Source organism: Canis lupus, chromosome 12 (assembly GCF_048164855.1).
Source record: "Canis lupus baileyi chromosome 12, mCanLup2.hap1, whole genome shotgun sequence".
Lineage (NCBI taxonomy): Eukaryota > Metazoa > Chordata > Mammalia > Carnivora > Canidae > Canis > Canis lupus.
Window position 1 is genome coordinate 26,984,651 of NC_132849.1, and position 576,716 is coordinate 27,561,366.

Consider the following 576,716-nt stretch of genomic DNA (forward strand, 5'->3'; position numbering starts at 1 on the left):
TTACCTAACAGCACAAAAGTGGGCCAATAACAGAAAATCTTGGACTTAATTATCCATTTTGGAATGATTGAACTAATGACTCATTTTGTAACCAACATAATATCTTTTAAGCATACGAAATGTAGGCATTACACTCAATTTAGAATTTCATGCTAGAGAACCTGAATAGACATTTTTCTAAAGACAGGCAGATAGATGGCCAACAGACACATGAAAAAAATGTTCAACATTTCATCGTCAAGGAAAAGCACATTAAAAACACGATGAGGGGTGCCTGGGTGGCTCAGGAGGCTAAGCACCTGCCTTCGGCTCAGGTCATGATCCTGGGGTCCCAGTATCAAGCTCCAAGCAGGGCTCTCTGCTCGGCAGGGAACCTGCTTCTCCCTCTCCGCTGCCTATTGCTCCCTCTGCTTGTGTTCTCTTGTTCGCTTGCTCTTTCTCAAATAAATAAATAAATGAAATCTTTAAAAATAAAATAATAAAATCACAATGAGATATCAGAATGGCTAAAATAAAAAACACAATAAATAACAAGTGTTGGCAAGAAAGTGGAGAAAAAGGAACTCTTGTGTACTGTTGTTAAGAATGCAAATTGGTGCAGCTACTGTGGAAAATAGTGTGGACGTCCCTCAAAAAATTAAAAATAAAATTATCATATGATCCAGTAATTCCACTACCAGGTATTTACCCAAAGAAAATGAAAACAGTAATTTGGAAAGGTATATGCTCTCCAAGATTTATTATAGCATTATTTACAATAGCCAGGATAGTCAAGATAGGACCAAGTGTCCATCCATAGATAAGTGGATAAAGAAGATATGGTACAATGGAATATTATGCAGTCATAAAAAGAATGAAATCTTGCCCTTTGCAACAACAGGGGTATAATGCTAAGTGAAAGAAGTCAGAGAAAAACAAATACCATATGATATCACTCATATGTGGAATTTAAAAAACAAATGAGGCAGCCTGGGTGGCTCAGCAGTTTAAGCGCCTACCTTTGGCCCAGGGTGTGATCCAGGGGTCGGAGGATCAAGTCCCATGTCGGGCTCTCTGCATGGAGCCTGCTTCTTCCTCTGCCTGTGTCTCTGTCTCTCTCTATCATGAGTAAATAAAAAACAAATGAACAGCAAAGAAAAAAAAAAAGAGACAAACAAAAAACCAGACTCAAATACAGAGAACAAACTGATGTTTGCCAGAGGGGAGGGTGGGCTGAAATAGATAAAAGGGATTAAGAGTACACTTATAGTGATGAGCACTGAGAAATGTATAGAATTGTTGAATCCTTCTATTGTGCACCTGAAACTAATATTACACTATGTTAATTATACTTGAATTTTAAAAATTTACTGAGACACACCAAAAAAATAGAATTTGATGCTAACTGTATGCTTAGGCTTAAAAAAAGGTCTATAATTAAATTGTCAAATTCCTTACTTACTCTGACATCAAACTAAAATATTCTCTGCTAGTTCTGCTTGAGCATCAATCTGCTTTCTCTGTCTCAGCTTCGAGTTTTAGGAACATGAGTTTCAGTAACGGCAGCTCTGTTTAAGGATAAAGTCACAACATTTCTGCTTGTAAGGGCAGGAGGATACTTTATAAATAGCAGTCCAAGTCCAAACTGAGGCCGAAGAGGCAATGTAATAGCCGAAAAAGAGTGGACTTTTAAGCCAACAAATGGGTTACTTTCCAGCTTTGTGATCTTGGGTTTCAGTTTCCTTATCTGTAAAACTGGTGTTCTGATAGATTACAGGATTGTTATGAGGATTAGTGATAATATTCATGGGGTAGGAAGTACACGATCACTTTCTAAATGACCTTGGGTAAAGATTATAACAATGGCATATTAAAGTTGTATCATATTATACCATATTATGGTTTACCCATTAGTACGCTAATTATAAAATGCAACTCCAGTAAATTTAGGAATTATAAGAGTTGTGCTTTCAAGTCAAATTTTGACCTACCGATTAGATATTTTGTTGGAAGTGACGCGTGTATGAAGCACTTTTAAATTCAAAGTCCCCTGCAAACAGTAACCAGAAGAAATGACTATATTGTTAACCATTTGTATTTCTCTTGGAAAAACAGGTGGACAGCTTTTGTAATAAAAGTATAACCTATCCCAACTGCCCCCTCCAATGGACCTGGTTTTTAGACTCTGGAACTGTAGCAATACTGAAGGAGCACTGCAGGACATCTACAAACCAGTTCAAAGGCAGGTTCAGATTGAAAATTAAAGGTCTTCACATTAGCGGCAGCATCAGTTCAGGCCAAAAGACATTGCTAAAATTTTATGTTTTGTGAGATTGAAGGGTTGGTTATAGTAACATTTTTTTTTTTTTTTGAAACGCAGAATGTAAAAAAGGAAAAACTGCTCTGTGATTCAAAAAAAAAAAAAAGGTAATGGTGCAAACTCTTGAGACAATATATCATAATATGTGTGTGTGTAGGAAGGGAGAGACAGAGAGCAGAGAGCACAGCAGTTATAAAATGCATGTCAGAGGAAGAATATTTGCTTCATAAAAGATTCTCTGTTTAAATCCAAAAAAAACAGCTTATCACTGGAGTCTGTGGATTGCCCCCCAAGGCTCTGGGAATTCCTCAAAGGTGTAGGTATGATTTTTTTGCATGTGAATAAATTTCCACGTTTCTGGAGAAAACGTCCATGGCTTTCATCTGATTATTTTAATAGTAATAATAATAATAATAATAATAATAAAGAAATGTGGAGGGTGGCAGTACAGTTGCTTTAAATATTGAAATTTAAAAAATAAAATAATAATAAAAAATATTGAAATTTTATTTTTTATGTCTTTAAAGATAAAAAAAAATTTTTTTAAAGTAATCTCTACACCCAACATCGGGCTCAAACTCACAGCCCTGAGATCAAGAGTTACATGCTCTACCGACTGAGCCAGCCAGGTGCACCTAAATATTGAAATTTTAGAAACATTTCAAGTGAGTTTCATTACCTATTTATGGGAAATGTTAAAACTGACTATAAATAGCCCTTATGGCTCACCAATGAACACCTTAATTTTAAATGCAAGTCAAGGGAACTTGGGGACCATAAGAGTTGTGATTTCTTTCTTTCTCTCTTTTCTTTCTTTCTTTCTTTCTTTCTTTCTTTCTTTCTTTCTTTCTTTTCTTTCTTCTTTCTTTCTTTCTTTCTTTTCTAAGATTTTATTTATTTATTCATGAGAGACACAGAGAGGCAGAGACATAGGCAGAGGGAGAAGCAGGCTCCCTGTGGGAAGCCCAATATGGGACTCGATCCCAGGACCCCAGGATCATGACCTGAGCCAAAGGCAGACACTCAACCACAAGCCACCCAGGTACCCCAGGCATTTTCCTATTAATATCTCCTATCAACATCAGGATCTGTTAAGCTGGACACTATTGGTTGTTTTAGGTTGAACAAATAAAATTCACTAAGTTGTGTGTAAAATATAAATGCCCCTGTTGGAATGGGTACAGCCATCGGTGGATTTGGAAATGTGCCTCATGGCTGGGTTACAGGGGCTCCTGACTAACCAGCGGGGAGCAGTGCCCGGAACCAGCACAGAGCGGATTATCTATACCAGCTAGCAGGACCCTGTAACTGAACTGAATTCCGTAGTGGTGGTGGAAGCCCCAAAGCAGAGGGAAGTCAACTGAGTTTGACACTCAGTGTGGCATTTCATTACCTTTGTAACTTAGGGCAAGTTTCTTAACCCTCTGGGGCTCAATGTCCTTATCTATAGGATGGGCTTGATAATGGGAGCTCCCCCTTAGTGCTATCACAAGGATAAAAAGGAGGTAAGCCTTATTAGGGTATTTTGCATAATACCTAATACTACATAGTAGATACTAAGTTGTGTGAGTTAAGAAGTACTTACTGCAAAAAAAAAAAAAAAAAAGTACTTACTGCATGTCTGACTTGATGCTGAATTTTAAAATCTGAATTAGCTCTTGTAAAAGTATCTCTGAGGTAGGTGCTAGTAATATCCCTGTTTTATACAGAAGGAATCTGGGCATAAAGCATTTGAGAAAGTTGCCCAGAGTCAAGCAGCTAGAGAAGGAGGAAGGCATATTCGTCAGGATCTGCTGGATCCCTGCCATGGTCACCGCACTGTCAGCCAGGTCCTTGTTAGATCAGGATTCCTTTGTGCCTGGCACTGGCCTTGAGCTTCCAAATCCCTCCACACCCAAAGTGGTGGCAAAGGAAGGCAGAGAGTAAATCCCTTAGCCCAGAAAACTGTCCCTACATCACTCAGATCCCACAAAATGTACCAAATGGACACACAAACAATGATGCATTAGGTTTGTCTAGCATCTTCTCTATGTGGGGACAAAAAATCTGTGCCTAAGGAGTTTATGTGTTGGAGGAATCTGGAGGAAAGCTAAGCTTTAAGTAGTAGTGGGGGCTCTGGTGAGAGGGTCAGAGCACTCAGAGAAAAAGGATCATCAGCAGCAGTTAGGGGTTTGCCTCCTTCAATGTATGATTTGCCTAAGGCGAGGTCTGAAGGAAGTTTTCAAGAAGTGCCTCCTAATTGCAGGATGACTCCCCACCCTCTTCTGCAGCCACACAGGCTCTACTTTGCCTTTTTGGCCCAATCAGTATCCTCGGAGTTAACAGTAGGGAGCCTGGCCTTTGTGACTACCCAGCCCCCAGCCCAACAATCCTATCTTTCTGGCTATTAGTGACAATACCAGTGTGAAGGCCTTCCCTAGATGGAGCCCTTCATTTGGCCACATGGGTGGGCCTTGTCATTTTAATGAGATCGAGTCACTCAGAAGGGGAGACAGGCTGTCTCAGGGCAGCCCAGGTTGAAACAGCATTCCTTTTAGCCGATCACGTCTCCTGGTTTTAAGAAGCAGAACTTTTACTTCTGCAGAAATAGATGTTCTGCACACCCACTGATGGATTGAATCATGTTCAAGTTATTTTTCTGGAAATATGTATGGAAATACACTTGATATTTCAGATTTCATAAGTGGTCAAATGAAGCAAAACAGAAAGGACATCTGTGCAGCAAGAAGATGGTAAAATCGTCTTCAAATATTTATAATATTGAAGTGTACATAATGGTGTTATGGATGTCCCTCCTTCCAGCCTCAAGAAGGGATTGGGTTTAAAGGATGTGAAGAACTGGCTGTATTCAAAAGCTGAAATCTTTGAATTCAACAGTTCACTTGGATGTGTTATACCTCATCAGACTGACCATGTTCAATGCATACTTGGGGGATAAACTAGAAAGAAAATCAAGGAGGGAATATGCTGTAATCAGGGTATCAAAAATAATAAAATAAAATAAATAAAATCAGGGTATCAATTACCTTGGTGGGAGGGATGTTTGGGATCAAGAAGAACCTTGGAAGATCTGGTGATTTGCAGGGTTCTATTTCTTGACTTGGGTAGAGGTTATATACATACAATGTGTTAGAATAATTCATTAAATGGTACATGTATATCTTAAGCATTTTTCTTTACGTGGACTTTTTTACAATGACCAAAAAAGAAAGATGTTACCCATATAAGCCTAGGCCTCCCTCCATTCTCTACCATTTCAGTCATCGGTGGCACCACCATTAAGGATCTAAGACCTGAGCATTATTCTTGACTCTTTCCTTCCATGCCTCCATCCATTCCATCAACAGCCCAGAAAGTTCTCTCCTCGCTTCAGGCCTCAGCATCTCCAACTGCTCCCACACTGTTCAACCTCAGCCATGTCTTGCCTGGATAGCTGGTCTCCTCTTATCCACCTGTTCTCCCCACACAAATCATGAACTTATAAAAATACTGTCTATTTGAAATGATTATAGATTCACAGGAAGTTGTAAACATAGTAGAGAGAGGTCTCATGTGCCTCCAGTTGTTCCGAGTGTTAAGGTCTTCTGTAACTACACTGTACCATCAACACAGGAAGGTGATATAGGTATAATCCCTGGAGCTTGTTTGGATTTTATCAGTCTTACTTGCTCTTGTGTGTGTGGAGTATGTGTGAGTGGGCAGGTGGGTCTCAGTCTATGTAATTTTATCACAAGTGTGGTTTCCTGTAAGTACACCACAATCAAGACATAGCCTAATGCCCTGGAGATCCGTTCATGCTGCTGTATTGTAGTTGGTTCCTTTTCTTTTCTTTTTTTTTTTAATTTAAAAAAATTTTTTTTAAATTTATTTATGATAGTCACACACAGAGAGAGAGAGAGAGAGAGGCAGAGACACAGGGAGAGGGAGAAGCAGGCTCCATGCACTGGAAGCCCAACATGGGATTCGATTCCGGGTCTCCAGGATCGTGCCCTGGGCCAAAGGCAGGCGCTAAACCGCTGCGCCACCCAGGGATCCCCAGTTGGTTCCTTTTCAACGCTGAGTAGTATTCCATGATACGGATGTGGAGTAATTTTTTTTTAAAAGATCTTATATATTTATTTGAGAGAGAAAGAAAGAGAGAGACAGCACAGAGAATGAGTGAGAGAGACAGACTGCTCGCTGAGCAGGGAACCCGATATGTGACTTGATCCCAGGACCCTGGAATCATGACCCGAGCTGAAGGCAGACACTAACCGGACTGAGTCACCCAGGTGCCCCTAGAGTAATTTTTTTAAAAAAGGATTTCGGCTCAGGTCATGATCTTGGAGTTGTGAGATCGAGCCCCATGTTGGGCTCTGCACTGGGCATGGAGCCTGCTAGGGATTCTCTCTCCTTCTCCTCCTGCCCCTCCTTTGCCTCTAAAAAAAAAAAAAAAAAAGAGCACAGTCTTGCATCATTGCAAGATGCCTACCAGTAGATCTGCAGCCACTTGCTTTATATTCAGGGAGGGGCCACCATAAATCTGTGTGCCCATCCCTGACTCAGTTGTAAGGCAAAGGAAATAATATACCCTGACTAGTATAGACCTGTGCTTCTCTATGTCTGGTCTTTGGGCCAGCAACATAAGGATTTGCCAAAAATACAAATCCTTGGGATCAGAATCTGAATGAAGGACTCAGGGGTATGGTCCAGCAATCTGCATTTAACAAGCCCTCTAGATAATCCTGATGCACAGTCAAGTTCGAGAACTGTGCTTGGAAGTATCAGATCCCATCTGTGGAGCTGGTGGTGGAGTTTTTCTACCCAAACTACATAACCATTACACAGTGGCAGAAGGACAGAATGGATAATGGGGAGGCAACCCTAGTGGCCACTACCTTTAGTGGTTATGACAACTATCATGATAGCCAGCTTTTACTGAATATTTATCATATGCCAGGTCACTCTGATGAACACTTCATGTGCAGGATCTCATTTGATCCTCACCACAACCCTGTGAGTTAGGTACTATTATTATCTGTGACCATTGAAGAAACTGAGGCCCAGTGCAATTAAGTTATTTAGGGTTGCACAGCTAAGTATCAGGGCTGTAGTTTGAGGCTATATGCTAATAAAGAGCCAGCTGCCACGATGTGAAGTGAACAAAACAATAGAGGAAGTTCCGGGTGTGTTAGGAGCACTATGGAGGCACCTAACATGCTCTAGTGGGGGTCACAGAGGACTTCCTGAAGGAAGTGACAAGCTGAAGAGGAGTTTGCTGGCTGGGTAAAGAGGAGGAGGAGGAAGAGTGTGCAGGGATGTGGAGTCCAGAGACGGCTTGCCATGCTTGAGGGACTGGCTGGCTTCAGTGTGATGTTGGAGGTGGGAGGCAGGGAAGGGGGAGAGAGGCGGGCAGAGGCTACACCTAGAAGGGCCCTGTGGACCAAGTGAAGAGGTTCAGTTTTGTCCTAAGTAGGAATAGTAGGGAACACAGGGAGTTCTAACCCTGGGGGGATGAATACTTAGGACAAGACCTCTAAAAAGATAATCCTGTCTGCAGGGTAGAGAATTGAGCAAAGACAGAAAAGCTGCCCCTTTGCAGGCAGGGGTCCATCTCCATAAAAATGATGGTGGCTGGAAGAAGGGTATGGAGAAAAACTGACACATTGAGGACTTGGTGATTAACTGGGTAGCTCTTGATTGTCTGGCTTGGGCTGATGGGTGACCTTCTTCACAAAGACCTCATCACAAAGATGAGAAAGAGATTTGGGAGAGTGAAGCTCAGTTTTTGACCTGATAGATTTAACAAAAATTGCAATGAATTATATATGTAGGATTTTTATTAGTAGTATTCAGTATAATTGACATACAGTGTTGTATTAGTTTCAAGTGCACAATAGAACGATTCAATAATTCTGTATATTTCTCAGTACTTAAGATAAGTGTATCCCTTTTATCTATTTCACCCTCTCTGGCAACCCCCAGTTGTTCTCTGTATTTAAGAGTCTGGTTTTTTGTTTGTATCTTTTTCTTTGTTCATTTGTTTTGTTTCTTAAATTCCACACATGAGTTAAATCATATGGTATTTGTCTTTCTCTGACTGATTGCTTTCACTTAGCATTATACCCTCTAGGTCTGTCCGGGTTGTTGGAAATGGCAAGATCTCATTCTTTTTATGACTGCATAATATTCCATTATACCATATATTCCATTATGCCATATTTTATCTGCTCACCTATAGATGGACACTTGGTCCTACCTTGGCTATCTTGGCTATTGTAGATAATGTTGCAATAAGTATAGGTGTGCACATAACTTTTCCAATTAGTGTTTTTATTTTCTTTGGGTAGATACCCAGTAGTGGAATTACTGGATCATATGGTAATTTTATGTTTAATTTTTTGAGAGACATCCACACTGTGTTCCAGTGGCTGCATCAATTTGCATTCCTACCAACATTGCATGAGGATTCCTTTTTTCTCCACATCCCTGTCAACATTTGTTATTTGTCATGTTTTTTATTTTAGCCATTCTGATAGGTATAAAGTGATATCTCATTGTGCTTTTAATTTGCATCTCTCTAATGATTAGTAATGCTGAGCATTTTTCATGTGCCTTTGGTCATCTGCATGGCTTCTTCGGGAAAATGTCTATTGAGGCCCTCTGTCCATTTTTAATTAGATTATTTATCTTTATATATTTTAGATATTAATCCTGTTTCAGATATATCATTTGCAAATATCCTTGGAGAAAAAAATTTGAAGATTACACAAACAAATGGAAAGACATTCTATGCTCATGGATTGGAAAAACCAATATTGTTAAAATGTCCATACTACCCAAAGCAATCTACAGATTTAATGCATTCTCTATCAAAATATCAATAGCATTTTTCACAGAACCAGAACAAATAATCTTAACATTGCATGGAACCACAGAAGCCCTGAATAGCCAAAGCTATCTTAAAAAAGAAGAACAAAGCTGGAGGTATCACAATCCCAGATTTCTAGGTATACTACAAAGCTGTCATAATAATCAGAATAGTATGGTACTGGCACTAAAATAGACACATAGATCAATGGAACAGAGTAAATAACCCAGAAATAAACCCAGATTATATGGTCAATCGATCTTCTATAAAGGAGGCAAGAATATGCAATGGGAGAAAATCTCTTCAACAAATGGCAAAACTGGGAAGCTACATGCAAAAGAATGAAACTAGACCACTTTATTACACCATACACAAAAAACAAATTCAAAATGGATTAAAGACCCAAAAGTGAGGCATGAAACCATAGAATTTCTAGAAGAAAACATAGGCAGAAATTTTTCTGATACTACTATAGAAAAATTTTTCTAGATATGTCTCCTCTGGCAAGGGAAATGAAAGTAATAAAAATGCATATTTTTAAAAATATATATTTTTTTAAAAAATACATATTTAAAAAAATATATATAGAGGGACACCTGGGTGGCTCAGCGGTTGAGCATTCTCAGGGCATGATCACAGAATTCCAGGATCGAGTCCCCCAGGATCTTAAAAAATAATAATAATAAAAAATAATAAAAATAATTTAAAAAATAATAATAAATACATAGAGTTGAGGATTTTTTGGGGGTATAACTATCAGTTGGTGAGCTTTTACTGTTTAGCAGATGCTTTACATATATATATATATGTATGTATATATATAATTTTGAATGCATTCAACTACTCTACAAGGCAGATATTCTTTTTAAAAAATGTTTATTTAAATTCATTTAACACATAGCGTATTATTAGTTTCAGAGGCAAAATTTAGTGATTCATCAATTGCATATAACACCCAGTGCTCTTTACATCAGGTGCCCTCCTTAATGTCCATCCCCCGCCCTCCTCTTGCAACCTTCAGTTTGTTTTCTTTTTTTTTTTTTTAAGATTTTATTTATTTATTCATGAGTGATACAGAGAAAGAGGCAGACACATAGGCAGAGGGAGGAGAAACAGGCTCCACGCAGGGAGCCAGAAGTGGAACTCAATCCCGGGACTCCAAGATCACGCCTCAGGCCAAAGGCAGGCGCCAAACCGCTGAGCCACCCAGGGATCCCCTATATCCACATTTTCTTTATCCATTTATCTGTCTTTGGACTTCTGGGCTCTTTCCATATTTTGGCAGTTGTGGACATTGCTGCTACAAACATTGGGGTACACGTGTCACTTCCTATCACTATGTATCCTTTGGATAAACACTGAGTAGAACAATTGCTGAGTCGTAGGGTAGCTCTTTTTTTTTTTTTTTTTTTTTAAGATTTTATTTATTTATTCATGAGAGATACAGAGAGAGAGGCAGAGACACAGGCAGAGAGAGAGGCAGAGAGAGAGAAGCAGGCTCCATGCAGGGAGCCCGACATGGGACTTGATCCTGGGTCTCTAGGATCACGCCCTGGGCCGAAGGCAGGCGCCAAACCACTGAGCCACTATCCACTAGCTAGTAGCTAGATAACCACTAGCTATCCCCATGGGTAGCTCTATTTTTAACTTTTTGAGGAAACTTCATTCTGTTTTCCAGAGTGGCTGCACCAGTTGATGTAGGCATTCTTATCTGCATTTTCTGTAAGAGGAAGCAGAGATAAATTATCTTCCCTGGGAATCACACTCAAGTGGTGGGACAGCTGAGTTGAACCTAAGTCTTCGTCCCATGAAAGGAATCATGCTTCCTCCCCAAACCACAACCATCAATAAAGCCTTCTATGGATCAGGTATATTCATGAGTTATTTCTAATCATTTCTATAGTTATACTTACATGATTAGTTATGTCTATAAAACCCACTCCAGAAAGTGAAAGGGTGGGACATGTCCCGTGTTCACTAATACATGTCCAATGCCAGGCATATATTGGGTGCTCAATAAATGTTTGTGAAAAAAAAAAAAGAATAAAGGTAGGAAGGAGAGAGGGAGGAAATGGTGAAGGTTCCGGGCATGTTACACATAGGTGGTTAATCAGTTTTAACCAGTGAAAAGGTTACATTCAAGGTTTTGATTGAAAGAGTAGGGAAAAACAAAATTCTTACCTGTGTATACTACATGTTACAAATGAATACAAATAGAAACTCTCTGGGAACTGAAGATAGTTTTTTTTTTTTTCCCACCAAGCTTTAAAACTTTTGTTTTATTTTATTTTATAAACAAATTCTTGTTTACAGCTCTGACCTGTTTAATGTTTACTAATTGAGTCAATAAATGGCATGTATCTACACAATATGACTTGATGTCTTCTTATTTTTTGTTCTAAATTTTTTTTTGTTATGTCTGATATTGCTGGACTATAACAGAGGTGCCCACTTAAATCAGGGTTCATTTATTTTTAAATGTTCTCTACACCAGGGGAATGGAGTACTTGACTAGGGTCACTTGACTACTTGCAAAAATGCTTCACACCAAGATATGATCGGTCATAATGGGATTTTGAAATACTTACCTATGGACAAAATATCACTAAGGCCTTCCTCGGTTGTCCCCAAACTTCAGGGCACAAAGGAATTCCCTGAGAGCAAGTTTGACATGTTGATTCCCATACCTGACCCCAGTCCCCCATCAGATTCTGATTTGGAAGATACGTAGTAAAGTCTTGAAACTGTTCCTAGCAGTCACTTCGGGAGGTCCGAGGACCACACTTTAAGATAGACCAGATCTTAAATACTAGAAAGTATTTGTAACCGGAAGAGTTACAAAAAGTATTTGTAGCCCACTGCCAGGTTGCGTTATGAGGTGCGAAGGGGCTGACCTCAAATTGACTGGCCGATCTGTCAGCGCAATTCCTAGGAGAGATGCTCCTCTCGGCACTTCATTCCAATGTGATGGCATGAAGGGAGATCCCCTCACAGATTACACCACTGGTGCCAGGTCAAGCAGGGAGGGACAGAGGTGTGACTTACTGGTCACCTTGCCCTTTCAACATCTAAATGGCCCGACCCACCACTGACCCCAGATTCATGGCCCAAAAGGCATTTGGAAGAACTTAGGAAAGTTGACAGAGGCACAAGGAGAAAAATTACACGCGCTAATATGTTGCTGTAACTGCTAGGCAGAGTAAGATCTCTAAGGGATAATATTCTTCTAATTCTTTTGGGCATTGAATCTTCACCATTACCATCTTCATCATCATCATCATCATCATCATCATCATCATCATCATAAAAAACAATTACAATAATCGTTACTGAATACCCATAGAATGCATCTTAGATTTATTATGGGCAAGAGACCCTGAGGGTTATGAATTTCCATTCCATTTCCAGACCTTTGAGCCAAAGCATCTTATCCAGCCATCTCCAGGGACAATGAATCATTCTTTAGTATCTTCACAGAAATGGTTTTCTTCTTCTCAAGAACATGGACATCCTTCCATTTCAGTTCACCTGAAGATCTATCTTTTTTTTTTTAAATTTATTCATGAGAGAGAGAGAAAGAGAGAGAGAGAGAGAGGCAGAGACACAGGCATAGGGAGGAGCAGGCTCCATGCGGGGATCCTGATGTGGGACTCGATCCCAGGTCTCCAGGATCACGCCCTGGGCTGAAGGCGGCGCTAAACCGCTGAGCCACCGGGGCTGCCCAAGATCTATCTTATTTTCTTCAAAGAACACTAGTATTTCATAGTGTGGGTGGACCCATATCTATTTAATCAGTTCCTGCTGATATAGATTTAGCTTGTTGCAGGTATTTGTTATTTCAAGCAATGCCATAATGAACATGTCATGCCTATCTTTGTACATGTCAGTGAGTGATCGTTGATGTAAGAGCAACATCTAGAAGCATAATTGCCAAAGGTCAAAAGGTACAGCCATTTCAATTTTTGGCAGGTACCTCCTGTTGCCTTCAAAAAGATTATGGCAGCCTATATTCATAACAATAGTGTGTGAGACAGGGCAGCCTGGGTGGCTCAGTGGTTTAGCGCTCCCTTTGGCCCAGGGCGTGATCCTGGAGACCTGGGATCAAGTCCCATGTCGGGCTCCCAGCATGGAGCCTGCTTCTCCCTCTGCCTGTGTCTCTGTCTGCCTCTCTCTGTGTCTCTCATAAATAAATAAATAAATAAAATCTTAAAAAAAAAATAGTGTGTGAGGCAGTGCCTGTTTTCTTCACACCAGGACTGGATATTATATTTAAAACGTTTTTGGCGCTCTGATAGATGGGAAATTGCCTGTTTGTTTGCATTCCTTTTGATTTGTGATGATGTGGTTATCAGTCATTTGAGTATTTTAATTCTGAGAAATGCCTGATCTTCTACTAAACATTTGAAAAATTATTAAACAAGTTAATTTTTTGGAAATATGTCATTTTAAAAATCATAAGCTTCACTTAATGAGAAAATGTATGCTATAAGGCCACTGAACACCTCACCCCTCACTTACAGCACATATTTTGAGCTTTATTGTAATAGAAGAGAGAAGCTGATCATCTGGATGGATTTTTTCTTAATTTTATTTATTTATTCATGAGAGACAGAGAGAGACAGAGAGAGAGAGAGAGAGAGAGGCACAGACACAGGCAGAGGGAGAAGCAGGCTCCATTCCATGCAGGCAGCCTGACGTGGGACTCGATCCCGAGTCTCCAGGACCATACCCAGGACTGAAGGTGACGCTAAGCCACTGAACCTCCCGGGCTGCCCTGGATGGATTTTTTAAAAAGGTTTTTGGTTTTTATTTTTTTAAAGATTTTATTTATTTATTCATGAGAGACACAGAGAGAGAAAGAGAGGCAGAAACACCAGGGCTGCCCTAAAGTGTTTTTGAACATTACTGAAACAACAGTAAAATAAAACAAATTATGGGCAGCCCGGGTGGCTCAGCGGTTTAGCACCACCTTCAGCCCAGGACGTGATCCTGGAGACCAGGGATGGAGTCCAATGTCGGGCTCCCTGCATGGAGCCTGCTTCTCCTTCTGCCTCTCTCTCTCTCTCTTTCTCTCTCTCATGAATACATAAATAAAAATCTTTAAAAATTAAAAAAAAAAACAAATTAAGAATTGTAAGGGTGCCTGGGTGGCTCAGTCGATTAAGTACCTGACTCCACTCAGATCCTGATCCTGGGGTCCTAGGATAGAGCCCCTCATTGGGCTCACTGCTCACTGGCGAGTCTGCTTCTCCCTCTCCCTCTGGCCCTCCCCACTGCTAGTGTTCTTTCTCTCAAATGAGTAAATAAAAATCTTCAAAAAAAAAAAAAAAAAGAATTGTAGTCTGAGTTCTCTCTGCCAGTCACCAGGGTATACATGGCCTCATGTCCTAGTACTAAATCTTCTTAACAATTCTTTGATGTTGGTAGGATTCTCATCCTCACTTCAATAGAAAATTCGTCCCCCCTTTCTACAGGAGAGATTAGAGAAACACAAAAATGAAGCAACCAAAGATGAGGACAGTGAGGCTTTCCAAGGCCCTAGCCATGGATAGGACAGTGTTTGGTCATTTTTTGTGTCTAGGACAATGTTCCTGGCTTATGTGTGTTCAAACATAATTATCCAGTTGTCTTGTTTTTGTCATGATCCATCATGATCACAGTGGTTTTGTCCGACATGGGTATTGTGGGAAATTGTTTGTGTTCAACTGGAGAACACCACATCCTCAGTATGGGTGCCAGCCTCCAGGATCAGGGGCTGCTTTTCACTTTGTGAGGGAATTCAGGACATTGTTTGAAATGAAGACTATCCCCCAAATTCCAGCATATAACTTGTCCTCTTTAGAACCCCATCCTGGGACGCCTGGGTGGTTCAGTGGTTTAGCGCCTGCCTTCGGTCCAGGGCGTGATCCTGGAGTCCCGGGATCAAGTCCTGCTTCAGGCTCCCTACATGGAGCCTGCTTCTCCCTCTGCCTGAGTTTCTGCCTCTCTCTGTGTGTATCTCTCATGAATAAATAAAATCTTTAAAAAAAAAAAAAAAGGAAAGAAAAGAAAAGATAGAACCCCATCCTATTTCTGTCCAGGGCTACAAAGGCCATAGGGCCCAGTGATTGAAGACATGAACTCTGGCTGCAGACAGTAGGGGCTGAAATCCTGCCTCTGTCACTTACTAAATGTGGGGGACCCTAAGCAAGTCATCTATCCTTTCTGTGCTTCATTTTCCTCATTTACAAAATGGGGAGAGTAAGGAGAATCTACATTGTAGGGTTATGGTCAAGCTGTTGGGACAGAACCCAGCACAGAGATGTGCTCTGTTGTTACCACTATCACCAAATGTCCATTCAACTCTCAAGTGCCTGGCCGAGTGTAGGAGCCTCTGGCTGCTATCATTTCTTCTGTTGCCTTCCCCCTTCCCTGTCTGTGTTGTGCACCTCCCCCACACTGATCTTCTTTAAAAAGTCCCTTTCGTCATGTTCTTTTCTTTCTTTCTTTTTTTTTTTTTTGTAAAGATTTTATTGATATGAGGGAAAGAGAGTGAGCAAGGGAAAGAGAGCAAGTGGCACCAGCAGGGGAAGGGCCAGAGAGAGAGAGGGAGAAGCAGACTCCCCACTGAGCAGGGAGCCTGATGCAGGGCTTGATCCCAGGACCCCGGGATCAGGACCTAAGCTACAGACAGACATTTAACCAACTGAGCCACCCAGATGTCCCCTTTTTCATTATGTTCTGTTGAGTCATATGTTCCATACTCTTGTTTATTGAGCATGTGCTAGGTAGGGGCCAGATGTGGGGCTTGTGCAGGGCATTTACAGCATTCTCATCCATTCCCCTAAAAGGTAGGGGCTTTTAATCCCTTTTACCCCTGGAGAAGGAAACTGAGAAGATACTATAAGGAACTTACCCAGGGACACCTGGTTTGTAAGCGGCAGAGCTGGGTTAAAATGCAAAATCATCTGACTCTCAAAACTCTTTGCTATCTATACTAGGCCTCCCCTCTGAAAGTCCCCACCTCTTCGCCCTGCATGGAAGGTGTTTGGTGTGCAGTCCCAGCCTGACTGTTAAAAAGCCCCCAAACAACCAAAGAACACTCTTGGAGGGTCTAGCATTTATGAGTCTAATCTGGCATGCTCAAGAGAGGCAAAAGGCAGTTAAATCTTTTGGGGCAGTAAGAAATGCATACCTAAATAAAGACATGGAAATGGCATCAATTAAATGAGAGATATCTCCCGGAGTATTATGTTTAGAGACAGGGGATGTGGATGAGCATGAGCAGGCAGTAAGGGATTCTCTCCAGAGAGAGGGGGTTGCCTGAACCTTCAGGGATGAGCCAGATTTGGACAAAAGGAGGCTTTTTATTTAACACTTGATTTCATCCCATTGTTTCTGCCACGTGTCTAGTTCCCTCTTATACCAGATGGCCCTCACTCACTTCTGGCCCCCCTCCCTGGGCCTACTCACTCTCACTTTGGGCACTTCCTCCCCCTCCCCATCACCAGTTTGTAAAGTTCTTGATGGCAGGAACCTTATCTTTTCCATCTTTCTTTATCACTGTGCCCCTTCCTACTTCTACCCATCCATCCTCCAGGGACACACATAGCATCTGACATCATGCCTTGCTCACCTAAGGGAGACAACAGTTGCATTTGTTGTTGTTGTTTTTTAAAGATTTTATTTATTTATTCACGAGAGACACACAGAAGAAGAGACATAGGCAGAGGGAGAAGTAGGCTTCCCCCGGGGAACCCACTGGGGGACTTGATCACAAGACTCTGGGATCACGACCTGAGCCCAAGGCAGATGCTCAACCACTGAGCTGCTCAGGCGTCCCCAATAGTTGTATTTTGAACAAACGAAGCAGAAGACCCTAAGTTCTTAGCCCAGTGTAACAATTTTCCAGGCTTTTTCTGTATCAGTTCTGGCTTCCTGTGTGCATCTACCACCCTGCATGCCCCCCAGGCTGGGCCCTGATTGGCTCTCTGCACTGGTACAAGACCTTGGAAGACTGGGGTCCTCACCCCCATCCTCTATAAAGAGCTAGGATGGCCCGGCCATAGTTTCCTTGTAGGTGAGTATAAGAATCAGAAGAATCTCCCGTGAAGCTCCTTAAAAGGTAGACTCTGGGGGACACCTGGGTGGCTCAGTAGTTGAGCGTCTGCCTTCCCCTCAGGTCCTGATTCCGGGGGTCCTGGGATCAAGTCCTGTATCAGGCTCCCTGAGGGAGCCTGCTTCCCCCTCTGCCTATGTCTCTGCCTCTCTCTGTGTCTCTCATAAATAAATAAATAAATAAATAAATAAATAATCCGAGAGCCAAGACTCTGGGCTTGGCTCCTTCTCCCAGAGTTTCTGACATGGAAGGTAGCGGCAGAAATCTAGGTTTTAATGCGTATCCAAGGGACTCTGAAGCAGGTGGCCACTGGGGGGCCTTTGGAGAGACCTACACTAGGTGACTCAGCTAGGGCCTATGAATCCAGAATGAAAAAAGTTGGCAGACCCTGTGTTTGGGGGCGATGAAGGCATCTGTGGGAGGACAGACCTCTCCGAAGCACAAACGGGTCTTAATTTTCAGAGCTGTCCACTTGAAAGCTAATGAGCTGGTTGTGTGAGTCCCCAGGGGAAATCTAGAAGAGCTGAACTGTGGGCCCATCTAGCGTCCGGCCCCCTCTGGAAGCCGCGGTCCTTCCGCTTGGCCTCTTGCCGCCTGAGCTGCGTGGCTGGGGCTGATCTAAGACCACGGATCTGTTTTTGTTTGTTTGTTTGTTCTCCACGGGAAGAGGTGTCCGTTTCTGCGGAGGGCCCTCCCGGCTAAGGCACCCTGTTTGGGAAAGGCGACGTTGGCTAAGCCCTTTGGAGGCTCCTGGCTCCCGGAGAGGGATCAGTATCCCCATCCCTCTGGGAGGAGGCCTTTGTAGTGTCGACTTGCTGTTTGTGTTTCAGGCTCTAAGGGAAGGTTTGCTCCTAATTAAAGGCGTAAATGCTTTAATCCCTGGCCTGAGGGCTTCCCATAGCGCATTAGCCGTATTAGGAAGGAAATGGATTGTAATCCCTTTAATATAAGCCTGGAGGAACTCGAAGGCTTCTGGTTTGGGAAAAGAATTTCCTCCTGTGATTTAACAATATTAACATGCTGAATTTGCATAGACAGAAACCTGAGGCCCAGCTTTCCCTCCAGAAAGAGCCAAGCTGATTCTCTCGCAGATGAATGAATGCTACAGTAATTAAGCTCCTACAGCATACCAGACCCGATGCCAAGGCACATATTTTTCTCCTTTAGTTTTGTCATCCAACCCTGTACATATGTATTTTGTCAATAAGGAAATGAATGAAGATAGAGAAGTGAATATTCTCACAGGAGGAAGGGGAGGAGGATCTCCGTGAGAGCCTTTGGTGTGCCCTGTGCTTTTTGTATATACTGCTTATGGATTGCTGTCCACATGATGTTTATTTATTCATGAAAGACAGACAGAGAGAGAGAGAGAGAGAGAGAGGCAGAGACACAGGCAGAGGGAGAAGTAGGCTCCATGCAGGGAGCCTGACGTGGGACTCCATCCTGGGTCTCCAGGATCCCGCTGGATGGAAGACGGCGCTAAACCGCTGGGCCACCCAGGCTGCCCTGTGTGTGCTTTTAAACAATGTTTACTTCACCCTGACCATGCAAATACATTCATGTCGGGATCCCTGGGTGGCTCAGCGGTTGAGCATCTGCCTTTGGCCCAGGGCATGATCCTGGAGTTCCGGAATCGAGTCCTGCACTGAGCTCCCTGCATGGAGCCTGCTTCTCCTTCTGCCTCTCTCTCTCTCTCTCTGTGTCTCTCATGAATAAATAAATAAAATCTTAAAAAAAAAAAAAACTCATGTCAGTTTCATTTGTGCAATTTAATTTGTCTTACCCTACACGGTTTGAACCCAACACTTGTATTTAGGTTTAAAAAAACAACAACAGGATTTGCTTTCTGGCTTATTTTTCAGCCCTGACAAATGTTGAAAAGATCCCTTTTGCGTGCTGCTAAAGGAGACAGCAAGGACCATGAGAAACTTACCTGTGTTATTTCAGAGAAAGAACACGGGTCATACCACGAAAACTTAAACGTTGGTACATGGCGATTTTGCCAGGCTTCAGGGTGAGCTTACAAAAGTCCCTAACTCTGTCGTAGCGTGGATGGAGGAAGTCTCGGTGCTTCAGTTCTCAGTGAAGAAACGAGGATACAGGCTCTCCGAGGGGACCTGCCCACCGTTACAGGATTTGTGATGCCTTAGCACCCCTGGTTCTTGGTCACACCGCTTCAAAGAATGAAGACCAGACAAGGAGTGATGGGCAGCAAAGCAAAGTTTATCGAGCAAGGTTATAAAGCTCGAGGAGAGGGAAGGGGATCCGAGTAGGTTGCCCTCGGAGTTTCTAAGTTTGGGGGTTTTTATGGGGTCTTTTGAGGAACTCTTTTAAGCAATCAGGGTGTGATGAGTCGTGCCAATCAGGGCTTTGGTCACATATCTGCCTAACTGTCAGGTTAACGTCCGTGTGCTGATGGTCCTTTTTTTGCTGATGTCTGGGGGCTTACGTCTTAATTGCCCCTTGCCCGTAATATTGACAAAAGGTTTGGTGGTTAATTGTCTTATTTTAGGACAGTTTGCAGAAGTCATTTCTGCAAAGGCTGCAAAGCAGGATGCCAGTGTGGTCCTGTCTAAGCTGCAGAGCAGGATGTCAGTGCAGTTTTCTTTTAGCTGTCCTGACTCCATATTTCCTTGTAGGGGACCCCAGCCCCGACTACCTCACAGTCCAACTAACCCCTATCACCATGGACCGGTGGCCTCAAGTGGCCCAACTGAGGCCCCGCCCAGCTCCTGCAGGTTGTCACATTGATGCTGCTGCATTAACTCTGAAGCCCAGAGATTCTGCAGAAACCCTGACCACAGTGAAATCGGCAAACACGGGAAACCAGAGAGAAGACGGAGTACTGGACCCCTCTCCATCTCTTCACTCCCGTGGCCTGATTTCCCGTCCTGCTGCCCTAAAGGAGGGCAGCAGAGAGTTCTTCAGGGCAGCCTCGCACTGCGGGGCCACGTGGGAGGGAGGCTATGCGCCCCAAAATGCGGCAGACCCTCTCTGTTCACTTCAAATGCCGCCTATATCACCAGCAGTTCCAGAATGTCTGGAGCTTTCTTCCCAGGGCTATAGATTCTCTTACCCAAGTGTTCACCCCGCTTCCCCACTCGGAAGCCACGCAGGCTGCACAAATGCAGTCAGTGGTCTTACCCCCAGGCTGGCTCCTCTGCCGGCATTTCCTACCTTACCAAAGGGCGATCAACCCCTAACAGCTCATTTCAGAAATCTGAGAATCATCTCTAATACCTCTCTCTGTCTTGCCCTTGCCAATTCCTGATAAAGATGAAATTCTATAGAGTTTACTTCCAAAATTCCTCTCCAATCTACCCCCTGTTCTCCATATCACTGCATCTCCTCCAACCTGTCCCAGCCACCATTGTCATCAGCCAGTGGCCTAATCACCAGGATCCTGTCTTATCCTCCTCCCAGCCCATTGTTCACCAGTGATGTTTTTGATAAGTTGCTTCATCCTTCTGCTTAAACTCCCCAGTACTTCCCACTATTTTCAGGATAAAACCCACTGATCCTCCTGTACCCCACTGGAGGAACCACCCCCACCCCTAGCCTCATCTAGAGCCACACATGGCCTAGCAGAGCAGCCTCCATCTTCCACATAGAACCAGGCTCCCCTTAGCTCTAGAGTGGTCACGCAGGCTAGAGCATCCCTCTTCCTCCCTAGGACTAAGTTATAAAGTCACTACTTGACGCGAGTCTTCCCTCCAAGACTGGGTCAGGTCCCCTCACCCCACTTCTCTTCCATGGCATTGTCACAGTTATAATTAAAGACTCACTTGCATAAGATCTATCATCACACTGTAACTTCATGAAGGCAGAGGCCTCTTCTGGCTTACTTCACTCCTCTGATTATAGGCCCTATACAATGCCTGGCAGAGAGCAGAAACTCAGACAATGTGGGTGAACCCTAACATGAAGAATACCAAGGACCACCAAGGACCATCACAGACACATCCATTTGACTTTCTACATTCATTTCCGGTGGAGATTACACCCCTGTTTCACAGATGATCACACTGACTTCTATTGAACTTACATGATTTGCCCAAGGGTGTGAAGATAGCAAGTATCAGGGTTTATTATTTTTTTTAAGATTTTGTTTATTTATTCATGAGAGACACACAGAGAGAGGCAGAGACATAGGCAGAGGGAGAAGCAGGCTCCCCACTTGGAGCCCCATGTGAGACCTGATCCCAGACCCCCGAGATCACGCCCTGAGCCGAAGGCAGCAGACACTTAACCTCTGAGCCACCCAGGCGTCCCCCAAGTATCAGGATTAAACGCAGAACTCCAAAATCAACTTGGTAATATTTTTCTGAAAATGTCTTTGCACAAAAATCCCTTGCTGTGGCCCAGCTGTCCCCTCCACTTTCACCTCTGCAGCCTTTCTGTTCTTCACTCTGTTCTTTATTATTTTCTTCAGTATTCTGTTCACACAAGCACTTTGTAAATCCCTACATGTCAGTAGCAGTGCACCATGGGATGAAAAGGTGACTAAGACCAAGTTCCTTACCTGAAGGGTACTACAGTTTGTTAGGGGGATTAACTACTTCAGCTCTCCAACCTTGAATTTGTTGGAACTGCTTCAGTTGTTAGCTACGTAAACTCAACTAAAATGGGCCTCAGCAGGAAAAGGAACCCAATGGCTCACGTAAACTGCAAAGTCCAAATGTAGTTAGGCTTCAGGCATGTTGTATCCAGGGACTTAGTGTCCTCATGATGCAGTCACTCTCTGCCTTCATCCCTTGGGTCTTCTTTTCTGTGCTGATTTTATTCTTGACCAGGCTCTCTCCACTTGGTGGCAAAGATGGCCCCAGACAGCTCCCGGGTTCCCACAGTTCTTAGTACCCACTGTCTCAGAAAGAGACAGACTCTGCCAGGAGCTGGGGGTGATGCTTCTCAGCCCACCTTGGGTCATGAGCCTCTCCTTGAACCAATCACGGTGGCCTAGGAAATGGAATATTCTAGGGACAGCACACCCATTTAGAGCTGGAGAAGAATCAGTATCACACAAACCACATGATCCTGATAGGGAAGAAAAATAGTTCTCCAAAAGGAAACCGGCATGCCATTACAGAAAGCGGAAAATCAGAGATTCACAACACCCTTGCTCTTGGCCTCTTGCCCTCACCCACTCCTCTCCTGGGCCCTTCTCATTCCACTTTGTTCCTGTCACTCGCTGACCTGTGCTGAGAAGCCCTATCCTCCAGATCTTTCCATGACTGGTTCTTAAGCTTCCGATCTCTTCTCTAATGCCACTGTCTCCGAGAGGCCTTCTCAGATCCCCCTGAAGTGCCACTCATTAATTCTCTCACACTTCATTTTTTTTAATTTGCTGGATCTAAAGGAGCAGTTAAGCAATTATTATTTTGTTTACTCTGTGTTTTGCTCTCATCAGAATGTAAACTCTGTGCAATCGAGGGGGTTCCCATCTATTTTGTTCACTTGTTGCATCTGCACAGTTCAGAACAGTGCCTGACACCAAACAGTGCTCAGTAAATATTGGTTGGATAAACGAAAAGAATCTAGTGGCATCTAGTGAGAGACAAGGAGAGCTTCCTGGAAGAGGTGACCCTTAAAGAGAATGAATAATTTTTATTGTCTTAAATACATAAAACAGGGCAGCCCGGGTGGCTCAGTGGTTTAGTGCCACCTTCAGCCCAGGGCCTGATTCTGGAAACCCAGAATCGAGTCCCACGTTGGGCTCCCTGCATGGAGCCTGCTTTGCCCTCTGCCTGTGTCTCTGCCTCTGTGTGTGTGTGTGTGTGTGTGTGTGTGTGTGTGTGTGATGAATAAATAAATAAAATCTTTTTTTTAAAGAGAGAGACACAGAGACACAGAGACAAAAAGAGGCAGAGGGAGAAGCAGGCTCCATGCAGGGATGTGGGACTTGATCCCAGGTCTCCAGGATCAGGCCCTGGGCTGAAGGCGGCGCTAAATCGCTGAGCCACCCAGGCTGCCCGAGACCCTTCTTTCAATTCTTTGGGTCACACACTCAAAGGAGGAATTGCAAGATCGTACGGTAATTCTATGTTAATATGTAAGTTTTTGAGGAACCACCATACTGTCTACCATAGTGCTGCACTAATTTCCATTCCCACCAGCAACACACGAAGGATCCAACTTCTCCATATTCTCAACAATGCTTATTTTTTCTTTTTTGGATCACAGCCAGCCTAAAGGTGTGAAAGAGGGTGAAATTTTGACGGAGGAGGGACAAGCCAGCTTTTCAGGCAACAGCACCCTGGAGGGGCCATGGTATGCAGTGGATGGATTCGCACACGATCTGATGTCAAAAGCCATGTGGGGTTCTGTTTACCTCCCTCTCCTGGAAAAGACTGATTCTGTAGAGTATTGGGTAGCCGGGGTCTCCCCGGTACCTTCTAATGCTGCTGTCAGAGTTCACATGGGATCAGGCCTTCTGGAACACCAGCGGCTTGCCGTGGGAGGGTGAGCCAGGAACAGAGGAATTGACACCCAAGAGGTTAGCCAATCACCCATCACAATGACCAGGGACTATGACCAAAGCAACCTGCATTACATAGGTGGGGGTTCATCTCAAAGACAGGTGTGGCAGTGGGACACAGTGGCAGCGCTCTTCATGCAGCAGGGGCACCTGGAGTTGCAGGGGCAGGAGCATCGTCGTCCCCCCGAGAGAAGGAGTGGTAGGTGCTGTTTGCACTGAAGCTGGCCCCCAGCCCCAGGAAAGGAGATGTTTGTGCACAAAAATGATGGGACACGGGGACTATTTGAGGTCTGGCAAAACCACCGTGCTGAGCCATAGCCCACTGAATGGAGTGAGGCTCAGGGACCTGTTCCGCGGGACAGAAGCAGAGTACCCATCAAGAACCTAGGGGTCTGTGCACACTGGATAGGATGAGCTCAGATTGCTCCCCTGTGCCCAGCTATAAGGCTCCCCACTAGGACTTCAGGGCTGGGGGCAGCGAGGGGCAGGATTGGACCTATCTGCTGCTATTGCTCAACTGGGAATGCAGAGCCCTGCAACTTTCTTCAACCTGGTTATCCCCAATCCCTGCTAGAAAACATGATTTGTGTTTCTGAATCAGGCAGGGTGCCTCTAAGTCCTGGGTCTGCAGCCTGCTTCCTCAGGCCAGACCAGAGCCCTGATTTGGTGGGACCATCCTGGCTCTGGGAGCCCGTTCTGTGTTTATCTTTGTGACTGGGCATTAGTGACATTATGCTGATGGCTTGAAATGGGCCATGGTCAGAGCATTTACACCTCAGGAACTGGTAAATGCTATCAACCAGTGTTTATTCATTTTCCTAAAAAAAAAAAAAAAAAAAAAAAAAAAAAAGTGGTTGTGAAAGATTTTACCAGCACACTAACTGCCCTGCTTGAGAGGTGAATCTGATGCTCTGATTCCTGCTGGGCCTTCTGCCCCTTTGTCCCAGGACCCCTGTCCACCTGCCCATTTATCCTTGCTGCTGCCATTAACCCTTGGATGACTGTGTAATGTGCAGGGTGGCGCTAGGAGGATTGGGGTGGTTGTGCTTGGTGGCACAGCTTTGGGGATGATGGCAGTTTTCCATCTCTTTCCTGATAAGAGACCTGTGGCAGAAGCAGGGCTAACCAACTTGTCTGTGTCTAGGTTATCTGCTATGGCAGGTGTGGTGTACCCCAGACAGGTGAGTATTGTGGATTTCTGTCCCCTGTGACCACCTCAACATTGAGCATCTTTAGCAAACAGGCCCTGGCATCTTGGGGCTCCTTCTGGTCGTCATTCTGGAATGGTGTGTATGTGTGTGAGGAGGGATGCCGGGGTGGCTCAGCCGTTAAGCATCTGCCTTTGGCTCAGGGCATGATCCTGGAGGCCCCTGGATCGAGTCCCACATTGGGCTCCCTGCATGGAGCTTGCTTCTGCCTCTGCTTATGTTTCTGCCTCTCTCTGTGTGTGTTTCTCATGAATAAATAAATAAAATATTTTTTAAAAAATAGGCAGAGGAAAGTAAGGATTTACAACTTTCTGGGAGTTTATTTATGTATTCAGCATGCATTTATTAGCACCCTCAGTGTGTCAGGCTCCATGCTAGGCTTTGAGGCTGCAGAGATGAAAAAGATTAGGTCCTAATCTAGTATACTTCATTTAATCAATTACAATTACCATAGTAAGTGCTGTAATGAGAGATGCTAAATGTACTACAAAAGCAGAGGAGAAAGAGTTCAATTTGGGCGGTGGTAAGGAATAAAAGTGTGGGATAGCTGTTTTGGGGGAGAAATTCCATCCGGGTTTTGGAGGTTATGTAGGAGTTTGCCAGGCCTTGAGGAATACAACTAGCATTTCCAGCAGGAGATAAGAACATGTGCACCTGTGAAAAGTGGAAAGTAGTGAGGTTGGAGAACAGAAGGCATGGAGGGGAGCCAAGCAGGGCAAGATGGTAAAGGTCAGTAGAAGCCAGATGATAAAGGCTCCGAATGCCAGTCCCAAAACTCGGTCTTGGTCCTATAGACAATGAGAAGCCGTTGAATGCCTTTGAGTGGAAGAATAGCAGGATGGGATCTCCTATCTTATACTCTCCCTTGTCCTGCAGGCCCCTGTGGATTTAGACATATACCAAAGCTCCTACATGGTTGACTATCAACCCTACGGGAAGGACAAATACTCCAGGGTCACACCACAAGAGGTAAGAAGTCACCCAATCTTATCTTCTGTTCAGTGGCCCACTGAAATTATCTTTACTTCATTTTTATTATGTGTGGATATTGGGGGCACTGATTTAGAACAATATCTGTTGCCAGGAGATCTAAAGAAGTCTTTTATGGGTATGCTTTGGGTATAGGTTTTAAAATGTACATCAACGCTAAGTCATGCACATGAGAGGTAAATAATATACATTCACAGTTTAAATAACGTTGACAAAACAAACACTAGTATACCCATTATCAGCCAGCTGAAAACAGCACATTAGAAGTCCCCTAGAGGGCACCCCTGGGTGGCTCAGCAGTTGGGTGTCTGCCTTTGGCTCAGGGCATGATCCAGGAATCCCAGGATCGAGTCCTACGTTGGGCTCCTGCATGGAGCCTGCTTCTCCCTCCGCCTGTGTCTCTGCCCCGCTCTCTCTCTGTGTCTCTCATGAATAAATAAATAAAATCTTAAAAAAAAAAAAAGAAGTCCTCTAGAGCTGCTGTGGCCCCTCCCTTTTCCCACCTCCAGAGGTAGCCACTATACTGACTTTTGCATTAATCATTCCCTTGTGTGTCTTTTAAAAAAATCACTTAAATCTGTAAGTATGTATCTCTTTAAACAAATATTGAAGTTTGCCTTTGAGCTCTATTATATACTGGATCATACTATTTGTACTTTTCTGTGACTTTTTAATTTTTGCTGAACATTATATTACACATAATACATTATTCATTTTCTGCTGTGTAGTATCACATTGCATGAATGTGCCACCATACATTTGTCCCCTCTCCTGTTGGACATCAGAGTTTTTACTTTCCTGCTGCTGCTCCCACTGCCCCATGCCACAGGCAGGTTGCACAGCCCAAGGCTCAGGAGTCCACCGCCCCAGGAAGGGCAATTGTCTGTCACAGGGAACATCCCTATTTGTCAGAGTGGCTGTGTCGATGCAGTAGAGGCAGCCTGTTCTGTAGTTCTCCAACCTTGCTGCCAACTCGGTATTAAAAGCCTTTCCAATTTTGACTCATTTGGTGGGTTTGAAATAATATTTTTCTTGTGCTCATAATTCTCATTTCACTGCTTATTAATGAGGTTCAGCATCTTTTTGTATGCTTACGGATATTTATTGTTCTGTGAGATATCATGTCTTTTGCACATTTTTTTTTTAATTGGGATGCTTGTCTTTTTCTTCTTAATTTGTAGGAGTTCTTTAAATATTCTGGACATGTTCCATTTGTCAGTTATACATGTGGCAACACTCTTTCCGTGAATGGAAATTTTCACTTTAACATAGTCAGCTGTTGCCATCTTTCCCTTTATCAGGTGTTCTTCTTAAGCCTCGTTCAAAAAATCCTTTTCTATCTCCAGATAACTCCATTGAAAATAAGAAGAAAATCTCTACAAACATGGAACAATTTCTGGAATATATTATTTAGTGGAAACAAAATGCAGAGCGAGATTATAACACGCATCATTTGTGTACAAACTGGGGAGTGTGGAGGAGGGTTGAGAAAGAGACTTCTTTTTCACTAGAAACCCTTTTCTATTATTTCAGTATTTCCCTGGGTCATAGTATATATATCACCATTCGAAAACCAATTAAATTTTTTTTATTTATTTATTTAAAGACTTTATTTATTTATTTATTTATTCATGAAAGACACAGAGAGAGAGAGGCAGAGACACAGGCAGAGGGAGAAGCGGGCTCCATGCCAGGAGCCAGACGTGGGTCTCGATCCCGGGACTCCAGGATCACGCTCTGGGCCAAAGGCAGGTGCTAAAACCGCTGAGCCACCCAGGGATCCCCTAATTTTTTTTTTTAAATAAAGAGAAGTGTGCTCTGTCTCGGATGAGGCCAAGGAAGCTTCACCTCTCACCTCTCTCAGCCCTCCATGCATGTGATTTATTTCACAGCAGGTGAAGCTGGATGCCCAACTCCGGGACAAAGAATTGTATAGGCCCATCCCCAGCTCCAAGCCCAAGCTAGAGGATGGGTACCCCGCCTTCAGAACACTCCACATGACCGCCAGAAACCTGGGGCAGCCCGGCTTCTTCCCCCCGCAGGACCATGGGACCGCAGCAGAGGACGAATGCAGGTTCACCAGTATCTGCCGTTCCGTGTACCCCGCTTGCCACCCCCTGTACCTGGCCCAAGGTGATCCCAACCGGGGCCGCCAGAGCACCGGCTTTCCATGCCTCCTGGAGCCTGAGCGCCAGCCTGCGGCGGACGTGGGCAAAGGCTACTTTCTACTGCCTGGCTGTCTCTGTCCTTATCACCACAAAGTCAAGTTCCCCATCTTGAACCGATGGGGCCCCTTGATGCCATTTTACCAGTAGGATGGGCAGGAGCCCCTTCGGGGGTGCCGTGGCAATCCTCCCTCTCCCAAGGAAGCCCCCTACCCCCCCCCCACCCCGTGGCCCTGGGAGAACTGAAAATAAAACCCTGCAAAGGTGTCACCTTGTTCGCTGGCCAGCCCTGGGATGGCATCCCCGCCGTGGCACCACTTGCAGAAGGAGGGGGAAGGGAAAGCTGGTGCATGGAGCCTGGAATTTGGGTAACATCTCATTACAACGAAGAGCCGTGCTGAAAAGGTTCTTGCTGTTTTAGACATTTTCTTACAAAGTGGGAAAAATCATGCTTCCCGTAGTTGTCTACACGTTGAGTGTGATTGTAAAATGCTGCTGGGTCACTTTCCCTCATGCTTAGTTTGCTCACGGCCCCCACCCCTTAATGATCAGTGCAACCATTTCCAGGGCATCATTTTATACTTTCCTTCTTGGTCAGTGGAGCTTTTGTAAACATATCCCTGTGTGAGCGGTGAGGAAGCCAGGGAAGCCACCGAACAAAGAGCTGAAGAGCCGTGGCTTGAACAACATACTAGCTTCTCCCCGGTCTAAGAGTTCAAAGGGAGGCCAATGAGCAGGGCGGCGCATCACTGCTGTGGCCCCCATCTCTGGGTCGAAGGTGGCTGCTGTAGACTAAATTGTGTCCCTCTCCAAATTCATAGGTAGAAGCCCTAACCTCTCATGTAACTGTATTTGGAGATAGGGCCTTTAGGAAGTAATTAAGGTCAAATGAAGTCATAAGAGTGTGACCCTGAGATTGGCAGCCTTCGGAAAAGAGGAAGAGGAAGAGAGCTCTCTCTCTCTCTCTCTCTCTCTCTCTCAGCATACACGCACACACACAGACACACACACACTCTAAGGAAAAGCCATGAGAGGACAGACATAGCAGGGAAGGCAGGCATCTGCAAACCAGGAAGAGAAGCTGCTCTAGAGACCACCTCTGTCAGACTTGGATCTCAGACTTCCAGCCTCCAGAAGTATGGGAAAATAAATTTCTGTTGCTGAAGCCCCCTGGCCCGTGATATTTTGTAATGGTAGCCCCCAAGCTAAGACAGTGACTCATTCAGGTATTGACATTTTCCTGTTAGCAGAAAGTGAGAAATACCCAGAGAAATACAGGTGTATTCCCTTTTAGGGCCACAAGGCAGAAATGATATTCTTCACTTCCAATCCTGTCCTCTTGGCCAGAGTTCAGCTCATGGTCCCATCAAACTGCAAGGCAGGCTGGGAGATCTACCTATATCCTGGGTGGCCATATGTCCAGCAAAAAATGAGAAGTTAGAATAGAAGGAGAGGATTATTTGGATGGATGACTATCCATTTTTGCCACAACACATGAGAAGGCTTTCCCATTGGAATCACCTTATACATCAGTGCTTCCCTAGGGGATCTTGTTAAAATGGAAATTGGGAGTTGGTTGGCCTTGGGTGAGGGCAAGATTCTGCATTTGCAACAAGCTCTCAGGTGTGCGGTGCTGGACAGGAGACCATACCTGAGTAATGAGGGTCTACACAATACTCTGCGTCTTCCTTTTCTCTCAAGTCATTATTTATGGGTCTAGTTATTTTTAATGGCTGCCCGATATTCTATTGAATTGATGGATCTTGATTTATTAAACTGCTTCCTTATTGGGGGGCAGTCATGCTTTTCCAATTCGCTTCCTACAAATTATGCAGCAATAACAATTCCTGAACATATATCCTTACAAATGATGCTTTTATTTTTCCTGTAAGACAGAGTCTCACAAGTGCTGGGTTTGTGCTGGGGGGGTGGGGTGTATGGTGTTAACAGATATCACCAGAACGGTCCCCTTCCTCCCAGCCCCTTATTCCCATCTCCTCACCAGCGTATGGATATTAGCAATCTTTTTTATTTTTGCCAATCTAATGAATAGTAAATGGTATCTCATCATGCCTTTAATTTGCAATTACTTGGCCACTAGTGAGATACAGGATCTGTTTTATATCATTAGCCATTGGGCTTCCGAGTCACATCTTTTGTCCTGAATTATCTTTTTCCTTATCAACTTATAGGAGTTTTTATGCACATTGCCCAAGTTAGCCCATTATCTAGCACATGTTCCAAACATGTTCGGTCTTAACTTTTAAATATACAATTTTAAATATGTAATCTGAACATATTTTTTTCTAACATAAAATTAATACCTTTAGTAGAAAATGTTGCAAAGTGAAGAAAGGTGTGAAGGAGAAAAAGAAATCACCTCTAATCCCACTGCTCAGTCAGTGACAACTACTGTTAACATTTTGATGCCCAGGGCGGCGGATAATGGTTAGATCCTTGGGCTGTTGAGCCAGACAAATCTCAATTCACCTCTGAGTTTACTCTGTGCAGCTGAAGGGTATTCTGGAAAGTTATTTCATGTCTCTGAACAGCAATGTGCTCACCTGTAAGAGGCATTAATTAATTAATTAACTCCTACCTTCTGAGTAAATTTGCACAGCATCTGAGATAAAGTCAGTGTTCAGAGAGACCTTTTATAGACATTTTTACAAATCTCATTACTGAATACATAATTTTAAATCCTGCTTGGTCTTCATTGTACTAACTATAAGCATTGCTTCTCAACCTTAAAACTTTATAAATATCCTTGCACGAACATACCATAATTACTAATGTTAGACATTCAAGTTGTTTCCAGTTATGTATTTTTCTCTACAAAATAATCTTTTTTTCTGGAATTAGGTAGAAAAAGAAACGATATTACTGTGTCAAAGTGTATGGATATATTCTCAGTGTGTATTACCAAGCTGCTTTCTAAACAGGTGTATCTTTAATATTAAGGAATCATGTGTTAGGTGCCATGGTCGCATTGTGGTCATGTTAGAGAGATTTCATTTTGAAATATTTACAGAAGAGTTTATTTATTTATTTATTTATTTGAAGTTTACTTTAAAATGCTATAACGAGGGCACCTGGGTAGCTCAGTCCGTTGAGCGGTTGAGCATATGCCTTGGGCTCAGATCATGATCCCAGAGACCTGGGATCAAACCCTGAAAGGTGGGAGGGGGCTCCTTGATCAGCAGGGAGTCTCCTTCTCCCTTGCCTTCTGCCCCTCCTCCCTGGTTGTGTGTTCTCTCTCTCAATTAAATAAATAAAATCTTTTTAAAAAAATGCTGTAACAAAGCAGTTTTATAAGAACAAGGGAATAAGTAAAACAAGATCAGTGACAAAATAAAAGCTGTAGCTGATGATGGATGCTCAGAAGTCCATTGTCCTATTCTCTCCACTTTTGTGTGCATTTGAAATTTCCCATCACAGACATTAAAAACAGGAGGAAATGAGGAAGGGAGGGAAGGGAAGGAAGGGAGAAAAAAAAGAAAGATGCACCCCTTTAGACTACTGCTAGCCATTTGTAAGCATATCTAATTCATAATATCCTTGTTATCATTGCATCTTTCAGCAAGAAAGAAAAACACGAAGGAAGGTAGGAAAGGAGGGAAAGGAAGGGAGGGAAGGGGAAAGGAAGGAGGGAGGGAAGGGAGAAGGGGAGGGAAGGGAGACGGAGACTCCCTGCTGATCAAGGAGCCCCTAGACAGTTTTAACACATGTTATTTCCACAAAATGATTTAGGTTAGGTGAAAACATTCCTAACAATAGCCACCCTTTAGGGAGCAGGCTCTGTGCTGCACACATCACACACATTATTTTGTCCTCACATAACGGTGAAGAAACAGAGGTTCAGGGAAGTTAAGTGACACTCGGGAGGCACACATGGTAAAGCCAGAATTTGAATCCTAGATTTATCTGATTCTAGCCCCAATGGCCCAGTCATTTTTAGAATGTTGCATGCCATTTTTATTCTAAACAAATGATGGAAAGCCCTTCAGTATGATAGCTGTCTTGCTCCCTAATGTCCAAGTTTCCTGGATTGACCAGCCATTGGGGGAACAATCACTCAACCAAGATGGACAGATGCAGAGCTCCCTCTGGATTCTAAGTCTGAGGTGTTCAGGAGGTCATAACCCCCATCAGACTCATGAGGGCTGTGACTCCCTGTGCTTAAGATCTGAAATGGACCACAGAGACATGCCAGAGGGCTTCCTGGGAGGGGACATGCCCTAGGGCTCCCTGGGAGGGGTCATGGGCAGACCGGGGTTCTGGGCCGCTGGGTGAGGGCAGGAGAGCATAGGGAGGGACTGGCTCCAGTGACCAGGATGACTGAAGACCCCAACACGCCACACTTGAGACGCTGGCCACACAGTCCCACGGGGAGGCTTCATGGTGACCCTGAGCTGTGTCTGGGCAAGACCGCTGAAGTCCAGAGAGCCCCCTTCAGCAATCTCTTTCCGACTGGGCTGTTGCTGTCCCCACCGCAGGCACTCAGGAGCACCTCCTGCAGGTCCTCCCCATATCCCACCCCCCACCCCCCCCACCCCCCCAGCGATCTGAAGGCACAGGTCATTATTCCTCATCTCCTGCCTAACCTGGCTCCGTGGCCCTCCACCTGCACACGACCCTTCCCACCCCGGGTCCCCGCCTTCCCCAGGCGCACACTGCCCACCTCTGTGCCTGTGCACTTGCTGTTTCTTTCTGTCTGCTAGAAACACCCCCTCCACCCCCATGCTGAGTTATTGTCTCCTTGGAAAAGCCTGTCTTGACAATCCCCTGTCCCTAACAGTTTGCCTTTCCTGCGAGAGTTCCCAAGTCCTGTGAGTTCCCACGTCTCTCAGAGGGGTGCTGTAAGGCCAAACACCTAGGGCCCAGCAGAGAAGCTCAATCATTGCTAGAACTTTTTAATTTGTATTTTTATTGGTCTTTAGAATTATTACGGTTTTATTTATCTCCGAGAGTGTTTTATTTATTTTTGTTGCTCCTGGAACCTGGCATACAGTAGAGGCTCAATAAATATTGAAGGAATGTAGGGGGTAGGAAGGAGGAAGGGCTTTCCAATGGGAAGCCCAGCAATGAAGTGGCCCCAGGCCTGACCTCCGGGCACTTTCTGCAGCAGCTCTCCTGGCTCTTGCCTCTAGAAGCTTCAGGCTCCCTGCAGGGTTGTGAATCCACCTTCAGCCAAGGAAGCTCTCAGTACCTGGTGATGTCAGGTGAAGTTGCCTGATTGACATTCCTCAGGATGGCTTTGCCCACTGAATTCTACTCTTTACCAGATGGAGTTGTCTTTGGGAAGACAGCAGGACTGTGGGAACTCCACACTGGCTTTGGGCCACCCTCATACATTTCCCAGTCCCTACTTTGGCCCCAGTGCAATAGCTGTGTTTAATTAATAGATTCAGGAGAAACCTGCTTTGCTCAGCAACATTCTAATATTCGCAGAAGAAGATTCCCAGGTCCTGGTTCAGTTTACTCCTGGGGCAGAACACGGCTGCACACCAGCAGCCATCCCGGCCGTCTTTATTCCTCTTGCATTTTTTAGAGCCCCCTGAAGTACCTCAACATAAGCGAGAAAGCACATAGTGCCACTGGGTGTGCCAGCCCATGTCAGGCACAGCACAGATCTTACCCTATTACAAACCTACTATAAGCATCACTTAATACAGCTGTCAACCCTATTTGATAGCTGCGGAAACCAAGGGCTCAGGCAATTTGGTCAAAGGTAACAGGATTTGGAGTTAGGCTTCTTTCTTCCATGAAATCTCACTTCCATAAAAGCCTTCACTTTTGGGGGTACCTTGGCTCAGGGCGTGACCCTGGGGTCCTGGGATCGAGTCCCACATTGGGCTTCCTGCATGGAGCCTGCTTCTCCCTCTGCCTGTGTCTCTGCCTCTCTCTCTGTGTCTCTCATGAATAAATAAACAAATCTTTAAAAACCAAACCAAACCAAACCAAACCAAACCAAAAAACCCCTTCAGTTTTATCATCTATAAAAAGAGAGTAATTACGTTCCTTTCACAAGGTACAAACATGAGTGAACTAAAAAAAATTTTTTTTCAGGTTAATAAAGTGCCCCTTTCAACTATTAACATAAAAGACAAGGAGCTGACACCTGTTTTGCTGCCCTTGCTTGGAGATTTGCCTGGCCCAGCACCGTGCCCCACCCCCAGCATGAAGTCAACCTGAAGGGATGTTTTTGTCATTCCTTGGCCTGGGGAGGAGCCCTGATTCTGATGCTGCAGAAACAGGATTGGGAGGCTCCAAGATAATGCTAACAGCCCTTACATGTGTATATTCTTCTGAGTTTACAAAACACAGCCACAGATGGTATCTCCCTTCAATCTCATTTCATCTCAGTGACATAGGAAATCTTACTCCCATTTCACAGAGGGGACCAGTAGCTAAAGGCTGAGTGGGGATGCAGACCCCCACTTGTTTTCAGGGGGTGCCTTTTCTAGATCAAGCAGCCATTCACCACTGATCCTTAGCTCTGAAAGAGTGCCTTGTATTTGAGCACTTCGGTAAAATGCTGATTCCTCAGTTCCACCAGGTCTGGATGGAGGGTCACCAGGTCTGAAGCAAACTCCAAAAATCTGTATTTTTATCCAGGTCATGTGAAGGTTGGGTCGCTGGTGCTATGTGGGTCACACTTTGAGAAGCAGCAGAGGAGGATGCGGAATTCTTGGAAGTCTCTGGGCAGACTAGTAAATCTCTGCTGGTGATAAACATAACTGGAGTGGGTGTGGGAGTGGTGGGCGTGAGGGCTGGAGGAAGATCAGAGCAGGTGTGCATATTGAAATATCTCAAGAATGTTTGGACCAAGCACCATGCCGGAATGTGTTCATTTATTTCCAAACATTAAATATATATTTTGCTTCTATGAGGTACCTAGAGTAGCCAAACCTGCAGAGACAGAGGGTAGAATGTTGGCTGCCCACGGCTAGGAGGAGAGGGGATGGGAGGCACAACAGTGTGATTGTACTTACTGCCACTGAACTATACACTTAAAAATGGGTGAAATTGGGTACCTGGGTGGCTCTGTGGTTGAGCGTCTGCCTTCAGCTCAGGTTGTGATCCTGGGGTCCTGAGATTGAGTCCCACATCAGGCTCCCGTGAGGTACCTGCTTCTCCCTCTGCCTCTTTCTCTGTGTCTCTCATGAATAAATAAATAAAATCTTTTTAAAAAAATGGGTGAAATGTACCTTTTATGTTAGGTGTATATTTTATCACCATATATATATGTGCGTGTGTGTGTGTGTATATGTATGTGTATATATGTGTGTATGTATATGTGTGTGTATCTATCTATCTATCTATCATCTATCTATCTATATATTCCCCATAGGAAAGGGAGCTTCTCTAAGTATGACCTAATATCTGGAAACTATAAATTAAAAAAAAAAATAATACATTGCCTACATAATAATAAAAATTTCTGCATGGAAAAAATTACACAAAATCAAAATACTCAAAATCAAAAGGCAAAGAACAAACTGAGAAAATATTTGCAATACAAATGACAAAAGCATCTGAGTCCCTTGTATACCAAGAAGAAAAAGACCAACAATGCAAGGAAAAAAATTCCTTTTTAAATTCAATTATTTGTGCTTTTAGCAAATATTTGTTTAACACATGTGTGCCTGACAGAGTTCTAAGTGCTGGGAACCTAGCAAGAAATAAATAAACAAATAAAAATAATATTCAGATGTGGAGATTCCATACCAGTTGGGGAAAATGACAATAAACTAAATCAGGAAAGTATATAATGGGTTGGAAAGTAATGAATGATAGGGAGGAAAGGAGAGCAGGCGTGGAGGACAAGACAGCTGGGCTGAGGGGCATAGGTTAAGTGGTTCATCAGAGCAGGTCTCACTGTGAAGGTGATATTTGAGCAAAGCCCCGAGGGGGAGAGAGATATTCTCACGGTGATGAGTGGGGCCAAATGACCAGGAAAGACCCTGAAGGGTCAGGCCTGGGAGGCTGTCAGGGCAGCACAGTGAGGTCAGGGAAGTCACAGGGTCCAGCACAATTGTCTACAGATGGGTGAGCGGGTGCAAAGGCTCTTAGTGTTCTTTCACATGAGATGGGAGCCACTGGCAGGTAATGAGCAAAGAGATGACATAACCCAATTTTTGTTTTTGTTTTTGTTTTAAAGATTTTACTTACTTATTTCAGAGAGTGACAGAAAGAGAGCACACATGGGGGGAGGAGGAAGGACAGAAGGAGAGGGAGAGGCAGACTCCCTGCTGAGGGACTCTATCCCAGGACCCTGGGATCATGACCTGAGCCAAAGTCAGATGCTTAACCAACTGAGCCACCCAGGTGCCCCCCTAAATTTTTCCCAATTTTTAAAGAAAGATCTTGGCCACTGGATTACAAAAAGTCTCAGAGGGACAAAGGCAGAGGCAGAGAAATGGATTAGGAGAATCCAGGCAGGAGATGCTGGTGACCGGGACCAAAGCATCAGCCATGGAAAGAGTAAGTGACTGGCTTTGGGATGTCTTTGAAGGGACAGCCAGTGGAATTTATTAAGAGATTGGCTGGGGGGCACGGGAGAGAAAGAAAGGAGTCAAGATGACTCCATGTTTTGGGCTTGTGCAAAGGGGAAAGGTGAGCTGCTTTTCTTTGAATTGGAGACTGATGACAATTGAAATGGGTTTTGGAGGGGATCAGTTTGAATCAGGCAATATAAAATCCAAAATGCCTCTAGAACATCCAAGTGCAGATTTGAAGAGGCAGTTGGCTACACAGGAGAGGTCAAGACCAGCTGGAGATCAGAACTTGGCAGTCAACAGCTTATGGGTGGTATCGAAAACCAGGAGACCTGACGCCATTGCCAAGGTGAGGAAGTGGTCCAAGGCCTGACGTCTGGGGCAGGTCAAAGTTGAGAAGTCAGGGAGATGGGGAGGAGCTGTTAGGTGGGAAGATAACCAGGGGAATGTGATGTTCTGGAAACCAGGTGAAGAGAGGTGTCAGGGAGGAAGGAGTCATCGTAGGATCGGTGGGGTCAGTTGCTGCTTCAGGGCCAGCAGGTGAGAGCACTGAGGATTCCTGCCGGATGCAGAAAGGTTGTTGACACCCTGGCAAGGAGCCTGGGGTGGGGCTGGGGGAAGAAGCCTGGCAGGAGAGATTGAGACAGAAGAAATGGGAGCACTGAGAACAGAGAACAGTTGAGAAGCTTTGAAGTAAAGGGTGGTGGGGGAGGGGAACAGAAAAATGGGCAAGGATGTGCAAAGGTCACAAAAAAGGAAATACATATGGCTTTTAAACACATGAAAAGATGCTGGACTTCATAATCAAATAAACCACTGAGATGTCATTTTACACCTAGTATTAAGAGAAGTTAATACTATATCGTTGGGAGGGCAGAGAATCCAACCATCATTCCTTGTTTTAGGACTTTTAAATTAGTACAGCCTTTCTGCTAGGTAAAAATGCACTTACTCTTTAACTGGGTAATTCTACTCCTTGGAATGTCCCAGTGCATAAAGTCACACAGATATTCAATGACTATGTACAGGTATATTCACAGCATCATTATTTATAATATTTATAATAAAACCCTGGAAGAACTCCAGATGTCCATCAACTAGCCTCACAGCGCAGCCATACATGGAACACAAGCAACTATACATAGATGTGACAGGATCGTTCTGGACCAGTAAACAAGGAAAGCAAGTGTGTATCATCTCTCATTTGTGACGAAAGGCGACACCTGCATACATGCCTGTGCAAGTCTGGGAGGCTTCTAGGAACACACGCAAGAAACTGAAGACAGGGGTGACCCTGACCCTGGAAAGGTAGACTGGGGTTCAAAGGTGGAGACATATTTTCCTTTTGCACTGTTGGAAATTTTACCCACAAACATGTACTGTGTTAAGAGTTCATTTTAAAATAAAAACTTCCGGGGCACCTGGGTGGCTCAGTGTTGAGCGTCTGCCTTTGGCTCAGGGCATGATCCAGGGTCCTGGGATTGAGTCCTGCACTGAGTTCCCTGTGGGGGGCCCTCTGCCTATGTCTCTGCTTCTCTCTCTGGGTCTCTCATGAATAAATAAATTACAAAATAAAATAAAAAAACTTCTATAGTGAGGTCATACCATGCAGAGTTGGAGAAGACTTTCGGGTGATCTAACCCAATGGCTCCCACACCCCAGTCCATGGTCGGGGCTGCATCAGAATCACCGGGGGGCTGTGAGGACACCGAGCTGATGTGCAGAGTCGCATCTTGAGGCCCTAATTGTGTGGGTAACCGCTCCTCAGGTCATTCTGCAACAAGGCAGAAGAATTCGGTGGGCACTGTGCTCACCACAGCATGTCAAGCATGTCAAGTGTCAAACACTGCTCTGGGGGCTGTCCTCCACCCCCAACCCCAGGAACAGTCAGGTAAGAAGACCCCAGAGAGCATCCCTATCAATAAGAAGAGACCGTTGATAAAGCAATATAATAGCTTGCATGAACTATTTTACAGAAGATAACTCATGCCTTTAGCAACCCTATGAGGGCAGGCACTCTTACTATCCCTGTTTTATAGATGAGGAAACAGAGGCATAGAAAAGTCACAAGCTAGCGGCAAGCAGTTGAGCTAGGATTTGAATCTCAGCAGTCTCGCTCTTAAGATTATAAATATGATGAGGGGCGCCTGGGTGGTTCCAGTCAGTTAAGCATCTGCCTTCAGCTCCGGTCATGATCCCAGGGTCCTGGGATTGAGCCCTGATGGGGCTCCCTGCTCAGCGGGAGTCTGCTTCTCTCTCTCCTCCCAGCTTGTGTGCTCTCTTTCACATAAACAAGTAAAATCTTAGGAAAAAAAGATTATAAACATGATGAAAAGAAAAAAGAAAAGGATTTGGCCTGACAGAGTGGAAGAGCCCCTCCGGTAGGTGGTGAGAGCAGATCTCCTTGCTAACCCGAGAGACAAAGACTGCAGGGGGACAGACTCGTGGCAAACACTGGGCCCTCTGATGGAGCCCATGGCTGGCTGCACTCATGGGACAGGAAGAAGGCCAGCATGACTGGCTGTGCCAATTGAGAAGGACAGACTGAGTGAATATCTGATCACTTTAAAGCAGCATTTCTCTCTGGTGTGAACTTCCTTAGGTGGCGGGGAATACCTGCATTGCCTATTCCATTACATGCCAGTCCTGTTCTTTAGGAAAGTCTTCCTTGGCTTGAGTTTTGCTGACTTCCCCCAACAGCCACTCTCTCTTCTGGATTAAGAGAACCTCTAAGTTCTTTAGGGGGCCATGGCCACCTGGACTAAAAGCCTACATTTCCCAGTTCCCCTTGCATAAAATGTGGCCATCTAAGTTTCAGCCGAGGGGCCGTAAGTAGAAGTGACGTGTGCGTCTTCCCCTCCTCCATCTAGTAGCTTAGACAAATTGTGAGCCAGATGAACCTTGTGGATGGCAAGACAAGAGAGAAGGAGGCTGGATGTCTGAGTGGTACCCAGCAGTCATATCAGCTCTGGAATGTCCCATGGGAGAGGAACAAACTACCAAAGGTTCTCAACCTTGACCAAACATTAGACTCACCTGAAGGAGCTTTAAAAAAAAAAGTTTATTACTTGTCCCCTCCTCCTCAATTTCTGATTTAATCAGTCTGGGGTACAGCTTGAGCATTAGATATTTTAAAAGTTTCCAGCCACGGTTGAGAATCGATGGTTTGGGCGCCTGGGTGGCTCTATCGTTAAGCATCTGCATTCGGGTGAGGTCATGATCCTGGGGTCCTGGGATGGAGCCCTGTATCGGGCTCCCTGCTCATTGGGGAATCTGCTTTTCCCTCTTCCCTTCACCCCACTTGTGCTCACTCTCGCTCATTCTGTCTCTCAAATAAATACATAAAACCTAAAAAAAAAAAAAAGAACCTGGGATGCCTGGGTGGCTCAGTGGTTGAGCATCTGCCTTTGGCTCAGGGTGTGATCCTGGGGTCCCGGAATTGAGTCCCACATCGGGTCCCCAGGATCACATCCTGGGCCGAAGGCAGCGCTCAACCACTGAGCCACCCAGGCTGCCCTCTCCTTAGTTTAAAAGTCAAATTCGGGATCCCTGGGTGGCACAGCGGTTTGGCGCCTGCCTTTGGCCCAGGGCGTGATCCTGGAGACCCGGGATCGAATCCCACGTCGGGCTCCCGGTGCATGGAGCCTGCTTCTCCCTCTGCCTGTGTCTCTGCCTCTCTCTCTCTCTCTCTCTCTCTCTGTGTGTGACTATCATAAATAAATAAAAATTAAAAAAAAAATAAATAAAAGTCAAATTCATGGGACACCTGGGTGGCTCAGTGGTTGAGCATCTGCCTTCGGCTCAGGGCATGATCCCAGGATCCAGGATCAAGTCCCACATCGAGCTCCTTGCAGGGAGCCTGCTTCTCCCTCTGCCTATGTCTCTGCTGCTCTCTGTGTGTGTCTCTCGGGAATGAATAAATAAAATTGAAAGTAAATAAAAATTTGAAAGAAGGTTGAATTCATGAGCTTGGCATTGGAGGCCCTGCACCAGGTGACCAGCTAAGCCTCAATTCTGAATAATCACCCTGTGCTTGCTCAGCTCAGGAATAATGACTGAACCTCAGTCTTCCCTCAAGCTGCCTAGCTCCTCAGCTTCTCTGTTTGTCACCTCTTTTCTCCTCCCTCTATCCACATGAACCCTCCCCTCCTCCAAAATCCCTGCTTCCTAGATTAGATCTCAAGATTACAATCTCTGACTCTCCTCCTGATCAGCCTTCATCCCAATGATGGCAGAAGAAGGAGGAGGCATGTCACCTGACGTCAGATTTGAAGAATCTTCCAGCAAGAGCAATGGGACTATTTGCTGGGCACAGCTTTTTAAAAGCCAAAACTCATCAGAGCCAGGACTAGTTAGGATACAGGTTTAGGTGTGTATAACACAAACCCAAATCAACAGTGCCATAAACCATAGGTTCTTTTTTTAAAAAAAAGATTTTATTTATTTATTTATGAGAGACACACAGAGAGAGAGAGACAGAGACACAGGCAGAGGGAGAAGCAGGCTTCCTGCAAGGAGCTTGATGTGGGACTTGATCTTGGATCCCGGGATCATGCCCTGAGCTGAAGGCAGATGCTCAACCACTGAGCCATCCAGGTGTCCCATGAATTTGACTTTTAAACTAAGGAGAGGGCAGCCTGGGTGGCTCAGCAGTTTAGCGCTGCCTTCCTTAGGCCCAGGGTGTGATCCTGGGGACCTGGGGTCAAGTCCTACATCTGGCTCCCTGCATGGAATGAAGCCTCTGCCTGTGTCTGTGTCTCTCATGAATAAGTAAAATCTTAAAAAAAAACAAAAAAAAATTAAGAAGACCAGGAGCTTTCAGAGGATAGTAAGTAGGGAATAAATCACATGGCCAGATTTGTGCTGTCATATCAGTATGAAAATTGGGGGGGGAGGGCAGTTTTGAGGTCCAGTGAAAGGTAATATATAGACACAACTTACTTGAGTCTTAAGTTTTACTAGATGCCTCACGTTGATTTACTTGAAGCTTTAATCACCCTAGAGTTCTGGCTGAATGCACTTGTATTGCTTCCAGGCTGCTTTTTCCCCAACCTGCATTGGTCCAGATTTTAGCGATCTGGAGGAAGGTTATAGCTCCGTTCCCCACAGGGGTTGCTTGGGAGATACTAGCAGAATTACTTGTGGCCCTACTGCTTTTTATTGATGCAGCCCAGAGTTCCAGCCCGCTCTCTCAGCAGCTGAGGCTACAGGAGGAAGATTGAAATATAGCTAAAGCCTCACACACAATCTATTGCAAATATTAATGTGCATATGGATCACTCGGGGCTCCTCTTGAAATGTGGATTCTGACCCAGCAGGTCTGGAATTGAACCTGATTCTGCATTTCTGCCATTGTTCCCAGTCCAGCAGCCACACTGCAAGTGGCAAGGCCTATGCTTCTCAGCCTTGACTGCACCTGGGAATCACCTGGGAGCTTTAAAAACTCCCAATACCTGGGCCGGACACCCAGTGCTTATGTTAGAGGGCTGGAGCGTAGCCTGACTGTCAGCATTATTTTTAGAGGACCCAGCTTTTTAAACTGCCTTCAAGATCAAGAAGAGTGCTTTAGAATTATCTAGGAGCTTTTTTTTTTTTTTCTTTAATGTAGGTTCTAGGGCAACCATTTTATTTTAGTAAGTGCCCCCAGAGATGCTGCTGCAGGTGAATGATACTTAGACTTGGAAGCTTTCCCCTCTGAAGATGCCTGAGGGCAGTAATTCCCGAGAAAAAGGCTGGCAGGGGGTTGGGGTGGGTGGTAGTGGGGGGCGCTGATTCTCAGAATTAGCAAGTGCCCATTAGACTCCGCGCCTCTACAGCAGCAAGGCAACAAGGAGGAAATCACGTTTAAAGAGACGATCCCTTTACTTGCCTTTCCCACTAAGGTTAATCCATCTGTGTGACTGTTTCTGTAGAACAGATCCCAGAAGTAAAATCGCTGCATGATGAAGAAGCAGCTTTCAGATTACGACAGATACCTCCCCAAAAAATTCATTGACACGCACCCCAGGTAAATCTTTCTGCCCTGCAGGGAGGACGTGGCTTTCACTTGCAGCTCCCTGGGGAGTAGCGAGGTCGAGCTCTTGTCATTCGCTGACTTACTTACGACTCGCCTGGTTTGCGGGACTATACTCGTGGGGGGGGAAGTCCCTGGACTTAAACCCCCGGTGCCCCTCCGGGGGGGCAGGTGAGCATCCCCCGCCCGCCGAGGGCCCGCGGCTCCCGCCACCTCCTGCGGCCCCGCGCAGCCCGTGCCCCGCCGCGGCTCCGGGAACCGGCCCCAAACCCGAGCCTTCCCTCGGTGTCTTGTCGCCCCCTGGTGGCCAGTGTGAGCTCCGCTTCCCTCCCGGGGCCGGTTCCTCGCGAACCTTTCCTGGCGCCGCTCCCGGCTGCGCGGGCGCTCGGGCCCGACCCGGGGAATCCGGGGCCGCATCCACACGCATCTCTGATCTCCAAACCCTCTGGCCACACTGCGCCCCGGCTCCCCGCGGGGACCATCGAGGGTAGAGTCCCAGGCTGCCCTGTTGACCGGCAGCTTGGGGTCACAGTCCTGGAAGAAAGCAGGAATTAGCAAACTGGAACCCCTCGCCCTGCCCCGCAGGCAGCCCTAGAGCCCTCCGGATAACCACGGACGCTCCTTGGTTGCTCTAATCACAACCGTGTTTTCACAGCAGCATCACACGGTATCCTCACGCGATCAAACGCCAGCCTCTCTAGAGCTTTGTCACAGGCATATCCAGTTTCTACATGTTTGCAGAATCATTTTAATGCTGCATATTTTACTGTGCGATGGTTTTTCTTCCCTTCTTCACCTCCCGGTTTCCTTCCTTTCTGCTCCTTGAGTGCCCAACAGTAACAGCCAGCGCTTCTCTCTGTATCTTTCCCTCTGGTCTTATAATCCTAGAATTGCACATAGGCACCTATTCGTGTCCCTCTAACCCCTACTGCTGTCATCTGGTCCTCGCAATAAGTCTTGCCCAAATATGGCCATTTTGGAGTTCAGGAACCTGACGTTATGACTTCATTGACCTATTTGCTGAGTGCTTACTACTTATCAGGTTCTGTGCTAACTATCACTCTTAGCTGAATCTTCACAGCGTGTTATTTGCAGTTGAGGGAATAGCACAAAGAAAACTGTAAAGCAGTAAATAGTAACCTGGCCAACAGTGATGCCAAAGCCTGGTGAGGTCTTGTCACCTGTCACTCCTCTAAATGCCCTCTGGATTGAAGGGAACTCAGTGAAGTGGAATTGTTATGCTAAGAGGGTGGTGGGATGATGAGGGCATTATTACCAGTTTCCTGCTGTGTTTCTCCGGTTATTTTAATAATTGCGTTCCTTCCTCACACGCAAAACAGCAATCAAAAGGTCTGGGTTGCAGAGGTCCTAGTAGAATTAAATGAGATCCTCTTAAATCTTTCTAAAGACAGAGCAGGATACACAGATGAGATCAATGGACATATCGCAAATACGGCTTATTGGTTTCCTTTTTTCTCGTCTTGTTAATGTTATCAATCCTGAAAGTAGTGTATTCATTGGGAGAAGTCAGACAATACTGAAATTAAGTTAAGTGAAGTTAATACTCTCCTCCTCATTCCCCTCCCCCAACTCTAAGTCTCCTGAGGTAACCAGCGTGGCATCGTGTAGGGTGTAGATACTTCTAAACTCTATGCCTGCGGAAATGTTTCATTTAAACAGATGCAGAAGCTGTTGCATCTGGACTATTCACACTCCTCTGCTACTTGCAGATTTGTCATTTATCTGCTTAACAGACAGTTGATAATCCCACTCATGCTGCTGACTCTTGCATGATATCCATAGTATGAATGCATCCTTACTAGCCATTACCCCGAGTATTTCTTCAAATTTTAAAAAATATTTTATTTATTGATGATAGACATAGAGAGAGAGGCAGAGACAGGCAGAGGGAGAGACAGGCTCCATGCCGGGAGCCCAACGTGGGACCCGATCCCAGGGCCCCAGGATCACACCCTGGGCCAAAGACAGGCACTAAACCGCTGAGCCACCCAGGGATCCCCCGAGTATTTCTTCAAATGGAGACAGAACATCCTTTCCCCTTCATTACTTCCCAGCATCAGACCCTCTCCCTGCCTCTGGGCAGGCTTGTGACCTTTCTGCATAGTGAATATTGTCCCAGGCTGTTTCTGGAGGCACCCAAGCTCTGTGCCGGCAAACCACATTATTCTTTCTCCTCTTCCCACCCACATTCTTGCTGCTGGCAATATAGGAACTGATCCCAAAAATGCTGTCATCCCAACAATGTTCTCTGAGTGCTCTTTACAAGCCCATGTCATTTCAGCCCGAGGCAGCTAGGGAGCCACACACTGATGCCCGCCTTTGGAGAAATCCTTCAGAACGCAGCATCACAGAGCAGTGGAGGAGGATCCTCTGGCAGGTTGGGGACCAGCGTCTGTAAGGCTTGCCAAGGGAGCTCTCTGGGCTGCTACTGCCCTGGCTTGGGCGGGGCCTCTTACTCCTTCTCCCTAAAGGCCTCCTGCCTGGTTCTCCAGCTCCAGCTCCTTCTCCCTCCAGCCAACCCTCCTCCTCACTTATCCTAGTGATCTTGGCGATCTTCAAATATTGTTACATCATTTTATAGCTCAGCCACTTTCAATGGCTTCCCATTTTCTCCAGAATAAAGCCCTAACTTTTTACCACAGAGTCCTAGGACTCTGGGAAACTCCTCATTTTTCAAAGGGCACTTCTGTCCCCAAACCACATCCTTGTTCTTCTGGATTCCATCCAAGTTCCTGCACCTGAAATTGGGGAGCCAGCTTCTCCTTCACCTATGGTCAGTTCATTCCAGGGTCCTGGCCTTTCTGCCTCAAAAATCATCCTCAAATTCACCTATTCTTTCCACTCCCACTACTGAAGGCTGTCTTCCTCATTCCTCCTCTTCCCCACAAGCCTTCCCCTGGGCTGTCCCTGCTACCTTCCCCAGTCTTGTCTTCTTTTTTCTTTTGTTTGTTCCCTTCCCTTCCCTTTTAAAAAAGTATTTATTGGGATCCCTGGGTGGCTCAGCGGTTTAGTGCCTGCCTTTGGCCTGGGGTGTGACCCTGGAGACCCGAGATCGAGTCCCACATCAGGCTCCCTGCATAGAGCCTGCTTCTCCCTCTGCCTGTGTCTCTGCCTCTCTCTCTCTCTCTGTGTATCTCATGAATAAATAAAATTTAAAAATAAAAATAAAAAAGTATTTATTTGCGAGAGAGAAAGATAGCAAGAGCAAGCATAAGAGGGGGTAGGAAAAACCAGACTTCTTACAGAGCAGGGAGCCCAATGCAGGGATCCCAGGACCCTGGAAACATGACCTGAGTTGAAGGCAGATGCTTAACTGACTGAGTCACCCAGGCACCCCGTCCACTTGAATTTAAGAGCAGCTTATGGCAAAAGCATTCTGAGACATCCTGTGGTCGAATTTTATCATATCTGATATGTTTATGTCAGTCATGTGTGGATACACATGTCTCATAATGTGTTGTTTGGAGGAGGGAAAAGAGCTCTACCTCAACCATTTCCTTCTTGGTGGGGAAAGAGCTGAAAACGAGCCCCCTGGTGGCAGCTACTGTAGTTGCATGGGTAGAATCTGGAGGGGGATGTCTCCTTAAGCAGTGCCCTGTAAATCTAGTTATGGAAAGATGGAATGTCCCCAGAAGTGGACCAGAAAGCATTCAGAGTTTTTGCTTAGCCTTTGACTTATGCAGGAGTAGGGCCGAGTCACTCTATGGCCCGTGGTTAGGTTGGAAACTTGTTCTGTCTCCACTTTCTCATAGAAATGTAATTGCTTTTAGTGTAAATGCATCTAGAGAAAAGTTATCTGTGAGAAACCATATGGACAAGAAGACCACCCCCTCAAAATCACAGATGTCTGTTTCTCAGTCTGCTACTGGAAGGCAGAGGGCAGGGTAGGTAGCTCGTTTGTGAAGTTCTCACAATCCTCCTGACCTCCAGACCAGCACTCACTTCAAGACTGTGGCCTCCCAGGAAGGTGGAACCTGAAACCTGGAAGATGTGCCTGTGCTTTCTTTCCCCTGGCACCGTGTCAGGAGGCATGCGTAGGAAGCTGAGGAAAGAGCTACAGGGGGCCTGCACTGGGCAGAGCCACATGGTGCCAAGTGTCCCAGCCATTTCTTTTTGTTTAAATGAAAGCAGAAAGCCCCCATCCTTTAGGACACTTCCAGGGTTTGAGACTTCTGTTTTTAGCATTAGGATTGTTCAACCATCTTTTCTCCATTTTTGCCAAATATTTATTGCAGTGATGGGTACGTGTCTTTCCCTCCTCATCTAGCCACTTCCGGAGGGCTGCAGCTGTGCCAGACATACCGGACGTTCTCCCAATCCAACCGCACAGCTGTCATCAGGCACCAAGCTTTATGCTTGATTTGTTGGGATGATGAGAAGGTGTACACCTGCTCCCCGGGCCTTGGCTATTAAGAAGGCTGATCTGCAGCAGAGGACTGGCTCATGTGCGGCTTGACAATGATGAGTGATATTAAGTACAAAGTGCTAGAGGGAGAGGCAAAGTGTGGAGGCAGGGAGCTCAGAAGAGTGCTAGAAAAGCAACAATTGGAAGGGAGGGGTAGGGTGTGGAGTCAGGAAAAAGGGTTTTTGTGTGTTTTTTAAAAAGGTTTTATTTATTTAATTCATGAGAGACACACAGAGAGAGAGGCAGAGAGACCTACGTAGAGGGAGAAGCAGACTCCTTAAGGGGAGCCCAATGTGGGACTTGGTCCCAGGACTCTGAGATCACACCCTGAGCCGAAGGCAGATACTCAACTGCTGAGCCACCCAGGCGTCCCTGGAAAAAGGGTTCTGAGTGAGAATGCAGGAGACTTTGTCCTGGCTACACTGAGGACTTACTAGGTCCTGCTGGCCCAGCCCCTGAACTCCCCATGCCTGCTTTCCCACACAGAATTAAAATGAGGGCAGCCAGGGTGGCTCAGCAGTTTAGCGCTGCCTTCCGCCCAGGGGGTGATCCCGGGTCCCACGTCAGGCTTCCTCCATGGGGCCTGCTTCTCCCTCTGCCTATGTCTCTGCCTCTCTCTCTGTGTCTCTCATGAATAAATAAATAATATCTTTAAAAAAAATTAAAATGAAAGTAGGCCTGGAGTGCCTGAATCGCTCGGTTGGCTAAGCAGCTGATTCTTGGTTTCGGCTCAGGTCATGATCTCAGGGTCCGGCATCAAGTCCTGGATTAGGCTCCAGGCTCAGTGGGGAGTCTGCTTGAGATTCTCTCTCCCCCTCTCCCTCTGCCCCTCCCCCTGCTCATATTCTCACTCTCTAAAATCAATCTTTTTAAAAAAGGCTTGGTTTTGTCATAAATGAAAGGAGTCCAGTGACTTTTGAAACAGACTTTGGGAAAGAGCAGAGAAGACCTGCTTGGAATAGATTAGGTAAACTTTTCTTGAAAGTAGGGTTATGGGGCACCTGCCTGGCTCAGTCTGTTAAGTGTCTGCCTTCAGATCAGCTCATGATCCCGGGGTCCTGGGACTGAGTCCTGAATCATGCTCCCTGCTCAGTGGGAGCCTGCTTCTTCCTCTCCCTCTGCTGTTCCCTCTCTCAAATAAATAATAAAATCTTAGGGAAAAAAAAAAAAGAAAATAGGGTTATGACCCTCCTAGACCTATGATTCCATTTTATAAATTTGAAAAGCAACCACTTGGGGCTAATTCCCCAAAATAAGAGTCAACTATAAATAATTTTTTAAAGTTTTATTAAATCATTTAGACTTGAAAGAAGTCACAATACTTAACACACTTAAGTGCGTCTGTACACCACCAACCCAAATGGATTGAGTTCAGAATTTTTATAAATAAAAAATAAACATATTTACAGTGAAAAATAAAAGCATGTTAGCAAGTTAGATGATGAAACTGTTACCTATAATCAGTTTTGGGAAAGTATCAACCTACAGGATTACACATAAAACATTTAAGATTTCAGTAGGTTTTTAAAAGTCCATAATTGAAGAAGTTAGTTGTAATATATGATTCATATCTTACTACAGCTTTTTACTTCCCCAAACCAGAACTTTTGGCCAATTTACACAAAAAGCTTCATTTTCCCTTTATTGGAGGTAAAAGTACAAAAAGCTCTTAAACTCTCCCTAGAACCATCTAAGGAATAAAGCTATGTAATGCTACAAATATCACTATAAAACTAGCTATGGACATAAACCATTATACAATTTGTGCTACTTGTCCTCCAAAATAGTGCAGGTTCCTCATTTACACACCAGGACAAAAATGGAGTCAGCTTTTTTGGAAATTAGTTTCAAAATCATCATCTTATCTCTAGAAAGCATATTTCTAGAACAATATAGTTACCACATGTAGAACTCTCTTCTGTACTATAAAAATATTTCCCTTTTAATTCTCTCTCTGTATTTTAGGGATTGTTTCTACCTTCCCAGGCAAAGGTGAGGGCTATAAAGCTTGGCAGCCACTTTCAAGAGACCAACGAAGAAGAAGGACCACACGTGATTTACTGATAGCCCTCTCCTGGAGTTTAGCAGTATAGAGTTGGCTCAAATTAGGTTATGCCCCCAAATCCAGTTTAAATATGACTTAGAAAAAGCAGTCCAAAGTAAAATTGAGCAAAGAACAGAATTTTCAAGTTCATAATTTTGGAAAGCCACATTCCTAAGAGGCTATTCTATGCCACCTGATAGGGGTGCGAGCATACATTAAGGCTAGTTGCTTGGCAAAGGGCTCCGGGAGTTGCTGGACTGTCTTGAATGCTTTGTTCCTGATGAGCTCATGGAGCGAGACCTCTGTCTGAGAACTGTTTTTCCCGGAAGCTCCAAGTCTTCAAATACAGCATTTTCAATGATGTTGGTGGCTTCAGGCCGTTCCATGGGGGATGGAGAAAGCATGTCTTGAACCATCACATGCTGAAATATAAAAATCATTTTATAACAAAGGGCCAGGTTTAGACCTTGAAACAGTCTATGAAATCACGAGTCAGAGAACTTTTTCTGTAAATATATTAAGTTTGCAGGCTAGTTTCTGATGCAAGTTCTCAACTTTGCAGTTAAAATACAAAAGCAGCCACAGATAATAAGTAAACAAATGGGTACGGGTGTGTCCCAATAAAACTTTATTACAAAATTAGACAGCAGACTGCATTTGGCCTGTGGGACATAGTTTGCTCACCCCTGCTCCAAATAGACACAGCCCATTTTGTGGTAATTGTCTGTTTTCTAACATATAATAAAGGGTCTTAAATCATATCCTTGAAATACAGACATAATATGACTTTAAAAATAATTCCATCTTATAACGGCATGTGAATGTACAATTGTCTTAATAAAAATTTCAATTAAAAATAACCATGCCAGAGATCAGTACTTAATCCCTTTCCTCAATTTTTTTTGAGTCCTTCTTAATGTAATCTTATTCTTATAAGCCACCTTGGAGGGATGGTGGCTCAGTGGTTTAGCGCCTGCCTTCAGCCCAGGGCGTGATCTTAGGGTCCCAGAATCAAGTTCCACATCGGGCTCCCTGCATGGAGCCTGCTTCTCCCTCTGCCTGTGCCTCTGCCTCTCTCTCTATGTCTCTCATGAATAAATGAATAAAATCTTTTTTTTTTTTTAAAGATTTTTATTTGTTTATATGAGAGACACACAGGGAGAGAGAGGCAGAGACACAGGCAGACGGAGAAGCAGGCTCCATGCAGGGAGCCCCATGTGGGACTCCATCCTGGTATCCAGGATCATGCCCTGGGCTGAAGGCAGGCGCTAAACTGCTGAGCCACCCAGGCTGCCCTAAATGAATAAAATCTTAAAAAAAAAAAAAAAAAAGCCACCTTGGAAATTGATTCTTTGACTTTGAAAATATTTAACAAAATAAATTTTAGTAAAACATATTTCATCTTAGCTTAGTGTATCTTTATAAAGTCTCTTTTTAAAATATTTTATTTTATTTTATCTTTCAATGCAATCCTTCATTATGCTTACAATACTGACAGGTAAATTTAGATTTTTCCTAATTTGATAATTAACAGATAGTTTAATTTACTTCAATTTAATTATTTAAGAAAATTCAAGATATATCAATGTGTAAATTTTTAAATGATGTGTTTGTGGACCAAACATAGTACGGGATGAAAATAACAAAGGCAGCACAAAACAAACTTCAAAGATTCATTACACACAATTTTCACCATTAGGACCAGTTTAATTTCTACTTCCTATTCTTCTGAACCATTTTACTGTGTCACTCTGAGTGCTTGAACTCCAACACACATAATCAATGTGCCCCCCCCCTTTAAAGAAAGAAGCCAGTTTTTAAGTTCCCTCCCAAATTCACTAAAATAAATTAATGGCACAGTCACAGCAGCAGCTCTATTCCCTAGAGTGTGCTAGGAGTTCAGCCTTACTGAAGCGAGAGGATGCTACAGTGCACACACAGGAAATCACCCAGTGGGGAAAACAGAACACCCAGTGGGGAAAACAAAATCACCCAGTGGGGAAAACAGAACACCCAGCTCAAGTTCCTGTCTGTGATTTTTAATAAGTTGTATGCTCTTTGGGATCAGGTCCTTTTTCTCTCTACACCTTGGCTTCCTTGTCTGTAAAATGGAAAACTGATGAATTAATTGCTAAGAACCCTTTAGGTTCTAAATTTGATTCTCAAGAAAAGAAAAGATTATAATTATACAAACCTCACGAGGATATTTCTGAGTAAATAGTGGCGGAAATTTGAGATTTCTTACATCAGTTAAGACCTAAAAAGAGAAAAGTGTTACTTGTTTTTAAATGTTTCAATACATGTTATTTATTTAAACATATTTTTTGATGCTCTACTGGAGTGACAAAGGGGAAAGGCTGAATATTAAACAGATAGAAAACTTATCAACAGCTTTTCTTGACCTGATGATAATCTACACATTAATGCTTCCTGACCACAGATGTACATGCCATCAAATTACTGAAATCTAGGAAACAATTCAGATATAATTATGTTTGAATTGTACATATCATACTGATACCTGAATTTAATGGAGAATGGACTGATTTGTGTAAAAAATAATTCATTTATGAGTACACATTTGTGACTTAAGTGGGTAACCTTTTCTATTAGTATCTAGCCTCTTTGTATATGATATGAAAGAATACATTCTTTCTTCCTCTTCTTTCTTTTTTTTTTTAGTAATCTCTACGCCCAACATGGGGCTTGAACTCATGATCCCGAGATCAAGAGTCACCAGCCAGGTACCCCCTTCTTTTTTTTTTTTTGAGTGAAAGAAACCCACCAAACCCAAGTCGATTGTGTTAAATTCTGAGTATAAAACTAAGCTTTTGAAATCTTACTGGAAAGTTTTCATATATATTATCACTCTCTTTATGTTCCAGAAGAGACAATATTTAAAGCATATAAATATACATAATTGAGATTCTCAAAGAGAAGATACTGAGTCCATGTAGAAAGAATGAAATGTCATAAAAAGGAACAATCTTGGACATTTAAAAACTGGATTGTCAAAATACAAAATTAGGAAATTAGAATAACAAATTAAGGAACTCTTGCAAAGAACAGTATATGAAGAGACAAACAGATGGGAGGTAGGAGAAAAAATTAGGCATTTATAGGAGTAAGTCAGGAGTTCCAGAAAAAAGAAAACAGAAAAAGTGGAGAAGAACTTATCAAAAATACAAGAAATTTACTAGAACTGAAGGAGTCCCATCTTGTAACTGAAGAAACCTACCAGTTTAAAAACATTCAATAGGGCAGCCCGGGTGGCTCAGCGGTATAGCGTCGCCTTCAACCCAGGGCATGATCCTGGAGACCCGGCATCAATTCCCACGTCAGGCTCCCTGCATGGAGCCTGCTTCTCCCTCTGCCTGTGTCTCTGCCTCTCTCTCTCTCTCTCTCTCTCTCTCTGTGTGTGTGTGTGTGTCTCATGAATAAATAAATAAAATCTTAAAAAAAAAACATAATAAATGAGAGGGAAAAAAGGATCAGTGAAAGGGCTAAATGTCATAACAGCACTGATAAAGGAAGAGCCCTAAGAGTTTCCAGAAAGGAAAATAAAACAGTTCCAAAGATCTCACGTCCAAGTGGCACCAGCTCTTCAGCAGCAGTGCTGGGACTATAAGGCAGTACCTTTAAGGTTCTGAGGGATATTATTTCCAATCTAGGATTAGAACCTGGCCAATTTATCAACAGGTTGAAGAATATAAAATATATTTTAGAAACCTGCAGATGCTAAAAATTTCTCTCTCATATGTTCTTTCTGAGGAATTTACTGCAGAATGTGCTCTAGCAAGGGGCAACATGAACTCTAGGAAACAAGGGATCCATGCCGGGAGCAGGAAGTATGTCCTGGGAAGACAACTTATAGAAGGTCTAGAAAGTAATCACTTCACACTGGAGGACAAAAGCTTTGGCAAGAAAAGACTCCAGGAAAGGAAAAAAACAAAACAAAAAAACCCCAGATATACAAGCTATACTGAAGTATGGGGGAAAACATTTTGGACATGTGACAGAACATGCTAAAAATTACAACAAAGGTTCATAGAAAACTCAGCAATTGAGAAAAGGAGATTCTGGAAAAAAAAAAAAAAAAAGTTGTATCAGAAAGAAAAGCAAGCCAGAGTACATTTGCTTTAGCACAGAATCATTTTCATGGTCAAGATAAATACTGACTTCATTTAACCAAATTTTTTTTACACAACTACACTTTTTAGTCATTTTTTATTGAAAAGAAAATTCACTGTTTCAGTCATTTCAAAGTGCCCTATTCAGTGATTCTTATTCTATCCACAATGTTGTATAACCACCACCACTATCTCATTACAGAACATTTTCATCACCCTGAAGAGCAGCTTATTAAGCAGCCACTCTTCATCCCCTGGCAACCACTGATATACTTTGCCTCTGTAGATTTGTATATTCTAGATATTTCATATAAATGGAATCATACAATATGTGGCCTTTTGTGAGTGGCTTCTTTCACTTAGTGTAACATTTTCAAGGTTCATCTGTGTCGTAGCGTGTGCCAGTATTTCATTTCTTTTCATGGCTGAGTAATATTCCATGGCACAGGCATACCACCTTTTGTTTTTCCTTTCATCAGCTGATTGACATTTGGGTTGTTTCTACTTGCTGGTTATTATGAAGATGCTACTATGAACACTTGTTTGTATATGGACCTATGTTTTCATTACTGTTGGGGAAATCCTAGGAGTAGGACTACTGAATCATGTGTGACTATGTTTGATTTTCTGAGTAACGGTTGAGTTGTTTTCCATACCAGCTGCACCATTTTACATTCCTGCTGGCAAAATATGGGACTTCCAGTTCTCTACATCCTTGCCAACACTTATTTTCTGTTTTGTTTTGTTTATTACAGCTGTCCTAAATTCTGTAAAGTGTATCTCATTGTGGTTTTGATTTGGATTTCCCTAATGAATAATAATGTTGTATTATTACATTTGTGTATCTTCTTTGGAGAAACGTCTACTCAAAGCCTTTGCTCATTTTTTAATTGGGTTCTTTGTCTTTTTGTTGAGTCATAATAGTTCTTTGTATGCTCTGGTTTACTAGAGTTTTACCAACTATATGGCTTACAAATATTTTCTCCAATTCTGTAGGTTGTATTTTTACTTACTTTTTTTTTTTTTTAAAGGTTTTATTTATTTATTTATTCATGAGACACACACACACACACAGAGGCAGAGACACAGGCAAAGGGAGAAGCAGGTTAGTTACCCTGCAGGGAGCCCAATGCGGGACTCGATCCCAGGATCACGACCTAAGCCAAAGGCAGATGGCTCAGCCACTGAGCCACCCAGATGCCCCTATTTTTCCACTTTTTTTGAGCAGAGGGGGAACTTACCCTGACTCTCTCCATCTGAGTGCCGAATGGGTACAGCAATTCAAACAGAATGAGGCCTAAAGAAAAGATGTCCACTTTATGAGAGTAGTTGTTCCCATGAATCTGAAATACCATATAAGGAAGAAATATTAGAAAAAAATTAACAGAGATCATACAACTGATACTTTGGCATTTGTGAATCCCAAAGCTGACCTAGTCACTCCTTGGTTTACATATAAATGTATGGGTAAAAACGTGAGAAAAAAAAACAAAAAACAAAAAACAAAAACGTGAGCAAAGAGTTAATAATCTCCGCAGCCTCTTTTCTTTAACTCACTACAGCAAGAGTAATTAAACTACTCAGCATTACAGAAGGAAAGCCCAGGTACTGCTCTGAGATATGCATCAGTAAAATAGGCCCCAAGAAACCTGGAGCCTTGCAATGCTAAAAAAGTTTGTGGGAGCCAGTAAAAGCTACTCAACTACCCCCGAGGTGAAGATTTTCAAAGCCAACACTATCTAAAGCAGATCTCTCATTTCTAATCATCTTAGACCTCACCCATTTTTATGAGAAAATCTTCATTACTCCAAACCACTAATCAACTGCGGTTAGCCCTCATTACGGCACTTAATTATGGACTACTTTGCATTCTTAGTTGTATTTTACGTGTGCATATTTCTTATTGTTCACAACTAGATTATAAAGTCCTGGAGGGAAGGAACTGCCTCTTTTTTGTTCCATCATCCGGCACTGGGCTAAGTATAGAGAAGGCCCTCAATAAAAACTTATTTGTTAAAATGAACAGACGAATTACAGCCCAACTACTCTATTAAACAAAGCCTCATTCAAATTAAAAGTGACCTCCTGGGACTTAGAAGAACGCTTTTATTTGTGAAAATTACCCTAGGCACAGAACTTCATATTTGGCAAACCTTAGAAGAAGGGCTTCACTTTGAAACTGCTCCATAGAGGCATTTCTTTCTTTTCTTTTTAAGGATTTTATTTACTTATTCATGACAGACCCAGAGAGAGAGAGAAAGAAACTTAGGCAGAGGGAGAAGCAGGCTCCATGCAGGGAGCCTGATGTGGGACTAGGTCCCTGGACTCTAGGATCATGCCCTGAGCGAAGGCAGACACTCAACCACTGAGCCACCTAGGCGTCCCCATAGAAGCATTTCTTAATGAGGGGACTCCAAGCCCTCCACCACCTCCTGTCTACACTGCAGTTGACATTCATCAACCTGGTTCCTTCCACCAGCCAGCCCACCTCTGCGTGCAGGGCGTATTAGATGGAAAGTTTCAATGACTCCATCAGTGGCATAACCTTCCCCGTTTCCCCTTACCTTTATCTTATCCTTGGGGTTTGGGAAGTGTTCAAAGACAGTATGTTCAAAAAGAGAGCTTACAGAGGTGCTGTGATAAGAACACACCTTCTACACTATTTGGAAAATATAAACTAACACACTTTCACGAAAAGCAACTCAGAAATAAACGATGACTTCCGTTTAATAGCCCTCTTTAATCTTGTTGCCCAAAGACAGTGGAAAAGTGGACAGAGATTTGTACACTGGGATAGTTACACGGCAAAATCTTTAAGTAACTAAAATGTCCAAAATGTTGAATGAATTGTTTACCAGAATACTATAAACTATTCTCTAAAAACATTTAATAATGTAGGAAATGCTTGATTTTAATATTTTATCCAAAATTTTATGGATGAGAATTCCAATTTTGTTTTCCAAAATAAGATATGTATAAATACATGTTGTAAGGCGTGTGTGTGTGTGTGCACACACACATATATGGAAATATAACCACTGTTAATGTTTTAGAGATTTTTTTTAGTAAGTGATTTTTATTTTTTCCTTACACATTCCTGTATTCCCTCTATAGAGAATAGATTCATATACAATGAAGGGGGGAAAAGTATTATTAAATAAACTTAGAAAAAAAATGTAGTTTCATGAATACAAAGTGGTCTTTACAAAATATCTAAAAAATAAGGAATTAAGTTGAAAAACACAGGGGGGTAGGATATAACATACCCTCTGGAGGTTTAAATTGATTGCTTTATCACTGTGCAATACTAGAATGAACTATATTTCTTGGTAATTTCAACCAAGTAAAAATTAGCTGCTCTGTGCTCATTTTCTCCTAGTAGGATAAGAAAATTAAGAGCTTTGATAAAAATATATTTTAAAACAATGTTTTACTACAGCTTCTGAAGTTTGAGTAAGACAATTCTTAACCAACTGAGCCAACCAGGCACCCTCTTGAGAGACTTTTAAAGGGATATTTTTATAAAGTGACAATTTCTATATTTAAGAATGTAAAGTTTAAGAATAGAGAAGAATAAGGAAATTATTAAGAGAATTATGGCTGTCCATTTTTAACTACCATATTTTTACTATTGTGTATTGTCTATGGCAACATTTCCCTAGCTATCCTTGTTTTTTAGTATCATCAACAACAACATAGTATCACTTATCAACATAGTACCACTTATCATGAATCTCTTCCTTTCTCAGAAATGGCAACCCTTTCCTCCAACAAACACATACCCACATGTGTGCACATGCACACATGTCAGCCGCAAGCCATGATCCAGTCAAGACAGCAGTGTGTGGGGTGGCCAAGACCACCTAGTGTTTATGTTCTTACTGACATTCACATTCATTCATCCACCAAACATTTCTGCACACCTGCTGAATTCTAGTACCACTGTAGGTGTTGGGAATAAAGTAAAACAAGAGAAAAAGCAAGGTCTCCCTTCTTCCAGAGTGTTAAAAATGCTTACTGAGTTTTGATGTACCATCATAGACAAATACCCACAATTACCTGAAAATGTTATTAAATATTCCTCTCTTTCCAACCAACTATCTGTGTGAGGTCAGATTGTCTTCATTTATTTTAGCCAAAATAACAGAGCAACAGATTAAAAACAAAAGCAGATATGAGACTCCAGCTCATTTTGTTGTTGTTTTAAGTAGACTTATACACAGTGTGGACCCCAACATAGGGCTTGTACTCATGGCCTGAGATCAAGAACTGAGCTGATAATCAGAGTCGGATGCTTAACCAACTGAGACACCCAGGCCTCCAGAGAATCTAGCTTTTTTTTTTTTTTTTTATAAATTTATTTTTTATTGGAGTTCAATTTGCCAACATATAGAATAACACCCAGTGCTCATCCCCTCAAGTGCCCCCCTCAGTGCCCGTCACCCAGTCACCCCCACCCCCTGCCCACCTCCCCTTCCGCCACCCCTAGTTCATTTCCCAGAGTTAGGAGTCTCTCATGTTCTGTCTCCCCCTCTGATATTTGCCACACATTTTTTCTCCTTTCCCCTTTATTCCCTTTCACTATTTTCTATATTCCCCAAATAAATGAGACCATATAATGTTTGTCTTTCTCCAATTGACTTATTTCACTCAGCATAATTCCCTCCAGTTCCATCCATGTAGAAGCAAATGGTGGGTATTTGTCGTTTCTAATGGCTGAGTAATATTCCATTGTATACATAGACCACATCTTCTTTATCCATTCATCTTTCGATGGACACTGAGGCTCCTTCCACAGTTTGGCTATTGTGGACATTGGAATCTAGCTTTTTTTAAGTCAGATATTAAAGAGATTTGCCAAAATATTTTTTTTTAAAGATTAGAGAGGCAGAGACACAGGCAGAGAGAAGCAGGCTCCATGCAGGGAGCCCAATGTGGGACTCCATCCAGGGTCTCCAGGATCATGCCCTGGGCTGGAGGCGGCGCTAAACCGCTGAGCCACCCGGGCTGCCCAGATCTGCAAAAATCTAAATAAATGTCACTCTTCTTGCTAATTTGTTTTTGTTTTACAGAATATTTATTTTTATTTTTCATAAAAATACTTTTAAGATGTGATAGGTTTAATATTGCTAGTTTTAATAAATAACATTTTTATAAATTTCTCAATTTTATCCTCTAATATAGAAAATATCGATAGATAAAATCCAATAAGAAAAACTCTTAAAGGACGACTGGGTGGCTCAGCAATTGAGCTTCTGCCTTCAGCTCAGTACATAATTCTGGAGTTATGAGGATTGAGGATTGAGTCCTGCATCGGGCTCCTGCATTGAGCCTGCTTCTCCTCCTTCTGCCTATGTCTCTGCCTCTCTCTCTGTGTGTCTTTCATGAATAAATAAATAAAATCTTTTTAAAAATTAAATTAAATTAAAGAAAAAATAAAAACTCTTGGGGTTTTAATCATGTTTACAAGTATAAACAGGTACTGAGACCAAAAAGTTTGAGAACCACTGATGCAGAAACATATATAAGCTTGTGAGTATCATTAGCTGGACTGGGCATGCTTCTCTGATGATCCCAGAATGCCCTGTTCCCACCACTCTTCCAGGCTGTGTCCTGTTCACAGTGCTTTTCCTTTGGTGACTAAGGATTCCACAAGGCAATAAATCCCAGCCCATCTATCTCTATTTTCTGCCATGGTACATTCTAGAAGTTGCTTGTGAATTACCAGAATGAGCAGTTCAGGACAGTACCTCTGGCTCTAGCTGGTTCTGAAACAAGTTTCTACACAGCTTACACAAGAAGAACTGGAGTGACATTTGGGAGAGAGGCATTCAAAGTCTTTTTCTAAATTTCTGGTTACTATCAGGTTCTTTTTTTTTTTTTAAGATTTTATTTATTTATTCATTAGAGACAGAGACAGAGAAAGAGAGAGAGAGAGAGAGAGAGAGAGAGGGGCAGAGACATAGGCAGAGGGAGAGGGAGAGGCAGGCTCCCCTCTGGGAGCCTGATATGGGACTTGATCCCTGAATTCCAGGATCACTCCAAGATGAAAGCAGAGCTTAACTGCTGAGCCATCCAGGTATCCCATATCAGGTTCTGATTCAGGGGTGAGCACATGTTTTATGCCTAGTGTTTTTCTTAAGCCAGCCCCAACTCAGGTTGTAGAAATTGAACCTTACCTCTGCTGCCTGTGAACACTACTACCAGTTTTCATAATTTTCAGATTTTATTTTATTGGGTATTTTAAAAAGAATGTGGATAGAGATTCATGGGGCACAACTAGCTTGCAGCCATGCTAACTAAAAATCCATTTTTAATTCTTTTTTTTTTTCCCATTTTTAATTCAGAAGGAAAAGGAAAAACTTGCCTGTTCTGGGCTCATATACAGTTTGGTCCCCACTTGTCCTGTATGTCTGGCATACGCTGGCATTGGGGTCAGAACCGTCTGCTCTTCTTCATCCTGGTCCATTGCAGTCACTAATCCAAAGTCTCCAACCTTGACCACATCATCCACTGTAAAGAATATATTGGAAGGCTGGAAAAAAGCAGACAAAAAGTATGATTAAGTGTGTATGGAGAAGTAGAGAAAGTGAAGAGAGATTTATTTATTTATCTATTTATTTATGACTTTATTTATTTGAGAGAGAGACAGAGCATGAGCATGAGCAGAGGGGAGGAGGCAGAGGGAGAGAGAAGCGGACTCCCTGTGGAGCAGGGAGCCCAACATAGGACTTGATCCCAGGACCCTGGAATCATGACCTGAGCCTAACACAGACCAGACACTTAACTGACTGAACTACCCAGGTGCCTGTGAAGAGAGTAATTTAAATGACTATAGAAGATAAATACAAGAAACTAGGTACTCTCAAGCATTAAACAGAGTAATATGAAAATAAAAGCAATCCTTTCGATGCTAAGCAAGCACCTCTGAGTAAGGAAAAGGGAAGGGTAGCAAAAGTAGTGAGTATTTATTGAACATCTATTTAAATTCTTAGAGGTTCACATTCTCTAGGGCCCAGTCCTCAATCTCAGTATTCTATATAATCTCCTTTGGCTAGCTTTTTATGTTTATGACTTAAGCCATGATAATAATAGTAGTAATACCAGCAAATGCATATATAGCACGGTAATGTACCGGGAGCTGTTCTAAGCAGTTTACTACTATTAATTCATGTAATACTTTAACAACCCTATTAGTCCTCTTAGACCCTCATTTTAGGATATGAAAACTCATGCTGAGAAGTTAAGTGCCCAAGGTTTTCCTCCTAGCAAGTGGTGGAGCAGAGATTCAAATCCAAGCAGTATGGCTCCATAAGAAAAAGACTTCTGGTTTACTGCCACATGACCAGCATTCGGTACAGTCCTTACCCTATGGTAGCTAATCACTTCTATTTGATGAATGAATGAAACAGACTGACCTTTCATTTGTGTCTGAGTGGGGGAAGTAGGCTACAGAGGAGAATAAGAGCTCTTCACTAGCACCCTCTTCTAATAGGTGCTACCTCTTCTAATACCCATATGCTCCCATTTACTCCCAGACCGGTCTTGAGTTCTAAACTCTGATATGTAACTGTTTATAGGACATATCCAACCAGATGTCTCATAGGCTCCTCAAACTTCCTTCAGCACCTTCTCTAATTCCGGCTAACATAATCAAAATTCAGAGCCCTGAAAACAAGGAAAAAGGAAGCCATTTAGTTCATGAAACTGAATTGCACTGGGCTTCAAATACTGCAGGACAATTAACATTTTATTCCTGAACTTCAAAATATGATTCTACAGTGTTGACTTTGAAACAATTAAATTATTGCATATAACCAAAGTCTATAGTAATAACCTCCTGCTCTCCCACAAATGACCTTATGTGAGAGACAATGCAGACTGTGATGCCTTACATATCATGTTTCCTCCTCCTCTCTCCTACCTTCTAGTGTCAGTTGTTATTTACTAAACACTATAATAGACTTTTTTGGGGAAGAGGGGTTTCCCAGTATCTATCCCCCTATGCTTCCACCAGAAATACCATGACTTGATTTTGGGAACTCCCTTTTTCCCAAATGTGCAGCAACCCCATGGTTCAGGTGGAAGCTATTCTGAGGTTACACCCAGGGGTTATATAAATCAATCAGCAGGATTCCATCTCCTGGCCAGAAAACTGACTTAGGGATGGATATGTGTCTTGGGCTTATCAATTAGAAGGAAACTAAGGACTTCTGATCAATACTGGGGAAAAGAGATACTTTTCTCTCACGCCCTATCCAACCACCTCTAAAGATTTATATAACATGTAGTCCTGAGAATTGTTGGCTGCTATCCTGGGACAGTGAAGGGAGAGCATGCCTGAAAATGGAAAAAGAAATGGCGATGGGACAGGGGCAGGTTCTGGCTGCATCACTTGATCCTAGATAAAGCTTTACCTGAATCTTGGACAGTTCAACTACATGGGCCAATAAACTTCCTTTTGGCTGCAGACAAAAAGACTATTCAGAATAAAATGATAAGAGAATATAGAATGTGTCAGGCACTGTGCTAAGGATGTAACAGCTGAACAAAACAGGAAACCAAAGGATAAATGATAAAGTTGTGATGAGAATTTAAATGAGAAATACCAGGCTCTATGAGGCCAAGATGTATTTACGGAGCTGGGAAAAGCCCAGCATGAAGCCTAGCTAGAGTGAAGAGAAGAGACTGGAAATAAGTCTGGAGAATCAGGGTGCTGGAGAGTGCCAATGACAAAAACAAAAGTGGGGATGGTCCGAAGGTTAAACATGGAACTCAAAGACATGGGTCAGAATGAACAGAATGTAGAGCTATTTAAACTGGGAATAGAGGGATCCCTGGGTGGCTCAGCAGTTTAGAGCCTGCCTTCGGCCCCGGGGGGTGATCCTGGAGTCCCGGGATCGAGTCCCACGTCGGGTTCCCTGCGTGGAGCCTGCTTCTCCCTCTGCCTATGTCTTTGCGTATCTCTCTCTCTCTCTGTGTCTCTCATGAATAAAAAAGTAAAATCCTTAAAAATAAATAAATAAACTGGGAATAGAAATTCTGGAGGTAATTTTTTTGGCACCCTAGAATTCCTTAAAAACAATGTACCTTTACAAAGGAATAAACTTTTTGATTTCTAGAAAAACTAAGGGGAAATGAATTTTCTTCCTGGAATTTTTTGGTGCACAGACAAGCATGGAAAGAAATCTTTAGACAACACTGTAGCATTTAACAAATCTTCACTAATATCTCATTAACATTATAAAATCAGCAGAAGAGTACTCATTATTAGTGACAATATAATTACATTGCCTTTCTTTTTTTTTATACATTGCTCTTCAACATAGCATCTTGTGTGTATAGTAAGTAGTAAGTACAAAAGGAATGTGTATACCACTTAATTGTTTCTCACCAAATGATAAATGTTTACTATATTCAAATAGCCAACACTCTCTCTAGTTAGGGGTATCTGGCTTCCTGGAAGTTGGTTGTCTTCTCCTTTCCAACCAAAAGAAATAATCTCTGAACTATTCATTCAGTGCAGAATAATTCCTGTCAGTCTGTTTCGAAATCACTGAAGCACAGTGATAATATATAATTCAATAACAATTACTTGGGAAAATAGGAACTAATTCTAATTCTTGTCTCCCTTTATTCTAAACTCTTAAGATATATTCAAGGATTAAAACACATACTGCCAATAGGAGTAGAAAATAACTTGTCCAAGTAGCTACTTTGGTGCCTGAAACAAAAGTTTATGGTTACATGACACAAAACTGAAAATACTTCAATAATTGAAGCTACTTCCATCAGAAAAGTACTTATATATTCACGACACATTTACTGATGATCACTCTGAGCATATGAAATACAGCAGAAATTAGCCAAGTAAGAGTTTCATATAGTTATTTCAGAAACACATATCTAGGAAATATTGAGTATTTCATGTAAGAATCTTATATAATTTAGCATATCACATCGGTACAATATTTAATATCATACTTAATGAAAACAGAATCAAAGGCTTTAGAACTGCAAACAATAACCTGGCTATTTGCTTTCTTTCTCCATCTGGTTTCTCTCTGTCCTTCCCCAAAGCCTAAATGGTTTAGGAATAGGGGCAAAAAACCCGGAGACGTGCCCCAACTCGGAGCTGGCTAATGAAGGAAACTATGTCTCTCTTTCCACTTGGGTCCCTTTTCACCATGCTACCTTGGGGGTTTCAGGAACTTACATCAGAGTTACCCAAAGCCATAGGAAAAACAGGATAGATCTGTTCATGGTAGATTTGTCTTTCTCAGTAGGAGGACTGAGAATTCTCTTTATAGTAAAACGAACCTAAACACATAGTGGAAAAGAAAAAGAACACATGCTCTCCCTGAAATTTTTTCTTTCTTTTTCTTTTAAAAAAAAAAAAAGATTTTATTTATTTATTCATGAGAGACACAGAGAGAGTGAGGCAGAGACACAGGCAGAGGGAGAAGCTCCCTACAGGGAGCCCAATGCGGGACTCAATCCTGGGACCCCCGGATCACGCCCTGAGCCAAAGGCAGACACTCAACCATGAAGCCACCCAGGCGACCTTCCCTGAAGTTTTCAAAATACAAGACTTCTTTCTCCGGCAGGTTCCTCAGGCTACTTCCCCGGGCCTCTCCTCCCCTATCTGATACCTTTCATGTCCTTTGCTCTTAAGGGCATTTCAGTTAAAAACTGACAAATCCTGAAAGTACTGTTCTCAATCACACAAAATCAGACTGAAACCCAGGGCTGATGTTCCATGAATACAGACCTTGAGATCCCTGTGCATGAGCCCTTTACTGTGCAAAAACTCTACTGCCTCTGCGATCTGTAGGAAGATGTGCAGACACACGCTCCTCTCTCGCTCCTCTATGGTACACCGGCTGTTCATCCAGTCTTTGAGGTTTTCCTTTCTGCAGAGCTGCATCTGGATGTAAAGATATACCTTCGGGGAACTGGGCTGGAGTTTTTCTGCAGTGTTTTTGCTGAGATCTAAACTTAAAGTGGTCGGTCTTGGAGGAGAAACAGAGAAAGTAGGTTCAGAAGAAGATTTGCTACTGGAATGCTTGAAAGCAGTTTGTTTATTAGCACAATGGTTGCCAATATTCAGTCGCTTAGTTTTGAGCTCTTCTTTGCTGGATGCGTTATCACAGCCGGAATCTTCAAACACTATGGAAGAGGATGTTCTCTCCCTTGATCTTTCATAAGGAGAAGCTCCAGCAGGACAAAGTTCAGAGGAGTGCCCTTCGACATTGCCGTCCAGAGTACCATCTTCTATATCACAGTCCGTGACACAGCTGTCCTGGAGGTTGCATGCTGCATCCACTGACTCACTGGTATCTCCATGGTCTGTTCCAGAAAATTCCAGTGGAGAGAACTGGCTTTCAGAGGAACTTGTCTGGCCACAGGAAATCCCTACTGAAAAAGACCTCCTTTGTGAAGAAGGAGCTATGATTTCAATATGTTCCTTTGTAGAGAAAGGATCCATTCTGCGTATTTTAACTGATGGTGCGTCCATTGGACTAGGAGAGCTGAGTGGCCAGTCTGTGCTACAAGTGCGACAGATACAAAGGCAAGAGAGGGAATTTGTGATTAACTGATCTGAACTACAATCTTTATTCTAAAAGCTTTATCTATAAGAAAGCCAGTTATCAAATGACAAACACACAGATTAAATAAAAACTTGCTATATGAGACAAAGAACATCATGTCCCATTCATTTCTTTCAAAAAATTTAAATTGGAAAGCTTAATTTTATAGCTGAAACAGTTACCTGGGATTGTCATGCCAGAGCAGCCAGGGCCTTTGTGCAAAACACAAAGCACTGAGGGACCACCAAGGTCAGGATTCTTCAGTGGCCACAATTCTGAAGCCCTAGTCTGAATTAGGGCAGCAGCTCACAGTGCCTTGACCATGGGGCCACCTCACTTGGTCCTTCCGTGGTTTGGCTACTGACTGCATCTATAAATGTTGCCTTAACAAGTTACTTCATGTGGATGTAGGGCTATATTTGGTACTTTTAGGCAGGAATTTTACTGCCAACTATTTGGTAAACAGTCTATACACAGCTTGCTTTCTCTTTGTTTTCATTTAGTCATTTTTAAAAGAGCCTTCCTTCCTATTGCAGAGCATATGTAACATGGGAATTATCTTCATGTTGCCTAAGTTTAAGTATTTTTAACTGCCAATAGCTTTAAACTAGTTTAATAGTTTCAAAGGAGTTGTAAATTTTTAACTACTGAGAAACTAAAAATCTAAAATAAAAATGGTGACAAAAGTAGACAATATCTCTTAATGAGAAAAGCCACTGTACTGTAAATCCCTTAGTGACTTATATAATTCATAGAGCCCTATCTAAAAATTATTTTTAAAATTCATGTTCTTAAAAAATAAACTTTTCAATATTTAATTAGTGACTAGAGAACATTTTAAAAGATGATGACAGAGAATAGCATTTTTTCCTAAAACAAACAAAACTCCTCTCTAGCTACGGAAATGTATTTTATTAACAGAAGCAAAAAAACTAGCCTAAGAGAAAGTACTAGTTTTTAAGTCTATGACTAGCCAAGTTACCTTTCATCTTTTAACCAAATTTCATCCATTTTTTCTTGCCACTTCTCTGGTGGTGCTTCCAACCAAGCATTGAAATATCTAACAATCCCTGGATGGTCAAGCTTGGCTAAGGCTTTAACTTCTCGCATTACCTTTTCCCGAGCCAACTCTCTGAAAGAAAGAAGACAACACTGAAGGTTGCTCTTACCTGAAAAAAGTCATCATATCTAACAGTGAGAAGTAAGAAAATAAAACTCTCTCTTGAATCTAAAAGCCACATAGTAGGTTTTGTAGTTTAAAAGATACACATGTATTTTAGGATTTTCTTTTCCTTCTAGAAAGAAGTGCTATGAACACATTGCCTCATTCAAATAAAGCTTTCTTGGGTGACTAAAAATGAATGACTATAGACCATTAAAGATTATTGCTTAATGTCTGTTAAATCTATAGGACAATGAATAGGTATAAATGAAGTATTCAGAAAAGAGCTCAGGATGGCAGCTTAGGAGGACGGGGAATGACCATACTGGTATAAACATAATTGGCACATATTGCAATCCAAAAAACCTATATTAGAATGTTTGTTTTTTTAAAACAAGTCTCAAATACCGAATATCACAGGCAATGCAGTTTAATTAGAAAAGCATTTGGGTTTGATTTTCTGCTTTGATAGCTTTTCTGGTAGAACTAATCTTACATTTCTAGGCCTCCCACTATCACTGAAGCAACATCATAAATACAAGTTACATCCTCCTCCCTCTCCAGGAGATGGTCAGCTACTTCCACTTTGCCCTCAGCGCTTGGCTGTTGGTCAATGCCCCCACTCTCTCAATCTAAGAATTCTTGGATTTTTGAATTCTTTAACTTCTGGGTGCCCACATTCAGTATCCAAGTCCTATCAGCTGCTCCTTTTCAATTCATTATACTCATTCCTTTCTCACCCATCCCCACTTCTCCTCACAAATGTTCTGTATCTTGGGACTAAACTTCTGGAAAAAAAAAAATCTAACATTCTTGTCTCTGACCCTTTGCTCATGTCAGCCATCCATACACACCACCTCCAGAGCTACCCTCATTTTGATCACATCATTGCTCTTCTCAAAGACCTGTCTACAAAATAAAATCTGAACTCCCTTGCTTGGCATTTAAGGCTCTGCAACTCTTCTCCTCCATTACTCCCCCATCCCTATCCTTTATTTCACCCATGTCAGAACACATATAGTGCTCTACACCACCTCCAAGTGTTTTGCCTAGAGCCTTTCTTAGGCCATTTCACATAGTCAGCCATCCCTTCCTTACACATCTGTCTACTAAGCAACAGGCTACTTTTGAATACCCAGAACAAATGTCACCACCTCCATAAAGTTTGTCTTCCTTGATTTCAGTTACATCTGTACTTTTTTCATGAGAAGCTATTTACTAATCTGTCACCAGGTCACAACCTTCCTCGCATTGTAGTTATTTGAGTATATATGCAAAAGCCTCAGAGTTTTTGGTTCTTGGGGGTAGAAGCTTTGCTTAATTTCATATCCTATGTGGTGCTTGCACATATGAATATTTAAACTACTCAAAAATTATATACCAAGGAAAATAATTAGTTCCATAGTACACAAATCCCTCCTAGTCCTGTGTCCCTAACTGTTGGACAAAATGTTTAACTACTAATTACAAGGACAATACAGCAATTAGTGCACATTTAATCAAGAATCAACAGGAGCTTCCCAAAATAGATGGAAAAGAAGGCATTATTCAAAGCCCACCATCTTAAGCATAACACTGTTCTGAGTCAGAAATGCTACTTCTAGCTCTATCCTATGGAAACAGATGTGGTCAAAAATTTATATAAAAGATGGACATGGGACTTCTGAGTGGCTCAGTGGGTTAAGCATCTGCCTTTGTCTCAGGTCATGATCCCAGGATCCTGGGATTGAGTCCCATATCAGGCTGCCTGCTCGAGGGGAACCTGCTTTTGCTTCTCCCTTGCCCTCTCCTCCTCCTTCCCCTGATTGTGCTCTCTCTCTCTGTCAAGTGAATAAACAAAACCTTTTTTTTTTTTTTAATTTGGACACTGCAAAGTTGTTTTTAACTGCAACAAATTTGAAACCCAAATGTTTAACAATAAGAAATAGTTAAAATATTTCACATGTATCAATTGGAGTGTTATCCAGCCATAAAATATTTTAAGTTTATTTTAGCATTTTAATAAAATATTCTTAAAAACATGGAAAATGCCAAGGATACAATAAAGGAAGCAACAGATACAACTGTACTGTAATGGTAAGTATGCTACTAACTAGATGAATTTATGATCAGATAAAAAATTATCAAGGGGAAAACCCTAACATGGTAACAGTGAGGATTATCGGGAAGAGAAGACACAGATAATTTTTGTTTTAATACTTTTCCCTTTTCCACAATAAACAGATTATTTTTAAATGGTGCTATGTAGTAAATATGATAGTCATCATAATTCACTGTGGAAAAGTCCTGATTAAGAATCAAAAACAAGGGCAGATTTTTTTTAAGTTGAGGCAAAGCAATCTAAAGAGATCACCCCTTTTAGGACAGCTGGTTACCTGGTGGCACTTAGAGGCTAAGATTCAGGAGGTCAGAAACTGTTTTTGGAGTATAGCAAGAAGGACATACTGCCTATGGGATGAGCAAGATGGTGCTAGGTCCAAGCCCACTAACAATGCCTTCCCTTACCTGTTGGGGAGGCGGATTCTCTTGATAGCATAATTGCAGTCATCTACTTTGTTTTTGGCTTCGAAGACTACTCCAAACCCGCCACGACCCATACACTGAACTGGTTCAAAATCTGTCAGATAGCTTAAAAAAAAAAGGGAAAATTTAATAATTTATGATTTGCACACTCATATTAATTTAGTAGTTGGCTCAGCTGATTAAAGGATGGAGTTAGGAGGAGAGGCAATTGATCCCAATCTTCCATGGGCCAATTACCTTCACAGAGAATGAAGAACAATAATCTATACCCCTAAAAATAGCTAGTCAAGGCACTTTGGTACAAATTCACATCTCCCCAACTATAAAGCTCATGAAACTCACATCCTATTCCTACAGGGGCAACTGAATTACTGTCCTAAAGAAAACAAATGTATCTTCTGAAAAAAGAGATATCTTATGTATGATTATAGATTCTATAAAATATAAGTATCATCTTGCCTAAGATCCTAAGTGACAAATGATGAAGTTGGGACTTGAACCCAGAGCGCAGGTTCTTCATAATGCCTACAATATAGCAGGCCTTCAGTAAACATTAGCTATTATTATTATAGAGCTTCCTGTCTTTGAAAAACAATCAGTTGTACTCTTCATATTGAATAAAATTAAATCTAATTCAATTTCAGAGTACACAACACATATTCTGGTTCTCTTCTCAACGGCCTTATAGATGTATGTTTACTCACTCTACCCTACTCCTCTTGTCTTTACCTAACTCTTCCTTATTCATAATTTACAGTTCAATGAAAATGCAACCTCATTTATAATGCCTTCTGGAATCATCGCAACCAGACTGAGTCACTTAGAGTTCATGGCTTTTTTTCTTAGATGTTTGTTTTGCCCAGTATTGTCTTCTCTCAGCCCCTCCAGGATAGGCCCAGTCATTTTATTTGTCACAAAGCTGAAAATACCGCCCTGCACTCAGTTTTTCAGAGTAAATGTTGAGTGAACAATGAATGGCTTCAGTAGTGGATTACCTCGTGAGAGCTGTCACATCCCTAGTTCTCTTCCCTCTCTGCCTGCTGGTGTTGCCGGCCACTGACATATTAGTCAGCATCCTTATCAGAAGGGTATTAAAACTTCTGCCATTTCTAGTCACCTAGGTAAATTCTGCTTTGGAAAACTTGTAGCTAAAACAAACTGATTACAGTCAATTTTCAACTTGTGATAATACAGTATGAAGGCAGCTTAGATAAATTAGGTCCACACATAATCCAAGTGTCACACATTTTAGCTGTAATTTTCATTTGGTTCTATCATACCCTAGATGTTATGCAGTAAGGTTATGTATAAGAGTTCCTTGTCCCTATATCACCAAGTGCTAAGTATGATATCAAAACAAAGGGGAAATGTAGGAATAAACCATGTAATATGAAAAATGAACCACAGCACCATCCTATATCAAAAAGCATAAAAACCCCTATACTTGATAGCTGCTGATTCCCTACTTTTACGTTACCTTCAAATTATCTGAATTGCCTACTTTTTAGGTGACTCACCTCCCTCTTCTAGTTTTAAAATGACCTATTGGTGTATTTCCCTCCATTTTTCTACTTCTCATTCTAGATATAGACGAAATAAATAATGAAGTCATCTCAATATGAACTTAATTCTGAACTTCTATAACACTCTATTTTTATCCTTCTTGGGGTACATATCATTTTGAATAAATTCAAGTCACTTGAGGGTTAAGTTTATGTCATATTTACCTGGATATTCACACATTAAAAAAAAAGTTAAACAAGACCTTAGTTTAGAGGTCATTTCTTCCTTGATTCAAACAGTTGCCACCAGAAGCTGCAGCACAAATGTACTTTATGTATGACAAAACTCTTACCGTGATACATATCCAGAATTTTTTATGTCATTCCAGCTGCTGTCCTTAGCTTCTCCACTTACAGAATCATATTTACTTTCAGTTTGACACTGAGTTTCAGATTCCTTCCTTTGCTGATAAGGTGGGGGGAAAAAAAATCAGTTTCAAAGCTGACTTGAAATTAGCTAACAATCTTAAGCTATAAAATAACATTTAAAAAAATAAATAATATGGACAAAAATAAAAGTATTATAAGAACACAGAAGACAGCATTTCCCTTGATAATGCGAAGTGAAATGGGAGGGGTGAAAGCCAGATTGTAGCAGGCTGAGGAGTGAAGGAATATTAAGTTAGGAGAAATGAAAGGATGGGCAACAACGATTTCATGGTGAAACTTAAGTAAATGGCTTCTTGCCCCTCTATTCCCTGCACCCCGCACACACACTATTCTCCCGACACTCTGAAATATATTAGATTCTAAAAAATGTCTTACTCTGTGAGGATGAGGATGGAAAAGTCTACGGACAATAAAAGTTGTTGCTATGATACAAAACAGAATAGTTCCAACTATTTCTTTCCACCAGTGTAAGAGGAGAACAGGATCCTTTTTGCGAATGTTCTTGTTGTAATTTGGGTTATCAAGAAATCGGACTGTGATATGTGTGCTCCGTTTGCTTCTCTCCCTCTTGTAGTATGGTAGATAATAACCATTATCTTCAAAAACAAACATTAAAAGTCTTTTAAAAAAAAGATAAAGCAATACAGATCCACCTTTGTTAAAAATTATTTTCCTATCACTTCTATTACTAATTCATTTTATTAAAATTTCATCTCGTCTTTAACACTTTTCGGTAGACTCATTACCCTTTTTTCTTTTTTTCTACACTAACATATTTTCCTTTGTTCCATAAGCATCACAGATTTTCTTTGTACAAATAATAAAACTAGAAAAAAACCCCGTAAGGGCCATCCTATTCATTACCTTCTTGATAATCCAATTATTTAAATATAAGGAAGAATCAGCAGTATTCTATCTTCCTGCAAAGACTTTAAACTTTAGTCTCATTTGGCATCAATTAAATACACATTTTATTGTAAATCATTCTTTGTAAACTCAGAAGAAAACATCTCTAACGGTCTCCTTGGTTCATTTCAAGCTGTCAAAATGAGGCTATCCTAGAAAGCATACTGCCTGTTTGTCTTCTATTTTGTACCACGTGGACAGATAATTCTCTCTTAACCTGTATTTTAATTGGCATCAGATAAAGACTGCTACCTCTAGGTTAGAACCTTCTGTGTTTGTCAGTTTAAATTTTACAATAACTTCCCAGTTCTAGCATCTAGGTGATTGATGAGGCGTTTGTTTTGTCTAATGCAGATTTGACAATTTTGTTTAATATCTAACTGTTGAAAATATTTTCATATCCGAATACACCCTAACTTCAAATACCCAGGAATGTATTTTATGTCAAATTTTACCTACTCTTGACTTTTGCACTAATTTCCCTTATCAGAGGACAAAGTTAAAATCCCCTCATTTTATAGCATTTTCATATAGCAGTATGGGAAACACATATTTTCTTCATTATACATGCTGATATTATATAGATTATATTAAATAGGTTAATAACCTACATGAAAGCTAATCATAAGAATTAATGCTTACTGAACACTTAGAATTTGTGAGACACAGTGTTAGTTAAGACTATATGTGCATTATCTCATTTAGACCTCATAACAACCCAATAAATAAATATTATAATTACTATCCTTGCTTTACAGATGAAGGAACCAAGATGCAGGTAACTTAGGTGTGCCTAACCTAGTATGTGGCAAAACTGGGTTTTGAACACTGGCAATCTAACTCTGGAACCTGCACCCTTGGCCACCATTCCTACTATTCCTCTGAAGGTATTTTATATTTTCTACCTTCCAATTAACTACCTTTCATTTGAATCCTACTAATTAATTTCAAACTAATAAATAAACTAAAACAAAAAATAAAACTTGATATTTTCAACACAAGCTTCATCACACTTACCATATGGGTATTGCAAGATTGAAAGTGCACCATTACTGTACTCTTCGTGAGAGAACTTATCATTACTAAGACATTTGTCAAATTCGTCAGACCCTACCAAGACAGGAGTTCTGGAAGGAGAATCTAAAAGAAAATGGTAAAATCTTAATTGTTAAGACGTCAGTGAAAATGCACGTATCACATTCATTCAAAAAACAGATATTTAACTACAGTTCTGCTCAAATATGTTGTCAAACAAATGGCTCACGGTTCTTTAACAAGCATAGTCTTGTAGAGAAGATAAGTCACTTAAAACAAGTAACTAAAATAGGATGTGATATATGCAATATAAAACATACAAGCTATGGAAAGATAACTGAAGGAATTAGATGGCCTAGTATTTGGATTCAATTCATTTAAGTGTTCAAAGAACATGACATGACCAGATAATGTTTCACAAAAAGTCTTTCTTTTTACATTTTTTATTAGAGACTGAGAGAGAAAAAGCATGAGTGAGGGGTGTGTGTGTGGGGGGGGGAGAGAGAGAGAGAGAGAATATCAAGCAGGCTCCACCGTCAGTGCAGAGCCGGATGGGGGGGCTTGATCCCACAACCCTGAGATCATGACCCGAGCTGAAATCAAAAGTCAGATGCTTAACTGATTGAACCATCCAGGTGCCTATTTCATAAATATTCTTAATATGTTAAGACCTAAATGATACTTAGTCATGGTCAGTGAATGGTTTAGGAAGTTTCTATGTTGTCTAGAAATATTTTTTAAGACTGATTTCTTTAGAAGCAGCTTCTGTTTCAATGAAATCATGTTGTAAAGGATAATTAAAATTCACTGACTTCTGAAATACCAGTTTGTCAGAAAATAAAGAGGACATAACAGTTGTAATCTCTGTTCTATCTATACTAGGACAAAGAAGATGATAAGGCCTCTGAACACTTCAATAATATTACAAAAGTTCATAATTCACTTACGAATTAAGGGTTTCCACTTGATGGTTGGCAAAGGCATAATTGCATATTCATTATTGACAGATTCCAAAGCCTTGGGACTTGTAGGAAACTTTTCTGAAATTCTGACTGATGACTGGAGATACAGCTGACCTCTGTACATTCCTGAATCAACGAGAACACTGTCAATTATATTTGGAATCAAGCACCAATGATTTTTTTCAAAATTATTCATTTTGATTTAGTAAAATTAGATTAATCTGTTATTTCTTCCTGTGGTACATAACTCTTTTCAAAGAAGAATCAAGCCTGAAGTACTCCAATGTGACCCAAAGGTTATTTAATAAAAACAGAAGAGGAAAGTTACACACAAATTACAATGTTTCTCACTGAATAATAATTTCCAGCAATTACCGAAACATTTCCAGTAGGAAAGTTCAAAGAAAAGAAATCACTATATACTTATAATAAAACTCATAGCTCAGATGAAGTAACTTTCTTTTTAAGGAAACCAAAACATCTGTAATTTCAGACACTGCTAACATACCAGTTAAATACTATCATGGTACATATGTAACATGTTATTCTTTCAAAGTCTTGCCTTCCATTGAGTTTGAGGAGCAGACAGCACATTCATTGAGCTTAAAAAATTTTATAAGTACTTGACCACCAACACTAGTACAAATAGTCAGACTCAAAGATTTGCAAATTTTATTTTGCAGAGGCCTTCAACCACCCAGAAGCACATCAGAATTCTGTTATTATTTCTCAGATAAGTTTTAAAGACAAATAGAAATAAACCTAATCTTTGGGAGAGGGGGCCAAATTGACATAGATGCAGATATAAATGTAGAAAATTTCAGCCTCTGAGGATATAGGAGTAACAGGATACAGCATGCTGTATGTTGCCATATTCCTAACCTTTCTAATATAGGTCTCAGAAGAAAAGAATATGCCACAGTATTTGGAAGTTTCAGAATTGGATAAATGGAAAAAAAAAGGCAGGGATGGAAACCAAACTATAAATCTTAAGGGCAACCTAAGCCAGAGAATGTATTTAGGAATTAAAACTACTACAGGCACATGTGAAGTAGGCAGGAACAACGTGGGAATAAACCTTAAATATTAATATGTCTTATCACTAGATGAGACACATCTACTCACCCAGGTAAACACTGCTTTCTGTGGCTCCTCGAGCAGCTTCTACAATGTCTTCTTCATCTTCTAAAACTTCATCGTTAGATGCGTAACTTGTATCATCAAAAAGACTGATGGGAATGACTTTTCCATCTTTAACCAACCAAGCAGATGCAATGGGAGTACAAAACTAAACAAAAATGTAAAAGAAATTTCACATTATTTCAAGCAGTATTTATGTAATTCAACTCCTAACATGACATTTAAAAATTACATTTTACAATTTCTCCAGCTTTAAGAGGTATGATTGACAAATAAAAATGAATATGTTTACAAAATGCCATGTTTTGACATATGTACACATTATGAAATGATTAGCACAATCAAGCTAATTAACATATCCATCACCTCGCAGTTATTTTTTGTGTGTGGCAAGAACATTCAAGATCTACCTCTCTCATATCACAATGTATATGCATATTAAATCATCATGCTGTACACTTCACATGTATATAGTTTTTATTCATCAATTGTGCCCCAACAGACAAAAAAAAAATTTTTTTTAAAGATTTACCCTTGGGGTGCCTGGGTAGCTCAATCAGTTAAGCATTCGACTTTTGATCTCAGTTCAGGTCTTGATCTCACAGGGGTCATGAGTTCAAGCCCTGCATTGAGATCTACTCCCAACAAATATTAAGTACACAATATAGTATTATTAACCTTAGTCACCGCATTGTACATCTCCAGAACTTATTCATCCTGCGTTACTGAAATCTTGTACCCTTTGACCAACATGTCTCCTATCCCCCCGCCCCCGGCAATTACCATTCCCCTCTGTTCTAGGATTCCAACTTTTTAATATTCCACACGTACGTAAGATCATGCACTATTTCTCTCTCTGTGCCTGGTTTATTTCACTTAGATGTCCTCCAGTTTCATACACGTTTTTGCAAGTGACAGCATTTCCCTCTTTAAGGCTAGATAATATTCCACCATGTACATATACACATTCCATTTTCTTTAACCATTCACTTACTGAAGGACACTTAGATTCCTCCTACATCCTGGCTACTGTGAATAATGATGCACCGAACACAGCAGTGTAGATATCTCTTCGAGATACTGAGTTCACTTCCTATGACTATCTTCCCAGAAGTGGGACTGCTGGATCATATGGTAGTTCTATTATTAATTTTTTGAAGCACCTCCATACTGTTTTCCATAGTGGCTGCACCAATTTGCAACCCCACCAGCAGGGCACAAAGATAGAAAACAATCTCACCAGCACTTGTTTTCTGTCGTCTTTTTCAGAAGAGCCACTCTAACAAGATGTGGAACTACAAATTTCTTAAAGCATATAGAACAGGCTGAGGATCCCAAGTGACAGTTATTTCCCTCTACTTGATACGTTTGGTCAAACAGAGAAAGGAAAAGATGTTTTCAGGTACCTGGTATTCCCATTCCAGCTGTCCTCCTTTCTTACTGAACGCCATAACCTTCCAGTCAGCAACTGAGACCTTTATCACTGTGTCCAACATGGCAGCTTCCTGTTCTTCCACATCTGAAATAATTTTAGACCCTTCTTTGTTCCCACTGGGCTTTAAGGTGCTTTCAATAAATCCAGCTCTAGTTTCCATGTCTGGAATATACCGAAGTTCAAAGTGGCCAACACTGAAATTCCACCTTAAATTTACAAAGGTTTGTTTTAGAAATATACACTTAAGTAAAGGGACCAAATAATAAAGAATCATCCTAGATTCGAGAAGCAAACACTAAAATTTTGTCAGGAGAAAAAACAACAGAATTTTCTGGGAGTGCTCTGCTGACTTATGCCACAAGAGGGCATCACTTTGTCCTGATCCTTTAGAAACCATGGTTCTGCGTTGTAAACGGACAATGGCTATGGGACAGATTTTCTCTCAAAAATTAACAAATGTTCCTATGTCCAAATCAGAGCAATTTTCTCTAGACACATCAAAATTACCTTAAAATGAGGGTAGCAGCAGTCTGCTTTCTTTATTACAGTCTGGGCACATTTCATTCAAGTGCAGAAAAATTAATTTAAAAAAATAGTGCAGAAAAATTAATATATCCTGATAAACCAATGTACACAGTAAGATGAATGCATTAATTTTATATTTATATGAAAACATAGCCCCAAAAGGCAATGAGACCCAGTGTACCAAGCCTGAAGGTCATACCACCTCAGCTCCAATCTGAGATCTCCTGAGATCTGGCAAGTCATTGAACCTTTCCTGAGTTTCACTGTCTTCATCCGTAGAGTGACAGTAATAATGTTTCCCTTATAATTAATATACAGAAAAATCACTTAACTATTAATAATATAACGACCTGTCACTTAGATATAAAATGGCTTGATAAGTCTGAAATCTATTGCAAAATATACTTAAGGAACATGACTCTTCTTATTCTGGTAACTCTTAGATCCGAGACTCTTCCTATTTTGGGAACTTAAGTTGGTAAATTAAGATGGTTATCTGTTCCTATTGGTGGCTGGACACCCAGCAAGCACTCAAATACTTAAGGAAATAAAATCCCATCAGGATAAGAAGGTCAGGTTGCCAGCAGATGCAAAGCCCTATTCACAGTCCAGTGAACATAGAAATACTTTCTTAACTGAGTTTGAGAAAACAGGAAAGGAAACTGAATTATATTGCATCAGATTAGACAAAATCGGAAAGTCTGGTTCACTTTCAAAAGATAAAGATGAGATCTCAAATGATTTTTACTACAGAGACAAGTTAAAATTTAAAAAAGCTTTAAAAAAAATCAAGCATGTCATTTAGGACCAGCCATTATCTTACTTGTTAACCACATATTTAAATGTAGAAATTACATAAAGAATTCATTATTTGAAAAGGGAAACAAACAGATGTTTGACCAAATAAATTACACTTTAACACTTTAAGAAAATAAACTAAAATGTATTTTTAAATTGGGGTTGTCAAAGATACTAAGAAACTACTTACTGGAGAGAACCAGAGTCAGAGGCCCTAGCTGAAATAAAGCACATTAACTTTGTCCTAAATGTGTTCTGAATTCCAAGAACTGTGATCAGTGAGGTTCATTGTATGGACCTCCTCCTGCTAATCACCTCCAGAGCACATGGTGGGAGTTTCAACCCAGAATATGTTAATAATCAGGAGACTATTTTTATTTTGGGGCCTACATTTCTCTTCAAAGAGTTGTATGATTTTAGGACAAGAAAATAGTTCAGGAAATCTCCATAAAGAAAAATCTGAAAAATCTGGGTTTTGCTGAACTTGTCTTTTCAACAGCAACATTTCTCTGAATACATACTTCTCATTGCCACTGCGAGGTCCTACAGCTCTAACGGTTTTCTGGGAGCGTTGCAGAAGCAGGATGTCTTCTTGTTCTATGTCATCGTTATCCCACTGGCGACAACCCAAAGCTGAACAGATGTACCTCACCTGAAAAGAGATACAAGTTTTGCAAAGAATACAAGTTACAGGAGATCAGAGACATTAAAAGAATCTATGTGATTTATTAAAAAATGAGGAGATCTGTAAGAAATACCCAAGTATTAAGAAGTATCAGTTAGACTACCAAATCCTAAAATAAGTTACTTAGAACCATAAAAGAAACGATACATATTTATTTCAGGGAATGGTTTTTAAGGATTTAGATAATTTTATTTGGAGGGTTTCCATGGAATTTACAAAAAGAAACAGATAACTAGTTGTGATCTCCTAGCAATAATATCATTAATAAAATTCCAGGTGAATTTTTAAAAATTAGCCTCAGAGTTCCTATTTGAATGGAGTATTAAGTTTTTAGACTTAAACCTTTACTAATAGCTATAATATGTAAAAGTGCCTCCGTCAAATTTTCATTAGAAAGAAAAAGGACTCTTAGCATGATTGAACTAAAATCCTCACAGAAAGAAACATACCTGCTAGAATATCAGAATTTTGTAGCAGCACAACAAATCACAGAACCAGATGATTGGGTTCAATCCCACTGTTTTACAGACGAGAATACTGAAGGCAACTGAGGATCACAAGGCCTCCCCAGTACAGTGCAGATGCAGGGAGTGGGGAAGGCAGAAACATATCAGCAAGAATGAGACGGGGCTATGAGCCTAATACTTAGATAAGGAATCGTTAGTGTTTGAAAAATTCAAAGGTCTAAAGGTCATTTTTCTATTCTTCCTCATTTTAGTCTTACGTCTATATATAAAATATTCACATATCAAGCTTAAGGGATTAAAAAAAGATAAAGTCTAGTGTGTATCAGTTGCATTTTACATATGTTATTTTGAAATCTTCACAATATTCCTAAAGGTCATACATTTTTGTTGCCATTTGGACAGATGAGGACTCCTCCAAATATTAGTAAATTATTAATAAATTAATTCTTCTATCCCTATTTACTCTGATTTCTCCTCCAGACAATTCAACATTTTCACTCACCTTGCCACTATATGCACTGAGTCCATATGTAGTGAGAGACTTTCCGCCAACCAAAACAACATCATCTCCAAATTTATAAGAAGATTCAAGAAGTGATTCAACTGTAAAAGGAACTGTTTCCATGCTCTCACGGTCCCGGTCCCACTGGAAGAGGTCTCCATCCAGGGAAGGAATGATCATTTTATTCCCAAATACCTAAAACAAAAGCTAACTTTTAAAGGGATAATAACTTTAGTAACTAAGAGCTGGAGTCCTGAGCCTGATGTTTTCTAGCCTCCTTCTGAGCAGCATGTGAAGTGGTACAGTTCATTAACCAAAAAGCAATTTGAAAGAACTGCCAGTCTCTCCTGGGGCCGACGCATAATATTCTAGTATGGCTTTTCTCAAACTCTGTTATGGATGTGCCATAATGATAAGTGAGCTACCAAAAGAAAGTTTTGTGATCAAGTGAGTTCAAGAAGAGGTTACAGGAGTTCTTATAGCAATTAATATGCTAATGTACAGGGGCACCTGAGTGGTTCAGTTGGTTAAGCATCTTATTGATGATTTCAGCTCAGATCATGATCTCAGGGTCTTGAGATCCAGACTCTGCTCTGGGTGTGGATTCTGCTTAAGATTCTCTCTCTCTCTTTCTCTCTGCTCTTCCCCTCCCCATCTCCCCGTGTTCTATTAAAAAAAATGATAATGTACAATATGACTTTCTAGTAAAGGTCTAGTAAAGGGATAGTATATGCAGTATCTTCCAGACTTATTTTATCCAGGGCAATTACTGTCACAGGCTCAGATCCATGGAATACAGGTTGATTAAAGCAATGTCCCAACCTTTATTTACTTTCTCAAATCTGCTATAAGCTGCAAGCCTGATAACAAAGCTCCCTGATTTTAGGCTCTTAGTTGTCCTTCCTTCTTTTACCAATGTGTATTGAGGGCCTACTATGTGCCAGGCATAAGTATACTGCTTGGGAGAGACCACTCAGCAAAAACAAAACAAAATAAAACCAACCAAACAAAAATCCAAAACAAACCAAACCAAAATAACTGCCCTGTGGAGTTCAAACTCTGGTGTTGAGACACAAACATAATGAATAATCACAGAGTATGTGAGGTTATACATATCACAGGAAAAAACAGAACAAGATAAAGTAGGACAAGAAAACGTACATATGGAGGGGGAGTATCAATAGGGAGGCTCAGGGTAGGCCCCACTGAGAAAGTAACATTTGCGCAAAACTTGAATCTGGGGGAGTTAACCATGCTTATATCTGGGGGAGTTAACCAAGAGCCTTGGCAAAGGCCATAAGATGCAGGAGTGAAATGTTGGAGGAAGCACAAAAAACACAATCAGGCTATAGAGGCAAGAGTGGAGGCATGGAGAGCAAAAGGCGATGATGGATTCGATTAGGTTGACAGCACTGGAAGTGTTGTAGGTGGTCAGATTTGGGATATAATTGGAAGGCAAAGCCAACATGATATCATGGTGGATTCTATATAGTATAAGCAAAAGAAAAGAGTTCAGGGGTTTTTGGCCATGAACATCTTGTTTCTTGAGAAAGGGTTTTATAGTACATGACTGTGATATTGGCCTTTTGGCATTTAAAAATATATACAACTAAAAAAAAATAAAAAAATATATATATACAACTTGACTCAGGTGCCTGGGTAGCTCAGGTGTTAAGTATCTGCCTTTGGGTAAGGTCATGATCTCAGGGCCCTGGGATCGAGCCCCCCATCGGGCTCCCTACCCAGCATAGAACCTGCTTCTTCCTCTCCTCTCTGCTTGTGCTCTCTCTCTCAAATAAATAGATAAAATCTTAAAAACAACAACAAACTTCAGTATCATTTAAAAAAAAAATAAAAATCTATACAACTTGAGTTACTTCAGCTAAGGCACAAATACTTTCCTGACCAGGCTCAAAACTTTAGAAAAAGGGAATATAAAAGGGAATATAAATAATATATTTATTACGAGTTTAATAAACAAAAACAAAGGGCACCTGGGTGGCTCAGTCATTTAAATGTCTGATTCTTGATTTCAGCTCAGGTCGTGATCTCAGGTTTGTGAGATTGAGTCCCACATTACGCTCTGGGTGCAGCAGGGAATCTACTTGAGATTCTCTCTCTCTCTCCTTCTGCCCCTCTCCCCACCAGCTCGCTCTCTCTAAATAAATAAATAAACAAATAAATAAATAAATCTTTGAAAAATAAGCAAAAAACAAAACTCCAAACAAATGTTGATCTTAACTTTTTTTTTTTTTTTAAAAGATTTTATTTATTTACTCATGAGAGACACAGAGAGAGAGAGGCAGCACAGGCAGAGGGAGAAGCAGGCTCCATGCAGGGAGCCCGATGTGGGACTCGATCCCGGGTCTCCAGGATCAAGCCCTGGGCTGAAGGCGGCGCTAAATCATTGAGCCACCAGGGCTGCCTGATCTTAACTTTTTTTTTTTTTTTTTTATGATAGTTACAGAGAGAGACACAGGCAGAGACACAGGCAGAGAGAGGGAGAAGCAGGCTCCATGCACCGGGAGCCCGATGTGGGATTTGATCCCGGGTCTCCGGGATCACGCCCTGGGCCAAAGGCAGGCGCCAAACCGCTGCGCCACCCAGGGATCCTGATCTTAACTTTTTTATAGCAATATTTCTCTATGTACTTCTCTGTTCCTCAAGTAGACTCTTATCTTTAAAGGGATATTTACCTGAAACCGTCCTTACAGTCACTGAAAGTGCTTACACAGCCTCCCTCCCTCTAGCTGGCCCCCACACTTTGGGATTCTCTTCTCATCCACTTTTTTCGTTTTCTAGTTCAAATCCTTATATCTCCTGCCTAAACTATTATAATAGCCTCTTTACAATTCTTACCTGGCAATTTCCTCAAACTAAACTCTACATATCTTCTAGATTAATCTCTGAGTAAGAGTTAAGCTTGTTATGACATACTTCAAAAATTTTCAACAGTTCTCTATTATCTTCTTATTAAAGACCCCAAATCCTAAATCTGATGTTCAAAGTCCTCTACACATGACCTCAAACAACATTTTCTTCCTTGTCTTCCACTTTTCCCCACATGGGCAGAAATTGGGCATCACCACTTACATATATGTAATGTTACTGTTATTGTCCTGTTATGTCATTGTCAATGTCACTTCTCCCTGGAACACCCTCCCATACCAACACTGCCTACAGACACCTCATCTGGCCTCCAAGTTAGCAGCACTTATGCTTTTGCTTTGAAATCCAATAAAATGATAGCAATGTAAGATTACTAAGATCTTCCCATTCCTTAACACTATACTTTACCTTTTGCTGTAACTATAAACTGAGATAGCATTATATTCTCAAAACTTGTTTGTACCTCTAAGAAATACTTATCACATACACTAATGTTTCTATATTTCTGCCTATACAACGTTTATACAGTGGTTGTAAAAGTAATGCACCTAAACCTGGTGCCAAGGTTTTGTTATCCAACTCCACCGCCTACCAAAGGACCAAGGCTCCTCAGAGAAATGTCTGATTCTAGGGCTGGGGCAGGGAAGGGACAAGATGAGATTTGAACATTTTATTATTTTAAAGAGTAAGGATGTGCACAAAAAAGAAGTACACCACTGACCACATCTGGGACAACTTAAGTACCAAAATAATTAAGTACTGAGTTATAAAGTACTGAAGAAAAAAAAAGAATTCATGAGTTCAAATAGATAAATAATACATGGGGGAGAGGTGAGGGCTCTTCCTGAAATGAAATGCCAAATGTCTACTGGTAAATATGAAGGGAGGGGTGAAGTTGGAAAAATAAAAATTTTGCTACCATCATAGTAAAGACTGCATTAAGAAAAAATCAGAAATAGTGTTAAAACTAGGGATGGAGGGATCCCTGGGTGGCGCAGCGGTTTGGCGCTTGCCTTTGGCCCGGGGCACGATCCTGGAGACCCGGGATCGAATCCCACGTCGGGCTCCCGGTGCATGGAGCCTGCTTCTCCCTCTGCCTGTGTCTCTGCCTCTCTCTCTCTCTCTGATGACTATCATAAATAAATAAAAATTTAAAAAAAAATTTAAAAAAAAAATAAAATAAAAAAATAAAACTAGGGATGGAAATTTTGATGAGGAGTAGGATATTTGCCCAATCTTAAAGTGTCTCCCTGTGGGCTGCTTATTAGTTAAAGAAACTAAAAACAGAAACAAAACCAAAAAAACCCAGTAATTATATAGTGGACAATTCAGATAAGACCTTGACCAGATGATCAAAATTAACATCATCGATGAGTGACAGATGTGACACCATGAGAGACGGCACTTCCCCCATGCAGGATTCTAAGCCAAGAATGCACAACCTAGATCTAATCACCAGGAAACACTAGACAAGCATATAATGAAATTTCTTTTTTCCTTTTGAGAGAGAGAGAGAGCAAGACACAAGCGGGCAAAGGGGGGGTGGTAAGGGAGGGGAGGAAGGAGGGGCAGAGGGAGAAGGAGAGAGAGAATCTTAAGCAGGCTCCATGCTCAGCACTGAGCCTGTTGCTGGGCTTGATCTAAGGACTCTGAGATCATGACGCAAGCTGAAATCAAGAGTTGGACTGAGTTACCCAGGGGCTTCAAAATGAAGAAATTTCTATACTTTTTAAATAAAACGGCAGAGAGACTGTATTCTTCAAAATGTCAATATCATAAAAGACAAAGTCTGTGGAAAATCTAGATAGGGCAGCCCAGATGGCTCAGCGGTTTAGCGCCACCTTCAGCCTGGGGCGTGATCCTGGAGACCCGGGATCAAGTCCCGCGTCGGGCTCCTTGCATGGAGCCTGCTTCTCCCTCTGCCTGTGTCTCTGCCTCTCTCTGTGTGTCTCTGATGAATAAATAAATAAAATCTTAAAAAAAATCTAGATAAAAGAATCTAACGAGAAAAATAAATGTACTACCTGTCCCTAGACCACAGGGTATACTGGAGGTAAAGGACACTATAAGAGATATCATGGCACCCTTTGTGGATATTGTGGGTTTGGTTCCAGACCACCTCAATAAAATGAGTCAAACAAATTTTTGGTTTCTCTGTGCCTATAAAAGTTATATTTATGCTATATTGTAGTCTATTAAGTGTGCACTAGCATTCTGTTTACAAAATAATGTACATATCCGAATTTAAAAAATACATATTGAAGTATTTAGGAGTAAAGGGCCATGATGGATGGATAGCTGATTCATCTCCAATTGTTTTAAAGATAAGGAAATGGGGATCCCTGGGTGGCGCAGCGGTTTGGCGCCTGCCTTTGGCCCAGGGCGCGATCCTGGAGACCCGGGATCGAATCCCACGTCGGGCTCCCGGTGCATGGAGCCTGCTTCTCCCTCTGCCTGTGTCTCTGCCTCTCTCTCTCTCTGTGACTATCATAAATAAATAAAAATTTAAAAAACATTAAAAAAAATAAAGATAAGGAAATGTGTAGGAGGGGTAGGGGGAGATAAAAGGTAAGAAAGACAACTCAAATGATAAAGCAAACAAGGCTTGGGGTAGGTAAATCTGGGTGCATAAAGATTGGTCCTTTTGGGGTTTTTTGGTATAATTTTAAGGATTCTATTTATTTATTCATGAGAGACAGAGAGAGAGGCAGAGATATAAGCAGAGGTAGAAGCAGGCTCCCTCACTGCAGGGAGCCCGATGTGAGACCGGATTCCAGAACTCCAGATCACACCCTGAACCAAAGGCAGGTGCTGAACCGCTGAGCCATCCAGGTGACCCAGTAACATTTTTATTTGTGCAACTTTCCGTAGTTTGAAATTATTTCCAAAGAAGAGGTTGAAAAGAAAAGAATGGTACTCAAGAGCCTTGTAGAAGCTTGGCCATTAAACTCAGAAGGCCATACCATTAAAACAAAGGTTCATCATAATCCCGGGTATTTCAAGATCACTATCACTCTTTATTGAAAAAACATTTGATTTTTAATAAACTCTCAAATGGCATCAGCATGTATACCACCTCATATTACCTTAGAGTTTCCCATTATCATTTTACTCTTTGCTTTCTTATTTTTTGAAAATTAAATCTTTTTATCTTTCATTAAAGATACATTAGTCATTAGTATACATACCCTATGTAAACAATGTGTAGCCAACAGGACATCCCATTTTGAGTTATAGATCAGTTAGAAACTCAAGTATTTACTATTCTCTACCTCTGATATTATGTTAGGTATTCTTTCTTCTATTCACTAGAATAATAAATTCCAATGACAAGGGACGCCTGGATGGCTCAGCAGTTGAGCATCTGCCTTCAGCTCAGGGCGTGATCCTGAAATTCCAGGATCAGGATCAGGTCCCACATCAGGCTCCCTGCAGGGAGCCTGCTTCTCCCTCTGCCTATGTCTCTGCCTCTCTCTGTGTCTCTCCTGAATAAATAAATAAAACCTAAAAAAAAAATTCCAATGATGCTAAAGTGAAAAAATAGGTATTTCAGTCATTGACTCATATCAACAGTACTAGTAGTTAATTAAGTACAAACAAGGAAACCAGGTATGCATCACTGAAAAACAGAGGAAGAGGGGTTAAGGAGTCTATAGAGTAAATATGTATTTTGACTTTCCTTTTCCACTAACCATGTCTTTTCTCCTAAAGCAATAACAGATCCTTAAGAAACACAGTGACTCCTAAGTGCTGCACAAAAACCCCCAAAACTAAAAAACAAACAAAAAACTGTCACACTAAATATGGACTAAAATTAAACTCTGCTCTAAGATTGATCTATATGCCTTCAAATACACACACACGTGGTTTAAACAACCAAGAAGATTTGAGATGATGGACCATATTGAGAATAACTGACTTATTTTACAAGTGAAATCTTCAACAGCATCAACTCAGTGAGAAAAGTGCAAACTCCAAAACAACAAAAAAGCATTATGATTCAATACTTAATCATCATGTCGTATTTTTGGATTATGATTTTAACAGCTCACTTTGAAATAGCTGCTCTTCGCTAATTGGCTGCTTATGAGTCATCCACACGGCTGCTAACCTTTGCACCAATCTTTGTGAAGTCTTTCAGGCTGCATATGTGAAAGCAGATGGTGCTTTTCCTTGAGAGCCACAAGAAATGCTATATGCATGCAGTTCAGGTAGTATATGAGATGACATCAGCCCTCACCAGAGCATTACCTCACCCTCCCAGCACAGGAATGAGTCACTCAGAGAGTCAGCTGCAAATCTCTTGGTAGAAAAAAATGTAGGTTACGGTGATGTGATGCATTTTCACATTCCACTGATTCGTCTCTGCAAGCAGCTGTTTGTTCTGATTCGCTGCTCTGCCTCTCAGACTAATTGCATGACTCGCTTCCTCTCTCATTTTTTAAAAATATAAATTCTTGTTATTTTACATTTTTTTCCTTCTCTATTTGTTTTTTCCTGTTCATAATTTAAAAATAAAAGGTTGTCACATTGGTCGGCAAACTCAGTACCAAGAGCCAATCAAGATCTTTATCCATGCAATCACAAAGCAGTATGGTAAAATAATTCAATTTCTATTTCTAAACCAAACTTAAATGGTATAATGAATACCAGTGGCACATGTAATCAGGGGGTGCTATTTGAAATTAGAATGTGAAAATGAGAATTCTATTTCTAAGTGACAGAAAGAACTTCAACTGAGAAAATGTAGAATGTGCTACTATTACTAAAATGAATATAAGAAGCAGCAAAAACGAAATTTTTCTAACTACACAAAATAAATTTTTTTAAAAAAAATTTATTTATTTAGAAAGTCACACGGAGAGAGAGAGAGAGAGAGGCAGAGACACAGGCAGAGGGAGAAGCAGGCTCCATGCACTGGGAGCCCGACGTGGGATTTGATCCCAGGTCTCCAGGATCGCGCCCTGGGCCAAAGACAGGCGCCAAACCACTGCGCCACCCAGGGATCCCCTAAAATAAATTTTTTAAATGTATTTTTTTTTCTATGTGCCTCTACCCTACCATTGACAGGTATATTTTTTGGGGGGTAGATTCAACTTTAACTTATTCTGAACATTTTGAAACACATAAAGTATAAAGAGACTAATGAACCCCCATGTATCTACCACTCACTTTCAACAATAATCAGGTTTTGCTAATTCTTTCATCTGTTCTGCATCCACCCACTACATATATTTGTTTACTAGAACGTTTTAAAGTAAATCCCAGCCATCATGTCATCTCACCTATAAATACTTCAGTATTCATCATTGAGAAGTAACTACCATGCCAATATCACATCTAACAGAATTGAGAGTAATTCCTTAACATCATCTAATATTTAAACTTCCCTGATTGTCTCAAAGACTTACAACTGGTTTGCTCCAACAAGGAATTCCAGCTCCATTTTTTACATTGGATTCTTTTGCCCCTCATAGGAGCCCCTTTAATTCCTCTTCTTATGCACTGATTTGCTTGAGAAACCAGATTATTATTTATCCTATAGAATGTCCTGCAGTCTGGATTTTGCATGTCATTTAAATTGTTCTTTTGTCCCCTGTATTTTCTGAAAAGTGTGTAATTAAACCTGGAGCTTTGATATGATGCAGGTTTGGACTTCATAGGTGGCGCTACACACTTCCTTTGACATTGAAGGTCAGAAGCTACAGCTTATAAACCAAACGTGACCCACTGCCTGTTTTTGTAAGAAAAGCTTTATAAGGCCATAGTCACACCCATTATGGTATTATCTGTGATGGCTTTCCCACTACAACTACATAGACCATCTGGCCCTCAAAGCCCAAGATATTTACTGTGTAGCCCTTTATAGAAAAAGTTCGCCAACCCCTGTGTTTATGTTGTATTTGTTACTAGTAATCAGTAGATTTGGGGGGGGGGGTCAGTCCCCATTTTAAAGTGTTCCATCAACTTTTCACCATCTCTGTATCAATTCATTACCTACTATTTTAATAAAGGGAATAAAACAATGACTTCTAATTCTATATTCTTTCTGCATTTATTGGTGAGAGTTTTTCTATAAACAAGAACTTTCCCTTCTGTAGCTGTGGAAGCTAGATTTACATACTCTATTATTTTCTCAAGTAGTGACTTAGGCATTAAACACTTTCAAATCCAAAAAGTTGGACCCAATGTGTTCCCTAAACAAGAAGGAGGGGAAAAGAATACACTGGCCCTGAGAGCTATAAAAGCCAAGTCCCAAGTATAGGTTAAGAAGCAATAAAGTTAAAAAGGAGGAGAGGGTGAACAAAAAGGGTTATAAAAAGTGTGTGGTAAGACTCAGACTTGTCAAGAGTACAGATAAGGAAGAATGAACACAGACTATAAGGGGAAAAGGCAGAAAAGAATTATTCTAGAATATTCACTGAAGGGGCACACATCTCTGTCTCACCTCAAGAACTCCAAGCATCTTTATCATAATACAATAGCTGATGCTTCCAATTGTGATCTCAAGGAATAAAAAGATAAAATTCACAAAGTCTGGGAAGATGTAAAATGCATGAAAAACACTCCATTGGAAGTGTTAAATTACTGACTTTTTTATTATATGGAAATCCCCTTTTCCCTGAACAATTATTTTCTGTCCCTGCTAGCTGTTTTGCTAACATGGGGCAATAGCAGGCATTCAACATATGTAATGGAGCCAGGTGTACAAGGTGATGAGTATACCTCACCAGCCTCATTCCTGGGTCCCTGACTCTGCATGTCACTTGCTACATGACCTTGGATGAAAACTAACATTCCTGTTTTACAAAACTCCTCATATTAGCATACTGTACTTTTCCCTCAAATTCAGTCTCCACGGCTATTTTTTTTTAAAGACTTTATTTACTTATTTATGAGAGACACAGAGAGAGGCAGAGACATAGGCAGAGGGAGATGCGGGATTTGATCGCGACCTGAGCCAAAGGCAGACACTCAATCACTGAGCCACGCAGGCATCCACTGGCTATATATATATATATATATATATATATATATATATATATATAATTTTATTTTTTAAAGATTTTATTTATCTGAAAGAGAGAGAGAGCATGAATAGAGAGAAAGGGAAGAAGGAGAGGGAGGAGCTTAGTGCAGAGCCTAAAACAGGGCCCAATCCCAGGACCCTGAGATCAGGACCTGAGCCAAAGTCAGACACTTAACTGACTGACCCACCCAGATACCCCTCTGTGGCTATTTTAAAAGATGCATCTTTGGTCCCTAGGCTACTGAAGTTTCTACCAGGCTGAGGGTTGTTAGGCCTCCTACTTTTCTCCACTCCTATCCCTGTTCCCCAAAATTACTCCATAGTCAAAACAGAAAGGGATTTAATTCTCTGGAATTAAATTAAGACCAAAGGAAGATTTGGGAGTGAATGAGGAACAGGTACAGAGAAGGAATAGAAGTAAGTTTACCTATTGTGGGTTCTGAGTGACTGAGAGAGCTCTCCAGGCAGAGATGGTGAGGAGGCATTTGCCTGTACAGGTCTGTTGCTCAGAGGGGAGGTCTGGGCTGAAGAGAAAATTAGAACTGCTGGTGTCATAGGAACAGAGACACACAACCCCCTTGAAAAAGAATAGGGTGAGAAGGTGACCTATACTTAAACTTCTAGAATTCTAACATTTAAAAATTCTGGCAGAGTGATGAGTCAAAGGAAACCAAGAGAAAAAAGTGCTTCAAGAGATTGGCTTTAGTAAAATTCTAGGAATTTTCTTGTTTTTTTCCAGGTTTCTCCAACTGCTAGTTGGTGTGAATACTTTATGAATGTTTATAAATACTTCCACAATTAGAGATAACTGGCTTGTAATACAAAGGACTCACTGAGACAACCCTTTGATTCATCAGAGGTTCAGTGAAAGTTGCAGAGCAAAAAAAGAATGTCAAGGAACCCTTTCCATTTTGATTGTGGAAGAATCTCTTCCACTTCAAATCCCTCATTGGTTTCAGATGGCTCAGGAGAAAATCCAAAATGCTCAACACAGCTGACTAGACCCTGTATAACCTGGCTCTGGTCTCCCTTAATAGGCTCATCTCTATTACTCTCTCCTAGGCTCACCTTTGTTGCCATCCTCCCCTTCCACCAGCATCTTGAGCACACCATGGTGGTTCCCATTGCAAGGCTTCCACACAGGCCATTTCCTACCCCCCCCCCCCCCCCCAGCAGTCTTTCCCCACTGCTCCCTGGGCAGCTCCTTCCCAGGGCAGCTCCTTCGCCTCATGAGACCTCAGTCATAAACATCCTCTCTTCTGAGAAAGCTTCTCTGGCTTCCTTATCTAGGTAGGTCAGGCATCCTTGCTAAGTCTTAGTTTCACCATCCCATGTGGCTGTTACCACCACTCAATTCCATGATTTATGCTATAATTACTCTGTATCTGTCTTCTCAGCTGGCTCCACAGAGTGCCACATGAGTTCCACAGGGTAAGGATCTCATGTGTCCTGCTGTACCCCAGTGCACAGTCCTGCCAGACTCCTATCCCACTAAAGAGGAGTTCTGGTTGGGATATGGTAAGGTCACATACCCCCAACTCTCCCAGTAAGGATGTTTAATAGGCATAAAGTACTTAAAATAGGCTAAGCAGCATGCTAAGTCTGCTATATAAATGATATCTTTCAGCAATTATTCTGGATGAAACACATTAAGAATTATAATTATTAGGGCAGCCCCGGTGGCGCAGCGGTTTAGCGCCGCCTGCATCCCGGGGTGTGATCCTGGAGACCCGGGATCAAGTCCCACATCGGGCTTGTTGCGTGGGGCCTGCTTCTCCCTCTGCCTGTGTCTCTGCCTCTCTCTCTCTCTGTGTGTGTCTCTATGAATAAAAAAAAAAAAAAAAGAATTATAATTATTAGTACAGAATGCAGATACGTTGCTAAGTACTGAAGTATTTCAAAAAGTAGGAAGTGGGACACCTGGGTAGCTCAGTGGCTGGGCATCCGCTTTCAGCTTAGGGCATGGTCTCGGGGTCCTGGCATCGAGTCCTGCATCGGGCTTCCCGCAGGGAGCCTATGTCTCCGCCTTTCTCTCTCTCTGTGTCTCTCATGAATAAATAGATAAAATATTAAAAAAAAAAAAAAGGCATGAAGCATTGCTGTTTAAGACACTGAATGAGGCTGCTCTGGCCAGCTCCTGTAGGACCCAGCAGAGAATGGTAAGGAAGTTGAACCTTACTTTATGTGTAACGCGGAACCATTGGAGGGCTTTAGGCAGAGGAGGAACAGGTAGATGTGTTAACATCATTCAGATGGCAGCATGAAGAGTGACGACAACAGGTAACAGAGGAAACAGGTGAGCATTGGGAGGCCTGGGCAGTTCATATCATAGAGATATGATGCCAGCCATCAGCTCTATCAGCAGAGACTTGTATTTTGGGATGTCAACAGCACACAAGTTCTGTTTAAATCCAAGAGCCCAGAGATCATAACTTATTAACCAGCATCCTTTTTAGGACCATACAGCTTGTTTCTAATTTTTAAAATTATGAAAAATGTTATGATGAACATCTTTTGTATTTCAGATTCTTTCTTTAGGAAAGACTGCCAGAAAAGGAACTCTTAGAAGTTTTCCCCCAATGCACAGATTTCTTAAAAGTATAATTTGAAATAATTTGATTGACAGAAATGTTGCAAAAATAGTATGAAGAATTTCTATAAACCATTATTTTTTTTAAATTATTTTATTTATTTATTCAGGAGAGAGAGAGGCAGAGACACAGGCAGAGGGTGAAGCAGGCTCCATGCAGGGAACCCAACGCAGGACTTGATCCCAGTATCCAGGATCACATCCTGGGCTAAAGGCGGCACAAACTGCTGAGCCACCCGGGCTGCCCTCTATAAATCTTTCATTTAGCTTCACTTAATGTTATCATCTTGAAGTTTAGAAATTGGAGGAATGCTATTGACTAAATTATAGACTTTATTCAAATTTCCTGAATATTTTCACTAATGTCCTTTTTCTGGTCCATGATCAAGTCTAAGGTGACATACTGTATTCATTTATCATATTTTTCTGTTTCCTTCAATTTGTGACTGTGCCTTAGTTTTGCTTTGTTGTTCAAAGCCTCAGACCTTATTAGGGCTATTGAAGAAAACTAATCAGGTATTTTATAGAATGCTCTAAATGTGAGTTTGCCTGATGGTTTCTTGTGATTGGATTGAGATTATGTATTTTTGGCAAGAAAACCAGAGAAGTGATGTTGTGCTCTTCTCAGTGCATTATAGCAGGCAGCTCTTAAGGCTGATAAGTCTTATTTTTGTTAACCTTGATCACTTCATTAAGGTGATGTCTGGTGTCTGTCAGGTTTCCCCACTGTACAGTTATACTATTTTTCCTTTTGTAATGAATAAATATTTGGATGATAGGAGATTTTTTAAGACTATGTAAAAAAAAAAAAAAAAAAAAGCATGAAACACTGGAAAGAGGGCACAGGCTAGGTCCAAAAAACTAGGGTTGAGTCTCAACTCTCCTACACCAGACAGAACTCTGACCCATTTTGAGCCCCAATTTTGTCACATGAAGAACATAGTATTTATTTTACAAGGCACCTGTGTGGCTCAGTCGGTTAAGCATTTGACTCTTGATTTTGGCTCAGGTCATGATCTCAGAGTTGTGAGATCAAGCCTTGAATTGGGCTCCAGGCTGGGCTGGAGCCTGCTTAGGATTACCATCCTCCACCTCACATGCAGTCTCTCTCTCGAAAAAAAATTTTAAAAGAATATTTATTTTACAAGGTTATGCAAGGATTAAATAAGAATAGGTTTGGTACCACTTTGCACACTGTATGTTACTAATCAAACAAGAGTTGTTAGGTATATGTAGTGCTACTTTGAACCTCTCATATAATTCATGTGTATATACATATATATGTATATTTATTAAAGAAAAATGTTTAAAACAAAAACATAAACTCTTCATCTTGGTATCTGTAAATTCATTATGAACCTTCCTTTATTCTCTGTAAGATAACTTCAGAAAGTAACTACAGTTCATGAACACCAAACTTCAAAAATTGCAAAAAACCTTTTAGAATTTATTTATTTATTTATTTATTTATTTATTTATTTATTTATTTATTTATTTAAAGATTTTATTTGTTTATTCATGAGAGAAAGAGAGAGAGAGAGGCAGAGACATAGGCAGAGAGAGAAGCAGGCTCCATGCAGGAGCCCAATGTGGGACTCAATCCCAGCACTCGATCCCGGGACTCCAGGACCATGCCCTGGGCCGAAGACAGGCACTAAACCGCTGAGCCATCTAGGGGTCCCCAGCTTTTAGAATTTAAATAGCTGCTCCAAAAGTAAAGTCAAAGAGAAAGTAGAAAGCTTAATTATGTCATGTCAATGATTTCTTCCCCAACTGTGGATTCATAACACCCATTTAAAAACAAAGCCTCGGGATCCCTGGGTGGCGCAGCGGTTTGGCGCCTGCCTTTGGCCCAGGGCGCGATCCTGGAGACCGGGATCGAGTCCCACATCGGGCTCCCGGTGCATGGAGCCTGGTTCTCCCTCTGCCTATGTCTCTGCCTCTCTCTCTCTCTCTCTCTCTCTCTCTCTCTGTGACTATCATAAATAAATAAAAATAAAAATTAAAAAATAAAAAAAATAAAAACAAAGCCTCAAAGCTAAATAAAGATGAATTCAATGTAAGAATTTAAAATATCAAACTGTTATCAGTTTTGATTTACCAGAAATCTCTATCAACCCTAAAATTCTCCTTTATTATATGGAAATTCTGAAGGATTATAAACTATTGATTACAAAGATGAACAATATTAAAGAAAAGTTAACAGGTGTATTTTTGTATATTTTAGTTCTTCAAAAATGATACACTGTGTATGGAACATAAAATGGCAACTTTTAATAAGCTAAAATAAGCAAGTGACTAGATGACTAGATGCTAGAATTGACTATTGGTGATGTTAAGAGAAAAAAATGTCCCAGGCCTGTGTGAAGCAGACTTTTTTTATTTCCCTGAAAACATTGAAATTACCATGATGCGGAGAATAAAGAAAGCCTTTTTGCTGAAAGTAAAGTGTTCCTGGGAATCATACCTCACAGACTAAGGAAGGAGGCAAGGTTAACAACTAGTTAGATGATCTAACATAAGGGGTTATGAAATCTTACAGTATAGAAAAGGGATCACACGTGACATGCTTAGGAGGAAATGTAGGTTTTCTTTTTTTTAAAGGAAATGCTGAAGAAAAAACAAATTTTAAAGCAATTTTGTTACTTATTATCATTAAAGATTGTGAATTAACACCCAAGAGCAGTGAGATGCCAAGGAGATACTATTCCATTCTTTCTTTTTTCAACCTATACTCACCTTATAGAACAAAATAAGGAAAACTATTAGACTAACTTTTAAGCATACTTTTTAAAAAATATTTTATTTATTTGAGAGAGAGAGAAAGCACAAGCAGGGGGATCAGCAAAAGGAGAGGGAGAAGTAGGCTCCCTGCTGAGGCAGGGAACCCGAACTCCATGGGGCTGGATCCCAGGACCCCAAGGTCATGACCTGAGCTGAAGGCAGATGCTCAACCGACTGAGCCACCCAGGCATCCCCTAAGCATACTTTTCATATTCATGGTGGAAAACACAGATTTTAGTAACTATTTCTCCCTTCAGTTAGGTCATTATACATTCATGAAGTAGATAATGTGCATGTGAAGTCAATTTCCTAAAAAATAAGGTCAAATCAATTTCTCACTTGGCAACATGCATGCTGGAGTAAACTGGTTTAGGTCACAGCAACGCTTTCAGCCATGCTAAGAGATTAATAAAACAAAATTAAATCAAAGCACTCTTTCATTTCTATAATTAAAAGAAAAGCAATTAACCTAAGCAATTATTTACACATTGGCTTGCTACATGACTGAATTGACAGTGACTTTTCCAACAAACTGCGATCTTCAATGACGGATCAGGCTCAAAACGTGCTAGTTTATGGACAAATGAAAAAATGCAAAACGACCAGACATATTTCAGTGCAAATTAGAGAATCTTTAAAAGAGATTACAGATCCTCTGTTAATAAAGCACTACTCAAAGGCTCTACTGTGGGCTCTTTGTGAATAAATCAAGTTAACTATTAAGAATCTCCCCCACCTATAAAGACCCTTCTCAATGAATGCAGTCTGATGAGGGGTGAGGAGAAGGCTGGAAAGCTCTAGCATCATAGTTGCCTGTTTCTGCACCTGTCTGAAACAGAAAGGCGGTGTCCCATGGGGAGAAACATGCCGAAAATAAAACAAAACCCCAAACTCTAGCTATAGACTTATAATAGAGTTGTTTGTTCTTTTTAAAGGCGGAAGAAAAAGGCATTTTAACAGAAAACTGAAACAAAAAACAAATATGGTATCTCTAAGTAAAGAAAAGCCAAAGGTATTATCTAAGGACAAATTAGTATGTTTACAATTATAACATGCATTCTAAATAAAGATTAGGAGGGCCTCTATGTGTTTATGAATGTGTTCCAAGACACAGAAAAGTAGACAGTTCAAGGATATTATATCTACTTAGATTTGGTGAAATGTGATCCAAATGTCACCCAGAGACTTCAGAGAAAACTCATGCTAACATACAAAACAAAATCTTAAGACAACCAATGAGGAACCACAGCAAAATCTCCTCAGTGTTTTTTCAAGGTTTAATGTGCATATAAATTACCAGAGGAAAGCAAATCAGATTTTACCTCAGGTAGTCTTTTGGAAAATTAAAAACATAATTCTTAGCTACTATTAAGTAAGTATTAGGCTTAGACCCTAGGGCACATCTGTTACAGCTAATGGAGTGAACTTAGGTTTATCATTTATTATCTCTCTCTCTCTCTCTCTCTTTCTCTCTCTCTCTCTCTCACACACACCTATACACAACAGTTTTAGCTTGGTTTATTATCAGTATTCTTTTGAGGAAGTTTGTAAATACCTAGTCAAGAGTAGAGTGGCAAATCAGATCTATGCCTCAAGATGCCTCAACCTTACTGCAGCACACCATTCTAAATGTAATGTAAAATCCTTGTTTAATGGAACTGTCAATCTCTCTTATCCTCTAGGAACTTATTTTTCATTGACATAATCAAAACACCAATAAAATGACATAATATACTATTTTATATGCCTTTTGGAACAGAGAAGGTTAAGGACAATTTTAGAGTAGGCCCAGAGGCAATGACATACACACCTAATGGTAATTTCTAATGAATTTGTGCTTTATTTTTTAAAGAATCCTTAAATGTAGTTTTTAAAAAAGGGGGAAGTTGAAAACTCCCTCTAGATCATTTATTTGGGTGTTTCATGTATCCGATGGTACCTGATTCCTGAAGTTACAAAGATCTTTAGGATTTAGTGCAATCTCATAATTTTACAGAGGAGGAGATTAAAGCTCTACTGAACTAAAGAATCTAGCCAGGCCATCTAGTCAGTTAATGGGACAATCCTGACTAGTACTCAAGTCTCTGAATCCCAGCTTCTCCTCCACAATCCCACACAGTGCAATCAGTTCCTGCATGGCTTTACGTTATTATTGCAGCAGAAGTACATGTGATTCATCACCAACTGCTCTATCATTAATAATTTAAAAATGTTTATATAGTGGATCAGTCAGTACACCACCCAACTCTTGATCTTGGGGTTGTGAGTTCGAGACCCATATGCGGGGGTAGAGATTAATAAAAGTTTAAAAAAATTATTACATACTCTATCAAATCTTCTTCATTAGATTAATGAGTTGCTTTACCAATTGCTTCACAGGGAATACATCTTCCCTGGCATTATAGGTTTTATCTGTCTCATCTTCATACCACTCTCAATGAAAGCGTGGAGAAACTGACATTTTAATACAGGAGTGCCTGCAAGGAGCCATGGATCTTCCCACCATCATCTGGGTGGCTTCAGCTTTATCTCCATGCCAGTTCCTTCTGCCTGCTGCACTTGCCCCTACTCCCTGCACTACTCTTTTCTACCAAATGCTGGGCTTCAGACAGAGCAAATTAACTATTTCTCACAAAAAGTTAGAGACTTTCATTCAAATAGCAGTTTTAAATCCTCTTTCTGTGGTATTTTGTCCAACTTCTGAACACAACTTGCAGATGCAATGCACACCTTGCCAAGGAATAGATGACTCAAGCTCACAATACATCCCTGTTTCTCTTACAAATATTCTTATAATATTTCTATCATATACTAGATCAGCAATTCTCAAACTGTCTGTGGATGCTTTTAGAGGTGCAGAGTCAAAAGGCTTTGCTACTAAGGTGTTATCTGCTTTCTTACTGTGGTGATATTTGCACTGATGGCATATAAGCAATGGTGACTAGGGGCATCTGGGTGGCTCAGTCCCTTAAGTGTTTGACTTGTGATCTCAGTTCAGGTCTTAACCACAGAGTCATGAGTTTGAGCCCTGTACTGGGTTTCATGCCCTACTTAAAAAAAAAAAAAAAAAAAAAAGCAATGGTGACTAAAACTGCTAGTGCCTTAGACGAGAATCAAGAGAATCAAACACCAAAATAGCAGTCATTGTATTCTTCGCTGGTACACACTCATAGTAAAATGAAAAAAAAGAAAAAGAAAAAAAGAAAAGAACAAAAGGAAAAGAAAAGTTTCACTCAAGAATATTCTGATGAAGCAATAAAAAGCATTCATTTCATTCATTTAGGACCTAAGTACACATCTTTTTACTCTTTTTGCATGACTACCAAGGAAGTATGCACCAGCACTTCTGCCAAATACCCAATGAAACACGTCTTGAGGAAAAGCACTTGTGTGATTGAGCTGTGAACTGTCTGTTCACAGAGTTCCATTTCTACCTAAAAAACTGAGGGGAAAATGAAGCTTCTAAGGCTTGGGTATCTGTCAGACATTTTCTCAAAAATACATACACAAAGTGAACCTCTTACTTCAAAGAAAACAACTGACCATAACTGTGATAAAATTTCAAGTGAAGATTAGAATTTTGGAGAACCTGTCTCTACCAATGTGAGCTCAACAGTTTCCCAGGACTAAAAGACTTTTCTGATGAGATCAGTGGTGATAATAGCAAATCTGATCTTTAAAATAATTCTGTTAGGAAATATGTCAACAGCTGGAGGATCGGTATAACTCACTGAATTTGTCAAATGATGTTAGAACATCATGCATGAGTAAAGGGCAAGACAGACAGATGGATGTTAATATAACAGAGTACAAAATGTTCACTGATACGGTTTCAGATTCTACAGTGCAACTAACCTTTAAGAAACTTCCACTTGTTTTGGTATAGTATCAAAAAAGAATGACCCAACCATCTGAAAAGGCTTCAAAAACACATCTCCCTTTTCTAACTACATATATGTATGTGCCCAGATTTTCTTTTTCATATAGTTCAACCAAAACAACAATGCAATGCATTAAACGCAGAAGGAGATGCGAAAATCCAGTTATCTATTAGACCAGAACTTAGAGATTTATAAAAATATAAAACAATGCCACCACTCCTCTCACTGAAATATTTTTAAACTAGAAAATATTCTTCATAACAACATGTTTTTATGCTATCAATGGGTTCATTTTTAAAATTATTTAATAACAAGTCTTTAAAGTTTCTTTTTAAATTTCTAACATAGTTTAAGTCTAGGTAGACATAACCCATGAAGAAAGTTCTTTGGAGCCCTCCTCAATTTTTAAGAATATAAAGGGTCCTGGGACAATACAGTCTGAGACCTGCTATACTAGAGGAGCAACCTGAGTTTGTAATGGGGAGGTGCACCCACATGGGGAAATGGCTCCAGAGCAAGCAGAATGGGGTATGGTTAGGCCAGCCTGGGTTCAGTCCCAGCTTTATCATCTAGATGGTCTGCAATTTCAAGCAGGTAACTTCTCTGAGCTTCAGTTTCCTCTTCTACAAAATGACATCAACCTCAGAAGGATCTGTGTGAAGATTACATCATGTGTAGAGTACGTAACATGTATACTACAACCCTGGAAACATGTTGTTTCAAGAAATGGTCTCAAGAACTTGTGGGGGCAGTAAAGTCTAGTAAACCTATTGTGTTATCCCAGATGGTCAGTACTTTAGATTTTCTTTTTTCTTTTCTTTCCATAAAATAGAAAATGAAAATCTAGTTAATGCAAAGAGGTCTCCTGCAAGCTTGGTAGCCAATGAGCTTTTCATTTATTGTAAGGGTGACACGGAGAAACTTTGCAATATACTTGAGATTTAACATTTCAAGAGCATGCTATCCAAAGGATCTAGGGTTTGCAGTGGGTAGGAAGGAGGGCACTTAAAACAAGAAAGCCCTAATAAACCACAGAAAATGGTGAGGACTGGGGACGAGAAAGTTGAACTGTACTTAAAATGGCTAACATAATTTAAACACACTCAATAGCACTCAGGGTATTACAACTATTTGCATTCTACTTTGTCATTCCATGCAACATATCTTTTGTTCATGTGTAACACACACATGCTTTGTACCACTATGACATGCCATAATATTACCTCAGATGTAAACAGCTCAGTCTTCTGATTTTGCTGATCATCTTTTTATATCTAGTTTAAAAATAAAGCAAAACATGCATACCCAAGCATAATCCCAGCAGAACACAAATCAATGAATGTTTAGACTGAATAATAATTCATTTCAATATTACACCTGATTCAAATTTATTAGTGTAATTTATAAGAGAATTGCTATTTATATCAATAATTCACAATATAACAGAAGTTCAGTATTCTGGACAGATATTTTTTAGCAAACTGTACTATTTGATAAATAATAAGCACTAGGAAAGCCTAGTCAGGGCTTAGCACACACAAATGTGGAGACTGAGCACTGCCATTTCCCTTAGCACCTGCCTGGGTGCTCCAGGAAAGCATCCCGGCTGGGTTTATAGAAGACCAGATGGGGCACTGGCAGCAGTATTCCCATCAGAAAATCTCGTCACCACTAATTACGTCATCCTTAAGCCTCTCATGTTAGGTTTTTCAAATCTGATACCAGCTGGAAAGCTTTTGGTCTGGTTTGATTTTTAAGTAGGCTCTACACATAGTGTAGAGCCCAATGCACGGCTTGAACTGGCAATCCTGAGATCAAGACCTGAGCTGAGATCAAGAGTTGGCTGCTTAGGGCAGCCCCGGTAGATCAAGAGTCGGCTGCTTAGGGCAGCTCCGGTGGCGCAGCGGTTTAGCACCGCCTGCAGCCCAGGGCGTGATCCTGGAGACCTGGGATCAAGTCCCACGTCAGGCTCCTGCATGGAGCCTGCTTCTCCCTCCTCCTGTGTCTCTGCCTCTCTCTCTCTCTCTCTCTGTCTATCATAAATAAATAAATAAATCTTAAAAAAAAAATCTTAAAGAAAAAAAAAAAGAGTTGGCTGCTTAACTGAGCCACTTAGGTGCTCCTAGCTTTCTAAAAGGGATGAAATTAAAAAAGAGCATTCAGAAAGAGTGTCCCAGAGGAACACAGCTTGGTTAGATATATCGGAGACTGAAGGTATTCAGGAAAAGAGATGACAGCTTCCATGTCAGCAGTCTCAATTCAAATGAGGGACTGACTTTAAATGATTTAAACAAAAGAATAAAGCTCTAGAATTGGACAGAGATTTAATCTATCAGAGTCAAGACAAAAGCTGAGAAAAATAAACTTCCCTCATTTAACCCGCCCCCTGCCTCAAGTAAGTAGGTAGTGTGCTTACTTATTGCTGAGACTACTACAGCTCTGAGGAGCTAAGTCACTAATTAAGTCTTGGAGTCATGTGTCTTAGGAGTTTTAGAAGCACCATCTCTCTTTTTGTTTTTGCAAATAATCAAATTTGTCTAAAATTACATTCTAAAAAAATTCCATGCTTATTTTTAGGATGTAAGCTTTAGGTAAGATGTAGGGAATAATTCATGGGATTTTGCAGCATGTGTTTCTAACTATTAGGATACAGTTATTTTTATTTGTTTTATTATTCTTAGGCACCTTGTGGTAATAATAAGGGGGAAGAAATGATGATCATTTTATAGCTCAGGTAATGAGCTATGCTGATGGATACAGCACATAGTATTCACAGTTACTCATGTATATGATTAACTCATTTAACGTTCAAAACAATTCTAAGAAGTAGGTGACACTAGCCACTTGTTTTAAAGGAGGAGAACTGAGAACAGAAAAGTTAAATAGTTGCCAGAAGGAGACACAGCTTGTAAGAGGCAGACAGGTCTCACACCTAGGCCATCGGGCGCTGGGCAAATACATACTACTGGTATCAGTAATTGCTCATTATAGCTATTTCCAATCAACATTTAATAGAAAATTCTTACCTCTGGTTTGCTGAGGCTGGATGAAACCAAGGAACCGGATCCCACGTCCAAATCCCACTGTTTTTTACCATGATTCTCAGGATCCAAGGCAGCAATTCGCCCATCTAAAGTGCTGATAATCACTAACGATCTATAAATTTAAAAATTAATAAGACAAAGTTTAAAAGGTATTTACGATATCGGGCACCTCACTGCATACACTGGAAAGAAAACCAGACCATCCCCAAGGACATTGTCTATTGCAAGAGGGAGGGCTCACCTCCTCACAACACTTACAGTCTTGCTATCGCTATTTCTCTAAGGCCTACCAAGACCACTGCAATATACTCTTCAGGTCACTTATGAAAAGCCCCAGACTCCTCCGTCATTCCTCATTCCCACACTGTAATCCCTCAACATTCTCAGTGCTGTCCTCTTCTTCCTTCCCTAATCCCTGAAAGCCTTGACCCTGAAACACACTTTTTCCTGAATGTCCACTTGCCTTCTTGCTTGAGTAGAAACCTGGCTCTTCCTGAGAACATCACTTTTGAAGCAAAGAGGATTCTTTGCTCTAAAACCCTTGACTACTCGGTCCCATGACAGGGTGGGAGTACTTCTTGCACCTCATTGCTGTTTCTAGATTACTTTCTCTCCTGTCTAAAAATCCTCAGGATCAGATTGCTCCGTCCACTATCCCCCCTAGTTACTGTCTTCTGATGCTTGGGTTACTAGTCTCACTCCTTGAGGATTTTAGCTCTTGGTTTAACAGTCACTATTAACACATTCTTTGGGTTTTTATGACCTGTTTACTTTGCCTCAACCACTGCCCCATATGGTGAGACCCTAGCCCTTGGCAATCACCACAACTCCCCGGCCTCACTGAAATTTCAAGCATTCCAGCCCCCACCACCAAGCCCCTTCTGGCTCATTTCCTCTGCTTCCCTCACTCCCACTAATCTCTGACCCCACTAGAGCCTACATGTCATTGATTCTGTCACTTTTACCCTGAGCTTCAATACTATTAGGCCCTCATTTCTTTCATACCCAGTTTAAATCCCATAGTCCTTCATTTGGAGCACTTCCTGGCCCCTGACATGTCACACTTGACTAGCACAACTCAAACCCTAGCTAAATCCAATGCTCTGCTTTTTCTCACTCTCACTTCTGTGCTGTTGAATGTGGCCAAAGAAAAACATAATCATGCTGACTGGACTCACTTTAATCATGACCACCAACATGAAAAGGGCTATTAATGCTGCTCCACCATCACAGCATACTACCGTGGTCTATCTACTCACCTGCTGTCCGAGGTTAAACTATATTATTTCTCTTTTCTCAACTTCCAACACTAGCTTTTCCAAGCTCATGTATCTCAGGGATAGATATAATCAAAAGGAATCCCACCATCACATCTCTCTCTTTATCACCACCTGGGCCCATGATTCTATCTTCCCTCCTGTTACTGCAGGTGAATTGTTCGTGGTCCCATCCACTACCAACACTTCTGCTTAGACGACAGATCTCTATTTGCCAGTCCTCACATCTCTCTTCTTGCTCTTACATCAATTATTTCTCCTCTACCAGAGCATTCCTCTCAGCTTTCAAACCTATTATTCCCCCAATTAAAAACCAAACCAGTTAAACAAAATGAACTCTAAGCTACTACTCCCTCTAAGCTTTCAATCCACTCCTTGTCTGCCTCTGGAACAAAACTCCTTGAAAGAATTCTTATACATTGTCTCCAGATCTTCTCCCCTTCTTCCATCTTGAACTATTCCTAATCAAGATTTTGCTCCTGTCACTCCACTTGAAAGGTTCTTACTGGGGTCCTCAATGACCTTCATACTGAAAAATCCCATGGTCAGGTGTCAGTTCACGTGACCTTCTCGCAGCACCTGACCAAAGATTTCTCCTGCCCTTCATGAGACACACTCTTCATGTGGCTTCCAGGATACTGTACTCTCCAGATTTTTTTTCTTACTTGCAGGTTACTCTTTCTCAGCCTCATTTTCTGATTCCTCCTCATCTCTTCTTTCAAAGTGCTCTTTACCTACACGTACTTTTTTTGATGGTCTCATCCATCCAGTCTCATAGCTTAAAATACCATCTATATGCCGGTAACTCTCAAATTTTTCCCTCTCCCTGAACTCTGGACTTATATATACTTAACTGCCTACCAGATTTATATGGTAGAATGACTTCTCCAAAATGACTTCTCCAATTCCCTCAGGTCCTTTGCAGCTACTGTTCCGTCTGCCTGGAACATATACTCTTAAATATATAAAAGGTCCTCAATAAATATTTGTTGAATGAAAGAATATGTTATATAGTTGTTCTACAAATTTGTTACGTATATTTGTCTGCTTTAAAGACCATGCAAATTCCAAGAACACATGATGTTCCACTTTAGGATTATAAAATACAACTTTTATCTGTTCTAATCCACCTGAAGTACATTGTATACAAATTCAAAGTGAAGCTATAAGTTGATCAAGACAAACAGTTCAATAAACTCAGTTGAAACCTTTCAAAGAACTTAATGTTTCTCAAATGAATAAATTTATCAAGGGGATAAATAAAATTGTCAATCTAGTTTCCAAATTATACACTAATTCTCATTTTGAATTTTTCAAATGGCAACTCTTAGTCTAATTTGTGAAAATAAAGATTTGCCACTTACAAACTCTAGTAATTTTATTTTATTTTTTTATGATAGTCACACAGAGAGAGAGAGAGGCAGAGACATAGGCAGAGGGAGAAGCAGGCTCCATGCACCGGGAGCCCGACGTGGGATTCGATCCCGGGTCTCCAGGATCGCGCCCTGGGCCAAAGGCAGGTGCCAAACCGCTGCGCCACCCAGGGATCTCAGTAATTTTAGATAACCAAAAGAAAGGAAACAACTCAATTCCCCTCCCTACACATTAACCTGCTTTCTAAAGAGATCTACCAGGAATTAGGGGAACAGACAGATACTCTGAGAAAGAAAATTATTTTATAATGAAGGGTATAAAAAATTCATACCTTATATGTGTCAATTTACAAATAAAAGAACAGAATCTAATAGTGATCCAGGGTTCAGAACCAAGTTAACTCTTCCCTAGTACCATTGTAGAAATGTCTAATTATTCTGGAAGCATTAACCACAAATAGATGGTTGAATGAAAACCACTCTAATTGAAACAAAATTTAGTATAAACAAACAGTGATAATCATGAGAAATTAAGGAGATCACTGCAACATTTCAGATACTATTTTTTGTTTTTAATTAAGAACGAACATTGTTTATCACCCTAGACATTCTACTTATAACAAAAACAACAACAACAAACCCTGTAATTTTTCTGAGTATGTAGGTATTTGCGCTAGAGGTATGCAGAGAAGAATGGTAAAATTCTAGGTCTCATTTTCAAAACAAGGAAAAAATCCAACAATAAAATATGCATGTGTATCTTATGTGTACACAAAAATATTTTAATAAGTCACTTGGAGTTTAATACCTAACTATTCTTTCACTGACAACTTATCATATAGGGTGCATTTAACTGAGTCAAAGATTTTGTTTTTTTTAATCAAGATAGTTTCAGATTTTGTACTATATCTAGGAAATAAGTGTAAATTTGGGTAATAATTAAAAGAAATACAAACGTGGGCAGGAACAATTAAGTATATCATTCTCTTAACTGCTTTTTTTTTTTTAAGATTTATTTATTCATGAGACACACACAGAAAGAGGCAGAGACATAGGCAGAGGGAGAAGCAGGCTCCCTACAGGGAGTCCGATGTGGGACTCAATCCCAGGACTCTGGTGATGAAGGCACTCAACCACTGAGCCACCCAGACGTCCCTTAACTGCTTTTGATATTTAATGTAATCTGGTTCTTAGGTTTGAATGGGGTACCTTAATTATTTTTACCCTCTTAATGGGAATAACAGTAAATCCCCTACAACTCTGTAAGATGTTAAAAACAAACAAACAAAACCATTCACATTCTTATCTGCTACAAACTAACCATAATATTCAGTGTGGGCTCCTTCCCAAATATGTCTCTGGAAGGAAGTACCCCTTCTGCTGTGGCTGAAATGAGCAGCACTACAGTGCAAAAAAGAGATGCTACAATTTACACTATTGTGTTTAATCACATTCTAAGAGAGAGATGCTCATGGACATACTATGGATTGAGAAAAGCATCAAGTAGATAGATAATGCTGAATGCAGGGATAAACAGAGGACAGCCATAGGCGTTTAGAATAAACATCAGAGATAAAAAATGAACATCTCTCCCCAAATAGGGAGACTATAATGCCATTTCTACCCACAATCCATTCACTCTATTTTCAGGTTTCTATGAACAAGATGAAAAGCCCTTAACTTATTTAAAAATTGAAGGGACCACAGAGGCAGCATTTCCAGTGGAAAGAACTGGAGCATTTTCTTTCTCTTTTTAAGAACTGGAGCTTTGAAGTCAGACCTGTATACACATCCCTATGGCTCTTCTCCTCTTCAGCATAACTCAAACTTGCCTGATCATAAAAATAATCTGGAGTGCTTGTTAAAAGCCAGTAAACATTCATGGGTCCCATCCCACCAGAGGGGGCTTGGGAGCTAGCCCCTGACAAGTAACCCCAGTGAGCCTTGCAATAAGACCAGCTTGGCAAATATTGACTTACCTCAAAGGGCTGTTTCTTTGGAGTAAAGAAATAATCTATTACCCTGATTGAAGAAGGCCTATTGGTCAACTCTGTCAATAAACTCTTCAGAAATTTCTATCTCTCACACCTTGCTTTAGTTTACAAAGGCATTTGTTTGGATTACTCAACAGCAAGCGCTGTTCTCTTACGCATGATCCAATGCTTCAAAGCTATTCTCAAGGTTTTCCACAATCTCCTCCTGCCAGATCCATTCTCATCAAGTCTGTCCCGCAGCAGCAGCTGAAAGAGTGGCTGGCTCCTCATTCTGGACCTTCTCCTTTCCCCGACTTCTACAAGGACACTTCTCTTCACCCCATTATTCCTAGTGCTCTCAAAATCCAGCAAACAGGTCATGGAGTTCTAGCTTTAGCCAATGGCCACGGCTTTGCCTTTACCTGTAAAGTAAGAGCTCCCAAACCTATGTTTACTGTTCACTGTCTCTCTCCCTGCTCTACTTCTGCATTTTCATCAGGACATGCTTCTTACCCCCACAGTGTGTTCAGGTAAATCTTCTCTCCCACATCCTTCTCCATCTACCTTGTCACTTAACATTTGCATCAGACATCGAAGTCTACCTTCTCCCTCATGCTCTACATTTAGACAATAGTCATGTACTACTGATTCTATTTCTGAAGCTTTTGAATCTTTTCCTTCCTTTGTTACCACTGCCCTTGTCCTAGAGCCAATTCTCACTTCTCATCAGAACATTTTCAAAAGCCTTTCTGACATATTTTCCTGCCTCACATCTCTGTCCCTTCTGCAGTTCCAACAGTTTTGTTTCTATAATAGAGATCTGATAAACTTCTGAAGCTTCCCATGCTCACGGAATAAAGGCCATACTGCTTGCTATAGCACATTGAGCCTTTCGTAATCAGCGTAATCCCCTACTCCACTGCAGCATGTGCACGCGCGCACGTGTGCGCGCACACGTTTCTTAACTTTTCAACAAAGTTCCCTTTTAATTTATTCTTTATTTCACATCTTAAATGATTTCATTTAAGCAACAAACATTTCTTTCTAATGAACTCCCCCATTTTTAGAGGGAATATTTAATACTAATCAAAATACTGAAGATTTCTGAAAAGACATAGCTAAGAATACTACATTGTTTGATACAATTCTAGTTCAAAACCAAAAAACTTGACTGTTTAATTAGCCTTCTCCACTGGATATCTAATTCCACTTGGTTATTTAAAAATACTGACAATCTCATGGATCCCCATTCTTACCTTTGCAGATCTATAGATGTCCAGGAGCCCTGGCTTGGGAATCACTGCTCTGGACTCTGCAGCCTAGACTAGCCCTGACACTTCACATTCAAAGACTCACTCACTTGATACTTCCATTGTCTTTACTCTCAAACTCCTCTTATGTCACTCACTATCCATTCTAGTATAGTTAATTCTTTAACACAATGATCTCCCTGTCAAGACTTAGGGCTCAAGGGCTAGCTCAGCTGCCCATCTATCTACCCGTGGCATGTAACAGTTAAATGCAGTAAATGTTTGCGAAACGAACATAATGAACTAAATAAAACATCTTAGTTGGGCAGATACTATTATACATATAAAACAAAACAGAAACCGAGAAAGATGTGACTTGCCTCAGGTCACATACCAAATAACAGGTTTTGAACAGACAGAAGAATGAATTTAGGTTTTTAAACTCTATCATTCTGTTAACAATAAGTTTTCATTACATAGCCACTACTGTATTACTACAATGTGCAGCTTTTATTCATCCCAGAAATCTCATCAAGATACCATTTATCCTGTTACTGCTCTGATTTGCCCTTCTATTGAGCAGAAATGACCTTATGACACAGTGAAGATCCTATTTTTTAAAAACTATTTGCTCTGACTTAAGTCATCCAGAATACCTGCTTACTTACAATTAAGTTTATCAGAGTCTGAGAGTAGATCCTGAATTCTTTCATATAATAATTCTAAAGCAGGCTTACTACCTGTAGAAATTTCCTATGTGGGAAAAAGAAGCTGGTGACAAGAGAACATTATATGAAGTGAATAGTTTCTACATTAACAAGTGCTTATTTTTTAATTGCACATTTTCTTTCTTTGAGAGGAGGGGAAAAGAGAAAACAAAACTCTACAAAATTAAAAATGTGATTTGGTTCAATCTGTTTTTTGATGTAGCCAAGAATCCTCCACCTAAACACATGCTCTCATTCAAGAAAGCATATGTTCTTGTTCAAAAACAAACCAGTATTAATTGGACTATACTTCTTAGTCCTCACCTACTAAGTAAATCTTCAAATCAAACTTCCTTTATTTAAACATATCACAAGACTAGCCCTGCACCCAATCAAAACAAACATGTCAAAAATTACCAACTGTACTTTATAGCTGACATAAGCTACACCTTAAAGAAATACCATTTGAGTTTTCAATATTATAGACAACATGAATGACAGATATCCTTTCTCTATTAGGTTAAAGCATTTTTGGACACACTTTCTACTTTGTTCTAGGAAACATTTTTAATCAAAATATTTTAATCAAATTTCCCCCTTCACATTTAGTTCTGCAACCTACCAATTCTCCTCTTTGTATTTCAAAATATTTTGCAGTAAAAATGTTCAACAGCTTCATTCTTACAAAAAGAGGAAAAAACCAGATAGGAGTTCCCAGGCGGTATTTAGGAAGTGAAGAGGCATGCTGGAGCTACAACTCACAGAAGCTGATAAAGACCCAGTCCCTTTCTGCAAAATGCCTCAGTGTGTAAAGGCTTCATACTTTAAATAAAGAACAGAGTATCCTCAATCCTCTCACATATCATATCTAGAGCCCAGGTGTCAATAAGCTAAAAAGACAACTGTGACAGGAAGGATAATTCATTACTTGTCTAAAGTATGTTTATTTTGGCTTACAACTTGCCATGAAAGTTATGCATAAATTCTTCTTTAAATAGGATTTCTAGTTAACTTAAAAAGTCTGGGGTCAGAAAAGTGAGCAGTATTGGGACCAGATGACTGAGTTCCCTTTTAACACTGTATTCTGAGATTCTATTATTCATTGGTTATATTAGCTTAAAAAAAAAAAAAAAACCAACAAACTTAATTATGAGTCTGAAAATCTGAGGAACACCAGATTCTGTACCATGATTCACATCAGATCAGTTTGTGAAAGGACAGACAAGAGAGAAAGAAAAAATGAAATCATCTTAAATTTGCAAAATATTTTCATGTTATCTCATTAAATACAAAGAACTCAGTTTACAGATGACAAAGAAGCATCACAGATTAACATCAAATTTAGTATACTGTTGTTAGAGGAGAATTAGAGGTGGGGGGGGAGGCAGAAATATGTTACAAATTAGTGTGATAGTTAAGATAAAATTAGTTCTTAACAGCTCTTGAGGTCCTCAGAGGCCCTCACTATGAGGATGCCTATTCCATCCCCCAAACCCCAAGTAACACTTAGCAATTTGCCATTTGTGTTGGAGTCAGGAAACTGATAACTCCTAACTATGCCAATGTGCACAAAAACTAGCAGTGAGGCGGGATTGCAACCTTCTTCCCAGCTTTCCTTAGTGAGCATCCCATTTAAATTTCAACTAAATGTAATGTTTAACAGAAGCACTGACAAGGCTGCTGTCAGACAAGTTATTTTAGCTACTTTTTAAAGAAAAGAAAGTTTATTCCCTAATTCACATGCTCTTGAGATGTAAAGTAAGCAGTTAAGATAAAACCAATGAGAACTCCACTGAGGAAAGAAAAACGAACCAGAGCGTCTCCTATTGCTTCCTGGGCATCGAAAGACAGCATGCAAAAATAGCGACCTCAATTCCCCACCTCCCTCTTTTTAAAACAGTTTTGCAAGTACCATAGCTCTTCACAGTCGTTTGTAATAAACATTTAGTTAATTCAAATCTGTTCCCCTAACCTTCCTCCTTTAAACAAACAGGATATTGGTCTATTATTATGGAACACTGACTGGTATTCTCCGGTTTTTCACTTTTTTAAGGACACTTAGGAAGAAGTTTTATAAACCCTGCATACATATCTTTTGTTGGCACTATCAATTTACTTATCCAAGGCTTCTCAAACTTTCTACACTACCTCAAGCTACCTGGCAGGCCCTTAAACACAGGTCTATCTCTTCCTAGACAATTCTGTTAGCCGAAGATCACCTACTCTCCGCCAGGCACAGTCTACTTGTTTCCACTCTCCTTGTTTCTGAGAAGGAAGTAGTCCTCCTGTTTGCCAAGTAGATCCTTTCCAACTACCTCCACCTCTATTCCTTTCTTTTTCAACCTGTTTACACAGGCTCCTTCCTCTGAATGTATAAATGTTTCTAGAACTTGCCTGCTGTCAGGCTGAACAATGCCATAAAGAGGTGTGGGGCTTTAAAAGGATGAATCCTTACCATCTAGTAATCTGAGCACCCCATCTCAATCTGTGGACAGGAGCTTCATGGGAGGAGAAATCAATTCTTATTCGCCAGGAACCAAGATCCTGTCTCAAATCTATCCCTTCTGTTCTAGGGATATAGAACAATATACATATAAAGTTTATTGTTAAAAACAATAAACTTTAATCAAACCTGACATTCAAGTTACCCTACACAACACTTCTCAAATGGTAAGTCTCAAAGTATCATGTGCATGGGAATCATCTGGTGATCTTGTCAAAAATGCATATACTCCTTCAGTGGATGTTGCCTGATTCTGATTTCTAACACGCCCCTGGGTTGATGACGATGCCACTCATGTTAGACTCTACATATAGAATCTGGTCCCAACATATTTTCTAGCCTCATCTTCCACAACTCCCTGCACACACGTGTGCATGTCTGTATCTCCCTCATACACAGAGCACGCATGCACACACACAGGTATACAGACGCAGAGCATGCCCAGACATGTACGTGCACACACACACACACAGGTATACAGACAAAAATGTTCCCCAAACATACTTTCCAGCTTTTGTGCCTCTTGCTATTTCCTCAAGTCCAGTATCTGCTCATCATGATCCTACTCATATTTCATAAACCAACTCATTCTGCCACAGCCTTCTCTTTTTACCTACTTCATCCCCATACCCCACCCACTGAACACCACAGAAACCTTGGGACAGTCAAGGAATTTCATTTGCACTGATTCTGCTCTATAATGTCATCATGGGTCTCTTCATTCAATCCTCACTGCGAGGCAACACTCACCTCCTGGAAGACAGACTATCTGCATAACCCTTAACCCTAGGGCATCTTGTGGGTTGTAAGTGCTAATAAGTACCTGCTGCGGAACATCTGTACTCTAAGAAAAATGAAACATCTCACTTTACTTCACATAACTTACTTTGGGCAGGTGCTTCAGAAGTTTAAGATAAACAAAAAGACTCTTCCAGGAAAGTTAATCCATTAGCAAAATCTATGAAAATATTGTCAAATATGTGCTACTTAAAAGGAAAAAATCTACATACAAACATTTAAATAGTGCCTAGAAAATTTTAGTACTTATTCCATTTTAGTAGTTTCCAGATATACAGATCAAGGTTCTGATATTTAACTGAAAATTAAATCTAACTTGTTAGGATCTAGCAATTGCTACATTCAAAGCTTACAATACTTTCTAATCCAGATTCCAGCCTTCTCTGGTTTAATTTACCTAATGCTCTTTCTATCACTCCATTTGTTAGATGGGACTTCACTTTCTCCCCAGTCGTGCTGAGATTGGCTGCCCGCAAAATGTTTTACCATTAAAACACTGACTTTTGTGTTCAGATTTCGAAGTGCTTAAAAACATGTACCTTGCAGTAACATTTTTAAGGAAGTTAACCAATCAACCAAGACAATCCGATTTCAAATGTTTACGTATCTCAAAACCCTCTAAATATCAAAGAACTGCCAAAATTCAAGACCTACCCGCAGCTCTTAAACTTCAGTGTGTTCAAGAATTAACCTGGAGTGCTGGTTAAACTTGCGCAGATTCCAGGTTCTTGCCCCAAGACAGTCTAATTCAGTGCAACTGGGATGGGGCCTAAAAAAAACTGTACAGTTAACCAGCATCCCCAGGTGATTCTGATGCAGATGTTCTGTAGATCTCAGTTCACGAAATACTGACCTCACCCCTGGCCCAGGGGCCACTACAGGGTTGTGTTTAAAGGGAAAGGTAGAAAGGTCTTTGTGAAATCCTTTTCCCCCAACAGTTGTCAACCCAGCAGAGATACGGAGTGACTCATCAAAGAAGTAAAAGGGGAGGGAGTCCTTGCAACACGAATAAAGTTCGAAAACAAGAACAGAGGGAAAGTGATGTTTCTTCCCCACCTTTGCGCTCTATTCTCTCAGCATCCCCCAGACACCTTCAAGGATGCTGCTTTGGCCTGCGAGCAGGGATAAAGGCCTGTCGCTGGCCCGGGGGATGGGAACGCGGCCCCGCGCTCGCTCCCGGGTCACCGGTGGTCCTTCCTCCGAGAGAGGCCACCGCCTACAGGGGACCCGGACCCCGGATCCTCCGCGGCACACGTGCCCTAAACAAGTGGCGGCGCCGGCGCCGGCGCTCAGCCTGAGCCGCTCACCTGCCGCGCGGCCGTAGCTCGGCCTCGTCGTCGGGTTCCGGGTCCCGGGGCTCCTGCTCGACCGCGGCCGCCGGCACTGCCTCGGCGTCCTCCACCGTCACTTCGGCCGTGGCCACGGCCCCCGCCGCCGGCACCCGCGCTGCAGAAGTGGGGGCGGCCGCCGCGCCTAGGCCGAACGCCGCCTCCGCCTTGGGCGCGGGGAGGTCGGGGGCGCGCCCTGCGGCCACCTTGCTCGCCGCCAGCCCCAGCAACAGCGGCAGCAGCAGCGTCCGCGCGAGCCGCCCCGGGAGGGTGGCGCGCTCCATCAGCGGCCCGCCCCGCTTACGGGCATGGAGGTGCAGCCGCCGGCGCCTGCCTCTCCCGCCACTGGAAGCGCCCGACCGGGACCACAACGCGCCAGGCACCCCGCCGCCGCCCCGACGGCCCGGACAGCCGAGCGGAGATCCACCGGCCACGTCTTAGCCCGGCCTCCGCCACCGCCACCTGAGTGACAGCCTGCCTCAGTCATCGCCCATTGAACAAACTTTCCGCGCGTCTCCCCGCTGATTGGCCGCAGCCACCGCCACTCTGGAGCTGCAGGCTGGTCCTCTTGGAGAAGGTGGACTTTCCCCGGATGTCAACATCAAGCCGGCCAATCAAATCGTAGTGCTCTCTCCCGAGGCCCGGCCCCCTTCCGGACGCGGTTACCAATGAGAAACGCCCCTCCCCGCCGTCTTCTCACCTGATTGGTAGGCCCCGCAGCACCCGGAATACATTTCCCCGGAGCAGATTGGCCAGCGCTGAGTTGGCCTCGCCCCCTCGAGATGAGGCGCTAGAGAAGACGGGCAGGTCATTGGTAGAAGTCGATGCTCCTCCAGAGGTCTGAGGTAACTTCTTCCTGATTGGTTGGAAGCGGCACTTAATACGTGGCCGATTCTGACTGTGGAGCGGATGGTCCCAAGCGAAATCTATCTAGAGTGCGAGGCGAGTCCCCGGTGGCGGGGAGGCGGCCGACCTTAAAGGAGCTGCCGCTGTGGTTCTTCCAGAGCCTGGCCTGTTTGGAAAGGCAAAAGCGAAGCAGGGAAAATAAGTGACTGTACGGGACGTGTTGGTCCCCAGAAGTGGAAGGGACAGGGCAGGCTCCTCCGGAGGGTATCCTGCCTGTGGCCACGATGATGCTCATAATTGCAGCCTGCTAGAGATGCTGGTGACCCACAGAGGAGCCAGTCTACCTACCTGACACGCCCCCTTCCTGGTTCTAAAGGGGAAGGAGCCCAGGCCCAGTGCACTGCCCCCTAATTTGTCTAAAGTCACGTACCTAGTATTTACAGAACTGTGACTTCATCCGAGCTTTCGGACCCTGGCCTGACATGCTTTGTGCCTCACTCCAGGGCTCTGACGAAGAAAGATCAAACCGCAGAAGGCCAAACTGCAGAAAATTTGAACGTCCAACTAAGGCATTGGAACTTTTCCTACAGCAGCCAAAGAGACCCTGAACATTTTTTTGAGCAGATGGATGAGACGGTAAAATGTGTCCATCTGCAGTGTATCCAAAAGAATACCGTCAAAGATGAGGAAACTAGCTGGGAGGCTCCTGCCTCCTCGAAAATGAAAATGTTTTTTTAAAGACATTGGCATACGAACATGCTCTAATTTCCTCCCTTCAAAAGCAAAACAAACAGCCCCACTTCCTCCTCCACCTCCTGCCACATTTTCCTGCTCTTCAGTACAGCAAAGCTCTCCAGTGTTCTATCTCCTTGTCTTCAATTTCTCTTCCCTCCCTCTCAAACACACTACAGTCAGGCTTTCAAGCTCACAATTCTACCAAGACTGCTCTCACTTTAGCCAAAAAGTCGCTAAAAAGACAATTCTGTCTTCACCTTATCAGCTATATTTAACCCAGTCATTCAGTCTTTCTTGTATAAAACGCTTTTCACTGGTTTCCCAGCCCCACAGGCCAGCCAGGTCATAACGCTCATTAGGTGTCATTTTACTTGAATCACCTTAAGGGCCTTATCTCCAAATACAGTTAGGTTCAGAGGTACTGGAGGCAAGGACTTTATAGGAATTTGGAAATGGGGGGGAGGGGAGTGGATACACAGTTCAGCACCTAACACCCAGATACTTTCACTTCTTTCAAGGCTTTGTTACCTTCTCAGTGCAGCCTCTCCTGCTCACCCTTTTTAAAATTGAAACCTTCCCACAGATCACTTCCTAAACTGCCCCCCTGCCCCGCCCTGCTTTATTTCTTTCCTTAGACCTTAAATACTGTAATAAATGTATTTGTTTTGTTTATTGTCTGTCTCCTTCCACTCCTATATAAGTTCTCTCTTTTTTTTTTTTGAAGATTTTATTTATTTATTCATGAGAGTGAGAGAGATATAGGCAGAGGGAGAAGCAGGGTCCATGCAGGGAACCCAATGTGGGACTCGATCCCAGGTCTCCAAGATCAGGTCCTGGGTGGAAGGCAGCACTAAACCGCTGAGCCACCCAGGCTGCTCCCCTATGTAAGTTCTAATGAGGATTTGCTCATTGATATCTTCCCAAATAGAGCCTAAAACAATGCAAGGTATTTAGTGTTTGATAAATATTTGTTGAATGAATGAACAAATTCGTCCAACAGGAGAGAAGAGAAAGAGACAAATATAAGGGGAGATTGTCGTTGCTGTAGAGAGAAGAGGGTGATTAAGGAAGCAAGATCCCAGAGTATCAGGGGAAGCAGAGGCAGGCATGCCTTTCATGTTGAAAGTTGAGGAAGTACCCCTAAAAAATAACCTACTTTGAAGGAAAAAATAGTTCAAACTAGCTGATCATGATTTATAAGATGGGAAATAAGATTTCCTGCCAAAGTGATATTTAATAGATAATATAAGAAAAGTGTCAAAAACTTAACATGAGCTAAAAATGATTGTTGACTATTTGTAATGGCCCACTTGAAATTAGGTAGTGTGTATATTTTAGTGAACCTAGTCTTCATGGTTTTTTAACTTTTTCAAAAAATGATCATGGCATGAACAGTAATCTGAGCTAATGAATTAGAAATCTGCTTGCTACCTGCAATTGATGTGGAGGTTTGGTTCATTTATTCTTCATTACCATTTAGGGAGTACCATGGGAATAAGGATGTGAATAAAAGAGGCATGGTCTCTGCCCTTCTGAAGCTTAACATTTCTTTAGTTAAAGAGACTGACACTACTTTAATAATCACACATATATTTATATTATGAAAACAAAGATAAGTGCCATGAGGAAAAGTCACAGACAGAAGAGCACAGTGGCAGAAAATGCCAGTAAGGACAGTCAAGGTTTACACTCAGAAAAAAACATGTGAATATTTCCATTTATGAAAAAGAAGAGTCATAGTCATGAATCATGGTCAGCTGACTGGCAAAATAACTTGGAGAAGACAGAACCTGTCAGTTTGGGGACAGCATGGAGAGTCATGGTGGCTGCATGGGACCCCTAGACTATGAATGTGAGTTCCATAGGGAAGTGTAAAAGTAGTTGAGACCAGGCAGGATAGCTGATCAATGACCCTGAGCCAGGAAAAGAAACTACTAAAAAAAAAAAAAAAAAGAAAGAAACTACTGCTTAGGTATCTGAGCCAGGGTTGCTCAGTTTAGAATTGAGATTATAAAACTGAGCATGGTCTGGAAGGTGAGCAAAAGAGGTCAGCGATTTAGGATCATGGGCTCAGTCTATTAGCAAAGAAAGTCTGTACCTGGTGCTGCCTGAATTTGCCCTCTGCCAAGAGCTTTCCTAAAATCCCCATGAAGGGGCCTCTGCTTACCTTTCACAGGCCAAGACCATGTCAAATAATCATCCAGAACTAAAAAGGAAGCATACTGCTATTGTGAACAAAACTAGGGTTCTGCTGGTGAGGATGAAGGAGAGAATTTGTAATCTACACTATTGCAATTTAATATGTGTACCTATAGAAAATGCCTGCTTGGATAAGTTTCAACAAATGTATATACCAGCCAAGATCTCTTGGCTGATCGTATATACCAGCCTTGAATCTCCTTACAGGTCCTTCTTCCACCCCAGGCTCTGGGTAATCATCGATTTGTCATCTGCCACAACAGATTTTCTAGAATTTTTTAAAAAGATTTTATTTATTTATTCATGAGAGACAGAGAGAGAGAGGCAGAGACACAGGCAGAGGGAGAAGCAGGCTCCGTGCAGGGAGCCTGACGCAGGACTCCATCCCAGGTCTCCAGGACCACACCCTGGGCCAAAGGCAGCGCCAAACCGCTGAGCCACCCGGGCTGCCCAGATTTTCTAGAATTTTTAATGTAATTATATGGTATATACTCTCTTTTTGTCTGGTTTCTTTTGCTCAATATAAGTTTTAAAATTATATTTTATGTTCTTGTATGTAGCAATACTTTCTTCATTTTTATTGCTGCATTGTATTCCATTGCAAATCAGTGTACATTGAGATATTTCCAATTTGGGGCTATTCAAGATAAAGCTGCTATGAACCTACATGTACAAGTCTCTGTGTAGATGTGGGCTTTTATTTCTCTTGAGTAAATCCCCAGAAATGAAATTATTGGCTCATGTAGTTGATATATTTTAACTTTATATGAATTTGCCAAAAAGTATTTGTGCTCTGGCTAGGTCAGTTAATCCCCAGGTGAAGGGTGTGAGAGTATAAATTTCTGTTGTTTTAAGCCATTGCATTTGGGGATGGTTTTTTACACAGCATTATTATGGCAATAGTCAACAGATACAGCACTGTATATTTCACTGTGTGGCAAACTCTGTTGGGTGCCTACCCATATAAATTCTTCCCTTTGTAGATGTTTTAGATAGCAATCTCACTAAAGAAAATATATAAATGTCCAATAAGCCAAACCGTGTTCCAAGGTGGTTTCATTTTACACTGGTACCAGTGGCATATGAGAGTTCCAGTTGTTCCACATCCTCAACAACCTTTGTATTGTTAGTCTTTTAATTTTTGCTTTTCTAGTGAGTGTGCAGTGGTATTTCACTGTGGTTTTGGTTTGCATTTACCTGATGACTAATGATTTTGAGATTCTTTTGATGTGTTTGTGTAACATTTATACTATATGGAACTCATACCCTTCATCTTGGCAGGGGTGGGGGAGGGGGTTGATCTAGCCAGAACAAGTCTTTTTTTTTTTTTTTTTTTTTCAGAGACAGAGAAAAGAGAATGTGAGAAAGCAAGAGCATGAGGTGGTGGGGGGAGGGGCAGAGAGAGAGAGAAAAAGAAAATCTTTTTTAAAAGATTATTTATTTATTTATTTATTTATTTATTTATTTATTTATAGAGCAAGCAGGAGGAGGTTGCAGAGAAAGAGGGAGAAAGTCTCAAGCAGACTCCACATTCAGTGCAGAGCCTGACCTGGGACTTGATCCCATGATCTTTAGATCATGACCTGAGCCAAAAGCAAGAATGGGACACTTAGCTCTCTGTGCCACCTGCAGAGCACATCTTTCTTATGGCAATGGCAGAAACACAAGAGAAATGAGTGGAAATTCACAGGGCCTCTTAAAACTGGATCCAGAAGTGCTGTACTGTCACCTTCACTCACATGCCATTGGCCAAGGCGAGCATATGACCAGGCCCAACATCAATGAAGCTGGAAAATATGCCTTGCCTCTAGTGAAACCGCAAAGCCACATGACAAAGGACATAGGTCTAGGATTTCAGAGAGAAAAAACTCCAGTCTAACACAAGTGCTATGAGAATAATCAATTATATCTGTGCCTGAGTCTAGCATAAACAATTGCTTCAAAGTTGTATACACAATGAGATCATTCCATGTCTACTAGAACAGCTCTTTGAGCAAAAAGTAGCAAGTGCTGGCAAGAATGTGGAACAGTTAGAACTCTCATATATCGTTGGTCTGAAGGCAAAATGGTAAAACTCTTTTGGAAACACTTTGGCTGCTTTTTATACAATTAGACATATACCTATCATATGACCTTACAATCCCATTCCTAGTTTTTTACCCAAGAGAAATCAAAACATATCTTCATACAAAGATCTATATGTTTATAGCAGCTTTCCTAATAATTGCCCAAACTGAAAACACTGATATCTATCAACTAGTGAATGGATAAACAAATTGCAGTATAGCCATGTGATGGAATATTACTTAGCAATAAAGAAGAACACCACACATGCATATTTTCAAACCTCTGCTTTTTTTTTATGGTGAAAAAAATTAGATTTATAGCCAGCTGGAATCAGTTTTTTTTTTTTTTTAAGATTTTATTTATTTATTCATGAGAGACACAGAGAGAGAGAGAGGCAGAGAAACAGACAGAGGGAGAAGCAGGTTCCATGCAGGGAGCCCGACGCGGGACCCGATCCCGGGAGGCCAGGATTACGCCCCGGGCCAAAGGCAGGCACTAAACTGCCAAGCCACCCAGGGATCCCCTGGAATCAGTTTAGATGATCCCAATTTTGTTGGCAACATCCAAAGCATCATAGTCAGGAGCCAGTCGAACGTATGCTTTCTTCTCTCCATCAGGCCTCATCAAGGTGTGACCTTGGCCACATCAATGTCATAGAGCTTCTTCACAGCCTGTTTGATCTGGTGCTTATTGGCCTTGACATCCACAATGAACACAAGTGTGTTGTCTTCTATTTTCTTCATGGCTGACTCAGTAGTCAGGGGGAACTTGATGACGGCATAGTGATCAAGCTTGTTTCTCCTGAGGGCGCTCTTTCAAGGATATTTGGGCTGCCTTCAGACACGCAGGGACTTGCTTGGGTCGCCGGAATATACATGACATACATTATCTTCTTATTTTTCTGACTGTGCACACCTTTCAACACCGCTTTCTTAGCTTTCAAAGCCTTTGCTTTGACTGGGAGGGGCAGGGGCTTCCTTCTTTGCCTTCGCGCCATCTTCGTGAAAGGGCCAAATCTCTGCTTTTATATTTCTGCTAACATCTCTGTAGCCCAAGTATGCCACACAACCAAGTCCAAAGTGAAAGGGCAGGAAAACAGCCATTACACCAAGAGGCCATAGTTACAGTGGGATGTGAGTGTTTTATTATTTTTTAAAATTTATTTGAGAGTGAGAGAGTATGAGCGGGCGGGGGTGAGGGGTTGGGGGGATAGGAGCAGACTCCCTGCTGAGTGGGAACTGATGTGGGGCTCTATCCCAGGACCCTGGGATCATGACTTGAGCCAAAGGCAGCCCCTTAACTGACTGAGCCACTTAGGCACCCCTACAGTGGTGACGTGTGTTATTATCACAAGGGAGAGAGATTTGTGACCATACTTTATTCCACCACACCCATTATGAGTATTTATTCCCTTATCTGAGTGAGTTAGTCTAAAGAAATGCCTTGAGGCTTCACCAGGATAGTAACTGATAATTATCAACTTCTGAATTTACATAGTTTGGTCTTGTCCTGGACAGGTATAGATGATTCTTTCTGGTCCTGGTGGAGATCTCTCTAAAAGTCGGATCTTTGGCATGTATGCATAAGTGCAGAAACGAATCCCTATATATATACCCACACATGCAAATATACATGGACTGACTGTGTGCATATGTTCTGGTCCAGTTATACGTGGCCTTCCTCCAAAAGAAGTTGAGTCTGAAGAGATTTTCAGAGGCAGAACTTTTGAGTAGAAAAGGATTTTTCCTAACTGCTTTATAAATTGCAAAGAATTCTATTTCATAATTGTATCAAGATTTTACATTATGCTGAGAAATATCAGTGCCTTTTCTTCAGTCTTACCTTTTCAAGATCAAACTCATGTGAGCCTGCCAGGAATAGGAAAGCAGCCAACATTCCCTTAAATGCACGAAGACCCTTGCATTGGAAAATTCTTACTCAAGGGCTACATTGCTTTTATTTTCTATCTGAAGGAAAAGGAGGGAGTAGTTTTGTTCTTCCAGTTGTATGTAATTCTTGCAATTCAGGGCAAAATATAAACATTAATCAGCACTAATTTTGGAATGCCAAGTAACTTGCTGTGTGCTCTGGGACAATCTGCTTCTTCCTGAATCTCATAGTGTCTTCTGTGATAATTTGCACCAGGCACTCCTTGGTCACTTGTATCAGGGGCTCTCTTTGGTTACTTAGTTCCATTTTTCTTTCTTTCTTTTTTATTTTTTTATTTTTTTTTTTTTCTTTCTTTCTTTTTTAAATATTTTATTTATTTATTTGAGACAAACAGAAAAAGAGAGCATGAACAGAGGGGAGGGACAAAGGGAGAGGGAGAAGCAGACTCCCCACTGAGCAGGGAGCCAGCACAGGGCTTGATCCCAGGACCCTGAAATCAGGACCTGAACAGAAGGCAGACGCCTAACAGACTGAGCCACTCAGGCATCCAAGTTCCATTTTTCTTTTTTTTCTTTTTAAAGATTTTATGTATTTATTCATGAGAGATACAGAGAGAGAGGCAGAGACATAGGCAGAGGGAGAGCCAGGCTCTCCCCATGAGGGAGCCTCATGTGGGACTCGATCCCAGGACCCCAGGATTACTACCTGAGCAGAAGGCAGAGGCTCAACCACTGAGCTACCCAGTCATGCCTCCAGTTCCATTTTTCATATAAAAAATCTAAACAACCAGGTAGCAATAAGTAAACATAAATGCAAAGTATCACTTTATATCACTAATCATAGATAAAATTATTTCTCTCATGGGATCACCAATATATTCTTAAAATGGTCAACATGTACAGAATAAAATATTTTAAATTTGTGTTTTTATTTAGGCGATAATTTTTTTAAAAGATGTATTTTATTTATTTTAGAGGGGAGGGGAGCGGAGGGACACAGGCACTCTTATGACCCTGAGGTCACAACCTGAGCAGAACCAAGAGTTGGATGCTGAACTGACCACGCCACCCAGGCGCCCTGATAATTTAAAAAAAAAAAATTAAATATAATTATTGGCTCATCTGGCTAAACCTCTTCAACATTTTGGGCCTAAGCTTGCATTTGTGTTTATTGAATTAGCACCAAGTAATACTATTTTAATTCTCATAAGCAACAGAGAAAAAATAAGCTACATATTTATGTATGAAAGATTCATTCCTGTCAAATAAAAAACAAAAGACACAGTGTCTCTGAGAGCAAGGGTTCTACATAGTTCAAATAAAGAAAAGGGTTGGAAGAATCAAATCCTTACACCACACATAATTTTATAAGGGATCCAGACTGAAAACTGTATCTTAGCTGTCAATATTTGAGAAACTACTTCTAGCTCTGATGTAAGAGCTGGTTTTAGACCAAATATCTCACCAAAAATGATGGTAAATTAGATTTTTTTAAAAAACAAAACTTTAAACGTATCAGAAAGCAACCACGACATCTAGGACACAATGGGCTACGAATAGGAAAGAAAGAATATAAAAGGAGATCAGGGTAACATTCTCCATCATTTCCCACCTAAGATATTTGCTGAATTATAAGCAAAAAAGTACAGGGCCTTTAAAAAAAAAAATGCAGGTCCTAGAGCCCAAGCAAAGAGGTGCCTCCTAAGGGAGATTTTAGGAGTCTCAGGGCTACCAGAACAATATATGGAGTTCAGGGCTAGCAAGACAGCCAGGATTGGAAGGGCTCCAATCCCAGAGAAAAGAGAATTGTTGAAAAGTGAACTGATATTCCAGCTCCTTTTCCCACCAAGATATTTGCTGATTCCTTAGCCATGCACCAAGTGTATAAGAGATTAGAAGCCTAAGCAGAAAGAACAGAAAGAAGCAGATAACAGGTTGACAAGTGAAACAGTTTCATTGGGCTGGAGACTCAAAAAGTGGAAATCAAGTCCCAGCAAGGAGTTGGAGCTCTGAAAAACACCTCCAGTTGAGACTCAGGACACACTATGAATGGAAATAAGGACAAAGTGGAAATAAATTTACCTTAAATAGCCTCAAAATACCATATTCCTTAATTGGGTTAGGGTGACCTGCCCCTACTCTTTCTGCTAGAAGAAAGTTAAATTATCTCTGGAGAAGGAAAGCATTATTTAGAGCCTCCATAATTATTTATATACAGTGCTTAGCATTTGAACAAAAATCTACAAGTTATATCAATAAATAGAACCAAGTGACAGAAAATCAGAAGAAAAACACAGAAATAGTGTCAGAAAGGGAGACAGAACGTAAAGACTGCTAACTCTGGGAAATGAACTAGGGGTGGTGGAAGGGGAGGAGGGCGGGGGGTGGGAGTGAATGGGTGACGGGCACTGGGTGTTATTCTGTATGTTAGTAAATTGAACACCAATAAAAAATAAATTGAAAAAAATAAAAAAATAAAAAATAAAAAAAATAAAATAAAATAAAATAAAAAAAAAAAAAGAAAAACACAGAAATAGATCAGATCCACAGGAAATTGAGATATTGATGATGTCAGATACAGGCTATAAAATAATTATGATTAATATCCTAAGTGCATTTGCTTCCTCTATGTCATTTCATGGTTTGATAAATAGTTTATTTCTTTTTTAGCACTGAGTAATACTCCTTGTCTGGATGGACCTCAGTTTATTTATCCATTCACCTATTAAAAAACATCTTGGTTGCACCCAGGTTTTGGCAATCATGAATAAAGCTGCTATTAACATGCATGTGCAAGTTTTTGTGTGGACATAAGTTTTGAAGTTCATTGGGTAAAAGGTAAGAGTTTATTTAGTTTTGTAAGAAGTCAACTGTCTTCCAAAGTGGCTATACTGTTTTGCATTCTCACCAGCAATGATTTACAGTTTCTGTTGTTCCATATTCTTGCCAGAATTTGGTATTGTCAGTGATTTGGATGTTAGCTGTTGTAATAGATGTGTAGTGTATCTTTGTTTAATTTGCATTTCCTTAATGACACATAGTTTGAGCATGTTTTTCTATGCTTACATGCTATCTATATATCTTCTTTAGTGAAGTATTTGTTCAGGTCTTTTGTGGGTTTTTGTTTTATTTTTACTGAGTTGTTCTTTTTCTCATTTTTGAGGCTTAAGAGTTCATTGTATATTTTGGATAACAGTCCTTTATCAGATATGTCTTTCACAAATATTTTCTCCCAGTCTGTGAAGAAGTCAACTTTAAGGTAAGAAAGATTACTGGAAATATAGGGGGACATTTCCTAATCATAAATGGGTTAATCATTCTCCTTCTCCCAACATGGTAGCTCCAGCCAAAAAAAAAAAAAAGAATATGAAGGGGAAGACTATCTCCCTAACATACTTTCTGGCTGAGGATGGGGGAATTGATAGAGGAAGCATCTGTGTCCCTAAACCAGTCAGCTGGGCTGATGAAACAGATAACCTGGAAGATGTTTCAGCCACTTGGCACAGTACTGATGATTATTTGTATAGGACTCCTCCAATTGACCATTCTATCCTGCCTACTGCTCTGTGGGCTGCTCAGAAACCCAATATCAAGCAGACCCATCTTCCCAAATTGCCACCCACACTGCTTTTCTAGGGAATGTGCCCTGTGCTGTGACAGAAGACTCTGTGAGGAATTCTTTGAAGGATTAAATATCAGTGCAGTGCATTTACCATGTGAACCCAGCAACCCAGAAAGGTTGAAAGATTTGGTTTATGCTAAGTTTGCAGACCTGAGTTTGAAGTCCTTTGCTTAGTGCCCTGAGCCTCAAATGAAGAGTCTCTAGGCAACAGGAGAATCTGAGTGGATCTTGCTTCTCAAACACAGAACAAAAGCAGGAATGATCATTCTTCTGGTGGAGATAGAAATCAGAATTCTGACAAAACAGATACACACTGGAGGGCCCATCTTGCGACAGATAGCTTTGATGACTATCTGCCTAGAAGAGGCAATGATAGCTTTGGAGACAAAGGCAAGATTGTTATGATTCCAGCCAATATCATAATGGGCATTAGGATGTGGTACCATGATGGCCCACACCAGGATATGGATTGATATGGGGGCTCTGATCACTATGATGACTGAAGCAGCAGAGACTATGACAGAGGCTATGATTCCAGGATAGGCAGTGGCATTTGGTAGTGGGTACCATAGGGATGACGTCTATAGAGGAGGGAAGGGACTGCTATGAAGACAGATATGACAGAAGAGATGATTGGTCATGGAACTCCAGAGATGATTACGCTCAGGATGATTATAGGCATGATGATAGAGATGCCCCCAACCAACCAAGTCTGAAGCCTTGGAGTACTTACAAGAAGAATGATTCCTCTGCTAGCACCTCACAGCCCATTCGAACTGCCTGTCTGTGGAGGAACAAAGCTTGTTGACCCAGGTGCTAGAGAAGAAGTAGGGGAGCAGCTACAGAAGGGGCAGAAGAAAGAAGGAACAGAGAAGTGTCAGCTGGATGCGCAAAACTATAATGTCAGCCTCAGGAGACAAGCCGGCAAAGTGAAGAAACTCAAGAAAGGGAATGGTTAAAGACAGGAAGTGAGTCATCACAGACTGAGACCTCAGCCCTATCTGGCAGAAGTGCACCAAGGAGAGAGCATGAGAAGTCTCTAGAAAATGAAACACTCCATTAAGAGGAAGATTATCACTCTCCAACTTCTAAACTTCCCAAACCTGAACAGCCTCTAAAGGTAATACCAGCCCCTCCACCAAAGCCAAATGTTTGAGTGCACTGAAGTTCTAGCCCTCCTGTTGGATCTCAGAGCTCAGACACAGAGCAGCAACTCCACTCTACAAGTCTGGGGTAGTTCCTGTTCAACCGTCTGAGAAAGGACCATCATAGAAAGATGAAAATAAAGTATGTGGGATGAATGTCCCCAAAAGTCAAAGTGGGAACTCTAGCTGGGGTTCAGGAGATGAGGGAAAAAGACTACTGAAAGGAGTCACATAGGAAAGATGGCAAAAAAGTTCAAGTCCTCCAATCGGTACCTGAGCTAAAGAAACTTTAAGAAAATCTGGCCTACAAGTTCCATTCTGCAAGCAAGTATGCTGCTTTCTCTGTTGATGGTGGAGATGAGAATGAGGGAGAAGATTACATGGAATAGATCTCTACATCCTGTGCTTTCTCCTAGTCTCTCACAACCCTGGAACATTCGAGAGCAAAGCAAGCCTCTATACAGAAAAGATAAAATAAAACTCACCGTCTCCTAGGGAGAAAAAAAGAAAGGGGATCAATCTACTAGGATGATTTAATAGTTCTGGAAATGGGGGATTTTCTGGAACTTGTTTTAAAGCAGAAAGTCCTGTGCACACTGGGATATGTTTGTCACCATTTAATTAATTAGCAATATAGTGGCAAAAGGCCAGGGATTCTGGGTGTCAAGCTAGGTGAAGTCTTCCTTGCAGTCTCTGGTTTGCTGCGTCTCCCACCCTTCCACCAACACACCTGCAACTCCTCTCACCCTGCCTAGTAACCCAGTTACAGCTCTGGTGTGCCTGCCTGTGCCTTCCTTCTGTGGCCACATGGCCAGTACATCTACCATCCTGGCAGTCAGACTCTATCTTTCTCAATGATTTTGTATTTAAAAGAGGGAGAAAATACAGCCTTTTCCTGCTTTTTTTTTTTTTTTTTTTTTGCCTTTTCCTGCTTAAAAGGGGGGATGTGAAAGAAAGAAATAAATATACATATTTCTATATCTTTGCCTCTATCTCTGGAAGAGGAAAATAGAGTTGCTCTGGTAAAACAAACAGGGTGGCCAAGGCACAAGGGTGAGAGGATAGGAGGGAGACCTTTCCCTTTTTTATCAGCTTTATTAAGATACAATTCATATACCATTCACCTGTTTAAAGTGTACAATTCAATAGTTTCTAATATATTGACAGATATGTGCCACCAGGAAGCTTTTAAATATTAAGAAATCTTTTGTTTGTGTCTTTGGATCAGGAACCATAATAGTATATCAATAACTACCACTGAAATTAATTATTAGTTATTATTAGTAAGCAGTTATTACTAATTATTAATTAGTTATTATTAGTTATTAATTAATAAAAAAGGTTTATATTACCCTTGGGTTCTGTGCCAAGCATGGATCCTGCTTGAGATTCTCTGGGGTAGCTCATAAACTGACTTCAGTGTTTTCTCTTTGTTTCATACATTCATTCAATTTTCAACACATATTTTAAATTTCTAGGCTGTGGCTAATCCCTAGGCACTGAGATTTCATACTAAAACAGAAAGTAATCTTGTTCTCAGGAACATGCAGTGTTCATTTAATATGTTCCTAGCAAAATTGGTATCCCTATGGAGGAACAGCTGATTAATATCCCCTTTTGCATTCTGAGCCTCTCAATAGTTGGGGACACACGTTTGGTGCTTATGGGATACATGCAATAAAAAATGAAATAGAGTGCAAGGCATAACCCAAACAGAAGGATCTCTCAATATTTTAATGAAAACATTAGACGGGTAACTTTTGTTGCCAGCAATTAGAGAATGGAGGGAAGCTTCTCTAAAGACTAAGATCCAGGTCTTCCCACCCCTTGCCTCTCCAGGGACTTACCTCTTGCTGAGCATTGATTTCAGAAAAGCACTTGGTACTGTTTCAGGTACATTTTCAGGTCCTTGTCACCAGGCATGGATAGCACCATGTACAATGGGTGATCATACATTTGGTCTCATAAGTCCCCCCAACTTGACACAGTTAGAACATTTTCAAAAAGGTGTTTATGGGCAGCCTGGGTGGCTCAGTGGTTTAGCACCGCCTTCAGCCCAGAGCGTGATCCTAGAGACCCGGGATCAAGTCCCATGTTGGGCTCCCTGAATGGAGCCTGCTTCTCCCTCTGCCTGTGTCTCTGCCTCTGTGTGTGTGTGTGTGTGGTTTCTCATGAATAAATAAACAAAATCTATCTATCTATCTATCTATCATCTATCTATCTATCTATCTATCTATCTATCTATCTATCTATAAAAGGTGTTTATGTTCATCTTTAGTGTTCTTTCTTAATTCACTCTGATTTACTACAATGAATCTATATTACATGGGTGGTTTTGTTTTTGTTTTTTTGTTTTTGTTTTTTATTTGTTTTGTTTTGTTTTTAGAGAGAGAGAAGCTGGGCAGTGAGCAGAGGGAAAGGGAAAGAGAATCTCAAGCAGGATCCATGCTTGGCACAGAACCCAACATGGAGCTTGATCTCACAACCCTGAGATTATGACCTGAGCCAAAATCAAGAGTCAGACACTTAGCCAACTGAGCCACCCAGGCACCCCTACCTGTGTATTTTTTTAAGTTAAAAATAAGTTAAAACTTAAGACCTCCTACAAGAAGCCTTCCCTGACTCCTCCCTCACCTCCCCATGATAGGTTTTGTTCCCTTAGTGTCCATAAAACTGATACTCACCTCTAGCACAGAACTTACTATAAGTACTGTATAAATATTAAAAGGTATTTTTAATCACCTGGTTAATTACCTAGGTCCCCTTTAGACTGTGATTTCCTAAGGGTAAGTGCTGTGCCTTTCATAACTGAGTCTCTAGGGTCTTGCATGGAGACTGGTGCACAGAAGCTTTCATATTTCTACCTTCCCTAAGTATCCTGCTTTTCACACCCTACTCAGTCAACAACTAACTCCACACTTACTCTCAAACAGCCCAAAAAAGACTTCTTCTCTTCAATAGGCTGACGTGTCTTACTAAGCCCTGAGTACCCAACCATGAGTGATGAATATGAGAAAATAAGGATTCCAGATGGACTTGATGGGCACACCTATCTCAGGAATGCTAGAAGTTAAGGCAGCTCCCCAGACATGTGATTTAGGTGAGAATTATATTCATTCATATATTCATACTTATGGAATGAAAGGTAAAGAAAGGGAAGGGGATGGTGAGTAAGGGACTGGAACTAGATCTTGAGACAAGATATAAATTGGGGGCTGGAAAGGCAAGGAAGGCATGAATTTCTGCTTTGGAAGATAACTTGATGGAGGACAGATAGCATCATACAAACATTGAACTTACACAAATTCAATTAGGTATACTTGGCAGAAAGGGAGGCGGGAAGAGGGAAAGTACAAAAGGGGGAGGGGTAGAAAAAAGATACAAGAGAAATAATTAATTAAATAATACAGGTTTTTATTTTTTAAAAAGATTTATTTATTTATTTGAGAGAGAAAAAGAGAGAGCTGAGGGGGGGTGAGGCACAGAGGGAGAGGGAAAGAAATCCTGAAGCCGACTCCCCCTGAGCGCAGAGCACAATTGTAGGGCTCCATCCCAGAACCCTGATATCAGATAACCTGAGCTAATGAAGACCCATACACTTATGAGCTACCCACATGCCTCAATAATAAGGATTTTTATGTTTGTTGTTTTTTTTTTTAATGTACAGGTGATTTTACACATTTCACACAGTGTTGTTCCTAAAGAACTTGAGAAGGGAGAAGTGACATCGACTACCTTTAGTGTGCAGGGATTCAACTTTAACCACTTGAATTATTAGAGGAGCTTAGAAAAAATACAGATGCCTGGATCCTACCCTCAGAAAATCTGGTATAATTAATTGGTCAGAGGTGCAGCCTGGGCTTCAGGTTAAGAGCTCCCAAGTGATTTTTTTTCCAATTAAAAAAATTGAGGTAAAATACACATAACATAAAATTTACGATCTTAACCACTTTTAAGGCTATAGTTCAGTGGCATTCAATATATTCATAATGTTGTGCAATCATCACCACCATCCATCTCTAAAATTCTTTTCATCTGTAAAACTAAAAATCTATACCCGTGTAACGACAACTCTCACCCTTTACCCCAGCCCCAGGAAACCATCATTCTATTTCCTGTCTCTACGATTTTGAATCTTCTAAGTACCTCATATAAGTAGAATAACTTGTCTTTTATTACTGGCTTTTTTTTTTAAGATTTTGTTTATTTATTCATGAGAGACCCAGAGAGAGAGGCAGAGACATAGGCAGAGGGAGAAGCGGGCTCCATGCAGGAAGCCTAATGCGGGACTCGATCCCAGGACTCCAGGATCATGCCCTGAGCCAAAGGCAGACTCTCAACCGCTAAGCCAAGCAGGAAATCCCTGGCTTATTTCAACTAGCATAATATCCTCAAGGTTCATCCATGTGGTTAGCATGTGCCAGAATCCTTTTCCTTCTTAAGGCTGAATAATGCTCCATTATATGTATATAACATATTTTGCTTATCCAGTCATCTGTCATTGGACACTTGGGTTGCTTTCAATTTTAGCTATAGTGAATAATGCTTCTATGAACCTGGGTGTACTAAAATCTCTTTGAGACCCTGCTTCCAGTTCTTTTGCATATGTAGCCAGAAGTGGAATTGCTGGATCATATGGTAATTCTATTTTAATTTCTGGAGGAAAGTCCATACTGTTTTCCTTATGGCTACACCAATTTACATTTTCATTGATAGTACATAAGGGTTCTAATTTCTCCTCATCCTTGTCAACACTCATTATTTTCTGGGTTTTTGGTAGTAGCTATATTAATGGGTATGAAGTGATATCCTATTGTAGTTTTGGTTTGCATTTCTCTAATGATAGTGATGTCAACCATATTTTGATGTGCTTACTGGGCATTTGTCTATCGTTTTAGGAAAAATATCTATTCAAATCCTTTGCTTATTTTTTAGTCAGGTTGTTTGGTTTTGGCTGTTGAATTTTTTTTTAATTTTTTTTATTTATTTATGATAGTCACAGAGAGAGAGAGAGAGAGGCAGAGACACAGGCAGAGGGAGAAGCAGGCTCCATGCACCAGGAGCCCAACGTGGGATTCGATCCCGGATCTCCAGGATCGCACCCTGGGCCAAAGGCAGGCGCTAAACTGCTGCGCCACCCAGGGTTCCCTTGGCTGTTGAATTTTAAAGGTCTCTATATACTCTGGATAATAACTCTTTGTCAGTTATGGGATTTGCACATATTTTCTCCCATTCTGTGTGGTGTCTTTTTATTCTCTTGATGGTATTTTTTGATGCATCAGAAACCATTTAACAACATATGAAAGAGTTTATTTCTTGTCTGCCTATTCTATTCTGTTGGTCTATATGTCTATCATTATTTGAGTACCATATTGTTTTTGATTACTGTAGCTTTGTAGTAAGTTTTGAAATCAAGAAGTGTGAGTAATCCAGCTTTGTACTTCTTTTTCAAGATTGTTTTGACTTTTCATGGTTGCTTGAGATTCCATATGAATTTTAGGATGTGTTTTTCTATTTTTGCACAAACTGTCACTGGAATTTTTTTAAAGATTTTATTCACTTATTCATGAGAGAGAGGGAGAGAGAGAGAGAGAGAGAGAATGGCAGAGACATAGGCAAAGGGAGAAGCAGGTTCCATGCAGGGAGCCCGATGCGGGACTCGATCCTGGGTCTCCAGGATCACACCTTGGGTGGAAGGCAGATGCCAAACTGCCGAGCCACCCAGGGATCCCCCATGTCACTGGAATTTTGATAGAGATTACATTGAATATGTGGATCACTTTGGGTAGTATTGACATTTTAATATTTTAAGTCTTCCAATCCATGAATATGGATGTGTTTCTATCTGTGTCTTCTTTACTTTCTTTCAATAATGTTTTGTAGCTTTTAAAAAGATTTAATTAATTAATTTATTTGAGAGAGAGAGAGAGAATGAGTAGTGGGGAGGGGCAGAAGGAGAGAGAGAAAGAGATAGAGGGAGAAGCAGACTCCCTGCTGGGCAGGAAGCCAGATGTGGGGCTGGATCCCAGGACCCAGAGATCATAACCTGAGCCAAAGGCAGACACTTAACCAACTGAACCACCGAGGTGCCTCTATAGTTTTTACCACACAAGTATTTAACTTTCTTAATTAACTCCTAACTATTGTATTCTTTTCATGCTATTTAAGTAGAATTTTTAAATAATTTTCTTTTCGGATTATTTACTGTGTGTATAGAAATGCAACTGTGTTGACTTCATATCTTGCTACTTTGATTCATTTAGGTCTAACAGGTGTGTGTGTGTGTGCACGCGAGTGTGCACTAATCTTAAGGCTTTGCTACCTATAAGATCATATCATCTGCAAACCGAGATTGTTTTACTTCTTACTCAAGTGATTTCACTGTGTAGCGGGGGTTGAGAATCTTTGCAGTCGGTCTTGATCCCTGATCACTATTCTTAGTTGAGACTTCCTGCTGTGTTGAGTGTGATGTTAGTATTTAAAGACATGTATTTGTCACTCAAAATGATCCCCCCAACTCAGGCCTATAATTTCATCTGATGTTTGTCAGAGGAGAAAGTAACCTGTTTCAGTGTTGACTGTGTCTGACTTATGAACAGTGTATACATCTGTATTCTCTTTGTGGTATTTAAAAGTTTCAAATGGGATTTTAAAAAAAATCTTCCCATCACCCCCTCCTTCAACCCCTCAAAGATACCACTTTTATTAGTTCCTTATAAATTATTCCAGAGCTTCGTTATGCAAATTCAGCTAATAAAAATAGTTATTATTTTCCCACTTTTAAAACATACCATGCTCTCTCTATTTTGCATCTTTTTAAAAAAGATGTATTTATTCATTTTTGAGAGAGAGAGAGAAAGTGCACACATGCACAAGTCAGGGGAGGGGCAGAGGGACAAAGAGAAAGAGAATCCTCAAGCAGACTCCCCACCAAGCATGGAGCTGGGATGTACAGCTTGATCCCAGCACCCTGAGGTCATGGCCTGAGAAGAAACCAAGAGTCAGATGCTTAACAGACTGAATTCCCAGCCACCCTTACATCTTTATTTTAAATTTAAGAATATTTTGGTACCCTAGCACCCACATCTTTAAATATCAATTTTCACTTAAAGGAACTAGGCATTCTTGGAAAAACAACTCATTCCAGATTTGGGCAAGATATGTGCAAGATGATCTTAGAATAACTTGTTCTATAAGAAAATAAGATAGCTCTCAAAGACTAGTAGAGGCTGCAGAGGCTACCACCTCTGGGAAAACTTGGGACAGTAAGAGCATTAACAGGATTGAAAATCATCAAATGTATTTAAATCCATAATTGCAAAAGATATCTCAAAAATATGTTCGTTGGAGGATTTTAGAGAACCTTAGTTTAAAACTGCAAAAAGCAAAAAAATAAAAATAAAAATAAAAATAAAATAAAATAAAACTGCAAAAAGTGAGAGAACAAATCAAGCATTTCATTACAAACTATGCCATTTCAGTACAAACATGATGAGAGAGGCTTCTCTTTATAGAAGTATTCTACTAATGAAGAAGTAATGATAGAATTCAAATTCTGCCATTTTGTACCTGTGATAAATTAATGGACATAAAGCCTTGAGCCAAGGCAGTGGCATGACAATAGACAGCCAGCCAGATGTAATATACCACCTCATAGAAGTACACACTACTACTTATTGAGTCACCCAGCTACCAAAGAAATGTTAAAAATCAAACTAAGTGGGATCAAATCTACAGATAACTACAAGTTCATGGGAAAGGCAAAGGGCAGAGGAATATTTCAATAACTCCACAAGGATGCAATAAGCATAATCTGAACTATGAGAAACAACAAATAAATTACAAGAGGTAAAAAGAGATGGAGGGAATCCTGTAGATTGAAAGAGATTTAAGAGATATTGACCAGTTGCAATGTATGTAACTGTGGAGACAGAAGTGAACTTAGCAGGCCTAAGACTGCTACCCTTACAAAGGCCTACTTACAAGGATGGCCCTTGACTGGCATCTGGGAACTTGCTAGGGAGGGTTCGCACCATTCCCTAATTAATAAGAATGGCTCACTGTGTGTAAACTGTAAAAACAATGTAATTTGTGCTAAATACCTGCTTTCCTATTGGGAGTCCAAAATTTTGGTATATGCTAGGCACTGGGTTCCTATATGATTAGCCCTGAGTAAAAACCATGGACACAGAGTCTCTAATGAGTTTCCCTGGCAGACAACACTTCACATGTGTTGTTATAATTTGATGTTAGAGGAATGAAGTGCATTGTGGGTGACTCCTTGGAGAAAGGACTTTTGAAAGCTTCCTTCTGATTTCCTCTGGACTTCATATGCCTTTTCCCTTTGTTGATTTTGCTTTGTGTCTTTTCTTTGTAATAAATCATAGCTATGAGTATGACCATATGCTGAGTCCTGTGAGTCCTCCTAATGAATCACTGAACCCAAGAGTGGTCTTGGGGACCCTAGACATCATACCTTATTTGGATATTGTTAAAACATACAAACAAAAAAAATGGGAAGGGGTTGAGAAATCAGGGAAATCTGAATTCAATGTAATGATACTGAGGAATTAGTTTTTAGATGCAATAATAATAGTATTATAGTTCTGTTTAAGAGATACGCACATACATTGAAATATTTGTGGGTGGAATACTATAAAGTCTGAAATTTGCTTCAAAGTAATCTGGCAGGAAAGGCTGGAATTGAGTAAAGGTATAGTTGGAAAAAGATTGACCATGAGTTAAAGGCTGTTGAAGCTGGAGCATGTGAGTCTGGGGCTTCATTGTGCTATTTTGTCTACCTTTGTATATGTTTGAAATTTTATGTAATAAAAAGCAAAAAAAAACCACCCCATATATTGGGGTTTTTAAAATTTCAGCTCAAAGACAGCTTCCTTGGTTTCATTTGTTTTTGTTTTTGTTTTTCTACTGATGCAGAATATCCTACTATATAGGGTGATTTGCCTTGCCACTCTCTTTAGGACCTGACCCTCATATCACATGCAAGCACTCTTAGAATTGCTTCTCATGTGAGCTCTTAGAGGCTTGTCCCAAATTCCCCAAAGACATAACCATTAACCTGAAAGAGCTGTAGGGTCGGTCATTCTAGAGGTGAAAAATACAGTGATTCTTAGAGTACATCCTACTTGAGGCAATGTGAACAAGGACAATCAGTGCAGTAGACAGTGATTGTTCCCACAGGAGACCCAGGGGTTAGAAGTGTCCAGAAGTATCAGAGTCTGGAGTGGAGCAAATGTGAGTCTGCAGCATTACCCTGGTAGGGTCTCCAGGTCTTTGAGAAACTAGAGGAGGTGTAATGTATGGCCAGAGAATGATAGATCTGTCTTTCCAGGGTCTCTAGATTTCATGGCTTGTGCTATCTTAGGGTCACTGATCCCAAGGTGTTGGGAGAATATATCAGTCAGGATTCTTCTGTGGTAAGCTGCGGGAACCACTCTAATCATTTTAGGAGAAATTCTTAAAAGCTGTACTGTTGTTGGAAGGTTCACAGAATTAAAGGAAAAGTTGAGCAATTAAGTCTCTGAAAGTACAGGAGCTACCAGCAGCTTTGGGGAAATCTAGAAAGCAGGCCCCTGTGGATAGTCTTTTAGAGATAAGTCATCAGGACAGAACCACCTCTATCATTGATTTTCCTGGAGTTACACTGTCAAAGTTGAGAAAGGGATCTTTGACCTAGCTTGGATTATGAGTCCATTCTCAGCTAGAGAAGGGCAGGGCCTCCCTGGTCAACAGGCCTCCAAGACAGCTTCAGTGGATGGGAGAGGGGTGAGATCATAGGGGAAATTAGAATTTTCTATCAGCTGATGAGAGGATGGATCCTTGGCAAACAAAACAACAAATTTGTAATACAGAAGAGAGGAAGAACTCTGGGCCTTAGCATGGCCAACAGTGGAGCTGGAGTTCCAGGAAGACTGGGTGGGCTTTAGCAGGTCAATTTCTTGGGCTATATGTAACCAGGGCCATTAATTTTCTCTTTATTGGTGTAGCCTGAGAAGCAAAGGCTGCACTAAAGAAAAAGATGGCCTGTGACTGTCTTGCCCTTTCCTGTTCAACAGAGATTTTAAAACACTCTGGACATTAAAAATATAGTGCAGCAGCACCTGAGTGGCTCAGTAGGTTAAGTGTCTGCCTTCAGATCAGGTCATGATCTCAGGGTCCTGGGATTGAGCCCCACATTGGGCTCCCTGCTCAGGGGGAGTCTGCTTCTCTGTCTCACTCTGCCCCTGCCCCAGCTCATACACACACACACTCTCTCTCTCTGTCTCTCTCTCTCAAATAATAAATAGAATATTTTTAAAAATACAGTGGAAACTAATAAAAGAGAAGAAACAACATGAAAGATTCCTGAACAGGAGGACTCACTACAGCTCAAGGCAAGAGTTCTGCTATGTGCTGTTGACAAAGACAGTTCCATCCACTGGCTCAGTTAGCCAGGATTGTGTCAAGTCCCTTCCCAGATTCACCTGTACCACCAAATCCTGCAAATTCCACTGCTTGAGAGGCTTGTGTTGCCAATTGAGGGCTGTTACACCTTGATGCTGAATTGTGAAAATAATGTAGCACTCCTGATCACAAAATCAGAGCATATAAATAAACTCAGGAGAGCAGATTTAGGGAAAGTTAAGGAGGTGATTGAACAATGAGGTGATTGATCCAGGAAGCTGTGAAATTTCCTTCCTAGGATATCTTTAAATATACAATAAAAGAAATTTCTAGCTAAATGCCAATTTTAAGATGGCTGTTTTGGGAGCCTCCAGTTCTAAGGCTTTTTATTCTCTCAAGGGCCAAAGTGTAAAAATAGAAAATATAATGTCTTTCGGTTATAATTTTGATAACCTCTTCGGGCATGTTGCATAATTCCTGGCTTCCACATTCTGACGCTTGGTTGCTTAGATTTGGGAAACAAGTGGCTATTATCTTTACTCAGCTGTTTTCAGAAAGATTTATAACCTTTGGCACAGTGATTATGAGAGGCCCAGGAGACAGCATTAGTAAATTCTAATCTTGCTTAAACCACAATCACACTGAATCACTCTGGCAATCTCCTGACTTCTCTCTTCATAAGCTCTATTTCTTTCTCCTCTTCCTCCCTACCCCTTCTCTTTCTATCACTTGTACATTTCTTTTGATCCAGCCAAGGCACTAATGGTATCAGGGACATTATTAAATTCTTGCTTATCTTTGCATGTGCACAGCAGGAAAAATAAACACCCTCTCTGCCTCCATTTTATGATTATAGGCTAATTCTCATTAATTTTCTTTAAAATTAATGCAGTCGGCCATAGATAGGGCTGGTAAAAAGGAGTTGAGTCAGTGCTGATCCAGAACTAGAAAAATAATTCAGTGTTCACACTTTCCATCATGAGTCAGTCAGTGCATTTTCCTGGGTATGATAGAAACAGCATTGGTACTTAGAATATGAAGAAGTCAAGGGATAATCTTGACAGTCCCTTCCAACCCCAAGGTCACTTGGCTCTCCATCTTCACCTCTTTGCGTGGCTAACCCTAGCGTGTTGACTCTTCCTTGGCAACGTCCTGTCTGGTCTCCTGTATCTCCATGGATGATGCTGTCCCCAACCCTGGGTGCAGGCCCTCTGGCTAGTGGCCATCCTCAGCACCTGTGCCCAGTCAGGTGCCCAGTCAAGGCTCTGGGTAAATATTGGTTAAGTGACAAGAAGTGAATAATTGAATGACTTGAGGGAGCAGTGTTCACTTGGACTTGTTCTCTAGCTGAGACCATAGGGACTTCTGCCCTCTGAGTGCTGAGTTTGGAGAACCTCAAGGGAAGGAGTTGCTGAGGGAAGGGCCAGTGCCATCCCACCTTTCTCTAACCCTTCCTCTAACAACTGCATGCATTCTGATGTGGATGGCCAGAGGTCATAGGAACACTGGCTCCCACTCCTGCGGCCACACTTGAAGGTAAAAAGGTGTTTCCTTACTTGCCCTTTGCCAATGCTCTGCAGCTTCCTCCTTTTGCTTTGAAAGTAGCTTCCTTGCAGGGCCTGAATTCCAGAAGCAGGTAGTGTGTGCTTACAATAAACTTCCTGTTGGCTTGGTGATTGTGTTTTCAAGAGAGTGGCAGTCACCTGACCATCCCCAGCTTCACTCAGAGAGGCCAATAGTTATTCTGATCTGTATCTGCTTTCCTGAAGGTAGATGTGGTTGTCACTTGGCTACAAGTGTGGGGGGTGGGGGCACGTGGAGGAACCATGCCTTTATTTACCAGTCTATTCTGGGAGAACTGGCAGGACTTGGAAAAGCCAGACTGCGAGATGGAGAAGTGTGGCTTTGGCCACCTCCTTGATGACCATCTCATTCTTTGTTAAATTAGGGCAGAAAAATGTTGGTTGTATTTTTTAAAAGGTTTTATTTATTTATTTGAGGGGTGGGGGTGGGGCGGGTAGAGCACAGAGAGTAAGAGGGAGAAGAAGACTCCCTGCTAAGCAGAGAGCCTGATGTAGGACTTGATCCTAGGACCTGAGATCATGATCTGAGCGGATGGCAGACACTCAACTGCTTAACCAACTGAACCACTCCAGGTGTCCCAAGGAAAAGTGATGGTTAATAGCAAAACTTCGACTTTAGTTCTGAAAAATAAGGAAGGAAAAAGGGCATTTTTTATACATAGCTCTGGCCTCCTATAAGCCTCAGAATTTTGTTTTGTTTTGTTTTTTTAGTTTAAAGGCCAAACATACCAGGAACTTGAATGTGTAACAGCAGCTCAGCTCAGCTCAGCAGGGAGGAGCAGCTCAGCTCAGCAGGGAGGAGCAGAAACTACTCCCAACTAAGGGTTCTTAGAGGATGGCAGAGAGTGTTCTCTCCAGCAGGAGACTTTTGAACTGTAGAACCGTAGTAACACATGGTACCATTCTGGACAGGCATTTGGATGTATTTCTCAGCTTATGGAGAGACCAGAGACTCTTTTTTTGTTGTTGTTGTTTTATTTTGCTTTGCTTTGCTGTGTGGTTAAATGAGGAAACTATAATTGGTCCTCTGCATAACCAAAGCATATAAATAACCTAAACCATAAAGAGGGAAACTTTCAGAAAAATCCTTTCAATATAAACCCCAGCTCTTACAACTAGTTCTTAGTTCAGATTACATTTCTCGGGGGTGTAAGGGCCTCAAAGAACCTAGTGGTTCTCTGTATTTCTTATTTAAATCCAGAATGCTCTTTGTGCACACACACTAGGACAGGACCTGTGGACATAGGTCTTTATTGTCACAGCAACCCAACAAAGCCTTCTTTAGTGAATGAAAGATGGGCTGGGTCTTGATGGGTTCCAGAAATGGGGAGTTTGGCTACAGAAGGCCATCGCCACACAGAAAGTGTGGGAAACATGGAGGGTACTAGATCGCAAAGAGCCTTTCACATCAGAATAAGGGATTTGTTCTGTTAAGCAAAAGTGCAGAAAGCTGTGGGGTAATAGGAAAAGCATCTTTAAAAGGTGCTTTTAGCACAGCAGGGAGCCTGTTTCTCCCTCTGTCTATGTCTCTGCCTCTCTCATGAATAAATAAATAAAATATTTTTAAAAATAAAAGGAGATCACTTTACAATTATCTCATGTGTTCTATGAAACACTATTTGCAAATGATTCCCCTTGAAGCTGAGAACAAGTAAATTTAGAAACCCAGCTCGCTCTAGGCCTGGAATCTCCTAGAGGCTCATAAAGCACATTTGTTTTAAAGTCTCTGAGAAGTCACAAGAAACTGACGCAACTCTGCTTAACCCAGAGGGAGAGTGTATTGCTGAGAACCTGGGTCCATTTTTCTAGCCAATCTCACAACAATGAATTTGTAAGTAGCTCCTTTGTAGCAGAGTATTGTCAATCAATATGGTACCAGACAGATATAATTCGCACATACAAACTCTCCTAGCAAGTGATCTCAGAGTAAAGTTCCATTGATGGTAGTGTTACAAGACTCAAGGCTCAATGCTGCTAACAAGAAGTTTTGGGCAAATACTCCTGGGATGCTCACTGGTATAGTCCCAACGCCCCCTAGGCGTGGCCAGTTTGTAGTTCTAGTTTTTTCTTTCCTGTCTAGCTTGAAGAATGAAAGGGCTAGAGGGACACTGGGCCCTGCTCAGACCTGCACCTGCTCACGCGGTCCTGCTCCATAGGCTGCTGCTGCTGCTGCCCACTGCCCACTCACTGCCTGCCCACGTTCATGGAGACCTTCTAAATGACTCTTCATCATGTTTGTCTCCCTTCTAGACAGCAGGGAAACTCATTTCAGCGGGGTTGCTCCTAAGAGAGCTGCAGGGCCTCTGTGTCATGCTTTTCCCCTTAATGATCCATTTCTCCTTTTTTTAAAAGCATAAAGCCCACTAGCATGCCAGATGTGTGTAATGCGGAAAACTTCATCTGGTGGGGGAGTCACCTCCTGTATCACCCAGAGTTCTCCAGAGAAACTGAACCAATAGGATGTGAGTGTGTATGTGTATGTAGAGATGGGGAGAGTGAGAGAGAGAGAGACTCAGATTTTAAGAACTGACTCATGTGATGGTAGAGGCTGGCCAGTCTGAAATTTTTAGGGCAGGCTGGCAGGCTGGAGACTCAGGGAAGAATTGATGTTGCAGTCACAAGACAGTTTAGAGGTAGAATTCCTTCTTCCTTGGGAGACCTTGCTCTCAGTCTTTTCTCTTATGGCCTTTAATTGATTGGATGAGGACCATCCACATTATGAAGAATAATTTACTTTACTGAAAGTCTATTGCTTCAAATATTAATCTCATCTAAAATATATCTCACCATGACATCTAGGCTGGTGTTTGACAAAAAACTGGGTGCAATGGTGTAGTCATATTGACACATGAAATTAACCATGACACCCAGGTGTGCTGTGGAGCTGGGTCCACTCTGGCAGACTCCTGGGTCACTTGCAGTGGCTTTTCTCTCAGGCTGCTTGTCCCTCTGCAATCTGGGTCCCTGGGGCCAGACCCTAACTAAACACTTATCTCAGATAAAGCCATGGTAGTATGTCAAGTGGACAGAGCCCTTCTCTTAAATGCATACAGTAAACCAGCTTTAGTTAGCATGGCATTTTGTAGTTTTGTCTTTAAAGTCCCTTTTTCTAAAGAGTTTCTTCATTCTTCAAGCACTGAAAGCTTTAAGTTCAGTTATCTAAACACCAAATAGAATGACAATGGGGAACTGGAAAGTGAGTTGCTAGTTACCAGACCACAGCAGGAAGGCAACCACACCATCCAATACCTTGATGATCAAAAGACTGAACTCAGAGCACAGGAGATTTGCAGATGTCAGTGTGTAATGGGGAAGGATGGGTTATACACAGTCAGGGAACCTGTGTGTGTCATGCTCTGTGGGTCCAGATGAGGGCAGAGAATATTTGCAGCCATAGTGATTTGGTTAGGTATGCCTAACCTAGATTCCCAGCCTCAGATTCATTAAGACTATTTTTTTCTTTTTACAATTTTATGGTTTCATCTACTAACTATTCTCTAAGTTTCACTTTTCTCCCCTCTTCCCATTCTGAAATCTTACCCTTGCCTTTTTTATTTCTTTCCTCTTTAGAGATGCCAATGGTAGAACTTTTTGGAAACCAGGCTTCTGTCACTAAATAGTACCTGGTAACTAGTCATCCAGAAGGATTTTGATACTATTTGTTCATTTTACCCAATAAACTAGCTTAGGTATCATAGTCCATTGTGAAATATTAACACTTTTCCAATTCTTGCTAATAACAATGTATAAGAGCAGCTGGAGGGTGGTGGGGACACTCAAGTTTTGTCAAAAATAAAAAAATTTTATCTAATAAAAAGTGGTCTCATTTTGGACTATAGAGGACATGGCAATGTGAATGCCAGAAAGGTGGAGGAAGAATGCATATACGCTTTGGGAAATGAACAACACTGTTCACTTCTGTAGCTCTACTTCTAGTCTTTGTAGGAGGGATCTATCCAGCTTTGAATGAAAAAGCAAATGTACCCAAAGCTGGAAAATATTTTTGAGCAAATAGCCTAGATAAGATCCTATGTCCATATACATATCCTGTAACACATAATATTCTTGAATGCCATTATGTTTAAAATTTTTTGTTACAGTGTGGGTCTATCTTGAAGCTACGTCAAGGGATTAACTGCTGTAGAATACAGTGGACCACACTAGGCCCCAAGACATGGAGCCCAAGAGTGTCAACATAACAGAAATTGTTCTAATCCAATATGCATGCATATACACAATACATATTCTTTTTTGTTTTGTTTTGTTTTTGTTTTTTTTTTTTTGCACAATACATATTCTTAGGAATATGACCAATCTGAAAGGCTTTGTATGCATGATGAAACAGTATGTCATAAATATCCAATTCATTACAGAGGCCACTTCAGGGACATATGTAATGTTGGTGGGTATTGGGTTAAGTATCTAAGCAGGAGACTTTTAAAAAAAGGGTGTAATCCAATTTGCAACTCCCTTGCCTTGGACTGTACTTCTCATGGCTATGTGGAAACTTTAGTATTTAGTACCATTCTCGTATTCATGCTCTAACTGAATAGCGAGTCTTTGGAAAGTAATATAGCTCTATAGATTGCTTGAGACCTTTAGCAGGCTAAGAGAAGGGGTATTAGCATCCAGTCTCTGTGAGACCAGTGCTCAGTACTGTGGCCAAAGCACAAAGTGTTTCTCTTTTCCTAGGTTAGTAGTTTTCTGGATTTTTTTTTTTTTTACTGCATATTAGATTTTTAAAATCCTGGTGCTCTGACTGTACCCCAGACCAACAAAATCAGAATCACTAGGAGTGGGAAGCAGGGATCAGTGATTTTTAAATCTCCACCAATGATTCCAATGTAGAGCCAAGTTAGAGAACCAGTGTCTGGCCAGTACTTCTCAAGCTTTAATACTCATGCAAATTACCTGGGGATTCTCATTAAATAGGAATAAGGTGTAAGATTTCTAAAAGCATTTCTAAAAGGTCTCAGGTGGTACTGATGAATCCACAGTTCACTGGATTAACAAGGTACCAGAAAATCTGGGTAGGATACTAAGATTTCCAATGGAGGTAGAGTCAAGGTGAAGTGTGACCAGGTGCAATGGATGCTGTGCATTGTGTCCCTGTGTATCTGTTTCAGCCTCTTCTAGGGTGCCTCCTCGCACTGTAGAAGCAAGAAACCTAAAAACTCCTTTCCCATGGCATCTAGGGCTCTGACTCTGATTCCCATCTGACCAATCGTAAATGCGCAAGTGATATCTGAATTCAAAACTCAGTGGGGAAGGTGGCAGATTAAGAGGTCCCATCTTGCTCTGTTGGTCTTAGCAAAAGTTCTAGAGCTGGGATGGGCTGGCAGCCTCCCAATGCAGCAGAGCCCCTGGTGGCCCATTTCCTCAATGTGGATCTGGGAATTGTTCCTGAATGCTGAGTCTTCTAGATTCTGTCTCTTCAAGCCTTCCCACAGTGCTGGAAATTTTTAAATATTCTAAATTAGGTACTTTCTGCATAAGCTAGCTAGAACGCATTCTACTCTTTGAAACTAAACCTTGGCCAAGACACCAAGTGTTTATTTTTTATTTTTTATTTATTTTTTATTTTTTTTTAAGATTTTATTCATTTATTCACGAGAGACGCAGAGAGAGAGAGAGGCAGAGACACAGGCAGAAGGAGAAACAGGCTCCACACAGGGAGCCCGATGTGGGACTCGATCCCAGGTCTCCAGGATCAGGCTCTGGACCGAAGGTGGCGCCAAACCGCTGAGCCACCCGGGCTGCCCGACACCAAGTGTTTAGATTAAGAGATAGCAAGCCAGTAACATTGAATGGGCCAAGGGTAACATCTGGAATTTAAAATATATCAAAAAAGCTGGGTCAAAACAGATGCAGCTTCTAAGGAGACAAATGGTAGGTAGAGCCAAAAAGTTCTCATGGACATGCTTGATGACATCCAGGATTCTTTTAAGGACATGGAACTTTCCTATATTTGAAAGTTCTCCATGTTTTGTTTTGTTTTCTAGTAGTCAAAGCCAAAGATCTTTGAACTCTGAGAACTACTAGAATTACTAAATGTTTATTTGGAGATTTTGAGAGAATGTCTTCCTAGGTTTGAGAGACTCAGAGCTGACACTGAAAGAAAAATTGAGAGGTTAAGAAAGGGAATCTCCCTTGTTTTCTTAGGATTCTATATAAATGGGGATCTCCTGAGCTGGGGGTCAAGCTGTACCTGGTGATCAAGCTATCTTCTCTTTTGTAGCATGTTGTATCCTAACCTTAGGGCAAGGAATCATTGCAAGGCTTCTGAAAACCCACATAATCACTAAGCCTTTGGCTGTAGGCTGAATAAACAATGTCACACACAGATATGTGACAATCTAATAAATATAGAAATGACATGATTAATAAAATACAAATGTATTTAAAAATCGTTGGAGAAGGAACACCTGGATGGCTCAGTCAGTTAAGCCCTGCATCGGGCTCCTCACTCAGTGGGGAGTCTGCTACTCCCTCTGGCCCTCCCCCCTCTTGTGCGCGCACGCTCTCTCTCAACCTCTCTCTCTCTCACACACACACACACACTCTCTCTCTCAAATAAATAAATCTTTTAAAAAATCACTGGAGAATTTATAGTAGATTTTTATTTTTTTATTTTTTAAAGATTTTATTTATTTATCCATGAGAGACACAGAGAGAGAGAGAGAGGCAGAGACACAGGCAGAGGGAGAAGCAGGCTCCATGCAGGGAGCCCGATGTGGGACTCAATCTCAGAACTCCAGGATCACGCCCTGAGCCAAAGGCAGGCACTAAACCACTGAGCCATCTAGGGATCCCTACAGCAGATTTTTAATTATGAGTTTTGTTAGGTCAACAATACTAGAAAAACAACTACTAACTAGTAGAAATCTACAAGATTTTTTTTTTTTTCTATAAGTGAAGAAGAGAGCACTCATACTCAAAGATTAGATATCCTTGCCCAGAATTTCATGAAGTAGAGATTGGATGTTCCAGCTGTGATACAGGTATAATAGGAAGAGTTTGTTCACAGCTGGGCAAGCAGAAGAAAAAGACCAAAAGGTCTGTACAAGGTACAAGGTCGTAGCCTGGCTGCCCAACTCTCACATAGAGATTCTTGGTCTGCTGTTCAGTTTGGAGGCTCTGGGTTTTGTTTTTCTTAAGAATACTCTATTCTGGGCAGCCCTGGTGGTGCAGCGGTTTAGCGTCACCTGCAGCCCAGGGCATGATCCTGGAGACCCGGGATCGAGTCCCACATCGGGCTCCCTGCACGGATCCTGCTTCTCCCTCTGCCTGTGTCTCTGCCTCTCTCTCTCTCTCTCGCTCTGTGTCTCTCATGAATAAATAAAATAAAATCTTTAAAAAAAAAAAAGAACACTCTATTCTGTCTTTGATTCAGGCTCAAGTTGGGAGAGAAATTCTGCTTGGAAGCAGTCTGTAGTAGCAGCATAAAGGTGAAAAACCTGAGAAAATTCTGGACCAGAATACAGTTCATTCTGTATTCATTCAATAACTTTGATTATCAACTATATGCCAGGTAAAGTACTAGGCTCAGCCTACCCTCAGGAAGCTCACAGTTGAGTGAGAGAGAGACATACAAACATTTGAGCAACGAAATACAATGATAAAAAGAGCAGGAAGGGGTGTTTTCACTTGGGACCATGCTGAAAGTGAGAGTGGCCTATAAACACAGAGAAGGATTCAGTCATTTATCTTTCATTTCACAGAAACTTCACCTCAGACTAACCCAAAAGTAAACAAGGGAAAGCTTATCTTTACAGACATCTACTCGTTACCTTAGGCCTCCAGTGTAGCCCACCTAGATTGGAGGAGAGAAAAACGCTGGCCGGCAATGCCTTGTGATTAGCCCAGACTAGGTTGAGGTACCCTCCAAGCTCACCTGCCCTCCCCCACTGCTGCCATTCTCAGGTGGCTCCATTCTCAGGCATGTCACTAGCGTAGCTATGAGTCATTATCACAGGGTGTCTGTCTCTGCTCCCACCCTGATCCTGCCAGATGAAACATACTGGCCACAGAGGCAATTAGCCATGGAGCCCTGAGCCTTGTTTACCTTGAAAACTTGGCACAGTCAATGCAGCATATCCATTATTGATTTACAGATTGTGTACCATGCAACTCGCTGGGCTGCATCCCAGATCCCTACTCCTCTGCCCCACTATCCCTCATTGTTCCCCAGTGCTCACCCAGGTGACAGCTTTCTCAGCCCAGGTGATCTACCTCCACACAATCCTCCTAGCTTATTTTAAACATTTATTTGATGGCTGCTCTTAGCCATACTTCACCAAATGCTCTTCATAGCAGAATGCAGAGCTGGGGGTGCCTGTGTAGCTTAGTCAATTAAGCATCTGGCAGGGTCATGGTCTCCAGGTGATGGGATGGAGTGTGGCCTCAGGCTCTGGGCTGGGTGTGGAGCCTCCTTGGGGTTTTCTCTCTCTCCTCTCCCTCTGCCCCTCCTACCTTCTCTCTCTCATAAATAAATAAATGAATGAATGAATAAATAAATAGGCATATTCAATTTAATACAATAAACATTAAAAAGAAAAGAATGCAGAGCTATGTGATTCACATGTTCCTTGGCTTCAGCGGGATGGGGGCTGGGGTATTGCTGAAAACCCATGACGTGTAGTTGAGTGTTTTCATTAGCACCGGTTGATCAGTTCATCGCCTCTATTTCATTTTGGAATCACTGCCCATATGCCTATGCCTAGTCCAAAGGTGAAATGGGATTCCCAGAAAAGCAAGCAGCATGACCATTTGGGGGACCAGCCGAAATTCACTCTCTCTCTTAGAGCTTTTGCTTTTGCCACCAAAATTCTCACCACCCCTGCAGCTGGGATGCATGATAGGCTCCAACCCCTCTCTAGAACCTGACCACCCCCACTGACTTGGCACTCCCACAATGTGCATCTGCCATGCTGGGGCAGGCTGTTAGGGCTGTCGGTCCTGCTACTCCCCTCACCCCCGCCCGGCATTCGTTTCAAGGACTATAGCAGTTGCACCCATGATTCTCCAAGAAACTTCCAATAGTTTTCTACTCAGCTACTGAATCAGACTGGGATGGGAGGGGACAAGCTGGTGGCACTGGGCAGCAAGTATTCATTTCAGGATTAAGAACACTAAAAGTGTTCATAGCTTTCCTGTTTCTCTCATGTTTCTACCACATCCCCTCACTTCTTCATCTCTACTCTGTCTCCTTTTGGGTGAAGTAGTATGGATAGTTGTGTTCTATGAGCTAGGCACCTATCTCTGGGGGAGTCATCCCAGGGCCACATCAGACTCTTTGTGAGGTCTCAGGCTGGGTAACATTTGCTTCTTAGCTACAAAATGGGGTGTGGGAAGCCAGGGTGAGATTCTTGTTCAGGAGCTGCTCTTGCTGGTGGCCCTCTCTCCTTGTACCATGCCCTGTGCCTCAGATGGTGGCATGGGGGTTCTTCCCAGTCTGATATTGTAAGTTTGATTCAAACAGTGGATGCCTCCTGAAAGGTCTCTCCATTTCTATTCCAGCTCCCCTCACCTTCTGGTCTTCCCACAGTAGCCACAATGGTCTTTTTACAGCACAAATTGGGTCATGTTCTTCTTCCAGTTAAGCCTCTCCCATAGTTTCACTTTACCAAGAACAAAATCCAAACTCCTTCCCAAGGCCCACAAGACCATACCTGCACTGGCCCCTGCCTACCCTGACAAACTCACCTCTCACTTTACTTTTCATTCTGCTCCAGTCACGCTGAGAGGGTTTGGGCTGCAACAAAACTTTACATTTCTCCCTGTCTCAGGGCCTGGGCATTCAGGGCCTTGGCCCAGTGTCTATAATGCTTTGTTCCTCTTCATTCAGGACTTAACTCAAATGCTGCTTCCTCAGAGTGGGATTCTTCTGATCTGACTCCATTTTCCTAGGTTTTGCTGTCTTAGATTTGCTTGTGGACACTGTCCCAAGGATTCAAAGTATAGCTTTAGGTCTATCAAACAGCTAGACATGTTGCCCTGGTTGGCAGGCCACCTCATATGGCTTTATAAAGGAGGATTTAATAGGAAAACATCATGCAGTAAGCATACACAGACAACCTAGAAGCAAATGTGCCATATAGCCTGAACTCCTAATATGGCTCTGGTCCCCACCCCTTTGCTCATATCTGTCATATGAGCCTGGATAAATATTTGATATACTGTTGGACCAAGTTTAACTGAGTACATTACTGGATTACATTCCCCCAGGGCCAGATAATCTGGGGGAAATTGGGCTGTTCCAGAAATTCTTCACAGCAGGAAACGGAGGAAAACTTCATAATCTAAATATAGCAGGTTACCATTGCCTCTAGTGACCAAATTGACCCTTCATTAGGGAGGATGGTCTGCCACCTGGTGGTAACTCTTAGCATTGCTCCCTGATAAACCACAATGAATTCCTGTGTTGGCTCAATGTATTGGGCATAGAATCTTAGAAGGTTAAGAACTGGGAGAGTCCCATGTTATAGCTATATTTCTAACCTCTAAAATACAGAAACCTGACAAAGAATTAAAATTTTTTCTTGCTTCAGTATACTTGACATACAATGTTACATTAGTTTCAGGTGTATAGCATACTGATTCAACTTCTTTTTGTTATACTATGCTTACCATAAATGTAGCTACCATATAATACTATTAGAATATCACTGACTTTATTCCCTATGCCGCACCTTTTATTCTTGTGATTTATTCATTCCATAATCTGTGGTGACTGTGTCACCTACTCTCCTTCACCCATTTTGTCCATTCCCTTATCCCTCCCCAAATATTTTTAAATGATTTGTGAATTCTTCTATCTATATGAGGCATCTCATAACAGGGTAAGGAAAAAGAAAAACAAAAATCTATGGAATACTTATATGAACTAGACATTCTACATAGATTACTTTTCACAACCTGGTAATATGGATAATCATATATTTTACAGATCATGAAATGGATACTCAGAGACTTTAGGACATTTCTCTGAGATTAAATAAGAAAATAAAAGGTACAGCAAAAATCTTTCTGGCTCCAGGGCATAAATTCAGGCTGTTACGCTACATTTTGCCAAACATTTAACAGACCACCTTTGAAAAAATTAATGTCATTTCAGTATAGTTTACATGCAACATAATTGTATGTTTTTTAACATTTTATGTTGAAATATATATATTTACAGGCAGTTGCAAACATTTTACATCTTCTATAACTATGGTAAAACATGTATAAATTCATGTAACCACTAGTGCACCCAAAAGACTGTTTCAGCACCACAAAGACCCCCTTTATAGTCACACTGTTTGGTGCTGGTCTCAAACTATCGATGGTGATGCTATGAGCTAGGGGTGCCCATACTGCCTGTACTGTGAGCCCCCATAGACATTTCACCTTCTGGAGCCAATGGTGTGGCTGAACTGGCCCTTGTGGTCCTTATTATGGTAGCAAGACACACCCCATCAACAGCCATCAGGGAACTTTGAAAAAACAAGGTTTATTACTCACAAGTCTTGGAGAGTATCCTGCTTGTCCCTACTTGTCCCAGGCCACACAGTGAGATTGTGGGTAGAGAGAAACAAAGAGAGTGAGGACCTGCAGCTCTGCCTTTATTGGGGTCACGAGTGGGGGGCCTGGGGTTTCTCAGGTTCACTCTTTGGGGAGTGAAAACATGGGAGGGGAAGGCAGGGTTACTCAGATGGTCAGTTATCTAAGTCACCCAGGGCTTTCTAAAAGCGGAACTTCACAGGTGGGGCGGTTTGGCTCTTTATCTAGTTGTGTAGTTGGCAACGTGTGCATTCGAGATGGATGTCTTTGAAGCAAAAAAGCTTAAAGGTGGGCACTTACTTTACAACCAAATAAAGCTGATTGTCAGACATTGACGCTACACACACCCACACCTCTCCCCTCCGCCATTTCTAAACCCTGGCCTCCGTTAATCTGTTCTCCAGGTCTATAATGTCATTTGACAATGTTATTTAATTGAAATTGGGCAGTATGTGACTTTTTGAAGCTGGCTTTTCTTCCCTCAGCATAAAGCTCTGAGGCCCATCCATGTTGCTGTGTGTATCAATAGATTATTCTTTTATATTGATAAAATATAAAAGTTCCACGGAATGGCTGTACAATTTGTTTTGCCACTCACTCACTGAAGAGCATTTTAGTTGCTTCCAGTTTTTATTAGAAAGAAAGCAAAAAATAAAATGTTTTGTGAACAGTTACATACCAGTTTTTGTGTGGATATAAGTTTCCATTTTTCTGCCCTAATATCTGGAAGTGCAATTACAGAGTCATAATTATAGTTGCATGTTTAGTTTATTTAACTAAAGTAGTTTGCTAAACTACTTTTTGGAGTGGTGTATTATTTTATATCCTCACCAGCAGCGTAACAGAGATCCGCTTTCTTCACATCCTTGCCAGCATTTGGTATTGCCACCCATTTTTATTTTAGCTGTTTTAATAGGTGTAAAGTGATATCTCAATGTGGTCTTAATTTGCATTTCCTAATGGCTAGTGAGGTTGAAAATCCTTTTGTGTGCTTGTTTGCCTTTAGTATATCCTCTTCAGTTAAATGACTTCATGTCTTTTACCTGTTTTTTTTTTAAGATTTTTTTTTTTTTTTAGATTTTATTTATTTATTCATGAGAGACAGAGAGAGAGAAAGAGGTAGAGACACAGAAAGAGGCAGAAGCAGGCTCCATGCAGGCAGCCCGACATGGGACTCGATCCCAGGTCTCCAGGATCAGGCCCTGGGCTGAAGGCAGCGCTAAACCGCTGAGCCACCAGGGCTGCCCAAGATTTTATTTATTCATTCATGAGAGGCACAGAGAAGCAGAGACACAGGCAGAGGGAGAAGCAGGCCCCCTGCAGGGATCCCAATGCAGCATTCGATCCCAGGACCCCAGGATCATGACCTGAACCCAAGGCAGATGCTCAACCACCCAGTCACCCCTACCCATTTTCTAATTGGATTGTTTGGTGTTCATTTTTTCTTTTTCTTTTTTACTGATAAGTTTTGGGCATTCTTTATATATCCTAGATATGTGTCCTTTTTCAGATTGGTAGTTTGCAAATATTCTCTTCTAGTCTGTAGCTTGTCTTTTCATCCTTTTCATATTAACAGCGTCCTTCACAGAGCAAAAGTTATTAATTTTGATGGAGATCAATTTATCGATTTTTCTTTTGTGGATCATATTTTAGGTGCCACGTGTAAGAATTCTTCACCAAGTCCTGGGTTCTGAAAATGTTCTCCTCTGTAATTGTGGTATTGTGATATAATAGGAAATAAACTTTGGCCTTTATCCATTGGCACACAACTCCTAAAACCCTTGTAATTTCCTAAGTGATAAAGAGCAATCAGAGAATCTTTTGTTATAGTATTTAGTTTTTGTTCCCAGCTCCTGAAATAGCTGGAGAATATAAAGGTGAAAGAAGTATCTTGTGTTATTCATTTACAATCCCTTTTCATTCACACCGGAGGTCAGGTTAATGAAGTGACTTTTAGAAAGCCCCTAAAAATAGTGGGGGTGGGGAGGAAGAGGGAGGCTGAGGTGGGGGGCTGAGGTGGGGATTGAAGCTGGTTGTCAGGGAACCAAGCATGTGATTAGAGGGTTGGAACTTTCAGCCCCACTCTCACCCCAGGGAGGGGAGAGGGGCTGGAGATTGAGTTTAATTATTATTATTTTTTAATTTATTTAATTCAATTAATTAACATATAATGCATTATTGGTTTCAGAGGTAGAGGTCAGTGATTCATCAGTCTTCACCAGTGCCTATTACATTACGTGCCCTCCTTCATGTCCATCACACAGTTACCCCCTTCATGTCCATCACACAGTTACCCCCTCCCCCAACCTCTCTCTCCTCCAGCAACCCTCAGTTTGTTTCTTATGATTAAGAGTCTCTTATGGTTTGTCTCCCTCTCTGATTTCATCTTGTTTTATTTTTCCTCTCTTCCCCTATGATCCTCTGTTTTGTTTCTTAAATTCCACATATGAGTGAGATCATATGATAATTGTCTTTCTCTGACTGACTTATTTCATTTAGCATAATATCCTCTAGCTCCATTCACATCATTGCAAATGGCAAGATTTCATTCTTTTTTTCTTTTTAAAGGTTTATTTATTTATTCATGAGAGGCACACACACACAGAGAGAGAGAGAGAGAGAGAGAGAGGCAGAGACACAGGCAGAGGGAGAAGCAGGCTCCCCCAGGAAACCCGATGTGGGACTCTATCCCGGATCCCAGGATCACCCCCTGAGCTGAATGAAGGCAGATGCTCAACGCTGAGCCACCCAGGCGTCCCAGATTTCATTCTTTTGTTGGGAGTAGTATTCCATATATATATATATATATGCACATATACGTATATATACCACATCTTTATCCGTTCATCTGTCAATGGACATCTGGGCTCTTTCCATAGCTTGGCTGTTGTGGACATTGATGCTATGCACATTGGGATTCTGAAGGTGCCCCTTTGGGTCACTACATTTGTATCTTTGGGGTAAATACCCAGTAGTGCAATTGCTGTGTGATAGGGTAGCTCTATTTTCAACTTTTTTGAGGAACCTCTATACTGTTTTTCAGAGTGGCCATACCAGCTTGCATTCCCACCAATAGTGTGCGAGGGTTTCCCTTTTGGAGACTGAGTTTAAACACTAATGGCCAGTGATTTAATTAATCATGCCTGTGTAATGAAGACTTCATAAAAGTCCCTAAAATAAGGGGTTTGGAGAGCTTCTAGGTTGGTGCAAGTGCTGAGAGAGTGGTGCCCCTCGAGAGGACATGGAAGCTCCAAGCCCTTTCCCACATACCTTACCCTATGTATCTCTTCCATCTGGCTGTTCCTAAATTGTATTGTACTGAAAAAAATTGTACTAAAATTGTACTGAAATTTTAACGTGCTGATTTTGTCCTTTATAATAAACTGATTTCATGAGTTCTGTGAGCTGTTCTAGCATATTATTGGACCCAAAGAGGGGATTGTGGGAACCTCCGACTGATAGCCAGTTAGTAAGAAGCCCAGGTGATAGTCAGGGACTTGTGATTGGCACTGAAGTGAGGGCTGTTTTGTGAGACTGTGCCTTTCACTTTCTACTGTGCTTACGCCAAGTAGATCAGGTCAGAACTGAGTTATATTATAGGACACCCCGTTGGTGTCTGCATATAATCAGAGAACTGGTCGGGGTGGGGAACACATCTGTTGTCATAAATAAGGTATGGAGAGTAGTTGTGGATCAGAGAGGAGAAAGGGATTTTCCTTTTAGTGATCTTCTGAAAAATTTTACTTGTATATTTTACATTTAAATCTATGAGCCATTGTGAATTAATTTTTTTGTACAAAGTGTGAGGGTTAGATTGAGGGTTTTGTTTTTGTATTTTTGTTGTTGTTGTTGTTTTGCTTAGGGTTATTTGTGGTAGGCTGACTAGTGGCCCCTCAAGGAGATCCAAATCCTAATAACTGGAACCTGTGATGTTACCTTATATGGCAAGAGGAATTTTTGTAGATGTGATTAAGTTAAGGTTCTTGAGAGGGGTGATTATCCTGGATTATCCATGTGGGCCAGGTATATCCACAAGGCTTCTAACAAAAGAGAAGCAGCAGATCAGAGTGAGCAGTAGGAGATGTGACCACGGACCAGGATGTTGGAGTGTGTAGAAAGGAGTCATGAGTCAAGATATGCAGGCAGTCTTTACCGGTGAGTACAAAGACAGGATGAAGTATTAGTTCTTTTAACTCAATTCTTTTTTTCTTTCCATTACATCATATATTTGTGTATGATGCTATATGTTAGTCATATACCTTATATATGTTAAATCACATTTTGGTAAGCTATAAGCAATTTCTGGGCTGTACTGAAATTTTAACGTGTTTAATTTTGTCCATTTGTCATCCATCCATCCATCCATTCACCCATCCAATAACTACCTCCTGAGTGTCTAACTGGTGCCAGTGTAAAGCCCTAAGGATACTGGCGTAAGAAAGGTAAGCTCCACGGAGGCCTGGGTGGCTCAGCAGTTGAGCATCTGCCTTCCACTCAGGGTGTGATCTAGTGGGATCAGTCTAGTTTGAACTGCAAATACAGTAAGGGGATCCGGATGGAGTCCCTCATTGGGTTCCCTGCAAGGAGCCTGCTTCTCCCGCTGCCTATGTCTCTGCCTTCTGCCCCATCTCTCATGAATAAATAAATCTTAAAAAAAAAAAGAAAGAAAGGTAGGCTCCAGTCTCTGAATCAAGGAGCTTGCCCTCTAGTGGGCAAAAGTAGGCATAGGCATATACTGTGTACCAGTGTGAAAAGGAGAGATGGGGTAAGTTTGTTCAGTAAGTGAGGCCTGAGCTGGATCTTAGAGGATGAGGCAGGAGTTAGTCAGATGACAGTGAAGGCTGGGGGGATAGCAGGGTTGTGGAGAGGACACCGTAGGCAGAAGCACCAGGTCTTGCAGAGGCATGAAGCCATGACAGAACATGGCGCACTGGGGAAACCTTGCTGGCTGGCTCTGATTGGTGCTTGGTCACTGAGGGTGCTAGTGAGGGAGGAGAATGCTTAAGGAAAAGGTAAGGGTCCACTCACGGAAAGCCCCTGCATATCTTGTTAGGAAGTTTGGCTTATCCTGAACACAATGAGGGGCCACTGTAAGATTTAGGCAGGGATAACGTGATCAGATTTGGTTTTTAAAAAATTGTTCTGATGGTTATGGAAGGGAGTTGAAACTGGGGAAAGGGAGAGAAATTATGAAGTTGCTGTGGTAATGTAGAATTGACAAGTGCCTGGACCGGGGCAGGACTATTGGACATAAAGACAGGGTCTTGGTCTTGGTCTGACAGTTACAAGAGAGGTAGGACATGTGGGTAGAAAGTGATGAGTTGGATACGGTGAAAGAAGAGACTGTTCCTAAAACCCTGTCTTGGAATTTGTTTATTCATTCATTACAATGGTTCTGTTTGTTGGTTGCCTGAATATATCATCTGCAGGGAAATAGAGACGTGTCCAATGATCTGGTGTTGGTTATGATAATATTTCAGTAAGATAGCATTGTGGATCAACTTTCCCTTGTTTTGTGTAAAATATCTAGAATGGAAGTTGCCTACAAAAAAAATATTTTAATTTCAGCTATTTTTTCCTTTACCATATTGCTCATTCACGGACTGTGTCCTGACATTAGCAGAGGGTGGTTGTGTAAAGAGTAGATGACAACCCATTTTAATATTGTATTGATTGTTTACTGTATTTATAACTCTACCTGTTTCAAGAAGGAATTTGGAACAGTCTAGTTTGAACCACAAATACAATATGGATGAACATAGTAGATACAAAGCAAAAGATTGATAGTCCTGGTTCTCCCATTCACAAGTGGCCATTTCCCTTTTCAACTTCCCAGTGTCCATTTCTTTTTCCTACCCAGTAACAGTACCCTAATTTTTATTACACCTTTCCTTCCCACAGGCCTTGGGCCAAGGTGACTGTAGCTTCTAAAGAATTTGAAACTGAAACTAAACAAAACCCTCCCCACCTCTCACATCTGCCCCCTATTGGTTCTGAATGAGTATATTCTCTAAATTGGTCTAACCACAGTAAAGCTGAGGGCTTTTGCTTAGAGGGTAGGAATGTCTGGAGACACTGTTGGTCACAACTGTGGGGTGTGGGAGTGCTACTGGCATCTAGTGAACAAAGGCCAGGGTTGCTGCTGTTCTTTACAACAAAGAATTGTGTGGTTCAAAATGTCCATAGTGCCGAGTCTGAGAAATCCTGTGCCAATTCCCTGTAGTTTTAGACAGATAGCATCCATGGGAGCCTTGACATTGGCATTGTAGGGAAAATTTTGTGTGTATATCTGTGAGAAACTCTGCATTGTCTAGACTGTAGAGGACACTCCTCCAGGTTATCTGATTCTAAGAAAGCTATTTTGCAATAGCAAACTGCAGGCTATAATAACTAACAATAATTCAAAGTCATTCTTGTCAACCATCTGCTTGTCTATAGTCCTCTATAGTCATGCAAAGTCTATTCTGTCTAGCAGGAATTCAATTGATGTCCCTGTCCCATTGTGGAGTATATTTGCTTTGCCCCCACTGGCATGTTCAGTTAAATATCCCAACTCCATATAAGTTTGTGATTTTTTTTTTTTTACTTTTCCTTTAAACTGGTTGTAATACCTCACCAATTTTTTCCTTCCTGACAACAAACAATGCATTCGTTTTTAACCCATTTTAAGCTACTTTACCTTTTAAAATTATTTTATTTTATTATTTTAAAGAATTCTCTGTTAATAGCATCACCTGTCTTTGAGGAGCTAAGGGAATGAGAGCACTTCAATTGGAAGACGCTCTGGTTTCAGTAATGGAGGCAGGACCCTGGACTTCCATGAAGCTTCAGAACAATAGGTATTTGTCTGTGTAGCCCATTGCTATATTCCTGGTGTCTAAGCAGCACCCAGTAGTAGTAAATGCTCCATAAATATTTGTTGAATGAATATATGAAACAACCGAATTGACACTTTCCGTTTAGGCTGAATAGATTGAGAAGAAAAAGGGAGAGAAAAGGTATGTTCTCTGTGGGAACAAAGGAGGGGAGATTTCTTTAAGGAGAGGGGAACATTGATAATGGGAAAACATTTGTGTTAAATTTTGTAGGGTCCTAGCGAATTTGGGCCACCTTACATTGCTGGTAGCTGTTTTATTTGGTGCATATTGCATGATCCAGTCTAGGCAGTTGAGCATAATTTCAAAGAACAGGTGGTGACTTCTCTCCTTTCTGGATAGTGTGACTTTGGGATAAGTGTATTTATTTCAAAGGCTTTTGGGATAAAAATAAAAGGCATTAATAAACTATGTAAGGTGCAGCACTACTTATATTTTTGGTCCAAGGTGAATATATAAGAGGACAACTTCAACATACTAGCAATAATAGGAAATGCACAAAAATAGGAAATGCTTGTTTAAATCTACCAGCTATGTTCCATTACTGAAGAGTGAAAGGTTTGAGCTTTTGAGAAGACTGATCATAGCTTTTGTTGTCCAATAGCTGAAAGTTCTCCTGTTAACCAGGAGAGTACACAGAGATTTCTTGGGACCTGAGCTATAAGGGAAGTTGTTACAGATGGTTCTGGAAAATGCAAAAATTAATCTAGACACAGAACTTATACCCTTCACAAAATTTAACTCAAAATGGGCCATATACTTAAATGTAAAATGCAAAAGTATAAAACTAGGAGATAACAAAAGAAAATTTAGAGGCCTGTGGCTTTGGCAATGATTCTTTAAATGCAGCATCAAGAGCATGATCCATGAAAGAAAAAATTGATAAGCTGGATTTCATTAAAATTAAAATGTTCTGCTCTGTGAAAGACATTGTCAAGAGAAATAGGAGACAAGCCACAGACTGCAAAAACATATATGCAAAAGACATATCAGATAAAAAACTGTTGTATAAAAATATAAAGAACTCATAAAATTCAACAATAAGAACATAAGCAATCTGATTTAGAAATTGGCCAAGTACCTTAACAGATACCTCACTAAAGATCTGCAGATGGCAAATAAGCATATGAAAAGATATTGCTATAAAAGACATGTCGTCATATGTCAATAGGGAAATGCAAATTAAAACAACCATGAGATACCATTTATTTTTTATGTTTTTATTATTTTATTTTTTTTAAAGATTTTATTTGTTTATTCATAGACACAGAGAGAGAGAGAGGCAGAGACACAGACAGAGGGAGAAGCAGGCTCCATGCAGGGAGCCCAATGTGGGACTCAATCCCCCCGGGTCTCCAGGATCACACCCCAGGCTGCAGGCGGGGCCAAACCGCTGCGCCACCGGGGCTGCCCCCATTTTTTTATTTTTATTTTTATTTTTAAAGACTTTATTTATTTATTCAGGAGAGAGAGAGAGAGAGAGAGGCAGAGACACAGGCAGAGGGAGAAGCAGGTTCCATGCAGGGAGCCCGACATGGGACTTGATCCTGGGTCTCCAGGATCAGGCCCTGGGCTGAAGGCTGCGCTGAACCGCTGAGCCACCCAGGCTGCCCATGAGATACCATTATACACCAATTAGAAGGGTCTAAATCCAGAACACTGACAATACCAAATACAGGCAAGGATATGGAGTAACAAGAAATTATCTTTCAATGTTGATGGGAATGCAAAATGGTACAGCCACTTTGGAAGACAGTTTGGCAGTTTCTTACAAAACGAAATCTCCTCTTACCATATGATCCAGTAATTATACTCATTGGTGTACCCAAAGGAGCTGAAAATATATCCACACAAAAACCCGCACACTGTTTATGGCAGCTTTATTCATAATTGTCAAAAACTGGAAGCAAATAAGATGTCCTGGGAGCAAATGGATAAATAAACTGGGGTACATCCAGACAATGGAATATTATTCACTGTTAAAAAGTAGTGACCTATCAAATCATGGAAAGACATGGAGGAAACTTAAATGCATACTATTAAGTGAAAGAAGCCAATCTGAAAAGGCTACATAGTGTATGATTCCAACTATCTGATATTCTGAAAAAGGCACAACTATAGAGACAGTAAAAAGATCAGTGGTTTCCAGGGATTAAGGGGGAGGAAAGGATGAACAGGCAGAGCAGAGAGGATTTTTAGGGCAGTGAAACTACTCTGTATGATACTTCAGTGGTGGATACATGTTATTATACATTTGTTGAAATCCATAGAATGTCCAACACCAAGGGCGATGTATAATACAAACTGTGGACTCTGGGTGATAAGTAAATGTTAGGTTCATCGACTGTAATAAATGTATCACTCTGGTGGGGGATGTTTGATAATGGGGGAAGCTATGCATGTGTGGGAGTAGGGAGTATACATGAAATCTCTGTACCTTCTGCTCAATTTTGCTATGAATGTAAAACTGCTTTAAAAAATAAAGTGTATTATAATATTATAATCAAAATGTCTGAGTCACAAACCCAATAAATATTTAGATTATAATTTAGAAAGAAAATTGAACCCTGGGAGAGCCTGGACTTAACCAACCTAAGAAAAACATGCTGAGAAAGTTAGCAACTTTTGTTTTTATCCTCCCTGTGATAATGAAAACAATGCTTGTTTCCTGCACCTTCTTTTCTCATTAGTAGAACTTTATGTCAGGCCACTTAAATGGTGTTCAAAATGTATCCTGCTTTTCTAGTTTGGGGGGAGAGGTGGCAAATGTAGTTGACCTCATGTTTGTTCCTCTCCTCCTTGCACTCTGCCCATGCATGGCGACACCAGGCCCAGCAGCCTCTACCAGAAGTCCATCCCCTCTAAGCTCTGGCTGCCTTGAGCCAGGGATCTCAGCAAGGAAACAGTTAGTGTAAAAAACATCAGGAATGCTTTGTAGAGTGTCCAATGTCTGTGGTGTGCTTCATACTTGCCAACAGCCCCAGAGTTACAGGAAAAACACGTGAGATGGAATTATGTTGGTCTATTGTTTTATCATTGATCTTAGTAAAACTATTTCTTAAACTCCTAAACTGCTTGTAAGCTAATAAAGAGGGAAATTATTCTGTACCATGCCTGAGGTGGAGTGGAGATGAGGGTGGGGAGTTGGAGAATGAGGAGAAGGAGGAGCCAAACCGGGCTGGTACCCGTATTCATTCATTCTGTGAATTCAGGCACACATTAGTGAACAAGAGAGGCAAGTTTTGTTTCTATTCTAGAACGGGGAAATACAGGCAATAAATAAGCAGATTACTTAACATGATGATGTTCAAGCAGAATGGGACGATATGATGGGCATGAGGTGGGGACTTGGCGGCTGAGAATTGGGGCAGGGGTACTTTATTAAGCATAAAGGGAAGAGCACAGAGCAGAGACCTGAATGAGGTGAGGAAGCCAGCTGTGATGGTCTCTGGCTAAAAGGTACAGTCCATTTTAGAAAGGGGCCCTCTGTTTTTTCTGGAGAACTCATTTATATACTGAGGTAGCAGAACAGGTTATTTTCTTCATTTCTTGCCTCCTTCTTGAAGTGAGATACAAACCTATCCCTTCTTTGGGGGCTAGGTACCTGGTAAATCAGACTGATGTTGCTCAAGGTTTCACAGAGACAAATTCTTGGTGTACACTGAGACTATATATAGTGTCTCTCTCTCTCTCTCTCTCTATATATATATATAAATATATATATATATATATATAAATATATATATATATATATATATATTTATCTCCATCCTGAGCTAAGGAATAGGATAAGTGCTTTGGGCTTCAAAGGGGAGAAGGGCAATGCACAGGCAATAAGGGGGCAGAGAGCAGATGTTGGGTAATTAGATGTTCCCTCTGCTATACAGATGTCAGATAAAATTTTTCATTGGTAATGAGTCTCAATCTAAGAAAGACACTCAATTTAGATACCTCTAGGCAGTCGAAGGAGGAACAAAAGTTTCTCTTGAGTCCTCAGGGTCTGGATTGCTTTCAGCTTATCATAGGCCACATGACAAATTGGCACATTTTGGGGACGCCTGTTCTGAAACCGTTCATTAGTCAGCAAGGATTGCCAGGGCTCTGCAGGCATACTTGTATGTATGTATGGGTCCAGACTCCATCGTGGGATAGTAAGCCATCCCAAACTGTCTGATGTAGAACCACCTCTAAGGCTCGCAGTTCTAAACTTGTAGTCCTGGGGCTTCAGTTCTGATGATAAGATTTCAGCATGTAACAGCACTCCCATCATCTAGGGTTAACTTGTTTCATGCTTATGCGCTCCTTGCTTGCTGACCAAAGTCCCTTGATCTATAGCAAAACCACCTTCTTTTCCTTGAGATTTGCAGACCACTGGCCTTGAGGAATGAAGGCCCAGAAGATAAGGCCTGTCTACATTCGAAAACACTACCACTGACGCCAGCAAGTCCTTCTAGGGTTATGTCCACATATGACTAGCTTCCGGGGCACCCGCTTCTCTGCACATAGCCCCCCTCCCTCTTTTAATGTCTTCCACTTTAAAACACTCCGGCTTCGCCTGATCGGGGAGGACCATCTTTGAGACCGTAGTCTATCACCCTCCCAGGTTGCTGGCTTTCTGAGTAAAGCAACCTTTCTCGCCCCCCCCCCCCGCCCCCCCCCGTCCCCATCACTTGTCTCTCGAATGTTGATTTTCCAGCAGGGGGCAGCTGAACCTGAGTTGTTCCCTGTCCAATAACAAGCCTGCCAAACCGCATGTGCGTTTCGCTGGGGAGTGTCTAGAAAAGTCACTCTCAAAAGGGGGCGACGTCTACCAGAACAGCGACTGGCCTCAGGACTTGTCCACGGCCACTTTCTTACTGGTAAGAAAAACGACAAGATCAGCTCCCATTCCCTTCTCGGTTGCGAGGGCGGACGAATATCCCCGGGACCCACGCAAGGGCAGCGTAAACACAGCTCTGCTAAGGGTCACAACTAGATTCCGATCTCGGCCCCAGCGCGCCCAGGCCCGTCGGGGGCTATTTGCGTCCCGGTCGCTCAGCATTGTGGGACTGGTAGTCCAGGCTGGTGCGTGGGTCTGGACTGCCGAAGCCATAGAACTACACTTCCCAGCAAGGACCCCAGCAGTAGCTGGCGCGGGCCGTGTGCGTCAGTCACCCGACTTCCGGACGAGCCGGGGGCGGGACCGCGGCGGAGGCTGGAGCTAGGCGTCGGGATGCAGCGCCCCGGGCCCTTCAGCACCCTCTACGGGCGGGTCCTGGCCCCGCTGCCCGGGCGGGCCGGGGGTGCGGCCTCTGGCGGAGGCGGGAACAGCTGGGCCGTCCTGGGTTCGCACGTGCAGCCTCCTGGGCGCGCGCAGTCCGGGACCCGTGCGGGCATCGTCAACACAGGAACCTACGGCGGAGACGCCAGCAGCGCCTGCCCGGCCCCCTCTACGATGTCCAAGGCCGAGGAGGCCAAGAAGCTGGCGGGGCGCGCGGCGGTGGAGAACCACGTGAGGGTGAGCGGCTCCCGGCGTGGGGCTTCCGCGCTCGGCGCGATGGGCTCGTGTTGCGCGCTCCGGCTGCTGCTGGAGCCAGGGCGAGGGCTGCGTGAGAGGGGAGAGGGTGTTCCCTGCACCCGGGTTTAGGGCTCCCCTTCTCCTTGCTTCTTAAAAGTCTTTTAGATGTGAGATCGATGGGGGGCGGGCGAGTCTCCCCAAAAGTTGAGCTTTCTAAAGGACTCCTTATCCGGCCGGGTAACACTTTGCAAAGTGGCGTCTGGTGGTGCCTGATGTGCTTGGAGTGGCGCTGGAGGGGATTTGCCGTGGGGCTTCTTTACTAACAAATGGAAAATGGTGAGTTCTGGGGCTGCCAAGAGAGCCTCACTTCTCTTTACTACGCAGGGAAGCCGGTGGAGAGCTGGTTTGAAAATCGCTTTGAAATTTCACAACAAGGAGGTTTATCTTGAGCTTGTCGCCCGCCCGGTCCTGAGTGTGCTCGCCAGTGAAGGAGACAGCCAAAGAGGGGAGACCTGGGCTTTAAACCTCCTGCCTTTGACAGGCTGGGTGGACCCATGAATTCTGGAGAAAAAAAAAAAAAAAACTATTCTTTAAGGTTAGGGCACAAAGTTTAGCTGTTACCCGCGAGGTCGTGTTGGGTGTGGTGCTATTCAGTGGAGTCTCTTAACCTGAGTGGATTTATTGTCATCTGTCAAGTTAATTGTCTTAATTATGGTACTTCCGTGGAGCCAAGTGGAGTATCTCTGCCCTTTGGTGGAGTTTCCTTGGCTTTGCTGGCCTTTTGTCTCTTCTGTTTCTTAGAAAGTGGTTTCAGATTCCCTTTCTCCTCTCATGATAGTTCTTTACATTTGTTAATGCTTCGGTGTACAGAGTTACTTCGCATAGATGATGTTTGATCTTCCGTAGCATGACCAAGTGGGAGGGACCCAGTGTGACAACCTGTGGGTCAGCATGTGCTGTAGAAGGAATGGCAGAGGATCCTCCGGAACCCAAACGGAGTGACTGCTGTTCCAGTACCCTTCCACCAGTTCCCTAGCTGCTCTGTTTTTGGTGTAGTTTGTTCCAAGTCTGGTTAGTAGTGGAGTTTTCTATGGGAATTCGCAGAGACAATGCAGAATGTGTAGTCTGGCTCTACTATTAGGATTCAGTGTCTCTGCTATAAAATTGGGACAGTAACCTGAAATTTTTAAAATGTCTGTATAAAGGGAATGATTAATAGATGGGTGAATGAAATCTGTACAGCTAGAGAAGTCTCATATCTTAGTATCCCTATTAACCTGGTTACATTAATATTTGGTGTTGAAAGTCTTGGTGACTTTCTCTTTATAATGTATTTTGCTTACATAAAAATCTGCAAACCCCCACCTCAGGCTAGAGCTACAAAACACTGGATTCCAGCCACATTATTCTGTGAAATTACCAGGCGATCACGGAGAGATCTTCTTTAGCCTTTTGGAGGCACCTCACTCCAATCTCAGTTGCACCTACTTTCCCTACCAAACTTCTTCCTGAGATGCTAACATTACCTGAATTTTCTATTTTCTGCTCTTAAATGTTGATGTATTCATTTCATCCATTTATCAGGTATTTGAGGGCCTAATGTCAGGGCCTATCAGGTATTTGAGGGCCTAATGTCAGGAAATTGGTGTGGTGGCCAGAAATGTGGCTGCAGAGAGAAAGAAAATCAGGGCCTGGATACTTTGTAAACAGAATAATTAATTCAGATCTATATATGAATTAAACGTAGTCATGTACCTAATTATCATAGTCATGTGCCTTAGCTGGATGCCCTTTTTTTGGGGGGGGAGGGGGCGTGTCTTTTGCTCCATCTAAGCCATGTTTTCCTCTAGTACTTTGTGTCTTGAAATTGTTTACTCTCTTGTATAAGTTTATTGAGATGGTCAAGTGTGGAGTCCCATTGGTTCTACTTTTGGCATGTTGTTAGAGCTGACCCTTCCCTTTGACCTATCACCTTTCCTAGTTGAGACTCTCCCTTGGCCAGAAGATTACAGTTGCCTTTATCCTGTCGCCTCTGCCAACCTCCCACATGATGCACTGTTATCTTCTGAAGCGCTCATCTGCTCTTGTCATAGTGGCCCTCAGGTGGTCTCATCCTAATATTGGCATAGCATAACTAAAGTATCTGTTATGAGCCAGGTACTGAATCAGATAGAGAGGACACACAGATGACAGACTGTGATTTTTCTCTTGAAGCCCAGTCTTGTTTCTTTCTATAATCCTTTTTCCTCCATGCACCAGAACATTGGAAAATATATACTGGCATATAGCGTGCGTTTTAATATCACTAAACTCTACTTAGAATGCTCTTTCTTGTCCTCTGACCCTGCTGGTTAAAATCATATGTGTCCTTTAGGATTTGATTCAAAGACTCTTTCCTCCTTTTAGTTTTTCCTTAGCTTCCTAAGTTGGGGAAGATGTCTTTGATTTTGTAGCCCTTTATACCTCTTAGAAGTTTAATGGTTTCTTAGGTACTAGTCATCTGTATGTTTATCTCTCCTGTTCCCCTAAACAGTAAGCTCTTAGTGGATGGTTAACCTTATCCTCACCCAGTGTTGGTCACAAGGGGGCCGCCTGGTAAATGTTTGTTGAGTTGTGTGGAATGTGGACACAAATATGGGGTTATTGGTGGCCCTTTGCTTAGACTCTCTGGACTGTAGGGTTTCCAGTTCCCTCGCCCATTGGTGTTCCATTGTGGTGACCACTTCTACATCTGGACGGATGGAAAATTTGGTGATTTACAAAAGCTAAATCCTTTGGGTAGCCGCTCTGAACTCAGATCTGCCTATCTCTGGGAGTATAGCCACCCAGGATGGGTTACCAGGCAGGGCCATGTTCTCCTGAAGGTCTGTAGCTCCCTTTGTTCTCTTTGGAGCCTGGCTTTGTTTTTTTCTTTTTTAAAAGATTTATTTATTTATTACTGAGAGACACAGACAGAGAGAGGCAGAGACTCAGGCAGAGGGAGAAGCAGGCTCCCTGCAGGGAGCCTGATGAGGGAGGGACTCAATCCCTGATCCTGGGATCGTGACCTGTGCGGAAGGCAGGCGCCCAACCACTGAGCCACCCAGGCGTCCCTGGCTTTGTTTTTTGACTGGCTTAGCTTGAAGAGGTTGGTGACTAGTGACTCCAGTTGATCAGCAGAAGTAGTATTTCCAAGTGAACCTCAACACAGTGAGTGAAGTTCCAGTGTTGCATGTATGACATGTGATTTAGTATTACCCATCAGAAGGGGCCTGCTTCTCCAGCAGAGCTTGTTTGGCAGCTGTCTACTATTGGGCCACCTCACAGGCAGCCTTTGGCTGTCTCTGTTTTGTTTTGGCGAGGACACTGATTCCTGGGCCAGTCATTTGACTCCAAGGTAGGAGGCCCTTATGGGTGAAGAGCTTTGGGCCTGGCAGGTCCCTGCAATTTCCTGGCCTCCTCCAGAAGCCAAGGAAAGAGCCTCACATTGAGCCTGTCTGACTCACCAAAGTTCATCTGTGTGCTTCCTGCCTGCTGGGAGTTTGTGAGTGACATGAGTGTTGATAAAGAGGATTCTGGCAGTTGGATTACTATAGAGCTAGAGCTATGGGCTTCAGGTCAGGTGTGAGAGTCAGGTCGAGCCTACGTAGGCAATGGTAAATTAAGTAATTTTCTCATTACTTGAAGATGTTTACATATTCAGATATTCAGCTGTTTTGAACATTTTGACATATCATTCACTTGTCTGGAAGGCCTTGCTGTGGAGGTCTGCCCAGGTAGCTAAATGATGACTAGATGCATTCATTGCCTTCTTGAGAGCATCACTGAAGATGGAATTCTGACCTAGAACAAGTTCTGCTCTGAGGCTCCTTGGTATTTTTGTTGACTAGGGAACTATGAGCTAGTCAAAGTGATTTCCATCAGCTTTCAAACAGAGGCTGATGGGTGAAGACCCCTGTAGGTAGGGGAGGCCCAGTTAGAAGTGCTTCAGTTGCTGGAATATTAGCATTTGATTTATTTTTTGTAGCTCCCTCCACATTTGGTCGTTTTTTCTAATCTTTCATAGTTTGAGATGTAGTCTTTGAGAAGGACCATAGAAGGTATGGGCCCAGGGGCTGGCATTGGATACCCTGTGGCCTTTGTCCTCTGGGAAGTGAGGGGTGTTGGCTGTAGCTCTGGGTTTGGCCCGAGTTGCCTCCAGGACTTTTCTTCCTCCTACAAAATATTAAAAAACAAAATTCCACTGAGTAAATTTTAAAGATCTATTGGTTTTATTCAGTGATTCATGAATCAGGCAGCATCCAACCTAGCCCAGAGTGGAGTGCCAAGGAGCTGTACAAAATGAAAGACTTATAGCCAGAAGGGGCAGGCACTAAGAAGTTGTACTAGGCATGAAAGCAGGTTGGTTATTACAAGGTCACTTTCTTTATAGGGGACGGCAGGGGTCTCTCAGGCAGATAACCTAGCTAGTGCTGATTGGACAAGTCTTAATGGCTTAAGATTTCATTTTGTGAGCAGCCAAAAATCTAATTAAGTCATGTCTTGGTTTGGTGACCTGGGGCTTAGCCTAAGTGACTCCATGTTGGGACTTTTTGTTTTGTTTTTTTTTAACACTTCCTGTTTTGTATCAGGCAAAAGATTTGCCTTACTTACAGTGTGCAGTTTAAGCTGGCTTTACAAAAATGGTCTGTAGGTGAGTACTGGCCAACCCCAGGGGCAGTCAGAAAGGAAGAGCCCCACAAAAAACACAGAGCCTAGGTACACCTTAAGAGTGAAAAGCAGAGTTTTCTAGCTTCAATGACTTTTCACATAAGTTTAATATCTAGAAGACAAGGGACTGACCACAGGCACTGTCAGGCTGGTGGTATCACAGGGAAGCCTCGGGGACATCAAGCCCACCATCTAGAGCCTCCCTGAAATCAGCAGAAGGTGGAGAGCCTGAAGTAACATTTAAAGTTACCTTTTCAATTAGAAGACAAACCATGAGAAACCCAAAACTCTGGGAAACAAAGGGGGAGGGGAGTGATGGGCATTTGATGGCAAATCAAATATGTTGGCAAATTGAATTTAAATTAAAAAATTTTTTTTAAGTTACCTTTTCTTTAGGGCGGTGCAGTCTGGCCAGCTCCAGGGAACCAGAGGGGGTACCATAGGACCAGCCAAGAGGGTCCTTGGCTTCACACAGGATCAAAGCCAAATTTGAGCTGGTAGGAAGTAAAAGCAGAGTTTGAATACCATGAGTGATAGAGTATGGCAGACGAGTGTCTGGAGATTCAGTAAGGAAAGGAGAAAGTCTTGTCTTTTCTTGGAGGCTGGGGTTTTTAATTGAGGGCAGTGGCCTCAGTGTATGTGCCTCTCAGGCGTCCAGGAACTGGTCAAAACAAGGTTGAGTGCTCAGGTGTCCTTTATAAGTCACTTATGCCCTGGAGCCAGGGCCTTGTCTGGAGTCTGTGGTCTTGGAAAACCCTTTGTGATGACCCCGCCCAGTCACTCCTTAGATGTTATCTGTTGTTCTGGAAGACTCTAAAGATATCATTAACTCCTTGACTTTACGAGATATGTTATCTGTACCATAAGGTATGTTTAGGGTGGTGGTGCAGGTCCTAGCAAGAATAGAATCATGAAAAAAAGCAGTTTTTTTTTTTTCGTGGAGTCTCTTCACTTTCCCTGTCTCAGGGGAATGGCAGAGGGTTTGAAATACCAGACCACATTAGCATCTGACCAGTTGATGTCAGAAGGTCCCCATTTTGCAAAAGCCTGCCTCAGAATATGGGAAGAGGGTGAGGCTTAGTTAGGATTATGAGAAATAGTCTTTATCTGCAGTAGGGAAATGTGTAAGGGAGTATTTATGAGTACAAAGGTCAAGAAGCAGGCATCACACTACTGAGCCTGCCATTTTAAGAAAGGGGGAAAGTCCCTAAGAACAGACTAGGAACCGCCAAAGTCAGACCACAAACAGCAAAAGTGTCAGGGTAGTACAATTAGGAACTAATGTGGAGCTCACTCAGTTCCTAAGCAACTTCCTGCCTGCCAGTCTAAGGCAAAAGAGCTAAAAACCAAAGCAGCAGCTACTATTTAATTCAGCACCTACCAAGAAGATTTATAAATGTTAATATGAGTTAATATGAGTCAGATCTTACCACAACCCCTTGTGACCTCAGGACCAGTTATCCCCACTTTAAAGATTATTTATTTATTTATTATCTATGTATCGATCTATCTATTTATTTATTTTAAAGATTTATTTCTTTATTCATGAGAGACACACAGAGAGAGTCAGACATAGGCAGAGGGAGAAGCAGGCTCATCTCAGGGAGCCCAATGTGGACTCGATCCCAGACTCCAGGATCATGCCCTGAGCCAAAGGCAGACACTCAAGTGCCGAGGCACCGCACCCAGGTGTCCCAAGATTTACTTATTTATTTATTTATTTATTTATTTATTTATTTATTTATTTGAGAGAGAGTGTGCATCTGCATGATGGGGATGGGTGGGGGAGAAGCAGACTCCCGTTGAGCAGGACCCTGAGATCATGACCTGAGCTGAGTCTGATGCTTAACCCACTGAGCCACTCAGGTGTGCCTCCCCACTTTAAAGAAGTATTCGGCCCTAGAAGGAAACATTTAAGACTTGGAAATGAAGAAAAGAGATTCTTGGATATCCTTTCATTGGAGTGCTGCTTCCTGAAGGTGTTTTGTGTACCTTAGCCTCCAGTAGTCTATTTACAATCCTAGAGAGAGACTTGAATTTGTAGAACACTCTTAATGCAAATAGTTTCTGTCAATTGAAATGCAAATTAATTGTTTTATGAGATTCAACAGATTACTCCAAAGATCTTGTAAATTCATTTGAACATTTCCTCACTGCATATGAATTTATGGTTCTTGGGTTTTCCCTGTGAACAGATTGTAACAGTTTCATGATTTTTTTTTTTTTTTTTTAATAATTTAGCAATATCAGTTACCCGCCTACACAACCTCACTTTGAATAAGCAACTTCGGGAAGTTCAGCATGCTGAAATATTTCATGTCAAATTTCTTAGAGTTCCAGCAGCTGATTAAACACTCATTTGGCAAGGGGAAACCTATCATAGTGAGATTTTCTTTTGTTATAAACAGGACAGCAGGCTCCAAATTGAGTCACTTGTGCTAAGCTCATGTCACTAAAGAGGAGACTTAATTACTGTTTCAACTCTCCCAGAAATGGAATGTTAAATTAGTCAGAAATTGTCTGATCAGCATTAGTTAGGTAATCTGCCTGAGAGGCCCCTGCCATCCCCTGAAGAAAAGTAACATGGCAATAACCAGTCTGCTTTTCTGCCTGCTATGACTTCCTTGTTCATACTTCCTCTGGCTATAAAAGTTTTTTCATTTTGTATAGTTCCTTAGAGCTCCTTTCTGTCTGCTAGATTGGATACTGCCCAATTTGCTCAAATAAACTTAAAATTTTTAATGTGCTTCAGTTTATCTTTTTAACAGGAGGAAATGGTGATACTAGGGTCAGACATAAAGGGAGGAGTGTGCTGCTGATAAATCACCTTGGGCACTAGGATAAAGGACAGCTCTGAAGTGGTCTGTTCAGTGCTTATGTTTCTGTAAAACGGGCATAGTACCTACTTTGTACTGATGTTGGTGAATTGATCCAGAAAGGGGGCTAAAGAGGGAGTAAAATACAGTATTAATGAGTTTTGGGTTTCTCTCTCTCTCTCTTTTTTTTGGCAGAATAACCAAGTACTAGGAATTGGAAGTGGCTCTACAATTGTTCATGCTGTGCAGCGAATAGGTATGCCCTTGGTCAGTCCACTGGATGTTTTGTGTGGGGTGGTGGGAGTGGGGATGGAGAGGAGGGGGAGGAGATGGGGCACAGATTTGGCACCTGCCCAACTCTGCTCATCTCTGAGGGGTATTTTTGGCTTCTTCAACCAACATTAGGGGATGCCTGACTTTTTGTACTCTGCTCATTTGGAGGGTGGGAGCTGATTTAAGATGAGGTCTCAACAGTATTTTAATTCTCATCAGTGGTCCTATGTGGGACCCTGGGGTCCCTGAGGCAAGCTTTCTAAAGCCTTTGGGTTCCTCAGGTCATCTCAGATAGACAGATTGAGCTCAGAGCAGGCTTGCCCTGTCCGTGACCCTGGTGTGGATTTGAGGCATCTGAAGTTGGTGGCTGGTTCTTGCAGGTGCTGACTTCCGTTCTGATTAGGGTGTCTCTGAGCTTAGGAAAGGTTCAGGAATTATCAGTCCCTATGGCTGCTCAACAGGTTTTACTACCCTGCTTTGTTTGTTAAAACAGAGCTCAGAGGAGAGGCTTGCCTGACTGCTGATTGCTTCTAGGTGCCAAGGGGCAGTGCTCAGGAGACAAAGTCCAGGAACACTGTGTCTTTAAAAGAGTGTTTATGGTGCTGGCGTGAGGGCTTCTGGAATTCTTCTCACTGGCTTAACCTGGGCTTTAGTGTTGCATACCCTTCTCCCTTAGCAGTGAGGGTGTGGAGGATTTTAGGGCACAGGGATTACTGTGGGTCTCATAGTAGTGCCTTCTGAACCTCCCATGATGCAGACCTAATGATTAAAAAGACTTAACATTTTAATAAGATAGTTATTTCCTTAAGACAACCCCCCCCCCCCCCCAGCAAAGTACAAACCCAAAATGAATAAGTAAACCTTGTTTAACCACCCTTTGGGGCCTACACATGATTATATTTTTTACTAAATGTAAAAGTAAAGTACTCTTTTTCTGTGAAAGGCATTATAAGGAAATAGTTAAGACTGGAGCTAGACTGGGGGATCATAGCTCAGCTCTGCCACCTATTAGCCATGTAACTACCTGGTGACTGGAATTTGTGTCTCAGTTTCCTCATCTGTAAAATGGGTATAATAATAGCAACTTACCTTTGGGTTGTTAAGATTAAGAGTTTACATGTACAAAGGTCTTTGAACATTGCCAGGCATGTTATAGTAGCAAACATGACACTGCTCTTGTTGCAGTTAGTATTTATGCCTGAGCTATCTAGTGTCCCTGTCCTGTGTACTCCATGTTTGTTTGCCAGCATTTTCACCAAGGCTGGGGACCCAGAATAAAAGGCAGCTGTCAAAAAAAAAAAAAAAAAAAGCAGCTGTCAGTGGGGGATAAACCTTTCCTTTTCTCTTGGATTGAGCAAATGTGCATGTGACAAGAAACGTAAAGTGAGGAGAGTGAAAAGCCACCAACAAGTCTTTTGTCTCTACAGCTGAAAGAGTGAAACAAGAGAATCTGAACCTTGTCTGCATTCCCACCTCCTTCCAGGTAGGTCTTGCTTTCCATTCTGCATCTTGGCACTTGCTGCTGAATCTCCTGGGTCCCTGAGGACATGGAGGTGTGGCTTTGGGTTGTGCACCAGAGTTGTTTTAGGTGAGAGCCAGGAGCAGGAAAGCAGCTGATTTACTGAGGATTGCTCTTCAGAAGTGTGGCTTTGGATGCAATATTTCAGTGTATTCTGTGTGTTAGACACAGTATAGTGTATGGAGAGTTTTAAAACTCTTTGCTGGTTGGACATTTGCTCCAATATCTGGAAACTGCATGCTTTTCTTGCTACTTAAAAAATTCTTTTTCAACTTGGTGGGATAATTCTCTACTGAATGGATGAATGAATGGAAGATGGGTGTTTGCTTAATTTTTACATCCTTGCTTTCCCAGTTCACACACGGCCCTCTCTCCCAACATTCCAGTATAGTCACCTTTTGTTGAGGCGTTACTCAGTGTGTGCAGAATTGTGATCAGCAGACTATGGCCGAGCCATGTAGTATACTGTGATTACTCCTTCTTACCTGCCCATTAATTTCGTTTTCCTGAAAGTAAGTGTTGCCTTTGTTTTTGTGTTTTTTTTGTTTTTTTTTTTTTGTTTTTTTTTACTTGCTTGGTTGTCTATACACTCCTTACTAATTCCACCCCAGACTCTCTTACCCAGATGGGAAACTCTCACTTCTTTCAGATACTTCTTTCTGGGTATTCCACTGCACCCATTTCATTTTGGCCAAGCCTCTGGGTCATTGGGATTGGGAATGCTGTGGCAGTTGCACTTGGCTGTTGTCTTGGAGTCCCCCTTTGCAATCAGGAACTGTCTTTCTCTTCTTTTTTGGATTGTCCTGTCTCTTGGTCCTGTTTTTCCTCACTCACCCCTCCCTAACCTTTTGCTTTGTTTCCTTCAGTTTTGTTGAAGCACATCCTTCAGGTAGCTATCCAGGTGTGTGGTATGCAAATTGTGGGCATTTGGAAGTCTGAAAATGTCTTTATTCTACTCTTTCTTGAAGTTGGTTTTATGACTTAGAGAATTACATGTAAAGTCATTTCTGAGGAATTTTAAAGGCATATCTTTATTGTTTCTGTTATCTTCTGATTTTCACTTTGCTGTTGAGGAGCTTGATGACATTCTATTCTTGGTTCTTTGTGTGAAACCATTTTTTAAAATTTTATTTATTTGTTTTTAAAGCCCCAGTGTGGGGATTGAACTCAATGCTGAGGTCAAGACCTGAGATCAAGTGCACTACTTAACCCACTGTGCTACCCATGTGCCCCTGAAACCTATTTTTTTTTCCTCTCTCTGCACCTGTATACTCTTATATTATCTTTTCTTCATGTCCAGTATTCTGAAATTTCACCATACTGTGTCTTACTGTGGGTTTGTTTTTTATCCACTCTGCTAAGCACTTGCTGGGACATTTCATTCTGCAGATTCACACTCTTTGATTTGGGTGAGTTTTTTTCCATTATTGCTTTAATTTTCTTGCTTCTGTTTTTTTCTGGTCTTTCTAGGATGCTTGTTGTGTATCCTTGGTGCTTGTGGCCTATTACGTCCTATTATCTTTTAGCTTTGTCTTTTCTAAGCCTTCTATGGAGCTTATTTTACTCTTACGTTTAATTTCAAATAAAATCTACTTTTATTGTCTGAGGTTTTTTTAAAAAAATTGTTTAATGAGTTCAGCTTTCCCTTATCTCCATGAAGTTATTAATGGTGATTTTGTTTTTGTTGTAAGATTTTCTTCTTAAATATCTGTTTTCTCAAAGGTTTTTTTTTTAAGTTTGTTGGAATTATAATTTATATACTCTTTTTTGCATATAATTCATAATTTACTCTTTTTTGCATATAATTCAGAGCTTTGACAAACCAACGAAACACAGTCAAAATGTTGTTCGGTTGCCTTGGTCATTTCTTATTCTGGCCTTCTTTAGCTATTTGCTCATTTTGAAGACTGGTAGACTAAGAAGCTGATTAGAAATTAGCTCATAGGATGAAAGTGGTCTTTGTTTCAGACTCATCTGCTAGGCCCTCATGTTGGGGAACTCCTGATGTCAGATTATTTGTCTTCTGGCTGCTCAGTTTCTGAGAGAAGTCTGGTCAGCACCCCTTTGGAGGAGTATGCCTGGCTGCCTGTGTTCTGGGATCCAAGTAGGTGAAAAGGGCTAGAAGACATCTGCCATTTTTCTGGATATAATCTTGCTTTGAGTTTTTAGTGAAGTACCTGTGATAGTTGGGAAAGAAGAATCTACAATATTTTGCAATATCTTTGATGATGAGTGATGTTAAACATCTTTTCTTGTGTCTCTTAGCTGTCTGGATATCTTTGGGGAAATGCCTGTTCAATATTCACTCTTTTAAGCCTCTGAGTTTTGGGGTAGCTGCTGTGCAGTAAGAGCTTGCTGATAGAGTAATCTTGTCTTCAGCTATGCCTGTAGCCAGTCTTGAGTCCTGCTCTTTGACCTTCTCCAGAGAATAAACATACTGCTTTGGGAGTAGTGGAGAGAGATACAGCAGGTTCTTCATACTCTTTGAGCCAGTATTCCCTCTTTTACTCCCACTGTCTGCTTCCTGAAGGTTGCAGTACCATGCAGCCCTGAACCTTTTGGGAGTTTCTGTGATATTTGTTTGGTTGTTTCTTAGCTTCTTGCAGTACTGCCTTAGGATTTGTCTTTTTCATTTTTGCTAGTTACCATTGTTTACAAGTGGTCCTGCTTTTAAAAGTTTGGTATGGTTTTCTCCTCTTTTTGTTTGTGTTTTAGAAAATTTCCTTTATTACAGTTTTAGAGAGGTTTTTGGGAAAAAGCTGAGCCAAAGAGAGGTTTTCAAATTGCTATCTTTAATTGGAGGTTTAATTCTGTGTTTTAAAAATAACATCCACCTTACCCACCTATATTTTATGGTGGTAAGTGATGACAATGTACTTAGACTGGAAAATGCTGGCCAGTTTCAGTAGATTCAGTGGAATCATTCACAATTCACAGGGCTTTTAAAAATTCACTTGTTCAGAGTTACTGTTTTGTTTTTTTCCCCCTCATACCCAAACTTATTTTGCATTAAGTTCAGCCAGATGGGGATCCCGGGGTGGCGCAGCGGTTTGGCGCCTGCCTTTGGCCCAGGGCGCGATCCTGGAGACCCGGGATCGAATCCCATGTCAGGCTCCCGGTGCATGGAGCCTGCTTCTCCCTCTGCCTGTGTTTCTGCCTCTCTCTCTCTCTCTGTGTGACTATCATAAATAAATAAAAAATTAAAAAAAAAAAAAGTTGAAGACTTTCAGGATTGCCAGATGCAATCTCCTGAAATGATTGAAAAAGTTAAATTTTTTTATGTTCTACTTTCTAAACAAATAAACCTATAGGGATTTAAAGGATTTTTTGGTAGATTTTTCCTTTAAAGTTAAAAGTTTTTGAAAGAGGACAATAGAAAAACGTATTTAAAAGCCAGATCTGGTCTGAGCCAAAAACAGTGTTTATTTTTTGCATCAGCCTTCAGTGCACCTCAATTAGATGATAGAAGGGAAAATACAGACTCTCAGATTTTATTGTGAAATTTATGAATAACAGAACTGCTGGTCTCTGCCACATGCCACTGTCCGTAGTCACTAGAGGCTTCTGGGGGCCCATTTGTGGGATTGCAGTGACAAGGCACTGGTTCCTGTCTTTTTTCTAAAAGCACAAGCTAGTCATTAGCTTTATTGCTCCCTGAACTTTTCTAGAGCTAGAAGAGGCAGACAGGGGTGTCTGCTCTATGCCCCCTAAGGAGATCCGTAACTTGTGAGCTCAGAGTATCTGGTACCCAGCAGATGCTAATCTTAGTTGAGCACCTGTGACTGCATTTGTGCTGACTGAGCCAGTGTTGGGTCAGTACCCCCACAATTGGGCTGTTGTGTTGAAGTTAGCATATTGGTTTCTTAGGACTGCCATAACAAGGTACCACAAACTGGGTGTGACCTAAAAAACAGAAATGTATTGTCTGTTGATTCTGAAGGCTAGCAGTCCAAAATCAAGGAGTCTGAGATCAAGAGGGACAACCTATGGGGTGCCTTTCTTCTATTTCCTGATGGTTTCCTGTCTGTTTTTGGCATTACTTGGCTTGTAGGTGCTTCATCCTGATCTTTGTTTTCATGTTTGCATGGTGTTCTCCCTGTGTTCACCTGTCTGTATCCAGATTTCCCCTTATAGGGACACCAGTGATATTGGATTAGGGCTCAGCCTAATGACTTTGTTTTACCTTGATTACATCTGTGAAGCCTTATCTCCAAATAAGCTCACATTCTGAAGTTCCTGGGGGTGATTAGGACTCCAACCTGTGTTTTGTTTTGTTTTTTCCCTCCAGGGGAATAGGTCAGCCCATAACAGGAGGGATAATGCTCATGCCACTTGTGACTTGGACTTCTCTGTGTGTGCAGGACCACTCACAGGGGTCCTGTGCAAATTAAGGAGTCTAGTCAAAGCTGAGGAAAAGGGAAAGTTGTAGGACACAGATGGGAGCAGGTTAAAGGGTCCTACCCTGATGGGTCTTGAGGTCAATGTACAGGGTTCTCCATGTTGTAGATGGAGATGCAGCCTGTTTAGAGCAAGGGCAGATGCTGTCCTTGTGTTATTGCTTATTATCTGGGAAGTTGAGAATCCCAGGGCTTGCAGAAGTTGGGGCAGGGCCTCCCAGCCATACAAAATAGACAGCGCTTATCTACTGAGCTCTTCATGTGCCAGACTCTGGACAGGAACTGCAATGGGTAGCTGCTGGTCTGGTGAGGAGGCAGAGTACAGTTGGGCATAGTGATCGTTGAGGCTGTACTTACTGTTATAGGGCTATGAGGCTCCTCTACATGGGAGGTGTTAGTCACCACCTCTAGCATCCAGTGTGTGTCTGGCTCTTAGGCGTTCTGTATGTGTGTGTTGGATGAATTAATGCTCCATTTCTGTGTGTCATTATTGACAAATATATGGTAGGAAAGTGGAGTTAGTGTGCTTTTTAGAGGAAGGAGAGCCTGTGCGTTGCCCAGGGAATTGGGGAGGGCTTCCTGGAGAGGATGACATTTGAGTTGGACATGCAGGGCTGGGGAATGGGAGAAGGCAGTCCATTTCAGGTACTGGAGGAATGCCAAGATGTCAAAGAACTCCTTTTAAAATTGTCATCGTTAATAACATGTTATTGTATAAGATGACTTCAGTTCTGTTTACAAATGGGCCTGTCTTCACTGCTTCCTGCTGTTTCACTATTCCCTCTGTTTTTCTTCTCTTCTAATTCCCTTTTTAGTCCCTAGACAGGACAAGAAGGCAAGAGACTATTTCTGGTCTTCACCCTGTCCCTAACTTACCACTGTGACTTCTTTGGGCATCCATTTCTTCCTTAAAACAGGATTTGTACTAGGTGACTCCTAGAATGAACTCAGAACAATTGGTTATTTACCCAACTGCTGGCTCAAATGACACTAACTGCTGTATGGTAACAAGAGTATGTAAAATGTGCTCTCTCATACTCTGATTACAGGCTAGTTGGACAAATAAGACATCCTCATGAAACAGTAACATTGTCCATAATGCAGGCAGTCTTTGAACTTAGGAAATTTTTTTTTTAAAGATTTACTTATTTATTTATTCATGAGAGACACACAGAGAGAGGCAGAGACACAGGCAGAGGGAGAAGCAGGCTGCCTGCAAGGAGCCCGATGTGGGACTCCCATCCTGGATGCCAGGATCATGCCCTGAGCCGAAGGCAGATGCTCAGCCGCTGAGCCAGCCAGGCAACCCTGAACTTAGGAAATGTTAAATGAAAACGATCTATTTACACAGGATTTTTTCTTCAAATCCTGACATCCAGTTTTTATGTAATAAATCCAAGTGCAGTTTTAGTATTGTTTTTAAAGAACATAAAATAGGAAATCATAGTAAACATCAATCACATAGTTTTATTTGTGTGATAGATTATCACATTAAGTTATGTACAATTTGTATCATTTTTCTTTTTTAAAAAAATATTTATTTGAGAGAGCACACAGGCGAGTTGGGGAAGGGGCAGAAAGAGAGAGAGGGGGAGAAGCAGATGCCCTGCTGAGTGGGAAGCCCCACTGGGGGCTCAGTCCCAGATCATGACCTGAGCTGAAACTAAGAGCTGGATGCCCAACTGACTGAGCCACCCAGGTACCCTGTATCAGTTTTCTAATACCATCTGTATTCAATATCTGTTGCTATGGAACAAATTGGCCCAAATTTAGCAGCTTAAAACAACAAACATTTATTATCTCATAGTTTCCAAGGGTCAGGAATCTGGAGTGTTTTAGCTGGGTGGTTCTGGCTTCCAGTCTCTCCTGAGATCATAGTGAAGCTGTTGGCCATGGCTGTGGTCATCTCAAGACTCAACTGTGGTTCAAGGATTCATTCCAAGCTCAGTCACATTAGTGTTGCAGGCCTTAGTTCTTCACAGGCTGTTTGGTAGAGGGCTCTGTCGGTGTCTCTAGGATGTGACAGCTGGTTTCCTCTAGTATGTGTTAGATAAGAGAGGGGTCAGAGGGAAGAGGGAGGGTAGGATGGAAGGATCTTGCTACAGTATGCCACCCTTACATATGCCATGGCTTTCTTTATAAATTAATCTCAGAAGTATCTTGTATCACCTCTTCTGTGTACCATTGGTCACACAGACCAATCCTGGGACTTTGTGGATGTGGATTATCTAAAGGCATGAATAACAAGCAGTGGGGATGATCATCTTGGAGGTGCCTTCTAGACATTCCCATTGTTTTTATAGCTTCAGGGTCTGGAATTAGGATGATTTCTCCAGTACTACTTTTAGAGAAATCTAGGAACTGAGAAGTAATTCTGCAATACCATTTTTATTTTCTCTTTTCATTATATATTTCTCTTTAATAAGAACAAAATTGTGGTTTAAAAAACATTTGCTATTTTCAGTCAACATTTTATTTTAGCTTTTTATATGGAAAATTTCACATTTCGGAAAGGATAAAGAACAACATAATGAACTTTTATGTACTTATTGCCCAGTTTCAAAAATCACCAATTCATGGCCAGTTTTGTTTTCATCTATACACTATTCTCCACTACTGTGGTTATTTTGAAGCAAATCCCAGTCATAATTTCGTTATATGTATTTCATTATGTCTCTTTGAAAATTAGGGAGGCTTTTAAACATCTCAGTAATACCAAAAAATTTAACAATAATCTTTGGTAACATAAACACATAGTTTAAATTTCTCCTATTATCTAATCCTTTAAAAGTACTTTTTTTGGGTAGTATTTATTTATTCATGAGAGACACAGAGAAGGAGGCAGAGTCACTGGCAGAGGGACAAGCAGGCTCCCTGTGGGGAGCCTGATGCGGGACTTGATCTCAGGACCCTGGGACCATGACCTAAGCCTAAGGTAGACACTCAACCACTGAGCCACCCAGACGTCCCTAAAAGTATTTTTTATAGTTTGTTCAAATTAGGATCCTAGGAAGGCCTATATATTGCAAATTCCAGGCTCTATGTAGTTTTTTCTTAGAATCTTACAGTTTTGGATTTGAATATTGGCATTGTTCATTTCATCCATCCCCATCTTTTTATAGACAAGAAAAGTTGCCAAGGGTCATGTGGCTGGTTTGTTGAGATTAGAGCTGAGATTTTCTGATTTTTAATCTTGGGTGCTTTTCATTTTAAGCAGAAAATATTTTTAAGACATGCCTTTGAAAGAAAGTTTTCCACCCTTTGATACCTCTGCATATTATAGACTATGACATGGATACAGATCCTTATCACTTGGCTTTGGGTTGTCAACCTCCAAGGTTCAAGGTATATTTATTTCAGCTGTCAGTCCCACTCAGGGCCACATGGTGGTGGTAACCACTGCTCTCGCCTTTTGTCAGACCCTTTGAACTGTTAATATGAGGCATGTCTATAAAGTGAATCCTAGGACTGTCCCAGTGTGGTGTTCTCAATTTGCTGAGCTCATTTAGCCATTCTGGACATCCTGCCTTTGATACAGTCTGCTGAGTGTATATATTCTTTTGCTTATTTTCATTCAACATGGTAGCCTGGAAATCACTCTGTATCAATTCAGTTCTTATTTTAGGAAGATTTTTTGTTTTGTTTTGTTTTTTTGTTTTTGTTTTGTTTTTAAATACTCTATTACCATAAGCTTTAGGAGTCCATGACATTGTCTTAAATAACAGGTCACAGAGAAGGAACTCTTAGCCTGGCATTGGGAGCCTTCACTGTGTGCTGTTTGCCTTCTTCTGGCTCCCAGGATGAATTAACTTAGTTTTGCCATTTATAGAGCTATATCTCCTACCTCTTAGTGGACCCAGTTGGATTTAGGAGGGAGCCTTGTTCAGGACTGTGTGTCAGACACTGAAATCCAAAAGAATGCTGAGAATCTTTGCCACGTGCTCAGAGTAAATGATTATGGTGCTTTTTCTTGTCTTCCACAGGCCCGTCAGCTCATCTTGCAATATGGCTTGACTCTCAGTGACCTGGACCGACACCCAGAGGTAAGAGAGGGTTGGGCTGCTGTGTCTTCATCCTTTCTTATGGCTGTCACTTGCTCATGGGCTCTGGATATCTTGTTGAGTCTAGGAGAAAGGTCAGTGAGTCATACTAGATTTTCTCCTGGGATTTTGAGTATTAAATTTGGCTAAGGTCACAAGAGGAGAGGTTGTTAGTTTCCAGTACATTCCCCGTGGTTTAACCCTGAGGGCTCAGTATGAGTGTAGTGAAGGGGGATTGGACAAACCCAGGGCTGGACCCAGAGCTTCCGGGGATCCTTATACAGAGGTATGAGTGAGCCAGCCCACGGAGTTTACCACTAGGTGGAGATAAGAAGTAATCATCTGAGGCAGCCATGGAATTTGCAAACAGATTATAATTAAGTGTTGTGGCAAAGATGGTTATTAAACACATGGGCAATTCAGAGGAAACTGAACTTGATGAGAGTGAGCAGCATATTAACAACTAGCTTTTACTGAGCCCTTCCTGTATACTAGCTAAGTACTATGTTTGTATTCAACTACTTAATATCTCCAGTAGTCTTGAGGGTGCATACCATCATTACCCCATTTTACAGGTGTGAAAAAGACAGAGAGGGCAAGTCATTTGTCAAAGCCACGCTTTCTGTAATTGGTAGAGCCTGAATATGAATTCAGATGCTTTTGGCTCTAGAGCAGTGCTACTAGGTTTTGTGGGGAGAGGTGAAGTTTGAGCAGAACTGTGAAGGCAGGGTGGCCATGGCAGGAGAGAGCATTCCAGAGAGGAGTAGATGAGAACCAGGGGCATTGGGCATATGTGGATAACCCCCAGGCTGGCTGGAGTGGTAAGGACCGAGTGAGTGGTATGCATTGGTGCATGGTGGGAGAGGAGAGGCTGGACTGGAAGAGTGGAAAGGGGTTATGGCAGCTTGAGAACCAGACTGCAGATGGGGACCCGATGGTCTACTAGTCTGTGTTGTCCTGGTACACGTGGGCCTTAGAGAGTTTAGTAAGAACCATGGGAAGGGCTCACTGGGGGATTTCTGTGGGCAGAGCCAGGGCAGAGTGTGAGTCAGTGTTCAGCACTGTGAGAAGAGTGGTTTGGGCTGAAGGTAGGCCTGGAACTCACACAAAGAAGGTTGTAGCCTTCCAGGCCCCAAGAGTTGCCATGATGTAGCCTGGCCCTGGGGTTAGCGCAGGGTGTGGAGAAGCAGTATAGCCTCTCTTTTCAGACAAAGAGCAGAATCTGAAAGCATGGAAACGAGGTGAAGCTGAAGCTTTGTGCACTTTATACTTGTGCCATGCCAGGCAGCTTAAACTGACTTGTACCCTGAGGTTTCTTCATACAGCTGCTTTAAATAACCATACTTAAGACTCCCACACTGTCTACTTGGAGTCCAGGAGTGTCACGAAATACTTAGCTTCCTTGATTTCAGATCTTGAAAGATGAATGAACCCACCTGCCCCTGACTGCTCCTGGGGTTGGTGGTAGAATTTCCTAATAGTGGGAGTGGGCATGCCCGGACAGGTGCTTTGGCGGGGTCATAGTCAGGGTGCCTCAGATAATTTCCAATTGCAGATCAAATGTGTGTCAGCTTTATAACTCTTCATTGGGTTTTCTCTCTGTGCTGGAAACTGCCTTTCTTTTTGCCACTTTAGCATGGAGACTTCTGAATCAGTGTTTCTCGGCCTTTTTTCTGTTGCCCCCCTCCAGTGAAATTTTAATACCACAGGTATACTGTGTATCTTTTCTGTACTTGGGGGTGATGTCACCCACATTGGGATTGTGTACTCTTAATTCTAGCTCATCCACAGAGATGCCTATCAATGAGAAAAGGGAGTGTAATGTGGGTAAGAACTAGACCCATGTGTGGCTTCCAGGCTCCATATTTAGTGGACCTTAGTGGAATAGCTTAACCTCTCAGAGCCTGTTTTTTGACTGATTAAATGGGAATAACTCTACCTAACTAATAGGGCTGCTGAGGATCTGATGAGTTATTACATGTTCAAGCTTTGCACAGAGCCTCCCCTCTAATGGCTCTCAGTAGTTTCTGTATCTTTCTTCTCTCCTCCCACAGATTGACCTCGCAATTGATGGTGCTGATGAAGTAGATGCTGATCTCAATCTCATCAAGGGTGGTGGGTGAGTGTTGTGGGGACTTTCTTGCTGAGGAGTATCTGCCAGTTAATCCTTAGCAAAGCAAGGTGGAAGACAGAATAAACAAATGGCCACTGTGATGTATGTGAGCTTGTCTTTTTTCTAGGAAGTTGATGGTTGTTAGAGCCAGTTTGGCATTTCTAGTTATGAGTAGCAGTCTGCTGACCAGGAACCTGGGTCTCTTCAGTGAGATTATTCATCTTACTGAGTTCTCTGTATCTGCATTCTTCTGCTGAATCAAATTTTAATAACTGTATGAATTAAACCAGATATATTGTTGGGGTAGATTATTAGGTCTGTGGGAATTAGTGTGTGATCTTTGCTTAAAGCTGCTCTTAACCTCTGTGAGCAGTTAGTTGTACATGTATTTATTCACTTGGAAAACATTTATTGAGTATTTCTTAAATGTTGATTTGGGGGTAGGGAATGGTGGATTGAAGAAGGCCAAGTCCTGCTCCGCTATTGTAATTAAGCAGACTGCAATGACACAACATGTTTAGAATCATACCGTACACTCTGCTTCATCACCCCAACTGTCAAATAGTAGATAGGAAAGGTTGTTCAAAGCTTGTCCTTCTTAAGTTATAGACCCTTCCATTCATGCCATGCTCAGATGACTTTTCCTTGAGCACAGATATATTTTAGATAGGAGTATGCCTGGCCTGACTGGGATCCATTTCTCCCAGACATAGGCTCATTTACCAGAAGCAACATGTCTTAGCTCAGGCTGCCTTAACAAAATGCTGTAGTCTGGGTGGCTTCAGCAACAAGTAATTTTTAAGAATTCTGGAGACTTCTGGCTTGAGTTGGCTGCCTTATTATCATTGTGCCCTCAGGGTGGAGAGAGAGCAAGTGAGCTCTCTGGTGTCTGTTCTGTTAAGGACATTAATCCTATCAGACCAGACTCCTCCACCCCTCCAAACACTTTTAACCATAATTACTTCTTAAAGTAATGTGCACTTGGGAGTTATGGCTTCAATATATGGAATTGGGAAGGACACAGTTTAGTCCATTGCCCAGCATGATGGAGTTGAGGATCTTTAAAAATTATAAATTCAATTTATCATTAAGTAGATTTGGGTTTCCTGTATCTGACCTTAGTTTTCAAATTGAGTTTGTGTCCGACCCTGTATTCACTTGCCTCTTCCCATCCCCAGAGGCTGTCTGACCCAAGAGAAAATTGTGGCCGGCTATGCCAGTCGCTTCATCGTGATCGCCGACTTCAGGTACAATGTTGAGTGTTCTGAGCTGTCCACTGGGGGCGGAGGTAGATCACACCCCAACCTCATCCCCATTTTATAGAGGAGGATAGAGAAATGGAGGGGCTGTCTGGCTTTCTGAGACTGATGGCTAAGACTGAGGGAGTGTCTTGAAGGATTTTGTTCCATTTTCATACTGAAGGTACATATTGCTATGTTTTGTGTCCATTGGAAGGAGGAGGAAATAGCTTGTCACTCTTGTGACAAGAGCATGTCCTCATATATCACTCATTTGATCCTTGTAGGAAGGACAGGCCCTGCCCACGGGCAGTGACTCAGCATGTTCTGCTTCCTCTGGACACATAAATGTGTTGTGCAGAGTCTCTGACCAGGCTCTCAGATTCTCCTTCAAGGAGTCTGGTAGATGGTGCTTATGCTGAGCATGTTAATTTAAAAAAAAATTGTATTGACTTACAAGATATTATTACTGTAGAAAGAACATAAATAATAAACACCTGGATAGCCACAAGCTAGTCATAACCAGTTTTAACATTTTTAAAAGTCATACTTATTTGAAATACCTAATTTCTTAACTAGTAAAACAGCTCAAACATTAGCAGCCCGGTGTGTTTCCCTGCTCTCTGCCCACTTACTACGTCTGAATTTGGTGTTTGTCTATACCATTGAGCTTATTTATATTTATTGTACTTTCTGACTTTCTTTCCAGGAAAGATTCAAAGAATCTCGGGGATCAGTGGCACAAGGGAATCCCCATTGAGGTCATCCCAATGGCCTATGTTCCTGTGAGCCGAGCTGTGACCCAGAAGTTTGGGGGCGTGATTGAACTTCGGATGGCTATCAACAAGGCAGTAAGTGGTCAGGGAGGTTTCTCAAGGGCATTCTAGCTTCTTGATGTGGTGTCCTCCTTTTTGTTTCAGTTAGGTCCCTCTGAGTATAGCCTGGGTAGTCAGCTTTTATTTATTTTTATTCAGATTATTGGTTTATTTTTAGAGTACTAGCTTTATTAGTTCCTATATTCAAACTCGTGTAGATGATATGACACTTAATGCAGTGCATATTCTCTGTACAAGTGAGGAATTGATTCTTTTTCTTGGTCCCTTGGGGTCTTATGGTCCTCAGGTGATTGGATCTTTGTACCTTGTGGTCTGGACCACCGTGCTTCCCAGTGGCTAAAAATGGCTTTGGGAGGCACCCCAGGGCAGGAAGTTTTCCAGGTTCCATGGTATAATTTTCCTTTTCTCCTCTTACTTCATTCTGTGACAAGAAGTAGAATTTCCTGGGGGATATGAACTCTTCCTTAGGAATACGCTTTGGAAACTTAGTGCAAATGTTTCTCTTCTACTTCTAAAGTGGGCTGCACAGAACTTTTTTTTCCTCTTACACTTAAATAAACAAGCAAAAGTAATAACCCAAAAGCTAACTGTATTTATAGACATGACTTTATAACAGGTTTAGAAGATACAGAAGAGAAAACAGATTATCTGTGACTTTACCCTGATGCATTTTTATGTTGATTTTTTTTTCCTAGCGTTTTTCTGATGTTTTAAAAATCAGTCCTAATTCTAGTGGTTATGCAGAGCTCTGGGTCTAGTTCCCTCTGTAGCTGAGAGGTTCGGAGGAGACTGTTGGAGAAGGGGGTTCTCTCTCATGGCTGGGGTGACTCCAGACAGGAACCCAGCATCCTGCCTTCTTGGGGCTCTTCACTGATCTCCCATCCCCTCACCTCCAACCTGCAGGAGCAGCCTAGTTTCCTTGCCTGTGACTGTAGTGCTCTGTCCACATTTGTGGTCCCAAATGCCTACTAGTGCCCAAAGCTGTGGAGGAATTTTGGGTTAATTATCTAAAACTACCCTCTGCTCTTTTTTGGAGCCCAGAACACGTCTCTGCTTCCTGTTTTGGTGGGACTGCCTGCGAGGTGAAGTGATGGGTGCAATAGCACTGCCTTATTTTTTACTGGGCACCTAATGTGAAGCAGTGAGAATGTCCATGTGGATAGTCTGCTTCTGTTGTTCTAGTTTTTCATTCTAGTAATAGCCAATTGGCTATTATTAGCCAATTAGTGAACCCGTCCTATGAGCCCTCACTGTGGTAAGTGCTTACCCCTATGGTTTATACATAAACTGCTTTCTCAAGTATGTATCATTATCCTCTTTTTGTAGTTGAGGAATCTGAGGCTCACAGAAGTTAATAGCTTCTCTGAGCCTCCTCTATACTTATGTGGCTTCAAGACTCAAATTTTGATGCCAGAGTTCCTGCTCATTACTTCTTCATAGCACTGCCTTCTAGAAAGCAGGAGGTGGGGTACTGGCTGGAGCAGGTTAATTAAGATACTTGTCTGTGGGCATCCCCTTCACTTTCTTGCCCCTCTCTCTGCCTACCTGTATTTATAACTTCTGTAAATGTGGAAAATCATACCTTCTAGGGTCCCGTGGTGACAGATAATGGGAATTTTATCCTGGACTGGAAGTTCGATCGGGTGCACAAGTGGAGTGAAGTAAACACAGCTATCAAAATGATCCCAGGTAAATGTGATCCCAGTAGTGTTCATTGAGAATAGACACCCAAGCACTTTGTAACTGTCCCCTGCCTCTGGCCATAGGAGGCACAGTGGGTGTGGGTTTTGTAAGACTTGGTTAGAAAGAAGAATTTCCTTTGTGCTATGCTTGGAGTTTCTGACTTCATGCCTTTGATTCCTCCCCAGCCCCCAATAGTTATTGCTTACCTAGCAGCTTTTGGTTGTGCATTTACAACCCATTTTAGTTGGGAGAGGCCTAGAGCTGATGGAGTATCAGAGGGGATTTGCCTTAAAATAAGCTCACCCTCTCTGCATAGAGCTTTCCCTTACAGAAGCTTAACTATAGCCTCTTTCATTTCAAGAAGTAGGCTGTCTTCTTGAGCAGTGGGGAATAATGACTGTTCACCCACACTCATTAGATATGTACCACAGGCCAGTGCCTGTGCCACATGTTACAGGAAATGCTCCATCTATAGAACTTGGAATCTGACTCGAGGAGAGTTCACATATACCTAGGGAGAGTGTGCATGGCTATGTAGAAGCCATACCTACAAATAAGATGGAATGCTAAATTTGCTAGAGAAATACCAAGAGTCTAGAGTGCATATAGGTTGCTTCCTTTGGAGAGTGTGTGAGAAAGTTAAGGAAGAGAGGTGGCTTTTGATCTATGCTTTGGCATAGTGTAATCTAGACATTGCATTAAGTGTTTAAAAATGTCTTATTTGATTGTCCAGTTGGATGAGATAGTTATAAAGGAGAACATGGATCATGGAAGATTACATGACTTGCCCAAGGGCTACAGTGCCAAGAGGGAGTCCTTATTTCCTTGAGTTGAGGAGGGGTGGTATGGCATGAACATTTGGGGTGGGAGAGCCTCTAATGCTAATAGTAGGGGTCTGGGGCCGTGGGTGAGGCTGGGTGGGCAGTGTAGAGGTGAGTCAGGCATCCAGGCCAGAGGAGGTATCAAAGGTCCATGCAAGGAGATTGGATGGAGGGAGCAGATGTGAGAGACATTAGTCTTACGATTTTGAGAGACAAAGACTGACTGGGAATAGTCCATGGCATAGAATATTCTTGGGCCAGAACAAGCTAATGGGGCAGGTAAGATCAGTTTAGCAGATTGTAGTGGCTAATAGTAAAAGAGCAGACTGCCTGATGGGGTTCCTAACCCAGCCTCACTCTGCCAGTGTGAATTTTGTGCAGTTATGTCTTTGTGACTCAGTTTCTTCCTCTGTGAAAGAAGCTAACACAAGTGCCTACTTCATAGGATTTTTGGATTAAATGAGTTAAAATGATGCCTAGCACATAAAGGAGTGTTTGTTGAATGAACACATCCCTAGGAAGAAAGGATAGTATTGTTAAATATGCTAGATTCTAAGTAATCCATGCTATTTAGGAATGAAAATGATGTGACTATATGCCATGTAATAAGCTAATTCTTCCAACCTTACTGTAAATTTAGTCTGCTCTTTTCCTTTGACTGACAGTCTTGGAGCAGATTTATTAAGCAAAAAAGAAGAGTTGTATTAGGCTTTTTCTCTCAGTACTCTCATTTAGTAGAAGTAATGAGCCAAGAGGGCAAGAGGAAGAGAAGATGTAGAGGTCACCATAAGCAGATGGAAACATTTGCCCCTAACGATAATGCAGATAGACCAGGGGATTGCATAGGAGCAGCTCACCAGTGGGGGCTTGATTTCTCTGGAGGTGGATTTCTTGCAATGCCCACTAGGTAGCTCTGTTGCTTCTGCTCAGATCAGAACCTTTCTTGGCTTATTGAGACATTGAGCTGTCCTTCATGAGGAAGTTTCTCCCGTATTTGCCCTCTGCCTCAGTAAGTAGAAGTAACCTACTTACTGAGAAGTTACTTATTTTTACTCAATTAAGTACAAGCCTAGAGAAGTTCAGAATCTTAGTAGGAACTTCAACTGAAGAAAATGAAAAAGAGAGGCTAGAAGTTAAATCCTGCCACCAGAAGCATTGGTGTGATTTGTTGTTTCTCCTGTTCTCTCTCTTCTTTCCCTGTTCTGTCTGTTTTGATACTGCTGGACCAAAATCCAGGGAAGGGGAGCAGGGCAAGTTTCCCTGTCTGTCCCTGTCACCCTGCCCTTGCCCTGTGTACATTTGTGTGTCTGAAGACACTTACAGGACAGCTGTACTGGTGCCTGCCTAGTCACTTCCTCCCTTGGATATGCCCCTGGGTTCCACCCAGAGCACAGAGGCTCTGTAGAAGGGCCAAAGCTCATGGGTTCTTGGCCCCTTGCTCACAGTAAGCCACCTCTGTCTGCCCTTTCCACTACTGGGTGGGTCAGTAACCTGAAGATGGCGTGCCCTAAGATCAGACTTGGCTCCTGCCATTCATCTCTGCTCTTTCTCTGAAGCCTTTTCTGAATCTGGTTTGACTTTCTTTTGGATTGGGGGAAGCTGTCACCTTGCATTAACAGAATTTTTGAAAATGATGGGTCTTGTGTGTCCCCTGTGCTTCCTTTGGGAGACTTCAGTTGGTGCAGTGGTGTGCCAGAGCCCTATGTTTCTCAGCAGCTCCTTTCTCTGCTTCATGACTCTTTCTCAGTGATAGGTATTTTTTTTATGTATTGGGAACCTTGCTAAGTTTCAGTTTTAAAATCTTTTTTAGTTGATGTTCTTTAAGATTACAAGAGTAAATGGTGAAAAGTCTCTTCCTTCTTTCCTTCCATTTTTTCCCCGTTAGATGGTGCTAAACTTGCCCTGCATGGATTGCACCAATTTACCCCTTTACTAGCAATTTTTCCTATACACTTGTCCATCAAACTTGTTTTCCTGATAGTTCGAACACCATTTTATTGGACATTTTACATGGCCTCTTTTGTAAAGTACCTCTTTAAGTCTTTGGCCCATTTTTCTATGAGGTGGTCTGTCTTATTGATTTGGAGAATTATTTATATATTTTGATGCGAGTCCTTCGTTGGATATATGCATTGCAAATATCTTCTAGCACTTTGTGGGAAAACCTCTAAGGCTGATAGTGTGATTGAAGATAACTGGGTGTGCAAATAGCCAAAGCAATCTTGAGAAAGAAGAGCAAGGCTGGAGGTATCACAATCCCAGATTTCAAAATATACAACAAAGCTGTAGTAATTGAAACAGGATAGTACTGCCACAAAAATAGACACATTAATTAATGGAACAGAATAGAAAGTCTAGAAATAAGCCCATGCATCTATGGTCGATTAACCTATGACAAATAAAGCAAGAATATACAGTGGGGAAAAGACAGTCGTCAACAAATGACATTGGAACAACTGGACAGCTACATGCAAAAGAATGAAACTGGACCACTTTCTTACAGCTCTCAAAAATAAACTCAACGTGGGTTAAATATGACACTAAAGCCATGAAACTCCTAAAAACATAGGCAGTAATCTCTTGGACATTGGCTTTAGCAACATTTTTTTCTGGATCTTTCTCTCCAGGCAAGGAAAAGAAAAGCAAGAATAAACTACTGGGACTACATCAAACTGAAAAGCTTTTTGCACAGCAAAGGAAGCCATCAACAAAATGAGAAGGGAGCCTACTAAATGGGAGAACATATTTGCAACTGATATATTCAATAAGGAGTTAAAATCCAAAATATATAAAGAACTCTTACAACTCAATACAAAAAACTAATAATCCAAATAAAACTGGGCAGAGGACTTCAATAGACATTTTTCCAGAGAAGACATACAGATGGCTAACAATCACATCAAGAGATGTTCAGCATTGCTAATCACCAGGGAAATCCAAATTAAAACCACAGAGAGATATCACCTTACAACTGTCAGAATGGCTAGAATCAAAACTAAGAAATAACAAATGTTTAAAAAAACAAAACTAACAACCCAAAAATCAAATGTTGGTGAGGATGTGGAGAAAAGGGAACCCTCATTCTCTGTTGATGGGAATGTAGGTTGGTGTAACTACTATGGAAAACCATATGGAGGTTCCTCAAAAGATTAAAAATATAAGTATTAGATGGTCTAACAGTTCTGCTGGATATTTACCCAAAGGAAATGAAAACAATAATTTGGAAAGATACATGCATCTGTGTTTGTTGCAGCATTATTTACAATAGCTAAGATAGGGGAGCAACAGAAGTGTCTGTTGACAGATGAATGGATAAAAATTTGGTATGTATGTGCAATGGAATATTATTCAGCCATAAAAAAGAATGAGATCACACCATTTCCAACAATGTGGATGGACCTAGAGGGTGTTATACTAAGTGAAGTAAGTCATAGAAAAATACCATATAATTTCAGTTACATGTGGGATCTATAAAATAAGACAAGTTTGAAAAAAACAACAAAAAAAGCAGAAACAAACCGGTTTTCATAGAGGAAGAGCAGAGGGATAGACAAAATAGGTAGAGGGGATTAAGAAGTCTAAACTTAGAGTTATAAAATAAATAAGTCCCAGAGATATAAAGCACAGTATGGGAAATAGAGTCAATAATATTGTAATAATTTTATATGGTGACAGCTGGAAACTACATTTACCACTGTGAACAATATGGCTACATTTACCATATGACATATATGGCTACATTTATGTCAATAATGTCAATAAAATAATGACAATAAAATAATGTCAATAAAACAATATGGCTACATTTACCATATGACATATATGGCTAGAGTATGTTTCAGAACTGAAACATACTCTAGCCATATATGTCAACTTCAATTTAAAGAAAAAAGGAAAATAAATGGGAGCAGGGGTTACTTAGAGTAGTCATAGAGGACCTCTCTGAAGAGAGGACTTATCATCTGATAGCCGAAGGACCGAGAAGAACCATCCCCTTGAAGTGCTCAAAGATGAATAGTCCAGCAAACAGAATAGCATGAGCAAAGGCTCTGAGGCAGGAAAAAAGTTGGCATGTTTGGATAGCATAGAAAGCCAAGATGGCAGGGGAGAAAGGGATTGTAAGAAGAATTAAAAATAATCAGAATCCTTTTCATTGTTCCGAGAGAGGAAAGACTTCAGAGCTGTCAGAGTATTGCTCTTACTGACTGTATGGTCCTTGACTCTCTTCTTGCCTTGAGAAACTGAAACCTAATGCTTTTTTTCATCTTTCATCCTGCAGGCGTGGTGGACACAGGCCTTTTCATTAACATGGCTGAGAGAGTCTACTTCGGGATGCAGGATGGCTCTGTGAACATGAGGGAGAAGCCTTTCTACTGACCCTGCAAGAGTGGAGCGTGTTCACCTTGAACCCCCAGCGTGCAGCTGAGGTAGACATGCCTCTCCAGGAGCCTTTGCCTTAATGCATCTGTGCCAGACAGACGGCTGGCGGGGCGGGGTGGGGGGGTTAACTCCAGTCTTCTGAAGTATTGTTATTTAATGTCTTTTTAAAAAGAGAAATATAAACATATATATTTTTACTATTAAAAATACTCAGTTTTTTTAATTAAAGTAGAACTTGATTTCATGTTTTATATATGAAACATTTACCAAAAAAAAAAAAAAAAACAAACCACAAACAGGAAGAGGACTGTCTTTTAAACTTTTAACTTGAGTCTGCTGGTTAAGCTTCTGAATATTGGGTGTGCTGAGAAATGTAAATCAAAACTTTTCTTTAAGAAAACTGGTAAAATGAAGGGCCCAGCCAGCAGTGATTCCCTGATGCCTTACTGGAAACATTAGAGTTTACTTTTCTACCACATTGTTTTGTCCTTAGTTTTTGTTGTGATCACGCACAATCCTTGGGTCCCTGTTTTAAGATGAGGTTTACAAGAGTCTGGCAAGTGGAGCAGTGTGGTGTATAGTGAGTGACTCAGAGTGTAAACTGTCAGGGAGAAACTGTGGTTCTTTTGCTAAGATTCGGGGGTTCTTTCAGACCCCTATCGTGGTAAGCAATTGGCCAGAAATACTTGCCAGTACTGCCAAAGCACTGCTGTGAAATGTGAAATACTTTTAAATCATTGTCTTTTTGTTGTTAATATTTTTTCTGTTCCTTTATTGTTACTTGCATGGTTCACCATCAGAAGTCATCTCCATACATTGTTTGAAAGTTGAAATAAAACAGTATGGTGCCGTTTTGACTCTTTGTCTTTACTGTTTGCAGAAGTTTTGCAGTAAAATAGGGATCAACTTTTCACCAGTTTACATTGGATCTTTGAGAAGAGGCAGAGTTTACTTGAGAAATCTTGAACCAAAGACTAAGTAAATATTTCCTTTATTTCTGAGCGAGCTTGACATCAGTTTTATTCCATAGGCCTTTGTCAAACAAGACATTATTTTCTTTGTTAATGGAAGATAACTCAGCTGAACAGAAGTCACCAATTATTCCCAAGTGTCATATTAGTCAGACCCTCAGTCCCAGAAGCTGGCGAGCATGAAACAGGTTCCTTTTATTCCCTCCTTAATCTCTCACTGATCTTCAGATCGTGTGCCCTAGTGGGCAGTGCACTGTCCAGAAAGCCTCAGAGATGGGGAGAGGGAAGGCCGCCATCAGTTGGGTGGTAATTCTGGATGGGACTGAGGAGCCCAGCCTGGTAGGTGTTTGTGCTGAGGGCCGTCATTGCCCCTGTGCCGGCCTGCACTATACTCAGGACAGTCCTTTCCCTCGGGGTGCCCTCCATTGGGAGCCTTGGATTGTAACTACCCAGCGTGCTGGCGTCTCAGTCCCTACTAATCCAGGTGGCTGAATGAAAGTTAACAGAATTGGGTTTAGAGGCTCTCTTTTTCTTACCAAGTTCTTTGTCTTTGTCTTCACTCTCAAGTGCTTTTTAAAAATGATTGCCTCATACTTTGTTAGGAAGCCTATTGTTAGGAGAGCTCTAGTTTTCAAGCCTCTTCTAGTCTAGATAAGTTTTGCACAAAATGGGCACAAGATCTTAGCCAAGAAAACTTGATAGAACTAATGTTTGAAATCCTTTAAAGCTCTTGTAGCATGGGTTAAGTTCAGGGATAAAGAACAAAGTTAAACTGGGTTTCTGAAAAACACCTGCATGCTCCACATCACATGGGCATTTTCAGTGGGTTTCAGGGGTGTTTGCACCTGTGACCAAAATGCAGTCCCTGTGAGCATTGGTGTGAGGTTTTCCTTCTCTTGAAAAAAACAAAAAACCCCAGCTATGCTTGAAGCACACATATAGAAGTATGTTCTAGATGTGTATTTTGATCGAAGATTCTTCAATAAAATGGTTGTTAAATGCCATCTTGCAGTGATAAACTGGATGGAAAAAATTTGCAGGCACATGATGAATCAGAGGGGCATAGGGCAGGCTGCAGGTCTGGCTTTTGGGAAAGGTTATAACCCAGTTAAACAGCCACGCTTCTGGGAGGGATCAAAGGGGAAAATCACTTGCATTTGAGTAAGATCTGTTCCATTTTGGTTTCTGCTAGAGCTCAAAAAATTTTGATTCATTTATCAATCTTTTCCTCAGTTGCCATCACATGCTAATTTCTAGTGGGCACTAGTGGGAGAGAGAGGACAGAGACCAGAACACCCCTTTTATGCTCTGGATGGTGGATGAGACAGGAAGGCAGAGGAATGCTGTGATGGAGCAGTGATGTGAAGGAATCGTCAGCATAGTCAGAAAGAGGTGGGAAAGGGGTTCTCAGGTGACTGGCACTGGCAACAGTTCCATACCTGCCATCATTCTGGGCCTTTGCCCTTAGGTCTTACAGCAACTTCCTGGTGGTGGTTCTCTTCAGTTGCAGAGTAAGAAACCGGAGTTCAGTTTAAGTAACTTGTTCAGGTTGTGCTGAACCTGTACTTGGAAGCAGGCCAGACTTAACTGGCTGCAGGCCTTACTCCAAATTGAAGAGGGTTGTAGGACTCCGGTTGTTTGCACTCCTTAATTCTTATGTCCATTATTTGCAACTTGAGCCATGAGTAACTTGTTAAACAGTTACTGAAGTTAATGAAATGGTCTCTGTGTGTGTGCACACATGTCTGTAGGCTGATAGGTAATCCTATAAGATTAATTTCTAGTTTTGAATGAGCTTTAATGGCAGAACAGAGTAGAGCATTGTACCAGCCTAGGGTGAGCCATGGGAAAGTGCACTTTGGAGAAGTCATCCTTCTCAGCCACCACTGATGGCTTCTCCCCTATGCTTGTTTCCTTTTCTCCCTGAGGCATGGCTCTCTTGGGAAAGGATGTTGATGGTTAAGGACTGAGTTCCCTTTAGCTAAGATTCTTCAGGAATGTGTAGTTGAACAGAGTTGATTTTATTGACTCATTGAAGGAGAGAAGTCACATGCCATGTGGAGCTGTGGGGTGTCTCAATCAGAGCATGTTAGGGCTTAGAGGATTTGGGCTTGTGTCTGGTGCTTTGGAGGAGGGCTCAGGGAAGCAGGGCTCTGCTCTGGATTGGATTGGATTGGAAGCAGGAGAATTCTGTGATCAGGTGTTTTAAATTTTTACCAAGAAGGCAAGAAGAATGGAGTGAAGCTAAATCTGGGATTGAAAAAGAAGCAGCAGTCACTCAGCCAGAATATGGTGATGTCCTTTTTATGATTTGGACACTTAAGATTTTGTCTATGTTGAGATGTAATTATGGAGTCCTCTAGTTTTTGTCTTCACCCACCACATCACAGAGTGGCCATGTCTGATGGAATTGTGTGAAATTGTTAGTGTTCCACAGGAGAACACCTCAGCCTGGCTGTGGGTGCCAGGCCAGCTCATAGCAACACCAAGACCTGACTGTAGCTAGTACAGGGCTGCGTTTCTCTTTCTCAGGATCTGCTCACCCCAGACCCAGGAGGCCCACATGTTCTTTTTTTTTTTTCTTTAAAGATTTTATTTGTTTATTAGAGAGAGAGCACGGTGAAGAGGAGTAGAGGGAGAGGGAAAAGCAGGCTCCCCACTGAGCAAGAAGCCCAACAAGGGCTCAATTCCAGGGCCCCAGGATCATGACCTGAGCCGAAGGCAGACACTTAGCCGACAGCCACCCAGGCGCCCCAGGCCTGCACATTCTATATAATCAACTCTTCTCTTTTTTGATCAATATTGAGCACTTGCTGGGCATTGGACACTGGGACAGAGGAGTCAGGCCACAGATATCCATCACGCAGCTCCAGCCTTCAAAGACTTCATTGATGCCATGACAACCACTTCTCATAACTCTTTTAGCGAGCCTGTGTTTGCTCGCTTCCTGTCACACCTACTTAGCCGCTGAGACAGCCCGATTTAGGATGGTGTCAGCCTTCACTCTCCACTAACCCGCTAATCAGATGATGTTTTTGAATAGGTTCAGTGCCTTTGCTTTTTTAGTAACCAGTTTGTATCGCAGGACAGCAAAACACTCCAATATAGCCTAGCATTCAAATGTGCCCAGGTTGACTCTGCAAGTAAACATCTGTAATGGTGCTTTGAGAAGGTGGAAGTGTGTGTTAACATGGGTAGTGGATGGGGGTGCAATCCAGAGAGGGAGGGAAGGGTCTTCCCTGGAAGGGCGACTCTCATGTTCTGTGGACAACACCTAATGCAGACTGACAAATGAAATAAAGTCAGCTTTGAAACCCATTCCTGTGTCGGATCACTGAGGAGCATCTCAGCAGCAAGGTGGGAGAGGATGCAGCTCCATGTCTGGGAACTAGAGCCCTGGCTGCATGTCCGTCGGCTTTGGCCCAGTGGCAGGGAGACCCGTGAATGTCTCCCTGGGTGACAAAACCACATTTGAGGGAGATCCAAGGTTCAGGTGTGTCCCAGTCTGAGTTTCAAATAGGAGAGTTGTGCTCATCCTCATTTTATGTCAGAAGCTGTTCTTAGTGCCGGCTGGACCAGTCTCCAGTCACGGATGACTTCTGAAGGTTCTAGAGCTCTGATCTGATTTTCACTGCCCTTGGCCCATGTTCCTCTGTGCTTGTGGTGCTGCTCCCTGTTTTTTTGTGACTCTGTGGCAGGTGTTCACAAGGTGAGAGCCTGCAGGGCACTGGCATCCAGTGCAGCATAGGTATGATCAGAACAGCACTGCCCACAGAAATGTGAGCCACACATGGAATTTTAAGTGTTCACGTAGCCACATTAAAAAGGTACAAAGACACAGGTGAGATTAATTCCAGTAAAATCTTTTATTTAATCCAACATATCTAAAATATTACTATTTTAACATGTAATCAATGTTGACATTTTGTACTAAATCTTCAAAATATAGTATGTGTTTTACTTGAGCACATGTCGTCTTGGACTCGTCACTTTTCATGTGTTCAGTAGCCACACTAGTGAATGACTTGACTATTGGTGAACTATTGAGTTCTGCTTCTAGAACTCAAGGCAACTCTGGTGGTGTCCTTGTTCTGGAATTTTGAAGGATCCTTTGATTTCTTGGAGCAAGCCTGAGCATCTCCAGTGGCCTTGGATGTTCCTTAGGGCCCACAGCATTGAGTCAAAGGGAGGGCTCCCCAGGAGGTCCACTCAATAGCCCCAGTTTGAACTCAGACCATCTATACTTCATCTATGCTTCTTGACCTTGTAAGTGAACTTAACTCCAGGAAAGAGAACACCATTCTTTCCGCTTCTAAGTTAAATGATTATTTTAGTTGTGCTATACTACTTTTTCTGAGAGGTAGGTGTGGTTAAGATACTAACCAACCTTGGTTGAGAATTCCAATCTTCCACTGACTAGCTTTTGGAGAAGTTATTTTATCTCTCAGTCTTGGTTTCCTCAGAGTCAAATGGGTATAATAATATTACCTCTTAGGGTTGTTTCAAGAGTTAAAAGAGGTAATTCATGCTTCGAACAGGTGGAGACCTGTAAAAACACTTAGTAGATGCCAAATTGCTGTTAAACTGCTATGGACTTATATTTGCTAGGTTCCTTCCTTCCTTTTTTTTTTTTTTTTTTGTATATTTTTTATTGGAGTTCAATTTACTAACATGTAGCATAACACCCAGTGCTCATCCTGTCAAGTGCCCCCCTCAGTGCCTGTCACCCAGTCACCCAACCCCCCGCCCCCAGCTCCCTTTCCACCACCCCTTGTTCATTTCCCAGTTAGGAGTCTCTCATGTCCTGTCATCCTCACTGATATTTCCCACTCATTTTCTCTCCTTTCCCCTTTATTCCCTTTCACTATTTTTTATATTCCCCAAATGCATGAGACCATATAATGTTTGTCCTTCTCCGATTGACTTACTTCACTCAGCATCATACCCTCCAGTTCCATCCACGTCGAAGTAAATGGTGGGTATTTGTCGTTTCTAATGGCTGAGTAATATTCCATTGTATACATAGATCACAGCTTCTTTTATCCATTCATCTTTCGATGGACACCGAGGCTCCTTACACAGTTTGGCTATTGTGGACATTGCTGCTGTGAACATTGGGGTGCAGGGGTCCTGGCGTTTCACTGCATCTGTATCTTTGGGGTAAATCCCCAGCAGTGCAATTGCTGGGTCCTAGGCAGCTCTATTTTTAACTCTTTGAGGAACCTCCACACAGTTTTCCAGAGTGGCTGCACCAGTTCACATTCCCACCAACAGTGCAAGAGGGTTCCCCCTTCTCCGCATCCTCTTCAACATTTGTTGTTTCCTGTCTTGTTAATTTTCTCCATTCTCACTGGTGTGAGGTGGGATCTCATTGGGGTTTTGATTTGTATTTCCCTGGTGGCAAGTGATGCGGGCATTTTCTCATGTGCGTGTTGGCCATGTCTATGTCTTCTTTGGTGAAATTTCTGTTCATGTCTTTTGCCCATTTCATGACTGGATTGTTTGTTTCTTTGCTGTTGAGTTTAATAAGTTCTTTATAGATCTTGGATACTAGCCCTTTGTCTGATATGTCATTTGTGCTAGGTTCCTTCCTTGATGAACATGATTTGGTGGGGGCACAGTAGATGGGGAAAACCATGAGCTAAGTCATAGGTACATGGAGGTTCACTGCTTTCTATTTTTATCTGGATGCTGTATTCCATAACATTTTTCTTAAGATGGTTCACTAACTCTTGTCCTGGAATTCACTGAAAGAAAAAATTGTTGCAATAATTTTATATGCCTCAATGAAATGCCATATAAGTTTACTTAAGATATGTGTGTGTGTGTGTGTGTGTGTGTGTGTGTGTGTGCTCTATCTGGGGAAGACTGGTACAGTAGGTGGTCATTTACCTGAATCTTGAAACAGAGTTTTTCAAGTTAAAAATTTTTTTAGCCTTAGTGAGTTAGAAGTCCAATTTATAAGTACCCATTTAAAGTGTGCAAGTCAGTGGTTTTTAGTATATTCACAGAGTTGTGTAACCATCACCACAATCAATTCTACAACATTTTCACCAACCCAAAGAGAAACCCTGTGTTCATGAGCAGGCACTCCCTATTTCCCCTCAATACCTCCTGCTCCCACCCCTCAACCCTAGGCAACTATGAATTCACTTCTGTCTCTATTGATTCCCACTCTTCTGGATATTTCATATAAAATGGAATCTTATACAATCTTGTATCTTGCTGCTTTTATTTAGCATAATGTTTTCAAGGTTTGTTCATGTTGTATCATGGATCAATATTTCATTCTTTTTTTTTATTGCTGAATATTCCACTGTAGCTAGACCACATTTTATTTATCCATTCTCTAATTGATGGACATTTGGGTTATTTCTACTTTTTAGGGTGAATGTCGCTGGGAAGAATCATGTACAACTCTCTGAACGGATATATGTTTTCATTGTCTTCTGTCTTTTTGTTGTTGTTTTGATCCTCCTTTACTATCTTCTTTTGATCTAAGTAGGTATTTTTTTTAGCATACCTTTTGAATTCCTCTGGTTTTTGTTTGTTTGTTTTACTGTATATATTTTAGTGACTTTCTCAGTAGCTGTTCTAGTTGCAGAGTTTTGAAGGAAGAGTGAAAGCCCAGCAGGCCAGGAGCAGTGGTGGGGAGAAGAGTGAGATGGAAGGAAGCATTCTATGAAGTGGAAACAGAATGTGTGCAGACAAGGGTTAGTGAGGACCTGGTGGATCCAGATAACTTGGGGGAGCTGTGTATGGCTCGCCAATAATGCTGCCTCAAGGGAAGTGTTGAGAAATGGAAGGCAGTAGACATATACTGAAGGGCCATGTTCACCGTAGCTAAGGATGTGGGCCTTAATCCTACAGTGGGCGTTTTAGGCAGTGGAGTGGCCTGATCAGAGGACTTGCTGGCTTCAGGGAGATAGGTGGGATGGATGAGGAAGAGTCCAGGCCAGGGATAACAGTTATGAGTCTATGGAAGTGGTCTGAAGGGCTTTTCAGAGTACTGGAAGACTTTTTTAAAGGCTGATGGAATGTTTTCTTTCCGCTGTTTAGGGCACAGCAAGTCTGGGTTAGGAGAGATGCTTCTAGTGCCAGGAAATATTCTCTCCTGTGGCTATTTTGTCTCAGGCATTGGGCAGTATCACTACTTACCCTTAGGGCAGGAGCTTTGAAACTTCCTAAACCCAGTTGACTAGAAAGTGTTTCCATTAAAGTGATCAATTGTTTAATAATCCTACATATACAATAAGATTTAAAATGGAAGTAAGGGATGTAGTTCTTGGGAAGGAGACATGATTATCAGCATCTGTAGAGAAAAATCAGTATATAAAAAGCAGATACAAAAAGATATTAAGTTTAACAGATTTTTAAAAAATTTCCCTATCATTTGAATCTCCTATTTCTTTTTTTAAATAAAGATTTTATTTATTTATTCATGAGAGACACAGACAGAGGCAGAGACATAGGCAGAGGGAGAAGCAGGCTCCCTGCAGGGAGCCTGATGTGGGATTTGATCCCAGGACCCTGGGATCACAACCTGAGCCAGCCAAAGGCAGATGCTCAACCACTGAGCCACTCAGGTGTCTCTGAACCCCCTATTTCTATTTGGTGTTATTCTTCCTGTGTGAGCTTGCTGTGGGCATATCTTCCCTGCCCTTCCACTGAAGTGGAAAGGTCCATTCTCCCTACTCTCTGGCAGCCAGGGTATGGACCTAGGCTTTGCCAATTGGCTGTTCCTGCCCAGGGTTTGCCTGTAAAGACAGTATTTCAGTTACTATAGCTGCATAACAAACCACCATCATTCATTTGCACACAGTCCTGCAAGTTGAGTAGAGCTTGGTGGGGATGACCCATCTCTGTTGCATGTGGCTTCAGCCAGGGCAGTTCAGTGGAGGCTGAAATGTCTGGGGAATGCCCAGGTCTTTCACTGTCCATGGGCCTCTTGGGCTTCCTCGCAGCGTGGTGACTGGATTCTTGGAAGGGGCATTCTTATGGAAACTGCAAGGCTTCCTCAGAAATTGTACCATATCAGTCTCACGTTTGTTGCCTAAAGCAGGTCAAAATGCCAGCCTGGATTCAAAGAGGTAGAGAGATAGATTCCACTTCTTGAAGAGGGAAAGAATTGATGCAGAGTTTGCAGGTTGTCACAGGGATTGACAAAGATATGAGAACTGTTTAATGTTCGTTCTGCTGGTGGCATCTAGAATTTGGTGCTGCATGGCAGCAGTGCCAAGAAAACCCTCAGGATAGCAGCATCAACACTGGTATTTATTAAGACCATTTTAGTCTCCTAAAATGGTTCTTGGTCATATTTCCAGCTTATCAGGTTCCCTTGGTTCTATTTCAACCTAATTTTCCAATCTTCCCATCCATTTTGGAACTTTATGGCATGTTTTCAATAAAACTCATTTCTGCTTCATTTGTCAGAGCCAACTCCTATTGCTTGCATCTCAGAACACAGACTGATGCCCCAGTCAATAAGAGAGTCACTAAGAACTATGTAGAAAAATAGATAATTTACAAAAGAAGAAATGCCCACTACTTATAAACACCTGAAAAAATGTTCTACCTCATTAACAATAAAAACAAAACACATCTAAGTTAAACAGTAACAAGATGCCTTTTTGTTTTTTTGTTTTTTTGTTTTTTTTGCCCAGCAAAGTAACAAGATGCCTTTTTTTTTTTTTATTTTTTTTGCCCAGCAAATTATCAAATAAATTAATGTCATTAGGGTTGTGGAGGGCAGAGTGAGATAAACTCTTAGACTGCTGGCTAGGTTTGTAAACTCTGGTCTAACTTTTCTTCCTGGGAATTTTTTGGGCAATATTTATCAAGAATCTTTATTTATTTATTTATTTAAAAAATATTTTATTTATTTATTCATGAGGCACACACACACACACACAGAGAGAGAGAGAGAGAGAGAGGCAGAGACACAGAGGGAGAAGCAGGCTCCATGAAGGGAGCCCAACGTGGGACTCGATCCCGGGTCTCCAGGATTATGCCCTGGGCTGAAGGCCTCGCCAAACTGCTGAGCCACCCGGGCTGCCCTATCAAGAATCTTTAAATGAATCATTCCTTTTAAATCCTTTCTAAGAATCTAGTCGAAGTAAACACTTAAAAATGTGGATATAAATGTATGCCTAAAGATTTTCATGCCAGTCTTATATTTTAGCAGACATTGGAAATTCAAATGATGCAAGTCCATTGCGGTGCAATGTAATAAGATATTATGTAGCCATTAAAAAAATTGTAAAGAACTAAAGATACAGGAGAACTTAATAGAATGATACCAAGTGACAAGTTAACACAAAATTATTGATGTGGCATATAATAGGATCTAATTGAGAAAGTAAACCACTCTAGGTGTTTCGAACAAAGGGAATTTATTATAGGAAATGCTTCACAAGTGATGGAAAGGCAGAGAAGCCAACCATTATGTTGAAACAACCCAGAACTGAGCAACAGCAGGAAGCCACTTCACTCCCAGGGCTGGAGAAGGTGGTGTTGCCAGAAGTCGGGCAGTTGGTAGAATCTAGAACCATAGAGGAGATGCAACCACTGGTGGAAAACTCCTCAAAGCAGAGAGAGGGACAAATATCTTGGCTTATCCTTTCTTCTCACTTTTCGGTCTTTTACCAGAACCTCCCATTAGCCCAATCTAGCCAGAAGCCAGTTGGCAATGGAGCCAAGGGCAGGAAATGGATCAGAGGGTAGATGGGCAATGACTCTACCACAGAGCGTGATATCAACTAGGTATGATTTGTGTATATTAAATGTTGTTAAAAGTAGTTATTTTTTGCTGATGGGATTATATAAGATTTATTTTCATATGTTTTTCTGTATATTCTAAGAAACCCAAACAATATCATATTATTAAAATAGAAAAATGGCAAGTGTGTGCTGGGGAGATACCAAATAACATTTTTATGATGATAATAAGTTTGTAAGTTTGAATGTGATGCAAAAAGAATTGTAGACACTGGGTCTCTTTCATTAAGCTCTGGACTCGTGTCAGGGGCCTTCCAAGGGCTGCGTGTTCTCCTTTGGCAGGGGCCAGCAGGGGGCGCTCCAACCCAGCACACCAAGGCCTCCCTGGCTGAGACTGACACTGGGATTTCCATAGCCATTGTAGAGCAGAACCCTAGGGGGGCATTGCCCTGTTGGCCAGCCAGGGCCCCCAGAGGTTTGCCTCTGCCAGTTTATTTCAGAGCTACCCCTTTTTCCCATTATAGGATTTTGGGAGGGCTCGCAAGAAAGCCAACCACCATCAGAACTCGTGGGTCCTTCCTCGTCCCTTTGGAATGTTTGGCATGTGTGTCCATTGAACCTTGAGCCTTACTGTGCTGATTATGCTTGCACAGAGGAACCAGTTGTCACTGGGTAGGGCTCTCGGCCCTAAGTGTCATATAAAAATAAATGCTCTGTGGAACCATCTGGGCTTTTTCCTAAACAAGTAACTCAAATTGATGAGTGCAGGACTCCACATTTACAGTTTTGCTGTTTCTGTAAGCCATTTTATCCAAAGTGGCTGACTCTGAGAGATCAGTTTGAGCCACTTAACCAGCAAAGTGCCAGGAGTCATGAGGTCCCTTATTCAGGGTATTTCTTTATAGATAAGATGTATATCATCACTGTTTGCTACTTCTGCTCTCTAATCTTTCTCTGCTCTCCTGGGTACACAAAGCTTTCCCACTGCTGAAGATGCAGGCTGGGCTGGGCTGGGACTCCTCCCTGCCTCAACTTCTTCCAGGATTTGTTCAGGCTGATAGTTTTTGCTGGAATCTACATACGCACCCTCATTAGTCACAGGACATAATTCGAGGGAATGGGGAAGCTTTCCCAGGGAAGAATGAATCAGACTTTGAGTAGTAGACATTGCAAAAATGTCATGGGGCTCTGATATTGAAGGCACCTGGTAGCCCCATGAGGAGCCGCCCTGCTCTGCCACTAGGGCACCCACAGTGAGTGCTTTCAATCTGAGGCTCTTACAGAAACTCTAGGGTAAGAGCTGGGTCGTGGAGTCCCCCCCCCCCCCCCCCACATTGTGACCCATCACAGTTTGCTGTGTGTGTGTGTGGTGTATTGTTGGAAAATCCCAGAGAGGTCTGGGGAGGTGAATAATTTCATGTGCTTCTAGATAGTTTGTCCTTTCCCTCCCTCCCTTCCTCTCTGAGAGTATATGCTTTTATTTATGTGACACCCCCCACCCCCCATCAGATAAATACAGAATGCTTTACACTTTTCTGCTTTGGGAAATGAGATAAAACCTCTTAAAGGAAAAGATTGCTTTGGTGAAATGTAAATAAAGGGAGTGAGTAAGAAAAATACAGATACCAAGGAGAGAGAGGGTAATGGATGCCATTTCAGTTGTGAAAAATGAGTATGTTTTCATCATAGTAAGTTGCTTCAGGCAGAGTCTCTGAATGAGCATCAACCCAGGTCGATAATGTTTCTAAGTGTTGATCTTAGAAATTCTCAAAGTACTTTGCAAAGATGGCAGTTTTATTCTCTGGGCTAATGCCTCAGATCAGCTCCTTTCTATGAAGTACAGTTTTCTTGGGTTTTATTTAATGCATTCTTATTTTTTATTGATATAAAATTCACATACAATAAAAGTCATTATAGTTCCTTCTTGTTTGTAACGTAGATCACTATTTTATAAGATGTGAGCATAGAGAGTTTTATATTTATGTTTAAAAGTTTTGGGGAGAAAAGAGGAATCCTTTCTCTAAGTAACCTTATAGATTTTGTGTTTCATTGTACCCATGTGGCAAATACTAATTATAAATCCATTTCATGGGGCAAAATATATTTTTTGTGTTTTCTGTAGGAACCTCACTGAATCATGTTTAATTCTGAGTGTATATCAGTATAAATAATGGCAGAGAGTAAATGACCCAAAATATTCATCCAAATAAAAGACTGAATTCTAGAACTTATTTTTCTGTATATTTTTTCTATAATTATAATGAACACCTTTACAGTCTGAATTGTATATAAAGATTTTACTTATTTGTTTAATTAATTAATTAATTTTTATAGTAAGGATAATTTTAAATGAATTCCCCAAATTTTGGTTTTAGAAATAGCTCAAAAATTCTTTTTCTCTACCAGGAGAGTTTATACAATGAGTACCTCCACATCTAGCTTACTTTATCTTTTCTAACATACTAGCACTGGGTTTCAGTTTACTTTTATTAAAAAACCTGCTTTAGAACTAAACTACTTCATTGAGAATTTCTTAATCTAGGAGATATGGAGTGGTAGAGAGAGAATTACTTCCCATGATTATTCCTTGTATTATGTGAAGATTTTTACCAAGTACATGTATTACTGTTGCAAAAATAAAATGGAAAAACTTTCAGTGATCAAATCAGTAAAGTATTTTGATCCACTTTAGTGTTTTCAAAGTCTTGCCCTTTTAAATACTTTCAAGAATCAACTGCAGACAAATGGATGTGAGCAATTGGAAAGAAGTGACTTGATTAACTAAAAAGCATGTCTCTGTCCCCAAACATGCCCTTGTAAATTTATTTTAGACAGCCGATCCTCAGTCCAGAACAGCACAACAAATTGTTTTGATGGTTAATGTCACTTGGCAAAAAAAAGACAATTTAAGATTCCAAGAAATATTTGCTATAACTGGTAAAATTTTACCTTTGAGATCAGTTCACACTGTTGGGAGGCAGTTAGTTTTTGTGTTCGCCTGGTTAAATGACAGTGCTTTGCTTGGAATGCTGAGGAAGGGGTTCCAGGGCTGTGGAGTGATCTGATCAGGGCTGGGCATGGAGCAGGTACTTGGAAGGGTTGGACTGAATCTGAATCTGAAAATAAGACAGTGGTTTAATTCTGACTTCAACCATGCAGCAAACTGTTGGCAAGTTGTTCCATGCCTTTTCCTCTTCCTGAATATTACTGATTGGAAGAATGATATTCTAACAAAAATTTCAAAGTTAGAGGCAGCTGGGTGGCTCAGTCGGTAAAGCATCTACCTTCAGCTCAGGTCATGATCTCAGGGTCCTCAGGAACATTGGGTTCCCTGCTCAATGGGAATCTGCTTCTCCCTCTCCTCTGTTGTTTTCCCCAGCTCATGCTCTCTCTCTCTCTCTCAAACAAATAAATCATAAACAATTTTTCAAAGGAAGAAAATTCAAATCTTGCACTTTAATACAGTAGTCTTAGCATTTTTGTCAGTGTTTCCCCCCAATCTTTGTTCATAAGCACATATTGTTTTACATAGAGCTAATTGTAAGGTGTGTGGAGTTCCACACCTCATCTGACAAATGCCTCCTTGAGTTTTCCATGTTGCCACACAGACTTCAGGAGCCTCCTCTCAAATGAGTATAAGTTAGTCCATTGAGTGGGCCTTCCATTATTTCCTTGACCGTTTCTCCTATTGTTGGACATGTAGGATTTTTCTAATGTTTGATTTTTAGACTTAAAATTATTGAGTTAAAGGGAGTGGAATTCTATGGCTTTTGATATATGTTGCTAAATTCCTTTTTAAAAGGTTATACCTATTTACCATGTTAATTGCGGGTTTCCCAACTTGTTATGTTTCAACCATGGGAGGATTGTTTTATAGTCTATTTCCACACCTCTGCATCCCTCCCCTCCAGGCAGCAAAAATGAGTGTTTCAAGGTGAGGTAGGACATACATGCATGCATACATACATACATGGATGTTTACTGGGAATGACTAAGCTTCACATACTAAATTGTACAGTATTATCTCACTGAGATTACAGAAACAACCCACAATGCCTCACGTCTGGCATTAGTTCCTCTTTGATGCCCCGATTCTGTTTAGTTTTTGTCACAAACCCTGCATAGTAAGAGTGGAAACTTTGACTTTCTGTTTCTGATTGTGATTGCAGGTGCTGTCTAGAATGAGAGTTGAGGGAAATTGTTGGCACCAGTTTAATTTTTCAACATGGAGTCAGTAAGGAGAGCAGGCCTGTGAACCCATCACATGTAGAAAAACCAGTTTCATTCCAGATTGCTGATGAGGGCAAAAAGGCACACCATGTGCTTTTCATGAAATGGAATTCTGCTTGTAGCCATGGGAGCTGTGGTTCAGAAGGTTGCTGCAATAAGCTTCTCAAGAGTTTCCTTGAACGTTGTTTGTGTGACCACTACTCAACACGATGTAGAGCATAAGCAGCTGTTTTTAATCCTCCATTTCATTTTAGATGGCAGAGACTTATTTTAAATGGGAGAAATGACTCAGTCAGCATCACATAGGAGCAGAACCAGAACCAAGTATAAGTCTGCTTTCAAATCCAGTGTCATTTTACTAGGTTTTATTTTCATTTTAGGTCACTTGACTGTTTTTACTTTGTTTATATTATTTATTTATTTTAGAGAAAGAGAAGCAGCACATGAGGAGGGGGAGGGGTAAAGGGAGAAAGAGAGAGACAAGCAGACTCCCTGCTGAACAGGAAGCCCAACCAGGGCTTGATCCCAGGACCCGGCAGTCATAACCTGAGCTCAAGGCAGAGGACCAACCAACTGAGCCACTCAGGTGCCCCAAGCCACTTGACTATTTTAAAACATGATATTTGAGGTTAGAAATTTCTCAATTAGCATCCACAGCACTGATGAAGGGGAGACTAGAACAGTTGCCTTGGCAATTTTGTCCAGTGTTGATACTCCAACCAGGATACTTAGGGATTTCTAGATTTAATTTATGCTTTCTTCTGCTTAATGTGTTTATATAATCTGGATAATATTCTAATCTTGCTCTTGGATTCTGTTGGTGTATTCTTAACATCCATGTGGGTGAGCATATGTTTTAGGTGGTAAACTCCTAAAAGGTCTGTGGAGGCGTGACACATGGTGCACACGTCAGGGGAGTCATAGGTTAATCTGCACTATGGGCCCAGCCTCTGGCAGAGCATTCTCTTAATTTCTCTTGGGCCACTCATCTTCCTTAGGGTGGTACCTCTTCATATGCCTTTTCACTTAGTAAAACTTTAGCAGTGTTCTCAAATGAATTTTGCCAGACCTTTTTTCATTTTAAAGTGGCTATTTCCAAATTATGGATAGCAAACCAGATTCAAAGAAAGGACCTTAAAAATTCTTCATATTGCCATGTGGAAATCATGGCTTGTTAGATCTGGAAGGGACCTTCTCAGTCACTCAGTGCAATCCCCTCATCTTACAGACTGGGAAATGGAGGCCTGGTGACACGTTCAAGATTATTAGCAAGGTGATGGTCTAGGAGTGACTACAGTCCACTGCTTTTATTTTTATTTTTTAAATTTTTATTCCTTTTTGAAGATTTTATTTATTTATTTGAGATAGAGACAGAGTGAGAGAGAGAGAATGAGCAGGGGGAAGGGCAGAGGGAGAGGGAGAAGCAGGGTCTTCACTGAACAGGAAGCCCAGGATGGCGCTTGATCCCAGGACCCTGGGATTATGACTTGAGCTGAAGGCAGACACTTAACTGCCTGAGCAACCCAGATACCACCCTACCCCACCACCCTCCATCCACTGCATTTAAAGACTATTTAGCAAGCATCAGATGCTTACTCTTCTCCAAAAGGGGAGTAGACAAAAGGAAAAATACCCTAGGTCAGAAATCAGAGGCAAATAATAACTACAGAGCCCCCTACAATTGTAAAGTCCTTTGCAGTTTATAAGGCTCTTGCAGTTGCAGAAGTATGAATACATAAAATGAAGTTTAGTTGATATTTTATGAAATGGATTCTTAATTTGCAAACATTTTGCCTTTTTATTGTACTATAGTAATTAAAAAAAAAGACTTTATTTATTTATTCATGAGAGACACACACAGCGAGAGGCAGAGACAAAGGCAGAAGGAGAGGCAGGCTCCTTGCAGGGAGCCTGATGTGGGACTCAATCCCTGCACCTGTGATTACACCCTGAGCCAAAGGTAGACGCTCAACCACTGAGCCATCCAGGTGTCCTGATCATACTATAGTAACTTGTTGTAAGGTTCTGAAGTGACTTCTGAATTATTAAAGAAAGAAAATTGCTAAAGAAAGGAAACCAGTCTACTGGTTTTATTCTACTCTATCCATAATCTTTTAAAATCTCATCCATTTATTTTAATTAGAATCATCCATTCCTTAAGTGGGGGCAATTAATAGGGAATTTTCTGAGGTTATTTAACAAATTTTGTGAATTTCCTTAGCCTTGCAGTAGGTATTTTAATTTTACCTTTTGCTAAAAAAAAAGGGGGGGGTGGCTTGTGGATTTTGATAACTGCACACAACAGATTTTAAATCATCAGGTAGTCATAGAGCAAGGAGGTCTGATGACATGATTTAACCTAAAATTCAGGATCCTTTGCACTTGAGTGGCAGGTTCTTGGGAGGAGGAGAATAGTAGAGAGTGGGCTTTGTATCATCAATGGTCCCCCAAGGACAGGATTGATTTGCTCATGTCCCAAAACGAAGAACTGGCAGTGAAGGGTTTCAAAAGGTTAAAGCAATACTTGCATAAGTTGATAAAAATAACAAGAGTAGCTACCTTTACTTAGGCCCTTACTGGTGCTTTCATATTGTCATGTTCCTTACAATAGTCTCCAAAGAGGTGCTGTTATCTGAAAATTACAGATGAAGACACTGAAATTTTGATAGTGTGAATTTCAAGGCTAGTCAACCAAGTTAGTGGCAGAGCTGGAATCAAAGTCATGTCTCCCTAGTTCTGAAGTCCATAATCTTCCTTTGTAGTTTTATTTTTTAAAAGATTATTTATTTATTTATTCATGAGAGACACACAGAGAGAGGCAGAGACATAGGCAGAGGGAGAGGCAGGATCCCTGTAGGGAACCTGATGCGAGACTCCATCTCAGGGACCCCAGGATCACAACCTGAGCCAAAGGCAGACACTTAACCACTGAGCCACCCAGGTGTCTCTGTAATTTTATTGTTTTTATTATTATCAAGAAACTATGATTAATATTTTTCTGCTTTTCTTGTCAGTTGATTCCAAATTGAATTATTTTCCTTTTTGGACATGCTGAGTAGGAAGTGTGGGTTTTTAACTCTTCTGTCTCTAACCTATGGCTAGACTGGGCCTTCTCTTCCTTCCCATTCCTCTGGCTTAATCAGCACACAGAGGGGAGGGGAGGGGAGGAGAGGGGAGGTACTTCATGTGAGCCAGAGTATTAAATATTCCCTATCACTGACTTTGCCTTATTTTTCTCCTTGATGGAGTAGGAGAGCTCTGTAGTAATTGACCTGGGAATTTTAGAGGAGAGGCCTCCACGTCTATGGGGTACACATCAGCAAAATTTGGTTCCTCTGCTGTGGCTGAAGCAGCCAGTGACGTGGACCCTCATCCCAGCCCCGTAGTGAGAAAACCCTGTTTTCATTTCTTCTTTTACCAAGCCCATCTGGATGCAGCAGGTGCAGGGGTGGGTTCTTAAAATAGTAGGCTTTGTTCCATGTGACGTGGCACTATGGAAGCCCCCTTGCTTCTTCACCTATTGTTCAGATTAATGACATGATGAGGATCTGTCCCCTCATCATGGCATCTTCCTGACTTCTGTGGGGCCTTTCATTTGTCAATTGACCTCTTTAGTTTCTTCACTTGTAAAATACAGGACTTGTTCTTGGTAACCTCAACTGGTGTCCTTCCAAGCTTTGATATTCTGTGTCCATGTTTCTGATTAGGGCTCAGGTCTTTGAATTCATGATCTCTGTCTTGTTCCATTCTCCCAACAGTATTATTCTAGCAGAAGTAACTGGACCTAAAAATGATTCTTGATGGTTAAAGTATGTCATCTCACCACATTGACAATCCCCATTTGCTCTCTATCAGCAACTCTCTCTAAGGCAGGTGTCACATACCACTTAAAAGCTTGAATAAGTTTCCATATATGTGTTTGGGATCACAGAAAACAGCAGGTGATTTAATTTAACATCAGGGAAGGTTATTTCCATGGTAACTGTTCTTCCTTTCTGGCTTAAGAATTAAAGGTTCCTCCCAAAGTTCTAAATCTTAAAAGACTAGATTTTTTTTTAAAGATTTTGTTTATTTATTCATAGAGACACACACACACAGAGAGAGGCAGAGACACAGGCAGAGGGAGAAGCAGGCTCCATGCAGGAAGCCTGACGTGGGACTCAATCCTGGGTCTCCAGGATCACACCCCAGGCTGCAGGCGGTGCTAAACCGCTGCGCCACTGGGGCTGCCCAAAAGACTAGATTTTAAGAAATTGATATTTATAAAATTCCTCTTTTTTTTTCTTCTGAAAGTCAAACCAATCTTTGAGTCTCAGTCTTTTTTTTTTTTTTTAAAGTAGGAATATCTCCTTCATAGGGTTGTTGTGAAAATTAGCTGAGCAAAGGGATGGGGCACTACTTGGCAAGCATCCCACACATGCTAGGCACTCAGAAAATGTTTATTCACCCAGGATCATATAAGTTTATTTTTTTCTGTTCATGAGTGCTAGTTATTGGTTAGCCTTGAGGCTAGAAAATCGGTCCTCTGATCCCAAGGAGCTAGCGGTGTTGTAATGAGACAAAACCAATATGTATGAAACAATTAGAGAACAGTTCGAGTCAGGACATGACCAGTTGCTGCCTTGGGGACAAAGTATCTAGGGGTTAAGCGTCCTTAGCAGCACAGGCACATGCTCACTATGATGGTCTGTGAATTCAGTTTTCAAGGGAGAGTGGTATGCCGGCATATCTGACCATCCTAAGAGTCAAGACTAAAGGTTATGGGGTCCAACAATAGGGAAAAGACTAAGTAAAATTATGCATTATCAAGAGAAAATGATGTATATCATTCAAATGATCATTATGACCAATATTATACTGTATGTTAACTAAAATTTGAATAAAAAAGAAAGTCATAAGGAAGAAAAAATAAATTTGCAGTACCATACTGTATTTATTTTAAAAAATTGAAAAAAATTGCATATATGTGGATCTGCAAAGCTCAAATTTGTGCAGATCAAGGATCAGCTATACTTCCGGTGATAATGTAAATCAGAACAACAATGTTGGAGGAGAATTTGTTAGTATCTAGAGAATAATACACATACTTTATAAGTAGCAACCCCACTCAGTCATATTCCATAAGAAACTCACTGCCAAAATTATGGAATAATAGAAATATTATTCCGGAAGGGGTGCCTGGCTGGCTCAGTTGGTAGAGTATGTGACTCTTGATCTTAGGATTGTGATCTCAAGCTCCACATTTGGGCATAGAACCTACTTTTAAAAAATATGGAAATAACCCAAATGCCTATTGAAGGAGAATGGTGTGGCAGAGATTGCAAGTTGCCTCTCACCCCCAGAATCCACTTCCCATCCTTTTAAGACCTCTGATTTTTAATTAGATGCATAATCACTCTGAATAAAGGCTATTTCCTAGCCTCCTTTTCAGCTAGATGTGGCAATGTAATAAGTTTTGTCCAGTTAATTATAAGCAGAAGTCATGTGTATAATGCCTCCTTCCCCCTCATTTCTTCTCTGTGGCTGGAAAATGGAGTTGATAGCTGGAGCTCGAGCAGCTATCTTGGCCTGTGAGATGACCTGAGGAAAGAAAATCACTCATAGCAGAACAATAAGATAGAAAAAGTCTAGATTCTTGTCACTGGGGAGTGCCATCCCAGCTCTGGACCACTCATCTCTGGCCCTTTACATGAGAGAGAAATAAACTATCTCATTAAAAACATTTAAAAAACCCCAAATGATCAATATGACATCTAAGTAGAAAAGAGAAGTGGGGTGAAATAGCGAGGGGGAGAAATTGAACACAAAATTGTTAAAAGGATGTGGATTATCCTGGAGCCTTGTATAAAGATACATAGATAAATATTAGACAAGAATATAATGTGAGGAATCAAAATAATGGATGTGTTAGGATTATGGATTTATGGATGAATTTCAAAAACATTCTTTTTAGTAGGCTTTCCCTTTTAACAGTTGACACAGACCAACCATTTTGAATAATTTCATTCTGAATAATGACTTGGATTGAATATTGTTCCAGCCCTTGGGTGAAGTTTCCATCCTTCTCTGGGGCAGAAGTTCCTCTGTGATAGTCATTGTGATCTCTGTCTTGAATGGCTTGATTTTTTTTAAAGAGGAAAAAAAGAACAACAAATCCAGTAGATTATGGAGTCCTCTTTCATTTACATTTCTGTAGATCTTCCTTCTCAAATTCCCTACAACCAGATATTGAATCCAAAGCGAGGGAGAGGCCCTGGGAGCTCTGATTTTGAGCTTCAGGGATTTGGCCTGCTACTTCTCTATAAAATGCCTGGTTTTCCCAAGCATCAGTCAGCCTTACTAGAGGCACATACCCCTTCAAGAACAGCCGATATACCAACAGTCAAGTTGGCAAATGGAGAATTCAGGTGTGATTTACATTTTATTTTGGCAGACCAGCTTTTTTTTTCAAAAGAATTCTCCCTGAATGGCCCCCCAAAATTTATTGATTTTTCAGGAACACATTGATTTTATGTGGTGACTTACCCTGTAGGTAGTATGTAAACTTAGATTGGCTCTTCCAAGGCATGAGTTAGTGGGTTCTTCTTGTTTAGGGGAAGAGTCTGAGGAGATAGAACACAGCTCTCACTCTCAGTGGTCTTCCAGCTTTCAATTCGATTTAGGTCAGATCAGTTCAACCCTGTGCCAGCCAATCCAGTGCAAACTAGTCCAATCTAACCAGTTCAGAAAGCATGTTGATGTTTGTGTCAGTGAATCTAAGGATCATTATCTCCCTACCCCTCCATAATAGAAATTAACAAAGTAGCATGGCTTGGGTTGTCCTTCTCATCTGGGGCCCCTTTTCAGTCATTTTATGTGCCAACTTCTCAAGGCCCTCTTGCTTATGTTTGCTTTAGACTGTAGACCAGAGGAAAGGGAACTGGACAGAGAGCCTCAACACCTGGCTTCTAATCTTGTCTCAATTTCAACTACTAACAGCGTTGAGTAAGTTAGTCAACTCTCGAAGCCTTAATATCCTAATTTATTAAAATAAAGAGGGTAGTCTGACTTTTCTGGGCACTTCTCTCTAGTCCTGATAGTTTATGAACTCACCTTCAGCTCTTTTATCCAAAATTCTTGATTAATTCAACCCAAATTCCATCCACTCTGATACTTTTAGTTGGCTCTTCTTAGAACATCAGTGTCCAATTTGGTGTCATTCTTTATTTGTAGCCATTTTTGGGGGGAAGCAAGGATTATTTTTTCTACAGATTTCTTGAAGACAAGATGTATGACATTCATCCTAATATCTTCTCATGGTGACTCAAACTCTTGGAATTATTGTCAAAACAACATCTTCTTGGTGATTATATCCTTTCTTTTAGGGTCTTTCTCTTGTCTATAACACATTCTTAACTCAGGAGTAAGAAGTTATCAAAATTTTAAATATATTCTGGAAGTTTTATAGATCCAGTATTTCTTTTTAGAGTTAATGTTGGAAATAATTTCACACACATTTCTTTAAAAGATTTATTCTTTTAACTAAATAAGGTTGTTTGATAAATGTGTCTGGACAGAAAACAGAATAATCCTTTACTGTTATGAAAGAGCAATAATTCTGAGTTATTCAGTCCAAATGAACAGTTTTTTTCTGTCAGCTCAATGGCTTTCTGCCTCTGGTCAAAGCACTGTACCAAAAAGTGGGCTTATCCTTTCCACTCCGAGTAGAAGTGCCTATCGTGAGCAGACATTACAGAAGTGGTGAGAATGACCATGGTGCTGAGTAGAGAGTGGTGTTGGTGGAATTGGGTCAGATTATCTTGGGTCCTAAGAAATGAAATTTCATTTGTAGCAGTCTGGCTCCAGAAGGTGAAGTCTCTTATACTTACATGCAACATTCTCTGGGACTAAAGGCAGCCTAGAGCAGGCATGCTGTACAAGGATAGCAAAGGAATAAGAAGACTACCCTTGAAAACCACAGTTGGAAAGTGGCTTACAAGTACAACAGGAAGACCTGGGTCATCAGATCTAGTCGTGTAGTTCCAGGCAGATGGTTGTGTGGAACAAAAAGGGCAATGGGTTTGAAATCAGAGGGCAGATTTATCTAAAAGTTGGCTTTTTCACTTGGGCAAGTCTCTCTGTCTTTTTGGTCCTATTTCTTCATCTGTAAATTGGGGTAGTAATGTCACACTCTGTGAGTTGGTGTATCCAAATAACAAATAAAAACAACCAGACACACAGAAAAACAACCCCAATAATAGTTCTATAAACATATATCAACCATCAACAAGTCATCATTCATTCGCTCACTTAATTTTTTTCAAGAAATGCTTGAATAACCATGGCACGGTGCTTTGTGCTTAAACACTGTAACAAGTAAAAAATTGTATAAATATCCAGGTGTAAAAATTCTAGTTCCGGTCCTTAATAAATAGTAGATGAATCATAAACTGAAGTATAGAAATAAAGAATGACTTTCCATAGGTCCTCCAGCTACTATTATGATTCTCAAGTGTTCTTTTGGTGCACAGTGTCCAGGTAAAACATTGTTGGTTTCTTTATGATGGACAAAGGCCCTGCCTTTTAGGAGCTTAACTTCTGATGGGAAATAAAGACAGAGATACTCGAGCCTTACGCAGATCAAACACATAAGTGATAGGTGGTACACAGTGAATTCAGTAACATGGGATATCAAGAGAGAGTGGACTCTGGGTGAAATCATCAGATTATCTCATTATTTACAGCTGATCTTTTGGAGAAGGTGGAATTTCCTTAGGTCAGCTGGAAATAGAAATAATTTGTTAATTTTCAGACATACCTGCAGATAAATAGCTAACAAGAATTATGAGGTTAATAAATTCGATAGTCTTACATTTGACATGTGACTCATTATCTTGGAGTATGTCATGAATCTGGTGACATGGGTGAAAAGGTTATTTGCAGCTGTCTCATCAGGTAGGTCTGGTGAAAACATAAGCTTTAGGAACCTGTTAAATTTAACTTATAAAATATTACTGCAGAATACAGTAATTGAGAAAAGTATATTTCTCTTTCTTACATAATAATTAGGGGTTACTATATTTCTGGGCAACGATGCTTATTAAAAACCAAATTGAGGTTGAGGGTGGAGGGAGCCTAGTGGCCGGGGTGGGGAATGCTGTAGATGGGAATACGTATCTGGGGGCAGGGTCTGTCGAGGTGAGGGCAATGAAGGTTGGATTGTGTCATTTTCCATAAATGTCTATTAGCTTCTCCTGTTCCAAGAACTTTGTCTTTTTTTATAGTCAGTTTAGGAGACACTGTATTTTCAAGCATTTACAGTCTTAACGGAGCAGGGAGGGTGTAGAAAGGAGAAAACAAGCTAACATAAGGGCAGGAAGCCTTAGACCCATTCCAACCTTGTGGTTGATGTGGCTCTCTTCACTAGTGTTGCCATCTGAGGAGAGCATTCCATCTCTAGGTGGCTCCTCTGATTGGTATAGTCAGTGGAGACTCATTGGAATGATTTAATCTAGCAATGGGAGCTTGTGTAGTGAGTGCACACCAGCTGATCAATCTTTCAAAACACAGCAGTTCTCAGGAGCCCATGAGAACTCCCATCCCTCAGGAGCAAGACCTCTGATTAGATTTCTACAGAGCTGACCATGTTTGTCTATTTCTGTCTTTTCTCTCTTCCTTTTAATTCCATCCCTATTATCTTTTGTCTTTCTCTCAGCTCTCTTTATTATCCTTTTTCCTCTAATCCTCTTGTAAATGCACTTTAATTAAACACACCATGGAATTAAATTATAAACATTGGTTTGCTAAATAAAATGTTGCACACACACATGCATACAATATTTTCTATTTTTTGAAAAAAGAGAAGAGAGAAAAATTTAAAAATCTCTCCAAAATGTAGAAGTCCAGAGCAGATTACAGTTGACCTTGAACAACATGGGTTCCAACTGTGTGGGTCCACTTACATGCAGATTTTTTGGGATGAATACAGTACAGTACTATAAATGTATTTTCTCTAATGCTTTTTAAAAATAACAGTTTCTTTTCATTAGCTTTATTATGAGAACATGGTATATAATACATATGACATACAAAATATGTGTTAATAAACTATTTTGTTCTTAGTGAGTCTTCTGGTCAACAATAGTCTATTAATAGTCAAGTTTTCCAGAAAGTAAATGTTAGACCTTTTTGAGTAGATTTTTGACTGTGTGGGGGTTTGGTAACCCTAACCCCCATGTTGTTCAAGGGTCATCTGTATTTGTTTGGATCAGTGATCCTCAATCCAGAATTTTCTCATGTCTAGATTATTGTCTTTGGTGGACAATGAAGGAAAATATATATTGGAAATATATTTGTGGGGTTTTGAGTCTGTGGAGAGTACAGTGAAAATTGAATGGGAATAGGTAGGAGGTTCTTCTCATATTATCCAGGCCCAGGCAACAGGCCTGAGCATCTGTTTGGTGACTGAAGATCTTGAAGGTCTCAAGGTGAGAGTTTGTAGGTCAAGCTGTTGCCCCAGAAGGGCTTCTGTGTCCTTCTCTTTCCCGTGTACCTCCCACTATCCACCTCCAGTTCCTAGCACACAGACCAGGTACTCATAAATGTCTATAGAATGGAGGAATCCAGAAATGCCTGTGGGATCAGAAGTTGTAGGAGACTGGATTGAATATATCCTGATTCCCAGGTTATTTATCTATGTATTTTCTTTTATTTTTAAAATATTTTATTTATTTATTTATGAGACACACACAGAGAGAGAGAGAGAGAGAGAGAGAGAGACAGGCAGAGACACAGGCAGAGGGAGAAGCAGGTTCCATGCAGGGAGCCCAATGTGGGACTCGATCCTGGGACTTCAGGATCATGCCCTGAGCCAAAGGCAGGTGCTAAACCATGGAGCTATCCAGGGATCCCTATCTATTTTCTTATTCTCCTCTATCTTTAGTTTTTTCTTTGATGTTTGTATTTTTGCACAGTGAAGGGCAACAAATAATTCAGTAAATGAGGCTTCACCTGCTTGCTCTTAAACCAAGTGGGTAGGAAGGCAGAAGAGGTCAGGGGAATCTGGGTGGCTCAGTTGGTTAAGCATCTGCCCTCAGCTCAGGTCATGATCCTAGGGTCCTGGGATAGAGCCCCACGTGGGGTTCCCTGCTTGGTGGGGAGTCTGCTTCTCCCTCTGCTTCCTTCTCCCTGCTCATTCTCTCTGTCTTTCTCAAATGAATAAACACAATCTTTTAAAAAAGGAGAATTAGAAGAGGTCAGATTGAGCACAGACTCTGTGGCATACTTTGTACTAAGTAGATTATGGACAGTGTTTTATTTTATGTTCATAGTGATGCAAAGACAGAAGTTTTGTTACTGTTACTTTATTATAGACAAAGAACCAGAGACCAAAAGGATCCTACTTCCAACATAAATTGCAAGTGATGAGAACCCATGTCAGAGCTCATTAATGCAACCTATGGCTTCCCAGTCAGAGGGCTGGAACACTAGAGTGATTTATGAGGACACCCTTGGTGTCAGCAAGTTCTAGGTTGGTTAATGTTTGGGCAGGGGGTGAAGGCATGTACCTTCTCCAATCTTCAGCACATGTTATGTGCATGTCCTGTGTGGTTCCATAGAGTTCTGAGATACCCCACAGTCTATCCCATTGCTCTGTGTTGCAATTTCTGCTAACTTGTTTCCACATTAGGCTGGGAGCTCCTTGAGACTGAGGGCTCTCTCTTGTTCACTGTGTTATCTGCAGAACATAGTACAGAGCCATGTACATAAAGATGCTAATCAATGTCTATGGAATGAATGAGGGTGGGCTTCCAAACATCCAATCATATAAACAAGTTTTGCTGTAGTTGTTAGGATTGCATGGTGTAGGAAGGCAAGCTGCTAACACTGTCACTTGGGAACAACTGGCTTGCTTACAATGTCTTTCTTACATGTAGCCTGTGTAGGTCCTATCACCATATCAGACCTCTGAGATGGTGCTGCCTATTCCGGGCTGAGGTTTTCCAGGGGGAGATGGGCCCTAGGATTGGCAATGGGGCAGTGGGTTTAGGTGGAAAGGTATCAAGCAAAGTTAAAGTCAGTGTTACTTCTAGCCCAGTGCTGGACACAGACATCGCCAGGCACTGTGAGGACCCAGGTGCAGGGGTCCATAGAAACTGCTGGAAGGGTGTGGAGGGTACCACCCAGCCTGTTGGAGGAGGATGGGAGTGAAACCAACAGATGTGCTCAAGGTTCGATTTTCAGTTCCCCAAAAGGTCTTCTCCTTGACCATAGCAGTGTGACCGTTGCCATGACAGTTGCTATCTTGGTCCCTGGGACTCTCCCTCAAAAGGTGGCATTACTTTTTTAATCTTCTTAGGCCAGTCACCATGAAACTCGATACTAACCCACCTGGGGTGGGGATGGGTGGAAGGCATGGCTGGGGCCTGAGCACTGGGATGGTGGAAGATGTTGGGGCACTAAGGGGGACCTTTGGTTCAGGAGTTATTTTTCCAAACTAGACCAATACTCCTAGTTGTTTTAGGCTTGGCTGACTCTCCATTTTTGCAGACCACCATGGATTTCTCTCCTGAGATGTCTGTAATAAGCTTGTTGTTCCATCTGCTAACAGATGGGAAGAACTCTGGCCTTAAATCTCAGTCTATTTCCAGGTGACCGGGCCATGCCATCCAGCCTCTGCTCTTCAATCTCCTGACCTGACTTCCAAGTTCTTTCCAGAAGACTCAGTGATTCTTGCACTTGATCTTAGCCAAAAGGCCGAGAAGCGATAGACTCAGTGATGCTTGGTCCCTGAGAATGGCAGCTATGAATAGCAGTTAAGAAGGGACCACACTGTGTTTTACAATTTGGGCTCTTAATCAGGCTGCCTGAATTTGAGGCCTGAATTTTGGTATTTCCTGATTGTGTGGCCTTGGGCACAGTATTTACACTAAGTCTTAGTTTTCTTATCACACAGACTGCCCGTGGAGTTGTTGGAAGATTCAGTGACACAATCTCTGTCAGTGTAGAGACATTATAGGCATTGCATTATTATAAAGTGAAAACCTGGTACAAGCTGGCATTTGTTGAGCCAACAGGAGTATAGTAAAGGTCTTCTCTTTGTACTTTTTGTTTCCTACCTTGACCATCCATGTTTTATTATGGTGTCATAGTTTGGAGGTTGTTCCTTATTTGTTCTTCGAGCTTGTGGTGAAATTAAAGCTTGTATATTTTCCTGAGAAAGACTCACAGAGAGGGAAGACCTTCATTCACCATCCAGTCCAATCTTTTTGTTAGTTTTAGAGTTGATTGAGGCCTAACTGTTACTATGACAATTATTGAAAACCTGCACAGAATCTGCCATGTGTAAACTATGAGAAAGACATGGTGGTTTGGGCTTGATAACCCTGGTTTAAGTTAAAGTCCTACATCTTATGAGCTCTGTAATTCTAAGCACACTACATAACCTTTCTTAGCCTGTTTCCTCATCCATGAGGCAAGGGTAATACATACCTCAGTATGTTGGGTAAGAATCAAGGTAGTTATACAGGTGATGGGTACTACGGCAGTACCCTCCTCTCTGCCTCCTCTGCTCCATGTGCCTGTCATTACCGTCATCCCTTTCTTCCTCTATGCAGAGAATCTTGCTGCATTCTGGGATACAGAATGTTCTAGAGTTAGAAGGTAGAACCTTCTCTTAAGAGACAAGTAACCATACCTTAGGGGTAGTAAGAGCTATTCAAATCCTGAGAAGATATTGATAGGTAAATGGAGGGGTAGAAAGGCTAAGAGGAGCTAAGAGGAGGGACATCCATGGGGGTCTTTCCCATGCCAGCAGTCTCTAAGAATTCAGGGAAGGAGTTGCCACATGGAGCCTGGGGAGAGGAAGAGGCAGATAGTAAGGGGATTGACTCCCTTGTGAATTTCACTTTTTCTCCATCTTCTTTTAGCTTCTCCCTGCCCAGAGCTTTTACTTATGTACTTCAGTCCACAAAGTCTTCCTGAATTGCTAAAGCTGCACAATCTAAATTCTACGCATTTATTGGAGAAGTCATTCCCGGCCTGTCTGAGGACCTCTCTGCATTAGTCCACATGGACACTGTCTTCTCTTCTGTCCCTAGGCGAACCACCCATGTTCCTAGTGAGAGGCAGCACCTCCACCTGTGCTCTACCCCATCTCACCTACTCAAGGACATCACTCTAGAATTTTTCTCTTGTCTCTTCTGCAGCATCAGATTTTCCACTGTACTGGATTATTTTCATTAGCATTCAAAAAGGTTGTCATTTCTCTTCTTCCAGATACTGCCTTTTTCTAACTATTTCCTCCAAAGAATTTGCTATGCACACAGTTTCCAATTTCCTTACTCCCATTTTCTTTTGAACCATTCTGATCAGACTTTTGCCTCTCCCATTCCATAGACACTGGTTTATTGAGTTCACTAATGACCCCCACATCTCTAAATCCAAAGGTTCATATTCATTCCAGTTGACACAGTTGATAACTGATCAGTTTCTCCTCCTTGTAACATTTCCTCTCTTGGATTCTAGGACAACACCACTTTCTTGATCTTCCTCCTTCCCTAGCCAATCCTTTTCAGTTTTCTTTTCTGATTCTTCCTCATCTCACTAATTTCTTAATGTTGGAGGGCCTCCCAGATCAGTGCCTGGATTTCTCTATCCCCACTTGCTTGCCAGGTACTGTCTCACGTCTGATAGCTTTTAACACCATCTGTATGATGATGACACTACATTTATGCCTCTAGTGCTGACCTCTCTCTTCTACATTACAGGATCTTATATCCAGTTGTCCACCTATCATCTCTGCTTTTGTCTTCTATGCATCTCAGACTTAGCACACCAAAATGGAGCTTCTAAGGCTTCTGTAAGCAAGGCAGTGTCTATTGGTATAAGGATGGATGAATAATAGATCATGGAATGGAATAGAGATCTTAGAAATAGACGCAACTTTGTGGTCAGTTGTTTTTCAACAAAGGTACCAAAGCACTCCAACTGGAGAAAGGGGCTAAAAGAATTATGACTGGAGAATAAGTTGAAGGGACTCCTTGAAGGAAATCAAATAGTAGCCAAATGCAGCTACTTTTATGATGGTGACTAATGCTTACACCTCCCTTGATATACACTATGATGGCTGTTTAGCACTTCACATGAATTATTTCATTTAATTTTTTATAGCAGTCTTACAACTAAGACTTTCAGATAAGAAAACCGAGGCCCAAAAGTCAAATAACTTTCTGTTATAACTTGTGAGCATATTTTCCCAGGCAATTATAGACAAACAATGCTGTGGGAAAATAGCATAATAGTTTGTTCACTGCATCTGGCCAGGCTCATGGTAACAGCTGACTTGATCCTTAGTGCTAACTCACCTGTGCTCACCCAGTGGGGAGAGAGCACAGAGTCCCTGGCTTCTGTCTCTGAGATTCAGCTTCAGGTCCAGAGTGGCCACTGATTTAGTTTGGTAAAACATTAGGTCGCACCTTGTTCACTTTTATTTTTATTTATTTATTTATTTACTTATTTATTTATTTATTTAAATATTTATTTATTCAGAGAGAGAGGGGCAGAGACACAGGCAGAGGAAGAAGCAGGCTCCATGCAGGAAGCCCGACGTGGGACTTGATCCCGGGACTCCAGGATCACACCCCGGGCTGCAGGCGGGTGCTAAACCGCTGTGCCGCTGGGGCTGCCCCTTGTTCACTTTTATAACAACCCCCCCCTTCCTTCCTCAGTACAGTTTCCTAGGCTGAATGGCACCTTCCGGGCAGAGCACATGAAAAGAAGAGAGGCCTCAGGAAGATGGCATGTTTGACCCTTTGTTCTGTGCAGCACCATGATCACTGGAAGCCAGAATTATATAGGTTTCTGGAGAGCAGAGCTAGGCAGGTGGGAATTTGAACCTGGGCCCACTATTGACCAGCAGTGGAGCCCTGCTTTTAGCCTCTCTTATCTGTAAACTGAGTATAATATATTTCTTGATGTGAACTTATTTTTAAGGGTTATATATATATCCTGAACAGTGTGCAGATTATAATATAATTGTACAGCTTGACAATTTTTTTAAAAAAAGATTTTATTCATTTGTTCATGAGAGATGCAGGGAGGCAGTCAGAGACACAGGCAGAGGGAGAAGCAGGCTCCTTGAGGGGAGTCCGATGTGGGACTCCATCCCGGTACTCAGAGACCATGCCCCGAACCAAAAGCAGACGCCCAACCACTGAGCCACCCAGGTGCCCCAACAGATTTTCACAACGTGGCACACGTTTCTTAACAAAACTCCAGAAGCCCCTTCCAGGCTCCTGCTAGGCATTACCTCACCCCATGCTCAGAAGTAATCCCCATCTCATTTTCTAATTGTATTTTTAACTGGTTTTGAACTTTATATAAATGAAAATACAAAGAATATATCTTTTTGTGTTTTTCGTTTTTTGCTTATTTTCATGTTTATAAGATTCATCTATGCCACTGGGTATAGTTATAATTTTAAAATTCTCCTTCTGTAATAGTATTTCAGCGTGTAAACATACTACAGCTTAGTGACCCATTCTTATTATTGGTGGGCATGTGGATTATTTTTTGTATTTGGTTTTTCTAAATGAAGGAGCTTTGAAAATTTTTGTATAGGTTTTTTTGGACAGAAACGCAGTTATCTAAGAGTGGGATTGCTAGGTTATACTGTATGAATCTCTCTCAGCTTTCTAGAACTTGCCCAACATTTTAATGAACATTTTTAACTTTGTAGTGTAATAAGATTTAAATTAGGTTGTGGAAAGCGTTCACTGTGGTCTTTGGGAGACAGATCATGTTCCATTAAGTTGAAGGGCCATAATGGACTTTAACATTTCCTTATTGCTTGTTCATTTAGATCATTTCCATTGTCTTGCTATTTTATATAATATTAGAGTGAATGACTCTTGAGAGATGTTTCTGTCTTTCTTTCTTTCTTTTTTTTTTTTTTTCTTTTCTGTTTTTTTTTAGAGATGTTTCTTTTGGAAAAGTTTGCTTTTGGTAAATTCTCCTGGTAAGTTCAACTGGATAAACTGGATAAATTCAACATTTAGTTCTGTAGAAGATAAATTGAGTAATTGGAAAAAAAAAACCCCAATGTATAACAATCATTAAATCAGGAAGAAGAGGGATAGCACAGGTGCAACAATTCACTTTATTTATTCCTTTTCCCCCAGATACCATTAGCATTGTTAAAGCCCAAGAGGGGGAGGTGGGGAGAAGGGTGGTGCCTGCAACAGAGGTGGGTCTCTGATGGGGAAAGGGCCCAAGGCCTGAGCTAGGAGACAGGAAGGCTAGGCCTGAGGGGCAGGTGGTGGGGCCTGTTAGTCCACTCTCTGACACTCGCTCCTTTGGAAGCTCTTGATGAGGGTGGAGGGCAGGCTCTTGTGAGTGATCTCACAGGAGTACAACTCATGACTTAGGTACTCAGTACTGGACATCGTCAGGGTGCTGCTGAGGCTGTAGGTACTGTCCTTGTCCTGCTCTGTGACACTTTCCTGGATGCCTGTGTCTTGGATGACACCATCCACTTTCCACTTGACATTGATGTCTTTGGGGTAGAAGCTATTCAGCAAGCACACAACAGAGGCACTTCCTGTGTGTAACTGGTCTGGAGATGGTTGGAACAAATAGACGGCTGGCTGGGCATCATTCCCTGCAGAAGGAAGCACACAGAATGGTCGTTAAGTAACAGGGAAGTTCTCCACTTGGGTGTACTGTTTGTGGGCAACCCCAGGGCCCGGAAAGGACAGATAGAGCAGCTTATTCTGTGTGGCAATGAGGGAGGCCAAGAAACAGATTTATAATCTCCACAATCTTGAGTTTCTCTTGAGTTCCCACGTCTTAACAAAGTTTTTGTTTCAATCTTTGCAGCCATTTAAAGGACTTTTTGCTCTTCTGACCTCACCTTACTGCCTCCTGCAGTAAACACAAGTGTTTCAGGCAAAGAAACAAAGGCCATTTCATCTGACCGCCCTCAGGATTTAGAATTAAGACTAGGTCTTGGACCCCTTTACACAGATCATTTCCCCCATGCCTCTCCCAGAACTGTGCAGTGGTGGCAGGCCGCCTCTTCTTTCCTGGGTTTTCTTTGAATGTATCAGGGCCAGCCCCACCCGATAGTGTGATTCTAAGCCCTGAGTCTGTGCTTGGGTTGGGGTGCAGCCCTGTCACCCTCTGTGATCAGGCCGGCACCTCTCCCACCTCTCACAAAGGCCTGGAAGAAAGACAGAGCCCTGGCCTGATGGCTGACATCATATGGGACTATAGTAGACCAGACCAAGGGGGTCAACTGTAATTTTGGCCACCTGCCTATGGAGGAACTGCCTAGCTTCAGTTCTGACCATGAACAGCTGTCAGATGGCCTCCTGGAAATCCCCACCGTGGGCAGTCAGGCTCTCTGGTGGGAGAGCAAGAGCTACAATAACAAATCAAGAATCCTTTGCTGGAAGAATATAGCACATAAGTGAACAGTTTTTTATAAAGCTAACCTCCATTAACTGAGCAGTTCAACCTAAGATACTGAACTTTTTATGTTTTTATAGGTTTTTCTCTTTTAACCTTCATCACTAATTTTTTCAGAGAATTTTATAGAATAGCTTTGGCAGCAAGCTTATGTGAATTCTATGAAAAAAGGAGGGAGCATACTCTATGAAGATACTCCTATCTGGGCAAATCCTTGACACCTTTAAAATATCCAGCCTGCCTTAAAACATTAAACAATTAGCACATTTGATATCAAAATTCTTACAAGACACTTTATTCGCTTTTAAAATTTGTAAGAATTTTTAAAAGTCTCTAAGATAGTTTTAAAATAGTTTAAGATCCTTACATAGTTTAAATAGCTCTAAGAGAGTTTTCAGAGTTTTAAAACAGCCCTAAAAAATCCTATTTAATTGTTGCAGACCAAAAATAATCTTTCTTAAGCATCACTTTTGAAATCAGCTGAAGTAAACAACAAAAACATTACTAACCTATTTTAGAGAGTATGGGATTAGAATAACCAGATTAAAATTTTTCTATCACAGAAGGAAGGTATTGGAAAATCCATTTATATTAAGTTTTTATTAATGGTATTAGTCTATGATTAGATATTTTGTACAACTTAAATATAATCCTTCCCAAGCCATTACATTTTTGAAAATTAAAAAAGAATTATCTTTTCGCTAATGGCGTTTAATGTGAACTCAGTAAAAAGTTGATCAAAACTGCTGTGGACAGATGGCCTTAAATCAGATTTTTGCTGGAAAGGATTTTACCCTGCAGGAGTTACATATCCTTCTTTCTTTTGGATTGAGCTTTTGTTATTTAAATACATATGAGGAGAGGATTTTGAAATAGTTACACGTCATTAAAAAAAGTAGCTTTAAGTTTTTTATAAAAAATTTTCATTAAGAGGCTATAATAATGAATGTGAATTTTATTTCTGAAATCTCTAATACATCAGACTTCTTTCCCCCTTTCTTTCCATGTTAGCTCAGTGGCCACCACATTTCTATTCTTTTCTGTTAGTGCCATTATTTGTATCACTGTGTCGAGAAAACCGCCACAGCAGAGTGGAACAGGCTAACGTGGCATGGCCGTGGCCTTTAGTCGTTAGGCACACCGCCACATGGGCGCTATGGCCAAGGTCACGAAAGTCATTCAGTCCTGACAAAAGATCGCCATGAGGTCTACAGGTCACATAGCCATGCCGTGGCCTCTTTGGCGGTATGAAAAAATGGCCAAGTAATAACGAGGGAAATAAAAGAACACATTCAACTATTTAGTATTTTTCTATAAGTCACTGGGCATTTAAAACATGCAATTATTATATTTTCTTTCATTTAAACAAATTTCTTAACAACTGAGATTTTGGCAACAACTGTCTTTTTCACCATTATGATAAGAAATCATTTCATGTTTGGTCTAATGTAGAAACTGGATTTTTTAAAAGGCGGCATCTATAGAATTCTACAGAAATTCTCTGTAGAATTTCTGAATATTGACAGTTTATCACTCATTTTAGACATTAAAGATTACATTGCTGATGGTTCTCAAGCTGTATCTTTTTCATGGCAAACAGTATACTTTTCTAACTTCTTACTGGCTTTTCATGCATGCATTCTGTTGACTTTGTTATCTTATAATTTATCAGAGGAGAGAAAATAGACTAAGAAATAAATTTCTCTCCTGTGTCATATGCAATGGGCAGAAATCAATATAACATTTGGCAAAACTCAATGAAAATTAAATTGCTTTTTCTCTTTAGCTCCAAAGATTCTTTTTCATCTAAACTAAGTTTCCCCCCCTTGAATCATGCAATTTAGATTAAATTAATTAAATTAACTAGTCTACAAATCCATTTTTGCAACTGAGTTTAACGATAAAAAATTGACGATAAATCTGAAATTGAGTCTCATGTATCCAGCTGCACAAAATTCATACCTAAGGCCCTAAAAATCAGTTGGCATTTAGACCCAACTCTCAACAAGCAACAGAGAAAAAATTACTTACGTTTAATCTCCAGATGTGTCCCTTTGCCAAAGGTGATCCACTGTATTAGCTTAACTAATTTCCCATCAGCAAAAACCTCTATTTGCTGCTAAGCTCATTAGATTGATGGATAGAGAGAAAATCTGGCCATTTAGATGCCACGTCAACCAACTAGCTCTTTGCTCTTCCTTGAGACAAACTGATTTTCAGTACCTTACTCATCTGATTTTCGGAAGGATCCCATTCTCTTCGGAATTGATCTCATCTCACATCCCACACATGAAAACCCCCAAATTTCACAACTCTACAAGAAAAAAGACTCGAAAAGTGTACTTACGTTTGATCTCCACCTTGGTCCCTTGGCCGAACGTAAGCCACAGTGATGGCTCTGACACTTAACCTTAACAAAAATACTCCTTCTGACTCCAATCGTAGAAGAAAGGCCAATTCAGAGAAAAATCCAGCTATTTCCCATTCTCTAACACAAAGCCTATTCTCATCACAAACTCAACAGTTTGTGTCTTTGCTTAGCTGAAAAGTTGGCTATTTTCTGATTTTCTACTATTTTGGGTCACCAAGAATGGCTCATTTTACCAAAATGTCACAAACTTGAACAAGTGATACAACAGGACAGAAACCTCACAAATAAATGAGCAAATGTGTACTTACGTTTGATCTCCAGTTTGGTCCCTTGGCCAAAAGTGAACCACAGTGATTTACCTTAACCTCTATCTCTACAAAAACCTGCCTTGAAAAGGTAGCAAACTTCTCTCCCCATTTACCCTAAATTTTGATTTGGAAATCTTAACAATTAGTTCTCAGCTAGTCTCCAGTGGAATAATTTCCCTCCTCTGTACTTAATCTGGAAATGAAATTTGTTTTATCCCTAACATGTAACTAATTAGAACACATGAAAGGGGGGGGTAAGCAAACCCATTAGACAGAAACAGTGAAGAATTGGCAAAAAAAATACTTACGTTTTATCTCCAGCTTGGTTCCCTGGCTGAAAGTATAAACACAATAGTTCCTCCTAACTTCCCTCCTGTACAAAAACGGAGTTTCCTTTTCTGACAATTGAGCAAGGCTCTCTTTCGAACATATACTTATGCTTGCCAGTACAATTCTGAAACTATCGCTTAGACAAGTTATTCTCACTCATCGACTGAGTCTTGTTCTTCACAGAAAATGGGAGACCAATTTTCACGTTTGTTTACATCCACTGTTCTGGAAGATGTCGGAGCCTGGCTCAAAGCGCCCACTTATATAGATCACAGGTACGGGGATGGAAAGACACAGACAAGTGAGGAGGGAAGGTTTGGATTTTACTCACGTTTGAGCTCCACCTTGGTTCCTGCTCCGAACGTCCACCACAGTGATAGCTCCTCATTGTGTCACTGGGCAAAAACCCTCCTCACTGAAGGGGAACCGAGCTCTGGGTCAGCTGCTGAAGCTTCACTCTGTTTCCCAGCAGGTGTGGAAAGCCCAGGACTTCCCTGACAGAGATTATTTCCTTAAATGAGATCTAAAATCCTGAAGAGGATGTACTTCTTGTGTCTGTGGCCCGATGGTCCCCTTCTTTAGCAATCTACCATATTATATGGATGGGTATTTATTTATTCACTCATTTACTCATTGGAAAGTAGGCTGAACGTGAATTACAAAGAAAACTAACAAGTTTTAAAACCTGCACTCTTTTATGCCTTCTCTTGGCATGGGGGGTTGTTGCAAATGATGAACTTCATTCAAGTGTAATTATGGGATTCTAGTTTCTCTCAGTTAAGAATAATTAAAGAATGTCTTCCTATTTGAACCTCTCCTTTGCCATGATGTTGTTTCAAAAAACATCTGATATACATTATATATCATATCAAGGCCCATGTTTCACTTTTTGAAATGTATTTTGACATTAAGCTATAGATGACATGTGCAAAGATCAATAGAGATTTTCTTTCTTTCTTTCTTTCTTTCTTTCTTTCTTTCTTTCTTTCTCTCTTCTTTCTTTCTTTTTCTTCTTCTTTCTTTTCTTTCTTTCTTTCTTTCTTTCTTTCTTTCTTTCTTTCTTTCTTTCTTTCTTTCTTTCTTTCTTCTTTCTTTCTTTCGAGAGTGCTAGCAGAGGGAGGGGCAGAGGGAGGACTCTGTGCTGAGCACTGAGTATGGAGCCTGAAGCAGGGCTCAATCCCATGACCCTGAGACACCGAGACCAGGACCCCAGATGAAACTAAGAGCTGGACGTTCAACAGATTGAGCCACCTGGACACCCCTAAAACAAAGATCAATAGAGTAAAAAGTACACCTTATAGTCAATTGTCTGTTGTCAGACGGGTATGCACCATGTTCAATGAGTTGAACCAAGTGCACACTGTTTTTGGAGCTGCCGGGGAATCATGGCGTGCCATGGTGTTTCCACAATAACCCCATCAAGGATACTGAAGATCTCATTTTAAGTGCAGCTTCATTAAATGCAGTCTTGTTTCCCTCTTAACCTTGCATCTCCACCAGAGCATACATTCCTCCCACCATCCTCAATTCCTTACAGTTCTTCTATGGCTTCCAGCTCTTATAAAGCTCTCTCTCTGCTTGGAAACACCTTTGCTCACCTGCATTAGCTTGTGAACAATGAGTTCTTTCAAAATTCAAATCAAGAGACTTTCTCTGAGATTATCCCCCAGCGAGTGACTCCACTTTGCAGAGCATAGAGGCAGATCTTGAACCAACCCCTAATTTTTCTTATCTGCTGTCAGATTCTTTCCACCCTACTGGATTGTTAATTGTTTGATGTTTCATTGTCTTGTATTTGGAAAGTCCAGTCTGCATCTTTACTTGGCAAATGTTCAACAAACACTTGCAGAATGAATTAAAAAAAAAAACCCTAACAATGAATAGTTGAAAAACAATAATGGATCAGAGCTAATAAACTACGATAGACCAAGGACTAATACTGACCGCTACAAATAGTAAGTTTAACAAGAGAAATTGTAACTGTAATTCTGAAGGGTAGGGGTAAATTTCCTTGATTCTGTCACTAAGAGTTGTGCTATTGTCTTTAATAGCAAAATCAACAACGAATCTTACCAGACGATGAGGAAAGGCAGGAATCTTGGAGGTAGAGAGAAGAGAGGAATTGGCAAGTGGACAGTTAGTGTGCAAAATAGTTGACTGAGGACATAGTCAACATAGATCCTAAAGAGGATAGAGTGATTTTCTTTGCAGAGATATAAGCAATACAAATCATTGTACTTGACATTTATTGAGCACTTACAAAGTGTCAGACATTGTACATGCATAATACTAATTTTACTGAGGAAAGGCAAAGTGTCAATAAACTAGTCAGAGGTTCTTTGTACATAAGAGTGTTGGAAATAGAAATTTGGGGGGAGCATTCCAACAAACTCATCATTGAAGCTATTTCCCATTTGGCCCCCAGCAAAGTTAGATTCTAAGAATAAATTCTAAACTGCTTGTGGAGAAGAGAGAGAGAGAGAGAGAGAGAGAGAGAGAGAAAGGGAGAGTGAAAATGAGAGAGACACTGAAGGCCCACCTGTAAGTCATTCTGAAAACTATTGGTAAACTGTCTTACTTCTTTCTTCACATCAAACTTTTCAAGAAACACCACTTTTACTTTTTATTTGGCATAATTAACCAGCGTATTTGGAGAGGTCCACCTCACTTACACCTAGCTTATCAGGGACACGTGGCATAATTTTGCTCTTTCCAAGGTTTAAGAGATGGCAGCTTCCTTACCTGGCTCTGGAATATTTGTGTCTGATAATCCATCTTGAAGTCCGTGGTTCAATATTTTTTCTAGCTCATCAATCACAGTAGAGTCCAAGGTAGGTGATTGTTTTTATTTATTTCAGCTTGTCTCCTCCGTAGGATTGTGATGGCTGTCATTTGTACTTGCTTTAAGCTGATATCCCACAGGTGAAGACAAAATTCTGGAGTCCACATTCAGTGGTGCCTAGAACCTGATCAATTGCCGGTCTTCCAGCTAGAGTGCCACAAACTGACATCTATCCTGAATTCCTAAGGGGTAAGGATGGCCCCATAGCTGAGCGGAAAGGAGACAGAGGAGGTTACTTGAGAAATTCCTGCTTCCTTGCTGTTTTGGAGCTGAGTATGTTTCCACTCATCTCTGAAGAAAGAGGTGCTGAGAGAAGCAAAGTCCTTTGCCCAAACACGTGCATATGTTTGTGCCATAAACATGACCCAAGATTTTGGACCTGCTTGGGAAAATATAGATGCTTGTCATGTTTCCAAGAAGACATTCAGGCTGCAGATACTCTCTGACTTGAAAGAGTGAAAGAGAAAATAGCAGTGCCAGTGCCAGGTTTTATTGTCCTGTAGAGGCTCAGCCACCCAGATTTACATATCAAGTGTTGTGATTTCTGGTTAGTTATACACAGGTGATGAGTCCCTTGAACTCTGCCCTGGAGTTTCCTGTCCGCCTTCGTTTGTCCCCTTGGCATCTAACCCTAGCCCTATGTCCTCTCTCATCCTACCACTGAGAAACCAATCCTGGACAACTAATGGGAATGGGCTAGCTCTGGATGCATTTGTGAAATTGATGAATTCAGGCTTGGTTCTTCCTACGTTTTTTCTTCTTTGTTGTCAAACCTTCAAGTCTCTCATGGGCCCTCTTCTACTCTTCTCCCTGCTGGCTCAGGACCCCGCCCTGACTGGGACCCATCCCCCATCTACCACCCAGTCTTGCTCATAATGGGTATGAGCTTTGGATCTTTCCTGCCCACTGTCTGACATTGCCTCATACCTTCAACATGTACAGTTCTGATCCCATACAGTAAGATTCCAATCCCTCTCTGCTTTCTGTTCCCATTAGCTCTTTGGTCCAGTTCCTATGGGTCACTTGGTTACCACTTGACCTAATACTGTGCTGCTCTGCTTCCTGCCCTGTTATTTCTGTCCTTGTGTGTAAAATAATATTCTAAAAAATCTTTTTTTGTCTTTTAGGTTTTTCTTTTTTTTTCTTTTTTCTTTTTTTTTTAACAACCAGCATTGTTATAGAATGTATGTGTTTGATCCATCATCTTAATTTGGGTCCTCCTTTAATTGGCTCCTTTGAATTCTAAATAGGGTTAAACTAGGCTGGCTTTTATCTCTCCCTCCCATCCTAACCAGCATATACATTTAAGGGCTATTTGTCTTGTACTGGTGAAAGAGAAAGCACAGATCATTCCCTTCTCCATCCTCCTCCCTCCCACCCCCCAAGGTCCTAATTATCTTGGCTGATACCCAGAGTTCTGAACAAGACAGAGGATGGGAAGAGGGTAGGCTTACAGAAAAACAAACACACAAAAATAGCAAAATGGAAACCCAGCTGATTGAAACAAAGAATAATTGGACTTTTAAGTTGAATATAATAGATCTGTCTACCACTTGCTCAAAATCTCCCTTGCAGTTACAGAATATAAAAATGAGAAAAAATTTATTTTGTGGTTGGAGAATCATGAAGGGTCCGATCAGCAGAAAAAAAAACATTTGTGGAAAATCACAAAGATTTAATTTTTTTTTAAAGATTTAAATTCTGTGATTGAATTGGAGAAACTGAGATCTAGAACCATCCATTCAATTACAAAAATAGGAGGGGTGCTTGGAGTAGCCAATACTAGTTTTCCCCACAAAGCCCTGGAAAACACACATCTCAGACTTATTAGGGACCAGGCTTGGTGATGGGATAAGGGTGGGATTACCCATCCTGGGTAATACAATAACCAAAGTGGGGTAACACCTAGGCTGCCTCCACTGAGCTTGCACTGACCCTTCAGGCCATGGGGATAGTGATGGATATAAAAAGGAATAAAGTTACAGGCATTCAAAAGCAATAGGATAAAAAATTTTCTGGCAACTAGGACAAAAAAATGGACAAAGGAAATTAAACCAATCTAGCAAAATTCAGGAAAAGGAAATAAAAAATAAAGAGGAAAGTATTAGGTAAATAGAAATATAAAATAAGGTGGAAAGACTAAGTCCTAATAAAACAATCACAAACTATAATAAATGCTGTTAAGTTATTCAAACTTGAAAATGAGGCAAAAAGATGACTATCAACAAATAATCTCTCCTTGACTGAACTCTACTCAGGGTCCTCTGAGCTCTTTTCTTAAGTGGGCACTAAATTTTGGGCTTCTGGGTTCATCTTTGCATTGTCCAATTTTAGCAAGAATCCTGCTAAGTTAGTATAACTGGAATCCCCCTCCTTGATACCTGATTGTGGTCAACATCTGATGGGCTTCTTCAGCCTTCACCATCCCCAAGCAATGTCTTATCACCCTGGCTTACCTTCAGCAAGAATCCTGTTAGGTCAATTTAATCAGATCCTTCCTTAAACTGAGTGTTTTCTCTTAGCCATTTTCCAGCTATTGGCTACAAATTCCCACTTCTCCTTGAATTGGAATGGGGTCCAATCTCTCCCTCCCACTGCAGAACCTCATTGCAGTGGTCCCCCCACATTATCTTGATTATCCTAAGTTTGCCTTACTTATTTTCAGCCAATGTCTTGAGTAATTGTTTTTTTAACACTATGTGTCTTTTCGGGGTTATTTGACTTGCTGGAGAAATAAAATTTCTTACATTTTTAAAAAAAGATTTTATTTATTTATTTGACAGAGAGAGGGAGAGAGGGAGAGCACAAGCAGGAGGGGAGAGGTGGGCAGATGGAGAGGAAGAAGCAGGCTCCCAGCTGAGCAAGGAGCCCGATACAGGGTTCCATCTCAGAACCCTGGGATCATGACCTGAGCCAAAGGCAGATGCTTAACTGACTGAGCCACCCAGGCGCCCCTTACATTTCTAATTACAACTGATTAAAAACTGGATTTCAAGAGGTTGGATATTAACCTAGAGAAAACCGATGTCATGAAAATAAATTAATTTTGTCTGAAGAGACAGCTCTAATGCTTATAGTCTTATTGCTGTGTAGGACATTAACCAGTTTTGCATCTTACTTAGTGATCTGATTCTGGCATTGAAAGGTGTGTATGTATGTGTGTGTGTGTGTGTGTAGACATATGTCTTCCTTTGAACCAGCTTTATAATCTGGTCTTTTTTTTAATCATCTGGTCTTATCATTAATAAGTTAAGTGAATCTTTGACACATGTTCATAATATATATGCATGACAACTTTATCTTAATTTTTTAAAAACTTGTGCCTTAAAGATATAAACGGGAAAATTTTCACAATGGAAAGACAAAAAAGAGTGAACACTACACACAAACCCAGCCATACGCTACTTACATGAGATGGGTCTCAAACAAATACATAAAATGATCAGAGCAACAAATGTAAAGGAGGAAGATGTGTCCAACAACTGCTGACAGTTGGGGCAACAATATATAATATTAGCAACGGGGCAACAATATATAATGTTAGCAACATCGAATTAGAAGAAAGAGCACTTTTGGGGATGAAATCTAACATGGTAAGTGACACATGACAACAATCAGTTGTAAGACTGAAGATCCTAGACTGTGGAAATACATTTGTATCAGATTGAGTTTTTTTTTTTTTTGTAGTATCTTCTGGGAGTCATGGCATCAAGGCAGTGGGTTTTGTGACTGCCAGTTTTCCTAAGGACAGGAGATGGGTGGGTCTTGGGACTCAAGGAGGGACCATGTCCCTTGGGACCCAGGGATCAGTAGGGGATGACAGAGGGGCTCTGGTGGTGGTAGCTGGAAAGGTGGGGAGGGTCAAACTGTAGCTGATATCGTGGATGTTACTGGAAGGGCAGTGCCTCCAAGCCTCTAATCTCTTTTCATGCTCACAAGTGTTCTTGTAGCAGAAACAGTCTGGCCAGGTTGCAGTTATTACATGGAATGAAATGATTTCAATCTATTGTGTCCTTTTCCTCAAAACTCAGTGGGCTGGGAATTGTTTAGCCTAGCTTGAGTCAGATGCTCACCCCCGAGCTAGGAGACAGTGGGGACTCATGACATTCTCCTCTGTCAGTCAGAAAGGAGAAATTCCTCAAGAGGTCATATCAGGGAGTGCCTGGGTGGCTCAGTGGTTGAGCGTCTGCCTTTGGCTTGGCCTTTGGCTCAGGTCATGATCCCATTGTAGGATCTGTCCTACATCAGGATCCCTGCAGGGAGCCTGCTTCTCTTCTCCCTCTGCCTGTGTCTCTGCCTCTCTCTCTGTGTCTCTCATGAATAAATAAGTAAAATCTTAAAAAAAAAAAAAAGTGAGGTCAGTGTGCTCTTAGAAAAGGCAGGATGCAGTTAGGAAATGGAACGTCCTTTGTTGTCTGTTCCTTCTTTGTATTGTGAACCCAAAGCTGGTGAATTACAATATTTTGATTATAGATGAGTTCTTACCATTGTCCTTTCAAAAGGCAGGATGCAGTTAGGAAATGGAACGTCCTTTGTTGGTTCCTTCTTTGTATTGTGAACCCAAAGCTGGTGAATTACAATATTTTGACTATAGATGAGTTCTTACCATTGTGCTTTCAGTGGCAAACAAATGTCTGGCATCCAGACACATATACATATTTATTGAATAAATGAATGCAATGGATAGGATTGTTTGGGAGTCAGGGCAACTTGGTTTTCTCTTTGCTCTGGTGCTCTCTGGACTTGGGTATTTTCTGAAATCCTGGAAACTGACTGTAGTGCTTAAACTGGGATTGTCTTCATGACAACTGACACTGAAGCCCTGTTAGAATGAATAGAAAATAGACTTGGTGCTTCCTTGGAGGGGTTTTGTAGGTCGTGGACTGTTTGAACTGGAAGAAGCAAACTGTCTAGCTTCATTCATAACAAATAGGAGAAAACTGAGTCTTTAAGGGAGGAAGTGATTCACTCAAGGCTACATAGGTAGAGAAGGACTGGAGTGGGGGGAAGAACCAGATGTCTTGCCTCCCAATTAAAGCACCTCCATTACATTTCTTGAGGCACTTGGCAAAATATTTGCAGACCAGGAAAATTCTTTGCACAGTTGCCATCTGGTCCAAGTTGGAGGGGACTTTTTAATACATTTTCTGAAATCTAGTGAAAGAGTGAAAAAAATGACCCCATGCAGCAAGGGCATACATTTCTTTCTTCAGCATGACAGCTGCTCTAGGACTCAGTCAGAATACCAAACATAATTTTTAAAGCTGGAAAGAGCTCTAAAACTATTTGAGTTTTATGATTGAGGAAACCAAGGCGCCCTTAATGATACTGAGGTTGCAGGCACACAGTCAGGGTCTAAACCTTTGCTTTTTGAGAACCAGTTCAGGTATTTTCACTAAATGGGGCTGACTGAGCCAATCTGCAGAATGCTTCCGATTGGTACAAGAATAATCATTAGGAAAAAAAAAGAATAATCATTAGGCTGATGAGTGCATTAATTAAGGGCAATAATAGATATGATCCCAAGCTTGAGCAATTTAATGTACTAGAAATATATTTTTCATGTATAAAGTTCTGACAGCAGATGGTAAAGTTCTCTTTCACGCTGTCCCTTAGAGACATAGGCTGACAAAGACTGTCTTCAGCATAAGGCTCCCAGCATGAATTGCAAGACTACTGATTATGAAAGAAAAATCAACCTCAGAATCACTGCCACTGAATTGGGCTGGAACCAGATTAAAATGGAAGCTTTGGGGATGAGGAGCTTTATATACATAATAAAGTGCTCCATTTCTGCCAATTAATTGATGGTCACTGGAGAAGCTGAAAATGGGGTGAACACAAACTCTAAGTAGGTTGTGTAATCACTTTGGTGATGTGGTATTTCCCATACTTCCCACATCCTGCTTTCCTTAATGGGATTTTGTAATCATATTCTAATCTTTCTGCTAGCGACCCAACAACTTCAGGCAAGTGACCTCATCCCGGTAGTTCTGTATTCTCCACTGTGCCTTGATACTGAGTATTCAATGATTGCTCTTTGAGTTGAATTCTACCAAACAATCAAAGAAGAATTGGTACTCAGTCTTTCCAAACTCTTTCAAAGAAATAAAAGAGGAGGGAATGTTTTCAAACTCATTTTATGAGGCCAGTATTATCCTAACATCAAAACCAGACAAGGACGTTGCAAGAGAAGAAAATTACAGGCCAATATCCCTGATGAGCACAGGTAGAAAAATCCTCAACAACATCTTAGTAAATTGAATTCAACAGTACATTAAAATCATCAGGCACCATGGGATTTCTTTATGAATGAGATTTCTTTATAAATGGGATTTATTCCAATTTCCTAATTGGAAAGGAAAAAAGTAAAATTATCTCTTTATTTGCAGATGACATAGTCCTATACATTGAAAACCCTAAAAATTCTACCAATTTTTAGAGCTGTTAGAACCAATAAACAAATTCATTAAATTTTCAGGAAACAAAATCAATATACAAAAATCAGTTGTGTTTCCACACACTCATAATGATCTATCAGATAGAGAAATTAAGAAAACAATCTCATTTATAGTAGCATTAAAAAGAACAAATATAATCCAGCACCATGAGAGGACACATTTCTGTTGTTTAAGCCACGCAGTTTGTGGTGCTTATTATGTCAGCCCTGGGACACCCATGCAGGTGCAGAGACCATGAAGAGGATCTTGGGGTCTGAAGAATGGCAGAAAACTGATTGAGTTTTCTTTTTGTGTGTAAATCACAGACCAGGCACTGGAGAAGTTTGTAGCCCAGAAACACAAATAGACATAGATGGATGCCAGCTCTCTCTACAGAAAGACTAGGAAAGGGGCAGCCTGGAAGAGCAAGACATTTAGACAATGTCCACAGAGACAGCCAAATGTCACAGAAAAGATTGTGTCCCACCTTCACTTATGCCAGTAAAGATCAACTGGGGAGCCTAGCTGGCTACCCTGACCAGGCTGTAAGGAGGTGCCTGACCACCTGCAGGGATGGTGTCTGAGAGGTCTTAGCAGGGAATCAGGACTTTCATCTCTCCTGGGTAGTGAGGTGGTGAGGATGTCCATCCCCCAGTGCCAGCAGAGAGCACACGGGGAGCCTGGCACACAAGGAACTCCTCTCCTGTGTCTTAGTCTGTTGGTTGGGTTGCTATAGCACAAAACTATAGATGGGGAGGGAAGCTTATAAACAACAGAAATATAGCCCTCACAGTTCTGGAGGCTGGGAAGTCTAAGGTCAAGGTCTGGTAGATTTGGTGCCTGATGAGGGCCTACTTCCATGGCTGTCGTTCCGCTGTGTCCTCACAGTGTTAAAAGGGATGGGAGCTCCTTGATTCTTCTCTTATAAGGGCACTAATCCCATTCTTGAGGGCTCTGCCCTTTTGACCTAATCACACTCAAAGGCCTCACCTCCAAATATGGTCACCTTGAGCATTAGGTTTTCAACTTAAGAATTTGGGGGGGAGGTGCGGGGTGCGGGGCGGGGGCGGGGGGGAGAGATGGAGAGGAGCCTGAGTTCTGGGGCAGCAGTTCTATCCCTGAACCCCTCCCCCAGGTCCTGTGTGGGAAAATACACTCCCTCAAGTCATCAGGCTTCTCTGGTTAGATTCCAACCATGGGTGGTCACATGAAATTTCAACTATACAACTTTCTAATATTTTTCTTGCATTGAGGATTGTGAGTTTGGTCTCTACCTTTTTTTATGTTGAGTCTTTGATTTTGGTTTCAAGATTATCCTCCTCCGATAACATGATTTATATTTCTAAATGATGGTGACTTGCCCTCTTTTACTATCTCCTGTATAAGTTTCTTAAAATACAGAGATTTTTTTGAGGTTTTGGTGAAACTATTTTTAAAAAAATTATTTATTTATTTATTCATGAGAGACACACATAGAGAAAGGCAGAGACACAGGCAGAGGGAGAAGCAGGTTCCATGCAGGGAGCCTGATGTGGGACTCGATCCCAGAACTCCAGGATCACGCCCTGGGCTGAAGGTGGATGCTCAACCGGGCGTCCCAAGTTTTGGTAAAACTTAATTAACCATACTTTTATCTGGATTTGGACCTTGATTTAAGCAAAGTTATTGTAATGCCAGTGTTTAGAGACAAAGAAGTTTGAATAAAAACTGGGAATTAGATAATATTAGAGACTTCCTTTTAATTCTGTACCATAGTAGCATAGTAGTTATTTTAAAAAGCCTTCAGTTAGGGTAGCCCTGGTGGCCCAGCAGTTTAGTGCTGCCTTCAGCCCAGGTCATGATCCTGGAGACCCGGGATCGAGTCCCAGGTCAGGCTCCCCACTGGGAGCCTGCTTCTCCCTTGGCCTGTGTCTCTGCCTCTCTCTCTGTGTCTCTCAGAATAAATAAAATCTTTAAAAAAAAAAATTCCTCAGTTAGCAGTGTACTAAAATTCTTGATGGGGCACCTGGGTGGCTCAGTGGTGGCTTGAGGGATTGGCTTCGAAATACTCCAGTGTGTGCGTGTGCGTGTGTGTGTGTGTGTGTTGTATGTGATCTATCTTTGTGGTTGGCCATTTCTATAAACATTAAAAATGAAAATAATTAGAAAGGAACAGTGTCACATTGCTGACCGACTCACCACAGTAAAGTCGGGGTGCAGTTGTGAAGTTCTGCCAGTAGACAGCAGTGTTATAAACCCAACAAGCCTATATTCTTTGAATTAATGGGTCTTTCAGGGATCCTTGAGGTTTCTAAGTAACAGGTGTTTTTAGTATTACAAACCAGGTCAGATTTCATTTCATTGTTTTTAAACAAAAAGTCATGGTAATATTAGATGAGAAAAAAAATCAGACACAGAGCAATCATAAGTTATTTTTTAAATAAGTGATTTATAAATCTTATAGAGAATTTAGGTAGAATAGTAAAATAAAACCCCCGTAAAGTTATTACCCCTGTATAAACATTTGGTCTTTCTCTCTCTTTCCTTCTGTCTACTTCCATCTTTATTTCTCCATCTCATCTGCTTATCTGTATTTTTAATATTCATATTTTTTTAAAGATTTTTTATTTATTCACTCATTAGAGACAGAGAGAGAGAGAGAGCAGCAGAGACACAGGCAGAGGGAGAAGCAGGCTCCATGCAGGGACCCCGATGTGGGACTCGATCCCAGGTCTCCAGGATCACGCCCTGAGCCAAAGGCAGATGCTCAACTGCTGAGCCACCCAGGCGTCCCAAACATACATATTTTTTACTTAGTATAAAAGTATTACATGTATTTTGTACATAACATATGTAAACGTTTTATATATGCACTTTTACCAGTGATTTTGGACTTTGTTTTCTTTTGAAGATTTATTGATTTATTTTAGAGAGAGAGAGAGGGAGAGAGAGAGCACGAGCAGTGGGAGGGGCAAAGGGAGAGGGAAAGAGAAGCTGAAGCTAGGCCGACTTGGGGCTTGATGCCACGACCCTGAAATCACAGCCTGAGTCAAAACCAAGAGTCAGATGCTTAACTGACTGTGCCACCCAGGTGCCCCTTTTGGACTTTGATTTTAAAAAATTATATCATAAAGACCATCATTATAGTTAGTGTAGTTCTAGCTATAGAAAGATTAAGAGAGTTTCTGACTATAACAATAAGCAACATTCTTCAACTGATTATCACTGTATTTTAACTTCTATATGTAGGCAAATTGGACTCCAATAAAAAATATACAAAAAATAAACTGATGTAGGTTATTTAAAATTATTTTAAGGAAAGACGGGCACTGGGTATGATTCTGTATGTTAGTAAATTGAACACCAATAAAAAAAAAAAAAAAAAAAAAAAGACTGTGGAATATGATGTATAGAAATAATACAGACCCTGTCACTGGGCCAACTTGGGTTAAAATCCTTTCTTGTGGTGATTGCGGACAAATTATTTTTTTTGAGCTCCAATTTTGTTATTTGAAAAAGGCCTGTAATATGAACATTTTTATGAAGTAATGACATCTAGAATTAGATGGTTAATGTAAAAGAGCTAGTTTCGTTTCTCAGCAGGTCAAGTTGACTCCAGAATTTGTGCACAAATTAGTCTATTTATAACTTGCTCCTTCCCCCAAATGATTTAATGATCTAAAAAGAAAAGAAAAAAAAAAGACAGATTGGACCACATTAAAATGAAACTTTTGCTCTTCCAATGACACAGGTATGAAAATGAAAAGATGCACACTGAAAAAATAGTCATAAATGATGAATGTGAGAAATTGTATACAGAATGTACAAAGAACTCTCAAAGTCAGCAGTAAGAAAACACCCCAATAAAAACTTGGCCAAAAATTTGAACGGATTCCTCACCAAGGAAAATAGACAGTAAAGCAACAATACCAGGCTTGAGTAATGGGAAAGCCCGTACAATGCTGGTGGGGATGCATTTTGGGAAACTGTTGGGCAGTTTCTTATACGATTAAGTATACACTTACCTTATGACTCTGCAGTCCATGACTATCTATCTAATCATGCAAAATCAATCCTTCTGTTCACACAGAAGCCTGTACCCCAAAATTTACAGCAAATTCATAATAGTAAAAAATTTGAAACAGCTAAATGTCTTTCAATTGGTCACTAGATAAGCAAATTGTGGTACAGCCATACTGGAGTCTTACTCAGCAATAAAAAGAATATATTACTGATGACACACAATAAGCTGGATGAATCTTAATGTTTTCTACTAAGTGAAAGAAGCCAGACTCAAGGCCTGCACACTGTATAGTTCTGCTTATATGATGTTTTCTGGAAGAGGTGAACTAGAGGATCAGAAAACAGATCAGTGGTTGACCGACGCTGGGGAGAGGGGAAATTGACTACAGAGGGATCCAAAGGAGCTTTTACGGGCAATGGGTCTGTTTTCTGCCTTGGATATGGTTGTAGTTACAGAGCTATGTGCTTGCCAAAATTCACAGAACTGTACACTAAAAAAGGTGGATTTTACTGTATATAAGCTATATCTCAGTAAACGTCATTAAAAAAATGCTGTGATTGAGCATAAAAGCTGGCCTTGAGCTTCTCGGAAGCCAATAAAAAAGAAGTAAATGTGCTAACTTACATACTTCTATCTGAAAGAAAAAGTTCCAGTTCTCTGTGTGACTAAATGTTTTCCTAGTATCAAAATGGAAGACAATTTCTATCTTAGAGAGACTGCATAGGAGTTGTGCCTGCGGTATTATCCTAAATATCAATTTCATGGCAAATACAAAAGTGGAATTCATATGACTATTGCCTGTACAAATGTTGACTGTGGATAGAAGACATCATGTGGTAAGGTTGGTGTGTGGCCTGAGAATTGCGTGGAGTTTCCATCCAATGACATTAGAGGGATTTCTCCTGAATGCACCAGAGTTGAGGGGTCACCTCTTAGACTTGCGTGCTCATAAATTCCTGCTGCTGTTTCAGAGCTGGATGCATTCAGCCTAAGGTCAACCCAAAGGCCAATTATTCATTTGCAGCCAAAAGCCTAACCATTTAGTGAACTGGATGGTGGTATCCACTGGCCAACACACTTGTTCCCAGCTTGAGGAGGCAATGGTGGAGTAGTTGTTGGAATATCAACTCAGAGATTCGATTAGAGCACTGACTTTGTATTTTATGAACTGAGTGTGACACTGGGTAAATTGCCTAACTTTCCCTAAGCCTCAAATTTCTGAAATGTGGGAATAATAATACCTCTCTTGTAAGGGTGCTGTGAAGAGTACATAAAATAGTATATATTTTACTATTATATGTACTCTTCAGTGCCAAGGCATGTAATAAGTTCTTATATGTATTGATTTTCACTGGTTAGCCCCACTTACAAGGGAAGCAAATTTACAGATAGGTGGTTGATGAGCAATAGGTCTTTTGGGTTATACTCCTTTGTAATCAGAGTGATCTTAAAAAAAAAAAAAAGGAAACTAGATGTAATTATTCCCCTGTTTAAGACTCTTCAAAGATTTCACATTGCAGTTAGAAACTCCTCGTCATGTTCTTATAGGCGTATACCAGTTGTTCTCATTTTTGGCCATCATGGTTGGAATCTCCTGGGGGAAATTTAACTACTGATGTCTGTTTTTCACCCCTAGGGATTCTTATAGAATTAATCTGGATGGTTACTGGGCATTGAGATGTTCATGAACTCTCCAGGTGTTTCCAGTGTGATCAATCTGATCCCACCCTACTGTCTAACTGCCTATCTTACCACATCTCCTCTCCCTCTGCTCCAGCCACCAAGCCTCCTTTCCGATCTTTGGGTTGAGTCTTTTTTCCCCTCAGGAAGACCTAGAGCTTCTTCACTACTGAGCCAGATGCTACCAACCTTTCCACACCAACCCCAGATTCTATCTTTTATGACGCTGGCCCCTGGTCAGAACATGGTGTCCTCTTTCAAATCAGAAATCTGGAATTTTGGAAGGATGGTAGTTTAACAATTAGAATCTTGCATCTTTATATATCAATTACAACATTCACAAAGCTAATTGGGTCTTCGTAGTGAAGATGTATAAGTGTGAGGTATTCAAAAATCATCCAGACTCTTTAGAATCCTTTATGCAGGGTCAGGACCAGAGTGAGGCAGGTGAGGCATTGGCTTCAGGCACAAAATTTAAGGGGGTACAAAAAAAAATCTCTTTAGTAATTCAGATAAATAATATTTTAATGCAATTTTTAAACATCAAAATTTCTGCAAAAAATCCATGATGAAAAAGATGTCAGAATTGGAAGGAAAGACTGGCTCTGTCTTGTGAATAAAGAAATATCAGTGGGGTCTGTTTTATTTAGTTGCTGTAGTGTACTTGAGAGAAGTTGATTCTGTGTGCTTTCTTGGGGTGTGTTTCTCAAGTTAGGGTGATAGGGATTTCCAGAAGCATAAACTTTGTGACAAAAATATTTTACAGTAAAACAAATGGACCAGTTGTGGGAAAGAATGCATAATTTCTATGAAAGATTAAAAGAAATCAAACAGAAAGCTGAGGAAATATTTCCTCAGAAAGCTTTAGGGTTAAGTCCTCAGAATCCTGGAAGATCCGGATTTTGTTTATTTTGGCAGTAGGTATGGTCATGAGTGTGAGAGGCTTGGTCATAAAGCTTGTAATGAAAGAATGTCAGAGTACAAGACAGTAGAGTTGGAATAATGTGCAGATTAGCTTGTGGCTATACTTGGCTGCAAATGGGAAGGGGGCTTGGAACATGGGATGAGCCTCAAGTCTGATGATCTTCATAAATGACCTTACACAAAGTTTCCTGGCTGAGTACCTGCTTACCTAGTGTAAAATGAAAATGTTGGGACAGATGAGGTGTAAAATTCTTTTTAGTTTTAATATTCTGAGATATTTTAGGGGCAGTTGGGTGGCTCAGTCGGTTAAGCACCTGACTTGATTTCTGCTCAGGTCAGGATCTCAGGGTCCTGGGATGAAGTCCCACGTGTTGGGCTCCCTGCTCAGGGCGGAGTTGGCTTAAGATAAAGAAGATGTGGTCTGGGATCCCTGGGTGGCGCAGCGGTTTAGCGCCTGCCTTTGGCCCAGGGCGCGATCCTGGAGACCCGGGATCGAATCCCACATCGGGCTCCCGGTGCATGGAGCCTGCTTCTCCCTCTGCCTATGTCTCTGCCCCCCCCCCCTCTCTCTCTCTCTCTGTGACTACCATAAAAAAAAAAAAATTAAAAAAAAAAAAAGATGTGGTCTATGTATACAATGGAATATTACACAGCCATTAGAAACGACAAATACCCACCATTTGCTCAACGTGGAACTGGAGGGGATTATGCTGAGTAAAGAGAAGGACAAACAGTGTATGTTCTCATTCATTTGGGGAATATAAATAACAGTGAAAGGGAATATAAGGGAAGGGAGAAGAAAAAGACTCCTAACTCGGGGAAACGAACTAGGGGTGGTGGGAGGGGAGGAGGGCGGGGGGTGGGGGTGAATGGGTGACGGGCACTGAGGGGGGCACTTGACGGGATGAGCACTGGGTGTTATTCTGTATGTTGGTAAATTGAACACCAATAAAACATTAATTTATTTAAAAAAAAAAAAAAGATTCTTTCTTCCTCTCCCTCTCTCTGCCCCTCCCCTGCCGCTCACCCGCACTTTCTCTCTCTCAAAAAAAAAAAAAAAAAAAAAAAAAATCAAAAAAAAAATCAAAAAAAATTCTGAGCTATTTTGAAAGACAAAGGCTCCTGAGCCATTCCTTGTAACTTGTAATGCATGAATGTGACCAGCAGAGGGAAGCAAGTTCTCCCTTCCCCCCTCCGCCAGCTGGCCTGCCTTTTTGTTTTGTTTTGCCACCCAGGGATCCCTGTTTTGTATATTTTTTATTGGAGTTTGATTTGCCAACATATAGCATAACACCCAGTGCTCATCCCGTCAAGGGGCCCCCCTCAGTGCCCATCACCGAGTCACCCCATCCCCCAGCCCACCTCCCCTTTCTCTATCCCTTCTTCGTTTCCCAGACTTAGGAGTCTCTCATGTTGTCACCCTCTCTGATATTGGCCTGCCTTTTTGAAAATGTAATCTTCCAAACTTCCCCCTCATCACTCAGAGAGGATTTGTGGTCCTAGAAAGGAAACTGAACCATTTGATAATAACCAGCCCTAAAAGAGATTTTCCTTTTCTTTTAAAATTTTGTTTTACTTTTACATCTGCAAACTAAAAAGACATTCTTAAAATATCTTCTTGGCTCTGGGACTCCACTCTCTCTTGGTTCAGCCCCTGCCTCACTGAACACTCCTCTCTGTCTCTTGCTGGTCCCTGCTCAGCTCTCTGACCCCTACATAGTACCTGGCAGGGCCTGGTCTGTGTTCATCTATTTACACTCATGGCCCAGTGACCTCACTCTGTATCCAAATTCCCATCCGTATTTTAGACTGCTTCACTGAGCTCCAGACTCACATATCCATCTGCCCAAGGGACATTGCCAATTGGGGTTCTAGCAGAACAAAATCCAATATGTCTAAGTCAAAGTCCTGATTTCTGTCTCCTCCCCCAAAGTTGTTTCCCTTACCTTTTCCCATCTCAGTAAATGACATTTCAAATTTTCTAGTTGTCTAGGTCTTTCATTTTGCTGTCATGCCTCTCATCCAATATGTCATCAGAATGTATTTGTTCTACAATTAAAATATGAGCTGAATCTAACCACTTTTCACTACAGCCACTCCAGGGTCTCTTGACTAGATTACCAAGAAGGTAGATGTGTTCTGGACTGGATATAAGTATAAAAGGATGTTAAAATGGGACTTTTTTGGTGTTTGTTTTGTAAGATGTCCCAGAGGTCTATAATAATATAGTAAGTATCAAATGGACAAGCTTCTTATATTACCTGACTCTAAGTTACTTCATATATCTGTGGGATCTTTATATATCTGCAGGATCAAATTGCCATTGCTGTTCTCAGCTAATTTCCCTGACTGTGCTAGGTACACAGGTAGCAGCTACAAGGTACAATTTATCTGGATGGAATCTCATGCTTCTCCTCTTGGCAAGCTTGGTCACTTTGCTCATATGTCCTGGATGTGACTATGGAATTTGGTGGACTGATGGTACAATTTTGACACATTTTGTTTTTACCAGATCCATAAAGGAAATCATGAGTTTCCCAGACTTTAAGGTATATCTTCAGTGTAGAACATTTATATTAAATGTATGGAAATTTCTATTTAAAATTTGTACTAAAATAGGGATCTCTGGGTGGCACAGCAGTTTGGCGCCTGCCTTTGGCCCGGGGCACGATCCTGGAGACCTGGGATCGAATCCCACGTCGGGCTCCCGGTGCATGGAGCCTGCTTCTCCCTCTGCCTGTGTCTCTGCCTCTCTCTCTCTCTCTCTGTGACTATCATAAATAAATAAAAAAAAAATTAAAAAAAAATTTGTACTAAAATACATTTATTCATCCTAAAAAAGCCACTTTGCTAGTCCCAGTCATAGTTTGAGTTTATGCCTTTTTTTACAATACATACCAGACTCATTATTTCTGAAGATTAATAAATTATTTGGAAGATTATCGAAGTACACACTTAGCTTAGTGTATGAAATTGACTGGTGACCCATTAATATGCTGAGACATCGTATAGTATGTAAGCTTCTTCTACAACCACCCCACCCGCAATTCAGAAGGGAGACACGAAGTCTCCATTGGGTGGGAGAGCCATCAGGGACCCAAATCTGCCAGATTATTGGCTTTAGAGATTAAAAGGCTAGTGAATAGGTGATAGGTGGAGAGGATTTCAAGTAATGTTAAAAAGTGACAATTCAATGGGTTGGCCTGATTCCTGTCCACTAGGGTTAACTATTCCATAACAACAACAATTCCTTTTCCTAGGAATGAGGGTTTCTCAGGGGCTGGGATTTCAGTGCTAAAATTGAAAAAGTCTTGTGATGGTTGGTCATCCTATCTATCTGTGCACTAGTCTCTGCCCTTGAGAGGAGGCTGAGTTCAGGGAAGGGGAAAGAGATAGAAATGAAGACAATCTGTATTTCTGTGACCCATAGTAACTCAGGGACAGTGTGGAACATTTAAAAACACAGTTGGATTTTCTTTTAAATTTTTTTTTGGTGGAGAAGGGAGAGAATTGGAGAGTACAGACATACACCATATTGTTTTGACTAGATTTCTGATATATGCAACCAGCAGTTGAGTCTTACCCAAGAGAACTTTGAGAAAATAAGAGAAGTAATGAGAATGGTCCATTGAGAGGACAGTGGGGAGACGGAAACAAGTGTTATGCCTGGAATTCTTACAGGCTTAAGTGATAGAACATGAGGCATGTGGAGAGTGTTCTCCACCTCAGTCAAGGTTCTCCAGGGAAACAGAATCAGTAAAATATACAGAGAGAGGAATATTCTGAGAATTGGGAGTGTGGGGGTTGGCAAGTCCAAAATTCGTAAAGCAGGCTGGTAGGCTGGAAATTCAGGTTGATACTAATATTGCAGCCCCAAGTTCAAAATCTGTGGGCTGGAAAGTCAGGCCCAGTTTCTCTGTTGCCTTTTAAGGAACAATTGCTTCTCCTTTGGGAAACCTCAGTCTTGGTTCTTAAAGGCTTCAACTAATTGGATAAGCCTCCCCTCCCCCCCCCACCATTATGGAGATGTTCTGTATAGATAAATGTTTTTGTGACTTGTCTGGTGTAACCAGCCACCTGGGCCTGCATCTACTTTTGTGAGACTCTTTCTATGTGAATAACCTTGGGAGCCTAATTGTTTAAAATATATTATCTGGCCTCCAGGTCTGGCCCTTCTGTTCTGGATGCCAAGAGCTACACATCTTGTCTCACATACCCTCCTGCTCCAGGCTGGCCTGGCCTCGGGAATGGAATCCAGGAAAGGAGGCAGACAAACAGAGCCCAGGCTCCTTAAAAATATATAAACATGATAACATGGAAATGCGGCTCGCTCCAAACTGCACGTAGGTGAACAAATGTTTAATTTCAAACTCTGTTATTTGCCCTGTAAATATGGACCTTAAAGGCCAGTCAGTTGGAAGTCTCACCTGAGGGGAGGACGCTTCACCTGGTCCTCAATGCTGGCTGCTTCCACTGGGCTCCCCCAGCTAATGAGGTTGGACATTATAAATACCCAATTTGCTGTAACTTCCCTTTATTCTCATTTATTGCCTAGTATTACCTTTATCTATGTTGAGATTTCTTTCCTCTTCTGTTTCTATTAGGTTTCTATAATAATAATAAAGTTTTTTTTTTTCTTTTTGGAAACCAAAACACTGCTATTGTGAATCTTTTGTGCAGAACAGGAGGGTAACTGTGTCATGCAAGGTCTACTAATTTAGATGTTAATCACACTAAAAGATACCTTCACAGCAACATCTAAACTGGCATTTGATCACACAACTGGACTCCTGAGCCTAGTTAAGTTGATGCATAAAACTAGCCATCACAAGGGCCGAATTGAGGGCCTGAATGATGGGGGAATTGACCCTATGTGAGGTTGAGGTATGGATCCCCAGGTAGGGTTTACTTGATACAGGTTATAGCTGGGTCTTAGGAAATTGCTCATGCCAAGAAGCAGTGCAGAAGGCACATGGACACCCATAGAACACCCAGTGTGCCACCTCATAGAGTAAGCATCAGATATCTGCCCCACTCAGAGAAAAGATTGCAAAAGTATCAGTAGCTGGACTTGTAGTATGTCTGAAGCCACAGTAACCTATGCCCTCCTTACCATGACTACGTGTTTGGGTTATTAAGGAAATTCCATGCCTGCCCCTCCCTCTGCTCAAGAATGGACAGCAGGACTAGGGAACTGGATAAGAAAAGTTTTCTGGTACCCAAGCAACCCTGACCTAACTTCTCAAACCACTGGATGGAACTAAGTTTTCTTGAAGGCACCTACATATCATTAATTGGTTAATTTCACACAAAATAGAAATATTGAATTGAAAAAAAAATAGAATAACTAAAATTGGGGATTCAGATTTCTCCTTGCTCAAATTAGGGTCCTGCATGTCTCCCCGAGAGAGTAAATTCTGGGCATGTCTTCCAGCTCTCTGGTCCTTGCACAGCCCTGGAAACCAAGTTAAAGTATTTGCAGCATCTCAGACATTTGCAGGATAAAAATGGCTTTAGAGCTTGACTTTTCTGGTCAGAGATTTTATAAAAAGTTGGGCCCAAAGTTCTCCACTTTCTTTCTGTGCCTTCTCATTCTTTCCCCCATCCCTTGCTTCCTCCCATTGTTTGTTTGTGTCTCAGCATATTTTATTGTTTCCAGGGTTATTGATATGAAGAACCAAACTCATCATTTCTGGGAACTGAACCCACTTAAAAACACTTTTGAATTTAAAATAGAAGCTCTTCATTAGCTCTTGTAGCACTTTGTCATTGTAGAACTTCTAAATTTTTCTAAGAGCTCCTAAGTTGATTTTTGTTTTCTATTTTGGTGATATTTTTGGTTCTTTAGATTTACATTGGATACTTTCACAACCCACTGCTCATAGGATTTGCTCCTTTACTCACAGATGGCTTTGCATAGGCCCCTCCAGGTCCTGACCAGCTGCTTGGGTTTTATTAAAGGGTCCTTTGCTAGGTGAGCTGAGCTACATCGGGCAGGCAGGCAGGGACAGGAAGATGGTGTCTCAGAGGCAGGTCATCATATTTCTGTTGCTGTGGGTCTCAGGTGAGAAATTTAAAAGTGCCACAATCCTTTTGGAGTAGTGTCATTTTGGAGTTAAATTTTTTTTTTTTTAAAAGATACATTGAGAAATACTGGCTATTTCCAAAATAGACCCAATTAGGTGCTGACATGTAGGACCATTAGAAAGCATGTTAACAATGACATATTTCAGAGTGTCTGTGATAAAGTGTGTATGTATCATCATTATCTATTTGTGCTTGCAGGTGTCTGTGGGGACATCACGATGACTCAGTGTCCAGGCTCCCTGGCTGTGTCTCCAGGTCAGCAGGTCACCACGAACTGCAGGGCCAGTCAAAGCGTTAGTGGCTACTTAGCCTGGTACCTGCAGAAACCAGGAGAGCGTCCTAAGCTGCTCATCTACTTAGCCTCCAGCTGGGCATCTGGGGTCCCTGCCCGATTCAGCAGCAGTGGATCTGGGACAGATTTCACCCTCACCGTCAACAACCTCGAGGCTGAAGATGTGAGGGATTATTACTGTCAGCAGCATTATAGTTCTCCTCTTGCAGTGTTTCAGTCTCGCACACAAACCTCCTCCCCAGGGCTGCAGGTCAGGGAGGCTTTGCTGCACCAGCTGCTTCCTCCTGGCCAGCCCTGAGCATGTGCTTCCCTAGCTGCCTGAGAAAAGTCATCTCTCCTGACTTACTCCTTGGAGGCTTTGTAAGGCCCAGCAGAAAATGAAGGGAGTTGGGTTTTGCTGCATCCCTTTTTGTGGGAGATAAGTGAAGACGAGTGCTTGAAGCTGTCTTGGGGGTGTTGTCAGGAGTTTTTGTGCCCTGGGAACCTGCACATTTCCCACTGCTGGCTGGCATGACTGAGTCAGTATGGTCTGTGTCTAGCCTCTGGTGAAGGGGCTCGTGAACTTTACACCCTGAAGGATCTGTTCTCCCTTCCTGCGCCTCTTTGACTCTGGGACATTTCTCTTTTTATTTCCTTTATCTCCTTTCTTCACTCCTATCACTGTCCACTTCTGGGCCTTCCCAGTATGAAACCTTTGAGCTTTCCTATCAGAATCCCCACATGGAAGGTAGTACTCGTCTCGTTTTTTCCTTCCATGGGCCCTGTTCTCCACCTTTCTGGGCGGTGTCTCTGACATTCGTTTCTGCTCTATCTCCTTTCATACCTCCCTTCTTTCTCCTCTTCATTTCTCCAAGGCATATTCATTCTTGCAAAGGCAATTCTCTCATTCTTTTTTCTTTTAGATTTATTTATTTATATATTTGAGAGAGAGAGAGTAGAGGTGGGGACAGAGGGAGAGGGAGAGAATTTCAAGCAGACTAACTGTTGAGTGCCAAACTTGACCTAGGGCTCGATCCCACATGCCTGAGATCGTGACCTGAGCCAAAACCAAGAGTGGGACACTCAACCGACTGAGCCCCCTAAGTGCCCCAAATCTCTCATTCTTTAACCCTGTCTCTTGAGGAACACGGGGTACTGTTCCTCAGCACCTTTTCTCACCATTTGTCACCTTTTTTCTTTAAAGTCATCCCTTGGGCATTCAGTTCTAATCTTGTGACTGAAGGAAATAACAGCTCTAAGTGTGTAACTTGAGTTCCTTGGAAAACATTTTATTAACATGTCCATTTCCATGTGAAAACAGAAAAATTCCAAGCATCTTAGTATTATTTCTTCGCCTCTTTCTGAAATACATGGGTTGATAATGAACTTTAGCTTTGGGCAATACCCCAGCAAACCTGGTCAGTGCGCTCCAAATACTCTTATTTACAAAACAGCTGCTCATAATAATTAGAAATAGATTTCAAGGATTGATATTAAGAGACCCATATCATTCATTATTCAAGATATGTTTTCTGAGTGCTTCCTGTGTGTCAAGAACAAAGACATCTGCTTTTGTCCCAGCTAGGAGAGCCAGACAAGAAACAACAGCATCAGTAAATATTTACTATGTTTTATTGGGCGTGTTATAAAGAAAAGTAAAGAGAGGAAGAGAATAAAAGCTGGCTGGGGTAAAAGTGAGTAGAAATTTAAAATCAGATGATGTATTAGTTAACTACTGTCATGTAATAAATCAGCCACAAAATGCAGTGGCTTAAAATGTTAGCATTTTTATTGCTGTCATGTTTATTGGTTGGCTGAGTAGCTCTGTTAATATGCCCCAGGCCTGATTGATTGTGGCTGGCTTGCTCCTATGTTTAAAGTTAGCTGACAGCTCAATTGGGTGCTCCTGATATAGAAAGGCTCACATGTCTTTCATCTCTTTCACATTTTTGTGTTCGGCTGACCATTAGCCAGGGTTGTCTGGGTGACTGGGCCTCCTGTCTTTCATCATCTGACAGGCTAATCCCAACCTTCCATGACAGTTAGCAAGGTCCTGAATGAGAAAGTAAAAGCACATAAGACATCTTGAAGCCTAACCTTATTATTGACACAATGTCCCATTTGGTGTGTTCTAATGATTGATGCAGTTGATCCCATTGAAGGAGAGGGCAAATAGGCCCTAGCTCTTGATTCAGAGGAACTGCAAAATTACATTGCAAAAAGTATGGGTAAAGGGAGGGATAAAGAATGGGGAGTCATTTTTATAATCAATCTACTACAGATAGCCATGGAAGGCTGCACTGAGAAGGCATAACTTAATATTTTAATGTGAGAAGGAAATGAGCCATAGAAACATTTCCAGGCAATAGAGTTGTAATGGTTCTAGTTAGAGGAAACAGCACATTTCTTTCTTCTTTCTTTCTTCTTTCTTTCATCTTTCTTTCTTTTCTTTTTCTTAAGATTTTACTTATTTACTCATGAGAGACACAGAGAGACAGGCAGAGACATAGGCAAAGGGAGAAGCAGGCTTCTCACAAGGAGCCTGACATGGGACTCGATCCCCAGACTGGGATCATGCCCTGAGCCAAAGGCAGGTGCTCAACCACTGGGCTACCCAGGCTTCCCAAAACAGCACATTTCTGAGGCAGGACTATGATCAGCATGTTGGGGAAATAGAAGGAAACTAATATTGCTAACATGAAATGTACAAGGGGGAGAGTGGTGCAAATGAGATCAAAGAAATAAAGAGGAAGCTACCTTATATAGGACTTTGTAGGCTTCTCTAAGAATTTGGCTTTTATTTTGAAAGATGTGGTAAGTGGAAGAGTTTTGAATAGATCAGGACATAATTTGATACATAGTTTAACAGGATCCCTTTAGGAGGCAAGACTGGAAAGATGGCAATTGGGAGGCCATTGTTGTCATCCAGGCTAGAGAGGATGACAGCGTGGGTCTGTGGAGGCAAGGAGTGGTATATTTTGAAGATAGAGATAGCAATATGCTGATCATTTTGAGAAGGAGTGTGAGAGAAAGAGAGGTCTCAAAGTGACCCCAGAGTTTTTCTCTGAGTACTAGAAGGGTGGGGTTGCCATCTGTTTGTATAGAGAAGACTGGGAAGAGTGGATTTGGGGAGGAAGATCAGGAATTTGGTTTTAGACATTTTAAGTTTGAGATGCATATTAGACCTCTAAGTGCAGCTGTCAAGTACGCCCCTGGATATAAGAATCTAGAGTTCAGGGAGATAATTGCACTGGGGCTTGGAATATGATAAATGATAGAATGAGCATTGACTAGATCAGAGGCTTAGGGGCTGAGCTCTGAGGCAGGGGAGATGAACAGGAACCAGCAAAGGAGTCTGTGTAGGAGGAGCAGCATGGAAGGCCAGTAAGATAGTGTGATTCCCTGTAGCTCAGAGCCAAAGATATATGAAGGAGGAGGGTGTTATCAACGTGTTAAGTGCTGCTGCTGGGTCTAGTGAGATGGGGACCAGCATGTGGCCATTGGACTTGGCAATGCAGATATCGCTAATGACCTTGAGAAGGGCAATTTCAATGAGATGGTGGAGGTAAAAGCTTGAATGTAGAAAGTTCAAGAAAGAATATAAGATCTGGGAATGATGACTCTAGACAGCTGTTTCAGTGAGCTTTATGGTAAAGGAGAAAAGTGAAACAGACTATAACTGGAAGGAGATGCGATGACTTTAAAAGGATGCTTGCGTACTGATGGAAATGATGCTAAGGAGAGAGCACTGGTAATTCAGGAAAGAGTGAGAAGTGCCAAGCAATGCTATTGAGGAGGTAAGAAGTATGAGAGAGTAGCCTCAGATGGGAGGGCTGGCTGCTTCTCTACAGTGCTGGGAAGGAAGGCAGAGTGTGGCAATACCCATATCAGCAGGTCAGAAGATGAATGGGCAGCCCAGGGATGTTCTCCTCTGAGCCTCTCTCTTATAGGAAATAGGAAGTAGGGTATTTGGCTTTCAGTCAGGATGAGGAGGAGCAGTTAGAACTTGAAGAAAGAAGGAAGGAGAAAGACTGAAGACTGACTAGACCAGGGAAATGAAGTATGACTGTGGGGCAGGATGAAGGGTCCTCAAGAGATTCATGACCATGAATCAAAGTTGGAGAAGTCAGAATTGCTGTGTGGTTTTCTTCAGCAGGCATGGGGAGGTTTGGGATTTTGCTACATGAAATGAAATAATGGAAGGCCAAGGAAGTTCTTGTGTATAAGGGAGCCATTATAATGAAGGATCATAGAAATTGAACTGTAGAAGGGGGGAAATGAGATTATGAGGGGCTTAGGGACAGAGAAAATGTGGAAAGGTCAATAGATTTATTAAAAGCTAATTTTCATACAACAGTGAACTTATGACTCTCGTGGAGATATAATAATGATGAACACATGTTATTTGACTCACCTGATGTGAAGGAACTAGGATGATGTAACTGGTTCAAAGAAAAAGTCAAAACACACAGATATATATGAAGTAAAGGGATGAACTGCAGATAGAGGCAAAGTGATTTTCCAAGGTGAGATAAGAAGTCAATCAAATCATTACTAGACAGGACAGAATCATGGATCTATCAGTTACCAACAATTTATAATGGCTTGGAAGATAGCTCAAAGACAATGACCACAGGTAGACTCTGATAACCTGGAGAGGTACGCTACAGACGTGCTGGATTTTCCATGGAAACACGACATATATTTTTCCTATAGATTTCAGGTCTTATCTAATGAAAGCTAGAAATTACTGGCTGTGGCATATCCAGTGGAATGAGCTTCAGAGCTCTTAGAAGTGGCCAAGGCTGAGATGCTCAACATCTTTTTTTTTAAAGGTTATTTATTTATGTATTTGAGAGAAAGAGAGAGAGCACGCAAGAGAGAGCAAGCATGAACAAGGGGAGCGGCAGAGAGAGAAGTAAGAAATAGACTCCTGCTGAGGAGGAAGCCTGAGATGGGGCTCAATCCCATGGCCCCTGGATCATCATCTCAGTTGAAGGCAGATGCTCAACTGAATGAGCCACTCAAGCACCCCTGAGATCCTCAACATTTTAATGATGGAGAACTTGTCATTATTTTCCAATGATGTGTCAAGGATGGCCATGAGAGTGAGAGTAAGTGATCAAGACTGTGGGGAAGAGACAATTGGAGGAGGATCAGCCAAACAACTGAGAGAACAGGATAATGAAAGGATTCTATATGAATATATTGAAACCACCAGGAATTGCCACAGGCATGTGAGAGGCTCTAGAAGGTGGGAACTAAAATATTCCAGAAATGAGGAGAGATTTTGGGGCTGGTGTATGTCTGCAATTAAGAGTGACACTGATGACATAGCCTACCTATATTGATTTCAAAGATTGTTCTTCCACTTTCTAGCTCAATCTAGAGGTGTAGAAGTGGCTGAAGAGGGCAACAGGAGCTCCCCAAGAAGGCTGCAGAAGAAGCACAAAAGCCCAGGGAGCTTTTAGAAGAGACACAGGCTACCATGCAGGTCAGTGGTTCAGGAGGTGTAAATTGGGGAGAAGATTTTCAAGCGCTGAGTCTTTTATCTTTCACATCTTTCATAAATTTGTTTGCCACTCTCTTATAATCTACTTTGCTGTTCTTTTTAAACTTAAAACATTTTTTAATGATAAAAGGAACCTGTTCTTTGCTCCTGGTTTTGTACTGGAAGACTTTTTTTTTTAATGTTAAAAATGTGTTGGGAAAAAAATAATGTGCATTGGTACTAGCACAAGGATAGACTGAGATCTAGTGTTTTCTCCTTCATGAGATGTTTTCTCTGGGATATAATTTGAATGGCAAAGTAGGGAAATAGGGATGCTCAGCAGATGGTGACTATAAACTCTCACCTAGATAGGAGGTTCTGCTTGGGGAAAGCAGTTGGACATAATAGGAAGGGTGGTCGGAACCTGAGCTGGAGTTCCAACTGGAGAGGAACTCCTCTGGAGAGGCCCAGATCGGTGCTGACATGACTAGCCCAAGGCCCAGAGAGAGGTCTGAAGTCAGATTTAAAGGAAGTGAATGGAAAGATAAAGATAACACTTTCAAAGTGGAATCCTAGCTGCAGATTTTAAAATGATACCAGGTCAACCTTTCCCACCCAAACCACCCCCTCAACAAAATCAAACAAACAAATGAACTGCATCCATAATAGTGGCTAGTAAGTGAGAAGCAGCTGGGACCCCTACCCCTTGTCCAGTGTGATGGTTTATATTTGGGGTCCTGTCATTATGACAGTACATCCTGATGTTGGAAGACTATAGTTAGTCGTATTGTCTTTAGTTTGCAGGCTGCTGATGATGGTAAGAGTGAAGTTTGTCCCAGACCTGCTGTTACTGAACCAGGCAGGCACCCCATTAACTGAGGTGGAAGGGAGGTAAATGAGGACTTTGGCCTGTCCAGGTCTGTGCAGGTACAGGCTAAGCAGTGCTTCCTGGCCATGTGAGGAGGCTTTCACTGGGCCTGCAGCTGATGGAGACTCCCTCCTGGGCAACGGATAGGGACCCAGCAGCTTGGGGGAATGTGATGTACCTACTGGAGCCGGCAATCAGAGATGCACTGGGCTGATGCAGAGATGCTATGATTCTATAAGAGCCAGAGTGAGCCTCCCAAGGTGAGGCCAGAGGCCTGTGTTGTTAGTGGCATTCATTTCCTGTCCCTTCCCATTATCACTCTTCTCAGGGAGCACAGGATTGCTTTTGAGGGAACTCTCAACTTGGGGACATTCTCTCACCTGGAACACAGAGCAGGAGCCTGAGGATCTGGGATGGTGGCATCATCTTGCTGCCTCTCACCCTCCCTAGGCTGCTCGACCCTGTCCCTAGAAAAGACCCGGTTATCAGCATCTGGCTATAGGGCTGGGCCTGTGATGGAGGCAGTAGGGGTGGGGGTTTGATGCAAATCCCCATGAAGAATGAAGGCAGAGATGGCAGAGTCAAAGGTTGTGGTGGCACCTGCTGATGCCACTTGTCAGCCATTCCCCTGGGCCACCTGACCTTGCCTGGTCCTACCCCTGACAAATGACAAACAACCAGAATTATTGGTTAGGAGATCATAAATCACATGTGGTTTTAGTCTGTTCCTATTTGGGGAATGCTGCTGGGAGCCACTTGAGAGGGCATTTTGCAGAAGACAAAGAATTAGCTAATGAGAGAGAAAGTGCTGAGGTGATAGGTAAAGGGTGGACTGTTGACCTGTGAGCTTGGATTCACACAGGTTTGTCTTCTGTGTTTTGTCATAGTGCCTGTATATGACACATTAATGATAGATGCAGAGTGAATGGAAGTGGAGCCCTGGTTGTGCTCCACGCTGAGTAAGAGTGACTCCTCCACCTGGGAGGACTTTGGGGGGTCACAACAGTGGTTTTCAGGACTGAGCAGATGGAGAGTCTGGTCTGATCCACACCAAGGCAAGTTCACTGATTAGTGTCAGTTTCCAGGCTTCACCAAAGTTCTGTGCTCACCCCTCTTACCCCCTCTAGGTCCTGAGGACATTTAAGGACTTGGTTTAAAGGCCATCTACTCAGTGGGGTCGACTTACCCTCCCCATCTGAACCAGGCCAGCCTGTTTCACTCTTTTCTCATCCCACGGCTTTCTCTTCCTGACAATAATCACAACTTGAAATACATTATTGTGGTAATGTATGAAATTTTAATTCTAGGGACTAAGAATGTTCCTGAAATAACTTATGTCCTAACAGTAGGATGGCCCCAGGGCACTCCCTCACATAGCGTCTCAGATAGACTAGAAGGCAGATTCAAGAAACTGGTCCCCACATCCCTTGGGACATGCTTGAGCTACACTTAGAAATATCTGGTGACCCCAAGTCCCACAGGGTGTTCTGAGAGCAAGTGTCTCCTGTGAGCATAATCTTAAGCTCTTCTGAGCTGATTTGCATGTTGTCATTAGACAAAGCTCCAGGGTGCTCTCAGCATCCTTAAAGGCAGCTGGTCAGGGCCTCTGAGGAGCAGCCTCTAGTCCAGCTCTCCAAGATGGGGTCCGGAGCTCCTCTGCTGTGGCTTCTGCTGCTCTGGGCTCCAGGTGAGAGAGGGAGGCACAGGGAGAAACGTTGGGCAAACTCACTGTGGCCACGATGTTTTAGGTGTCTCTAGGTCTTGGTGGCTGGAAGCATTTGGTATAGTTTTCCAGTTGCCTAGTTAGCTTTTGTTTTCTGATTGTTCAGAGTGATGTCTGTGACTTTGACTCCAAGGGTCATCAGTGCTGTGGGTCTACGCTAGGATGCTCTCAGTACATTGTGTTTATCATTCCAGGCTCCACTGGGGACATTATGCTGACCCAGTCTCCAGCCTCCTTGACCATGTGTCTCCAGGAGAGAGGGCCACCATCTCTTGCAGGGCCAGTCAGAAAGCCAGTGATATTTGGGGCATTACCCACCATATTACCTTGTACCAACAGAAATCAGAACAGCATCCTAAAGTCCTGATTAATGAAGCCTCCAGTTGGGTCTGGGGTCCTAGGCAGGTTCAGTGGCTGTGGGTCTGGGACTGATTTCAGCCTCACAATTGATCCTGTGGAGGCTGGCGATGCTGTCAACTATTACTGCCAGCAGAGTAAGGAGTCTCCTCCCACAGTGCTCTCGGCCTAAACAAAAACCTCCCCTGGAGGCTGCTTACTGAGGCTCAACTCCCACAGATGTTCCTCCTCATGACCCAGGGTCTCTGGATAATTTGGATAAAAGGGTCAGACTATGAAAGAGGAAGATCTCAAACTGACACGTGGCTGTGTATGTGTTTTTCACATACCCTGTTTTCTAATTTAACTATCATATGTCTACAGCATTACTCTGTTTACACATAAAAATTCTTCCCTGGTTGTTTAGAAACCTATGAATTGTGATGTAGTTATCTGTGCTGTTTTGGTTCAGATTTCTCCATCTCTGGGTCTTTCTCAAAAAATAGTTCTCCTGTCCTAGGACTTGTATATTGACTTATACCTGTCCATTTTTCATGTCTTTTTTCTATGATACTCACCAGGTACCTGGCTAAGGTCTTCTCTTGTTTTTTCTCTTTTTCTATTTTCTGGAACATTACAGGTTGAGTGGACTCCAGAGGCCTGAGTGTGCACAGTGACAAGGATGGAAGTGTGAGTTTTCACTTCCCCCTCCACCCCTCCCTGGCTTCCTTTGGGCTTCTATATCCTCCCCTAGGCGAGCAGGGGAAACAGTGCTCTGTAAAATTTCTGTCTGTTCAGATTCCTCTTAGTTTCTAAGTTTGTAACACTATTTCACAGCATGGAAAATTTTAGTGTTGTATTAATTTTTTAATTTCCACAACAAATTAGCACAAACTTAGTGCCTGAAGCAACACACATTTATCATTGCACAGTTTCTAGGAGTCAGGTGTCTGGGCAGGGGTTTGGGTGGGTCCTCTTGTCAGGGTCTCCCAGGATGAAACCAAGACTCCATTCTCATCTGGATGCATGAAGAATCTGTTTCCAAGGTCATTCATGTTGTGGGAAGAATTCTTTTCTTTGTGACTATCTGACTAAGGGTCCTGGCCTTTGGTGGCTATAGGCTGGAGGTCACATTAATGTCACAAAGGTCACTCAAAGTTCCTGCTATGTGAGATCTTTACTAATAAAACCAGCAAAGGGAAATCCATCAATAGGGAGGGCTTAGTTCCTCCCTTAAGGGTTTTGTCCTGATTCAAGTGAGGTCCACCCAGCATAATCTCCATTTTAATTAACTCAGAATCAAGTGATTTGGGATGGTAATTACATCTGTAAAATCTTTTCACCTCTGCAAGACGGTATGGGCTAGAAGTAAGTCAGGATCTGCTCACACTGAATGGAAGGACACAAACCCTGGGGTATAGGCATAAGGGGTCACCCTAAGGTCTCTTTGCTACAACTGTCATACTACATGGGGTTTTTTGCTTATTTCCATTCTCTTTGTCCCAAATGGCTCCTGTGCCAAGGACATCAAATATGAAAGCTTCCCAGGTAAAGGATCATGAACAGCATCAGACCAACCCCTCAAAGCCATGTTTCTATTCTAGCTTCTCTTGTTTCTTCTATTACTTCTCAAATAAGGAAATAGTCAATGTTTCCCTCAGTCTATGGTAACTTTGTAATAAATTGATAGACAAATAATATTAGAAATGTAATTTGAAAAAAATGTCTGAATTAGAAAAGAAAGAAGAATCATCTCAAATCAGTGACCTAAGCTTCTATCCTAAGAACTTAGAAAATAAAAAGCAAACAGAATCAAAGCAGTTAGAATGAGGGAAATATAAAAATTAGAGTGGAATATATATTCTAGTTCCTCAAAACTTAGGATCCTTTTAATACCATCATGGGGTGGAGAGCTGAATGTATTGTCAGACTAATGAGCCAATAGCTGCGTGTCCTTCAAAGAAAGGTGGTTTGGCCCAACGTTATAGGCGGATTTTCTTCTCTAGATGGAACCAGTGCCTATCATTCATGGAATATCCTTAAGTATATTTGGGTTCTAGATTACACACTCGGGTGCTAGGTTCCCCATGCTTTGGGAGTTCAGAGGTATTTGCAGAGACCTTAATGAATTGACAAGGTCTCCATTGAGCACCTGCCAAAGAAAGAAGAGGCAGACCTGTGGGGGTTGGGGTTTTCTGATGGAAATTAGGTACAGTAGATTCTAATCACAGAAGAAATTCACCCCCCACACTGCCCCCATAGAGCTTTCTTTGCTAATGTGATTGAATGAAGCTTGTCTGGACAGGAACCCCTAAGTGATGCCCTGGACCAGATGTACACACACCTTGCAAAAGCACTAAGAACCTTCCCTCTTGGATGCTCACCTAACTTTTACAAGTGGAAGGATCACATGGACTTAAAAGCCAGGAACTCCTCACCCACACCGCATCAATTTGCATTTTCCTCTGAAAACACAAAACTCTCAGAATTGTTTTTAAGGGGCATTCTTATAAGAACAGCTATTTAGCCTGTGACAGGGCTCAGCCAACATAGTGGGCTTTATGGCTCAAATTCCCAGTGTCTTGCTGCTCAGTGTCACAGGTAAGAAAGGAGGGAAGCTCAAAACTCAGAACCTCTTTGCCATTGCAGTTGGAGAGTCTAAGACAAGCTTTTTCTTTTCTTTCTTTTCTTTTCTTTTCTTTTCTTTTCTTTTCTTTTCTTTTCTTTTCTTTCTTTTCTTTTCTTTCTTTCTTTCTTTCTTTCTTTCTTTCTTTCTTCTTTCTTTTCTTTCTTTCTTTTTGTTGAGTCTTATGGTAAATTTGCATGTTACATGGTAGGAAGACATTCTCTACTTTTGTTTCTGCTCACTTCTATCTCTTTCATCTCTCTTATGTGAACTTAGTTTCCAGTGGGGAAATAGTCTTGACCTAGTCTCCAGCCTCCCTGGCTATTTCCCAAGGGGACAGAGTCAACCATCACCTATGGGACCAGCACCAGTAAAAGCTCCAGCAACTTAACCTGGTACCAACAGAACTCTGGAGCTTCTTCTAAGCTCCTTGTTTACAGCACAGCAAGCCTGGCTTCTGGGATCCCAGCTGGCTTCATTGGCAGTGGATGTGGGAACTCTTCCTCTCTCACAATCAATGGCATGGAGGCTGAAGGTGCTGCCTACTATTACTACCAGCAGTAGGGTAGCTATCTGCTCACAGTGCTGCAGATAGCAACAAAAACTCCTCCAGCACCTGAAGGCCTGATTTCCCTCAGATACCGTGAGGGTCATGGACTCTGCCTCTGGGTCTGGGAGACTTTACTGTGGTTCCTCTATAAGGCTGAGGCTTAGCTGACTATAGGAGACACTTGGCTTTCAGAGGAAAAGAGAGGAACAAGGTCTGGGGATGAGTCAGTTCTCAATGGGTTCCAGTGTGGTGGCATCATGGGTCATGAAGGGAAAAGTGCAGGTGTGATACCTTTCCTCCAAACAGAGCATTAATATTTAGGTAGGTTGTTTCTTCAGATTTTGCTTCTTACACAGAATCAGAAAGTTCTGGGCTAGCAGAACTTTCCTCCTATTAAAGAAATTTGATAAGAAGCACAATCACACATCCCTGGATTATTATTGAAATGTCATGTTAAAAGGAAACAAGGGCTTTGAATGACACACTGGACCAGATGGACTTCACAGATACATCCTAAAGCAACAGAGTGCACTTTCTTTTCAAGTGCACATGGAGCATTCTCCATAATAGATCATATACTGGGTCACAAATCAGGTCTCAACTGGTACCAAAAGATTGGGATCATTCTTAGCATAATTTCAGATCATATGTTTTGAAACTGGAACTCAATCACAAGAGGAAATTTAGAAAGAACTCAAATACATGGAGATTAAAGAGCATCCTACTAAAGAATGAATGAGTGAACCAGGAAATTCATGAAGAATTTAAAAATTCATGCAAACAAGTAAAAATGAAAACACAACTCTTCAAAACCTTTGGGATGCAGCAAAGTTGGTCTTAAGAGGGAAGTATATAGCAATACAAGCCTTTCTCAAGAAACAAGAAGGTCTCAAATACTCAGCCTAACCCTATACCTAAAGGAGCTGGAGAAAGTACACCAAATAAAGCCAAAACTCCAGCAGAAGAGAATTAATAAAGATTAGAGCAGAAATCAATGAAAGAGAAATCAAAAGAACAGAATAGATCAATGAAACTAGGAGCTGGTTCTTTGAAAGAATTAATAAGATCAATAAACCCCTGGCCAGACTTATCAAAAAGAAAAGAGAAAGGACATAAATAAATAAAATCATGAATGAAAGAGGAGTGATCATAACCAACACTGAAGAAATACAATTAGAAGAACATATGAGCAACTGTATGCCAACAAACTAGATAAGCTGGAAGAAGCAGATGCACTCCTAGAGATGTATAAACTAACAAAACTGAAACAGGAAGAAATAGAAAAACTTGAATAGGCCCATAACCAGCAAATAAATTGAAGCAGTCATCAAAAATCTCCCAACATATGAGAGTCCAAGATCAAATGGCATCCCAAGGGAAGTCTACCAAACATTTAAAGAATAATTAATATCTATTCCAAAGTTTTTTCAAAAAATAGAAATGGAAAGAAAACTTCCAAACTCTTTCTATAAGGCCAGCATACCTTTGATCCTCAAACCAGACAAAGACCCCACAAAAAAGGAGACTTACAAACCAATATCCCTGATGAACATGGATGCAAAAATTCTGGGCAAGATATTAGCCTATAGGCTCCAACAGTACATTGTACATCCACAATCCATTGTGGATTATTCACCACGACCAAGTGGGATTTATTCCTAGGATGCACGAGTGGTTCAATATCTGCAAGTCAATCACTGTGATACACTACATTGATAAAAGAAAGGATAAGAACCATATGATCCTCTCGATAAATGCAGAAAAAGAATTTGACAAAATACAGCATCCTTTCTTGATTAAAACTCTTCACAGTGTAGGGATAAAGGGAACATACCTCAATATCATAAAAGCCCTATACAAAAAGTCCACAGCAAATATCATTCTCAATGGGGAAAAACGGAGAGCTTTGCCCTTAAGATCAGGAACACGACAGGGATGTCCACTCTCACCACTGTTATTCAACGTAGTATTAGAAGTTCTAGACTCACCAATCATACAACAAAAGAAATAAAAGGCATTCAAATTGGCAAAGAAGAAGTCAAACTTTTACTCTTCACAGATCACATGATACTACCCCAAAATTGCTAGAACTCATACAGGAATCCAGCAAAATGGGGGGGGGGGGAAGGCGGATATAAAATCAATGCATAGAAATCAGTTGCATTTCTATACACTAAAAATGAGACAGAAGAAAGAGAAATTAAGGAGTCGATCCCATTTACAATTGCACAAAAAACCATAAGATACCTAGGAATAAATCTAACCAAAGATCCAGAAGGATCTGTTCTCAGAAAACTATAGAACACCCATGAAAGAAATTGAGGAAGACACAAAGAAATGGAAAAAAAGTTCCATGTTCATGGATTGGAAGAACAAATATAGTTAAAATGTCTATGCTACCTAGAGCAATCTATACATTCAATGCAATCCCTATCCAAATACCATCAATTTTTCTCACAGTGCTAGAACAAATAATCCCAAAATTTGTATGGAACCAGAAAAGACTGCAAATAGCCAAAGGAATGTTGAAAAAGAAAACCAAAGCTGGGGCATCATAATGCTGGACTTCAAGCTCTATTACAAAGCTGTAATCATCAAGACAGTATGGTACCGGCACAAAAAGAGACACACAACATAGATCAATGGAACAGAATAAAGAACCCAGAAATGGACCCTCAACTCTGGTCAGCTAGTCTTCAACAAAGCAAGAAAGAATGTCCAATGGAAAAGACAGTATCTTCAACAAATGGTGTTGGGAAAATTGGACAGCCACATGTAGACGAATGAAACTGGACCATTTTCTTAGACCACACACAAAAATAGATTCAAAATGGATGAAAGTCCTAAATGTGAGACAAGAATCCACCAAAATCCTAGAAGAGAACACAGCTTCTTGCTAGATACGTCTCCAAAGGCAAGGGAAACCAGGCAAAATGAACTATTGGGACTTCATCAAGATAAAAGGTTTTTGCATATCAAAGGAAACAGTCTTACAAAATCAAAAGGCAACCTACAGATTGGGGAAGACAGGTAAAGGGCTAGTATCCAAAATTTATAAATAACTTATCAAACTCAATACCCAAAAAACAAATAATCCAGTTAAGAAATGGGAAGAAGACATGAACAGACATTTCTCCAAAGAAGACATACAAATGGCCAACAGACACATGAAAAAATGCTCGACGTCGTTCAGCATCCAGGAAATACAAATCAAAAGTACAATGTGATACCACCTTACACCGTTCAGAATGAACCAGTCAGGAAATTATAGATATTAGTGAGAAAGGGAAACCCTCTTATGCTCTTGGTGGGAATGCAAGCTGGTGCATTCACTCTGGGATACAGTATGGATCTTCCTCAAAAATAGATCTACCCCCATGACCTAGCAATTTCACTACTAGGAATTTATCCCAAAGATACCAATGTGGTGATCCGAAGGGGCACCTGCACCACATTTATAGCAGCAATGCCCACAATAGCCAAACTATGGAAAGACCCCAAATATCCATTGATAGATGAATGGATAAAGAAGATGTGGTATATACACAATGGAATACTACTCAGCCATCAAAAAATGAAATCTTGCCATTTGCAATGACATGGATAGAACTAGAGGACATCATGCTAAGCAATATAAGTCAATCAGAGGAAGACAATTATTTTATGCTCTCACTCATATGTGGAATTTAAGAAATGAACCTGATGATCATAGAGGAAGGGAAGGAAAAATAAATCAAGATGAAATCAGAGAGGAAGATAAACCATAAGAGACGCTTAATCTTAGGAAACAAACTGGGGGTGGGGTGGGGGAATGAGGTAACTGGGTGATAGACATTAAGAAGGACATGTAATGTAATGAACACTAAGTATTATGTAAGACTGATGAATCACTGACCTCTACCATTGAAACCAATAATATACTATATGTTAATTAGTTGAATTTAAATTTAATTTTTTTTAAATTTAATTTTTAAAAAAATGTTAATTTATATTAAAAATTAATGAATGAAAACCCCCTCCTCTTTTTCCATTATGAATTATAATGTTGACATTATTTTTAGAATACTTGATTAAACCCTAAGTCCTATAGCAGCTGGCAGAATTAATCAAAAGAAAATTATGTTATAAAATGTCCAGGCTGGCAGATTTCTTACAATACTGTGCCTGGTGTGCGTTTCCTACTTACCTTTCCTGAGATGATAAAACCCACCAATAGCAGGTGGGGTAGCATCCTTTGACAATGGACCCTTTAGTTTGGTCTAATTAAGACCTGACTGTCCCCAGAGTCTTTTCTAGGCACAAGGCCAGGACACAAGGTCCCCTCTGAGCAATTTTCACTTTTCTTTGCATGAGATGCCTGAGTCTAAGTGAAGGCTCCTAGAAAGTGTGTGATTTAGATGACCCTATGCCCCATTTTGGGTCACTGTGTGTGGTAGTCAGAGGACCTACGACCACAAACAATAAGAAAGTGGTAGAAAGAGAAAAGAAGGGAACTCTGGCAAAGCATTTATATCCTATATTGCACTATTACTGTGCCAGTCAATGTCTGACAACCAGCTCTCCAGAAAAATAAGTTCTGGTTTGTAGTATTTGCCAGTTTCCATAAATGTAGTTAAATACCTAACACACTTGATAGAACAGCTCTATCAACTCTTGATAGAACAAGAGGAAAACGATTAAGGATTAGAAGACATAATACCAACCAACTTGAATTAATTGCTAAAGAACAGTAAAGCACGAATGGAAAATGTGTATTTTTGTGGAGAGGACATAAAACATTCATGAGATGAACCATTCCCTGTGGCATAAAACAAGTAAGTAAACATAAAAGTATGGAAATTTTACAGAAAATGTTCTTTGACAACAAAATAATTAAGTTAGAAACAGTAACAATAAATTATTCAAAAACATCCTCAAATATGAAGTAATACCTTTCTTTATAGCTTATGGATAAAATAATAAATTGTAGTAATTATAAGTGAATATTAGATAATCAGATAATACCAAATATAACTAAATGATAAGGAAAGCACAGTGTGACAAAATTTGTGGGATGTTAAACAATACTTAGAAGGAAATTAATAGCATTAAATGTCTATATTTAGAAAGAAAAGACATTTATTTCTTTATTTAATATATATATATATGTTTAAATATTTTATTTATTTATTCATGAGAGACACACACACACACAGAGGCAGAGACATAGGCAGAGGGAGAAGCAGGCTCCATGCCGGGAGCCCAATGTGGGACTGGATCCTGGAACTCTGGGATCATGCCCTGAGCCAAAGGCAGATACTCAACCACTGAGCCACCCAGGCATCCCTAATACATATATTTTTGATTAAACTCAAGTAGCCAACATAAAGTACATGGTTTCAAATGTAGTGTTCAATGATTAATCAGTTGTGTATTTATTTATTTATTTAATATTTTTTACCGGATAAGGAATATAGTCAGTGATATTGTAATATTGTATGGTGACAGACTTGACCATAGCATCATGTATAAACTTGTTGAATAACTATGTCATACACCTGAAATAGTATAGCATTGTGTGTCAACTATGCACAAACAAAATAAAAGGGGAAACATTTAAAATTGATGATCCAAACTTCTACTGTAAGAATCCAAAGGAAAAAAAGTTCTGGTCCCAGATGGTGGTATAGGAGGCTCCTGAATTCATCTCCTGCCGTGGACACACGGAATCTACACTACACATGGGACAGCTCTCACTGCAAGAAATCCAGAAACTAGCTGAGGACTCCTACACATTGGATTAAAGAGGAAATACCCAAACTGAAATGGATGCACAAACCTGGGGCACATTCTTGCCATAAACTCTACCCCTAACACGACAATATACCATTGGAAGGGAACTTGTAACTCCCTGCTTCTCTCTGAAGAGTGAAGAGTTTGGACCCAACTTCTAGCCCCAACTTATAAGACTTCCACCTGAGGAACCACCCCCAAAACACCTGGACCTGGAAGCCAGGAGGGCTTGGAGACCCACAAGATAATAGTAAACAAAGGAATAGATCTTAATGAGCTATCTGCTCAGGGCTCAGCATTGAGGGAGCAGACGGAACCACCCACCTCCCAGTCCTACCCTCCAAGAGGCCTGCTTTCTTATCTTAAAATTTAGCTGCTGCCTGAGGCTTAGGCTTCTAATTTAGAACACATCTAGGGGCTGACTGCATTCCTCCCCGGAAATAAGGGAAGCCTGTGTTTGAGCTCTTTGCATTTTCTCTCTGTCCAGTCCCAGGACCCTGGTGCCTCCCTGGAAAGAGCTTGTGTACTTGTCTGACACCATGGTTTTTATGGCTGCCATCCAGACCAGTACTCCTTGATCACCTGGCTCTGGTGGCCAGCAGGACTTGAGTTCTAGGACCGACAGAGCTATAGCAAAGAGACAAATAATTTTTTTGTATTATATATATATATAATATATATATTATATTTTTTATAGGAGTTTGATGCCAACATGTAGCATAACACTCAGTGCTCATCCTGTCAAGTGCCCCTCTCAGTGCCCGTCACCCAATCACCCCATCCCCCTGCCCACCTCCCCTTCCATTACCCCTTGTTTGTTTCCCAGAGTTAGGAGTCTCTCATGTTCTGTCACCTTCTCTGATATTTCCCACTCATTTTCTCTCCTTTCCCCTTTATTCCCTTTCACTATTTTTTATATTTCCCAAATACATGAGACCATATAATGTTTGTCCTTCTCCAATTGACTTACTTCACTCAGCATAATACCCTCCAGTTCCATCCACGTTGAAGCAAATGATGGGTATTCGTCGTTTCTGATGGCTGAGTAATATTCCATTGTACACATAGACCACAGCTTCTTATCCATTCATCTTTCGATGGACACTGAGGCTCCTTCCACAGTTTGGCTATTGTGAACATTGCTGCCATAAACATTGGGGTGCAGCTGTCTCAGTTTTTCACTGCATCTGCATCTTTGGGGTAAATCTCCAGCAGTGCAATTGCTGGGTCATAGGGTAGCTTTATTTTTAACTCTTTGAGGAACCTCCACACAGTTTTCCAGAGTGGCTGCACCAGTTCACATTCCCACCAACAGTGCAAGAGGGCTCCCCTTTCTCTATATCCTCTCCAACATTTGTTGTTTCCTGTCTTGTTAATTTTCCCCATTCTCACTGGTGTGAGGTGGTATCTCATTGGGGTTTTTATTTGTATTTCCCTGATGGCCAGTGATGCGGAGCATTTTCTCTTGTGCTTGTTGGCCATGTCTATGTCTTCCTCTGTGAAATTTCTATTCATGTCTTTTGCCCATTTCTTGATTGGATTGTTTGTTTCTTTGCTGTTGAGTTTAATAAGTTCTTTATAGATCTTGGATACTAGCCCTTTATCTGATATGTCATTTGCAAATATCTTCTCTCATTCTGTAGGTTGTCTTTTAGTTTTGTTGACAGTTTCTTTTGCTGGGCAGAAGCTTTTTAACTTGATTAAGTCCCAATAGTTCATTTTTGCTTTTGTTTCCCTTGCCTATCTTGCAAGAAGTTGCTGTGGCCAAGTTCAAAAAGGGTGTTGCCTGTGTTCTCCTCTAGGATTTTGATGGAATCTTGTCTCCCATTTAGGTCTTTCATCCATTTTGAGTTTATCTTTGTGTATGGTGTAAGAGAATGGTCTAGTTTCATTCTTCGGATGCAGTGATATTTAAATGTTTCCTCTGACATTTGTTGCAATGTGTGGGTATAATACATGAAACTGAAAGTAGCTCCATAATTTGCATATAATTCAAATCACCTGTTTAATGCATTCTATCACTGTCTCTTCAATTACAAAGAAAATAATTTAAAAATTGTCTTACTAAAGACAAAGATGACCTACTATCTTCTTCATATCATGTCTCTGAAAGAGTTAAAAAATTGCCATTTGAAGATCTGTGGATTGTTTATGTCAAGTCATACTTTGCCCATGGTGAGACATCCAGCTAAGAGAAGAGTTAGAATTTGGAGGTCATTCTGTCTGACTTCAAAGTGCTTGGCATGAACTACTATAATACAGTGTGTTTACAGTAAGTCACAACTTTCCTTATTTTCTTATTTTATCTTCTCTTTGTGTTATTATTTTCTGTGTGATCAGTACTTATTTATGACATTGTGATGACCCAATCTCCAGTGTCCTTCAACACAAAGTTCTAGTGTTTGTAAAAGAGAGATGAATCATAAGCAACTATAAACTGGTTATCTGGCTACCTTAAGCATTCAAACAGGCTCTAAAGCCTTTCTTTCATCCTAACTACCACTCTGACCTCTGGGGTCTGGTGTGGATTCAGGGACAGTGACACGGTGCAGATTTCTTCCCAGCCTGGATGTCAGTGTCAAGTGTTCCTGTCTGTAGGACTGACCTTTCTCCCACGGAGCTGCAACCTCACACATGCCTCCTCTGAGGGTGATTAGCTGCCCTAGGCTGACTCCCCAGATTTTGGAGGCAATGCTCTGATTTTGTGAAGTTGGGGGTTTTTATTAGAATTACATGTTCAAGCACTTTTCTATGTTTTCCTTGAAGATTAGAGCCAATATACTTGGTTTCCACCCTTTATATTTCTCTCCAAAGCAAGGTTCCAGGCCATTTGCCAGACTGCTGTTTCCTTATTTCCCCGTGGCTACTCCCTGATGATTCTCATAAAGTACTGGTGTGGAAGGTCCCAAGATTGTGGCTTTTAAATTTTCTTTTTTTCTGTTTTACAGTTACCTAATCATTTTATAATGGAAGGGTTTGGAAATTACTGCTCTTAGGACCATTTCCTGATCAGAAGAAAAGAGAGTGAGAGGGAGATATGCTTTCCTGCATCTGATCTTCCTGCCCTGTCCTCATATCTAAATATATTCTGGGATATTTCCTTCTATAAGTTTAAAGTGTTTTGAGAAGTGATTTTCATGTATGATGTAAGACAATTGAACTCATTTTTCCCCATATGGGTGTGACACATTGTCCCCAAATTATTTATTTATTTATTTATTTATTTTAATTTTTATTTATTTATGATAGTCACACAGAGAGAAAGAGAGAGAGGCAGAGACACAGGCAGAGGGAGAAGCAGGCTCCACGCACTAGGAGCCCGATGTGGGATTCGATCCCGGGTCTCCAGAATCGCGCCCTGGGCCAAAGGCAGGCGCCAAACCGCTGCGCCACCCAGGGATCCCTCAAATTATTTATTAAATAGTTAATTCTTTCTCCAGAACACACACACACACACACACACATCTGAACTGAAATGACTCCTAAAATATATCCAAGTGGTAACACCACAGTTTGACTCAACAGAATGACACAACAAAGGTTCTACTCATTTCCATGACACTTAGGAAGGAGGCAAAATGTTCCTCTCCACATCAAGATAAATGGTCAGTTGTCAGGAGCCTGAAGAACAACTCAGATGTATCTGTAGTTTCCTCAGAGTGATGAAAAAGAACAGTACCAGTGAACATCATCTGGGCAGAAGGAAGGCAGGATACGAATGAAATGGAGAGGAAAATAAAATATTTTGGAGGAGCAGACAGGCCAAGAAAAAAGTACATTTCTACCTGAAACTCTAGTATTTTGCTGTCAAGACCAGTCTGGAACAATGCCTGAAGCTGCAAAAATACCTGAGCTTTGCTCTCTCTTTCAATGCTGGATGGAGGAGAAAACAAGCAGAGATGGAAGGGAGAGAGCAAGTGGTTGAGGGAAAGAGTATACTCTCTATTAAGCAATCTAGCTGATTGATCATTAAGAGGATTCCAGAAAAGAATGTGGAGAAAAACTTGAATACCCGAAATTGTCCACACTCCCTGCTCTCTTCTACTCTTATCCCAGCAACTAAATTCTCAAGGATTCATTAATCACAACCTATGAGCACACTCAGGCTCAATTCTTGGTGGTGCTGGGGGAAGGTAATGATGCAATGTACCCGGATAGTTGGGGGGAAATGAAGAGGACTGCAACTCTACAATATTTTGATAAATAAAAAATTTGGTTGATCAAACACATAAAAATAAATAATGTCCAAGGAAATGACATTTCAGTGAAGGGCTATGTTTACTGAGAATAGCCAACGAGAAGGGGCAGCAATCCACAATGCTACAAGGTTTTACAGAAGTCGCTTCTACTGTAAGGTGGTCCAGCCACCAGTCCTTGATTTTCCATATCTCTCAATGATTTTTGCAGTGTTTAATCTGCAGCCTCTAGAGTTATGTATGTGTCAAGATCTCAGTGTGTAAAGTAGCAGCAGAACCCTTCAAGTCCTCCCGCCCTCCGGGCCCGAAAGAAAGGGACTAGCAGGATCTCCTTGTGTCAGAAAAGCAGGAAGAATTTTTATTGCAAAGAACAAAATTTCAGTAGCGGTAGAGTTGGGGGATGAACAGTAGAGGTGTAGTGGGGAAGTCTTCCAGGTCCTTATTCTAAGCAAGTGTTTCTAATCTCTTTGTGCTTGGACCTCTGTGAGGTCAAATATAATCTATCATGCCTTCTTTAAGAATGTTTTTAAAAACAAAAGTAAAAGGAAATCATGGGAATAGTTAAGGAAACCACTTTAATTCAAATACAAATATCAAAACATTAAAAAACTGTGACATAGTAATGTATTCTTTATTAATGCATGAAATAAAAGGTCCAGCTGCAAAAATAAAATTACTGTGTGTACAGACATTATCCAGTGTATAAGGAGACAAATCACAGACTGGTAGAAAATATTTGCAAAAACACCTATGACAAGGGCTGTTACCTTAAATTTACAAAGAACACTTAAAACTCAACAATAAGAAATAATCCAATTAAAAATGGGCAAAGAAATGAACAGACACTCATCATGAAAGGAGAAGACAGATATGAAACAAGGCACAGAAAAGATGTTCCAACATTATGTGTTGTAATGGAAATGCAAATCAGAGATGCTATTCCACACTTATTGTTGTGGCCAAAATCTAGAACACAGCTCCAAATGCAGGTGAGAATGTTGAGGGACTCGAACAGGCATTCCCTGCTGCTGGAAATGCAAAAAGGGAGTAGCCATTTGGTAAAACAGTTTGGCATTTTCTTCCAGAACTAAACATACTCTTATCACACAATTCAGCAATCAGACTTTTAGGTATTTACTCTAAGGAGTTGAAAACTGATGTCCACAAAAAAACCTGCACACCAACATATATACAGATTTCTTCATAGGTGTAATCCTTGTTGTAACTCAGATATTCTTCCCAAGGAGAATGGATAAATAAACTATGATGCATCCAGACAATGAAATACTATTCAGCTCAAAAAGGCATAATCTATTTATTGTCCATAGAAACAGCAAAAAGTTGAGTGGTTGCCAGAGGCTAGAAGGGAAGAGGGATGAATAGGTGAAATGGACAGGTAATGGATACGATTTAGATGAGAACAGATACAATTTTTGAGCATTGTTTTAATTGAAATCTACTTAAAGCACACATTTGAACAGAATACAAATCCAGATTCCTTTTCAGGTAAGACCACGTTCTGTAAAAATAATGTTTTGAAATCCATTTCCAAAATAGTAATTTGTCATTTCCAAAAGAGTATTAAGGCTAAATGGTCTTAAAATGTTACCTTTGAGAAAAATATTTCACACCACTCTCTACCCTAGCTGTAGTATATGAAGTACATTCTATGTTCTACATCTTTCAGGTTGTGTTGTATTCTCAGAACCCACTGTGAAATTCCAAGAACTGCTTTTATTTTGTCTCAGAAAAAGGTAATTGAGGCAAGTATAAAACTTCTAGATTTAAGTTCTTCTGTGTGTGTCTGTGTGTACCTGTGTGTGTTTGTTGTTTTATTGAAGTATAGTTGGAATGCTGGGCTACGTTGGTTTCAGGTGTACAGCATAGTGATTTGACATGTCTATGTGCTCTGTTACATAACTGCAAGTGTAATTACCATCTGTACCCACACAACACCATTATGAAATCCTTGATTATATTCCCTGCGCTGTACCCTTCATCCCTGTGCCTTGTTTTTGTTCATTTTATCTACCTCCCACTCTCCTTCATGAATTATTCCCATCCTCCCATCCTCTTTCTGTCTGGCCACCACCAGTGTGTTCTCTGTATTCTTGGGTCTTTTTCCATTTCTGCTCTTGGGTTCTTGTTTGTTTGATTGGTTTGTAGATTTCATATATAAATGAAATCATATGGTATCTCCTTTCTTTGTCTTATTTCTTTCACTTAATATTATACTCTCTAGGACCATTTACGTTGTTGCAAATAACAAGATGTCATTTTTTTTGGCTGAGTAATATCCAATATATATAATAAATATAGATGTGTGTGTATCACTACTTTTTAACAGAAGTAGGACCTTATATCTGCTATGAATTTACAAAGTTAATTTGGGTGCTTGAACAAGCAATTTTACTAATTGTTCTCAGCCATATTTCCTGTGGGGAGGCAGGTATAGAATGCTATCCAGAGAACACAGTGACAGAGCAATTAGTGTAATGAGAAAGAAGATATTCAGAGTAGGAAAATAAAAAATAATAAATACTGAATGGTACCCAATATTCTCTATGAAAAATATAGCAAAATTTATTTGCTTTAAAATGTATTAGATTCGATTGTCACAAATATGCCTCAAGTTTCTGACTCTCAGGCTGACTAAATGTAATAGACCATACACAAAGAGAGAGGGGTTGGGATGAGATACAAGTCAGCTCTCCCTCCCTCAGAGACACTTGCATCACCTCCGTTTTTGAGCTGCTTCTGCCCCGCGAAGGCTGCTGCAGCTGATGGGGCTGTAACATGGGCCAGAGCACTCAGCTGCACATTACTGCCCTGGGTCCTCCAACATCTGCCACTGACACCAACTCAGACACTCTGCGGCGCCTGCTCCCCACTCAAGGAACACATTGGGCAGTGGTGACAGGACAAACAGAGAGGTTTGTGTTCAGGGCTGCACCACTGTGGGAGGAAGCTGTGTACCTTGCCCGCAGTAATAAACTCCAGTATCGTTAGCCTCCACTCTGCTGATTCTCAGGGTGAAATCTGTCCCTGACCCGCTGCCACTGAACCTGTCTGACACGCCAGTGAAGCGGTTGGAAACCAAGTAGATCAGAAGCTGTGGAGACTGGCCTGGCTTTTGCAGGTACCAATCCAAATAGGTGTTTCCATCACTGTGCAGGAGGCTCTGACTGGCCTTGCAGGAGATGGAGGCAGTCTCTCCAGGGCTGACAGACAGGGACGGTGGCGTCTGTGTCATGACAATATCCCCACCGGATCCTAAAATAACGAGAGATAAGTACAAGTTGTGTTAGAAACAGTATAAAACATTTCTATTACTTTGAGTTTTTTATATTTTAGGCTAAATCATATTTTGTGTTTTGTTTTATATTTTAAATGTATTCAATTATCATGGAAAACCCAAGAGAGCAAGACAGAGTGGCTTCTTTCTTCTTTAGTATCTCACTAAAGTACCGTTCTTCGTATCTTTTACTTTCTTCTTAATTTTCACAAGTCTAAAAATTAAATTCTCCTCGTTGGAGGGCAATCTGTCCCATGCACAGAATACACAGGGAGAAAAACAGCACCAGGGGAGCTCACCATCCGCACCCCCATGTCTTTCCTCATCCCCGCCCTGTCCTTACCTGGGATCCAGAGCATCAGCAGCCCCAGGAGCTGAGAAGGGAACCTCATCTTGAGAAGCTGAGCTGAGGAGCCCTAGTAAGTAAAGACAAGCCTAGAGCTGACCTTTATCTCAGACTTTCAAGGGAAGGTCCTCCCCAGGGGACAATATGCAAATCCCCTGGTGGGTGTGGCAGAGTGGAAAGAGGCACAGGTAGGTGCAGGTCCCTCTCCTGCCAGTGTAGTAGCTTAAAAGGTCTTCTGTGCTGGGAGGAAAGCTAACAGAGACAAATTCTTTACTGCCTGAGTAGGAAGAAGGATCGAACTGAGAAAGTCAGGATCTGTGGGAAGACAGTGCTCAGAGTCCTGCCCTTCTGTGAAACCAGCAGAGACGTGAAGGTGTAGTGGCCAGTGTCCATTTCTGGCAGGTGAAAGGCCCTCCTGCTTGGATTCCTGTCTGCTAAGGTCCCGGGGGAAACAGCTGACACTCCCAACTGCAGCTGAGTGGCGGAGGATCTCCAAATCATGGGAAGAACTGGAGATAGTTCTAGGGTCTATGGGGTCTCCTGTTTCCAGGCTGATGGTTTAAGACTGTCTAACAATGATTTAAAATAAACTCACCCTGGGACCCTGTGAATTATGCTCTATGAGAAGATGAAAGTAAAAACACCTTGTCAAGGAGGAAGATTCTCTCACTTACAGGAAGAGAACTAATAATCACATGGAAGAGAATAGGGAAGACGACCGTATTTTATGCTTCATGTAATGAGTATGATTTGTGGTAACCCTTTTTTACTGTCTGGAGTGTATCTTGTCACACTTCTCTCTCCTTCCCCAGATAAAGATAGATCGATTGATTGATCGATCAATAGACACACACACATGCCGTGTGGTATATATGAGACCCTTCATTACAACAGTGACAGAACCTGATGATTCTTCATGTGTCTGCTTGACGTTATCATATTGAGATATTTGTGAGAATTGTGTCAACCTCAAGTTACCTCCCAATTAAAGTCACTGTCCTCAAACAAAATCCTGGAGAAACTGAAAGCATAGAGTTTGTAGTTCTACTGAGTCTCAGGTAATTAAAAGCCAAAGTCATACTGAATTGAAAAATAACTGATAAATACAATTCCAGGTGTGATTACACAGAAAAGCTCAGGCTCTGTATCTCCTAGGATATCTTCCAAGAGTAAGATTTTGTACTGAGAGTGGAATAGCTATTGTGTAAAAATGCTGTGGAGAGCAAATCCTGAACTCTGTGGAGAGTCCCAGGTGCTCACGACAAATTGAGATAGGAGTATAATAGCCCAAGTCCCATAATTTCTTAGGTGTCACTCTATTTACTTTTTCTTATGTTTTCTTCCTTGATCCATGTTATAAGCTAGCCAATGCAATCCTGAATCGTCCTCTTTAAATTTTCAGCCTCAATGTCCACAATAGCCAGACTGTGGAAGGAGCCTAGGTGTCCATCGAATTGAATGAATAAAGAAGCTGTGGTCTGTGTATACAATGGAATATTACTCGGCCATTAGAAATGAGAAATACCCACCATTTGCTTCGAGTTGGATGGAACTGGAGGGTATTATGCTGAGTGAAATAAGTCAAACAGAGAAGGACAAACATTATATGGTCTCATTTTTTTGGGGAATATAAAAAATAGTGAAAGGGAATAAAGGGGAAAGGAGAGAAAATGAGAGAAAATATCAGTGAGGGTAACAGAACATGAGAGACTCCTAATTCTGGGAATAGAACAAGGGGTGGTGGAAAGGGAGGTGGGCAGGCGGTGGGGGTGACTGGGTGACGGGCACTGAGAGGGGCACTTGATGGGATGAGCATTGGATGTTATGCTATATGTTGGCAAATTGAACTCCAATTTAAAAAAAATTTCAGTCTTCCTAATGAATCCTATTAGTGAATGAATTCAGAAAGATAAGCCACAATAATGAAAAATATCAGGACAAAGACAAAAAGGATAATACAAGACAATATTATAAATGTTAAGGTGAGTGTCATAATATTCATAACCCATGTTAAGTGAAGAATCACATTGTGTAACACTATTTCTCAACTGTACTTCAAAAATGAATCACATTACACATTTTTATGTGAAAGCTCAGCGTGTGGAAATATGGCTGCAAATTATTCATCTGTCATGGTTTTTTTTTTACTTACTGTATATCAGTTTTGAAAATGTTTTTCCAAATTATTTTTAGAATGTTTGAATTTGGAATATTACTATTTGCTACAGAAATTAACATGAAAACTTAAAAAGTCTTTTCTGCTTGGTTGCCTGTCTCATAATTTTTAAAAATTATCTAAAATATCTCGAAAATGCAAAATCTTAGAAAGATTATTTCTTGACAGTAAAGGCTTTGAAATTTTCCAGTATGACCTGTACACTGAACAAGGAGTATTCTTAGTTCCAAACAGGAATCCGCGTCTCTACATGTTTACACTCTATTTTGTACCCTGGACAATAAAACTGACCCCAGCAAAGCTGGACGCTACAACTTCACAGAAAGAATAACATTTGTAAGGGATGTAAGCAGAAACTCTGTGAGGTCCAGGTGGGGAACAGGGCTCTAGAGGTCTCTAATCTAAGCACCATCAACTGAATTAGCAAGGAGTTTTGCAGGTGGATTTTATGGCACTGTTGTCTCTGTGCGATAGGCTGTTCATCTGGGTCCAAAAAAGTGGAAGTCAGTGTGTGATTTGTGTACCTTGAGAAGATTCTCTTTTTGGTGCAACTGTGAACCCATTATCCTGGGATCAGAGTGTGTGGGATAGGAAGTGTGATGCTGTTATATATTCTGTAGACTTTGACCTATAAATTTTATCAAGCCAGATGCTCAAACTATGGTGCTTTGGTGAAGATGAGACAAACACAGAAGCTTGTTTCCTGACTAACCTAAATGGAAGTTCTTTCTGATAAAAGGCGAGCTTTTTTTTTTTTTTAATTTTTTTTATTGGGACTCAATTTGCCGGCAGATAGCATATCACCCAGTTCTCATCCCATCAAGTCCCCCCTCAGTGCCCGTCACCCAGTCACCCCATCCCCCTGCCCAGATCCCCTCCCACTACCCCTTGTTCGTTTCCCAGAGTTAAAGTCTCTTGTGTTCTGTCACCATCACTGATATTTCCCACTCATTTTCTCTCTCTTCCCCTCCATCCCTTTCCCTATTTTTTATATTCCCCAAATGAATGAGACCATATAATGTTTGTCCTCTGAATGACTTATTTCACTCAGCATAACACCCTCCAGTTCCATCCCTGTTGAAACAAATGGTGGGTATTTGTCGTTTTTTTTTTTAATTTTTATTTATTTATTTATTTATGATAGTCACAGAGAGAGAGAGAGAGAGAGAGAGAGAGAGAGACAGAGACACAGGCAGAGGGAGAAGCAGGCTCCATGCACCGGGAGCCCGACGTGGGATTCGATCCCGGGTCTCCAGGATCGCACCCTGGGCCAAAGGCAGGCGCCAAACCGCTGCGCCACCCAGGGATCCCTATTTGTCCTTTCTAATGGCTGAGTAATATTCCATTGTATACATAGACCACAGCTTCTTTATCCATTCTTCTTTCAATGGACACCCAGGGGCGAGCTTTTTTTTTGTAGGAGAACTGAGATCAAGACATCCAGCAGAGGGAGCATCCCCAGCTTCAGTTCTGTTGAGTAGATTCTTGGGACTTGTGATTGAAATGGGTCACCTTTTCTAAATATTTGTAAATGGTCACCACTGGGGGATAATCTGTACAGATAAATAACCTGATTCATACACCTGTGAATGTGTTGATCTTCTGACTTTACAAGTTACTTCTCAACCATTGGGCTTCAACGATCTAGATATTCCAAAGCCCTGTTCTCTATTTATGAGTGTTCTCATCAGGGAGGAGAGGAAGCATTTTTAGCTCAGGCCCCAATCCTTGAGTTCCTTAGGGAAAAAAAGGAGGCAAAATTTTCTTGATGAATCTGTGACAAAACATCAGTGTCCTTCATGTGAGACCTGGCCTTCCCTTCAATCAATGAGCTTGAGACTTTAACTGGCTTAGGTCTAGGACCTGAATCAGAAGCAGTGACTTTAGGCTTCAGCTCCCCTGACCTAGAGTTTTGCAGTTACAGAGACAAAATATACACTAAGAGTCTGCACATTGACTTAATTTCTACTAATATGTGCTTAAGCATCTACTGCCACAGATGCCTCTTTCTGACAACATTCTGTCCTTGTATATTGTGGAAATTGTACACCTTCTGCCTATGAAAGTTAGTATGACAAGTTGGTCTGTGCTACTCACTGACATCCCTGGTTCCAGGCATCATTCCCTGGAAAGCAGATTCATGTGTAAGGTAGCATGGGGACAGTGGTTGAGGAATGTTCTTGAGATCAGCGTCTCTAAAGCAAGATTGGGCACATGAGGGAGTTGAGCAGGGATGCAGGACAACCAAAGCCTAAGCCGATCCCCCAGAGGGACCCACAACTGGTAGGTCTCCAGAGAGGATACAAATTGGGGCACGTGGGCAAGGCCCTTATGCAGGATTTTATCTTTTACCCCCTGCTGTACCTTTATTCATTCTTGATCCACCTTCAGAGAAGCTGACTTTTCATAATTGTTCCTAATTTCTCCACAGATATCCCCAGTTTGTTTTATTTTTGCTCTTTCTTGAAAGTATGAAGAGTCTATAACTTTATTTTTGCCATTACTCTAGAAATGTGTTTTATATTAGAGAAAGTTTTTACCTTTGTTACAGGAGAGAAAGAGATGTTTCTCTTGTTTCAGGGAAGATTTCAACCTTGGGGCTATATCCATCCCATGTGGGTATTTAAGGAGAATGCCAAAACGCCTGTAGACTGTGGAGGTGTCACCACTCTTGCAGAGACTGGGTACAAAGAACCACCCGGTAGAGGAGAAGCTCCGGTCCATATAAGCCAGGTGGCTGTCCCTGACCAGATGTGTTGACGACCCCATATGCAATTTCATGATGGAGTTTCCCAAGGACCACAGCCTCTTGGGTGTGGGTCTGTTCCCAGTTGGCTTTCATGTCCATACTTCATCCTCCACAGCATACTGCCTGCAGCTCTTCAAGGTGGCCTGGAGGCCCGAGGTTGAGAAGGACTAGCCCATCAGGGTCTCCTTGTCTGATGGGAGAGATGAAGGGACCGCTCCCAATACCATTTTTAGGAGGGGGTTCCCAGGCTTCCCTCCACATGTGTGATGCTTTGCTAGAGGAGCTCACAGAACTGAGAGAAACACCTATTTATGTTTACCAGTTTATTCAAGGATATGATCAAGATACAGATGAAGAGCTAGATGGAGATACATAGGGTGAGGTCTGGGAGGGTCCTGTGTACAGCAGCTTCTGTCCTTGTGGAGATGGAGTGCATCTCTTTCTCTCTGTGGATTGTTCATCTGTGTGGAAGCTCTCTAAACCTTGCACTCTTGAGACTCGTGGAGGCTTGCTTACCTAGACATGATCGATTATTATCTATGTGTCAAGCTCCTCTCCCCTTACTGGATGGGAAATGGGGCAGCAAATTCCATGGTTCTAATCATGGCTTGGTCTTTCTGGTGACCAGTGCCCATCCTGGAGCCCATTCAGGGGCAATCTCACAGAATGAAAGATTCTCTAGAGCTTTTATCTCCTAGGAAATTATAAGCGTTTTAGGAGCTCTGTCAGGGGCTGGGAGCAGAGACCAATCTCTATATTTTCTCGTATGTCACAGACATAAATCAGAAATTCTGGAGGACCACCATTGTTTCAGAGGCTGGGGAATTCAAGCAGGTTCTAAAGCCTTGCATCCTATCTAACTCCCACTCTGACCTCTAGGGTCTCCTGTGGGTCAAGGACAGTGGACACGATGTGGATTTCTTCCCAGCCTGGACGTTAGCCTGATATGGCTGCAAGTGTTCCTATCTGCAGCACTGACCCTTGTCCCACAGAGCTGCAGTTCTCATACAAACCTCCTCTGAGGGTGATTAGCTGCCGTAGGCTGCCTCCCCAGATTTTGGAGGCAATGCTCTGATTTTATGAAGATGGGGGTTTTTATTAGAATTACATGTTCAAGCACTTTTCTATGTTTTCCTTGAAGATTAGAGCCAATATACTTGGTTTCCTCCCTTTATATTTCTCTCCAAAGCAAGGTTCCAGGTCATTTTCCAGACTGCTGTTTCCTTATTTCCCAGTGGATACTCCCTGATGATTCTCATAAAGTACTGATGTGGAAGGCTCCTAGATTGTGGCTTTTAAATTTTCTTTTGTTTCATTTTACAGTGACCTAATCATTGTATAATGGAGGGGTTTGGAAATTAATGCTCTTAGGATTGTTTCCATGATCAGAAGAAAAGAGAATGAGAGCGAGATATGCTTTCCTGGATCTGATCTTCCTACCCTGTACTCATATCTCAATATTTTCTTCTGTAAGTTTAAAGTCGTGTTTTGAAAAGTTAGTTTCATGTATGAAGTAAGACAATTAAACTCATTTTTCCCCATACGGGGGTGACACATTGTCCCCAAATTATTTAAGTAGTTAATTCTTTCTCCAGAACACACACACACACACACACACACACACACACACACACTCACACACACACACACACACAGACAGAAACATCTGAACTGAAATGACCACTAAAATCTATCCAAATGGTACACCACAGTTTGACTCAACAGAATGACACAACAAATGTTCTCCTCTGAGCAGTTCCATGACACTTAGGAAGGAGGCAAAATGTTCCTCTCCACATCAAGATAAATGGTCAGTTGTCAGGAGCCTGAAGAACAACTCAGATGTATCTGTAATTTCCTCAGAGTGATGAAAAAGAACAGTACCAGTGAACATCATCTGAGCAGAAGGAGAGCAGGATGCGTATGTGGAATGAAGAGGTAAAGAAAAGATTTTGGAGGAGCAGACAGGCCAAGAGAAAAGTACATTTCTACCTGAAACTCTAGTATTTTGCTGTCAAGACCAGACTGGAACAATGCCTGAAGCTGCAAAATACCTGAGCTTTGCTCTCTCTTTCAATGCTGGATGGAGGAGAAAACAAGCAGAGATGGAAGGGAGAGAGCAAGTGGTTGAGGGAAAGACTATACTCTGTGTTAAGCAATCTAGCTGATTGATCATTAGGAGGATTCCAGAAAAGAATGTGGAGAAAACCTTGAACACCTGAAATTGTCCACAGTCTTTACTTTCTCTTCCACTCTTATCCCAGCAACTAAGTTCTCAAGGATTCATTAATCACAACCTATGAGCACACTCAGGCTCAATTCTTGGTGGTGCTGGGGGAAGGTAATGATGCAATGTACGCGGATAGTTGGGGAGAAATGAAGACGAACTCAAGTCTATAACATTTTGATAAATAAAAAATTTGGTTGATCAAACACATAAAAATAAATAATGTCCAAGGAAATGACATTTCAGTGAAGGGCTATGTTTACTGAGAATAGCCAACGAGAAGGGGCAGCAATCCACAATGCTACAAGGTTTTACAGAAGTCGCTTCTACTGTAAGGTGGTCCAGCCACCAGTCCTTGATTTTCCATATCTCTCAATGATTTTTGCAGTGTTTAATCTGCAGCCTCTAGAGTTATGTATGTGTCAAGATCTCAGTGTGTAAAGTGGCAGCAGAACCCTTCAAGTCCTCCCGCCCTCCGGGCCTGAAAGAAAGGGACTAGCAGGATCTCCTTGTGTCAGAAAAGCAGGAAGAATTTTTATTGCAAAGAACAAAATTTCAGTAGCAGTAGAGTTGGAGGATAAGCAGTAGGGGTGTAGTGGGGAAGTCTTCCAGGTCCTAATTCTAAGCAAGTGTTTGTAATGCCTTTGTCCTTGGACCTCTGTGAGGTCAAATATAATCTGTCATACCTTCTTTAAGAATGTTTTTAAAAACAAAAAATAATAGAAAACCATAGGAATAGTAAGGAGACTAATTATATTCAAATATGAATATCAAAACACTTAAAAACTGTGACATAGTAATGTATTCTTTATTAATGCATGAAATAAAAGGTCCAGTTGCAAAAATAAAATTACTGTGTGTACAGACATTATCCAGTGTATAAGGAGACAAGTCACAGACTGGTAGAAAATATTTGCAAAAACACCTATGACAAAGGCTGTTACCTAAAATTTACAAAGAACACTTAAAACTCAACAATAAGAAATAATCCAGGGATCCCTGGGTGGCGCAGCGGTTTGGCGCCTGCCTTTGGCCCAGGGCGCGATCCTGGAGACCCGCGATCGAATCCCACGTCGGGCTCCCGGTGCATGGAGCCTGCTTCTCCCTCTGCCTGTGTCTCTGCTTCTCTCTCTCTCTCTGTGACTATCATGAATAAATAAAAAAATTTAAAAAAAAAAGAAATAATCCAATAAAAATGAGCAAAGATCTGAACAGACACCTCATCAGAAAGGAGAAGACAGATATGAAACAAGACACAGAAAAGATGTTCCAACATTGTGTGTTGTTAAGGAAATACAAATCAGAGATGCTATTCCACACTTATTGTTGTGGCCAAAATCTAGAACACAGCTCCAGATGCAGGTGAGCATGTTGAGGGACTCGAACAGGCATTCCCTGCTGCTGGAAATGCAAAAAGGGAGCAGCCATTTGGTCAAACAGTTTGGCATTTTCTTACAGAACTAAACATACTCTTATCACACAATTCAGCAATCAGACTTTTCGATTTATCCTATGGAGTTGAAAACTGATGTCTACAGAAAAACCTGCACACCAACATATATACAGATTTCTTCATAAGTATAATCCTTGTTGTAACTCAGATATTCTTCCGAAGGAGAATGGATAAATAAACTATGATGCATCCAGACAATGAAAACTATTCAGCTCAAAAAGGCATAATCTACTGTCCATGGAAACAGCAAAATGTTGAGCGGTTGCCAGAGGCTAGAGGGGAAGAGGGATGAATAGGTGAAATGGACAGGTAATGGACATGACTTTAGATGAGGACAGATATATTTGATCATTGTTTTAATTGAGATCTACTCAAAGCACACATTTGAACAGAATATAAATTCAGATTCCTTTACAGGTATGACCATATTCGGTAAAAAATAATGTATTTGGTTAGTACTTTAACACTTTTTGCAAAATAGTACCAAATTTATCATTTCCAAAATAGTATTTAGGCGAAATGGCTTTAAAATGTTACTTTTGGGAAAAAATCTCACACCACTCTCTACCCAACATGTGGTATATGAACTACATTGTATGCTCTACATCTTTTTTTTTAATTTTTATTTATGATAGTCAGAGAGAGAGAGAGAGAGAGAGAGAGAGAGAGAGAGGGGCAGAGACAGAAGCAGGCTCCATGCACCCAGAGCCTGATGTGGGATACGATCCCAGGTCTTCAGGATCACGCCCTGGGCCAAAGGCAGGCTCCAAACCGTTGCGCCACCCAGGGATCCCTGTATGCTCTACATCTTAAGGTGTGTTGTATTTCAGAATCCTCTGTGAAATTCCAATAACTGCTTTTATTTTGTCTCAGAAAAAGATAATTGAGAGAAGTATAAAATTTCTAGATTTAAGTTCTTTTGTGTGTTTGTGCACACAAAAGACACACCTCTGTGTGTGTGTGTGTGTGTGTGTGTGTGTGTATGTCGTTGTTTTATTGAAGTATAGTTGGAACACTGGGCTACGTTGGTTTCAGGTGTACAGCATAGCGATTTGACATGTCTATGCGCTATGTTATGTCACTGCAACTGTAATTACCATCTGTCCCCATACAACGCTATTATGAAATCCTTGATTATATTCCCTGCGCTGTACCCTTCATCCCTGTGCCTTGTTTTTGTTCATTCCATATACCTCCCACTCTCCTTCGTGAATTATTCCCATCCTCCCATCCTCTTTCTGTCTGGCCACCACCAGTGTGTTCTCTGTATTCATGGGTCTTTTTCCATTTCTGTTCTGGGTTTCTTGTTTGTTTGATTGGTTTGTAGATTCCACATATAAATGAAATCATATGGTATCTGTCTTTCTTGTCTGACTGTTTTCACTTAACATTAGACTCTCTAGGACCATTTACGTTGTTGCAAAAACAAGTTAATTTGGGTGCTTGAACAAAAAAATTTACTAATTGTTCTTAGTCATATTTTCTGTGGGGAGGCAGGTAGAGAATGCTATCCAGAGAACACAGTAACAGAGCAATTAGTTAACTGAGAAAGAAGAAATTCAGAGAGTGGGAAAATAAAAAATAATAAATTCTGAAATATACCCAATATTCTCCTATAAAAATATAGCAAAATTTATTTGCTTTAAAATGTATTCGACTTGGATTGTCACAAATATGCCTCAATTTACTGACTCTCAGGCTGACTAAATGTAATAACCAAACACAAGGAGAGAGGGGTGGGATGAGATACAAGTGAGCTCTCCCTCCAGCCTGTTGCTCAGAGAGCACTTGCATCACCTCCGTTCTTGAGCTGCTTCTGCCCCGCAAAGGCTGCTGCAGCTGATGGGGCTGTAACATGGGCCAGAGCACTCAGCTGCACATTACTGCCCTGAGTTCTCCAACATCTGCCACTGACGCCAACTCAGACACTCTGCGGCGCCTGCTCCCCACTCAAGGAACACATTGGGCAGTGATGACAGGCCAAACAGAGAGGTTTGTGTTCAGGGCTGAACCACTGTGGGAGGATCTTGTATACCTTGCCCGCAGTAATAAACTCCAGCATCATCAGCCTCCACTCTGCTGATTCTCAGGGTGAAATCTGTCCCTGACCCGCTGCCACTGAACCTGTCTGGGACCCCAGGGTCTCTGTTGGAGACCTTATAGATCAAACGCTGTGGAGACTGGCCTGGCTTCTGTCGGAACCAATACAAATAGGTGTTCCCATTACTGTGCAGGAGGCTCTGACTGGCCTTGCAGGAGATGGAGGCCGGCTCTCCAGGGCTGACGGACAGGGACAGTGGGGTCTGTGTCATGACAATATCCCCAGTGGATCCTAAAATTATGAGAGATAAGTACAAGTTGTGTTAGAAACAGTTTAAGACATTTCAATCATTTTGGGTTTTGTATATTTTAGGCTAAATCATATTTTGATTTTGATTTATATTTTAAATCTATTCAATTATCATGGAAAACCCAAGATAGCAAGACAGAGTGACTTCTTTCTTCCTTAGCATCTCACTAAAGTACTGTTCATCAAATATTTTATATTCTTCTTAATTCTCACAGTCTAAAAATTAAATTCCCCCTGTTGGAGGGCAATCTCTCCCATGCACAGAATACACAGGGAGAGAAACAGCACCAGGGGAGCTGACCATCCACGCCCCCATGTCTTTCCTCATCCCCCCGCTGTCCTTACCTGGGATCCAGAGCATCAGCAGCCCCAGGAGCTGAGAAGGGAACCTCATCTTGAGAAGCTGAGCTGAGGAGCCCTAGTAAGTAAAGACAAGCCTAGAGCTGACCTTTATCTCAGACTTTCAAGGGAAGGTCCTCCCCAGGGGACAATATGCAAATCCCCTGGTGGGTGTGGTAGAGTGGAAAGAGGCACAGGCAGGTGCAGGTCCCTCTCCTGCCAGTGTAGTAGCTTAAAAGGTCTTCTGTGCTGGGAGGAAAGCTAACAGAGACAAATTCTTTACTGCCTGAGTAGGAAGAAGGATCTAATTGAGAAAGTCAAGATCTGTGGGAAGACAGTGCTCAGAGTCCTGCCCTTCTGTGAAACCAGCAGAGATGTGAAGGTGTAGTGGCCAGTGTCCATTTCTGGCAGGTGAATGGCCCTCCTGGTGGATTCCTGTCTGCAGGAAGGTCCCGGGGGAAACAGCTGACACTCCCAATTGCAGCTGAGTGGCGGAGGATCTCCAAATCACGGGAAGAACTGGAGATGTTCTAGAGTCTATGGGGTCTCCTGTTTCCAGGCTGATGGTTTAAGACTGTTTAATAATGATTTAAAATAAAATCACCCTGGGACCTTCTGAATTATGCTCTATGAGAAGTTGAAAGCAAAAAACCTGCCAAGTAGGAAGATTCTCTCACTTACAGGAAGAGAACTAAGAGTCACATGGTAGAGAATATGAAAGAAGAAAGACAGAATTTTAGGCTTCAGGTAATGAGTATGATTTGTGGTAACCCCTTTTTTACAGTTTGGAGTGTATCCTGTCATATTTCTCTCCATTCCTCAGATAAAGATAGATAGATCTATTGATTGATTGACAGACACACACATGTCATGTGTTATATATGAGACCCTTCAGTACAATAGAGACATACTGATGATTCTTCATGTGTCTGCTTGAGGTTATGTCATATTGAGTCATTCATGAAAATTGTGTCAACTTCAAATTACCTCCCAACTAAAGTCACTGTCCTCAAACAAAATCCTGGAGAAACTGAGGCATAGAGTTTATAGTTCTTTGAATCTCAGGTAATTAAAAGCCAAAGTCATACTGAATTGAAAAATAACTGATAAATACAATTCCAGGTGTGATTACGCAGAAAAGCTCAGGCTCTGTATCTCCTAGGAAATCTTCCAAGAGTAAGATTTTGTACTGAGAGTGGAATAGCTATTGTGTAAAAATGCTATGGAGAGCAAATCCTGAACTCTGCAGAGAGTCAGTTGCTCAGTTGCTCATGACAAATTGAGATAATAGTAATACTCTTGAGTAAGAGTATAATAGCCCAAATACCATAATTTCTTACTTGTCACTTTATTTTCTTTTTCTTATGTTTTCTTTCCTTGATGTTATAAGTTAGCCAAAGCAATCCTCATTCTTCCTCTTGAAAATTCCAGCCTCCCTAATGAACGCTGCTAGTGAATGAATTCAGAAAGACAAGCCACAATAATGAAAAATGTCAGTATGAAGACAAAAAGGAAAATATAAGACAATATTATAAATGTTAAGGTGAGTGTCAAAATATTCATAACCCATGTTAAATAAAGAAACACATTATTTAACACTATTTGTCAACTAACTGTACTACAAAAAAAATCAAATACACATTTTTTATGTGAAAGCTCAGTGTGTAGTAATATGGTGCAAATTATTCATCTGTCATGGTTTTTATTTTATTGGATATCAGTTTTGAAATGTTTTTTTTTTCAAAATTATTCTTTAGAATGTTTGAATTTGGAATATTACTATCTGCTGCAAAACTTAACATGAAAACTTAAAAGGTTTTTTTCTGCTTGGTTGCTTGCCTCATAATTTCTTAAAATTATCTAAAATATCTCGAAAATGCAAAATCTTAGAAAGATTATTTCTTGACAGTAAAGGCTTTGAAATTTTCCAGTATGACCTGTACACTGAACAAGGAGTATTCTTAGTTCCAAACAGGAATCCGCGTCTCTACATGTTTATACTCTATTTTGTACTCTGGACAATAAAATTGACCCCACCAAAGCTGGACGCTACAACTTCACAGAAAGAATAACATTTGTAAGGGATGTAAGCAGAAACTCTGTGAGGTCCAGGTGGGGAACAGGGCTCTAGAGGTCTCTAATCTAAGCACCATCAACTGAATTAGCAAGGAGTTTTGCAGGTGGATTTTATGGCACTGTTGTCTCTGTGCGAGAGGCTATTCATCTGGGTCCATAAAAGTGGAAGTCAGTGTGTGATTTGTGTACCTTGAGAAGATTCTCTTTTTGGTGCAACTGTGAGCCCATTATTCTGGGGTCAGAGTGTGTGGGGTGGGAAGTGTGATGCTGTTATACATTCTGTAGACTTTGACCTATAATTTTTATCAAGCCAGACAGGTCAAACTACAGAGCTTTGGTGAAGATGAGACAAACACAGAAGCCTGTGTCCTGACTATTGCAGATGGGAGTTCTTTCTGATAAAAGGCGAGCTTGTTTTTTTTTTTCTTTCAGTTTTTAAATTGGAATTCAATATTCCAACATAGAGCCTATCACCTAGTTTTCGTCCTGTCAAGTGCCCCCCTCAGTGCCCATCACCCAGTCACCCCATCCCCCCGCCCACCTCCCCTCCCACTACCCCTTGTTCATTTCCCAGAGTTAGGAATCTCTCATGTTGTGTCATCTTCACTGATATTTCCCACTCATTTTCTCTCTTTTCCCCTCCATCCCTTTCACTATTTTTTATTTTCCCCCAAAGAATGAGACCATATAATGTTTGTCCTTCTCGGATTGATTTATTTCACTCAGTATAACACCCTCCAGTTCCATCCATGTTGAAGCAAATGGTAGGTATTTGTTCTTTCTAATGGCTGAGTAATATTCCATTGTATACATAGACCACATCTTCTTTATCCATTCATCTTTTGATGGACACCGAGGCTCCTTCCACAGTTTGGCTATTGTGGACATTGCTGCTAGAAACAATGGGGGGCAGGTGTCCCGGTGTTTCACTGCACCTGTATCTTTGGGGTAAATCCCCAGGAGTGCAATTGCTGGGTCGTAGGGCAAATCTGTTTTTAACTCTTTGAGGAACCTCCACACAGTTTTCCAGAGTGGCTGCACCCGTTCACATTCCCACCAACAGTACTGGAGGGTGCCCCTTTCTCCACATCCTCTCCAACATTTGTTGTTTCCTGTCTTGTTAATTTTCCCCATTCTCACTGGTGTAAGGTGGTATCTCATTGTGGTTGTGATTTGTATTTCCCTTATGGCTGGTGATGTGGAGCATTTTCTCATGTGCTTGTTGGCCATGTCTATGTCTTCCTCTGTGAGATTTCTGTTCATGTCTTTTGCCCATTTCATGATTGGATTGTTTGTTTCTTTGCTGTTGAGTTTAATAAGTCTTTTATAGATCTTGGATACTAGCCCTTAATCTGATATATCATTTGCAAATATCTTCTCCAATTCTGTAGGTTGTCTTGTAGTTTTTTTAAAAAGATTTATTTATTCATGAGAGACCCACAGAGAGACAGAGGCAGAGACACAGGCAGAGGGAGAAGCAGGCTATCTGCGGGAAGCCCGATGTGGGACTTTCCGGGTCTCTAGGATCACACCCCGGGTGATGGCGTTGCTAAACCGCTAAGCCACCAGGGCTGCCCTGTCTTGTAGTTTTGTTGACAGTTTCTTTTACTGTACAGAAGCTTTTTATCTTGATGAAGTCCCAATAATTCATTTTTTGTTTTTGTTTCCTTTGCCTTCGTGGATGTATCTTGCAAGAAGTTGCTGTGGCCAAGTTCAAAAAGGGTGTTGCCTGTGTTCTCCTCTAGGATTTTGATGGAATCTTGTCTCCCATTTAGATCTTTCATCCATTTTGAGTTTATCTTTGTGTATCGTGTAAGTGAATGGTCTAGTTTCATTCTTCTATGTGTGGCTTTCCAATTTTCCCAGCACCATTTCTTGAAGAGACTGTCCTTTTTCCAGTGGATAGTCTTTCCTGCTTTGTCAAATATTAGTTGACCATAGAGTTGAGAGTCCACTTCTGGATTCTCTATTCTGTTCCATTGATCTATGTGTCTGTTTTTGTGCCAGTACCACACTGTCTTGATGACCACAGCTTTGTAGTACAACTTGAAATCCGGCATCGTGATACCCCCAGCTATTGTTTTCTTTTTTAATATTCCCCTATTTGGGCTCTTTTCTGATTCCATACAAATCTTACAATAAATTGTTCCAACTCTCTTAAGAAAGTCCATGGGATTTTGATAGGGATTGCACTAAATGTGTAAATTTCCCTGGGTAACATTGACATTTTCACAATATTAATTCTTCCAATCCATGAGCATGGAATATTTTTCCATCTCTTTGTGTCTTCCTCAATTTCTTTCAGAAGTGTTCTGCAGTTTTTAGGGTATAGATCCTTTACCTCTTTGGTTAGGTTTATTCCTAGGTATCTTAATGCTTTTGGGTGCAATTGTAAATGAGATTGACTCCTTAATTTATCTTTCTTCAGTTTCATTGTTAGTGTATAGAAATGCCACTGATTTCTGGGCATTGGTTTTGTATCCTGCCGCACTGCCGAATTGCTGTATGAGTTCCAGCAATCTTGGGGTGGAATGTTTTGGGTTTTCTATGTAGAGTATCATGTCATCTGTGAAGAGGGAGAGTTTGACTCCTTTGCCAGTTTGAATGCCTTTTATTTCTTTTTGTTCTCTGATTGCTGAGGCTAGGACTTCCAGTACTATGTTGAATAGCAGTAGTGAGAGTGGACATCCCTGTTCTCAGGGGAAGATCCCCTGATCTTAGGGGAAAGGCTCTCAGTGTTTCCCCACTGAGAATGATATTTGCTGTGGGCTTTCCATAGATGGCTTTTAAGATGTTGAGGAATGTTCCCTCTATCCCTACACTCTGAAGGTTTTGATGAGGAATCGATGCTGTATATTGTCAAATGCTTTCTCTGCATCTATTGAGAGGATCATATTTTTTTCTCTTGTTAATATGATCTATCACATTGATTGCTTTAAGAGTGTTGAACCAGCCTTACATTCCGGGAATGAACCCCACTTGGTCATGGTGAATAATCTTCTTAATGTACCGTTGGATCCTATTGGCTAGTATCTCATTGAGAATTTTTGCTTGTGTTCATCAGGGATATTGGTCTATAATCCTCCTTTTTGGTGGGGTCTTTGGTTTTGGAATCATGGTGATACTGGCCTCATAGAATGACTTTGGAAATACTGCATCTCTTTCTATCTTCCCGAACAGCTTTAGTAGAATAGGTATGGTTTCTTCTTTAAAAATTTGTTAGAATTGCCCTGGGAAGCCATCTGGCCCTGGACTTTTGTGTTTTGAGACGTTTTTGATGACTGCTTTAATTTCCTCCCTGGTTATTGGCCTGTTCAGGTTTTCTATTTCTTCTTGTTCCAGTTTGGTAGTTTTCAGTTTTCCAGAAATGCATCCATTTCTTCTTGATTGCTTAATTTCTTGGTGTCTAGCTGCTCACAATACATTTTTAAAATCGTTTGTATTTCCTTGGTATTGGTGGTGATCTCCCCTTTCTCATTCAAGATTTTATTAATTTGAATCTTTTTTCTCTTCTTTCTAATAAGGCTGGCTAATGGTTTATCTATCTTATTAATTCTTTTTTTTTTTATCTTATTCTTTCAAGGAACCAACTCCTGGGATCCCTGGGTGGCGCAGTGGTTTGGCGCCTGCCTTTGGCCCAGGGCGTGATCCTGGAGACCAGGGATCGAATCCCACGTCGGGCTCCCGGTGCATGGAGCCTGCTTCTCCCTCTGCCTGTGTCTCTGCCTCTCTCTCTCTCTCTGTGTGACTATCATAAATAAAAAGAAAAAGAAATAAAAAAAGAACCAACTCCTGGTTATGTTAATCTGTTCCACAGTTCTTCTGGTCTCTATTTCATTGAGTTCTGCTCGAATCTTTATTAACTTCTTCTGCTGGGTGAAGGTTTTATTTGCTCTTCCTTCTCCAGCTCCTTTAGGTGCAAGGTTAGATTTTGCATTTGAGTTCTTTCCAGTTTTTGGATGGATGCTTGTATTGCGATGTATTTCCCCCTCAGGACTACTTTTGCTGTATCCCAAAGATTTTGAATGGTTGTATCTTCATTCTCATTAGTAATTGAGGCAAGTATAAAACTTCTAGATTTAAGTTCTTCTGTGTGTGTCTGTGTGTGTGCACATCTCTGTGTGTGTATGTTGTAGTTTTATTGAAGTATACTTGGCGCGCAGTGCTTACGATGGTTTCAGGTGTACAACATAGCGATTTGACATGTCTATGTGCTATGTTATGTCACCGCAAGTGTAGTTACCATCTGTCCCCATACAACGCTATTACGAAATATTTGAATATATTCCTTGTGCTGTACCCTTCATCCAGGTTACTTGTTTTTGTTCATTCCATATATCTCCCACTCTCCTTCGTGAATTTTTCCCATCCTCCGATGATCCTCTTTCTGTCTGGCCACCAACAGTGTGTTCTCTGTATTCATGGTCTTTGCCCTTTCTGTTCTGGGTTTATTGTTTGTTTGTTTGGTTTCTAGACTCCACATATAAATGAAATCATATGGTATCTGTCTTTCTTTGACTTATTTCACTTAACATTAGATTTTATAGGACCATTCATGTTGTTGCAAATAACAAGATGTCTTTCTTTGACAGACTAATATTCCAGTGTATATAAATAAGTAAGTGTGTGTGTGTATGTATCTAGTATTACTTTTTAACAAAATTAGGACCTCATATCTGCTATGAATTTACAAAATTTATTTGGGTGCTTGAACAAACAAATTTACTAATTGTTTACAGCCATATTTCCTAGCAGGTATAGAATGCTCTCCAGATAACACAGCAATAGAACAATTAGTGTAATTGAGAAAGAAGAAATTCAGAGAGAAGGAAAATAAAAAATAATAAATTCAGAATAGCACCATCAGGTACCACTTCTCCTATCAAAAATATAGCAAAAGTTGTTTGCTTCGAAATGTATTCGGCTTGGATTGTCACAAATATGCCTCAATTTTCTGACTCTGAAGAGGGGTGGGGATGAGATACAAGGGAGCTCTCCCTCCAGCCTGTTGCTCAGAGAGCACTTGCATCACCTCCGTTCTTGAGCTGCTTCTGCCCCGCGAAGGCTGCTGCAGCTGATGGGGCTGTAACATGGGCCAGAGCACTCAGCTGCACATTACTGCCCTGGGTTCTCCAACATCTGCCACTGACGCCAACTCAGACACTCTGCGGCGCCTGCTCCCCACTCAAGGAACACATTGGGCAGTGGTGACAGGCCAAATAGAGAGGTTTGTGTTCAGGGCTGAACCACTGTGGGAGGATCTTGTATAACTTGCCCGCAGTAATAAACTCCAGTATCGTCAGCCTCCACTCTGCTGATTCTCAGGGTGAAATCTGTCCCTGACCCGCTGCCACTGAACCTGTCTGGGACCCCAGGGTCTCTGTTGGAGACCTTATAGATCAAACGCTGTGGAGACTGGCCTGGCTTCTGTCGGAACCAATTCAAATACGTGTTTCCATCACTGTGCAGGAGGCTCTGACTGGCCTTGCAGGAGATGGAGGCAGTCTCTCCAGGGCTGACAGACAGGGACAGTGGGGTCTGTGTCATGACAATATCCCCACTGGATCCTAAAATTATGAGAGATAAGTACAAGTTGTGTTAGAAACAGTTTAAGACATTTCAATCATTTTGGGTTTTGTATATTTTAGGCTAAATCATATTTTGATTTTGATTTATATTTTAAATCTATTCAATTATCATGGAAAACCCAAGATAGCAAGACAGAGTGACTTCTTTCTTCTTTAGCATCTCACTAAAGTACTGTTCATCAAATATTTTATATTCTTCTTAATTCTCACAGTCTAAAAATTAAATTCCCCCTGTTGGAGGGCAATCTGTCCCATGCACAGAATACACAGGGAGAGAAACAGCACCAGGGGAGCTCACCATCCACGCCCCCATGTCTTTCCTCATCTCCGCACTGTCCTTACCTGGGATCCAGAGCATCAGCAGCCCCAGGAGCTGAGAAGGGAACCTCATGTTGAGAAGCTGAGCTGAGGAGCCCTAGTAAGTAAAGACAAGCCTAGAGCTGACCTTTATCTCAGACTTTCAAGGGAAGGTCCTCCCCAGGGGACAATATGCAAATCCCCTGGTGGGTGTGGCAGAGTGGAAAGAGGCACAGGCAGGTGCAGGTCCCTCTCCTGCCAGTGTAGTAGCTTAAAAGGTCTTCTGTGCTGGGAGGAAAGCTAACAGAGACAAATTCTTTACTGCCTGAGTAGGAAGAAGGATCGAACGGAGGAAGTCAAGATCTGTGGGAAGACAGTGCTCAGAGTCCTGCCCTTCTGTGAAACCAGCAGAGACGTGAAGGTGTAGTGGCCAGTGTCCATTTCTGGCAGGTGAATGGCCCTCCTGGTGGATTCCTGTCTGCTAAGGTCCCAGGGGAAACAGCTGACACTCCCAACTACAGCTGAGTGGCGGAGGATCTCCAAATCACGGGAAGAACCGGGGTTAGTTCTAGGGTCTCTGCGGTCTCCTGTTTCCAGACTGATGGTTTAAGACTGTCTAATAATGATTTAAAATAAACTCACCTTGGGACCTTGTGAATTATGCTCTATGAGAAAATGAAAGTAAAAACATCCTGTCAAGGAGGAAGAGTCATACTTACAGGAAGAGAACTAATAGTCACATGGAAGAGAATAGGAAAGAAGACAGAATTTTATGCCTCAGGCAATGAGTATGATTTGTGGTAACTCTTCTTACTGTCTGGAGTGTATCCTGTCATACTTCTCTCTCCTTCCCCAGATAAAGATAGATCGATTGATCGATCGATAGACACACACATGTCATGTGGTATATATGAGACCCTTCATTACAACAGGGACATAACCTGATGATTCTTCATGTGTCCGCTTGACGTTATGTCATATTGAGTCATTTGTGAGAATTGTGTCAACTTCAAATTACCTCCCAACTAAAGTCACTGTCCTCAAACAAAATCCTGGAGAAACTGAAAGCATAGAGATCGTAGTTCTATCGAATCTCAGGTAAGTAAAAGCCAAAGTCATACTGAATTGAAAAATAACTGATTATGTACAATTCCAGGCATAATTATGCAAAAAAGCTCAGTGGCTGTATCTTCGGAGAAATCTTCCAAGAGTTAGATTTTGTACTGAGAGTGAAATAGCTATTGTGTAAAAATGGTATGGAGAGCAAATTGTGAACTCTGTGGAGAGTCTCAGGTGCTCATGACAAAATGAGATAGAAGTAAGAGTAGAATAGCCCAAATTCCATAATATCTTAGTTTTAATTTTATTACTTTTTCTTATGTTTTCTTCCTTGATCCATCTTTAAGCTAACCAATGCAATCCTGAATCTTCTTGAAAATTCCAGCCTGTATAATGAACGTTGCTAGTGAATGAAGTCCGAAAGATAATCCACAATAATGAAAAATATCAGGACAAAGACAAAAAGGAAAATGCAAGACAGTATTATAAATCTTAAAGTGAGCATCAAAACTATTCATAACTCATGTTAAATGAAGAAATACATTAGGTAACACTATTTGTCAACTGTACTACAAAATGGAATCACATTACACATTTTTTAATGTGAAAGCTCAGTGTGTGGAAATATGGCTGCAAATTATTAATCTGTCATTTTTTTTTACTGTGTATCAGTGTTGAAATGTTTTTTTCCAAATTATTCCTTAGAATGTTTGAATTTGGAATATTACTATTTGCTACAGAACTTAACATGAAAACTTAAAAAGTCTTCTCTGCTTGGTTGCTTGTCTCATACTTTTTTGCCCTAAAATATCTCGAAAATGCAAAATCTTAGAAAAATTCTTTCTTGACAATAAAGGCTTTGAAATTTTCCTATATGACCTGTAGACTGAATGAAGAGTATTCCTAGTTCCAAACAGGAATCCACGTCTCTACATGTTTACACTCTATTTTGTACCCTGGACAAAAAAACTGACCCCAGCAAAGCTGGACGCTACAACTTCACAGAAAGAATAGCATTTGTAAGGGGTGGAAGCAGAAACTCTGTGAGGTCCAGGTGGGGAACAGGACCCTAGCGGTCTCTAATCTAAGCACCATCAACTGAATTAGCAAGGAGTTTTGCAGGTGGATTTTATGGCACTGTTGTCTCTGTGCAAGAGGCTGTTCATCTGGGTCCAAAAAAGTGGAAGCCAGTGTGTGATTTGTGTACCTTGAGAAGATTCTCTTGTTGGTGCAACTGTGAGCCCATTAACCTGGGGTCAGAGTGTGTGGGGCGGGAAGTGTGATGCTGTTATACATTCTGTAGACTTTGACCTATAAATTTTATCAAGCCAGACATGTCAAACTACAGTGCTTTAGTTAAGATGAGACAAACACAGAGGCCTGTGTCCTGACTAGCCCAAATGGAAGTTCTTTCTGTTAAAATGAGCTTGTGCTTTGTCTGAAAAATGAGATCAAGACATCCAGCAGAGGGAGCATCCCCAACTTCAGTTCTGTTGAGTAGATTCTTGGGACTTGTAATTGAAATGGGTCACCTTTTCTAAAGAATTGTAAGTGGTCACCACTGGGGAGATAATCTAGAAGATAAATAATCTGATTCATAGGTAGTTCATATACATCTTGAATATATTGATCTTCTGACTTTGTAAGTTCCTTCTGAACCCTGTGAAGAAGGTTATATGTAAGTTTCAATAATCTAGATGCTCCAAAGCCCTGATTGCTATTTACAAGCTCTAAATTTCTTCCCAATATTCTAATTTCTTTTCTCTCTTCTTCCTTCAAATGAATAAATGAATACATTTTGTAAAGGTTTTGGATTTCATCTGAGTCTTGTGGAGAAATGGAAGGAATGTCTTCTGTTGACTGAGGAGGTTATTCTTATATCGAGGTTAATCCTTTGGCAAGGCCCCCAGTCACCGCTGTCTATTTCAGAAATTGAGACAGAGATTCCCCTTGAGCATAATCCACCTCCTATTCTATTTTTATAAATTCTTGACTTTTTGTAGTAATTTGCATCTCCAAACCCAAGGTCTCTCCTGTGAGTGATGGAACTTCTGTCCTGAGGAGTTCTAATGAAATCCTACAGCCTTCTTGTCAGGGAAAAATTATTCTTCTGCTGCTTGAATGTGAGACAGATTTTTTATTTGTTTGTTTACTTTTCCTCTATGAAAATATGATTCACTTGAGAGATGGAAAGGAAAGAAAACATGAGGACACTACTCATTTCGATCTTTAAGTGATATCCTTATAGAACTGCCTGTTCTATATATATAAGAGAGGTATGAATTGAATGCATATTTGCATAGCGTTAACATATCGTTCAGTGCAACAACAAAAGGTGATTTGGGTACCGTCCTAGCCACCTAAATATTTACATATGAACAATTAATTTTGCCCTATTTAATTTCTCAAACAGTAAACACTAAGTCCAGATAAATATTCACATCTCTTTTCTACCAGATAAATATTCTACATCTCTTTTACTGCATTCCCCCTGGTGTACTTCTAGCAGAGAGTATTCTCCTCAGGGAGGGGAGGGAACATTCTGACCTCAGGCCCTGATCCCTGAGTTCCTTAGGGAAAAAAGGAGACAAGATTTTGTCTATATTACCTATGACAGAACTTTAGTGTCATTTGTTTGCGATCTGGCCTTCCCTTCAATCACTGAGCTTGAGACTTTGAACTGGCTTAGGTCTAGGACCTGAGTCAGAAGCAGTGACTTTAGGCTTCAGCTCCCCTGACCTAGAGTTTTGCAGTTACAGAGACAAAAAACACTAAGAGTCTGCACATTGATTTAATTTCTACTAATATGTGCTTAAGCATCTACTGCCACAGATGCCTCTTTCTGACGACATTCTGTCCTTGTACATTTTGGAAATTGTACACCTTCTGCCTATGAAGGTTAATATGACAAGCTGGCTTGTGCTACTCGCTGACATGCCTGGTCCCAGGCATCGTTCCCTGGAAAGCAGGCTCATGTGGAAGGTAGCATGGGGACACTGGTTGGGGAATGTTCTTGAGATCAGCGTCTCTGGAAAAGAAAGCAGTATTGGGCACATGAGGGAGTTGAGCTGGGATGCAGGAGAAGGAAGCCTAAGTCGATCCCCCAGAGGGACCCAGAGCTGGTAGGTCTCCAGAGAGGAGCCAAATTGGGGCACACGGGCCAGACACTTATCCAGGATTTCTTCTCTTACTCTCCTGCTGAACCTTTAATCAGGCTTGATCCACCTTCAGAGAAGATGATCTTTTTATATTTCTCCCCAGATTTCCTGATTTTCAGTTTTATTTTTCTCTTTCTTGAAAGTATGAAGAGTGTATAACATAATTTTTGCCATTGCCCTAGAAATTTGTTTTATATTAGAGAAAGTTTTTAACTTTGTTACTGGAAAGAAAGAGATTTTTAGCTTGTTTTGGGGAAGATTTCTTTTTTTTAAATTCTTTTTTAATTTTTTATTTATTAGAGACCCACAGAGAGAGAGAGTGAAAGAGAGGCAGAGACACGGGCAGAAGGAGAAGCAGGCCCCATGCAGGGAGCCCGACGGGGAACTTGATTCTGGGTCTCCAGGATCACGCCATGGGCCGAAGGTGGCGCTAAACCACTGAGCCTCCGGGGTTGCCCTCGGGGAAGATTTCAACCGTGGGGCTATATCCATCCCATGTGGGTATTTAAAGAGAATGTCAATACCCCTGCAGACTGTGGAGGTGTCACCACTCTTGAAGATACTGGGCACAAAAACCACCTGGAGGAGGAGAAGAAGCTCCAGTCCATATAGACCAGGTGGCTGTCTCTAAGCAGATGTGTTCCCAAGGCCAAGTAGTTTCATGATGGAGTTTCCCAAGGACCATTGCCTCTTGGGTGTGGGTCTGCTCCCGTTTGGCTTCCATGTCCATACTACATCCTCCACAGCAGCTGCCTGTAGCTCTCCAAAGTTGCCTGGAGCCCGGGCTTGAGAAGGACTAGCCCTTCAGGAGTCTCCTTGTCTAATGAGAGAGATGAAGGGACTGCTCTCATGACCATTTTTAGGAGGGAGTTCCCTTGCTTCCCTCCACAGGTGTGATTCTTTATTAGAGAAGCTCCCAGAACTGAAATACCTATTTAAGTTTACCAGTTTCTTAAAGGATATGATAAAGATACAGATGAAGAGCGAGATGGAGACACATAGGTTGAGGTCTGGAAGGGTCCTGTGTACAGCAGCTTCTGCCCCTGTGGAGATGGGTGCATCTCCTTCTCAGTGTGGATTGTTCATCAATATGGACGCTTTCTAAACCTTGCAGTCTTGAGACTCGTGGAGACTTGCTTACCTAGACATGATCGATTATTATCTATGTGTCAAGCCCCTCTCCCCTCACTAGATGGGGGAATGGGGCAGCAAATTCCATGTTTCTAATCCTGGCTTGGTCTTTCTGGTGACCAATGCCCATCCTGGAGCCCATTCAGGGGCATCTTCACAGAATAAAAGATGATCCTAGAGCTTTTATCTCCTAGGAAACTGTAAGGGTTTTAGGAGCTCTGTCAGGGGCTGGGAGCAGAGACCAATCTCTACATTTTCTAGTATGTCACAGACATAAGTCACAAATTCTGGAGGAACACCACTCTTTCAGAGATTGTGAGGCCTGCGGTGTCCTCATAGGTAGCCAATCCCCTATCACATACTCCAGTGCATTGAGCAGTGGGTGTTGTAAAGGACACTCATTCAAGGGCAAGAGAGAGCCATTGGGCAATTCTTATAGCAGAGACCTGGACTTTAACTCTTAACCCTCCTTCCCTTTGGAGAGCCCAGGAGGGAATGGCTGCCCCAGGCCCCTTGCTCACTTTGAGGTCTTTTTGGTAACAAATGCACTTGCCTCTTTTAGAAAAATCAAATAGGGAAAAAGAGTGTAATATCTAAATTGAAGAATATTAATTGAACTATATAGGTTCTTGTTAGGAAATGAGTGAGTTCTGCTTCGGAGGGAACTCTGACCTTCCTCCCTTTTCCCTTGAAATAAACTTCTGCTTCTAAGTCCATTTAAGAGAAGAAAAACGTTGTTCAAAAGTCATGTGAATGTCATCTTCTGTGAGTAAACAGGGAAATTTTACATGGATTCCTCATTATATAGGAATATAACATCTTTTAAAAGATTCTGTCTCCTGAAAATAAATAACGTCCAAGGAAATGACATTTCAGTGAAGGGCTATGTTTACTGAGAATAGCCAACGAGAAGAGACAGCAATCCACAATGCTATAGGGTTTTACACACACTGATAATTGTGTGTAACTTTTACACACAAGTGACTTGCCTTGTAAGGTGGTCCAGCCACCAGTCCTTGATTTTCCAATCTCTCCATGATTTTCGCAGTGTTTTCTCTCCAGCCTTTAGAGTTACATATGGTGTCAAGATCTCAGTGTGTAAAGTGGCAGCAGAACCCCCAAGTCCTCCCACCCTCCGGCCCCCAAAGAAAGCGACTGGCAAGATCTCCTTGTGTCAGAAAAGCAGGAATAGTTTTATTGTAAAAAACAAAATTTCAGTAGCAGTAGAGTTAGGGGTTGAGAAGTAGGAATGTGGAGGGGAAGTCTTCCAGGTGTTTCTAATGTCTTTGTGCTTGGACCTCTGTGAGGTCAAATATGATCTATCATACCCTCTTTAAAAATGTTTTTAAAAATAAAAGAATACCATAGGAATACTAAGGAAACTAATTAAATTCAAATACGAATAATCAAAATTTGAAAATTGTGACATGGTAATACATTATTTATTAATGCATGTAATGTAAGATCCGGTTGCACAAATAAAATTACTGTGGGCCCAGACATTATCCAGTGTGTAAGGAGACAAGTCACACACTGGGAGAACATATTTGCAAAAACACCTGTGACAAAGGCTGTTACCTAAAATTTACAAAGAACACTTAAAACTCAACAATAAGAAATAATCCAATTAAAAATGGGAAAAGATCTGAACAGACACCGCATCAGAAAGGAGAAGACAGATATGAAACAAGGCACAGAAAAAATGTTCCAAATTTATGCGTTGTTAAGGAAATGCAAACCGGAGATGCTACTCCACACTTACTGTTGTGGCCACAATCTAGATCACAGCTCCAAATGCAAGTGAGCATTTTGAGGGACACAGATTAGCATTCCCTGCTGCTGGAAATGCAAAAAGGAGCAGCCATTTTGGAAAACAGTTTGGCATTTTCTTCCAGAACTAAACATACTCTTATCACACAATTCAGCAATCAGACTTTTAGGTATTTACCCTAAGGAGTTGAAAACTTATGTCTACGGAAAAACCTGTACACCAACATATATACAGATTTCTTCATAAGTTTAATACTTGTTGTAACTCACATTTCTTCCCAAGATGAATGGATAAATAAACTATGATGCATCTGGACAATGAAATACTATTCAGCTCAAAAAGGCATAGTCTACGGTCCATAGAAACAGCAAAGTGTTGAGCGGTTGCCAGGGGCTAGAGGGGAAGAGGGATGAATAGGTGAAATGGACAGGTAATGGATATGCTTTTAGATAAGGACAGATAAAATTTTTGAGGATTGTTTTAATTGAGATCTACTCAAAGCATACATTTGAGCAGAATATAAATTCAGATTCCTTTTCAGGTAAGACCACATCTGTAAAAAATAATGTATCTGTCTAGTGCTTGAAACCATTTTCAAAATAGTACCAAATTTGTCATTTCCAAAAGAGTATTTAGGCTATCTGGTGTTAAAATGTTACTTTTGGGGAAAAACTTTCACACCACTCTCTACCCTAGCTGTGGTATATGAATTACATTCTATGGTCTACACCTTTCAGGTTGTGTTGTATTCTCAGGACCCACTGTGAGATTCCTTTATTTTGTCTCAGATAAAGGTAATTGAGGCAAATATAAAACTTCTCGATTTAAGTTCTTTGTGTGTGTATGTTGTTTTGTTACTGAAGTATATTTGGAACACAGTGCTATGTTGGTTTAGGTGTGATTTGACATGTCTATGTCATGTTATGTCACCACAAGTGTAATTACCATCTATCCCTACACAACGCTATTACGAAATCCTTGATTATATTCCCTGTGCTGTACCTTTCATCCGTGTGACTAGTTTTTGTTCATTCCATATACCTCCCACTCTCCTTCATGAATTTTTTCCATCCTCTGATCCTCTTTCCGTCTTGCCACCACCAGTGTGTTCTCTGTATTCATGGGTCTTTTTGCCTTTCTGTTCTGGGGTTCTTGTTTGTTTGTTTGGTTTCCAGATTCTACATATAAATGAAATCGTATGGTATCTGTCTTTCTTTGTCTGACTTATTCCACTTAACATTAGACTCTCTGTGACTTTTCATGTTGTTGCAAATAACAAGATGTCTTTTTTATGGCAGAGTAATATTCCAGTGTATATAAATAAGTATGTGGGGGGTGTGTGAGTGTGTGTGTGTATCACTACTTTTTAACAAAATTAGGACCTCATATCTGCTTGAATTTACAAAGTTTATTTGTATAATAAATAAAGTGCTTAAACAAACAATTGTACTAATTGTTCTCAGCCATATTTCCTGTGGGGATAGCACATATAATGCTATCCAGAGAACACAGTAATAGAGCAATTAGTGTAATGAGAAAGAAGAAATTCAGAGATTGGGGAAAAAATGAATACTGAACGGTACTGAATATCTCCTGTCAAAAAACTATAACAAACTTTGCATCAAAATGTATTTGACTTGGATTGTCACAAATATGCCTCAATTTTCTGACTCTCAGGCTCTCTAAATGTAATAACCAAACACAAGGAGAGAGGGGTGGGGATGAGATACAAGTGAGCTCTCCCTCCAGCCTGTTGCTCAGAGAGCACTTGCATCACCTCCGTTCTTGAGCTGCTTCTGCCCCGCGAAGGCTGCTGCAGCTGATGGGGCTGTAACATGGGCCAGAGCACTCAGCTGCACATTACTGCCCTGGGTTCTCCAACATCTGCCACTGACGCCAACTCAGACACTCTGCGGCGCCTGCTCCCCACTCAAGGAACACATTGGGCAGTGGTGACAGGCCAAACAGAGAGGTTTGTGTTCAGGGCTGAACCACTGTGCGAGGAAACTGTATACCTTGCCCGCAGTAATAAACTCCAGTATCGTTAGCCTCCACTCTGCTAATTCTCAGGGTGAAATCTGTCCCTGACCCGCTGCCACTGAACCTGTCTGGGACCCCAGGGTCTCTGTTGGAGACCTTATAGATCAAACGCTGTGGAGACTGGCCTGGCTTCTGTCGAAACCAAAACAAATAGGTGTTCCCGTTACTGTGCAGGAGGCTCTGACTGGCCTTGCAGGAGATGGAGGCCGGCTCTCCAGGACTGACGGACAGGGACAGTGGGGTCTGTGTCATGACAATATCCCCACTGGATCCTAAAATAATGAGAGATAAGTACAAGTTGTGTTAGAAACAGTATAAGACATTTCAATCATTTTGGGTTTTGTATATTTTAGGCTAAATCATATTTTGATTTTGATTTATATTTTAAATCTATTCAATTATCATGGAAAACCCAAGATAGCAAGACACAGAGAGGCTTCTTTCTGTTTTAGCATCTCACTAAAATACTGTTCATCAAATATTTTATATTCTTCTTAATTCTCACAGTCTAAAAATTAAATTCCCCCTGTTGGAGGGCAATCTGTCCCATGCACAGAATACACAGGGAGAGAAACAGCACCAGGGGAGCTGACCATCCACGCCCCCGTCTTTCCTCATCCCCGCCCTGTCCTTACCTGGGATCCAGAGCATCAGCAGCCCCAGGAGCTGAGATGGGAACCTCATGTTGAGAAGCTGAGCTGAGGAGCCCTAGTAAGTAAAGACAAGCCTAGAGCTGACCTTTATTTCAGACTTTCAAGGGAAGGTCCTCCCCAGGGGACAATATGCAAATCTCCTGGTGGGTGTGGCAGAGTGGAAAGAGGCACAGGCAGGTGCAGGTCCCTCTCCTGCCAGTGTAGTAGCTTAAAAGGTCTTCTGTGCTGGGAGGAAAGCTAACAGAGACAAATTCTTTACTGCCTGAGTAGGAAGAAGGATCGAACTGTGAAAGTCAGGATCTGTGGGAAGACAGTGCTCAGAGTCCTGCCCTTCTGTGAAACCAGCAGAGACATGAAGGTGTAGTGGCCAGTGACAATTTCTGGCAGGTGAATGGCCCTCCTGGTGGATTCCTGTCTGCTGAGGTCCCAGGGGAAACAGCTGACACTCCCAACTGCAGCTGAGTGGCGGAGGATCTCCAAATCACGGGAAGAACTGGAGATAGTTCTAGGGTCTATGGGGTCTCCTGTTTCCAGGCTGATGGTTTAAGACTGTCTAATAATGATTTAAAATAAAGTCACCTTGGGACCCTATGAATTATGCTCTGTGAGAAAAGGAAAGCAAAAATCTCGGAGAAGTAGGAACATTCTCTCACAGGAATAGAACTAAGAGAATAGGAAAGAAGACTGACAGAATTTTATGCTTCAGGCAATGAGTAAGAGTATGGTCACCCTTTTTTACAGCTTGGAGTGTATCCTGTCATACTTCTCTCTCCTTCCCCAGATAAAGATCGATCGATTGATTGATCGATAGACACACACATACCATGTGGTATATATGAGACCCTTCATTACAACAGGGACATAACCTGATGATTCTTCATGTGTCTGCTTGATGTTATGTCATATTGAGTCATTTGTGAGAATTGTGTCAACTTCAAATTACCTCCCAACTAAAGTCACTGTCCTCAAACAAAATCCTGGAGAAACCGAAAGTATAGAGTTTATAGTTCTATCAAACCTCAGGTAATTAAAAGCCAAAGTCATACTGAATTGAAAAATAACTGAATATATACAATTCCAGGCATGATTATGCAGAAAAGCTCAGTCTCTATATCTTCTAGGAAATCTTCCAAGAGTAAGATTTTGTACTGAGAGCTAAGTAGCTCTTGTGTAACGGTGGTATGGAGAAAAAATTCTGAACTCTGTGGAGAGTCTCAGGTGCTCATGGCAAATTGAGATAGAAGTAAGAGTATAATAGTCCAAATACCATAGTTTCTTAGTTGCCACTAAGAAATTAGAATATTTACTTTTCTTATGTTTTCTTCCATGATCCATCTTTTAAGCCAGCCAATGCATCCTGAATCTTCCTCTTGAAAATTCCTGCCTTCCTAATGAATGATGCTAGTGAATGAATTCAGATAGATAAACCACAATAGTGAAGAATATCAGGACAAAGACAAAAAGGAAAATACCAGACAATATTATAAATGTTAAGGTAGTGTCAAAATATTCATAGCCCATGTTAAATGCAGAAACACATTATTTAACACTATTTGTCAACTCTAGTACAAAAAGGAATCACATTACACATTTTTTAATGTGAAAGTTCAGTGTGTGGATATATGTCTGCAAATTATTAATCTGTCATTTTTTTAAGTGTATATCTGTTTTGAAAACTTTTTCCAAATTATTCTTTATAATGTTTGAATTTGGAATATTACTATTTACTACAAACCTTAACATGAAAACTTAAGAAGTCTTTTCTGCTTGGTTGCTTGTCTCATAATTTCTTAAAATTATCTAAAATAACTCAAAAATGCAAAATCTTAGAAACATTATTTCTTGACAGTAAAGGCTTTGAAATTTTCCAGTATGACCTGTACACTGAACAAGTATTCTTAGTTCCAAACAGCAATCTGCGTCTCTACATGTTTACACTCTATTTTGTACCCTGGGCAATAAAACTGACCCCAGCAAAGCTGGACGCTACAACTTCACAGAAAGAATAGCATTTGTAAGGGGTGGAAGCAGAAACTCTGTGAGGTCCAGGTGGGGAACAGGGCTCTAGAGGTCTCTAACCACCATCAACTGAATTAGCAAGAGTTTTGCAGGTGGATTTTATGGCACTGTTGTCTCTTGCGATAGGCTGTTCATCTGGGTCCAAAAAAATGGAAGTCAGTGTGTGATTTGTGTACCTTGAGAAGATTCTCTTTTTGGTGCAACTATGAGCCCATTATCCTGGGGTCAGAGTGTGTGGGGCGGGAAGTGTGATGCTGTTATACATTCTGTAGATGTTGACCTACAAAGTTTATCAAGCCAGACGCTCAAAGCACAGTGATTTGGTGAAGATGAGACAACCACAGAAGCCTGTGTCCTGGCCAGCCCAAGTGGAAGTTCTTTCTGATAAAAGGCGAGCTTGTTTTTTTTTTTTTAATTTTTTTTTATTGGAGTTCAATTTTCCAACATATAGCATATAACCCAGTTCTCATCCCATCAAGTGCCCCCCTCGGTGCCCATCACCCAGTCACTCCATCCCCCTGCCCACGTCCCCTTCCACTACCCCTTGTTCGTTTCCCAGAGTTAAGAGTTTCTCATGTTCTGTTACCCTCTCTGCTATTTCCCACTCATTTTCTCTCCCTTCCCCTCCATCCCTTTCACTATTTTTTATTTTCCCCAAATGAATGAGACCATATATGTTTGTCCTTCTCCGAATGACTCATTTCAGTCAGCATAATACCCTCCAGTTCCATCCCTGTTGAAGCAAATAGTGGGTATTTGTGGTTTCTAATGGCTGAGTAATATTCCATTGTATACATAGACCACAGTTTCTTTATCCATTCATCTTTCGATGGACACCTAGGGGTGAGCTTGTTTTTTGCATGAGAATTGAGATGAAGACATCCAACATAGGGAGCATCCCCAACTTCAGTTCTGTTGAGTAGATAGATTCTTGGGACTTGTGATTGAAATGGGTCACCTTTTCTAAATATTTGTAAATGGTCACCAGTGGGGGATACTCTTACAAATAATAATCTAGTTTATAGGTAGCTCGCATACACCTGTGAATATACTGAATTTCTGACTTTATAAGTTACTAGTCAATCATATGAGCTTCAGGATCTAGATAATCCAAAGCCCTGATCCCTATTTATGAGTGTTCTCATCAGGAAGGAGAGGGAGCATTCTGAGCTCAGGCCCCAATCCCTGAGTTCCTTAGGGAATACAAGGAGGCAAGAGTTTCCCTATATTACCTATGACAGAACTTTAGTGTCGTTCGTTTGAGACCTGGCCTTCCCTTCAATCAATGAGCTTGAGACTTTGAACTGGCTTAGGTCTAGGACCTGAATCAGAAGCAGTGACTTTAGGCTTCAGCTCCCATGACCTAGTGTTTTGCAGTTACAGAAAATGCACTGGAGTCTGCACATTGACTTAATTTCTACGAATATGTGCTTAAGCATCTACTGCCACAGATGCCTCTTTCCGACAACATTCTGTCCTTGTACATTGTGGAAATTGTACACCTTCTGCCTATGAAGGTCTGTATGACAAGCTGGCCTGTGCTACTCGCTGACATCCCTGGTCCCAGGCATCGTTCCCTGGAAAGCAGGCTCACGTGGAAGGTAGCATGGGGCACTGGTTGGGGAATGTTCTTGAGATCAGCATCTCTGGAAAGAGAAAGTCTGACTGGGCACAGAGGGAGTTGAGCTGTGATGCAGTAGAATTAAAGCCTAAGTCAACCCCCCCGAAGGATTTGGAGGTGGTAGGTCTCCAGAGAGGAGCCAAAATGGGGCACCTGGGCCAGACCCTTATCCAGGATTTCATCTCTTACCCCCTGCTGTAGCTTTATTCATGCTTGATCCACCTTCAGAGCAGCTGACCTTTTCATAGTGGATCCTAATTTCTCCCCAGATTTCCTGATTTTCAGTTTTATTTTTGCTCTTTATTGAAAATATGAAGAGTCTATAACTTTATTTTTCCAATTACTCTAGAAATGTGTTTTATATTAGAGAAAGTTTTTAACTTTGTTATGGGAAATAAAGTGATGTTTCTCTTGTTTCAGGGAAGATTTCAATCTTGGGGCTATATCTATGCCATGTATGTATTAAAGGAGAATGCCAATACCCCTGCAGACCGTGGAGGTGTCAGTACTCTTGAAGAGACTGGGCACAAAGAACCACGCGGTGGAGGATAAGGAACTCCAGTCCATATAAGCCAGGTGGCTGTCCCTGACCAGCTGTGTCGACGATCCAATGCAATTTCATGATGGAGTTTTCCAAGGACCCAACTCTTGGGTGTGGGTGTGCTCCCAGTTGGCTTCCATGTCCATACTTCATCCTCCACAGCAGGTGCCTGTGGCTCTAGAGGGTGGCTTGGAGGCCCCAGCATTAGAAGGACTAGACCATCAGGAGTATCCTTGTCTAATGGGAGAGATGAAGGGACCGCTCCCCTGACCGTTTTTAAGAAGGGGTTCCCTTGCCTCCCTCCACAGGTGTGATTACTTTACTAGAGAAGCTCACAGAACTGAGAGAAACACCTATTTATGTTTACCAGTTTATTCAAGGATATGATAAAGATAGAGATGAAGAGCTAGATGGCGATACATAGGGTGAGGTCTGGGAGGGTCCTGTGTACAGCAGCTTCTGTCCTTGTGGAGTTGGAGTGCATCTCTTTCTCTCTGTGGATTGTTCATCTGTGTGGAAGCTCTCTAAACCTTGCACTCTTGAGACTCGTGGAGGCTTGCTTACCTAGACATGATCGATTATTATCTATGTGTCAAGCCCCTCTCCCCTCACTAGATGGGGGAATGGGGCAGCAAATTCCATGTTTCTAATCCTGGCTTGGTCTTTCTGGTGAGAATAAAAGATGCTCCTAGAGCTTTTATCTCCTAGGATATTATAAGAGTTTTCGGAGCTCTGTCAGGGGCTGGGAGCAGAGACCAATCTCTATATTTTCTAGTATGTCACAGACATAAATCAGGAATTCTGGAGGACCAGCATCCTTTCAGAGACTGGGTGGCCTGGGGTTCCTACTCAAAGGTAGCCAATCCACTATCACATACTCCAGCACACCTAGCAGTGGGTGTTGTAAGGGACACTCAGCCCAGGGCAAGAGGAGCTGTTGGGGAAGTTCTTATAGCAGAGACCTGGACTTTAACTCTTAGCTCTCCTTCCCATTGGACTGCCCGGGAGGAAGGTCTCTTTGGTAACAAATGTATTTGCGTATTTTAGAAAAATCAGGTATGGAATATGAGTGTTATATCTAAAATGAAGAATATTATTTGAACTATATAGGTTCTTGTTAGGAAATGAATGAGTTCTGCTTCAATGGGAACTCTGAACCTCCTCCCTTTTTCCTTGAAATAAACTTCTGCTTCTAAGTCCATTTAAGAGAAAGAAAACATTGTTCAAAAGTCATGTGAATGTAATCTTTTGTGAGTAAACAGGGAAATTTTACATGGACTCCTCATTTTATAGGAATATAACATCTTTTAAAAGATTCTGTCTACTGTAGTCCAAATTCTGTTGCTTTACCAAGTGACCTACGGTAAGCCATTCTGTGAATCTTAGAGATTTCTTTTCCTTGTGAAATGAGGACAGAGAATTCAGTAGTTTCTTGGATCCTTTCCTGCCCCCCCCCCCCGAAAAATGTGACTTTTAATGCCCAGCAAATATAAGACCTTAAGTACTGTTATCAGAGCCCACTGGTTCTCCATTTTCTATGGTGGAGCTTTATATCCTTCTTCTTACCCACTGCCACCCAAGGAGCACATAAACGGCTTTTCACCTTGCTTTGATAAGTACGCTGGGTCTACCATTGACCTGCCTTTAAGTACAAGGGGAGATTATTATGAGCTTCAAACCCCTCCTTGTGTTGAGACAAGAATACTAGGCATCAGCCTCGGGAGGCAGATGTGCTGCGTGTGGTACAGATATGTGCTCAGCCTAACTGACCCAAAAGACAGGTGAGACTGATATATTCATGCCTGGAGCTCAAGAAACTCTCTGAGGCCAGGTTGTAGAATCACAATACTGGCAGCTAAATTTGGAAAATTGATAGCCAGTTCACTTTTTTCTTTTTCTTTTATTTTTTTCCATCCTCATGAGAAAATCCAGCTACTCTTATAGTGACTGAAGATACGTTAGGATATTAACTCAACCCAGATTTTTCTGATGTTCCAGAAATTCGAGCAGTGGTTTCTAACTGAAGCACAGATTGCAAGATTCTCTAAACAACTAACAGTGCTTAGCATGTCCACCGTTTCAAAATGCCACCTGAATTTTTTTTTTTTTTTTTTTTTTTATTTTTTTTTTATTGGTGTTCAATTTACTAACATACAGAATAACACCCAGTGCCCGTCACCCATTCACTCCCACCCCCCGCCCTCCTCCCCTTCTACCACCCCTAGTTCGTTTCCCAGAGTTAGCAGTCTTTATGTTCTGTCTCCCTTTCTGATATTTCCCACACATTTCTTCTCCCTTCCCTTATTTTCCCTTTCACTATTATTTATATTCCCCAAATGAATGAGAACATATAATGTTTGTCCTTCTCCGACTGACTTACTTCACTCAGCATAATACCCTCCAGTTCCATCCACGTTGAAGCAAATGGTGGGTATTTGTCATTTCTAATAGCTGAGTAATATTCCATTGTATACATAAACCACATCTTCTTTATCCATTCATCTTTCGTTGGACACCGAGGCTCCTTCCACAGTTTGGCTATCGTGGCCATTGCTGCTAGAAACATCGGGGTGCAGCCACCTGAATTTTGTTTTATTAAGAGAAAGCTGCAAACCAGCACAGTTGAAAAATATCCCAACTTCCTTTTTTAATTTGGAATTGTATTTACATAGTGTCATAGTTCACATTTCCAGTCTAGGAATGTTGTTTTCTTTGTTGTTGAAATAGTGAATGAGGGAATGAGAGACAATTTTGAAAACAAAATCATTAGAATATATAGTTCAACAGGAAAATCATACGTGAGGTAACCTTCACTGGAGAACGTATTCGGGAGCACGGACTGGCCTCTATGAGTGGAAGCTTAGTGTGCCTGGGGAAATACAGCCTCTTCCACATACTCCCCATGATAGGAGCTAACGAAAGCAGTGGGCTGTTTCTATGCAAATAATGGGACTCACACTCCTTTACTCATGCTTGACACTCTTACTTCTTTACCATAAGGAACAAGGCACTAGACTGTTGCTTGAATTTTCTATTATGGCACCTCTGGATACATTTCTTGTCAATTGTATTCTCTTGTCTCTAGGATCTTCCCAGCCTCCCAGTATAATGGCCCTGAGTTCATTTGTAGCAGCTAGGATAGGGCAGGGAGGGACCATTGTGTCTGTGTCCAGGTCATGTTGCCTAGGTTGTACCCGTGGAGGAATAACTACAAGTGTCTTCAACCGTATGCAATACTGTGGCTGAGGTGAAAGAAGGAAAAAGAACATGTCTGGGTACTGACTGCACAGTTTCTGCTCCCAGTGCATCTGCTTTGCCCAGGCATCCTTCAGAGTCCTCATCTTGCTGATCTGCTTTTAAGGAATGCTGAGAGAGGAGACAGCTCTAAGAATTCAAGCATGTTCTAAAGCCTTGCATCCTATCTAACTCCCACTCTGACTCTGGGGTCCCCTGTGGGTTCAGAGACAGTGGACACAGTGCAAATTTCTTCCCAGCCTGGACGTCAGCCTCATATGGCTGCAAATGTTCCAATCTGCAGGACTGACCTTTGTCCCACAGAGCTGCAGTTCTCACACAAACCTCCTCTGAGGGTGATTAGCTCCCCTCGGCTGCCTCCACAGGTTTTGGAGGCAATGCTCTGATTTTGTGAAGACGGGGGTTTTTATTAGAATTACTTGTTCCAGCTTTTTCTAGGTTTTCCTTAAAGATTACAGCCAATATACTTGGTTTTCTCCCTTTATATTTCTCTCCAAAACAAGGTACCAGGTCATCGCAGACTGCTGTTGCCTTATTTCCCAGTGGCTACTCCCAGATTATTCCCATAAACTACTAGTGTGGAAGTTCTCCAGATTGTGGTTCAAATTCTTTTGTAATGTTTTACAGTGACGTAATCATTGTATAGTAGAGGGGTTTGGAAATTATTGCTCTTAGGACCGTTTCCATGATGAGAAGAAAAGGGAATGAGAGTGAGATATGCTTTCTTGGATCTGATCTTCCTACCCTGTCCTCATATCTAAATATATTCTGCAATATTTTCTTTTATCAGTTTAAAGTCGTGTTTTGAAAATTAGTTTCATGTATGATGTAAGACAATTGAACTTATTTTTCCCCATATGGGTGTGACACACTGTCCCAAATTATTTATTAGGTAGGTAATTCTTTCTCCAGAACACACATACACACACACACACACACACGTCTGAACTGAAATGACTACTAAAATCTATCCAAGTCGTGGCACCTCAGTTTGACCAACAGAATGATGCAACAAAGCTTCTACTCTGAGCATTTCCATGACACTTAGAAAAGAGGCAAAACCTTCCTCTTCTCATATAGTTAAGTGGTAAGCTGTAGGAGCCTGAAGAACAGTTCAGATGTATCTGTAGTTTTCTCAGACTAATCAAAAAGAACAGTGCCAGTGAACCTCATCTGGGCAGAAGGAGAGCAGGATGTGTATGTGGAATGAAGAGGAAAATAAAAGATTCGGGAGGAGCAGACAGGCTAAGAGAAAAGTACATTTCTACCTGAAGCTCCAGTATTTTGCTGTCAAGATGAGGCTGGAACAATGCCTGAAGCTGCAAAATACCTGAGCTTTGCTCTCTCTTTCAATGCTGGATGGAGGAGAAAACAAGCAGAGATGGAAGGGAGAGAGCAAGTGGTTGAGGTAAAGACTATACTCTGTGTTAAGCAATCTAGCTGATTGATCACTAGGAAATTCCAGAAAAGAATGTGGAGAAAAACTTGAACACCTGAAATTGTCCACAGTCTTTACTCTCTCTTCCACTCTTATCCCAGCAACTAAGTTCTCAAGGATTCATTAATCACAACCTATGAGCACACTCAGGCTCAATTCTTGGTGGTGCTGGGGGAAGGTAATGATGCAATGTACCCGGATAGTTGGGGAGAAATGAAGAAGAACTCAACTCTACAATATTTTCATAAATAAAAAATTTGGTTGATCAAACACATAAAAATAAATAATGTCCAAGGAAATGACATTTCAGTGAAGAGCTATGTTTACTGAGAATAGCCAACGAGAAGAGACAGCAATCCACAATGCTATAGGGTTTTACACACACTGATAATTGTATGTAACTTTTACACACAAGTGACTTGTCTTGTAAGGTGGTCCAGCCACCAGTCCTTGATTTTCCAATCTCTCCATGATTTTCGCAGTGTTTTCTCTCAGGCCTTTAGAGTTACACCGGTGTTAAGATCTCAGTGTGTAAAGTGGCAGCAGTACCCTTTAAGTCCTCTCGCCCTCCGGCCCCCAAAGAAAGGGACTAGCAGGATCTCCTTGTGTCAGAAAAGCAGGAAGAATTTTTATTGCAAAGAACAAAATTTCAGTAGCAGTAGAGTTGGGGGATGAGAAGTAGGGATGTGGAGGGGAAGTCTTCCAGGTCCTTATTCTAAGCGAATGTTTCTAATATCTTTGTGCTTGGTCCTCTGTGAGGTCAAATATAATCTATCATGCCTTCTTTAAAATATTTTTAGAAACCAAAAATAAAACAAAACCATAGGAATAGTAAGGAGATGAATTATATTCAAACATGAATATCTAAACATTAAAAATTGTAACATGGGCAGCCCGGGTGACTCAGTGGTTTAGCGCCTCCTTCGGCTCCTGGCGTGTTCCTGAGGATTTGGGATCGAGTCTGGAGTCAGGCTTCCTGCATGGAGCTTCTTTCTCCCTCTGACTGGGTCTCTGCCTCTCTCCCTCTCTGTGTCTCTCATGAATAAATAAATAAAATCCGTAGAAAAAAATTTGTGATATAGTAATATATTCTTTATTAATGTATGAAATAGGAGACCAGGTGCAAAAGTATAATTACTTTGTGAGAGTGATTATCTAGTGTATAAGGACACAAATCACAGACTGGGAGATAATATTTGCAAAAACACCTATGACATGGGGCGCCTGGGTAGCTCAGTGGTTGAGCACCTGCCCCTGGGTCAGGGCCTGATCCGTGGTCTCAGGATCGAGTCCCACATCAGGCTCCCTGCCTGGAGCCTGCTTCCTCCTCTGCCTACGTCTCTGCCTTTGTCTCTGTGTGTCTTTCAGGAAAAAATAAATAAAATCTTTTAAAAAAACACCAATGACAAAAGCTGTTACCTAAAATTTAAAAAGAATACTTAAAACTCAACAATAAGAAATAATCCAATTAAAAATGGGAAAAGATCTGAACAGACATCAGAAAGGAGAAGACAGATATGAAACAAGGCACAGAAAAGATGTTCCAACATTGTGTGTTGTTAAGAAAATGCAAATCGAAGATGCTATCCACACTTATTGTTGTGGCCAAAATCTAGAACAGAGCTCCAAATGCAGGTGTGCATGTTGAGGGACTCGAACAGGCATTCCCTGCTGCTGGAAATGCAAAAAGGAGCAGCCATTTTGGAAAACAGTTTGGCATTTTCTTCCAGAACTAAACATACTCTTATCACACAATTCAGCGATCAGACTTTTTGGTTTTACCCTATGGAGTTGAAAACTGATGTCTACAGAAAAACCTGCACACCATCATATATACAGATTTCTTCATAAGTGTGATCCTTGTTGTAACTCAGATATTCTTCCCAAGGAGAATGGATAAATAGACTATGATGCATCCAGACAATGAAAAACTATTCAGCTCAAAAAGGCATAGTCTACCGTCCATGGAAACAGCAAAATGTTGAGCGGTTGCCAGGGGCTAGAGGGGAAGAGGGATGAATAGGTGAAATGGACAGGTAATGGATATGCTTTTAGATAAGGACAGATAACATTTTTGAGGATTGTTTTAATTGAGATCTACTCAAAGCATACATTTCTACAGAATAGAAATTCAGATTTTTTTCAGATAAGACCACATTCTGCAAAAATAATGTATTTGTCTAGTGCTTGAAACCCTTTTTTTGCAATATAGTACCAAATTTGTCATTTCCAAAATAGTATTTAGGCTAACTGGGCTTAAAATGTTAGTTTTGGGGAAAAAAATTTCACACGACTCTCTACTCAAGCTGTGGTATATGAAGTACATTCTATGCTCCACATCTTCCAGGTTGTGTTGTATTCTCAGAACCCACTGTGAAATTCCTTTGTTTTGTCTCAGGAAAAGGTAATTGAGGCAAATATAAAACTTCTAGATTTAAGTTCTTTTGTGTGTCTGTGTGTGCACGTGTGTGTGTGTGTATGTTGTTTTTTTAAAGTATACTTGGCACGCAGTGCTACATTGGTTTAGGTGTACAACACAGCGATTTGACATGTCTATGTGCTATGTTATGTCACTGCAACTGTAATTACAATCTGTCCCCATACAACGCTCTTACGAAATCCTTGATAACTTTCCCTGTGCTGTAACTTTCATCTCTGTGACTTATTTTTATTCATTCCATATACCTCCCACTGTCTTTCGTGAATTTTTCCCATCCTCCCATCCTCTTCCTGTGCGGCCGCCACCAGTGTGTTCTCTGTATTCATGGGTCTTTTTCCATTTCTGTTCTGGGTTTCTTGTTTGTTTGATTGGTTTGTAGATTCCACATATAAATGAAATCATATGGTATCTGTCTTTCTTTGTCTGACTTATGTCACTTAACATTAGACTCTCTAGGACTATTACATTATTGCAAATAACAAGATGTCATATTTTTGGCTGAGTAATATTCCAGGGTGTATAAATAAATACAGGTGTGTGTGTGTGTGTGTGTGTGTGTGTGTATCACTACTTTTTGACAGAAGTAGGATCTTGTATCTGCTATGAATTTACAAAGTTAATTTGGGTGCTTGAACAAGCAATTTTAGTAATTGTTCTCAGCCATATTTCCTGTGGGGATAGCACGTATAGAATGCTATCCAGAGAACACAGGAATAGAGCAATTAGTGTAATGAGAAAGAAGAAATTCAGAGAGTGGGAAAATAAAAAATAATAAATACTGAATGGTACGGAATATTCTTCTATCAAAAATATAGCAAACTTTGTTTGCTTCAAAATGTATTCGGCTTGGATTGTCACAAATATGCCTCAATTATCTGACTCTGAAGAGGGGTGGGGATGAGATACAACTGAGCTCTCCCTCCAGCCTGTTGCTCAGAGAGCACTTGCATCACCTCCGTTCTTGAGCTGCTTCTGCCCCGCGAAGGCTGCTGCAGCTGATGGGGCTGTAACATGGGCCAGAGCACTCAGCTGCACATTACTGCCCTGGGTTCTCCAACATCTGCCACTGACGCCAACTCAGACACTCTGCGGCGCCTGCTCCCCACTCAAGGAACACATTGGGCAGTGGTGACAGGCCAAACAGAGAGGTTTGTGTTCAGGGCTGATCCACTGTGGGAGGATCTTGTATACCTTGCCCGCAGTAATAAACTCCAGCATCATCAGCCTCCACTCTGCTGATTCTCAGGGTGAAATCTGTCCCTGACCCGCTGCCACTGAACCTGTCTGGGACCCCAGCGTCTCTGTTGGAAACCAAGTAGATCAGGCGCTGTGGAGACTGGCCTGGCTTCTGTCGGAACCAATACAAATAGGTGTTCCCGTTACTGTGCAGGAGGCTCTGACTGGCCCTGCAGGAGATGGAGGCCGTCTCTCCAGGGCTGACGGACAGGGACAGTGGGGTCTGTGTCATGACGATATCCCCACTGGATCCTAAAATAATGAGAGATAAGTACAAGTGTGTTAGAAACAGTATAAGACATTTCTATCATTTTGAGTTTTGTATATTTTAGGCTAAATCATATTTTGTGCTTTGATTTATATTTTAAATCTATTCAATTATCATGGAAAACCTAAGATAGCAAGACACAGGGTGGCTTCTTTCTTCTTTAGCATCTCACTAAAGTATTGTTTAAAAGGTACGAATACCTTTTAGTTTCTTCTTAATTCTCACAGTCTAAAAATTAAATTCCCCTCATTGGAGGGCAATCTCCCGCATGCACAGAATACACAGGGAAAGAAACAACACCAGGGGAGCTCACCATCCATGCCCCCATGTCTTTCCTCATCCCCCCCCTGTCCTTACCTGGGATCCAGAGCATCAGCAGCCCCAGGAGCTGAGAAGGGAACCTCATCTTGAGAAGCTGAGCTGAGGAGCCCTAGTAAGTAAAGACAAGCCTAGAGCTGACCTTTATCTCAGACTTTCAAGGGAAGGTCCTCCCCAGGGGACAATATGCAAATCTCCTGGTGGGTGTGGCAGAGTGGAAAGAGGCACAGGCAGGTGCAGGTCCCTCTCCTGCCAGTGTAGTAGCTTAAAAGGTCTTCTGTGCTGGGAGGAAAGCTAACAGAGACAAATTCTTTACTGCCTGAGTAGGAAGAAGGATCGAACTGAGAAAGTCAGGATCTGTGGGAAGACAGTGCTCAGAGTCCTGCCCTTCTGTGAAACCAGCAGAGACATGAAGGTGTAGTGGCCAGTGACAATTTCTGGCAGGTGAATGGCCCTCCTGGTGGATTCCTGTCTGCTGAGGTCCCAGGGGAAACAGCTGACACTCCCAACTACAGCTGAGTGGCGGAGGATCTCCAAATCACGGGAAGAACTGGAGATAGTTTTAGGGTCTATGGGGTCTCCTGTTTCCAGGCTGATGGTTTAAGACTGTCTAATAATGATTTAAAATAAACTCACCTTGGGACCCTGTGAATTACACTCTATGAGAAAATGAAAGCAAAAAACTCGAAGAAGTAGGAACATTCTCTCACAGGAATAGAACTAAGAGAATAGGAAAGAAGACTGACAGAATTTTATGCTTCAGGCAATGAGTATGATTTGTGGTAACCCTTTTTTACAGCTTGGAGTGTATTCTGTCATACTTGTCTCTCCCTCCCCAGATAAAGATAGTTAGATTGATCCTTCGATCAATAGACACACACATGCCATGTGGTATATATGAGACCCTTCATTACAACAGGGACATAACCTGATGATTCTTCATGTGTCCGCTTGACGTTATGTCGTTATGTCATATTGAGTCATTTGTGAGAATTGTGTTAACTTCAAATTACCTCCCAACTAAAGTCACTGTCCTCAAACAAAATCCTGGAGAAACTGAAGCATAGAGTTTATAGTTCTTTGAATCGCAGGTAATTTAAAGCCAAATCATACTGAATTGAAAAATAACTGAATATATACAATTCCAGGCATGATTATGGACAAAAACTCAGGCTCTGTATCTCCTAGGAAATCTTTCAAGAGTAAGATTTTGTAAAGTGAGTGGAATAGCTATTGTGTAAAAATGCTATGGAGAGCAAATCCTGAACTCTGGAGAATCTCAGGTGCTCATGGCAAATTGAGGTAGAAGTAAGAGTATAATAGCCCAAATCCCATAATTTCTTAGTTGTCACTTTATTTAGTTTTTCTTGTTTTCTTCCTTGATCCATCTTATAAGCTAGCCAATGCAATCCTGAATCTTCCTCTTGATATTTCCAACCTTCTTAATGAAAGCTGCTAGTGAATGAATTCAGAAAGATAAGCCACAATAATGAAAAATTACAGGACAAATCAAAAGGAAAATACAAGACAATATTATAAATCTTAAGGTGAGTGTCAAAACTATTCATTACCCATGTTAAATGAAGAAATACATTAAGTATCACTTTTTTGTCAACTGTACTACAAAAGGAATCAGATTATACATTTTTTAATGTGAAAGCTCAGTGTGTGGATATATGGCTGCAAATTATTCATCTGTCATTTTTTTTACTGTGTATCAGTGTTGAAGTGTTTTTTTTCCAAATTAATTTTTAGAATGTTTGAATTTGGAATATACTATTTGCTATAAAACTTAACATGAAAACTTAAATCTTTTCTGCTTGGTTGCTTGTCTCATACTTTCTTGCCCTAATATATCTCAAAAATGCAAGATCTTAGAAAAATTCTTTCTTAATAGTAAAGGCTTTGAAATTTTCCTATATGACCTGTAGACTGAATGAAGAGTATTCCTAGTTCCAAACAGGAATCCACGATCTGCATGTTTACACTCTATTTTGTACCCTGGATAATAAAACTGACCCCAGCAAAGCTGGATGCTACAACCTCACAGAAAGAATAGCATTTGTAAGGGGTGTAAGAAGAAACTCTGTGAGGTCCAGGTGGGAAACAGGGCCCTAGAAGTCTCTAAGATAACCACCATCAACTGAATTAGGAAGGAGTTTTGCAGGTGGACTTTATTGCACTTTTGTCTCTGTGTGTGAGGCTGTTCTTCTGGGTCCAAAAAAGTGGAAGCCAGTGTGTGATTTGTGTACCTAGAGAAGTTTTTCTTGTTGGTGCAACCATGAGCCCACTATCCTGGGGTCAGAGTGTGTGGGGTGGGAAGTGTGATGGTGTTATACATTCTGTAATCTATAAATTTGATCTATAAATTTGATCTATAAATTTTATCAAGCCAGACGACTCAAACTATGGTGCTTTGGTGAAGATGAGACAAACACAGAGGACTGTGTCCCTACTAGCCCAAATGGAAGTTCTTTCTGATAAAAGGTGAGCTTGTGTTTTTCATGAGAACTGAGATCAAGACATCCAGCAGAGGGAGCATCACCAACTTCAGTTCTGTTGAGTAGATTCTTGGGACTTGTGATTGAAATGGGTCACCTTTTCTAAATATTTGTGAATGGTTACTACTGAGTGATAAATGTACAGATAAATAAGTAGTTCATAGGTAGCTCACATATACCTGTGAATATATTGATCTTCTGGCTTTATAAGGCAATTCTCAACCATGTAAGCTTAAAATGACCTGGATAATCCAAAGCCCTGATCTCTATTTATGAGTATTCTCATCACGGAGGAGAGGGAGCATTCTGAACTCAGGCCCTGATCCCTGATACCCTAGGGAAAACAAGGAGGCAAAAATTTCTCTATATATCTATGACAAAACTTCAGTTTCCTTCATTTGAGACTTAGCCTTCCCTTCAATCAACGAGCTTGAGACTTTGAACTGGCTTAGGTTTAGGTCCTGCGTCAGAAGCAGTGACTTTAGACTTCGGCTCCCCCAACCTAGAGTTTGCAGTTACAGAGGCAAAATACACTAAGTGTCTGCACGTTGAATAATTTCTACTAATACGTGCTTAAGCATCTAGTGCCACAGATGCCTCTTTCGGACCACATGCTGTCCTTGTACATTTTGGAAATTGTACACCTTCTGCCTATGAAGATTCATATGACAAGCTGGCCTGTGCTACTTGCTGACATCCTTGGTCCCAGGCATCGTTCCCTGGAAAGCAGGCTCACGAGTGAGGCAGCATGGGGACACTGGTTGGGGAATGTTCTTGAGGTCAGTGTCTCTGGAAAGAGAAAGCAGGATTGGGCACATGAGGGAGTTGAGCAGAATGCAGTAGAATTAAAGCCAAAGCCGATAGCCCAGGGGGACCCAGAGCTGGTAGGTCTCCAGAGAGAAGCCAAATTGGGGCACCTGGGCCAGACCCTTATCCAGGATTTCATCTCTTACATACCTGCTGTACCTTTATTCATGCTTGATTTACTTTCAGAGAAGCTGATCTTTTCATATTTCTCCCCAGATTTCCTCAATTACAGTTTTATTTTTGCTCTTTCTTGAACATATGAAGAGTCTATAACATTATTTTTGTCAATACCCTAGAAATGTGTTTTATATTAGACAATTTTTTAACCTTGTTACGGAAAAGAAAGAAATTTTTAGCCTGTTTTCAGGGAAGATTTCAACCTTGGGGCTATCTCCATCCCATGTGTGTACTTAAGAAGAATGCTAACACCCCTGCAGACTGTGGAGGTGTCACCGCTCTTGCAGAGACTGGGCACAAAGAACCACCTGGTGGAGGAGAAGGAACTCCAGTCCATATAAGCCAGGTGGCTGTCCCTGACCAGCTATGTAGCCAACCCCAGGCAATTTAATGATGGGGTTTCCCAAGACCCAGTCTCTTGGGTATGGGTCTGCTCCCAGTTGGCTTCCATGTCCATACTTCATCCTCCACAGCAGCTGCCTGTGGCCCTAGAATGTGGCCTGGAGGCCTCAGCTTGACAGGACTAGCCCATCAGGAGTCTCCTTCAAAATGGGAGAGATGAAGGGATGGCTCCCCTGACCATTTGTAGGAGCGGGTTCCCTTACCTCCCTCCAAGAGGTGTGATTGCTTTGCTAGAGAAGCTCACAGAACTGAGAGAAACACCTATTTATGTTTATCAGTTTCTTAAAGGATATGATAAAGATACAGATGAAGAGCTAGATGGAGATACATAGGATGAGGTCTGGGAGGGTCCTGGGTACAGCAGCTTCTGTCCTCGTGGAGATGGAGTGCATCTCTTTCTCTCTGTGGATTGTTCATCTGTGTGGAAGCTCTCTAAACCTTGCACTCTTGAGACTCGTGAAGGCTTGCTTACCTAGACATGATCGATTATTATCTATGTGTCAAGCCCCTCTCCCCTCACTAGATGGGGGAATGGGGCAGCAAATTCCATGTTTCTAATCCTGGCTTGGTCTTTCTGGTGACCAGTGCCCATCCTGGAGCCCATTTGGGGGCATCTTCACAGAATAAAAGATGCTCCTAGAGCTTTTATCTCCTAGGAAATTATAAGGGTTTTCAGAGCTCTGTCAGGGGCTGGGAGCAGAGACCAATCTCTATATTTTCTAGTATCTCACAGACATAAATCAAGATTTCTGGAGGACCACCATCCTTTCAGAGGCTGTGGGGACTGCGGTTCCCACTCAAAGGTAGCCAATCCCCTATCACATACTCCAGCACACCAAGCAGTGGGTGTTGTAAAGGACACTCAGCCCAGGGCAAGAAAGAGCTGTTGGGGAAGTTCTTATAGCAGAGACCTGGACTTTAACTCTTAGCCCTCCTTCCCTTTGGACTGCTCAGGAGGAAATGGCTTCCCCAGGCCCGTTGCTCACCTTGAGGTCCTTTTGGTAACAAATGTATTTGCCTATTTTAGAAAAATCAAATAGAGAATATGAGTGTTATATCTAAAATGAAGAATATTAATTGAACTATATAGGTTCTTATTAGGAAATGAGTGAGTTCTTCTTCGAAGGGAACTCTGAGCCTCCTCCCTTTTTTCTTGAAATAAACTTCTGCTTCTAAAGTCCAGTTAAGAGAAAGAAAAAGGTTGTTCAAAAGTCACGTGAATGTCATCTTCTGTGAGTAAACAGGGAAACTTTACATGGACTCCTCATTTTTAGGAATATAACATCTTTTAAAAGATTCTGTCTCCTGTAAGCCAAATTCTGTTGCTTTACCAAATGACCTATGGTACGCAATTCTGAACCTAAGAGATTCCTTTTTCCCTTGTGGAATGAGGACAGAGAATTCAGTAGTTTCTAGGATCCTTTTCTGCCCCCCCCCCCACGCCTGCCAGGGAACATGTGACTTTGAATGTCCAACAAATGTAAGTTCCTTAAGTACTGTCATCAGAGCCCACAAGTTCTCCATTTTCTATGGTGGAGCTTTATATCCTTCTTCTTACCCACTGCCACCCAAGGAGCACATAAATGGCTTTTCAACTTGCTTTGATATCTATGATTTGTCTGACATTTGACCTACCTTTAAGGACAAGGGGAGGCTATTCTGATCGTCAAGCACCTCCTTGTGTTGAGTCAAGAATACTAGGTATCAGCCTCAGGAGGTTTTGTGTGTAGTGCAGGAATATGCTCAGCATAACTGACCCAAAAGACAGGTGAAACACATATTCATGCCTGGAGCTCAAGAAACTCTCTGAGGCCAGGTTGTAGCATCACAATACTGGCAGTTAAATTTGGAAAATTGATAGCCAGCGGTTCTTTTCTTTTTCTTTCTTTTTTCCACCCTCATGAGATACATCCGCTAGTGAAGATACTTAGAGTGATTGAAGATACTTTATGACAATTCCCTAAATCCAGATTTTTCTGATGTTCCAGAAATTCGAGCAGTGGTTTCTTTTTTTTTTCTTTTTTACTAAACCAAAGGTTTATTTTTTTTATTTTTTATTTATTTTTCATTGGTGTTCAATTTGCTAATATACAGAATAACCCCCAGTGCCAGTCACCCATTCACTCCCACCCCCGCCCTTCTCCCCTTCTACCACCCCTAGTTCGTTTCCCAGAGTTAGCAGTCTTTACGTTCTGTCTCCCTTTCTGATATTTCCCACACATTTCTTCTCCCTTCCCTTATATTCCCTTTCACTATTATTTATATTCCCCAAATGAATGAGAACATATAATGTTTGTCCTTCTCCGACTGACTTACTTCACTCAGCAAGCAGTGGTTTCTAACTGAAGCACAGATTGCAAGATTCTCTAAACAACTAACAGTGTTTAGCAGGTCCACTGTTTCAAAAAGGCTATTTGAATTTTGTTTTATTAAGAGAAAGCTGCAAACCAACACAGTTGAAAAATATCCCAACTTCCTTTTTTAATTTGGAATTGTATTTACATAGTGTCATAGTTCACATTTCCAGTCTAGGAATGTTGTTTTCTTTGTTGTTGAAATAGTGAATGAGGGAATGAGAGACAATTTTGAAAACAAAATCATTAGAATATATAGTTCAACAGGAAAATCATACGTGAGGTACCTTCACTGGAGAACGTATTCGGGAGCACGGACTGGCCTCTATGAGTGGAAGCTTAGTGTGCCTGGGGAAATACAGCCTCTTCCACATACTCCCCATGATAGGAGCCAACGAAAGCAGTGGGCTGTGTTTCTATGCAAATGAGACTCACACTCCTTACTCATGCTTGACACTCTTATTTCTTTACCATAAGGACCAAGGCACTAGACTGTTGCTTGAATTTTCTATTATGACACCTCTGGATACATTTCTTGTTCATTGTATTCTCTTGTCTCTAGGATCCTCCCAGCCTCCCAGTAGGATGGCCCTGAGTTCATTTGTAGCAGCTAGAATGGGGCAGGGAGGGGCCATTGTGTCTGTGTCCAGGTCATGTTGGCCTAGGTTGTCCCTGTGGAGGAAATGACTACAATTGTTTTCAACCATATGCAATACTGTGGCTGAGGTGAAAGAAGGAAAAAGAACATGTCTGGGTACTGACCACACAGTTTCTGCTCCCAGTGCATCTGCTTTGCCCAGGCATCCTTCAGAGTCCTTACCTTGCTGAGGTGCTATTAATGAATTTTTGGGAGAGGAGACAGCTTTAAGAATTCAAGCAGGTTTTAAAGCCTTGCATCTTATCTAACCTCCCACTCTGACCTCTGGAGTCCCCTGTGGATTCAGGGACAGCGGACATGCTGCAGATACCTCACCCAGCCCAGATGTCAGGCTGATATGGCTGCAAGTCTTCCTGTCTGTAGGACTGATGTTTCTCCCACTGTGCTGCAGTCCTCACACACTCCCTCTCTGAGGGCCACTAGCTGCCCTAGGTTGCTTCCCCAGGTTTTGGAGGCAATGCTCTGATTTTCTTAAGATGGTGATTTTTATTACAAATGCTGTTTTCTATGTTTTATTTGAAGATTAGAGTCAACATGCTTGATGTTTTCCTATTATATTTCTCTTTCCAAAAGGAACGTCCAAGTTATTCATTGCAACTTCCTTATTCCCCAGTGGTTATCCCATGGTGATTCTTATTAAATATGTGTGTTGGTCTCAAGATTGTTTTTTCATTTTGCAGTGCCCTAATAATTGTAATTTGGGAGGGTTGATTTGACATAACTGCTCTTAGGACCCTTTCCATGCCAGAAGAAAAGAGAATGAGCACAAGACATGCTTTCCTGGGTACGATGTTCCTACCTTGTACTCCTATCTCAATATATTCTACTACATACTTTGTAAGTTTATAGTTTTTGTAGAGGAGTGCCTGAGTGATACATTTGTTTAATTTCTAACTGGTTTTGGCTTGGGTGGTGATCTCAGGGTTTTGAGATGAAGCCCTGCATGGGGTCCTACCCAGAGAATGGGGTCTACATGTTACTCTCTCTTCCTTTCCCTCTGCCTCTTCCTCCCCCACTCTCCAAAATAAATATGTCTTTAAAAAAAGTGTTACTTATTTGATAAATGACTTTTGTGGGCATTGTAGAAAGTTGATTTCATTTTTCCTATATAGGAATGACACAGTTCCTTACAATTATTTATGAAGTAGTTAATCTTTATCTAGTGTGTGCACACCCATGTACACATACACACCTGCAGTGAAATGACTACAACAATTCATCCAAGTTTGACTGTTTGACTCAATAGAATTAAGCAACAAAAGTTTTTACTTTCAGCGTTTCCTTGAAACTTAGGAATGAGACAAAATTTTCTTCCCATCAAGATAAATGATAACTTATCAGAAGCCTGAAGAGCAACTCAGATGTACCCATAGATTTTTCTGGCTGATGAAAATATAACAGTACCAGTGGAACATCATCTGGGCAGAGGAGAGCAGGATGGGTCTTCAGAGAGAAGAGAAAATAAAAGATTCAAAGAAGCAGACAGGCCAGGACAAAAGTGCTGGTACACTGCCACCAGAAGCTCTAGTACTTTTCTGTCAGGACCAGGCTGCAACAATGCCTGAGCTTTGCTCTCTCCTCCAACACTAGATGGAGAGGAAACAAGCAGAAGTGGAAGGGAGAGAGCAGGCGATTGGGGGAAAGAGTTTGCTCTTTATTAGGCAGTCTAGTTGATTGATCATTAAGAGGATTCCAGAAAAGAACGTGGAGACAAACTTGAACATCTTAGATTGTCCACAGCCCACACTGTCTCTTCCACTCTTATCCCAATAATAAGTTCTCAAGGATTCATAAATCACAACCTATGAGCATAATCAGGTTCAATTCTGGGGTGATTCTGGGGGAAGGTAATGATACAATGTACCCAGATAGGTTGGAAGGAATGAAAAGGAACTCTACAATACTTTGACAAATAAAAGACTTAGTTGATCAAACACATACAAAATAAATAATCAAAAAGGAAATGACATTTCAATGAAGTGATATATTTACTAAGAAGAGCCAAGGAGAAGAGGCAGCAATTCATGACACAATAGGGTTTACAGAAGTCACTTCTCCTGTAAGGTGGTCCAGCCACCAGCCCTAAATTTTCCATGTATCCCAACCATTTTGGAAGTGCCTTCTCTCTAGAACTTAGTGTTATGTATGGAGTAAGATCTCACCATGTAAACTGACAGCAGAACTCCTCCATGACTCCAGCTCTGCTCCATAGAAAGGTACAGGTGGGATCTCCCTGTGTCAGACAAGCAGAAAAAATTTGTATTGCAGATCGTAAATTTCAGTGGGGCAAGGGACAGGTCTCCCAGGTCCTGTTTCTATTAAAGGTTCTTAAATCTCTGTGCATGGAATCTCTGTGGAGTCAGATAAAATCTTTGATGTTTTCTCACGAAAATGTTTTTAAAAGCAAAAAATAAAAAAAGGAATAGGTGGAAGCTATAAATACAAACATAAAATTTTTTAATTAGTGATTTAATAATATATCCTATATTAATGTATGAAATAAGAAAATCTGGTTGCAAAAAAACAAATTATTCTGTGACAGATATTCTCCAGGGTATAAGGAGATTAGTCTCAGACTGAGAGAAAATATTTGCAAAAACACATCTGAGAAGGGGAGGTGGGTGCAGGGAGGGGGTAACTGGGTGACAGGCATTAAGGGGGGCACATGAGCACTGGGTGTTATACTATATGTTGGCAAATTGAATTTAAATAAAACAAAAAAAATGTTCTATGAAAAAAGCCACATCTGACCAAGGACTATTATTTAACGTTTACAAAGAACACTTAAAACTCAACAATAAGAAACAATCCAATTAAAAAATGGGCAAAGAGCTGAACAGATACCTCATCAGAAAATAGAAGATGGATATCAAACAGGCATATGAAAGATGTTCAACATTATGTGTCATTAAAGAAATTTTAATCAGAGATGCTACTACACACCTATTGTAGTGGCCAAAATCCAGAACACAGACAGCTCCAAATGCTGATGAGGATGTTGAGGAACACAAAGTAGTATTCCCTGCTGGTGGAAATGCAAAAAAGGAGCAGCCATTTTGAAAAAACAATTTGGCATTTTCTTACAGAACTAAATGTACTCTTATCACACAATTCAGCGATCAGACTTTTTGGTATTTACCCAAGGAAGTTATGTCCATAGAAAAAACTTGCACACCAATGTACATAGTAGATTTACTCATAATTTGTAAAACTTGTATGTAACCAAGATGTCGGTCCCAAGGCAAATGGATAAATAAACCATGATGCGTCCAGACAATGAGATATTATTCGGCTCAAAAAGGCATAATCTACCTTCCATGGAGACAGCAAAAAGTTCAGTGGTTGTCAGGGGTTAGAGGGGAATAGGCAAAACACAGAAGAGTTTTTGGACATTGTACATTTGTCCAAACCCATAGAATTATCAACACCTAGAGTGAACTATACTGTAAACTGGACATTTGGGATGATAATGATGCATCAGTGTAGGTTTATTGGTTGTAACAAAAATATTACTCAGGAAAGGATGTTGATGATGATGGGGGGCTGTGCATATGTGGATGAAGGTAGTATATGGAATTATCTGAATTCTGATTACATATACCATGGTTCTAATATTTTGGGATAAGCAATTTTAGGAAATAAATGAACTTTATTACTCAACCTGGAACAGGATCATGTTGTTCTGTAGACTGAATCATTCTTTTATTTCTATCACACCATGTAATTGACATGACCCTAAATTGGGTCAGAGATAATTTTTGAGCACTATTTTATTTTATTTTATTTCTTTCGAAATACAGAATTTTATTTAGAAACTGTGTCAAGTAAGGAAAAAAAAAAACCAAACCCTCTCAAGAAAGACCATGTGGAAAATGGGTTCCCAATAAAATGGAATTTTAGGGCAACAAAAGTCTAAAAGGCCACAAGAGACAAATAGCACCACTGTTACTTGAACAATGGCTAGTTACCTGCATTTTTTGGCATTGTTAATCACTGAAGCTGAGTTCTCCTCTGAATTCCACACAGAGCACACCCAACACAACAATATTATCATAAAATATCTGCTTTCTACACACATTTTAGGACAAGCTACCACCAGGAACAAATCAGTACAAATATATCAGGGGTTGAACAATCTCAGTAGTGGGTGACACACATTTTGCAGAATTCTGCTAAACAAAGGAACTGAATAGTCTAGGGCAAAGCAATTGAGGAAGAGTAAAGGAATGAACTATTTTAAAAATTAATAATTCAGACACAGTACTGTATGTACCTTCTGGAAAAGAAAATTAACATTTAGTAACACGCTAACAAATTTTATCTCCAAAGAGATTAGTGCACTGGCAAAGTATTCAGATAAAGGTGGAGGGTGATGGGACAGCAGTACCAACAACACCCAATCTTGCAGATTCCATGGTAGCGATGGCCTTCACTGGTCACTCTGTTTGCCAGAGGTTCAGAAAGAACTTGCAGCATGAGCACCTGCCTGCTGAACTTACACTCTAGGCAGCAAACTTTAAGGAGCCAAAGAGGAGTCCTCAGTGGACAAGAGGAGCAGAGAAGAAAAACATGTTCAGTGTAAACTTAAAAGACAGTAAAATGGGACATGACCCCCACTCAAATCCCAGAGATGTCAGCAAGTTCCCCAAAGTAGCTGTTAAAAACTGGACCCACCTCATTTCTCAAAAAGCACAATACATAGAAATTTCAGGGATAATTGGAAAAATCATCAGAGAATTGTTCAATGAAATTCAAGCACTTCAACTCAAACATCTCTGGGCTGAAACATGCCCTCTATTCATCCAGACAACAACCCCTCTTGCTTCTTAAAGCAGGGATATGATTGGTCAAGGACACTAAATGGCTTTTCGGAGCTACTTTTTAAACTTCCCTTTTGGGTCAAGGTCTAGGGCTCTGAGGATTCAAGCAGCCCTGCAGGCCAGTGCACAGCAGATTCCAAAGCTCCAGAGGCCTAGCCCTTCCTTCCCAGACACCATGTCAAACACCTAAAATCTCTGGTCATGTTTCAGTTTATATTTTGAGATATGGAAGAGATATTTTAAATTCTCTTAAGGCACTTATTTATTTAAACGTTCTCTGCTGAGATTTCATACCAGCTTAACATTCAGTCTTCACATTTCTCTACTGGGGACTCCACCTCAGTGTGTGACATATAAGCACCTTCTCCAGCAGTGTTACCAGCGTCCACATAGTGAGTCCCATGGTCAGTCTCTCTGTTCCCCAGGTGACCCAACTAGATGATAATACTGCTCTGCTACAGGGTAAAAGCTCCTAACTCAAACTCATGGGGAAAGGGGTGACACTTCTGTAAAGCGCCCTTTAAGAAGAGGTACTATTTGCTGAGGAAAAGAAACCAGTGAGTATTCTAAGGATAATAAAAGAGGGTATTTTACAGTTAAGAACATGATTTGGAGAGAAGCATTCAGATGTTGCTCTGCTGGTCCAGGCTGTTAATACTCCTCCTGTTCCTCCTGCGGACCCCCTTCAGCAGGTATCACAAAGCCTTGGTGTGTGGCATAGAGAATATCCACGATCCTCTGCAGTACAAGATTGTTTTCTCCCTCATTCTCCTGGCAGATCAAGTCAATGTTCCTTAGCTTTCCAAAGTAGAAATCTCTTTCTTTTTCCAAGTCTTTGATGGTGAGTTTCAAAACGTTGACCTGCTGAATCAACACAGCCGCTTGGCCATCCCCCTTGCCCATGCCCACAACAGGATTCTTTTGCACCCCACACTGGCCAGCCTTAAGGGTTGTGGTAGTTCTGTGTGTCGCAGTGGGCCTCTGGGGAGCCGACCGGCTAGGGCTGAGGGGTTTCTTCAGTTTGTTCAGAGCTGGAGTAACGAGGGAGGGAGCCACTGCAGTTTCTTGGCCTTGTCTGGCAGCTACTGGGTCATAGTCTGTCCCATCATAGTTGGCATCAAAAAACTTCCTGAACCACTGAACAAATTCAAAATTGTCTTGAAACTTCCCTTTTACTAATTTGTCCACAGGAATGATTTTGTCAACACCCATTCTCTTAAAGCCTGCTTGTAGTATTTTGAAGTTCTGGATGTATTCATGCTCTAGCTTAGCCCGAAATTTCACTTTCTTCAAGGCAATGCAGCCAGGGAACAGGATGTCCATAAACTGACAGTAGGCCGCACCTGAGCACAGCTGTTCGAGCTTTGTCAGATTCAGCCGCAGGGACTCATTGATCCAGGCCAGCATGTCATGTCGACTTCTGTTTTCACTGGTGACTGACGTTGAGTAGACATTCACTGCCATCTTCCAGTCTTGGCAGGCCGGCGTCCACTGCCTGCGTTGGGGACTTCGGTTCCATCTTCATCCTAGTCAAACCGCCCGCCCACGCGATGACCTCACACGCACCCCACCCCCACCTCCACCCCACGTTATGCAGCGACGGACCATTAAGCACTCTTTTAATTGAGATCTACTCAAAGCATATCATTTCTATCCATTTTCAAGAAAGCATGCAATTCTGATTCCTTTTCAGGTAACACCATGTTCTATAAAAATAATGTATTTTATTCATCATTCTCAGTCATTTTTCCTGAGGGAATAGCAAGTGTGGAATGCTATCCAGAGAACATGATAATGGAGTAATTATTGTAACTGGAAAAGGAGAAGTTAAGAGAGTGTGAAAATAAGCACTAATAAATTCTGAATGATACCCAAGTATTATCCTTTTGGAAATATAGCCACATTTCTTTGCTCCAAAATGTATTCAACTTCCAATGTTACAAATATGCCTCAATATTCTGATTCTCGGGCTGACTAAATGTAGTTGACCGAAGCACACAAGGCAGGGAGGGTCGGGATGAGATACAAGTGAGCTCTCCCTCCAGCCTGTTGCTCAGAGAGCACTTGCATCACCTCCGTTCTTGAGCTGCTTCTGCCCCACGAAGGCTGCTGCAGCTCATGGGGCTGTAACATGGTCCAGAGCTCTCAGCTGCACATTACTGCCCTGGGTTCTCCAGCATCTGCCACTGACGCCAACTCAGACACTCTGCGGCACCTGCTCCCCACTCAAGGAACACATTTACAGACTGGTGACGGGCCAGAGAGGTTTGTGTTCAGGGCTGAACCACTGTGGGAGGAGAGTGTGTACCTTGCCCGCAGTAATAAACTCCAGCATCGTCAGCCTCCACTCTGCTGATCTTCAGGGTGAAATCTGTCCCTGACCCGCTGCCACTGAACCTGTCTGACACGCCAGTGAAGTGGTTGGACACCCTATAGATCAGGCCCTGTGGAGACTGGCCTGGCTTCTGCATGTACCAATCCAAATAGGTGTTCCCATTACTGTGCAGGAGGCTCTGATTGGCCCTGCAGGAGATGGAGGCCGTCTCTCCAGGGCTGACAGACAGGGACAGTGGAGTCTGTGTCATGACGATATCTCCGCTGGATCCTAGGTAAGGAGAGACAAGGACAAAGGTCAAACATTATGAGCTATTTTATGATTTTGTGTTTTATATATTTTAGGCTAAATCATTTTGATTTATGATTCATACTCCAAATATATCTAGTTTCTATGGATAACTCCAAAATTGCAAAGGGCTAAATAGACTCTTTCTTTTTCAAAATCTCAAAAAGCACAGTTTATTATTCTTTTCAGTTTCTTCTTAATTTTCATAGGTCTAAAAATTAAATTCCCCTCATTGGAGGGCAATCTCCCCCATGCACAGAATACACAGGGAGAGAAACAGCACCAGGGGAGCTGACCATCCACGCCCCCATGTCTTTCCCCATCCCCGCCCTGTCCTTACCTGGGATCCAGAGCATCAGCAGCCCCAGGAGCTGAGAAGGGAACCTCATCTTGAGAAGCTGAGCTGAGGAGCCCTAGTAAGTAAAGACAAGCCTAGAGCTGACCTTTATCTCAGACTTTCAAGGGAAGGTCCTCCCCAGGGAACAATATGCAAATCCCCTGGTGGGTGTGGCAGAGTGGAAAGAGGCACAGGCAGGTGCAGGTCCCTCTCCTGCCAGTGTAGTAGCTTAAAAGGTCTTCTGTGCTGGGAGGAAAGCTAACAGAGACAAATTCTTTACTGCCTGAGTAGGAAGGAGGATCGAAGGGTAAAGTCAGGATCTGTGGGAAGACAGTGCTCAGAGTCCTGCCCTTCTGTGAAACCAGCAGAGACGTGAAGGTGTAGTGGCCAGTGTCAATTTCTGGCAGGTGAATGGCCCTCCTGGTGGATTCCTGTCTGCTAAGGTCCCGGGGGAAATAGCTCCCACTTCCACTCCAGCTGAGTGGCACAGGATCCCCAAATCACAGGATGAAATAGAAATAGTTTTAGGGTCGATGGGATCTGCTGTTTCCAAGTTATTAGTTTTAGACAACTGAATAATAATTTAATAATGAATTAAACTCACCCTGGGATGTTGTTAATTTTACTCTATGAGAAGATGAAAATAAAAAGTCCTTTTCAAGTAGAAAAGAATCTCTCTCTTATAGGTAGAGAACTAATAGTCCTGTTGAAGAGAATAGGACAAAGACAAAATTTTATGCTTCTTGCAGTGAGTATATTTGTGGTAACCATTTTTTACAGTCTGGTGTGTATCCTGTCATACTTCTCTCTCCTTCTCCCCAAGTATAGATAGAAAGATAGATAGAAACACACACTCCCCCATGTGGTGTATAGGTGATTTGTCTACACGCACACACATACACAGACACACACTCACTCATCCCATAGCATCAAAAAGATTTCTTAATGGAAGCACTGCTTAAGAGGATGGGACAGAATGAACAATGTTTCATTTTATAGCATTTTATTTTACATTATCTTTTTCGTCTTCATGCTCAGGAAACCCTTTTCCATACAGAGGCTTCCTCATCATGTATAACCAGTTTCTGTCTGGGGTTCTGGTTTCTTCTTAGCTCTGTGTGAGAAGCTATGTTTCTCCCTTGGCTTTTATGTTTGGCATCAACAGCCATGAGCCTGCATTTAGAAGAGATTTTGTATGTAAGAATGGCAAAAACTGGGGTAACTGTTTTAATGTCTAGGCATCACCTGTACCTATGGCTGACATTTTCTTGGGTCTTCAGTGGAAGTCAGTCACTATGGAACGGGGTGCAGGGTCAGAGCTGCTAGGGGCATCCGTTTACCAATCATCTTTCATTAAAATAGGGACATAAAATAGGAACATATGATTGTTCACGTGTCTTCCCGTAATATGTCATATTGATCCTTTGTGAGAATTGTGTCAACTTCAAATAACTTCACAACAAATTGTCACTGCCCTGCAAACAAAATCCTAGAAAACCTGAGAATAGAGTCTGTAGTTCTGTTAGATCTCAAGTAAATTAAAGCCAAAGTCATACTGAATTGAAAAATAACTGAATACTTACAATTCCAGGTATGATTATGCAGAAAAGCTCAGTCTCTGTATCTTCTAGGAAATCTTCCAAGAGTAAGATCTTGTAGTAAGAATGGAAGAGCTTTTGTGTAAAAATGGAACTGAAAGTGAATCTGGAACTCTGTGGAGGGACTTGGTTAGTGATGAAAAATTGTGATAGAAGCATGTGTACAATAGCCCATGTCCCATGTTTTAATAGTTGTCATTTTATTTACTTTTTTTCATGTATTTTCTTCATTGATGCATCTTATAAGCTAGCCAATGCAGTTGTGAATCTTCCTCTTGAAAGTGCCAGCCCTTCTAATGAATCATGCTAGTGAATGATTCAGAAAGATAAGTCCCTTAAAATGAAAAAAATTAGGACAAAAACAAAAAGGAGAATACAAGATAATATAAATCTTAAGATGAGCGTCAAAACTAATCATTACAGATGTTAAATTAAGAATCACATTATGCAACACAGTTTAAAGTATACTAAAATAAAAGGAATCACATTACATGTTATTGCATGTGAATTTCTCAGCCATATTCCACACAAAATGTGGAATTCCACAAAATTTGTAGAATATGGCTGAGAAATTCTTCTTCTGTCATGTTTCTTTTACTCTGTACCAGTTTTAAAAATGTTTTTTACAAAGTGTTCTTCATAGGGGTGGTGGAAGGGGAGGAGGGCGGGGGGTGGGGGTGAATGGGTGACGGGCACTGAGGGGGGCACTTGACAGGATGAGCACTGGGTGTTATTCTGTATGTTGGTAAATTGAACACCAATAAAAAATTAATTTATTATTTAAAAAAACCAAAGTGTTCTTCAGAATGCTTGAATTTGTAACAAGATTACTCTTTGCTATGAAAAATCACATGAAGACTTTGTAAGTCCCCTCTTCATTTGGGTTGCTTAAATCCTAATTTCTTGCCCTAAAATATCTAGAAAAAGCAAAATATTTAAAATTCTTCTTAACAGAAAATGCTTTGAAATTTTCCTATACTACCTGCACACTGAAGAAGAGTATTCCTAATTCTTAACAAGAATCTTTATTTCCTACTTGTTTCCAAACTGTTGTTCCCTGGACAATAAAACTGACCCCATCAAAGCTTGTCACTCCACACTACACAGAAATAAGAAGCATTTGTAAGGGGTATAGGAAGAACCTCTCTGAGGTCCAGGTAGGGAACAGGACTCTAGGAGTCTCTAATCCTGACCTCCATCACCTGAAGAAGCCAGGACTTAAAGCAGGTAGGTCTTATTGCAATTTTGTCTCTGTGCCAGAAGCTGTTCATTCCGATCCATAAAACTGGAAACCAGTGTGTGATTTGTGTGCCTTGGTAACATCTTGGTGGCACAACTATGTGAGCCCCTTACTGTAAGGTCACAGTTTGTAGGTTGTGGAGCGTGTTGCTGTTACACCTTAGGTAGACTTTGATCTACAGATTTTATCAAGCCAGACAGCTCAAACTCACAGTTCTTTGGCCAACATGAAAGACACACAGAAGCCTGTGTCCTGACTAGTCCAAATGGAAGTTCTTTCTGATAAAAGATGAGCTTGTTTTTGGTGAGAACTGAGATCAAGACATCCAGCTAAGGGGAAGAGAGAATTGTTGGGGAATTTTTTATAGCAGAAACCTGGCCTTGGCATCTTTAGCCTTCTTTCCTTTCGGACTGCCCGGGAGGAAGAAGGCTGTCTCATGCCACTTGTTCACTGTGAGGGCTTTTTGGTATAAATGTATTTGCCTATTTAAGAAAAATCAACTAGGGAATATGAGTGTTATATCTAAAATGAAGAATATTAATTGAGCTACATAGGTCTTGGGAGAAAATGAGTGAGTTCTGTTTCAAAGGGAACTCTCTGAGCCTCTTCCCTTTTTCCTTGAAATAAACTTCTGATTCTAAAGTCCAGTTAAGAGAAAGAAAAGGAATGATCAAAAGTGGATGTAGGTCATCTTCGGTGAGAAAACAGGGAAACTACATGGACTCTCTTTAATTTTATGGGAAAACAACATCATTTAGAAGAATCTGTCTCTTGCAGTCCAAATTCTGTTGCTTTACCAAATGACCCATGGTAAGCCACTCTGTGAACCTTAGAGATTTCTTTTTCCCTTGTGAAATGAGGAGAGTGAATTCAGTACTTTCTAGGATCCTTTTCTGCCCCCATTGGGAAAACATGACTTTCAATGGACAGCAACTATAAGTCCCTTAAGTACTGTATCAGAGCCCCCAATTCTCCATTTTCTATGGTGGGGCTTTATATCCTCCTTCCTACCCACTGCCACTCCAGTAGTACAGAAAAGGGTACTCGTATTGCTTTGATATATACACTTTGTCTACAACTGACCCAACTTTAAGGATAAGGGGAGGTTATTATGAGAGTCAAGCCCCGCCTTGTGCTGAGACAAGAATACTAGGCATCAGCCTCAGGAAGCAGATGTGATGTGTGTGGTGTATGAACGCACCCAGCACTGCTGACCCAGCAAAGATAGGTGAGATGCACACACTCATGCCTAGAGCTCAGGAAACTCTCTGAGTCCAGGATGTGAAATCATAATACTGACAGTTAAATTTAGAAAATTCAAGGCAGTGGGTTTTTTTCTTTTTTTGCATCCTCATGAGAAAATACAGTTACTCCCATTATAACCCAAGATACTTTGTGACTAATACCTAAATCTAGGTTTTTCTGGTGTTCCAGAAATTCGAGCAGTTGTTTCCAGCTGAGGCACAGATTGCAAGAGCTACCAAACAACTAACAGTAGTTAGCACATCCACAGTTTCAAAGGTCAACCTGAATTTCTTTTATTAATGACAAACCTGTAAACCAGCAGAGCTGAAAAATATCCCCATTTCCTTTCTTTATTTGGAATTACATTTTATTTTATTTTTCTTAATAATAAATTTATTTTTTATTGGTGTTCAATTTGCCAACATACAGAATAACACCCAGTGCTCATCCCATCAAGTGCCCCCCTCGGTGCCCGTCACCCATTCACTCCAAACCCCCCCCCCGCTTCCACCACGCCTAGTTCGTTTCCCAGAGTTAGGAGTCTTTATGTTCTGTCTCCCTTTCTGATATTTCCTACCCATTTCTTCTCCCTTCCCTTCTATTCCCTTTCACTATTATTTATATTCCCCACATGAATGAGAACATATAATGTTTGTCCTTCTCCGACTGACTTACTTCACTCAGCGTAATACCCTCCAGTTCCATCCACGTTGAAGCAAATGGTGGGTATTTGTCATTTCTAATAGCTGAGTAATATTCCGTTGTATACATAAACCACATATTCTTTATCCATTCATCTTTCAATGGACACCAAGGCTCCTTCCACAGTTTGGCTATTGTGGACATTGCTGCTAGAAACATTGGGATGCAGGTCTCCCGGCGATTCATTGCATCTATATCTTTGGGGTAAATCCCCAACAGCGCAATTGCTGGGTCATAGAGCAGGTCTATTTTTAACTCTTTGAGGAACCTCCACACAGTTTTCCAGAGTGGCTGCACCAGTTCACATTCCCACCAACAGTGTAAGAGGGTTCCCTTTTCTCCGCATCCTCTCCAACATTTGTGGTTTCCTGACTTGTTAATTTTCCCCATTCTCAATGGTGTGAGGTGGTATCCCATTGGGGTTTTGATTTGTATTTCCCTGATGGCAAGTGATGCAGAGCATTTTCTCATGTGCATGTTGGCCATGTCTATGTCTTCCTCTGTGAGATTTCTCTTCGTGTCTTTTGCCCATTTCATGATTGGATTGTTTGTTCCTTTGTTGTGGAGTTTAATAGGTTCTTTATAGATCTTGAAAACTAGCCCTTTATCTGATACGTCATTTGCAAATATCTTCTCCCATTCTGTAGGTTGTCTTTTATTTTGGTGACTGTATCCTTTGCTATGCAAAAGCTTCTTATCTTGATGAAGTCCCAATAGCTCATTTTTGCTTTTGTTTCTTTTGCCTTCGTGGATGTATCCTGCAAGAAGTTACTATGGCTGAGTTCAAAAAGGGTGTTGCCTGTGTTCTCCTCTAGGATTTTGATGGAATCTTGTCTCACATTTAGATCTTTCATCCATTTTGAGTTTATGTTTGTGTATGGTGAAAGAGAGTGGTCTAGTTTCATTCTTCTGCATGTGGATGTCCAATTTTCCCAGCACGATTTATTGAAGAGACTGTCTTTCTTCCAGTGGATAGTCTTTCCTCCTTTATTGAATATTAGTTGACCATGAAGTTGAGGGTCCACTTCTGGATTCTCTATTCTGTTCCATTGATCTATGTGTCTGTTTTTGTGCCAGTACCACACTGTCTTGATGACCACAGCTTTGTAGTACCACCTGAAATCTGGCATTGTGATGCCCCCAGCTATGGTTTTCTTTTTTAAAATTCCCCTAGCTATTCGGGGTCTTTTCTGATTCCACACAAATCTTAAAATAATTTGTTCCAACTCTCTGAAGAAAGTCCATGGTATTTTGATAGGGATTGCATTAAACGTGTACATTGCCCTGGGTAACACTGACATTTTCACAATATTAATTCTGCCAATCCATGAGCATGGAATATTTTTCCATCTCTTAGTGTCTTCCTCAATTTCTTTCAGAAGTGTTCTATAGCTTTTAGGGTATAGATCCTTTACCTCTTTGGTTAGGTTTATTCCTAGGTGTCTTATGCTTTTGGGTGCAATTGTAAATGGGATTGACTCCTTAATTTCCTTTCTTCAGTCTCATTGTTAGTGTATAGAAATGCCACTGACTTCTGGGCATTGATTTTGTATCCTGCCACGCTGCCAAATTGCTGTATGAGTTCTAGAAATCTTGGGGTGGAGGCTTTTGGGTTTTCTATGTAGAGTATCATGTCATCGGCAAAGAGGGAGAGTTTGACTTCTTCTTTGCCAATTTGAATGCCTTTAATGTCTTTTTGTTGTCTGATTGCTGAGGCTAGGACTTCCAGTACTATGTTGAATAGCAGTGGTGAGAGTGGACATCCCTGTCTTGTTCCTGATCTTAGGGGAAAGGCTCCCAGTGCTTCCCTATTGAGAATGATATTTGCTGTGGGCTTTTCGTAGATGGCTTTTAAGATGTTGAGGAATGTTCCCTCTATCCCTACACTCTGAAGAGTTTTGATCAGGAATGGATGGTGTATTTTGTCAAATGCTTTCTCTGCATCTAATGAGAGGATCATATGGTTCTTGGTTTTTCTCTTGCTGATATGATGAATCACACTGATTGTTTTATGAGTGTTGAACCAGCCTTGTGTCCCGGGAATAAATCCTACTTGGTCATGGTGAATAATTTTCTTCATGAACTATTGGATCCTATGGGCTAGTATCTTGTTGAGAATTTTTGCATCCATGTTCATCAGGGATATTGGTCTATAATTCTCCTTTTTGGTGGGGTCTTTGTCTGGTTTTGGAATTACGGTGATGCTGGCCTCATAGAACGAATTTGGAAGTACTCCATCTCTTTCAGCTTTAGTAGAATGGGTATGGTTTCTTCTTTAATCGTTTGATAGAATTCCCCAGGGAAGCCATCTGGCCCTGGACTTTTGTGTCTTGGGAGGTTTTTGATGGCTGCTTCAATTTCCTCCCTGGTTATTGGCCTGTTCAGGTTTTCTGTTTCTTCCTGTTCCAGTTTTGGTAGTTTGTGGCTTTCCAGGAATGCGTCCATTTCTTCTAGCTTGCCTAATTTATTGGCGTATAGCTGTTCATAATATGTTTTTAAAATCGTTTGTATTTCCTTGGTGTTGGTAGTGATCTCCCCTTTCTCATTCATGATTTTATTAATTTGAGTCTTCTCTCTCTTCTTTTTAATAAGGTTGGCTAATGGTTTATCTGTCTTCATAATTCTTTCAAAGAACCAACTCCTGGTTTTGTTGATCTGTTCCACAGTTCTTCTGGTCTCGATTTCATTGAGTTCTGCTTGAATCTTTATTAACTCTCTTCTTCTGCTGGGTGTCGGATCTATTTGCTGTTTTTTTCTCTAGCTCCTTTAGGTGTAAGGTTAGCTTTTGTATTTAAGTTCTTTCCAGTTTTTGGATGGATGCTTGTATTGGTATGTATTTCCCCCTCAGGACTGCTTTTGCTGCATCCCAAAGATTTTGAACGATTGTATCTTCATTCTCATAAGTTTCCATGAATCTATTCAATTCTTCCTTAATTTCCCGGTTGACCCTTCATCTTTTAGCAGGATGGTCCTTAACCTCCACGTGTTTGAGGTCCTTCCAAACTTCTTGTTGTGATTTAGTTCTAATTTCAAGGCATTATGGTCTGAGAATATGCAGGGGACAATCCCAATCTTTTGGTATCGGTTCAGACCCGATCTGTGACCCAGTATGTGGTCTATTGTGGAGAAAGTTCCATATGCACTTGAGAAGAATGTGTATTCAGTTGAGTTTGGATGTAAAGTTCTGTAGATATCTGTGAAATCCATCTGGTCCAGTGTATCATTTAAAGCTCTCGTTTCTTTGGAGATGTTGTGTTAGAAGACCTATCGAGGGTAGAAAGCACTAGATTGAAGTCACCAAGTATAAGTGTATTATTATCTAAGTATGTCTTAATTTTGGTTATTAATTGATTGATATATTTGGCAGCTCCCACATTCGGGGCATATATATTGAGGATTGTTAAGTCCTCTTGTTGGATAGATCCTTTAAGTATGAGATAGTGTCCCTCTTCATCTTTCACTACAGTCTTCAGGGTAAATTTTAGTTTATCTGATATAAGGATGGCTACCCCTGCTTTCTTTTTAGGACCATTTGAATGGTAAATGGTTCTCCAACCTTTTATTTTCAGGCTGTAGGTGTCCTTCTGTCCAAAATGAGTCTCTTATAGACAGCAAATAGATGGGTCCTGCTTTTTTATCCAGTCTGACACCCTGCGCCTTTTGATGGGGTCATTAAGCCCATTCACATTCAGAGTTACTATTGAAAGATATGAGTTTAGTGTCATCATGATATCTATTCAGTCCCTGTTTTTGTGGATTGTTCCATTGGACTTCTTCTTAAAGGGGAATTTTAAGAGTCCCCCTTAAAATTTCTTGCAGAGCTGGTTTGGAGGTCACATATTCTTTCAGTTCCTGCCTGTCTTGGAAGCTCTTTATCTCTCCTTCCATTCTGAATGAGAGCCTTGCTGGATAAAGTATTCTTGGTTGCATGTTTTTCTCATTTAGGACCCTGAATATATCCTGCCAGCCCTTTCTGGCCTGCCAGGTCTCTGTGGAGAGGTCTGCTGTTACCCTAATACTCCTCGCCATAAAAGTCAGGGGTTTCCTGTCTCTTGCTGCTTTAAGGATCTTCTCTTTATCTTTGGAATTTGCAAGCTTAACTATTAGATGTCGAGGTGTTGAATGGTTTTTATTGATTTTAGGGGGGATCTCTCTATTTCCTGGCTCTGAATTCCTGTTTCCCTTCCCAGATTAGGAAAGTTTTCAGCTATGATTTGTTCAAATACATATTCTGGCCCTCTGTCCCTTTCGGCACCCTTTGGAACTCCAATTAAACGTAGGTTTTTCTTCCTCAGGCTGTCGTTTATTTCCCTTAATCTATCCTCATGGTCTTTTAATTGTTTGTCTCTTTTTCCCTCAGTTTCCCTCTTTGCCATCAACTTGTCTTCTATGTCACTCACTCGTTCTTCCACCTCGTTAACCCTAGTCGTTAGGACTTCTAGTTTGGATTGCATCTCATTCAATTGATTTTTTATTTCTGCCTGATTAGATCTAAATTCTGCAGTCATGAAGTCTCTTGATTCCTTTATGCTTTTTTCTAGAGCCACCAGTAGCTTTATAATTGTGCTTGTGAATTGGCTTTCTGACATTGAATTGTAATCCAAATTTTGTAACTCTGTGGGAGAGACGACTGTTTCTGATTCTTTCTTTTGAGGTGAGGTTTTCCTTCTAGTCATTTTGCTCAGTGCAGAGTGGCCAAAAGCAAGTTGTATTGGGAAAAGGAGAAAAAGAGAGGAGATAAGGAAGGAAAGAAAAGAGAAAAAGAAAAAAGAAAAAAAGGAAAAAAAAGAGTAGAAAAAGAGATAGAAAAAAGGGTGTAGGAAGCAAACAGAAATCAAAAAGCAAAAAAAGAAAAGAAAAAAAAAAAACCACGGGGTAGTATCTTCTGTTTCTGTATACTTTAAGTCCCTTGACTTCCCCTGGAACTTGTCCGTCTAGTTGGTCTTCTGGGGGAGGGGCCTGTTGTGCTGATTTTCAGGCATTAGCACTTGGGGGAGCTGCTCTGCCCCCTTCCTGGTGCAGGGCTCAGTGGGGGTTGTTTACCCCGTGAGGCCCCAGGAGGAACAACCCCAGTGGCGGGGCCAGCTCTGCAGCCCTGGAGTCAGCCCCCGCAGTAACTCCAGAGCTCTCCCTCTGCAAGGCCTGGAGGCTCCGGGGCGGGGCCGCTGATCTGCTCAGCTCAGGGCAGTAGCGTCCTTGCTGTCCTGGGCACCCCCTGGCCTCTGCCTGTCCCGGGGGGAGGCTGGATCCTGGGCTGTGTCCTGGCGCCCTGTGCTCCTGGGCCTGCGCTGTTGGATTCACACTCCCGCCAGGCAGCCCCCTCCGCAGAGCCTTGCCGACCCCCTCCGAGCTCCTCCAGGTCCAGCCTTGCACGCTGCAGCCCTTTAGGTAGCTCGGCCGCGGGGTGTGGTGCGCTCTCCCCCGGGCGCAGGTGTCAGTTAGTGTCCCAGGGAGTTTGAGGGCATCTCTGTCCTCCTGGGGTCCTGCTCTAACTCCCTGTGAGCCCTTTTCTGTCCCGGAAGATTGGTGCAGCTCCTGCTTCTTTGGGATGGGGCTCTCCTGTCCTGGGGATACTCGCCTCGGCCTCAGCCCGGCTCCTCGTGGGGCCCCTCCCTCTTGGATGCCTTTTGTTTCTTTATTTCTTTTTCCCCATCTTCCTACCTTGATAGAAGCACGAACTCTTCTCACTGTAGCATTCCAGCTGTTCTCTCTTTAAATCTCAGGCCGAATTCATAGATTTTCAGGATTATTTGAAGGTTATCTAGGTAATTTGGTGGGGACAGGTGACTTGGGGACCCTACTCTTCTGCCGTCTTGCCCCTCCCTCCCTGGAATTACATTTTAACAGTGTGTGATTCAGTTTTGTGATTTAGGCCTAGGTCATTTGTTGATAAAATTGGGAATGAGAGAGAGTTTCAAAAGCAAAATTGGTAGGCTATATACTTCAACAAAAAAATCATAACTGAGGTAACCTCTGATCAAGAAAGTATTTGGGAGCACAGATTGGCCTCTACCAGCGGAAGCTTAATGTGCCTAGAGAAATACAGTCTCTTCCACATGCTCTACATGACATTGGCCAAAAGAAGAAGTGGGCAATGAGAGACATACACTCCTTCGCTCAGTCTTGACACTCTAATTTCTTTAAAATGAAGAACAAGACACCAGATTGCTGCTTGAATCACCTATGCTGACACCTCTAGATACAGGATTTGTTTACTGTGTTCTCATGTCTCTAGAATTTTCCCAGCATCTCCTCTAGAATGGCCCTGACTTCATTTTCAGAAGCTAGAATAGGGCAGGGAGGGGCCATCCTGTCCGTGTCCAGGTCACATTGGCCTAGGTTGTCCCTGTGCAGGAAGTGACTACAATTGTTTTCAACCATATCCAAGACTGTGGCTGAGTGAGAAAATGGAGAAAGAACATGTCTACATACTGACTGTGCAGTGTCTACTCTAAGTGAATCAACTTTGCCCAGTCATCCTTCAGAGTTCTCATCTTGTTGAGCTATTAATGGATCCCTGAAAGAGGAGACAGCTCTAAGAATTCAAGCAGGTTCTAAAGCCTTGCATTCTAAGTCCCACTCTGACCTCTGGGGTTCCCTGTGGGTTCAGAGACAGTGGACGTGATGTGGATTTCTCATTCAACATTGATGTTAGGCTGATAAGGCTGCAAGTGTTCCTGTCCGCAGGACTGGCCTTTCTCCCATAGAGCTACAGTCCTCACACACTCCCCCTTTGAAGGGATTACCTGCCGTAGGCAGCCTCTCCGCCATTTGGAGGTAATGCTCTGATTTTGTAGAGAAGGTGATTTTTAGTAGAAATATTATATTCCAGCATTTTTCTAAGATTTCTTTGAAGATTAGAGCCAATATACTTGGTTTCCTCTCTTTATATTTCTCTTTACATAACATAGTCATTTCAGACTGCTGTTCCCTTATTCCCCAGTGGTTACTACATGGTGATTCTGATTAAGCATGTCTGTGGAAAGTCTCAAGATTGTCTTTTTGTTGTTGTTGTTTTACTTTGTTTTGTTTTGTGGTGCTGTAATAATTTTATTTCAGATGATTTGAAAATTACTGTTCTTAGGACCCTTTCCATGATTAGAAAAAAGAGAATGAGAACAAGACATACCTTTTTGGATTTGATTTTCCTATCCTGTCCTTATATCTCAATATATTCTAGTACATTTTTTCTTCATAAGTCTAAGGATTTGTGTTTTTTATTTAAAAGTTTAACCTATTTGAAAAATTATTTTTGTGCATGTTGCATAAAAGTTGATTTCATTTTTTATATAGGTTTGACACAATGCCCTAAAATTGTATATTAAGCAGTTAACTCTTTCACCAAAATGTGTGCAACCCCTTGTGCAGCCCCCCCACGTTTTCATTGAAATGACTATGAAGATTCATCCAAGTGTAAATACCACTGTTTGATTCCGCAGAATGAAGCAACAAACATTTCTACTTTCAGCATTTCCATGAAATTTTACAAAGAGGCAAAGTCTTTCTCTTCCCATCAAGATAAATGATAACTTGTCAGAATCCTGAAGAACAACTCAGAGGTGCCTACAGTTTTCCCAGGCTGGTAAAAAATAGAATGATATCAGTAGAACACTGTCTGGGCAGAAGAAAAGCAGGATACATCTCATAGTGAAGAGAAAAATTTCATATTTCAGAGGAGCAGATAGGCCAGGAGGAAAATGTTGGGGCATTGTCACCTGAAGCTCTAGTATTTTTCCGCCAAGACAAGGCTAGAAGAGTGCCTGAGCTTTGCTCTCTCCTCCAATGTTGAATGCAGGAGGAAATAAGCAAAAGTGGCAGGGAGAGGGCAGGTGATTGTGAGAAAGAATTTGTACCCTTTATTAGGCAGTCTGGCTGAGAGATCATGATTCCAGAAGAGAACAGAGACAAACTTGAACACCTGAAATTGTCCACAGTCCATGCTCCCTCTTCCACTCTTATCCCAGTAACTAAGGTTTTTTTTTTTTAGATTTCATTTATTTATTCATGAGAGACAGAGGAGAGAGAGAGAGAGAGAGAGAGGCAGAGACACAGGCAGAGGGAGAAGCAGGCTCCATGCAGGAAGCCTGACGTGGGACTCGATCCTGGGACTCCAGGATCACACCTTGGACTGAAGCCGGCGCTAAACCGCTGAGCCACCCGGGCTGCCCAGTAACTAAGTTTTATAGGCTTCATTAATCACAACCTATGAGCATACACAGGCTCATCTCTAGGGTCATGCTGGGAGGAAGGTAATGCTGCAATGTACCCGGATAGGTTGGGAGAATTGAAGAAGACTTCAACTATACAATATCTTGGCAAATCAAAGACTGAGTTGATCCACCCCATAACAAATAAATAACCTCAAAGGAAATGACGTTTTAATGAAGTGCTATGTTTACTAAGAAAAGCCAAGGAGACAGACAGCAATCCACAATGCTATAGGATTTTACAGAAGTAATTTCTCCTGTATGTGGTTCAGCCACCAGCCTCTGATTTTCCATGTGTCCTAGCTATTTTGGCAAGGTGTTTTCCCTTCAGCCTTTAGAGTTACTTATGTGTAAGATCTCACTGTGTAAACTTACAGCAAATCCTTCCATTTCTCCCCACACCACTCCTATATAAAGGGGCAAGTGGGACCTCCCTATATCAAATAAACAAAGAATCTGTATTGCAAATAGCAAATTTCAGTGAGGCGAGGGGTGTGTCTTCCAGGTCCTTATCCTAAGTAAGGGTTCCTAATATCTCTGTGCCTGGATCTCTGTGCAGTCAGATAGTATCTTTGAGGCTTTCTCACAAAAATGTCTTTAAAAGCAAACACCAAAAACATAAGAATAGTAAGGAACTAATCATGTTTTTCTTTAAAGTTTTTTTTTTTTTTCATGAGACACACAGAGAGAGGCAGAGACACAGGCAGAGGGGGAGAAGCAGGCTTCCTGCAGGGAGCACAATGTGGGACTTGATCCCAGGACCCCAGGATTATGACCTCAGCCAAAGGCAGTCGCTGAACCACTGAGCTATCCAGGCATCCCCAGACTAATTAGATTTAAATACTAATATAAAATATTTATAATGTAGTGATATAGTAATATATATGTATAAACCATTAAATAAGAAGAATCAATTGCAAAAAAAAAATACTCTGTGAAAGACCATTTCCAGAGTATAAGGTGACAAATCAGATACTGGGAGAAAATATTTGCAAAAACACATCTGACAAAGGACTGTTATCTAAAATTATCAAAGAACACTTAAAACTCAGCAACAACTAAAAATTCAATTTAAAAATGGCCAGAAGAGGGGCCAGGTGGCTCAGTTGGTTAAGCATCTGCCTTTGGCTCAGGTCATGACCTCAGTGTCCTGGAATCCAGCCTCACATCAGGCTCCCTGGTCAGCAGGAGTTTGCTTCTCCCTCTCTTACCCTCGACCCCTTCTCCTTGCTCATTCATGAGATACGGGGGGGGGGGGGAGAGAGAGAAAGAGAGAGAGAGAGAGAGAGATATCACTGAAAGAGGAGACAGCTCTAGAATTCAAGCAGGTTCTAAAGCCTTGCATTCTGTCTAAGTCCCACTCTGACCTCTGGGGTTCCCGTCTATCTCTCAAAACAATAAATACAAATCTTTAAAAAAATGTTCAGGGGATCCCTGGGTGGCTCAGCAGTTAGACATTTGCCTTTGGCCCAGGGCATAGTCCTGGAGTCCCAGGATTGGGTCCTACATTGTGCTCCCTGCATGGAGCCTGCTTCTCTCTCTGCCTATGTCTCTGCTTCTCTGTGTGTCTCTCGTGAATAAATAAATAAAATCTTTTAAAAAAATGTTCAAAGGATCTGAACAGACACCTCATCAGAAAAGAGAAGACAGATATCAGACAGGCCCAGGAAAGATGTTCAACATTACATGTTATTAAGGAAATGTAAATCAGATATGATACTCCACAACCTATTAGAATGGGAAAATCTAGAACACAGACAGCCCCAAACACAGGTGAGGATGTTAGGAACACAAACTAGCATTCCCTGCTGGTGGAAATGCAAAAAGGAAGCAGCTATTTTGGAAAATAGTTTGGCATTTTCTTACAGAATTAAACATATTCTTACCATATAATTCAGCAATCATACTTTTTGGTATTTACCCTAAGAAGTTGAAAACTTATGTTCCCAGAAAAACCTGTACACTGTCACATATAGGAGATTTATTCATAAATTACAAAATTTGTATGTAACCAAGATGTCATTCCCAAGGCAAATGGATAAACTATGACGCATCCAGACAGTGAAATATTGTTCAGCTCAAAAAGGCATAATCTACCTTCCATGGAGACAGTAAAAAGTTCAGTGGCTGTCAGGGGTTAGAGGGGAAGAGAGATGAATAGGCAAAACACAGAGGAGTTTTAAGACAGCGAGAGTATTCCGTATGATACTATAATGGATGCAAATCATTGTACATTTGTCCAAACCCATAGAATTATCAACACCAAGAATGAACTATACTGTAAACTGGACATTTGTGGTGATAAGGATGTGCAGTGTAGGTTCATTAATTGTAACAAATGTATCACTCTTGAAAGAGATGTTGATGATGGTGGGGCCTGTGCATATGTGGAGGAAGGTAGTATATGGGAATTACTGAATTTTGATTACATCCACATGCAATCCAACATCTTGACATAGGCAACTAAGGCAATGAATAACTTTTATTTATTAACCAGAAAGAGAATGATGCTGTTTTGTAGATTCAAATGTTCTTTTCCTTCTATCATACTGTGGTATGACAGGTAATAGACATGACTCCAAATTGTGTCAGATATAATTTTTGAGCACTAATTCTTTGAAAAGGTTTTATTTATTTATTTAACACACACACACACACACACACACACAGAGAGAGAGAGAGAGAGAGAGAACACAAGCAGGGAGAGTGGCAGACAGATGGAGAGGGAGAAACAGGCTCTGCTTACTGCAGAGCAGGGAGCTGGATGCAGATCTTGATCCCTGAGTCCTGGGATCACAACCTAAGCCAAAGGCAGATGCCTAACCAACTGAGTCACCCAGGTGCCCTGAGCACCATTTTAATTGCGATCTACTCAAAGTATATAATTTCTATCCCTGTTAAATAAAATATACTATTCAAATTCCTTTTTAGATAAGATCATGTTCTGTAAATGTATTCATCTGTTGCCTGAAAGGGTTTTTGGCAATGTAGTACTAAACTTGTCATTTCCAAAATAATATATAGGCTAAATGGTCTTAAAATGTTACCTTTTGGGAAAAAATTTCATACCATTGTGTATCTTAGCTGTGGTATATGAAGTGCATTCAATGCTCTACGTCTTTCAGATTGTGTTGTATTCTCAGAACGTGCTTTGAAATTTCAAGAATTGCCTTCTTCTCTCAGAAAAAGGTATTTGAGGGAAATAAAAAACTTCTAGGACTAGGTGTTTTGTGTGTGTGTGTATGTGTTGTTGTTGCCGTTTTTGAAGCACAGTTGGTACACAAAGTTACATTGATTTCAGGTGAGGAGATTTGACATGTCTATGTGCTATGCTGTCACCACAAGTGCATCTGTCCCCATACAACGCTATTACGATACCATTGATTATATTAAATAATCAATGGACTCCACCACTGTGAGCCCTGTACTGTCCCTTTCATCCCTGTGACTTGTTCATTCCCTAGACCTGTACCTCCATTGCTGTACTCATGGATCTGTTTCTGTTTTCAGTTTTGGTTTTTTGTTATTGTTTGTTATTTGGTTGTTTTGTTATTTAGTTTCCACATATGAATGAAATCATATGGCATTTGTTTGTCACTGCCTGACTTATTTCACTTAACATTATACTCTCTAAGTCCATCCATGTTGTGGCAAATAACAAGTTATCATCATTTTAATGAATAATAAATTACTGAATAATACTCCAGTGTGTATACATATACATATATACATATATATACATATATATCTTCTTTATAGAATTGGGGACTTATATGTGCTATGAACTGAGAAAGTCTATTTGGGTGCTGGAAGGCCTAACAATTGTTCTAGTAGTTCTCACATACTTCCTGTTGGGAGCGTAAATGAAATGCTATGTGGCAAACATAAAAAGAGCAATTAGTCTCTGTGAAAGAAGTTCAGAAAGTGAGAAAATTAAAAACAATTTCTGAATGATACCAAAAATGATCCTATTAAAAATATAGCAAAATGTATTACTTCCAAAATGCATTTAACATGCATTGTCACAAATATGCTCCCAGTTTTGGACTCTCAGGCTGACTAAACTTAATTGACCAATGCACACAAGGCAGAGAGTGTTGGGACAGATACAAGTGAACTCTCCCTCCAGCCTGTTGCTCAGAGAGCACTTGCATCACCTCCATTCTTGAATTCTTGAGCTGCTTCTGCCCGCGAAGGCTGCTGCAGCTCATGGGGCTGTAACATGGTCCAGAGCTCTCAGCTGCACATTACTGCCCTGGGTTCTCCAACATCTGCTACTGACGCCAACTCAGACACTCTGCAGTGCCTGCTCCCCACTCAAGGAACATATTGGGCAGTGGTGACAGCCCAAACAGAGAGGTTTGTGTTCAGGGCTGAACCACTGTGGGAGGAAGCTGTGTACCTTGCATGCAGTAATAAACTCCAGCGTTGTCAGCCTCCACTCTGCTGATTCTCAGGGTGAAATCTGTCCCTGACCCGCTGCCACTGAACCTGTCTGACACCCCAGTGAAGCAGTTGGACACCCTATAGATCAGGTCCTTTGGAATCTGGCCTGGCTTCTGCAGGTACCAATCCAAATAGGTGTTTCCATCACTGTGCAGGAGGCTCTGACTGGCCCTGCAGGAGATGGAGGCCGTCTCTCCAGGGCTGACAGACACGGACAGTGGGGTCTGTGTCATGACGATATCCCCACTGGATCTTAGGTAAGGAGAGAGAAGGACAAAGGTCAAACATTATGAACTATTTTATGATTTTGTGTTTTGTATATTTTAGGCTAAATCATTTTGTGTGTTCTGATTCATACTCCAAATATATCCAGTTTCTATGGATAACCCAAGAATTGCAAAGCACTAAATGGACTCTTTCTTTTTCAAAATCTCAAAAAGCATGGTTTATTATTCTTTTCAGTTTCTTCTTAATTTTCACAGGGCCAAAAATGAAATACCCTCGTTGGAGGGCAATCTCCCTCATACACAGAATCACAGGGAGAGAAATAGCACCAGGGGAGCTCACCGTCCGCGCTCCCATGTCCTTCCTCATCCCCGCTCTGTCCTTACCTGGGTCCAGAGCATCAGCAGCCCCAGGAGCTGAGAAAGGAACCTCATCTTAAGAAGCTGAGCTGAGGAGCCCTAGTAAGTAAAGACAAGCCTAGAGCTGACCTTTATCTCAGACTTTCAAGGGAAGGTCCTTCCCAGGGGACAATATGCAAATCCCCTGGTGGGTGTGGCAGAGTGGAAAGAGGCACAGGTAGGTGCAGGTCCCTCTCCTGCCAGTGTAGTAGCTTAAAAGGTCTTCTGTGCTGGGAGGAAAGCTAACAGAGACAAATTCTTTACTGCCTGAGTAGGAAGAAGGATCAAACTGAGAAAGTCAGGATCTGTGGGAAGACAGTGCTCAGAGTCCTGCCCTTCTGTGAAACCAGCAGGGACCTGAAGGTGTAGTGGCCAGTGTCAATTTCTGGCAGGTGAAAGGCCCTCCTGCTTGGATTCCTGTCTGCTAAGGTCCCAGGGGAAACAGCTGACACTCCCAACTGCAGCTGAATGGCGGAGGATCTCCAAATCACGGGAAGAACTGGAGATAGTTCTAGGGTCTGTGGGGTCTCCTGTTTCCAGGCTGATGGTTTAAGACTGTCTAATAATGATTTAAAATAAACTCACCCTGGGACCTTGTGAATTATGCTCTATGGGAAGATGAAAGTAAAAAACCCTGACAAGTAGGAAGATTCTTTCACCTACAGGAAGAGAACTAATAGTCACATGGAAGAGAATAGGAAAGAAGACAGAATTTTATGCTTCAGGCAGTGATTGTGATTTGTGGTACCCCCCCCTTTTTTTTTTTTACAGTTTTGAGTGTATCCTGTCATACTTCTCTCTCCTGCAGATAAAGATTGATTGATTGATCAATTGATAGACACACACATGCCATGTGGTATATATGAGACCCTTCATTACAATAGGGATATAACCTGATGATTCTTCATATGTCAGCTTGATGTTATGTTATATGAGTTATTTATGAGAATTATATCAACTTCAAATGACCTCCCACCTAAAGTCAGTGTCTTGCAAACAACATCCTGGAAAAACTAAAAGAATAAAGTTTGTAGTTCTATTGGATCTCAGGTAATTTAAGCCCAAAATCATATTGACTTGAAAAATAACTGAATACATACAATTCCAGGCATGACTGCATAAAAACCTAGGTCTGAAATCTTCTAGGGAATCCTCCAAGAGTAAGATTTTGTACCAAAGTTGGGAGAAATACTGTGAAAAATGGCAATGAAAGCAAATCCTGAATTATGTGGAGGGATTCGGGTGCTGATGACAAATTTAATAGTATAATAACCCATGTCCTATATTTTACTAGTTGGCATTTATTCACTTTTTTGTGTGTGTATTCTCCTTGATCTTTAATTATAGTGCTAGTGAACGCAATCCTGAATCTTCCTTTGAAAATTCCAGTCCTCCTAATGAATCCTGCTAGTGAATGAATTCAGAAAGATAAGCAACTGAATATGCAAAAATAATTATAAAAACAAAAAGGAAAACATAAGACAGGATTTTAAATGTCAAGGCCTGTTTGAAAACTTCATTACAGATGTTAATTTAAGCATCACATTATCTAGCACTATGTACCAACTATACTGGAAAAAATTTACATTACACAATAATGTAAATATTGTGTAATATTGTATATTGTATACAATATTGTATATTACACAATATTGTATGTGAAACCCCAGTGTGTGAAAATACGGCTGAAAATTATTCATCTCTTATGTTTTGTTTACTGTTATCAGTGTTGAAAATGTTCTTTTTTACAAAGTATTCTTAAGAATGCTTGAATTTCAAACAATATTACTATTTCCTACAAAACTTAACATGAAAAAATTTAAAGTCTCCTTTTCTGTTTGTTTGCTTTTCTCATCATTTCTTGCCCTAAAATACTAGAAAAAGAAAAATCTTAGAAAAGTTCTTTCTTGACAGAAAGGCTTTGAAATTTTCCTATACTACCTATAGACTGAGGAAGAGTATTCCTAATTCCAAACATAAGTCTTTGTCTCCTGCATGTTTACACTCTATGCTGTTCCCTGGACAATAAAACTGACCCTACCATAGCTGGACGCTACAACTTCAGAGGAAGAATATATGTAAGGTGTGTAAGCAGAAACTCCACGAGGTCCAGGCGGAGAACAGGACTCTAAGAGTCTCTAATCTTGACCACTGTCAACTGAATTAGCAAAAATTTCCACAGATATTGCACTTTTGTCTCTGTGCCAGAGGCTGTTTATTTGGGTCCAAAAAACTGAAAGCCAGTGTGTGATTTTTGTACCCTGGGAAGATGGTCATATTGGTGCAATTGTATGAGTCCATTATCTGGGGGTCAAAGTGTGTGGGGTGGGAAGTGTGATGCTGTTACACATTCTGTAGACTTTGATCTATAAATTTTATCAAGCTAGACAGCTGAAACCCACAGTGCTTTGCTCAAGATGAGAGACACACAGAGGCCTGTATCCTGACTAGCCCAAATGGAAGTTCTTTCTGATAAAAGGTGAGCTTATTTTTTTCATGAGAACTGAGATCAAGACATCCAGCAGAGGGAGCATCCCCAACTTCAGTTCTGTTGAGTAGATTCTTGGGACTTGTGATTGAAATGGGTCACCTTTTCTAAATATTTGTAAATTGTCACCACTAGGGGATAGTCTTACAGATAATCTATTTTATAGGTAGATAACATACACCTGTGAATGTGTTGATCTTCTGACTTTATAAGTTACTTCTCAACCATGTGAAAAAGGTCATTTGTGAGCTTCAATCATCTAGATAATCCAAAGCCCTGATCTCTATTTATGAGTTCTAAATTCCTTCCCAATATTCTAATTTCTTTTCTTTCTTCTTCCTTCAAATGATTAATAAATATATTTTGCAGAGATGTCTGAATTTCATCTGAGTCCTGTGGAGAAGTGGAAGGAATGTCTTCTGTTGACTGAGGAGGTTATTCTTATATCGAGGTTAATCCTTTGGCAGGGCCCCCAGTCACCACTGTCTATTTCAGAAAAGTGAGACAGAGATTCCCCTTGAGCATAATCCACCTCCTACTCTATTTTTATAAACTCTTGACTTAGTGTATGAATTTGCATCTCTAACCCCAAAGATTCTCCTGTGAGTGATGGAACTTCTGTCCTGAGGAGTTCTAATGAAATCCTACAGCTTTCTTGTCAGTGAATAATTATTCTTTCACTGCTTGAATGTGAGATAGATTATTTATTTGTTTATTTACTTTTCCTCTGTGGAAAATATGATTCACCTGAGAGATGGAAAGGAAAGAGCACATGAGGACACTACTTATTTTGATCTTTAAGTGATATTCTTATAGAACTGCTTGTTTTGTATGTAAGAGGGGTATGAATTGAATGCATATTGGCACAGCATTAACATATCGTGCAGTGCAACTCCAAAAGATGATTTGGGTACCATCCAAGCCACCTAAATATTTACATATGAACCATTAATTTTGTCCCATGTAATTTCTTAAACACTAAACACTAAGCCCAGAGAAATATTCACATCTCTTCTCTACCAGAGCACTGCCTCCCCCCTGGTGTATTTCCAGTAGAGAGTGTTCTCATTAGGGAGGAGAGGGAACATTCTGAGCTCAGGCCCCGATCCCTGAGTTCCTTAGGGAAAATAAGGAGGCAAGATTTTCTTGATATATCTATGACAGAACTTTAGTGTCCTTCATTTGAGACCTGGCCTTCCCTTCAATCAATGAGCTTGAGACTTTGAACTGGCTTAGGTCTAGGACCTGTGTCAGAAGCAGTGACTTTAGGCTTCAGCTCCCCTGACTTAGAGTTTTGCAGTTACAGAGACAAAATACACTAAGAATCTGCACATTGACTTAATTTCTACTAATATGTGATTAAGTATCTACTGCCACAGATTCCTCTTTCTGACAACATTCTGTCCTTGTACATTTTGGAAATTGTACACCTTCTGCCTATGAAGGTTAGGATGACAAGCTGGTCTGTGCTACTCACTGACATCACTGGTCCCAGGCATCGTTCCTTGGAAAGCAGGCTCACGTGGAATTGTAAGGTAGCATGGAGACACTGGTTGTTGAGATCAGCGGCTCTGGAAAGAGAAATCAGGATTGGGCACATGAGAGAGTTGAGCTCAGTTGCAGGAGAACGAAGCCTAATCCGACCCCCCAGAGGGACCCAGAGCTGGTAGCTCTCCAAAGAGGAGCCAAATTGTGGCACATGGGCCAGACCCTTATCCAGGATTTCATCTCTTACCCCTCTGCTGTGCCTTTATTCATGCTTGATCCACCTTCAGAGAAGCTGACCTTTTCATAGTGGTTCCTAATTTCTCCCCAGATTTCCTCAGTTTCGGTTTTCTTTTTGCTCTTTCTTGAAGGTATGAAAAGTCTATAACATTATTTTTGCCATCACACTAGGATTTTGTTTTTATATTAGTGCAAATTTTGAACTTGGTTAAGGGAAAGAAAAATGACTTTTAGCTTGTTTCAGGGAAGACCTCAAATTTGGGTCTATATCCATCCCATGTATATGTTTATGAGGAGGCCAATGCCCCTGCAGACTGTGGAGAAGGTGTCACCACTCTTGCAGACGCTGGGTACAAAGAACCACCCAGTGGAGGAGACGCTCCAGTCCATAAAAGTTAGGTGGCTGTCCCTGACCAGCTGTGTGGACGACCCGAAGCAGTTTCATGATGGAGTTTCCCAAGGAGCAGAGTCTCCTGGGTCTGGGTCTGCTCCCAAGTAGCTTCTGTGTCCATACTTCATCCTCCACAGCAGCTTCCTGTGGTTCTACAAGGTGGCCTGGAGGCCCCAGTGTAAGAATTACTAACTCATTAGAAGTCTCAGCCTCTACCTTGGAGTAAAGAATGGAATTCTGCTCCTGACTAACTGTAGACAGGTGGTTCCAATGACCTCCTCCTCAGTGTTGATTAGTTTGCTAGAGGAGCTCACAAAACTCAGAGGAACACCTGTCTATGTTTACCAGTATTAAAGGATATGATAAATGATAGAGATGAAGAGCTGGAAGGAGATACATAAGGTGAGGTCTGGGGGTTCCTGAGTGCAGCAGTTTCTGTCCCCATGGAGTTGGGGTGCATCTCCCTCCCAATGTGGATGTGTTCATCAATGTGGAAGCTCTGTGAACTCTACAGTATAAGGGTTTAATGAAGGCTTCCTCACAGAGGCATGATCAGTTTTTATCTCTTTGTCCAACCCCTCTGGACAAAGGGGCTGCAAATTACAAGGTTTTAATCATGGCTTGGTCTCTTTGGTGACCAGTGCCCATTTTGGAGTCCACTCAGAGTCATCATCACAGAATAAAAGATGTTCCTAGTGCTTCTATATCTTAAATTACAAGTTGCTTTAGGGGCTCTGTGCTAGGAACTGGGGGCAGAAGCCAATATATAGATTTTCTATAATCTCACAGACATAAATCAGGAATTCTGGAGAACCACCCTCCTTTCAGAGGCGGAGGAGCCTGGGGTTCCTGCTCTATGGGAGCCTATCCCCTATCACATACTCCAGTGCACCAAGCTGTGGGTGTTTTAAAGGACAGTCTGCTGAGCTGAAGAGAGAGCTGTTGGGGAAGTTTTAATAGCAAAGAACTAGACTTTAGTATCTTTAGCTCTCCTTTCTTTTATACTACCTGGGAGGAAGAAGGCTTCCATAGGCTCTTTCCCTACTTCAAAAACTTTTTTGTAATAAATGTATTTGCCTACTTAAGAAAGATAAAATAGTGAATATGAGTATTATATCTAAAATAAAGAATATTAAGTGAACTATAGGTTCCCATTAGGAAATGAGTGAGTTTTGCTTAGAAGAGACCTCTAAATCTCATCGTCTTTTCCTTCAAAAGAAACTTTTGCTTATAAAGTCCAGAGAGAAATAAGAGGGTTAAGAGAAAGAAAAGAGTACATCAAAAGTCACTTGTGTGTCCTCTTCTGTGAGAAAGTAGAGTAACTTTACATGGAGTTTTTAATTTTATAGGAATCAAGTGAAAACAGCAAGAGCCTAGATGCCCATCAACGGGTAAATGGATGTGATACACACACACACACACACACACACACACACACACAATGGACTACTACTCAGTCATCAAAAAAAATCTTGCCATTTGCAACGATGTGGATGGAACTAGAGGATATTACGCTAAGTGAAATAAGTCAATCTGAAAAAGACAATTATCATATGATCTCACTCATATGTGGAATTTAAGAAACAAAATAGGATCATAGGAGAAAAGAGAAAAAATAAAACAAGATGAAATCAGAGAGGGAGACAAAACATAAGAGATTCTTTTTTTAAACTTTTTTAAAAATTTATTTATGATAGAGAGAGGGGCAGAGACACAGGCAGAGGGAGAAGCAGGCTCCATGCACCGGGAGCCCGACGTGGGATTCGATCCTGGGTCTCCAGGATCCCGCCCTGGGCTAAAGGCAGGCGCTAAACCGCTGCGCCACCCAGGGATACCCCATAAGCGATTCTTAATCCTAGGAAGCAAACTGAGGGTTGCTGGAGCGAAGGAAGGTGGGTGAATGGGTTAACTGGGTGATGGACATGAAGGAGGGCACGTGATGTAATGAGCACAGGGTGTTACATAAGACTGAAGAATCTCTGACCTCTACTTCTGAAACCAATAATACATTATGTATTAATTAATCGAATTTAAATAAAAATTTAAAAAGAAAACAACAATAATTTAGAATATTTTGTCTCTTGTAGTATAATTTCCATTGCTTTATCATATGACCCATGGTAAACCATTCTCTGAACCCTAGAGATTTTTTCCCCTTGTGAAATGCTGATAATGAATTTGGTAGATTCTGGGATCCCTTTGAGCCTTCAATGGGAAAACATGAATTTCAATGGATAATAAATAAGTACTTTATATACTGTAATCCAGCCCCAAATTCTCCAATTCTGTGGAATTTTCTGTGGTTGAGTTTTATGTCCTCTTTCTTACCCACTCCCACCCCAAGACCACAGAAACGTCTTATTGTATTGCTTTGATATCTACAATTTGTCTTCAATTAACCTACCTTTAAGGACAAAGAGAGTTTATAAGGAGCATCAACCTCTCTTTGTGTTGAGACAAGAATTCTAGGCATCAGCATCTGGAGGCAGATGTGCTGTGTGTGGTACAGCCCAGCAGTGCTGACCCAGAAAATAGGTGAAATTCATAGATTTATACCTGGAGTTCAGAAGACTCTGAATCCAGCTTGTGGAATCAGAACACCTAGCTGTGAAATTTGAAAAGTTGATAGACTGTGAGGCTTTTTTTCATCCTAATGAGAATATCCAATTAATCCTATAATGACCCAAGATTTTTCATGATAAATGCCTAGATCCAGGTTTTTCTGATTTTCCAGAAATGTGTGCAGTTGTTTCTAAGTGAGGCGCAGATTGCAAGAGTTTCCAAACAACTAACAGTGGTTAGCATGTGACAGTTTCGAAAGACCACCTGAATTTTCTTTTATTAAGAGAAAGCTGCAAACTAACACAGTTGAAAAATATCCCAATTTCCTTTTTTTATTTGGAATTATACTTACAGAAAGAGATTGATGCTTGAATCTTCTATGCTGACACCTCTAGATACATTGCTTGTTTACTGTGTTCTCATTTCTCTAGGATCTTCCTAGCCTCCTGGTAGGATGGCCCTTCATTTGCAGCAGTTATAATGGTGCAGGGAGGGGCCATCGTGCCCGTGTCCAGGTCACGTTGGCCTAGGTTGTCCCTGTGGAGGAAATGACTACAAGTGTTTTCAACCATATCCACTCAACCAACCACTCAATATTGCGGCTGACGTGAAAGAAGGAGAAAGAATGTGTCTGCGTATTGATTGTGCAGTTTCTGCTCAAAGTGAATCAGCTTTGCCCAGTCATCCTTCAGAGTCTTCATCCTGCTGAGTAGCTATTAATGGATCCCTGGGAGAGGAGACTGGTTAGATAGAGCAAGTCAGATCTCAGAGCAAGATGGGATCTCTGTCTCAGCTGTTGTGCTTTCAGCTGCCCTGTGTCCCACCTGAGAAGAGGAAGATGGGAGGGAAGTGATACCCTGAGTATCCTTCCCATGGATGCTGGGGTTGGGAGTCACAGAAGGTCTTATCACATTAGGTATGTGCCTGAGGAGAACTTTCTCTAAGAATCTGATCATCCAAAAGTACTTCCTTTGAAAATTCAAATATATGCACATATTCACATGGATTAAATTAAGTTCTGTATTTGCGCTGACTTCTGCATATCTTATGAAATTGCAGATTGTCAAATGGATAATACCAGGATGCGGTCTCTAGCCTCTCTGACTCCCAGGGGAGAGAACCATCATCACCCATAAAATAAATCCTGATGACATAATAAGTTTGCTTGGTATCAATAGAAACCAGGTGAGATTCCTCGAGTCCTGGTATACGACACTTCCATCCTTACAGGTCCCAAACTGGTTCAGTGGCAGTGTCTCCAAGTCAGATCTTACTCTCATCATCAGCAATGTGGGCACACCTGATGCTGCTACTTATTACTGTTATGAGCATTCAGGACACCATGGAATTACCTTCCTAAACAAAAACCTTCAGTGTCTCAGGGCATAGCTGCTTCCTCCATAATGCATGGGTCCCAGGGTTCCTAGGTGTGATTGCAGTTGTCCTTCTTGTTCTTGTCTCTGGGGAAACACCTCTCACTGAAATTAGTATTCCTTTTATATCTAAAGACCTCAAACTACTGTTTCAGAGGAAAGGTAGTAAAGCCTAATGAGCTTCCTGAATGATTGTAGCTGAAGGATTACTCATGGCATATAAGAATAAATATTGACTGAGCACTTAATATTCATAAGGAGCCACTTTATTAAGGCTCAAGACACAGCAATTATCAAGGCTGAAAAGTTCCTGTCCAAATGGAAGATTGAAGTTTAGTAATGGAGACAGACATTCAGAGCAAACATTTTTCAAGGATAATTTATTATGCTGGCAATTAGAAATAAGTTGTAAGCTGAATGTACACTTGAGAGGACATGGATTCTTACATGCCGTGCACCACACAGACCCAAAGATAATAGAACTTTGCTAAGAGAAAGTAAAGGAGACCTAAATAAATGGAGAAATATTACATGTTCATGCATCAGAAGACTCAATATGTCTATCTCAACAAATTGATCTGTAGATTCAGTGTACTCCCAATAAAAACCCAGTATTTTTTTTTTGTAAAGCAAATTGTAAAATGTATAGGAATTACGAGAGCTAAAAAGAGCCAAGACAATTTGAAAAAGAACAATGTTGGGACAATACTCTGTTGACCATTAAGACATGGGGCACCTGGGTGGCTCGGTTAGGTATCTGCCTTTGGCTCAGGTCATGATCTCAGGGTCCTGGGATCCAGCCCTGCGTTGGGCAGCCTGCTCAGTGGGGATCTGCTTTTCCCTCTCCCTCTTCCCCCCTTCACCCTACTCATAATCTCTTTCTCTCAATAAAAAAAAAAAAAACTTATTTAAAGACATAGTAATTAGGACACCGTACTATTGCCAGAAAGATATACAGAGAGTCCAGTGGAATAAAACATAGTCCACAAACAGATTTATATCTATTGGGACACTTAATTTGTGACAAATGTGGCTCCTAAGACAACTAACAAAGGAATGTTCTTCCTAATATAGTGTGATGGTTCAAGTGGGCATTCACACTGAAAGAAAAATTAAATGTGATCCCTTACTTTAAATGGTATCAAAGAATCCAATCCAGCTAGATTATAGAACTAAAGTACAGTGATAAAGCTTAGAAAAATAAGTAGTAGTATATTCACCAATTTGAGGTATGAAATAGCTTCTCAGATAAGATATGAAGGGCACCTCATATGAAAGATTGATAATTTGGGCTGCATCGAAATTATCACAAGTTTCAAAACTATCATTCAGATAAAGAATAGAGGGGAGAAAGGTATTTGCAAATATTATAATTTAGGTACTCATTCCATTCTAGATCAGTAACTGGTTGTTGCCAGGTTAGGGTTGTTATAAACAATACTGTCATGACATTCTTTGAATACACATACTCTCAATTCTGTTGGGTATATTTAGAGTTAAAAAGTACTGAGTCCCAGGGTGTGTATATGTTCATCATTTATAGATAATTACAAACAATTTTCCAGCACGAATGTACCAATATGCATTTTCACCAATAGCATGTGAAATTTCCAATAGCTCTTCAGCCTCACCACAATTTAATATTGGCAGTTTGTTCAACAATAGCCCATCTGGTTGTGATGTAGCAGCAAAACAGTGAGATTTTAATTGGCATTTCCTTGATTACTGATGAAATTCACCCACTTTGTATGTAATTATTAATCGTCTTTGCAGAAATGACTGCTTATTGTGGCTCTTTTTTTCCTTTCTCACATGCACTAGTTATTTTTCTAGTCTTATTAGAAGCTATCTGATGATTATACATGTTGCATGGGCTTCCGTGGTTCACTCTGTGTCCTAACTGAGGCAGATCTTCTTCAGAGCATTGACCCAGGCATTGATATGGGCTCTGGACAGCAGAGTGGGCTGGGAGGAACATGTAATGCAGCTGGGAGGGGCATCTGGGCTTCCAGCTGCAGATGAGCACTTGAACCCATTCCCATGTAGTCACAGCAGAAGGTGCTGTGGGCTCAGTCTGAGGGAAGACTTTCTCTCCTATGCTCACAGAATTTAATTCCTGTGTCCTCCTGCCTTACCTAGCACTTAAACTCAGCCAGATGGTGTTTGGCACAAGCCTATTGAGAAAAAAACAGAAGCCTGGGTCCTGTTTCTCTCTTCCACTCCCAGCATGGCTAAATATCTCCTTTAGTGCATGATTGTATCTGGTTGAAATGAAGAATTCATCAGAACTTTATCTTCCAGGTATACCTTTCATTTGATCCTTAGTGATATTCCCTGATGCCTTTGAATCATCTCATTCTTTGTAAGAATTAGTTAAAAACAACATGCAAGTAGAGCCAGCTATGTGGGTGGAGGGACAACCAAACTGCACAGGTAAGCAGGCTCAGGACTTTGACCCTCAGAGCACAGATACCATTTTCCTGAAGATAGAGGTGGTACCGTCCATGCAGAGAACTCAGCCCTGGGTGATCCTCTGTCCTATACACCACTTCATTCTGTAGAAGGCATCCATCCAAGCCCGCCTCAGGCCCTGTAGTATGTGGAAAAATTATGCCCACAATCTACCAGTAAATGAACTCCAATCTGGGTTCTTGTGTTCTTCAGAATTGTGCACACATATTGGTATTGGTTAAGGATATTCCCCTTTACAATCTGAGCAGCTCTTTGGATTACATTCATCGGTTTGATCCTCTTTCCCTAAAGCAGGCAAACTTTTGCTTTCCCAACTTTTTGTACATTTCAAGGAAGTACCCTATTCCAACTTCCAAATGATTTTTCCTCATTTCAGAAATTAGAGCTTTACCCAGAGTCAGACATTATCTATCCAAAGAGACATTATCAGAGAAGTCCCTGAAGTCATCTCATTTGGGTTGGGGACAAAGCTTCATTGCTTACGAACGTGTGATATTGATATTGTTCACTTAACTTCCTTTTTTTTTTAAAATGAGAGACACACACACACAGAGAGAGAGAGAGAAAGGCAGAGACACAGGCAGAGGGAGAAGCAGGCTCCGTGCAGGGAGCCCGACGTGGGACTCAATCCCTGGGGCCTCCAGGATCATGCCCAGGGCTGAAGGCAGCGCTAAACCGCTGAACCACCCAGGCTGCCCTTAATTTCCCTTTGTCTCAATTTCTATGTCTTTGAAAACATGACAATAACAGTTCTGTTTGCAATTCAAACAAAGTAAAGCATTTAGCACTATATCAAACACATAATGTATTTTATTTTTTATTTTATTATTATCACTACGGTGTTTAGTATTCCCATAATCATCATCATCATAGGTATACTGAATAACCTAACAGAGACACATGGAAGACAATCTTAAAAGTAATCCCAGTATGTTTCTTTCACAACCACATTAGGTTCTAGGGCTATTTTTTCAGTGACTAGCTCACAACTCCTAAATATAGAATTATTTTGTCTTGATCTATACCAATTGCTCAAGGCTTCAATCAAGCCTACCAGATGTGTTCATTGTGTTTCTTTACACCATCCAGTATCAAAACCTTACCCAAAGAAGGATAAAATGTCATAGTACTGCTGTTCTTCTTTCTTATGTAATCCTTACGTTGCCTTTTTAATCTTTTCTCTAGCTCTTTAATACTTGACCCATGACTCACAGTAAGGAAAAACTACCACCATCACTTTGGGGGACCTGCTCTAACATCATTTCAGGTTTTTTGGTCTAGGGTCTTGATAGAATGTCACATTGAGAAATATCAGCTAGGGCAGTATTTTCTAAAATGAAGGATTTTATCTGTTTGTGGGCTAAGAAGTTAGTGTCATGATTATGTGTTTTAATGATAAAAGCTTAGAATAATAGAATAAAACAGAGTATAATATAGTAAAATAGAAATAAAAGTATGTCATGTGGATTCATGGTAAGAATAGTTTCATGGATATTTTCTCTATTAGACACATGCTGTGTAATGTGTGCAATGATGATCCAGGAATATAGGAGGCACTTTATTAAAGACTGGCTGCTACACACTGACGTTTGACCACTTTCCCTGTGATGCACACAAGACTTCTGTACTATTCCTAAGAAGAAAAAATTGATGGTGACGTATTTATGTAATAGTGAGCTATTCAGCAGGAAAAGAACAAATTATGGCCACACCAACAATCTAGATGAAGTTCAAAGAACATGTTGATCAAATGAAGCAAGACATCAAAAAAGTACACACTGTACAATTCCATTCATATGAAGTTCAAGAACGGACTGTCTGCTCAATATGGATAAAAAACAGAGCAGTAGTGCCCTCTGGTGGTGTGGGGGGGTGGGCGGGCACGGAATTGATAGGAAAGGAGAATTACTGAGCTTTTGGGAGGCTGGAGATAAGTCTCTACCTTGATCTGGGGAGTGGTTAGAGGGAGCATGTATGTTTGTGTTTATGTGAGTGTATGCTTGCAATTAACTTTCTGTACGGTAACTTTACTGGTTTCAGTTGTACCAATTTTTTTTTTAAATGAATGTAGTTAATGAGAAGAAATGGGGCACCTGGGTGACTCAGTGGTTGAGCATCTGCCTTCAGTTCAGGTTGTGATCCCAGGTCTTGGGATTGAGTTCTGCATCAGGCTTTGTGTATGTTGAGTAATATAAGCTCTGAGGACCTCTGCTTTCCCATCTTTAGAGGATTATTGTGAGATGAATTGCACTAGATGACTAAGTCCTTAGTACAGTATTCAATACATAGTAAGTCCTAAAGATTTCATTAAATGGCAATTGGCAGTGTAGTTGTTAGTGTTTATTATTTTTATCATCAGTAGTAACATTATAGTACTAGTGCCAGCAGTATTAGTACTAGTGTTAGTAGTATTAGTATTTGCTATACTAGTATTAGTAGTAGTTATATTAGTAGTAGCAGTATTAGTAGTATTTCCCTGGATATGGGTTCCCTTTTTATGCCTACCTCACAGAGATAGGATTCAAAGTCCATCTTGTGGATAAATTTCTTTACAGGCCTGCTCTAGAAATTTCATCTTCAGAATTACTGAGGTTTGGGGTTTGTGTTGTCAAGAAAGGAAGTTTTCTTTTCTTTAAAGATTTTATTAATTTACCCATGGGGGGGGGGGCAGAGACATAGAGGGAGAAGCAGGCTCCCTGCAGGGAGCCTGATGGGGGACTCCATCCCAGAACCCCAGGATGACGACCTGAGCCAAAGGCAGACCCTCAACCACTGAGACACCCAGGCGTCCCTAATTCTCGATCTTATTTTTTATTTTTATTTTTTTAAATTCTCGATCTTAAAACAAAACACCTCCCAGAGTGTTTCTCAGAGAAGGAATTCAAAGACCATGCTGTGGACAAATTCCTTTGCAGACCTGACCCAGAAGCCTCCTTTGATAGCATCCACTGTTGTTCAAACAGGAAGCTTTTCAAGGACAAAGTCCCTTGCAGGCCATGGCCCTTGCGCCCTGCCGAGGCGGTCCCCAAAGAAGACCCTGCCCCCACGAACCGACCACAGGCGGAGGGCGCAGCTGGAACCCCAGTCCCTGTGGTTAATGCTCCGGTTGCGGCATCTGGGGGGCAGTGTATACTCCCGGGGCAGTGATAACTGGCAGGACCCTCAGCCCCCACCGTGCTGAGAGAATTCCTGCACAATTGCCCATGCTCTATTAACTATTTCCAGGTGATTTAAAATCAGACAAAAAGAAACCGCTGCGACACCTGGGTGGCTCAGTGGTTAACCTCCTGCCTTCAGCTTGGGGTGTGATCCTGAAGTCCCAGGATTGAGTCCCGCATCTGGCTCTCTGCATGGAGCCTGCTTCTCCCTCTGCCTATGTCTCTGCCTCTCTCTGTGTCTCTCATGAATAAATAAATAAAATCTTAAAAAAAAAAAAAAGAAAACCACCATTTTGTTCATATAAATTTCCTAATGTCTAAGTGTTTTTACATTCTTCCTAATTCCTAATATTCTTGAAAGTTACTATATCTTGTCACCATATTTTTATAATATGAGGGGAAGAAAATATTAATATTTTATTTACTATTTATGCATTTATGTTTATAGGTGACATTGGTCTATTCTTTTTCACATTTTCATAGCAAAATTAACTTTTTGTATAAAAAAAAACCAAGAGGAGGGGCAAGATGGCGGAAGAGTAGGGTCCCCAAATCACCTGTCCCCACCACATTACCTAGATAACCTTCAAATCATCCTGAAAATCTACGAATTTGGCCTGAGATTTAAAGAGAGAACAGCTGAAACGCTACAGTGAGAAGAGTTCGCGCTTCTATCAAGGTAGGAAGACGGGGGGGGGGAAAGAAATAAAGACACAAAAGGCCTCCAAGGGGGAGGGGCCCCGCGAGGAGCCGGGCTGAGGCCGGGGCGAGTGTCCCCAGGACAGGAGAGCCCCGTCCCGGAGACGCAGGAGCTGCACCGACCTTCCCGGGCGGAAAGGGGCTCGCGGGGAGTTAGAGCAGGACCCAGGAGGGCGGGGATGCCCTCGGGCTCCCGGGGACAGTAACAGGGACCTGCGCCCCGGGAGAGTGCGCCGAGCTCCCTAAGGGCTGCAGCGCGCACTGCGGGACCCGGCGGCGGCTCTGCGCGGAGGGGGCTGCGCCGCCCCGGGAGCAGCTCGGCGGTGGCTCCCGCAGAGGAAGAGGCTCCGCGCGGAGGGGGCTGCGCGGTTCCAGGAGCAGCTTGGGGGGCTCGGGCGGCGGCTCCACAGAGGGGGCTGCATGGCCGGGAGCACGAATCCAACAGCGCAGGCCCCGAAGCACAGGGCGCCGGGACACAGCCCAGGATCTGGCCTCCCCCCGGGACAGGCATAGGCCGGGAGGGCCCAGGACGGCAAGGACACTCCTGCCTCGAGCTGAGCAGATCAGCGGCCCCGTCCCGGAGCCTCCAGGCCCTGCAGACGGAGAGCTCCGGAGCTACTGCGGGGGCTGACTCCAGGGCTGCAGAGCTGGCCCCGCCACGGCGGTTGTTCCTCCTGGGGCCTCACGGGGTAAACAACCCCCACTGAGCCCTGCACCAGGCAGGGGGCAGAGCAGCTCCCCCAATTGCTAAAGCCGGAAAATCAGCACAACAGGCCCCTCCCCCAGAAGACCAACTAGACGGACGAGTTCCAGGGGAAGTCAATCAGAAGATATTCCCCCGTGTTTTTTTTTCTTTTTGATTTCTGATTGCTTCCCCCACCCTTTTCCCCCTTTATTTCTTTTTCTTTCTCTTTTTCTTCTCCTTTTTCCTTTTCTTCTTCCTTTTTTCTTTTTTTCTTTTTCTCTTTTCTTTCCTTCTTTCTCTCTCTTTTTCTCCTTTTCCCAATACAACTTGTTTTTGGCCACTCTGCACTGAGCAAAATGACTAGAAGGAAAACCTCACCTCAAAAGAAAGAATCAGAAACAGTCCTCTCTCCCACAGAGTTACAAAATCTGGATTACAATTCAATGTCAGAAAGCCAATTCAGAAGCACTATTATACAGCTACTGGTGGCTCTAGAAAAAAAGCATAAAGGACTCAAGAGACTTCATGACTGCAGAATTTAGAACCAATCAGGCAGAAATTAAAAATCAATTGAATGAGATGCAATCCAAACTAGAAGTCCTAACGACTAGGGTTAACGAGGTGGAAGAACGAGTGAGTGACATAGAAGACAAGTTGACGGCAAAGAGGGAAACTGAGGGAAAAAGAGACAAACAATTAAAAGACCATGAAGACAGATTAAGGGAAATAAATGACAGCCTGAGGAAGAAAAACCTATGTTTAATTGGGGTTCCCGAGGGCGCCGAAAGGGCCAGAGGGCCAGAATATGTATTTGAACAAATCATAGCTGAAAACTTTCCTAATCTGGGAAGGGAAACAGGCATTCAGAGCCAGGAAATAGAGAGATCCACCCCCCTAAAATCAATAAAAACCGTTCAACACCTCGACATTTAATAGTGAAGCTTGCAAATTCCAAAGATAAAGAGAAGATCCTAAAAGCAGCAAGAGACAAGAAATCCCTGACTTTTACGGGGAGGAATATTAGGGTAACAGCAGACCTATCCACAAAGACCTGGCAGGCCAGAAAGGGCTGGCAGGATATAATCAGGGTCCTAAATGAGAAGAACATGCAACCAAGAACACTTTATCCAGCAAGGCTCTCATTCAAAATGGAAGGAGAGATAAAGAGTTTCCAAGACAGGCAGGAACTGAAAGAATATGTGACCTCCAAACCAGGTCTGCAAGAAATTTTAAGGGGGACTCTTAAAATTCCCCTTTAAGAAGAAGTTCACTGGAACAATCCACAAAAACAAGGACTGAATAGATATCATAATGACACTAAACTCATATCTGTCAACAGTAACTCTGAACGTGAAAGGGCTTAATGACCCCATCAAAAGGCGCAGGGTTTCAGACTGGATAAAAAAGCAGGACCCATCTACTTGCTGTCTACAAGAGACTCATTTTAGACAGAAGGATACCTACAGCCTGAAAATAAAAGGTTGGAGAACAATTTACCATTCAAATGCTCCTCAAAAGAAAGCAGGCGTAGCCATCCTTATATCAGATGAACTAAAATTTACCCCGAAGACTGTAGTGAGAGATGAAGAGGGATACTATCTCATACTTAAAGGATCTATCCAACAAGAGGACTTAACAATCCTGAATATATATGCCCCGAATGTGGGAGCTGCCAAATATTTAAACCAATTAATAACCAAAGTGAAGAAATACTTAGATAATAATACACTTATACTTGGTGACTTCAATCTAGCTCTTTCTACCCTGGATAGGTCTTCTAAGCACAACATCTCCAAAGAAACGAGAGCTTTAAATGATACACTGGACCAGATGGATTTCACAGATATCTACAGAACTTTACATCCAAACTCAACTGAATACACATTCTTCTCAAGGGCACATGGAACTTTCTCCAGAATAGACCACATACTGGGTCACAAATCGGGTCTGAACCAATACCAAAAGATTGGGATCGTCCCCTGGATATTCTCAGACCATAATGCCTTGAAATTAGAACTAAATCACAACAAGAAGCTTGGAAGGACCTCAAACACGTGGAGGTTAAGGACCATCCTGCTAAAAGATGAAAGGGTCAACCAGGAAATTAAGGAAGAATTAAAAAGATTCATGGAAACTAATGAGAATGAAGATACAACCGTTCAAAATGTTTGGTATGCAGCAAAAGCAGTCCTGAGGGGGAAATACATCGCAATACAAGCATCCATTCAAAAACTGGAAAGAACTCAAATACAAAAGCTAACCTTACACATAAAGGAGCTAGAGAAAAAACAGCAGATGGACCCTACACCCAGCAGAAGAAGAGAGTTAATTAAAGTTCGAGCAGAACTCGGGATCCCTGGGTGGCGCAGCGGTTTGGCGCCTGCCTTTGGCCCAGGGCACAATCCTGGAGACCCGGGATCGAGTCCCACATCGGGCTCCCGGTGCATGGAGCCTGCTTCTCCCTCTGCCTGTGTCTCTGCGCCTCTCTCTCTCTCTGTGACTATCATAAATAAATAAAAATTTAAAAAAAATAAATAAAATTCGAGCAGAACTCAATGAAATCGAGACCAGAAGAACTGTGGACAGATCAACAGAACCAGGAGTTGGTTCTTTGAAAGAATTAAGAAGATAGATAAACCATTAGCCAACCTTATTAAAAAGAAGAGAGAGAAGACTCAAATTAATAAAATCATGAATGAGAAAGGAGAGATCACTACCAACACCAAGGAAATACAAACGATTTTAAAAACATATTTTGAACAGCTATACGCCAATGAATTAGGCAATCTAGAAGAAATGGACGCATTCCTGGAAAGCCACAAACTACCAAAACTGGAACAGGAAGAAATAGAAAACCTGAACAGGCCAATAACCAGGGAGGAAATTGAAACAGCCATCAAAAACCTCCCAAGACACAAAAGTCCAGGGCCAGATGGCTTCCCAGGGGAATTCTATCAAACGTTTAAAGAAGAAATCATACCTATTCTACTAAAGCTGTTTGGAAAGATAGAAAGAGATGGAGTACTTCCAAATTCGTTCTATGAGGCCAGCATCACCTTAATTCCAAAACCAGACAAAGACCCCACCAAAAAGGAGAATTAAAGACCAATATCCCTGATGAACATGGATGCAAAAATTCTCAACAAGATACTAGCCAATAGGATCAAACAGTACATTAAGAAAATTATTCACCATGACCAAGTAGGATTTATCCCTGGGACACAAGGCTGGTTCAACACTTGTAAAACAATCAATATGATTCATCATATCAGCAAGAGAAAAAACAAGAACCATATGATCCTCTCACTAGATGCAGAGAAAGCATTTGACAAAATACAGCATCCATTCCTGATCAAAACTCTTCAGAGTGTAGGGATAAAGGGAACTTTCCTCGACATCTTAAAAGCCATCTATGAAAAGCCCACCGCAAATATCATTCTCAATAGGGAAGCACTGGGAACCTTTCCCCTAAGATCAGGAACAAGACAGGGATGTCCACTCTCACCACTGCTATTCAACATAGTATTGGAAGTCCTAGCCTCAGCAATCAGACAACAAAAGACATTAAAAGCATTCAAATTGGCAAAGAAGAAGTCAAACTCTCCCTCTTCGCCGATGACATGATACTCTACATAGAAAACCCAAAAGCCTCCACCCCAAGATTGCTAGAACTCATACAGCAATTTGGCAGCGTGGCAGGATACAAAATCAATGCCCAGGAGTCAGTGGCATTTCTATACACTAACAATGAGACTGAAGAAAGAGAAATTAAGGAGTCAATCCCATTTACAATTGCACCCAAAAGCAAAAGATACCTAGGAATAAACCTAACCAAAGAGGTAAAGGATCTATATCGAAACACTATTGAACACTTCTGAAAGAAATTGAGGAAGACACAAAGAGATGGAAGAATATTCCATGTTCATGGATTGGCAGAATTAATATTGTGAAAATGTCAATGTTACCCAGGGCAATTTACATGTTTAGTGCAATCCCTATCAAAATACCATGGACTTTCTTCAGAGAGTTGGAACAAATTATTTTAAGATTTGTGTGGAATCAGAAAAGACCCCGAATAGCCAGGGGAATTTTAAAAAAGAAAACCATATCTGGGGGCATCACAATGCCAGATTTTAGGTTGTACTACAAAGCTGTGGTCATCAAGACAGTGTGGTACTGGCACAAAAACAGACACGTAGATCAATGGAACAGAATAGAGAACCCAGAAGTGGACCCTCAACTTTATGGTCAACTAATATTCGATAAAGGAGGAAAGACTATCCATTGGAAGAAAGACAGTCTCTTCAATAAATCGTGCTGGGAAAATTGGACATCCACATGCAGAAGAATGAAACTAGACCACTCTCTTTCACCATACACAAAGATAAACTCAAAATGGATGAAAGATCTAAATGTGAGACAAGATTCCATCAAAATCCTAGAGGAGAACACAGGCCACACCCTTTTTGAACTCAGCCACAGTAACTTCTTGCAAGATACATCCACGAAGGCAAAAGAAACAAACGCAAAAATGAACTATTGGGACTTCATCAAGATAAGAAGCTTTTGCACAGCAAAGGATACAGTCAACAAAACTAAAAGACAACCTACAGAATGGGAGAAGATATTTGCAAATGACGTATCAGATAAAGGACTAGTTTCCAAAATTTATAAAAGACTTATTAAACTCAACACCAAAGAAACAAACAATCCAATCATGAAATGGGCAAAAGACATGAAGAGAAATCTCACAGAGGAAGACATAGACATGGCCAACATGCACATGAGAAAATGCTCTGCATCACTTGCCATCAGGGAAATACAAATCAAAACCCCAATGAGATACCACCTCACACTAGTGAGAATGGGGAAAATTAACAAGGCAGGAAACCACAAATGTTGGAGAGGATGCGGAGAAAAGGGAACCCTCTTACACTGTTGGTGGGAATGTGAACTGGTGCAGCCACTCTGGAAAACTGTGTGGAGGTTCCTCTAAGAGCTAAAAATAGACCTGCCCTACGACCCAGCAATTGCATTGCTAGGGATTTACCCCAAAGATTCATTTGCAATGAAACGCCGGGACACCTGCACCCCGATGTTTATAGCAGCAATGGCCACGATAGCCAAACTGTGGAAGGAGCCTCGGTGTCCATCGAAAGATGAATGGATAAAGAAGATGTGGTTTATGTATACAATGGAAATTTACTCAGCCATTAGAAACGACAAATACCCACCATTTGCTTCAACGTGGATGGAACTGGAGGGGATTATGCTGAGTGAAGTAAGTCAATCGGGGAAGGACAAACAGTGTATGTTCTCATTCATTTGGGGAATATAAATAATAGTGAAAGGGAATATAAGGGAAGGGAGAAGAAATGTGTGTGAATTATCAGAAAGGGAGACAGAACATAAAGTCCTAACTCTGGGAAACAAACTAGGGGTGGTGGAACGGGAGGAGGGCGGGGGGTGGGGGTGAGTGGGTGACGGGCGCTGAGGGGGGCACTTGACGGGATGAGCACTGGGTGTTATTCTGTATGTTGGTAAATTGAACACCAATAAAATATTAATTTATTAAAAAAAAGAAAAACTAAAAAACACCTAGATTATTCTCCATATGATCTAATCTAAAAGAAATAGTTCACGTGATTTGAACATATTTGTAAAACCAATTTGTGAACTGGTGCACAGAATACATTTTTATTCAGAAACATTTTTATTCATACTATAATCACTCAAGGAGAAAAAAAACTGTATCAAGAAATAGATGATACTTCCAATTATAAAGTAAATAAGTCATGAGGATGTGCAGTACAGCATAGAGAATATAGCCAATAATATTTAATAATTTTGTATGGTGACAGATGGTAATTACACTTACCATGGTTAGCATTGCATAATGTGTAAAAATGTTCAATCACTATGTTGTACACCTGAAATTAATGTTGTATGCTAATTAATTATATTTCATTAATAAATACATAAATAAAATAGGTAACATTTTCACTCATTCTATGGCTATTAAAGTTCTACAACTTTGTTCTCCTTAATCTTGCTGTTACTTTTATTTGTCCATTAATTAAACTTCCATAAAAATTTTAAAATCAACTTGTTTCTAAGAACAAGAAGGAAGAAAATTTTTAAAAATGAAAGACCAAATCAAAGACAGTATTTTCTTTGTCTTTGTCTTTGCTTTCTATGATACTGAAAACATAAGGAATTGTACAGGGGTTTAAGAAACAAAGAACTAAATCAGGACCCCTTTCTTACAGATGTCATAGAGTGGGAGAATCATATCCCTGACCAGGGCCCTGGAAAGATTGCTTTACTGATGTATTGATGTTAAAAACCAGCAATGATGGGGTGCCTGGGTGGCTCAGTCAGTTAAGCAGCTGACTCTTGATTTCAGCTCAGGTCATGATATCAAAGTCGTGGGATTGAACCCTGTATCATGCTCTGTGCTGAGTGTGGAGCCTGTTTAAGACTCTCTCCCCCTCTCCCTCTGTCCTTCCCCACCCCTTACTCTTTCTCTCTCTCTCTCAAAAAAACAAAACAAAACAAAACAAAAAAGCAAAAAACAAAAAAAAAAACAGCAATGTCATTAGCTTCCAGACTATTATTGAGGTAGTAAAATCTGTGGTCCAGTCATTTAAACTGTCACTAACACAGACACCACAGACACACAGAGAATTGATCTGTACAGTATAAACAGGATTGCATGCTTATCCTGGTTTTTCCAGGTACTACTGTATGGTACTATAACCTCTATTACCAATCACTGTCTTTCAGATTCTTTAGATAATCATGACAACCTCCTGAGGAGAAAAGCAGAAGGAGAAGCTGAAGATAGAGTAAACAGAACATGATATCAGATATTAAACAATAAAAAGCAAAACCCTAGAATTTTTTATTTTATCATTAATTCTGAATTAATGTTTCCATTAGTGCACTTGTCAACATTAAAAATAAAATAGCCAGCTATTTTACTAGCAAAATAGCTTATTAGAGAAAAGCAGAATTCCAATTCCAGACAAAGTAAACAATGGCAAACCACAAGCAAGTCTGAAGAGGCAAAAGGAAGGTCAGATTTTATTAGGCTTTGGAGAAGTTTGGGGAGGGTTGTTTTGAACAACAGGTCATTGGAGAAGGACAGGAGTTTGAAGTTGTGGTGATTTCTCATTGGCTGCAAGCAGTGGTTGATGCTGGGGTAAGGAGAGATTTCCTTCTTTTTCTTTTTTTTTTTTTTCTTCTTCTTTTTCTTAAAAGCAGGAAGTGAATTCCTAAGTGAAAAATGTCCTTTTCGTCAAAATAATTCTTACATTCCTTCTTCCTGTTGGTTATGTAGGCTGTAACTGTGGAATGGTATGTATATGAGAGCTTCCTGGCTTAAATGAAGTTTCCTTTAGTCTTTTACACTCAACAAAGCCAATATTGCTTGTCAAGGAGAATAAACACCACAGGACAGTTGCATCTATGACTACTGTCGGTAGCACCCCTGTTAATAAACACATACTGGAATCTTCTTCTCAATGGCATCAGGACATTACCATTCTCATTGCTCTGTTCTTGTTGGCATGTCACTTCTTTACAGAGTCACGTGGCAAAACTGAATATAGAATATAGTCTTTATCATGACAAGGAAATACCATGTTTCTCCCTCCTTTTTTTTTTGTTTGAAGCTATTCCTCAATGGAGGTCATGATCAGAGTTTGTATTTGAGGGCTCTGAGCAATAGGGATGAAATCAAGAGATATCTGTTAAGAAGCAAAGGCTGGGGTCTCAGGAGTGCTCTGCATAGTAGCACAACTTGTGCACTGCACAAATGTGCTCAGCTAAAGGGAATTAGTGGGGCTGAAAGATAGCTACCTATTTGTTTGCTATACCATGTAAATAGGGTTTTGTGAGCAGGACTGGACATCCATGTGGTTAATTCACACATGAACAGTTTTTCTCTTGGTGACCCTGTGAAATTGGACAGATATCATCCTCAAAGCACTGAATCTTCCTCTTGTGATAGAATATCACCACAGCATGGCACTTTTCTCCCTCAGGCTTATAGAACTCAAGTCAAGATTTGAGAAGAGACAGTAGGATAGAAGGAAGTCCTTTAGGCACCTGTACCTTCAAGCTCTGTCTTTAAAACAGAAAGAGGCACCTTATGGTGCTATCACAAAGGCAGGAAACTACATTTAGAAGCAGGGTATCTGAATTCTAACTGGAGAATTACATACAGCATACCAGATATGATGCCAGTCCCAATATTGTGCTTGTTTTGAATTTCTGTAAATGAAGTATAATTCCTACCTGACCCATAGTTGAGAGTATGAATTGTGTCAGCCTGGCTAGAAAAACAGTTTTATAGATCAGAAATGGCAAGTCTATGGCTCATGGGCTCCGTCAGGCCCACTGACTGCTTTTGAGGGACTTGTAATACTAAGAATTGCTTTTTCATTTAGATGATTGAGAAAAAGCAAAAGCAGATGAATTTTATGACACAAGAAAAGTAGATGATATTCAAATCCAGTGCTTTATAGGTATATACAGTTATATTCTTTCATTTAAGTGTTGACCACGGCTCCTTTTGTAATGCAAAAGGCGCCCTGACTCTCAGGTATCAAGTTCTGGTGTGGAACTACTTTAAGGGGAAGAGAGGAAGGTGGTCATTTCCATCGGGCCGCTAGTCGCATTTGCCAATTCGTCAAATTTAAAGCAAGAAATAAGATCCCATTCTCCCAGAAATTCACACAGAATAAATTATCTGTTTGAATTCGATGCAAATGAGAAAGAACTTACCATTTGTCAAAATTCTGTGCAGTTGAGGAACTTCCACCTAATCTTCAACTTGAAAAAGCTAATCTTCAATGTTAAAAGACACATCTCAACAAGGCTTTCCTAAATTCTACATATGACTTTCAAATGATGAATGTGCTCAATTAATATTACATGCTTGTGGGCTATCAGCATTTGGCAGTACCTATCTGTGTGAAAAAGATATTTACAAAGATGAAATGCGTATAATCTTATTATAGATCAGTTTAACAGATGATGATTTCCAATAGATTTTGATATAGAGATCATATATATTGAACCTCATTTACAGGAAAGGTTATCCCTGCCAAAAAATAATGCTATTCTTCTCATTTGTAAATTTGTATCACAAAAACTCTTACTCATTTACTATTATTGCATTTTGAAATTAAGAAAAAGTTGTGGAAATTTGTTTTCTCTCTTGTTATGTAAGTACCTGCAATACATCCTCAACTGCTCTTTGGCTGAAAAATCCTAAAATGTTTGCTATCTGACTTTGGATTTAATCTGATAAACTTTGCCTTTTAACTGGAGAGTTAATCTATTTATCATGATTATGACAATTATATATAATATAACTATATATTATATTATATATGTATGTTATACATATAATCTACATACTATGTAGATTATATAGATTATTACATATAATATATGCGTCATTTCATATCATATCATATCATATTATTTTATTATAAGGTCTTGGGAAAGACTACCTAAGGTTTAAAACTTGAAAAATAGCATATAAATAAAAATCTGAGATAAGTTGTTTTGTTTTTAATATCCTCAGGGCTGGGATCCCTGGGTGGCGCAGAGGTTTGGCGCCTGCCTTTGGCCCAGGGCGCGATCCTGGAGACCCGGGATCGAATCCCACGTCGGGATCCTGGTGCATGGAGCCTGCTTCTCCCTCTGCCTGTGTCTCTGCCTCTCTCTCTCTCTCACTGTGTGCCTATCATAAATAAATAAAAAAAATAAAAATAAATATCCTCAGGGCTGAGTATGAACTAGGAATAAAAGAGAAGAAAGGAACATTGTCTGCATGACATTAATAGTTTAATCTGCTCCCTGAATACCTTCACACTTTCCAGACTGAACCATACCCATCATAGGCAAAAATCTAGGTGAAAGGGAAAAACAGTAGGAAACAGTGTTTATAGCAAATATAATGTATCTTATATGCAGTTGCCTATTGAATTTCTTTCTTTCTTAGCACCTCAGATTTGAGGAAAACCCCAAAGAAGGTAAGTCATGGGGCGTTTTACTATTGAGGAAGCACTATAACACTGTCCCTACTATTAATGCCAGATAATTGTCACATATGAAGTTTAGTTGACTCTTTGCCCTCATTGTCCTTATGTGTTTCTGGACTTCATCCTGGAGGGCATGTCATATCATGAAGGGAGCAGTGCATTTGGACACAGGACTATACCTTGAGAGATTGTCTGTTTTTGAAGGAGAATATATATTTCTAGTAAGTCCTTTGTAAAAACACTTGAAAATTTGTTATTGTTTAATTTTTATTTGTATTTTTTGTATTGAGAAAAGTTTTAATCAAAATACTACTTTATTGTATTTCAAGTTTTTATTTAAATTCCAATTAATTAACATACAGTGTAATATTAGTTTCAGGTGTAGAATTCAGTGATTTATCACTTATATACAATACTCAGTGCTCATCACAAGTGCCCTCCTTAATCCTCATCACCGATTTAGCCCACCCCCTGCCCGCCACCCCACCAACAACCCTCAGTTTGTTCTCTAGAATTAAGAGTCTATTTTATGGTTTGCCCCTCTCTCTGTCTTTTTCTCCCTCAGCTGTTTATCTGTTTTGTTTCTTAAACTCCAATGAGTGAAATAATATGGTGTTTGTTTTTCTCTGACTGGCTTATTTTGCTTAGCATAATACTCTCTAGCACCATCCACATTGTTGCAAATGGCAAGATTTCATTCTGTTTTTTTGGCTGAGTAATATTTCATTATATATATATAATCAATCACATCATATATATATATATATATATATATATATATATATATATATATATACCACATCTTTATCCAGTCAACAGTTGATGGACATTTAGGCTCTTCCCATAATTTGCCTATTGTTGAAAATGCTGCTATAAACATTTGATAAATTTTTAGCTAAATTGTGTCATGAGCAATGGCATCCCAAAAGGATAGTTGATTTATTTATGTTTGCTCAGATAATTAGCAAATAATCCAGTGTCTTTTGAGTCAACAGTTGTATACTGCTAAAAAGGAAAACCACAGGCCCCTGATGGAGTCAAATAAGCTAAGGCCCCATGTCAATAAACCAAGATTTAATACCTAAACTAACTGCAATTTCAGCGCCCCCAGGAACATAACCTTTAGCCAGCCAAACTGGAATTTCTTGAAGGTAACCCTTGGGAGACCCTTCCCCCTTAGGAAGGTGACCTTGCTCAAACAATGCATTCCTCAATAATAAATTGTTTCCTTTTTATGCCCTCTCTCTGCCTTTAAAAGCCATTCCCTTCTTGCTACTCTATGGAGCTCCTTTGTCTGCCAGATGGGATGCTGCCTGGATTTATGGATCTTTTAATAAAGCCAATTAGGTCTTCAGATTTACTCAGTTGAATTTTTTTAACAACAAAAAGCCATCAACTTAAAAATAACGTCTATTTTCTGCTTCTTTTCTAGGCTGTGAAGATGATACTCTATAGAGCGAATGATCTGTGTGTGACTTCTCTTCATAGATGTAGCAGGGACAATAGCCGGCTCCCCATAGCTGTCCCCTTGTCATCATTTGCTGGATTCTTAAAGGGCACACAATCTAAAGCTATTGTGGAAGATGCCTCTTATCCATCTTTGCTGATGGACGTATGAGTTTTACCTTCCTACCTAGTGTAGCTAGGCGAGGAGCTGGTGGCTCCTCTGGGCTTATTTTCTTGCACTTCCAGCCACATGGCCTGCTGTTCATGCTGGCCTCCTCTTGCAGCTCCACTTGGACAGTGCTATAATTAGCAACAAAAAGGGATGCTGTGACAACTATTCAGTGGGGATCAATGATTGTTCTTGGTTGCAAATGTCAAGCTCACTAAACAGAGAGATTTATTACAGAATATTGAATTGCTCACAAATTGTTGGGAAGGAAATGGATCCAGGCAAAGCCCCTACAAATAATCCAAGAATCAAACTGCAGACACAACTTGTATAGAGCCTCATCTCACTACAACCTCAGAGGAACTTGGGCACTGCCACTAGGATATGGGAGATCTGGCCTCTTGATCTGCAAACTTCTCACTGCTGTTTATGACCACTGCTTAGTCTCAAGCAGAATCACCCAGCTCCATGGTTGCTGGGCTATTTCTGGCCCAGGCCACCCTGAGTATTTCCATCATAAATGTGCATCTCCCCACACTTGAACTCTGACTCCTTAAAACATCATAAGCCATGTGCTACCATCTCGTGTAATGCAAATGTTTCCTTTATAAATAACAGCATATTCACCTCCATCCAAAAAATGGGGGAACCCAAATCCCTTCAATTTATCTCCCCTCCTGGGAGTTCATGATCTTCCCTGAAGAGTCACAAACCCATCTAGATATCATTTAAACCACTGTCAAAATTACAAAGATGAAAGTGTTTTCTTTACATATTTTGTTAAAAAATGAAATTCAATCCAGTAAGTTGGAAGATCTAAGTGATTTTGTTAAATGACCCATGAATCTGGCAACATCTCCCCTAGCAAGTAGAGGGGAGCTCCATTGAGCTGCAGAAGAGGAAAGATTTTGAAAGGCAGAAAGGGAGCAGAAAAAAAGAAAATTGTTAGCAAAGAACATGTTGTTTTAGGGACATCACCCTCCTAAAGGGAATGGAAGGGGTCTATCAGTGGCTTGCCTCCCTGTTTGGAAATTCCAGTTTGGCTGGTTAAAGGTCACATTTCTGGAGGTGAAATTGCATTTAGGTTAGGTGTTAAATCTTGGTTGTTAACACAGAGCCTTAACATAAGTGACACCATTTGGGGCCTGTAGGATTTTTGTTTTTGTTTTGTTTTATTTAACAATTTTAAAAGAGAAAGAGAGTAGAGACAAGGAAATTATTTAATAGACATAAATGTACACATGATTTATGCAATTATTGTGAAAGAGCTTCCTTAGTATTTCCATCCTCAGTGTGCCCTCAGGTCTTTTCTGTGTGGAAGTTTCTGGAAAGGCTAAGTCACATTGCCTTGGAACTTTTCGTTGCAAGTGCCATTAAGACCCTATCAGATGCATTCCTATAGCATGGTTCTCAGCATAGAGAGTGGGGAGAAGAAACATATGACCAGAGGGGTTCACTTCTCTGGAGTGGGTCCAGGCAGCACAAACTGAAGGACATGACATAGCTTTTCGATTCTCCAGATTGCTGTTGTCAGAGCAATAGCTTTTCTTTTTTAAAATATTTTATTTATTTATTGGAGAAACAGATAGAGAGAGAGGCAGAAACACAGGCAGAGAAAGAAGCAGGCTCCATGCAGGGAGCCCGACATGGGACTCGATCCTGGGTCTCCAGGATCATGCCCTGGGCTGAAGGCAATGCTAAACCGCTGAGCCACTGGGGCTGCCCAATAGCTTTTCTGATCTTAGAAAATGCTGCGGTATTTGAGAGACCGAAATAGGGAGTTGCCTGAACTTGATCATTTGGTCTTTCTACACATTTTTAATTTACCTAATTTGTGATAATAAATATCTTTCTGCTTGAAATAGCCATAATGTCTTCTTTTATCAAATGGCTCAATCACAGAACATGTGTCAGTAATCCTGTCATCTTTAGTAGATGAATCCAAGTCCTTGAGCCTACACATCAACTTCCACCTCCGATGTCATGATGTTTGTTTATTAGTCTCACTAGGAAAGTTGGGAAAGATGACTATCCTAGTCTGTTTGGACTTCTAAATTGGAAACAACTTAGATTGGGCAACTTATAAACAACAGAAATATATTTCTCACAGTTCTTGGGGCTGTGGAGTTTAAGATCAAGTCACTGAAATATTTAGCATCTAGTGAGGACTCACTTTCTACTTCCCAGATGATGCCTTCTTGCTGTATCTGGATGTGGTAGAAGGGGTCAGGGAGCTCTGTGGGGTCTCTTTTTAAGGCACTAATCCCATTCATGTGCTCTCCATCCTCATGACCTAATGACCTACCAAAGACCCAAACTCATGATATGATTGCCTCGCGGCTCAAAGTTTCAACATATGAATGGGCAGGGAGACACAGACAATCAGACCATACCAGTAACTGACTGACATCTATGTATAGGATCATGTAATTATTGAGATCCTTCTGTTTGGTAATGGACCTTCTATTAGCATTCACTGGGAAGCTATTATTTTCAATCCTGGCCCATTTTTTAGCCCTTTCCAAAATGACTTTGACTCCAATCTCTTTTCTTCTTCTTCGTCTTTTTATTTTTTTAGATTTTATTTATTTATTCATAAGAGACAGAGACAGAGACAGAGAGAGAGAGAGAGAGAGAGAGGAAGAGACACAGGCAGAGGGAGAAGCAGAAGCAGGCTCCACACAAGGGAGCCCAGCGTGGGACTCAATCCTGGGTCTCCAGGATCACACCCCAGACTGAAGGTGGCGCTAAGCCGCTAAGCCACCGGGGCTGCCCTGACTCCAATCTTTCAATCTTGTTTTTCTCAGGTCCTATAATTTGTTAAAACCAGCAGCCCATGCCAGTGAATTGACTATTTCCCTTTTCAAAGTGTCCATCAGATGTAACCCTTGAATTTTACATACTGTTGTCATTCTCTTTCTTCAAAAGTATCTGTGGGTATAGCAGCAAAGTGACATCAGACCAGTAGAATCCTGTGACAAACCTCAGGCATAAATTTGCCCTCAGTTCCAGAAATAATTCATAAAAATAAGGAAACATCTGGGTTCATTTGGAATTGAAAGCTCTCAGTTTTTTTCATCTCCAGGTACCTGACTAGCCAACATTTTATTCCTGGTAATAAATGTTTCTTTATAAGTTTCCATGGCTCTTTCTTTACCTGGGAAAGAGGGAAATGAGGTAGTTAATCTATACCTCAATGATACATGCAATGGGGCTCTCTGTTAAAGTCCTTGGGACATAGGTTGATTTGTTTCACCCTTAGTTTCTTTTGGGTACAGAAAAAACCTGTTAAATTGTTTCAATTTCGTCCAAGTTTCTTCAGCATCAATTATGCATAAAATATGGGGAATAATTACCTAAGGAACCGTCTAAAAATATTTGACACATTGACCATGCATCTCTGAAGTGTACTTATATCCTCTAATTTGTCAAATAGGCCAGAGAAATCACTCAACCAATATTTTAGAGACATGCCAATTGTTGACAAAATGAATGCTAGTTAATATTTGTAGAATAAAATGGAGATTTTAACACATACTGTTAAATGAATGTGATCAAACTTGATAATTGCCCCTCCCCAAGATTCTGATATGCTTCCTCTCAAAAGATTGAGTACCTTGTGAGACAAGTGGTATTACTCATGAATTCACTTTTCAGTCTATGTTATGTTTATTAATTGGTAGTTTCATTTAATTATTTTTTTCTAGAAATCACAAGAGTTGTGACCTATGTCGCACATGACCTATGTCACGAGGGTATTAATAGATTTCATTATAAAATGAAAAAAAAGATCAGATAATATCTTATACCTGGAATTCATCACATGAATGTGGACATAGAGCTAATGGGACTTTCATAGGCTATACTGGTTTGTAGGAAAAAATATTTCTGTTCATACCCTTAGGACCTCTCCACTGAGAAAACATCTATTCAGATAAGTATAGCAATTGGTGTATATTTTAGAAGCAAAGATTATAAAGAAAATTCCTCAAGCTATGTTAGTACTATATCTGGTCCTGGATGCCAATTTTTTATGGAGAGTCACTAGAGTCATATTAACCCATTTAATTCATAAAATAATTGGATACACATATCAAAAATATGTATTTACATGTACATATACTATACACATATGCACATATATGTATATGGACATACATTCATATATATAATTTTATTTATGAAATCTAGACTTAATCATTTTTAACAAGTCTAAATTATTGATAAAAATTATCATTACTACTCTAATCTTAGATGTTTTTATAATGGGGTAAACTTTATACTTTTATCTCTTGATTCTTTTTTAAAGATTTTATTTATTTATTCATGAGAGACACAGAGGAGAGAGAGGCAGAGACACAGGCAGAGGGAGAAGCAGGCTCCATGCAGGGAGCCCGATGTGGGACTTGATCCTGGGACTCCAGGATCACGCCCTGGGCTGAAGGCAGGTGCTAAACTGCAGAGCCACCCAGGGATCCCAAATTTTATACTTTTAATTCAAATATTTTTTTAAAAAAACATTTCTTTATTTTTTTGCATTTTCTTATGAATGGACTTCCAAGTGTTCATTTCTATGACATTGGTTTTAATAAAACCTGTCAATCTCTATGTGAAGATGTTTAAAAACTGTATTAGTCAGATTTTACACAGTATTTTAACAAACCAGTAAAAAACTCAGTGGCTTATAATACTAAGCATTTGTTTCTATAGTCATGGATGTTCATGTTGACAATGATTTGGATAATGTACACAAGGCTCAGCTGTGTGGTTCTTCTGCAGGGAGATGAATTGTTCTCCAGCCTATGGATTATGTTTGATCAGGGGTCAAGACTTAGGGTATGGTGACTACCCATGGCACATCATTCTAATGGCAAATTGTAGGAGGGTACAAAATTCCCAAAACAAGCAAATTTAAGTCCAATTATTCCAGCACAATTGTATATTGATTTATTCTTAGGTTCTTCATAATTATTAATGTTTCTAAAAATCATTGCTCTATTTAATTTTTAAGATACACGGTCTTATTTCCAAATAATTATATCTTTCAATGTTTACAATCTAAAAAGAAGTTGTAATTTAATTTTGTGTGAATTAGAAAGCAAAATTGGATGTGTTTTCAATATGTGGCATTAATTCAACATGTGGCCTTAAATAGAAATTTCTTAAAGAAAAATAGAAAATACAAAAGACCACTTTAAAAGAAGTAAAAATGCTCTAAAACAGAGCATCTTAAACCTTATACAGATCTCTTGATTTCTTGTTAAAACAAAGATCCTTAAAACAAAACAAAACAAAACAAAACAAAACAAAACAAAAACAAAGATCCTTGTAAGTAGATGTCAGGTGGAGGCTGCTATATTGCATTTGTCATAAGCTTCCAGGGATGTTAATGATGCTCTGGCTTACTGAAAACTTTAAGCAATCAGATATTTTCATATTAAGGGAAAACAATGCTTCATTCACATTTAGTTTTTTTTTTTCAATCACCAAAATCTTTCATTGTTTGTCAAATTATTTCTATATAAGTGATACAATTTCCTCATTTTTCTCTTTGCTCATCCACTTAAGAAACTTTTCTGGTTGTGAATTCAAACTTGCTAATGGTAGCTAGAAGCAGATTCAAATGTATTCCAGTGTCTTTCCCTAAACTGGCAAACTTCTGAGAGATGTAAAAATAGTGACCATCCCAGGCTGTCTGCTGTCAACTCCCCATCATCACCATCACTTCTGGAAGCACATTTCCCAGGGCCCCCTTTCCTCTATGGTTTGCTAAGGAGTTGCTCACGGAGGTGCCTTACCTTAGATTTGGAGGTCAGAAGAGGAGGATTCAATGCTATCCATCAGCACCTGCAGGAAGATGTGTCATTAGGGGAGGCCCGGAGAATCACCTGGTGAGGGGCTGCAGAGGCTACATTAGCGCCTCCATCCCTGGCTTCCTAGGTAGGCCTGATGACCGTTTGATTAAGCAGCCTGTACCTCCAATGGTATGTGTTCTCTGACTTATGGGGGGATCACCAAGGAATCACCTGTTTTTAGTATCTGCTTCCCTTATTATTATATCCTCAGGCCTTTGAAAGAGTGAAGTTTAGACATTACTTCCCTATATTAAGCAATTCCCACTTGGAATACTTATAGCGGCTTCTCTTTTGCTATTCGAACCCTGGCTAATGCCATAACCCACACTCTTCAGGTGTAATCATCTCTGTCTTGATTCAGTCAGGAGAGGTGCCATCATGTCTGTGCTGCTGGACTGGGACAGGGGGTGGGGATGGGTGAGAGGAGGAGAGGGTCAGTTGGAGCACTGAGGAGCTTCCCTGCTCTTCTGCCAGAGCTCCCAGTGACCTCCAAAGTGGGGCTGCATCTGAGAAACTCTCTGAGCAGATGGAGGTGCCAGAGGAACATCCAGGGCAGCCCAGCCTCTCACATCTGCTTCCTGGTGGTTTATGTTCTGACCTGTAACACAGTAGGTGGGTAGCTATTATACTGCTGGCAGTAATATGTTGCAACATCTTCAGACTGACTCCAGACTGCTGCTGATGAGGGTGAAATCTGTCCCACACCCACTGCCGCTGAAGCGGACTGGGACACCAGTGGCCCTGTTGGATGCACCATAGATGAAGAGCCTGGGAGCCTGTCCAGGTTTTTGCTGGTACCAGGCTAAGTAGCTGCTAACACTCTGACTGCCCAGCAGCTGATGGTGACTTTTTCTTCTGGAGTCTTAGAAGGCTAGAGACTAGGTTGGCACAATCTCACCATGGGAAGCTGAAACCACAAATGAAACATTAGCAGAGCCTAAGGATATGTATAAAGAAGTCACCATTATCTAGTTAGGTAGGACAAAGAATATTACTTGCTTTTAAAATTTTCACACCTAATCAGTAAGGCAAATTCACTTGTCAACGGATTCCCAATAAAGAAAGAAAATCAGTGATGGAAAATAATACCCCTACTTTTGCCTTTGCTCAAATATTCTCACTGGAATCCAGAGGAACAAAAGCCCAAGACGCTGTGATGAGTCACCATCTTGCTGCTTTTGATGTGTCCATTTTGCTCATGCCACTCAGAGAAAGACTCTCTTATAAGATTCTGAGAGGCAGAAACAATTCAGATCTAAGAGGAAGAACATATGCAAATTACGGAGCTTTCGTATTGTTTAAATACTCAAAACTTATGTTTGTCAGAACATTCCTCCCACTTCCTGCCCCATCCTTTTCTGGGTATATTAAGTCTCCCTCTTCTGACCATGTAGAGGTTTTGAAAGTGCTTACCCCATGCTTAGCCAAATATAAGGTCCACCAGCCGGGTCATGACATATAATCTAACATGGTCCTCTGGTGGAGTTTGCTTTCTTTTTTTGTTTTCTTTTTAATAATAAATTTATTTTTTATTGGTGTTCAATTTGCCAACATACAGAATAACACCCAGTGCTCATCCCGTCAAGTGCCCCCCTCAGTGCCCGTCACCCATTCACCCCCACCCCCTGCCCTCCTCCCCTTCCACCACCCCTAGTTCGTTTCCCAGAGTTAGGAGTCTTTATGTTCTGTCTCCCTTTCTGATATTTCCCACACATTTCTTCTCCCTTCCCTTCTGTCCCATTTCACTATTATTTATATTCCCCAAATGAATGAGAACATATAATGTTTGTCCTTCTCCGATTGACTTGTTTCACTTAGCATAATCCCCTCCAGTTCCATCCACGTTGAAGCAAATGGTGGGTATTTGTCATTTTTAATAACTGAGTAATATTCCATTGTATACATAATCCACATCTTCTTTATCCACTCATCTTTCGATGGACACCGAAGCTCCTTCCACAGTTTGGCTATTGTGGACATTGCTGCTAGAAACATCGGGGTGCAGGTGTCCCAGCGTTTCATTGCATCTGCATCTTTGTTTTTTTTTTTTTTTTTTTTTATTGGTGTTCAATTTACTAGCATACACAATAACCCCCAGTGCCCGTCACCCATTCACTCCCACCCCCCGCCCTCCTCCCCTTCCAACACCCCTAGTTTGTTTCCCAGAGTTAGCAGTCTTTACGTTCTGTCTCCCTTTCTGATATTTCCCACACATTTCTTCCCCCTTCCCTTATATTCCCTTACACTATTATTTATATTCCCCAAAGGAATGAGAACATATAATGTTTGTCCTTCTCCGACTGGCTTACTTCACTCAGCATAATACCCTCCAGTTCCATCCACGTTGAAGCAAATGGTGGGTATTTGTCATTTCTAATAGCTGAGTAATATTCCATTGTATACATAAACCACATCTTCTTTATCCATTCATCTTTCGTTGGACACCGAGGCTCCTTCCACAGTTTGGCTATCGTGGCCATTGCTGCTATAAACATCGGGGTGCAGGTGTCCCGGCGTTTCACTGCATCTGTATCTTTGGGGTAAATCCCCAGCAGTGCAATTGCTGGGTCGTAGGGCAGGTATATTTTTAACTGTTTGAGGAACCTCCACACAGTTTTCCAGAGTGGCTGCACCAGTTCACATTCCCACCAACAGTGTATGAGGGTTCCCTTTTCTCCACATCCTCTCCAACATTTGTTGTTTCCTGCCTTGTTAATTTTCCCCATTCTCACTGGTGTGAGGTGGTATCTCATTGTGGTTTTGATTTGTATTTCCCTGATGGCAAGTGATGCAGAGCATTTTCTCATGTGCATGTTGGCCATGTCTAGGTCTTCCTCTGTGAGATTTCTGTTCATGTCTTTTGCCCATTTCATGATTGGATTGTTTGTTTCTTTGGTGTTGAGTTTAATAAGTTCTTTATAGATCTTGGAAACTAGCCCTTTATCTGATACGTCATTTGCAAATATCTTCTCCCATTCTGTAGGTTGTCTTTGAGTTTTGTTGACTGTATCCTTTGCTGTGCAAAAGCTTCTTATCTTGATGAAGTCCCAATAGTTCATTTTTGCTTTTGTTTCTTTTGCCTTCGTGGATGTATCTTGCAAGAAGTTACTATGGCCGAGTTCAAAAAGGGTGTTGCCTGTGTTCTTCTCTAGGATTTTGATGGAATCTTGTCTCACATTTAGATCTTTCATCCATTTTGAGTTTATCTTTGTGTATGGTGAAAGAGAGTGGTCTAGTTTCATTCTTCTGCATGTGGATGTCCAATTTTCCCAGCACCATTTATTGAAGAGACTGTCTTTCTTCCAATGGATAGTCTTTCCTCCTTTATCGAATATTAGTTGCCCATAAAGTTCAGGGTCCACTTCTGGATTCTCTATTCTGTTCCACTGATCTATGTGTCTGTTTTTGTGCCAGTACCACACTGTCTTGATGACCACAGCTTTGTAGTACAACCTGAAATCTGGCATTGTGATGCCCCCAGATATGGTTTTCTTTTTTAAAATTCCCCTGGCTATTCGGGGTCTTTTCTGATTCCACACAAATCTTAAAATAATTTGTTCTAACTCTCTGAAGAAAGTCCATGGTATTTTGATAGGGATTGCATTAAACGTGTATATTGCCCTGGGTAACATTGACATTTTCACAATATTAATTCTGCCAATCCATGAGCATGGAATATTTTTCCATCTCTTTGTGTCTTCCTCAATTTCTTTCAGAAGTGTTCTATAGTTTTCAGGGTATAGATCCTTTACCTCTTTGGTTAGGTTTATTCCTAGGTATCTTATGCTTTTGGGTGCAATTGTAAATGGGATTGACTCCTTAATTTCTCTTTCTTCAGTCTCATTGTTAGTGTATAGAAATGCCACTGACTTCTGGGCATTGATTTTGTATCCTGCCATGCTACCGAATTGCTGTATGAATTCTAGCAATCTTGGGGTGGAGACTTTTGGGTTTTCTATGTAGAGTATCATGTCATCGGCGAAGAGGGAGAGTTTGACTTCTTCTTTGCCAATTTGAATGCCTTTAATGTCTTTTTGTTGTCTGATTGCAGAGGCTAGGACTTCCAGTACTATGTTGAACAGCAGTGGTGAGAGTGGACATCCCTGTCTTGTTCCTGATCTTAGGGGAAAGGCTCCCAGTGCTTCCCCATTGAGAATGATATTTGCTGTGGGCTTTTCATAGATGGCTTTTAAGATGTCGAGGAATGTTCCCTCTATCCCTACACTCTGAAGAGTTTTGATCAGGAATGGATGCTGTATTTTGTCAAATGCTTTCTCTGCATCCAATGAGAGGATCATATGGTTCTTGGTTTTTCTCTTGCTGATATGATGAATCACAGTGATTGTTTTACGGGTGTTGAACCAGCCTTGTGTCCCAGGGATAAATCCTACTTGGTCATGGTGAATAATTTTTTTAATGTATTGTTGGATACTATTGGCCAGTATCTTGTTGAGAATTTTTGCATCCATGTTCATCAGGGATATTGGTCTGTAATTCTCCTTTTTGGTGGGGTCTTTGTCTGGTTTTGGAATTAAGGTGATGCTGGCCTCATAGAACGAATTTGGAAGTACTCCATCTCTTTCTATCTTTCCAAACAGCTTTAGGAGAATAGGTATGGTTTCTTCTTTAAACGTTTGATAAAATTCCCCTGGGAAGTCATCTGGCCCTGGACTCTTGTGTCTTGGGAGGTTTTTGATGACTGCTTCAATTTCCTCCCTGGTATTGGCCTGTTCAGGTTTTCTATTTCTTCCTGTTCCAGTTTTGGTAGTTTGTGGCTTTCCAGGAATGCGTCCATTTCTTCTAGATTGCCTAATTTATTGGCGTATAGCTGTTCATAATATGTTTTAAAAATCGTTTGTATTTCCTTGGTGTTGGTAGTGATCTCTCCTTTCTCATTCATGATTTTATTAATTTGAGTCTTCTCTCTCTTCTTTTTAATAAGACTGGCTAATGGTTTATCTATCTTGTTAATTCTTTCAAAGAACCAACTCCTGGTTTTGTTGATCTGTTCCACAGTTCTTCTGGTCTCGATTTCGTTGAGTTCTGCTCGAATCTTTATTAACTCCCTTCTTCTCTTGGGTGTAGGATCTATTTGCTGTTTTTTCTCTAGCTCCTTTATGTGTAGGGTTAGCTTTTGTATTTGAGTTCTTTCCAGTTTTTGAATGGATGCTTGTATTGCGATGTATTTCCCCCTTAGGACTGCTTTTGCTGCATCCCAAAGATTTTGAACGGTTGTATCTTCATTCTCATTAGTTTCCATGAATCTTTTTAATTCTTCCTTAATTTCCTGGTTGACCCTTTTATCTTTTAGCAGGATGGTCCATAACCTCCACGTGTTTGAGGTCCTTCCAAACTTCTTGTTGTGATTTAGTTCTAATTTCAAGGCATTATGGTCTGAGAATATGCAGGGGACAATCCCAATCTTTTGGTATCGGTTCAGACCCGATTGTGACCCAATATGTGGTCTATTCTGGAGAATAGAATAGACCATGTGCGCTTGAGAAGAATGTGTATTCAGTTGAGTTTGGATGTAAAGTTCTGTAGATATCTGTGAAATCCATCTGGTCAGTGTATCATTTAAAGCTCTCGTTTCTTTGGAGATGTTGTGCTTAAAAGACCTATCGAGTATAGGAAGAGCTAGATTGAAGTCACCAAGTATAAGTGTATTATTATCTAAGTATTTCTTCACTTTGGTTATTAATTGGTTTAAATATTTGGCAGCTCCCACATTCGGGGCATATATATTGAGGATTGTTAAGTCCTCTTGTTGAATAGATCCTTTAAGTATGATATAGTGTCCCTCTTCATCTCTCATTACAGTCTTTGGGGTAAATTTTAGTTTATCTGATATAAGGATGGCTACCCCTGCTTTCTTTTGAGGACCATTCGAATGGTAAATGGTTCTCCAACCTTTTATTTTCAGGCTGTAGGTATCCTTCTGTCTAAAATGAGTCTCTTATAGACAGCAAATAGATGGGTCCTGCTTTTTTATCCAGTCTGAAACCCTGCGCCTTTTGATGGGGTCATTAAGCCCTTTCACATTCAGAGTTACTATTGAGAGATATGAGTTTAGTGTCATCATGATATCTATTCAGTCCTTGTTTTTGTGGACTGTTCCACTGAACTTCTTCTTAAAGGGGAATTTTAAGAGTCCCCCTTAAAATTTCTTGCAGAGCTGGTTTGGAGGTCACATATTCTTTTAGTTGCTGCCTGTCTTGGAATCTCTTTATCTCTCCTTCCATTTTGAATGAGAGCCTTGCTGGATAAAGTATTCTTGGTTGCATGTTCTTCTCATTTAGGACCCTGAATATATCCTGCCAGCCCTTTCTGGCCTGCCAGGTCTCTGTGGAGAGGTCTGCTGTTACCCTAATACTCCTCCCCATAAAAGTCAGGGATTTCTTGTCTCTTGCTGCTTTAAGGATCTTCTCTTTATCTTTGGAATTTGTAAGCTTCACTATTAAATGTCGAGGTGTTGAACGGTTTTTATTGATTTTAGGGGGAGACCTCTCTATTTCCTGGATCTGAATGCCTGTTTCCCTTCCCAGATTAGGAAAGTTTTCAGCTAGAATTTGTTCAAATACATATTCTGGCCCTCTGTCCCTTTCGGCGCCCTCGGGAACCCCAATTAAACGTAGGTTTTTCTTCCTCAGGCTGTCGTTTATTTCCCTTAATCTATCCTCATGGTCTTTTAATTGTTTGTCTCTTTTTTCCTCAGTTTCCCTCTTTGCTATCAACTTGTCTTCTATGTCACTCACTCGTTCTTCCACCTCGTTAACCCTAGTCGTTAGGACTTCTAGTTTGGATTGCATGTCATTCAATTGATTTTTAATTTCTGCCTGATTAGCTCTAAATTCTGCAGTCATGAAGTCTCTTGAGTCCTTTATACTTTTTTCTAGAGCCACCAGTAGCTGTATAATAGTGCTTCTGAATTGGCTTTCTGACATTGAATTGTAATCCAGATTTTGTAACTCTGTGGGAGAGAGGACTGTTTCTGATTCTTTCTTTTGAGGTGAGGTTTTCCTTCTAGTCATTTTGCTCAGTGCAGAGTGGCCAAAAGCAAGTTGTATTGGGAAAAAGAGAAAAAGAGAGGAGAGAAAGAAGGAAAGAAAAGAGAGAAAAAAAGGGAAGAAAAAAACGAAAAAAAAAAAAGAAGAGAAGAAAAAGAGAAAGAAAAAGAAAGGAGAAAAAAAGGGGGGTGGGGGAAGGAAACAAATCAAAAAGCAAAACAAAACAAAACAAAACAAAAAAGAACCACCGGGGAGTATCTTCTGATTCTGTGTACTTTAAGTCCCTTGGCTTCTCCTGGAAGTTGTCCGTCTAGCTGGTGTTCTGGGGGAGGGGCCTGTTGTGCTGGTTTTCAGGTGTTAGCAGTTGCGGGAGCTGCTGTGCCCCTGCCTGGTGCAGGGCTCAGTGGGGGTTGTTTACCCCGTGAGGCCGCAGGAGGAACAGCCCCAGTGGCGGGGCAGCTCTGGAAACCGGATTCAGCTCCGGCAGGAACTCCGTCTGCAGGGCCTGGAGGCTCCGGGGCGGGGCCGCTGATCTGCTCAGCTGGGGCAGGAGCGTCCTCGCTGTCCTGGGCCCTCCCGGCCTCTGCCTGTCCCGGGGGGAGGCGGGATCCTGGGCTGTGTCCCGGCGCCCTGTGCTCCGGAGCCTGCGCTGGTGGATTCGCGCTCCTGGGCCGCGCAACCCCCTCCGCGGAGCCGCCGCCCAAGCCCCTCCGAGCTGCTCCGGGTCCCGCCGTGCGCGCTGCAGCCCTTAGGGAGCTCGGCGCACTCTCCTGGGCGCGCAGTTGCTCTGTTACTGTCCCGGGGAACCCGAGGGCATCCCCGCCCTCCTGGGTCCTGCTCCACCTCCCTGGAGCCCCTTTCCCCCGGGAAGGTCGGTGCAGCTCCTGCTCCTCCGGGACGGGGCTCTCCTGTCCTGGGGACACTCGCCCCGGCCTCAGCCCGGCTCCTCGCAGGCCCCTCCCCCTTGGAGGCCTTTGTTTCTTTACTTCTTTTTCCCCGTCTTCCTACCTTGATAGAAGCGCGAACTCTTCTCACTGTTGCATTCCAGGTGTTCTCTCTTTAATTCTCAGGCCGAATTCATAGATTTTCAGGATGATTGGAAGGTTTTCTAGGTAATTTGGTGGAGACAGGTGATTTGGAGACCCTACTCTTCCGCCATCTTGCTCCTCCCCCCTGCATCTGCATCTTTGGGGTAAATCCCCAACAGTGCAATTGCTGGGTCGTAGGGCAGGTCTATTTTTAACTGTTTGAGGAACCTCCACACAGTTTTCCAGAGTGGCTGCACCAGTTCACATTCCCACCAACAGTGTAAGAGGGTTCCCTTTTCTCCGCATCCTCTCCAACATTTGTGGTTTTCTGCCTTGTTAATTTGCCCCATTCTCACTGGTGTGAGGTGGTATCTCATTGGGGTTTTGATTTGTATTTCCCTGATGGCAAGTGATGCAGAGCATTTTCTCATGTGCATGTTGGCCATGTCTATGTCTTCCTCTGTGAGATTTCTGTTCATGTCTTTTGCCCATTTCATGATTGGATTGTTTGTTTCTTTGGTGTTGAGTTTAATAAGTTCTTTATAGATCTTGGAAACTAGCCCTTTATCTGATACGTCATTTGCAAATATCTTCTCCCATTCTGTAGGTTGTCTTTTAGTTTTGTTGACTGTATCCTTTGCTGTGCAAAAGCTTCTTATCTTGATGAAGTCCCAATAGTTCATTTTTGCTTTTGTTTCTTTTGCCTTTGTGGATGTATCTTGCAAGAAGTTACTGTGGCCGAGTTCAAAAAGGGTGTGGCCTGTGTTCTCCTCTAGGATTTTGATGGAATCTTGTCTCACATTTAGATCTTTCATCCATTTTGAGTTTATCTTTGTGTATGGTGCAAGGAAGTGGTCTAGCCTCATTCTTCTGCATGTGGATGTCCAATTTTCCCAGCACCATTTATTGAAGAGGCTGTCTTCCTTCCAGTGGATAGTCTTTCCTCCTTTATCGAATATTAGTTGACCATGAAGTTGAGGGTCCACTTCCGGATTCTCTATTCTGTTCCATTGATCTTCGTGTCTGTTTTTGTGCCAGTACCACACTGTCTTGATGACCACAGCTTTGTAGTACAACCTGAAATCTGGCATTGTGATGCCCCCAGCTATGGTATTCCTTTTTAAAATTCCCCTGGCTATTCGGGGTCTTTTCTGATTCCACACAAATCTTAAAATAATTTGCTCTAACTCTCTGAAGAAAGTCCATGGTATTTTGATAGGGATTGCATTAAACGTGTACATTGCCCTGGGTAACATTGACATTTTCACAATATTAATTCTGCCAATCCATGAACATGGAATATTTTTCCATCTCTTGGTGTCTTCAATTTCTTTCAGAAGTGTTCTATAGTTTTTAGGGTATAGATCCTTTACCTCTTTGGTTAGGTTTATTCCTAGGTATCTTTTGCTTTTGGGTGCAATTGTAAATGGGATTGACTCCTTAATTTCTCTTTCTTCAGTTTCATTGTTAGTGTATAGAAATGCCACTGACTTCTGGGCATTGATTTTGTATCCTGCCACGCTGCCAAATTGCTGTATGAGTTCTAGCAATCTTGGGGTGGAGACTTTTGGGTTTTCTATGTAGAGTATCATGTCATCGGCGAAGAGGGAGAGTTTGACTTCTTCTTTGCCAATTTGAATGCCTTTAATGTCTTTTTGTTGTCTGATTGCAGAGGCTAGGACTTCCAGTACTATGTTGAATAGCAGTGGTGAGAGTGGACATCCCTGTCTTGTTCCTGATCTTAGGGGAAAGGCTCCCAGTGCTTCCCCATTGAGAATGATATTTGCTGTGGGCTTTTCGTAGATGGCTTTTAAGATGTTGAGGAGTGTTCCCTCTATCCCTACACTCTGAAGAGTTTTGATCATGAATGGATGCTGTATTTTGTCAAATGCTTTCTCTGCATCTATTGAGAGGATCATATGATTCTTGTTTTTTCTCTTGCTGTTATGATGAATCACATTGATTGTTTTACCAGTGTTGAACCAGCCTTGTGTCCCGGGGATAAATCTTACTTGGTCATGGTGAATAATTTTCTTCACGTATTGTTGGATCCTATTGGCTAGTATCTTGTTGAGAATTTTTGCATCCATGTTCATCAGGGATATTGGTCTATAATTCTCCTTTTTGGTGGGGTCTTTGTCTGGTTTTGGAATTAAGGTGATACTGGCCTCATAGAATGAATTTAGAAGTACTTTATCTCTTTCTATCTTTCCAAACAGCTTTAGTAGAATAGGTATGGTTTCTTCTTTAAACATTTGATAGAATTCCCCAGGAAAGCCATCTGGCCCTGGACTTTTGTGTCTTGGGAGGTTTTTGATGACTGTTTCAATTTCCTCCCTGGTTATTGGCCTGTTCAGGTTTTCTATTTCTTCCTGTTCCAGTTTTGGTAGTTTGTGGCTTTCCAGGAATGCATCCATTTCTTCTAGTTTGCCTAATTTATTGGTGTATAGCTGTTCATAATATGCTTTTAAAATCGTTTGTATGAGTTTGCTTTCATCTACAGTGAAGAGCCACGTTAACTCTCTACTCTTTGCCACAATGCATAGTATAAACATCCCACAAAGCATCCATGCTCTATCGATAACATCATGTTAATTAGACCTGATGTTAACATGACACACTTGGATAAAGTACATGACTCCATTTATCAGTTCACTTTGAAATCACTACTTTCGAGTGGGCACAGAGCCAGGAGGGACTCTAATAGGTTTAGGTCATGAGGCAAGTGGCCCTATCACTTGGTGGCACACACATCTGTGTAAGAGAGGAACACATGTGGACACTCTGGCAAGCCCAGATAAAAAATCATAGCATAGTCTTCCAGGGTTCTACAGCAAGACTTGACCTTTCCCAAAAACAACCTATTCACTGCTCAAAAAGTAGTTTCCAGAATAGCACAGGCCTTGGTAGACATGTCCATGGCACATTAGATAATCATGTGATAGAGCAGCTCATCATAAACTGAAAATGTCAGACAGAGCACATTTTAAGATTGGATGGAGCTCAGCAGCAGTCAACTTCAGGAAGGAGATAGTACTTTCCTTAGTATTGAACCCAAGCAGATTCAGTAGGCACACTTAATTTGTGGGACAGGAGTTTCAGACCTCCACAGTACTTCCCACTCTTGCCCTAACCCCTCTGCACGAACTCCCATTTTCAGCTTCATGAGCATTTATATTTAATGTATTTTCTTATTTCTGCATTTTTTGGTGCTCCAGCCACGAAGGGACTGCCTCACCCAAAGTTAGCTACTTCCTAGAGACAGTAAAAAGACTCGCCCAAGAGCACACCTTTGATATGCAAGCCAGACAAGCTTGAGTCAAAATTCTCCCTTGCCTCCTTTCAATGAGACTTGCAGTCTGGGATAGTTCCCCCTATCCTAATCCCCTCGGGTACCAGAAAACAGAGGACACATCTATAGCCGGCAGCCAGTTGATATTTTCAAACTATCCAATCTTACACCAAAGCAGCTTGTTTACTTTGCTTCCCTATTACTTCTTATGAGATACCCCCCTCCCCTAAAAAAAAAAAAAACACATGGCCAGCAGTTCCTCTCTCTGTCTACTCTTCTTACCTTGGTGCTGTCCTGTGTTGCCATGTGGCATGCTGTGTGTTCTATTTCTATGGGACTATGCATATAATAAAAACTTCTTACGTATTGTAATAATTTTCCTGTCTTTGTTTTGTACCATATCTAATTAAAGACACATGGCTTCCCGGGATCCCTGGGTGGCACAGCAGTTTGGCGCCTGCCTCTGGCCCAGGGCGCGATCCTGGAGACCCGGGATCGACAGAGAAAGAACTCCAGGCTTTGTCCAGGCTTACATCGAATGTTGGTGTAAGTAGAAGTGGACAGCTCCCATAATATAGCCATAATGGAGGGCTCTGAAATAAGATGTTTGGTTGGTAGATACTCAAAGAGTGTGAATGGTCGTCGACTTAATGTAGCTGGGGAAGTGGCCTAAAGTAAGGACATATATGCACTACTGGATGGCTAACTAGTATGGGTCTATAAGGAGGAGACTGGGAGGATATAGGAGGAAAGATCAGAGACAAGAAATTGCCCAATATAAAAAAGATAAACTGAGCTTAAGAGAGAGAGAAAGAGGGAGAGAGGGAGAGAGAGAGAGAGAGAGAAACAGAACAAAATATCTGGGATACAAGGGACCAAACAAAAGATCTAACATTTGTGCCATTGGAATCCTGGAAAGAGTGGAGATGAAAATTATTTTGAACAAGCAATTGCTGAAAAATTTTCATATTTAGCAAACCCCCAACAGGATGAACCTGAAGAAATCTATGTCAAGACATATCAAAATTAAAGTTCTGAGCACTAAAGAAAAAGAAAAAATATCAAAGCCCAAAGGAGAGAAATCACACTTACCCATAGTAGAAAACAACTTGAAGAACAGAGGATTTATATTTAGAAACCAGGAAGGCCAGAAGAAAATTATGCAACATTTTTTTCCTGGATATAATTGACACATAACATTGTGTAAATTTACATTTTACACAAAGTGAAAATTTGATCTATGTTTATATTGTGAAATGATTACCACAATAAGGATAGTTAATGCAACCATCACTTCATATAATTATTCTTTTTGTTTTATTTATTTATTTTTTGTGGTGAGAATGTTTAAGGTCTATTCTCTTAGTAACCTTCAAGTACAATACAATACTGTCAACTATAGTCACCATGTTGTATACAAGACCATAAGGAATTCTTTATTTTATATATGGAAGTTTGTACCCTTTGATCAATATCTTCCCTGTTTATCTCACCACCTAGCCCTTGGCAACCACAAATATACTCTCTGTTTCTATATACGGGGCTTTATTAGATTCCACAGGTAAGTAATACTATACAGTAATATCTTTCTCTGACTTACTTATTTTACTTAGCATATTACCTTTAAGTTTCATCTGTGTTGTCACAGATGGCAAGATTTCTTTGTCTTTCATGGCTGAGTAGTATTTCATTGTGTGTATATATGTATACGTCACATCTTCTTAATCCATTTATCCATCAGTGGACACATAGGTTGTTTCCATATCATGGCTGTTTTAAATAATACTGCAATGGATACAGTGGTGCATGTGTCTTTTCAAATTAATGTTTTTGTTTTCTTTGGATGAATACCCAGAAATGAATAGCTGGATAATATGGTAGTTCTATTTTTAATTTTTTAAGGAAGCTCCATACTGTTTTCCATAGTGGCTGCACCAATTTACATTCCCACCAATAATGCCTGAGGGTTTCTCTTTTTCCACATTTTCTCTTTGTTATTTCTTGTCTTATAGATAATAAACATTTTATCAAATGCGTTTTCTGCATCTGTTGAAACAATCCTATGTTAGTTAATGTGATATGTTACATTGACTGATTTGTGGATGTTGAACCATCCTTGCATCTCTGAAATAAATCCTACTTGATCATGGTGTATATCCTTTTAATGTATTGTTGAATTTGGTTTGCAAATATTTTCTTTTAAAAAAAATTATTTATTTATGCATGAGAGACATAGAGAGAGAGAGAGAGAGAGAGAATGGCAGAGACACAGGCAGAGGGAGAAGCAGGCTCCATGATGTGGGACTTGATCCTGGGTCTCCAGGATCACACCCTGGGCTGAAGGCAGGCGCTAAACCGTTGAGCCACCCAGGGATTCCCTTGCTAATATTTTCTTGAGGGCTTTTGCATCTGTGTTCATCAGGGATATCAGCCTGTAATTTCTCCTCTTGTGGTAGCCTTGTAGGTATCAGGGTAATTCTGGCCTCATAAAATCAGTTTGGAAGTATTTTCCTCTTCAATTTTTTGGAAGTTTGAGAAAAGTAAATATTAAATCTCTGAATATTTGATGAATCTGTCTGGTCCTGGATTTTGTTTGGAGATTTTTTGATTACTGATTTAAAGATGGTATAATTAATGATTAAGAAAAGTTTGTGGAATGCATGTGAACATATACAGCTAGTTCAAATATATAAACCATTACTGCTATCAAGTGACTACAAATATTTTTATTACAACGTGTGGATATGTTTGTGTGTGTATGCATGTGTATGTGTCTAGTCATCCTTTCCATTTTCTGCATTCTTGAAGAAGACCATATTCTCTCTCAGGATTGTAATGAAGGTAAAAATCATTGAATTTATACTTTGAGTAAAGGACTATTAATGGCTGAAAATTAAAAAATGCTTTTGACAATCTTAAGAAAATAGTGAAATTTTCTTTGGGAAAAAGTTGACACTGCCATATTGGCTTGCATTTTTCATGGTTATCCAGGTTAGGAACAGACCATTTTTAACAATGGTTCTTTTGTATTTTCTGAGATGAGATTGTGTAGGCAAAAATAAAATGGAGGTATTTTCAATTTCATTACCTTATTAGGTTGGTTAAGAGTACAAAATCTTTTGGCAAATTTTCAGCTGCAATTACCAGAAACCTAACTCAAATTGCATTAAGTAGTAAAGGGAATCTCGTTGCTTAAGCTAATGAAAAGTCCAGAGTGGAAGGTTTAAAGGAAAGGTTTGATCTTGTCATGTATTTACAATACGTTAAATCCAGTTTCTTCTACCTTTCCACTTTGGCTTCCATTGTGCCAGCTTCATGTTAAGGGAAGCTTTACTATGGATGCCAACAGATCCTGGTGTTATGTGTATCTTGTATATAGTATTCATCCCTCACATTCTATCAGGAATTCTGACATCCTCTCCATGTGGTCAAGCTTCAGTGATGACCATTCTTGACAGATTTCTAAGGGCCACTGTAGTCAAGGAAGGGATTTGCTGAAAGGAGAATACAGTGTCCTGCATTTCATCCCTGGAATTAAGCTGGAATCAGACTACTCAAACCAAGTCGACCAAATGTAACTGAGAGCTTTGGAAGGAGAAAGAGGATAGTTTGGAGTTAATACAAATGTCCTCTCTTCCATCCATACTGGATACTCTAATTTAAAGATTACAGGAGGAAATGGTAAGTGCTTCAAGGACAAGTAGCTAAAATCAGGAGCATATGAAGAATCAGTGCTTACCTCTTCTATTGAGATAAACTTCATTTTTTGGAGAAAAAATGGAAAAAGGTAAAATGAAAGATGGTTCTCTTCTCTAGAAAAAAAATATCAAACATACAAAAGTGCTCTGATAAAACCAGGTTCAGTTCCTCTTTATATATAGTGTTAGAGTATTGACTTTTGTCACTGACCTGTGTTTTGAGTAGTTTCATGGTGCAGGGAAATGATGAATTGCAAGATTACTCTCTGCAATCAAGAGAGGATTTGGATACTTGACAATATATGAAACTACCATTGATTTTATTTTTCCAGAACAAAAGTGTTAACCTGCACATACATGTTCTCTCTTCCTCTGTCTATTCATGCTGAAGATAAGGATACACTAAACGGACCTGGACATCTACTGCTCTACTCACGCTGAGTGATGACACTGCTTGGGGTAGGGACTTCAGGGGGTGGAAGTGGCAGCAGCAAAGAAGTATTGGTTTCTTTCTTACCTGTCCCTCCCATTGAAAGGAAAGTGTTATGAGGTTGGACGTTCTGTTCGATATTAATATTATTATTATTATTATTATTATTTTGAGAAAAAATAAGGGGAAGGAGCAGAGGGAGAAGGAGAGAGAGAGAGAATTTGAAGCAGACTCTGAGTCCAGGTTGGAGCCTGACACAGGACTCAAGCTTCCAACCCCAGGCACATGACCTGAGCCAAAATCAAAAGAGTTAGGCACTTTGGACGCCTGGGTAGCTCAGCGGTTGAGTATCTGCCTTTGGCTCAGGGCATGATCCCCGGGTCCAAGATCGAGTCCCACATCAGGCTCCTTCTCGGGAGCCTGCTTCTGTCTCTGCCTCTCTGTGTCTGGCATGAATAAATAAATAAAATCTTTTAAAAAAGAGTCAGGCACTTAATCAGCTGAGCCACCCAGGTGCCCCTATTTGATTTGTTTTAAATGCTTTATGCCCAGAGAGTTCATGATGCTCTTCTTTGTAGAATTCTGGAAGTATTGTGGACTCGGAGTCAGAATAAATGAAGACCTGTTCTACAGAGCTGGGAGCTGAAGCCATTTCACCTACTGCCCTGAGGGGGAGCGGTGTGACACCCCCAGGTCAGTCAGTGAAAGAGGACGAGGAGGATCTGAGATGTTGTTTCAGACACTGGTTAACCTGAAGAGCAGAGACAAGGGTGATTTGGTGACACATTTTCTGAGATAGTGTTTGTTGCAGAAGGAACTACCATAGGTCTGCTTTGGATGTATGGAGGCGCCTTTACGTTGTCCAAGAACAACTTCAAATACGTATTTAAAATTCAGAAGAGAGTCTAAGATAAAGATGTCAATGTGTGCACTATATGCTCATTCTGTCTGGCAACATGAGTATATTCCATGCACGGATGCCATACTTATATTGTTTCAATTAGGTTCTGAAATGATATACTCATAAGCACATATATTTTACTACGAAAGTAATTTATGCTTTCATGATGACTTCTGCTAGTTTGAAATAGAACAGTTGGTACTAGCAAGAGTTTACATTTGGGGATTTTGCTAAATATTATTGAGAATCATAGGTTTAAGTTGATTTCTGGGCCTCTTTTTGGGGGGTTGGCCTCTTGTAGCATAAAATCCCATTTTCTGAGGTGGTGATATTTTGTCTCTTTTCTTTCCATTCTCTGCTTCACAACTCACCAAGCAGATACTTTCATACTCTCTGTTGCTTTGCATAGGCTGCTTCTTGGGTCCTAGGCTGGCTGCTCAGAGCTCTATTAATAGGGTTTCCTGGGGATGGGGCCTGGGTGCATCAGGTATAAGTAGTATAAGCTGGCCAACATATAGTTAAGCTGGTATAATTCAAAGAATGCAAAAAGCAAAATTATAATTGGACGTATTTTATCACAAATGATTTAAAAATAAGATTGGATTCCATAGAATATGAATCATCTGCATACTTATATATTCTGTTATATAGGACCAACTATATGTTGGCCAGCTTATACTACTTCAAGTGACCAGCAGCAAGATGGTGCCACAGCCCCAAGTCCTCCTCTTCCTGGTGCTCTGTGTCTCAGGTGAGAGGCTGAGAGGAGAAAGATCTTTATAAAATTGGCAAATGACTTTACCATGCAATATGAATAAAACATTTCATTAAAACAGTCTGATTACTTATGAGAAATAAGAAAACCTACATTTTTAGATACATATTTTAGTATATTAATGATGCCATCTATGGGCACTGTCCTTTGGTGATTGCAGGTGTGTCTGGGGAAATCGTGATGACCCAGTCTCCAGGCTCTCTGGCTGGGTCTGCAGGAGAGAGCGTCTCCATCAACTGCAAGTCCAGCCAGAGTCTTCTGTACAGCTTCAACCAGAAGAACTACTTAGCCTGGTACCAGCAGAAACCAGGAGAGCGTCCTAAGCTGCTCATCTACTTAGCCTCCAGCTGGGCATCTGGGGTCCCTGCCCGATTCAGCAGCAGTGGATCTGGGACAGATTTCACCCTCACCATCAACAACCTCCAGGCTGAAGATGTGGGGGATTATTACTGTCAGCAGCATTATAGTTCTCCTCCCACAATGTTTCAATCTCGCACACAAACCTCCTCCCCAGGGCCGCAGGTCAGGGTGGCTTTGCTGCACCAGCTGCTTCCTCCCCATTTGGCCCTGTATCTCCCTAAGCTGTGTGAGGAGCCAGGCCTTCTGGCTTAATCATGGAAGAATGTATGAGTTTCAAGGGAAGATTGAGTAGATTAGCCTCTTCTATGTCTCTCGTGCAAGGAGGTCATTCTGTGAAGACTGTAGTGACTTTCAACCGACCCAACTTGTCTACACATTCAAGATACATTGTATCACCTGAATCTGAATTGTCCATACAGATGGATTTATACTACTGACCTGATCATGGTTTCAGCTGCATCCTGTGGAAAAGGGACCAGTGTGCCTCACAACAGAATGTTCTCTTGTAATATGACACTTCAGCATACCCTGTAACCCCCTTGTCACCTGCATAACTGCCCAACTCAAGACATGATTACTCAGCAGTGTTCTTAAGACTGCACTTCATTCATCTTCTCCTCTCTATTCTTGCTAGAGGCTATTAAAAAGACAAAATGTAACTGGAAAAATAATATCTCACTGGATCCCAGCTGAAGGCTTGCAAAAACATTTGAGGTTTTGATAAGGGGCAGGAATTTGTGAGTTTTACAGAAGCTGCATAGACCTCACAATGGAGGTGACTTCCTCGTTCTCTCTGTCAGTAAGCCTGGAGTTAGTTTACAGGACCTCTGAGATATCGCTATAAGGCCTGTTTCTGTACTATGAAAATACTTTCATATTCTTCTAGACTATTTGGAATGTATCTTTCCCTCAACTACCTAGGCTCTGCTATGTAGACTTACCTATTCTCATTACATGGATCTCAACCCATCCATGAATATGGAAGGTGAATTGAATGCTTATCAAGCATTACACAGCTTCATCCTTAAACATCTCAGTATCGGGATCCCTGGGTGGCGCAGCGGTTTGGCGCCTGCCTTTGGCCCAGGGCGCGATCCTGGAGACCCGGGATCGAATCCCACGTCGGGCTCCCGGTGCATGGAGCCTGCTTCTCCCTCTGCCTGTGTCTCTGCCTCTCTCTCTCTCTCTCTCTGTGACTATCATGAATAAATAAATAAAATCTTAAAAAAAAAAACATCTCAGTATCTTAGACCTTCAATTTTTACCCTTTCTTGGGGTTCATGACAAGCTGGCATAATCCCAATGTACTGACTAAAGAGAAGCAATGAGTGCAATTATTGTTCTGGGTTGTTCAATAAGACATCAATAAAAGACTCAAAAATTGTATTTGATGCTTCAGTGAAAATAGCATTTTTCTCCTGCTGGTTGTACAGAAAGTGGCCTGTCAGCTACTCTCCCATCATGAAGGAGCACATTATTGACAGAATGAGGACAGAAGAGCTGATGTGGAAACTGTTTGATCTTACTTTAATTCAATGACTCAGTCAACTCTGAAATCCACCCTCTCTCTAGCCCTGCTACTTGTACTGACAGCATGTTACATAATATTTAAAATTTGGTTTTCCATTATGAAGTAATCTACATGGGGCAATAGATTCTAGATGAGTAGGTATCCTTGCTAGGATTGCACATTATTTCACAAACATTAACTAAAGTGTGCATTGTCATGCATTATTGCATCTTCCAAACACTAGAGCAACTATCTTCCTGAGTTAGAGTGAAAGGGGCAGACCCAGTACTTTGAGTGAAGCACTGCGCTGCCCCTACTCAGTCCTTCATGTTGTAACTAATGCTGTGTGTGGGCACCAGGGGCTATGGCTTTTCTCACTGGCAAACAGCAAGCTTAGATGTGTGAACTTCCTTTACATTGTAAGCAACTTTCACCAAGTAAGCTAATGTTGCTCCCTTAAGTGTAGACACAATGGAAAAGTAGAGCAATTGACACAAAAGAACCTCCCTGCCCAGGTGGCCTGGGAACTGTGTTCAGGGATATGATAGTGTGGGGAGTTGGGAGTGCTCTAGAGAGCACTAGAGAATAACATAGCTAGCCAGCCCATTGTTGATGGCTAGAGTGTAGGCAGTGTAGGACTTCCAATTCTCTGTCCACACCTGGGGTGGGACCCTGGTTTGGAAGGTGGTTGACAGGTATCCTGAACCAAGTCCTGGCTGCTATTAGTTTCAAAGTTAAGTGGTCAGTTGCTCTTTTTGTTTTTGTCAGAGTTGGTGACAGTTTTCTCTATGCAGAGATCCCACCAAAGATTTCATTTTCTCAGCAAAGAAATTATCTTTGACTGATGTTGAGTGAAGAAAAAAAGATAAAATAAAAGGATATGGCAATAGATCCATTAAGTCTTTTCAATCTAACCCAAACAGCAATTTTCCTGGACTACAAAATTTATAAATTCTAAAAGACTGTTACTCATATTTGCTCTTGATTATATGGGATAGAATACCTCACCAGTTTATTCTCAATTTCTTGTATCTTTTTAATCTCTAAGAAATATTTTCAGATAAATTTCATTCTTTTCCCTTCATAGGTAGAATAATATCAATTCTATCACTCTTCCCAGTGTCTTCAGGATGTGATCCCTTGCTGTAGAAGAGCAAGAGTTTCCTTGGTTTAAGCTTTCAGTGACAAAGTTGTAATGGTAGGAAGTTAGATACTGCATGTTCGTTGTGAATGGAAGCCAGGGGAGACCCCCCTACCTGGGAGGGCTTCAGGGGGTCACAACAGTGGTTTTCAGTGCTGAGCAGATGAAGTCTGGTCTTACTCACACCAAGGCAAGTTCAGTGATTAGTGTCAGTTCCCAGCCTTCACCAAGGTTCCATGCTCACTCCTCTCACCCTTTCTAGGTCCTGAGGACATTTAAGGACTTGGTTTAAAGGCCATCTACTCAGTGGGGTCGACTTACCCTCCTCATCTGAACCAGGCCAGCCTGTTTCACTCTTTTCCCATCCCACGGCTTTCTCTTCCTGACAATAATCACAACTAGAAATACATTATTGTGGTAATGTATGAAATTCCAATTCTAGGGACTAAGAATGTTCTTGAAATAACCTATATCCTAACAGTAGGAAGGCCCCAGGGCACTCTCCTACATAGCATCTCAGATAGACTAGAAGGCAGATTCAAGAAACTGGTCCCCACATCCCTTGGGACATGCTTGAGCTACACTTAGAAATATCTGGTGACCCCAAGTCCCACAGGGTGTTCTGAGAGCAAGTGTCTCCTGTGAGCATAATCTTAAGCTCTTCTAAGCTGATTTGCATGTTGTGTCATTAGACAAAGCTCTAGGGTACTCTCAGCATCCTTAAAGGCAGTTTGTCAGGGCCCCTGAGGAGCAGCCTCTAGTCCAGCTCTCCAAGATGGGGTCCAGAGCTCCTCTGCTGTGGCTCCTGCTGCTCCAGGCTCCAGGTGAGAGAGGGAGGCACACAGAGAAATGTTGAGCAAACTCACTGTGGCCATGATGTTTTCGGTGTCTCTGGCTCTTGGTGGCTGGAATGGAAATATTTGGTGTAGGTTTCCAGTTGCCCTGTTAGCTTTCGTTTGTTTGTTTGTTTGTTTGTTTTTTGGTCTCTAGCCTCCTTGATCATGTCTCTCAGAGAGAGGGCCACCATCTCTTGCAGGGCCAGTCAGAAAGTCAGTAATATTTGGAAATGAACACAAAAGTTATCCATGTAATCTAGATCTTAACTGTTGTTTTCCTGGCAGAACTAGGATGGCTGGTCTATACTGAGCTTTAATCATTGTGCTGACTGAGCAAGAAAGCATGGGACCCAACAACATGGGCAATGTTTTCACTGACATGCAGAATCAACCCATGTTCCTCTCATCTGGGAGCTAGAGTAACAGGAGACAGAGAAGCTGAGCTGAGGCTTCCATGTTTCATTCTGTCTTCTATCTGAGGCAGATCTCCAGAGCACTGATCCAGACATTGATATGGGCTCTGAACAACAGTGGACTAGGAGGAACATATACAGCAGCTGGGGTGGGGTATCTGGGCTTCCAGCTGCAGAAACCATTCACCTCTTCTTTCCTCTTGAGCAACCCATCCCAGGTGGTCATGTCAGAAGATGCCATGTGCTTAGCCTAAAGGAAGAATTTCTCTCCCGGGCACATAGAATCGAATTCCTGTGTCCTCCTGTCTCATGTATCACCTAGACTCAGCAAGATGCTGTTTGGTGCAAGCCTGTTGAAAAGAAATTATAATCCTGTGGTTCCATTTCTTTCCATCTACTGGCAATGTGCCTAGACCACTTCTTTGTTGCATGATTAGGTCAGGTTGGATGAGGAATTCCAATGAGAAGAAATCTACCTTCTAGACACATCTTTCCTGTACTTGTTATACATCTTTCTTGAAGGCCCTGAAGATGCTTCATTCTTTGTAAGGATTAGTAAGGAACAACACTGAGCTGGGCCCAGCTATGTAGGTGGAGGGACAACCACAACTGCACAGTTAAGCAGGACTCAGGTTCTGACACTCACAGCACAGATATCATTTCCCTGAAGACAGAGGTGGTGTTGTCCAACTCTTCGGTTACGTTGTCTAACTCTGATTCTTGTTTCCTATAATAAGTCTGGGGGTTTCCCTACAGCAGTTAAACTTCTTTGCTTTGTCAACTTTTCACTACCTCTCAAGGAAGCAGCTTTATTAATGTGACTCTAAGTTCTACACAAATCTTTTTGGTTTGTCCATGTATCTTTTTTTTTTTTTTTAGATTCTAAGTACACGTAAAATCATATGGTATCTGTTTTCATCTGACTTATTTCTGTTACCACATTATCTTCTAGGTCCATCCATGTTGTCACAAATGGTAAAATCTGATTCTTTTTTATGGCTGATTAACATTCTATTGTATATACTCCACATTTTCCTTATGCATTCATCTATTGATGGACACTTAGGAGCTTTTGTATCTTGGCTATTATAAATCATGCTACAATAAACATAGAAGTGCATAATAGCTTTTCAAATTAGTACTTTTGAGAATGTTAAATCTTATAAAAATTCTTTCTTGGTTACAAAAAGGCTTTGAAATTTTCTTTTCTACCTGTATACAGAAGCCATAATATTACTAATTTGAAAAAAAGAATCTCTGTTTCCTGAATGATAATGAACCATGCTATGGTCTGGTCCACAAAACTGCCCACAAGTCAATACAAATAATAAGATTTGGTAAAGGGATACAAGGCATCTATTTGGGGAACAGAGTAGTCTCTCTGAATCTCTATACTTGACCATCATCAACTGAATGAAGAAGGACTGATGCAAGTGGTAATTTTATTGTAGATATGTCTCAGTTGTCAGAGGATGTTAGTTTGGGGTCAGTAAAATGGGAAGCTAGTGTGCGATTTATGTGGGAAGACAGTTGGTAAGACTGTTTGATCTATTCTCCTGCAATCAGATTTTGTGAGTGGAGAATGTGATACTCTTTTTGTTAAGGTTTATTTATTTGATAGAGAAGGAGAGACAGAGAGAGCAGAATGGAGGGGCTTGAGCTCATGATTCTGAGATCATGACCTTGAGGTCAGACTTGAGCTAAAACTAAGAGTCAGACATTTCATGGATGGTGTGACAATGTGATATGATAGTCTTATACTTTCACCCATAGACTTTATCAGTGCAGATAGTCCAAACCCACACTGTTTTGAACAACATTGGAGACACACAGAGGCCTATTCCCTGACAGGCCCAATTGGCGTTTCTCTCTGATTAAAAGGGAGACTTTGTCCTTGCATGAGTACTGAGATCAAGCCATCTAGCAGAATGAGCTTCCCCAACTGCTGATCACTGAAGTGGATTCCTGAGCTCCAGGGCACCTGTGATTGAAGTTTGTCAACTTGCCTAAATAACTGTACTTACTTGAGGATACACCCAGTAAGCGAAACTAGGGTCAAACAGGAAATGAAAAGAGAAAGTAGATACTATTTTAAACCAAAAGAAAATGTGGCATATCAAAATTTTGATTGCAAAATTGGGTTGCAGGAAGCAATGATTTAATCACATTGAATCTATAGCATTAAATATGTTTATTATTTGCAAAAGTCACACATTGGTCACCTTTCATGATATCATATCTGCTACCATATTACAAATGACTATTTATATTCTCAAAATCCAAAACTTTTACTACCTTTTCTCCGTTCAACCACCTGACACCGGCTTGTTTAGATGCCATCTCAAACATGTCCATGGAGTGAGAAGATAAGTACTAAAAAGGAGAAACAGGGAAGTGGATAAATATTAATTTCTTATTTGCCTGATATATCCCCTTTAAAAATGTACCAAATTGCTAAATTCCAAGAGGTGTATAACAGTGTGCCTCAGTTGACTGTTGTCATGCTGATGAAAGTTATTCGACAAGTGCAGGCAAGGCAGGGAGAATTAGGATGAGTGTTCATTCCCCTACCCCTTTGCTCATGCTGCTTTCTTAGAGGGTGTTTTGATCCTTCTGTACCCCAGCTACTTCTGCCAAGTAAGGTTATGCCACTGCCTGGCCTTCATGTGCAGGGTTTGGGGTGCAGCGAGCCTTCATGGCCCAGAGCCTGCAGCTGCAACCTATCCCCTTAATCTCCCCAATATCTTCCTTTTACACTGAGAGACTCTGCTATGCCTGCTCCCCAGACAAACAACACATGTGGGCAGCTGGGCCATGACACCCAAGAGGTTTGTGTTGGGAGCTGAAACACTGTGGGAGGAAAATGTAGACTTTGCTGGCAGTAATAAACTCCAACATCCTCAGCCTCCACCCTGCTGATTTTAAGGGTGAAATCTGTCCCTGACCCGCTGCCACTGAACCTGTCTGAGACCCCAGAGAAACGCTTGGAAGCCTCATAAATCAGCGGCCGAGGAGTCTGGCCTGGCTTCTGCAGGTACCAATTCAAATAGGATTTTCCATCACTGCGCAGGAGACTCTGACTGGCCCTGCAGGAGATAGTGGCCAGCTCTCCAGGGGTGACGGCCAGGGACAGTGGGGTCTGCGTCATCACGGCCTCCCCAGTGGATCCTAAAGTAATGGGAGAAATGTAAAATTATATGCAAACATTATTAGCCATTTTCAAAATTTTACTTTGGTAATTATTCCAGGCTAAATCACTTTTTATGACTTTTTAAAAAAGGTTTTATTTATTTATTAGAGAGCATGAGTGGGGGACACGGAGCAAAGGGAGAGGGAGAAGCAGACTCCCTAACGAGCAGGGAGCCTCATATGGAGCTCCGTTCCAGGACCCTGGGATCATGACCTGAACTGAAGACAGAGGATTAACCAACTGAGCCACCCAGGTGCCCCATTTTTTTATTTTTATTAATATCTCCAAATATCTGATTTCAAAAAAGAACCTAAGATTTGCAACATAAAAGGGGGTGTCTAAAAGTCACCTACCTCATCCCCTTTTCTCGACCAGAACATAGATCTTTATTCCCTTTCAAATATTTCTTACACTCCTAGATCTAAACATCACACGCCCCTTCCCAGAAGGTAAGACATAGGCCTCTAACACTCAAACAAAATGGAAAGCAGTGGTGTCCGAAGAGCTCACTCTCCCCAACTCATTCTCCTTTCTCATCATCCCTCTGTCCTTACCTGGGATCCAGAGCATCAACAGCCCCAGAAGCAGAGAAGGAAATTTCATTTTGAGAAGTTTATCTGATGAGTCCTAATCAAGATCAGAGCTGGTCTTTTATCTCAGATGCAAAGGTTTTATCTGAGACTTTGTATCTTAGTCCCACCTTAGGGAAAAATATGCAAATCCCTGGTGGGTAGAGCTCCTGTGGAAGAGCCAATGGGAGTGTGGGGGGCTCTCTTGTGAGCAAAGAAATATAAAATGTCTGTGTTTGAAAGAAAACTGAGAGAGCTAAAATCTATGCTGCCTATAGAATAATCACACAGAGTTAAATGTTTCCTTCTTTTTCTACTTCTCTAGAACTTTCCCAGTCATATTTATACATCTTAATAAGGTTAAGTTCCATAAATATTTGGTGAATCTTAATCTTTGTTCATGTTTATTTAAGAGTCTAAATTTGTTCTATTTTTTTAAATTGTGCTGAAACAAATGAGAAGTAAAGGGCAGAAATCTTAATTGTGCAACTGAGTAAGGTTTACATAAATTCACTGTCCAGATCAAAATATAAGGTATTTCTAATTCTCCAGATGCTTCTTTCATCCCAGTGGAAAGGACTCCCCACTCACCCAACTAAGGAAACTATTGTTTTGACATCTATCACAATAGTTTGGTCTTTCTTGGACTTCAACTTTATTTTTATTTAAAAAAAATTTTTTTAATTTTTATTTATTTATGATAGTCACAGAGAGAGAGAGAGAGAGAGAGAGAGAGAGGCAGAGACACAGGCAGAGGGAGAAGCAGGCTCCATGCACCGGGAGCCCGATGTGGGATTCGATCCCGGGTCTCCAGGATCACGCCCTGGGCCAAAGGCAGGCACCAAACCGCTGCGCCACCCAGGGATCCCGGACTTCAACTTTATATAAGGTGAAGCAAGCATCCTTCTGTTTCTCTCTTCTTTATTGTTTCTTTGTTATTTTTGAGTGCTTCTTTCCTTCTTGTGCATTAGAGTTAGCTCCTTATGACATTTCCTTGAGTCTGAAGGATTTCCTTTTGGGATTCTTGTAAGCATATCTGCCAGTAATAGCTTCTCTTCATTTTTGCTTATGAGGGATTAGTTTTACTTTTCCTTTATTTCTGAGGGTACTTTTGTGGTTATAAAACTCTTCATTGACTTTTATTTTTCCCTTCAGCACCTTAAACCTGTCCCTGTTCTGTGGTTTCCAGCAGTTCTGATGAAAAGTTAGCCAATTGATTAGTTTCCCTTAAAAAAAGGAGTCCTATTTTTTTCTTACTGCTTTCAATATTTTCTCTTTGTCTTTGATCATTTTAAGTATACTGTGTGTAATTCTGAATCTCACTGTGTTCCTCTTGAACAGATTTGATTGAGTTTCTTTGATCTATTCACTAAAATGTTCCATTATGTGTGAAAGGTTTTTTCCCTTATTCTGTCAAATATTTTAATATTTTGTGTTTACATAGCTGGAAACACTGAAGAATCTTGCTCCAATGCACACCCCAACTGAAGTCCATTTTTTTCCTGGCAATACCTGATAGTTTTTGCTGCCATCCTTATGTTGGTGACAGATGGGCTGAGTTGGGGACAGAAATGAGCATTCCCAGGCAAAGGGACAGAGCCACTTCTGTTCACATTCAGAGCTCTAGTTCTTTTTAAAGAGTAAGCACTTTTCCATTTGTTTTGTTCCTTTGGTAATTTCCTAAAATAAAGTACTGAAATAGTTACTGATAATTTTTCCAGCCATGTACAGTGCTTGTTTCTTGTTCATTTTTGCAGAAAAGAGTCACTAACCTGTTCATTATTGTGTAATTGGAAGTGGATTTAAATGAGTATCAAAGCCACACTGAATAGGAATGAAGGTGTGGATTAACTATGGTTGACCTTAGACCAACCCAAGGATTAATGGTGCCAACCCCCTCCATGCAGTTGAAAATCCATGTCTGACTTTTGACTCCCCCCCCAAATGTAACTGCCAATAGCCTAGTGTTGGCCAGGAACCTTACTGATAACATAGACAGTAGACTAACACTTATTTTGTATGTTAATGTATTATATATTGTATTCTAACAATAAAGTAAGCTAGAGAAGGAAAATGTTATGAAGAAAATCATAAGGAAAAGAAAATACACTTATAATACTGGATTGTGATTATATATATATATATATATATATATATATATATATATAAACCCATATGTAAGTGAACCCGAGTGGACAAACCCATGCTATTCAAGTGTTAACTGTAAGTAATACAGTAACTTTTTATTTTTATTTTATTTTATTTTTTATGAAACTCTTGTTTTCCTTTTCAATTAGCAATATTACTTGGGGCTCCATAATTTTTTTCATTTGCCATGAAGGATATCATACTTTGTGGACTATTGTAAGTCTGCAGCCAGATTTCATTAAACAAGAGTGGCTGTTCTCAGTTAAATGTATTCTAATACAGTAATTTTTAAATAGAGAATTTGGGCACCAGGCCCTCAAATTAGAGAGAAATGAAATTCTAAACTGATATTGATCTTGGTCACTTGAAGTTCTTATTCTCAGAAGTAGGCTCTAGCAACTTTGAACAGCTTGTGTATATTCCAGGATTGAGCAAGTAAGTAACCATGCTGTAGGTAACAGGAGCCTGAATTGGTGCCACCAGACACCAGAATTACAACCAGAGAATGAAGGAAAACAGAGTGACACTTGTGGAAGTCTTTAGTAAGTAATTATTATGCTCTTTTCTTATTTTTAGTTATTTTTATTTCTATGCCATCACTTATTTTGAAATAATTTTAGACTTCCCTAAAGTTTCAAAAATAAAAGATAGTTCCCATGTATACTAGCCCTAGGTCTCCCTAATTTTTTCACCATTCATACCATAGCAAAATGATCATACCCCCAAATTAATAATAACATTATACTATAATGGAATATACTTTTAAATTTGGATTTTATTGATTTTTTCCACTAATGCAGGGAGGTCTGTTCTTGGTGCCCTGAGCAACAGGTGGCTGGCCATTCTTCAGCATTATTGAGAGCTGAGGAGAGAGTCAGCATGGAGCCATCTGTGAGATGCTTTAGCCATGCTTTCCCGGACACTGGTTATTGGGACCAGACCCAGAAGCTCTTCCTGCCCTCCTTCAAGGGCTCCCCACCATTTTCAAGTTACCCCAGCTTGGTTCTTCTTTGAGAAAAGCAGGTGCTCTGACCTATTCCCTGGAGGAGGAGGCAGCTGCTCAGCTGAGCAGAAGGGCTGACCCCACACGGAAGGGTTGTGTTTAGGGCCGTTGCCCTGCACAGGCTCCCAGGAGCCTTCTGTGAACATGAGTGTGTCCATCTCCATGCTGGTGATTGGGAATGTGGAATCTGTCCCTGACCCACTGCCACTGAACTGGTCTGGGCCCCTTGGAGCCCCATGGGACACCCTATAGGTCAGTGCTTGAGGAGATTGGTGTGGTTTTGGCAGGAACCAGGGAGGTAGGTGTGTCCAGTGCTGTGGGTGGGACTGAGATGGCCTTGCAGGCAATGGAGACACTTCCCCTTCCCCCCCACCCCCCTCACGACCCCCCCCCCCCACTGCCACTGCCACAGACAAGACAGATGTAGCCTGAGTCAACACAGCTGCCCTGGATAATTGGAAAAAGGAGGAAACTTATGAAAATACAAATATGAAATAATAGCTTTGAAATAAAGAAATGATGCACAAATTCATATTTTTCTCACAAATGTTAACTATTTTATGGATTTTATTCAAAATTTTGAACATCTATCCCTAGAATCAGTGGCTGAAATATCATAGTCTTTGTTGTCAACTGTCCCATGCACTGGATGAGAATAGAATATCACTTTTTTGTTAAAGCTATCCCCTACCGTGAATGCAGAGCAACAGGGACCAGAAGGTCTGTTCCAGAAAGAACTGGGCAGCGGAACCTTATAAAAGCATGTTTTCTTTTTCTTTTTTTCTAAAATAACATTTAATTAGAATAGTAAAATATGAGCAATAGCAAATAAAATGTCTCATTCTGACAGTTTTTTAAGAGGTTGAAACCAAAGCAGATACCCAGAAAGCCAAACCAAAGCATTTGCCCAGAAAGGTTTATGTATCTAGATCTCAGTCTGTACCTATTATAGTTTCTTTTTAATTCATCTAATAAATGGCCTAGCCACAATGAGTTCAAACAAATATTTAAATTAGATGTCCATGTAGTTAATTTTGATTAAATATTTATTTATTTTTTGATTCATCTGTACTTTAGTACACTTGTGGATATTTTTCAAAGGGTAAAACAACTGCTATAGTACCATTTAATGATTTCATTAATATAAATTTATTTGGGAAGCAAGGTTTAAGATATGCTGAAACTGTTTCTGGGTCACCTGTTTTGGTTAACTCTCTGGTCTAGTCTTATGATTGTATTTTTTAAGTACATAATCTCTTAATCTCATAAATTGTAAAAGCATGTTTTCAACCTGGATGAGCAGGAGAAAAACAAAGACTCATATGTATCTTAGCAGCTATCAAGTTTCGCACGTGTGGCTCTGTGCAAGAGACTCCATGGTGCCAGTCAACTCTTGCTGAAGGCTCCCGTAAGAGAAAACTAGTGGCTCATGGGCTACTTGTACCCAGATGCCTGGAGATAGTCCAAACATGGGCTCAGGTTGGGCAGAGCCGAGGACTAGGGATAAATACCATGAGACTGAGCTGACTTTGTGAAGTTTCAAATATGATCTGAATGATCAGGATGAGAAGAGGAAAGAGTCACAACGTTGTGATTTTTAAAATTTTGTACTGAGAGATTTCTCTTCTGCCCATTTTTCATTCCTGAGTGTAGTTTTCAGTATAAATCTAACCCAATACACTGTTCTTTGTTGTACTTTAAGTCATGGGCAGTCTGGGCCCAGTTCCCAAGAAGCTGAGATGCCAGACTACACCAAGTCTGTTTCTGCATTCAAGAGGTGACAGTAGATGTGAGCAAATGTGAGTCTGATCTACAGGTCTCCAAAGCCATGACCAACACCCTGGGGAGGAGCTGCAGGTGTGACATTTTGTCATGCTTGCCTGAGGGAAGTGCTTTGACCTGTGTCCTTCTGAGGCTCATCACTGACCAGACCATACTCCAGAGATGTAGCTTTGCCCTCCTTTATTGGACAAATCTTCCCACTCACAATTCCTCCTCATGCATATTTTCTTTGTGAGTCAATTCTCCAGACTTACGTTGTGCTTGAAACACTTTGTCACAGAAGGAGCTGATTTTTATTCCAATGACCCTTTGATTAGATCATTCGAAGTCTTTCTAAATATGAATTGCCATATGACCATAGAGTCAGCTGGATAATGGGCAGTAGGAGGAACTATAAAATTATTCACATTACATTAAAAGGGTAAACTCTGAAATGTAATGAAAAAGTTATGATGATGGGGATGATAATGATGATGACCAAAATTAGTTTGGAGCCCTTAGTACCAGGTAAACCCAGTCCTCTCTAGCAATCACTGTGGTGCAGGTGCCCCCTCTTGTGGCCAAGTGTGGAGAGACACCCTGGGATACGGTGGATTTTTCTTGCAGGTTTTCAAACCTGCTTTATTTCTGATGCCTGTGACAAGTTATAATTCGTTTCCAGGTACCATGCAAGACTGCGGGCACGTAATGTAGTGAGATGTAATATTCAGTTAGTCGTTAATTCTCTGTGACTTGGTATTTCCCCACCGTGTCTGGGATCCAAGCCCTTGGACGTCACTCATTATTTGTTGCTCAAGACTAATTAGCAATGAAGTCACTATAGTGTGATCAGAATGGGGGGTCCCTAGGGACTCAGGCTTATACCACATTTTTGTTGTCCTTCTGGTGGTAACTTGTGGTGAGGTTTCATTCTTGTGTGTCCCACTGGCCTCTCCTTCTGCACACCCCTGGGATATACTAGGAGCACAAAATGATGGCTGCACACGAAACTCCCCTTCAAGTTCTCAGTTTGGATTAGATCTTAGCTTCACTCTGTTTAGTAATTGCTCTGAAGATGGTGCCCACAGATGATTATGGAGAGAGGGAACCCTCTCCTATTTGCTCTATACAAAGTACATCCTGGTTTTGATAGATGACTAAGTCAATAAGTATGGAAAGATTCAAATTATTTATTCAAATTGTATTGAAAGTAATACATTCTGAAGGCTGGGAGCAGAGCCTTTGTGCTTTACTATGCTCCCTGATTCCACAAAAGGCAATGACAGTCTCCATTATTCAGGGCTTTGTGAGTATCCTTTGCTTAGGTCCCCCTTTGTCACTGGGCTGTTTCACTTCCTCCCTAATATTATCTCAATCTTTTCTCTAGTCCACTATTTCTCACATTGTTTGGCCTAGAAATGAATGAAGGCTCTTACTTTTAGTCTGATAATCATGTGACCTGCAATTTGTGAAATAACAAGTCTATATTTTTATATCAGTTCACATTCAACTTCTTTGGGGGTAAGATTTTCTTTTCTTAAGATTTTATTTATTTATTCTTGAGAGACACAGAAAGAGGCAGAGACACAGGCAGAGGGAGAAGCAGGCTCCATGCAGGAAGCCCGATGTGAGACTCGATCCTGGGACTCCGGGATCACGCCCTGAGCTGAAGGCAGATGCTCAACTGCTGAGCCACCCAGGTGTCCCAGTAAGATTTTCTTTCTACTATTTATAATAGGATTCAGCATAGCCTGTCCAAACTTCCAGCAGATCACCTGGGAGAGCAGCTCAATGCTCACACAGATTCTCTCCGATGCCTGAGTTTCTCTCCAAAACAAGGAGAACAATTGCATTCTCCCTCAACCTTGTAGATAATATTTAGTTATGTTTTTGAATGTGTGTACTGTTAATATGATTCCCAAAGTCAGAAATATATGAAAGCAAGAATATTATGCTCAGAGAGGTGTCACATCCCTGCCCCTTCCATTTCATTGCCATACCATTCCTGCAGGCTACAATCTCACTCCGGTTTATCCTCACAGATTTTGTTGTTTGTTTTGTTTCATTTTTTCCCCTTCTTCCTTACATGGAATGGAATATAGTACAGAGAATTGTTTGCACTTCACTTTGTTCATTGAGCAAGAAGTCCTGGAAGTCACTATCAGTTCATAGAAATCCTCGTTTTCATGGATGAGAAGTACTGCATTGTGTGGATGGACCATAGTTTTTTCAAACACACCTTTATGTAGGGGCATTTAGTTTGTTGTCAATATTTTGCAGTTACAAACAGTGTTGCAGCGAATAACCTTGTGTATTGTATTTGTAGATGTATCTTCAGGAATTTCTAGAAATGGAATTACGGGTCAAATGGTTAACATGCATGTAATTTTGTAAATATTTCATATTATTCCCCAAAGATATAGTATTAGTTTCCATCCCTAGGAGCTCAAATGAGAGTGTCTGTTTCCTCAAACTTTGCCTAAAAATGTGCTTCATGTGTTCTTAATTTTCTCAAATCCGATAGATGAGAAATGCCATGTCAAAGTCAATCGGAGAAGGACAAACATTATATGGTCTCATTCATTTGGGGAATATAAAAAATAGTGAAAGGGAATAAAGGGGAAAGGAGAAAAAAGGAGTGGGAAATATGAGAAAGGGAGACAGAACATGAGAGACTCCTAACTCTGGGAAACGAACTAGGGGGGGTGGAAGGGGAGGTGGGCGGGGGATGGGGGTGATTGGGTGACGGCACTGAGGGGGGCACTTGATGGGATGAGCACTGGGTGTTATTCTATATGTTGGCAAATTGAACACCAATAAAAAATAAATTTATATATAAAAAAGTACTTACAATTTGCACTTTTCTAATAATTCGTGCGATAGAAAATTCTATATATATTTAAAGGCTATGCATATGTCTTTTCTTGGAATTGTCTGTTCTTTTCCTCATGTTTCTACATAGATTTTGATGCATTACCCTAATCATTTAAAAAATTCTTTTAGTTTAGAATATTGACTTTTTATTTATATATAATACATTAAAAATAGTTTACTGTGGTTTTTGGTTGCCTTTTAATATGGTTTGCTGTGTAATATTTTGCCATGCAATTTTATGTGTCTTTATGTAATCTTTTACATACCAAATCACATGGCATTGATTTGGTGTGTAGTTGCAGTATTGGTTCATTTTTTTCCTAAATATGTTTTGGAATTTTGTATTATTTTATTACACTGTGAGTGTCCTAAGAGTTACAACATGTGTCTTTGGCATGTCCTGTCTTTATATACCTTAGTACCTGACCACATTCCAGAAAATGCATGCATCTTAAAAACTCCAGCCTAGGGATCCCTGGGTGGCGCAGCGGTTTGGCGCCTGCCTTTGGCCCAGGGCGCGATCCTGGAGACCCAGGATCGAATCCCACGTCGGGCTCCCAGTGCATGGAGCCTGCTTCTCCTTCTGCCTATGTCTCTGCCTCTCTCTCTCTCTGTGTGTGACTATCATAAATTAAAAAAAAAAAAATTAAAAAAAAAAAACTCCAGCCTAAATTATAACCTTCTGCCTTCCTTGCATCTGTGTCCAAGTTGTAATTGTACATATATTTTAATTGTACATCAATGTAAATACCACAAAATATTCTTATTTTATATAGTTAAAATTTATGAGACTTTCTCACATATTTACCCTTTGTACTGCTCTTCACTCCTTTTTAAATTTCTGAACTTATGTTGGGACTAAGCTTCCTTTTCTCCTAAAACTTCTTGTAGGATTTCTAGTCATGTTGGTCTTCTGATGATTCAATTTCTACGTGTTTGTTTTTGTAAACTATATTTATTTTTCTTTTGTTGTAAAGGATATTCCTGTATAGAATCCTAAACTGGGGATCCCTGGGTGGCTCAGCGGTTTGGCGCCTGCCTTTGGCCCAGGGCGCGATCCTGGAGAGCCTGGATCGAATCCCACATCGGGCTCCCGGTGCATGGAGCCTGCTTCTCCCTCTGCCTGTGTCTCTGCCTCTCTCTCTCTCTCTCTCTCTCTGACTATCATAAATAAATAAAAAATTAAAAAAAAAACTAAAAAAAAAAAAGAATCCTAAACTGGCAGATAATTTGTTCCTAAACCTTAATTATTTTTGGTATATTTTTTTATTGGAGTTCGATTTGCCAACACGTAGCATAACACCCAGTGCTCATCCCGTCAAGTGCCCCCCTCAGTGCCGTCACCCAGTCTCCCCATCCCCCCGCCCACCTCCTCTTCCACTACCCCTTGATCGTTTCCCAGAGTTAGGAGTCTCTCATATCCTGTCACCCTCACTGATATTCCCCACTCATTTTCTCTCCTTTCCCCTTTAATCCCTTTCATGATTTTTTATATTCCCCGAATTAATGAGACCATATAATATTTTTCCTTCTCCGATTGACTTACTTCACTCAGCATAATACCTTCCAGTTCCATCCACGTCGAAACAAATGGTGGGTATTCGTCGTTTCTAATGGCTGAGTAATATTCCATTGTATACATAAACCACATCTTCTTTATCCATTCATCTTTTGATGGACACCGAGGCTCCTTCCACAGTTTCCCTATTGTGAACATTGCTGCTATAAACATTGGGGTGCAGGTGTCCCAGCGTTTCACTGCCATCTGTATCTTTGGGGTAAATCCCTAGCAATACAATTGCTGGGTCGTAGGGCAGATCTATTTTTAACTCTTTGAGGAACCTCCACACAGTTTTCCAGAGTGGCTGCACCAGTTCACATTCCCACCAACAGTGCAAGAGGGTTCCCCTTTCTCCACATCCTCTCCAACATTTGTTGTTTCCTGTCTTGTTAATTTTCCCCATTCTCACTGGTGTGAGGTGGTATCTCATTGGGGTTTTGATTTGTATTTCCCTGATGGCAAGTGCTTGTTGGCCATGTGTATGTCTTCTTTGGTGAAATTTCTGTTCATGTCTTTTGCCCATTTCATGATTGGATTGTTTGTTTGCTGTTGAGTTTAATAAGTTCTAATAAATCTTGGATACTAGCCTTTATCTTATAGGTCATTTGCAAATATCTTCTCCCATTCTGTGGGTTGCCTTTTAGTTTTGTTGACAGTTTCTTTTGCTGTGCAGAAGCTTTTTATTTTAAGTCCCAATAGTTCATTTTTGCTTTTGTTTCCCTTGCCTTCATAGATGTATCTTGCAAGAAGTTGCTGTGGCCAAGTTCAAAAAGGGTGTTGCCTGTGTTTTCCTCTAGGATTTTGATGAAATCTTGTCTCACATTTAGAACTTTCATCCATTTTGAGTTTATCTTTGTGTATGGTGTAAGAGAATGGTCTAGTTTCATTCTTCTGCATGTGGCTGTCCAATTTTCCCAGCACCATTTATTGAAGAGACTGTCCTTTTTCCAGTGGGTAGTCTTTCTTGCTTTGTTGAATATTAGTTGACCATAAAATGGAGGGCCCATTTTTGGGTTCTCTATTCTGTTCCATTGATCTATGTGTCTGTTTTTGTGCCAGTACCATATGTCTTGATGATCACAGCTTTGTAGTACAACTTGAAATCTGGCATTGTGAAACCCCCCGCTCTGGTTTTCTTTTTCAACATTCCCCTAGCTATTCAGGGTCTTTTCTGATTACACACAAATCTTAAGATTATTTGTTCCTACTCTCTGAAGAAAGTCCATGGGATTTTGATAGGGATTGCATTGAACGTGTAAATTCCCCTGGGTAGCATGGACGTTTTCACGATATTAATTCTTCCAACCCATGAGCACGGAATATTTTTCCATCTCTTTTTGTCTTCCTCAATTTCTTTCAGAAGTGTTCTGCAGTTTTTAGGGTATAGATCCTTTACGTCTTTGGTTAGGTTTATTCCTAGGTATCTTATGCTTTTGGGTGCAATTGTAAATGGGATTGACTCCTTAATTTCTCTTTCTTCAGTTTCATTGTTAGTGTATAGAAATGCCACTGATTTCTGGGCATTGATTTTGTATCCTGCCACACCGCCAAATTGCTGTATGAGTTCTGGTAATCTTGGGGTGGAGGCTTTTGGGTTTTCTATGTAGAGTATCATGTCATCTGCAAAGAGGGAGAGTTTGACTTCTTCTTTGCCAATTTGAATGCCTTTTATTTCTTTTTGTTGTCTGATTGTTGAGGCTAGGACTTCCAGTACTATGTTGAATAGCAGTGGTGAGAGTGGACATCCCTGTCTTGTTCCTGATCTTAGGGGAAAGGCTCCCAGTGTTTCCTCATTGAGAATGATATTTGCTGTGGGCTTTTTGTAGATGGCTTTTAAGATGCTGAGGAATGTTCCCTCTATCCCTACACCCTGAAGAGTTGATCAGGAACGGATGCTGTATTTTGTCAAGTGCTTTCTCTGCATCTATTGAGAGGATCATGTTTTTTTTCTCTTGCTGATATTATGAATCACATTGATTGCTTTGGGAGTGTTGAACCAGCCTTGCATCCCGGGGATAAATCCCCCTTGGTCATGATGGATAATCTTCGTAATGTACTGTTGGATCCTATTGGCTAGTATCTTGTTGAGAATTTTTACATCTGTGTTCATCAGGGATATTGGTCTATAATTCTCCTTTTTGGTGGGGTGTTTGTCTGGTTTTGGAATTAAGGTGATGCTGGCCTCATAAAACAAGTTTGGAGGTATTCCGTTCCTTTCTATCTTTCCAAACAGCTTTAGTAGAATAGGTATTGTTTCTTCTTCAAATGTTTGGTAGAATTCCCCTGGGAAGCCATCTGGCCCTGAATTTTCATGTCTTGGGAGGTTTTTGATGACTGCTTCAATTTTCTCCGTGGTTATCAACCTGTTCAGGTTTTCTATTTCTTCCTGTTCCAGTTTTGGTAGTTTGTGGTTTTCCAGAAATGCATCCATTTTTTCTAGATTGCCTAATTTATTGGCGGATAGCTGCTCATAATATGTTTTTAAAATTGTTTGTATTTCCTTGATATTGGTTGTGATCTCTCCTTTTTCATTCGTGATTTTATTAATTTGAGTCTTTTCTCTTTTGTTTTTAATAAGGCTGGCTAATGGTTTGTCTATCCTATTAATTCTTTCAAAGAACCAACTCCTAGTTTTGTTGATCTGTTCTACAGTTCTTCTGGTCTCTACTTCATTGAGTTCTGCTCGAATCTTTATTAACTCTCCTCTTCTGCTTATGTAGGTTTTATTTGCTGTTCTTTCTCCAGTTTCTTTGGGTGCATGATTAGCTTGTGTATTTGAGTTTTTTCCAATTTTTTGAGGGATGCTTGTGTTGCCATCTATTTCCCTCTTAGGACTGCTTTTGCTGTATCCCAAAGATTTTGAAGGGTTGTATCTTCATTCTCATTAGTTTCCATGAATCTTTTAAATTCTTCTCTAATTTTCTGGTTGACCTTTCATCTTTTAGCAGGATGGTCTTTAACCTCCACGTGTTTGAATCTCTTCCAAATTTCTCCTTGTGATTGAGTTCAAGTTTCAAAGCATTACGGTCTGAATATATGCAGGGGACAATCCCAATCTTTTGGTATCAGTTGAGACCTGATTTGTGACCCAGTATGTGGTCTATTCTGGAGAAAGTTCCATGTGCACTTGAGAAGAATGTGTATTTAGTTGCATTTGGATGTAAAGTTCTAAATATCTGTGAAATCCATCTGGTCCAGTATCATTTAAAGCTCTTGTTTCTTTGAAGATGTTGTGCTTAAAAGATTTGTCATTTGCAGAAAGTGCCATGTTGAAGTCTCCCAGTATAAGTGTATTATTATCTAAGTATGTCTTTACTTTGGTTATTAATTGATTGATATACTTGGCAGCTCCCACATTAGGGGCATAAATATTCATGACTGTTAGATCCTCTTGTTGAATAGATCCTTTAAGTATGATATAGTGTCCCTCTTCATCTCTTACTACAGTTTTTGGGGTAAACTTTAATTTATCTGATATGAGGATGGCTACCCCTGCTTTCTTTTGAGGACCATTTGGATGGTAAATGGTTCTCCAACCTTTTGTTTTTAGGCTGTAGGTGTCCTTAGGTCTAAAATGAGTCTCTTGTAGACAGCAAATAGATGGGTCTTGCTTTTTTATCCAGTCTGAAACCCTGAGTCTTTTGATGGGATCATTTAGCCCATTCACATTCAGAGTTACTATCGAAAGATATTAATTTTGTGTCATCATAATACCTGTCAATCCCTGTTTTTGTGGATTATTTCTTTGGGCATCCTCTTTCACAGAGTCTCCCTTAATATTTCTTGCAGAGCTGGTTTGGTGGTCACATATTCTTTCAGTTTCTGCCTATCTTGGAAGCTCTTTATCTCTCCTTCTATTCTGAATGAGAGCCTTGCTGGATAAAGTATTCTTGGCTGCATGTTCTTCTCATTTAGGACCCTGAATATATCCTGCCAGCCCTTTGTGGCCTGCCAGGTCTCTGTGGAGAGGTCTGCTGTTAATCTAATATTTCTCACCATATAAGTTAGGGATCTCTTGTCTCTTGCTGCTTTAAGGATTTTCTCTTTATCTTTGGAATTTGCAAGTTTCACTATTAAAATTTCTGCTTCTCCGGGGCTGGGCTTTCCTGTCCTGGAGGCTCGCACCACCTGGCCTTAACCTGCCTTCTCTGGGGCGGCCCCTCCCCCACTTAATTCTTTTTATTTTTTTTCCCGCCTTCCTACCTTGCTAGAAGCAAAAACCCTTCTCTCTGTAGTGTTCCAGCTGTTCTCTCTTTAAATCTCAGGTCGAATTTGTAGGTTTTCAGGATGATTTGAAAGTTATCTAGTTAAGTTGGTGGGGGCCAGTGACTTGGGGGATCCACTCCTCCGCTATCTTGCCCTCCCCCTCCAATTCCTATACCTTCAAAGTATATTTTATTTTATTGTTTCTTGGTATCTAATGTAGAGACTTATGTGACTTTATTATTGTTACTCTTTTAACGATAATTTACCTTATTTCTTAAGAATTACCTTTACCCTCTCTGTTTTTCTCTTCTCCCATTTTGATGTGTTTTCTCAGCACTCATACTAAGGTGGGCCTCGGTATAATTCAGGAGGAGCATTTATCTTATTGAGGGTTCACAGAATTCCTTCAATCCTTCAATTTTTTCTGGTGTATCCCTTATGCCTTTTATGATCTTTTATGTGTTTTCCATTGATTTGTTACTCCAACTTTCCAATGTATATTCCTGTTTACCATTTCTCTTTTCAGATCTGATAAAACTACTGTTAAGTTCATCTACTGAGTTCTCCATTTGGATTGTTATTGTTGAATTTCTATTTGGTTACTTTTAAAACTTTTAGGCTCTCTGTTTTAATTCACAATCTTTCACTGAATGCATTAAACATATAACATCCTATAATGCAATAGCTGCAATTTGGGGGGGGTCTGTTTCTGTTGCCTGTTTTTTTCCCTCCTGGATTATTGTTGGAAAAACAGGCTGTGTTCTGTATACCTCCTACTTATGTCGATTCATACACATATTTGCTGAGAAACATTTTAAGGAGATTTTAGGCTCTAGAATGATTTTTACCATCCAGAAAGAGATGACATTTGATTCTGGCACTCTGAAGTGATAAGGTATGTGACCTCCATCCAATCAAAGATGCACTGCTGATGCACTGCTGGCTCTTCCCAGTTCTTCCCTCCTCCTGGGGTGTAGCCTTGCTGAGATTCCAACTGAAGTTCTTGGAGTTTGTCAGAATCTCTTCTCTTTGGTCCTTGAGGATTAATTTTCATCCCTGACTCTGTGAGATTTCTGGAGGCTTTGCTCAGCACTGAGGCCCCTCAGCCTCTCCTTTATCCCAGACTCTCTGCTTGTAAGCACCTGTTTCTATTTCTGAGTCTCCTCATGAGCCGAGGGACTCCAAAGAAAGAAAAGTGGGTCTCAAATCTATGGATTTTCCTTTTTCTTGTTTCCTTCAATATTTATGTTTTATTATTTTTCCATGGAGGTGAAATGGACCACTTTTCCAGTTAGAGACATTAATTTGAGGCTGATGGTACTCCACATACCAAGAGAAATTGAAAAGGTGTTTATCATTCATACAAAAGATTCCCAGAGAGAGCAGGGTGTGCACCAGTAGGTCCAAACTGGCTTCTATGAGACAGAATGTTGAGCTTTTATAATTGCTAGGGGTTGGGATCAGGGAATGCTCCTTCGCTGGGCTGCAGATTGATGAGGCATGAATTTTCTAGCACCTACACAGATCTGAGCTGAAGGGGAAGATAGAATTGACATGTTCACAATACTGAGATTTACAACCCTGGGCATGATATGGCCTTCCATTGACATAGGTTTTGTTTTCTTCAAATTATATTTTGTTATTAATTATTATTAATAATTTTGTGATTTTTCCTAAGTAGTAGATTTTTTGAGACACTTAAAGGATATGTTTTCTAATTTTAATTTTAAAACATTCATTTCCTTTATGTAGAAATGCAACTGACTTTTGCATGCTGACTTTGAATCCAGTGATGAGGTATTTCTCCTGTTGTTTCCAGTAGTTTCCTTTTAACTTATTTTGAATTTTCTCTGCATACAATCTTTTAGTCTGTGAATTATGATAGTTTTCATTCTCTCCTTGCAATTGTCATGTGTTATAGATGCGGTTGTGTTGTTACACCCGTCAAGACCTTTAGAGGCATCCATTCCTATGAATCTGATCTGATGTCATTGGTGGTGAAAGTGTTCCTCAACCTGGAGATGCAGCTAAGTCTGAGGAAAAGTCTAGTAATCAGAGTACAAGTCTTGTCATGGAGTTACTTTTCAAAACCTCAATATTTCCAAACAGAAGAGAGATGCTGAGACTGATCAACCACCACAGCAACTGCTTCTAAAGGAAGCACCTGGTAAAATGAAAGAATCATTGTGGTCTTACAGAGGTTTTTGTCTCCTGTTGAATCACTGTGTATATCCGCTATTATACTGCTGACAGTAATAAACTGCAACATCTTCAGGCTCCAGGCTGCTGATGGTGAAGCTGAAGTCTGTCCCAGACCCACTGCCACTGAACCGGGATGGGACACCAGTGGCCTTGTTGGATGCACCATAGATGAGGAGCTTGGGAGCCTGCCCAGGTTTTTGCTGGTACCAGGCTAAGTAGCTGCTAACACTCTGACTGGCCCGGCAGGTGATGGTGACTTTTTTCTCCTGAGACAAGGAGAGGGAGTCTGGAGACTGTGTCATCACGATTTCTCCGGTGATATCTGAGATTGGAAATAAAACACAGAAGTCAGCCATGTCATCAACATCTTAACCCCTGTCTTCAGCTTTGTTCATCTCGATTGAGCTTTAATTAACTTGCTTCTTAAGCAAAGGTGCCAAGTGATAAGGCCAAACAACACAAATTTTCACTGACATGCAGAATCGTCCCATGGTCCTCTCACCTGGGAGCCAGAGTAACAGAAGGCAGAGAAGGCGAGCTGGGGCTTCCATGGCTCACTCTGTGTCCTAACTGAGGCAGATCTCCCCCAGAGCACTGACCCAGCACTGATATGGGCTCTGGAGAGAAGAGTTTGCTAGGAGGAACATGCAAAGCAGCTGGGGAGGGGCATCTGGGCTTTCAGTTGCAGAGACCATTCACCTCCTCTTCTCTGCACTTGAGCAACCCATCCCCAGGTGGTCATGTCAGAAGACGCCTGGAGCTCAGCCTGAGGGAAGAATTTCTGTCTGAAGAATTTCTATGGTCACAACTTTTGTTTCCTATGTCCTCCCATCTCATTATTCATGTAGATTCAGTGAGATGGTGTTTGGCACAAGAATGTTGGAAACAAAAGAGAAACTGTTGATTCTATTACTTACTTTCCATTCCCAATGTGCATGGACATCTTCTTCAGTGCAGCACTAGATTGGGTTGGATTGAGGAGGTGATCAGAAATTTATCTTTCAGACAGACCTTTACTTTGTTGCTTAAGTGATCTCAGCCGTAGCTCAAGTCATTTGAAAAAAGTCAACAGCTGTTTATGATAAAAGTTCTCAGCAAGTCCTGAATAATGGAAAAACACCTTATTCCCATAAAGTGTCTATCAGTATCCTATAGCAAACATCATACTCAGTGATAAAATATTGAACACTTTACTCCTTATATTTTAAAAGAGATGTAATGTCCACTATTACTGCTTCTATCTGAAAGTATACATAAGTCCCAGCTAGTGCAATAAGGAAAAAAAAAGAAAAAAGGAAAAAAGGCAAAAATAAAAGAAAGGAAGAAAAAAGAGAAAGGTACAAAATATGGAAAAGAAGAAACAAAATATCTTTATTTGTTGAGAACAAAATGCGTCCATAAATTCTTAGAGAATGTGCAACTAAACCTCTAGAAATAACTTAGCAAGGTGTCTGCATACAATGTCAATACATAAATATCTATTATAGATTAAAGAAGATTTAATTAAATTGAGCTGATCCATGCTTAAAAAGTAGAAAACTTGACATTATTAAGATTTCAATTTTCCCAAATTTGACATATAAATTCAATGCAATGCAATTAAAATCTCCTAGAAAGTGAAAAAAGGCAATTCCAGAATTTCCATGGAAATTCAAAGGACCCAAAAGGGTCAAGAAAATCTTAAAGAAGAAAAATAAGTCTGAAGACTTACAATACCCAGATTTCCAGACTTCTTATAAGCTACAATGATTAATACAATTACTGTAGGTACAAAGAGAGACAAATAGAGAATTGGAAGAGAATAAAGAGTCCAGAAAAAGATACACATACAAAATTACATGATTTCTAACAGAGATATTAGAGTGGGGTATAGTTGGCTTTTCAGGTTTCTCTGTTGTTGTTGTTGTTGTTTGCAATGAAGGGTAAGCTGCTATTGATTATGGAAATAAGAATAAAATGAGAAATTTAAAAAAAAGAGAAAAAAGACTTGGCTCATCTTACACCAGGCAACTTATGAATTATGTGTGAGAGGTAAAATAATAATGCCTCTAAAAGAAAGCATAGAAGAATATTTTAGGCTCTAGAGATAGGCAGAAACTTACTGAATGAGATACACACATAAACATAGAAAACAAACACATAAGAAAAAATATAAATTAGACTACTTTATAATTAAGAATTCCAAATCCATATATATGTATATCTGAGATTCATATTATATATATGTGGACATGTACAAAAGGCTACTGAATAACATTAATCATCAGGAAAATATAAATTTGAAACATTACACCACCTCAGATTTATCAATACAGTTTTTTAAATGGTCTAACAATACCAAGTGTTAGACAGGATTTACAGCTACTGAAATACTTATTACATGGCTGTTTGAATGTAAACATGTTCACCATTTCAGTAAAGTGTTACACTATTAACTAAAGCCAAGCCTATGTCAACTCTTTGACTAAACACTTCAGTTCTAGGAATATACCCAAGGGAGGTGGGGGCATGAATCCACAAAAGACAGACATACGAATGTTCCAATAAAACATTATTAATAAAAACTGAAGGGGCACCTGGAAGGCACAGTTGGTTAAGTGCTCAGCTCTTGGTTTTGGCTCAGGTCATAATCTCAGGGTCATGGGTTCCAGCTTCACATTGGTCTCCCAGCTCAGCACAGAATCTGCTAAGGTTTATCTTTCCTCTCCCTATGCCCTTCCCCTACCTTCCTACCTGCACACACACTCTCAAATAAGTAAATCTTTAAATAAATAAAATAAAACAATAAAAATAAAAAGTAAAATAAAAAGCAAATGAAAACTCCTTAATTAAAAAATGAATAACTTGTAATCTATTTGTGTAAAAGAGAATTATTCTGAGGTAAAAAGGAACAAATTACTGCCACACCAACAATATAGATGACACTCAAAAATATGTTGTTTGAAAGAAGCGCGACAATAGTACATAGCCTGTGGCTATTCCTGATGAAGCACAAGAACAGGGAAAATCTGGTTAATTTTGATAGAAAACAGAACAGTGGGGACCTCTGGTGGTCGTGGAAGGAATGTGCATTGACGAAGGAGCATCTGGATATGAGTGGCGACTATAGAAAAGTACATGTTTATGTTTATCCACTTGTACACTTTGTAGTCACTTTGCATACACTTCACCGTGCCTATGTATATCTAATTGTTTTAAATGAATGGACTAATTAATGAATAGGAATTAGAGAGTCAAAGTATCGGAGTCTTTTGCCACCTTCTTCCCTACAAGCACTGATCCCTTAAGCAACCTGAGCTCTGAGAAACTTTAATTTCTCATCTCTATAGGAAAATTGTAAGAGTAGTTGCACTAGATTATTAAGTCCTTTGTACAGTATTTACACATAGTTAAGTGCTCAAGATTTCTGGAAATTGCAACTGGAAGTATAATTGGGGTTTGCTGTTGTTTTTATTTCATTGAGTATGGGCTCCTTTTTAATTTTTAATCAAGTTCTCTGCCTTTAATAGACACCTCCTCTACAGAAGATATTCAAAGAGCATGCTAATGATAAACCTTTTGTAGGCTCTACCTAGAAATCTCATTTTAGAATGAATAGAGGGGGATCCCTGGGTGGCGCAGCGGTTTGGCGCCTGCCTTTGGCCCAGGGCGCGATCCTGGAGATCCGGGATCGAATCCCACGTCGGGCTCCCGGTGCATGGAGCCTGCTTCTCCCTCTGCCTGTGTCTCTGCCTCTCTCTCTCTCTCACTGTGTGCCTATCATGAATAAAAAAAAAAAAAAAAAAAAAAATTTAGAATGAATAGAGGTATTCATGTTGCCAAGAAAGTTTTTGCAAGATTGAAGTCCCTTGCAGGCCTTTACCTGGAGCCCTGAAACTCTTTCCTGAAATAGACCATGCACTTGTGAACAGACCCTGGGTAAGTACAGGCATTGTAACCTACCAGCCTCATCACATAAGCAGCCTGGGAGAACAGTTTATACTCAAGGCTACAACACTGTGGGAGGAGCTGTCATATATAATCAACCTGACACCAATAGATCTCTTGCTCTCTGGCACAATACTAGGGGTTCGGGAGTTGTCATTGTCCTAGGCAAGTTGGATGCTTGCAACTTCCAGTAGCCATATATGACTTGGTTAGTTGAAATTCATGTTATTGAGCTCATGCATGACCTTCCATGACACTTGTTTATGAGTGTCCCTGGAAGAGCTGGTAAAGGAGACTGATTGAAGCCATGCTGGATCATCTCATTATTGAGCATTCTCTGCTCAGTAAGGACTTTTAGATAAGTATTCACTTGGAGAGCCATTATAGTAAAGCCAAATATGAAAAGCCATTATTTTCAGTCTTGGCCTATTTTGTTCTTGGTCCATTCATTTTCTTCCAAAAATATCTTTGTGTCTGATCTTTCAGTTACGTTTCTCCTAAGGCCTGATAATCTGTCAAAGCCAGCAGTCCCTATTTTTGAATTGCCTACCTTTGTTTGATTGGTTTCCACCACATGTAACCTTTGGAGTTTAGCCACTGTTGTGATTTCCATTCATTCCAGACATCCTCGACGATAGCAGTGATGTGACATCAGGCCAACATAAATCTCTGATAAACATCAAGGCATAATTTTGTCTCCAAACCCAGAAGTAATTCAGAAAGTGAAGGAAACACAGGAGATAATCTGGAATTATAAGATATCTGGACATTTTTTCCATGTCCAGGTGTCCAACTGGTACAATTTTGTTTTGTTTTTTTCAGCTGGTACAATTTTGATTTTTAAGGGAATGAATGTCTCTAGGTCCTTATGTCTCCTTTATCTGTAAAATGAGGTAACTGAAGTAGGGGATCTGTACCCCACTGTCAATACAGTGCAGCTGTCTGATGGAGGCCACTAGGACACATTGGCTTAGGATTTGTTCTTGTTCCACTCTTGGTTACTCTTGGTCAATGGACAGTCTGTTAAATTGGGCCCATTTTCTTTCATTTTTCCAATATCAACCATCTATAAAATATCAGGAATGTTCCTAAAGAAAATTCTTAACCTATGAGTATTAATTTCTAATGCATATTTTAACCCCCTCCTTAGTCACCAGGGCCAGGAGAGTCATCCACCCATACTTGTGAAACAGGACAACTGTTGGCAAAGCAAACTAATTATATTATAATATAGTATAATATTTATAGCAGGAAAAGGGGACTTTAAACTCTACTGTTAAATAAATCAGATCAAACTTGATGACTGTCTCTCCTTGAGATTCTAATATGCCTTTTCTCCCAGGGTAAGTGTGGTCTCTTAAACTACATTTGAAGACATGTGATTTTGTCCATGTAATTAATTTTCCAGCCACTGGCTGGTTTGTTTTTACTGATTGGTCAATTTGTTTAATTTCTGTTATCTTTATAAATCATAAGTGCTATGACCTAGGTGAGAGAGTATAAGCCACATTTCCCCTAAAACTGAGAAAAAAAATCTAATAAGTAATATCTTACCTGGATGTCATAGCGTCACTGTCAATGTACATGTGATGAGGACTTTCATAGATTTACTGATTGATTTTTTTAACATTAGGCATAATTTTCTCAATTTACACCCTTTGGCCCTGATTGAATTAGGAAAGTATTTTAAGGTGACTACGTGTATTTGTGAAAGTTCTAAAAATAACGTTTACTGGGATGCCTGGGTGGCTCAGCAGTTGAGCACCTGCCTTTAGCCCAGGGCATGATCCTGGAGTCCCAGGATCAAGCCCCACATCAGGCTCCCTGCAAGAAGCCTGCTTCTCCCTCTGCCTATGTCTCTGCCTCTGTGTGTGTGTGTGTGTGTGTGTGTGTGTCTCATGAATAAATAAATAAAATCTTAAAAAAAATGTTTATAGAGGACATTGTTATAGCCAGAACAGGTACTACATTTAATCTATTTCATTAGGTAAAAATTTTGTACACATGTATGTATTGTGTGCGTGTATATATATATTCAAATAAATATATATTTATATAAATATATAAATATATATTCAAATAAACTGATTTTTACAAAAACAAGTATATGTAAATATTTGCATCCAACAACATAGAATAAATATCCACGCACAGATATGCATATTATCTATATCAAATGTTCCCACAAATGAGGTAAATTTTATAGCTGCTATTCAAATATTACCTAGTTTTAATTTCTTCTGAATGTCTTTGTAAATGGAATCTTAAAGACTTACTTCATGCCATAAATATCAGCCAAATACATCTATCTATGCAGGCAGATGTCTAATTATTGTATTGGTCAGTCTTTTCCTAATAATAGTTGGTAAACAACACTCCAGACTCAGTGGCTTATAACATTAAGCATTTATTGTCCTGTTCACAGACATTTTCACATTAACAATGACTCACATGATTAACTCTGGCTGATCCAGGCAAGGCTCAGCTGGATACTTTTGCTGTGAGCCACTGACCTCGTCTCCCTTCTATGAATTGTGCTTGATTTGGGCCAAGACTGAAGGGTGCTGGCAGCTCAAGACACAACATTCCTATGGCAGGCTGCAAGAGTGCACAAAATTCCCAAACTAACCTGTGCAGGTGAATTTTTTTAAGTCTAATCATCTCCAATGCATGTGCCAGTTTTTAAAAATTATTAGAATTTTTTTGAGAAGTTTTACGGTTACACAAAAATTGAGCAGAAGTATAGAGTGTTCCCCAATACCCACTCAACACTCCTCTAGTTTCTTCTCTTATTAACATCAGGCATTGGTTAGTACATTTGTTACATATAAGAGCTAATATTGATTTATAATGGAGATTAGTTCCATTGTTTTGCTTTTTCCAGAATGCCATTGACTTGCAAAATATACGGTATGCTGCCTTTTTATTATTTATTTATTTATTTATTTATTTATTTATTTATTTATTATGTTGCCTTTTTAAATAGAAATTTCGTCATAGGTATGTATATTACTATTTTTAAAAATGCTTTTTAAAAACGGTTTTAGGTTCACAGGAAAATTGAGAAGAAAGTAAAGAGATTTCCCATGTACAGCTGCCCTAACACATGCACAGCCTCCCCCAAATATCCCTCACTAGAGTGGTACATTTGTTACAGATGATGAATCTGCACTGACACATCATAATCTCTCAAGAATATACTTTACCTTAGGACTCACTCTTGATATTATACATTTTATAGGTTTAGACTAATGTATAATGACATGTATCCATCATTATACTATCATACAAAGCGTTTTCACAACCCTAAAAATTCTCTGTGCTCTACTTATTCATCTCTCTCTCCTACTGTGCCCAACCCCTGGCAACCACCATCTTTTTACTTTCTGCATAGTCTACCCTTTTAGAATGTCATATAGTTCGAATCATGCAATACGTTGCTGTTTTAGATTGCCCAGTAATATGTATTTATGATTCCTCCATGTCTTTTCACGTTCATGGTTTTTGAGGGCTGAATGTTATTCCATTTTCTGGATGACCATGATTTATGGATCCATTCACTTACTGAAGGGCATCTTGGAGGCCTCCAAGTTTTGGCAACTATGAATAAACCTGACTCAAACATCTGGATGCAGGTTTTTGTGTGGACATCAGTTTTCAACCCCTTAGGATAAAAACAAATGCCTGTTTTTATAGGATCTTACAGTAGGAGTATGTTTAGTTTTGTAAGAACCTCCCACATTGTTTTCCATAGTGGCTGTACCATTTTGCACTTCTATCAGCAACAGATGAAAATTCCAGTTGCTTCACGTTCTTGCCAGAAGTTGGTGTTGTTAGTATTCCAGATTTTGACCATTCTAATACATTTGTAGTGTTATTTCATTGTTTCTGGAAGTCTCTGATAAAATATGATGTGGAACAGCTTTTATATGTTTACCTGCTATCTGTATATCTTCTTTGGTGAGGTGTCTGTTAAAGATCATTGGCTTATTTTTTAATGGATTGTTTGCTTTCTTCTTGTTGAGTTTTAGAGTTCTTTGTATATTCTGGATAACAGAATATAACATATAACAGATGTGTCTTTTGCAAATATTTTCCCCAAGTGTGGTATTCATCTTCTAATTTGCTTGACATTGTCTTTTGCAGAGCAAAAGTTTGTGATTAAAATAAAGTCAACATCATCAATTATTTCCTTCATGGATCATGTACTCTGGTATGTATCTAAAAGGTCCTTGCCATACATAAGATCATCTAAGTCTTCTCTTATGTCATACCTGAGGAATTCTGTAGGTTTGCACTTAACATTTAGGTGTGTGATGCATTTTGAGTTAGTTCTTAGAAAGGATATAATGTTTATATGTAGATTCATTTTTTAATGTGGTTGTGCAGTTGTTCCAACACAATTCATGAAGAGACTCTTTGTTCCATTCTATTGCCTTTGCTCTTTTGTCAAAGACCAGTTGTCTTTGACATTTACGTGGATCTATTTCTGAGCTCTCTACTCTGTTCCATTGATCTGTGTGTCTATTCTTTTGCCAGTGCCATGCAGTCTTGATTACACACCTTCTAGTAAGTGTTGAAGTCAGTTATGGGGACAGGATTTTTTCTGTCATCTTGATAATTCCTGAAGTTTTAATAATCACTTACTCCATTAATTATCAAGGTATTTTATCATGTCATTGACTAATCATTGCTTTTCTTCTTTTATTATCTTAAAAATGTATTCAAATTTAATTTTGTGTTAATCAGGAAGTAAAGCTTCTTATGTTTTTTTTTTTTAACATGGTTGTTCCTCTAAAAGATTTATTTGTTTGTTTGTTTATTTATTTGAGAGAGAGTGAGTTGAGTGAGACTGACCATTGGCTGGGGGCAGGAGGTGGAGAGGGAGAGAAAGAGAGGGAATCCTCAAGTAGATTCCTAGCTGGTACAGAGCCCAAAGCCCGGCTGGATCCCAGGACCCTGAGATCATGACCTGAGCCTAAATCAAGAGTCAGATGCTTAAACACCTGAGCCACCCATGCCCCCCCTCAATGTGTGATTTTAAATAGAAATTTTCTTAAATGGATCCATTGGGAAAAAATAATCTATTTAGCTGAGCTAACATCCCTTAAAACATAGCTTCTTAAACTTTATATAGATAAATTAATAAATGGTGAGAAGTAATTGATAGGAAAATGAAATTATAAGTAGATAGTGGAAACAAAAACCTTGACCTATCTCAAATCAAGCACAATCATGCATTAAGAGGATCATACTCTAGAGTAAGTATGAAAATAATTATGAATCAAGAAGAAAGCATAGGAGGGAATCTTTGGTTTTTAAATGAGGGCAAAGAGGACAGCCCAGGTGGCTCAGCAGTTGAGTGCCGCCTTCAGCCCAGGGTGTGATCCTGGAGACCTGGGATCGAGTCCCATGTCAGGCTTCCTGCATGGAGCCTGCTTCTCCCTCTGCCTGTGTCTTTGCCTTTGTGTCTGTGTGTTTCGAATGAATGAATGAGTGAATGAATGAATGAATAAATAAATAAAATAAATGAGGGCAAAGATGTTTTAAACAACATGCCCGTAGGGGCACATGGGTGGTTCAGTGGTTGAGCATCTGCCTTTGGCTCAGGTTGTGATCCCAGGGTCTGGGATCAAGTCCCTCATCAGGGTCCCCACAGGAAGCCTGCTTCACCCTCTGCCTGTGTCTCTGCCTCTCTGTGTCTCTATGAATAAATAAATAAAATCTTAAAAAAAAAACACAACAATGTGCATGTATACACACAGACATATAATCATGGGATAGAAAATTTAATTGAATAGATTTCATTAAAATTAAGAATTTCTTTTCAAATAATCACTAAGAAGGTCAATAGACATACCATAAACCATGAGGGGATACTTCAATACATATTTACGACAAAAAGTCATTTCAGGGATCCCTGGGTGGCGCAGCGGTTTGGCGCCTGCCTTTGGCCCGGGGCGTGATCCTGGAGACCCCGGATCGAATCCCACGTTGGGCTCCCGGTGCATGGAGCCTGCTTCTCCCTCTGCCTATGTCTCTGCTTCTCTCTCTCTGTGACTATCATAAATAAATAAAAATTTAAAAAAAAAAAAAAAAAAAGTCATTTCAGAATGAATAAAGAACTCCCTGAAAGAGAGAAGACAGTCTAAATATATTTATGTATAAACATACAAAATGTATACTATAATTATGCTTAAGTATAAATATATATAATATATAATTTGAACAAGTAAAGCAAGCATTCTAAGAAAAAAATATATCCAAATGGGTAATAAAAAATAAATATGAAAAATTTCTCAACATCTTATTCATCCAAGAATACCACAATATGATTTTGGGATCTACCAATATGCATGTAAACAAATTCTGACAATAATAAGTATTGCAAAGGATTTATAGCAACTGGAATTTTTAGATAGCTGATGGGTTGTAAATATGTTCAGTTTCTAGCCCATTTTGGTAGTGCTGACTAAAGCTGAACATATGCCAATCCTATGACAAAAACTTCCATTCCTAATAATATACCCAAGATAAATGAATGCATAATTCCCCAGAAACAATACAAGAATGGTTCTGCATCCAAGTTGTTGCACCTTAACATGTGACCTTATGATGGGACCTTAACACGTGGTGCCTGAGATGGAACCAGAGCACTCATGGTTTAGAGCCCTCAGCTGCAACCTATTCCTCCAGATTGTTGAACATCTTCCCTTTACAGACTCAGATAATCTGCTGTGGGTTCCCCAAACAAGTAATACTTTTGGGCAGTTGAATCACTTTAGAAAGGCAGGTTGTTGTTCAAAGTGTAACCGCCACGGGGGATGGAAGGTTGTGTACTTGCAGGCACTAATAAACACTAACATCCTCAGCCTCCACTCTGCTGATTTTCAGTGTGAAATCTGTCCCTGACCCGTTGCCACTGAACCTGTCTGAGACCCCAGAGTAACAGCTGGAAGCCAAATGGTTCAGATGCCTTGGAACCTGGCCTGATGTCTGCAGGAACCAGTGTAAATAAGTGTTTCCATTATTGTGCAGGAGACTCTGGCCCTGCAGAAGATGGCAGCCAATTCCCCAGGGGTGGCAGGCAGGGAGAGTGGGGTCTGTGTCATCATGATATCTTTACTGGATCCTAAAATTATGAGAGAAATGCAAGATTACATACAAATATTATGAAGCATTTTCATAATTTTTACTTCAGTAATTATTTCAGGCTGAATCACTATTTTTATGATTTTACTCACATACCAAAAATGTCCAATGTCAAAAAAATTAGAGAAATTTTCAGACGCAAGAGGGTCTCTAGAAATCTCCTGCACCAGTCTCTTCTTCCTAAGGGACAGTCTTCACTATAGCATGTGTCCTTCTCATTCTCATGATTTTCTCTTTGTTAATTATGTCGGGTTAATCACTTAGACAACGGATCCTTATCATAACTTTTTGAAAAAGCAATATTTAGAAGGCATAACGGTGATTCTTTCTGGTTCAAACTCTTCATCAGAGCTCTGGTCATGGTTCCTTTTAGGTGCTTCCTAATTCTCAAAGGCTAAAGACCAAATTTTCTTCACTGGAGCAGGAACATATGACTTTAACACATGGTCAGAATACACATAGAGAATAGTGATGTTCCTCTAGCTCATCCTCCTCCCCTCATTCTTCTCTCCATTTCCAATCTGTATTTACCTGGGACTTAGAATTTGAGGAGCCTCAAGAGCTGAACAGGAAACCTCATTTTGAGAAGCTGAACCGATGAACCCTGGTATGTCAAGGCAAGTTTAGAGGTGACCTTTTATCTCAGACATGCAAGCAAAGGTCCTCCCTAGGGAACACTATGCAAATCTCCTATAGGGGCAGCAGAGTGGAAAGAGCCAACAGAAGGGTAAGAGTCTTACCATGTGAGCAAATTCCCCTAAAGTAGATTCTGGGTTTGGAGGAGAAGCAATAAAGATAAGGTGTTTGCTGCCTGCAGAAGTTTGAAGAAAGATCTGACCCATGGATGTCTGGGTCTGTGGTGAGGACCCAGTGCACTGGCCCTAATACTGTAAGAGAGCATAGAAACAGTGATGATGGAGAGATGTGGCCCAGCCATGGCAGTGAGTCTAGAGTTCAACAGATTTTATATGTGAGAAGAACAAGAAATGTAGTCACTGCTTTAATGTCTTATGATAACCTTTTTTTGTATATTTTTTATTGGAGTTCGATTTGCCAACATATTGTATAACACCCAGTGTTCATCCCGTCAAGTGCCCCCCTCAGTGCCCGTCACCCAGTCACCCCATATCCCACCAAACTCCCTTTCCACAACCCATTGTTCGTTTCCCAGAGTTAGGAGTCTCTCATGTTCTGTCTCTCTCTCTGATATTTCCTACTCATTTTCTCTCCTTTCCCCTTTAATCCCTTTTACTATTTTTTATATTCCCCGTACAAGTGAAACCATATAATGTTTGTGTCTTAGGGTAACTCTTAACTAAGACTGATGTTTCCCAGAGATTTCCCTCAAAGGTAGCCACTGCTCAGGGGCATCACTTTATTATATTGCTGGTCATTGAAATAAGATGTCCACCTGAATAATCACCCTTGACAGAGATGTAGGTCTTGATGACCTGAACAGCTCCTGACAAATGGAGCTTATTTTAAATTGCTTCACAAACATAATAATGGTCCTGTTAGGGAGCAAAAACAAACAAACAAATAAATAATCCAAGAGAAATTAAAGACAAGTGTGTGGCTTTTCTAATCATGGGTAATTTAACCCAAAGTCACACAAAAAGTTGCCAAAGAACACAAACAAGTAAAAATAGTTCTAGATAAACTTTTCTTTCTTTTTTTAATAATAAATTTATTTTTATTGGTGTTCAATTTACCAACATACAGAATAGCACCCAGTGCTCATCCCATCAAGTGCCCCCCTCAGTGCCCGTCACCCATTCACCCCCACCCCCCACCCTCCTCCCCTTCCATCACCCCTAGTTCATTTCCCAGAGTTAGGAGTCTTTATGTTCTGTCTCCCTTTCTGATATTTCCCACTCATCTCTTCTCCCTTCCCTTTTATTCCCTGTCATTATTATTTATATTCCCCAAATGAATGAGAACATACAATGTTTGTCCTTCTCCGATTGACTTACTTCACTCAGCATAATACCTTCCAGTTCCATCCACGTTGAAGCAAATGGTGGGTATTTGTCATTTCTAATGGCTGAGTAATATTCCATTGTATACATAAACCACATCTTCTTTATCCATTCATCTTTCGATGGACACCGAGGCTCCTTCCACAGTTTGGCTATTGTGGCCATTGCTGCTATAAACATCGGGGCACAACTGTCCCAGCATTTCATTGCATCTGAATCTTTGGGGTAAATCGCTGGGTCATAGGGCAGGTCTATTTTTAACTCTTTGAGGAACCTCCACACAGTTTTCCAGAGTGGCTGCACCAGTTCACATTCCCACCAACAGTACAAGAGGTTTCCCCTTCTCCACATCCTCTCCAACATTTGTGGCTTCCTGCCTTGTTAATTTTCTCCATTCTCACTGGTGTAAGGTGGTATCTCATTGGGATTTTGATTTGTATTTCCCTGATGGCAAGTGATGCAGAGCATTTTCTCATGTGCATGTTGGCCATGTCTGTGTCTTCCTCTGTGAGATTTCTGTTCATGTCTTTTGCCCATTTCATGATTGGATTGTTTGTTTCTTTGGTGTGGAGTTTAATAAGTTCTTTATAGATCTTGGAAACTAGCCCTTTATCTGATATGTCATTTGCGAATATCTTCTCCCATTCTGTAGGTTGTCTTTTAGTTTTGTTGACTGTATCCTTTGCTGTGCAAAAGCTCCTTTTCTTGATGAAGTCCCAATAGTTCATTTTTACTTTTGTTTCTCTTGCCTTCGTGGATGTATCTTGCAAGAAGTTACTGTGGCCGAGTTCAAAAAGGGTGTTGCCTGTGTTCTCCTCTAGGATTTTGATGGAATCTTGTCTCACATTTAGATCTTTCATCCATTTTGAGTTCATCTTTGTGTATGGTGAAAGAGAGTGGTCTAGTTTCATTCTTCTGCATGTGGATGTCCAATTTTCGCAGCACTATTTATTGAAGAGACTGTCTTTCTTCCAGTGGACAGTCTTTCCTCCTTTGTCGAATATTAGTTGACCATAAAGTTCAGGGTCCACTTCTGGATTCTCTATTCTGTTCCATTGATCTATGTGTCTGTTTTTGTGCCAGTACCACACTGTTTTGATGACCACAGCTTTGTAGTACCACCTGAAATCTGGCATTGTGATGCCCCCAGATATGGTTTTCTTTTTTAAAATTCCCCTGGCTATTCGGGGTCTTTTCTGATTCCACACAAATCTTAAAATAATTTGTTCTAACTCTCTGAAGAAAGTCCATGGTATTTTGACAGAGATTGCATTAAACGTGTACATTGCCCTGGGTAACATTGACATTTTCACAATATTAATTCTGCCAATCCATGAGCATGGAATATTTTTCCATCTCTTTGTGTCTTCCTCAATTTCTTTCAGAAGTGTTCAATAGTTTTTAGGGTATAGATCCTTTATCTCTTTGGTTAGGTTTATTTCTAGGTATCTTATGCTTTTGGGTGCAATTGTAAATGGGATTGACTCCTTAATTTCTCTTTCTTCAGTCTCATTGTTAGTGTATAGAAATGCCACTGACTTCTGGGCATTGATTTTGTATCCTGCCACGCTGCCAAATTGCTGTATGAGTTCTAGCAATCTTGGGGTGGAGTCTTTGGGTTTTCTATGTACAGTATCATGTATTGGCGAAGAGGGAGAGTTTGACTTCTTCTTTGCCAATTTGAATGCCTTTAATGTCTTTTTGTTGCCTGATTGCTGAGGCTAGGACTTCCAGTACTATGTTGAATAGCCGTGGTGAAAGTGGACATCCCTGTCTTGTTCCTGATCTTAGGGGAAAGGCTCCCAGTGCTTCCTCATTGAGAATGATATTTGCTGTGGGCTTTTCGTAGACGGCATTTAAGATGTTGAGGAATGTTCCCTCTATCCCTACACCCTGAAGAGTTTTGATCAGGAATGGATGCTGTATTTTGTCAAATGCTTTCTCTGCATCTATTGAGAGGATCATATGGTTCTTGTTTTTTCTCTTGCTGATATGATGAATCACATTGATTGTTTTACCAGTGTTGAACCAGCCTTGTGTCCCGGGGATAAATCCTACTTGGTCATGGTGAATGATTTTCTTAATGTACTGTTGGATCCTATTGGCTAGTATCTTGTTGAGAATTTTTGCATCAATGTTCATCAGGGATATTGGTCTGTAATGCTCCTTTTTGGTGGGGTCTTTGTCTGGTTTTGGAATTAAGGTGATGCTGGCCTCATAGAAAGAATTTGGAAGTACTCCATCTCTTTCTATCTTACCAAACAGCTTTGGTAGAATAGGTATGGTTTCTTCTTTAATCGTTTGATAGAATTCCCCTGGGAAGCCATCTGGCCCTGGACTTTTGTGTCTTGGGAGGTTTTTGATGACTGCTTCAATTTCCTCCCTGGTTATTGGCCTGTTCAGGTTTTCTATTTATTCCTGATCCAGTTTTGGTAGTTTGTGGCTTTCCAGAAATGCGTCCATTTCTTCTAGATTGCCTAATTTATTGGCGTATAGCTGTTCATAATATGTTTTTAAAATCGTTTGTATTTCCTTGGTATTGGTAGTGATCTCCCCTTTCTCATTCATGATTTTATTAATTTGAGTCTTCTCTCTCTTCTTTTTAATAAGGCTGGCTAATGGTTTATCTATCTTCTTAATTCTTCCAAAGAACCAACACCTGGTTTTGTTGATCTGTTCCTCAGTTCTTCTAGTCTCGGTTTCGTTGAGTTCTGCTCGAATCTTTATTAACTCTCTTCTTCTGCTGGGTGTCGGATCTATTTGCTGTATTTTCTCTAGCTCCTTTAGGTGTAAGGTTAGCTTTTGTATTTAAGTTCTTTCCAGTTTTTGGATGGATGCTTGTATTGCGATGTATTTCCCCCTCAGGACTGCTATTGCTGCATCCCAAAGATTCTGAACGATTGTATCTTCATTCTCATTAGTTTCCATGAATCTTTTTAATTCTTCCTTAATTTCCTGGTTGACCCTTTCATCTTTTAGCAGGATGGTCCTTAATCTCCACGTGTTTGAGGTCCTTCCAAACTTCTTGTTGTGATTTAGTTCTAATTTCAAGGCATTATGGTCTGAGAACATGCAGGGGATGATCCCAATCTTTTGGTATTGGTTCAGACCCGATTTGTGACCCAGTATGTGGTCTATTCTGGAGAAAGTTCCATGTGCACTTGAGAAGAATGTCTATTCAGTTGAGTTTGGATGTAAAGTTCTGTAGATATCTGTGAAATCCATCTGGTCCAGTGTATCATTTAAAGCTCTCGTTTCTTTGGAGATGTTGTGCTTAGAAGACCTATCGAGTGTAAAAAGTGCTAGATTGAAGTCACCAAGTATAAGTGTATTATTATCTGAGTATGTCTTAATTTTGGTTATTAATTGATTGATATATTTGGCAGCTCCCACATTCGGGGCATATATATTCAGGATTGTTAAGTCCTCTTGTTGGATAGATCCTTTAAGTATGAGATAGTGTCCCTCTTCATCTCTCACTACAGTCTTCAGGGTAAATTTTAGTTTATCTGATATAAGGATGGCTACCCCTGCTTTCTTTTGAGGACCATTTGAATGGTAAATGGTTCTCCAACCTTTTATTTTCAGGCTGTAGGTGTCCTTCTGTCCAAAATGAGTCTCTTATAGACAGCAAATAGATGGGTCCTGCTTTTTTATCCAGTCTGACACCCTGCGCCTTTTGATGGGGTCATTAAGCCCATTCACGTTCAGAGTTACTATTGAAAGATATGAGTTTAGTGTCATCATGATATCTATTCAATCCCTGTTTTTGTGGATTGTTCCATTGGACTTCTTCTTAAAGGGGAATTTTGAGAGTCCCCCTTAAAATTTCTTGCAGAGCTGGTTTGGAGGTCACATATTCTTTCAGTTCCTGCCTGTCTTGGAAGCTCTTTATCTCTCCTTCTATTCTGAATGAGAGCCTTGCTGGATAAAGTATTCTTGGCTGCAGGTTCTTCTCATTTAGGACCCTGAATATATCCTGCCAGCCCTTTCTGGCCTGCCAGATCTCTGTGGAGAGGTCTGCTGTTACCCTAATACTCCTCCCCATAAAAGTCAGGGATTTCTTGTCTCTTGCTGCTTTCAGGATCTTCTCTTTATCTTTGGAATTTGCAAGCTTAACTATTAAATGTCGAGGTGTTAAATGGTTTTTATTGATTTTAGGGGGAGACCTCTCTATTTCCTGGATCTGAATGCCTGTTTCCCTTCCCAGATTAGGAAAGTTTTCAGCTATGATTTGTTCAAATACATATTCTGGCCCTCTGTCCCTTTCGGCGCCCTCGGGAACCCCAATTAAACATAGGTTTTTCTTCCTCAGGCTGTCATTTATTTCCTTTAACCTATCCTCATGATCTTTTAATTGTTTGTCTCTTTTTCCCTCAGTTTCTCTCTTTGCCATCAACTTGTCTTCTATATCACTCACTTGTTCTTCCACCTCGTTATCCCTTGTCGTTAGGACTTCTAGTTTGGATTGCATCTCATTCAATTGATTTTTATTTCTGCCTGATTAGATCTAAATTCTGCAGTCATGAAGTCTCTTGATTCCTTTATGCTTTTTTCTAGAGCCACCAGTAGCTTTATAATAGTGCTTCTGAATTGGCTTTCTGACATTGAATTGTAATCCAAATTTTGTAACTCTGTGGGAGAGAGGACTGTTTCTGATTCTTTCTTTTGAGGTGAGGTTTTCCTTCTAGTCATTTTGCTCAGTGCAGAGTGGCCAAAAACACGTTGTATTGGGAAAAGGAGAAAAAGAGAGGAGAGAAAGAAGGAAAGAAAACAGAAAAAGAAATAAGAAAAAAGGAAGAAAAAAGAAAAAAGAAGAAAAAGAGAAAGAAAAAGAAAGAAAGGGGAAAAAAAGGGTGGGGGAAGCAAACAGAAATCTAAAAGCAAAACAAAACAAACAAAAAAAACACGGGGGAGTATTCTCTGATTCTGTATACTGTAAGTCCCTTGATTTCCCCTGGAACTTTCCAGTGCTGCTTGGTCACTAATTTGTTTTTCCCCTGTCCGTCTAGCTGGTCTTCTGGGGGAGGGGCTTGTTATGCTGATTTTCAGGTGTTAGCACTTGGGGGAGCTGCTCTGCCCCCTGCCTGGCACAGGGCTCAGTGGGGGTTGTTTCCCCCATGAGGCCCCAGGAGGAACAACCACAGTGGCGGCGGCCAGCTCTGGAGCCCTGGTGTCAGCTCCCGCAGTAACTATGAAGCTCTCAGCCTGCAGGCGCCTGGATGCTCCAGGGGCACGGCCGCTGATCTGCTCAGCTTGCGGCAGGAGCATCCTTGCTGTCCTGGGCCCACCTGGCCTCTGCCTGTCCCGCGGGGAGGCCGGATCCTGGGCTGTGTCTACGGCGCCCTATGCTCCCAGGCCTGCGCTGTTGGATTCGTGCTCCGGCCACACAGCCCCCTCCGAGCTGCTCCCGGGTCAAGCCATGCGCGCTGCAGCCCTTTAGGGAGCTTGGCTCACTCTTCTCGGGGCGCAGGTATCTGTTAGTGTCCCAGGGAGCCTGAGGGCATCCCCGCCCTCCTGGGGTCCTGCTCTAACTCCCTGTGAGCCCCTTTCTGTCCGGGAAGATTGGTGAAGCTCCTGCTTCTCCGGGATGGGGCTTTCCTGTCCTGGGGGCCCTCGCCCTGCCTTAGTCCGGCTCCTCGCGGGGCCCCTCCTCCTTGGATGCCTTTTGTTTCTTTATTTCTTTTTTTCCCGTCTTCCTATCTTGATAGAAGCGTGAACTCTTCTCACTGTAGCATTCCAGCTGTTCTCTCATTAAATCTCAGGCCGAATTCGTAGATTTTCAGGATGATTTGAAGGTTATCTAGGTAATTTGGTAGGGACAGGTGACTTGGGGACCCTGCTCTTCTGCCATCTTGCCCCTCCTCCAAGAAGTAGAAAGGAAAGTAAAAAGACCAATAGCTTTGCTCTAGGAAATTTCATAAAAATGAAGGGATTTGATGTGTACAAGTCTGGGTGTGCAGCATTGAACTCCTATCAGTCTGGAAGTAAAGTCACATTGTTGTGCCCAAGATTGTGAATCCAAGAAACCACCAAGGAGCCAACACCGATGCAAACACACGAAGGTTTATTTACAAGCTCGAGGTTGGGTCCAAGTACACCCGACACTGCGGAGCAGGGACTTGGACCCCGAGACTAAGAGGCGTAGCAGCTTTATAGGTGGCCAGCGGCCAATGGGATACACAGAAAGTTGCACAGCCATGTGGGTCCACACGCAGGTGGCCAATTGAATTACATCTTACCCTATAGTATCCATTTGAGCTGGCCTATTACTTTGGTCAGAATTGGCGCGCAGTTTTGGCGGGCACAAAGCAGGGTTACTTTGTTATGAGCCGATTTCGATTAGGGTGTGCCCAGCGGCTTGACTAGGGTGGGGCAGCGCCTTAAGCAATAAGCAGGTCATGTGGGGGTCATACAGGAGGTGGCCGGTGTAGCACAAAATGGAATCAGTCCTGCTCTGCTTGTCCAGGGGTAGGGGATTTTTGTTAAATTTCCTGGGTCCCACAACATATTAGTGGCTTCAAAAGGAAGAAGTCTTAGTTGTTGGGTATATTGTATAACTGCTCCAAGACAATTCAGTGAAAGGGAAGTCAGGATAGGATTATTAGACAATATTCGTATGGCACTATACATATGTGAGGTTCCTGTAAACTCTGACTTACTCAAAAGCCAAAATTGAAACAGTTAATATGGCTTTCCATTCTCTGGTGATTAGTGAAGGTGATGATCACAGTACCCAAAAGGATTAAGTGGCTTGGGTGATGTCAGGACACACTAGGATCTTCTTCCAGTGACATGACTGGGCTTCTGTGCAGCAATGAGATCAGCAGGAATCCTGAGTGGATCCCTCAGGAAGGACATAGTGGCCACTCCTTGGAGAATCCGTGGGGCCTGAATGTCCTCAATGGGAATAGAGGAAGAGTTTCTGGGATGCTGTCCTGGCATTGTCCTGGCCCCTGTTTATATAACAGAGTGGCCATGACAGAGGCCTCCGTAGCCTCTTCCCAAAGGCTCCATAGCCATTTCCACCTGATCCTGACTTCATATGGTTTACCAAGGTTCCTGCCCCCATGAGAGGTTGAGGCTCCTTGGGAGATTTGTGTTCGGGGCTGTTACACTGCAGGGGCCCTGGCAGTCCTACTCACAGAGATATGTGTACAGTTTTTCTATCCTCCACTCCAGTGACTAGGAATGGAATTGTCCCAAATACACAACCACTCAGTTGGGCTGGGACCCCAAGGATCAAGGTGGAAATTTCATGGAAGAGGAGTTGAGGAGATTGCCTTGGTTTATGCTAGGGCACCTGTGGCCATGTGTTCACTGAAGAGTGAAAGGATGTCCTTCACCTTGCACAGTCAGGTGATATTTTCTCTTGAAGATGCAAAGATGAAAGCTGGGAATAGGGTCAGCAGAAGTGACCACTGATTTCTAAATCAAGTATGGAAGAAGGTTGACAGTCATTTTCTAATTGACAATGTCTTATGAAAACACTAAAGGCACTTGACTATTAGCTGGTAAATATAAAATGAATTCGATTTTTGAAATTTCATTATAATGTAAAATCAACAATCTAATTCTATACTATAGGAACCAGAAAAAGAAGGACAAACTAAAACCCAAAGTTAGCAGAAGGGAGGAAATTAATGATATTGGAAAAGATATAAATAAATAATAAATAAATAAAATAAATTTAAAATACAGAGAAAATAAAATATACTAGAGTTTGGTTCTTTAAAAAGTCAGTAACATTGGCAAATGTTTAGCTTGCCTAAGAAAAAAAGGAGACTCGGGATCCCTGGGTGGCGCAGCGGTTTAGCGCCTGCCTTTGGCTCAGGGCGCGATCCTGGAGATCTGGGATCGAATCCCACGTCGGGCTCCCGGTGCATGGAGCCTGCTTCTCCCTCTGCCTATGTCTCTACCTCTCTCTCTCTCTCTCTGTGACTATCATAAATAAATAAAAATTAAAAAAAAGAAAAGAAAAAAAGGAGACTCAAATTACTAAAATTGATTTGAAAATGCAGACATTAGTACATTTTACAGAATTAAATGGATGGTAAGGGAGTGCTACAAACAGTTGTATCTCCCTGCATTGAATTGTCCAGATGAAATGAAAAAATTCTTAGAAACATACACCCTGACAAGAACCAACAATGGAGAAATAGGAAAAATGCAAAGGCATATCACTGGAATGGAGACTGACTCAGTTACCAAAAATGAAACCTATCAAACACCAGCACATATTCCACTTGTATTTCTAAGACTGGCCCCCCCTTGTTTGGCTTTCCCACTGAATTTTAACTTCCAACTGTACACAAGGCAGGGAAGACCAGGATGAACTTCCGTTCAGCTCTTCCCTCTGTCCTGACTGGTGGCTCAGAGCTCACCCATTCTCCCTGATATGCATGTCATGCCCGGGTGGTTTCAGCTGACATGCCATGAAAGATGGTGCTGGGGTGCAGCTGAGGCTCTCATGCTCCAGAACCCACAGCCTCAACCATCCCCTCGAGCTCCCCAGCATCTTCCTCTTACACTGACTGAGAGACTCTGCTGTGCCTGCTCCCCAGACAAACAACACGTGGGCAGCTGGGCCACGACACCCAGAGAGGTTTGTGTTGGGAGCTGAACCGCTGTGGGAGGATCATGTGTACTTTGCATGCAGTAATAAACTCCAACATCCTCAGCCTCCACCCTGCTGATCCTCAGGGTAAAATCTGTGCCAGACCCGCTGCCACTGAACCTGTCTGACACCCCAGTGAAACGGTTGGAAACCAAGTCGATCAGAAGCTGTGGAGACTGGCCTGGCTTTTGCAGGTACCAATACAAATAGGTGTTTCCATTACTGTGCCGGAGACTCTGACTGGCCCTGCAGGAGATGGAGGCCGGCTCTCCAGGGCTGACAGACAGGGACAGTGGGGTCTGTATCATCACAACCTCCCCACTGGATCCTAAAGTAAGAAGAGAGAAGCACAAGGTTATATGCAAACATTGTGAAAAATTATCGTAATTTCCTTTTTGCTCTTTATTTCAGACCAAAATACCTTTTAAGGGATTTTGATTCAAAACTCTAACTTTCCAATTTCAAAAAAAGAAACAGAGATTGGCAAGACATAAGGTGCCTTTAGAGGTCACATAAGCCATCTTCTTCTTCGGTGCCAGGATGGTTCACCAGAGTACACATAGTTCCTTTTCCTTCAGGAATCTTCCTTTCTCACAGATCTAAAGGTCCCATTCAACATCCCAGAGGGCAACACATATCCATCTCACAGGCAAACAGAATTTTCCTGGGAAACAGTGTTGCCCTCAGAGTTCATCCTGTCAACCCCATTTTCCTTCCTCTTTGAGCATTCTGTCCTTACCTGGAAACCATAGCATGAGGAGCCCCAGGAGCTAAGCAAGAAGCCTCATGTTGAGACAATGTTAAACTGATGAGTCCTGATAGGTCAAGACAAGTTGAGAGTTGATCTTTTATCTCAGACTTGCACGGGAAGGTCCTCCCTAGGGGACAATATGCAAATCCCCTGTGGGTGCAGCCAAATGGAAAGAGCCAGCAGGAGAGGGGTACGGCCTCTCATATGAGCAAAGTGTCATAAAAGATTTTCTATGTTTGGAACAAAACTAAAAGAGATACAATCCACGCTGCCTAACTGGGAGAAGGGACATATTTAAATGTTTCTTTCTGTTTCCTCTGCTAGATTTCTACCTCTTTAGCTTATTCTCAGGCATATTTTACACTTTTATTTTAAAAAATGGACCCTGAGTAGCCACAGCAATCTTCAGAAAGAAGAACAAAGCTGGAAGTATCACAATCCTAGATTGCAAACCATACTACAAAGCTATAGTAACCAAAACAGTATGGTCCTGGTACCAAAATAGACACACTGATCTATAGAACAGAATAGAGAGCTCAGACATAAACCTATGCTTATATAGTCAATTTATCCATGATAAAGGAGGCAAGGGTATACAATAGGTATGTCTCTTCAACAAATGGTGTCAAGATAACTAGACAGCAACACTTGAAGGAATGAATGTGAACCAATCTCTTACACCACAGGCAAAAATAAACTCAAAATTGATTAAAGACCTAAGTGTGAGACCAGAAACCATAAAATTCTTAGCAGAATTATCCTTAGCAACATTTTTCTAGCTATGTCTTCTCAGACAAGGGAAACAAAAGCAAAAATAAACAATTGGGATAATACCAAAATGGAAAGCTTTGCACAACAGAGGATACCATCAACAAAAGGAAATGTCAATCTACTAAATGAGAGAAGATATTTGTAAATGATACATCCAATAAGGGGTTAATATCCAAAATATATAAAGTACGTTTACAACTCAACAAACAAAAACCAAATAATCTGATTAAAAGTGGACAGATAACCTGAATAAACATTTTCCAAAGAAGATCTGGGATGGCCAACAGACACATAAAAGATACCAACATCACGAATCATCAGGGGAATGCAAATTAAAACCACAGTGAGACATCCCCTTACACCTGCCAGAATGGTTAGCATCAAAAAGACAAGAAATAACAAGTGTTTGTGAGGATGAAGAGAAAAAGGATCCCTATGCACTGGTGGTGGGAACGTAAATTGGTGCAACTACATTGGAGAACAGTATAGAGTTTAAACTGTATGGAGTCTCCTTAAAACGTTAAAAATAGGAATACCTTACAATCCAGGAATTCCACTTTGTGGTATTTATCCAAAGAAAATGAAAACAATAATTTGAAAAGATAGTATGCAATCCTATGTTTACTGTAGCATTGCTTACGATAGCCAAATATGGAAGCTACCTAAGTTTCCATCAATGAGTGAATGGATAAAGAAGAGGTGCTACATAGGTACAATGGAATGTTTCTCAGCCATAAGAAATCCTGACATTTGTGACCACATGGATGGACTTAGAGGGTATTCTGCTAAGTGAAATAAGTAGGACAGAGAAAGACAAGTGCCCTATGATTTCTTCTATGTTGAATCTAGAAAACAAAACAAATGGACAAACAACAAAATGTAGAACCCAAACTGATAAATACAGAGAACAAGCTAATGGCTGCCAGAGGAAGGAGGTGAGGAAATGATGGGAAAGATGGGTGAGGGGAAGGGGAGGCACAATTTTCCAGTTAGGGAATTAATTAGTCATGGGGATGAAAGTACAGCCCAGGCAATAGGGTCAATGGTATTGCAATAGCGTCCTATGGTGACAGATGGTAGCTACACTGTGGTGAGCAGAATATAACCTATAGAGTTATTGAATCGCTATGTTGTGCACCTGAAGCTGATGTAACATTGCATGTCAACTAGACTTTAAAACATAAGTAAATAAAGAAAATAATCAGGAATTACAAATAGGTCAAGGAGGGAAAAGAGATGGACACTGTGGAACCATGCAGTAAGAACTCGTACTCTCTTCTTATAGTAAAGCCTTTTGATTATATATTTCAACTTATTTTGAAATCATTTTAGACTTGCAAGAAATGTCAAAAGTATTAAGTTTGTTTCCATACCGGTTCTCCAGCTTTCCCCAATGGGAACAGCTTATATAACCTTACCATAATTATCTTAGCCAAAAGTCAACATTGATACAGTGCTATTAACTAATTTATAATCCATATTTGGATTCACTAATTTTTCCATTAAAGTGCTTTTTATGTCCTAGGATAAAATCTAAGAATCTATATTGCACTGCGTTGTCTCCTTAGTTTCCTCTAATCTGCGATGATTATCTCATTTTTATGTATCCTTCCAAACATAATCAAAGGAGCTACTTGTAACACTCTCCTTATTTAGCCATATGCTGACGTTATTGGAAATAGTCTATTTCTATTGGAGATTACCTGTGTTTGTCATAGGTTTTCAGATTTTAGTTATTTTTGTAGCTTGCAACCCAATAGGAAAGATGGAAGAAACAAATTATTTTTGCTCTAAGATGACAAATGTTTCTTTGATGGTCAATTACAACTTGGATGTTATTAGCCTGGAAAATGGAAAAGAGGAATAGGATTGATGAAAACATGGGACTTCTGAAAAATGTGATTTATTAAAATGCCCACCAATGCACAGCTGCTATTGTGTCAATTATTCAGATAAATGAACAGAATTTTCTACCACTTAACGTGCTTCAGAAGTAAAAGGGAAAAAAGTTCAGTTACCTAATTCACTGAGCTACTCACAACTAGGAAGATTGAGTCACCAGTCTCAGGCTAGGACTGATGCATCTTAAGAGTCACAGAGTTAGGACACTATTTCTGAAAATCTCACTTGACGACTATGTAACCATATCTCTATTGCACTTATTTCAGTAACTAGATGATTTCCCAACTTTTTAATTTCTGATCTAATCAAAAGACCGTGTCTTTTGATGACTGTGCAAGGCAAAAATGAAGAGAGGATGCAGATGTTGTGTATATAAGAGAGGAGAGCCGAGAAGGGCCAATCAGATTTACTGGATATAGTGTGTCTGACTTGGGCTTTCAGGGTAAAAAAAAGTGTTCCTGAGACAGAGAGGCCTGTGTTCTTGGAGCTCTGGAGATGAGATGGTGGGCCATTCCTTCAGGGCTCAGCACTGCCCAGTGCCAAGGGGAAAAGAGTCAACATGGAGCCATCATGACCTCAGCTACCTCAGCCACACTGTCCCAGACACTGGTCATTTAAAGAGGATATGCAGACTCCTGGAGTGGTCCAATCGTGGGGTCAGGTGACCAGGCCACAGTTTGGGAGTGAATAATATGGGGATCCCTTCACACTCAGAGGTTTCCAGCATGTCATGGAGGATCAATCTTGGAAGAGAAATAAGCCACAAGGTGGTGATTTTTAATTTGGACTTGAGAGATGTCTCTTCTGCCCAATTTTCCATCTTGACCATAGCTACTGGTTTCATCTAAGCAAAGCCCTATTGGTCATTAACAGGCTGTATGCCAGTTCTGAAGTACTGGGAAATCAGACTTTGCTAACTCTGTCTCTGGAACCAATGGTGATTGCAGATGTGAGCAAGTGTGAGTCTGGCCAATGGGTTCCCAAAGCCATGGCCACGGGCCTGCGAGAGCCTGCATTCTTCCCACTTTGTCACACCTGGATGAGGAGTACCTTGCATGGTGTCCTCCTGATGGCCCCTCAGTGACTAGTCTACATTTTTTTGCCTTTACCAGAGGGACCTCCCACTGTAAGTCCTTCTAACATGTATTTTCTGTAGGGGTTATTTCCCCAGAGTCACACTCTTCCTGCAGCAGTATTTGATGGAGGGAACTCATTTCCAGCTAAATCAAGTACATCATTTGGAGTCTTCCCTAAGTGCTCTTTTCCCTGTGGCCACGGAGTCTGATGGAAAGATGGGCCACAGAAAGATGTGTGAAATTATCTTAGCTGAAAAGGGGAAGCTTTGAGATGTAATCATAAGTGGTAACAAGAAATCATAATAACATCTAAAATCAGTCTGGGCCCTTGGCCATTATTGCCAGACACCTGTGCGCTCTCTTTTGGCCACGTGAAGGGAGACACCCTGAGGTTTTTTCTTTTAAAGATTTTATGTATTTATTCATGAGGGAGGGAGAGAGAGAGAAAGAGAGGCAGAGACACAGGCAGAGGGAGAAGCAGGCTCCATGCAGGGAGTCCGACGTGGGACTCGATCCCGAGTCCTCAGGATCATGCCCTGGACCAAAGGCGGCGCTAAACCGCTGAGCCACTGGGGCTGCCCTTGTTTTCTGTTCTTGATATCATTTCTAGGATAAAGTGAACTTCCCTCTTGTACATTTTCAAACATGTCTTGTTTCTGATGCTTGTAATAAATGACAATTGCTTTCCAGGTTCTATGGTGGGGTGTGGCCACATGAGCTAGTGATACATAGTTTTCACTTAGATGTCAACAGTTCCTAGATTGCAATTTCCCCATTATTTTGGGATCCAAAAGCTGCAGAATCCACCCAAGATTTTGCTGTCCAACACATTAGCAGCAGAGTGACTGTAGAGTCATATATAGTCCACAGCAATTCAACTCATCTGTGCATACATCACATTTTATTTCACTCTCTCAGTGGTGATGTCTGGGGTCATTTCTCTCTTTTTGGAACCACTGGCTCCCCCAGTTCCCTGGGAAGTACTGGGATCACAGGGTGACAGCTACATAGGAAAACTGGACTTCAGGTTCTCAGTTCTTATTGGATCTCAGCTTCACTCTATTCAGTGATCTCAGCTGGGCAGGGTGGTGACTGCCAAATGATTATGGAGAGAGGGGACACCTTCTTCTATCCTCTCTAAATTGATTACATCTGGTATTTTTAAGCATGTTCAAGCCAACATATGCAAATTTCAAACTGTTGTCCCAAATCTACATTGAGTAGAGTCTGAAGGATGAGAGCAGTGCCTTTCTTTCCTCCTTTGCTCCCGGGTTCCACACAGGTGATGAGCCTGCATTGTATAGGGCTCTGTGTGTGTCCTTTGCATGTGTCCCTTAACCTCTGAGCTGGTCCCCACCCCACTACCCTCCTAGTTCTCCAGCAGGTCTCCCAGTCCTTGATCTAAAACTGAATGAGTGCTCCTTCTCTCACTGCAATGGATGACCTTACAATTTGTGAAATTATAACTCAGACAATTAAGTGAAATCACTTCTGCCTATTTTGCAGAAGATTTTCCGTTTTATTGTTTATAACAAATGGCCTGTCCAAAGGCATTTAGGAGAATAGCTAATAGCCTATCTACAGTCTCTCTTTCCCTGAGTTTCTCTCTGAAAGAAGGAACACAATTTTATTTTTAAACATTTATTGCAGATTCATTATGTGCCAAATGCAGTTTTAAGTATTGTAGTAATTAATTTATTCTTCAGAGCAATCCTATGATATAGGATAGTTAATATCCTCCTTTATGGGTGAGAAAATTGACAAAGTTGTCTGAGGTCATATTGCTCATTTCCAGCAGAGTTCGGAGTCAGAGTTTATACTCAAGCATTCCTACTCCAGAACCTTCTCTTATCCACTATCGGATGCTGCTACAGTTATCCTTAGAGCGCCATTTGAAAGAGACGAAAACCTAACCTGCTAGCAGGGCTCATATCCAAGTTCACAGATTGAATACTAAAGAAGATAAGTCTTGTGGCACCAGAGTGTCTGCTGTTCCTTGTACCCTGGGCACAACATTAGTGTTTCAGTTGGGCGTATTGCAGCTGCTGTTACAGAGGAGTCATCTGATGAGCTGGTTTGGGTGCAGAGCTTTGCCTAGAGCCATCACTCATCATTAGGGAAATACAAATCAAAACTACAATGAAATACCATCTCACACCTATTGGGATGGCTAGTATCAAAAAGACAGGAAGTACCAAATGTTGGCAAGAATGTGAAGAAAAGTGACTCTTGTGCACTGTAGGTAGAAATGAAAATTGGTATAGCCACGTGGAAACTATGGAGGTCTCTTAACAACTTAAACATAGAATGACCATATGATCCAGTAATTCCACTACTGGGTATTTACACAAATAATACAAAAACCCTAATTCAAAAAGATATATGTGGTCCTATGTTTATTGCAGCATTATTTACAATAGCCAAGATATGCAAGCAACCCAAGTGTTCAGCCATAGAGAAATAAAGAAGAAGTGGTATATGTATAAAATGGAATAGTCCTCAGTCATAAAAAAAAAAAAGAGTGAGATCTTGGCATTTGCAACAAAATGGTAGACCTAGAGAGTATTCAGCTAAGTGAAATAAGTCAGGCAGAGAAAGCCAAATACTATAGGATTTCACTTCATGGGAAATCTAGAAAACAAATGTACAAACAAACAAATATAAACAGGCTCATAACTACAGAGAGCACACTGATAGTCGCCAGAGGGCAAAGGGCTGAGGGGATGGGTGAAATAGGTGATGGAAGTTACAAAGTACAAGGTTTCTCTTATAAGATGAAAAGTCACAGAAGTGAGAAGTACAATGTAGGAAATATAGTCAGTAATATTCTAATAAGGTTGTATGCTGGCATACAGGGACGACACTTATGGTGGTGAGCACTGAGTAATGCATAGAATTCTTAAGTGACTATGTTGTACACCTGAAACGTGTGTAACAGTGTATGTCAATTATACAAAAAAGGAGAATCTGAATAGTTTTTTCTTGACTCTTCCACTGAGGACAGCTGTATAACATCTTGTGTCTGCCCCAGAAGGACAGAGATAGGTCCTGACCTCACAGAACTGTGAAAAAAAAAAAAAGAGGAATCACTGGTGTTAATTAGATCACACCATCAGAGGATCTCTTCCTAATTGAGCCCATGTTTCCTGACTGTAGGAGACCTGCTCTGGAGATACTAGAGATGTGATAGGGGAGGGGAGCATGAGAACAGCAGGCTCCCAGGGAAGGATTCCCATAGTCCCATAGGACTGTGGTGCTCCTACTGAGAAGGGGAGCAGAGCCCTAGGTTAAAATCAGAACTGTTGAGCAGGGACTCTTCTATTCCTGACAAAGACCAGACGTACAATGGAGCTCCTGCTGGAGCAAAAGGAAGGAGCCTGCTCTCTGTGATACTTTTCTCACTGGCCTGCCTTGACTCACTCCAGATGCTGGACTTCTACAGCAGCAGAGGTGAACATGTGTCAGTAAGTGGCGGGCCCTCAGATTTACAGGCTGTCAGTAAAATTAGGAGAAACTTCTTTCATATTCCAGCACCCATCTGCCTTCTGAATGGAGACTAGAGTATCTTACCTGCGACTCCCTCTCACACGTCTCAGGATAAAGCCTGCCTCTTTCACTGGGGTCCATCTCCCCTCCACTGAGGGACATGACAGTCCTTGTTTTGGGGAGCCTTGTGGAGGCATCACTGAAGATGGGTCCCCACCTGCATGACAGGCAAGGGTGGCCCTGATAAAATCGAGTATCCTGATGAGAACCCAACTCAGGTGCCTGTGGCTCTTTGATAAGAGATCCCCACCTTCGGGCTCCCAAGGCTGTGACCCTAGGGTAGAGGGTCAGGTTCTTACTTCTTAGGTGTGCAGCCTCTCAGGACTCACTCTGGCTTCCTCCAAGCTGGGAATCCAGAACCACCATCCTGCTTCCCCTTGAAGAAATTCAGCACTAATTGCCTGAAAGGTGTTCTTTTTTTATATGCATACATTTATTTTTTATTGGAGTTCAATTTGCCAACATATAGAATAACACCCAGTGCTCATCCCATCAAGTGCCCCCCTCAGAGCCCATCACCCAGTCACCTCTACCCCCCCACCCACCTCCCTTTCTACCATTCCTAGTTCATTTCCCAGAGTTAGGAGTCTCTCATATTATGTCTCCCTTTCTGATATTTCCCACTCATTTTCACTCCTTTCCCCTTTATTCCCTTTCACTATTATTTATATTCCCCAAATGAATGAGAACATACAGTTTGTCCTTCTCCGATTGACTTACTTCACTCAGCATAATACCCTCCAGTTCCATCCACGTTGAAGCAAATGCTGGGTATTTGTCGTTTCTAATGGCTGAGTAATATTCCATTGTATACATAGACCACAGCTTCTTTATCCATTCATCTTTCGATGGACACCGAGGCTCCTTCCACGGTTTGGCTATTGTGGACATTGCTGCTAGAAACATCGGGGTGCAGGTGTCCCAGCGTTTCAATGCATCTGTATCTTTGGGGTAAATCCCCAGCAGTGCAATTGCTGGCTCGTAGGGCAGGTCTATTTTTAACTCTTTGAGGAACCTCACACGGTTTTCCAGAGTGGCTGCACCAGTTCACATTCCCACCAACAGTGCAAGAGGGTTCCCCCTTCTCCACATCCTCTCCAACATTTGTGGTTTCCTGCCTTGTTAATCTTCCCCATTCTCACTGGTGTAAGGTGGTATCTCATTGTGGTTTTGATTTGTATTTCTCTCATGGCCAGTGATGTGGAGCATTTCCTCATGTGCTTGTTGGCCATGTCTATGTCTTCCTCTGTGAGATTTCTCTTCATGTCTTTTGCCCATTTCATGATTGGATTGTTTGTTCCTTTGCTGTGGAGTTTAATAAGTTCTTTATAGATCTTGGATGCTAGCTTTTTATCTTATACGTGATTTGCGAATATCTTCTCCCATTCTGTAGGTTGTCTTTTAGTTTTGTTGACTGTATCCTTTGCTGTGCAAAAGCTCCTTTTCTTGATGAAGTCCCAATAGTTCATTTTTACTTTTGTTTCTCTTGCCTTCGTGGATGTATCTTGCAAGAAGTTACTGTGGCCAAGTTCAAAAAGGGTGTTGCCTGTGTTCTCCTCTAGGATTTTGATGGAATCTTGTCTCACATTTAGATCTTTCATCCATTTTGAGTTCATCTTTGTGTATGGTGAAAGAGAGTGGTCTAGTTTCATTCTTCTGCATGTGGATGTCCAATTTTCCCAGCACGATTTATTGAAGAGACTGTCTTTCTTCCAGTGGATAGTCTTTCCTCCTTTGTCGAATATTAGTTGACCATAAAGTTTAGGGTTCACTTCTGGGTTCTCTATTCTGTTCCATTGATCTATGTGTCTGTTTTTGTGCCAGTACCACAGTGTCTTGATGACCACAGCTTTGTAGTACAACCTGAAATCTGGCATTGTGATGCCCCAACTATGGTTTTCTTTTTTAATATTCCCCTGGCTATTCAGGGTCTTTTCTGATTCCACACAAATCTTAAAATAATTTGTTCTAACTCTCTGAAGAAAGCCCATGGTATTTTGATAGGGATTGCATTAAATGTGTAAATTGCCCTGGGTAACATTGACATTTTCACAATATTAATTCTGCCAATCCATGAGCATGGAATATTTTTCCATCTCTTTTTGTCTTCCTCAATTTCTTTCAGAAGTGTTCAATAGTTTTTAGGGTATAGATCCTTTACCTCTTTGGTTAGGTTTATTCCTAGGTATCTTATGCTTTTGGGTGCAATTGTAAATGGGATTGATTCCTTAATTTCTCTTTCTTCAGTTAGTGTATAGAAATGCCACTGATTTCTGGGCATTGATTTTGTATCCTGCCAGGCTGCCAAATTGCTGTATGAGTTCTAGCAATCTTGGGGTGGAGTCTTTGGGTTTTCTATGTACAGTATCATGTCATCTGTGAAGAGGGAGAGTTTGACTTCTTCTTTGCTAATTTGAATGCCTTTTATTTCTTTTTGTTCTCTGATTGCTGAGGCTAGGACTTCTAGTACTATGTTGAATAGCAGTGGTAAGAGTGGACATCCCTGTCTTGTTCCTGATCTTAGGGGAAAGGCTCCTAGTGTTTCCCCATTGAGAATGATATTTGCTGTGTGCTTTTTGTTGATTGCTTTTAAGATGTTGAGGAATGTTCCCTCTATCCCTACACTCTGAAGAGTTTTGATCAGGAATGGATGCTGTATTTTGTCAAATGCTTTCTCTGCATCTATTGAGAGGATCATATGGTTCTTGTTTTTTCTCTTGCTGATATGATGAATCACATTGCTTGTTTTATGAGTGTTGAACCAGCCTTGCATCCCGGGGAAAAATCCCACTTGGTCATCAGAGTGTTCTTTTGAAATCTTCAAATGCACACTCTGATGATAACTCAGTGGGATGAGTCTGCACCTCCCCTCAAAAACTCCTGAGAAGGAGGGAAACTTGCAAACACACATTGGGGTTGAGAAGAACCATGGAATCCCTACACTCTACGTTGTATCTGACTTTTTGGCCACAATTCTAAGGAGCCTAGAAGGTGAGCAAGATCAAGGAGGTCATGAGGCTTCTTTGGTGCTCAGGACATGAAAAGAGAAGTGAAGACAGGAAAAGAGTAGAATTCATGAACTCTTCAAAGTATTTGGGTTTCTCTAGCTACACGCATAGCATGCCTAACATGTCAGGGACATTACTTACTATGATTTCCTGTCTTTATGGCTCTGACTTATATAAATACACAACTTGCCTGAGATAAGGGCTGACAAGGATTCTTGGATGTCTGATAAATCAAGGGTGTGGGAGGAGAAAATCAGAAGGTCACTGATTATGAGATCTGGAAAAAGGACTGTGGATACACAGAAGGGAGTGGACATTTTGTCAGTGGAACTCAGTGTTTGGTCAAAATTTAGCAGAGTATCCACCACAGGTAAGACAACAAACAAACAAGCTTGTACTTCTGAGCAGATGAGCTATACTCAGCCCTTGCCTCAAGCTCCATGGTATTTGCTCACTATGTTGATGAGTAACAAAGCCATGGTGACATGAGTGGAGGCTCTATGCCCAATGGCATGAGCCCACCATTACCATCCCCACTAGGGTGGACATAATTTTTGTCACCTTTGGGTATCTGAGCTGCCACCAACAGGGACTAATACTACCAACTACTTATTCCTAATTTTGTATATCTTATCAGTTCCCCACAGAGCATGTGATACATCAATCCTGGGCTTAGTTGTGTTCCAGATACAGTTAAGCTTCCTGATTCAGTGAGTCTCATTTGGTGACATCATCCAAGAGTTTGCAGAGTTTTTGGCTGATTGATAAGAGTATTGTTTGGGACAAGGAACGTACTTTTTGTGACGCTCATGTAACAGTAAACTCATGACTATGGCATCCGTTAATCTACCATATATGACACACAGAGGGGTCTGCTTAGCTATGAAATCTTGTTGACTTCAGAGACTCTCCTTCAGATGTGCTATGTATTTTGACATAGTGACCATAAGTGCAAGGATGAATAGATTTTGGGACACTTTGCTGGCTCAGTCAGTAGAGCATGTGTCTCTTGATCTCAGGGTTGTAGTTTAAGTCCCACAATGGGTGTGAACATTACTTAAAAACAAAACATTAAAAATAAATAAATAAATAAATAGGATTTGAGACCACCTGCTGAAATTAGGAGCAAGGTCCCTAATCACCATACACGGTGACCAGCTGGGGAAAATCCAAGTGACCTAATGAGCCACTTTCCGTAACCAAGGGAGCTGGCCCACCTCTGGAGTGTTCTGTTAGTGACAGAGAAATCTTGTCGTATTTAATCAACTATATTTGAAGATTTCTGTATAACAGCCAATTAAATTGTCTTCTGATTCTCCTTGGTGTCCCCTTTCAGTTTTATGAGATCATTTATTTTGTACTATTTTGTTTTGAGTACAGCCCTTTTGGGATACAAGCATCATGTAGGACTCTTCTACTAGTCTCAACATGCTAAGGGACTTTGGCTTTCTCTCCAGCTTGATATCAAAGCAGAAATTCCAGATCACAAGGTGCTATAAATCGTGTGGGAGTAAGATGACTATGGCTCAGCTGAGCCTCGGGTCTTCCTGCTCTGTTTCCTCTCTGTGCTTCCATAATCGCTTTCCATCTCATAATGCACTTATCAATATTCTAAAATATTTTGTTAAGTGTTATAAGTTCAAAGATTTGTGGACTCCAGTCTGCCTGATTTGTATATGCTTTTTTCACACACTATCAAAGCTACCAGAATTGACACATTGCATTTAATTGTACTTGCCATGATATTCATTACCTGGAAGAGGCAATCATCTCTATACACTTTATTTATTTTTTTTATACACTTTATTTTCTCAACTAGAAATCGTTCCCTTGACTTAATGACTTTAGTTCTATCATATGTGTGATGACATAAATAGCATGACCAATTATTAGGTCAAAGAATACTTAGGAAAAAATTCCCTTGGGATGATGGAACCTGATGAAAAAGGAAATTTTTTTTGGTTCTTTGTTTGTTTGTTTTAAGGTTTTATTCTTTTATTGACAGAGAGAGAATACAGCAGGGGGAGCAGCAGAGGGAAAGGGACAAGCAGGCTTCTCACTGAGCAGGGGGCCCAATGAGGGGCTCCATCCCAGGACCCTAAAATCATGATCTGAGCCAAAGGCAGATGCTTAACTGACTGAGCCCATAAGCACCCTGGGAATTTTTAAAATATTTTTTTCTGAGTGGTGCTTAGAAAAACTCTGTCCATACTGACTCTTTTTGATCAAATAGAGCAAGGTCCTAGCAAGCTATTCTGGGTTCCTGTTCACTCTCTGTGAGAAACTAAAGCTCTTACATGCCTTGAAAGTGGGGAAGTCATAGCTATGATCCTACAAGCCAAGAGGAGATTCCATTTGTGAGAGGACCAGTGAGTGCATTGATTATTTTATAACTCAGGGCACCTGGACCCATCACTGATCTATTCCTGAGCTTTCATTTAAATATGATCACTATGGAATAGGATTCTGGGTCAGAGCTGCCCTGGGGTGTCCATCTATCACACCACCCTTCACTTAATAGGGAAAGCACCCAGTAGTTCTTCATGTGTCAGCCTGATGCAGGTCATGTTGAATTGAACAGCTCCTGAAAAACAGTGCCTGTGTCAAATTGCTTTTTGTCCTGCAAATACAATGGAAAAAATCGATTTTGCCATCTTATTATGTTTTGGGTAATTTAAATCCAGAGTCAGACTAAACCGACCAAGGAAACAAATTAACAAATACTAGTCTAGGTAAGATTCCACAAAAATATTTGGTCTGAATATTGTGAAAGGATTTCAATTTCAACTAGAATCAGTGGAGATAAAGTGGAGAATCTCACTTATGGACCCTCGGAAGAATGGAAATTGAGAATTGAGAGACTGATTTCCACTATTATGCTTGGCTTACAGAAGATGGAGAATTATGTCCTAACCAACGAATATCTGCCAAGAATTTCACCTCATCTTCAAGCCAGTGAATTTGCTGCTTGGATTCTGGCTGGACTTCCCTTTCCTTGCATTCCTTGTCCATAAATGCAGCTTGCCCCAAACCCTCAATGGACTCACTTGTAGCTTGCTACAGCATGCACTTTCCAAATTTTACTTTCCCTGCTATTCCAGAATAAACTCAATTTCAGATGATTTAAGCTTGCCTCAGTTTATCTCTACTTAGGTTGATAGTATCATCTGGGAAATCCACTGGAATAAGCTTTTATGCATGCTGAAAATGATAATGGAGCAAAAATTATGTTGATCTTTAACACTCTGGATTCTATGGTACCAATCTCATTTCTTGGAATCAATCTTAATGAAGAGTTAGATCTAAAATTTTATAGATCCCTTTTCCTGCCAGTTAAAAGATTATTGCCCTTTCATTTTATTCCAATTAAAAGTTATTTTGGTTTCTTTGGTCTGATCATTTCTTATGATGCTCAACAAGGCAATTCTGGATCATACTCCTGACTTCTGATGGTATCAGTACTAATCAGTGTTTCTATTACTAAGCAACAGGTTGCTGTCCTAAAAAATTCCAGATCTCTTAATTAATCATGCCAATGAAAGAATCCAGAAAGGTAAGTAGCTGAAGAAGAAAAGAAACTAATAAAGGAACAAAAAGCCATTCTTTCAAAAATATTAAAGCTAGTTTTATAGGACTATTTTTAAATGTACTAAATTAAAAATTGTTTTTATACACCATGATGGGTTGAATTGGGTCCCCTTAAAAATTATGTTGAAATTTTAGCCTCTTGTACTTAAGAATGTGTTATTATTGGGAAAAATAGTCATTGCAGGTATCATTAATTTAGATGTGTCATACTATCTTAGGGGTGGCCCTCTATGAATATGATTGGTAACAGTGGGGAGGAGAAAACTTTCCTCTTTCCAAGGTTCTTCTATCTGGACTAAGAAATTTGCATGACACAGAGTTACAGGAGAAAAAAAAAGTACAAACAAAAAGAAGAAAAAGCAGGAGGAAACGTTTTGTTCTGTGTGTGCAGAGGCCCAGTAATGAAACTGAGACCCTAAGAAATGACCAAGGCAGACAGTTTTTATACTTTTTAAACCAAGGAAAGGAATCTATGAGGAAGTGACAGGTCGAAGAAAAATTACATCTGAGAGTTTCAATTAGTAAGGAATACTAAGCAAGATTTGGGCTGTGGAAGTAACTTAGTAAAAAGTAAGAAGGGTTAATACAGCCCTCTGGGTTTCCCACATCATATAGGTAATGGAATATTATTCAGCCATAACAAAGAAAGGAACTCTACCATTTGTGACAATATTAATGGACCCTGAGGGCATTATGTTGAGTGAAATAAATCAGATAGAGAAAGACAAATAGTGTATGACATCACTTACAAGTGGATTCAAAAACAAAGAAAACAATATAAAACTACAAAAAAAATCATGTTTGTGATTGGTAAAGGCAGAGACTAGACAGTAGGAGAATTAGATGAAGGTAGTCAAGAAAAGGTCATAAAGGTCTCTAATTCTTATTGGCTGTTTCATGTCATAATCTGTTATCCCAAAATAGACATAAAATGTGAAATATTTTGAAATTCTTTCTTTGTCACAAAAAGGCTATGAAATGTTCCTATACTATTTGTGGACAGAGAGTACAATATTCCTAATTCTAAAAAAGAATCTCTGTCTCTCACAGACATATAAAGTATACTGTGGCTTTAAAACAAAACCAACCAGTAGCCAACACCAGTCACTTCACAGCACCTAGAAATAATAAGACTTTGTACAGGTTGAAAGAATAGGAACATGAGTTCCAGCTGAGTATCAGGCTCTGGGAGTCTCAAATTTTTATCATCTTACTAAGTAAGGAACGATTTAAGCAGGTGGGTCTCATTATACTTTGTGTCTGTTGTCAGATGCTGTTGTTTTGAGGTCCATAAAGCTGGAAGCCAGTATGGGGTGGTGTGACTTTGAAAGACTGTTTCTTTGGGGTCTGAGTCTGTTATCATTCTGTCACTTTGGGGGCATGGAGACTGTGCACTGTGTTCTCTAGACTTTGTCAACCCAAGTAGCCAGGCCCACACTGCTTTGGATGAGATTAGAGACAGGGAGGCCTGGTCACCTCCTGGATCCAAAGGAAGGTTCTCTGATTAAAGGGTAGATCAACCTGCCCATCGGGAGAGTTTCCCAGGTACAGGTGGGATGGAGTGGTTTGCTGAGCCCTGAGTCACATGTGATTGAGGCTGGTCCTCTTGCACAAATTACTGCCACCCACAAAAGGTAAAATCTGTGGAAATGCATTCTGGTAACAGGAAGCTCAGGGAAGACTCTCTGAATGTGTTTACCCTCTGAGTGTGCATGCTCTTTCCAAACACTGGAAGAAACAGTGACATGCCTGACTTCTCTGGCTCCTTGAGGCCTTATTATCTATCTGCCTCATAGGAGTCTATTTTTTGGAATAAATAGAAATTTTTTTTAGAAATATACCACTGATTGATAAGGATAAGTGGAGAAATAGTGTGCTGAAGATGAAAGCTTTTTGTCTATAAAGTTAAACTCTCTGCTGATCCCAGCTGACCTATAAACTAACTGAACAGGGTATGTGAATAGTCTAAAACTGTTTCTTCCTCAAACTATCAACATCCATGCACAGCTGCACCACCCAGAGGGAGGAGATTTGTGTCCAAGGCTGTACCACTGTGGGAGGATTTTGTAGAGTTTGTTGGCAATAATAAACTCCAGCATCTTCAGCCTCCACCCTGCTGATCCTCAGGGTGAAATCTGTCCCTGATCCACTGCCAATGAACCAGCCTGGGACTCCAGAAGTCTGGTTGTAAAGCATATGGATCAAGAGTATGGAGACTGGTCTGATTTCTGAAAGTACCAATTCAAATAAATATATCCATCACTGTGCAGGAGGCTCTGACTGGCCTCCTGCACAGTGATGAGGCTGGCTCTCCAGGGGTGACAGGCAAGGACAATGGGGTCTGGGTCATCACGATATCCCCATTGGATCCTAAAGTAAGGAGAGAGAGAAATGCAAGGTCATATACAAACTTTCTGAGCCATTTTCAGAATTTTTCTTTTGTTATTTATTTCAGGCTAAATCATTTTAAAAAGTTGATTACTACCCTAAAATATCCAATTTCAAAAAGAACCCAAGATGCACAACATACAAAGGGGCCTCTAGAAGTCACCTACACCATCCTTCTCCTTCTAGGTGACAGTCTTCATCAGAACATAGATCCTTTCTTGTTCCTTCTGGAATTGTCCTCAATCTCATGGACCTAAACATACTTCGTTCTACAGAGCAACATGTATGTATCTAACATGTGAACAAATATACATCCTAAGCAACTGTGTCTTCCAGAGCACACTGAGCCCACCCTCTATTCCTTTCTCATCTTCCCTCTGTCCTTACCTGTGACCCAGAGCATCAGTGGTCCCAGGATCTGAGCAGGGAAAGTCATTTTGGGAAGTTGAATTGATGAATCCTGATAAGTAGAAGCAAAATGACAGCTGACGTTTTATCTTAGACTTAGAAGGAAATGTCCTCACTAGAGAACAATATGCAAATCCCCTGTGTGGAGAGAACCGGTGGAAGGGGTTGGGGAGGCTCTCCTGTGAGCAGAGATCAAATGCCTCTGCATTTGAAGGAAAACCGATAGAGATAAAATCTATGGTGACTTAGGGGTAGAGGCACACAGTGACATGTCCCTTCTATTTTCTCTATCAGTTTTCTGGATTTTCAGAACTTACTTAGTCATATTTACATCTTAGTGGGGTTGAGTTTCCGCAAATATTTGGTGATTTTTGGTCTTTTCTTATATTTCACTTCAACTGAGATAAAATACATACAGAATAAAAGGCAAACATTTTCAGGGCACAAGTGAATAGTGACCACTTGTCAATTGGAGTATTTCGAATTCTCCAGATGCCTCACATGTGCACTGTTCTGTCCATCACTATTCCCAATCATGCTAGCTGTTCTGACTTCCTTCACAGTAGTTTGGGTTTTCCTGCCCTTGAATTTTCATATAAATTGATGAAATTCTTCTGTTTCTAGCTTATTGCTAGTCTCTTTACTTTTGAAGACGGCTTTTATTTATGTTTTTCAGACTTTGGTTCTGTTGCAAGCTGCTGTGTAATAAAGGATTTTGTGAAAGGAATTATCTTCACCCTACCTGACAAAGGATCCTGAGATGGCCATTTGCCACACAATGGAGTGCATGATATGCTGTGTTTCTTCTCCAATGAACAGTGAGGAGCCATTGGAGATGGAAATGCAATGAAATGGATCATAAAAAGGAAAACCTTGGGATGCCTGGGTGGCTGGCTCAGCGGTTGAACGTCTGCCTTGGACTCAGGTCCTGGGATGAGTCCCACATAGGGCTCCCCACAGGGATCCTGCTTCTCCCTCTGCCTAAGTCTCTGCCTAAGTCTCTGCCTCCCTCTCTGTGTCTCTCATGAATAAATAAATAAAATTTTTTAAATCTTAAAAAAAAAAACACCTTGATGAACTCCTGGAGGATTATAGTCTACATGTGAGAGCTAAAATAATGAAGCTTCTAGAACAAAGTCCAGGAGGATAACTTCAGGCCCTAAAGGTAAGGTAAATATTTATTACATGAAACATACATATACACATGCAAAATTAAGGGGAAAAAATGGATAAATTAGACCTCATTGAGATTAAAAACTTATTTTCAAATATCTCATTAAGGAAGTTAATAAACATTCCTATACATGGGGAAAGATTTTCCAATGCATGTTTTTGTGAAAAGATTCATTTTCAGATTATATTACAAAAGATAATCCCTCTCTTTCCACACACACACACACCTGTTTTGCATTTCAATTTTTTAAAAATATTTTATTTATTTATTTGACAGAGAGAGAGACAGAGTACAAGTAGGGGAAGCAGCAGAGGAAGATGGAGAAACACGCTCCCCGCTGAGCAGGGAGCCCGATGTGGGACTCAATACCAGGACCTTGGAATCATGACCCGAGCCAACACCCATGGCAGACATTTAACCGACTGAGCAACCCAGCCGCCCCAACCTATCTGTTTTGGGCAGATGTTTCCCAAGATTTCTAAATAACTAATGAAAAACATGTAAGAAATTACTCAACATTGTTACTCATCAAGGAAATCTACATTTTAGCTGCAATACCACCTCAAGATCTACCAATATGATTATAATAAAAAGTGTGACAACACCAAATGTTGCCAGGGTTTACAGCAACTGGATCTTGTACTTACAGTTGATGGAGCGGAAATACAGACTGGCAGTATTTACTGTAGTCCAACCTATGCAATTCAGCACTTGCATTCTGAGGAATGTACCCAAGGGAAGGGAGTGCTTAAGTCCATAGAAGATATTGCAAAAAATGTTCCTAAAATCTTTTTCAGTAACAGTCCTCAATCTAAAAGAACTCATAAATTGAAAAATGAATTGTGATAGATTCATATGCTAGAGAGCTTTTCTGCAGTAAAAAGGAATAAATTATGGCCACCAACAACAAAAGTGAAATTCAAAAAACATGCTGTCAAAGGAAGCCAAATACAGAAAAGTACATACTATATGATTTCATTTCTGTGAAGTTTAAGATCAGAAAACAGAGCAGTGGTGGCCGCTGGTGCTGGGGGTTGATTGGAGTGTGGCACTGACTACCAGGAGAGTGAGGAAGGCTTCGGGGTGTTGGAGACAGTGGCTCTCCCGACTTGGTAACAGTTAGAGGAGGATGTACGTATGTTATATTCATCTAGGTGTGTATTTAAATTCACTTTATATATAAGAAATTCACTTTGCTGCATTTAATTTTCTCTACTTTTTAAATGAATGAGTTCATTAATGAGTAGGACTTACGGGTCTGACAATCAGATTCTTTTCTTATCATCTTCCCTGCGAGTCCTGGTGCCTTAAGTAACCTAAGCTGGAAGAACCCCTGATTTCTCATCTCTAGAGGATTATTGTTCGACTATTTGCTCTGGATGAGTAAGGCCTTGGCAGCAAACACAGAGCACATCCTCAAGACTGCAGCAACTGGCAACTGGCAGAGTAACTACTGGCCCTAGTAGTAGTATTATTGTCCTTATTATTCAATAGTATTATTAATAGTATTAATAGTATTATTAATAGTATTAGTATTATTGTCCTTATTATTAATAGTTTTAGTACCGATATTTTCTTGGATATGGGCTCCCTTTTCTGCCTAGTTCTCGGTCTTTCTTTTTTTAAGATTTTATTAATTTACTCATGAGAGACACAGAGAGAGGCAGAGAGATAGGCAGAGGGAGAAGCAGGCTCCCTGCAGGGAGCCTGATGCGGGACTCCATCCCAGGACCCCGGGATCACGACCTTAGCCAAAGGCAGACCCTCAACCACTGAGACACCCAGGCGTCCCTAATTCTCGATCTTAAAACAAAAAACCTCCCAGAGTGTTTCTCAGAGAAGGGATTCAAAGACCATGCTGTGGACAAATTCCTTTGCAGACCTGACCCAGAAGCCTCCTTTGATAGCATCCACTGTTGTTCAAACAGGAAGCTTTTCAAGGACAAAGTCCCTTGCAGGCCATGGCCCTTGCGCCCTGCAGAGGCGGTCCCCAAAGAAGACCCTGCCCCCACGAACCGACCACAGGCGGAGGGCGCAGCTGGAACCCCAGTCCCTGTGGTTAATGCTCCGGTTGCGGCACCTGGGGGGCAGTGTATACTCCCGGGGCAGTGATAACTGGCAGGACCCTCAGCCTCCACCGTGCTGATTCTGAGGATGAATTCGGTGTCCAGCTGACTCGCGGAGAACCTGTGGGACTCCAGGCTTTCGGTTACTAGTATCACAGATGCGAAGCTCAGGAGCCCGGCCTGGTTTCTGCGGATACCAGCTGAAGTGATCGCTGATGCTCTACTGGGCCTGCAGGTGACGGACACGCTGTGTCTCAGGGACGCAGAGGGGAGCCGGCACCGGGTCAGCCCAGCGTGCCTGCTAGCAGCTGGGAAGGACACAAAGCACAAAGTCACCTTTGTTGACTAGGTCCCACTCCACTTTCCTCCAGAAGATTCTAGCTGCCCGGGTCCCCTAACCCTAGAGCACCTGAGAGTGTGTGTGTGTGGGGGGGGGGGGGGGTGGAGAAGGGGGTGAAATCCCGGGTCAGGGATCACAGAGCCCTGGGGAGATCCCACAGTCAGTGGGGAGGAGACAACTCCCAGCATCTCGGGATATCCCCTGCACTCCCCCCTCACCTGGCAGGCAGGACCGCAGAGAGCAGAGGAGTTGGGTCAGGACACCCATGTTCCATCCAGGCCCTGCCTGAGGCTCTTTTTTGCCTGGAATGTCTGAGCAGCCTATTCATGAGACTTCTGAAGAGCAGGAATGGGTTCTGGGAAAACATGCAAACCAGTGAGGGGTTGGGCAGATCTGGCTGCGGCTAGGGAACCACTGCCTCCTAGGGGCTCACACCAGAAGGTGGGATTCATGTCCAGTCCCAGAGGAGCTTCTCTCCGGTGTTTATAAGAAAAAACATCTCTCGGGGGTGCCTGGGTGGCTCAGTCAGTTAAGCAGCTGACTTGATTCTGGCTCAGGTCATGATCTCAGGGTCCTGGGATGGAGCCCTGCTCTGGCTCTGTGCTCAGTGGGAAATCTGCTTGAGGATTCTTTTCCCCTCTCTCTCTCTGCCCCTCCTCTTGTGCTCACACTTGCGCGCTCTCTCTCTCTCTCTCAAATAAATACATTAAAAAAAATTAATACATCTCTAATTCTTCTGGTGCCTATTTGTGTTCATGACTCTAAATTCTGTACACCTTCTAAAAACAATAAAATAATAGAACTGAGACGACCCTCTAAAACTTAAATTTTTGTATGAACATATACTTTTCCTTATAGAATTCCTGAGCTCTCATCTTCTAGGGATGGGTGTGAAATATCAGTTCTATTTTGATATGCTACTTAGATTAAATATTGGTGAGCCATGAACAAAAAAAACAGAGAATATGTCCTCGGATCAAATCCATGCACTGCCTCTTCAGGCACTATGCAGTAGAGAAGGCTTATATTATACATTGTTGGAGTCTATTTCTATAATCAACATGATTCTTTATTTTGGAGGTAAATGTCCTTTGGGTATTAATTTTTTCAGTTTTCTATTTTTACTTTTCCTCATTCTTTTTTTTTAAGATTTTATTTATTTATTCATGAGAAACAGAGAAAGAGACACAGGCAGAGGGAGAAGCAGACTCCTTGCAGGGAGCTGGATGTGAGACTCGATCCCTGGTCTCCAGGATAATGCCCTGGGCCAAAGGCGGTGCTAAACCGCTGAGCCACCCAGGCTGCCCATTTCCTCATTCTTCTCATCAGTTTTTGCTCATCATATTGTCATGCCTTAGACTTTTTTAAAAATTTCTTTTTATTGGAGTTCAATTTGCCAACATATAGCATAACACCCAGTGCTCATCCCATCAAGTGTCATGCCTTAGACTTACCATAAGTTCCCTTTTGTCTGGCACAGTCCCAATGTGATCTTTAACATTTAATAGCACCTCCTTTTTGCGCTCACAAATAACCCAGTTTGGATGAAAACTTATATAACAACCCTCTATCCTGATTCTTTTTTTTTTTTATCCGGATTCTTTTTATTCATAGTTTACTAAGACATTTCTTAACTAAAAATTAGTAATGAATTGTTAAATTTTATCAAACATAACTATTATCAGTATGATCAAACACATGTATTTATATATTTTAAAGATATATATTTATAGTTATATCACCATATATATTCATATATGATAGTCACAGAACATGAATACATGTATATTTAAGTATGTGCCACCTTAAATATATATATGCACCTATACGTATATTACATGAATATATGCATATTTTTCCACAAATAAGGTAATTTTTAACTTTTTATTCAAATATTATTTTGTTTTAATTTCTTCTTAATATCTTTATGAATGGAATGTTATTCATATTGAAGGCATCAATTTTAATAAAATGCGTCTATATAAGTGTGTGGGTGTATAAATATTGTATTTGTCAATTTTTACATGATGATTAGTAACAAACCATTCACAACCCATTGGCACACCATGTTAGGCATTAATTTTAATATTCACAGATGTTCATGTTAACAATGGCTTGCCTGATCCAGGCAGGGCTCAGCTGGATGGTTCTGCTACACACCACTGAGATGCTCTCTATCCTACAGATAGAATTTCATCTGGGACCAAGATGGAAGGGCAGTGACTACTCATTCTTTTTTTTTTTTTTTTCTTTTTAAGTAATCTCTATACCCAGTGTGGAGCTTGAATTCATAACCCCCAGATCAAGAGTTGCATAAACTACCAACTGAGCCAGACAGGCACCCTGCTTTGGGCAAAATATTCTAATGTCAAGTTTCAGAAGTGATCAAAATCCCCAAACCAAGTTGCACAAGGAATTTAAATCCAAATATCTCCAACACAGGTGCACAAAATTCACATTCTTTGGCCTTGGTAATTCCTCAAATTTCTAAAAAACTTTAACATATTAAATTTTCAAGTATTCTTCAAAAAGTTAAAAATAGAACCCTACTATACAATTAATCACACTACTGTGTAATTACCCCAAAAAACACAAGAATAATCATTCAAAGGGATATATGTACCCCAATATTTATAGCAGTATTATTTACAGTAGCCAACTTATGGAAGTATCCCAAGTGTCCATTGATAGATGAGTGGCTAAAGAAGATGTGAAACATTATCAGCCATAAAAAAGAATGAACTTTGTCATCTGCAATGACATGGATGAAGATAGGGAGTATAAAGCTAAGTGAAATAAGTCAGAGGAAAACAAATACCATATGATTTCACTCACATGTGGAATTTATTTTTTGTACATTTTTATTAGAGTTCAGTTTGCCAACATACAATATAATACCCAGTGCTCATCCCGTCCAGTGCCCCCCTCAGTGTCCTTCACTCAGTCACCCCCCCCACCTCCCCTTCCACTACCCCCTGCTCATTTAAGAATCAAAACAAATAAGCAAAAAAAGAAGAGAGAGAGAGAGAGAAACCAAGAAACAGACTCTTAACTATAGAGAACAAGCTGATGGTTATCAGAGGGGAGGAGGTGAACTAGATGATGGGGATTAAGGAGTGCTCTTGTCATGATGAGCACAGGGTGAAGTATGGAATTGGTGAATCACTAAATTGTACACCTGAAACTAATATTACACTGTGTGCTAACTATACTGGAAATAAAATAAAAATGGAGTATTTGATCATGCCATTGGCAGATAAATGTTTTTCAGATTATACCATCATAAAAATGTTTTCAAATCTAGTTTTGTGTTAACTGGAAAACAGAGCTGAATGTGGTTTCAACATACAGCTTTAAATAGAAACTGTCTTAAATGGCTTCATTGGAAAAAAATCTTTTTAGCTGAAGTAAACATTCTCTAAAACATCTGCTTAAACATTCTATAGATCACCTAGTAACTTTTTTAAAAAGATTTTATTTATTTATTCGTAAGAGACACACAGAGACATAGGCAGAAGGAGAATCAGGCTCTCTGTGGGAAGCTCGATGCAGGACTTGATCCCAAGACTCCAGGATCATGACCTGAGCCAAAGGCAGAGGCTCAACCACTGAGCCACCCAGATGCCCCTACCTGGTAACTTGTTAAAGTTCAGAGTGCCATCTCAAGGTCTAAGGTGACCCACAATTTTGGGTTTATAAGAAGTTCTCAGTGAGGCAGGTAATGCTGCAGGCTTCTGGGAAAATGTTGAGGAGCCATTTATTTTCATATTAAGGAAAAAGAATGTTACATTGGTTTTTAGTGTTTTTGTGAGTGTCAAAAACATTTTTCATTTATTCGTCAAACAATTGTTATATATTTATGTAATTTTCTCATTTTCTGTTTACCATATAACTCAATAAAATTTCATGCTATGATCCCAGACTTGCTGATAATACTTGGAAGAACATTCAAGTGTGTTCTGGGTCCATCCTTTAGCCAGAAGAGCTCTGAGAGATGGGAGTTAGTGACCATCCTGGGCTGCCTGCTGTCAACCACTCATCATTTTGTCCCTTCTAGAAACACAACTCTATCTTTTTTCTCTATAGTTTCCTTTAGAGATACTCAAAGAGATAGCCTCACTGGAATTTGGAGGTCAGAAGAAGAGGATTTGATTCTACCCATGAGCAGCTGCAGGCAGAATGGACAAGGTGAGAGCTGAAGAATGATCTGGTGAGGGGCTGCAGAGGCTAGAGCATCAACACTTCCACCCCTGGGCTTCCCAGACAGGCCTGAGGACCACATACGTGGTTAGGCAGCCTGGACCTTCAGAGCTCTGGCTGTGAGCACCAGGGAATCTCCGGTTTCTAGTATTTGTTTTCCTGACTGCCATATCCCTAGTCCATTAAAATATATATATATATATATAGTTAGGGATGCCTGAGTGGCTCAGCGGGTTAAGTGTCCAACTCGTGATTTCAGCTCAGGTCATGATTGCAGTCTCATGAGATCAAGCCCCATGTCAGGCTACACATGGAACCTGCTTAAGATTCTTTCTCTCTCTCTCTCTCTTTCCCTCCGGCCCCCTATCCCTCATTCATCTGATCTCTCTCTTTAAAAAAATTGTACTTAAACTCTAATTCCCTATATTAAAACAGTTCCTAACAAGAAACACCTAACAAGAAACAAGAGAAAATTTTGCAAATGACGTATCTGATAAGGGACTGTTACCCAAAACACGCAAAGAACTCTTTAAATTCCACAGAGAACAATGTGACTAAAACATGAGGCAAAAGACCTTACTGGATACCTCCCCAAACAAGGTATATAGATGACAAAAAAGCATATGAGAGGATACTTCATATCTATCCTGACTGCAGAGGAATGCAAATTAAGAAGACAATGGGACACTGCTGCACACCTCTTAGGTTGGCCTAAATCAGGTACATTGACAACACCCAGTACCCACAGGGATGTGGAGCCTCAGGAACCCTCATTCATTGGTGGTAGGAATGCAACATGGTATAGACACTGTGGAGGACAGCAGATTTTTACAAAACTAAACATACTTACCATATGATCTGGCAGTCGTACTTCTTAGAATCTACTCAAAAGAGTTGAAAATGATGCCTACACAAGACTTGCACACAGGTGTTTATACTCACTTTATTCATAATTGCCAAAAATTGGGGAGATTAAAACAGATGTGTTTCAGTAAGTGAATGAATAAATTGTGGCACATCCAGACAATAGAATATTAATCAAAACTAAAAACAAATGACCACGTAAACCAGGAAAAGAAATGGAGGAAACTTAAATGCATATTGCTAAGTGAAAGAAGCCCATCTGGAAAGATTACACAGTGTATGATTCCATCTATATGATATTTTGAAAAAGGTAAGGCTGTGAAGACAGTAAGAAGATCTGGAGGGTATAGAGGGATCATAGGTGGAGCACAAATTTGGGGGGCAGCCGAACTACTCCATATGACACAATAGCGGTGGCTACATTTTATTATGAATTTGTCCAAACCCATAGAATGTACAACCCCAAGAGTAAATGTCAATGTAAACTATGGACTTGGGGTGATAATGGTGTGTCCAGGTAGGCTCACCGACTGTCACAAATGCATTACTCTGGGGGGGATGATGAATGCTGACAATGGAGAGGCTGCATGTGGGCATAAGCAGGGGATATTTGGAAGTTTGTACTTTCTGCCAAATTTTGTTGTGAGTATAGAACTTCTTTAAAACTTGAAGTCAATTTAAAAAATTCCTACTGGAATATCTAGAGTGGCTTCTCTTTTGCTGTTCAAATCCTGGCTGATGCCATGACCCGCAATCCACAGGTGTAATCATTTCTGTTTTGATTGAGTCAGGAGAGGCATCGTCATGTCTGTTTTGCTGGACTGGATAGGGGGGCAGTCAGTCAGGGGACTGAGGAGCTTCCCTGCTCTTCTCCCAGAGCTCCCAGTGACCTCCAAAGTGGGGCTGCACCTGAGAAACTCTCTGAGCGGATGTAGGCCCCAGAGGAGGACCAGGGGGCAGCCCAGCCTCTCACATCTGCTTCCTGGTGGTTTATGTTCTGACCTGTAACACTGTGGGTAGGTAGCTATTATACTGCTGATACTAATATGTAGCAACATCTTTAGGCTCCAGACTGTTGATGGTGAGGGTGAAATCTGTCCCGGACCCACTGCCACTGAACCTCAATGGGACCCCAATTTGCAACTTGGATGCTTCATAGATCAGGCACTTAGGAGCATTCCCTCGTTTCTGCTGATAACCAGATTAACCAACTGTTACTGTTCTGACTCGCCTGGCAGGTGATGGTGACTCTATCTCCTGGAGACACAGACAGTAAGGTTGGGGACTGGGTCATCTGGATTTCAGAGCTGGCTCCTGAGACTGGAAACAGAAATAAATATCTGCACTCTGAATCATGTTATAAGAGGCATTCCCTGAAGGACCAGGTGGTACTGACCACACTGGCTGAATAAATTCCCAGGGTTCTCCTTCCTTACCTGAAAGCCAGAGCAGCAGGAGGCCGAGGAGCTGAGTGGGGACCTTCATGTTCATGTGTCCTGATTGGGATTGCGTCCTGCACCCGGTGTGACCAACCTGCTAATTAGTGTTCAGGGAAGTGGGTTGTACTCCAATAAAATGCAAATCAGCAGAGGATGGAGCATAACTGGGTACAGCTGCAGGGTTGAGTTATCTCAAAAATAGAATGGATACAATAACCCCTCAGTGTGCGGGTTCGACCAGAGCAGCAGAAATTTGCCAGCAGAGGTGGGACGGAATCAGTCTGCCATCCTGTGAGTAGAGTTCTTTTGGTCTCAAAGACTCATGACACACTTTTCATACTGTGTCTAAGACAGTCTCTGTCAAATATTATACAATCTCAGATACTATAAGAAATTGTACAGGTTCTTTTTATTTGGTGCCTATGAATATTATTGAGGCCAGAGAGATCCTCTTTGCTATAATTTCTTGCTATTCTCGGTGTAAGAAATTATCATCACTATGATCCAGAGATGCAATGAGGTAGAAGAATAATTAAGAAGTGTGGGTGTAAAAAAAAAAAAAACAAAAAAACAAACAAAAAAGAAGTGTGGGTGTCATGATGTGTAAATAAGTGCCCAGATATTGAGTATCTGCCATTGTTAACCTGTCATCTCCAGCTAAGCCATGTGTCCTCTTCCATTCTGAGTGCTCTGTCCCAGAAGGCAACACGAGTGAAAAGCTTCCTAAGTGTGATAAAACTTCTAACACCAGGTGAGGCAGCCATATGTTGCTGCCTACATAAATATTCTTATTCTAGAGATCAAGAATTAATACAATTCTAAGAACTTATCACAAGATAAATATTGATATAATTCTCTTTGCTTCTGTCAAGGCTGAGTTTGGCTATAGGACTGGCTTTTTTTTTTTTTTTTTTACAAAAACAGCATTTAAGTGCAGTGTAGTCCAGGCCAGACTAGGGCAGCATAAATTTGTCTGCAAAGAACATATCTATCCCTGAGGACCACAGGACAGAATTAGTCTACTATCCTGTGAAGAGAGTATTTGTTTTGCTGTCTTCAAGTTTTGTAACATGCTTTTCTTGTTACCTCTCCATTTAAGATTTGGTCTATTGAGAATGACAAAAGCCCAGAAATCCAAAGAAATTTTACAAGTCCTTGCATTTGGTACTTATACATCTTTTAAGACAGAGAGTCTTCTTCTTTGCTCTGATACCCTGATGCCCTTGGTGTGATTAATTATCAACATAGAGAGAGAATCCAGGGTATCTACAGATTGTTCCTTTCAATATTCAAGAGTGTACTGATCAACACATGCATGTCAAGAACCTACAGAAGCTGGAGGAAAAAATTGTATGAAAGTATATCAGGGAAAATTTGGCAGAGTTCACACAGGGGCAGAAAGAGTTTTCATGTGCACCAGTGAGAGTAGAAAGAAAACCTCATGATTCACAAGGCAATCAGCTGATTACTAAAGAAATCTTTGCCTTAAGAGTGGGGCAAATTACCCCTGGACAAAATACTATTCTGGTCCCACCTAGCAAAGCTTAAAAGCAAGACCTGAGTCCATCAGACAGATTCAAGTGGCAGATTTGATACTTCAGAAAAAAAAAAAAAAAGATTAGCAACCTTAGCTTTAGAAATTGTCTAAAATCATCATATCGTTTCACTCATATGTGGAATATAAGAAATAGTGAAAAGGATTATAAGGGAAAGGAGGGGAACTGAGTGGAAAAAATTAGAGAGGGAGACTAACCATGAGACACTCCTAACTCTGGGAGACAAAGGGTTGCGGAAGGGGAGGTGGGTGGGGTGATGGGGTAACTGGGTGACAGGGAATGAGGAGGGCAATTGATGGGATGAGCACTGGGTGTTATACTATATGTTGGCAAATTGAATTCAAATTTAAAAAAAAAGAAAAAAGAAATTGTCTAAAATGTAGTATCATGAGAAAAAATACTTCAAAAAACATGAACAGAGAGACCATCAGTGAACTGTGACAGCCGGAAGCAGTCTGTTACATGAATAATTGGAGTCTTGAGAAGAGAAAGTGAGGAAGTACAGGAAACATTTTGAAAAATCATTGGCTAATTTTTTTCCAGTTTTAAGAAATCATCGTCATTGGGCTTGCACAATTAAAAATCCAGAGTCAACTTGAAACAATGTACTTGGTGGCTAAATATAGAAGTGCAAGGCAGATCACATAGAACTTCCTCCATGGTCCTGGTGCAGTTGCAAAGAAGTTTTTAGAAGTTGAGTTGTCTGGGGAATGTAAAAAAAAGTCTCCAAAATGAAAACACATTTTCAGGGGTGCCTTGGTGGCTCAGTCAGAAGAGCATGCAATTCTTGATCTTGGAGTTGTGAGTTTGAGCCCCACGTTGGGTATAGAAGTTACTAAAATAAATAAATAAACTAAAAAAACCCTGCACATCTTCAGTAACTAAGAAACAGACTCCACACCATGAAGTCCTCTTAATTTTTTTAAAGATTTTATTTATTTATTTGAGACAGAGAGAAAGAGAGAGAGAGAGAGAGAGAGAGCAAAGAGGAGGGTCAGAGAGAAGGAGAAGTAGCCTTCTTGCTGAGCAGGGAGTCTGATGTGGGGATCAATCCCAGGACCCTGAGATCATGACTTGAGCCGAAGGCAGATGCTTAACTGACTGAGCCACCCAGGAACCCCCGAAGTAAGAAACACACAGAGAGAGGCAGAGACACAGGCAGAGGGAGAAGCAGGCTCCCTGCTGGGAACCTGATGCAGGACTTGATCCCAGAACCCTGGGATCACAACCTGAGTCAAAGGCAGGTGCTCAACCATTGAGCCACCAGGTGCCCCCCGAAGCCCTCTTTAGATTTGAAGCCAATATATACTCATTTATTTAGTAACCTATAAGGTTGCCTGTTTTGAGTGAGACCCAGAAAAGAAGAACACTCTGCAGTAAGGACAACCTGCAGAGGACTTTATGATCCAGTAGGGCAGTGATGCTTAAAGTGCCTGTGGCAGATAAGGAGAGCATTTGGAGGCTCCAGAAAGCTCCAACAGGAGAAGCACAGGAGGGACCCTGAAGTATTAGAATAGTGCCATGATCTCTTCACAGAGAACAATACTCATTTTGAGATAGAGTCCTGGCTTGCTGTTAAGTCCTGGAGAGACTACACATTGTATATAGATCCTGAAGTAGCCATGTAACCTGAGCTGCCTATAAGAATTGAGAGGTAACATCCAACCTGCCATATTGTATATATTCGCAGCAGTATCCTATCATCAGGTAGAAGTAGGATAGATAGGCCAGGCCTTGTTGTAGTCCCCAAGGACACAGGTAAGTTGTTCAAACTCTCAAACTCTCATGGCACCTACACTTGTAGAATTGTTCCATTTCCTTCATCCTTATCCTAATGTGGATTCTCTTTAGACAGTTGACCATAAAAAATAATAATAATTCAGATTCAGTATATGTAAGATATGCATAAACTGAAATCAAAAGTTGAGTTTTAGAGCCTTAAAGACAACTTTAAGAATAGCCAGGGAAGAACGTGTAGGGAGAAATTCATCTAGTGGGCAGAACTTGGAGTTGGATTCCCCAGTCCACTTTACCTTTCATAGAGGTAACCCGTATCAGAGTCTTCACTTATTCAGGGACAGTGATTAACAGTGTGGTCACATTCCCAGAAGAATGGATAAAACAAGACTAGGAGGTTGATGATAAGGAGCTCAAAAGTAGAGTTTTATGAATAGATCTCTGGCCTGGGCACTTACTGTAAGAGTATCTGTCCTATGCACATGCTCACTTCAACACATGCCCTGCACAAGGAGCTCTCAGTCATTAGGTAGGTAAGATAACCAACTCTGTGGATGTCAGATAGCTCCTTGTCCAGACACCCCAGTCTTGTTCATTGAGGCATAAAGTGGCCACGGTAGCATGGATGGAGGCTATACATGGGCTCAACAACATGGACTTACTCTAACTGAGACTTATATGACTTTTTGACCTTTTTGACTCTAGGTAACTGGTCAACAAACAAAAGAAAAGATCAATACTGATCCCTGCACTCTCACTACGGCTTCAAGGCCTGAGAGTACTAGCTAGCCACCTGGTGGTTAGCTATATCCCTTATTTCTTAAATAAGGTGTATTTGTAGTAATCAACCTGATAATTCATTCTTTAAATTACTTAATATAAAAGTGATTGTGGCTGAACTGGAAAATAAATAAGCATCCCCTTCTAGGGAAGAATGAGAAAAGAGAACATGTCTTGAGTTTTATTAGCATCATTGGATCATATTAGCTAGATGCATGATGGAATTGGACTTTAATTAGAAATATAAACACAGGTAAACAAGTGTTTTGGATGTTGGAGTACAAAGAAGTGGACCAGATGGCCTATATGTCTGCTTAGCATCACTGCTTTGCCTTTCTACATTCTCATTGGCATCACTTTCCAGAATCCCTTTCCCCTATGACTCTAGATTTTGTTTGGTTAATAGAAGGTTCTTGTGTAAGATCTACAAATTGGAATAGCACAGGAAAAACTTATTCTTCAGTAGTATTGTAGGCCAAAGTATATGTGGGCCACCGATGGGTTTCTTATATTCTTGAAGTTTATCATGGCTTCTGAGATATCTCTGGGGACTCATCTTCTTTGGAGCTGCTACTGAAATAAATTACTTGTAGCAAAAAAAAAAAATTATTTGTAGCAGATTTTCCATGATTCAGGAATTTTTTGATTTGAGGAACTCTGGAAGTGGCTTCCTTGACCTTTGCTCCTCAAACTCCCCAGTGTTCAGCCCTACAGTACTCTGGACTAAAACCAACTTATTTGGAAATTCTATGGGGGTATCTGTTTTCCTGAGAAAAGCCTAACTCTATCTCTACAGATTTTGTATCTTTGAAATAAGTTCTCTTATTTGAAGTTTTAAGATGCCCATTAACTGCTTCCTTCATCCCATCACTTGCCTCTTGATGATGGCAGGTGTTCAAGACACAGGTTATTTTTTTCCTCATTCTGACCCTATAGGAAAAAAGGAGTCCTTAACTCCCATGATTATCTGCTATTACTTGGATATCCTTGTGTAAATTTATAATGTATAACATTCCTAACTTTAAAGTAGAGTCTGTATGCTTAATAAACATAAAACATGCTTTTGGTTTAATAGAAATTAACTGGCTAAAAAATTCACTTAAAAATTAATTGATGCATCTAAGGTACAATTTCTAATTGCAAACTTAGCAAAATGGTACATGAAATTGGATACATAAATTATAAAATATCATAATTCAACTTGTTCTGAGAGGCTCTAAACATTCAAAATAATGTTATCAAAATAGAGGTACAAAGGAGAAAAAAACAAATAAATAAATAAAATAAATAAGTAAGGAAGATGCCCACCATCTTGTGCAGTAATCACTCTTGAAGGTTGTAGATTATTATTTTATCAAGGAAAGAATGAGTCACTTTACTGTGAGCTCAGCAAACATTTCTGCTCAGCAGCTGTTGAGATACCAAACAGTCCCCTTGCCTAAGAGGAGATAGCTAGAACCACAAGACCTCCTTGGGTGATGAGCTTGAGTTCATTAGATTTGTGTTCACAGATGTAACATTGTGAAAGCAAGTTATAGATTTGAAAAAATTTTCTCCAGTATCACAAAGGCTTTGAGTTGCTGTTTACCCACAGAATCTATGAATTTTATAGAACTAGCCTAGGGTTCTAGAACTTTGATCATTCACTTTGTAAATGAAAAACTTAGGAGCCTCTCCTTGTTTTTGTGATTTGTGAACTAAAGTCACTGCCTGGCAGCTGATGGTGAGTTTGCCTCCTGGAGTCATGGACTCAGAGGCTGGGAACTTGGTCAGCATGATGTCTTCTCTGGCCCCAGAGAGTAAACATGATATAATTTTCTCCAGTGTTCTCCAGATTGAAGCCACCATATTACCAGCAGAGTGAATGTGGTTCCTCACACTGCAGTGTGGGTACTGTGCTGTCTGCCATGGCCCCTTAAGAACTCTTCCTCTCAGTGATTTCCCTTCCTGTGGCCACATCCCTTTGCAGCTCTATCTGTCAGGAGGTAAAATCTATATGTTCAGCCCTTGATTCTGGAATAGCCTGTGACTTGTGTTGGTCAATAGAACGTGGCAGACAGGATATTGTTCTAGCTTCAAGCGTAGGCTCAAGAGATCTTGCATAATTCCTTAGTTTCTTGGCCCCTAAGACTTCCCTGTTAACAAGTCCTGACAGGGCTTGCTGGAAGATTAAAGGCCATGCAGAAAAGAGCTCAGCTGCCAAAGAGCTATTTTACAGTAGCCTATGGCCAGCCAACCCTCAACAGTCCATAGAATTATGAGCCAAATAATGACTAAACATTTTCTAAAGCAGATGAAAAAGTTAACCCACAGATCCTAGAAGTTCAACAACCCACAAACAGGATCAACACAAAATAAAGAAAATCACATGTAGGTACATCCTTGTCAAACTGATAAAAACTGGTCATAAGAAGAAAACCTTAAAATAATCCAGTCAGGGAAAAAAAGTATTGGAGAACAAGAAAGAGGACTGCACACTTCTTATCAGAAAAACATATGTAGCTGACCACAGGATAGCATCTTCAAGCATTGAAGGAAAAATATGTTAATTTAGAATTCTATTTCTAGTAAATATATCCTTAAAAAATAAAGGCGAAATAAAGCCATTTAAAGATGAAAAAGAAACAATTTGTCATCATCAGACCTACACAGAAGCACATAGGAAAGTTCTGGCAGAAGATAAATTTCACCAGATAGAAACATAAAAAAATTGAAGAGCACCAGAAGTGGTAAATGATAGGTAAATATGAAAGACTTGTCTTCTGATTTACAATTTCCTGAAAGACAATTGACTATTTAAAGCAATATGAATGAGAATATATTGTAAATTTTAAAACATATGTAATAGCAAAATGCATGACAAGAATAGTATAAAGATTGGCACAGGGTAATGACAGTGCATGGCTCTAAGGATTTCCCCGTGTATGCGAAGTAGGAGAATATTAACTTAGAGTAGACTGGGACAGCTGTCCCTGCAAATGGTAACCCATGGAACAAGCCTTCTTGACCTGAGCACTGTTAACATTGTAGAACTGAAAATTCTTTGTTGTGGAGACCTGTCCTTTGCAACCAATGGCATGAGAGGAGATGCAGGATTGGGAGAAGTATTCATGATTGCTGGTGGATGATGATAATGAAAGTTGCATTATTATTAATTTATAAATTTCTACAGTCAGTTCAGCCCTTTAGAGCCTGCACTTGGGGGTGCCACCCCTCCCCTTGTTGCAACTGAGACCTGAGGCTCCCAGCCCACAACCAGCACCAGCTGGTGGACATGGGGTGAGACCAGCTTAAGCCTTTCAGTCCAGCTGACCTCGCTGACTACAGCTGCATGAGTGAGCCCTGGCAAACCAGAAGAGAAACTACCCAGCCAACCCACAGAATCATAAGAAATAATGAATTGTTGTTCTTTTAAGCCTTTAAGTTTTGGGGTGCTCTGTCATAATGTAATAGATCATAGAACATCAATAAATTATTTTCTTTAAAATATTTTATTTATTTATTTATTTATTTATTTATTTATTTATTTGAGAGATAGAGCACAAACAGGGAGTAGGGGAAGGGGCAGAAGGAGAGGGAGAAGTAGACTCCCCGCTAAGCAGGAAGGTCAACATAGGGCTCGATCTCAAGACCCTGGGATCATGACCCCAGCCGAAGGCAGATGCTAAACCTACTGAGCCCCCAGGTGCCCCAAGAATAGCAATAAATTAATCCATCTAAAGCTTCTGTCCAGATTACCACTTGACTCTATCCACCTCCACATTTTCCTGTATGTAGATCTGTGGTTTCCTTTTTTTTTTTTTTTAAGATTTCATTTATTTATTGATACGAGGCACAGAGAGAGAGAGAGAGAGAGAGAGAGAGAGAGAGAGAGGCAGAGACACAGGCAGAGGGAGAAGCAGGTTCCTTGTGGGCAGCCTGATGCGGATTTGATCCCAGGACCCCGGGATCACCACCCGAGCCAAAGGCCGACACTCAACCACTGAGCCACCAGGTGCCCCTGTAAAACTGGTTTAAATGTGAGACAATAACTCTCCAACCCGCCCTTGCTTCACAAGGTCAGAAGACACAGACTCTGAAAGCATAAAGTCTAAATAAACACTGGGTATATCACTTCCCTCATGCTGCAGCCTCCTACAGGAAGCAGATGTCTTTGTTCAACAACTGGCACCCACAGCCCAGACAGGATATTTTTGTCTGGGGACCTGTCACTGAGGGAGGCCAGCTGAAGTGCTGCTGGCAGTAATATACCCCCATGTCTTCAGCCTCCACTCCATGGATGGTAAGGGAGAAATCAGAGCCAGAGCCGCTTCCCTGGAACCGGGACGGGGTTCCAGCAGCCCGGGCATAAGCCCCAAAGATGAGCAGCCTGGGAGCCTCACCAGGCTTCTGCTGGTACCAGGCCATGGAGGTGCCTATGTCCATTCTGCTTTGACAGGTGATGGAGATGAAGCTGTCCGGAGATACCGCCAGGGTCTCTGGGAACTGGGTCAGGATGTGCCGCCCTCCACAGCCTGCAAGGACACCCCATCCGAGCAACGAAGTGTATTACTTCTGTCAAAGGCATCGAGGAAACATCGTTCCTCAGAAGAACCGTGCCATGCTTAAACATGACAGAGACTATAAATCAAGTGTCCCCTGGCCTTCCCACCTTTGCATGTGTCCAAGAATTCACACAGCTTTCAAGTCAATCCTAAGCTTGTCCTTAGGCTCAGGGCAAGCTATGAAAGGTGACCCCACAGGGCACAGCTCCACCTCGAGGGGCATATGGACGTGACTCTCCCTTATAGCCTGAACGGGTCCCAGATGAGCCTCCAAAGGCAGAGTGGACACGGGGTGGGAGCATGGACAGAGCACTTCATGGTCCTCAGGAGGCCAAGGACAGTTTCCAGGCTGCTTGTGCCTCTGCCTCATTGTCAGCCTTGGCCTCTGTGCCTGGATTTCCTACTAAGAGTTAAGTCAAAACAACACTACATAACCCACTATAATTGCCCAAACCCCTTTTTCAGCACATGGTCTCTGTGTCAAAGGCTAAAGGTCCAGCATACAATCGGCAGTGGGAAACATGCTTACCCTGAAAGCCTATCGCCAGGAGACACAGGAGCTGGGCTTGGAAGCTCATCTTGGAGTGTCCCCTGAATCTGCTGCTTCTGGACCAAAGGGCAAGAGGGATGGGCTGGGCAGGTGGATAGTGGTCAGGGCTGCTCTGGAACAGGGGCCCATGCCCCAGGGTTAAATAAGCCACAGGTCTCCATGGAGTTGATTTGCATGTCTGAGAACCCAACAGAGCTCTTCTCTCCTGCCTCTCAGGACTGGCAGGCTCACTCTGCCTGCAGATGGAGGAGGTAGTGGAGGCAACGGAGGTGCCTGTGGACTAAGCAGGACCAGGGACGTCCTCTGAAGAAGAAGGGATAGAGGTCACCCCAGGGACAGCCAGATGCCTGCCGAAAAGTGATCACTCAAGGATCTATTGCTATAGAGATGGGGTCTTGTTCTGCTTTCTGCTCTAACTAGATGTCAAGTTAACCATTGATTGAAGCCCAGACCAGGAAGATAAGACAAAATAATCAAGTCAAACTACTTCCTCACAGAGAATATATTTCTGAATATACTCAACAAAGAATGGTAATTGAAATTAAAGTTAAGTTGGGGTTGAAGAAAATAGTTAATAGGAGAAGCCAGATGCCCACAGAGAGAATTTGGGTACATATTGCTGACCCAACAACGAGGCACGGTGTCTAGCCCATGTCTCAGGAGAAGGGATGGTATCTCCTGATCCTGAGACCACAGCAGTAGCCTTTGCCTTCTCTCCTATGTGTTGTGAACTGGAGCAGCCCCAGAGTCTCAGGTTGGATCTTCCGGACTCTTCTGCAGCCTTCCAAGGCAAGGTTGTAACTCCAGGGTCCTGCGGATAGGACCCAGAGAGGACAATGGGAATGAAGTTTTGGAGAACCTCCTATTATTGAGAAGATCTTTTCAGTGTCCTTCTAGCTGCCTCCATGGAGCGTGCTTGTACGGTTCAACCTGGTCCCCTTCTTTTTGTCTATCTGGTTGTCTATTTGTCATCAGCCTCCCTAAGGCAGCTACAGGTCAACAGAACACAGGGAAATGAGTTAGTAGGCAAGTCCCCAGGGGCAGCATACAAACCTGTGTTCACCTTGACTGTTTTGCTTCTAGAACCTACCAATGTTCAGAGAAACTAAGTTTTGGGAAAACAAGAGAGCTGAATAATCCCACTACTAGCATTTGAAATCCCCCAGGAATTTAAGGAGGCATTTAGGAATAGGTTATTTTCTCCTCACTGGAAGTAAAGATTTTTATTGGCTCTACAAAAGAATCTCTCATGACCAAAGAGGAATCTACATGTTAAGGAGGGTTGAAATGCAAACAAGGAGGCTTATGTGGTTGGAAATGAAGGTGAGGTTATGTGTGGTCACTAGATGCGCCCTTCCCCACCCCCCGCCGCTTGCTAGATGGCAGCTCTACACAGAGCTCTGAGGTGCCAGAGCCTCAGAATGGCAAGTGATAGCATTAAGCTTCAGACAGAGAGAATATGGCTTCCTCTACTGTGGACCTGCTAGTAGGCAGCAAGAGACCAGTCCAGAGCCAGTGCTGCTGATCTGGGCTGGTGGGACAAGGATGTAGGCATTGTGCTGTGTGTGATAGAACCAAGCTCACTGATCTAAGAGCACTGGCCCCTTAGGCAAGTGGGATAGCCTCTGAGGGAAATAGGAGTGGAGAGTGAAGGCTGGATTTGCACAAAGTGTCTCTGGCCTGGTGAAAACTCTTCAATAATCATCCTCTTTGAGGTGCCTGGGTGGCTCAGTCAGTTAGGCATCCGACTGTTGATCTCAGCTCTCAGGTCTGGATCTCAGGGTCATGAGGTCAAACCCCTTGTTGGGCTCCAAGTTTGGCATGGAGCCTACTTAAGATAAGATGAGATGAGATAGGATCATCCTCTTCTTCATGGAAAATGCCCTGCCCACTGGAAGCAGATTCTCAGCCATCTAAATTTAGAAACTCCTCACCATCCAAAGCAGAGTGAGCCTTTCCCCCATAGATAGGCAAAGTCTAAAAAAATTAGGCATACAGAAAAGAGCTCAGCCTGACCTTTGGAGAACACCACAGTTCTTGGGTGAGCAGGGCAGGCCCTCCCTTAATCTCGGCCCTGGGGAGAGGGGAAGAAGCGTTCCTTTATACCCTAGGGAATTAAGAAGGAACATCAGCAGTGAGCACTGCCTCACCCTCTGCCTAGAGAAGATAATACTCTCCCCGACCTTGTCTGCCTGAAAATTCTTTTTCCTCTTCGAAATCTCTCCTCTCCATGTTGCTTTCCTGACTCTCCATCCAGTGGCCCTTTTTCTTCCACGTCTTCATTTTATCTTTGCTGTAACCGCAGCACACCTCAGTTAAGCTGTATATGTATGTATTCATGAATATGTAATTATTTATGTATGTAGGGGTCCATCTTCCCTATGAGACAATGACTTCCTTGCAGGTAGGAACTAAAGATTTCAATATTTGTATCTCTAGGGCCAAAGGCCAATAGCCCTGTCCTGTGTAAGGAAGTTCTCGCCAGCAGGGACAGCCCAGAAGCTCCTATCTTTTTCCAATGCCTCTCTTCCCCAGTAATGGAGCAGGAGTGAGGGTGAAGGAGATACTCAGGTATAAGGTGTTCTTCCGATCCCCAGGACCTTACCCACAGGCTAATTCTCATGGCAATGTGGTCCCAGGATGTCAGCTGACTTAGAGATGACGTCTTATCAGGAGCCCTGGGGTTTTGGCTGGGCACTTGAGAGGTTGGGTCACAAACAGCCTCCCTGGGCCACGGCTGGCCTGATTCATTACTGTAATATGATAGCAAGACATTTCCCTGAATCCCTGCAGCCCATCCTGGAGGGAAGAGATATACAAATTTGGTGGGAAGGTGGATCATCCTTACTAATAGCCTTCAGCAGAAGCAGATTCTCAGCCAGGTGAGTCAAGAACTGATTTTTGTGTCACAAATTGGAGAAACAGTAGGATGTTATAGTCTTAATTGAGGGATTTATCCCATCTCCTAAGCCATGTCCAGAAAAAATGATTCTTACCCTAAACTTTGTAAAACATTTCAAAATGTCTCATGAGCTTAAGAAAAATATAACCAAATTTTAGTTATTTCCATACTTTGGGCAATTTAGGTCACTCAGCCAATGCCAAGTACACTGTCCCCAGTAAGTAAAAAGAATTAAAAAGGGAGACAAAAGAGGATCATATTTGAGACAGTGACCACAAATTACCCTCCACGAGAACTGAGGACCACAGCCCCGACACACAATCAGAGATCCAAAGGATAATAGCCCACGGCTGTCTCTGTAGAGACAGCTTCTCCCAAGATGGTTAAGGGCTATCTCTGGAGAAGTCTTTTTTGTGCAAGATAATGGATGACACAGCAGGTCATTTAAAATATCCTGAGAAAGGCCTTCCTTTGTGTGCCTCTCTGAGCCTAGGCAAAGCTGGTGTTGGATACACTTAGAGAAATGCCTTGTGAACCTAAGAGAGAGACAGAAAGAGAAAGAGAGTAGTGTGTGTTCACAGAGAATTGGTATTGCAATAGTAGAGCAAGCTGAGTCCATGGCCCCCAGAGGTATCAGATCCTACCTAATCCTGTAATCTAAAATACTACTTGATATGAAAAAGTATCCTTGTGATTAAATTAAGGATCTTGAGATGAGGAGATTATCCTGAATTAACCTAAGTGCAATCACAAGTGTCCTTGTAAGAGAGAGGCAGAGGGAGTTTAACACAGCAGAGGAGAAGGCCAAGCGAAGATGGAGGTGGGAATTGGAGTACCAGCAACCACAAGAACCTGTAAGAGGTGATGTATGGATTCTGTCCTACAGCCTCTGATTTCAGCATGACCCTGATCTTGGCCCAGACTTCTGGGCTGTGAAAGAATATATTCCTGTTATTTTAAGCCACCACATTTAGATAACTTGTTACAGGAGCCATAAGAAACAAACACAAATGGGGCTCAAAGAAGCTCCATACTAAAGGCACTATTGTTTGTAATCTCCTTGGCTAACTTTCTAATGCTGTACCTAAATGGATTGGGGAACATTTTCATGGTGGACAGCGATGTTAGCAAGATGGTGGACTAAGAGGCTCCACCCTTTGTCCTCCTACATAAACAATGATTTAATGGTACTAATGTATAAAAATAGCTCCAAGAGAGTCCCACACTGCAATTAAGAAACTGCAGTAACCTAGTAGAGCACAATACCGAGGATGGCTGCATAGAAAGTGTGGGAAGCATTGACCTATGTCATCCCATCCCCCAGACCACCACAGCTTAGCACCAAGAGGAATCCCTCTGAGCACAAATAAATAAAATCTTTAAAAAATAATAGTAGAGACTTCAACATCCCACTTTCAATAGTAGATATAAACATCCATATAGAAAGTCAATAAACAGTTGACTTGAAAACACTATAGATGGGCGGCCCGGGTGGCTCAGCGGTTTAGCGCCGCCTTCAGCCCAGAGCGTGATCCTGGAGACCCAGGATCGAGTCCCATGTCGGGCTTCCTGCATGGAGCCTGCTTCTCCCTCTGTGTGTGTCGCTCATGAATGAATGAATAAAATCTTATTAAAAAAAAAAACACTATAGATGAAATGGACCTAACAGACTTCTACAGAACTTTCCCTGAGATGCTCAGGAGTCCCATGCAGACTGCATATTACAGAGGTGCAGGAGATGCTGGCAGGGAAGCAGAGGAATGAAACAGGGAGAAGAAGATGGATAGAGAACCATCCATCAGCAGGGCAGTGTTGAGTGAGGTTGCCGGATCTAAACTCCACATGGAAACAAGAGAAAGTATCTCTGGATGATTCCAGCTGAAAGGTGGGGGAGCTGGGGTATTTTATCCACCTCTTCTTGTCAGTCATAATTGAGGACTGTTCTAGAGGGTCCTTATTCCAGGCCATTGGTGGGCCATGAATGCTGGCAGAGCTGCCTTCTCCAGCTGCAGAGAATGCAGAGAGGCACAGACAGGGGCTCTGGAAGTCCGCAGAGGTGCACTGAAATGGAAGGCTGACAGTATCCATTGAAGAAAAAAATTGTCTTTTCAGTCAGGAGCTCCACATGTCCCGCCTCTCTCTCTGGAACATGATGCTGGCTGCCTGGTGGCAAGCAGCTTCCCTAGACATCCAGAAGGCAGTAGGAGGTCAGTGCATAGGCTGCACACCCTGGTTTGGTGCTGATACTGAAGGTTTAGTCAGTTCCACTCAGTTCCACTTCTGCTTTGCACCAGGCTGGGATGGTGGGGCCAATGTAGGGATGTGAAATACAGGGGTTCAAGTCTTTGTCCAAGTTTTATCCACATCTGAGATATTTCTCTATGCATATTGGCATTGACTTGACAGGAAATGGAGACTCTTTTCTGGAGAAATAGATGGGGAGACTGGCTTCTGGGTCAGGATGATGTTCTCACTCACTGTTCAAGAGTAAAAGAGAAAAGTGGCACTTACGGTGCACAAAGGGGGTCCTGAACAACGTAGCATCCACCCTCCCTTAGGAGAGAGGATTTGCCTTCCCTCTGACCTGCCCTCCAGAAAGCCAGGCTCCAGAGTAGCTGCACCTAAGTCCCCAGAAGCATGCTGGCAGGGAATGTTCAGAGCCCAGGGAATGGGTGAGGCTTCAGCTTTTATAGAGACTGGGGGGTATGATGGAGATGAGATAGGGGAGGGGAGCATGCAAAAAAATGAAAAAACGGCCACAGGGAAATAATTTGGGTAGTCCTATGAGGCTGTAGGTTTTCCGACTGGAGATGGGGGCAGAAATCCTTGTTAAGAAATATTAATCCTTCTTAAGAAATCAGAACTATTAAGAAAGCAACTTTTCTATCCCTTGACAATGAGCAAAAGAAAAAGATCCTGCCTTGAGTCAAAGCAAGAAGCAGCTCTCCATGATACGTTTCTCACTGGCCTGACTTGACTCACTCCAGATGCTGGACTTCTACAGCAGCAGAGGTGAACATCTGTCAGTAAGTGGCGGGCCGTCAAATTTATAAGCTGTCGGTACAATTAAGAGAAACTTCTTTCATACTTTCAGTGCCATCTCCCTTCTGAATGGGGACCGTGGTGTCTCACCTGAAGCTCCCTCCCACAGATCCCAGGATGAAACCTGCTTCTTCCACTGGGGTCCATCTCCCCTTCACTGAGGGACCTGACAGCCCTTGCTTTTGGGGGCCTCATTGAGGCATCACTGAAGTGGGTCCCCACTTGCATGACAGGCAAGGGAGGCCCTGATGAAAGAGAGCGTCCTGATGAGAACCCAACTCAGGTGCCTGTGGCTCTTTGATAAGAGGTTCCCAGTCTCTGGCTCCCAAGGCCATGACCCTCAGTCTGAGGGTTCTTACTTTTCAAGTGCACAGCCTCTCAGGACTCCCTCTGGCCCCCTCCTTGCTGAGGATTCCGAACCACTGTCCTGCTTCACAATGCAGGAATCCAGCACTAACCACCTGGGAAGGATTTCTTTGTAAATCTTCAAAATGCCACCTCTGTTGGGAAGCCAGCTGGATGAGTCTGCACCTCCCCTCCAGAAATACCTGACAAGGTAGAAAACCCACAAACACACACTGGGGTTGAGGAGACCTATGGGATCCACATTCTCTATGTGGTATCTGACTTTTCTTGGCCACAATTCTATTTTAAGGACCCTCTGGTGAATGAAATACAGGACATGAGGCTACTTTGGTGTTTAGGATATGAAAAGAGAAGCGTACACAGGAAGAGAGTAGAGTCCATGAACTCAGTTCTGTCTGGGTTTCTCTAGCTATGAGCACAGCATGCCTAACATGCCAGGGAAGGCATCACTATGTATGGCTTCCTGTCTTCATGCCTCTGATTCCCTCAAACACACCCGTAAAAGTATGATGTCTGCCCCCAACTGAACGGCAGGTTGAAGGCCTCGACAGACCCTTCTCCTTACCTATCTTTTCTGTATAAGAATAATTTTAAAAGCAAATGAAAGAAGCTTTAGCAGTAAGTCAAGCAATAACAAGTCTGAAGTTTGGAGTTATTAGAATTAATGTGCTAAACCAAGCCAAGAGCCCAGTAACCAGAGTGACAGTGGAGTAACCAGAACCTTGGAGCTGGGCCTGGCATTTGTGGGGCCCTCTGATCTCAGAGCTACTCTCCCTGGTCATCAGTGGCTCTGACCCCCCCTGGGCCCCGAAGAGCGAGGTCAGCAAATGTCCCTATCCTGGAGTCTTTAGTCAGCCAGATGCTGTTCTGGTTAGAAAAAATGGAATATATGTTAAATAAACAAACAATTGTATCATTTACATGTTATATGCAAATACTATTTATTAAATAAAATTTATTAAATCAAATATTTTATATAAATCATATTTATATGTAATATTTATCCATAATATAAATAAAAACAATATGTATGTTTATATACAGATATGACTTTAATTGGTATAATGTATGATTTTATTTTTTTCAAGATTTTATTTATTCATGAGAGACACACAGAGAGAGGCAGAGACATAGGCAGAGGGAGAAGCAGGCTCCCTGCAGAGAGCCCGATGTGGGACTTGATCCTGGGACCCTGGGATAACGACCTGAGTTGAAGGCAGATGCCCAACCCCTGAGCTACCCAGGCACCCCTAATGTATGATTTTAAACTTAGATATAAGCATGAATATTTAAAACCAGCCATGAGTTCTCAGTCCTTTGGCCCCTTCCTCACTACAGAGCAGAGAACGCTGTGAAGCCCAGAACTTCACCTTCATGACCTGCTGGGCTCAGCAGGGACCTGCCATTGCAGAGGACTCTGAGTGACCTGAGGAGGGTTTGAGGACCCCATGAATCAGCCGGTGCTGGAAGAGACATGCAGTGGGTCTGGGCCTAGAGAAGAGACATTTCCCCTCCAGAGTCCAGTTGGTGGCAGCGGCACCCCCTGTGGCTCCTGTCAGTAGGAGCAGCACTGGTGACCTCCGGGGAGTGTGTGCTTGCAGACAAAACTACTCCATGGCCTGGTCACAGCAGGATGTTATCCACCTGCCCAACTCTCACTGCCACTCATGGCCACTGGGACTCGGTTCTCAGTGGGAGGGTCTGTCCCTGTGAATAAGCTTCTGAGTATTTATAGTTTAAGCTCTGGTTTCCAAGAACCACCACTTACCAACAGTGACCCTTCCAAATGGTTCAAAAGTGGAGTCAGAACCAGAGGTTCACAGGGGCCAGGATGTGGGAGAGGACGAGGCCTGCCCTCTGAAAGTGCAGATGGCCAGTACAAGAAGGAAGGGCCATTTGGCATCAGAGAGTTCAGAACAGGAGCTGCACAAACACGCTGCAGGCTTCCAGAGCAGGGTGGCAGCTGGGTGAGGTTTGTGGCCCAAGAATTGACAGGAGGAGGGGGCCTGTGCTTTTAAAAGTATCTTGGTCATGGATGGTGAAGGTGACATCTGTCTGATTTCCAGCTACAAAGATGTTAATACTCTGGCTGCCCCTGTAGGGGATGGTGACCCTCTCTTCTGCGACATAGTTAGGGAGGCTGGAGATATTGAGCACACATGTCCCCACTGGCACCTAAGTGGGAAAGCCAACATGGTCATCCCCAAGCATCAATAGCAAGCAGGTAGCTCATGCAGTTTGCTCTATTTCTGATCAGAAAACAAAACAAGCTAACAGCTTCATCCTCACGGAAATGTCTGAGTTCAAGGCAAATGACTGAGAATGAAGCATGAGCCCTCCTTCCTCACCAGATTCAGAATAGCAGGAGGAAAAGGAGCAGAGCTCCCCAAGTCCTCGAAGCACCTCACCTCCAGCTGCCTCTCCGGCCCAGATAGGGTAGGGATGGGATATGAATCAGCTCCAGCTGCTATACCAAACTCCTAGAGCTGGGTGGCTTATACAACAGAAATTTATTTCCTCTCAGCTCAAGAGGCTGGAAAAGTTGGAGATCAAGGTCCGGTAAAATTTACTTTCTGGTGAGAGCACTCTTCCTGGTTAGCAAAAGGGCACCTTTTCAACATGTCCTCACATGGCCTATCCTTGGTGCTTGCATCCAGGAAGAAAGTGAGCTCCACAGTGTCCCTTCTTATAAGGACACTAATCTGATGGGCACAGGGACCCACCCTATGACTTCATTTAACCTTAATTATAGGCCCTATTTCCAAACACAGTTGCATTGCGAGTTAGGCCTTCAACATACAAATTTGAGGAGGACACAATTCAGTCCCCAGCAGATGGGCAGGACCAGGTTTCCAGTCACACAGCAGAACAAGTCAGCACACAGGTGGCTCCTTCCAGGTGTTCCCTGTCATACCCAGAGAATTTGTTCAAGCCTTAGGTGCTTCCCTGTTGAAAATGGGCCACTGTCACTCAGTTACTGTCCCAGTATTTTTAAGATCTGGGCACTCTTTTTATGGGGTTAGTTTGCCATCTAATGGCGATTTTGTGAGACTACAACCTAGAGTTCAGAGGTTGAGCTCCAGCCAATCTTGACTGTGAGACTTGTCACTCACATCCATGAAGCTAGCCCAGCCTCAGTAGGGAGCACAAAATGATTCCAGTCACCCAGGTGAAAACATAAGACTAACAGGTAACCAGAATAGAGAGAAGATATTGGTCATAGGAGAGTTATATGTGATCCATACAAGATGCCAAAGATGTGGTTTTGGAAAGGACAGGTGGGCCAGGAGAGAACCTGCAGGCATAATGGTGGTGGTGGTGGTGGGGGTGTTGTACACAGAGGGCTCCTGTTCCAGATCTGTCACCCTAGCTTCTCTCTTCCCAACCAGATATGCTGCCAGAGAGGCTCTGAGATCCACAAGAAGTGCATCAGCCAGGAGGCATCTGGATCAAAAGCTGGTGAGGTTTGTGCTCCAGCTGTAACACCACAAGTGACCACGGGTAAACTTTTAGACCATTACTGACCAATAGCATCTTCTGTGATACTGAAACTGTGTGTATTTATGCTGTTCAATGGGGTAGACACTGGCCACATGTGGCTGTTGAGTACTTGAAATGTATCTAGTACAAGTAAGTGAGCTTTAATTTTAATTAATTCTAATTTAAGTTTGTATAGCTGGGTTTAGCTAATATTTGCCATGTGACAGTATAGTTTTTGACAGTAATAACCAGCACGATCACCAGGACAACCAGCTGATCATCACTGAGCACAGAGCCTGCCCCACAGCCACTGCACCAAGCTAGGAGTTGGAGTGTGGTTGTGTTCAAAGTGGATGAAACACATGGTGGATCTTTGGAAGATTCCCTGGTTTCTGCTGCTTCCTGGCAGACGATGGAAACTTTCTCTCCTGGAGACACGAAGAGGAAAGTTGTCCCCAGTCTCACCTCTAGAATAGGAGATGGAGACAAAACACAAATGTGTCCCATATTGACAATGTCTCACCCACGGTCTTCCCAGTGAAATCATGCTGGTGATCAAAAGGGGCTGGAAGGGCCTCACTCACTGAGCAGTGATCTCAATCCCAGTCCCATAGAACATGTGCACCCTTCACCATGGACTGTTTCCCTCACCCTGTTCTCTTTCTTGCTTTGAGCCAGAACACATGACCCAGAGGGCTAGAGCCCTGTGTCTATGGCCTGGGCTGCTCCTCCCTGACTTGGATCCTGCCCAGAGCCTGTAACAATCCACTGATAAGGGCTTGAGTGGTAGAGGCAGCACTTTGGGGAACGTGCAAAGCAATGATGGATGCGGATCTGGGCTTCCAGCTTCTGAACAGAGGGCACAGCCTGTCTCATGGGTGTGATCCAGGCCAAGGGGCTTGATGAAAAATGTAATGAAGTTTACCTTTCCAGTGAAAAAACCCTCAGAAGTCTCCCCATTCTTACAGGACTGGTTTGGTTTGCATTAGAGGGGAAGAAAAAAATTTTTTTAAATAAACACGTAGTGGTTTGTTGGGAATCTCCTGAGAAGATAATGATTTTAAACACTATCACCCCCCTCTGATAGATTCATGATGCTGAGTGGACAGAGAAGAAGGAAAAGTTATTGTTGATCATCAGATACTATTCTTGTGTTTCTTAGGGACTGAGAGATAGGACTTATGAAAGAAAGTTATCAAAATTTTCCCTCTTTCCTGTGACCTCCTTCTTGCTTCCAATTCCCAAATATATGTGTTTAAACTTCACATCCTATTCAAATAGTTTTGAATACAAAAGCTCATTGACCCCTGTCAAGAAAAATATGTTCAAAATAAAACTGGTAGCTTGGACCCAAAAACCTCCTGTGCCTCCCCAGTCCAGGTAACAGGGCCAAATAAGCTTCCTAAACTCTGCAGACTGCAAGCCCTGGAATGAGGCAGTTTCTCTCTCTTTCTGATACAGCTTCCAGAGATTTCCATGGCAGTCATGGAGATGCATTTTGTGAGTCTTCCTATAAGAAAGAACTGTTCAGCTATGAGGTGTACAGTAGGCTGACAGCCTCCAGCCTCCCTCACGACCTGCCATAGCATTGGAATCAAACCCACATTCTTTCCAGACAGCTCCCAACCATTGACTGAGCGTGGCAGAGGGGCTAAGGTCTGGCCAATTCTGCCCAGTGGTGGTGAGGGGGCCCTTCCCCTGTGCTGGGGGCTTTCCCATTGGGTTGAGTGAGACTGTCGGGGTTCTCCCTATCCAGCTCTGCGTCTTCCTCCTTAGAATGTATGACCTTCTAATGAACTTCCTAGCCCTCTCACCTCCATCTCACCACCTTCTTCCTGGAGAATCCAAATGGATGGATATAGTTGATAGAAGGGAGGATCTGAGAAAGCAGGTAGTAAAGATAGGGCTTGAGGACAGGGTCACTTAGTACCCAGAAGGTAATCAGGATCCCCATCCGTAGCTGTGGAGGCTCAATTGCCAAAAGAAGGTGAAGGAAATATGCCAATTGGTGGAGATGCTGGTGGCTGCAATGATTCAGGGATCCGGGAAGGAAGGATAGGGCATTCGAGGCAGTAATGCCAGCAGCTGGCTGTCAGGTTGCATTGGTCCTAATGGGCCCTGAGGATAGTTAAACAGTTGAAAAGCAAGTGTGAAGGCCAGAGGCCATCCTTAGCAGTTTAGAAAAAGCCTTCTTTTTCTGCTTGTGGAAAGCAGAAAAAAGCCAAAAACCAAACTCAGAACTTAAAAGCCTGAAAAAAATTGAATGCTCAGCTGAGACTAGGTTGTCAAGCCACAGTCAGATCCTGGTTGGGAAAACCTGGGACCCTGCACATGAATGAGGAAAAGTGGTAGAGGGTGCATGATATTTTACTCTCAAAACTAATAAAATACTGTATGTCAATTACACCTCAATTTTAAAAAATGAGAAAGTGGTCTACTTACTCACTATTCCTGGGAAACACTCCATGCTTTTTCAGTTTCCACTTGTTTGCTCACATGACTTCTCATCTGGCACTGGGTTCTGAGAACAGAAAAGTTACCCCAGACAGTCCATGCCAGGAGGCCAAGTCCACACCATCAACTGGTAATGGATTGAGAGCCCAGATATGTGCTGTCCTTGGACTGAATTCTCTGCAGGTCAAACAGTCTTAGTTTTCTATTGCCTCCTCCTTGGGGCGCCTGAGTGGCTCAGTCTGTTAAGTGTCCAACTCTTGGTTTTGGCTCAGGTCATGATCTCATGAATCGTGAAATCGAAACCTGAGTTGGGCTCTATGCTCAGTGGGGGGTCTGCTTGAAGATTCTCTCCCTCTGACCGTCCTCCTGCTCATAGGCTCTCTCTCTTATACATAAACAAATCTTTAAATATATATATAATTTATATTATAATATATATATATATACTGTCTCCTCTAACATTTTCTATTATAGTATTAAAAACCTTCATATCAGCATGTTACTTTTTAAAAATTATTTGAAAAATGACACTTTTAGAAAATATAGATGGAAAGTTAGTGTATCCCTTGTTATCACAACTGTCTCCTGGCTGTGCATCTGTCTGAAATTCCAATTGTTTATATTTTCCTTTAAATTCTACAAATTTTTTAATAATACCCTAAAATTTTTCTAAGACCCAGCTTTACTGCTTCATCCTTCCTTAGGTCTTCTTTGATTCCTCTGGCCAATATCCTCCCAGAACTCTCAAGGAACCTGTGGCTCTACTCTTCCCTTTGAGGAACATTTGCATAGTCGTTGTTGGTGTACATGTTTTACATTCTCTTCAGCACTGGAAACTGCCAGAAAGTAAGGATCATAGATCCTTACTGTCCCGGCCATGCACAAGACAGTAGACTTTAGGTGTTTCCTTTTTCTCATATTTAATCAAAGAAGAAAATGTCTATTCTTAGGGAATGAATCACTATTCACGGAAGGACCAATAAATAAAGGGTCAGTGAACCAGTCGCTTGTGTTTTTAAAGTCTGAGGCAATAAACTTTGTGTGGAAGGGTCAGGGGAATTAAAGGCCAGATGGATGAGCACCCCTTGTAGACTAAGGAGCCTTAGTCTACAAGGAGCAACCCCTTGTAGACTTGGGGGTGGTTTGGAAAACTTCAAGGTTGTGGTTGGGAGTGGCTGATGTGAGGAGAATAGGAACAAGGACAATGCCTCGGGGTTCCCAGATGGTTAGAATCAGGGGACAGTTTTGGAACAGCATTTGGGCAGATGGGAGGCAGTGTGGGGGAACGTCTGGGAGGATGTACTGTGTGAGAGGAGCTGAGGATGAGGACTCAGGAACCCATAGAGGAGCACAGATGGAAAACGCCCCTTGAGAACCGCGTCAGCACTGCCCCACCCTCCTTCAGAGACATCCCCCCCACCCCACCCCAGCCAGTACTGGGACTTAGCTCTGGAGCCGGCAGACAGGAGAGATAGTGATCTGCAGCACCCTCTGTGGCTGAGGAGAGGATAGTGGCGATGTTGGTGGTCCTCCCCACCCCCACCCCCCACCCCACCAGGCACTGGTCTCACTTGCTCTTCTGGAGTCTGACTTGGGACCTTGTATGACCCATACGACTGGAGTTCTAGACCCTCTGACAGCTTGACTCCTCAGGCGGTGTAATTCCATTTGCATGGTAGTTCCTAGCAATTACAGTTACGTGAACAGATATATAACATTAGAGAAAAATATGATTCTTCCAGGACGATAATTTCCTTTTTAAATGATGATAATAGCCTTTTTAAAACAAGTTAATATTCTCATAATATTCCTTCTCTTCTTTGTTGGTTGGTCAAGCCAGACTATTCTAGTCATACTTTTAAATAAAGAATCAAATCTCCGTTTCCATTCTTGGGTTAATAGTACTTCCAGTTTCCTTTTTTTTTTTTTTTTCTGATTTTTTTTTCACTGTTACAATTAGTTTTTTGTGAGGGCTGACTGATTTGTTGATTTCTAACTACTTTAATTACTTGGTTAGGTGTTCCAAGGAGGATTTTTTTTTTAAGTCTGGATTATTGCTACATATTTTACGCTTGCTACTGCCTTCCCTACATCCTGTATGGTCACTGGTTTTATCTCTGGTATATTCATCATCTCCAGATGGTTGTCTAGTGCCTCATTCTTTTTATTTGTGACCATGGAGTTATTGAGTATGCATTTTCCTTGTTTGTCTGCATATTTTTTTTTGTCCTGGAATTCAATACTGCACTATGCCCACATCTGAAACAAACAAGCAGATCGACCAGCATGAACAGCTGCGCCAGGTGCTGCCCGCAGGAATTCTCAGCAGAGACTCTCAATAGGGAGGTTAAGGGGCTGTTCCTTGGCCCACAAGGATGGGATCCCTTTGAGGTGTAATACCAGAAAGTGCCTCTTCACCCATCCTCTTCAGACAAAGCCCTCAGAAAACATCACCAAAGTTTCCAAATGTCTGCAATTGTGAATTAAAAGGACTAGGTCTCCTCTAGGGGCCTGAAAAGCATTCAGCCCCCAATATACATGTGAATCATGTTATAGGCTTCTTTGAAAAGATCAGCATCTCGGTCCCACCAGAAACCCCAGGAATCCAATCTCTGGAGGTGGGCCCAGCTCCCAGGTTTGTTGTCACTTATAACCAATGAGGCTTGGGAGCCACCGAGCCAGGCTATCCAAAGTTGGCTCAGGAGTTGTAACTGCTGTGGAAATCCTTCCTGACACCTGGGACCAAGGTCTCTCTTTGAAGGGGCAGGTGGAGCTGGCACTGGTGTCAGAATAGACTGGGAAAAGGCAACCCCAGAGGACCCACGGGACGAGGAGGAAGAGCGGTGTGAGGAGGCTTTCAGGCAAGCGTTAGCATCCATCCGTCCAGCTGCTGTGGCTCTGTTTTATCGGACTTCTGTGCTACGTGTGACAAATTGGCTAGGACAAATGGTTTTACAAATCTGATTATCTTGGAAAAGGTATTGAGTTTTTCTATCAAGAGCAAAATAATTTTGTTGTCCATTTCCTTTTTCTTTTCTTTAGAAGCTCTTACAACTTGAGGGTTATTTCTCCTTGACAAACTTTCAAGCCTGTCAATATGGTTGTTAAATTGCACTGCTGTCTGAATTATGGAAATTAAGTTATCCGCTTTTCTGCTTGGTCTCTTTCCCTAATTCTGTAAGTCTGTTCCCTGTTACCTTTATTCAGCTGTTAATGACTTCCGGTTTGTGTCTGAGGTTCTAATTGGATCACGCATCCTTTGCGAACTGAGAAACGAATTCTTTAGAGCTTTTAGGTAGGAAGAGGTGAGAGCACAAATGCCCTGAGCCACCTAGGGACAAGATGCCCCTCACCCTGTACATCTCTTCCTTCCCCAGGCAAGTGGATGGATGGGAGCGCTGACCCTAAGCAGGAATAGAGCAGGGAGATATGGGGAGGAGGGTCCTCTAGGCTTCCTGCTGTGCCCTCCTACCTTCTTCTATTGTGACTCATACTACTTCTGCATCTGGAAGAGCTTCTATGACTCCTGTCTTCCTTTCTCACTTGCTTGATTTCCCCCCACCCCCACTTTCATTCTTTTTTTCCCCCTCCCTCTCTCCCTGCCTTTTTTTTTTTTTTTCCTATTATATTTAGCAGGAGAACCCAAGCTATGCAATCCCACTGCTGGATTGGGCCATCACAAGGTCCAAGCAGAAATTTCTCAGTGTTAAAGTTTTTCTTAATCTCTGATTACAGTCCTGGATTCATAGATAACAGCAGGAGAAATGTCAGCGTTTTCCTTCCAATTTGGCAAGGACCAAGAGCATTTCGGAGGGATTCTAGGAATAAGGAATGTGTCAGTAATGAAGGCTTGAGCCCTTGAAGAACATCACCCCCACATCAATGTTCTTAATGTTTTCTTGCCTTAACCCAGACCCTGCCTGACTGGGCTCCAGGGCTGCTACCTCTACCAGCTGCTCCTTGCTCGTAGCCTTGAGCGTACTCTTTCTGTCTGATGAGTCCAGTTGCTGGTGTTGAACTGAGCCTTGCTCCCTCTTCTCATAAGCTCTGATTTAACACCCTACTATCACCCAGTCCAGTCCCTGGGCTTTCAGGGCTGGGTTTAGCACCCGTGTTTGCAGCATATGCCTACAACCATTTACAGCTAGGCTGTTCAACTGACATAACAAGTGCCATAAATGACCTGACCACACTGAGAGGGGAGTCCTTCTTCTCCTTCTCTTTGTCACTGTGGATGGTCATATATTTCCCCAAGGAGTTACTCTAGTTGGGGCTCAGATGAGGAAAAACAAACAAGACAGCCAGTCATCATTCTCCAGTATACATCTGGTCTATTACTGGAGAGTAATGAAATCATCTGTCAATGTTCAATGACAAGTATCCTTTACCATCCCTCAACCATATGAGGCTACATCCTCAGGGCTTCTCAAAATCTTCGAGCTCCTCCCACAGTTACCCAAATTGATTAATGGGATAAGGCAGATTATAAACTCCACATTCTTCCACATCATGTGGATCACTGTGGGGAACATGGGCTGGTTTGGGTCACACAGGCATCCATTGACTGGTATAACAGCGCCTGATGGTTTTATTCTAGTGACCTGTTCTCTCTTGGCTCTCAGCCCTTTTCCCCACATGATGGTACTGAGTCCAGCCCCTGTTCCCAGAATGGGACCATGACCCACAGCAGATCAATCAGAGCCTTTCACTTCCCTGGCCATTGATTGGTTCTGGGATCAAGCCACATTTGAAGTAATACCCTTAAATTCTCTGCCCCCTGAACCTATAAATTCCCACTTTACTTGAGTAGTTCTGGGTTGAGTTTGCTGTCACTTGCAACCAAAAGAGCACTGATGATCCATCCATAGAGCCTGGTGCCTGAGAGAGCATTCCCTGGGTGAGGCCAGCTGCCAAGAATGCAGGAGCCTTGTCCCCAGGTTCAGCTCTGGAAGCAGCTGCTCTGACTGGAAGTCTCCAAGGAAAGAAGGGGCATCTAGGAGATTGGGTGGGGTGGGATGTGTGAGGGCAAGATGGGTCTACAAGCAGCCACCAGAGTGTGCCTCCAAACCTGCCAAGGGACCCCCAGCCCCAGGCTTCTGCTCTGACTGCCTTCCAATCCGGGCCTGCTTTATGCTTCTTCTTCCTCCGTAATAAATTCAGTCACGCAGCCATGTGCATCACTTTCCAAGTCTAGTCCAGACTCACCCCATCTCATTCTCATCAGTACCCAAGGCTCTGCCACCTGCTTTCTTCCCCCCTTCCTTCTCTTTTCATAGTCCATAGTAGTGGTCAGCCCAGGGCCAAGTCCTCAGTCCCGGCACTCCCACAGACCCTATCAAGCCCTCACCTTAAGGGCTCCTCCATTGAGGTTCCTCAGCACATCGCAGGTCTCAACTCCAATGATGCACAGAATCCCTGGAAAGGACTGGATGGAAAAACCCAGCCTGGGCCCATCTGCAGCTCCTCTGATTGAATTGCCCCTGGGCTGTACCCAGGCATCAGGAGTTTGTAAAATTCCCCAGACATCGCAAAGGTGCAGCCACATAACATAGGTGTGTTCACAATTTCTGGAGACACTCCAAGTGTGGCCCTTTGTACCTGCTAGTTCCATTTAATGGCAAGTTCAGACACAGACAAGAAGATCCTCACATGGCATTGCAGACTATGTTATCCCTTTTCTAAAAACCTTCTGGTGGTTCCCATAGCACATAGAATGGTTTGGAAGGCTGTGTGAGATGTGACTCCTGCCTGCCTCTCCACCCTCCATCTGGGAGCACTCTCTTGCACACTTGGGAGCCAGCCCCACTGGCTTCATCCTGCTCTCTCTTTCTGAGAACATCTCTTCACATGCCTGACTCCTGCTCAGCATTCAGTTCTTGGAATAAACATCCCTTCTTCAGAAGGGCCTTCTCTGGCCTTCCTAACTGAAGTAGGTCCGCTCTGCAGTCACTCCATCACATTGTCTTGTTTTAAAGCATAGCACTGAGCACTATCTAACATTATCTTGGTTTATTATGTATTTAATGCCCATCTTCCCTCAGACACAACACATACCCCAGAACGTAAGTCCTGACAAGACAATAATTCTTTCTTTTCTTTCCCCTCAATATCCCCCAGCAGTTAGTGCCTGAGAGCACAAGGCACACTCAGCAAAACGGGAAAGGGAAAGAAGCGCCCGCCAGGAGCAGATGGAGGAAGAGCAGCAGACCTCAAGTTCTACCGCATGGTGGCAGCAAGTGCCCGGTCATCTGAAGGTTCTACTTCACCCCGGGAGACCACAGCATCTGTAGAAATTGTCAGCCAGTGAGGCGCGTCTAGATTTCCAACCTCCTCTATCTGTCTAAAGAACGTATAGGGAGTGAAGACCAGCTGTCAAATCATTGAAAAGGACTTTAGGACTTTAAACTGTCCTTGCTTAGCCTCAATTGTCCTATCTTTATAATGGACATATTAATATTCCTCCAAAATATATGACATCATTTGAAAACTGGCTGCAAAATAATTTAAAAGGAAAGGTTCCAAATGCTTCAGAAACAAACTACGGGGAAGACTTTTTGAGGTGAGGATAGAGACCAGTGTTTGAGGTGGAAGTGAGCTAAGGTTGGAGCTGTAGGACCTTCTAGTTTACTCATATTTACTGAGCAACTCCTATCTGCCTAACCATGTTGCTAAGCATAATTGGGGATACAAATTTGCACAAATAGGCTTACCACAAATAGGCTTTAATAATTATTATTATTATTTCCAACTGTGAGTTCCTTTATTTTTCGGTAAAACATTCCCACATATTTGGAAAGACAAAATGAATACATGAAACATGCAGAGATAAAGTGCTAAACTTTGGGAATATACACAGCTAAAAATTAAGACAGTGGCACGAAAGGGGGAAAGAAGACAGGGCTTGGAGAAAGATGACCTGGGTTCAAATCTGTTTGGGTCTCTGTCCGTCATTTAATCTCGAAGTATCTGCTTTCAGCACCTGGCATGGGGCCCCACACATGACTGGTGCTCCATACCTGCTCTTTGAAAGAATGAATGCATTTGTAAAGTGGGAACAATAAAATAATGCTAGTCCCTGTGACTGCAAGGATTAAATGAGATCATGAATTCAAACAGGCTTTGTAATTCATAAAATGCCATGACATATTATTAAAAGCTAATTGTATGGCCAAACAATAAAAAAGGCTAAAGTAGGGGGTGCCTGGGTGGCTCAGTCAGTTAAGCATCTGTCTTGGGCTCGGGTCATGATCCTGGGGTCCTGGGATGGAGGCCCACACTGGGCTCCTTGCTCAACCGGGAGTCTGCTTCCCTCTCTCCCCCTGCCTGCTGCTCTGCCTATTTGTGTTCTATGTCTGCCAAATAAATTAATTTAATTTAATTTAATTTAATTTAATTTAATTTAATTTAATTTAATTTAATTTAAAAAGCTAAAGTAAGGATGAAGGGGTCACTGTATACCAACGATCCCAAGGAAGGCTTGTCCGAGGTGAGGAGGAGAAATGAAGTTCTAAATCAAGCTTCTCCACCACTGCCAGCAAATCCGCATCCAGGAGGTGCCTACCAGGGAGCGGGGGCAGATTGTGCCCTTACTAAGAGGGGAGGCCTGTTATTCAAGAATAGAGGTCAGAAACACTTCCCCTGTGGCTAGGTCTTCTCCACACTGCTTGGAGTTGTTTTCTACCAAATTGGATCTGATCATATTCCTGGTAGGACCCCTTCTGCCCTCACCTCACACACATTAGCATCCTTAGAAGAAAGGCTCTCCATCCATTCAGAATCTTATTATTGCCTCTATAATTATTATAGTTATGACTATGACAATCATTATAAAGAAAATCATCCAAATGCAGTAAAGCAGAGGAAGGAGGGGACCCTATGGCTCTGAGCACAGTCACAAGCCCAGCAAACACAGAGAAGTAGCAACAGCTCTCCTCCCAGGCTCCCTTGAGGCTTCCAGGGAAGCAGAGTGTGAGCAACAGGGGTAGTGGGTAAATATACCATGGTCAGAGAAATCCCTTCCTTCCTTTTCCCTGCCCAAGCTTTGTGCATTCTCATTTCCCCTGCACCCCCTCTGTGACTGCCCTGGCTCAGGCCCTCACTGCCTCTTGCCTGGGTTATTGCAATACTACCATCACCTGCCCCCACCACCCAGGCTCCAGGCTCACCCAGACCCTCTAGATTAACCCTACAAAGGTCTTCCCCAAGGAGGGGCTATCATGTCACTGCCTTGTTCGAAGTCAGCAGGAGCTTCTCCTTGCATAGAGAGTACATGTGGACGTCTTCATCACAGCTAGAAAACCTTCATAGACTGGCCACCACTTTATCCTACTCAGCACACAGTCAGAAAGACAGACTTGCTGGGCCTGCACACATACCACTTGTTCACTCCTGGCATCCCCACTTCTGTGTGTACCCAGTCTCTTAGTCTGACTGCCTGGAATGGCCTACCATCTTTCCATATGACTCAAAGGCCTTCAGAGTGCTGGCTCAAACTACGTCCTCCAAATATTTCCCACTGTTGGAATCCTCAACTCTTCTCCTCTCCAAAGGATTTTACTTGCATTCAGAATATCCTGCCTTGGGTTTGAGCTACTAAGTTCCCGTTATTAGTTCCTTTGACTCTACGATCCTTGAAGGTCAGCATCTATACCTGAGTCCCTTCCACTCGAGTATGTAGCACCAGGAAATAGTTGGAGCGGAATAAATGCCTAGTGGGTTGCAGGTATATTTTATCACATGCCTTTGATTTGTCCTCACCTTTGCCTCCGTGAGATGAGTGCTTCCGTATAACCACCATGGCAATTTATGGGCACATGAGCAAAGAGGGGGCCAACTTGGCCCCCTCTAGACCACCCAAGTGGTGGAACCATACAGAGAGCCAAGTTCAATGCAAAAGAAGCAAGGCCAGGCCCATGAGGGTGGCACACTCTGTGGTGGGGAAATGCCTGAGGTGACTCTGAATCCAAAGAATATCAGATAGTGATTGAGGAATTCAGACCCTGTGTCTGGGTCCTGGTTTCATGATTTCTACCTGTATGATCCTAGGGAAGTTTCTTCACCTCTCTGATTTGGCTTCCTCACTTAATAACCACATGGAATTGCAGAGGATAAATTAGAGGATAAATTAGATATCTTGCATTGGACTGGGCACATACAGATACATAGATAGAGCTTGGTTGTTATGAAATTAGCACTGAGAACACTGGAAAACAGCAGACTCAGATTTCTTTTTTGTGCCTGGGAATGGTGGTGAGGAGTCCAAAGTACCATCCCAGGAATGGGGAGGAGAGGGAGAGGCTGCAAAAACAGCCCCTGATCATCTGAGCACATTCCCAAGATACCAGGCCACCCATCAGCATTTCCCAAGCAACAAGTCACTGTCATTTCCTCCCCCGTGCCCTGGGAAAGTGCACAAATTGAGTTCATTTCATGAGCCACTGTCTCCTGTTCTCAGGCCCAGCCATGACCCTCACTAGCTATTTGATACCCCAAATGCCAGGTACTGGCCACGTCGCACACAGGCCCAGGGATGTCTGGAGGCACACAGGAGATGAAAGCAGTTTGCTGAGAAAGGGTTAGCATCTGCGCCTGGAAGAGACGCCTCCCTGCTCCTCTGCATCCATGGAAATATTAACTGGAGCAGAATGCAGTCGGTCAGATGGAAGGCAGAAGACAGCAAGTGAGAGAAAAAGAGAAGGTTCAGGGGCAACTGGGAGTCAGCAGAGATCTGCTTTTGAGGTAAAGCTGCAGGGATTCGAGTTCAGGGTTGAAAGTTAGCCTGGCGTATGTTCAATTTTCTGCCCCTTCACTTCCAGCTGCGTGGCTTTGGGCAAGTTATTTAAGCATTTTGCAATTCATTTCCTCACTTGTAAAGTAAAAGCACCACTAGCTAGCGTCTGTCTGCGAATGGTGGTGAGGAATAAATGAGATCATGCACAGAAAGAGCTTCCCATGCCCCGTCACACACTGTAGGTGCTCTCTCACTTAGGAGGGTGGGTGAGGGTGTTAATTTGGTCCCGACACAGACTCAGTGAATATTTTTATTTCCGTTTCCCGGTTGAATAAACTCGGGCTCAGGAAGCAAAATGTCTTGCTCAAGGTCACATGGGTCAGCACATGCAGATCCTTTCATTCAAGTTCTGCTCCTTTTCTGCCCAAGACCCCAGGAGTGATCCAGGCGTCCTGAGGAGGATGAGCTGGGACTAGGATGGACACTCTGCTTGGGAAATCAGAGGATAAAGGAGAGCCAAACCAAGAACCAGCTGAGCCTAATAGCTAGGTAAATATTAAAACACTCCGAATCATTACATAGAACTAGGTAGGAGTGCGTCCGCCAAGGTCTCTCTCTTCTATTTGCCTCAGAAGTGCCAACTCGTGTGAGATTTAACCACTTCCTCCTGCTGGATTTATACTCCTGGGGTCATTTAATTCATGTGAAGTCTTATTACATGGGGACAGGGGGCAGATGTAAGCTTTCTTCTAGAAGGAGTCCAAAGTCTATGGGTTTCAACAGTAAAGGCAGGGAGGCCCCAATCTTACCTCCAGGACCATCTGAGGAGGCCTGAGCTTCCAAAAAAGACCACCTCTCTGGGACCCCCATCTATAGGCCTTTGTTTTATCCCAGGTGAAATTGCTCAATCAGAGCATCGAGGCAGTATTCACTGAGCAGTTTACTCAAGAGCCAAAGGTCAGGAACTGCCTTAGGACTAAGAGGAGGGGTGACCCCTAGAGTAACAAATGTCTGTAAGAAGCCATGAGCTGTGGCACTTGCCACCCTTTGGTTATTGTAATGTCACTGGAGCTTGCCTCTGCTTTGTCTTTGCTCTGACTCCAGTACCCATACTATGGCATGACAAGTGCCTCATAGATACCTGACCAATGAACAAACAGAAGTCACCATCATTAGACTTGAGCTTGGCCACACCCTCCAGCAACCACTCTCTCCTTTGGTCCTCATGGCAGCTTGAGACTTCCCTTCCACACACACTCTTCAGCACAGATACATACCAGGATCATCTGGACACATCTAGCCAATAAGCAGCAGCTCCATGGCTTCTGAGCACAAATCTTGGAGCCCCAGGTGACACCAGGGGGTGAGAGGGTGTGAGAAAACAGGGAGGAGTGCTGCCTGGTATGCCCCAGGACAAGTATCAGTTCTTTGCTTCCCTCTCCTCCTCCTGCATGGGCATCAGGGGAACCAGAAGTTTGGGTCCCATGTGGCATCCTGTTCTGTGACTCTCATTAGCTTTTTTGAGCAGAAGAACCAGGTGAGACCCTGCCAAGGAGCTGGGACTTTTCAGTGGGAAGACCCAGAATCTAAAAACAGCTCAGTTCCCTGCTAGCTGTGGGTGCCTGGCAAGTCACGAGGTGTTTCTGTTCCTTGATAGCCACATCTGTCTCCCAGGGTGGGTGAGATGAGCCGAATGCCAGTGGGAATGTAGAAGGACCTTGGGTGGTACCTGGCACATAGCTGGTGCTGCATACATGGCTGTGAAGTCTACATGAGGAAATTCACATCGAGAAGTTATCGCAGGCCATGGGTTCCATGCACATTACTGATGCATTTCTTGTTTCTGACCAACGTGGTCCCTGGGATGACAACTGTCCAGCATCCTCACACTGGAAGCCTATCACACCCCACTCTCGCTACCTCACCTTCCTCCTCTCCTGCTCACTGACAGCAACCCACAGCTTCTCCACCCTCCCCGGGTCCCCTGGCTGCTCTGGGCCTCCCATCACACAGCACTCCGGGCCTGAGTCATATCCTAAGACCCAGGTCAGCCCCACTGCCATCTTCACTGACCTGTTGGAGCCTCTGCCTTGCAGAAATACAACAAATCCATCTGGCAAAACTCTGGGTCATGCCGAAGGACCCCATCATGGCTTTTGTGTCTCTGTCCTGAGCTGGGCAATGTCTTAATCATCTCAGGTCCATTTGAGCACATCCTCCACCAGAGGTACCTAAAATCTCCCCCTGTCTTCTGGAATGCCTGATTCTATCCCAGTCTTCCTTTTCCCCAGGTGACCTTGCCTCCTTTGTTCTGGCAAGTCAAGCACCCTGGGATGAGTACCTTCCTAAGTGTCATCAGGGAGAAGTCATGGGCCATCAAGGCACAGCTGCAGAGCAATGGGGGTGGGGGCAGAGGGGATAAAGAAAGGGGAAGGGCGAGGCTAAGAGAGATGCAGGGCACAGTGCAGGACCTCAGTGTAGGCCTGTTGACTCTGACCAGGAGACTCTGACTCTGGAGGGGCAGCAAGGCCTAGTGTCAGGCCCTGTGTTGATATGTAATAAATATTTTGTATCATTTTCAAAACCACCCCAAGAATGCTGGTGTCCAGGGCCAATGTGCCCACATCTCTGCCATCTTATGGACTCTATATCTGGGCAGGAATGGAAGAGGGGAGACCTACCCACACAGCTCCTATAACCCTGGGTCACATGCCAGCGATAGCCGGGAGCCTCCCAGAAGAGTGCAAGGGACTCTGGTCTGGTTCAGACCCAAAGATTTATCCTGAAGAAAAAAGATCAAAAGAGGGACAGGGCAGGTAAGAGGATATATTCTGAGTGTCAGAAATCAGGTGTCCTCAGAGCCTGGAAACTCCAGAGCCATGCTGTCCAGGAGAGTTGAGTTGCGGGCCAAGAGCCAGGTTGGAAGCACAGACGCCTGCTGTCCTGGGGGCTCCTGGCTGCTGGCCTGGCTCCTCTTCTGTGCACTCTGAGGCAGAGTGAGAAACAGGCTGGCAAAAATGCTCATGAAGGGGGTGACCCAGAGGTCAGCAGAGGGAGAGGGAGGCAGGAGAAGATGTGCAGCACTGTGCCTGGGAAGTGGATTCTCGTTTGGGCTCCCCAGCTGACCGCCTTCAAGACAAGGAGTCGGACTTTCTGTTCACAGGGCTTTAGTTTGAAATTTAGAAGTTGGCCCAGATCAGCTTCTTCTACCTTGCAACTGTCACTCAGAGGGCTTGTTGAAACACAGATGGCTACACACACATATGCACACACACACACACACACACACACACACACACACACACACACAGAGTCTGGGAATCAGCCGGTGAAGGCTGAGCCTGAGTCTGCATTTCTAACGGGTTCCCTGAGGGTCTGATGCCACTCAACCAGTGCCACACTTTGAGAACCACTGGCCTCCATGATGACTACTGGTTCCTTCACCATTTCCAAAATCTTAGGATTTGGCTCCGAAGAAGGACATAAATGGCAAGAAATGTCCTAAAAATAATGGAGCATTTCAGAAGAAGAAAGAGAAGTTTCCAGACACTTGACCTCGCCATGACCAGGGGCCAGTGCCAAGTTCTCATTGAGGCCCTGGCAGGATGGGGCAGTGGCCTGATGGAGCTGCGCTCTCCTTCCTTCTGCTCTCAGGTTCCTTTTCATTTGTTTTTCATTGGATTCTACATCTGACACCGTATTTCATGACGCCAGCTGCTTGAGTCTATAATGAAATACTTTATGGGAAAGCATTTTGAAAATAGGAAGTATAAGGCAGGGGGGTTATTTTTAACGTATGTTCATATTTTCTGCTTTATCTCCTTCAAAACAGCAAATTATGGTGGCAATAAAAGAGTGTCATTGATGGGAGAGAGTTGAATGGGGTGGAATCGAACCGATCTGAATTAAATAAAAGTTGCATTATCCCTACTCGTAGTAACCAAACACTGAGTGGATGCCAGAGTGAAGCCTGGGAGGGAGGGGAGCTCTAGGGATGAGAGACTTGCGCTCCCCAAGGAGGGCACAGTAGGCAGGTGGCGGTAGTGCAGAGCACAGAAGTTCACAAGTGCTGGGGAGAGATGATATTTGTCTTCAGAGGACCTGGCGCCAAAATGGGGCCCATGGGCAGTATGCTCACTAGCCAGATCCCAGAATGAGAGCTCAAGCTCCCTGACCCCCCGTCAAGATCCTTCCCCATATCACCATCTCCACTGTTTCCATGTTCTGGGAGTTTCTTCCCCACAAGTACAGCAGAGTGCCTCAGATGTGGACCCGAACTCTTCTCATTTTGGTTTTCTGTTTACACAGGGTCAGCTGCTCCTTCCAGCCATCCACCCTAGTGCCTCTCCACGCACAGAAGCATAGCGACCGACAGGGGCTAAGTGGCTGATTGAACATAGTTTGCTCAAGAGCAGCATCACTTTAGTCCCTGGGACAGCTAAGGTCCCTGCCTGAGGCCCCGTGACTCCCAAAGGCCTTGCCCTGGGCTCCCAAGCCATGCCTCTTCCCATGAGATGAGTCCGAGGGGCCATACCGACCATGTCCCAGGGCACATGCTGAAGCCTGGGGGGTGGCCCACAGGAGGCTGCTGTGGCAGGGAGCGGGGGGGAGCTGTAATGGAACCAGGATGCCCAGACACCAGTGCGCCAAGGCCTTGGGGGCTCAGGTCAAAGCTGGGAGGCAGGGCAGACCTCAGACTCACCTATAAACTGAGTGAAGTGCCGGCTTCACAAAGGAATTACACCCTATTGGTGTTGGGAAAGACTCTGGAAAGAGCAAAGCAGGCCAGGATTCTGGCAGAGTCCCAGGGCCTGCCCCTGGGTCAAGCCAGAGGTGCCCCTCCAGGTGAGTACAGGGCTTGCAGAGCCCCTTGGCCTCTGAGGAGACCCCTCCCCTGCTAGTAGAATTGTCCCGGCGTCACTCAAGAGCCCTTCTCAGAGAGGCCAGCCACACTCTCCTCCAGAGTTATTTCAAGGCAAGATCCCAGTTACTCCTGAGAACACTCATAAGTGGACTGCCGGCCAGGAAGGCGCCAGGCAGCCCAGGCTCCAACAACCCCACGACCTTCTCCTGACCTCTGCATAGGGACAGTCCGGACAGAAGCCCCAGACTGAGGCCACTGGGCAATATGGTATGGAAACACACCCGAGGCACCAAGGACCTATTTTCTGTGGGCATCACTAGAACTTAAGCTGGGGCACTGAACTACTGTCGATCAAATATAAGTGTTGGATTTGGGTTCAAAAAATCAACTGAACAAATATCAATTGGAAGAGATCCCAACTAACCAGATTATTGAGACCTCAGAGTGTCAGTATGCCACGAACTTAAATGAGCCAATAGACAGCTAAAACAAACACAAAAACAGATAACTACTGCAATCTTAGATTATATTAACGCAAGTATAGGATTCAAAGTTAAAAAAAAAAAAAGGCAGGAATGGGTCACACCATAATTGGTGTATTGTGTTCTGTTTTAGGTAGCACATTTTTAAGACCATAATTACAAATTAGAATATTCTTAAATCAGTGGAATGCTATGGTGAGGAGCTTGGAAAGGAGCCTTTGAAGAATTTTAAGGAAATGGCTGTTCAGCCAAAAGGAGAATGCCGGAATGCAGATTTGAGAGCAACCTTCCAATATTTGAGGGATTGTATATGAGAATCTGGGGGTTACATGGACATGCTGAGAAACACACATACCGATAGAAATTGATGCAGCCTTTTCCATTTTCCTCTATATCAAGGCCTTTAAAATTCCTCACACTGAATTTGGTCCAGGACTTGTATTGCTGGGAATTTATCTCAAAGAAGTAATATTCCTACAGTGTTTTTTTTTTTTTTACTGATGTGTTATTTACAATATGGAAAAGTGAGAGACAACCTAAGTGCCTAAAAGTTAGGATACGATTCCCCACGTTGGGATATAGCCATGTTATGGAATATATGGCAACCATAAAAAATATGTCTTCAAAGAGTATTTAGTAATATGAGAAATGTTTGCAAAATCAGTAATAAGAATGATCTGGGTTCAATACCTTATCATCAGTAGGTTTCTAATTTTATAAAACATACATGGCCACACGTGCACAATAGGAAGAAATGCAACCAAAATGCTAACAGGGCTCATCACTGCATGTTAAATTTATCAGTGATTTATTTTACATTCATTTTGCATGTTTTCCAAATTTCCTGCAATGTGTAGGTTATCCTCTTTATAATCAGGAAACACACATTAAGAATATTTGAAGAACGGTTGTGTGCGGGATAGCTGATAGACTCTGGGATGAACCTGCAGGTGAATCTGCTCAGTGACAGCTTCCCAGTGAGGCGGAGGCCCCCTGCCCCTGAGTGTCCAGCCTGCATTGGGTGGGACCACTACATGTGAGAACCAATAGAAAGAAGGGGAAGTAATATTCACCAAAGTCTAGTTCAGTCTGTATGCTCCAACTCTGAGACTTGAAGACAAGATAACTCCTATAATGACCTAAGGCTGGTAAGAGTCAGAGCTGGGATCTGAATAGAGGACTTCCCACCTCTAACTCTCGAATGGCCTAAGGTTAATAAGAGTTGGAGCTGGGATCTGAATTCAGGACTCTCTGTGTCTTCACCCCGTGTTTGAAAGAGCCTTCTCCCTTTGCAGGAACCAGGCCCACTTTAGGCACCTATTCAACTATCCAGCCTGCCTCACTTCTTGGGATCAAGAAACAAGTAGGAAACCTTGCAATCTGTTACAAAGACTTGTCTCCTGACAAACTAAGTTTTGTCTCCTGACAGGTTTATGAAGAATTAGTGTGGAGACCTCTCCAGGAGAGGAGGTGCTCAGGGAGTGGCTAGAACACAGCTGTGTTTCTGAGATTCCAGTGTCCCCCCATCGTCAAACATTCTAGGGGAACGCTTATTATGTGGACCAAAAATCCTGCTGATAGATTCCTTTTCTAAATCTGTAGAACAGAGATCCTTCCTATCCCTGAAGCATGATGCTAACCTCAGAGGTGAATCAGCCATCTAACTATAAAATATCCTCTCACTTCTGCCATTTTGCTCAGCTGCAGACATTTTGTTAAGGTGTTAAAGAGTGTCTAACCCAGCTCCCTTTCCCAGAGGGCAATTCTGAGCCTGCCAAGAGGCTGAGAGGCCCATGATGAACTGCGGTACCATCAAGAGGTCCAGACATCAAGCCTGGAACAGTCATATGCCCATCTTCCAGCAATAAGACCTCGGACTTACAGGTTACTTGAGCAAGTGAGTACTTATTTTCCTGAAGGAACTTCAATGGGTCTCACACACACACAAAGCCACAAATTTAGTAGTTCTTAGACTTTTTTGAGCACTGATGCATTCCTGATTTATCCGGAGTTATCCTCCTTGCACCAGCTATTCACGTGAACACAAGCACACACACACACACACACACACACACACATCTTTCCCCTAATGGCTCTGAGTGTCAACTAATTTAAGCAGTTCCTGGCTCTGGACATCAAAGCATGGAACAGGGATTATTTTCAGGAAAGTCTTGCCTGAATGTAATAGGTGAGTGCTCTCAGGGCCCAGGCCCCACCGGGAGCACCTCTATTGACCTAAGTGAGATAGAGGTACAATCTCTGAGACACCAATCTGTCAAGAGATTCAACTTTGAGAGTCAATGTCACTTGCATAGTCTGTCAAGAAATAAAATGTTCTCCCATCTCAGAACTGGGCGTGGGAAGGAAGGATAGACAGAGTGGTACATTTCTTGTTTTCTGATTTCTGGAAATTTAAAAGTAGTCTTTAATTTTCTTAAAGTAAGTTATATTTCCAAATCCTTCTATACCTGAAACATTTTCTAAGAAAAGGCAGTCTTTGACCATCAGTACATATTTATATGAATCAGAAATGTGAAGTTGGACCGTTTCCTCTAGCAGGAGACTACGCCTTTGCCAATCTCCATCAGAGTACCTCCAGAGGTTGGAAGTGTTCTCCCTAGAACAGCCGAACAACGGGATCAGCCCACTTTGGATGGCCTTGGGAAGTTCATTTGACACCTCCGGATGTCTCCCTTCCTGCTTTGTAGGATGAGGATGTGATCACCAAGACACCTCCCAGTTTTAAATTGTGTAATTCAACTTAACAATGAATTGATCTGGACCAAGGGTTAGCAAACTACAGTTTGCTGGTCAAATTCAGCCTTCTGCCTTTCTCCTGCCTCTCTTTATTAGAACATAGCCATGCCCATTTGTATGTGTTATCTACAGCTGCTTTTGAACTACAATGGCAAAGTTGAATAATTGTGACAGAGTTGTCCACAAAACCAAAAATATTTACTATCTGCTTTCTTACAGGAAAAGTTTGCCAACTCATGGTCTAGAGCATTAGAAACTGAGGTAGGTTGAATTAGACAATGAGAAACCAGGGATTCTGTAGGGAGCTCACAGCAAAACATCCATAGGCCAGGAATCTATTTATATTCTCAGCCTTTGCCACCTACTGGGATCACACAGCAGGCAGCAAACTTATGGAACGTGTTAAATAGAACTTTCTTGTCATTGTCCTAAAGCTGCTGCTTCTAAGCTTCAGTGAGTGCCCCTTGGCAGGCACAGCTGCCTCCTCCCTCCACTATCCCATAGACTTCCACAGTGTCTCTGCTCATCCTTCCTCCTTCCAGACTTTACTCTGGGTTTGTTTTGTTATATTTTTAAGTCTGTCCTTAAACAGAAGCCTTTCCTTCCCCTAGAGTGTTTTAATTCCTCTTCTCTGGACCATGTCCAGGTTCATTAAGTTTCATGGGAGCCTATGGCTAGAACTACCCACTTTCAGGAGCAAACTGTGGTTTCAAGCAAAGAGGAAAGTTTTGGTTGTGGACCTCGGGGGTAGAAGGCCACGTTCTATGGATGACATGGTTTGAAATCCTGCTTCTTGATTCTTGTAGTTACGTGGCCTTCATCACTAATAGCCAGGTCACCTCCAAGTCCCCTAAGGTGGTGGTGTGAGCTGCTGAGACATGGGGCTCAGTACAGAAGCTCATGAATGCACACTCAGGATCTGTAGTTGGCTGATGATGCTCTTTGTGCGGACTTCTCTCTTCAGAAAAGTCATCTGTGTGGATAAGTAAATAGGTAGGTAGGTAGGCGGATAGGTAGGTAGGTAGATAGATAGATAGATAGATAGATAGATAGATAGATATACAGATAGAATTAAAATCACAAGTGACTTCTCAGAAGGTAACTCTCTCTCTCCCTCTCTCTCTCTCTCTATATATATATATATATACATACACACACGTATATGAACACACATATAATATAAATATACAGAATCATATATACATGTATGTATATGTGGGTAGTTGTGTTAGGTGTGCATATATACACAATACATAGTGTATAAATATATACTATATATTGCCTTATAACTATACATATATACGTTTATAAATACTTGCAATATGCTTAAAACTAACAAAATATACCTTGTTTCCCAGTTGAGCACTAGGCTCCCTGTGGGGACTTGGCCTCAATCCCCTTTCCTGGACAGTCGGGCTGCTGTGGCAGGTGACATATCAGACTGCCTGCTGCAGAACCCTGAAGGCTATGCAGCTCAGAGAAATGAATTTCAGTAAGATTTAAATCCATAAAGGAGGAACTTTAATTGCTAGATTAATACTCTGTGGATTCACATTTTAAGTTGAATGGCTTTCAGAGCCCTTGTTTAAAAAGTTATTTAGCAAACCTTTGTTGAATGTTTAAAATGAGCCAGCTCCCTTCACATAGGACATGTCCTTTGCACCCCTAAGTATTGGTTTACAACTCATTAGCCATTTGACAGGGCAACTGTGAGGGCAGAGGTTGAAGAGAAACCTTAACCCTGGAGTGTCCCACGCCACTGTCACCTGGAGGTAACTCGTCTCTGTGATGTTAAGGAGAAAGTCCGTGAGAACATATCTCTATTCACAAGCGCTGAAGCTATCCACCAACATTTAGGTGATACAGAATATCCCGTTCCTTCTGGGCTCCTATGCTGGTGCCCAGCATCCTGTGAGCATAGCTGAACTGATTTTACCTGAGTGAAAATTACCTGGCGTGGTGATTATGCAAGCAGCTCATCTGCCCCTCAGCTCCTAGGGCTGCGACAACAGGTGCTGGCTGGCAGAGGCTCCTGTCGCTCATCTCAGGGTCCACCCCCCCCCCAAGTACAGACAGCCCAAAGAACACCATCTGAGGGCTGAGAGGATCCCAGAGGGTCTCCCGGCCTCAACCTGGATTTGCCCTGGATAACTCTTAAGTGTTTTCAAAAGCAAAAAATTTTCCAAAGGCCTCCGCTGGCGGCTCCCATTACCCCAGCAGACCCCTATCTCTAATAGGGATCACGCATTAATGACAGAGACAAGTCCTCAGGAAGATTAAAGGCCTTGTATAATTAAAAAGATAAGAGCAGGCCTGGGAGAAGGAAATTGGGATTCAATTAACACGAGCGCCCTCCCCCCGCTGCTCCCCCGCTATCAAATGTTCCGCTCACAAGTGCCCTCTCTGCTCACCGAGAGCCAAAGGCTGAAGGGCTCTTATTTATGGCCTGCCTGAGTTGGGCCTGGGGCCTTCCCCGGCTGGGGAGTCTGTTTACTTAGAGCTCAAGAGAGGAGGGGAAAAGCAACACAAATCCTGCAGGAGGAGGCAACAAGGTGCTTTTGGCTCCTTTTCTTTTCTCGTCTCAGCTCCTCTGATCTTCTTGACAGGGGAAGAAAAATACTCAATAGAAGGTCTATTTCCTTCCTCCTGCAGCCTGAGGCTGACACAACAGGCTAAGGGTCACTGCTGAGAAAGCTCTGTGGGGTTATTTGTGTTGGGAAACTGGGCCACTTCCCCCTTTCCGTCTTTCTCAGGTTTCCATGGAGGCAGAGGGAAGATAAGGTGGGAGAAGCAGCTGCTCCCAGGGCTCGGGCCATGTGGGGTGTGCCGGCCTCAGGGAACCTCACTCTTGGCAATCTTCTAAGGGACTTCGAGTGGGGAGGAGAGTTCACTTTGGTCCGTGGTACGAGCTGGAGCTGGCAGGGTGGGGACGGCCTGTGGGCTCCAACAAAGGACCCAGCCAACACCGGGGCCCTGGGAGTTAGTCCGAAGGTGCCTTCACCCATAATTCCTACTTTAGGGCTAAGGAGCCAGCCATTAAGGCAAATCTAGGCTCCAGGATGTTCTGGAAATAGAATATGGAGGTCTGTTTGGATGGGCAGACTATGCTTCCCAGTGCTTCTGCTGAAGGATGGTGCAGCCCACACTGTTGGCGCTCCTCCCTCTCTTTTCCCAGGGGCTCATGGAACCCTCAGTCAGAATTCTCCCCACTAGAAGCAGTTCCCAGTCAGCTCGTGGGGCCTTGAAGCTGGGCACAGCCAGGCCATTGGCATCCACAAGGCTGATGAGGATGGCCTTGAAGTCTCAAGACCTTGAAGTCTTGAGGGCCATGATGGTCCCAGGGCATCTGGGACCAAGAAGATAGAAAACAGCTCAAGAGCTGGAAGGAGTGGAGAAATCTGAAGATAAAGCATAATAATCCATATATTAGATCTTGTTCTGTGACCAATTAATTGTCTTGGAAGCTCTAGTCAAAGAAGTTCATTAACCTCGCTTAATATGCGCCAGACACCAAGACATTTCAAGCCAAATTCCACATTTGAACCACCCAATATTTTATCCTCCTATGTCCCTTCTTCTAGCAAATGCTCTGTTAAGACTTCCTGAACCTTAGTTGTTCAATCCGCAAAGTGGCAGAAACTATGCTAGCTCTGTTTCCCTAAGAGTCAACAGACTCCAAGCGAGAGCCCAGAAACAGACACGTTTTGCAAAATACAAAAATGTGAGGCCAACTGTCAGAGCTGGAGACCGTGGCCCTCCTCCTCCCCCTCACTACCAACATCATTCACTTCCTCACTGGCTCTCAGGGCAGGGGCTCCATCTCGCACAAATAAGGATGTGGTGACACTAAACGACTGCAATGGTTGGCACCTGTAAGTGGCAAATCCATGCAACCCAGCATGAAGAGCTCCAGAAATGTCCCTCAGATGCAACACATGGTGATTTTCATATGCCCCAAAGAGACTGAAACTGAAGTGTTAGTATGGAACGGGTTGACAAGGATAGCACGAATTTTAAGCTAGATGGGAGAGGGAAGGAGCTGCCTAGTAGGCTTGCCAAAGAGCTATTTGGAGCAAGCAGCAATGTGGTTGCAGAGCAGAGACCTTGGAGATAATCAGCTATATTCCTCATTTCCCAGAGGAACCATTTAACCTGACGGACTGTGTGGATGTCAGCCTTAAAGATAGTCTCTTGGAATTCCGGCCTTTGTGTTGTCCCCCTCCCAGACTTACTAGTGCTGACCCATGTAATCCAGAGGATGTTGAGGAAATCACAATTTGTATCCGTTGAGCCTAGGCATAAAGCATATTGCAATGCTGCCTTGGATCACTCACTGCAGAGAGCTGGCTGCCATGGCCTAAGGACACTCAAGTGGTCCCATGGAGAGACCCATGTGGTGAAGAATTGCAGCCTCCTGCCAACAGCCAGCAAGAAACTGATGCCAATAGCCATGTGAATGAACCATCTTAAAAACAGACACTCCATCCCTAGTAAAGTCTTCAGATGATGCAGCCCCAGCCAACGTGTTGAGAGACTGTGAGTCTGAACCTCCCAGCAATGTCACTCCAAGATTCTTGATTTGCAAAAACAGTGAGATAATAAAAAATTGATATCTGAATTCACTAAGCATGGGGCTTATTTTCTGTATACAGTAGTCGATAACTAATACAGAGGGTGTGTATCATCAAATCATGGTTTGTATTTTCACAGTTTATCCATAGTCATTAACTCATTTTATTCTGATACTTCATTTCTCTGGCTCAAAGGTAGAGAAGCTGCAGGTGGGAGAGGATAAGCAACCTTTCTAGGTTCACATTATGCATGATAGCAGAAACAAGTGAAGAGGGCAAGCATTCTAAGGTCTTTTTTATTTTTTAAGATTTTATTTATTCATGAGAGACACAGAGAGAGAGGAGGAGATACAGGCAGAGAGAGAAGCAGGTTCCCCATGGGGAGCCTGATGTGGGACTTGATCCCAGGACTCCAGGATCACAACCTGAGCCAAAGGCAGATGCTCAACCACAGAACCTCCCAGGCACCTCAAACATTTTAACTTGTAATATTTTCTCTTTGCACACAGTCTAACTGCTGAAATCACATTATACAGATACTTGCCTCTTTATCCATTTTCCAGGGGCCTACTCTGTTTTGCAAGAATTCCTTGTTGGATGTTCTAAGACACAGCTGGAGACAGCATCACAGGTGAATTAAGAAGTTAGCTCAACTTTAGCATGACCTGTTAAGCTAGACCCAGTTTGCCCAGCCACCATTCAACAGGCCTCAACTGAGTGCCTGCCATATGACAAGTGTCAAAAAAGCCACATCTACGGGATGCATTTCCTAAAGGCACAGTTCAATAGAGAGCCAGGGGGTGAAAAAAAAGAGAAAAGAAAAAATAAGAAAGCTATAACATTTGAGCTTGAAATGTCACAGGGAGCCAAGGAAGTTGTCTGATGGATTGCCCTGTCATCTCCAAGCCAAAAGAAAAAAAATTTCAGATCCATCAATTTGTTCCTGCCCTTTTAATCCAAACAATATTTTACAACATCAGAACGCAAAGAAATTATTTTCTTAGACATTCAACAATGTGTGTGGATTGCTGAGCACTTCACCAGAAAGCAGCAAGTGGTTCTTCAAATGCAGGTTCTTCAAATGTCTGCACATCATATTGATCTAAATTATATGTAAAATATACTATAACCTACATGACAGACTATTTTGTGCCATACGTTCGTTCATGCCATTTATTCATTCATTCACTCATTCACTGGGACCCCACTGTCTACATGGGTCTGCCCTAGACAATGAACATGAAAGGACACCTGTGTAGATACATTCCAGCTGCCCCAATGGAGGACCACCCCTGCCTTCTTTGGACCTCCTCTTCCCCTGGGTCACTTCTTGGTCAGTATACAGATTCTTGAGCACCCGTTCTTTGGGCCATAATCTGGGCCTCCACCATCTGCTCCTTGGACCAAATAGCTGGCTCTTGGGCTCAGATCCTATTGGGTTATATCTTTATTTGCAGAGCAGGCTGAAAAATCCCCTCCCCTAACACAGAAAGATGATTGGCAGCATGAAGAATATGCTGTAGAAGTTTAGAAAAAGACAAACACTGTAGTTTGGCTTCACAGCGAAGGCTTCCAAGGTGGACTTGTTGGGGGCATTTGCCAATTCTCAAAGATGCCCTTCCTCCTCTCATCCTCAGGTCTTTACTTGCACTGCTTCTGCCTCCTCGAGCAATCCTCAATCCCTCCAGCTACATTTCTCTTTCTCTTTCCCCTTATATTTGGTTCCTCTATCTCAGTGATCTACTTTGTATTTTAATGACCTGTGTGTGCATCTACCTCTCCTATGTTGTGAGTCATCATTAAGGGTGATTGTGTCTACAACTCTATACAATATCTAGCAAAGGGAATAATGAATCTTTATTACAATGACTACCATTATCTACTTTCATTTTACAGATGGTGAAAGAAGGCACGGAAAAATAAAATATCTTGCTCAAGATCATACAGCTAAGAAGAGGCAGTACTAAGATTTGAATCCATGTCATCTTACTGCAGAGCCAGTGCTCTTAATGCCTTCACAAGACCAGAAGGTATTTCTTGCTAGGAATTCCATACCTGCCTGGTCTGTAATTTCTGTCTAATTCTATTTTGTAGAGGGATCTAAGTCAGTAGATGGAAGCTCTTTTTTCATGCCCTTTAAAATATATTAAGACAATGAGGATTATGTTTCCTCTGCATTTTCTTGTCTGTAGGATATATATAGATATATATAGATATATATATATATCTCCATATGTATTCTCTCAAGAGTTCCATAAGATGAGCTGTTTCTAGCTCCCTCACCATCTTGGTCACCCTCTACCGAACATCCCTGAGCTTGTGATAATTCTCATAGAAAGGGAAACTTAGATGTAAACACAATACTTCAGGTGTGGTTCAACCAGTGTACAGTAAAGAGAAGTTATGGCTCCTTGGTGGAGATAGAGCAACCAGAAGACTAGACCTGCAGAAAATCCACTTAGAGGGAGACAAGAGTGATACTGGGTCAGAGAAGGAGACAGGAAACACCTTGTTGGTAAAGGCTTAGAAAGGCGCATTCTAGTAAAAGTTCAAAGTGCCCTGAAAACTGAGAGAAGAGGAAGTTTAAAGAAGCAAGAGAGTGACTCAAAATGTGACATTGTGCAGAAGGGCTAAAGAGAATGAAGACTGAGAAAATGGACAAGTGTGAGGATCTGCCCGCGAGAGCAGGTGGGAAGAAATCCAAGAGTTATGGAAGAGCAGGCAGTGAGCCAGCAGGGTGACAGCTCACTGTCACTTCCCTGTTACAAAAGGAAAGGGAAGATGACGGTGGCTGTCAGGAGGTAGATCAGGCAACAAGGCCAAGTAAAAGGTTGTTTACATGCCTAGGAGTTGGGGACAGGGGTGTGTTTCAACAGAGAGGAAAAAGTGAATGAGAAGCTCAAGATTGAAGTTGTTGGAGACAGTGTAAGATGGAAGGAGCCACCATAGGGAAGGTATAGGAGCAACTTGGGCTTGGAGACAGAACTACTGGAAGATCTGAAGGTACAGAAGAGGGAGCTTATAATAACCCTCACTTGGTGCTTTATGGTGTGCTAGCTTTTTCCATGTTCATTATTTCATTACATCACATAACAATCCTGGGAAGGAGGTGTTACTATTTCCAGTTTACATGTAAGACAACAGAAGTTCAGATAAGGTAAATGGCTTTCCCAAGTCTGAAAAAGGCATAACGTTTTCTGACTTCTAGACTCTTTCTTCCAACTTTTTGCTTGCAACCTTTTGCACTGTGCACCATGAAGTTTAGCAAGGTATAAACCAAGGCTGTGGCCTAAAAGGGAAGCAGAGAAGTGAGCTGTTGGGAAGAGTTAGAGGCTAAGGAGACTGAGAAGACTGAACACATAATTGTAGAAAGGGAATCAATGAGAAATGAAGGGACAATTTATCTGACAACATCAAAAGAATCAAGGGAAACAGATTAAGTTCACAGAGGTCCAAAGGAGCCCAACTCCAATGTTCTCTTGTATTCTGAGAAATAATAATACATTCATTAACTTCACTAAGCTTAGTTGAGTGCCACTGTGTTAAAGAACCTAGAGGTGACTCGGGGCAGGCATTTTGCATGGCCAGAGAATGGGTAGAATGTATAAGATGTACAAGATGAATTAGGACAGTGCCCACGCATGGCAGAATGAGCAACCAAAGAGTGAAGAGGCCACACAGAAACCAAGGGATAAAAGGGGCTCCATGGAAATGGTAGTCTGAGAAGATTCCTACAGAGTGTTGAACCCAGAATTACACACATGTGCAAGTCTGGTGGTGAAAGTAGCTACAGAACTGAGAAACTCTAGTGTTAAATGTTTTGGATAAAATCAAGTCCTGTTACTAGGTCTGGAAACCACTCCCTCCTCCCTCCACCCCCAAGAAACTGGAAGAAGATCCATTCTGACCTGGAGAAGGGATGTGATCAGTCAACAGAGCAATGAAACTGTCCATGAGAAATCAAGTCAGGACACTACTGGAACATGATTCTGGAAGGCTAGATCAAAATCCTGTCAGTAAAGATGGGAAGAGAGGTTATGAAGGGAGGAATGGATAAGATTTGATTACTGAGTAAGAAAGAAGGAAGAAGAAGGGAGAGATCAAAGATGACTCTTGATTGTTGTAGAATGGTAGCACATTGTTAGATAAAGAAAAATGGGAAGGGTCATAATTTATGAGAAAAAGGAAGCTTAGAAAGAGCACAAAGGTATCACAGCAAAGGCTTCTTATAGGTATCTGGAGATGCAGAGTAAAGTTCCCAAAAATAGTTGAACTGAAGTGATGAAGATTTGGAAGTCATCTACAAGGAAGAGGCATGTAACCCCTTGAGTCTGGGCTATAACAGAGAGAATAAGAGAGATCATGGTCTGAGTTCTAGATCACACCAAGAAGAGTGTGACAAGCCATAGAATTATCTTCTAGAGTGTCAGGAAGAAGCATTTCAATTAAAAGGGAATAAAAGGGAATAATAATAGGAGATATTGGAGAAAGGGGCTGAAGACATCAAAACTTAGAGATGATACAGAGGTTCTTAGTGTGCTTGGGACTGGAAGCAGGGAGAGTAATATTTGTGTGTGTGAAGAGTGACCTAGGGAAGATAGATCTAGAGTTGGTAAGGAGGTCCAGAAGATGAACGACTGAGTTTTTCTAGCAGAGAATACTTTTTTTAAAGGAAGAATTATAAAAATTCAAAAATTCCTTAAAGTTGATACTAAAGATTCATTAACAGCAACTAAGGAGAGCCTCAGGAACTTGCATATCTTTCAGGCAAATGCCAAACTCCCCTTGCTCCCAGAATACTGCTCTCAAGATGCTGCCAGGTTAAGACCAAGTGCCTAGAGGTCCAGGCTACAACTTTGAGATTGCTAAAACTGACCTGGATCTCCTGGCACCATCTTGGCCTCTAAGCAGGTATCTAACTAACTTTACCATTGTCCCCAAAACAATGTATCCCTGGAGGACCTTGGTCCTAGCTGGAACTTTCTAGCAAATGCATCAGGGGAAACTCATCAGAACATATTTCCATCCATGCACAAATAATACTTAAAGCTGCTTGAATTTTTATGAGGTAAGAGAGTTTGGCAGTTGCTTGGAAGAATACCCAACTCCAACTCTGCTAGAAGTCTGAGCTCAGTCAGTGACAATGTTCTCTGAACTCCAATTGAACTGTACGATTTGACCTACAAATGTACATATGAGGATGATATGACAACATATTTGAAACTGTTCCAGCACATACATCTTGATTCCCATTTGTGTGGTAATGAGAGTTTGAGTTGGCCAATGTGGGTTTACATCCTGGCAACCTCACTTACTTGCTCTGTGAACTCGAGCCTGTTTCAGACTTTCAGAGCCAACTTCCTACCCAGACCACCTTATGATATTATGAGAATAAGATGAACCAATCCACTAAAATGGACCATATGATATAAAAGTACTTATAAATTATAAAGTGCTAAATTTTGGTATTATTACTGTAGTGCCAAGAAATGGTAAGGAAACTTTTCTTCAAGTTAGACTTGAGAGCCATGAGTTTAAGTATTTGACAATGACTTCCCCTGCGTGAGATTCTTCATCTACCATTCTGAACTCAGTGATACATAACAAATCTCCATTTGCCAGTTATCCTCGGTCATTTTTAGCAGAGAAACTTCACAGCCCCATGCCTTCTAAAATAAATTTGTAACTAAGTCAGTAGGTTTAGGGAAGACAGTTTGGCGAACTGAAACTAATCATTCGTTTGGGGGCCTATGTCTCATTTTGTTAGGGGGTAATCCCAAGACTTGACTCTCTTTGAACTGGAGCTATCAGAAAACATTCATGTGGCCTTAGTCTGAGAGTGCTAAAAAATATATCCCCTGAGCCCATTCTAAATGCCAGGCACTTCCCCATCCTTTTAAATACAAAATGTAATCTAATCCTCAATGTAGCTTCTGCGTTGAAATGACTGTTTCCATTTAATAGATGAAGAAACTGAGGACAGAAAAAGATTAAGAATGTGCTCAAAGTCAGATAAGTGTCAGAGGAAGGATTTTAACCCTTCTTTTCAACTCCCGTATTATTTTTATTGTACCAGTCCTATAAAGAAAACTAAATGAACTAAATGAATTATTTGGGGCTCCTTCTCCGTTTTTTGACATAAGAACTTCACTGAATCCTCTAGTCCATCAGCAAGGCTGAAAAGAACAAATAATCCCATGGAACAGACTATGGAACCCAGAGGCAGATCCACATGTACATGGACACCACTTAATATAGAACACAACCAACATTACAGATCAACAAGGAAATAATAGACTATTCAACAAATCTTGCTGGGACAGTTGGTCAACCATAAAGAAAAACTAAATTGGAATTCTACTTCACAGCATACACAAAATCAATTGAAAGTGGCTTAATAATTTAAATGTGAAGAGTAAATTGTAAAACTTTAGAAGTAAATGTGAGGGGAATATCTTTATGACCTCAGGATAAGAAATACTTTTATTTTAAAATACAACATAAAAAAGAAAGCTCATAAAGAAAAGATTGTTAATTTTGAATGTGTTGAAATTAAGAACAGGGTTCATCAAAATACACTATAAAGGAGATGAAAAAGACAAGCCACAAACTGGGAGAAAATATTTGCAACACATAATCAACAATGTGAGAAAAAGACAATTTAGCAGAAATAGTCCAAAGAAATCATGAGTACTCATTTCAGAAAGGAAAATACAAGCTGCCGATAAACATACAAAATTCACTCCACGTCACTGGTAATCAGGAATATTAAAATTAAAACCACAATGAGAAACAATTTCATACCCCACCATTTAAAAATCTGATAATACCAAGTGTTGGTGAAGAAATGGAGATGACAACTCTTATTGCTGATGGGAGTGAAAATTGACACAGCCACATGGAAAACTATTCAGCATCACTATTACGTTAGAAGATCTGCATATGCTGTGACACTGAATTTATACCCCTAAGATGTACCACAAAAAAACCTAAAAAGATGTTAGCCTGTGCAGCAAGAGACATTGAAAAGAATCTCCATAGTAGAATAGCTACTATAGAAAAATATACTGGAAACAAATCAGTAAAGCAAATGTTTGCTAACAGGAAAATGGATAAATAATGTAGTATAGTCCTATACTAGAATAGCATATAGCCACGGGAAGAAAGTATAGATGCAAACATTAACACGCAGGAGTAGTCTCACATATTCTTGAACAAAATGAGAAGAAGCTAAACTGCACAAGAATTTATGTAAAATTTAAAAATATAAAATAATGAATGATCTATTGTTTGGAATACATAATTTGGAGGCCAACTATAAAGAAAAGTAAAAGATCTAGTGAGGCCAGGATTTGGGATAGTGGTTGCTTACGCTGGGCGGAAGGAGCCTGGGGCCTCCAATGGTTCTACAGGTAATGTTCTGTCTCTCAGGTAGTGTAGTCTTCATATTATTGTTCATTATATCAGTCTTTATACCTTACATATGCTGTCTAAGTTGTGTTGTTAGTAAAAGTTTGGTAGAGGAACCAGAACAGGAAAAGTAATCATTATAATTCAGAGAGAGCAGTCTTCTGGGTACACTCCTACCCAGTAATAGCTCTAAGCTTCTCTTCTTGAAGTCTATATGGCTAGCTCCTGGCATAGCAGTTAGAGCCCTGCAGATGCATAAGAATAACTTGATGAGGGAATGAATAGAGGAGGATTGATGGAGGGATGGGTGGCTGGACGGGTGGATACTGAATGAGGTAGACAAGTCAAAGTCCAAATAAGATGGAGGTATGTAATAGAGATTCGGGGGTCATTTAGAGAAAGAAGCAGAAGCTAAGACGAGATATGCAACCAGAACCTTCTTTGTCTTATCTCCCGAATGTACTCAATCAGATAAAATTAGGACCCTCTAATTTTTAAAAAGATTTTATTTATTTATTTATTTATTTATTTATTTATTTATTTATTTATTATTTGTTTGTTTGTTTATTTGTTTATTTGAGAGAGAATGTGTGTGTGAGAGAGAGCATGAGCAGGGGGATGGGGGCAGAGGGAGAAGCAGTTTCTTTACTGAGCAAGGAGCCCAATGAAGAACTTGATTCTAAGACCCTGGGATCATGACCTGAGCCAACGGCAGACACTTAAGTGACTGAACCACCCAGGCACCCTAGGATCCTCAATTTTAACATAAGCCTAATTGAACCTCTGTTCATTAAAAGGGAAGAGTACTATGAGTATACAAATTCAGCACAACCTTCCTGCCATCGATCAGCTTGGAGAATCACCTCTTCTTTCTCGACCTTCCTACGCCTTGGCTTGCCCTGATCTCTGCTCCCCAATCAAAGCTGATTCAATTTTCTGAATGCACTTTGATTATGGACACTGTTTGCTGATTTGCAAGCTTGAAGCCCTCTGGGTCCTTCAAGGCTGTAAGTTTGATAAAGGGAAATGTGTTTTATTCATCTGTTAATCCTGCACCTATTACAGCAGCTGGCAGATCACATGTGCTGGACACATACTTCTTTTGAAACAGACATTGAGATGCAGACTATTAAAAGTAGTTAATCTAAAGTGAACCACTGCAAAACTCAAGTATTAATAGATTGGTAGAGTAGGGAACTCAAAATCAGAAGAAAGGGCAAAAATACAGAGTAGACTCTAGGCTGATTATGACTAAGATGTAAAAAAGCAATTGAAACCAAGCCCTGAAGTCTTGCTGAGGCCCCTGCTAAGCCAAGCAAGTCTGATGCACATAAGATACCTAGCAGGGTATACACAGCCCAGGGGAGAAATGGCTCCATAAAGTTTGTATTGGGATATCTTTGGAAGATTAAATAAAAGCTATCTTTGTGGAAGTAGGACATTTAAGAGGAAATTTTCTTCTTTGGTCTGTATCCCTGGAAAACCTGTCAGTGCAACATGGAGGAAACAGGCAGGTGACACAGCCAGGAAGAGGTGCAGAAATGCAGGGAGGTGAATGAGGAGGGTGGAAAAGTCATCCACAGGGAAGTGTGAACCTTGGAGGAATTAATCGTGCCTCTCATCACTCTAGGCTCTGTCTGCATCAATCCCATATTAATTCTATTGCAGTGATCAAAACTCATTTAAAATTCTTCTAGCAGATACTACTGGAAATTCCTAAAAATCTATTCGAGTTGCTTTATTTTATCTATATATCAAATATTTGCATTCAAATGTAAAATCAGAACTTGAGGAAGAGACCAAAACTCACAACAGTTTCTATTAATATCTTCTTTCTCCCTTTTTGGGATAGTCTCAGATCTTGGCTAGTTCAGCCTGATCAGTGAAAGCTCTTACTTTTTAGCTGCTGGATAAAATGCCTAGCAACAGCAACACCAACCAAGAAGTTACAACCTGTTGACCACTCACTGTATGCTTACACTCTTTTAGTCTGTGAACCTGTGTTATCCTTGTAATAGTCATAATAGTGCCCTCAGATCAGGATTATCACTCCATTTTCTATATGAAAAAATGGAGTCTTGAGAGATAAAGTAAACTGTACTAGGTGTTAGAGAAGAGGTTAGTCTCCAGGGCCATCAATTTGATTTTCTTCTAGTTGCTACTCATAAAGACATCTCTAAGAAACATTGGGTTGTCCACAAGTATTTCTACCTACTTTGAGGGCAAAGAAGGACTGCCATTAGATCACGGGAAATTTGTGAGCAAAAGTTATCACAGAGATGAGTAGGCATTATCCAACTCCATATGTCTCCTGATTGAGTTTGTTTGGAGACCACATAGAACATTGAGGCTTTGAGAATGTCAACTAGTGAAGACTTCCAACTGCTGGTGATCTTTCTTTTTTACTTTTACTCTTCCTTCCCTCTACTTTGCCTTCCTTTCCTTTCCACCTGCCTTCCACTAAATAAACATTTGCTACTATGTACAAGCTTTGTGCTAGGAGCTGGGATACAGAGGTAAAGTAGACATAGACCCACACTCGTGGGACCTTGGTGTCTAGACATGGGAACACAAGGCATCAGAGCGCAAGAGAGGCTACCCAAATAATTCAAAGGAAGAGTAGACAAATAAAGCCAAATCCAGTCCCTTCTCTCTGTGTTCACCATTAGACCACAAGGCTATGTTTCCAAATGGGAGAGAATTCTTAGGTACATCTGTCTGGCAAGCGAGGACAAGTCTGCAGATAAAGCAAACCACACATTACCTAAAGGAAGGACAGTGAGACCACACAAAGGAAGGACCATCAAGCCAGGGGTAGAAAAAAAGGAACCAGGAGAGAGGCAGACAGTCTCCCCAAGTTCCAGGAAGAGGGGAAGGGGTTGGAGACCCCAGGAAGTAACTTAATGATCAGCAAAATTCCTCCCTGACCAGTCATCCCCTACTCCCACACTTGGCTCCTTGTCTTCTGAGGAAGACTTTGACTTCTTTCTGTCCTTAATCTTATAAATAGGAATGGAAAATGTAAATTGTGTCTGTGCTGGAGAACAGGACAGAGCCACAGCCTGCCTGTCGAGTGGAGGGGAAGATCCATTCCAATATTTATTTATTATTATTATTTCGAGGAGGGGGGGAAAGCCAGAAATATTTCCAAAATGTCAACACTATTAAGAAAATCTGAACACCTTAATCTATTTAAATGTCAGCTAGAACCAAGCTCGGGTTTTCGGGAGGGGAGAATGAGGAAGTAAGGAGGGGCAGAGGGAATTAATGCCAGATTCCACACAATCTATCAAAGTTTCTTTCTTTTCTTAATATATTAAATATTAAATGCTTCTTTGCATCTGAGTGAGAGAGGAGAGAGAGAGGGACCAGGGTGGAACTCATAAATGCCTAGATAATTGGTTTTGAGGTTTTTTTTTTCTTCTTTCTTTCTTTCTTCTTGGCGGATTCTCAATTTCCCTATAAAAGAGAAAATTCATTTCCAGCCGCTAATGTAATGTCAGCGTGCTGTTTACTAAGCATGGATGATGTATAGGGGGACACTACTTTCAGAGGACTACTTAATGATGCATAGAATTAAATCCTGAGCTCCTCAGCTGAGCCTCCTCCCTCCCTCCTGGTTCCCAGGCTCTCAGTGCATCTTGGGAGAAGCAGGGTTGGCATAACCTGTCTCCCTCGTTGCTAGACTTCTGGGGTCTCTGCTGAGAAAGTTGAAAAGAGCCCCTTATCTTCAGTGGATACATTTGCCCCTGGTGGAGCCTGGGGTGAGCTCCTGGGTATTAAGAAGCTGACAGACAAGGGAGATACGGCTTCTCAGTGGTGAGAGGAATAGGAGTAGGGCATTCATGGGAGGCACCAGGTGTAGGGTGTGGGGGCTGCAGGAGGATGCAGAGCTGGGAGAGGGCAGGGCCAAATTGGAGAGTCCTGGTAGGGAAAGGGCTGACCAGTAAGAGATAGATATAGAATTTCTCTGAACTCACCCTCTGCCCTCTTGAAACCACAGCATTGAGATGTCAAGGAAAATATGGGGGCAGTTCAGCTGTGTCCCCGGGGCCTCCGAGGCTGCCATTGCCAGAGCGGTACTTTAGCCTTTCCCTTGCACCAGTGTTTGTGTCAGCTCTTGCTGTTCTCCCAGGAGGGCTGGGCAGTCTGAGGTGGCCTAGCCCCTCTGAGGGACAGTACCCAACAGTGAGACTACCTGGCTTCCTGCCCTGGGGAAATGACCCAGCCATGCCACCTGAAGAGACCACTAACTCTGGCTGGCTGATTTGGCCACCAGGAATGGGGTGAGAAGGTAAGAAGGTAGATAGTGGGGCCAGTAGTGAGCTGAGGGGACTGGGGGAAATTCAGCCCTTCCAGGGTGGACTTTGGGGAGATTAACCAGACACACGGTCCCTTCTGAATCTCCTCCAGTATTGTGTTGGCTCCCACCATCCTACTGAAGCTGATCCCCCTTCTCCTCCTGGGGAAACTGGGTGGCCTCGTTTTCTTTGTTCTCCCAAGCATTTGATATCACTGACCACTCTCTCTGGAAACCCTCTATTCCTTTGTCATCCTCAACACTGCTCTACTTCTGACAGCTCATTGCTTTGTCTCCCTCATGGGTGCCTTTTGTTTCTCCATTCTGCACACTGTAGACTTTCTATGGATGTCTTTCTTGATGGCTCATTCCTTCTCTGTGTATTTTCACTCCCTACAAAAGTTCCTGCCTTTCAAGGCTCCAAGTCAATCTCTCTAATCTAACCACTCTCTTGGGCTCTGGGCGCGTTTGCAGCCACTTCTAGGGCACCTTGGCATAGGTTCCCTGTTCTTGTGGCCTGTTCAGTATCACTGTCTATTGCCAGCTGCCCTTCCCAGGACTCTTGGATTGGAAAACTTAAGAGTCATCATTATCTCTTCCTTCATTCATCAAAGCTTTCAGGTGTCCCCTGGATTCTCTCTTTTCTACTCATCTACTGACCTAGCATCACCCTGATCCAGCTCTTATGCCTGGACTCCTGCCAAGGAGTGAGGTCTTACCTGCCCCCAGTCTAACCATTCCTATCCATCCTGAACATTGAGGCCTGACTCATCTTCATGAAACACCATTTCCACCAAGTCATTTCACAGGGGCTGATAACCATCTACCCACTTGTGTCTGGACCACACTACACTAAGTAGACCCCACTTCAAAGGAGAATCAAGGCTGAGGGAATACCATTAAGAACCAGTCAAAACTGGCAGGAATCTCTAGGCAAAGTGCCCTGTGGAAGAACAGTTGAAGAAATTGAGAGTTTCCAAAGTGGGAGAAGGGAAGCTAAAAGTTTAAGCTTAATTTGAAAACCTAAAGAGCTCTACATTATAGCCAGGAGAGAGATACTGATGGACACAGAGTGTGGCTCTGGAACCAGTGGATGCAAGAAATAATCAGCTAGACTGTGGTAGAACTTTCCATGGTCAGAGACATCTGAAGATGAAATTATCTGCTCCTGTTCCTACCTGTGTTCCAACAAAGACCGATGGTCATGTGTGAGGATATTGGATATTATAAGAGAAATCCACACTAGGGGTTACTCAGGAAGATCCCTCCTAGAAGGGCTTCAAGGTTCTTCCTCCATGCCACCTCCCCCCACACTCAGAAGTCCTATATTATTCCCCCTGACTTCAAGACCCTCCTTCATCTGGCTCCACCCCAGTATCCATCTTCTTTCCCTGCATCCCAGCCTCTGTCCAAGACCAGAATCATCACTGTTCCCACATGCTCAGTGCAAATATTTGCTCATGTGACTTCCCTACAAAGAATGGTCTTTCACTAATCCTTCAGGCCCACCTCCTGCAGGAAGCCTGCCGACTTTCTCTGCTCTCTCTCATCTTTGACTCACAGCCACTCAACTACATGATCTAGTGCTGTACTCCCTCTTCCTACTCTCCAAGTTTTCTGAGTGTGAATCACTCTGACCTCCTGTAAAGCATGAATTGCCATGCTTCTGCAATCTCTCAGCATCTAAGACTGACCCTGGCACACACTGGCCATCAACAAGGACTTGATCAGCTGATTAGATTAAGCACTATTCCATAGACATTTTCCCTGCCTACCTTGAGCCTCACTTTGTTAGCTTTATGAGAAAAAAATCCAAAGAAATATTCTGTGTATGGTTCTTCATCACATATGGAATAAAATGCCAGCTCCTGAGTTCAACACTCAGATACCATTGCATCCTGATCATAAGTTACCTTTCAAAATCCTCCTGCATCCCTCACAACCAACCCACAATTTCAGTCTGACTATACCGGACTCCCATTATTCCCTGCCTGGAATATGCCCTTCCCATCCTTGTTCATCTGGAAAATTCCTATTCACTCTCCAAAAGGCAACTCAGAAATCACCTTCTCAGGGAAGCTTTTCCTGATGACCTCTAAGGCGGCTCCTTCGCTCCCTCCTCTGTGCTCCCATGGCACTTTGGGCAGATCTCCATTATATTGCTCACCATATTTTATTATAGTTAATTGTATACACATCTGCCTTCCCCACTGTATGATGTGCTTGCCCTTCAAGGGCAAGGACAATGTCTTACCCATCTCTCATCCCTCCGGAACCCAGCAGAGTGTGAGGCATATAGTAAGTATTTAATTAATAAGGAAAGCAAGAGGGAAGGGACAGAAGGAAAGGGAGGGATGGTGTAAGGTATAGAGGGAAAGAAAGAGAGAGAGAAAAAGAAAGAAGGAAAGAAAGAGAGAAAGAAAGAAAGAAAGAAAGAAAGAAAGAAAGAAAGAAAGACCGAACAGGAGCATTAGGGGTGTGATGACAAGGGTCTGATGAAGGACATAGACCTGACCCACAGGTAATAAGCGAACAAGGAACAAAGCACTTTGTAAGACTTCAGGAATCTGAGAAAAGACCCTTGCCTTTTCTCTGGAACACCCACTCTGGTACATGATTACAGCTTTCTTGCATTACAATCCAGGTTAATTAAAGTAAATCTGCCTGCCTGCCTTCCAGGACCCTGATATTCCCCTGTGCAAAAGCAAGAGGAGAGAGTTTCTAGGAAGGCTGGAGATTCTGAGTGATGGGTTAGGGTAATGTGGTGTGGAGATTGAGGAGCATGTGCTGTCCCAGAACTGTGGTTTGCTGAGCTGTGGAGTGGGAAGATGGTCCTGCACCTCACAGTGGCATCGACATAAGTTTGAATAATTCTCCTTGGTAGCTCATTCTCAGAAGACTTGATCCTCAGGAAGGCTCTGGCCCTGGGCTTTCTGCCCAGTTTTGATGCTGCTAATTGGAATAACACGATGTCTCAGTTGGGACAAAACAAAGGCTCAGGTATAATCTGGTAGATGGACTTGAGAAAAAACTGTCTCCCAGGAATCTATCTGGATACTTGCTTGAGTAGAGTGAAATACTTCTCAGAAAAATTTTGAACTGAGTCTTTAAGAGTTTGTATATAAACAAACATGTCTAGTGAGCTTTGGTGGTTCCTCATGGAAGCCCATGTGTGAGAAAGAATGACGGGACCCTCATGAGATAACTCACTGTAGGAAGAAAGTCAAGGGAGCCAGACTCAGCAGTAGCACCAAGGGTTAGTGAATTACGGTGGCATTGTATATGGCACTTGTGTTACTTCGGGGACTTGTCTCGACTTAGCTCTCCTGAGGGTCCAAGGAGAAAAAATATCTGTGTGTTTATAAATTGAGAGGAGCACTCCAGTAAATTCTGATCCTTTGGAGGTACAGGCAACCCAGATTTGGGATCTCCTTCAACTGGACAGAGAGGACACAATGATGTCACTTCATAAGAGCATCAGAGGTTGAATTAAGCCAGTCAGCAATGGCTTTGGATGACAAAGCCCCAGTTGTGCATTTCTGGGAAGACCAAAGTACTCCTACTCACTAGTAGAAGTGACAATCCCCAAGTAACAAGCCAGCACCAGGACCACCTGGGTGACTCAGCGGTTGAGCATCTGCCTTTGGCTCAGGTCATAATCCTGGTGTCCTAGGATCGAGTCCCACATCAGCCTCCCCACAGGGAGCCTGCTTTTCCCTCTGCCTATGTCTCTGTTTTAAAAAAAAGACAAAAACAAAAACAAGTCAGCACCATAGTTAGCCTGACTAAAATGCCTGTAAAAGCCACCTTGTGGGTAGTCCAGAAATGTTTGAGGAACAAGAGGTTGCATGAACAAGAGGAAGCCAGAAGGTTGCAAGGTCATTATTAATAAAGTATCATCACCTGAACCCACACATTAGTAAGACTCAAGCCACTGAGATTATACTATTTAGTTGTTGCTGTCATTGTGGCTTTACTTTTGCAGTTTATTTAAATATAGAAGGTGATATTTCAAGGCCAGAGAAGAGAAGAGAAGAGAACCCTTTCAGATTCAAGTCAGGACGCCTATAACTGGGTTGTTCTCTGAATTCAGACTCTGCATGTGGGGCATGCACCCCCCTCAATGATGAGAGGTTCCACCTGGGAGCCCTGGCATTAGTACTGGGAGTCAAGTGCACTGGGGATGAGATGATGAGGATGGGAGGCAGAGCTCAAAGCCAGCCTCAAGCATGTCGGAAAGGTTCTTCCCACCCCTCGGGGCTCCTCAGCCTCAGCAGAAACAGATGTCAAGGCGTCTCTAAGAAAGCAGACACCTTGTCACCAATTGGTCCATCTAAGAGCTCTGGCTAATGCCTGTTCTCTTGGCTTCAACATAGCCAGTATGTGTTTGTCTTTGTGCTATTTTCTGAAACCCTTGGTTTTTTCATCAAATATGAATTCCTTCAGATTATGTCTTCTAGATTTTTCCCTCTAACATACTGCCCTTTATATAATACCTAATTTCTCTCCCTTTTCATCTTTACCACAATCCAATGCACCTCTGTTTCCAGGCTCTCTGCCTTGAAAACAATGGATGAGCCCAAGGAGAAAGTAAAGCCCACCCACAGTTTTCCCATCCAATTGTCCCTCTGTTCAGTGTTCCTCTCCTGAGCCTCCAAACCTGGCCTGTCAGACTCTGGCCTGGCTCTTCCCTCTGTCCCACCACCTCCTTGCCGTCCCAGAATCCAATGCCATGGGTCCTGTAAACTTTTCTGGGTCTAAATGTTAATGGTTAATGTCAGTAAATGAGTTACATTTCCCTGGGGCCTTTTGAAGTCACATGGTAGAGATTTTTTTTTTTTTTACTCAAATCCTTCCATTTAGGAAGGTTCCAGAGACACCCACATTTCAGTTTTGTGGAAAGTACCATGATCACACTGCTGGAAGACCTGTGTCCCCTGAGTGACACAACCCTACCCACTCCATACCTCTTGTAATCTATCCTGGTCCATCTCTATCCAGGGCAGGCTCACTGCTCTAAGGTGTAATGGGGGGATCTTCACACTAGAATCAGTCACCAGCGCCCCAGGGGATGGTCTCAAACCCACAGTGCCTAACTGTTTCAGGTACATTGAGCAGCAAAGAAACATATCTCTCTCTCTCTCTCTCTCTCTCTCTCATATCCACTCATTTGCGCTTATCTGCCTCAAAAATAATTCCATGGATTTTTTTTTTCTAAGTTAAAGATAAAAAGACTTTACGAGATCCTATCTTGGGGCTGTGAAAAATAAAGGAAGCCTCATCCTTGTGGATAAACTCTAAGGCGATTACAAATGACTAAAATTTGAAATTCGAGACGGAAAGAGTTTCTTAGCTACTATTCTCATAGCCAAGAGTGGAAACAGGGCCCTCACCAAGGGAGGATGGTTGGGGGGGGCGGGTGGTTGGGGGGGTGGGCACTAAGGAAGGAGGAGTTGCATCCACCTTGTCAGGCTAGGAAATGAGACCTGAGACAGGAAACTCTACTCCAAACCTTCCTCTGGCCATAAAGGCTCACTCTCATACCTTCCCGCAGTGGTACTTCCCACACATCATGTGCAGAAACACAAGTGGCCCCAGGGAGCAGGGGAGGCACAGGGGGAAACAGTCAGAACTCTGAGGATCTCAGTTCAAAGTCTGCTGAGGCATTTTTCTCTCAGATTGAGATTAGGGAGCAAATGTGCTTCAGTTTCCCTATTTGAAAACCAGAATACCCAAAGCTAATAGCTAGTAAGGCCTACTCTATATGACAGACAGTGCAAAGTTCTTTGCATGCATTCACTTCCTTACTCCCCACAACAACCCCATGAGGTGGGTCCTATTATAGACTCCATTGTTCTGATGAACAAACTAAGGCTTGGAGAGACTAAGTAACCAGTCCAAAAGTCCCTCTGGGGTTTAAACCCAAGTCTGCTTATTTTTCTGTGCTGCTTGTCTGGAGGTGTGCTTAGCAGCCTATGGATCTTATCACTCCCTTGGAATGCAAACATGGTGCTGGGCCTTCTCCCACCCCTCATTCTCCTCAGCAGACTGGGGGCAGAAAGAAGGTAAGCAAGTTTTCTTTTTCTTTTTTTTTTTGAATAATAAATTTATTTTTTATTGGTGTTCAATTTGCCAACATACAGAATAACACCCAGGGCTCATCCTGTCAAGTGCCCCCCTCAGTGGTAAGCAAGTTTTCTTGGGCACGGCATTGAAGCTAGCCAGTGATAATAACCCATGGACAACACCTTCTGGTTTGTAAGTTACCTTACATGTCCCCTCCTTTGGCTTCCGCAGCCGACTTAATATGTAAACAGAGCAAGATTTCCTTGTCTGCAAATGAGATAAAATTTCCTGCCTTGCAGGGTCAGTATAAAGATCAAATGATTATAGGACAGCCCCTGGAACAAGGTCAGGCACAGAAATTACTCTTAACAAAGGCGAGGGCCTTTACCCACTCTCTCCCAAGTGACAACACTAATGAGCAGCTGGGACTGCAGTCTCACAAGTGGAATCCTCTCGATCCCCTCACCCTCAGCCTGCCACCCCCACCACCCATGCCCACCAGCCCTCCTTCCTGGAAGCAAGCATGTCTTGGCATCCTCAGCCTCTCTTCCCTCCCCACCTCACATGCCCACATGCCCCGCAGCTACAAGTCCTAGATGAACTTTCAACAGATACTGTGTTTCAGGCCAAGAATCTAAAAGAAGACCCCAGATTTGGAATGGGTAAGGGATGCTTTAGGGTAACAGGATGACGAGCTTTTAGAGAGGGCTGGGTTCAGGTCACTGAGGGGAGCAAAGGTACATGGCACAGAGAGACAGGCAGGTGAGTGCATGTGCACAATCACATATGTGCGGCATGCATGCTATCATGTGCAAACATGCACACGCACACACACACACACACACAGACACACACACCAGCAAGGGGCCTGGGTAGAGCACATGTCTGACAGCAGTGGTCCCAGCAAATGAGCCCATGCTCATGGCTAAAAAAGAGCTGTTTGGGCAACTTGTTTTCCAGAAAACAGTCATTCTTTTTCAGGGGATGTTAAAAACATATATAATCATATATAATATACATAAATATAAATGCCTTGGTTAAAAATGTGGTCAAGTGCTGAGGACCAGACCCCTTGACCTGCCCTATACTGCCCCTGAGATATTTCCACAGTAGCTTAGGGCTCCATGGGATGTACTTTGAAAAACAGCTTAAAAATTTTTTTATTTATTTCTTTATTCATGACAGACAGAGAGAAAGAGAGGCAGAGACACAGGCAGAGGGAGAAGAAGGCTCCATGCAAGGAGCCGGATGTGGGACTCGATCCCACGACTCCGGGATCCCGCCCTGGGCCGAGGCAGATGCTCAACTGCTGAGCCACCCAGGTGTCCCGAAAAACAGCTTTAAACCAGAGAAGGAAGAAACGCAAGGTTTAGGATTGGGAGGCAGGACTGTGGTTGACTCTTGACTCGCATGATGCTAGCCGTTGCAGATGTGGCTCTGAAGGGGCAGGTTGCCAGGGTTTCCAGTGACTTGGTAGAGTTCCCACACCAGTGCCGGGCTATCACATCCACATCCCTTGTTTTGTGAGAGACTATCAAACTCCTGCTTTATTTGGGCCACTGCGGCCTGGATTTTCTGTTCCATGCCCGTCAACTCAAGCCCTAACCCATCGATCGTGCTATCCAATCCTCTCCTGGCATCCTGCATCCCAGGCTGACCGCCCAGTCTGATGAGCACTCCTTCTCCTGATCCAGTTCCTAACTTGACAGTTTTCTCCCCCTCCACACAAACCACTCAGGACACCTTCCCTGCCAGATTCATCACAGCAAGTATCCTCAGGTCTCAGCTACGTGCCCGGCACGTGGGAGGCACTCGAATATTTCTTAAGCAGACAAAGGAAATGATCTCACCAGCTCTGCTTTGTTCCCATAATCCTGTGGCTGCCCAACCTACAACTCCAACCCTGACCCCTTGGCCCTCTCCTATCTCATATTTCTTATTGTCTGGAAGATCTCTATTTGGTTGACCTTCCCACCCCTGCCACAAAACTTGTCTAGAGCAGAGCTTGTTATTTTTCCTTCCAAACCAGGGCCCCTTCCCACCTTCCCGCTTATTGCTAGAGGTGCAATTAGCCTTAGGACCGCATAGTCATTGCTCTTCATTTTTCTCCTTTCTTGGCATCTACTCCTTCTTTGTATCCTGCCTGTTTTTTTCCAGCGTGGGCTCCCAGACCCCGGTTCTCCAATCTCATGGCCCACTCCTGATCCAGGTACATACTCTGCCCTGGAAGCAACTGGCTTTCCTTCATGCTTTTCACTGGCCCTGATACCTGCAAGGGATAGCCCTTGCCAGTTCCTTGATACAGATGTGCTGGCAAGTGAGCATTGGATTCATGTGTGTGATGAAGGGATGAGAGAATGAATGGATGACTCTGTACTGACTTCTTCTGGAGGGGAAGGGTCATCTGCATTCTATCTTCCCAAGGTTAACAAAGTAATTCTGAGGACTGGCTGGAGGCTCTTCTTAATTCTTCATTTGTTTCATCCTCAAAAAAAATCTGGAAACTATTCCTTTCTCTTCACCCTCACACCATGTACTTTCTCTCCCTTTCTCCTGATTCTGGACCACTGCCCTTTACTGCATGACACTCAGGGATTGTGACAGGGCATCATTGGTGACCTCACACCCTGCCTGTGGGAACAAATGGTCCTGGCCCACCCACTCAGCAAGGTGGCTTCTCCTGCTTCTATGCTCCCTAGCTTTTTTCTTCACCTCTGTCTAGAGAATGCTTCAAAGCTTCCTTCCTTCTTTCATGTTTACCTTATGATGTTATCTACCAAAGAAACAGATAAATAACAAAAAAGAAAGAAACAATAATTTCTTCACATAGGCGAGGCCAGCTCATTTTCCTTATCACCCACCCCACTACAGATTCCAACCCTGAAAAGTGCTACCTAAAAGTGCTCCTCACATGAAGAATGCGGTAGAGGATCTTGCCACATAGAATGCTTTCTGGGTATAACTGTATGTTTGGGATGAGCGTTTGGGTTCCCGACAACCCTTACTGCTCAAAGTCTGTGTTGACTGGTTTATGCAGGGTTATGAAGCTTCCTGAGAAAACAGTTTGGGATTTGGACATACACAGGCATGTCTGGTGACATTGATGGGGTCTTCAAGGAGGTCAAATTGCAGTGAAAAACTTCAGGATGTAGATCCCGAGGGGAAAATGCACCTCCATTCTGAATCAGTCTGGACCCAGGACCAAGCAACACATGGATATGGCTCTGCACAGAACAAGGCCAACACGGGACTCACTCAGTCCAGTCATCTTAGTGGCCTGGATGCTCTTCTGTAGAGGAAAGACCATGTATGTGCATAGTTAAAAGAGCTATAACATCTTGGTGTTCAAGCAGCTCTGTAAAGGAGTCACAGAGGAATCAGAGGCTTTGCCTCTCCTATTTTGTGGATATTTGGCAAATGGCCATCCTGAGTGAGCAGTGATGGCCACCTTTCAAGATGTAGCCTGAGCAAAGTGCCGATAGGGACACAGCCAACAGGCAATCAGCATCAACCGATGAGAAAAGCAAAGAGATTCATGAGAGCATTGTCACACCCAGGCAGTGCCTGAGATGGATGGGAGGAGCCATGAGGGCGGTGAGGGGTGGGAGGAGGGGGGATCATGGCCTCAAGTTCCCAGCAGCGAGCTCTCCAGTACCAGGAGCCAGGCACACAGATCACTGTGACCTCATTGTACCCACAGGAGGCAAGGTGAAGGAGCATCCAGATTACATAAGGAATCCTCCAGGTCAAGGTACATCAAGCAAGTCCAAAGAATGAACTAGGGAGAAAAGAAAAACAAGACGATTGGCTTCCAAAGCATTGAATACATTTGAGAAGGCTGAGTACAGACAGTGCTTGTTCAGAGGCTGTTCAGTCAGGGTTGGATGCCAGAGGGAGCATGTGGCAGGAAGCTAGTCATTGGTATCTGCTCAGCCCACCCTCAGCCAGCCCTGTCCTCAGAGTGGTAGGGAGTCAGCTCTAAATATGGGAAGCCTTGGAGATGAGATTTTTTTTTCTCAGATAGGCAAATGGGCTTTTCACAAAAGCAAGTAATTAAAAGTATCATTTGGATGGCATGTCACACAAGACCCCCACACACATTAGCCTGCATAATTCACACAACATCCTTATGAAATATGGTCGTTCTCACTTTAAAAGTATAGAAATAAAGGTTCTACAACATTAAATCATACCCAAGTTATCTAAACTGCCCTGCATTCCTTGCTCTGCTAAACAGGATGGGGGTTGGGGGTAAGGAGGAGCTTAGTGACATCTTGGCAAAACAATGCAAGCCTGTTCAATATTCAATACGTATACGTATGCAATATTCAATATATATATTCAATACGTATAATGCATATGAAAATGTATGATATTAAAAATCATCAAGTACAAATTGGGCAGGTTTTTGAGAACAGGGAAATCTCAGAAAATAATGAGACAGTATAAGATTCAGGAAAATTCAGGAAATATATGGGCCAGTGTTTAGTGTGCTTCAAAGTTAGTTAAAAAATATGTATGTGCAAAGCCCACCCATAAACTACACATAGGAATTCTGAGGGGCCTCCGTATATTCAATAAGCTGCTCTAGTGATTCTACTGTATGCGGAAGTCTGAGAAATAATGATCTAGGTTGTCATTTACCTTAACTTACAATTATCAAGACAAATAATTGGTTTGTAAAAACTCATATTTATTGATTGCCATATGTTTCTCTCTGATAATAGCAAATTTTCAGGAGCACTTACTCTCTACTATATATGCATTTTCTGATTTAACTTCCATAAAAGCTCTACAGGGTTAGTGGTATGATCCTCACTTTATATAAGAAGGATCTGCAGTTCAGAGAAATGGAGTGATCTGGTGAAGCAGTCTTGTTAGTTAATATGTGGCAAAGCTGGGCTCTGACCCAGAGATGCCTGTCTCCAAACCCAAGCTCCTTCCAATGTACCCACAACGTCCTTCACCTTTGTATGAGGTAGGTTGACACTGACACCGGGGTGGACTAGGAGGATCTTTTTGAGTAGAAGCTGGTGAGCAAAGACGAGGAGCATGCCTGGCCTCATAAATGGTAGAAAAAACAGGGAGCTTGTCCATGAAAGAATTATGGGAGATTAGAAAGGGAGTTTGAGGTGAGGAAGATAAGAGCAGTTGGAGAAAGGGGGGCCATCAGGAGGAATGTAAGTGGTTTGAATCAGGAATCTGCAGAAAGCGAGGGAGTAAGGTGCTCGGGTTGAAGGTGCTGTGAAAGGGAAGTTGGGTAGCAGGGAGAGGGAGGAAGCTTCCAGATGGAGGGCATGGGTTCAAGGATAAGCTGGTGTAAAGGGGGGGTGGGGGTGGGGGTAGGAACTATATGGGAACAAGAGAGACAGAGAAGCAGAGACAGAGGGAGGTAGAGGCAAGCAGTGGCCCATTATTTTCTGAGCCAAACTCTCAGCCAAACTTATGACTAACAAGCTTTTAGAGACACACTCTGGTCCCAGGCTCTCAGAGTTTTGATCTCAAGATGCTTTCACACTCTAAAAAAATTTTGAGCCAGCCCAAAAGCATTTATTTGTGTGGATTATAGGTATCAATATTTATATTATAAATCAATAGTGAGACATTTTAAAAACACATATTTATTAATTCATTTTAAAGTAACAATAATAAAATCACCCATTTTAATTTGGTCATGTATTTTTATGGAAAATAGCTATATTTTTTAAAATAGGGAGCTGAGTGTCATTATTATATATGTTTGCACATTTCCTTAATGTCTGGCTTAATAGAAGACAGCTGGATTCCATACCTGCTTTTGCATTCAAAGTGTTGTGATATGTTGTTTTGGTTGAGGTTTATAGGACAAATTTTGGCCTTAATCGAATATGTAGCTGGAAGGGGAAGGAGTGTACTAATCACCTTTTCAGATCATTGTGGTTATTCTTCTCTGACACTACCTCACAATTCAACAAATGATAGTTTCTTATTTTCTTTAAAGATTCTATTTTTAGACAATCTCTACACACAACATGGGGTTCACACTCACAATCCTGAGATCAATAGTCGTGTACTCCACCGACCAAGCCAGCCAGGTGCCCCAACAAATGGTAGTTTCTTAAAGTTTAGTTGTGCTGTGAAATGGAAATTATATCAGTGAAGTTTTTATACCCTCTTACTTTAAATGAATGGATCTACTTTCCACTCTGAGTGGATGTTTTGCCCATGCATGATTTGTAACATCATGCGTTGGTTATTTGGAAAAGGTTGGCTCACATTTGAGGTATGCAGAGCTTCCAAACGTGCAATAGAAAACCCCACTGTAGGGATCCCTGGGTGGCGCAGCGGTTTGGCGCCTGCCTTTGGCCCAGGGCGCGATCCTGGAGACCCGGAATCGAATCCCACATCAGGCTCCCGGTGCATGGAGCCTGCTTCTCCCTCTGCCTATGTCTCTGCCTCTCTCTCTCTGTATGACTATCATAAATAAATTAAAAAAAAAAAGAAAACCCCACTGTATACTCATGATAGAATAAGAGACGCAAAGACAAATGATCCAACAGAACCCTTGCAAGGGCCTCAGGGAGTCTGGGGTCCCAGACTATACTTGGAAAGCTCCTGCTGTAGTGTAATGAGAAGTGTCCTGACCTGGGAAATCAGACAACCCAGGCATGAGATCAGACTCTACAGTTCAGTAGCTTGGGTTCATCCTTGAACTTCTCTGAGTCTCTTCAGCCAAACTGGAAGACTCACTATTTCTTAAAAATTCCCCCACGAATCCCTCCCACCAAGCTACACTTCTCCTCCCAGTCCTCCAGTTGTCACCCGTCAGTTGGCATCTTGAAGCCACCCCTCTGTGATACATTTCTGATTGCCCCTGAGACCACCGTGTCACACCCTGCCTTGGGCTCTCACTGCCTTTGTTTGGACCTCTCTTAGGGATCTCATGTCACACCACCCAGAGTGCTTGTCTCCCACCCTCAGCCACTTGCATCCCCCAACCCTCCCAACCATGATGAGTCCCTGGAGGGCAGAGGCCCCTGGGCTGGTTCATGTTTGTGTCTCCTTCAGCTACCAGCCCCATGCCTGACACAGAGTAGACACCCTGTGGAAGTGAAATTAATTAGTTAGCATATTTCAGGAAGATCTATCGGTAAGGTTGAATGGATATTTATGGGGAAAGAGTCTGGGAAGAGGTGACTGGGAGGTGAAGGAAGAGAAATGATGAAACAAGGAGAAAACTGATAGAAGAGATGGAGAGCAGAGGTCAGAGTAGGCACCTATAGGTCACTAAGCGAGATAAAGGAATGGGATGTGATCAGAGTGTGGTAAGAAGATAAGAAGGGCATTTTAGGGTGGATTTGGAGGGGTATAGATGCTTGGGAAATGACATTCCATTGGGTTAAGAAACTAAAGACACTTGAGACAAAAATCCTGAGACACTGGTTGGCAGAGGGGGCTGAGTCCTGGGCAGCACTAGGATGGCTGCTTGTGTGAGTGATGAGGGGCACAAATAGGGGTGATAGGAAGCTGGTCCATGTGGTCACGTTTCCAATTCTCTCTTTAATAATTCCAAGGATGCAGTGGGCTTCCAGACACCCAGAAACCCCTGCCAGCTCCTATACATCCAGTGAGGAATGAGCTTGTATGAGGCAGAAGTGGAAAAGAGAAAGACACTCAAAACCTCTATTTTTTTTCTCTTCAAATATTTGCAGAGAGGGAGTGTGGCATGGGCATGGGGAATGCGGTGCTTATTGCTCACACTACATTAAAATTCAGATTGGCTTGTGCAATATCCCCGACATAACCGCTCTGTGCTGATATTTTTATAACTCTTAATATCAAACAAATTGCCTCTTCACCGAGACAGTTTAATGTGACGGGGGCCGTGCCCGCCAGCTTCCTCACACCGGCCCCATAAAGATCACCGTTCTGTTACTGGGGACGGAGGAGCCATGAATTTCTTATCAAAAATATGGCTGGATTATGCAGAGTAAATCTTGGACCGTATTAAAGGGATGATGGTGTTTTAATTTCTTTTCTCTCCCCCCACGCCCCCCACTGAATCTTTTCTTACTAATAAAATGAAGTGGCGGGGGGCCCTCCAGATTGAATCAGCTATGAATCATCTTTTTTTTTTTTTTTGGCTAGGATCCCTGTTTTTGTCATATGCCCTCTTCCCCAGTCATCAACGGATGCCTTCTGCCCACCTCACCCTCAATACACTACCTCTCTTCCTCATGATCTGAGGGGGAAAGAGATTTGGATGGACTTTCCCAGAAAATCCCCACCATAGTGTCCAGTTCAGGATCAAGAGAGCCCTCTTATTTGGGCAGGGTTTGCCTCAATGGCAGCTGGACAGTAGAGAACTATGATGACATTATACATGGCTTCACGAGCTTGTTCCATCAAAGACCCTCTCCCTTATGCATCCAGCCATGAACTCCTACGTGATTAGGAAAAATAGACTGTGTTTATTAAACAACTGGCTCTCCCTTTCATTTATGAATCGAAGACCTGGGGAAATGTCAATCGGAGCGATCTCTGAGATAATAAGTATCCTCAAATCGAGCTGGTATAAATTAACAGAAAGTGAAAAACCCTTGACATTTTATTAGGCCAAGATACCTTCTAGTAGGTAATCCGAATATTTTCCGAATATTGAAAATAGTTCATGGACTCCTCTCTCCTTCCATTGTTGCTTCAGAGAGAGCTGCTCAGGACATGAAGTTTATAACAAGTGATGTAATGTGTCCTCAAAGGCCCCAAGAAACAGATTGATTGGAAGGGTTGCATTTTATAGGATTCTCCGTATGACAGGAACATTTTCATTTATTTACAGTAACAGTGCTGAGAGCTACATTAACCCAAACAACAAGGAATCAAATTGCTTTACATTATCTTGCAGCCTTCCTGAGACCCACACTCTCCAAACTGACAGACAGACACACAGATGGGCAAAGCCTAGGTTTTCAAGGGAGAGAGGTGGACCTCCACCTCAAAAATGTCCTGTCACTTGGATTACCTGTGTGGGATCCCTAAATACTGATTTTTTTTCTCTAACATTTTTATACCTCAAATCTCTTTTTCCTTCTCCACTCATATGCTAGTAGGCACTTTTCATTGTAGACTCTTAGGATGGCTCTACCATTTTCAAGTTTTACATTTTAGTACACCTTGAAATTAGTATGAGGTAACTTGGCCTGTATTATAGTTATTATAATTTGGCTCACATTTTATTTGAAAATGTCTTATAAATATTCAAGCTGAATAATCTTTTTCTCCAAATACCATATCTATTTGGGTTCTTATAGCAGCTGAAGCCATATCTATGTCTCTTGCTTCCAGAACATTCTCAGATCACCTTGGTTTGCACAGTCAAGGGGTCTGAAAATCTATGAAGTTTCTAGAAGGGCTGATCCAGGCCGGGCTCTCAGACTAGGCCCCATGGAGTTGTCAACTTTTAAAATACATCACATTTTATTCCTAATAAGCCAGGAAAGAACAGAAATTACTAAATCACTGCTTTTATCACTGATCATGATTTAAAAAAAAAAAAAGGCCTGGTTTGGATAATATAAGGTTAGCACATCTTCATAATAGCAAAAATTTCAAAGTAATCAAAATAAAAATAGGTGCCTTGTTAAAAAACAATCATATATAGAACATGCAAACATTCAATAAAACACAATATCCATTTAAAATTATATCTTAGAGGCAACTGAGTGACTCAGTTGAGTGCCTTACTCTGGAATTCGGCTCAGATCATGAGATCTCAAGGTCCTAAGATGGAACCCTGAGGTCTGGATCCCAGCTCAGTGTGGAGCCTGCTTGAGATTCTCTCTCTCCTTCTCCCTCTACCCACTCATGCTCTCTCTCTTAAATAAAATAAAATAGAAGGCAGTCTGGGTGGCTCAGCGGTTTAGCGCCTCCTTAGGCCCAGGGCGGGATCCCGGAGACCCGGATCGACTTCCATTTTTGGGCTCCCTGCATGGAGCCTGCTTCTCCCTCTGCCTGTGTCTCTGCCTCTCTCTGCCTCTCTCTGTCTCTCTCTCTTTCTCTGTATCTTTCATGAATAAATAAATAAAATATTTTAAAAATAAAATAAAACAAGGAATGCCTAGGTGGCTCAAGTTATGATCCTGGGGTCCTGGGAACCAGCATTGCATCAGGCTCCCTCTGCCCTCCCCTGCTGGTGCAAATAAATAAATAAAATATTCAAAATAAAATAAAATCTTAGAAGAATACTTACTATCATAAAAAAGTATGCACAATATAACGTTGAGTGGAAAAAAAACAGGTCGAAAAACTGTGTACGCTGTTTTTTTTTTTTTAACTATACATATATTGAAAATTAGGACCAATACCCAACTACAGAATAACAAGTGATCTTTATTTTCTCGTGTATGCCTATCTCTATTTTCTTAATGTTTGACAGAAAAATAAACGTATTGCTTTTAAAATAGAGGGAGGGAGGGGATCCCTGGGTAGTGCAGCGGTTTGGCGCCTGCCTTTGGCCCAGGGCGCGATCCTGGAGACCCGGGATCGAATCCCACGTCGGGCTCCCGGTGCATGGAGCCTGCTTCTCCCTCTGCCTATGTCTCTGCCTCTGTGTGTGTGTGTGTGTGTGTGTGTGACTATCATAAATAAATAAAAAATTAAAAAAAAAATAGAGGGAGGGAAATAGACGGAAAAACTGGTTCCAATCCCTATCGCACTGGAGCTGTAAACGGAGCCTGGAACTTGCAAGACGTTGCCGCGTGGGCGCCGGCACAAAGGCTCCGGGGCGCGCAGGCGGTGGTGCGCCCACCCCGAGGAACTGCAGGCAAAGCCGCAGACCCACCGCCTGCCCTCAGGGCGCTTACAGCCAGCTACCCAGACGAACCCAGCCCCGAGCGTCCCCTGCCTCCTGTCCCCTCCTGAGTGGTGCCTCTGACCCCGCGCGAGCCTCGTCCAGGTGCCAAGAGCTCAGGAGACTGCAGGCGGCGGAAGCGGCCTGGGCTCCCAGGGGCCTGGGGCTGCCGCCCCATCCGCGCGCACCCACCTGCCCGCCCACGCGCCCACCCAGCGGGCCGGAGCCACCGCCCGGGGACGCCCACCTACTCACCCTCTTCCGTCCCCTCCCTTCCCGGCCACCTCCCGAGGGACCTGCCGCTCCACCCCCAGTCTGTTGCAGGTGCCTCGCTAGAAGGGTCCCTGCCCTCCGCCGCGCCGCGTCCCGGGGGCGGGAAGACGGGCGCCCCGGGGCTGGCAGTCCCTCTCCCCGGGGGCGGAGTTCCCGGCGGGGGCCGCGGATGGGGGAGGCCCCAGTGGGGCGCACGTGGATGAATTTCTGGGAGGAAGCCATGTACCATCCGCTGTCGCTCGCTGCCATCCAGTGTTTTCTCCCCCCAGTGAGTCTCTTAATTTTGCTCATTTATCTTAAAGAGCTCCGTAAGCGCCGTGGGCTCCGGTGGGGGGGCCGCACGGGGGCTCCGACACCCGACCCCCACGCCCGCCTCCCAGAGGAGCCATCCAGCGCGGACCAAATCTCATTTTCCTACAAATAGTTTGTCAGAAGCAGCAGGGCAAGTAATAAATCACCGAGAGCGAGAGCGGAGCGGGAAGGGGGAGAGGCTGGGAGCGGGCAGGGCGGGGCGCGCGGCGCGGGGAGGCTGCGGGCGCAGATGGAGGCGCTGGCGGGGAGGGGGAGGCCGGGGAGCGCGCGGGGAAGGAAACCGGTGGCAAAGGAGGGAAGGAGATCGGGGAGACAAAGAAGAAAGGAGGGAGCCTGAGAAAGGGAGGAGTGCGGAAGGGGAGAGGGGGGCTGGTGGGGCGAAGGAGGCGGTGGCGGGGAGCAAAGGGAGAGGCGAGGAATGTGAGAGAGACAGCCAGGGATGAATCCGGATGCAGAGAGGCGCCAAGGGAAACGAGAGAACATGAATCCAGAGGTGCTAATAGAAGGAGGAGACAGAGGTGTCTGGTCAAGAGGCAGAGCAGAAAGCGGATGGTGAGCAGAGACACACCATGCTCTCCTCCGCCAGCACCTTCAGCGCCCCGAATTGTTGGGGAACCTGTGGTCTGACACCTTGTCCTTCTGGTCCCCGCCTCTGTCCCTGCTGCCTACTGCAGGTGAACAGATGCAGGATAGAGGTCATGTGGGGTCATCTTGGTCCACATTGTTTGCCAGCCTGGAGATGAAGTCTCCAGTCACTGAGCATAGATGGTGGTGGTGGGGGGTGGGGGGGGTGCCTGCATACCAACTATTATGATGAAGCTGGGTGGCCTTAAGAGAACCACTTCACTCTTCTTGCCTCGGTTTCCTAATCTAGAAAATGAGAATGATAATTAATCCCTGTGTCCAGGCCTGGAAAGATTGAAAAAGGTTACCTATATGGAAAAGTATGTAGCACACAGTGCAGGCTGTTGATCAGGAAAAGGAGCTTCTCTGGAGTTTCTGTGGTCAGCAAACTTGGCCTGGGGGCCCAGGGCAGGGGCCTTCAGAATCTGGGTGCTGCCTAGCCATCCCTGCAGCCTGTGATCCCGAGCCAGGTACTCGGATCCTTCAGCTGTCAACACAAGTACACTCCAGTGCTTTCTGCTTTGCCCTTGGTCTCCCCCAGGAAGTTTGGAACACTACTGAGATCATCGTTGTCAAGCTCTCTGAGCTTTGGTGCAAAGCCAGCCTGATAAGGACCACCGGGGTGCCACCCTCCACTTCATCCTCACCTCACGTCCACCTTCCTGAATTCTGGCTCCTGCATGGCTATGGGCTCAGAACAAGATTGAGTTTCTGCTTTCCGCCATCCACTCCCTCCCCCTTTCTGGGTGCTGGAATGGAGCACACACTCTAAGGAAGAACTGTGTCCCTTAGAGGTTGAAGGAAGGAAGTAGTGCTTGTGGGGGCCCAGGTGGCCTGGGACACACTGTAAACTGCTCGTCGGTGTGGGTCACGGAATATCCCCAACACCTAGCACAGCACCCACACATAGCAGACTCATAAAATGAATGAAATTCATTTAATGTCATGAATATGGATTCACTCATTCAGGCTTTACAACTATGAAGAAGCTGTTGTTATTCTATTTTATAGAAAGGGCAACTAAGACACAAAATCATGAAGCCAGAAAGTGGCAGGTCTGGGATTTAAATCCAGAGCAATCCCAAACTCAAAGCTCTTGTCCGTCCCATGGCAGCCCAGGGCTGGGGCACCCTGACTATCAGCATTGATGATTCGGTAACAGTCTGTGTTGGTCTAGGGCCTCCTGAAGGCAGGCAATGGGCAAGCACTTGCAGTGCCTGCCCTACATTCTCTTCACCCTCTGGATTTGGGGTGGCTCCTCCATTTCTGGGCTCAGTGCCACCGGCACTGCCCTCTAGCCCTGGGCATTAGTCTGTGCCTCCCTCAGGCAAACGTCTGTCTAGCCCCCAGGACTCTGCCCTGCTTGGAGCTTTGAGGATGAGCCTTGGACCTGTCTCCCCTCACCTCTCAGGACCCTCCACCTGCTCTGCTCTGCTGCCTCTGACCCTAGCATGTCTGACCCCAACAAGGAGCCGAGCCCAGGGAGAGAGAACCAGGTTTTACTCTCCCACCATGTACCAGCTATCTGACCCTGGGCAATTATTTTCACCTCTCCAGGGCTCAGGTTCTTCCACTGTAAAATGGAGATTGAAGAAAAAAAAAAAAATCCATGCCTAACTCCCAGGGCTGTCATGAGAATCAATTAAGGCCAAAGCTGGAAAGCACTTTACAAATTCTCCGTTTCCTCTTATGTTCCACCTTTTTCTGAGAGCAGATCCTCAGCTCTCCTTTTTCACATCCCTGCTCTCCTGGCCTGATGTGCACAGGATCATCGATCCAGGGTCTGACCCCCCCCCCACTCAGGGCTACAGATGCCTCCCAGCCTTCCCTTCATGAAGAACCACAGCACGACACCATTTAAACACCCAGAGAAGACCTCGTGGGTGCATCACTTTAAGGGAGGCAGGATAAAGCAAAGCTACAAGCTCTGGCAAATTTAAAAAACCAAATCTTCAAATTCGAGCTTTCCATGTATTAACACTGTCAACCTTGAATGGGCAGTACACCTCTCTAAGCCTCAGCTTTCCCATCTAAAAAATGGTATGGTAGGGATCCCTGGGTGGCGCAGCGGTTTAGCGCCTGCCTTTGGCCCAGGGCACGATCCTGGAGACCCCGGATCGAATCCCACGTCGGGCTCCCGGTGCATGGAGCCTGCTTCTCCCTCTGCCTATGTCTCCGCCTCTCTCTCTCTCTCTCAATGTGACTATCATAAATAAATAAATAAATAAATAAATAAATAAATAAATAAATAAATAAATTTTAAAAAATGGTATGGTAATAATAACACTAGCCATCTTATAAGGTAGATAATGTATATGTAGCAGTAGGAACATTTTAAAACTCCCAATAAATAGCTACTTTTGTTCTTTCCCCCTTATTTCTGTCTTGACTCCTAAAAAGAAATTGTTGCCAAACAGTAGCTTCTCGCCTGCTTCTCACTTGTTCCAGTAACAGTGCCTTGTTCACATCCTCTCCTCCTTCAATGATGGCCACAGCCTCTCCGCCCAGCCTCCAAACTGCCCACTCAGCTCTGGTCTGGCCTCATGACCAAGATGAAAGTTACCTTTTTCCATTGCCAGACAAGAGAGGAAGAGGTGAACACAGAAGCCCCTGAAAATTATCGGGTGGTGAGAAAGGCGGGAGAGGTGAGGTGACCTGTCCAAGGTCCTAGGGATGCTACAATCAGAGTTGCTTCTAGTCTCCTGGCTCCTAGGGCTGATCCTTTGGATTATCTGCACCCAAAGCCCTGATGGGGCATTGAACACCTCACAGCCCAGGACTGACTTCCCACTGGCAGCACTGTCCACCTCAAAGCCCTTGGCAAGATGTCCACAAGGACCCGCTCTGCCCCAGCCCACCTTTTCAGCCCCTGTCACTCACCCCCACCTTTAGCATCCTCCATTGTCTCCCACACTATTTGTTCATAGCTCAATGGTGTCTGTGCCGGGCTTCATACTGGCTGCTGAGGTCTCTGGAGCATCTGTCACACAGTCTCTGACTCAAGGAGCCTTAGCAGGGTGAGTGCCATGTGCCCAGTCAACCTCCCACCCCAGCCTCCTTCCCAAACTGAAGCTCACCCTCCTCCATGAAGCTCTCCAAGATTGGCCAACTGATGGAAGGCACTAAATCCTCCCAAGTGGCACTGTTCTCTGGAAACTCTATGTGCATGAGGTATTTTTATCTACCTTTTAAAATTGGGCTTCTCTCTGTTGATATATATGGCTAACATTTTAAAATCGGTTTTAAAAATATACTATCTTGTCTCTTTCCTGAATATAGAAGTCCACATCGCCATCTGATTGCATTTTAAACCTCTGGAAGCAGAGACCCCAGTTCCCTGGGATCCTCAGGGAAATCAAACCCAGAAAGCCACCAGTGGGAGGGGCAGCCAGGTCAGCCTTGTTGAGGAGAAGAAGGCACCCACAGAGCTGACTCTGGAGCTTCACAGGTACCATCAGACGGAGAAGATAAAGCCCTGTGGACATCAGAGAAGGAAAAGACCATTTCCAGATGTGGAGAACGCAGGGAGAAATCCTCTTCAATTCTGCTCACCTTTAGCACACCCACTTGGAGGATTAGCTTAAATGCCATGCCCCAAAGCAAAGCTACTATGATCCCCAAATGTGTCTGAATTCATTCTCCTAAGGAACCACACCAGTCTGCGTGGACCCACCTTATGACACTTTGTGGGTTCTGTATGGGAGCTTTGGATCTTTACATCTGCACGCAGCTTTGCTTCCTGTCTGTAGTTGACCTGTGTAAATTCTTCCCAAAGAGAGCCTAGGGTCTACCAACTTTTGTATTCTTTCCTCCACAACATCCCTCCCACCACACCTGGCTTCATACCTGGTACTTAGTAGGTGCTCAATTAATGATTGTTGAAGGAAAGAAAGGAGGAGGGAACAAGAGAAAGGAAGAAGAGGGGAGGGAGGGAAAGTGGGGGAGAGAGGGAAGAGGAAGGAAGGGAGAAAAGGAGGGGGGAAGGGAAATGCTCTCAGGTGGAAACACTCCATAAACAAAGTTAGGAGGCTCTTCAGCATCTCTACACGTGTCTCATCTCCTTCCCAAGTGCTGACAAAGGGGCCTGGGGTGCAGATTTAATTTCCTATTGTCGCCCTGGGGATAGGGCCCCAGTCTTCTCAGCACCCTGAGTGGAAGCCAACACTTTATGCATCGCACTGAGTATGTGTTTCTGATGAGAAGTAACAGCTGCAAACTCATTTGGATGATTAAGATTGCTCAGATCAACAACCTTGAGCTGGATCCAGTAAGATAAAAGAAATCCATCAGCACCATCACTCCCTTTAGGAACAGGAGGTCGTGGAAGCAGAGGAGGAGTGCCCGCAGCCAGGGTCCTCTGGCTGAGATGCAAGTGAGCTTCCAGGTGAAAACAGTCTCCAGATGGCGGGCATGTGGTGATGGCTGGAACATCCGGGGCTTTAAGCCTGGAGCAGGGAGGAGGAGAAATGGAGACTGCTGAGGTGAACCAGACGGAAATGTATTCCCCACATTTCTCTTGCTTTCTCTGAGAAGTGGTTCCCAAATTGGTTCTCCCTAGCAGAGTAGGAATTTGCACAGAATGCAGAGGTCAGCTGAGACCAGGAAAGGTCTTGGATTCTAGTGCCAGAGCTGCCTCAAGCTGGCAACATGGCCTTGGACCACTTATTTCACTCACCTTACCCCTATCCCTGAAACATTTTCCCTGTCAAGGTGGCCTTATGTTCCATTTTTTAGCTTAATAGACTCTCTTCTTGAGCCAAAAAGCTTCAGTGGGATTTGAAAATATTTCCTTTTCTCTCTCTCTTTTTTTTTTTTCTCAGAAAAATTGTAGGCTGCAGCTCTCGTTATTTCAATTCAAGACTAATTCCTCCTCTCCCACTCCATATGCTTCTGGTCTTTCCTCAAGGGTTGCCAACCATGTGAGAGTCTATTCTGCTCTAAAATTCACTCTGCCCTCTATGTCAAGACCCTGTTCTTTGTCCCAAACTTATTAAAGATTTTATTTATTTATTCAAGAGAGACAGAGATAGAGAGAGAGAGAGAGAGAGAAACAGACACAGGCAGAGGGAGAAGCAGGCTCCATGCAGGGAGCCCGACGTGGGACTTGATCCAGGGTCTCCAGGATCACACCCTGGGCTGAAGGCGGTGCTAAACCACTGAGCCACCTGGGCTGCCCTGTCCCAAACTTTGAAGACATTTTCACCCATTCACTCATTCAGCAGATCTTTTACTGAGCACTTACTATAAGCAAGGCTATGGGATAAACAGGGATGAGTAGCACAGCCCTGTTTTTCTTTTCTTTTCTTTTTTTTAAATATTTTATTTATTTATTCATGAGAGAGAGACACACACACACACACACAGAGAGAGAGAGAGAGGCAGGGACATAGGCAGAGAGAGAAGCAGGCTCCATGCAAGGAGCCTGATGTGGGACTTGATCCCGGGTCTCCAGGATCACGCCTGAAGACGGCGCTAAACCCATAGCCCTGTTAAGAAGCTCCTTTATGAGAAAAAGAATGTAAGAAAACAGATAAAATTATTGTATGTACAGGGCCATGCGTTCCTTACCAAATAATGCCCTAGAATGTCAGAGTTCGTCAAAATCTGAGAGGTCATCTAGCTGTTAAAATATCTTCATGTATTGACCTTACAAATCCAATCCCAGCATCATCTTGCACCTAGCATTTGGAAGGCCTAAATTCCATGGTTGTAGGAAAGAGATCAGAGCCTCTTTATTGAATCACCTAGAAGAAATGCCTGCCCTTCGTGGTGTTTCCATGTCTCTATTCTGCTGGCCTTTTAAATCCAGAGTTTAACCTCTCCAGGTCTTAGCTCCTTCCTCTGTTAAACGAGAAGGCTGGACTACATGACTTCTGAGACCCTTCCAGCTCTAACATTTTATGATCTATGATTAAGACTCAGATGACATTGCTCAACCTGCTGTCCAGAGGGTGACCCGCCAACTTTCATAAAAACAATCATCATTAACTTATGTTAATTGGTCAATAAAACCATCACAGTTTTATAGCACGAAACTTGGGACCTGCTGAGACCAATGCTACTATGCCATGTGGATGCTCAGCCTTAGAAATGTAAAGAGCTGACTGGTGACCGCTAGATTCGTATTAGTCAAAGTGACATAGACTCAAAGTTATTTTGGCTGAAATAAGAACAGCTAATGGAGAAATAGAGTGAGATTTAAAACAATCTCAGGGCTGCAAGAACACAGGCCAATCAGATGGGGGGAGGGGGCTTTCTGGGACATGGGTTGGTACTAGAAGAGGAAGCCAGAGGGCCTGCTCAGAGGAGCCTTTTCCTGTTTCTCTATTCCTGCATGCTTAAAAGACCACACCCATCACCACCAGGGCCCAGGTAGCCTGTGGTCAGTGATTGGGGTCTGAGTCTGCCTTCCAGCCTCATCTGACAACTGCCTCCCACCCTTCCTTAAGCAGCCTCATCTGCTTAGTATCTGCTTACTTCTTGCAGTTGGGGACTGACTGTCTCTCCACCTGCCTTTTGGACTTGACAGAAATCTTCTGATCTCTTAGACTCACCCTCAAGATTTTCCTATTGTGTGCCACCATGTTCACAATAAAATGAGCGTTATTGTGACCACCTCCTATATGCTAGATGATTGCGTAGTATACTCTTACTACAACCCTATGAGATCAGAATTTTCCATTTTTTAGTTAAGGAAACTGAGGCTCAGAGAGTTGAAATTAACTTGCTATGGTTGTATACAGGTAATTGGTGGAGCCAGGATTCAAATCCAGATCTGCGGGCCTCCAAAACTCTTTCTCCATCATAGGGACCTTCACCTAATTTAGCCGCCTGTCCATGTCTACCCTGACCCTCCTTCCTCTAAAAAGGATAAGATAGTTACATTGTAAATCATCAAGGATTTCACTTTGTCTGAGAGGAGAGACAAAATGGTAATGAGAGGAAAGTGGAGGTTGAAAGCTGTGAGAAGCATTTGAGAGATGAGCCAAAGGGCCCAGACAGAAACCACAGGGGACAGACAAGGAGTTTGAATGTCATGAAGGTAGGGGTCCAGAAGCAGCACAGGTGAGAGCAGGCAGCTCAAGAACCAAATGCAGAAAAAAAAAAAAAAAAAAAAAAAGAACCAAATGCAGGATGCTGAAGCCTGTAGTAAGAGGTTACTTTTAGCATAAGGCACATCCTGCCAGGGAAAGGGAAGTTCATTATGGATGATGCACGTGGCTAGACAGGAGGACATCCTGAAGGTCGGCCATCCAGCTTCCATCATCTTGTGTCATCTCTGCCAAGAAGCCTTCCAGCCTGGTACAGAAAGCCAAAGTCACTCCATTTATATATAACATTAGAGAGGGACCCTATATGGTGGTTCCTTAACCACTAGGTGAAGGAAAGAAAATGTATGCATGTAGGTCTACAATCTATACATCTACTATCTTGTCACATGAAGGCAGCAAAGCCTTGTTGCAATGTTCAAAAGTCAGCCCTCAAACATTGCATGTAGGCTCTGCTTTAAGAAAACCCATTATACAAAAAAAAAAAAAAAAAAAAAAAAAGAAAGAAAGAAAGAAAAAAAAAGAAAACCCATTATACAAATGCATCAAGCTTAGTTCTGGAAGAAGGAACTCTTCAGGTTATCTATATAGGTCTGAGTTGCCCAGCTTCAACTTAGGGATGAGTTTTCTAGAACATGTCTGTTGTGTAGAGTGATGCAAATATACAACTCTACAAAGCATTGCAGGTGTTTGCACTATGCTAATCTGCCCAAGCTGTTGTAGGTGTGCTTTCAATTTAAGAGAGGACTTCCTATTTTTGCTATTGTAGTATCATTAACCAGAAAGATACCAGAAACATATGCTTGGAAGTTAGGCAAGGTCATAACTGGCTATGATGCACATATGTAATTAATGTTCATATTAATGTAAGACATTATAACAGTGTTATATGTGTATTCTAGACGGTTGATTAGCAATACATAATATTGTTAATGGTTTAATGAGTGATAATAAGATGGTCTTCCCCAAGTACTCACACTGAACAAACTACCTGATACATGAAAAACATTAATGGGCCACTGGCTTCCCAGGCTGGGAGGACTGGTTCTTTAGAGTTGTGTGATTCCTTTCAAACCACTTAACCTCTCTGAGCCTCAGTTTACTCATTTGTAAGTCCTGAACGAGGCCCACCTCCCAAGCCCCTCCCTCCCTCTGGTCTCTCTCAAACTCATTCCAGCAGCACTGACCTTCTGGGGAGCCTCAGCCCCACCAGGCTCCCTCCTGCCTCTGGGCCTCTGCACCTGCTACCCTCTCAGCCCACTCACTTTTTCTTAATTCTCAGCCCACTTGGCTCCTGTCGTCCTTTGGATCTTGGTTCAAGCATCATTTCCTTAAGAAGTCTCGCTGCAGAAATCACCGGGTCAGATCCTTCCATTATAGACCATGTTTCACCACATTTATCACTGATGCGGATTTGCATGCATTCGTGTGATAATTTTACTCATGTGTATTTCTTCCCCTGAACTATAAGCTCCTGAGAGGAGAGACTCTCTGTTTATACTCATCACTATACCCCAGAACTAGGATATAGTGAGAGCTCAATTAATATGTATTGGGTCAAGGAATAAAATTAATCAATCAACTGATGGGGATGACGCCCACCTATTACTAATAATAGTGATATTAAAAGAAAAATATCTTACTCCCTCCATCACTGTGCCTTCCCCCAACACATAACTCTTATCTTTAGGAAGATATAATCTCAAATTTTAAAAATCTGACCTCACAAATATTTCGTTCTCTCTTCTAGCTGCCCACCACCCACCACCCACCACTGATCTAACCACCGAGAGTATCCCTTAATACCTGACTCAGATCATTGTTTTATTTATGGAATCAACTATTGTTCTGTCTTTAAAGAAATCTGTGTGCTTCCCTTCCTCCCTCTTACATCTGCTTCTCTCCTTTATCATATGTCCCTCTCTTACTCCCTTCTCCCTGTAGTCATTTTATTTGTGAGCCAAAAATTGACCTTAATCATGACTGATAAATGCAAGAGCAGTGCTCAAGTGATTCGTCTGCATCAATGAGAAGGAGAGTGGAATTAGATGTCATAAAGAAACGGTGCCTCCAACCTCAAAAGTCCTTGAACATTCTCATATCCTTCTCCAGAGTCCCCACAAAAGTCTGCATCTTCAGCTTCCCTCATTTGATTCTGTTTCTTCAAGAGGTCAACATTCAGGGAAAATGCAAACACAGTATATTCAACTGTTAGGTGCACTATTTAATTACTACCAGCAGCAATATGATATGATGGTTCATTTCACTGTACTTGTGCAGAATCTTAGCTATACTGTGAAGCACTGATACAGGAATTCTAAGGATTTACAGATTATTTCTATGCAAAAGGTTCTAACTGCAGGGCTCCTTTGCGACTTTCATCCTCCCTTCCAAGAAGTTGGAAGCAACTGATAATCATGGAGGAGATTCTTTGGAAGTAAGACAACTCAAATTTTAAAAGGGTACTGATAATGTTAGTTAGGTCTTTCGCCTGGGGTCTAAATGGAGCTCCCAAACATTCTACCTGGAGTGAGCTCCCAAGAGCAAGGCCCCAGGGCTCCATGACAAATGAGGTTTATGCAAAGCCTGCCACAGCAGTGATATGTCCCAGAACTTGTCTCCAGCCCTATCCCTGGGTCCTGCGTCTGCCTGTCTCTGGGAGAGCTGGCTTTCCCCGTCCCACCATCTCTCCTTATCATCCGGCTCTCAAGGGAGCCTACAGTTGTAACTTCATAAAAATCACAATGCAATGAGACTATAGCAGCCATCTTCCACTGAGCATCTCCAAAGCTTGAGCCACAGCCTTGGCAAACAGTGCAGTAACACAGTGAACTATTGGGACTTCATCAAGATAAAAAGCTTCTGCACAGCAAAGATAACAGTCAACAAAACCAAAAGGCAGCCTACAGAATAGGAGAAGATATTTACAAATGGCATATCAGACAAAGGGCTAGTATCCCAGATCTATAAAGACCTTATCAAACTTAACACCCAAAAACCGAATAATCCAGTCAAGAAATGGGCAGAAGACATGAACAGACATTTTTCCAAAGAAGACATACACATGGCCAACAGACACATGAAAAAATGCTCAACATCACTCGGCGTCAGGGAAATACAGACAAAATCACGATGAGATACCACCTCACACCAGTCAGAATGGCAAAAATTAACAAGTCAGGAAGCAACAAATGTTGACAAGGATGTGGAGAAAGGGGAAACCTCTTACACTGTTGGTGGGAATGGAAGCTGGTGCAGGACTCTGGAAAACAACATGGAGAGTCTTTAAGAAGTTAAAAGAGCTACCTTATGAACCAGCAATTATACTACTAGGTATTTACCCCAAAGATACAAATGTAGTGATATGAAGGGGCACCTGCAGCCCAATGTTGATAGCAGCAATGTCCGCAATAGTCAAACAATGGAAAGAGCCCAGAAGTCCATTGACAAATGAATGGATAAAGAGGATGTGGGATATGCATATGGAATGGAATATTATTCAGCCATCAGAAAGGATGAAGTCTCACCATTTACATTGACATGGATGGAACTGGAGGGTATTATGCTGGGTGAAATAAATCAGTCAGAGAAAGACAATTATCATATGTTTCACTCATATGTGGAATATAAGAAACAGCACAGAGGATCACAGGGGAAGGGAGGGAAAACTGAATGTATAGTAACCAGAGAGGAAAACAAACCATGAGAGACTCTTAACTATAGGAAACAAACTCAGGGTTGCTGGAGGGGAAATGGGGGGGGAATGGGGTAACTGGGTGATGGGCATTAAGGAGGACACATGATGTCATGAGCACCGGGTGTTATACCCAACTGATGAATTATTGAACTCTCCATCTGAAACTAATGATGTACTATATGTTGACTAATTGAACTTTAATTTTTTAAAAAGGTAGAAATGACTGTTGCTGCTTTGCAAATAAAGAGAGTCAAGCTGAATGAATGGCAGGTGAAGTATCTGAGGTCCAAGCATGGCTGGCAGGCTTCTTCCTTCTAAGCCCCCGTACTTCCATCTGTCCTAGTCCAGGGGCTGATGTGTGCATGTCTGCATTCCTTCTCTGAGGACATATTGTACACAGAGTCTGGAGTGAGCAAACCCCAAGTGGCAAATATGGCAAACATACAGAGGAAAAACCAAGGTGAGCCCTAGGTACTAGGGTCCAGTGGGAGGGGTAACAGACCATAACCAAGGAGCAGAAGTGGACCCAGAGCCAGAAGTCAGGAAAAAGTAAGAGTAAAGAGCTGGCCTCTCCAGGTGGAAGAATTAGGATGGACTGGAAAGAGCTCTAGTGGCATGTACCTATTCAGTCATAATAGACATGTAACTTTGTCACAGATTTCAGGACAACCAGGACACCAAAGAATACACACCCCACAGCCCCTTCCAGAAAAAGGAGCAGCCCCTTTCTGAGCATGCAGGCACACACATGCCTTAATACAGTAGGTAGGACTCTGAGATGTTATGTAAATGACCCAAGTCCAGTCTTAAATGCACTGGAGAGATTCCTTTGTTAAAGTGGAAGGAGCCTCGGTGTCCAACGAAAGATGAATGGATAAAGAAGATGTGGTTTATGTATACAATGGAATATTACTCAGCCATTAGAAATGACAAATACCCACCATTTGCTTCAACGTGGATGGAACTGGAGGGTATTATGCTGAGTGAAGTAAGTCAGTCGGAGAAGGACAAACATTATATGTTCTCATTCATTTGGGGAATATAAATAATAGTGAAAGGGAAGAGAGAAGAAATGTGTGGGAAATATCAGAAAGGGAGACAGAACGTAAAGACTGCTAACTCTGGGAAACGAACTAGGGGTGGTAGAAGGGGAGGAGGGCGGGGGTGGGAGTGAATGTGTGACGGGCACTGGGGGTTATTCTGTATGTTAGTAAATTGAACACCAATAAAAAAAAAAAAAAGTTTCCTGAGAGGTATAAAGGAACGTAAGATGCCTAAATAACCAGCTACCCCCAGCCTTCCTAAGCCTGTGTCTGGCAAAGCAGGCCTTCCAGAAGTGGGACAGCTGGGCTGACCCTGGCCATGTTTTCTGAGCCCACCCTGGTTTCTGATGAGCAGTGAACCACTGATTATTGCCACTGATGGCTGCTGTGGCCTATTTGTAGGGGTCTCTGGGGAAGAAGATCCACGACCTTCTTCACAAACTCATTTTAGCTCCTAAACTTATCTGAGACTGAAGATTGAAACTGACACTTCTCGTCTGCCCCCCAGTCCCACACCCCCACTTTAGGAGAGGATCGCCTTCCCCTAGAGTCCCTCTGTGGACTGGTAAGCTATTTTTATTTTTGCAATCCTGCTTTTCCTTTTTCCATAGGATGCTCAGATCCATCTTCTTCCCTACCCCCACCCCCAAAAGGGAACCTCTGCCTGAAGAACAGGGCATTGAAGGAAGTGCTGGCCAGAGGCAGACTCCTGGATGGAGGGTCCAGCTCTGACACTTAGAAGCTGGGTCAGCTTAATTTGTGGCTTGCCCACTCTGAACCACAGGTTCCAATCTATGTAAGGTTGATAGGAACAGCACCCACCACTAGAGATCTCAGGATTAAAGAAAATCAAGCATATCATGGCTGGCATGGGGTGGCCATGACTATTACTGTGTCAACCTCAGTCCCCCTCCACATGCTATAATGATTTTTCCATGTGGTTCATGCTTCACAGTTGTCTGAGGGCTTTCGGAGCCTGTTTATGGGGACTCCAATTAGCTCCCCAGTTTGCACAGTTCTTACGTATGTGTGGTTGCATTGGAGCTTATACTAATTGTGGTTGGTTATGATACCATACATATTAATTTCATTATCTTATATACTTTTATGGCATGTTTTGAAGCAAATGAATGACAAATATCCATTGTGACATACAACGCTAAGCAAAGGAACCATTTGGGAAGTGAGAATGGAATGTTAGCCATGGTTCCTATCCTGGGGAGCTCCCGGTTATTTGGAAGAGATCCCGGGCACCCACATGCACACCCCCACACACACACACATAGGCCCTGCAACCACTTGGCCAGAATGGAAGCAGGTTCTCCAGGGAGGTTCTCAGAGCTCCCCATGGGGGTCTGTGAATTCTGCTCCCTGTATATTTACCTGAAAGGTTTCTTAACCAAGAGCAAGAAGAGGTGGGATGAGAAGTGGGGGAGGAAGGACCTGACTCAGCTGGGCACTTTCTCTGTTCTAGTTCTGGCACTGAGTACGCATTCCAGTCATTTCACTTAATGCTAGAAAAATGCTACAAAGGACTGTGGTGGATTCTGTCCCATGTTGCACTGGTCCCCCTTCAAGACTGAAGGACTCAGCTGCCAGCTGTCAGACCTCTCTGCAACAGCACTTGGGTGAAAAGAACCAACTCACCCAAGGTCAAGCCCCATATCTAGTGAGTGGTCAATCTGGAGCTTTAAAGGACTGGCTTTCGCATCCCAACCCAGGACAGCTCTGCAGGGCTATCTCAACTTCAGAGCTCTGCGGACACTACAACACAGTTCAGCTTCTCCCTCTGCTGGATCCTGCTTCCTTCCCATTCTTCCACAGATGCTGAGCCCAGAAGCACTGCACAATAAACTTCCCGCACACTCATCTCTATGTGAAGAAATAGAGGCTCAGAGATGAAGTAACTTGCCCCAGGTCACATAGCTTTTAAGTGACAGCACTGGCCTCAAACCCAAGTTAGTGTAACAATAAAACTCTATTATTTTTAATACATAAGATGAAACCCCACCCTCCCATCAGTCCTTGAGCTCCAAAACTCCCAGAAAGAAGTAGAATGTCCACTTGAGGCTGTAAAAAGCCCGAATAAGATCAGATCTTCAGGTTTAAAACAGATTATAGCCCTTCTTCCCTTCCCCCACTGAGAAGTCATCGCTAGCCATCTGTAGAGGTCTCACGTAACTGACAGTGCACGAGGGCCTAGCTGTCGGCCCGAAAGAGAAGGGCAAGGGCCCAAGTGCCTGCACCTGCCCAGCCACCTACTACTGGTGTGACTTTGACAAGTTGCTCACCATCTTTGGGCCTCGATATTTTTCATCTGTAAATTTAAAATAATAGCTCTGCCCACAAATATTGTTTTGAGAATTAAATAGCATGATAAATACATTTAAACTATTTTGAGTACACAAAACTTTCCAGTTCAGTCAGAACACAGAGCCTTAAAAACAGGATGATAAAAAGGCATTTGCCCAGAAACCCAAGGCCAATTCGTCCTCTTCACAGTTTGTCCAACCTACCTTGAGACTTCAAGGGTTCAGAAAAGTCTGTGATGCTCTCAGGAGACCTCCAGCTGGCCTTCACTGGCTTTCCTAGGGCAACATGGGACATGGGGACACACAGGAGACTGGATGTCAGGAGATCTGGATTGCAGTCCTGGTTTTCTCAAAAACGACCTCTATTTTTTAAAGAAGATTTTATTTATTTATTCACGAGAGACACAGAGAGAGGCAGAGACACAGGCAGAGGGAGAAGCAGGCTCCCTGAGGGGAGCCTGATGAGGGACTCAATCCTGGAACTCTGGGATCACACCCTGAGCCGAAGGCAGATGCTCAACCACTGAGCCACCCAGGCGTCCCAAAATTGAGCTCTATTAATGTCACATGCCCCTTCCCTCTCTGGGCTCAGCTTTCTCTTTTTTGAAGTAAAGATGTTGGACTAGGTGCTCCATAGCACCACTTCCATCTCAAGCATGTAGATTCTATGATATCTAGTGCTTTCTAGAGAAAGTGTCCTTTCTGCTCCACCCACCGTCATGACCACCAGCCTATCTCCCCTACCCTTCCATCCTGGGGGGATGATGTCCTCACTGTCCAAGTCAGGAGCCAGGAATGGCAGGAAAGTAAGGGAGAAGACTGCCAGCAAACCCAGGGTCATCCAGAGTCCCTGGAAGCAACAATGAGCCGATGCTAGTGGCTCTCTGGGTAGATGTATGAATGCTACTTACTGGATGCCAAACCCTCACCTGGCGATCGGAGTGTGCACCAATGCAGGTGGCTCCCTTGTGCCAGCTGGTGATTCATTTACATCACACCTCACAACACACCCGATTGTTTTGCCCTGCAGAACATCTCAGGAGCTGCACCCTGATCTTACAATAAGTCAAAGCAAACACAAAGGAAAGGAAACGTACCAGGAAAGAGTTGTGTGAATAGACACCAAAGCTAAATAACCCACAGTTGTTCAGAAAGTCAGTTTACAAAGTTAATGACCAACACATTTTGCCCAGAGTATGTGGGACAACAGGAAGGTGGAGCAGCTGTACTCTTACTTCAAGGGGTGGGGGGGTGGGGGAGGATGGCGCACCCTTCTTGCAAAACCCCTCTCTGAGGCCCATGTGTTTCCCAGAAAAAGAGGGTGAGTGACTTGCAGAGCTGGGAAATGTTTCTCTGGCAAAAGCTCAGCACCAGCATATTGCAGCCTATGGAGAGATGGCTTCCCCTTGACAAAGATTTACAAAGGGAAGCTAAACTTTTCAGGAAACAATACAGAATATTGATGATGTGAACAAAAACTAAAACTTTCATTTCATTCGTCATTCATTCATGCATCCGCTCCCTCAAAAGTGCTTGATAAGTACCTGCTACATGCAATTTACTTGAGTGTCAACCAAAATTGTATGAATGCCTATGTGATTTTGAATTGCTCTTTTAGGAAATCAAATAGAAAAGTGATAATGAGTAACTTTTTGCAATCAATTGCTAAGGAGCGATTTGTGGCTTTACTTTGTTGTGGGTATTGTTAACAGTGGGGCATCAGGTTTTTTTGTATTGGCCACCCTGCTCCTGTCCACCAGCAGAGTATTCTGTGCAGTTGCCACAGGAAGGATGTCCTATAAGTCACCAAAGGCATTTTCTAGGGTTGGAATTAAGCTTAGTCTAGAGAAGGTCAAGGGTTCATCAAATGTGGCCACTCCGTTGATGAGAGTGCTGTGTTTAGACATATTCTGAGGCCAGTGTGGATCAGTGGGAAAGATTGCCTTGGGATCCAGGAGAGAGAGGGGTATTTGGCATCCTGGCTTTTCCATCTTGATGGCTGCATCCCTGCATCCTTCAGGTCTAGTGATCAGAAGGGCTCTCCTGCTGTTCATGGTCTCCTAAGACTGCATTCCTTCTGAGGTCTGGGATCTTTACCCCAGAGTGCAGATCTCAGCTGGAGAGATGAGCCATACAGTGTGAGCAGAGTACTGAAGCTCTGGAGCCCACACTGTCTGCCACTTCCTTCCCGGTTCAATGGAGCCAGCCAAGGGAGTGAGCACTTCCCTCCCAGCAGAGAGCAAGGGTCAGGCAGGACAGACCCTGTAGAGCCATTCCATAGGGACCTCTGGCCTGTCCCCTACATCTGGCCAGGAGCTGACTGCAGAAGTTACAGCTTCTGATGAGTTCTCTCCCAAGACAGCTGCGCTCCTCACCTCCCATCTGCATAATTAACCAGCAGTTGTTCCTGCTTTGTGGAACATGGACCAGGCAACCCCTGTGAGGTCCTGCGGGGACGTTCCAAGTCTGCTTGGCAGACAGTTGGCTGACAAGCAAGCTTCTGCAATGCTTGACTGAAGGAACTGAGGACATCCATTTTTTTCTTTCCCATTTCAAATCATCTTTATCATCCACCTCTGCCCCTCTCCCTCTAGACTGTCCCAATGTAACCATGGCTGGCTCTACTGGACACTGGCTCCACCATACACTTGAAGCTGGGCTCTGATTTCCACTGCTGAATGGGAAGTTGACTTAAATCCTGAAACTACTGAATTCTAGTGCATCTAAGCTGGAAGAAGCTTAAATATTTGGATGACAATCTCACCTTCATGCAGAAGGGGAAACAATCAACAGTATGCCCAAGGACACACAGCTGCTGGGGCCCGGTTGAACCCACTCCCAGGGCTGGTCACGGCCAAATTCCACTCACATTTTATCCTCCCCTGAACCCTACAAGACATCCAATCCATAGCAACCTGGAGCCTCATGATATTCCTAGACAAGCCTTGCTCCATTATTTTAACCCTCATTTCTATACGTGCAGCCCTGACCTTTTATTTAAATTCCAGGTCTATTTTTTTTCAGATACCTAAAGTTCCCTCAGATGCAGCCTGGTGGAACCCCGCTGCCCTCCTCTTTCTTAAACCTATGCTGCCATCTGCATTCTTGCCTGTAAATATTAAATTCTAGAGTGGCTATATACCGGGAGGTAAATGGCTCCTCCTACCCTGGAAAGAAAGAAACATGTTTCAGCCAGTAACTATGGGGGAATCCCGGGGGGGCGGGGGGGGCGCTGTATCTTGGACACAAAGAGGGACTCCAGGCCACCAGGATGATTGGCTTCCCCTGGTGGGCTCTCAGGGAGGGGACAGGGAAGCTTAGAAGTCTGACATCTTCGTTCCAGTCCATTCTCAGCTGTCCATGTTCAGGAGCTGAAAATCCCTTCCTCTTTAGGTGGCACAGTCTATCTTGGGGGATGAGTGTTAGAACCTAGCTCACCCAAAGGGTGAACTGAATCCTACCTCTCTCTAAAGTCCACATTACTATTGACATTGGTGTTTATAGTCTTGCTAATGTTTAAAATGTGCCCCTCTTCCCCGCCACCAGACCAAACATCTCCAGATCCCAGGGTTTATAGGACCTAATCCTCAGGCCACCCCAGGCACACACTTCGTGTGTGCTGGGGGAAGTGAAAACACATACCCAGTGCTCAGAAGGGACCTGGATAGAGGGAAACCGAACTGTCACCTCCCAAGTCCCAGCAGTGATGACTATCCTGGCAGCTTGAGGTTATGCCGGCTGTCTGGGCAGCTGACTCCACAGGATCTCCTCCCCATCCTTTGAGAATCGGGGCCCAGTTTCCATCAGTGTCTCCTTCCCCTCTCAGTCCGGGTGCCCTGCTTTGACTTCTCACATCCCCTGCAACACCAACTCCAGAGTCCTTCTCAAATCCCTCCTCTCCCGCCAAGTCTACTCTACTTATCCCTCCCTTACTGGAATTCCTGTGCCGGCTTCCCCAAACATTATCCATGAAATACAGGGGGGATCACTAAGGTCTCTCCCAGCTGAGTTGAATAATTCTGTTATTCAATTGCCTTCTTCCCTAACCTAATCATAGCTTCTGGTTTATCTTCCTCCTCAAGGGCATGATCAGGCCTGGCCCAGTGCTATTACTTCATAAATACTTGCTCAGTAAGTTAAGGAAGAGAGTGGACCGGGAAAGGTAGGTGTTGCTGAGAATGGGCAAATCATTCAGAAGCAGGCAGAAAAGGAGGTCTATCCCAGGAGAGTGACACAGGTGGGTACAGGGCAGGTGGGAGTGGGCAGGAAGAGACAGACAATACCCAGAGGGAGAAGAAAGGGAGATGTCATCACACTTGGGCCTCTTTCCTGGGATTCAGGGTTTGGGCTGAGCTAAAAAAGAGAAAAAATCTGAGGGTATGATTTTCATGAGGCCAGAAGCTTCAAAACCAGGGTTTGCCAGTCTGAGAACCTTGGAGACCAGACGCTCATCTCAGACTCTGCGGTGCCACAAAATCACCTGGGAAGCTTTCGAAATCTCAGATCTGCAATGAACCTTTCTGGGATGATAGATTATTCTGTATCTTGATGGGGGCAGTGGTAATATAGATGTGCGTGTTTATCAAAACTTGTGGACTGTATACCCTTCCAGTGGGTGCATTTTAGTATATTCAAATTACATCTCAATAAAGTTGATTTAAAAAGAAAACTATCCCTAGCTCTAAACCATTTTTGCTTACTGTAAAGCCATAGTAAAGAATACTGCATCCCAGAATGTCTTACAACATAGACCTTTTCTCCCCCTAGAGAAGGACTGTGCTGTCATAAATGTGAGATGACATGTTCTCTGAGGACACAAATCAGTGTTTCTGTACCTGTATATTAATCCTCCTACCTGTCGTGCACACAAGTGCACACACACAATGCCATAGACCATCCTAATTAAATCAAAATTCCTGGACATTTTGTAAAACTATCCAGTTAATTCTTTTTTTTTTAAAGATTTTATTTACATATTCACGAGAGACACAGAGAGAGAAAGGGAGAAGCAGAGACACAGGCAGAGGGAGAAGCAGGCACCAGGCAGGGAGCCCAACACGCGACTCGATCCCGGGACTCCAGGATCACACCCTGGGCCGAAGGCAGGCGTTAAACCGCTGAGCCTCCCAGGCGTTCCTATCCAGGTAATTCTAGTGGGCAGCAGAGCTGACGGTCACTTGAGAGCCTTTTGCAAATATCAGCAATCAACTCTTGTGGTTTCACCGGGACCTCCCCTGAGTGCCCAGCACTGTGCAGAGGCCCGAGGGGGAGAGGTAAAGGAACAGCACGTGACACATTATGTCCCTGAGTAATTTACGCTCTGGTTTGGGTCACAAGACAGGGGCCTGGATAAAACGAAGTCCAGTTATAACTGAGGCAGGGCTACTCCCACAGCAGGGGAGGTGGGGGCGGTGTTCAAATCTCCCCACAAGAGTAGCAAGGGTGTGGCAACAGCTGGAGGTCACAGATTCTCACCTCTCAGGTGACTTTGGAGGGCTCTCCTCTGGGCTCCCATCCCACCCCTCCTTTTACAAATGAATAAGCAGAGATTCAGAGAGGTTAAACAGTTTCCCAAAGGTCACACAGCTAGGAAGAGAGGAGGGAAACTTTGAACCCACACCTGCTGGCTCCAGAGCACACACTGTTTTCGGAGTACCACATGCTCCCCATCAGGCAGCAGGCTAAGATCTTCCCTCTCTGATTCATTTGCCAGAACCAATCAAGTGCTAAACTGTGTGGTGCTCTGACTCTGGACTTGGGAGGGGAAAAAGGAGCCAGAGCAGGGGTGGTGTGTATTGGTGGGGATGGGTGTCTCTGGGTGACATGTACCCAGCGTGCAATCTTAGGAAAATGCGGCGGATCGGAGGGTACAGGTGCCTGGAGTCTCCTCAGAAAGAGGAACCACCATGCGCGAGGGGAAATAATTCAACTGCAGGAGGCGAGGGCATGGCGAACCCCACTGCCCCTCCTCCTTTGCCAGGGCAACGTAGGATGTCAGACAACACTGTGGCCGCCTCATTATTGGGCTGCTCGGCCATTGTCCCGGGGACAATGGTTTCCGGCCCTGGCTTTGTGTGGGGCTGCCAGCAGAAGTTATTAACCACAGGAGCTGCCTTTGAGGGACATCCAAGGGAGGGGTGAAAGGTCACCCGGAGCAGCGAGGGGAGCGGAAGTGGGAGGGAGAGGCAGCACAAAAGAGAGGGATGAGCCCCTGTCTCCCTCCCCATCCTCCTGAAGGAACCCCAAACAGAGCTGAGCCCAGAGGGAGGCATTGGGGGTGGGGGTTCAAGAGGAAGTTCCTGCTGTTGCTGCAGAGCAGAGAGGAGCATGGGATGGCTGAGCATCCTTAGAGGAGCCTGAGAGGTATGAGTGTAGACATACAAAGGCTGCATGGGGAAAGGATCGAATCTGGGGGACTGGAAGCAGAAGGAAGTGGTTCTGGCTGAGCCTGGGGCATCTCCACTCACTCCAAACATAGATGTCTGCTACCCAAGGCCTCTGACGTCCATGCCACCTGCCTGTCCCCCAACCCTCAGGGAAGCACACTAGATGGACCAGGATGTGGTGGGCCTGGCAAGGAGAGCTGCCCCTCCCCAGCACTGCTCAGGGAAGCCCACAGGTCTGGGAGGTAGAGGCCAGGACCCCGTGGTTTAGGGCTGCTGGGGCAGGTGGCTGTGGAATTAGGCCATAGCTAGAGCTGGAAAGGTTTTCTTGTTCATCTGATGACAACCTACTTTTAAATGGATGGGGAAACTGACACACAGACAGGGAGAGGATTCTGTATAGGACATGACCCCGGGGATGGGCAGAACTGGAACTCAGCACCTCATCTACCCTTGCCCTCGGAGAAATGATTTTTGGCACTTAGCTAGAGCTTTCATCCTCACTCTAGGTTCCATGGGTTCCCATGGTGGTCCCAGCTTCCTGGGTAATGCCCAAAGGTAAGAGACCCCCTAATAAGCCAGGCCTCAGAAAAGACAGCCTTGTCCTGCCTTTCAAGTGAGAAAAAAGCCGAAAATACTCTCCGGGAGCTGCCACAGGCCGTGCCAGGCCCACCTCCTGCTCTGCTAACCTGCAGAAGATGGTGGCCAGACCAGAATTTGCCACCCAGAATAAGACCAGAAGGCCCGGGGCTTCCAATCATGAGGCTCAAAGAGGCCCATAGCTCATCCAAGGTCACGGGGTCAGGGCCAGAGCGCCAGGTCCCCTTCTTTACAGCCTCTCCTCCAGCCAATGCACAGGGATGGAGGGTGGGGGAGGATGGCACTAGCTGAATCATAAGAGAAGTATCTACAGCTATGTAGGAGCTTGGATGTGTAGGGTGTCTGGACAGGAACGTATGAAATATTCCACTCAACTTTTATATTTAAGGTTATACATTTTTTCAAACTAGAAATGGTAGGGATGATTGCTTAGAAGAGCAAAAGAGAAGGAAAACTACACGAGCAAGTAGCATGTGTGGACGGCGTGAAGATTCCACGCGGGGCTGGGAAAGAATAGACAGCAGCCACCTGGGAGGAACGGCAGGGAGCAGGGGGTCCAGGCAGGCCTGCACCCATCTCCTTTCCACACTTCCTCATCCCAGATCTTGCTCCTGTTCCCCTGAAGCAGACTCATCTCCCTCTCCCTGTCTCTGTGCACCTGCCATCACTCATCCCAGTCCTGTCCCCACCCCCGCCCCGCCCCGTCCCCCCAGGGCAGCATGTCTCCACCTTCCTCCTCCCCAGCTCTAGCTCTCAGCACACCCAACCCTGATTCCAGACTTTTCCATGGTGTCCTCCCCCTTTCAACTCCCCATCTACCAGGCCACCCAGGCCTGGCACTTTGCCACCCGACTCCTCTCTCCCACCCCCTCCTCCCCAAGGCAGCTCAGCCCAGCCCAGCCCAGCCCAGCTCTCCCTGCTCGGCCCTCTGCCAGAATGCATTTCAGAGCACCCTCCTGAGCTTGGCTGATCTGTCGCCTCCCCTGCCCTGCTCTTGGCACCTTCCCTGGCCCGGTGCAGCCTGCCAGCCCAGCACCCCCACAGCTGCCTACAGCAGCCCTCACAGCTCACCTTAGTTCCATAAACAGCCAGAGGAAGGCCTTCATCTTAACAAATTCATAGTGAATAGATCAAACCACAGGGAAAATGGAGTCTCCCTCTCTCCCACTCTCTTACACAAGCTCATATGGATACATACAGATCCACACACTCACACACATCCTTACACACACTCACACATTCACACACAATTGCACCACAGCCCCACAGACAGTGTCTACATTCCAGTCATTCTGGCCACCCTCCTGGTCTCTCTCAAGTCCAGGACTCTATCCCCCCACTCCCTGCCCTAAATTCCCTACCCTGAAACTTCAAAGCACTTGCCAACTCTGCCCCAGAGCATGTAGCACCCTGAAATACAGCAGGCTGATTTTCCCTCAGCAGGTTCCCTGTTTTTGCCACCCTGACTCTGTGGGCACCGACGATGGGGGGTGAACTGCATGTGGAGACGGGGCTAGCTCCAACTACAGACCTAGGCCCACATCGCCCTTCTCCTCACTAACATCTAAGAAGCCCGAACTTTCCAGAGTTTGGCAACAACTTAAAGTCTGAACCAACAACAAGAGGAGGCGGGGGGGGGGGGGGGGGGGGGTGGAAAGCAAATGAAATGTTAAAAAAAAAATTAAGCAATACTTGCATTCTCATTAGTAGGAACATGTGAGATGAAGCACGTTATGTTATTAGGCATTCTCTCGATTCAGTAAACACAAGCTGAATAAATTTATAAATATCAGCATTAAGTGAGATTTAACGGGGAGCTGTTTATCTTCTGCCTGTCAGGCAAGAGGCGACGCTTGCCATGTATCACTCGCCAGCCGTGCAGTCTCCACTCGCCTGCCCAGGTGAGCCAGTTGGGGTGCAAGGGCTGGCATGGAGAGCTCAGCCCGAGGTGCTCTGTGGAGGGTGGCAGGTGGAGGGTGCACAGTGCTTGGGGAGGCCCTCCTCTGCTCCTCCAGCAGCCAGCAAGTATCTGGGTGACTTGAGGACACCTTCCAATCTTGCTGAGTTCAGGCTCCTTCATTGCATCATGAAGAAATCAGTACCTACCTCATATGACTATTGAGAGAATCAATGAGTTGGAGCCCAGCAGGTGCCTGGCATGGAGCAAACTCATTGCTTACTGTATTTCCAGCACAGAGCTAGAGGAAAATGGAAAGCCCAAGAAGCCACTGGGCACTGCTCTCTGAGATGGGGAGACAGGTAGCAGGCTAAGGGAAATGGCAAGGCAGCCACAGGGAGGACGTGGACTCGGGGAGCCTAGTGTTTATTCTGGCTCTGCTGCCACCACCATCCTACTGGGACTTTGTGTGGATGACGCCTCACTAAGCCTCCATTCCCTCCTGCTCTATGCTAGAAATCCCCCTACCCCAGAGCCAATTTGACAGTTGCCCAATGTGCAACTGCTATGCAGTGGTATCAAGGGTCAGAGAAGAGGACACCGAGGCAGAGAAGACGTCATGTAACATGGGAGACCTGAATGTCGGGGAGATGGGGGTCCCCAGGCCTCTGCAAGGCCTACAGGCTTCCTCCCGCTTGCCTGGAACCCACCAGCAGCCTGGAACCTTTTCAAGGGTTCTGTGAACACAGACCCTAGGTTCCAAAGGTCTTCCCAGATCTTATGGCATCTTCTGCAGCTGTCAGCTTCCTGTGTGAAGCCTGGACCTCAGGTCATGTGGGGCACCCACGCCATCCTCACGCCCCCAACACACACTTATGAATAAGTTAAATTAAATGTAAAATAAAATAAACCCTGCATTCCTGTTCTGTCCTGCTGTGTATAAACCACTATATTAAGACAAGGCATAGTAACAGGCCCCCTATATAAAGAGGTGTTAAATGTGTGACTGTTACCCATCTTTGGTTAACCACCAAGGCTTCCTTTACTGAAAGAGGCTATAAGGTCCCAACAGATTGAGAACAGAACATGCACTCAGCTACATATGAACACAAGAGGTGATGTTCCCTGATATACGACAATCTCTGAACACTCCTTTTCTCTCCTCTCTCTGCTGAGCCCTCCAGGCCCCAGTGATCCACCTCAGGACAATATCCCTACATTAGACCAAGATGCTGCTAGGCAGCATTTCCAAGGTGCTATGGGTGGATGTCACAGGATGAAAATGTGCAATGGGACTGCACCCCCACCCAACACACTTAAGCAGATGAACTGGAGAAAGAAAATAATGCAGACAGCATGTAAGGGGACTGCACAGGGGGCCCTGGGGAAGCCCCTCAGTGTCTAAACAGAATCAAAGGATTGGAGCAGGTACATCTTTACAGTCCACTCCAGCCCTGAATCTTAAACATGGACATTATTATGCTATCTCGCTATGCTGGGAAGGAAGGTTATGGGGAGCTGAGTTGCAGAGAAGCAGCATGAGCTGCTTATTTACAGATCTATGAGTGCAAGTCTATTGGGTCTTACGGCTGAGATAAGCACCCAAGCAAATTCCATCATTCAACCACATTTATGGGAAGCTAGTTATGTGTGAGATTCTCCACCAGAGACTCTGAAAAAAATGTAGAATTAATGTGGAAGTCATATGTTCCAAATCCAACAGCATATGAGTGAGGGGGTGTCCCTGGCCTCATTGGGTCTGAAACCAGGCCCAGAGTTATCTATATTCTCAAGTTGGCTGTTACATATACTTTTGTTCTTATTGCCATGAGCATCTTAGCCCACAGAATCAGGTATAAGCCTGAGTTCCCCAGGTCTCAACAGCTTGTGTCTAAAGCTGAGTTCACAATAACGGCAATAAGGCACATCTCACTGAACTGTTTCCACCCATTCTTGAGAGAGCCTGTCCACATTCAAAGTGCCACAGTATTTCTGGAAGTCTCAGAACAATTTCACAAAGACTGACACAGATACCTGAAAAACAAAGAGTGGGCAGGGGGGTGGGGTGTTACTAGCAATAGGAAAGCCAAGAAGAGAAACAAGTTGTTTCTTTGATCAGGGTGTGTGTGTGTGTGTGTGTGCGCGCGCGTGTGTGTGCGTGTGTGTGTGTGTGTGTGTGTGTGTGTAAAGGCAATCTGTTGTGCTTGGGATATATTATCTTTGCGGCCCTTCAGTGATTTCCAAGCAGCAGTACTCGCCCTGAGCTCTGGAGACAGTTGGACCAGAGAGATATATTTGTTATCTACTTCGAAGAGAGCACTGAAGCGTGAAGGTTGGGAGTAGGCCAGAGGAGAGAGTGTGTTGAAAGATGAGAATATGACCAAGGCCCCAACACTAAAATACATCTTGAATTGGAGATGGGGCGAGAAGGAAAAGCCATAGAAGAAGGCATTTCCACAATATGGAGGACAGAAGGAGCCACAGATGTGCACAACAACCTGGAAATCAAGTTAGCAGGGGGCTTTAGGATGGAGGCAAAAGGTAACCATGACAAATACAGCAAGGCAGTCACAAGGATAAGGACTGAGAAAAGCCATTGAATGGGGTACCTGGGTGGCTCAGTCAGTAAAACGTCTGCCTTCAGCTCAGGTCATGATCCCAGGACGGTGGGATTGAGTCCCATGTAGGGCTTCCTGCTCAGTGTGGGGAGCCTACTTCTCCCTCTCCCTCTGCCCCTCCCCCCTGCTCATGCTCTCTCTCACTCTCCCTCTCTCATTCTCTCTTTCTCTCAAGTAAATAAAATCTTAAAAAAAGAAAAAACAAAAGCCATTGAATTTGGCATTGGTGATGTTTACAAATGGCAAGGTATGGAAAAGAACCTAATTACAAGAAGCCAAGGAATGCATTGGCAGTAAGAACCTTTAGGCTAAGTGTTATGGGTTCAATTGTGTCCCCCCAAAAGAGATATTGAAGTCCTAATCCCTGGCACCAATGAATGTGCCCTTATTTGGAAATAGGATATTTGCAGATATAATTAGGTTGAGGTCATTAAGATGGGCCTTTAATCCAATATGATTGATGACCTTACAAGACAAAGGAGAATGCCCTATGAAGACATAGACGCACAGAAGGCCCCAGCCCCATGCAGATAAAGGCAGACATTGGAGTGACATTGCCACAAGCCAGCAATCACCTGGAGCAACCAGAATGCAAAAGGGGCAAAGCAGGATCCTCCTCTCCAAGCTTCAGAGGAAGCATAGCCCTGCCAACATTTTGATTTCAGACTTTTGGCCTCCAGGACCATTAGAAAGTACATTTCTATTGCCTTAAGCCACCCAATTTGTGTTACATTGTTATGGCAGCCCTAGAAAAGGAATAAAGGCAGTTACATATAACTTCATAAGAAATCTTTTCATTAAGATATGCAACTTAACACTTTTAGTAAAGGAAATGTTTATTTTTCATAAAAATACTTGAGTGTGTTCATAGACTACGAGAAAGGAATCCACAAAGAGGAAGAAGTGGAAAACTCAAAACAATGGAAAAATTTCTACGTTGATTATATCTCAAAAATGTAATTGAAGAATGGTTAATGAAGCACAGAGGAGGCAGAAAGAGACTGAAATGAAAACCCAAGTGAGAGAATTGTCCTTAAAAGGAAGGGGACATTGTCTTCTAAGATCAATTATCTCAGCCTCGATCCTATAGAAAGCAGAGCTTATGGGAAGGATTGAAGTGTTGACACTTTACCTGGCAGAGAGGTGCAAGCCCCCAGGACAGTGAGGATTAAGGAAAGATAGAAGCAAGGCAGGAGAAGGTGTGAAGCACTGTGCTAAAATGGGACTGTGCTGGTGGAAAATTTATAACAATCCAGGAACACACAGCACCTCATTCATGAGACACGTTCACTTGGCATGCTGGTTGCAAGAGATGCAAGAAGAAAATCATACCTTCAGTGAAGTATCCACTGAAAGGAGATAGGGAATTTCTGTGACCATCTTCCTCCAGTGTCTCATTTCCCACCAATCAAGACTTACCCAACAGCAAGCAAATGCCTCCAAATATCTGTAATAGCTCTTCAATATTTGTCCACCAACATGTCAAATCTCACAGCATGATCAAGACTTGAAGTAGAAGGATGGAATGGTTCCAAACAAGAAAGAGAAAAGAGACAGTTGAAAGAATCTAAGAAAGTACACAAAGTTTGTGTCTAATACACCAGAGAAAAGGGGAGAATGGATGAGTGGAGAGATAGAGACATCTTAAATAGAGAGGAAAGAAGTTGAGAAAATTGATGTTAAATGGTTGTTGATGTTAAAAGAAACAGAGCTCAACCAATCCATAAGAAAGGAAGAGATGAAGGGGTGCCTGGGTGGTTCAGTTGGTTTAGTATACGACTTGGTTTCAGCTCAGGTTTGTGATCTCAGGGTTTGAGCCCCATGTCAGGCTCTGTGCTCAGCATGAAGTCGGCTTGAGGATTTTCTTCCTCTCCCTCTGCCCCTCCCTCTGCTCTCTCTCTCAAATAAATAAATAAATCTTTAAAAGAAAGAAGGAAAGAGATGGGAAATGGGGCTGAGACCCCACAGCCCTAAGGAGCCAGGAAAAATCAAAGTAGAATAAATCTTTTTTGTAAATATTTGTTAAAATGTTATATTATGGACTTCTAGAACTTTAGAGGGAACTTAGAAATCACTTTGCAAGAAAAAACAACAGAGTCCTGGAGAGGATTAATGATAAGTAACTTTCATAAATCTCTATACTTGCTAATAAAGGAGTCCTTTCTCAATAATTAGTATCTTGGATGTGTGTGTGTGTGTGTGTGTGTGTGTGTGTGTGTGTGTATGCGTTTAGCAACATCTTTAAGCATGATGGTTAAACCCTGTATCTTCTCAGTTACCCACACTCACGGGAAGAGTCATAAGGTTGTAATCTAGACACTTCTCCACCTGGTGGCACCTGCCTGATTTACAGGCAGAGTTTAGCCAATAGAAAGAAACCACCAAGGACATTGGCTGAGAATCCCAGGACATTTTAAGTGCTCAGACCTTTACAGACCCAGACCAGCTTCTAGTGGATTTGTTTTTTCCTTTGCCTTAGTCCTCAGGAACTCATCATGTTTGCTGCCTCTCTCCTTTCCCCAGCCTGCTCAGCATCCCCATCCCACTCCCCCAAAAGAAATAGGAGCTAGGAATGAAACAAACAAACAAAAAACTTGTGAACTTTCATCAGTGCTAGTCCTGACCTCTAGTTCTTTGAAGACTTCTAAGATAGGGAATGGAAAGAACACTCCTGTACATGCAGTCACAGATATGAAATGCAGGGACCAAGACTGAAGAGCCTTCTCTCTCTTTCTCTTTGAAAAGTGAGTCTCACCAACCTCAAGGGCTGCCCACTGCCTCCACCATGTTTCCTGACTTGTCTCTAGGAAAGGCCACGTGACCTCTTCCCCAGGAATACCCCTGTCTCAGCTGGAATGTCTAGCCAAAACAGAAAAAAGCATCTACTAGACTCAGAAGAGCATCCCAGTTATTTCCATACCAGTGGCTGGTAGAATGCCCTCTAGAGATCTGAACACAGTTGCATCTAAAATGCCAAGGATGAATTCATGTGTTAATTCACCAAATCCCCAAGTTAGGGCTAGAGGCAGGTTTAAAGCCCAAAGAACTCAATTTAGATGGAAGAAGAAGTGGGGAGGGGAGAGGAGGAGGGAGGGAGGAAATAAGGGGGAGGAGGGAGAGGAGGAGGAAGGGAGAGGAGGAAGAAGGGAGAGAGGAAACGGGGGAAGAGGAGGAAGGAGAAGAAATTCTAGTTTTTGCTTTAGCAGTGAAAATATTCTAATTGATCCAAATTGGTTGCTTTTACTTGCAACTAAAGAGTTTCAATGAATATGTCATCCAGGAAGACCGCTGGCACTGCTGATGCTGCTGTTATGTCTGCACTAGGTGGAGACAAGCCTCCCTCCTGCGGGATGAACATTCCTTGTGCCTCTTGACCTACCCAGACATTTCCTTTCACCTCATCAGTGAAGAACTGTCTACATTCTACCAAGCCAGCACCCTCACCTAATCCCACAGAATTGGCCCACTCCCAGGCCAAGCCTAACTGCATATTCAACATTAAAATCAACTAAGCTTTTTTAAACCTTTTAGGAAATGCCTCTCTTTTTCTGCGACCAAGAAGGCACTATGAGAAAACGAGGGTTTCAAGCATGGTGACTTGCATGCACCCCCCTTACACACACACTCCCTCTCTCACAAAGAGCCAGTCTGAAAATAGAATTCACCTGCACAAGATCTGCCTGCCGGGCTCCTCTCCTGCTCCCAGATGTTCTCCCTCAAGGATTTCTTCCTGGCACAGTCATTTAATAGTTACTACGTTCAGTATTTATTGAGAACCTACATGTATCAAGAGTTGTACAAGGCAGTGAGGACACGGAGGGAACAAGCAATCTTAGGATCTTGCCTCATGAAGGTCTTTTTTTCCAGCCCTCAGCCCCCCCTCTTTTAACACTTCCACTCAGGGGCTTCACTGCTCAGACCGTTGTCTTCCTCCCCTCCTCATCTCCAATCCTCCCACAGCTCCTTCACTTTGTGCCTGATCCATCCCCTGAGGGTCATGCTCTCTGCTTTCTGGGTGACAGCAAGCTAATCGAATGGCCCCGTGCTTGCTACTGTCTGTTGGGCTCTAGAAGTCATATTGTCACACTGTTCTCAACAAAAATGTCTGTGTTTTAATACATCTTTATAGTCACAGTGTCTGAATCAGAGGAGAGACCTACTGGAGGCCATTTCAAGAAAGGTGTTCTTTCAAGTGCCCTATTCAAAAAGATTCCACTTTCCTGGGCAAGCCTGGAGAGTCAAGGGTCCTTTCCAGGCCCCATTTGCCTTCTAGATGGCCTTTCCTAACCGCTCTTAGAAGTCTCTGGAATGAGAGGGTCTGGGCGCACATCCTGGCCTCAACACTCAGGAGTTAGGTAACCCCAGATATGTGATTGAACCCATCAGAGCCTCCCTTTGCTCATCCATGAAGCAGATCAACACAAACATCAGCAGTTGCTGGTGAGGATGATAGGAGGTTATGCTTTTGAAACATGTTCTGGAGCTGTTTGCTGATGCCATCACTGTCAGCAGTCTTCCCACCTCCCTCAACTTGCCCAAGCACCCATGGCAAGGGAGAAGGGAGAGCTCACCCATCTGTGGGGTCCATGGCTAAGAAAATCCTAATGGAAGATTTCTATACTACATGCTCCACCAGCTAGCAGGAAAGGGGAATGTGCTCCTGAAAATGCCTTGAAAATAAACCTCTAGAATAAGTCCTGAGCTCACTCTGCCCTGTCCTAGGCCTGAAGTAATGTCAGCGGACTGTCTGCTGGTCTGGGCTGCTCCAGGAGGCAAAGGAGGCCTTCAGACTCCCAGTTCCAGGGGCTTCACGTAATAAAGTGAGCAGGAAGGCTGCCTGCCTTCTTCTGGAGTATTGTTGGAGGGTCTTATGGCACAACAGCCTGGTGTCTACATTCAGGATGACTTTGGGATAGTGGGGAAACAAGCCAGTGAGTGAGGGGCTCTAACCCTTCCCCATGTTGGTCCATGTCCCTTTCCTCCTCTGTCTTTAACTTGTGAAAGGCTGAATCAGATTCTGAGCCCATTCATTCATTCATCCATTATTTGTTGCCTAGTTGGTATCAGACACTGTGCATGGAGAAAGTCACAATAACTCCAGGACCCCATGGTATCTGTCACCTAGTCCAAGGAAATGAAAAGGGGAAAAGTGATTTGTGGAAAGGAAGAGTTAAATGAGTTCACAGAATTTGGGGGAAGGGAGGTCTTCGGAATCAATCTGACAAAAGGAGTAAAAAAGTAGGCAAAGACAAGAGTGGGGATGCCTGGGTGGCTCCGTGGTTGGGCATCGCCTTAGGCTTTGGGCATGATCTGGAGTCCAGGGATCAAGTCCCATATCCGGCTCCCTTTGGGGAGCCTGCTTCTCCCTCTGTCTATGTCTCTGCCTCTCTCTCTGTGTCTCTCATGAATACATAAATAAAATAAAATAAAATAAAATAATAAAATAAAATAAAATAAAATAAAAGACAGAGCAGCCCTCACTGCCCCTCCTCTTCCTTATCTGTAAAAATTGTGCCTGTCACGTAAAAAGGGTCGACTGTTCTTGTTTCCTGAGCCTTGAGACATTGGGGCTGCTGGTGATGGAGGGACTCCAGTGGGTGGGGCACTGAACAGACTAGGGGAGGCTATACAGAAAATTCTATGTCTGCCAAGGAAACCAGAACCATAAAGTGGAGCCCACTGTGGGCTCAGAAGTAAATCCCTGACCTAGAGCCTCCCAGGTCTGAGTCTACCTTCCCCACTCCAGCATGAGCACCTGGAAGGGAAGGAGGTCTGGTCACTCCAAGGTGGATGCTTCCTTGCCTTCTGAGCGGAATAAGATGGGCCTAGGAGGTGGGCTGAACTAGGCTTAAATCATCTATATGCCCTTGGTGAATTTGCCCGATTTTTCTAAGCATCAGAATCTCCTCCTCTCCCCCATTCCTCCTTCTCCTCTTTCCCCTCCTTTTCCTCCTACTTCTCCTCCTGCTCCTCATTCTCCTCCCCCTCCTCCCAATAGGTAAGGTCCTGGCATTAACTGG

At 41.9% G+C, this 576,716-nt stretch overlaps 3 protein-coding genes, 8 long non-coding RNA genes, 2 pseudogenes and 3 gene segments (V, D, J or C); 9 read left to right on the top strand and 7 right to left on the bottom strand.

Annotated features, from left to right (window-relative positions):
• Positions 1 to 23,493: 23,493 nt before the first annotated feature.
• Positions 23,494 to 28,352, top strand: SPMIP9 (sperm microtubule inner protein 9). Of its 2 annotated transcripts, none has more exons than XM_072770142.1 (4): positions 23,494 to 23,514; positions 24,867 to 24,903; positions 25,807 to 25,899; positions 27,816 to 28,352. In XM_072770142.1, the coding sequence occupies exons 2-4, from the start codon at positions 24,877 to 24,879 to the stop codon at positions 28,233 to 28,235; spliced, it is 540 nt and encodes a 179-aa protein (XP_072626243.1). In that variant the 5' UTR covers positions 23,494 to 23,514; positions 24,867 to 24,876; the 3' UTR covers positions 28,236 to 28,352. The 2 variants fall into 2 exon arrangements, with proteins under 2 accessions (XP_072626243.1, XP_072626244.1); XM_072770143.1 differs by lacking the exon at positions 23,494 to 23,514 and adding an exon at positions 23,802 to 23,921 and having other exon boundaries at positions 27,813 to 28,352.
• Positions 28,353 to 48,295: 19,943 nt separating this feature from the next.
• EIF2AK3 (eukaryotic translation initiation factor 2 alpha kinase 3) lies at positions 48,296 to 112,808 on the bottom strand. 3 transcript variants are annotated; one of them, XM_072770144.1, is made up of 17 exons: positions 112,289 to 112,798; positions 101,083 to 101,212; positions 78,883 to 79,077; positions 77,750 to 77,880; positions 75,877 to 76,111; positions 74,456 to 74,618; positions 73,316 to 73,456; positions 72,351 to 72,473; positions 70,803 to 71,023; positions 70,331 to 70,443; positions 68,458 to 68,580; positions 65,773 to 65,922; positions 63,971 to 64,748; positions 59,567 to 59,734; positions 54,441 to 54,542; positions 51,264 to 51,326; positions 48,296 to 49,491 (listed from the first exon to the last, which is right to left on the bottom strand). In XM_072770144.1, exons 1-17 carry the CDS (start codon positions 112,591 to 112,593, stop codon positions 49,291 to 49,293), a joined length of 3,342 nt encoding a protein of 1,113 aa, XP_072626245.1. In that variant the 5' UTR covers positions 112,594 to 112,798; the 3' UTR covers positions 48,296 to 49,290. The 3 variants fall into 3 exon arrangements, 2 of the variants coding, with proteins under 2 accessions (XP_072626245.1, XP_072626247.1); XM_072770146.1 differs by lacking the exons at positions 101,083 to 101,212; positions 112,289 to 112,798 and adding an exon at positions 89,229 to 89,355; XR_012004367.1 differs by lacking the exons at positions 48,296 to 49,491; positions 51,264 to 51,326; positions 54,441 to 54,542 and adding an exon at positions 60,618 to 60,867 and having other exon boundaries at positions 59,601 to 59,734; positions 112,289 to 112,808.
• A 10,570-nt stretch (positions 112,809 to 123,378) lies between these two features.
• On the top strand, positions 123,379 to 125,707 carry LOC140600790 (eukaryotic translation initiation factor 4B pseudogene; annotated as a pseudogene).
• A 34,313-nt stretch (positions 125,708 to 160,020) lies between these two features.
• On the top strand, positions 160,021 to 190,377 carry RPIA (ribose 5-phosphate isomerase A). 2 transcript variants are annotated; one of them, XM_072770147.1, is made up of 9 exons: positions 160,021 to 160,715; positions 168,416 to 168,476; positions 169,921 to 169,976; positions 178,393 to 178,452; positions 180,504 to 180,568; positions 181,741 to 181,809; positions 182,510 to 182,651; positions 184,226 to 184,325; positions 189,420 to 190,377. In XM_072770147.1, exons 1-9 carry the CDS (start codon positions 160,431 to 160,433, stop codon positions 189,515 to 189,517), a joined length of 936 nt encoding a protein of 311 aa, XP_072626248.1. In that variant the 5' UTR covers positions 160,021 to 160,430; the 3' UTR covers positions 189,518 to 190,377. The 2 variants fall into 2 exon arrangements, with proteins under 2 accessions (XP_072626248.1, XP_072626249.1); XM_072770148.1 differs by lacking the exons at positions 168,416 to 168,476; positions 169,921 to 169,976 and having other exon boundaries at positions 160,105 to 160,715.
• LOC140601359 (uncharacterized) lies at positions 164,414 to 218,040 on the bottom strand. Of its 3 annotated transcripts, XR_012004369.1 has the most exons (5): positions 217,909 to 218,040; positions 203,158 to 203,324; positions 178,254 to 178,533; positions 165,790 to 165,898; positions 164,414 to 164,909 (listed from the first exon to the last, which is right to left on the bottom strand). It is a non-coding gene; the product is annotated as an uncharacterized lncRNA (long non-coding RNA). The 3 variants fall into 3 exon arrangements; XR_012004368.1 differs by lacking the exon at positions 178,254 to 178,533 and having other exon boundaries at positions 164,420 to 164,909; XR_012004370.1 differs by lacking the exons at positions 164,414 to 164,909; positions 165,790 to 165,898; positions 178,254 to 178,533 and adding an exon at positions 199,867 to 200,032.
• On the top strand, positions 194,602 to 271,917 carry LOC140601358 (immunoglobulin kappa variable 3-11-like). The segment is given in 6 exon segments: positions 194,602 to 194,757; positions 245,948 to 246,126; positions 248,069 to 248,325; positions 253,521 to 253,635; positions 257,200 to 257,249; positions 271,391 to 271,917. Coding segments are annotated over 3 exon segments (312 nt in total).
• LOC140600680 (uncharacterized) lies at positions 218,084 to 220,774 on the top strand. The gene is made up of 3 exons (XR_012003850.1): positions 218,084 to 218,159; positions 218,346 to 218,672; positions 219,186 to 220,774. It is a non-coding gene; the product is annotated as an uncharacterized lncRNA (long non-coding RNA).
• Positions 221,562 to 422,926, bottom strand: LOC140601357 (immunoglobulin kappa light chain-like). The segment is given in 4 exon segments: positions 221,562 to 222,076; positions 226,226 to 226,263; positions 422,304 to 422,595; positions 422,776 to 422,926. Coding segments are annotated over 4 exon segments (711 nt in total).
• LOC140601360 (uncharacterized) lies at positions 271,990 to 292,718 on the top strand. Of its 3 annotated transcripts, XR_012004373.1 has the most exons (4): positions 271,990 to 274,402; positions 279,593 to 279,738; positions 286,070 to 286,181; positions 287,029 to 287,763. It is a non-coding gene; the product is annotated as an uncharacterized lncRNA (long non-coding RNA). The 3 variants fall into 3 exon arrangements; XR_012004372.1 differs by lacking the exons at positions 271,990 to 274,402; positions 279,593 to 279,738; positions 287,029 to 287,763 and adding exons at positions 282,756 to 285,385; positions 292,515 to 292,718; XR_012004371.1 differs by lacking the exons at positions 271,990 to 274,402; positions 279,593 to 279,738 and adding an exon at positions 282,756 to 285,385.
• Positions 318,611 to 328,818, bottom strand: LOC140601356 (microtubule-associated protein RP/EB family member 1 pseudogene; annotated as a pseudogene).
• On the top strand, positions 350,664 to 356,612 carry LOC140600681 (uncharacterized). Its single transcript, XR_012003851.1, has 2 exons — positions 350,664 to 350,766; positions 355,885 to 356,612. It is a non-coding gene; the product is annotated as an uncharacterized lncRNA (long non-coding RNA).
• Positions 422,927 to 441,377: 18,451 nt separating the features above from the next.
• LOC140600682 (uncharacterized) lies at positions 441,378 to 444,848 on the bottom strand. The gene is made up of 2 exons (XR_012003852.1): positions 444,688 to 444,848; positions 441,378 to 444,276 (listed from the first exon to the last, which is right to left on the bottom strand). It is a non-coding gene; the product is annotated as an uncharacterized lncRNA (long non-coding RNA).
• Positions 444,849 to 477,183: 32,335 nt separating this feature from the next.
• On the top strand, positions 477,184 to 478,992 carry LOC140601365 (uncharacterized). The gene is made up of 3 exons (XR_012004380.1): positions 477,184 to 477,265; positions 477,367 to 477,527; positions 478,715 to 478,992. It is a non-coding gene; the product is annotated as an uncharacterized lncRNA (long non-coding RNA).
• An 89-nt stretch (positions 478,993 to 479,081) lies between these two features.
• LOC140601361 (immunoglobulin kappa variable 3-15-like) lies at positions 479,082 to 480,738 on the bottom strand. The segment is given in 2 exon segments: positions 479,082 to 480,056; positions 480,616 to 480,738. Coding segments are annotated over 2 exon segments (429 nt in total).
• Positions 480,739 to 481,685: 947 nt separating this feature from the next.
• Positions 481,686 to 487,003, bottom strand: LOC140601363 (uncharacterized). The gene is made up of 3 exons (XR_012004379.1): positions 486,940 to 487,003; positions 486,459 to 486,592; positions 481,686 to 486,015 (listed from the first exon to the last, which is right to left on the bottom strand). It is a non-coding gene; the product is annotated as an uncharacterized lncRNA (long non-coding RNA).
• Position 487,004: 1 nt separating this feature from the next.
• LOC140601362 (uncharacterized) lies at positions 487,005 to 517,413 on the top strand. Of its 5 annotated transcripts, XR_012004375.1 has the most exons (9): positions 487,005 to 487,136; positions 490,336 to 490,447; positions 498,998 to 499,439; positions 502,380 to 502,618; positions 503,040 to 503,159; positions 506,072 to 506,264; positions 506,919 to 509,853; positions 515,848 to 515,915; positions 517,181 to 517,413. It is a non-coding gene; the product is annotated as an uncharacterized lncRNA (long non-coding RNA). The 5 variants fall into 5 exon arrangements; XR_012004376.1 differs by lacking the exon at positions 506,072 to 506,264; XR_012004377.1 differs by lacking the exons at positions 515,848 to 515,915; positions 517,181 to 517,413 and adding an exon at positions 513,889 to 515,277.
• The last annotated feature ends 59,303 nt before the right edge of the window (positions 517,414 to 576,716 follow it).

What these genes read in the sequence shown, in the direction of transcription:
- SPMIP9 (XM_072770143.1), top strand. Translation starts at nt 24,877, where the DNA reads ATGGCAGGTGTGGTGTACCCCAGACAG. An exon ending in GTGTGGTGTACCCCAGACAG is followed by an intron (nt 24,904 to 25,806) that starts GTGAGTATTGTG and finishes CTTGTCCTGCAG; the next exon opens with GCCCCTGTGGATTTAGACAT. An exon ending in CCAGGGTCACACCACAAGAG is followed by an intron (nt 25,900 to 27,812) that starts GTAAGAAGTCAC and finishes TTTATTTCACAG; the next exon opens with CAGGTGAAGCTGGATGCCCA.
- EIF2AK3 (XM_072770144.1), bottom strand. Translation starts at nt 112,593, where the DNA reads ATGGAGCGCGCCACCCTCCCGGGGCGGCTCGCGCGGACGCTGCTGCTG. An exon ending in CCAGCCTCAGCAAACCAGAG is followed by an intron (nt 79,078 to 101,082) that starts GTAAGAATTTTC and finishes CTTTTGTTTTAG; the next exon opens with GTATTTGGGAATAAAATGAT. An exon ending in CTCAGAAATATCCTCGTGAG is followed by an intron (nt 49,492 to 51,263) that starts GTTTGTATAATT and finishes TTTATATTTCAG; the next exon opens with CATGTGATGGTTCAAGACAT.
- RPIA (XM_072770147.1), top strand. Translation starts at nt 160,431, where the DNA reads ATGCAGCGCCCCGGGCCCTTCAGCACCCTCTACGGGCGGGTCCTGGCC. An exon ending in GCATTCCCACCTCCTTCCAG is followed by an intron (nt 169,977 to 178,392) that starts GTAGGTCTTGCT and finishes TGTCTTCCACAG; the next exon opens with GCCCGTCAGCTCATCTTGCA. An exon ending in ACCTGGACCGACACCCAGAG is followed by an intron (nt 178,453 to 180,503) that starts GTAAGAGAGGGT and finishes CTCCTCCCACAG; the next exon opens with ATTGACCTCGCAATTGATGG.